This window comes from Lissotriton vulgaris, chromosome 11 (assembly GCF_964263255.1).
Source record: "Lissotriton vulgaris chromosome 11, aLisVul1.2, whole genome shotgun sequence".
NCBI lineage: Eukaryota > Metazoa > Chordata > Amphibia > Caudata > Salamandridae > Lissotriton > Lissotriton vulgaris.
In genome coordinates this window covers 382,093,457-382,670,172 of record NC_141699.1, presented here as the reverse complement: position 1 = coordinate 382,670,172, position 576,716 = coordinate 382,093,457, and the positions used below count along the sequence as shown (strand labels likewise).

General features: G+C 45.9%; 3 protein-coding genes across 5 annotated transcripts; 2 read left to right on the top strand and 1 right to left on the bottom strand.

Moving 5' to 3' along the window:
- Positions 1–217,983: 217,983 nt before the first annotated feature.
- On the top strand, positions 217,984–316,426 carry SFTPB (surfactant protein B). Its single transcript, XM_086942479.1, has 11 exons — positions 217,984–217,995; positions 218,445–218,648; positions 238,346–238,417; positions 239,421–239,546; positions 252,108–252,254; positions 272,344–272,433; positions 272,815–272,998; positions 312,554–312,714; positions 314,118–314,198; positions 315,702–315,809; positions 316,276–316,426. Exons 1-11 carry the CDS (start codon positions 217,984–217,986, stop codon positions 316,309–316,311), a joined length of 1,221 nt encoding a protein of 406 aa, XP_086798605.1. The 3' UTR covers positions 316,312–316,426.
- Positions 316,427–317,415: 989 nt separating this feature from the next.
- Positions 317,416–409,665, bottom strand: USP39 (ubiquitin specific peptidase 39). Of its 3 annotated transcripts, none has more exons than XM_086943381.1 (13): positions 409,535–409,665; positions 402,258–402,333; positions 396,289–396,383; positions 393,788–393,924; positions 370,893–371,045; positions 368,650–368,875; positions 366,998–367,072; positions 339,619–339,686; positions 334,907–335,095; positions 322,932–323,074; positions 319,970–320,105; positions 318,526–318,612; positions 317,416–318,347 (listed from the first exon to the last, which is right to left on the bottom strand). In XM_086943381.1, the coding sequence occupies exons 2-13, from the start codon at positions 402,305–402,307 to the stop codon at positions 318,300–318,302; spliced, it is 1,407 nt and encodes a 468-aa protein (XP_086799507.1). In that variant the 5' UTR covers positions 402,308–402,333; positions 409,535–409,665; the 3' UTR covers positions 317,416–318,299. The 3 variants fall into 3 exon arrangements, with proteins under 3 accessions (XP_086799507.1, XP_086799506.1, XP_086799505.1); XM_086943380.1 differs by lacking the exon at positions 409,535–409,665 and adding an exon at positions 408,870–409,011; XM_086943379.1 differs by lacking the exon at positions 409,535–409,665 and adding an exon at positions 402,572–402,762.
- Positions 409,616–483,444, top strand: C11H2orf68 (chromosome 11 C2orf68 homolog). The gene is made up of 4 exons (XM_086943382.1): positions 409,616–409,752; positions 430,617–430,732; positions 481,953–482,095; positions 482,761–483,444. The coding sequence occupies exons 1-4, from the start codon at positions 409,646–409,648 to the stop codon at positions 482,881–482,883; spliced, it is 489 nt and encodes a 162-aa protein (XP_086799508.1). The 5' UTR covers positions 409,616–409,645; the 3' UTR covers positions 482,884–483,444.
- Positions 483,445–576,716: the final 93,272 nt, after the last annotated feature.

The following is a 576,716-nucleotide window of genomic DNA, read 5'->3' as shown; positions in this document are numbered from 1 at the left end:
TCCCGCCCATGGACCTCAAACAAGCCACCCAATCACTGGTGTTATCTAGACTGGACTATGGGAACACAGTTCTCTCCGGTACAGCTCTCTCCCACTTAGCCCAATTCAAAACAACTCACAATGCTGCTGCCAGAATGGTCACTGGAGTCAAAGAATATGACCACCTAGCTCCCACACTCAGAGAACTAAAATGGCTCCCAGTGGAAATGTGTGCCAGATTTAGAACTGCCTGCCTTACACACAAAGCCTTGCACACAGGGAAACCGGAATACCTGGCCTCCGAGCTCAAGAAAGTCGGCCAGTCAAGAAACCTTAGGAGCTCCAACACCCTCTTACTAATCCCCTTGAAAACACGCAAGCAAAAAACTGCGGCACGTTCCTTCACAGAAAACGCACCCAAAATCTGGAACTCCATCCCGGTTGCTATCAGGACTTTTCCCTCCTTCATAAAATTCAAAAGACTCCTAAAAGACCTATACCTCAACCGTGCCTTCCAGAACTGAAATCCGAAACACACAAGCCAGCCCTCTGCAGTAACCAGGCAAATGCTCCAGCTCTCCCTACCTCATCCCTGTCCCCTAACCCCCTACTCTTCCCTCAACTCCCGGAGAACGATTTAGCCCAAAAACTTTGTCCACTCATCGAGACTACCTCGGAACCTCTCTACCTCAATGTGCTCCTCGGACGCACAGCACACTGGAACTTTTGAACACTTATGTTTACTTTTGTCTCTTTTATGTGTTTCTTTCCCCTATATGCTGTAAAACGCTCCGATACCTTCGGGTCTGGCTAGCGCTATATAAAACCTCTTAAAAAAATAAATGCTGTATTGTCATATCAGTGGACGAGGCAGAGGGTGAGTATTATTTGCCCAGAATCAAACAGTTTGATAAATTAGTAAACACAGGACTGCAGAACACTGCTAATGGTACAAAGGCTATATATTTACCACTGTACTGCATTTAGGTGACTAATATATATGACTAGGTACCTCTATTCTCTCAGGAAATATTCAGTGCATTTTAAAAATCTTGGTGACTTGCAGTTTTTAATTTGAAACAAAATACTCCCAATCTTGCCAAAGGGAGCAGCAGAGCAATAAGTAGGGCCTCTGAAATTATGTGGCAGAGGAGGGTCAAGTTATGAGTCAGGGATGAGTAAATCATGCACCAAGAAAAGGCATATTATGCAGTGTAATCCAGCACATTTTATGATCGGATTACTTCCTTATATTGTCATGTTTTCACTTGTTAACCTTGGCTGGTCATTGGTTGCACTTAACTAGTACCAGTTTAATATCCAAGCAACATAAAAGGTAACCAGTTTAGCGCTGCAAAAGATCTTCAGTTGCGACACGTGTCGTTGTGTTATTAGGAACTTTTGAACCACTTGAGCTAGAACCCAAACATTTTTTTGTTAAAACTTGCAGATTACGCAGCAGATGATGGATTATGTGGCAAATGCAGCAAATCTACAATTGTGCGAAAAATGCAGTGTTCACACAATCGCATAATTCCCGTGGCTTTGGAAATAAATTCAGCAAAGTATTTGCTCAAGAGCACACAATGTGGGCAAATGAGAGGCCAGGATAAAAAATACGCGTCTCCTGGTTCCATAGCTCCATCTAGTCCACTAAACCACAACTGGGGTGTCAGTGATTCTGAGGGACAAGGCAAATGGGCTGCCCAGCCCAGGAAATCACCACTCTGTTATCCGCACTGTTCAGCTCTAGAACATGGTGATTATTTCCATCATAAAACTGAGATTAGACGTCAAATATCCTAGTTCCATTGTTCAAACGTACCAGTTGAACCAGGTCCTGTGGTAGTGGGTACTTACAGGCGGGAATGCATGGTAGCTACCGATATTTATCACTGGTGTTTCAAAGCTTAAGACTATTTCATTCTGTTTGAATTACAGACTAAATTTTCTAAACTTGTGGTTTAAAGTTTGCACTTGCGAGCAGTCAAAGCTTACTCTAGGAGATAGAACAAGGATTAGAACTCAAATATACTATGAAGAGATCATGCTCTATAAACGTATTCTCCAGCTGAGTTATCTTTTAAGATTACCTGTTTTGGAGGCAGGGTTTAGAATGAAACCCCCAAAATCTGCTATGTGACTCTTAGTTCCCCTACGCCCCAATAAACATCTCCAGAAGTCTCTGCACACAAAATGTGTCTCCACATGTGCCATGTTTCTCCAAAGGCATGCATTGTCCTGTGAAGTGATGAGGTAAAATTGGCCACCCTTTTTGACTCTTTCACCAATGGCTGGGAACCATGGCTGTGAGTTCTAGGGGAGGGATTCTCCGTCCCTGGGTTTTGCAGCCACGGACCATGGATGTGAAGCACAGGGCAGTGGGGCCACATCCAATGAGCCTTACAGCACAGTATCAAAGCTATGAGGCCAGAGTATGGGACAACACTCCCATGGGCCTCAAAGCTGTGGATCATGGAGGGTGGTCCATGGAAAGGAACACCCTTCCCCTGGATTACAGTGCTATACTCTTGTTTTGATTGCAATGGTAGAGAGCTCCCCTAATTTGGGTCCCCTCTCCTGGGCCTTGCAGCATAGATCATGGTTGTGAGGCCTAGGGGAGTGGAGGCCTCTACCCTATGCCTCGTAGCCATGGTGTAGCATTGCCATGGGAAGGGCTCCCCCTCGCTGGGCCTTGCAGCCATGTAATGCGCTGGGAGATCCATGGGTTAGTGGGCTCCATCCCCTAGCCCTCTGTGGGTTGTGGGTTTCGCCGGACCGGAATAACAAGCGGGGAGGCCAGATATAGTGCGCTATGATGTAGCTGGTTTTATTCTTGCCAAGTATATACGGTGAGATACAGTCTCTGAGAGGGGCCACTTGTCTTCTTGGCGGTATCCGGAGGAAAATGGACGTCAGACCGGGATGTGCTGTGGGGTGATTCCCGCTGCTGGGCTGAGGTCGTCAGGGCGATGGGCCGTCTCGCTCTCCGCTGAGTCGTCTGGTCTTTCGACGTACACCGGTGGACCTCGGAGGTTTGGGGCGAGAGAAAAGTACAGGGCCGTTAGTCCTTGCTTCACGTGGAGCAACGCAAACAACCACCGACACCGGGGAGTGAGGGTACGTATGATGCGACGGTGAGGGTGGGGAGGACGGGGAGGTGGAAGAGACCGGATGATAGGGGGAAGAAGGGGTGAATAGGGTGCTCAAGGGGTGGAAAGGACCTATGTATAGATTTACAGTGCTACGGTGCTCGGGGTGGTGACTCTTTCTACAATATTTACAACTATCTACAACGTACACACGGAGAAGGATGACGATTACTCACGTGGCCCGCCGCAACTCCCTGGTGAGTTGCGGCCGCTCTCCAGCCACCTCCTGAGGGCTCCACCAGTCCTCAGACCACACGTCTCCGTCAGCGTCCTTCTCCTCTGCTACGACTCGGTCCTCCGACTGCTCTCTCCTCGCTCTCCGCTCCGGTTCCTTCCTTGCTGCCTCCTGCCACGAGTCCGCTGGTTGGAACCCCCTTCTTTGTGGATCGTCGGCTTTTGTATCTTCCGGCACGTAGCTGGGGGTGGGACTTCCGGGGTCATGGAGAACTGCTTCCGGTTTCCTGTCTTTCGCGTTCGGATCCTGGCGTACCTGCAGGGGATGAGAGAGAGAAGAACTCCTGGGGAAAGGGAACAAGGTGCAATCTGGGTTAGACGAGCCAGCCCCCGCGCGAGGAAGCTTCCCCGCTGAGGTAGGGACCGTGACCTTTCCACATCCCCTTTCCCTAGCTGTCTTTCTTGTAGGGGAGAGAGAACAAGGGAATCGGGAGAGGTAATCAGCATTACCCTGTTCGGCCCCTTTCCTATGCTCCGTTCTAAACCTATAGGGTTGAAGGGAAAGGAACCATCTAAGGACCCGATCATTGTGACCTCGATTGCGGGCCATCCATTCCAGGGGGGCATGGTCCGTATAAAGCACGAACTCCCGTCCCTCAAGGTAATAGCGAAGACTGTCTACTGCCCACTTTATCGCCAGGACTTCTTTCTCGACACAGGCATAGTTCATTTCCCTTGGATAGAGTTTCCGGCTTAGGTATAATATGGGTCTTTCGTTCCCATAGGGGTCTCTCTGGGATAAGACGGCCCCCAACCCTTGGTCGGATGCGTCCGTTTGTAGGATGAACGGTTGGCTATAGTCTGGGCTAACAAGGACGGGTTTGGTCACCAGGGCTTGTTTTAGGAGTTCAAAAGCCTGTATCAGAGGGACCGAGGGATGGCGTAGTTCCTCTTCTGTTTTGGTACTCTTCTTTAACAAATCAGTCAGGGGAACAGCGGTTTGTGAGAAGTTAGGAATGAACCGTCTGTAATAACCCAGAAGCCCCAGGAAGGCCCTGAGTTCCTTCTTGGTCTTTGGGAACGGGATAGACTGAATGGCTTCTATTTTGTTGTTTTGGGGTCGGATGAGGCCTTCGCCTAAGAGGTAGCCCAGGTATTTGACGCTTTGAGCGGCTAAGGTGGTTTTAGCTGGGTTTATGGTGAAGCCGCTGTTACCCAGAGAGGCCACCACCGCTCGGAGGTGTCCCTTGTGTTGTTCCCATGTTTCGCTGTGTATCACTATATCGTCCAAATATGCCCCCGCATAGTCGGAGTGGGGCTGCAGGACCTGATTCATGGCCCTCTGGAAGGTCGCTGGGGCTCCGTGTAACCCAAAAGGCATCACCCGGAATTGAAACAGGCCATCAGGTGTAGAGTAGGCTGTTTTTCTTTTATCGTCCTCCTTCAAGGGTATCTGCCAGTATCCCTTGCATAAATCGAGAGTGCTGATGTACTTTGCGGCTCCTATCCGTTCAATCATTTCGTCGACTCCCGGGAGGGGATAGGTATCAAACCTAGAGACTTTGTTTACTTCCCGAAAGTCAATACAGAAACGCACCGAGCCGTCGGGTTTGGGGACCAGGACTATCAGAGAGTTCCAACTGCTAACCGACGGCTCGATGATGCCCATCTGCAACATTTGTTCGGTCTCTTGTTTTATTACTTGTCGGCGGGCCTCCGGAACCCGATATGGCCGTTGTCTCACAGTCACTCTTGGCTCCGTCTTGATGGCATGTTCCACTAGATTTGTGTGTCCTGGAAGGGAGGAGAAGACACTCTGTACTGGGGACAACACACGCCTCAGTTCCTGTTGCAATACCGGAGGGAGGTCAGGGTCTAGGCAACCATCAAAGGGTAGAGTGGTAACCACCTGGTCACCAGATAGGACGGGACGGGGGGCCTCCCATTTCTTCAGGAGGTTGATGTGGTATATTTGGCGGACCCCTCGAGTAGGTTCGGTCTCTATCTCATACGTCACTGGAGTCACCTGTCTAATAATGGAGAACGGACCCTGCCACTGCCCTAAAAGCTTGTGGTCGGAGGATGGTAGGAGCAACAACACCAGATCCCCTATTGCAAAGGACCGCTTTATAGCTCCCTTATCGTATTGTTGTTTTTGGGTCGTCTGTGCGTTTTCCAGATTCTGTCGTACGATGTCCCGGATTTGGTTTAAATTGGTTTTTAGATTGTCAACATACTCAGGCAGGGGTCGGGTACGGTCAGGTTCTGCTTCCCAGGCCTCGCGAGCCATGTCCAACAATGTCCGGGGAGGCCTCCCATACAACAGTTCGTATGGCGAATAGCCAGTGCTGCTCTGGGTCTTGCACCTGATGGCGAATAGAGCCAGAGGCAGCATCTCTTCCCACCTCTTGCTTTCCAAACCCAACAGTTTCTTAAGGGTGGCTTTCAGGGTGGCATTGTAGCGTTCTACTAAACCGTCGGTTTGGGGGTGGTATGCCGAGGTTCTTATTTGCTTAATGCCTAACTGGGAGCATACCTGGCGCATTAAGGCGGATACAAAAGGGGTCCCTTGATCTGTTAAGATCTCCCGGGGAAAGCCAACCCGGGCAAAGATGGATACCAAGGCTTTAGCTATGTTTTGGGTGGTGGGTTGTTTTAGGGCGACGGCCTCCGGGAAGGGCGTAGCATAGTCCACCACCACTAAAGCGTATCTACAGCCGCTCCTGGAAGGCAACATTGAGCCTATAAGGTCCATCCCCACCCGACTAAAGGGGATATCTATGAGGGGAAGAGGAAGGAGGGGTGCCCTAGGGGGTCGGTAGCGGCTGTTCTTCTGGCAGATGGCACATTCTTTACAGTACTGTTTGACTTGGCTATATACTCCGGGCCAGTAGAACTTCTCAAGGATTGCCTGTCCTGTTTTTTCTTCACCGAAATGGCCCCCCAAAAGATGGCTATGGGCCAAGAACAACACTTTGTCTCGAAACGGACCAGGGATGATAAGTTGGGGTTTGTGTTGTGGTCCGGCCTTTCGGTATAGCAATCCATTAGAACGGAAGAAGTAGGGACCTACATGTGCCGGATCCTCGTTGTCTTTGGCCTGTTTCCAGGCATCCCGCAAAACTGGATCCTCCTGCTGTGCTGCTCGAAATTCGCGATCCGTTTCCCAAGGATGGGGAGCTTCTTGTACGGGATAGGCCCCCGCGCATCCTCTTCTCTCCTTTTTCTTTTGGCTTTTCGATTTGACCTGTTTAAGCGAGGGATGACTCAGGGTTGGGTTGTGTGCAAACGGGGCTTCTTTCCACCATTTTTCAAGGGAACATGTAGTGTCCCGTAGAAGGAGGGGGAGACCGCTGTAGTCACTTCCCAGTATTGCTTGTTCTGGTAGGCTAGGGATCAGTCCTACGTTCAGCGAACTTCCACGGTCTGTGTTGTTTTGTACGGATACTCGGGCGGTGGGGTAGCTTTTGGTGTCTCCATGCACACATTTGATGGCCACAGTCCCAGTGATAGGGCCAACGGGATTCGGCATGTCCTGTGGGCGAATCACACTGTGTCTACACCCGGTATCAACCAGTGCCATCAGAGGATGGTTGTTGATCTTTACTGGACATCGAAACGGTGGGGGTGATGTCCCTGACATGAGGCATACATAGTTCCGGGATAAGCCCACTTCCATGGGCTCCTCCTTTTGCAAACAATGGCGAGCAATATGTCCAAAACCCCCACAATGATAACATTGGGGTCCGGGTGTGGGCGGTCTAGGCATTACCGGATAAGGTACAAAGGGGATTGGGTCCGGCTTTCTGGGTGCTGGGGGTCTTTGGGGCCGGAGGTGGTTACCATGTTGCCCCCGAGGGAGATGTTCTTCTTTTACTCTCTGCACTTCCTGTTCTTTGCTGTAGGCGCTGGCTATCTCAACAGCTCGGTCCAGTGTCAGCTGAGCGTGCTGCCGCACCCACTTTTGTGTGGCCGGATGAAGGGAAGCGAGGAATTGTTCAAGATTGATTTTAGCTATTATCTCCTCTTTGGTGGAGGTAGCGGGTTTCAACCACCGGGTTGTCAAGTCTTGGATACGATAGGAGAGCGCCCGCGGAGTTTCTTGGGGTCCCTCACGGACTTGCCTCAGGCGCATCCGGTAGGAGTCCTCGTCTATCCCTAGACGCTCGAGGATGCAAGCCTTAATGTCAGCATACGGGGTCTGTCCTTGTAGGTTGGCCTGTTGGTAGGCTGACTGTAATTCACCGGTCAACAATGGTCCTAAATAATGCCCCCAGCGGTCGACAGGCCAGTTCGCCGCCTGTGCCAGTCGTTCAAAGTTCGTAAAAAAGAAGTCAGGGTCTTCTCCCGCTACATATTTCTGCAGGACCACAGAAGGTAGGGGAGCCACGGGCCTCTGTTGTCCCATGGCCTCCGTGAGTTTCCCAAGGGCCTGGTCTTGGGCCGTGCCTTGTCCCTTCAGTACATCATGAAGCTGACCGCGATCATCCTCTGCGGTTTTCATAAACCGGTACAACATCTGTCCGAGTTGTTCCTGGCTTTCCGCCAGTTTCTTGACGGCGGCCTCCATGCCTCCGGGAAATCCCACTTCTGACACCACCTGTGGGTTGTGGGTTTCGCCGGACCGGAATAACAAGCGGGGAGGCCAGATATAGTGCGCTATGATGTAGCTGGTTTTATTCTTGCCAAGTATATACGGTGAGATACAGTCTCTGAGAGGGGCCACTTGTCTTCTTGGCGGTATCCGGAGGAAAATGGACGTCAGACCGGGATGTGCTGTGGGGTGATTCCCGCTGCTGGGCTGAGGTCGTCAGGGCGATGGGCCGTCTCGCTCTCCGCTGAGTCGTCTGGTCTTTCGACGTACACCGGTGGACCTCAGCGGTTTGGGGCGAGAGAAAAGTACAGGGCCGTTAGTCCTTGCTGTAGGAGAGTAGGGTCTGCAATCCCATGATCACCCAGATTTTTCGCTTTTGTTTCACTGGTTTACGACTTTCTCTGGCTGTGGGCCTGCCAATCAGACCCACAGCCTGGCTGTTCTCTTTCTAAATTACGAGATGTACCCTAGGTGCATATACCAATTGGTACTGGGCCACCTTATCAGACCCTGTAACCCAGGGCGTAGGTGTATCCAGGGCCGCCAGGGGCTGCAGCATGTATTATGCCACCCCTGGCTGGCCTCCTAAATTTGACACAACTGGCTGCATGACAGCTGGGGCAAAGTCGTGTAATCACCCTTTGCTTTGGATATAGAAGCCCTATATCTAACCCTCCAATGGACACCCGAGTTCCTATCAGTCACTCCTATGGCAGGCCTTGACAATCCCGAAGGCAGAGTGCATGGGCTCGTGTGAACTAAGCTCTGGCCCGAGCCGAGCCCGGTTGCAGCTTGCGGAATCAAGACCCAATGGCTGTTCCATGATAACGCGTACCATATCGGTAACTTCGGTGCCGCGTTATCAAGACATGTCGAGTAAGGTGTCATACGAATCGGGATGCTGCCCTCTCACCAACTCTGGCGACGAGGTTAGCATTCCGCCCTTCTAGAGGGACACGACATGTACGTAACTGTGAACCCCGGTTAAAGTTAACGAAAGCCTCAGCTCCACAAAATGGATGCTGCCACCACAGACACGAGTCTGACCTCCTGCTGCTGGGAGTCCTTCCAGCGAGGAGCACTTGGACAAAGGGTTTCCTGTCAAGGGCGGTGTTTGCACCGTCCCAGACAGGGTTTGTGTATTCTGGGTAGGTAGGGCTTTTGCGAGAAGGTGACTGCGGAGTGGCACCCCGGTGCTCACTACGCATCTGCCGGTTAGAACCAGTTCCAGGGGCGACAGCCCTGGCCTGGGGAAAGTCCGGCAGGGGAGAGGGGTGTAGCTACCCCCCTTCCTGGTCCCACCCTTAGGGCAGGACCTAGTCATGTACCCACCCCTTTCTTTAGGATAAAGGCCGGAGCGGGGACCCTTCCAAATTAGATCATCTTTGAATCAAGAATACTTTCTACGAAAGGACTTCAAGACTCTTCTTAAGATTTCTCCCTTGTGACTAAGGAGTAGTCACCCTGCATCAGCGGGCACCATCTAAGAACTCTGCGGTTTGCTGTAAGTCCTTCCTCAAGGAATCCGACGGCCCAGCTCGACGAGAACCGGCTTCCCTGGCACCTCTGACCTCTACCCACGTCATCAGCTCAGCTGTGATCTGTGGGTGCGACGAGACCTCGAGGGACCGGCCATCATCAGAACCTGCACGCTCTTAAAAACCAGCACGACCATCGAGATAACTCTCTGGTGAGTGCTCTGGGGTCCGAGAAGCCCCGACCCTGAGCCGCTCTAGCACCGAAGTGCAGTCTCCCAGCATCTCCACGATCTGCGTGGGGCCCTTCTGCTCGCTGCTCAGCACGTTGTCTGGTCACTAGCCGCTGGCTTGTGCCCTTCTGTGACGACGACCAAGAATCAACACTGCCGGTCTGGTTGCTCCAGACTGGCCCTTGCTTCCATCTTTTGAGAAGCACCACGGACCCTCCTGGTCCACCCAAGACGCCGACAGCGACATCCGTCGTGGGACAGCTCGCACCTCCACCGTGGTCGCCGACAACGCCTCCTGGTCCGTGAGACTGCAGAGCCTAGCGTCGCCCACTCACCTGGTCGAGGTGACGGCCAACCGGTGCCTTCCTGGTACCCTCTAACTACTGGCTAGTAGTACGAACTTGGTCCCCTCTGCTTTCAGGTTTCATCAATCTCTACGAACTATTCAACACTGGTCGCCGGCCAGCAACTCCTTTTCTTCCGGCTCCTGGCTCGTCAGCGAAGACCCCGACGCCTGTAAGACTTGTGCAGCCGCAGCCCTCGTGGCTAGGTAACTCGGCATTTCGGTGCCTGCATAGCCTCCTTACTCTAGGGTCCCGAGTCCCTCGCTTCCGACTTGCCTTAATCTTTCCGTGTCCTCGGACACTTGTCTTTAAACTGTGCACTTGAAGTATTTGCTAAAGAGATTTGGTTTGTGCTTAGTACCCTGTCCTCATAAAGAGTACAGGGCTGTTGTGATTCTTAATAAATATACTGTTTATTTTCATAACACTTGTGTGGTGTCCTTTCACTGGGTGTTCAAGGGGTACATGTGTGGTAAACAGCTGGCTTAACGCGCCCTCTCGAGTCTTTAGCCTTAGACTGCTCGTATCCACGCTACTAGGATAGCTGGTCTATAGGTTGACTTACAACCAAACACCATAAGGGTCGTTGGGACGATACATAGCGGTCGCTAGAATAGCGAACGTTGCATATCGGGCCAACTTCTCACATTGGTGAGCAGCGGTTGGGATTTGAGCTTGCTGTTGTTTTACCACACGTATCCTAAGAATATCTTGTTGAAAGATCGCACAAGTACTGTTAGTACATATAACTAAAGCTTAGAATACTCTGAGTTCTACTGAACCAGCTGTTGTAGCTCCTCAAGGCTTAGCACACCTTGGCTACAGCTCTTAGCAAGGGAAAAGTAGGAAAACACATAGTGTAGGTAGGTGCATCACTTACACCACACTAGAAACAGTATGTCGGGCCAAGGAGGAAACCCCGAGTCTCCCCTTGTGTCAGTTGACCCTCCACAGGTCATCCCTTCAGGATATACTGTGCTGAGCTTCAAGGAGTTAAGACGATTGTGTCACTCCCGGAAGATTCAGCAGGGGTCTAACCCCACAACGTCCTTTCTGATTGGTCTCTTGGAGACTTATGATGCCAGGAGAGCTGAGAAACTTCGTAGCTCTTCTAATCCAGAAGGAGACATGCCTCCCCTCGAGGGAACCCGGGACGATCCTGACCTCATTCACCTCGCAACCGAGAACGAGGATGTGGAGGAGGATGAGGATGAGGATCTCTCTGGGGACGAGGCAGATAAGGGACAGGTAGAAGTCGGCAGACTAAGCAGGTCCAACTTAAGCAAACATGATAGCGGTACTGGGGGACCCCTGGGGCCACTATCAGGTCAGCTTAACATGGGGAATGGACGAGCCAGATCTCTATCAAGAGGCTCTGGCAGATCCCTTCATACCAACGGCTCTCACAACTCTTCTCAAAGAGGGATGACGTCCCCTCAGAGGAGAGTGTACGAAGCGAAAGAAAGGGCAGCTAATCTGCGGATCGAAAGGGAAGAACTTGCCCTGGCCAAGGAAAAGCTTGCTTTCGCTAGAGAGCAACAGTTAAGTGGGGCAGTCCCCACTGGTGGCAGCAATGTACCTAGTAATAGGGAAAAGAGTTTCGATACGAAACACCTTGGGAAGATAGTGCCCCCCTTTAAACAAGGGGACGACATCCACAAATGGATTACTGCTTTGGAGAGGGCCTGCACTGTGCAGGGCGTTCCCCAGAGTCAGTGGGCAGCTATCTTGTGGCTCTCCTTTGAAGGTAAAGGAAGAGACAAGCTCCTCACCACAAGGGTAGAGGACGCTAACAATTACCAAGTCTTGAAGAATACACTCGTTGAAGGGTTCGGCCTAACCACTGAGCAGTACAGGGTGCTGTTCAGGGATACCCAGAAAACGCAGTCTCAAGATTGGTCTGATTTTGTCGATTGTGCCACTAAGGCTTTTGAGGGCTGGTTGCTGGGCAGTAAGGTTACTGATTACAAGGGATTGTATAATTTGATGATGAGAGAACAAATTTTAAACAATTGTCAGAACCAGTTGTTGCATCAGCATCTTGTCGACTCGGATCTGACCTCTCCTCAAGAATTGGGGCAGAAGGCAGACAAATGGGTTCGTACGAGAGTTAAACAGAACCAGGGCCAGAATCAAGGTGGTCAGAAGAAAGCAGACCAGAAGGGTAAAGATTCTAAGGGGGAACAAAATGACCAGAAGTCTTCGACAGGTCCCCAACAACCCAAAGAGGGTGGGGGTCAGGCTCCCCAAAAGAAGAAAGAAGGCCAATCCAAACGATGGTGCCAGTACTGTAAAAGTAAGTCTCACTGGTTTAGTGAGTGCACCAAGAAAGGAGGAGGGCAGACTCCTGCCACTGCAGCCCCTAAGGCACCTGTGCCCCCTAGTACAGTCAGCAGTGGTAGTGCGCCTCCCAAGGGTTTAGTAGGGTTAACCCTGGGTTCTGAGGGGCGTGACAACTTAGTTGGCACACTCACTCAGGCTGTCCTTGTCAGTACAGGGGACGCGGACGTGTCCCCTGACGTAAGCCCCAATACGTTGGGCAAATACAGACAGACGCCTTTTATCAATGGAAAGATGGCTCAGGCCTATAGGGACACTTGTGCCAGCGTCACCATGGTGACGCCTAACTTCGTGGACCCTGGACAGATCATGCCAGGTACAGAATTCCTGGTGACCAATGCAAGCAATGTCACTACCAATCACAGTATGGCAATTGTAGCTTTCTCCTGGGGAGGGGTAACTGGCCAAAAGAAGGTTGTAGTTAGTCCAGACCTCCCAGTGGATTGTTTGTTGGGCAATGATTTGGAGTCGTCACAATGGTCAGAAGTGGAGCACCGGACTCACATGGAAATGTTAGGTTTGCCAGCACATGTGTTCGCTGTGACTAGGTCACAGGTCAGGAAATGCCCCACTGAACAGGTGCTGGATCCTGGAACAACGGACCAGACACCTCCCAAGAAAAAGAGCAGTAGGGTTAAGGCTGCGCCTTCCCCCTTGCCCCAGGTCGAGGATCAAGTCTCAGAGGAGGCTGACCTACAGGAATTGAGGGAAACTGAGCCGAGAGAGTTCGAACTTGATCAAGTTGAGTTCTTGGGCTCAGGGGGACCCTCAAGGGAAGATCTGGGGAAGGACCAGTTAGACTGCCCTTCTCTTGAACCCCTCAGACAGCAGGCTGCTGCTGAGGCTGCTGGGAACGCCACAGGTACCCACAAGGTATACTGGGAAGATGGACTCCTGTACACTGAGGCAAGAGACCCCAAGCCTGGCATGACCAGGAGGCTGGTCGTCCCCTTGTCTCAGCGTGGTTTCCTACTTACCTTGGCCCACGAGATTCCCTTAGCAGGTCACTTAGGCCAGACGAAAACGTGGGACAGGCTTGTCTCGCACTTTCACTGGCCTCACATGAACGAAGATACCAAGGAGTTTTGCCGCTCCTGTGTCACTTGCCAAGCCAGTGGTAAGTCAGGTGGCACGACAAAGGCCCCCCTTATACCAATGCCTGTGGTGGGGGTGCCCTTTGAACGGGTGGGGATCGACATCGTCGGTCCCATGGAACCACCGACAGCATCAGGGCACAAGTTTATACTGGTGGTAGTGGATCATGCCACCAGGTATCCTGAAGCTATTCCCCTTAGGACCACTACAGCACCTGTTGTGGCAAGAGCCCTAGTTGGAGTATTCTCCAGAGTGGGCTTCCCTAAGGAGGTCGTCTCCGACAGAGGTGCAAACTTTATGTCGAGCTACTTAACTGCTATGTGGAAGGAATGTGGTGTCAACTACAAGTTCACTACACCCTATCATCCACAATGCAATGGGCTTGTTGAGAGATTCAACAGGACCCTAAAAGGGATGATTCATGGACTACCGGAAAAGCTTCGGCGTAGATGGGACGTCCTGATCCCCTGCCTCTTGTTCGCCTACAGAGAAGTCCCACAGAAGGGGGTTGGCTACAGCCCTTTTGAACTTTTGTACGGGCATCTTGTAAGAGGACCCCTGTGTTTGGTGAAGGAAGGATGGGAGAGACCTCTCAAAAAGCCTGCAGCCAACATAGTGGACTATGTGCTCGGCCTCCGCTCGCGGATGGCTGAATACATGGAGAGGGCATCCGAAAACCTTAAGGCCAGCCAAGAACTCCAAAAAGCTTGGCATGACCAAAAGGCTGTCTTGACTGTTTACCAGCCCGGACAGAAGGTGTGGGTGTTGGAGCCAGTGGCCCCAGCAGCACTCAAGGACAAATGGTCCGGGCCCCACACCATCCTGGAGAAAAAGGGAGAGGTCACCTACCTGGTCGACCTGGGAACTCCCCGGAGCCCCCACAGGGTGCTTCATGTCAACAGGCTAAAAGCATATGTCGACAGGAAGGACATGAGTTTGCTCATGGCCATAGATGAGGGACAGGAGGAGGAGAGTGACCCTCTCCCCGACCTGCTCTCTCAGAATCCTGACGATGGCTCGGTAGATGGTGTTGTCTTTTGCGGCAGCCTCTCCGACCATCAGCAGAGCGACTGTAAACAGGTTCTTCAGTCGTTCCGACATCTGTTTTCTCTGACACCCAGTCAGACCGATTGGTGCACCCATGAAGTCGACACTGGTGACAGCTTGCCCGTAAAGAGTAAAATCTACCGGCAGCCTGATCACGTCAGAGACTGCATCAAAAGTGAAGTGCAGAAAATGTTGGAGCTGGGAGTCATTGAACCCTCGGATAGCCCTTGGGCTAGTCCCGTAGTTCTAGTGCCGAAACCTCACACCCAGGGTGGTAAGAGAGAGATGAGGTTTTGCGTAGACTACAGGGGTCTCAATGCAGTCACTAAGACTGACGCCCACCCAATACCAAGGGCAGACAAGCTTATTGATAGGCTGGCTTCGGCCAACTACTTAAGTACGTTTGACCTAACAGCTGGGTATTGGCAAATCAGGTTAGCTGAGGACGCCAAGCCTAAGACAGCATTTTCAACCCCTGGTGGGCATTATCAGTTCGTGGTGATGCCCTTTGGTCTGAAAAATGCACCTGCCACCTTCCAACGGTTGGTGAATCATGTCCTTACTGGGCTGGATGACTTCTGTGCGGCGTATCTTGACGATATTGCTGTCTTTAGCTCCACCTGGGAGGATCACCTGGTCCACCTGCGGAAGACGTTAGAGGCACTGCAAGCAGCAGGTCTCACTATCAAGGCCACCAAGTGCCAGATAGGGCAGACACAGGTTGTGTACCTGGGCCACCTTGTCGGTGGAGGTCAGGTTCAGCCACTGGAGAGCAAGATACAGTCAATCAGGGACTGGGCTCCTCCAACCACCCAGACTCAGGTTCGAGCTTTCTTGGGCCTGACTGGATACTACAGGAAGTTTGTCAGGAACTATGGTTCCATCGTGACACCATTAAATGAACTGACAAGTAAGAAAATGCCAAAAAAGGTTCAGTGGACAGCGAGCTGTCAAAAAGCATTCGATGACCTAAAGCAGGCCATGTGCACGGCGCCTATCCTCAAGAGTCCGGACTACTCCAAACCATTCATTGTCCAAACAGATGCTTCTGAGTTGGGTGTGGGAGCTGTTCTTTCTCAACTGAATTTTGATGGTCAAGACCAGCCCATTGCTTTTATAAGTAGACGGCTGACCCCTAGAGAGAAGAATTGGTCAGCTATTAAGAGGGAGGCCTTTGCTGTGGTTTGGGCCCTGAAGAAGCTGAGGCCATACTTGTTTGGCACTCACTTCAAGATTCAGACCGACCATAAGCCCCTCTTGTGGCTAAATCAGATGAAGGGTGAAAACCCCAAACTGCTTAGGTGGTCCATTTCCCTACAGGGGATGGACTTCACAGTGGAACATAGACCTGGTACTGATCATGGCAATGCCGATGGGCTCTCCAGATATTTCCACTTAGAACAAGAAGACTTACCTGGTCAAGGTTAGTTAGTTGTTCCGACGTTTGGGGGGGGGTCATGTAGGAGAGTAGGGTCTGCAATCCCATGATCACCCAGATTTTTCGCTTTTGTTTCACTGGTTTACGACTTTCTCTGGCTGTGGGCCTGCCAATCAGACCCACAGCCTGGCTGTTCTCTTTCTAAATTACGAGATGTACCCTAGGTGCATATACCAATTGGTACTGGGCCACCTTATCAGACCCTGTAACCCAGGGCGTAGGTGTATCCAGGGCCGCCAGGGGCTGCAGCATGTATTATGCCACCCCTGGCTGGCCTCCTAAATTTGACACAACTGGCTGCATGACAGCTGGGGCAAAGTCGTGTAATCACCCTTTGCTTTGGATATAGAAGCCCTATATCTAACCCTCCAATGGACACCCGAGTTCCTATCAGTCACTCCTATGGCAGGCCTTGACAATCCCGAAGGCAGAGTGCATTGGCTCGTGTGAACTAAGCTCTGGCCCGAGCCGAGCCCGGTTGCAGCTTGCGGAATCAAGACCCAATGGCTGTTCCATGATAACGCGTACCATATCGGTAACTTCGGTGCCGCGTTATCAAGACATGTCGAGTAAGGTGTCATACGAATCGGGATGCTGCCCTCTCACCAACTCTGGCGACGAGGTTAGCATTCCGCCCTTCTAGAGGGACACGACATGTACGTAACTGTGAACCCCGGTTAAAGTTAACGAAAGCCTCAGCTCCACAAAATGGATGCTGCCACCACAGACACGAGTCTGACCTCCTGCTGCTGGGAGTCCTTCCAGCGAGGAGCACTTGGACAAAGGGTTTCCTGTCAAGGGCGGTGTTCGCACCGTCCCAGACAGGGTTTGTGTATTCTGGGTAGGTAGGGCTTTTGCGAGAAGGTGACTGCGGAGTGGCACCCCGGTGCTCACTACGCATCTGCCGGTTAGAACCAGTTCCAGGGGCGACAGCCCTGGCCTGGGGAAAGTCCGGCAGGGGAGAGGGGTGTAGCTACCCCCCTTCCTGGTCCCACCCTTAGGGCAGGACCTAGTCATGTACCCACCCCTTTCTTTAGGATAAAGGCCGGAGCGGGGACCCTTCCAAATTAGATCATCTTTGAATCAAGAATACTTTCTACGAAAGGACTTCAAGACTCTTCTTAAGATTTCTCCCTTGTGACTAAGGAGTAGTCACCCTGCATCAGCGGGCACCATCTAAGAACTCTGCGGTTTGCTGTAAGTCCTTCCTCAAGGAATCCGACGGCCCAGCTCGACGAGAACCGGCTTCCCTGGCACCTCTGACCTCTACCCACGTCATCAGCTCAGCTGTGATCTGTGGGTGCGACGAGACCTCGAGGGACCGGCCATCATCAGAACCTGCACGCTCTTAAAAACCAGCACGACCATCGAGATAACTCTCTGGTGAGTGCTCTGGGGTCCGAGAAGCCCCGACCCTGAGCCGCTCTAGCACCGAAGTGCAGTCTCCCAGCATCTCCACGATCTGCGTGGGGCCCTTCTGCTTGCTGCTCAGCACGTTGTCTGGTCACTAGCCGCTGGCTTGTGCCCTTCTGTGACGACGACCAAGAATCAACACTGCCGGTCTGGTTGCTCCAGACTGGCCCTTGCTTCCATCTTTTGAGAAGCACCGCGGACCCTCCTGGTCCACCCAAGACGCCGACAGCGACATCCGTCGTGGGACAGCTCGCACCTCCACCGTGGTCGCCGACAACGCCTCCTGGTCCGTGAGACTGCAGAGCCTAGCGTCGCCCACTCACCTGGTCGAGGTGACGGCCAACCGGTGCCTTCCTGGTACCCTCTAACTACTGGCTAGTAGTACGAACTTGGTCCCCTCTGCTTTCAGGTTTCATCAATCTCTACGAACTATTCAACACTGGTCGCCGGCCAGCAACTCCTTTTCTTCCGGCTCCTGGCTCGTCAGCGAAGACCCCGACGCCTGTAAGACTTGTGCAGCCGCAGCCCTCGTGGCTAGGTAACTCGGCATTTCGGTGCCTGCATAGCCTCCTTACTCTAGGGTCCCGAGTCCCTCGCTTCCGACTTGCCTTAATCTTTCCGTGTCCTCGGACACTTGTCTTTAAACTGTGCACTTGAAGTATTTGCTAAAGAGATTTGGTTTGTGCTTAGTACCCTGTCCTCATAAAGAGTACAGGGCTGTTGTGATTCTTAATAAATATACTGTTTATTTTCATAACACTTGTGTGGTGTCCTTTCACTGGGTGTTCAAGGGGTACATGTGTGGTAAACAGCTGGCTTAACGCGCCCTCTCGAGTCTTTAGCCTTAGACTGCTCGTATCCACGCTACTAGGATAGCTGGTCTATAGGTTGACTTACAACCAAACACCATAAGGGTCGTTGGGACGATACATAGCGGTCGCTAGAATAGCGAACGTTGCATATCGGGCCAACTTCTCACACTTGCTTCACGTGGAGCAACGCAAACAACCACCGACACCGGGGAGTGAGGGTACGTATGATGCGACGGTGAGGGTGGGGAGGACGGGGAGGTGGAAGAGACCGGATGATAGGGGGAAGAAGGGGTGAATAGGGTGCTCAAGGAGTGGAAAGGACCTATGTATCGATTTACAGTGCTACGGTGCTCGGGGTGGTGACTCTTTCTACAATATTTACAACTATCTACAACGTACACACGGAGAAGGATGACGATTACTCACGTGGCCCGCCGCAACTCCCTGGTGAGTTGCGGCCGCTCTCCAGCCACCTCCTGAGGACTCCACCAGTCCTCAGACCACACGTCTCTGTCAGCGTCCTTCTCCTCTGCTACGACTCGGTCCTCCGACTCCTCTCTCCTCGCTCTCCGCTCCGGTTCCTTCCTTGCTGCCTCCTGCCACGAGTCCGCTGGTTGGAACCCCCTTCTTTGTGGATCGTCGGCTTTTGTATCTTCCGGCACGTAGCTGGGGGTGGGACTTCCGGGGTCATGGAGAACTGCTTCCGGTTTCCTGTCTTCCGCGTTCGGATCCTGGCGTACCTGCAGGGGATGAGAGAGAGAAGAACTCCTGGGGAAAGGGAACAAGGTGCAATCTGGGTTAGACGAGCCAGCCCCCGCGCGAGGATGCTTCCCCGCTGAGGTAGGGACCGTGACCTTTCCACACCCTCTCACTGCTAAACCATATCTGAGAAGCCGAGGAGGTTGGGGATGACGCCTCATGTGGGCCCCTCCCCTGGGCCCCAATGAAACTGTCTCAAAGCTCTGTACCACGGCTCAGTGCATAGGTCGATGTCAAGGTCCATGTCATGTGATGTAATTTCCTGTGATTTCACATTGCATGCAAATTAGAGGGGCGTAGCACCTTTCCTTTCTGACCGGGCATAGCCATCGGTCAGGGGCATAGCCATCAGTAGTTCAGCAAGTGACGTGGCTCTGGGTTCTGGGGTATTACGTGGCCAATGGTGACTGAGTTGGCCTTGGGCAGCACACAGTGTGCAAGCACAGAGAAAGAGCAGAAATGTTCCATTTCTTTGTAAACTTGAGTATTTCTGCTCTCTTCCTTTCATGCAATGCAGCTCAGAAAGTTCCCTTGCTATGCCGCCTTGCACAAACTAACAGTAGATATGCCCATTGATGTTCATCCATGATTGACTGTTAGCAAAATTCCTCCTGAAAGACAAAGGCCTGGCCTCTAATAGTAGGTAATGTATGAGCGGTGCTAATAGTAGCCATCTGTGAGGGAGAAAAAAAATGTTGACAACACAAATTACTGTGCTCACATCTCATTCTTTGAAGTGGAGATCCCAAATGGGGTGGTCAGGAACTCCACTTCTGTTTCTCAGAGCCACTCTAGGTTTTCTGTCTGTGTCCTCGGGGGAAGGGAAACTCAGTTATATCCCTGTCAGTGGGCACAACAGCTCATATTCATAGTGGAGAGGTTTGATGAAGGGTCTAGGCACTGACAGTTGAGAGAAGGTCATGGCAATTTAAGTGGAATGATTTTGGGTTGGCTTCCAGTAAAGGGAGAGAGGAACAGCTAAAGAGAAGATGGGAAGTCTGCCAGAAAGTAACCTGGACTGGGTGAAGGGTGTTTTCATCTTGCTGGCTAGTACAAAGGATAAGCCCTGCACCTCACCATCATTTCCTGAGAATATGGGCATTGAAAGAAAAATACTAATGAAAAGGATTACCTGGGTGCTGCAAGAGAGAAGATCCAGGGATCCCTGAATCCTGCAGTCATCCAGCCAGGGATTCAACTTGCTCACCAAGGACTAATTGGTTGGACTCTTTTTAGCTGCTGAAGGGACACTAAACACAGAAGAACTCCTGACTCCAGGATAGCTCAACTGTGAACTGAACCCTGCAGGAGTTAGCCGTGAATGAAGAGAGACCAGATGCCTGGAAACCTGCTCTGAGGTCTTGATGACTGCGTTTTGAAAACAGGAGTGCCTTTTCCTAGCACCATGAACTGCTTTGGACATTTTTCAAACTTCGGAGGATCAAGACAAGGTGCGGAGGACCCTTGAGCAGCAAGTAATCCTGGTTTGTTCCAGTCTGAGCTTTTGCTGCGAAGATTAATTACAAGGCATGTGGTGAAGGTATCTAGCCTTGTGGAAGCACAGGCCAGCTTTAGATTCCAAATATAGCTTCCAGCATTGCCCCACTCATGGACTTTGAGAACCAAACAAGTGTTTAAATCTGAATGCAAAACCATGGCCCAGGAAATCCATGGAAGCAACAAATATACAGCAGCTGCAGGTTGACCTCGTTAACTTTAACCCACTTTGAAAGATGTAAATTCTCTAAAACAAGTTGTCTATGTCTCATCATCTGTTTCAAGAATTCAGTTGCTACAGAAATAAAGGGACCCATGCAAGAACGATGGAAGAACACTAGGGTGAAGATTTACCAGCACTATGAGTTATGGCAATCTAAGAACTCCAAATATCTTGAGTTGTATTAATCACAGATGTTCCCCTAATCTCTGGTTAATTTATTTAGGTTCCAATTAGATTGGGGAGAATAATTGGATTATTCAGCTCCCAATGCCTTACACAAAACCTTCCAAAAAGTTAATAAATATTAAGTGCCTCTATCTGAGATAGTTGAGTAATGTGAATCATGAATGTTAAGTATATCAGTGACAAAGTATTGGGACATCTCTTTTCAGTTGTAGGCATCTTCTGCAATGAAGAAACATGGGCCATCTTTGAAATATGCCTGTAGGCTCCATTATTACTTGAAACCTTCAGAATGTATGATATCTTTAATGAAATCTGTTGAAATTGTATGCCAACGTTAGGAGACTCTGGTTAAGGCTGCAAATATCCAAATGGCATAAAATTCAAGGATTTATGTTAAGTGCAGATAGGAGAAGCAAGAGCATATTCATGGACATCAGAATGAACTACTGGACAATAAATAGATTATAAGAGCAAATCCAAAGTAGCCATAAATCACTTTTGGCCAGAGATAGTTGTCATGACATATTTTCACCACTTCCAAATACAATTCTAATGTGGAAATTAAAATAGCTTGTTGACTGAAGTATAGTGCGTTTGGTCAAACCAACAGGGTCTTTATGTGAAGATTATCCGGTTTCTTGATATCCACCTTCACTCTTTCCAGAAAGACTAAGCTATTCCAACAATACTTTGTAAATGATTTACAGATAGTTCATAAGTGAATGATGACTTTGCATACTGTCAAGAGATGGTATTTCTTGGACTAGGAGGGTAAATTAGGACAAAATTGTACGGTGCAAAGAAAAATGCCCATAATGATTGATGACTGTTCTATTATTGAAGATTCTTAACCTTCATGAATTTCATTGGTTAGTTTAAATTTTATATGGGTCTCTGCACAACAACAGAAAAAAGTCCCCATTCACTGTAGCCATCTTAATCATTAAGAGTCCACTGTCAAGCCCCCAAATAGTTACATTTAGACTCCAACAAAACATAGAATAAATAAAAGTCAGGAAATGACTTTCAATCATTTTCCTTTTTTCTGGTGTAGAACTGCTCCCACTGCTCAGTAATATCTGCAAAATGTTTAATTAATTGACAATAAACATCCATAAACCTAAGGAAATGTTTCTTTAACACTTGAAAGAGATCACCAATCCAAATTAGCAGATGTTTTTTGGGGATTCATAGAGAGACCAGTGGGACTTAATCTGAAACCAAGGTATTTGACTTCTTCCTTTTAAAACACTTCTCTAGTTTACAATACAAATTATATTGCTTGAGCATAGACTGTACCAAACCTGCATGTTCTTCATTTCCCACAAGGTTCTTTGAATATAACAAAATGTCATCCAAGTAAAGCAAGACAATTGGATTTTTAAGACTAGAAAAAGAATGAAGATTAAATCCATGAAACATGTAAAAATGGTAGGAGCATTACATAAACCAAATAGCATCATGTGCTATTTATAATGTCTAAAAGCGACAAATAACTTCCATTGCCATAACAATTCTCAAGACAGAACAATCTTGACAAAGATATAGTGCAAGTTGACCAACTGACATTAGGATTATGTCTTATCAGACAGGGAATTCGAATAATTAGAGCATAATTTGGAGAAACAATAGAGTCAAAAGATAACAGCTTGGTATGATAATAAAAACAAATAGCGGAGAAGAATTTCATGTTTAGCCCAAGAAGACAATGGTTAATAATCAACAGTTCTAATCACTTCTAGAGTCTTCTCAGAGGATTAGAGAAATTATTCCTTAGTACTCAATTCTGATAAATAAACATTCCACAGGCACCACAGTCCAGCAAGACAGAGGTATTAACAACCTTTCCTACTTCGGTACTTATTACATTAATAGCAACATATGATTCTCAGTCGTAGTCATAAAAGACGTAATATAAGATGGCAAAAGCACTGCCAACTTCTTTTCATAAGTGGATTGATGACCTCCAATCTTCTTTACAGGCTTTTTAGCAACAAAACAGTATCAAATGCCTCACATCTCAGCAACACAAGCATTACCCAGCCTTTGCCAGTGCTCCTTCTCGCTGTTAGACAAAGGACCATTGACAAATCTAACATCAAGAGACAACGGGTCAATTTCAAAACTTCATTCTTTCACCACTTCTTTCCTGCAATCAAGTGTTTAATCAAATTGTAAGGTGGCAGATGGCTGAGCGGTCATTGTAGTATGATAGGAGCACAGCTGTGGAACTAATGGAGTGTGCTGTATGAAATCTATAGTGGTGACTGGACTCCCCCTGAACATCTGTGGTGCTCCTGGCATTTTTCTGGACTTTTGTGGGACTATTAGTAACTTCCTTTGGACAGATTTACTGAACTCGCTGGCGGCCAGTGGTACTCTAGTCTACCAATTCCGTTCCCTCTGGAGGTTTGTGAATCCCTTCATGTAGGCACTCCTCAAATGGCATCTCCGGTCCAAGGGCGCACTTTGTCGGCAGCCGCTGTGTCCTGCAGAGCTTGAAAGGGTCCATCTTCTGGCAAGAAGAGTCCATACTTCCTTGGCCAACCCTTAGCTGGGATAGAGTCAGTGTTGACATGCTCCACACAATGCATAGCTTCTGTGAATCTTTTGATCCGAGCAGCCCCTCAGAATCAGACGCTGTTCTCCTTACAGAAGATCCGGAATGTCAGGATGAGGATTCTGCCAACTGTCGACAGGCTAGTACTGGAAGTATAAACAAACCTGGAGGGTATACAAGACCTTCTCAGTAGGATGTTAGGATTTGAGACTACTAATATAGTACAAAGGGCTGCTATTGTCACAGAACCATTATTGAGCCTCAGAAGCAAGGATATAGAGAATAATGCACTAATACCTGTTGCTTTACCTGAGGGGCTACAATGCAAGCATGCCCACTACAGAATGTTAATTTTCCTCTTGGTCTAGGCATACTCATGCTATGAATATCAGCACCCCTATCATTGTATCAACCAATGAAACCTGTCAATGCACTTGCCACTGGAAATGGGATGACTGTTGAAATAAGTACAGTTACAGTTACTGTCCTGAAGAGGGCAGTTAATTACGTAAATACCAAGACTATTCTTTCATTGCTAGATTATTCAGATGTGGACTCTGATAGTGGTGGCATTGCTAACTCAGACTCTGTTACAGGGTGTGGCGAAGAGGTGCAATGGGCAGAATTGATAAGAACACAAGTGAAGCTGGTTGACAGCCTGCCCAACAAAAGACGGTTAAGAAGAAGATCATGAGGACCGGATACAGCACCTCTCGATAAAAGTCAAGCCAAGGTAGATATGCTTCAAAAAGATCTGCACATCATCATGTCTCCTAGGTTGTTGTCCTTTCTTGAGCGTATATAAATATACTTTCACTTAATTTTGGGTGCTCCCTTGGTGCCAGATACTCATCCACCTTAAGTATCAAACTTCTGGACTTAACAGAGCAGTCCAGATATCACTTCAAAACAAAGACACCAGCGCACACCTATTGACTGTTACTTTTATCCCACATACATTAGGCACTGCCATCATAAATTCTCTAGTCAAGTTCCAAGATAATTCTCACAATAAAAGGCCATATTTCATGAATGTAGCCGCCGATATCCAAAAAACAATCTTTATTCCTTTAAATAAGCACAACAGCCAACGCGTGTTTCGCCCTCCTTGGCTTCCCCAAGGCTCGCTATTTGAAAGTAGTTGTCCTTACGACGTCAATAGGTCCATACGTTTCATAATATATATGTAAAAAAACCGATTTCCTATTTGTCTCTGCGAGTTAGAACGCCCTTTGACATCAATGTTTCTTAAGTTCAAAGTGTATAGTTCAGTACTATGAAACGTATGGACTTATTGACGTCATAAGGACAACTACTTTTAAATAGCGAGCCTTGAGGAAGCCCAGGAGGGCAAAACGCGCGTCGGATGCTGTGCTTATTTAAAGGAATAAAGATTGTTTTTTAGATATCTGTGGCTACGTTCACTTTTATTGAGATAATTATCTCGGAACTTGACCAGAGAATTTATGGTGGCAGTGCCTAATGTATGTGGGATAAAAGTAACATTCAACAGGTGTGCTCTGGTGTCTTTGTTTGGAACAGATACAGCACCTCTAATGGGATATCTCCACAAACAAACTAACCAAAACCACCATTCTTCAAAGTATACAGCCATTGTATGACTTGGCAGAGAGCAATGATCCAAGCACTCTACGACAACAGGACCATCACAATTTATCTTCTTTGCCTGCACAGGAAAGAATATAAAAAAGACCCCGCTGCACTTACAACACCCCGACTTAATACCCAGATAGCAATCTGTAAAATGTCCGAACAACTCTATACTATGGGATTTAGGATTCCAGAGTCTGAACATCTCAAATTTGGAGGACAAGGCACAGACAATAGATCAAAAAACCAAAGAGTATAAGAAACTTGCCAAGAACCTCACTTGGAAAGTTGAGAATTTAGAGAATCAAATATGCAGAAAAAATCTGTGAGTCATGGGCATTCAGAAAAGGCATGGAAGGGGATTACCCCCGCCAACTCATTGTCCATCAGATTCAATAGCATTTCAGAGCCTTGGGAAATGGGACATTGATTGTGAAGTCCAGAATGCCAATGCTTCTCTGTTGCTAAGCCCAAGAAAGTGGAAGGCAGTTCGCAACCTATTTTGGTTATACTTGCAACTCCGGGGTCCAAGCTTAAGCTCTATTAAACCAGTGGCCCAAGAGCACTCTATCTGACAATGGCTGAATTTGATGATCTATGCATCTCTAGCATGAATTTTGTGGGAAACATCCTTTACATCGCGGTGAGCACACCGCGATGCAGTTGCAACGCAGCCGTTGCAATGCAAGTTGTTACATCGACTTCAGATGTATGGCACTATAACCTAAGGAATAGTAAGATTTACTATTCCAACACCTTCCTGACTGTACGTAGACTGGTGTTTGAATAGTAAATCTTACTATTCCTAGGTATAGTGCCCTCCAGTGCAAGTCGTTGTAAAAACTGCGATGTAACATACCGCAATCATTTTGACTGCGTTGTTACATCACATGTTCGACTTTTGTCCTATGTATTTACTCTTTTGTGGGGGAAATGGGGTGGGTGTACAGATATGTGTGATTGTCATCAGTGATAGAGATCACTGTAAACCTAGTATGTGTAATGCTTCTATAACTAGGAACCTAATGGCAGCTGGGGAGCTCTCTCATAGAACTAGTAAGTTTTTTAGTATAGCTAAACACAGAATGGGCAGGTGAAAGGTAGGCCGGAGTGGGGATATCAGCCAAACAGACCTAACATGAGAAGAGTTAGGTCTGGGGAACTGAGGACACTGGAGTAGAGGAGGGAAAATAATTGGACAGGCCTGGGCTATAAAGGGAAAAAGTTGGAAAGAAGTGAGATAAAGTAGACAGAGAGGGCAAAAAATAAGCATTTCTCAATGTACTTACATTCCTGCGGCCTCTACCAAAGTTTATCTAGTAAGGATCGAGCAGCTGTATATGAGTATATGAGAAATACTGTGCCTGCAAGAAACCGGTCCAAGGATGCTTGTTTCCATTCCAGGGAGGACCTGGCATGGCAGTTCGGGCTGGACTGTTCCCATTGGGCACAGGGTCAAGACGGTTTGCATATGGCTGGGTTCAAACTGGAATGGCATGGCGAGCAATAAAACGATGGATTTAGGCCCATATTTCTATACTGGGTTGCAAGTATAACATTGTTCTGCATTCTGCACATCATTTGTTCTTTTAACTATCATTAGGTCTGCATTGCATTCAATTGAAAAAGGTTATGTGAGATCCAAGTTTGAGTGTGGAGGGGACAATCTGCTAAATTAGATTTGCTCCTACCTTGACCCCATTCCAGACTGAAGATGAGTTGTGTGTCATCTGCATAACAGACTGATGCATGATCCTTGGTTATTTCCATTAATGGCTGTATGTAATATCAGTATGAAGGACATGTTTGATACCTGCAGGAAATTACATACATTATCTTAAGTCTTGGGTCTGAAAGGAGGCATAAAAGAATGCAGAACATCCATGATCCTTCATATGTTCCATCAGTGGCTGTATGTAGCTATTCAAAAGACATGTTTGATCCCTGCAAGACATCACATACATTATCACAGGTCAAGGATCAGAAAGGTGGCATGAAGACAAGCTGCGAGCATTGGACAGAAATCGTGCCCTTTAGTCCACAGCCTTCAAGTTTTTTGATTGATGCTCAAAGGCTATGGACAGATCTAGGAGCAACACCGCCACTGAGTTGCCCATGCAGCATTGTTAAAGCTAGAACTGATTCCGTACTTCTCCAAGCTTCAAGGCCAAATTGCCATGGATAGAGCAGATTGTTGTTATCCTCCACATATTTGGTCAAATGACTTGCCACCACTGATGATGATGATACGCAACAGGTCTTTTCCCTCAATTCAAGTCAAGAATCCACCTGTTCATAATTTGGCCCCTGTTTAGAGAAAGTTGCCAAGTGAATGAACAGCTCCTATTTCAAATTAAACGGAGACAAAACAGAGCTTATGATCATAAGCAACAATCTTAACTTTGGACCTGGGCTGGCCAAGCTGTACGGGGAATTCTCATTCCCCAAAAACAGCCGTAAAGAGCCTCGGCTTATGGTTGGATAAATCATTCAGATTTGACTCCCAGGCTGCAAAGCTCTCAGCCACTTGTTACGGCATGTTGAGAATGCTTTGGAAAATTATCCCTTTTCTTCCTGCCACAGCAAAAAGACTGATAGTCTCGGCACTTATTCTTGCTCTCCTGGACTACAGAAATTCACTTCACCTGAGAGCCCCCAAAGTCACGAGAGGAAAACTACAGATAGTACAAAATTCCATTGCTCGAATACTGTACAACATCCCCAGACACCAATCAGCTAGACAAGTCTTGCGTTCTCATCACTGGCTCCCTGTGACCGAGAGGATAACTTTCAAATCACTTTGTATTGCCCATAGAGCACTTCTTGGTAAAGGCCCTCTGATCTCTCATCTACATAGTGGCCTGATTATGGAACAGCCTCCCCCCCACCCCTCCCCAAGACTGATCGAAAAGGAACTTGACTCTGGAAATCACTGAAAACCAAGGGGCACATTAGAAAGAAATAGCGATATTTATCGCTAAATGCGCTTAGCGCATTTTTTTTCCCGCTGCCTATCGCTGGCTATTTTAGCGGAGAAAACCTGCTATTAGCAAAGTTTTTCTCCATTGTGCTAAAATATCCAGCGATAGCGGCGAAATGCGGGAATATCGCAGGAAATCCAGCGATATTCACGCATTAACGCCAATGGTGACTTAACCTGAGAATCCACCTCCCATTGGATAAACAGGTAAGTCATGTATTTAGCAGGTGTTAGATTATATCGATAATCGCGCTTAGTGCGATTTTTTTTATCGCTATGCCTGCCTTGCTAATAGGCGATAGCTGTGTTAGCGACTGCTTTCAGTCGCTAACAGTTTGGGTACGCCTACTTTGCATGATATTACCGATAAATATTGCTGACATGCAAAGTGGGCCTGAAACCGGTCGCTATCGCCTAAAAGCTGTCGCTAACTCCTGTTAGCAACAGCTTGCTAATAAGGCGATAAAAATATCGCCGCTTTAGTGGCAAAAAGTGCAGCTAAAGCGGCAATATGGCCCTTACTAATATGCCCCCAAGTTTTTTATAACGAGTCCTTCTAAATCCTGTAAAGGTCTCTATGCCACCCTTCCAGCACTGGGATGCCCATTGGTAGCTATACGCTACACAAGTGTTGTATTATAATAATAACACTTTCTTTGTAAAAATGACAGTAACGTAATTAACAGGATCATTACCATAATGGTTTTTATTTTTAGAGAAGGCTTTATCACTCCTGTTTTCTATATTTGTGGAACTTTACCAGATTCCAAAGAATCAATAACATCAGTTCTGACCATAACCTTCTGTATTGTTCATTATTATCTCCTGCCAACATGTTCAAGAATCTCTCAGAGATTCTCTGGATTTGATAGTAATGAAAGCTGCCAAATTGTCTCAAAAAGTCAAATCCACTAATTAGGTAGCCACCAAATAATTAGGTGACTTTAAGGATTGCTGTGCCAGAGCTAGCTCCCCAGATTAATTTTAGGCTATGTGAATTTTATTTTTAATAATGTTATTTTGGTACATCTGATTTCCCGTTTGTATGTTTTCATAAGCTATTTCTAGCAGCTGCTGCGTTCTTCATCCTGCAAAAGGTGCTACTTTCTTTGTACTTTCCATAGAGAAGATTTCAACTTTTTCAAAGCAGGGGGTAATCCAGTAATTAGAAGGTTCATCTCTCTTAAAGTTTACTATTTTCACTGGGAAATATCAATCAAATAATATTATTAAAAAAATTATTTCAAAGCGCATCTTCTCTCTGTTCATTCAATTGATATGTCTGTCTCGAAAACAGTGTCTCGTGCCCTTAAAATAATTTCACAAACAGACTTGGTCTTGGTCTCAATCTTTGTCCAAAATTTAACAGGTCTTTTTGTCAGCATCTTTTCAAGGCTTTGACTTGACTGCAGCAAAACCCCATATTTAATTTAATTAGGCCATGCTCAGCCCAGGGCTTAAACCCACATTCTGGTACAGTGGTATGAGTGTCATCTATCCATGTATTGTCTAGAATGTGGCTTTGGTGTGAGTAGTTGTAATAATTGGATTTAGGCCAAAAGCTGAGAGACCGTCTCCCATAAGGAGAGCTAAGGGGTTCTGTTGACCTTCAATGTGTGCCATAAAATCACCAGTTTATTATACTTTAAGCAGAGCTCGCCGATCTTATCAATCAGTTGCTGAATTTCGTCCCTCTCTTGTTTAGGCATTAAATAGTAAAAAGTGCAAGGCACATTAATCTGTTAAATTTCAGTGTGTTACTAATACTTCACAATTCCAGATCAGGGGCATAGCTAGGTGGGGGGAGGAGGGGTGCAGGGGCTTCGTCACAGGCAGCACTTTTTGGGGGGCGAGGGTGAGGTGAGCAATTTTGGTGAGTGTAAGGTAAGTGTTTTTCTTTTTTAGGTCTCGCTGTACCAACGCGCATGCGTTGTTCTGCAAGAGTAAAGTAAGGGACTTTCAAAAATGCTCCCAGTCTGCAGGCGGATCGGGCACAGTGCATGTGCGCCGGGCACATGCACCATTTGTCAGCCTGCGTGATTACTTTTGCGGCCGCTTTGTTGTTCTCAGCGAGCCGCGTGGCCACTGAGAACATCAAAGCGGCCGCGAAAGTGCTCACCATTTGCCACCCCCTCCCACTTCCTGCTTGTTTTTGTTGCAGTGACTCCCATGTAAGTCCCACACTATTGTGCATAGTCCATTGTCCCCACGTTTCTATGCACATTTCAATACCGCTTTTCTGTGCCTCGAACATTTATTCATTTATATTTTGTTGCAGTTACTCCCATTTAATCCCCATTTTTCTGTACACTTTCATTGCCGCTATTCTGTGCCTCGTACGGACAGAGCCCACCTGCAGCCCCTTGGTGTCTGCTTATTTTTCTGTCATAGCAGATGCTGTGACCTGTGACCTCACATGCTCTCCACTCCTACCCCACTGCGACTGTCCCGGCAGGCACGGGCATTTAAAAATTCCATCTTTTCCTTCCATGTTTCTATAAGATGCGCTTTCACAGTCCGCACCTTCATTCAGTGGCACCTCTCCCAGCGCCAAGCCTTTGAGGACACAACGCTGCAGAGCGCACCACTCAGCCTTTCACCTCCTCCAAACACTCCCAATGTGGAAGAGCTCCTTTCCCGTGACCACTATCCCCACACTCCCCGGTACAACCCCAGCAGGAAGCTTATGCAGCACCGAGGCGCTCAGGTAGTGCAACCATCCTGCACAACCATAAGCACAGAAAAACATGTTCACTTGGGATCAGCGTTACTGACAAATGCTGCTTTCTTTATAATTCACCAGCAGTAAAGTAATCTTCAGGTCTCAACTTTAAAACACACAATACTAGCCATGGTAATGCAATCTAAGCCTATACTTGTACAACTGTAAGGGAATGAGGAGTTCTGATAAGTAATGAAAGCAGCATGGCATTTACCCCTTCCTCATCTGGCTTGTTATGTAGTATGCCCTCCCCCACCACATATCGCGGTCGCTCGCGCGCCTTCAGTCAATGCTTGTCTCAATTGTCACGGAGCAGTGTGCAATAAACATCAGCTGGTACCTTGGGATAGTGACGTGTGCTGTGAGCCTGCCCCCATCCTGGCCATTTGTTACCACACAGAAAGACTCCTCTGACCCCCCCCCCCCACCCCAGGGAATGATAAAATCGGAGCTCCTTCCGAGTTAAAACTGCACCTCCTGTAACTTAAGTGTGCTGAGGGAGGGACCCACTTAAACAATGGAAGCTTCCGATGATGCTAAAGAGCTCTTAAACTGCACGTGTGTTTAGGCGCTCACACTTATTCACTGACTTACACGAATCTACAACTTTCACTTTTTAGTGGTACATAGACATATGTGCAGAATACACTGTGGATAAAGGCACTGGTCTGTGACGTCCTCTGCAAACATTACCAAAGGCGCTGGAAGTTCTATCTTTCCCGACGGTACCTTGCTCTGGGCTGATATCTGGGTAACTGCTCTGGGTTCAAGGGCTTCAAAGCGAAGAATAAACCCATGTTTGTCTGACTCTTCTGTGCTGGGGCATGTTTATTTATATATATTTTTTCTATAGCACAGGCTCCTGCCGTCCGGCCTTCAGGGCGCTGTAGAAGAAATGAGGGGCGAGGCTAGGAGTAAAAGAAGTATGTTTAAGTCCCAGGGAACAGTCACTGCTTGCATGGGGCGTACATGTACACATACATGTACAGAGGGTCAGCAATTTAAAACAAGCATTGGCATAGCCAATAGGCTTTGTTGGTTTTACTCATGGTCCTATAATTATAATATGCTTTACAAGTTGGTCTGATTGTCAGACAATCAGAGCCATTCCCTAACCTAACCTTTGTGGATGAGTAAGCTCCCCTTTTTAGGTCGAGCCTACAGCAGTGCATGCGCTGCTTGCTCCACACCACACCCACACACACACACACCCACACACACACACACCCACACACAACCACACACACAACCACACATAACCACACACACACAACCACACACACAACCACACACACAACCACACACACAACCACACACAACCGAACACACACACACAAACACACAGAACCACTCACACACAGAACCGCACACACACAACAAACCACAACCACACACACAAACAACCACGCACACAACCACACAGACAACCACCCACACACACACAGAACCACACACACCCACAACCACACACACAAACACAACCACACACACAACCACACACACAACCACACACACACAACCACACACACAACCAAGCTCTCAGTGCACACTTTCACCAGGCGCAGACACCATCAGTTTTCAGTGCACGTTTCACCGGGCACAAACACCACCAGTCATCAGTGCACGCTTCCACCAGCACACACCACCAGACATCAGTGCACTCTTTCACCAGGCTCAAACACCACCAGCCGTCAGTGCACGCTTCCACCAGGCACACACCACCAGACGTCAGTGCACAGTTTCACCAGGCACACACACATCACCAGCCATCAGTGCATGCTTTCACCAGGCACACACTCACCACCAGCCATCAGTGCACGCTTTCACTAGGCACACACTCACCACCAGCCGTCAGTGCATGCTTCCACCAGGCACACACACCACAAGCCGTCAGTGCACGCTTCCACCAGGCACACACACCACCAGCCGGCAGTGCACTCTTTCACCAGGCACACACACCACCAGCCATCAGTGCACAGTTTCTACACTCATCTATACTATAGTACTGCAATCCACTTGTACTTGAGTAATCATACCCCTACCTATACCCAAGTAAATCTACCCTTGCCTATGCAAGGGTAGACGCCTTTTTGAGCCTCTTTAAGCCAGTTTGAGCCTGTTTGAGCCAGTTTAAGCCGGTGTGACCCAGTTTGAGACGGTTTGAGCCTGTTTAAGCCGGTTTGAGCCAGTTTGAGCCTGTTTAAGCCAGTTTCAGCCTGTTTAAGCCAGTTTCAGCCTGTTTGAGTCGGTTTGAGCCACTGAGCCTGTTTGAGCCGGTTTGAGCCTATTTGAGCTGGTTTGAGCCAGTTTGAGCTGGTTTGAGGCAGTTTGAGCCGGTTTGAGCCAGTTTAAGCCTGTTTGAGCCGGTTTGAGCCGGTTTGAGCCGGTTTGAGCCGGTTTGAGCCAGTCTGAGCCGGTTTGAGCCAGTTTGAGCCGGTTTGAGCCTTTTTAAGCCGGTTTGAGCCAGTGAGCCTGTTTCAGCCTGTTTGAGCCTGGTTTGAACCTGTTTTGAGCCTGTTTTGAGCCTGTTTAAGCCGGTTTGAGCCTGTTTGAGCCAGTTTGAAACTGTTTTGAGCCTGTTTTGGGCCTGTTTGAGCCACGTTATCCTCTCATTTAGTCACGCGTATTCTGTTATTAAGCCACTAGAGGACACTATTGCTCAAGTTTAGATAATTGGTAGGCCAGTCAATTTTTAAAAGACATGTGTAATTTCGGATTAGCTACTTTGCCCGCAAGCAAATTGTAATTGAATATCTGCCTGCCTTCCAAACAGGATATGAGCAAAGCAAGTTACGAAGGCGTTAGCACTACTGGTATCAAAACCTCACTGCTGTCAGTGTTCGCCTGAAGTGCCAGCATCCCTCGCACTGAAATGTCAGTTGAACCCGTCTGCAGGCATTGTTTCGGCGCTAGCCCCAGCCCTCCAATCAATAAAATCCTCTCATGCTTACTGCAGTTTTTGGTTGCAGTCTTATAAAGCGCGAACTCGGCCCGAAGGTACCAAAGCGCTTTACACGAGCACTAGTTGCATTACACAAGGGCACATTCATTCTTGGTAGCAGGGTCAAATTAGTAAGGTGGGCAAAGGGCGATGACTGGTATCCGTGAACCTATGTATTGGCCAACATGGTGGACTGTATGAGCTGTGTCTGTGCAGTTGAGATGCCGCCAGCGGCCCAGCCGTGGCCTGGGCGGCCTTTCCCTAGGCAGATGGGCCTCTATTTCCCCCCCTTTCACCAAACGGCGGAGGGAGGTGTCATTCCTAGTCTCTCACTGGGCCTTCCCATTATTGAATGCAGATTGAGCATGGGCAGGGTGCCTGGGCAGAAGTGGCCTCACTTGTATTCAGGTGTGGTTCACCATTGTGAACTAATCCGTAAACAAATAGACCTGGCAACATTTGAATTTTTTTTATCTTAGTGAAGTTTAGAAACCATGCCTCTTTTATAGAAACCCTCCTCCTTTTTATAACACTTAAAGCAATGAAGCAGTGGTTTGAAAAAAGACAATCGAGAAATGTGGCCCACTTTTTTTTAAGACACCCGGGCCAACTTTGTATCCCAATCCAACCCTGCTTGGTAGGCACAGCTCATTCTGTTGTGATAGCAGCAATAGTGGTAGCTAGACGACACTGTTGTTATGCCTTGTAATGGCAGGGGTACAACCAATTTATAAATACATTTCACCCTGTGAAGCGGGGGGGTTCGTGCCGAGAGCTACCTTCAAGGATACTCTGACATTTCAACTAACCTCAACACAGAAAACTGCACTACTGTTTAAGCCAGTTTGAGCCTGTTTGAGGCAGTTTAAGCCAGTTTGAGCCGGTTTGAGCCTGTTTGAGACTGTTTAAGCCGGTTTGAGCCAGTTTGAGCCAGTTTGAGCTTGTATGAGCCGGTTTGAGCCTGTTTAAGCCAGTTTGAGCCTGTTTAAGCCAGTTTGAACCTGTTTGAGCCTGTTTGAGCCGGATTGAGCCAGTGAGCCTGTTTGAGCCGGTTTGAGCAGGTTTGAGCCAATTTGAGCCTGTTTCAGACAGTTTGAGCCAGTTTGAGCTGGTTTGAGCTGGTTTGAGCCTGTTTGAGCCGGTTTGAGCCAGTTTGAGCTTTGAAGCAGTGGTTTGAAAAAAGACAGTCGACAAATGTGGGCCACTTTTTTTTAGGGCACCCGGGCCAATTTTGTATCCCAATCCAACCCTGCTTGGTAGGCACAGCTCGTTCCGTTGTGATTGCAGCAATAGTGGTAGCTAGACCACACTGTTGTTATGCCTTGTAATGGCGGGAGTACAACCAATTTATAAATACATTTCACCCTGTGAAGGGGGGTGGGGTTCGTGCCGAGAGCTACCTTCAAGGATACTCTGACATTTCAACTAACCTCGACACAGAAAACTGCACTACCATCATTTCACTGCTGTATATACCTCTTGTAAAAACATTTCTTGTGTTCAAACTTCTTATACATTTTCTTTTTTTGTAATGATCTACCATTTTGTAATTCTCGACCTCATGTAACTATTTTTAGTAATGTTTGGTAATTTCCAACCCTCAGGATTTTACATGTAAAGTCACATGTCTACTGTAAATCTCTCTAGCCTTTGGCTAATGTCAGCACTACATATATGCATGCATAAATATATGTGCAAGAATAATAAGAGGCACTCACACCTGCCCAGGCCCCTAAAGACCTTGATGGGTGCACCCCAAATCATTCTCCTCCATCTTGTGAGTTGCAGCCTACCTGTGCCCCAGATTGCAGTGCGCAGAGTCCAGGAAGTGGTAAGGAGACAGACTGGTGCTGTCTCTTCCCAAGACAAAAAGTTGTTTAAAAAACGATTTTCACTTTCTGTGTTTACTGTCTTTGCCTGTGGTTGTTACAGTTTAAAATTGTAGTTTAAGCCTGCCTACAAACGCATATTTTATCACCTGTGTTGTGTTTTAAACTTGTGGTTTTCCCTGCCCATGATTGCCTCCATTTAGCGTGTTGAGTTGTGGGATTTGAAGTCCAACCTCTGTAGTTTGTCCCTCTCATTCCTTGGTGACAATTGTATTTTGCCTCCAAATTTCTCCTTTGCTCTGTGCTAAGACCTGTATGTTAAAACAGTGCACTTCCAGCCACCATTTTGTGTTCACAAGTCAGTGAAACCAGCCCCCTGCCTTACCCCCAGCAACAGGGATTTTGTACATCAGAGGGTGCTTCTGTGAGCTGTTTAAACTGTGTTTACTAGTGCCTGTGCACTTCGTTTTTGGGCCAGCAGAGGGAGTAAAGTTTTATTCAAACAGTATTGGTAGATTTCAAGTTAGTGAGGCCCTTACATGCTGAAGTCCAAAGTGTGGATTGAGCCTGTCTGTCTCCTAGGAGATTCTGAACAGGAGAAGCAGCTTCCAACTCCCTGGCCAGCAAACCTTGTCTGAGGTCGCTGGGACCTTATATGGTCTGCTAGTGGTTGGTACATATCTACACTGATTGGTGGTTGTATCTGGTATTTCTATTGGATTAGGGTTAATGTCCTCATTGGTTGGGTATATGGAGGGTTCGGATTGGTTTCTGGCTCTGTGATTCAATCATTGAAGGGTTGAGACTAGGGCTAGGGTTAGGATTTCTATTGTAAGTAGGGACTAAGGCTTCCTATTTTATTTGTTGTTGGGAGTAGGGTGGGACTAGGGCTAGGGTTAGACCTTTAATTCGAAGTAGTGATTAGGGCTTCTGGTGTGATTGGTTGCTGGACTAAGTATGGGACTTAGAGTAGGGTTAGGCTTTCTATTGGAAGTAGGGACTAGGGCTACCTGTGCAATTGGTTGCATGGACTTGTTTTGGGACTACTGGTAGGGCTAAGGCCTTTATTGGATGTAGAGATCAGGGTTTTTCAACTGATTGGGTGATTGTCTGTAAGGTCCTGGTCTCCTATTGGTTCTAGATTTTGAAGCTAGTGTTGTGATTGGATACGGTTAGGGCTAGGGTTCCCTTTGGCTGAAGGGGTCTCCTGATTACTAGGGCTATAAAAGAGGCCAGGATTCGAGCGTCTCAGCCCGGGCGTCGAGGCTAGGGGCATCAAGGACAGGGGCAGTTCCTGTTTGAGCCTGTTTAAGCCGGTTTGAGCCTGTTTACGCCGGTTTTAGCCTGTTTGAGCCGGTTTAGGCCAGTTTGAGCCTGTTTCAGCCTGTTTGAGTTGGTTTAAGCCGGTTTGAGCCTGTTTGAGCCTGTTTAAGCCGGTTTGTGCCAGTGAGCCTGTTTGAGCCTGTTTACGCCGGTTTGAGCCTGTTTAAATCAGTTTGAGTCTGTTGGAGCCTTTTTGAGCCAGTTTGAGCCAGTTTGAGCAGGTTTGAGCCTGTTTAAGGCGGTTTGAGCCAGTGATTCTGTTTGAGCCTTTTTTAAGCCTGTTTTGAGCCTGTTTTAGGCCGATTTGAGCCTGTTTGAGCCAGTTTGAGCCTGTTTTGAGCCTGTTTGAGCCAGTTTGAGCCACGTTATCCTCTCATTTAGTCACACGTATTCTGTTATTAACCTACTAGAGGACACTATCACTCAAGTTTAGATAATTGGTAGGCCAGCCAATGTTTAAAAGACACGTGTAATTTTGGATTGGCTACTTTGCCCGCGAGCAAATTGTAATTGAATATCTGCCTGCCTTCCAAACAGGATAAGAGCAAAGCAAGTTACGAAGGCGTTAGCACTACTGGTATCAAAACCTCACTGCTGTCAGTGTTCGCCTGAGGTGCCAGCATCCCTCACACTGAAATGTCAGTTGAACCCGTCTGCAGGCATTGTTTCGGTTCTAGCCCCAGCCTTTCAATCAATAAAATGCCTCTCATGCTTACTGCAGTTTTTTGTTGCAGTTTTATAAAGCGCGAACTCGGCCCGAAGGTACCGAAGCGCTTTACACGAGCACTAGTTGCAATACACAAGGACACATTCATTCTTGGTAGCAGGGTCAAATTGGTAAGGTGGGCACAGGGCGATGAGTGCACCCCAAATCATTGTTCTTCATCTTGTGAGTTGCAGCCTACCTGTGCCCCAGATTGCAGTGAGCAGAGTGCAGGAAGTGGTAAGGAGACAGACTACTGCTGTCTCTTCCCAAGACAAAAAGTTGTTTAAAAAACGATTTTCACTTTTTGTGTTTACTGTCTTTGCCTGTGCTTGTTACAGTTTAAAATTGTAGTTTTAGCCTGCCTACAATCGCATATTTGATCACCTGTGCTGTGTTTTAAACTTGTGGATTTCCCTGCCCATGATTGCCTCCATTTAGCGTGTTGAATTGTGGGATTTGCAGTCCAACCTCTGTAGTTTGTCCCTCTCACTCCTTGGTGACAATTCTATTTTCCCGCCAAATTTCTCCTTTGCTCTGTGCTAAGACCTGTATGTTAAAACAGTGCACTCCCAGCCACCATTTTGTGTTCACAAGTCAGTGAAACCAGCCACCTGCCTTCCCCCCAGCAACAGGGATTTTGTACATCAGAGGGTGCTTATGTGAGCTGTTTAAACTGTGGTTACTAGTGCCTGTACACTTCGTTTTTTGGCCATCAGAGAAAGTAAAGTTTTATTCAAACAGTATTGTTAGATTTCAAGTTAGTGAGGCCCTTACATGCTGAAGTCCAAAGTGTGGATTGAGCCTGTCTGTCTCCTAGGAGATTCTGAACAGGAGAAGCAGCTTCCAACTCCCTGGCCAGCAAACCTTGTCTGAGGTCTCGGGGACCTTATATGGTCTGCTAGTGGTTGGTACATGTCTACACTGATTGGTGGTTGTATCTGGTGTTTCTATTGGATTAGGGTTAATGTCCTCATTGGTTGGGTATTTGAGGGTTCGATTGGTTTCTGGGTCTGTGATTCAATCATTGTAGGGTTGAGACTAGGGTTAGGGTTTGAGCCACGTTATCCTCTCATTTCGTCACGCGTATACTGTTATTAAGCGACTAGAGGACACTATCGCTCAAGTTTAGATTATTGGTAGGCCAGCCAATGTTTAAAAGACACGTGTAATTTCCGATTGGCTACTTTGCCCGCGAGCAAATTGTAATTGAATATCTGCCTGCCTTACAAACAGGATATGTACAAAGCAAGTTACGAAGGCATTAGCACTACTGGTATCAAAACCTCACTACTGTCAGTGTTTGCCTGAAGTGCCAACATCCCTTGCACTGAAATGTCAGTTGAACCCGTCTACAGGCATAGTTTCGGCGCTAGCCCCAGCCCTCCAATCCCTAAAATGACTCTCATGCTTACTGCAGTTTTTTGTTGCAGTTTTATATAGCGCGAACTCTGCCCGAAGGTACCGAAGCGCTTTACACGAGCACTAGTTGCATTACACAAGGGCTCGCTCCTTCTTGGTAGCAGGGTCAAATTGGTAAGGTGGGCAAAGGGTGAGGGCTGGTATCCGAGATCCGCTGTTTTGGCCAACATGGTGGACTGTACGAGCTGTGGCTGTTCAGTTGAGATGCCACCATTGGCCCAGCAGGGACTGGGCGGCCTTTCAGTAGGCAGATGAGCCTCTATTACCCCCCTTTCATCAAAGGGCGGAGGGAGGTGTCATTCCTAGTCTCTCGCTGGGCCTTCCCATTATTGAATGCAGATTGAGCATGGGCAGGGTGCCTGGGCAGAAGTGGCCTCACTTGTATTCAGGTGTGGTTTACCATTGTGAACTAATCCCTAAACAAATAGACCTGGCAACATTTGAATTTTTTTTATCTTAGTGAAGTTTAGAAACCATGCCTCTTTTATAGAAACCCTCCTCCTTTTTATAACACTTAAAGCAATGAAGCAGTGGTTTGAAAAAAGACAATCGAGAAATGTGGCCCACTTTTTTTTAAGACACCCGGGCCAACTTTGTATCCCAATCCAACCCTGCTTGGTAGGCACAGCTCATTCTGTTGTGATTGCAGCAATAGTGGTAGCTAGACGACACTGTTGTTATGCCTTGTAATGGCAGGGGTACAACCAATTTATAAATACATTTCACCCTGTGAAGCGGGGGGGTTCGTGCCGAGAGCTACCTTCAAGGATACTCTGACATTTCAACTAACCTCAACACAGAAAACTGCATTACTGTTTAAGCCAGTTTGAGCCTGTTTGAGGCCGTTTAGGCCAGTTTGAGCCGGTTTGAGCCTGTTTGAGACTGTTTAAGCCGGTTTGAGCCAGTTTGAACCAGTTTGAGCTTGTATGAGCCGGTTTGAGCCTGTTTAAGCCAGTTTGAGCCTGTTTAAGCCAGTTTGAACCTGTTTGAGCCTGTTTGAGCCGGATTGAGCCAGTGAGCCTGTTTGAGCCGGTTTGAGCAGGTTTGAGCCAATTTGAGCCTGTTTCAGACAGTTTGAGCCAGTTTGAGCTGGTTTGAGCTGGTTTGAGCCTGTTTGAGCCGGTTTGAGCCAGTTTGAGCTTTGAAGCAGTGGTTTGAAAAAAGACAGTCGACAAATGTGCGCCACTTTTTTTTTAGGGCACCCGGCCCAATTTTGTATCCCAATCCAACCCTGCTTGGTAGGCACAGCTCGTTCCGTTGTGATTGCAGCAATAGTGGTAGCTAGACCACACTGTTGTTATGCCTTGTAATGGCGGGAGTACAACCAATTTATAAATACATTTCACCCTGTGAAGGGGGGTGGGGTTCATGCCGAGAGCTACCTTCAAGGATACTCTGACATTTCAACTAACCTCGACACAGAAAACTGCACTACCATCATTTCACTGCTGTATATACCTCTTGTAAAAACATTTCTTGTGTTCAAACTTCTTATACATTTTCTTTTTTTGTAATGATCTACCATTTTGTAATTCTCGACCTCATGTAACTATTTTTAGTAATGTTTGGTAATTTCCAACCCTCAGGATTTTACATGTAAAGTCACATGTCTACTGTAAATCTCTCTAGCCTTTGGCTAATGTCAGCACTACATATATGCATGCATAAATATATGTGCAAGAATAATAAGAGGCACTCACACCTGCCCAGGCCCCTTAAGGCCTTGATGGGTGCACCCCAAATCATTCTCCTCCATTTTGTGAGTTGCAGCCTACCTGTGCCCCAGATTGCAGTGCGCAGAGTCCAGGAAGTGGTAAGGAGACAGACTAGTGCTGTCTCTTCCCAAGACAAAAAGTTGTTTAAAAAACGATTTTCACTTTCTGTGTTTACTGTCTTTGCCTGTGGTTGTTACAGTTTAAAATTGTAGTTTAAGCCTGCCTACAAACGCATATTTTATCACCTGTGTTGTGTTTTAAACTAGTGGTTTTCCCTGCCCATGATTGCCTCCATTTAGCGTGTTGAGTTGTGGGATTTGAAGTCCAACCTCTGTAGTTTGTCCCTCTCATTCCTTGGTGACAATTGTATTTTGCCTCCAAATTTCTCCTTTGCTCTGTGCTAAGACCTGTATGTTAAAACAGTGCACTTCCAGCCACCATTTTGTGTTCACAAGTCAGTGAAACCAGCCCCCTGCCTTACCCCCAGCAACAGGGATTTTGTACATCAGAGGGTGCTTCTGTGAGCTGTTTAAACTGTGTTTACTAGTGCCTGTGCACTTCGTTTTTGGGCCAGCAGAGGGAGTAAAGTTTTATTCAAACAGTATTGGTAGATTTCAAGTTAGTGAGGCCCTTACATGCTGAAGTCCAAAGTGTGGATTGAGCCTGTCTGTCTCCTAGGAGATTCTGAACAGGAGAAGCAGCTTCCAACTCCCTGGCCAGCAAACCTTGTCTGAGGTCGCTGGGACCTTATATGGTCTGCTAGTGGTTGGTACATATCTACACTGATTGGTGGTTGTATCTGGTGTTTCTATTGGATTAGGGTTAATGTCCTCATTGGTTGGGTATATGGAGGGTTCGGATTGGTTTCTGGGTCTGTGATTCAATCATTGAAGGGTTGAGACTAGGGCTAGGGTTAGGATTTCTATTGTAAGTAGGGACTTAGGCTTCCTATTTTATTTGTTGTTGGGAGTAGGGTGGGACTAGGGCTAGGGTTAGACCTTTAATTCGAAGTAGTGATTAGGGCTTCTGGTGTGATTGGTTGCTGGACTAAGTATGGGACTTAGAGTAGGGTTAGGCTTTCTATTGGAAGTAGGGACTAGGGCTACCTGTGCAATTGGTTGCATGGACTTGTTTTGGGACTACTGGTAGGGCTAAGGCCTTTATTGGATGTAGAGATCAGGGTTTTTCAACTGATTGGGTGATTGTCTGTAAGGTACTGGTCTCCTATTGGTTCTAGATTTTGAAGCTAGTGTTGTGATTGGATACGGTTAGGGCTAGGGTTCCCTTTGGCTGAAGGGGTCTCCTGATTACTAGGGCTATAAAAGAGGCCAGGATTCGAGCGTCTCAGCCCGGGCGTCGAGGCTAAGGGCATCAAGGACAGGGGCAGTTCCTGTTTGAGCCTGTTTAAGCCGGTTTGAGCCTGTTTACGCCGATTTTAGCCTGTTTGAGCCGGTTTAGGCCAGTTTGAGCCTGTTTCAGCCTGTTTGAGTTGGTTTAAGCCGGTTTGAGCCTGTTTGAGCCTGTTTAAGCCGGTTTGTGCCAGTGAGCCTGTTTGAGCCTGTTTACGCCGGTTTGAGCCTGTTTAAATCAGTTTGAGTCTGTTGGAGCCTTTTTGAGCCAGTTTGAGCCAGTTTGAGCAGGTTTGAGCCTGTTTAAGGCGGTTTGAGCCAGTGATTCTGTTTGAGCCTTTTTTAAGCCTGTTTTGAGCCTGTTTTAGGCCGATTTGAGCCTGTTTGAGCCAGTTTGAGCCTGTTTTGAGCCTGTTTGAGCCAGTTTGAGCCACGTTATCCTCTCATTTAGTCACACGTATTCTGTTATTAACCCACTAGAGGACACTATCACTCAAGTTTAGATAATTGGTAGGCCAGCCAATGTTTAAAAGACACGTGTAATTTTGGATTGGCTACTTTGCCCGCGAGCAAATTGTAATTGAATATCTGCCTGCCTTCCAAACAGGATATGAACAAAGCAAGTTACGAAGGCGTCAGCACTACTGGTATCAAAACCTCACTGCTGTCAGTGTTCGCCTGAGGTGCCAGTATCCCTCACACTGAAATGTCAGTTGAACCCGTCTGCAGGCATTGTTTCGGTTCTAGCCCCAGCCCTTCAATCAATAAAATGCCTCTCATGCTTACTGCAGTTTTTTGTTGCAGTTTTATAAAGCGCAAACTCGGCCCGAAGGTACCGAAGCGCTTTACACGAGCACTAGTTGCAATACACAAGGACACATTCATTCTTGGTAGCACGGTCAAATTGGTAAGGTGGGCACAGGGCGATGGGTGCACCCCAAATCATTGTTCTTCATCTTGTGAGTTGCAGCCTACCTGTGCCCCAGATTGCAGTGAGCAGAGTGCAGGAAGTGGTAAGGAGACAGACTACTGCTGTCTCTTCCCAAGACAAAAAGTTGTTTAAAAAACGATTTTCACTTTTTGTGTTTACTGTCTTTGCCTGTGCTTGTTACAGTTTAAAATTGTAGTTTTAGCCTGCCTACAATCGCATATTTTATCACCTCTGCTGTGTTTTAAACTTGTGGATTTCCCTGCCCATGATTGCCTCCATTTAGCGTGTTGAATTGTGGGATTTGCAGTCCAACCTCTGTAGTTTGTCCCTCTCACTCCTTGGTGACAATTCTATTTTCCCGCCAAATTTCTCCTTTGCTCTGTGCTAAGACCTGTATGTTAAAACAGTGCACTCCCAGCCACCATTTAGTGTTCACAAGTCAGTGAAAGCAGCCTCCCTGCCCCCCCCCCCCCAGCAACAGGGATTTTCTACATCAGAGGGTGTTTCTGTGAGCTGTTTAAACTGTGTTTACTGGTGCCTGTGCACTTTGTTTTTTGGCCAGCAGAGAGAGTAAAGATTTATTCAAACAGTATTGTTAGATTTCAAGTTTGTGAGGCCCTTACATGCTGAAGTCCAAAGTGTGGATTGAGCCTGTCTGTCTCCTAGGAGATTCTGAACAGGAGAAGCAGCGTCCAACTCCCTGGCCAGCAAACCTCGTCTGAGGTCGCTGGTACCTTATATGGTCTGCTAGTGGTTGGTACATGTCTACACTGATTGGTGGTTGTATCTGGTGTTTCTATTGGATGAAGGGGTCTCCTGATTACTAGGGCTATAAAAGAGGCCAGGGTTCGAGCGTCTCAGCATGGGCGTCAAGGCCAAGGGCAGTGCCTGTTTGAGCTTGTTTGAGCCTGTTTAATCCAGTTTGAGCCTGAGCCTGTTTAAGGCAGTTTGAGCCAGTTTGAGCCAGTTTGAGCCGGTTTTAAGCCGGTTTGAGCCTGTTTGAGCCTGTTTGAGCCAATTTGAGCCAGTTTAAGTCGGTTTGAGCCGGTTTGAGCCTGAGCCTGTTTAAGCCTGTTTGAGCCTGTTTGAGCCAGTTTGAGCCGGTTTGAGCCGGTTTGAGTCAGTTTGAACCAGATTGAGACCGTTTTTAGCTAGTTTAAGCTGGTTTGAGCCGGTTTGAGCCTGAGCCTGTTTAAGCCTGTTTGAGCCAGTTTGAGCCTGTTTGAGTCAGTTTGAGCCAGTTTGAGCTAGTTTGAGGCCGTTTGAGCCAGTTTGAGGAGGCTTGTGTCGGTTTGAGCTGTTTGAGCCTGTTCAAGCCGGTTTGAGCCGGTTTGGGCCTGTTTGAGCCAGTTTGAGCCGGTTTGAGCCTGTTTGAGCCAATTTTAGCCTGTTTTGAGCCTGTTTTAAGCCAGTTTGAGCCTGTTTTGAGCCTGTTGTAAGCCTGTTTGAGCCAATTAAGGCATTATGTGGGGCTGTTAGGGCAGAACTATGGTAGGTCGTATTGCAAGTTATTTCACCCTTCACCCCCTCTCAACCCATTGTAACCTCCTTCAGCGCTGTGCACCCCTTCACACACTCGCACATAGCTGAACATTGCTGCATGCTCTCTTCAGAGAGGCCAGGTATTGGATGGGCATACATCAGCTGTGTGAAGCGACTACAGGCCAGGTAATGTCCCCCAAGTGACTTGTGTTCCCACAATCTTTCCGCAGTTTTCGCCTGTTTAGTCCCCCCATGCACCCAAATGTTCTGCATTATACTGCATAATTTGGCCTCTTTTTTTAATTTTTTTATACCCAACCCTGCCACATACTAAAGCCCAAGCCATTGTTGCTGCCTATTTATGTTATGCAACTAACAACCATGACAAAGGTTGAGCCTGTTTGAGCCGGTTTGAGCCAATTAAGGCATTATGTGGGGCTGTTAGGTCAGAACTATGGTAGGTGGTATTGCAAGTTATTTCACCCTTCACCCCCTCTCAACCCATTGTAACCTCCTTCAGCGCTGTGCACCCCTTCACACACTCGCACATAGCTGAACATTGCTGCATGCTCTCTTCAGAGAGGCCAGGTATTGGATGGGCATACATCAGCTGTGTGATGTGACTACAGCCAGGTAATGTCCCCCAAGTGACTTGTGTTCCCACTATCTTTCCGTAGTTTTCGCCTGTTTAGTCCCCCCATGCACCCAAATGTTCTGCATTATACTGCATAATTTGGCCTCTTTTTTTAATTTTTTTATACCCAACCCTGCTGCATACTATAGCCCAAGCCATTGTTGCTGCTTATTTATGTTATGTAACTAACAACCATGACAAAGCCAATAGACCCGACTTATTGTCAGTGTGCTGCTACTCGTTGTATCATATATCTGGATGGAATGACAGAAACAGCCAAATACAAGTGGGACAGCACACTAAGCTAAGCACAAACTTTTTTTTTTGCACGTTATTTAAGCCACTCCCTTTATTACATTACCCACGCTGCTGGCGTTATCCTTTCAATCCACTTTTTGCTGCTGTACTGTCCCTCACATTTTAGCAAATTAAGGCATTATGTGGGGCTTTAGGGCAGGACGATGGTAGGTGGTATTGCAAGTTATTTCACCCTTCACCCCCTCTCAACCCATTGTAACCTCCTTCAGTGCTGTTCACCCCTTCACACACTCGCACATAGCTGACCATTTCTGCGTGCTTTCTTCAGAGAGGCCAGTTATTGGATGGGCGTACCTCAGCAGTGTGATGTGACTACAGGCCAGGTAATGTCCCCCAAGTGACTTGTGTTCCCACTATCTTTCCGCAGCTTGTGTCTGTTTAGACCTCCCATGCACCCAAATGTGCTGAATTATACTGCATAATTTGGCCTCTTTTAAAAAGAAAATGTATACCCAACCCTGCCGCATACTATAGCCCAAGCCATCGTTGCTGCTTATTTATCTTATGCAACTAACATCCAGTGATAAAGCCAATAGAACCGACTTATTGCTGCTACTCGTTGTATCATATATCTGGATGCAATGACAGAAACAGCCAAAATACATGTGGGACAGCACACTAAGATAAGCACAACTTTTTTTTGCACGTTATTTAAGCCACTCCCTTTATTACATTACCCACGCTGAAGGCGTTATCCTTTCAATTCACTTTTTGCTGCTGTAATGTCCCTCACATTTTAGCAAATTAAGGCGTTATGTGGGGCTGTTAGGGCATGACGATGGTAGGTGGTATTGCAAGTTATTTCACCCTTCACCCCCTCCCAACTCATTGTAACCTCCTTCAGCGCTGTGCACCCCTTCACACACTCACACACAGCTTATCATCGCTGTGTGCTCTCTTCAGAGAGGCCAGGTATTGGATGGACGTGTCTCCTGTTAAGTGGCGTCATTCATTCCAGTTACCTTACACAAGGTCACATTCATTTTTATTGTCCTGGGAATATTAGCTTATTTGTCCAGAACTATAGGATGTTGAGCGACTCCGTGACTCGAACCCGATTCCCAGTTCTAAAGTCAGCAGGTCTGGCCATTACACCGCATCCTGGGGTAAGGGGAGAGGAGCAGGCAATGCCACATGGAGGCTCAGCTTGTCATGGGCTCGAGGTGCCAACAGAACCTCGGGCTGAGCCACAGCCAGGCATCTCCCCCCTTCCAGTATTAAGGGAGCTGAACCGAGCCTGCCAGGACCTCTCTACAGGCCTCTGCTCTGCTGATGTTGACGGCATTAAACGAAGATTGTACTGTAAGGTGATGCCACGAGTCATCGCTTCCTTCCTGATGGCTCCTCGCACAAGGCGTCTCTTCTCCTTCTCTGTACATCAATCTACCGTAGCGCCTCACTCTGCACCCAGCTGCTTTCTCCTAGCACTGCATGCTTCTAGCTCACTAAAGCTTGAGGATGAGTTCAAGCGCAGTGGAAGACCTTTTACAATAGTTGACTAGTTATCTTTTATTTGTTTATTGGTGCATTTGGATATTAAACAGGTACTGCTAATAAGGTGAATTCTTTGCCCAGGTGGTGTTACCGTGAATAAAAAAGACAAAATAGTTAAGTAATATAACAAAATGTGTTGCATTATGTCGCATAATTTGCCTTTTCTTGCCATATAATTTAGCGGCATACTTTGGTCCATCACTGCCACATAATCCCAGTGGTCCTAGATATAATGCTCTAGTTAGACTACTATTTCTATATCAGGAGAGTTTAAAAGCTCAGAAATAGACATGTGCATACTTTTGTAATCGTCTACCGTAGGGGCGGCATGTCGGGGTCTCGCACATGACCTATTTTGCATCTATTTTCTCACATTTCAGTAGATTTTGTAAATACAGTTGGGTAATTTAGGTGGCCCCTGGACATGTCACAGGAGCTTCTTTTGGCGTCTCAGGTATAATCACCCTTGGATCTCAAGAGGCTAACTCTCGGGTCTCACCGGAGGGTCCCTTTATTATCTCACGTGAAGGTCATTTGAGGATATAATGTGAGGGTCACTTTAAGAGCTAACATGAGGGTTATTTTAATAAATGCTTTAGATTTCACAGGAAGGTCTCCATCAGCCAGCCAATTAATCAATGTACTGGTACTCTTCTTTTTCCCAGTGGCGATAGATGCAAAGCGGACGTGTGCCTGGGATTTATTGAGGCTTAACAGCACTGCAAGGTATAACTCAGACCAACCGACAAGGGGGAGCAGGGATTCTGGAAACACATGCTTCAGAATATGAGTATAAACTGTGTGCTCCTCCGACCTGACAACATTACACTTATCTGCCCCCTCATCCGACCCACACACACACAACCACACAAAAACAACCACACACACCACTACACGCACCACCACACACATAACCACAAACACAACACACACAAACACAACACACACAAACACAACACATACAACACACACACAACCACACACACAACCACAACCACACATATAACCACACACACAACCACACATACAACCACACATACAACCACACGCACACAACCACACACAGAACCAACCGTCAGTGCACACTTTCACCAAGCCCAGACACCATCAGTCATCAGTGCACGCTTTCACTGGGCGCGAACACCACCAGCCGTCAGTGCACGCTTTCATCGGACACAAACACCAACAGCCGTTAGTGCACGCTCGCACCAGGCACACACCACCAGACGTCAGTGCGCGTTTTCACCAGGCACACACACACCACCAGCCATCAGTGCACGCTTTCACCAGGCACACACACACCACCAGCCGCCAGTGCACGCTTTTACCAGGCACACACACACCACCAGCCGTCAGTGCATGCTTTCACCAGGCACACACACACCACCAGCCATCAGTGCACGCTTTCACCAGGCACACACACACACCACCAGCCGTCAGTGCACGCATTCATCAGACACACACCACCAGTCTTCAGTGCACTCTTCCACTTGGCACACACACCACCAGCCGGCAGTACACACTTCCACCAGGCACACACACTACTAGCCATCAGTAAACAATTTCTACAGACACACACACCACCAGCCATCACTGCACACATTAATTGTTAATGCATCCACAATTAACTATTGTAACAATAGCAGTATGGCGCACTTTACTTTTAAACATATTCATTTAAAGCACAGCATGCCACCATTGCTACAAAAATAAATACACATTTTTTTGGCCTACAATTTATAGACTTTTGTTGCAATTGGTGTTGTATTATTTAGCAATGCCAATAGCCCAAACTTAATTAACGCAAGACCTATTGCATTGCAAATGCTTGTTTCTTTTATTTTCCCTTGTCCCCCCGCCATTCTTACCTGCACCAGCCGTCACTGGGCGGCAAACTCAGGGACCGCCTCAGCTGGCAAAAGCTCTAGCTGCCTCTGTTCTAGACTAGATCCAATTATCAGACATTTGCTAGATTTTCTATACATAAATGCTACCCCCACCCCCTTAATCGTTTCTGGTTACACTAAGCATTTTTTAGCCTGCCACGATAACTGCTGCTAGTGCTGGATCTGAGTAGCCTTATAACTATGTTTCTGTAAGAAACAGGAAGTCCATTTTCTCCACTATTAAATCATGTATCTCGCCCAGGGAGCTTGCAGTGGGTAGAAATTAATTAGTGTAGCCCAGTAAGTCTTGGCTAATTCCGGAACCCTGTTGGTTGTCTCTCTAGACATATAGATATGGGAGCAGAGTTCTCTGGAGCATAGCGTCCGTATACCAGATGAACAATGTGATACTTATATGAAATATATAGGTATATCTAGTAATTTCATTATCCTGTCGGATTGGTTACATTCATTCAGAAGTCAGGCATGGCTCACATTTGACTGATACTATTTCAGACCAACAGGCTTTCTAGAGTCACCGAGTTTGTTTGAAATCGAGCAGGGTGGGTTAAAGCGCTTGCTGAATAATTATTCATTTAAGTTCCAATCTTGGTGAGATACTTTTGCAAGTAATTGTGCCTAGTGTATAAAACTCCACATTACCTGAATTTCAGTCGTTTATTCACAGCTGAAATCCCTTAGTCTTCTACTTATCATAAGATCTTCTATTATTTCATTGGGACAATAATTGGGCTTCTCAGCAAAGCCACCATTCATTCAATGGGAAATAACCAACATTTCTCTAAAAGGTTGCTATATTTTTAAAGACGAATTACTGGTGCCTTGTATCGGGCTGAATGTGTTACTAATTTAAAGGGACATTACTGGCACATCTGAGCAGGGTTGCTGCATTCTTATTTGATGGCTTTTTGTCCATTGTGTGCAGTAGTGGCTGCTCTCACGGCAGAGTAATGGGCGTGGGAGGGGCGTGAGGTGGGTGGGGAGCGGACAGATGACAAAAATAAAGGCAAACAAGCATTTGCAATGCAATAGGTCTCGCATTAGGAAAGTTTGAGCTATTGGTCTTGTAAATGACAATTCTTTTATTTATGTGTTGGTTTTGAAAATAGCTAAATTAATAGCTATGTTATTTACGATGCCAATAGTTATAACTTTCGCAAATGTGACACCTATAACCTGGGGTTGCGCTGAGTGATGCGGTGGTGGTGCTGAGTGGTGCTGTGGTGGTGCTGAGTGATGCTGTAGTGGTGCTGAGTGGTGCTGTACTGGTGCTGAGTGGTGCTGTGGTGGTGCTGAGTGGTTCTGTGGTGGTGCTGAGTGGTGCTGTTATGGTGCTGAGTGATGCTGTCGTGGTGCTGAGTGGTGCTGTGCTGGTGCTGAGTGGTGCTGTGGTGGTGCTGAGTGATAATGTGGTGGTGCTGAGTGATAATGTGGTGGTGCTGAGTGGTGCTGTGGTGGTGCTGAGTGGTGCTGTGGTGGTGCTGAGTGATAATGTGGTGGTGCTGAGTGATAATGTGGTGGTGCTGAGTGATGCTGGGGTAGCGCTGAGTGGTGCTGTGGTGGTGCTGTGTTATGCTGGGGTGGCGCTGAGTGATCCTGTGGTGGTGCTGAGTGGTGCTGTGGTGGTGCTGAGTGATGCTGTGGTGGTGCTGAGTGATTCTGGGGTGGCGCTGAGTGATGCTGTGTTGGTGCTGAGTGGTGCTGTGGTGGTGCTGAGTGATGCTGGGGTGGTGCTGAGTGATGCTGTGGTGGGGCTGAGTGTTGCTGGGGTAGCGCTGAGTGGTGCTGTGGTGGTGCTGAGTGGTGCTGTGGTGGCGCTGAGTGGTGCTGTGGTGGTGCTGAGTGGTGCTGTAGTGGTGCTGAGTGGTGGTGTGGTGGTGCTGAGTGATGCTGTGGTGGTGATGTGGTGGTGCTGAGTGATAATGTGGTGGTGCTGAGTGATAATGTGGTGGTGCTGAGTGATGCTGTGGTGGTGCTGAAAAAATTCGTCCAGCACCCGAGCTTAATGTCGTGTCTGCCGTCTTTAGTTATTTCAAAAATATTCGCTATTAAAATGGGATCATAGGAGTTGCAGTTCCGATATTTATAAACATAAAACAATATCCAGTGTTGGACAACTGTAGGGTTTGCAGCGTCGTGCCAGAGGACAGAAATAATTACCCATAGTCAAAGTATAACAGATGAACAGTTGGCAAAGGTCCATCACAGCTCACATAACTGTAGAATGACTCGAAGCTCCCAGGGCCGCCAAGGAATGAGTTGTTAGGACCAGCAAGTGAGAAAGGGTTTCGCAGGCTTTACTACACGGGGAGGCTACACCACACCAGCATGAAATGAACAGGGAAAACATTTTCCAGAACAGCAAAAAACAAGTGTTGGACACATTATTTTAGCTCGGTGGAAAAACTGAACTTACATATGATACTGTATGCAGTGGAAGATAATAGGAGCGAGTGTTTGTGCCACACAACATTTTAACTATATAGTCAAAAATAAGTCTAAAAGTGTATAACAATTCCAAATCGGAAACAACCTGGTCAAACTAGCTTTCTACATATGTACAGGTCGGTCCATATTTAGCTTACATGGAGTACAGCCAACAGACACCAACCACGTGTGGCAGTGAATGAAGGCGAGAATGTGGTAGCATAACATGCTCTTGACATTGCTGTGGGGAGGGGGAGGGGAAATGCGAGGCACGGTCTCCAAGACAGGATGTGGCATAACGGCTAGAGCGGTCGCTTTTGAACCTGGGGAACATAGTTTGAGTCTCGGCGGGAGGGTCAAGATCCTGTGAATCTGGGCAAATCACTTAGTCTCTCCATGCATAAAAATGAATCTGTCTGTGTGCACTGCAACTGGCTCATCATGTAAAGCGCTCCGATTCCATCAAGCCGAGTCTGCGTTATATTAAAGTGAAGAAAAAACACAGGAGACTGAGTTCAAACACATGCATTTGTATGGAGTGTGGGGGCAAAAGGACGGCCGTATGTGCTAGCATAAGATGCTCTTGGCATTGCTGTGGGGAGGGAGAGGGGAAATGAGAGACACGGCCGGCAAGACAGGATGTGGCATAACGGCTAGAGCCGTCGCTTTTGAAGCTGGGGAACAGAGTTTGAGTCTCGGCGGGAGGGTCAAGATCCTGTGAATCTGGGCAAATCACTTAATCTCTCCATGCATAAAAAAAATGAATCTGTCTGTGTGCACTGCAACTGGCTCATCATGTTAAGCGCTCCGATACCAACAAGCCGAGTTTGCGTTATATTAAAGTGAAGAGAAAACACAGGAGACTGAGTTCAAACACATGCACTTGTATGGAGTGTGGGGGCAAAAGGACGTCCGTATGTGCTAGCATAACATGCTCTTGGCATTGCTGTGGGGAGGGGAAATGCGAGACACGGCCTCCAAGACAGGATGTGGCATAACGGCTAGAGCGGTCGCTTTTGAACCTGGGGAACAGAGTTTGAGTCTCGGCGGGAGGGTCAAGATCCTGTGAATCTGGGCAAATCACTTAATCTCTCCATGCGTAAAAATGAATCTGTGTGTGTGCACTGCAACTGGCTCATCATGTAAAGCGCTCCGATTCCATCAAGCCGAGTTTGCGTTATATTAAAGTGAAGAAAAAACACAGGAGACTGAGTTCAAACACATGCACTTGTATGGAGTGTGGGGGCAAAAGGACGGCCGTATGTGCTAGTGTAGTGTAGTTCCTATATTCCCAATAGGCTCTGCGCATTGGAATGATATATTCAGCAGTGTAGACGTAGGACTGAGGTCAACTAGGTCTCTACTGACTATATTAGACTTAAGTTTCGCCAGCTAGCTCAGAGGTCACTAGAAACTTTCTCAAATAAACGAGGAGGAGTTTAACCTCCCTGGATAGACAAGAAGGGATTAGCTTCTGACAACCATATAACATGACAACTTTGCTCTCCCAGAATAAGAGTGTATCTCTAGAGTCGTGTGAAAACAATAGACAGCTATTTCACTCAGTCAATTGTGCGGACTTAGTTTCACCAGAGTGCAGAGAAAAGAGAGACAGGCGTTTTCAATAAAAAAGCATAATTTATTGAGCAGTCTTCCTTCTCATGCAAGAGAAATGAATTGCCACAATTGCAATACTTAATGTAAAGTAAAGTGTGTACAGTAAAATGAGTATTATGAAATAATACTGTAAAAGCATTGATATGGTTTCTTAGCCATAAGATACTTAAAATGGATAAAATCTATACATACATATATACATTGACTAACGTACTCAACTGGTGCTTCTAACTAAGCCTATCCCGGTGTACCTGACCTAAGCCTAATACGTGGGAAGGAGTAAGGAAGTAGCAGTTTAAGTTAAGTTTGTTTTGCCAAGGATCTGAATCAAGAATTCTCTTTAAGGGTTTAGTCAGCTCCGTACCTTGGTATTAGAAAGCAGGAGGTCTGGTATCTCTTTGTCAGGACTCGATATCCCAGCAACCCGCGAGGGTAGGCTGGGAACGTCGGAGCTGGATTTTCTCGGCTGGAGAAAAAGACAGCGTCTTTCTCAGCGCGTCAAAGAGGAGGGGCAGCGTCCGTGGGCTCTCGCATCAGCTGGGCTCTCGGGCAAGTTGATACTGCTCTTCTCCAAAACCACCACTGTGTGTTTGCTTAAGGCAACGTTGGTATATTTATACCTGAAAGGTGCCGGGTTTGACGTAAGGGTGGACATAAGACGTCAATAAAGATGTCACCAAGAACTGGCCGTTCTTAGAGTGCTCGCAGGAGTTCTATTACAAATCAAAACAAAAGCAAACGGGGATTTCCCAGGTTGCTGGAGGTTTGATGCGTTTAGAGAACTTGTTGTGCTTTCTAGGAGTCCGGGGAAGTAGCCTTGCTTAATATGACTGCACGGGCTACTGCTAGATATGGATATAATTCCTATGCCGTTATAGGGATATTATGGATTATACTCGGGTAAAGGCATAAAATAGGAATATCGATATAGGTTCCTAGATAAAAACACAATACCCACTCCACGATCTAATGTCCATCATTACTAAAACTAAGCAATAGTAAACATTTTAAAGGTGCATGTGTATTCCAACCCATCCCAAAATAAATTTTTGGCATTTAAAAGGGTGTATGCGAAATACATGAAAAGATTATAGGTACTGTACACTTATTAAGCAGGGTAATCATTCAGTAAAAAAATAAAAATTTTGCATAAATATTTGCTGAACGATCTGCGAAAATTACACATGAAATGGCTCTTTAATACAGAAAAAAGGCCGAGACCATTTCATCACATATAAATACAGTTGCTGTAAATGTGCTAGAGGCTGAGGTAATGTAATGTCTCTAGAGTCACTAAAAATAGAAGCTCTGTTCTTTAAGAATAGTTCTACTTTAAGCAGATTATATGTGCCAGAAAAAAGGTAAATATTTTGGAAGTTGAATGTTTTCAGGGGAAAAAATAGTTCCAAACGTGTTCAGTAGCTTTTGTTATCAAGGTTGAAGGCCAAATTCGGAGGTCAGAGGAACGCTGTGTGCTCGTCGTTCAAAAAGTTATTCTCTCTGTTCAGGGGAGAACATCATTTCAAACAGATTTGCAAAAAAGCAGTCTACAGCTTCAGGTGAATGTTCGACTAAGTTCGAAAATGCCGAAACAGTGCAGTTTTCTGCATGATTGCTATCATCGATGTTTGGATCAGCAATGCTCACAGAAGGTCGTACCTGGGTGATATTGCTCTCATCTCGTACTTCACTCCCACCTAATCGTAGTGGTGAAGTCTCAACGAATGCCGTCATCAGGATTGGTAACCGCTGGGGACAACACGATGCATGAGCCGTCACAGGACTTAGCAAAGTATCGATATCCATTGGTACTGCTGATTGTAGTGTAAGGCAGGTGTCCAACACGCATTCTTCTCCGCATAGCATACATCGAAGCACAGGTAAGATGCAATTTTGCCAGATTGGTCTGAATGAAAGAAACCAAGTCATATTCAGATCTCTTAGCCGGGCCCGATAGCGTATGACTAGGATCGTTTCTTCCATTGTTGCTGGAGTTTTGTCTGCAACTTGGCTTGCCATATCGGAGCAGAAAGATCAAAAATAAAATTCCTGCTACGAGTCCCAAAAGTAGAGGTAGACCGCCAAAGACAGAATGGACAAAATTGGGAAAGATACCCAGGACTGCTTCGAAGGGTGTCAACAGTCCCGAAAAAATTGTCTTAAATACATGTGCGATCCCACTGGTATCTGACATGTTTAGGATTTGGCTAAGCATTTCTACGAAATGCACAGGGCAATTTGTTGATAAGAGGGTATGTATCTCTGCTGTTGTCCTTGCAACTTGCAGATCATACGTTTCTTTTGATGACGTAAAAGGCACTGTTATCTGTAAGAGAACAGACTTCATTCTGCTTAAAGTATCAATTTGTATAGAAGAGATATTCAAAGAAGGCCAAATCGTTGTCTCTGTATCAGGAGAAGCGTTTGGATACAATACTTGCATACAGCAAGTGACCATGGAACTAAACTTATGAGATAGGCTTTCCCTGGCACCATGCCACAACAGCTGTGGTCCTCAATAAGAACGTAACTCCCGTTAGAAAGTTGTCTAAAGAATGGCTCTATTTGTGTTGCAGGTATGCCGTGCTGGTGGCATGAAAGGTTATTTGAAGTCCCCTCACAGGCCCCATGCAAGTTAATACCTTGGCACAGAAGTATACCGCTCAGTGATCGTTTACAATTGTTACCACTAAGAAATACATTCTGTTTTTGTTACTATAACATGTGTGTGTATAAGGTAATTTCCATGATGACTTAATGTACCCTTTACCCAACCTTTCATATTGGCCTGCTGGTATATACTTTTGACAATTTTTAAATTGGAAAGTCGTTATCGGAATTGTGATTATTCCGTGTATTATCCACTCAATGACAGGTCTTTCTGACATTGTCAATGTTAATCTCTCGAGTTTTTCAATGCTCAGAATCGTATAGTCTGCTCCTTTTTGTGCCAAACTGATTTGTTTATCAGTAAGGTTAAAGATAGAGAATAATGACGTTGTGTTGATTAAACGCCAAGGCACATAGCCCGAACGCAGATTTTGCAACGTCCAGCCAAGCTGAACAATAGAACGTAATTGGGACTGACCGTGTTGTAACATTAGTAAGTCCTGATCTATTATATCGATAGCAGATGATACAATACTGTCCAGTGAATATATTCTGGAGAACAGAGTCATTAACCCATTGTCCACCACAGAAAGTGATTTTTCCAAATTAATACAATTAATTTCTCGTATTTTTTCTGCCGTTTCAATTTGCATTACTTTCCAAGCTTCGTTGTATGCAGCGTATATACTGGCCGCTATGAAACGTTTTTGACGCTGTTTGCGTGGTCCCATTATGAAATCACGCAAGTCAGCACCGTCTTTAAGTAAAGTCAAGTGTTGCTTAATTTCAGCCAGTGTGGATTTCTCTAGCCATTCAAGGCATTGTTTCCCTACACTGTATGTTGTAACTATCCCTGGATGTTGTCTCTGGGAGTATCTAGGGTCTGGCCTGTTCATTTTGAATCCCTCTTTTTTGTTCAGGAATCTATTTTGACAGTTATTAGTATCTGTGGGCCAGATCAACCATTTCTTCCAATCAGGATGTGTTCAGTTTTGGTGTAAAATATGGGATACGTCTATCTCAATGTCTGTAGTGCTATTATAGTCAGATACTGGTTTAGGAATAGACGGTTTGTTTAAGTCTTTAATTTTGGCTAGGCCAAGACATGTTGTTTGTTGAATGGTATCATTCAGGAATATAATTTGTTCAGGGATCATGCAGGCTCTAAATAAAGCTTCTATACCTTGTACCTGCCAGTCTTTTGAACCCCAGATGGTTTTTGTTTCAATGTAGTTTTTCCAAAAATCAAAACCAAATGTCATAATTTTTTCATACAATATTTCTGAATATATCAATTTAGTATTTGTCAACATTGTTTTTGAACCTGTTTTTTCTGCCAGTTTAAAATAACACGTTTCTGCATCACTTGTGTTAAACCCTGAGAAGTATGGAAATTTCTCATTAAATGTCTTCGAACTGCTTTTTGGTGGAGTTGCACAATGTTCCCATTGATTAAAGTTAAAAAATTTCTAGGTTGTGCAGATTTATGCAAGTAGTGATGTGCGTAGTGATTGTAGCAATACATCTGTTCATAATTCGATGAACCTTGTAAGTAATCATGTTCTGTAAATTTTGCTGACATTACTAAATCAGACATCATATTATTTATACTTTCAAAGTCCCAATCATCAGAGAATGTACTTGGTTTTACAAAGTCACTTAATGAAACCTTGAATTGATGTGGATACTTCAAGAGTTCGACCGGGCCATAGATTTCGTAATCTGTTTTATCCCAAGCTACCCCGCCGGGTATTGGAATGGCTGTGACATTTACTGATGAAAGTTCATGTTTCTCGATGTGAGATGATTTCTGTGGTTTCAGGACCAAGTTGATGTTCTGGCTTGCTGTGTCCATTGTACTGTATTTTCCTTCAATGAATTTTCCCAGGCAAAGGACCATGATGAGCCAAAGCAGGAGGAAGAGTACACCTAACACAAACCACACTTCAATCCATGGAGAAATCAAATACGTTTCTTTAGGTTGATCAAAGAGTTCATTTACTTTGTCTTTAAAACTTTTTGATGCTGGAGTTTCTTCATGTTCGCTTGGATCTTCTGAAAAGTTATCAAAGTTGAAGTAGCCAGATGCAGTTCTGTCTATTGGTGGAATTGCTTCCGAATTTTCATTTGCTTTATCATCTCTTCTTTCATTAGCATAGTCTGAGGCTACATCGTTGTAGACAGGTGTTTCATGACGAACTGTTGTGATTTGGGTTTCAAGAGGCACAAGTTCCATTGCGTTATTGCATAGTCCTTTTTCTTTCACTGCAGGTTTATCAAATGTGATTAGTCTCTCAGTTTGAACCTCTTGGATTGTAGCAAATTTTGGTATTCTGCTACTTCTTGGGAGACCACTGGGCCTACTATTTATTATTGGCCACATGATTGTGGTTTTACCAGGTCGATGGATACAACTCGGTTCCCCTCTTTACCAGCAAGGGGCGGTAGTACGACAGATCTTGTTCCGTTGACAGCTAAGACAGGTACTTCTTTTCTGTAAGAAGGCCCAAATTCCTTCTTCACCGCAATTTTTTCTCTGACCAGATCCCCAATCTTTGGAATCCAGACAGGCCTTGCTGGGACAGGTGGTGTATCTTCAGTCGCTGTCGGCTGTTGTTTTAACTTTATGTTGCTCAGGGCTTTTCTTGTTTCATTTAAGTCCTGTAAAACAGCCAAACGATCTTTGATATCAAAGCATTTCTTTTCTACCACTGACATCTAAGTCCTGAATGTGCATTCTAACACCGAACAATAGTTCGTACGGACTGAAACCTTTTAGAGAATTTCTTGGCAGATTGTTAAGACTACGTTGGACACTTGTTAAATGCTTGACCCACCCATCACCCAACCTAATACCTTTGCCGTTATAGATTGCTTTATGTCTCGGTTTTTTCTTTCCACAATCCCATTTCCCTCAGGATGAAAGGGACAAGAGTATCGCAATGCGATGCCCATGCTGGTCATGGCCTCCTTATACGCTCCAGAGCTAAAAGCAGGACCTTGATCAGAATGTAGCATGCCAATTGCGTATATGCCGATAAAGACTCGCAAATCTTTTATAATAGTTCTGGCGTCAGCCGAGCGCTGGGGCCACATTTTTAAATGAATATTAGTCTTAAGAAGAAATTACTGGGATCCTGAATTTTACGTGTAGATAGACTTACGCTAACTACATCAAAGGGCATGGCAATACTCCGGTCGGTTCGCCACTGCGATCTCTGCTGCAGTCTTGGCAGTTCATTGCAAATTTATGATGCTGCACGCTCATCTCCGGCCACCAGTATTCTGATTGTAATTCTTTCAGAGATTCAATGATCCCTTGGTGTCGCGGACCCAATCCCATGTGTGCATCTGCTATTAGGAAGATTCTCCTGTTCGTGTTTGGAATTACCCTATCCCCCACTCAAGGGATTCGAGCAAAAGGAATTGACCTCGAATCAATGATGTATGTATAATTGAGTGGATAGTTCACGGGTAGTGCTGCACAGTTGCCTTTTGAAGATGTGTTTACTGCAAGCATCGTTTCCCCGTCTATGTATTTTTCTGAACGCGTTTTTGTGGCTATGGAAGCCGGTTAAGCTGCTTCCGCTGTGGCTGTTTTTTTTTTTTTTAATTCTTTTTTATTAATGAATCGCACATTAGACACAGCACTCCGAATCCCGGAGAGGCTGTAGCAAGTACATTATAGCAAAAATTAGCGATGCATAGTTAAGAAAAGAAACTCCCTTCCCACCCCCCTTCCCCCACTTCCCCCCTCCTCCCCCCCTGTGCACCACGTCTCGCCAAATCCGCATTGCTTAGTCATATACAAAACAGTGTATACATCGTGACCACCACATGTCCATCACAACTGCACCTCCACAGTCCCGGCAGGCGCTGGGGGCTCAAGCCACAGGCCCCTGTAGTCCGCCCACCTTTTCCATATTTTGTAGTGTTTCCAGGGGCAGCCTCTAGCTTCGAACACCGGCCGTTCCAGCCCCATGCAAAAGTCAAGACCCTTTTTCCATCCAACCACAGTAGGAGCCCTGGGGTCTTTCCAGGCCTGTGCCTTGTCTCTTTTCGCCACTGTGAGGCCCAGCAGGAGCAAGTGTCTCTTATGGATATTGCCTCCCACCCCTTCCAGGACGTGCAACAACCCCAGCTTCGGGGTGCGGGGAAGGTCCCACCCTAGTACTTCCGACAAACAGTTCCATATTCCCGCCCAAAACCTCCCCAGGCCACTACATCCCCATACTGTGTGCATTAGGTCACCCCTCTCACTACCACATCGCAAGCATACTGGGGACTCAATCAGGCCAGCCTTCCACAATCTCTCTCTGGTATAGTAGGCGCGGTGCAAGTACTTAAATTGTATCAGGCGCAAACGGACCGCAATGGCTGCCCTTCTGGGGGATTCAAGAGCTTCGTGCCAGTCTTCTTCCTCCAGTTCCCCCACATCCTGCACCCACCGATTCCGTAGGGACTGCAAATCAGAAGAGCAATGTGTAACTAGAGTCTGGTATACACGAGATATTTTCTTGTCCTCCAGATCTCCCATAAACACCTTTGCTTCTATTGGGCTGAATTCTGGCAGGGCATCGAGTCCTTCTAGTGTAGGCGTGAGGGCATGCCTAAACTGTAAATATCTAAAGAATTGTGTGCGGGGCATGCTAAATTCTTCACTGAGGTCCTGAAAAGATTTCAGTATTGTGCCTTTCATAACATGTCCCAGCGCGGAGATTCCTATTGAGTCCCATCCACCGAAGCCCTGCAGTGACGCTAGCGCCGGCAGCTGCCCATTATGCCAAAGCGGGGTCTCTCTTGTCAGTTTTCCCACCATCCCATGCGACGCAGTGCTTGTCTCCAGACTTGAAAAACCACCTGTGTGGCGCTTGGCAGCCCCTTCCTTAACCGTGCCGAGTACAAGATCATGTGAGTAGTGTTCGGGTCCATCTCTCTCTAGGGCATAGGCCGGGTCTCCCCTATCGCCATACCACCAATTATTTAAGACCACGAGGTGTGCCGCCTGGTAGTAGGACAATATGTCTGATGTCGCCAAGCCCCCACAATAGGTAGACAAGAAACATGTGCGCAGAGCCACTCTCGACGCCTCCCCGGCCCATAAAAATAGACTTAAGGCTGAGTTAACTTGTTTAAACCACAGAGACTAGATCGGGTATGGGTGGCTCTGCAGTTGGTACAGCAAGCGAGGGAGGGCAACCATCTTGAAGATAGCTGACCTGCCATAAATATTGAGGGGCATACGAGACCAGCATTTCATCTCCTGTTGGACTTTATTCCATACTGGAACGATATTACGTTCCCTTCCCAGGCAATAGTCGGTGAGACAGTCAAAAACATCCCTAGGTACTTGAGGCCCTCAGTCGCCATCTGCAGCACCGATGCCCACGCCCCAATCCCGGAGCGATCCCCCAGTGTCCAAAGCATGGACTTCCGCAAATTCAGATACAGCCCCGATATTTCTCCAAAGATTCTCATAATTTCGAGGACTCATGGTCCCGATCGGTTCACATTCGTGAGGAAGAATAGAACGTCATCCGCATATAATGCGATCCTATTCGATGGCCCCATGTCCCATTCAAAGCCCCACTACTGCGCGTCTATTCTGACCCATGCAGCTAATGGCTCCATCGCCAGGGCGAACAGGTACGGCGACAGAGGGCACCCCTGCCTGGTGCCCCTTCCTATTGGAAAGGTCTTTGACGTCTCCCCGGCCACTCTCACCGTGGCCGTTAGGTCTGTATATAGCAGCCGAATATACAACAGAAAGCGTGGCCCAAGATACAACCGTAGGAGAAGCGCGAATAGATAGGTCCAGCTCAGGGAGTCAAAGGCTTTATCAATATCTGCCAGAAGTAGCGCCGCCTGGGCTCCCGTTCTACCCATCACCTCTATCGCTACTTGCGCGCGCCTAATGTTGTGCCTCGTCGCCCTTTTGGGCATAAAGCCAGCCTGGTCAGGATGGACCATGTCTGTGATATATGGGAGCAGTCTGTTCGCAAGGGCCTTGGCCAAAATCTTGGCCTCAATATTTAGGAGAGAAATCGGACGATAGGATTCGTGACGCTCTGGGGGCCGTCCAGGTTTGCAGAACACCACAATCTCGGCATGTCTCCAGTCTGCCGGCAGGAGGCCATCCTCCCTCGCTGCTTCTAAAGCCGACCTGTAGTGGGGCCCCAGTTGGAGATGATACCGTTTGAAAAATTCACTCGGGAACCCATTCGGCCCGGGCGCCTTACCGTTGTTAAGCTCTCCTAAGGCTGCGCCCAGTTCCTCCGCCGATAAGGGAACCTCCAGCAGTTCCCGTATATCATCCGGGAGCGCACGGGGCGGAAGATCGGCCACAAATTTGTCTATATCTAGAGCCTGGAGGGAGTCCTGTGGAGCGTACTGGGCTGCAAGGTATTGGGCAAAGCTATCCGCTAACTCCTTCGGGTCCGAAATTGAGGCCCCTGCATCTTCTTTAAGGCCTAGCAATGTGCAAGTTTGAGGCGTGTTCTGACAGAGCCGGTGAAGCATTGTGCAGGATTTGTTGCCCCATTGATATATTCTACTTCTTGTAGCTAACCAGATTTTCCAAGCCTCATCCAATAGCAGGGATGCATATGATTGCTGTGCCAGAAGTAACTGCCCCACTTCCTCCCCCCGACATTCTACCCTGCACTGAGTCTCCAATTGTTCCACTGTTGCACCTGCCCTTACCAGCTCCTCCTTCCGCTTTCGGCGCGCTGCCGCACACCAGGCTATGTCGACGCCACGCAAGGTGGGTTTAAGGGCCTCCCAAACCGTTCTCGCATCTCGCACTGTGCCCACGTTCTCTTCCCAGTAGTGAGCGATAGCCGCTCCCATGTGTTGCTGATAGGCCTCGCGCTGCAGGTTCCAGGCCGAGAGGCGCCACCGAAATGGCTGCCTCTTCTTGTCTAATGTAATGTCTACCATGACCGGTGAATGGTCTGAGAGACCCCGTGGCAGGATGGACGCCGAGGCGACTCTCCACGCCGCAGCAGCAGAGACGAAGACGTAGTCTAGTCTCGAGAACGAGTGGTGGACCGCTGAAACATAGGAGTATTCTCGTTCATGTGTATGAAGATAACGCCATGTGTCTACCCAGCCCATGCCATGCACCATTCCACTCAGTTTGGTGGGGGTATCGACTATGGGGACGCCCCCGGGGCGGCACCTATCCATCGCGCTGCACATGACATCATTCCAGTCCCCTCCGAATACAGCCAGTCCCTCTGGAATTTCAGCCCACACAGCAAACAATTTCTCGATCAGCGCCCATTGGAGTGGGGGTGGGGCATAAACGCTTCCAATGATCAGTGCCTATCGTTCCTTGTACGAATACATATCTACCTTGTGGGTCAATCCATTGCTTTGTGTGTGTGATGGACAACCTACGGTGTATTAGGACCGCTACTCCCCGAGATCCCCTTACAAATCCCACATGATAGACCTGATCATAGCCGTATCGCTGTAGGCCCAGCGTTTTGTTACCCAGCAAGTGTGTTTCTTGAAGTAGAAGGACATCCACCCTTTCTCTCTTCCCTAGCCATAGTACCGCTCCCCTCTTGATCTTATCAAGCATACCCCTCACATTCCAACTCATCACTTTCATTGTGGCCCCGGTGGGCCTCTGCTCAAGGTTATTAACCGCCATCACGGTGTATGCGTAGGAATGCATGTAGCAATGGACAATCTGGGCCAGGACGCACCAATAGCATTAGTCGAGACAACCATGTGCACAACCACTCATCCCTCCCCCACCCTCCCGTCCCCGTTCCCCCTTTCTTCTCCCCTCCCCTGCCCCAAGCCCACCCCACTCAACAAACAGTTCCCAAACTGGTCTCCAGACCCCCGACCACCCCCAACCCCATACCTCATCAACATTGAAGTACCTGTCGCGGGACAGAGCGTCTCCAGCCCCCAACGGGAGACCCGAGAACGTCTATTCCAACGGAGCCCCATCAACAACCCCAAAACAACCCAAGTAATCTCCTAGGAGATCAAAAACACCTTTAACTTGAGGCACGTGTCCGCCTGTTAGTCCATCCCTCCCCACCCTTTTAGCATCCCAAGTCGATCAGTCTATAGTGTGTCATACCACAATGGTGCCCCTGAAGGGATACCTCGCCTCCAGCCGAGCCATCAATGTCAGTCAAGTGCCGAAGATCTGGTGTAGGACACATCACTGAGGGGCAATCCAGAGTCCCGCACTTGTCATGGATCTACCTTTGGAGCATCTGATGCTGCAGTGTCGCCTGTATTCCCCCCCTTGGCTGGGGAGCGTTTCGAGGAGCAAGCCCTCCAGTTGCTTCTGCTCCGCGAGCGTCTGGGAGTCCGCGGTGGCATCGTCGAGGATGATGAATCCGAGTCTCTGGCCGGCGGGTATGTGGTCTTATTCGCACTGTTTCATCAGTCCAGGCAAACACTTCCTCGGGAGAGTTAAAGAATTGAGTTCGTGATTGGAAGACCACTCGTAAGCGAGCCGGAGAAAGTAGAGCATATTGTATTTTGAGGTTTCTCAGGCGGGCTTTGGCTGCTGCGAAGGACTGCTGCTGCTGTTGTAACAGTTTTGTATAGTCCGGGAATATCATGATCCGCTGATTGTCGTACATAAGAGGTTCTTTCAGTCAGGCTTGTTTCAGTATCGTGTCGCGATCATGGTAATTAAGAAGTCTAGCTATCACCGGCCGTGAGCGTTTGCCAACTGGAGGTTTTTGGGTCAGCGCCCTGTGGGCCCGTTCGATGATAAAGCAGCGGGATAGGGACTCCGGCGGGAGCCAGTCCTCCAACCACTCTGTAAGGAATGCCTCCATGTTGCCCTTTTCGCAGTACTCCGGAAAGCCAACAAATCGTAGGTTATTGCGCCGAGCCCGTCCTTCGGCATCCTCGGCCCGGAGCGCCAGGTCCCTCTGAATGCCCTCCATGTTGGCCACTTTCTTTTTAAGGGTTACCATGTCTTCTTCCACTTCAGTGATTCGAGCCTCCGCGTCTGTGATATGAGCTACCGCGTTCCGTAGGTCCTGCCGCAGCAGAGTAACATCCGCCCCAACGGCCCCTATCTTGGCGTCCAGTGTGTCCCTGGATTGGGTGATCGCGGCCAAGAGAGCCGCGTTGTCCGGACCCTGGGCTTGTTGGCCCCCCACGGCCCCGGAAGTCCCACTCGGGCCAGGGAACTTGTCAATAGTTCCTTGTTTCGAGGCTCCACCACTGTTCCCGCCTCTGGTCATGTTCGGGTGTCGGCGGGAAGTGTCCTCTAACTTGTGTGGTCCCGGTCCTTCGCCGTTTGGGCCCTTCTCTCTTCCAGATATCGCCCTCTGGGGCCTGCCAGATGTACAGCGACTGACCACTGGGCGCCAAACCTCAATCCGCTGGTAATCTGGGCACAGATCGCAGCTCCAATTCCCAACGCAGCTCCCGGCCCCACTCAGTGGAATCACCAATGGTCTCCCGCCTGCGCCGTCCGCCCGGGGGCTTTAGCTCCTATATAGCCCGGTCCAACATTGAGTCCCAGCATTAATGGGCCGGTGTCATAGAGCCCGTAGCCAGAGCCCAGGAGGACGCTCCGAGCACGAAGCGCCGGCAGGACCCCTAGAGCACTCCAGTGTAAGCCAGTGATCAGTTCCAGAGGCCTGGCCCCGGGCGCCCCCCGCCGCGCCTCACTGCAGATATAAGCTCACCCTGCCCGTCTCCCGCTCCGGTCTCTGCTGCCAGTAGCCTCTGATGGTCGGGGGGAGTGGCCGCCGCGGCCGTGGCACCTCTGGACCCCTGCCGTCTCCCAGGGTCGCAATCACCGCCTCCAGCGATCCGTTGGGCAGGTCTCGGCACCACATACGCCCGGGTCCACCGCCGCGGTCCCCAGTCCCCCAGCGGCGCCGCCGGAGCCGAGCCAACAAGGCCGCCGCCGCCTACACTCTCTGCCGGGTGCCTCTAAACTCGAGGTCCCGGCGTCTCGTACCTCGGTAGGCCGCTATCTTCACTCGGCCGGTTAGAGACCCTCCGGGCCCGCAATTGGGCCGAGGTTCGCACTGAGGCTGGCAATTCCCCTCTGCTACACTTCGCAAGGTCTGGTTGCCGCCAGGTGAGGGGGAGGAAGGATATATAAACGGATAGCTGAAGCGGCGGGACGGAGCTCAGTTAAGCCGCGTCCGCCATGTTGGCTGCCTTAGCCACGCCCCCCGCTGTGGCTGTTTTAGCCAATGAATTCCCTGCAACGTGAACGCCACCACGTTGATGACTCAGTGCATGTATCACGTGAGTCTTTCGTAGTTCTTTCTGCAAAAGAACTACCTGTTCCCAAAGCGTTTTATGCTTGATTGTGGCACCTGTGTTATCTTTGTAATCGTTCTGAACCCAGTTCTGCAAGTCATTATTGTAAGATTTTACGCAGAAATGCGAATCGCACACTATTAGTGTCGGGAATTCACGATCGGCATTTTCAAGCGCCATCTTTAAAGATCTGATTTCAACCCGCTGAGCCGAACAGTTTCTTGTTGATTCAGTTTTTGTTATTTTTGGTCTGAATTTACCACAGAGCCAGCGACCTTTAATTATCGCGCAAGCTGCATTGTAGGATTTATTATCCACATCGTAATGTTGTACAAATCTGTCCATATAGATTATACAAAAGTACTGTTGGAGAGGCAGAATTTCGATTGGCAGAGGATATTCTTCTTCAAATTTCAAATTCTTCAGTTTTTTCATGTTCGGGTCAAAATAGTACTTTACGTCTTTTGCAGCAAGAGAATTTTCCCACTGTATCCATTTTGGATCTAGTGCCACAGTTTGTAGATTAACTGGGCTGAATAACGCCTCAAAGGCTGATTCTGCTGTATAAACAGTTATCCTTTTGCCTTGGGCTAGGGCTCTTTCTGTTGTTACAGCAGTCTGAACCGCTTTTACAGTATTTTCTGAAAGACTGAATGTTTTTTCAGCTTGTGTATACAAATGTGATTTGTAAGCTATTGGTACCGTTTCTCCCTCATTAGAGGTCAGGTACGTGAATCCGCATCTTCCTGGGATGACTCGGATTACAAGGTTGCGTGTGTTGTCGCGAGTTTCCAATTTTATTTTAGCTAGCTGCAAAGATCTCAAAATTTCTGTGTGTTTCTGAGTCCAATTGATTGGTTTAAAATCAGGTTTTATTAATTCATAGAGAGGTTTTACCCTCTCCGCATAATTTAGAATGTAAGTTCTTCCGAAATTCAGAAAACCTAGTATTGATTGTAAGTTCCTCAGCGTTTTTGGTGCTTGGAGTACAGCGCACTTCTCTAAGAAGTTGTCTGCTAGGCTTTTGCCTTCACTTGATAATTCATATCCTAAAAACAGGACAGTTAGATGGGCAATTTGTGACTTTATAAAGTTGAATTTGTAACCCTCAGCTGCGAACCCAAGTATTATGGTGTTCACTCGTTTCAAGTGAGTATCCAGGTCATCATCTGTGAGATAGATGCCATCGACATAAGATAATGCCTCATCATCATACATTTGTAGTAACTCTGTTACCCTTGCTGAGAATAATCCTGGGCTATTCTTGAATCCCTGTGGGAGACGACAGACATTTTTCTGTGACCCCATTATTGAGAAAGCGGTCAAATACCTGCTTTCAGGTGCAATATTTTGACAAAAGAATCCATTAGAAATATCTAACGTAGTTTTGTATTTTTTGCGCACAATGTTATTCATTAGTGCTGCACTGTGTGAGTTTTGTACTGCAAATGTTTTGCAACATGAGTTTAGATGTCTGTAGTCCAAGACTAGACGATATGAATCGTCTGGCTTGGAGACAGGAAACAAAGGATTGTTCACTTGAGAGGTGCATGTTTCAATCACCCCTTGGTATTCAAGTTGATCTAAGATCTCCCTGACTTGTTTTTAGCTTCTTGCTTAATTGGGTACTGTCTCTGTGCAGTCGGTTGACATTTTAACTGGATTTTGTGAGGAGGAGAGTCCTCATCCCATCCTACATGATTTTTATATAATGCAGGTGCTTGGGCCACTGCCCATTTTCTTGCATATATGTATTTTTTATGGATTGGGATATGATCAGAAAAGGCAGGCATAATCATTTGTTCTTCATGAGGGGACTCCCTGACAAACTCTGGTGGCCAGTCTTTCTCAGCTAACAGAATGTCATAGCCTTTCGAAAGTTTTTCCCAAAATAGACTTTTTATTTTCCTGGTTTTATCTCCCTCTATACGTAATGTTATTTCATATAGTTTGTGGGGCACACTAACTCTGCAGTTTCCACCTGAATGTATTCATTTGTGTCCACTGTCTCCAGAAGATTCATCAGGGTCTTGTGAGCTATGGTCACTTCTGCTCCGCTGTCTAGCATTGTCTGTGCCCACTCTCCGTTTTTCAGCTGTGTCCTCAGTATAATCAGCATGTTTGATTACTGGCTACCTTTTTTCTTGTCAATTGTAATTTTTTACTTTGAGCAGGTTCCTTGTCTTTGGACTTGACGTGCTCTTCCCTATGTTCTGACCGTCCTCTTCTTTCCGATTTCTGCGAGGAAGTCTGAAAAGATCGAGAAGGATGTGTATCAATATCTTGATATCTATCAGGTTTCTTCAAATTGTCCCTATTTCTAAGGTTGTATCTTTTTTCAGAGGGTTCCCTTTGGGGAGACTTGTCTTCTCTGCCTAGAGATCTCTCTCTGCGCTGAGGAGACCTTCCTCTGGACTGGAATTTTTTTCCTTTGGGAGTGGATTGTTTGTTTCCATCCCAGCTCTTTTTCGGAGTGTTTTGATTATTTTTGATAAATACCTTTTCAGGATTTTCAATTAGTTGGGGTTTCACTGGTTTTCCACCCAAACTATCTCTACCCAATTCTTCATAGCATTTTTCTATGATTCTGGCAAGTTCAATTGGTTGGTCTGTTATATCTGTTTCTTTCAATTTCTGGAGACTAGTTATATTCCTCGTTGCCAATTGAACTAACTCTCTATATGCCTTTGTTAATTTTTTCATTTCAACTAAGACTTCTTCCTTTGACATTTTATCAGTGTCCAGGTGTGGTGTGTAGCTGGCTAGAACCGGCCATGTTGCTCCTGGGATCCCTAGTGGACCAAGCCTGGTGATGTGATCATTATGTTTTAGGGCGCCTTTAAACCAGAGCAGGTGCTCTTGGTAATTTAATGGGATTTCACCATCCTCGTAAGGAGTGTATTCCTCCGGAGGTTCCTCTATTTTGTAATAGTGGAAGTCGTGTGTGTCAGCGTTTGCTGCTGGAAAGTTTATCCATGTGTAGAATACCTCTGTCTGCCGATATTCATGGGCCTCTACCACGAATATGACTGTACCACCTCGTGATGTCAGTCCATTTTTTATAAGTTTAAGAGTTATAGATCTTCTTACGTTGACCGGAATGATTATAACATTCGGGTCCGTCTGTAGGAGACTCGTGTCTTCCTCTAGGAGTCGAGCTGCTATTCTAGCTGTCTCCGCTTCATCTTCACCTTCCACCATTTTACTGACAGAAGGTTTTTTTTGTTGCAGATCAAGTTTCAAGGAAACAAAGATTAGGTGCACAATATTTTGGAACACTGTATCCTTCAACGTTGAATAAACCAAAAACTATACATAGGAATCTCTTCCTACTAAGTTCCGGCGGATTTTTAACCTTTCACCCACTCCAGACGTCTATTGGAGTATTTACGGGAAAAAAGGGTCTGTGTGAAAAAGCACGACTGAGTTACTCTAACGTCTTGCGTTAGTTTTATCGCCTTACCAAACATTGGGCGCCATGTAGTGTAGTTCCTATATTCCCAATAGGCTCTGCACATTGGAATAATATATTCAGCAGTGTAGACGTAGGACTGAGGTCAACTAGGTCTCTACTGACTATATTAGACTTAAGTTTCGCCAGCTAGCTCAGAGGTCACTAGAAACTTTCTCGAATAAACGTAGAGGAGTTTAACCTCCCTGGATAGACAAGAAGGGATTAGCTTCTGACAACCATATAACATGACAACTTTGCTCTCCCAGAATAAGAGTGTATCTCTAGAGTCGTGTGAAAACAATAGACAGCTATTTCACTCAGTCAATTATGCGTACTTAGTTTCACCAGAGTGCAGAGAAAAGAGAGACGGGTGTTTTCAAGAAAAAGGTATAATTTATTGAGCAGTCTTCCTTCTCATGCAAGAGAAATGAATTGCCACAATTGCAATACTTAATGTAAAGTAAAGTGTGTACAGTAAAATGAGTATTATGAAATAATACTGTAAAAGCATTGATATGGTTTCTTAGCCATAAGATACTTAAAATGGATAAAATCTATACATACATATATACATTGGCTAACGTACTCAACTGGTGCTTCTAACTAAGCCTACCCCGGTGTACCTGACCTAAGCCTAATACGTGGGAAGGAGTAAGAAAGTAGCAGTTTAAGTTAAGTTTGTTTTGCCAAGGATCTGAATCAAGAATTCTCTTTAAGGGTTTAGTCAGCTCCGTACCTTGGTATTAGAAAGCAGGAGGTCTGGTATATCTTTGTCAGGACTGAAGTGCATCCTGCTGAACACCCGCTCGGTCCACAGACATGCCACTGAACTTTGGGACCTACTCGACACGGCATCGCCGGACATCGCCTTCCTTACAGAAACCTGGATGAACACCCGACATCGCCATAGCCATCCCGGACGCTTACAAGATCATCCGAAAAGACCGCACCAACCAAACAGGAGGAGGCATCGTCATCGTCCATAAGAAACCATCCGAATCGCGACCAGCTCCGACGATAACCTCGCTACCGCCGAACACCTCCATTTCCAGATCCATACCGACCCCAGGACCACACTTAGAGGCACCCTCATCTATAGACCACCAGGAACCCGCACACAATTCAACGAAGACATCACTGACTTCATCAGCCCACATGCCCTCAACTCCGAGAACTACATCCTACTGGGAGACCTCAACTTCCACCTGGAAAAGAAAAACGACAGCAACACCACCACCCTTCTGGACAACATGGCCAATCTCGGACTCAAACAACTTGTTGACACCCCCACCCACCTTGCCGGACACAAGCTCGACCCCATCTTCACCTCCAGCAAGCATATCTCCTTCGACCACACCACAGCTCTCCATTGGACGGACCACAGCTGCGTTCACTTCAACTACAAAAAGACCTTGACCCACAACCCCCCACAACCTGCTCCTCGAAGAAACTGGAACAAAATCACAGCCGAACAACTCTTCACATCACTTAACCAAAACCCTCCTGCCATATCATCGGACCCAAACCAAGCTGCCACCAAACTCACACAATGGATAACCCACAGCGCTGACGAACTAGCACCCATGAAAAACCACCAAATCAAACTTGGTAGCAAAAAGGCCCCCTGGTTCAACGATGACCTTAAGAAATCCAAAAAATTATGTCGTACTCTCGAGAAATCCTGGAGAAAAAACCCAACCACTAACAACCTGACCACCTTCAAGGCCGCCACCCGCAAACACCACCTATTGATCCGATCCACCAAGAAATCAGCATTCAAGGACCGACTCGACAACAACGCCCACAACAGCAAAGAACTATTCAACATCGTCAAAGAATTTACCAACCCTACCGCCGGCACGAACGACATCACTCCCTCCCAAGACCTCTGCGACTCCTTATCCTCTTTCTTCCACAACAAAATCGCCGACATACATAACAGCTTTGAGAACCAGTCTGAAGAACAGCCCTCCCCACCCACCCCCGAACCAAAATAGAACTCTCACAACCTTCGCACCTGGAACCCAATCACTACTGAAGACACCATCTGCCTGATGAAGTCCATCCACTCAGGATCGCCAACCGACCCCTGTCCCCACTACATTTTTAACAAAGCAGACTCCATCATCGCACCCCATCTCCGCGATGTCATCAACTGCTCCTTCAACTCCGCTACCTTCCCAGAAAGCTGGAAACATGCCGAACTCAGTGCCCTCCTGAAGAAACCCACAGCAGACCCCTCTGAACTTAAGAACTACCGCCCCATCTCACTCCTCCCATTCCCTGCCAAAGTCATTGAGAAAGCTGTCAACAGTCAGCTCGCCGCCTTCCTTGAATCCAACAATTCCCTCGACTCCTCACAGTCCGGCTTCCGAGCCAAACACAGCACCGAAACCGCCCTCATCGCAGCCACGGATGACTTCCGAATGCTACTGGACAATGGATAAACAGTTGCCCTTATCCTACTAGACCTCTCCGCCGCATTCGACACAGTCTGTCACAGCACCCTCATACAACGCCTCAACAACGTCGGAATACATGGTAAAGCTTTGGACTGGATCATCTCGTTCCTCGCTGGGAGAACCCAGAGAGTCCGCCTCCCCCCATTCAAATCAGAGGCCACCGAAGTCATCTGCGGAGTACCACAAGGATCATCACTCAGCCCCACCCTCTTCAACGTTTACATGAGTCCCCTCGCACCCCATCGCGCGACAACACAACCTCAACATCATCTCCTACGCAGACGACACCCAGCTGATCCTCTCCCTCACCAATGACCCTAACACCGCCAAAACCAATCTACACGAAGGAATGAAAGAAGTAGCCGAATGGATGAAGAACAGCCGCCTAAAACTAAACTCGGACAAAACGGAAGTTCTCATCTTAGGTTCATCCCCCTCTGCTTGGGACGACTCATGGTGGCCACCGGCCCTGGGTACAGCACGTATACCTACAGACCACGCACGTAACCTGGGCTTCATCCTAGATTACTCCTTCTCGATGACCAAACAAGTCAACACTGTCTCATCCTCATGCTTCAACGTACTTCGCATGCTCAAAAAAATCTTCCGTTGGATCCCCACCGAAACAAGAAAGACTGTCACCCACGCACTGGTCACTAGCCGACTGGACTATGGAAACACCCTCTACGCCGGAACCACAGCCAAACTACAGAAAAAACTCCAACACATCCAAAACGCCTCAGCCAGACTCATATTGGACATCCCCCGTCAAGCTCACATTACCGATCACCTGAAAGACCTCCACTGGCTCCCCATCAACAGGAGAATTACGTTCCGTCTCCTCACCCACGCTCACAAGGCCCTCTACGACCTAGGACCTGAATGCCTCAACACACGTCTGTCCTTTTACACACCCACCCGCCAACTACGATCATCCAATCAAGCCCTCGCCGCAATTCCGCGCATCCACAGAGCCACCATGGGTGGAAGATCCTTCTCCCACTTAGCAGCCAAAACCTGGAATTCTCTCCCCACTCACCTCCGCCTTACACAGAACCACCTTTCCTTCAGAAAGCAACTTAAAACCTGGCTATTTGATAAGTAATACACAACCCTCCCCCAAGCGCCTTGAGACCCTCTCGGTGAGTAGTGCGCTATACAAATTTCTGAACTTGAACTTGAACTTGATATCCCAGCAACCCGCGAGGGTAGGCTGGGAACGCCGGAGCTGGATTTTCTCGGCTGGAGAAAAAGACAGCGTCTTTCTCAGCGCCTCAAAGAGGAGGGGCAGTGTCCGTGGGCTCTCGCATCAGCTGGGCTCTCGGGCAAGTTGATTCTGCTCTGCTCCAAAACCACCACTGTGTGTTTGCTTAAGGCAACGTTGGTATATTTATACCTGAAAGGTGCCGGGTTTGACGTAAGGGTGGACATAAGACGTCAATAAAGATGTCACCAAGAACTGGCCGTTCTTACAGTGCTCGCAGGACTTCTATTACAAATCAAAACAAAAGCAAACGGGATTTCCCAGGTTGCTGGAGGTTTGATGCGTTTAGAGAACTCGTTGTGCTTTCTAGGAGTCCGGGGAAGTAGCCTTGCTTAATATGACTGCAAGGGCTACTGCTAGATATGGATATAATTCTTATGCCGTTATAGGGATATTATGGATTATACCCGGGTAAAGGCATAAAATAGGAATATCGATATAGGTTCCTAGATAAAAACACAATACTAGCATAACATGCTCTTGGCATTGCTGTGGGGAGGGGGAGGGGAAATGAGAGACACGGCCGGCAAGACAGGATGTGGCATAACGGCTAGAGCTGTCGCTTTTGAAGCTGGGGAACAGAGTTTGAGTCTCGGCGGGAGGGTCAAGATCCTGTGAATCTGGGCAAATCACTTAATCTCTCCATGCATACAAATGAATCTGTCTGTGTGCACTGCAACTGGCTCATCATGTAAAGCGCTCCGATACCATCAAGCCGAGTTTGCGTTATATTAAAGTGAAGAAAAAACACAGGAGACTGAGTTCAAACACATGCACTTGTATGGAGTGTGGGGGCAAAAGGACGGCCGTATGTGCTAGCATAACACATGCTCTTGGCATTGCTGTGGGGAGGAGAGGGGAAATGCAAGACACGGCCGCCAAGACAGGATGTGGCATAACGGCTAGAGCGGTCGCTTTGAAGCTGGGGAACAGAGTTTGAGTCTCTGCGGGAGGGTCAAGATCCTGTGAATCTGGGCAAATCACTTAATCTCTCCATGCATAAAACAAAAAGAATCTGTGTGTGTGCACTGCAACTGGCTCATCATGTAAAGCGCTCCTATACCATCAAGCCGAGTTTGCGTTATATTAAAGTGAAGAATAAACACAGGAGACTGAGTTCAAACACATGCACTTGTATTGAGTGTGGGGGCAAAAGGACGGCCGTATGTGCTAGCATAACATGCTCTTGGCATTGCTGTGGGGAGGGGGAGGGGAAATGCGAGACACGGCCGCCAAGACAGGATGTGGCATAACGGCTAGAGCGGTCGCTTTTGATGCTGGGAACCAGAGTTTGAGTCTCGGCGGGAGGGTCAACATCCTGTGAATCTGGGCAAATCACTTAATCTCTCCATGCATAAAAATGAATCTGTCTGTGTGCACTGCAACTGGCTCATCATGTAAAGCGCTCCGATACCATTAAGCCGAGTTTGCGTTATATTAAAGTGAAGAAAAAACACAGGAGACTGAGTTCGAACACATGCACTTGTATGGAGTGTGGGGGCAAAAGGACGGCTGTATGTGCTAGTATAACATGCTCTTGGCATTGCTGTGGGGAGGGGGAGGGGAAATGAGAGACATGGCCGGCAAAATGGCTAGAGCGGTAGCTTTTGAAGCTGGGGAACAGAGTTTGAGTCTCGGCGGGAGGGTCAAGATCCTGTGAATCTGGGCAAATCACAGAAAGGGCGCCAATTAGGTGACCATGGAGGAGGGATAATAGGGTCGGATTGCAGGGTAAAGGAGGGATGAGAAGAGTTGGGGGAGGGGTCCGTCCAGGACAATGAATGCAGAGAAATACGCATATGGGTGTGGCCAATGGAGGGACTTTTTGTTACCATTCCGAGATTTGTTTATTTATGCGTTTTGATATAGTGTGGACTTTACCAGAAGGTGTCATGCCTCCAAAAGAAAGGGAACGGAAGTGAGATACAAAAGACTTGCCTGGGTGAGTAATCAGTGGCAGGATGAAGCCTCGAGCCTGCTTAGAGGAGAAAAACAGATGGCCTGAGAAGCGTCCGTGAAGCAGGGGTCGGGGAGCCGAACCCTTTGATGTAGCGCGGCCGTGAAAACAAGCAATTAGGGGGAGGAGAAGGGAAGCCAGCGCACGCTGGGGAAGCCTTTGGGAGGGAGGGAGGCTGATGGCTTTGAGGTGGGGAAATGCGTGTGCTTGTGGTCACGTGATTTCACGTGAACTCTTGAAAATCCGTACTCGATGAAACTTTCAGGTTTCACCGCAATAGGTCTCTCTACGAGACCTAAAAAGAACTTTCCTCCTCCTGGCCCTTCGCCGCTTTTCTCTTTTCTGCTGAGGCTCCCAGACTCCCCTGCACCAATCCCAGTGCTGAAGCAGTGGGATTGGCCTGAGCAGGCTTGTTTTCCCCTCCAAAGGGAACTGGGAGCCTACGCCTACTATCCACCTAGCAATGCAGCTTGGGTTGGGGAATGTCAGTCCCCATGACAGTTTGGTCGTCCTAAGACAGTCGGCCAAATCAACATGCACACTGAATGCAGTGCCACCACTCCTCTTGTGACTGCCCCCACGATGACCCCGCCACCAAGTGGCAGAAGGAAAGAAAACGATAATAAACCCGTTTGTGATCGTTTTATTTTTCAAATTTTGAGGCAGCTGGCAACGGGGGCGACGCCCCTCCATCATAACAGAGGAGCCTCCACTGATTTTGTGACTGTTCCTCCCTTGGAGCAAAGCCTCTCTACCATCTCTTTGAGTGGTTGGCTTCTATGCTGCCTCTTCTTGTTTTTAGTGAACTAGTTTTTAGGTCAAGTCTGATAGACATCGCATGAGTTGTCTGTTGCAAGACATATTGTGGGCTTACTAAGAATGTACAGGGGCTTGGATCTGGCCCATTGTTTACCACTAGTTGGCTTTCCACTCACTCTCATTTGCCTGCTTCGTATTCATGTTCCAGCTTGTAAATCTTGTGCTCCACGAAGCATACCCTCTTTACCATCTCTTTTGATTGGTTGGCACTTATGCTTCCACCGCTTGCTTTTCAAGCACTACTGTTTTCTTTTGGGATAGGCACTCCATGTGAGTGCATGCATTTTCCAGCTGTCTACCTCATGCATTTCTCTCCCACTGCAATCCAGGTTGCTCTCTATCACTCATGTGTTTCTCGCTCCCTATGTTGTGCTTGCCCTCATGCTCTTTCCCCTGTTGCTTTCTCACCCATATGCTTTTCCCCAGCCCGCTTCATGTTGTTCTCACTCCATTTGTGTTTTCTCCCCAACCTCACCCTCTGTTTTGCTTCTCCCACTCGCATCCTCCTTCTCTTTTGCCAGTTTCTTCTCCTCACCTCCCGACCCTCCTTGTTGATTCCACCCCATATTGATCCCCCCACCAGTGCCCTGTGTTGCTCCATCCCGACCCCCATGTTGTTCCCCCAGCAGCGCTTTCGTGCTACTTATTTTTTGTATTCCCCAGGTCACCATTTTGTTTCATCTATTTTAGAAACACATGGGGCCTCATTTTTTGAGGCTGTGCCTCACTTTTACGCCGCCGGTGCGTCTCTTTTTGTGACGCACCAGTGGTGTAAAAAATGCTCCTTGTTGAGCCATATTTACAAAGTGACCCATCTAGGTAGATGCGTCACTTTGTAAACCCCTGCGCCACATTATACCTGCGCCAGGTATAATGTATGCAAGGGAGGCGTATTGCCGCAGGGAAGGGTCGTAGAAGTGAGATTTCACTGCGTCACTTTTAGGACGCCGTTGCGTGAAAATCTTGCGCCTGCCTCACAGCAGGCGTAAGACTGACGCAGGCCCTTTCACATGGTGCTTGCCCCATGTGAAAGGACGCATTGCTGGAGTTGCGTCACTTTTGTGACACACTCCAGCAATGCGTCCCTTTTGCACCCACAGATACGTCAGAAATACTGCCGTATCTGTAACTCCTTGCGACATGATGCGTCATACATTAAATATGACGCAACAGGAATGTCGCAAGGAGTGCGCACTGAGAAGTGAGGCATCGCTGCTTTCACGCAGCGATGCATCATTTCTCATAAATGAGGCCCTTGATTTTGATGTAATATTCCTGACAGAAACTTGGATGCGCCCCGACTCAGATTTTGAACTAGGACTAGCTTGTCCGCCGAGATACAGGGCCTTTCATGAGCCAAGAAAGAGTGGCCGAGGGGGTGGGGTAAGGGTAATTTTTGATGAGGACTGGAACTTTGTCGCAATGGAAATTGATGATGCGGAGGGCATAGAACTTCTGGGTTTTTCATTGAAAGATCATGAAGGGCATTTATTGACTGTAATATGCTAAAGACCGCCAGGTTCTGCCAGCTTCCAGCAACAGGCACTCATTGACATCTTCAGTAATATTTAACAACAAGGGGTGGTGATGGACAGCGTTTCTGAATTAAGCAGAATACTCTCACCCAGTCAAGAGATCAGGGCTAGATCCAACACCGTTTTTTAGCTCACTGCACCATCCCAGTTCAGAACCTGGCTATATGCACATTAGTCTGTTCCTGTCCCAGTGCATGATGGGAACAGAGCAAACTAAACTACCAAGCCAATTCTTACACTGGGAAGGAAACAAGCTTCCGGGGACCGGTTTCTGGCATTTCAGCCGTCGTCGGCCCGGCTTGCTTGAATCCTGATGGTACAATGAGCAAGGGACTCACATCTGAGTATACCCTTCCACGCTTAGGGTGGACAAAATATTTAACAACAAGGGGTGGTGATGGACAGAGTTTCTGAATTAAGCAGAATACTCTCACCCAGTCAAGAGATCAGGGCTAGATCCAACACCGCTTTTTAGCTCACTGCACCATACCAGTTCAGAACCTGGCTATATGCAAATTAGTCTGTTCCTGTCCCAGTGCATAATGGGAACAGGGCAAACCAAACTACCAAGCCAATTCTTACACTGGGAAGGAAACAAGTTTCCAGGGACCGTTTTCTGGCAATTCAGCCGTCGTCGGCCCGGCTTGCTTGAATCCTGATGGTGCAATGAGCAAGGGACTCACATCTGAGTATACCCTTCCACGCTTAGGGTGGACAAAATATCTAACAACAAGGGGTGGTGAGGACAGAGTTTCTGAATTAAGCAGAATACTCTCACCCAGTCAAGAGATCAGGGCTAGATCCAACACCGTTTTTTAGCTCACTGCACCATCCCAGTTCAGAACCTGGCTATATGCAAATTAGTCTGTTCCTGTCCCAGTGCATGATGGGAACAGGGCAAACCAAACTACCAAGCCAATTCTTACACTGGGAAGGAAACAAGCTTCCGGGGACCGGTTTCTGGCATTTTAGCCGTCGTCGGCCCGGCTTGCTTGAATCCTGATGGTGCAATGAGCAAGGGACTCACATCTGAGTATACCCTTCCACGCTTAGGGTGGACAAAATATTTAACAACAAGGGTTGGTGATGGACAGAGTTTCTGAATTAAGCAGAATACTCTCACCCAGTCAAGAGATCAGGGCTAGATCCAACACCGTTTTTTAGCTCACTGCACCATCAGGATTCAAGCAAGCCGGGCCGACGACGGCTGAAATGCCAGAAACCAGTCCCCGGTAGCTTGTCTCCTTTCTGGTGAAGAATTGGCTTGGTAGTTTAGTCTGCCCTGTTCCCATGATTCACTGGGCCAGGGACAGACTGATTTGCATATAGCCAGGTTCTAAGCTGGGATGGTGCAGTGAGCTAAATAACGGTGATGGATCAAGCCCTGATCTTTGGACTGGGTAAGAGTGGTCTGCTTAATTCAGACACTCTGTTCATCACCACCCCGTTTTCTGAATCGTTTTTGGCCACTATAGGTGTGGCAGGGTATACTCAGACATGAGTCCCTTGCTCACTGCACCATCAGGATTCAAGCAAGCCGGGCCGACGACGGCTGAAATGCCAGAAACCGGTCCCCAGTAGCTTGTCTCCTTTGTGGTGAAGAATTGGCTTGGTAGTTTAGTCTGCCCTGTTCCCATGATGCACTGGGCCAGGGACAGACTGATTTGCATATAGCCAGGTTCTGAGCTGGGATGGTGCAGTGAGCTAAATAACGGTGATGGATCAAGCCTTGATCTTTGGACTGGGTAAGAGTGGTCTGCTTAATTCAGACACTCTGTTCATCACCACCCCCTTTTCTGAATCGTTTTTGGCCACTATAGGTGTGGCAGGGTATACTCAGACATGAGTCCCTTGCTCACTGCACCATCAGGATTCAATCAAGCCGGGCCGACGACGGCTGAAATGCCAGAAGCCGGTCCCCGGTAGCTTGTCTCCTTTCTGGTGAAGAATTGGCTTGGTAGTTTAGTCTGCCCTGTTCCCATGATGCACTGGGCCAGGGACAGACTGATTTGCATATAGCCAGGTTCTGAGCTGGGATGGTGCAGTGAGCTAAATAACGATGATGGATCAAGCCCTGATCTTTGGACTGGGTAAGAGTGGTCTGCTTAATTCAGACACTCTGTTCATCACCACCCCGTTTTCTGAATCGTTTTTGGCCACTATAGGTGTGGCAGGGTATACTCAGACATGAGTCCCTTGCTCACTGCACCATTAGGATTCAAGCAAGCCGGGCCGACGGCGGCTGAAATGCCAGAAACCGGTCCCCGGTAGCTTGTCTCCTTTCTGGTGAAGAATTGGCTTGGTAGTTTAGTCTGCCCTGTTCCCATGATGCACTGGGCCAGGGACAGACTGATTTGCATATAGCCAGGTTTTGAGCTGGGATGGTGCAGTGAGCTAAATAACGGTGATGGATCAAGCCCTGATCTTTGGACTGGGTAAGAGTGGTCTGCTTAATTCAGACACTCTGTTCATCACCACCCCCTTTTCTGAATCATCTTCAGTAATATAGCACTTATCCATACCAGATTACTTATACTAAGGGATTTTGACTTGTGGCGTAATGGGAATCAAAACTCAGCCTTTAAAAATATCCCCCAATCTTGTGAGATCCTGAATTTGCAACAGTGGGTAACAGGACCAACGCATTGGACAGGAATACACTGATCTAATCTTCACTAGGGGAAATTATATTGGAATGGAAGATATTCTACCCATAGACTGGTCTGATCATTATTTGATCAAGTTTATGATATTCAATGATACAAAGAATGACCCCGCCACCGATAAGGGCAGAGATTGGAAAGGACTTTTGAGAAAAGCTAAGACATTGCTGATATTTCCTGCGCAAAGTCCTTTTGATTTAAGTCCACCAGTGGACAAAAAAGTATATGTTACTTTGTGAACAAATATGTAACACGTTAGATCAGATCGTTCCTATGAAAAAAAAGAAAAAACCTTGCAGACGGGCTGCCCCATGGTTCAATGAAAAGTTAAAAAAAGTAAAAATGGGTTGCAAGCAGGCTGAGCGAAAGTGGAGAAAAAAATATGAAGATGAGGACAAAATTGCCTTGAAAATAGCCAGACCCAGAATATTTTGCAGACACTATCCTAAAAGCATCCATCAGTACCAAAAGTGTATTCAAAATATTGAAGGATCTCACCAACCCAGCTGCACAAAAAAATAGGATTGATGCCACAGAGGATCTCTGTGACAGTCTAACGACCGTCTTTGAGTAAAAGGGCAGTACATTTATAGAGGGCCTATAAGTGGCTGATTCAGACAAAGAGAAGGACGTTAGCAATGTGAACCAAAAGCCACTACCGCCAACACCTAAAGAGGAACGAGCTGGCAGGGGTAAATCGGTAACTCTTGACCACTTTGTGATACCTCCAGAGGAGGAGTTTAATAGATTAGCTCTAAGTGTTTCTTCAGGATCCTTTACCGCACAGGATCTGGAAAGAATTAGGTACAGAGCTCTTTCCACTACTCTGACAGATATGTGTACACTCACTGAGCGATGGGGCAGTATCAACCTGTTGGAAACAAGCGATAGTAACACCTCTTTTGAAAAAAGCTACTCTGGACACCCTGTGCCCACAAAATTATAGACCTATCTCCCTTTTACCGTACCCCATTAGGATCCTAGAATGATTGGTCAGCAAAAGATTATCCCTGTTCCTGGAAAATAATAACAAGTTAGAGGATGTACAATTCGGCTTCAGGCCAGGACATGGAACAGAGACCTCCCTGGTGTCTGTATTGGATGAACTTCGACTGCGAGTGGACAAGGGACAGTCAGTTATAGTGAGCCTTTTAGATCTGTTCACCGCATTCGATTTGGTGAACCATAAAATTCTTCTGGCAAGGCTTAACGAAGTCGGGGTATTGTAAATGGTTTTAAAATGGTTCCAATCGTATCTGTCAAATAGACAACAGGCAGTAGCACTGCTCCCTTTTCAATCAGAATTCAATAATATTCAGCATGCTGTACCTCAGGGATCGACAATTAGTTCAATACTATTCAATATTTACATGAGCCCCATGATCTCTGTCAGCCTGGTGAATTACACAGATGACACTCAGCTTAGCCTATCCTTTGAAGGGGATCATTCACTATCACTGGATAATTTTCTCGCATGCATGCAGGATGTTTCATGCTGGCTTAAAAATATCTCTCTTCAATTTAATAGTTATAAGACAGAGATCTTATGCTGAGATCTTACGATGAGAGGCTGAGTTTGGAGACTCATGTAAATAAGACAGTGGGGGCCAGTTTCTCCCTCATAAGAGTACTAAGGAAGATCTTCTCAATGTTGCCAATTCCAACTAGGACACAGATAGTAAGAAGCATTGTTCTGAACCAGCTGGATTACTGCAATGCCCTTCTTCTGGAGGCCCCTAAAAACCTGATTGAGAGAGTCCTGAGAAGTCAGACTATAGCGGACAAATTTGCACTTATGAAACCTCAACGATCATCAGCCTCCATGGCCCTTAAGGAACTCCATTGGCTCCCAGTATTACAGATGATTAATTTTAAATATCCCTGTATTGTTTTTAAAGCCTTACACGGTCTGGGGCCCAAATCACAGCAGAGTAAATTTCAATGGTATGCCCCCATCAGAAGCTTGCTATCGTCCTCAGCCAGACTTGTAAAGGTTTGAGAATAAAACTGGAAGGAAGAGCATTTAGCTCTGCAGCCGCCCGACTGTGGAATGCACTTCCTACCAGTCTCAGACAGGTGGAAGATCTACTGCAGTTAGAAAGAAATGAAAGACCTGGCTCTACCCTAATGATGCTGCCGAGACCCTCTTTGGGTAGGACCTCAACTGCAACATGGATGTATGGTTTGAGTAAATGTACACTAGAGCCAGGATGCCCGTGGGGTGATAGTGCGCTCTATAAGTATGCTTAACATTTAACATTTAACATTCACCCCCTCCTCTTCTCCTACCGACTCCTGCAACCTGCTCATCCATTATTTTGTTTTTTGCAAGTGCTTTTGCACTAAGGTTTAAAACAGCGCTTTCAGCATACTTTTTTTACATGCAGATCCATCTTGGATCGGTAAATAAAAAGTGCCTTTTATATCCGTGCACGTGTGTTGAATGCATGCGTGCGCCTACAAAATGAAGCAGTGCTGCATCATCCTGTATTTTTACTTGTTTAAAACTTATTTTTATCGTTAACATTAAGGTATTAGATCCTCCAGGGGCGGCTGTGCCTGTAACACAGGTGGCTCACATATGGTACCTCTATAGTCGTTCCACTTCCCGCATATTTGTATCAATTTTCTAGGGCATCCTCTTATGACATATACAGTTTTTTCTCGAAACATGGACCAGTCCATGTCCCCTTCCCATTCCCCCAGCGTCGGGGCTGTGTGGACTCCCCACTTCCTTGCAATCTTCCTTTTAGCGATCATTAATCCTAGCGTTACCCAGGTTTTTTCTTTACTGCTCAAGTCAGTCGGTTCCCATATATTTAGGAGACACCGCTTGGCCTCCATTGTTAATGTCTGCCCTGGAACTTCCCCATACATGAGGTGACCGCCCTCCAATAGCTCGCTATGTGAGGGCATTCCCGCAATACATGAAAAAAGGTGCTTTCCCGGCCACATCACCACCTGCAATTAGGTTAATTTCCATACCCCATCCTGACCGGAAGCGGCCCAGTAACATATATCATATGCAGTATTTTCAGCTGCACCAGTTTTAGTTTTGAGGATATCGCCCCCTCCCTCGGGATGCCAACGCTTCCATCCACTCCTCTTCATCAAGTTCTGTTAAGTCACTGTCCCACGTTGAGCGGAGCCACGGGAGGGGATCAGGTGAATGGTTTATAAGTTTTAGGCAAGTCAGGGAAATTGCCTTCTTGGGAATATAGCCGTCCAGAAGCCTATCCTCGAGAGGAGAGGCCTCAGCAGGGGTCTCCCCCTTCGGGATAACAGTCACACATGCAAGTATCTGAATCTCTCAGTATCTGTGAGCTCAAACTTCTGTTGGGAGATCCCTATCATATCCCATCTATCAAACCCCTTCGTCTTCCAGAGATCTCCCAATCGTTCAGAGTCCCATAGCGGGGTAAACCTTGTTATGGTTTTTGCCCATCCCATCTCTTTCTGGATCTGGTGCCAAACCTGTACAGAGTGTTTTGTAGGGCCCGTCATGGGAAATTTAGGCGGTTTAGAATATAATGTTTGTGTATAATCCCCCACGGGGAGGAGCCACCTATTCATAGCATAGCCAGGATCCAGAGGGGGGCGGTATATGCAGTGGTTGATAGCTGCTAGGTGTGCTGCCCAGTATTATTTTTTTAATATTTGGAAAACCGATCCCCCCCATCCTGTATTTTTTTTTGTCGTTTTATTTAGCCATACTGCACAGAAGCCTTAATGCTGTACAACATGGTTAAACCACATTGGCTAAGCTAATAGGCCTTATAGCTGAGACTTACTGGCATTGCCAGTGCTTGTTCTAGAGGTCTGCCAAGTCTTTCATGGAACTCTGTAGCACTTGACAGCAGGGCTTCTTTCCTTCTTATGGGCTGTACATGTATTTTTCAGCAGGTCACACACATCTCTGCTGCTGACTGGAACACTAGAAACACGTCTTATTAGAGATTACACACTTTAATGTAACAGTACTGGCAGTTCTATGCAGGACTGCCTCTTTGATTTGAACTGTCTTTACAACCCATCCAGTGCTGATAGATGCTTTTGATCAAACATTAATTGGTGAAGATCCTCTAACCCCTCTCCTTTCCCCGTAAAGTTGCATTTGCAAACTATTTTTTGCCAATCAAGCTGGGGGGAGACTTGGAATCTGGGGGTAAAAACACCAAATTTCCTGTAAACATGCATTTAGCAAATTAGCCACTACATTAAGTTGAACCTAAATGAATGCTTAAGTGTTCTTAAAATGTATCATTTGTCATGCGTTTCTCAACTATTCCCTGCACCAGAATGTTACCTGTAATAAAAAGACCCACATTTATTGTGTGCTCTACCATTTACAAAAAGAGTATCATGAGGCTACCCTTCGTGTTGCCCCTCTATGTTATCTTTTATGATTATATATTTAGAGCAACATGTTCCTCAAAACATATACTTTTATCATGGGCCTGACCCTAGTGTCTGATATTTTCTGTTCTTGGGAAACCGCACACTTCTTGTTATTTTACCTTCATCATCCTCTTCCCACATAGGCACTTTGTGATATCAGATAATCTGATCAACGCTATAATGATGTAAAAGCAGAAATGGTTTGCTATCTAGCCCCGAGTGTGCACACGCACGTGTCTGTGGCGTGTGCAGAGTAAGCGACCCTGGGCACCATGAAAGCCTCGGTGTTTGCATCACCCGAGGTACATTTTTCATGAAAAAAGATCACACACAAGAAGCCCAAATATATATTCTGTATTTATTTATCTCCCATATGCTGGGCAGGGGATGAAATGTAATCAGCCCCCAAAACGAAGAGCACTTTTGCACTGCCAGGACGTCACTTTTTTGACGTTCCGGTGGCGCAATGTGCACCAGCATATTTACAAGGCCATGAAAAGCCACTTAACGTGGCTGTTGATGGCCTCGTGTATATGTGCCCCTTTCACGCAGAACACTGAGTGAATGCGGCATTCCATGAGTGTTGCTGTGGGTGCTCCTACGCAAAAACCATGGAATCTGCAGCATTCTAGATTTTCGTGAAATTGTAAACCTGGGAATAGCTCAGAATCTAACGCCACCCCAGGGGTGGCGTTTGGGAGGCACAACAAGGAAAAATGTTATCCTCGTTTTTTCCTTTTTCTATGAGTGTTGCATTCTGCAGCGCACATAAAAAGAGGAACTCACCTGAATGTAATGATTTTGTGCAGGAAAGTGTGCCTTCCTGCACAAAATCAATCAGCCCTGCAATGAAGGCACCCTTGCACCATGGTGCAAGGATGCCTGTGTTGGGGCATGGCAGCCCATTGTGCACCAACACAGGGGAAAAGGACAGGAATGCACCTGATCTCATAGATACGACACATTCCTGCCCTTTTGTTTTGATGTAAGGCAGCACAGCAAGATTCCTTGCCCTACGTTAAAACCTCATAAATAAGGCCCTAATTATCTTGCTTAGTTACTTTGCTGAGTTAGGGTCATTTTTGGAGCCTGTTCACAAAGGTAAATTCGGCTGTGGATTCAAGTTCACAACAAAGTGTACCTTAGTTACTCCTGCCAGGGCCACCTTAGCAGCATTATAGGCCCCCGGGCAAAGCAGTGCACTAGACCCTGCCTACACAACCACTTACAGGAATAAAAATGTTTAACAAAAAATAAGTGTTAAATTCTGGTCTGCAAGGGGCCCCTATGCTCGTGGGGACCCCGGGCAACTGCCCAGCTTGCCCATGCACTGACTCCTGAGTTCTTGTGAAGGGCTGGCAAGACGCAGTGTATCGTGACTCTAGAGCTCTGACACTCCCTAAAGGGACCGATGATGGTTGAGCAGACCTTAGCACATCATATATGAATCTAGTGGACCTTACCACATGATGGTGCCATGTGATTAACCAATACCGTGAAAGTATGTTCTTTTTTGGTTACTTTAAATTACTTGAAATTGCAGAGTGACATACACCTTTGGTCCTGAGGAATGCCATGAACGCTTTAGTCGAATAGGGCAGAAACATGTAGACCATAGACTAGGGGAATATCCATATCCCTATCTCACTTAGCTTGTTTTTAACTCTATCCTTTGGGGGTACCAGAATTCAAGTTTTTACACCCACCGAGATACTTTTACTACCCTTTTTTGCACTCTGCTGCTCCCTCCCTACACAGGAAGTAGTACTTGCAGTGCTTGTGACAACCCCCGTTCCTCTCTTACGGGAGAGTTGTAGCCCACCCTGGGTACTTGCAGTCCCGGTGTGAAGGGGGGATCCAATGATGAAGCATGTCACCCTTGAGTGAGTGAGGGTTCTTGTCTTAACACAGTAGTGCTTTCCAGTCCATCTTTCTCTTTCTTTTCCATCTTTTCATACCATCCCCCGTACATTACTTAACCAGTTTAGAGCGTCGAACATTCAGGGCCCAGTGCTGAACGTTCGAATAACGGGTGGGGCCGCGTCGGACAATAGACATGCGCAGCACTACCAAGGTAGTGCACGCGATGACCGTTGGCCGACAGCAGCGCTTAAGGGGTTAATCATCTACACCAGCGCTTTTCATGAGCACTAGCTCAGTACACATTAACTTATGGTAGGCACGGGGAGATTAAGTGCTTTGCCCAGAATCACAGGATGTTGAGCCACTGCTGCCACTCAAGCTTGGTTCTCCACCGCCAAAGTCAACAGCTCTGGCCGTTATGCCACATCCTCTTCCCACTTTCGTGGTTCTGTTTTAGGCGGCACTAACAGGAGGAATGGGCTGGTGCAAGCTGCCTCCTGACGAGAGCCACAGCACATTTGCTTTTTTACAAATTAACCTCTCTGGAAAGGGAAATGATTCACCTCCAAATTTTGGACGGAGGAGAGGGGAAGGGGTGTCTCCATGGGGAAAAATATTTTCATACGGAGGAAAAAGGAATGTGTATTTGGATGGAAGAATCCATTCTGCCTGTGTGGCATTCTCTACCAGGGAGAACTTTGTAACAAGCATTGGCATAGCCAATAGGTCTCGCTTTTGGAACCTTTTAAGTATTTAGTTATGCAGCACAATATCCTTGGTGCAAGAACATCAACTGTTGCATGGCTAAACACTTGTAAGGTCCCAAAGGCGAGACCTATTGGCAATGCCAATGCTTGTTGATACAACTGCACAGTAAGACAGGGCGGCAGTAAGCAGGAGATGCATGATGAACAGAGATGGGGCGGGGTGGGCACGGTGCGAGAGCATAGATGGTGGCAGGTGGTGCTGTGGGGGAGGTAGAAGTAAAAGTAGAAGTAAATGAAGAGTGGACTTGGCCGAAGAGTGGAGGCTTACAGTGAGAAGACAGGAGAGAAGAGAAGAAGAATGGTGCAGTGGAGGAGAGGTAAGCACACAAAGGCAGAAGAGCAGTGAGCGTATAGGAAAAAGTGAGAGAGAGAAACCGAGATGGGGAGAGGAGCAGGGACACCCGAGGGGAGAGAGTAAAGTGGAGGAGCGGCAAAGGGGAAGAAGGAAACAGGGTAGAGGAGGGACAGGAGTGGGCAATATGGGTGGCAGAGGGAAGGGAGTAGAAATAAAGGATGAGATGGGGCCGAACAGCTAGTAACATTAACAAAACAAAAAAAAGAGCAGGGTCGGACTTAGGGCCAGATGTAGGTGGCCGTTTGAGGCCATTTACCGAGCGGTAACGGCCGATTTTGGCCGTTACCAATCGGTAAATGGGGGACAGGTATGTAGGGGGCATTATTTTACTGAATCGGTAAAATTACCGATTCGGTAATTTTACCGATTCGGTCAAATAAAAAATCGGTAATTTTACCGATTCTGAGGCACCCAGATGTAGGTGGGACTCTTCAGAGTCCCAGAGACCTTACCAAATCGGTATTTTACCATCAAATCCAATTTGATGGTAAAATACCGATTCCGGTGTGCATGCACACCTATGCCATGTGACAGGCAGACCTGCCCTTGGGGCATGTATGCCTGCCACATGGCACCCGAGCCTGTTTTGGGGTGCCAGAGGGTGTCAAAGTGACACCCCCTGCACCCTTGTGAAAATCGGTATTTACCGATTCGGTAAATACCGAATCGGTAATGCTTATTCATTCCTATGGGCTTCAAAGCCCATAGGAATGAATGGGCATTACCGATTCGGTATTTGCCGAATCGGTAAATACCGAATTCTTCCGAATCGGTATTCCAGCACATCTGGAATACCTACATATCCACCCCTTAGATTTACCGATTTTTAATTACCGAATCGGTAAAATTCGGGAATTAAAAAAAATCGGTAAATCTATTTTACCTACATCTGGCCCCTAGAGGCAAAGAGAGAAAGCAAAGCAGGTATGGGTAATTTCCTGGCCGAGCACCCCATTAGCCCCATCCACTCATCAAACGAGCCTGCACTCTCCAGGACAAGTGGACCAGTGTGCCCAAGTACCCTCCACCGAGCATGTGGGACAAACACCACTGATATTTATGAATCCAGTGTGGAGGATGAACCCTTGTGGGTTCCAGCAAAGGGGTGGGACAGATGCACACACACACTTACACAGTTTGCCTGACGATCCACCCACACCTGAATGTCACCAGCAGCAAGCTCTATGTGAACTGTACAAGGGTCTGCTTTAGAAGACGGACACTTTTATGTAGTTTTACATTGTCTACTCGCCACTTTCTAATTTCTAAGCAGTTTCTCCACTTTTCGGCCCCTTTGAAGAGCACAGTGGATCGGATGCTGAGTAGGAGGTGCTGTGAAAGAATAGCAATCAAACATATATGGCATATATGGAGTAGTTGTGGTGACTCCGATGCGATTGTCCTGTCTCCGTGGAAGTGGTCCACGTGTCTTCTTGCAGTTGACTAGTTTAAAGCCTTAATCAGGGGAGAGGAACAGTTCACCAATCTGCGCACACTTGGTGTAATTGAATGTGGCACCATCAGTACCTTTGTCAATGCAGTCAGTGTATTAAACTTTGAATTTGCCTTTCCAACATGCGTTTGCACAGCCCAACCTTTGATAAACAGCACAGCTTATATACACTGTCACGCAGCTCAAGTGCTGTACCTTTGATGAGTTGTTACAACAAAAGGCCCAAAAGATGCCTTCACAGTTGGACAAAAGTAAACCAATAGCACCCATCATAGTTCTGGTCTCTGAAACAATCTGGCCTCTACTGGAATTGCAGACTCGGGGCTGCTGAGTATGCCATAAAGCTAAAGAAACGATCTAGCAGAAAGGAAAAGGAAACAGAGCGGAGAGTCAGTCAGAAGAAGAGCGAAGGGCCACAGCCAGCGCTTCATGGAATAGCATTTTTTTATGTGATCTAGGAAGTCGGCTCCTCTAGTGATTCAGGCTCTTGGATGCGAAGAGCGGAAAAGATGGCGGTTGTTGTGACAGTGAGATCTCCGAAGTAAACATCTGAGACCAAACGGAAACGGTGCATGACGCAGACCCTATTAGAATCCCAAGGCAAGAAACATGAGCATGCGGAAGTGCAGAGGAGGAAGTTCCTCGGTGCTGAAGGGCGGGGCAAGCTCTCCAGGCAGAGATAGGGGAGGAGGCGGAATGGTGCTGACTTTCATCGCCAGCAAGCTCTGCCTTACGCTGCCTTAAATTGCTTCCTCTCGAACGGTAGTTGCACCCCTTTAGTTGTAGTATGCCTGGACTCGCCGCTGTGCTGATTAGGGGAGCTCGGTGCACCGCTGTTGCAGCCTCTCACCTCCTGTAAATAAGGGGAACCTCTCTCCGCACCGCAGGCAGCAGTGCACTCTGGCTACTGCCCTAAACTTCCCAAAAACTTTCCAGTATTGTTTTCTTCTTTAATGTGGTTATCGCTATTTTTTCATGCAAACACTTGATAAAATGCATTAATAAACAAGCATTGGCCGCGCGGCCGTAAAAGCAATGGCTGTGCCACCGTGAAAGCGAAAGTAAACACGATCAAAGCAAAAGTGATTGCGATAGCAAGGACGGGACGCGCTGTGCGGTAAGCACGCGAGTGGTGCGCGTGCAGCAGTGATTGGCGGCTGCACACGTGCACGCTCGCGTCAACTCAAGCGTTAGGTTAGCGAGGTCTGGTAGCACTTTGGAAACCCGTATACTAAATTTCTCTCCGTGTAGCGCATGCACTGGCTCAGGGGAGACCTAAAAAAGGAATGCATTCTTCACAAGGAAATCGCAAGATTTTCCAAGGAATATACCTGGAAACGGGCAGTAGATGCAGCTTCCCACATGGATTCCTTGAGGGGTATTTGAATTCCATTAAGTGGGAAATCTATATCTGGATTTAAATGCCCAAGTGTAGAATTCCTAATTTTTGTGACTAGAACCCTTTGTGTCACATTGTGCAGAGGTTGATATGTGGAGGAATTAGCAAGTACTGAGCGTCCAATTTATATTTCAGCGGACAACCTGTTGTTCCACAAGTGGCATGGAGTAGATTACTACATCCCGCTGCTGGAGGGGCCACCCGCCGAATTTATAAATGACAGCCCACATTGGCAGCAACCGCAGTCTTGGCGGCTCCTGTCAAATACTCTTTGCTGTTTGATGCAGGGCTCCGGCTACATGACGGAGCAGTGCACCAAACAGTTTTCATTTTTCTTTTCAAAATCCGAAACGAGATTTTCTTTTTCCAAAATAAAAAAGAAAATACCCCTCTCGCCATGAGAGTCATCTCTCACGGTGAGAAGGGCATTATTCTTTTTTTACTTTGCCTTACTGTCAGGGTTTGCCTGGTGGTGACAAACAGTAACAATGGCTATATGGCTTCCCCTACTAATTGGGTGGGCGGACATACAGCCATTTCTTCAACTGCCCTTACTCTGCCTGGCCATCGGAAAGGTTTGGATATAGCGGTGACAGAGTTATCACTGACGTAGCCTTTGTTCCTTCTAAGCCGGGTGCCTGCTCGCCCGTTCAGACAGTGCTTTCCTACTGCACAGGAGATTGTTAGGGGCGTTAATTACAAAGCTTTTTCCTGTGGCATAAAAAGTTTACCTGGAGAAGAGATATTTAACAGCTCATTGTGAAGCAGTGCAAAGCAACTGGAAACTGGGAAATTAGCAGCAACATCGTTCAGCACACAGGATATAAATCAAACGTTGTGTTTCTTTTGTCACTTTCCCCATTGTCAATGAAATACTGCCCTCCAGCATTTCAAGATGCAATTGTCCCTCTGTATATCACTCTGCAGATCTAAACACTTCCCTGTCTAGCCGACAAGCCATTCCCTTCCATTGTTCTCCTATGTTTATTTCAGCACCTGGAAAGAACTCTTGACATTCGGCTATGATGTGAAAAAAATGCTTCCCAAAACAAACACATTAGAGACTTCTTAATATGGACCTGCATTTTTAGCACAGACATGCAGCGTTCTGTGCTCTTGCAGTGCCTACTCACTTCTTCATGCACAGTGGTAATTTGTATGTCAGTTCAGGTGGTAAATAAAATATAAGAAATGGCTTATTGGGAAGCATGACCTTTTACTTTTGCAAAAGCATTGCTGCCAAGAAATGTATTTCTTCACATTCATTTTTCCACAACACTGTCTTTTGCCACGTTGAGCGTGAGAGGAAGAGCAAGAATGTGAGTGAAACAGCGAAAGGGTGACATGTGAGGGGCATATTTATCAAAACTTCACACCGTGCAGCAAGCCACCTTGCTGCGCTGCGTGGCGGGGAAACGGCAGGAATGTACCGTGTTTAACTTTATGCAGCGCATTCCTGTCTTTTCCCTTACATTAGTGCACCATGTGCTGCCTAGTGCCAATGTAGGCACCCTTGCACCATGGTGCAAGGCGGTCTGTGTTGTAAGCAGCATTGTTTTTGTGTATGAAGGGACACCTTCTCCCCCAAAAAACAATCCCCTGGGGCCTTTTCTATTTCTACATATGCTGCTGAATGCAGCACACATAGGAGGAGGAAGTAACAAGGAGAAATAAATATATTTCTCCTCCTCACACCTCACCTGCAGAGGCGTAGCATTTTGACACATTCCCAGGTCTACCAGTCACGGTAAATTGGGGAATACGCCAAAATCCATGGGTGGATGCGTGGGAACACCCATGCTCAACCCATGGAACAACTCCCTGGTGCAGAGTAACGCAATGCAGCGATTGTTGCGTTTCTCCAGATTTATTAAACCATTCAGGGCCATGCAAGGTGACCTTGTGTGTTTTGATAAATCTTACTTAGTAGTTGCATTGCCCTGACGCCTGGTTGCGTGGAGCAAGGGCGACGCAACTGCTTGATAAATAGGCCCCTCAGAGTGCAAGCAGGACTGGCATAGTGGGTGTGTCAGAAGTCAGTATAACAACAACATAAGTACAAAGCAGCAAAGAGAGAGATAGAGAGAGTTATTATGAGAAAGATTGAGAGTGTGAGACAGCTAGTGAGACTGTAATGAATAAAGTGGATTAAACAACGATGGGTACGCAGTTCCCTAATAAAGGAAAGAAGGTTAAAAGTGAGAAAAGGGGACAAACCAAGAAGTGGGTGAAGGCACAAATAAGGAGGAAGATGGGATCCTCCCTTTCGGAACTAAAACCCTCACACACCCAGCAAGCTAGGGGTCATGCTGTATCATATGAGTCTGCTCCTCGTCGGGTCGGCGTTGCAATACCGGACGGGCACCCATAGAGGGGCTCTTTACCTGAGATCTTTTGTTCCTGTCGTGGGTGTGAGGGCCCTAGGAAAAGGTGTAGATGTGGATGGGTGGGGGATTAAAAAAGATTAGATAGTCCACTGGGTGAGTTTAATAACGTGGTAATCTACCTTGTTAAAAAAGGTTGAAGAGAGGCTGCTCGCTGGTGCAATGATCCAGGAGAGCAATGCTCTACTCTGTGTTACTGGTCAACATGTTTCATGCTAAGTGTTCACAAGGATACAGTGCAATTCATCAGGACCTTAAAAGGTAGCTATCTACACGCTGTGGTGAGGGGAAGATATTCTACCTACCACAGGGTATTTGGAAGCGGACAATAAGTCCCGCCACTTCTAGTGATACCTGTACCGGGATGACAAAAAGGACAACAAGAAGGTCGCAGTGAGTAATGTCATCAACCCGGTCCAACTAATCATGGTTCATCTGGCTAGAGCAAGTTAGTGCTTGAATTAGATAAAACCTAGCCAAAGGTAAGGGAGGTAGGGGTAGGGGATGGTGTATTAAAACAACATAGACATTGACTGGTTCTGGTAATAACAAGATTAAAAGTTAAAAATAGTATGCTTGAGAAATAAGGTATAATAGACTCACCCTACTAATGTTAAGCGTTGGCTCTAACAGTCTTCTCTTGTGTAGAGCACCTAAAATGTAGGTACCCTATGTAGGGGAAGCAAAGTCAGGGTGGTGAATGGAACATAATGTAGAAGCCAACCGCTCTCAATCATGGCAAGACTTTTTTTATGAATAAAGCAGAAAGGAAGTATGATAGGGCGAATACTTAAGCTAGAGAGCAAGTGTGGGTAGGTATGTTAAGAAAGACAGAGAGAAAGGGAAAGAAAGCGTGCTGGGTGACATGGGGGTGTAGAAAGGTAGAATGAGAAAGATGACATGTGTCACAGTAAGTGCTAAAGAGGTAATCTTTTGGCGGCAACTTCTGGATCAGGAATATTTGAGTGATACCCATGATGCACAATACCTTACAGGTTTTCCATCTCTAGGCACAGTATATAAATGGTAGGTATTCTTTGGTACAATGTAAGGCAGACATTTTCTTATAAACTAATGAATGGGCCAGCAAAATAAATGGTGGCATACTCTGCATCCACATTACCGTGGGCAGAGGACACAATGAAATTCAGGTTAACAAAACCAATTGCATGCATTCAGATGAACATATCTGGCAAAATGAATATCCTAGCTATTTTATCTCTTGCTACAGAAAGGATTATGGGTGGTGTTTTTAATGGTACAGCACCTACCATGAACATCTGTGCTGTTTCTTAAGGTGATCCACAAATATGTTCTATGGTGCTTCTGACAAATATGTGACTCTTTGCAAGTGAAACGTTTTCTCACTCAGATGTGTGCGTTTTCTGAGCAAATCGTGAAGAATTTTGGATGAGTCCAGAGTCCCCATTTAGAGCAGTCATTAATATATAGGGTGATCACTTCCCTCCAGATCATTACGGACACTGTTTCCAATCCTCTACTTCTGTGTGATTAACTAATGTATTTGTGCTTTTATCATCTTGTTTTGCTTCCACCAAACTAATTAGACTATCACACGCGCAGTCAATGATTTCTAGGTGAAACGTTCAGGATTGGAGAGGATAATCACATTGACCTGGAGTGCTGGTGGCACACTACTAAAATGTGTGTTTTTAGCCGCTATAGTTGGAGAAATAAGCTTACATTTACAATTTAGGACCACTTTATAAAATAAAAGTTCTTAGACTGTTCCTCACATTATTCACTTGGAAATAATACCTCGCTCCCTCTGCTTACCTCAACATGCTGCTGTACACACAGAAATGAACGGGTGCACACAAACATTGAATTCCCCAATAGCGGTTCACGGAGGTAAGCGCAGTGGGGCTGTGGGTTGTGGGCGGGGCTGGGCGGGGGCGGGAGAGAGGCGAAGTCGACAGACGACGGAATAGGGAAAATTAAATACATAAATAAATCCTATTCCGTGTTCTGTCAACATCCATCCCACCACACTTACCTGGACGGACCGCTCCTGCCATTCCCATACACAGAAGAAAAATATTAGAGGGAACATTTTCGTTGTCTCCACTACTTTGCTAACTGGCTCCCTACTGAATGCACAGCCAACCATGCCTCACTCCCCACCACCTACTCTTCACTGATCACAGTCCTGCTACTTCAGCCAGCTGTAGGAACATTTAAGGATTTAGAGCCTGGGGTGCTCCTGGAAAACCTCTACAAACTTATCAACTGAGTCTTTTCACAGACAATTCTGTATACATAAGTATACATATTGCACAACTGTGCATGGTTTCCTTATATAGCTACCGAAGTCCCCAACACCACTCACCAGTTTGGGGGTGTTCCTTCAATTTCTGACCCTCAAATGGCTTTACTCCTAGCTTTGATGGGGTTATATACCAGACATTATAAGTTTCGCATTTGTAAATCAAGCTATTTGAGTTTTTAAGTCAAATGTACATATGCATGTGGCTTTCTGATGCGAGCCCTTACAATTTTATGAAATAGTAAATACAAACAGCTTAGCACAAAATGACAGGTACCCCAGCAAAATGTTGTCCTGAGCAACTCTGACATGTCACAAATGCGCAAGTACTTTAGGCTGAGGGATGTCGTGACTCGACAGATAAGATGACAGGACTGGAGGTTATTGGACACTAGGACCCTGTGGGTCATGAGGGAGGTGACCAGGTCACCGGACACCACATCCGGTCAGGGGACAGGAAGGATAGCAGATTGACCTGGACGAGCAACAGGACGGACGTACATGTAACCAGCTCACAGAATACCTAATAAACGAAGCATGATATAACTAACCTGTGTCCTGAATATACCGTGCTGCTTGGGGCCCACTGCAGAGAACACGACAACTGGCGACGAGGGCTAGAAACAAACCGACGCGTGGAAAGTCGCGTGTCCGGGCTGGACAGCATCGAAGAAAACCAGCTGCCCACCCTGGATGCGCTAGGACGACGAGGGACGAAGTCAGGAAGCGACGCAGGTGCCCACCCCGACAGACAAGACAGCGTGTAGCCGATCGCGGTAAGCGCGTGACCCTTGCAATTGAGGGGCGAGCTCTTTTGAATTTGACGCGTGAGGTCTCGCGAGAGCTCAGAAGTCTCGGCGGCCATCTTTAAACCAGGCGGCCAGACCAATCAAGGCGCAGCATCAGCAGGGAGGCCATTTCAGGGTCAGGAAAGGCGAGATTTTCGATCGCGAAGTATCGCAAGAGCGACGGCAGCCATTTTGAGTGGGACAACAAGGAAAAAGGGCACCAGAAATAACAGGGCGGCCATCACAAGACCAGGCGAGAAAGGAGAGGACAAAATTAACAGAGGAAAGAGACAACAAAAAGAAGAGAAAGAGCAACAATAACAAAAAAGAAGTGGAAAGACAGAAAGAGACAGTAAAAAAAATAAAGAAGGAAAAGACAAAGAAATACAAACAACAAGGAAAAGAAGCATAAAGATCTCACAAAGGCCAAAGTGAAAGAAAAGAAGAACATAAAAGGAAAGAAAACCAGAGGAAACATAGAACATTGAAAAAAGAAACGACAGAACAAAAAGAGAAAGAACACATAAAGGCAAGAAGGCAAGGATGGCAGACCCAAAGCCCAGTGCACAATACAGGAGGCCACTGCCGTTCAATTTATCGGAGCACCAAACAGGAATAAGGTGGGAGAAGTGGATCAGACTGTTTGAAAGATATATGGAGGCAACCGATGTAACAGAAGGAAAGAGATTAGGGTTACTGCTGACCTTAGCAGGGGATGACGTCGAAGAACTTCTGGTGACACTGCCAACTGAAGAAACAAAGTCATATGAGAAACTAAAGAAATGCCTAATGGCCAAATTTGACCCACAACGGAATATTGACTTCAAACGATATATATTTACAATTGCATGTCAACAAGTCGACGAAACGCTAGACGACTTTGCAACAAGGCTAAGAAAACTGGTGACACATTGTGAGTTCGACAAATTCGATAACGAGCAAGCAATAAGGCTACGGATCATAGAGGGCTGTCGTGACACAGGATTCAGGGCAAGAATACTAAAAGAACCGACCTCACTGGAGAACATCCTGTCACTAGCGAGAGCAGAAGCGAGGGCAACGGAACATGCCAAAGAAATGGAAAGAGGGAAAAACGTTGAAATAGAAAGAGCACACCTCATGACAAACAAATACCGCACAGGCCGGTGGAAGAATGACTGGAGGGAGCAAAAAGAGAGGAGACAACCTGAAGGAACATGCTACATGTGCGGAATGGAATTCCCACACAGAGGCCCGTGCCCAGCGTTTGGCCAGACGTGTAAAAGATGTAATGGAAGAAATCACTACACCAGTATGTGCCAAGGCGTACGATTCAGAGATGAAAGAGGAGCAACAGGCAGACAACAAGAGTCGACAACAAGGCACGTCAGGTATGTCAACAGAGAAAGGAGAAGCTCATCACGAGGGTCAGGCGAAGAAGAGAAAGAAGAAAAAGTGGAGAGACTATACCACATGTCGGAGGTTCACACAGAATTGAGTGGGGGGGACAAAAAAGGAGAAACAACACACCGTACAGGCAGAAGCACCCAGGAAAAAACGGACTTGGCAAAGATAAGAGTAGGAGCACATGAAGCGGAATTTGTACTGGACAGTGGTGCAACATGCAATGTCATGTGTGCATCACAGTACGAGAAGATGGAAGCCAAGCTGACACTGAGAGCGTCCAAAGTGAAAATCTACACCTGGGGGTCAAAGAAACAGGTAACAAACCTGGGAAAATTCACAGAGGAACTGAGGTACAAAGATCAAAAGAACAAAGAGGACATCCATGTGTTGAAAGGCAATGTCCCAGGACCTTGCCTGCTGAGCAACAGCACCGCCCAAGCAATGGGACTCATAACTATGACATATGACATGGAAAAAAGTAAAAGACACACTGAGAGCAATCAAAGAGAAGACGCAGGGACCAGAGAAAGAGGAAGAGAACGAAAAAGAATCACTGAGGGAACAAGCAAAACAAAGGGCGGACACAGAAAGAGAGGAGCCAACGGAGATAGTACCAGCTGGCCCACGACATTGGGCACACGGCAAGGAGCTAGAAACAGACGAAGAAAGGCTGGCAAGCGGAGAGCAAAAGGAAGACAACCAACAAACAGAAGCAAACGCAAACGCATATGGCAGAGAACGGCAACCAAAAGGAGAATGCAAGGGTACAAAGAGACTAAGTGATAAAACGTAGGAGTCAGAAACTGGAGAGACGGGTTGACCAGACACATGGGGTCTCTCTCTCTCTCTCTCTCTCTCTCTCTCTCTCTCTCTCTCTCTCTCTCTCTCTCTCTCTCTCTCTCTCTTTCTCTCTCTCTCGCTCTCTCTTTCTCACCATAACAGTCAGCAAATGCTGTCAAGGGCTGAGGGGTCGAAAATGATCAGAAGAACTGTACCATGAACAGTTGTTTGCAACAAAGGGGGAGATGTCGTGACCCGACAGATAAGATGACAGGACTGGAGACTAGAGGACACTAGGACCCTGTGGATCATGAGGGAGGTGACCAGGTCACTGGACACCACATCCGGTCAGGGGATAGGAAGGACAGCAGATTGACCTGGACGAGCAACAGGACGGACATAACCAGCTCACAGAATACCTAATAAACGAAGCATGATATAACTAACCTGTGTCCTGAATATACTGTTCTGCTTGGAACACGACAAGGGAAGTGGCTGGGGCTGAAAGGTGGAATCCACTCTTGCACCACTGGTTCTGCAGAGACCTACACAATGCGCCTAGTGGTCGTTACAGTAAATGCAGATATGCTCTCTTCATATTCAATCAGAGTGAGAAGTCGAAATAATTTTACACCAAGGTCAATGGCTATTGTAGCAGCCATTGTAGTAATCTATGTGTGTTTGTGCGACCGTGCATGTGTGCATTTCGGTGCATTTGGGTGTGTCTTTGTGTGCACATGTATGCGTGTGTGTTTTTAATCTTCAGTTAAAAATGTATGTCCATGTATTCGACATTCGGAGAGGGATAAATTACTTTGGAATTAGTCATCTATTTGACTGTGCATAAAATCAGGATGTATTCTATATGAGCCCCTCTGCATACCTATGTAGATGGTCTTAAGCACGTTATATGTCACTTTATTCAGTGCTTTAACTGGACCTGGTTCGGCAGGAGCTCAGTACTGACGAAGTCCAAAAAGTGCAGTGACAGGATCCTACTGGGCTCTCTCTTTATTTTCTTGCAAGTAGCTCAGCAAACATAATAAAGTACTTGGCTCATAACATGGAATAATTGGGAATAATATTGCCGCTGGATCCATACTAGCTGCCCAATAGCCATAAGCCTGCACCATAGAATGGCACAGGAAGGGGCGAGCATTCCTTGCTTTCTTTAGTCTCCAATAGTGTGCATCCACAGCTCCAACCATTTCACAGAAGCAAAGTCCAGACCCCTGCAGAGGAAAGGCCATCACAGGATGAATGATGGATGAATGTTGGAGGGTGGACAGCATTCTGACCAATATTGATGGTGTGAGGGGGAGGAGCCGCGCCAGCGACCAACGACCAAGATGGCCGCTTGAGCATCGGCTCCGCCGGCTGCCACATCCTGACTTGCCATCCGGCACATCATCCTGAGCCCCGTCCCCACCATTGAGTGGGGGACCGGTGATCCACTGGGCAAAATTTCGAATGATTTGTGCGCTCCGATGACTTACCGGCATCGTTTGGAACTTTTGGGGCCTTTGGGGCACGCCGCCGGGACCTCGCGTGTGGCACTGCCCGCTCTGGAGTTCAACAACAATGGAGAGTGGGACCGGAAGTGCGCGGTGGCACTCGTTCCACAGAAGTCGTGTTGCATTTGCTGGGCACCCGGGTTCCCATCTCAAACTATCTCGCAGTGCGACCCTGCCACTGCGGAGCAACCCGCAATATCTGGCATTGATGGACTTTGCGACATTCGGGCCTTGCTTGATTAGCGGAGTTGGGACGCGTACAGAAACCGATAATGGTGGCGAGGGGGGACCCTGACTGGCTACCTCCGAAAACATCGAGGACTACCAGACTGGTCCAGTCCAACAGACTGGAAAAGTATAGTTTCTCCAACGGTTCCCCGGTGGACGAGAGACGCGCCCAAGTGAGTGGTCAGGAGGGTGACCCCTCCAGGGCGGACCCGACACTGAAAGACTTGATGGCGGCGATTACCGGGATCCAGTTTTCCCTTGGTAAGATGGACTCCAAATTGGACACGGTAACTATCGAGGTGGGCTTAATCCGAGCTGACCTAACCAAAACTACGGAGAAGGTCAAGTCACTCAAGATCAAAACATCGAGTCTCACGGATGATGTGTCGGAACTCCAGCGGGAGGTGAGAGATCTGAAGATGTCTCGGACTCAGTTTGCCCACAAGCTGGATGAATATGAGGGATGAGCGAGGCGCAATAACGTTCGCATTCTTGGCGTACCAGAGAGATCGGAGGGACAGGCCCCGGATCTGTTCGTGGAGGATCTCATCCTGAAACATCTAAAACCCAAAGGCCTCAGTAACTTTTTTACCGTGGAAAGAGCCTACAGAGTCCCTGGTGGACACCCAAAGACGGGGGCGCCTCCTTGTCCTATGATTGTCCGAATTTTGAACTTTCGGGACCGAGCCACTATCCTGCAGGCAGCAAGATCCTCCGGACCTTTGGCATACGAGAACGCTTCTTTGCTTTTTTTCCCTGACTTTACCCAGGCAGTCCAGAAACAATGGCAGGGATTCATGGATATTAAAAGGCGGTTGCGAGCCTCGGAAATCAAGTACTCTATGCTGTTCCTGCCCGCCTCCGGATAGAGCGCGATGACAAAGCTTGGTTTTTTGATCATCCTGATGCTGCAGCGGACTGGCTGGATCGAGCGCAAGGGCCGAGCACGGAGGGGGACACCCCGATGGGCAACGAGGGACAATGAAATTTTTTCCTTTGAGTGCGTCAAGTTGACTATGGTGGTGGGGGCGCTGGTTTGATCGGGGCGATCTCTTTTTCCCCTTCGACATTGCTAACAATTTTTGTGGTTTCTACACTGTTGATGGGGTTTGTATGCGAGTTGGGACAGTGGAGGTTGGTGGCGTGTTGTAAGGTCTTCCTCCGTTTTCTACGTTTAGATTCCGTAGTTAGGTTTGGGGAGACAGGCACACTGCTAGTTGGGGATGTGCATAAGCTGCATGCAGGGGTGCAGGGTGGGGGGCTGGGGGTCACGTTGTGGTGTTTTTTGTTTGTTGATTTGTGTTTTGTTTATGACCAATGTATGCAATGGATGACACGTACTGCTTCAGAATTCTCCGGGGATGAGTATGGCTTCAGCTAGATTGGGCTTGGATGTGTCCGTTCTCAGTTGGAACGTGAATGGCTTGGGAGACAAGATTAAACGTGCCGCGGTGGGGCAGTTGATCAGACACCGGTCGCCTGATGTGGTCCTACTCCAGGAGACTCATCTTATGGGGAAGAGATGTATGGCGCTACATAGAGGAGGATATAAACTGGTGGCACATGCCGGTTTTACCTCGGGCTCCAGAGCGGTGGGTATCCTTGTCAAAAACTCCTTTCCGTTCACCATTCAAGCTACCTGGTCTGATAATCGAGGCCGCAATGTCGGCATCTCGGGACTCTGGGAGGGTAGGACCATCACGTTCCCTTCTGTATATGTTCCCCCCACACTGCAGACAGACACCTTTCGCAACCTGAGCAGAGTGTTTTTGTCGCTACCCATTGGTATCATGGTAATAGGGGGTGATTTTAATGCTGTTATGGATGGTGAGCTGGATAGGTACCCCTCCTGTGTGTTGCTGCCCTTTCGCAGATGGTTGTTGGATTTTGTCTCTGGAACGGGTATGGTTGATGGGTGGAGACTCCGGCACCCCGGTGACTTGGAGTACAAGCATGTGTCAGCAGCGCACCACTCTTTCTCTAGAATCGACCATGTGTTAGTGCCTGCATTGCAGGCATTGTTTGTTTGGAAAGTACGTCACCTGGCCAGAGGTGTATCTGATCACTCGCCGATTTGGCTGCAACTGGAAGTCGGGCCAAGTAATGTAGGTAGGGTTGCCCCAATAAGCGCCTGGCGATTGAGAGACCCCGCTACCCAAAGAGTGCTAGTGCGTACAACTGATAGCTACTTCCGCGAGAACGCAGGGACGGTTGACTCTAACTGCTCACTCTGGGTGGCCTGCAAAGGGGGAGGCTCTCTCCCTAATCTCTGGGCAGAAAAAGAAGAGTAGGGTGGAAATCGACAAGATTGAGGAGGAGCTATCGGCCTTGGAAAGGGAGGTCTCCAATACTGGGGATTCGGGGGATATACACCTCCTCGGTCTCCTTCGAGACGAGTATAAACTCCTGGCGATCGATGGGGCGAGAGAACAGCACGCTAAAACCCAAAGTAGAATTTATGAACACGGCGATAAGGCCGGGAAACTGATTGCATGGCTGGAGAAGGGTGACTGGGGATCGCGTCTGGTGCCGGAGCTGCAGATCGCGGGCTGGGGGGTCACGACGGTCTATACCTCGGCGGGGTGGTACATGGTGGAAGAGAATGCAGAAGTCATTCGAGACATTCCAATGCCCGTCTTGTCGGCCGAGAATAGGGAATTTCGGGATTCTGTCATAACTAATGACGAGGTCGCGATGGCGATCCGGGGGGTTCACTCCGGGAAAGCCTCGGGTCCAAATGGTATTCCTGTTGAACTTTATAAACTTCACGCTGACCGTCTGGCTCCGTTCCTGAAGGATATGTATCTTGAGAGTAGGGAAAACGGTGTACTCTCTTATGACCAACGCATCGCTAATATTATTGTGATCTATAAAGATGGCAAGCCTCGGTCGGATTGCAACTCTATCGTCCAATCTCTCTCTTAAACGCGGAGCCTAAGGTCCTGGCCAAGCTGCTTGCCAATAGGTTGGTGAAGGTCATCTTTGAGCTGGTGCATCCGGACCAGTCCGGCTTTATGCCACGCCGTAACACCGCTCTTAATCTTCGTAGACTCCATGGAGTGGTGGCTGGTGCCGATCGCATCCATGAGCCAGCTGTGCTTTTGTCGCTGGATGCCACAATGGCGTTCGACAGAGTGGAATGGTCTAATCTCTTTGCAGTGTTGGAGAAGCTCAGATTTGGGCCGGAGTTTATACGATGGATCCGTCTCCTGTACTCGGCTCCACTGGCCCGGGTTGTGGTGAACAACCACAAGTCTCGTGATTTTCAACTAGGGAGGGGCACCCGTCAGGGATGTCCCCTCTCGCCACTCTTATTTGCCCTGGCCTTGGAGACGCTTGCGGCTTGGGTTCGTTGGGACAGATCAATGAAAGGGTTGCATTGGACTCCGGAGTGGGAGGACAACATTTCGCTCTATGCTGAGGATGTCCTTATGTACTTGACCTCCCCCGGCAGTCCTTAATCGTTTTTTTGGATATCTTGGCGATCTATGGGAAATATTTGGGTTTTGCCATTAATTGGAAGAAGTCGGTCCTTTTTGTGTTGAGCGGTGACCCCCCTAGAGTGCCAGAGAACTGTCCAGTAAAAGTAGAAATGGTAGGTTTCCGCTACCTTGGAGTTCACATCTTTCGGGATCCTAAGGTACGCTTCGAGGCTAATTTGGCCCCCCCTTTGGTTAGACTCCACCGGGATATTCCAAAATGGAAAGAGCTGCCACTTTCCCTAGTAGGTCGGGCGGTTCTGTTTAACCCCTTCGCTGCGGATGACAAAGCCAGCTCGTCATGGGCGTTACCTGCGCTGCGCGGATGACGAGCTGGCTTTGTCACGAACCGCGCGATTTTCAAAAGTCAGCGCACAGCGGGAAAACCCGTAGCGCGCATGCGGTTAAAATGATGGCGCTGCCACGGTTTTTATACTCTGTGCAGAACTTTTTCGATCCCGTGCCCCCCTCTTATTTCAACGAGATAGAATCTTTGCAGCGACAGCTCCTCTGGGCTGGGAAGCCGCGGATCGCACTATCCAAACTGATGTTACCCTGGTATGACGGTGGGATCAGACTGCCCAACATTAGGAAATATTACTGGGCCTCTCAGTTGGCCCCTATCAATCATGCATCTATGGCTCCCCGGCTGACCCTGGGTTTGCCATGGATCGTGGCCAGCTGCCGGGGGGGGTGAGTACACCTGGATTTTGTATGCTCGGTGGGGCAGGTTTCCTCGGCTGGGTCTGACGTCGGCTTCGGCGCGGGTGTGGCATGAGGCCAACCGTGCTCTCAAGTGGGAGGGTGTGATAACAATGGCCAGGCCATTTTGGAACTCGGAAACTTTGGGCAGCCTATGGAAGTCGAAGGGTTTCGATCGCTGGGACCTGATTGGTATCTCGCAGGTCCGAGATATGTGGGGCAAGAACGGGATGTTGACTTTTGAGGAATTGCAGGCCAGACACCAACTGAATGAGAGCGAGTGATATTGCTATTTGCAAATTAAGCATGCACTGGCGGTGGCTATCCCTCGCAATGTGAAGCCGCCGGTGGCCTCTCCGCTGGAGGATCGAATCCTGGATGGGTTTCTTCCCACTAGGGCGATTTCTCTGGTTTATAAGAAATTGGTCAATCACACTGAAGATCCCCTGGTAAAAATCCGGGACCAATGGACTGCGGATGGTCTGGTTTTGGATGATGAGGACTGGGGGGAAGCTGTGTCATCCCCTCGGGAAGTGGCGATTTCCATGAAACTCCGGTTGGTGCAGCTTAGGATCCTTCACCGGTCCTACACCACGGGCCCAGGGTTGTGTCGCATGGGGCTCCCCTCGAATGCAGACTGTTGGAGGGGTTGTGGCGTGATTGGTACCTTTATGCATATTCTGTGGGAGTGCCCAGAGATTCATAATTATTGGACCATGATCCATGAGAAAATGAGTGAGGCGTGGGGAGTACAGATTGCACTTGAGGCAAGCCGTTGTCTACTTAATGTAAGGGAGCCTTCCGACCTCACGGTTCATGGTAAGCTCTGGGTCATCCTCGCCTGTATGATTGCTAAGCGGAATATTGCGCAACTATGGGGCGCTAGTCGACCTCCTCAGATCGGGAAGTGGATGGAAGTCCTTGATTGGTGTATGTTTCGGGAGAAAGCAGCATATGTGGCCAGGGGAAGGCCCCATAAATGGGGGAAGATATGGGAGGTTTGGAATGCTTACCGAGGGGATATCTGTACACCGCCAGAAATAGATCCAATTTGTGAGGACATTGAGACACCATGAGCCCATTTTCACACTCCTTCATGATTCTGTAACGCTGGAACTCACATTCGCCAGTACTGATTTGCGGACGTCCAAGGCATGATGGTCTTATTATTTGTATTTGTCAATATGTTTAATTACATTTTTATAAAAAAAAAATATTGATGGTGTGGGTCCTAAATCTCGATACTGATCCAGCGCTCTGATTGAAAAACTGTCTCACAAACGCTACCTATCACCTCAATACTCACCATTAATCATAAAACACATATACAGGCCCATAACACCAATGAGACAATTTTTGAGCAACTGAATAAGGTGGTCTGATTAATCAAAACTACTCTCATTATATTTACATTATTATATACAACTGCAGTTTATCTTTCTTTACCATGGAATTAAACATTTATTATTCATTAATCAAACCACTTAAGGCAATTGGATCAACTGATGGAAACTAGACCATGAATAAACAAGACCAGCTTGTCTTTTCAAATCTAATTTTATTAACTTTATTTTTCATAAAGAAAAATCATTTTCGTTTTAGAATCTTTATTTTATAAGCAAATAAGAAAGCAGCATTTTAATAAGGAAATTAATTTAAAACTGACCTTTTCAAAACATGCTCAGAAAACTGAAGTATAAGCAGAACAACAGTTTTCATTCCCTAAATCTATTTCTGTGTCTATTTCTCACTTCACCTAAAAAGGAAAAATCATTTAAAGTCTGCTGTCCTTACATGCGCCAAAGGTCCAACAGCATGTCACGTCATTCAGGAATCGGAAACTAAGAGTTTTTTCCTTGCTTATAGTGTCAGACTTTATACCTTTCTCTCTAGCTAAAATTTCTACATTTTACATTCTTTTTAGCAAATCCGAGATTTTCATTGGCTGTCCTGTGTCACTCCATGATAAAATTATTAGGTCATTTCCCACTCTTGACCAAGTCCAGGCTTCATATAAGCCCTATTGTCTTTCATTTCCACGTCTTTCAGCTTCCTCAAGAAAGTTACTTTTTCCTCGAGTTTCGAATGTTTACTTCCTAACCTTGGCAGACACATTAATTCCTGTCCTTGAGCTTTCTTTCCAAGAGCACATTCAACGCGACCAAAGAACAGTTTTTTTTAATTCACAATGACAACGCAGCAAAAAATCTTCACAGCTGCGCATGTGTAAAGAGTTCACTCTGGACAAGCCTTTGCGTCTGCAGCTCTGTCAGCCATATTTTCTGAACCATCTTTAGGCCTCACTTTGGAAACTATTATTAAACAAACAGAAGACATCAATTAATTAAAGAATTGATACCCATTCTGTTACCCTCCCCCTTTACTAATTAATCCTGTTAATTATGTTACCTAGCAAAAGCTCATACAAGCAGCATTATAATTACTTCTCCTTTTCGAACCGCACGAACTCCATGAGCTCTTCATCACAGAAAAGACATAACATAAGCACATAAAATAAGCACATGCCATTAACTTAACTGCCGCATTTAATACTGACAAAGACAATAGTCAAGGTTAGTTTATTATTTTGTTTGCGTTTGCAACATAAAGCACATTAGTTTATCCCACGTGTAATGATGAATGTATTCTTAAACTAAGTTGATTAATAATTTCACCACAAATTTATTAATCTGATTACTTGTTATGGGAGATTAACTTCACAAGTTTGAACAAAATCTTGTTCTTCACCTTGCTTCATCAATACCTTAATATCACAGCTAAAATATCAGGGATAAAAATATTGACTGGTAAGTATATATAGATTTTCTATGCCTAATTCCTCATATGTATGACTTGATAATTTGTATTGCCATGGTACATAGATGTGGAGTTAGGAATAGTAAATCCATTCCTTCCTATATGCACTTATCTTTTGATATTTGGGTCCTCGATACTTAGGCTGTGAAATTAAGGTATCATGATATCCCCTACTAAATATTCCATGCTGCAACCTTTATCTAGGATATGCTGAGAGTATACAACCCTGCGGCTGGACAGCACATGTATTGGAAAATGAAGTTTTTATTAAGGACAAATTAGAAAGAGGTTTAAAGAATAGTTTCTAATGTTTGGAAGAGTTTGTAGATGTTGAGTTGTTAGATAATCCGATACGGTTGGAGTTGACTTCTTTCAGCTTTCTGTGGGTGGGGGTGCGTGTGTGTGTGTGTGTATGAAGGGATTGCAGGGGGGCAAGGCCTAGTCCCCATTTGTGTTTGTTTGCAGAATAGTTATTAATGCTATGCTAAATTCTTGGTAAATTGGCAATACCTACCTCGAGTTGACTTTTGTAAAGTGAACAATGGTTTCTATGGTAGCACTAATTGGGCATGTGCAGGCTGGCGCTTTAGTAGGTCCGTGTTAATGTGTAAGTGAACAATACTATCTTTGTGGTGCTTTGGGAAAACTGACCTACGTTGCACTGTGGAAATGCCTCAATTTTGGTGGGCTCAATAGTTTATGTTTGTTGAGCAGGTGAGCAATGCCTTCTTCTATATGTTGTGTGCTTTCTGCACCTTAGATTTATCCGTATCTTGTCTGATTTGTTATTATCAATGCCCAAGGTTAAGGATAAGCCTGGGCAAACTTTTAAATATGCCAGGGTAATCGGAGTGATTTCAGTAATTATGCATTACTCTTGTGATGTGAAATTACCAAAATTACACCATTTTGAGTGAATAAGAGTAATCTCTCGCAAAAATACTCCTGCAGGAGCACAGGAACAACAAACTATGAGATAGCCAGCTACTGCTGGCTTCCGCTGTTCATGTCATGTAGCATTTAGTGCTATTTTCTTAACGCAAAAAGCATTCTCTGGCACGCTTCTCATGTAATCATGCAGAATTGCAAATAATTTTGTGGTAATTATGAGTAATTACGCTAGAGACAGTTTTACCAGTTATGCTTACCCCCAGTTAAGGGTGCCATATCATTGCATAACCAGCTTGATGATTCCAATTTTGTCTTTGAAAGAAGGAGTCTATGATGAATTTGTCAAACATGGGACTGTAGACCACATGAATTATGCTGCAACCTTTTTAACATGGGTCATGCATTTCACAAATTGTTCTCAGTAACTCATTATGAAACTCTGTCTATCTACGGCTGTAGTATAGCTGTAATGATGCAATGGGGATGAGTCAAGTCGATTAAAAGAAAGTATTGGCCCAAACATGGCCGAAGGGGCTAATTGACTATGTAAAGCTTAGAGGCACTGGTTAATTTGTCTTAGATGGGAGGGCAACACTGTTGATGTCTATTTCCATATACAAGCTATAGAATCATGGCTCTTCCTTCCACTCCCTACAGTTCCTGTCTCTTTATGAAACACAAATATATTCTGCTACTCATGTAAAGTACTCTAATGCCCCGGGACCAGACTTGTGGTATATTAAACTGTAAAGAAGATATATATATATATTTCACAACACTTCCACATCCACGATGGACGAACAGAGAACCACGTACCACTAGAAATGTTGGCACTTAATCTTTATTGCTCCTCAGAATGACGCTTTTCGGGCAACACTTGTCCTTGATCACATTACAGAGAAAGCAGTTCGCCATTTTATTTCATATATGCTGCGCATTCAAACCAAGTGGTATGTAAACATAGAAAACACTAGCACTTCATACTGCAAACTGGTCAGTCTGTTTGCTTTTTTCATCACAGGTTGGTACTTTCCAATTAAATATACTCAAATACTAATCATGTTGATGTATTCCTGAAGTGATTTTTGGCTGTATGCACTTTCATTTTTTTCATTCATACAATGAAATTAAAATCAAAGTATATGTAAAATACACTGTAAAATTCGTTGTGAATGAAATTTAAAATCATTCTCACTGCATAATGCTTGTTTGGCAAGTCATTAAAACAGGTTACTTTGAGAGATTAAAAAGACACATATGTACAACTAACAACTCGATATTGTGGCTCATTATTCAGCAATGAATTGTGCAACCTATCAACGGGTAACTCCCATATATCTATTATCGGGCCACTTCACTTATTGTAACCGAGATGTTGTTTATAGCTGTGCAAGCAATCACATGATGTAGTAAAAACATTCCGAAAGTGCAAGTTATATGCCAACAGGTAAACAATCATCAAAGTCAAAACATTACTGCTTGAATGGACCTTCCCCTCACATAAGTGCCTTCTCCTCATCTCCGTCACCACACCTCTGCATGGGGGCACGCCTGCCTCAACATACCAAAGAAATTGCAGTTCTACTGGTGTGCTACCAGATCGCTGGTGGTGTACACAAAGTAGCACTACTGCCAGCGCTAGTAATGTAGAAAAATATCTCCAAAACCTTCTATGGTAAAGGAGCCGGCCCTCTTCATCATGGGGTTTCTCCTGTTTATTAGGCCAGTCACATCAGACACAATAAACAAAACAGGCACTGGAGGGACGCGTTTCGGCAGTCACACTGCCTTTCTCGACCTAAAAAGCACCATATTGGTGCTCATTTTAAAGTTTCCATGACACTAAAAATAAAAGATGTTCCAATGCAGTGCAAAAGCACCAACCACATAAGAGTGCACTCACCAGGAAGTCAGCATTTGATAATTTTATTTCAGCACGAAATATGTGCTGAAATAAAATAAAGATTTTGCAGTATCACTCATTAGTAGTATACCTAGTATAATAATTTAACTTTTGTAGTGGCTTAGTGTATATGTATAACAATCATAAACTCTTTATAACTACTTACATTCACTGGAGGATGTCATCAGTGATGTCACTGACCATGTAATGAGTGACATAATATGTGAAATCATAAGCAGTGCATTGCAGGGGCGTACGTTATAGTTAGCTCAGGTAACTAAAACTGCTGAATTTCAATGATTTTGTACAAGTGAAATCTGAGCCTAACTATAATGTCCGTGTAACCTTTAGTTTTTTATGTGAATTAATAAGGTTTTTTTTTTTAAATTCAGTTTCCTAACTATAATGTCCCTGTAACCTTTGGTTTGTTCAATGAATTTCTAATGTTTGTTTAACATTATTTGCTAACTATAACATCCCTGTAATCTTTGTTTTTTAGTAAATTTTGACATTTTTTAAATGTTATTTCCTAACTATAATGCATGGCCCTGTAGCCTTTGGATTTTATGTGAATTTCTAGGGTTTTTAAAAAAAAATGATTACCTAACTGTAACCAGTAAACTTTGAGAATGACTGTGTGAGTGAGTGCAAATGTGTCTGAGTGGGTGTGTGAGTAGGTTTGTGAGTGTCTGAGTAGATGTCCGAGTGTCTGGGTGGGTTTGCGAGTGCCTCCATGACTGTGTGAGTTAGTCTGTAAGTTAGTGCATGAGTGTCTGAGTGGCTCTATGAGAGGGTGCATGATTCTCCGAGTGGGTCTGTGAGTGGGAGTCGGAGTATCTGAGTGGGTGCATGAGTGTCTGAGTGGGTCTATGAGCGGGTGTGTAAGTGTCTGAGTTGGTTTGTGAGTGCCTCCATAAATGTGTGAGTCAGTGTGTGAGAGTGCATTAGTCTATAAGTGGATCTGTGAGTGGGTGCATAAGTATCTGAGAGTGGGTGTGTGAGTGCACGCTGTTTTGATCTATTCTACTCTGTTTTGCCTTTCCTACTTGTTTTTCTGTCATTTGTTTTGCCTTTTCTGTTCATTTTTCTGCCCTCTGTTTTGCCCTCTTCTGCTCTGTTTTTTCTGCTGCTCGTTTTTCTGCCCTATGTTTTGCCTTACTGCTCGTTTTCTGCCCTCTGTTTTACCTCCTCTGCTTGGTTTCTGCCTTCTATTTTTCCTTTCTGCTCATTTTTCTGCCTTCTATTTTTCCTTTCTGCTCATTTTTCTGCCCTCTGTTTTGCCTTTTCTACTTGTTTTTCTGCCCTCTTTTTTGCCCTCGTCTGCTCTGTTTTGCCTTTTCTGCTCATGTTTCTGTCCTCTGTTTGCCTTTCCTGCTCATTTTTCTGTTCTCTATTTTGCCTTCTTCTGCTCTGTTTTGCCTTTCTGCTCATTTTTCTGCCCTCTATCTTGCACTCTTCTGTTCTGTTTTGCCTTTTCTGCTCATTTATTTGCCCTCTGCATTCCTTGTTGGGAAATTGGGAAAGGGGGCTCCATGTCTCCCCTCTCTGGGCCAATTTCAGCCCCGAGGACCCCCTCCCCCAGGATCCAGCCCAAATTGAATGATGCAGGGGGCTGCATGATCCCCTTTCCCAGTCTGATTTTGGCCTCGGGACCCCTTGCCCCAGGGCCTGGCCACGTCTACCCAGGTGCGCTGGCCCCACCCAGGACACCCAATGTGTACTGTTGGGGAACGCAGGGGAGTCTCAAGGCCCCCTCTGTCCCAACGAGCTCCACGCCTCTTGCGGGAGCTGGCATTTCTCCTGCACAGAGGCAGCTGTTAAATATGCAGTTCCCTGTGTGCAAGAGCAATCATTTCATCTGTTTCACTGCCCGCATGACAGTGGGCAAGGAAACAGATGAAACTCCACGCCCAGAAAGCAGGAGCAATTTTACAGCTCACGATTACTGGGAACTGAGTTAGTGTTTGCTCTTGCTTGATGGGAGCTGTCACAGCTCCTGCCAAGCGGTACAAAAGGGGATGGTGATGGACGGAGAATCTGAACCAATCAAACACTCACACCCAGTCAAAAGATCTGGGTTTAATCCATCACCGTTCTTTAGCCCACTCTGCCACCCCAGTTCAGACATGGTCATATGCAAACAGTCCAGCACAAACTGCCAAGCCATGCCTTCCCTGGACCGGAAACAAGCTTCCTAGGACCGGTTTCTGGCATTTCAGCCGTCTTCAGCCAGGCTTGCTTGAATCCAGTGGCAAAGTGAGCAAGGGACTCACGTCTGAGCATACCCTGCCAACTTATGGCAAACAAAGCGGTACAAAAGGGGGTGGTGATGGATGGAGCATCTGAACCAAATAAACACTCACACCCAGTCAACAGATCTGGGTTTAACTCATCACCGTTCTTTAGCGTGTAGGCACTTATTAACATACACTGCTCCAAGTTCCACCAGAAGCGCCGAACTCACAGCGGGTGCCACCATAATGGGAAGATGCAAATTACAGAATGCACTTTGCTCAAAGAAACCATGGAGCACTCATGGAGTGGATTGCTTCTTTAATATTAAACAAACGCGTTTCAGTGAAAATGCCTTTTTCAATGTTCCTCCATTAAATGCAGCCAGAACACCGATTTCTTGCCGTTTTAACCCCTTAGGCGCAGCCGCGATTCTGCGCCTGTGCGGCCGTTTTTAAAAGTGGGTGGGTTCATGACGGCCCCCAGCCGTCATCAGCACACGAGCACCGTGATGCATGACGGCTGGGGACCATCATCAGCATGGAAGGGGTTAGAAATACCCCAATCTTGTTCCAATTGGCTGCATAAACACTGTAAACAGTGACAAATGACTGCGAGTTCCTAATCAGAATGTCCATCAATGTTGTTGCCATGAGGGTACGATGTTCATTACGAATATTATAATTGACTATCTTGGTATTTGTCCTTGATTTAAAGTATATGTATATATATATATATATATATATATATATATATATATATATATATATATATACTAGCGGCCCGTCCCGACGTTGTCCGGGTTAAAAAAGGCTAGGCAGCAATTGTTTTAGTATCATTGTACATTCGTCCCACATGATAAGAGACACATTTTGAAGCAGTGTCCCCAAAGGTCCGTTTTTCCGAATAGAGCATATTGAATCCCTTTCAAGGGAAACTGTTAGAGGCAGTTCAAAGGTAGAATGCGCTGTTTTCCCAGTTGTTAGCAAAGTGGCAGCTATTCCAGATGAAGCAACAGCTAGAGCCAAATTCCCAGAAGATCGAACTTTGGCAAGTATGAGGTTGATTAGGTAAGTCTTTCCTGTGCCACCGGGGGCGTCTATGAACAATAGTTTGCCTTGCTTCTTTTCAACACTATCAACTATGGTGTCGTAGGCGAGTTGTTGATCAGGAACTAAGTTAGGCAAGTGTTGAGCAAGGTAGTTATTTAGCTCTGGAATATTGTGTGAGTTCGGACCGCTGGCGGCAGGCTGAAATCTTGTAAGGACTTCTCGCTTAATAGATACAGTGAGTCTTCAATTTCTATAAGTCCTTGGTTTATGATTTCATTGTTGATAGCAGCCCGTGCCGACGTTGTCCGGGTATGAATTGCTGCCGGCCAGTAGTATATTGTTTTGTAGGATTTCGTTTTGATAGCATTTCTTATCTGTGACAGGTCTGTGAAACGCTCCAATTCACAGTGCACTGCTGATGCACTTAAGAGTGCGCGTTCAGTAGTGTGTGAACTCGAGTTTCCCTACTTTATATTTCTTTGCAATATTATATAGCGCAAACTCGACAACATGGCATGAGCACAATTTACATTACAGAAGAACACATTCATTTGTGGTAGGCACGGGGAGACAAAGCGATTTGCCTGGAATCACAGAATGTTGAGCTGATGCCGAGATTCGAACGTAGCTCCCCAGCTCTAAAGTTCGCAACTCTAGAACTTGTGGCGGGAGGTGTGTCTAAAAGTGTATGTTGGTGCTGGCCATCAATGAGAGAGTCAAATTCTCAATTGGAGCTCAGAGGGAAAAAGGACAGGGTCGCCCTCCACTCAAACTTAGTCCTACAACAAAAGACCCAGTCCACGGACGTCAACACATATCAGTGACTAAATCAAGGACAGTCAATATGTACTGTTACCTATTCCTGTCCTCTACAATTTATGAGGGGACAAATGCACTGCACTCCGCCCAAATTAACAGTAAAAAGGGAGCCTATTCTCCTTGACAGAGACACAGAACAACAAATACTATGACCTATCTAGGTCAATGTCAAAGGTCCACCCCACCAGTGTAGGACTGAATTCTGCTTAGAAAAAATGTGTGAGAAACAAATGACACCTCACGGAAACACCACCAACGGGGTAACTGGTATGTAATTTCCAGACAAGCCCCTGTCTCATCATCGGTAGTCATTTGATTCTCAAAGAAAGTAGAAAGAAAGAAAGGAAGTGTCCAAAACAAACAACCAAAAATGTGTGACAAACAGTGGAAAGCAGAGGCATCTGCTAGTGACAAGCATATAACATAAACACGTGCATAAAACACAGCATAGAGTTCCCTTAACCAACTTTATTTATAGGGAAGTGATTATATGCTGCCATAATAAAAAGGCTGGTAGCTATTCATGCATACCATTACCTATTGCCAGTGCCGACATGTTTCACTGCCATATCAATTTAAGCAGTTTCATCAGGGTTGCACTTATATGCCGCCACTCCACTTTTGGACACTCGTTCTGTGTAAACCAGAGTCAGCCTAGTTGCTCATACCAGCCGCCCCGGGGTTGAGAAGGATGCAGGGGTACTCCAAATGTGAGTTCTCGCCTTCACTTAGCATTAAGCATTCGTGCTACCACCGTGTAGACACTTTGTCTCCTCCACCAATGAGAGAGGCCTGTGCATTTTTCAAATGGGTGGTGAAAAAATATGAGTATGTTGCTGGAGATGTGGGCTGCCGTGCCACCAATGTACTTACCGGGGGAGGGTAAACACCGATTATTCCGCCGCAACTTTCTTTCCACATACCATCACTCCGCATACTTTCATTACGAAAGTACCATGACTCCGCAATGCCATTATAACGCATGGCATTACATTTTATATGCTTTTACTACACATACATTTACAACAAAATTCGTTGTAAATGCATGAATGGTAAAAGCATGTTTTTTTTTAATGTTTGGATAAGGTAAGTATGGGTATAGGGGTATATGTTTTGGGGTACTGAGGTATATGTTTTGGGGTGTTTGGGTATTTTAAGGGTTCAGATATAGTTTTGGGTTATGGGGTACAGGGGTAGTTTTAGGGTTTAGGGATAGGTATGGGTTTTGGGGTACAGGGGTATTTTTAGGGTTCAGGGCTAGGTTTGGGTTTTGAAGTATAGGGGTATTTTTAGGGTTCAGGGGTAGGTTTGGGTTTTGGGGTACAGGGGTATTTTAAGGGTTTAGGGCTAGGTTTGGGTTTTGGGGTACAGGGGTATTTTTAGGGTTCAGGGCTAGGTTTGGGTTTTGGGGTATAGGGGTATTTTAAGGGTTCAGATATAGTTTTGGGGTATAGGGGTATTTTTAGGGTTCAGGGGTAGGTTTGGGTTTTGGGATACAGGGGTATTTTAAGGGTTCAGGGCTAGGTTTGGGTTTTGGGGTACAGGGGTATTTTTAGGGTTCAGGGCTAGGTTTTGGGTACAGAGGTATTTTAGGGTTCAGGGGTAGGTTTGGGTTTTGGGGTACAGGGGTATTTTTAGGGTTCAGGGCTAGATTGGGTTTTGGGGTACAGGGGTATTTTTAAGGTTCAGGAGTAGGTTTGGGTTTTGGGGTACAGGGGTATTTTAAGGGTTCAGGGCTAGGTTTGTGTTTTTGGGTACATGTGCATTTTAGGGTTCAGGGGTAGGTTTGCGTTTTGGGGTACAGGGGTATTTTTAGGGTTCAGGGGTGGGTTTGGGTTTTGGGGTACAGAGGTATTTTAAGGGTTCAGATATAGTTTTGGGTTTTGGGGTATAGGGGTATTTTTAGGGTTCAGGGGTAGGTTTGGGTTTTGGGGTACAGGGGTATTTTAAGGGTTCAGGGATTGGTTGGGGTTTTGGGGTACAGGGGTATTTTTAGGGTTCAGGGCTAGGTTTGGGTTTTGGGGTACAGAGGTATTTTAGGGGTCAGGGGTATGTTTGGGTTTTGGGGTACAGGGGTATTTTTAGGGTTCACGGCTATGTTTGGGTTTTGGGGTACAGGGGTATTTTAGGGTTCAAGGGTAGGTTTTGGTTTTGTGATACAGGGGTATTTTAAGGGTTCAGGGCTAGGTTTGGGTTTTGGGGTACAGGGGTATTTTTAGGGTTCAGGGCTAGGTTTGGGGTACAGAGGTATTCTAGTGTTCAGGGGTAGGTTTGGGTTTTGGGGTACATGGGTATTTTTAGAGTTCAGGGCAAGTTTTGGGTTTTGAGGTACAGGGGTATTTTTATGGTTCAGGGGTAGGTTTGGGTTTTGGGGTACAGGGGTATTTTAAGGGTTCAGGGCTAGGTTTGTGTTTTGGGGTACATGGGTATTTTAGGGTTCAGGTTTAGGTTTGGGTTTTAGGGTACAGTGGTATTTTTAGGGTTCAGGGCTAGGTTTGGGTTTTGGGGTACAGGAGTATTTTAGGGTTCAGGGGTAGGTTTGGGTTTTGGGGTACAGAGGTATTTTAAGGGTTCAGATATAGTTTTGGGTTTTGGGGTACAGTGGTATTTTTAGGGTTCAGGGCTAGGTTTGGGTTTTGGGGTACAGGAGTATTTTAGGGTTCAGGGGTAGGTTTGGGTTTTGGGGTACAGAGGTATTTTAGGGTTCAGGTGTAGGTTTGGGTTTTAGGGTACAGTGGTATTTTTAGGGTTCAGGGCTAGGTTTGGGTTTTGGGGTACAGGAGTATTTTAGGGTTCAGGGGTAGGTTTGGGTTTTGGGGTACAGGGGCATTTTAAGGGTTCAGGGCTAGGTTTGGGTTTTGGGGTACAGGGGTATTTTTAGGGTTCAGGGCTAGGTTTGGGTTTTGGGGTACAGAGGTATTTTAGGGTTCAGGGGTATGTTTGGGTTTTGGGGTACAGGGGTAATTTTAGGGTTCAGGGCTAGGTTTGGGTTTTATTATTATTATTATTATTATTGGGACATTTGTAAAGCGCTGCGCTTACGCTCACCGGCGTGTCCGCGCGCTGAAAGTGGAAGTAGGCAGATAACAATGAAAGCCAGGCTACAGGGCCAATTATTTACTATAGAGATAAGTTTTTAATTTCGCCCGGAATCTAGCCTCATCTGGTTCCAGGCGCAGGTTCGTAGGCAATTTGTTCCAGTTTGTTGCCGCCAGGTGTCTAAACGACCTGCCTCCCATGCGGGCTTTCTTAATTCTGGGAGTCCTCAGTAGGCCACCCCCTGTTGATCTGAGCGCGCGAGCTGGTATGTACGCTGTGATCAAATTCGTCAGAGGGGCAGGTGCTCTGCCATTCAAAATACGATGACAGGTGCAGAGGGCTTTGTATTCCACTCGTCTCCTCACCGGGAGCCAGTGGAGCTGCTGAAGGGCCGCCTTGGAAGGCGCCCTTTTAGGCAGTCTGAGAATCAGACGCGCTGCCGCATTCTGCAGCACTTGCAACCGGGCCATACTTTTTTCTGGGGCCCCCAGATACAGCAGGTTACCATAGTCCGCCCTCGCCGTGACCAGGGCATGAACCAGGGTTTGACGTGCTTCAAGCGGGAGTAAGTCCAGGACCTTTCTCAACTTCTTCAAAATCCCGAAGCAGACTCCCACCACCCGATTGATCTGGGGGCCGAATGTGAGCCCAGCGTCAAACCACACCCCCAAATTGCGCGCTTCTAGGCACGGAGTAGGGGAGGGTCCAAGGCAGGTGGGCCACCACGCCGGCGACCAGGCAGACTGGGCTCTCCCTACCACCAACACCTCTGTCTTGCTGCCGTTCAGCTTCAAACAGTTATTGGCCATCCATTCGGCAAGATCTTGCATGCACGAACGGAAGCCATCGGCAGCAAGACAGGGCGCCTGCGACAGGGAGATCACCAGCTGCGTGTCGTCGGCGTAGGACACCAGTTGGAGGCCATGGCTCTCCACGATCGATGCTACAGGCGCGACGTACAAATTAAAGAGGGTTGGGCTCAATGACGAGCCCTGCGGCACGCCTTGGCCCAGAGGCACCCCCCTTGAGTAGCAGTCTCCCTGCCTGACTTGAAAACTTCTCTCATTGAGGAAGTCTTGGATCCATCTCAGCGCGGTACCAGAGATGCCACCACTGTTCAGACACTGTAGCAAGATGTCATGTGCTACAGTGTCGAACGCCGCGCTGAGGTCAAGCAGGATCAACGCCATAGTTTGGCCTGCATCCACGCCCTCTCTCAGATGTTCCGCCGCCATGAGGAGGGCGGACTCGGTGGAGTGTCGTGGCCTGAAGCCAAACTGCGTCGCATGGAGCAGTCCCCTTTCCTCCACATGCTTCATAATTTGGGTATTAACCACCTTTTCCGCCACTTTTGACAGAAAAGGCAGGAGGGAGATGGGCCTCAGATTTTCTAATACCTCGAAGCCTAGGTGGGATTTCTTCCTGAGCGGGAGCACCACCGCCTGTTTCCATCCAACCGGCAGCTTCCCAGATCCAAAAGACACGTCAAGGACGTGCCTTATATAAGGCTCCAGGACTTCCAAACTGTCTGCCAGGCGTTTTGGCGACACCGGGTCCCACGGGGACCCTGATTTAACAGATCGGCACACCGCTAATAGTTCCTCCGGAGGAGGGGTGCAATAGTGTGATATATGCCCTGCCGTCTCTGTGTCCCCCACTGCTTCCTCTAGGTCCAGTCCCATGGGCCGAGTAGGGAAGGTCGAATAAATCTTCTCTACTTTGGTGGAGAAGTAATCTGCAATCCGGTCACAGGACTCCGTGGAGCAGCTCTCCGGCTCAGTAGGTGCATTTACCGACGTCAGGGATTTGTAAATGCCAAAAAGTTCCTTGGCGGAGTTCTCTGCCCCCTGAATTTGTTCAGCAAAGTAGGCTGCCTTAGACTTTTTTATCAGCCTATGGTGAATACGCCTTTTGTCCAGGAATGCTTCCCTGGCCTTGCTGTCGTAGGACACCCTCCAGACTTTTTCTGCCCGCCTACAGTCTGCCTTTGTCAGTCGCAGCTCAGCACTGAACCAAGGTGCTGAGCGCTCTTTCCGAGCACTTGTAGTCGAACGGCAGAGTGGGGCTGTCTGATCAAGCGCAGTCAGGATACGCTGATTAAGGTTACGGGTAGCGGATTCTATGTCCTCACCCCCCGGCAAACCATCCCTAGTTAGAGCTTGGTTAAAATCTTCCACCGAAAATTTAGCCCACTTCCTTCTAAGAAAGTTAGGGGGTACCTGGCTAGATTTCTGGGCATTTCTGCTCTGTATTGTGAATGTAACCAGGAAGTGGTCGGTCCAGGGAAAAGGTTCAACACCTGACACCTCCACACCTTCCCAATTGGCATAAACCGGGTCCAGGAGGTGACCCAGTTGATGCGTAGGGGCCTCAAGTTTCAGATCCAGTTGCAGGGCGAGCATGTCCCGACCAAAATCCTCAACTCCTGTGGCCTCCGGGCAGTTGAGGTGCAGGTTAAGATCACCTAATAGGAGAAATTTGTCCCTGCGCAGGGTCTCCTCCATGAGGTTTTCTAACAAACTCTCCCTAAACTTAGTACAGGCCCCTGGGGGTCGATATACCAAACATCCATTTAACGTCTTAGCTCCATTAATTTTAATCGAGAAGAGGCCCGCCTCACTCTCCGCGATCAGCGTGCGCTCCAAGCCGCAGGCCAAAATGTCCCTAAAAATGATCGCAATCCCCCCTCCCACCCCTTCTGGCCTATCCTGCCTAACCCAGGAATAATTCTCTGGTGTGGCTTCAATGATGTCGGAGTCAGAGAACTGATCAAGCCACGTTTCCGTTAAAAACAGTATGTCGAGTTTTTTGTCAGTAATCAGCTCGTGCACGTCAAGCCTATGTTTACGAAGCGACCTGACGTTCAGGAGACCGCAGGCCAATGCCTGTTCCATGGACTCCTGAAACCGCGTGGTCATACGAAATCCGCAGTGAAGACAAGTCCTGTCGCTACTCATCATACCGTGCATACATGAGGTAGCAATGCGGGGGCGAAAACTAAGGAGTTGTTCCCTAGTCCAGCAGATCTTTTGACCAGGGGTTGTCGCCCTAGCCCGCAGTCGGCCGCGGACGGGCGCAGACGGGCTCGACTTTGGCGACACTTCGGCGCGCCTTCGACGCGCCCGCTGCGCTCGTCCGCTGCGCTCCCTTATTAACATCCGCCTTTTATGCCCCAGCGCGAGTGCGTGAAGAAAACTAGACCGCTAACCGGTCTTCCCCGCAAACCGGAAGTGGCAGTCTCGACCTTCCACGCCCTCCGCGCAACGGTGCTAGTCACCGCGTCGGACCAGGGCGGGAAGGAGAGAAGAGAACAGCCCCGGCGTCCGCTCAGGCAGGTAAGCCTGTTTTAAGCAACAATACCAGTAAAAGTGTTGTTCACACACAATCCAGGATAAAAAGCGCGCTCACGCTATTAAAAACGCTCAGCGCCAAGCAAGCACAATGGAATGTGGACACTGCCACTGCCCACTTACCACCACGCGAGCCGGCTCCTCCGGTGCCGGCTCGCGTGGTTTTGGGGTACAGGGGTATTTTTAGGGTTCAGGGGTAGGTTTGGGTTTTGGGGTTCAGGGGTATTTTAAGGGTTCAGGGCTAGGTTTGTGTTTTGGGGTACAGTGGTATTTTAGGGTTCAAGGGTAGGTTTGGGTTTTGGGGTACAGTGGTATTTTTAGGGTTCAGGGCTAGGTTTGGTTTTTGGGGTACAGGGGTATTTGTAGGGTTCAGGGGTAAGTTTGGGTTTTGAGGTACAGGGGTATTTATAGGGTTCAGGGCTAGGTTTGGGTTTTGGGGTATAGGGGTATTTTTAGGGTTTAGGGATAGGTTTGGGTTTTGGGGTACAGGGTATATTTATAGGGTTAAGATGGGTTAGTGTTTAAGGGTGTTGGGGTATTTTAAGGAGTAAGGGTGGGTTATGATCATGGGGTGCAGTGGTATTTAAAGGGAGCAGGGTGGGATTAGCACACAATATGAGACATGGCATGAAGGGTGGAACGTTCCAGACGCCCCCAGTGTTTGTCACGCCCCCAGCACACGCCCACAGCACAACGCAGACACGCCCACTAGGGACTACTTTGCTGGCACGGTTCTTTTACCTTTTAAATGTATATGGTGGGCGTCTGTATAGCCTATGTCCTCATCACTGATCACATCACTCATGTGATAATACAATGAACCTCTTCAGACTCTAATATAACCTTACATACACTCAGTATAAACAGACACTCACAGACTGTCACTCATCCATGGAGTTACTCACACACCTAGTCAGTCATGCAAAGAATCAATCACACCTCCATTTCCTCAACTATACAGTTATACACATCTTACTTATTCAAACATATAATAACACATATTTACTCTCTTATATAATCCCTGATACAAGCTCACAGTGATCGATACAGCCACTCACACATTCACTGGCTCTTATGTTCAGTTATTTATATATCTCAACTCTCACATGTATTGTGTTTTACATACGTACTTACTTGCACATGTAGCAATTTAATCACTCTTTCATACAGTCAGTCATGCACCTACTAAATTCTTCATCCAGACACTTATACATCCACTCATTCTTCAATATGTAAAACATATTTAAACTTTACAGACACATACAATCACTGGATGTTGTGATCAGTGATGTCATCAGTGATGTCATTTGAGATGTCATCAGTGATGTCATCAGTGATGTCACTGACCATGTCATGAATGATGTAATATGTGACATCATCAGCAGTGGATTGCGGGTGCGCGATATATAGTTAGCGCTTCTAACTATATATGGAATTTCAATGGTTTTATGCGAGTAAAATAAGGTTTTGTAAATGCTAATTCCTAACTATATATGGCCTAAAACCAATGGTTTTTTCATTGAATTTTCAAGGTTTTGTAAATGCAAATTCCTAACTATATATCCACTTTAACCTATGTTTTTTTCTGTGAATTTCATTGGTTTTTTAATAGCAAATATGAAAAGCTTTAAAATGTCAAGTACGTGATAGATAAAAACATTTTCGTATTTATGCACGCTGATGTGCTTTGAACGCTGCACCCCCCCCCCCCTCCCCTCTTTTGTCTTAGTAGTACTCTCTCTTTGCAGATACTGAAGGGTAGTTAACGCAGGCCTTTACCCCCGTTGTAATCCGTCGTGCCTCCTTGTCTCTCCATTTGATTGATTGTTGTCCAAGCATTTACTGTTTTAGAATTGGTTCTCTTTGGATCATTCTCTATTTACAAACAAGCACAAAGTCGCAATACTCTGTTTAGTCTTTGCAGATAGTGAAAAATCGTGTAAAAAAATAAAAGTAATCGAGCAAAATCAGTAGGCCACTAATTGGATCTCTTTTTGACCTCGCTAAAATAGAAATATTAGGAACAACCCTTCATGAGAAATACGAAAATAGTGAGATGAACTGAGCTCCACACCATGAGGGCTGCAAGACAGCTCGGCTCCATCACCCATCCCGCACAAAATAACGACAAACCCTATGCCAATATTAAAAATATAGACAACACACCAGCAAAGAAACAGGGTAAAACATTTTATTAAAAAACTATTTACATAACGTTGGTTTATAAGATGATGTCAGTAGTGGACCGATGTGTGAATAGATCGAAAGCAGCACAAGGCTCCAAGATCCGGATGGCAAGCTCCTGGATGTTGGGTGCCATAGTTTAGAGTTCTGAATTTCAGCCTTTTTCAATGCCTGTGCTTTGTTGAATCAAAATGGCGGCTTGACACAAAGCTGACTCAAGCGTTGCTACTGATGCTATGCAGACCAAAACTGGTTTTCAGTTTGTACATTTTTCTAGATTTTTCAATCCAAGTTTGGTTGACTTTGTAGAACGATGGCTTCAGATTTTCAACATACGATGTGGTGGCGCTGACTGGGAGGGGGCGCTTCGCTCCTGCCCCCTCCCCAAGTAAGATTTTCATACGTGAAAGTACGTTAATGGTTTTGGTCCCTGAGATGCTTCGATGTCACTGCCATTCTCAAATAGCATAAGTTCTGGATGTTGGGTGCCATAGTTAAGAGTTCTGAGCAGTGCTTGTAACACTGTCTGAAGCTTATTTCCACCTACTGCAGCTTCACTATTCTCAAAGTAAGTGAGTGTCGTTTGTGGACCTGACTGCATTAGAAAACAATGTGATATGTTACCTTCCTAAACAGCTTGACGGAGGCCCCTGAGGGGCGGTGTGATGGCCATGGACTCGGAGAAGACACTTGGCTCCGACACCCTCCCCAAGTCTTATAGCACTGGTGTAGCCTGAGATCGCCCCCGACATAGGCGGCCGGCTCCCGGGGTCCGGCGGAACTTTTTGCCTTTTGATGACTCTTCAATTCTGGACCTTGTCCCACAATCCGTTTGACCTGAAGACAAGCTGTAGTGGGGCGCCCCTTTATCGTTTTAGTTGCCATTCCGCCCGCTTTTGCTACATTGTGCCTCTTCCGCCATAAAGCTGTTTACCGCCCGCTCTTGCGACTACAGCGTCTCGCTCACCATGTAGTTGAGTTGCGCCCGCTCTTGCGGTGCAGCGATAGGCGGCTGCCACAGGACTCTCAAAATGGCGGCCGGCTCTTCGGTTTTGGGCCTGGTCCACTAAAATGGCCCTGGGACACCTTGGAACTCGGACGCTTCCCTGATAGGGCTTGGGTCCCATTCTCGAAAAGTGCCCCCTCAGCCGTGAAGATTCTACAAAAGTCTTGGGGGCCTCCGACTCCCGCAGGCTTCTGGTGGGGAGCGGCTGCCATGATTGCTCGTGGAATGGCCACGACGGAGCTACGAGATGGTAGTGGTCTCATGCTGACGCCAGCTTTAGTCTGAAACATCCAGAAACACTATAGACTACCAATTCGATCAGTTCCGGTAGCGCCCCCAACATGACCCGGAAGAGAAGAACTTGCCCTCCCCTCTTTGACTGATGGTTCTTGTTGCCTGTCCCCTCTGTTGTCATTTAACAGAACTTTTTGGACTGCTGAAAGGGGTTGTGTTCTGAACGCTGGTTGGTGGAGACATTTAGACTATATTCTTGACCTACGTTGTCGCGTAATGCGTTTTATGACACGCCGCGTTAGCGCACCCGGAAGTGATCCGAGGCGCGGCGCGCGGCGCGTAACGTAAGCATAACAGGTCATGTGACTTGTTAATAAAACTTTTCATTGGTTCATTTTACTTTTGTTAATTTAATGATGAAAAGCTTGGTCATATGACCTAAAAATTACGCTTTTTATTATTTTCGAACAATATTTTTTTTTCAAACATATGTTATAATATTCCAGGCTAATGTACTTTCCCGGAAAATTTACAACTGTCTTGCAAGTAAAATATATTCCTTTTTCGAGAAAAAGGGCGTTTCTTCCTTCCATGACGGAGCCGTTGAGTAAAAGAGATTCGGCCTGCTGTCTTAGTCGCCGATACGCCTGATTATCAGATTCTTATCGATCACTTTATGTTGCAGAAATGAAAAACACAACTGCCCTTGACCATTTATCTTTACTGCGTTCCTACATATTATACCTTTTATCCGTCATGTAATTGGACTGCTTTATTTCACTTGCCTTTTACTGATTCGAAAACAGTGACTAAAAGTAAAAACTTTACCAATGTAAATACTACTACCGTGTTTTGTTTTAAAAACCTTTATTGTGAAAATGTCAGTATACAAATACGGGCCTATAACCACGTGGGCCGGCCACGGAGCAAACTGAAATCGTATATGATGAGGAGACATTTACACTGTAGAGGAACGTAACGAGCGGGCCATTAGGTTGCAAGAACTAAGGTGTCTAACAGTTGCGGAATCGGTGGACATACATTTTGTAATTAAAATAGAACAGGGCCACTTACAATAACATTTTCTAGATATACATTTGCGGGCAAGGAGTTACGAGTCCCATTTATACCGGCGCCATTTTGGGCGAGGCCGGGCAGGTCCAAGATATAGTCAAAATGTCTCCACCAACCATCGGCCAGACCAGAACCCCTTTCGGCCCTTTATGCTACAAGTTGGTGTCTTCCATTCAGAAAATATTGTTGGCAGCATTTTGAAAGGAAACAGAAACAGCCGTTCTCCTAGTGAGTTTCACATTGTTACATTTAGGAAGAATGTTGAAGAGTAGTATGTGGAAAATCTGAAGCCATTTTTCTACAAACTCTCAATCAGACTTGGATGGAAAAAAAAAACCTGAAGAATGTACAAACTGAGTATAGCAGGGAGGAAAGAGGCCTACTTTGGCGGACTTTATTAGGAGTCCACCTACCTACCCTGGCTTTCTGGACATGCTCGTAAGGCAGAACATGACAGTCCAAATGAGACATGCAACTGCATGATCCCGACAAACCGCTGTAGGCACACTATAGCCTAGTCTCTCACTGTAAATAATTTTCACTTTTTTCTAAAAACTTTAGTAAACAACATTTTTTTACTAATAAACACACGTGAGTAGGGTTGGGAAGTTGTGCACCCGTCCTGAAGAAGGAACACTGAGTTCCGAAACATGTTGACGCACACCAGAGGTAAAGTCCATAATCAAGACTACTAACCTCGCCTTGCACTTATTTTAATAGCACCAGCCAGAGTTTTCGAATAAATTTTTCCTACAACCTACTGGCCAGGTGTCTTTTTAATCCTCACCACACCCTTCACTCACATTTTCCCGTATACCCTGGCACAAGCACATAACACACACCACACATAGTCAACCACTCTAGTGCTCCCGCGCAGCCGCTGGTCGTAGCACGCCGCATCCCTCTAGCGGGGTGCGAAGACCCCGATGATGAAGCATGACACCAAGGGGCCTGTTGGTGTGTGAGGGGTATCAAACACAACACTGGGTGTCCCCCATTCCCTAAGGTGTACACCCTGAGTAGGATTCTTCTTGTTTAAATATCAGTGCCCGTGGAGTGAGAATCCTATCTCCATACTCTACCTCCCTCTGTTGATACTTGAGGTCCAAGATATAGTCAAAATGTCTCCACCAACCATCGGCCAGACCAGAACCCCTTTCGGCCCTTTATGCTACAAGATGGTGTCTTCCATTCAGAAAATATTGTTGGCAGCATTTTGAAAGGAAACAGAAACAGCCGTTCTCCTAGTGAGTTTCACATTGTTACATTTAGGAAGAATGTTGAAGAGTAGTATGTGGAAAATCTGAAGCCATTTTTCTACAAACTCTCAATCAGACTTGGATGGAAAAAAAAAACCTGAAGAATGTACAAACTGAAAACCAATTTTTGTCTGTATAGCACCAACAGTAACGCTTGAGTCAGCTTTGTGTCAAGCCGCCATTTTCATTCAATCAATAGCGTCCCCCTGCACACATTCAGGGACCTGATCGTGTCTTCAGATGAAACGGATTGTAGGAAAAGAAGCAGAAAGGAAAAGGAAAAAAGTTCCGCCGGACCTAGTGAAGCTGCAGCAGGTGCAAATAAGCTTCAGACAGTCTTACAAGCACTGCTCAGAACTCTCAACTGAGGCACTCAACATCCAGGACTTGCCATTCGGATCTTGGCGCCTTGTGCTGGTTCCGACCTATTCACACATCGGTCCACTACTGACATCACCTCATAAGCCAACGGGGCACCCCACGCCGACTTTCGGCGCAGCATTGTAGGATGGCCACACCAGTGCGGCAACTTGCTGGACACAACATCGGGGCCATCCAGATCTCGGCGCGTTCGACTCACTGTACCGCAACAGTGACCGCAACTCAGCTGGACACGCCGTCTTTCGGCGCAGCATTGTAGGATGGCCACACCACTGCGGCAATTTGCTGGACACCACCTCGGTGCCATCCGGATCTCGGCGCGTTCGAGTCACTGTACCGCAACAGTGACCGCAATTCAGCTGGACACGCCGTCTTTCGGCGCAGCATTGTAGGATGGCCACACCAGTGCGGCAATTTGCTGGACACCACCTCGGTGCCATCCGGATCTCGGCGCGTTCGAGTCACTGTACCGCAACAGTGACCGCAACTCAGCTGGACACGCCGTCTTTCCGCGCAGCATTGTAGGATGGCCACACCAGTGCGGCAATTTGCTGGACACCACCTCGGTGCCATCCGGATCTCGGCGCGTTCGAGTCACTGTACCGCAACAGTGACCGCAACTCAGCTGGACACGCCGTCTTTCGGCGCAGCATTGTAGGATGGCCACACCAGTGCGGCAATTTGCTGGACACCACCTCGGTACCATCCGGATCTCGGCCCGTTGTGCTGCCTTCGGCCTATTCGCACATCGGTCCGCTACTGACGCCGCCTCACGTGCCAACGGATTTTCTACGCTTTTTGTAGCCTTATGCCGCATAACAGGTCATGTGACTTGTTTATAAAACTTTTCATTGGTTCATTTTACTTTTGGTTTCCTAAAGATGGAAGGCTTGGTCATATGACCTAAAAATAACACTTTTCATTGGTTTAGAACATTTTTTTTTCCCAAACGATGAAAGCCCCACCTTGTTTCTGGATCATTCAGACTGAAGCTGGCGTCAGCATGAGAGCACCACCATCTCGTGGCTCCGTCGTGGTCATTCCGCGAGCAATCATGGCAGCCGCTCCCCACCGGAAGCCTGCGGGAGTCGGGGGCCCCCAAGACTTTTGTACAATCTTCACGGCTGAGGGGACGCTTTTCGAGAATGGAGCCCAAGCCCTAGCAGGCAAGCGTCCGAGTTCCAAAGTGTCCCAGGGCCATTTCAGTGGACCAGGCCCAAAACCGAGGAGCCGTCCGCCATTTTAAGAGCCATGTGGCAGCCGCCTATCGCTGCACTGCAAGAGTGGGAGCAACTCAACAACATGGTGAGCGAGACGCTGTAGCCGCAAGAGCGGGCGCAACTCAGCTAGATGGCCGCCACCTGGGGAGGCCCGTTCACGCCGCCTCCCCCACGCCCCCCCCCCCCCGGGCCGCCGCACGCCAATTTTCGGAGCAGCATTGTAGGATACCAAAACCAGTGCGGCAGTTTACTGGACATCACCTGGGTGCCTGTCGTACATGTTGTGTCAGCCATGTGACACTGGACACAGTCCCATCAACATCTCAACGCGTTCTGCTGCCTTGGGACTATTCGCACAACAGACCGCTACTGACGAGGCCTCCCCCCGCACCACCCGGGACGCCCCACGCTGTTTTTCTGTGCTGCATTGTAGGATCCCTAAACCAGTGCGGCACCCAGGCGACATCACCTGGGTGCCGTCCAGAACTCTGCACGTTGTGCTGCCTTGGGACTATTCGCACAAAAGACAGCTTCTAACCATTGTTGCTTTTTGTGTTGAGAAATGTTTAAATGTTTTTAGTTTTTGTTCCGTTCGTTAAAGTTAATAGTTAATAAAGTTTTATAACCTTACTTTGTTGGAGTGTTATCTATTTTTTTTAAAACGGGTGAATGGGGCCTTGAATCGGGTTATTGTCATGTGTGGGCTTTGGAAGTGTGCTGCTGCAGGATCGGACATTTCAAACTCAAATGCACGTTCTTTTTCTTACCTTTCCGAAGCATGGAGCGCAATAGCAAGCAGAGAAAGGGTGATGCACGTGTTGAACACTACCTGACCTGGCAAGTTGCTGGCAGTGCCCCCCCGCCCGCTCCTGAAAGAGGAAACACACACACCGCCGCTCCGAGTACTTCACAAATCTTTAAAAGACCATGCGCTTGTTCATGAGGCTTAAATGGTTTATCACCTCTTCTAGAACCCCTGCATCGACCCTCTGACGTTTCCTGGAAAAATTACCATGTAACACAATACCAAGCCCTGTCAGCTGAAACCCCCAAGGAATCGTGGGGCATATTATCAAGGGGGTTTATCTCCGCTTTTTTGGCTTTAAAAGCCTTGAAAGCGGAGATAAAATTATCTCCCTATTACCAAGCTGTCGCTAACACCAGTTAGTGACAGCTAAAAGGAGATAGCGACCATCTTGGGCCCCGCTTTGCATGTCAGTGATACTTATCACTAATGACATGCAAAGTGGCGTGCCAAGATGTTAGCGACTGGAAACAGTCCCTAACATCGCTACCTTCTATTACCAACTTTTGGAGATATTCGCGCTAAGCGCGAATATCTCCAAAATCTAACACCTGCCCTGAGCAGTTCTTAGCCATGTTATCCAATGGGAGGTGGATAACATGGCTAAGAGCATTTGCTCGATAATACATGAATATCGCTGACTTTTCTGCGATAATAGCAAGGTTTATCTGCGATAAAAATCGCCGATGTACGGCGATAATTTTTGTCTCTAAACAAGTTAGAGACAAAAATTATCGCTAGTTGTTCGTAATATGCCCCCGGGTTTTTGCTTGCAGAAATCGGGAGGCGGGAGACTAGCACTGAAATCAGTAGTCACACGCCTGAATCGGGAGGATTGGCATGTCTGAATTCTCTACAGCTGGGGCCATAAACTACATCCGCAGGGTTAGGTGATAGCCTGGGACCAGCCTGGCATCTAAAATGGCTGCCGTGCACGACAAAATTGTGGCATTGGAAAAAAGGCAAGATGGCGCAGCCGCTGGAAGAGATGTATCAACATATATCAGCCTCCTCAGCCACCCTCAGGAAACATAGGGGATTAGGATACGTCTCCCGCACCCCCTTATACCTAGTACTTAAATTAACGAAGCACAAAATGGCGAATTCCCGTTTCGCTACCAGTTTGCGGCCCAGTTCGCGGCCCGTGAAGCGCTTCTACCGTGAAAAATCATTTTTTTTTATTTTCCCCACGGGACCCTTTAATAACCCCAACAACATTCCTAGGGGGTCAAGAGGGGGATACCTTGCCCCCTTTCATTAAATTCCCCCTTAGTTTTTCACCTTTTCTTCTCTCTCGATCCTACCGAGAGACAAGATGGCGGCCGCTCCGGACTGTCACGCAGCAAAAAAAAAAAAAAGCTCATGCACAGCCGCTGGAAGAGATGTATCAACATATATCAGCCTCCTCAGCCACCCTCAGGAAACATAGGGGATTAGGATACGTCTCCCGCACCCCCTTATACCTAGTAATTTAATTAACGAAGCACAAAATGGCGAATTCCCGTTTCGCTACCAGTTTGCGACCCAGTTTGCGGCCCGTGAAGCGCTTCTACCGTGAAAAATCATTTTTTTTTTTATTTTCCCCACGGGACCCTTTAATAACCCCAACAACATTCCTAGGGGGTCAAGAGGGTGATACCTTGCCCCCTTTCATTAAATTCCCCCTTCGTTTTTCACCTCTTCTTCTCTCTCGATCCTACCGAGAGACAAGATGGCGGCCGCTCCGGACTGTTTAGAATGTTGACAGACACCGGAGAGCCAATCAGCTTTCTGCTCGCAAAGTTCCGAAACGCGAAAAGTAAGCGGACCGGATCGCTGCCTGGAGCGCTGTTACAGATATATATCTTGATTTAAACGTTAATTTCTCAAAATCCACTGAAGCACATATATTGAGACCTAGCAAAGGCACATCGGGCTAACAGTCCCTACAATTTTGCCAAGTTTCGTGCAAATCCATTCAGCCGTTCGAGCTAAAAGTGAGTCCAACCGCCCTATGGAAATTAACATGGGAAAAACGCGTTTTGGGACCCCCCTTTTTTCTCGGCCCCCCCTTGACGAAACCCCCCCAAATTTTCAGGGGCTGCTCAGAAACAAAATGTGCCATTTTCCTGAAAATTTCAGCCGATTCCGTCCACAAACGCCAAAGTTATTAGACATAGAATTTTCAGAAATGCCATAGGGAATTAATCCTAACTATATATACCTACTGGCGATAGCCAGTAGGTAATATATATATATATATATATATGAACTCCAAGTTGCTCCGTGAAAGAGGCCACTTGCTCTATCAGGGCGGCTTCAATGTAGCAGGCACGGAACTCCTGCCTTAAATCCAACCAAACCTTTCTCTGCACCAGAAAAAGACATTGATGCCGTGATTCTTAGTATTCAAAGCGCTTTATTTATGCATTATTCATGCTGCTTGCAGTTCTTGTCTGTCCCAACGCGTTTCAGCTCTAGTAACAAGCCTTGCTCACGGGAAGTTGCTTTTAGAAATGACTGTGTCTTATAAACAGTTCCTTAATGGCTTGATTCACAATGCCTGTGTCATTTCGTTTGTGTCTGCGCAGTGAATTAAAATCGGCACTTTGACTTTTTCTGCAGCTCTTTGCTTTCAGTTATTTCATTACATGCCGCTTCAGTGCGCAAAAAATAAATGTCATATTCACCAGATTGCAGGCAGTCTTTGTATCACTTTTAAACACAGCGTCTTGTATCCACCGGAATCCATGAACTGAAAGGGCATTCCCAGCTCACATCCCTTCCTCGCATTTCACTGGTGTTTGTTTGGGAAATCCCGTCTTTATCCAGGAAAAAACACGGGGGAGCAGGGCCTCTTAGTATTCATAAATGAACTCCAAGTTGCTCCGTGAAAGAGGCCACTTGCTCTATCAGGGCGGCTTCAATGTAGCAGGCACGGAACTCCTGCCTTTAATCCAACCCTGTACTAGAGCTGAAACGCGTTGGGACAGACAAGAACTGCAAGCAGCATGAATAATGCATAAATAAAGCGCTTTGAATACTAAGAATCACGGCATCAATGTCTTTTTCTGGTGCAGAGAAAGGTTTGGTTCATGAAGTGAATTCATGGACACCATATCAGCCCACTTGGGCTACACAGAACTATATTTTATGTTTGTTTCGTGATTATATTTGATTCATGGACAATAACAAAGTTAGCACGCCGATACCACTCTAAGATGGCGGCTAAAATGGGTCGGGGAGCACCAATGCATGGACTAGCTCACCAGTTTTGAATTCACTGACAAATTTAATTGTTCTCAGCCCACTGGGGCAAGATTTATTTTGAATAAGAATGCTTGAGAATTCAATTGTGATAAGGTATGTTTATTTAACCACACCACTCCAAAATGGCGGTTGTAACAGGTCGGGGTGGATCAATTGTAGTCCCTTTTCCATGTACCTTGTTTCACTATGTAAATAGCACTTTGCATTGATCACATTCACCGTGACCAAGCCTTAGTGGCGAAACGCGTCGGTAGGGAGCTGCTGATTTCGTGCCTCTAATAAAAACACTTTGAAGCATCCAGAAGTAGCCTGTGCCGTTCTTCGGATTAGGAGAAACTTTGTTCATAAAATTAAGGGTGTCCGGCACCCACACAGGCTCGCTGTGTTACGAGACGAGGAACAGCCGGGAAAGGTTGTTTGTTCATGTGGATACATGTTCCTCGTTTCCTGTAAACGGACTCCGCGGCAAGAACCTCAAAAGCGACAAAACAAACAAGAAATTTGCGTGAGGCGGCGGAGAGCAAGTTCATGAGTAAACTCTGAGACTGGGTTCGTTGATTTGCAAGCGTACCAGCGAAACAGCGAAAAAATCGTAGAAACAACCCTGTTCGGCAACTCCGCGGAAAGGAAGGCGGGTAGTGCTTTGAAAAGGGACTCCGATGCGCTGTGAACTTGCTCCGTTTACGGTAACGTAGTAGACTGCAAGCGAGATCCTAAACGCTTGTGTCTACCTCTGGATGCTATCCGCGCTGGGAGCAGCGCTATAATTGAGTACAGGCACGAAAGATGGCAGCTCGTTTTGAAGCAAAACGGAAAGAAATATCAGACCGGCTATTTTTCACTGACCCAATACCTGGAACTAACACTGAAGGGCAACAACAAGGGGGACATGCCTTATTAACCAACGAAGTTAAAACTCAACAACTGTTTGACAAACTTGATAAATTACATCGCAAGGAAGTAGCGAAATGGTGGGAAGCTGAGTCGCTCCAAAAATACTTAGACGTACAACGGGTACCGAGAGGGTTAAGGATATATACCAGTCCTACATTTGAAAACCTGGATCCGGAGATGCTGGAAGAATGGCCATGCAACTCTAAGGATTGCTCAGCAACAATGATGCGAATCCTGATAAAATATGCCATAAAGGACAGAGCTAAACTCTTGGAACAAATTGAGGAAATACTGTCCGAACTAGCCAAACTTACTACTCAAGAAAAAATCCAAGACTTTATGACCAAGCTGGAAGGGCGTCTCAAAAAACTTGAGGATGAAATAACGGCAAAAAAGCAACGTAAATTTATTAGGGACTTTAAAGATTACCAGACTGGGAGAACCCTAACATTCCACAAGAAGTACGACTATCTATTTCAAAAAGCCAATGCCGACCCAGCTGAAACCACTAAAGTCAACACCACAGTGGAAGGAGACAGCACTGTTCCTGAAGAAAGTGACGCTTCCGATGGTAACCCTTCGGATGCAACAGGGAGCACGTCAGGAACACCAATGCGAAGAATGGGCAGAGGCAGGATTAATTTTTTGACACAATTCCAAATGCTAAACAAAGCCAAACAGAATCAACAAGGAGGACAAGAAGGACAAGAAGATCAGGATTTTCACAGGGGCCGAGGACGAAACTTTCGAGGCAAAGCCGGAGGATTCAGAGGAACCAAAAAGCAAGGAGAAGAAAAAAAAGGAGATTCCAGCACACCCGCTCCCATGCAGACCAGGGCAAGAAAAGGGACAAGATGACTGTAGTCAACCTCTCCAAACGTGAGTTGAATACCTTTTAAATTGACTTATTGGCTTTGGGGTTGTCTTTCTGCCCTATGCGCAAAATAGACTACGTACAGACTCGCATTGACACTTTTTGTTTTATTCGTAAATTGAAACTAAAAAAATGGTTCAAATTCCACGCACCTAATTTATCAGGAGATGTTGAAATAGACCATGTAGCTAATTTGACTGTATCCACCTCGGAAAATGTACAGAGTTTGGCAGGACTAGACATAAGAGATGATCATGATACAGATGCTGATAGTGAAGAACAGACACTAGATGTACCTAGTAAAAGTGGTTTAAACCAAAATCAACATTTGTACCGGTGGTCCAAAGTGATACCATTGATGTTTTTGAACGCAGTGTGACCAGAGATTTAAAAAACATACGATATAACACTAAAGGACTAGCCAAACAAAACTTATCCAAAGAACAATGTGATGCACTCGACTCCCTCAGAAATGATGACTCTATTGTAATTTGTCAATCTGACAAGGGAGGGAATGTTGTGGTGTGGAGAAAAACTGAGTATTTAGCTGAAGGTCTTAAACAGCTAGGAGATACACAATGTTATTGTAAAGCTACTGTTGAGGAGCTAAAAACTTCACAAGCGACATACAATGAGATGCTTTTGAACTGGCATGAAAGTGGCACTTTGGAGAAGGGTGAATATCTGGGAATGAGGTGCAAATATCCAAAAACACCGGTCCTATACCTTTTACCAAAATTACATAAAGACCCACTAGTTCCACCAGGTAGACCCATTGTGTCCTCTATGGGATCACAGTTGGAAACAACATCAAAGTATATAGACTATTACCTGAGACCTTTTGTAATGTCCCTACCAGCTTACCTTAGAGACACAATGCATTTCTTGAACCTAATTCATGATCTAGCTTGGGAACCAGACTACCTTCTAATCACTATGGATGTTACGAGTTTATACACTTCCATTAAACATGAAACTGGGATTCTGGCAATGAGGCACTTCCTAGAGCAAGATCAATCAACACTTTGACACATACCGAGATGTTGGTTGACATGACACACTACTGCCTAACTAATAATTTTTTCTATTTTGACGACCAGCTGTACAGGCAGACACAAGGAACGGCGATGGGCACCTGCTTCGCCCCCAGCTACACACATTTTTTCATGGGCTGGTGGGAGGAGCAGGTGTCCAGTAGCCAAGGTGACCAGGGTGAAAGGGTGATACTATGGACTCGGTTCATAGACGACATTTTCTGCATTTGGCAGGGAGATGAAACGAGTGCTAGGAAATATATTGCTAACCTTAACAACAATGAAATGAACATCAAATTAACTTCACAGATTAGCAAAGAAAAGGTCATCTTTCTTGATACAGAAGTGGAGGTTAGAAACAATAAACTAGTCACTAGCCTCCACAGAAAAGAAACTGCTGGAAATAGCCTATTATTTGCCACTAGTGCTCATCCGTACAACCTTATTCAAAGCATCCCGTTTTGGGGAATTACTAAGAGCCAAAAGAAACAACAGCAGCAGCACTGACTTTGAAATGGAAAAACACTTAATGATAGACCGTTTCAAAGAAAGAGGATATTCAGAAAAAACTATCCGACAAGCTGTCGAAAGGGTAGATAAGGTAGCAAGAACTGACCTACTAGTCCCCAAACAAAAACCAACTAGTGAGGAGGAAGAAACAGTAAGGGTCATAACCACATATTCAGGCCAAGCATACAAAGTGAGAGAAATACTGACAAAAAACTGGCCAATCTTGACAACTGATACTTTTTTAAGTAAACATGTAAAAGAACACCCACAGATTACTTACCGTAAGGGGAGGTCCTTGAAGGATGAGTTAAGCAAGAATATGGTTACATCTAAAAAAACAGTACAACCGAGGAGTCTCACAGGTTTTGAATGCTGTATGAAATGCAAAGCATGCAAGGGAAGCTCTAACTGTAACAAAGTCAAAGTACCCAACAGTTCCAGATATTTTAACATCAAGGGTCCCTTTGACTGCAATACCGAGTATTGTGTTTACTGTCTTATTTGTCCCTGTGGGAAGCTCCACATTGGAAGCACCAAACACAGGGCTAAGATTAGAATACTAGAACACAAGCGAGCAATTCGTAACAACAACGAACAGTATCCGGTTGCTCGGCATTTCAAGATACACCACAATCAAAATGACAACCTATTGAAAAATGTGGTACTAGATGCAGTCAAGGAGAATGTGAGAGGGGGAGATAGACTGCACCAATTGAGAATCTTGGAATCTAGGTTCATTATAGATTTCGAGACACTACATCCTGTAGGGATGAATTGCAGTGAAGAACTGGCAGTCCACCTCTGACACACACAAATATAGTCGGTCTGATGTTACAATCCTTTGTTTTAACATGTAAATAATTTGTCATAATCGGTTTTTAAAATCACATTTTCTTTTTACATAGGACAACAAGACTACAAACAACAAGAGAAACCAAACAGACACAATGGTTCAATACTTTCGCAATTGTTCAGCCCACTGGGGCGATACTCAAATAATCATCACAAGTGAATTCATGGACACCATATCAGCCCACTTGGGCTAGACAGAACTATATTTTATGTTTGTTTCGTGATTATATTTGATTCATGGACAATAACAAAGTTAGCACGCCGATACCACTCTAAGATGGCGGCTAAAATGGGTCGGGGAGCACCAATGCATGGACTAGCTCACCAGTTTTGAATTCACTGACAAATTTAATTGTTCTCAGCCCACTGGGGCAAGATTTATTTTGAATAAGAATGCTTGAGAATTCAATTGTGATAAGGTATGTTTATTTAACCACACCACTCCAAAATGGCGGTTGTAACAGGTCGGGGTGGATCAATTGTAGTCCCTTTTCCATGTACCTTGTTTCACTATGTAAATAGCACTTTGCATTGATCACATTCACCGTGACCAAGCCTTAGTGGCGAAACGCGTCGGTAGGGAGCTGCTGATTTCGTGCCTCTAATAAAAACACTTTGAAGCATCCAGAAGTAGCCTGTGCCGTTCTTCGGATTAGGAGAAACTTTGTTCATAAAATTAAGGGTGTCCGGCACCCACACAGGCTCGCCGTGTTACGAGACGAGGAACAGCCGGGAAAGGTCATTTGTTCATATATATATATATATATATATATATATATATATATATATATATATATATATATATATATATATATATATATATATATATATATATATATATATATATATATATATATATATATATATATATATATATATACAGTCCAATCCTTAATCTCTTGGTTGAAATAAGGCGCTGGCACCGTGGGAATCAATTATCAAAGAAGAGTTGTTTTATTCCAAAACGCAGTGGCTTGACGCGTTTCGGCGGGGAACATCTTAATACTGGGTGCAGTGTGCAATATATACAAAGTTTTGGGAGCTTGTTCGTGACATGGGTTGGTTGCCATGGTGAATCTCCTCCCACTGACAGTCATGGAAAAGGTATGTTTTTCTTTCAGCGTGTAATCTACTGCATTACATATAGTCTTTCTTTCAATTTGGAGACAATGTTCATCAAAAATGTAAAACATAAGTATGCAGTTCATTTTACAATTATAGACATTTATGAGAAAGATCTTTGAATAATTACATTTGAAATAACGCTATTGTAATTATATTCATTGCAAGTCTGACTGTTCTCATTGGGGGAGGCGGGAATCAGTGAATTAGTGGTTTGTTTATATATATATATTAAGCATGGGCGTAAAATCCGTTCCGCTCGCGGAATTTGCGGATTTTCGGCAAATTCGCAATCCGCGAACTCTCGCGAATTTGCTGAAAATTCGCAAATTCGCACGCAGCAGATTTTTTTGCTTGGTGATACAATATTGCGGCGCGCGGCGTTCACTTACCGTCATTCAGCGTTTGCAGAGTTGTTTTTCTCCATATTTTGCGTGTGCTGCGCCATTTTGGATCTTGCTGCGGGATCCCGCGGGAGTATGGCGACCGCGATTACATCATCGCGGCTTGCCACCTTGCACAGCACGCATCACGAGAGTTCGCAATTGTGAACACGTAGATGCGGCGGGCAGCAACAATCTCGCACTCGCGAAATTGCAAAATTTGCAATTCTGCACAAGAAATCCACCAGCAAGCAGCATAAACCTTCTGCAAATGATGATTTTTATCAGAATAACTCCTAAGGTTGACATTTGCCTGCACTTTATTTTGCAAGGAGTCCATTTGGGGGGAGGAAGGAAGCGCCCCACAGTCTGTTTCTGTCCAGCAGGCTCCTCCCAGTGCTTTCTTCATGTGCTGGTCACTTTCATTTGGATCTTGACCTGGAAGGATTACTTTTTGTGGGTGCTGCTGGATATTTGGATTTGAGGCCTTTTTGACTTTCTTTGGATCACTTTTGGATTAGAAATTTCACAAGTAAGTTTGTTTGGGGCATTACAGTTGCTGCAACTACAATATTTGAATTTTCCAGTTTTGGGCTGTTGTTGGGGCCTTTTGCCCAGGGGTACTCAGTGGTGCATGGACTGAGTCTTTCTGTGGGGTCTCTTTAATGTAAACATCATGGAAGGCATGAATAGCATAGGATTGTGGTGATTTTTGTGTGTTTTTCGATTTTTGGGCTGTTGTTGGGGCCTTTTGCCCAGGGGTACTCAGTGGTGGATGGACTGAGTCTTTCTGTGGGGTCTCTTTAATGTAAACATCATGGAGGGCATGGATGGCATTGGATTGTGGTGATGTTTGTGTGTTTTTTTACTTTTCGGGGTGTGATGGGGCCTGTCCATGTGGGTGGGGGTCATTTTGAGGACTGGTACAGGCAGGGCCTGGCCATGTTGTGGGGGTCTAGGGGCCATTTTGAAGCCAAGCAGTGTGCTTTGTTGTGCCATAGGCCTGCACCCAGTCTGCCATGCTTTCATCCATTATGCCCAGGGGTACTCAGTGGTGCATGGGTCTAGTCTTTCTGTGGGGTGTCTTGAATTTGAACATGATTGAGGGCATTGATGGCATTGGATTGTGGTGATTTTTGGGTGTTTTTCGATTTTTGGGCTGTTGTTGGGGCCTTTTGCCCAGGGGTACTCAGTGGTGCATGGACTGAGTCTTTCTGTGGGGTCTCTTTAATTTAAACTTCATGGAGGGCATGGATGGCATTGGATTGTGGTGATTTTTGTGTGTTTTTCGACTTTTTGGGGTGGTGATGGGGCCTGTCCATGTGGGTGGGGGCCATTGAGGACTGGTACAGGCAGGGCCTGGCCATGTGGTGGGAGTCTAGGGGCCATTTTGAAGCCAGGCAGTGTGCTTTGTTGTGCCATAGGCCTGCACCCAGTCTGCCATGCTTTCATCCATTATGCCCAGAGGTACTCAGTGGTGCATGGGCCTAGTCTTTCTGTGGGGTGTCTTGAATTTGAACATGATTGAGGGCATGGATGGCATTGGATTGTGGTGATTTTTGTGTGTTTTCCGATTTTTGGGCTGTTGTTGGGGCCTTTTGCCCAGGGGTACTCAGTGGTGCACGGACTGAGTCTTTCTGTGGGGTCTCTTTAATGTAAACATCATGGAGGGCATGGATGGCATTGGATTGTGGTGATTTTTGTGTGTTTTTGACTTTTTGGGGTGGTGATGGGGCCTGTCCATGTGGGTGGGGGCCATTGAGGACTGGTACAGGCAGGGCCTGTCCATGTGGTGGGGGTCTAGGGGCCATTTTGAAGCCAGGCAGTGTGCTTTGTTGTGCTATAGGCCTGCACCCAGTCTGCCATGCTTTCATCCACTATGCCCAGGGGTACTCAGTTGTGCATGGACCTAGTCTTTCTGTGGGGTGTCTTGAATTTGAACATGATTGAGGGCATGGATGGCATTGGATTGTGGTGATTTTTGTGTGTTTTTCGATTTTTGGGCTGTTGTTGGGGCCTTTTGCCCAGGTGTACTCAGTGGTGCATGGACTGAGTCTTTCTGTGGGGTCTCTTTAATGTAAACATCATGGAGGGCATGGATGGCATTGGATTGTGGTGATTTTTGTGTGTTTTTCGACTTTTTGGGGTGGTGTTGGGGCCTTTTGCCCAGGGGTAGTGAGTGGTGCATGGACTGAGTCTTTCTGTGGGGTCTCTGTCTTTCATGTAAACATCATGGAGGGCATGGATGGCATGGGATTGTGCTGATGATTGTGTGTTTTTCGATTTTTTGGGGGTGTTGATGGGGACTGGCCATGTGGGTGGGGGCCATTTTGAGTGCTGGTACAGGCAGGCCCTGACCATGTGCTGGGGGGCAAGGGGCCATTTTGAAGGCAGGCAGTGTTCGCAGGCCTGCACCAATTTTGCCTAGCTTTCATCCTTTATGCCCAGGGGTAGTGAGTGGTGTATGGGCCTAGTCTTTCTGTGGGGTGTCTTGAATTTAAACATCATTGAGGGCATGGATGGCATGGGATTGTGCTGATTTTTGTGTGTTTTTCGACTTTTTGGGGTGTGTAACTGATGTTCCTCTGTCATCCATTGCTTTTAGGTGCACAAGAGAACCACCAGTGCCAGGAAGAAGTCCTGCAGCGGTGTGTGCAGCATAAAGTCACGCGACGTCACATGTGGTCACAGACAAGACAATTCTGCAACTCGTGCAACTGCGGCCTGTTGTTCTGACATCTGAAGAAGATGGCCCCAAAAAAAGTTCCCCGTAGCTCCTCTAGAAAGAAAGTTGCCAGTAAGGAGCAGAAGAAGCAAGTGGTGCCACTTACCAAGGAGACTGGTGTGCAGCCCGCCACATTTTTTGGGAATAAAAAAAAAAGTACGCCTGGAGCAGCAGTGGGATCTGCTGGGGACCAAGCTGGGAGCAGCACCCCCGCTCCATTGGGCTCAGTGCCACCACCACCACGCCAACTTAAGTCCAAGCCCTTGAGTGCTTTAGAGGCAGCCAGTCTAGTTGTTCAATCACCATTGACCAGTGATGTTGGCTCATCGCAAGAAAGTAGCAGCATCCCTCAATCAACACAGGTTGTTGTAACTCATCTGACGAGTGTTCAACAACCACAGCCGCAACAACAACCACATGTGCAAGTACCAGCCCAAGTACATGTGGAAGGAGAGGCAGCACAAGGAGATGCGCAAGCAGAGGTGCATGGAGCGGCACAAGTGCCCACAATAGTTGTTCTTCCCGAAGTAGGGGCACATCAGGAAATCGACATTCAAGCCGAGGTATCATTTGAGGAAGCCAATCCTCCTGATCATTCATTGTCTTCCAGATCCCTAGCAAGTAAAAGATCAAGGATGGTGTCTACATCTTCTTCAAGCCCCCTTCCTTCTGATGATATGGATCTAAATTGGGAACCACCACAGCCGTCTGAAAGTGAGGCACACCATGATCTGACAAAGGTAGCTAAGCGTACTTATGGAGTGTGATGATGCCGCTGAAGAAGAAGTGGCGTATACTACTCCTGCTGATGAAGACTCTCACGACGACGACACAGTCATCATAAACTTCACTCCAGGCTCAGCGGGCATGCAGCAAACAGACATTTTTCACCTAGCCCGAAAAGCTGCTGAGCGTGATGTTGTCGACAATGCAATGGGACCACCACCATTGCAGTTAACTAGTACACCACCACCTACCGCTTCCATATTTTCTCGCCAGAAGGGACCTCCATCCACCTCGACCTCCATTTCCTCAATTAGTAGTGCTGCAAGTGCACAACGTAGTAAAGTTCGGCAACACACATCCTCCACTTCATCTGGCATTAGCAGCATGACCAGTATCGCTTCCTCCCCCCTCCACAGACATTTGAAGTCCGCAGTTTGGTACTTCTTTAGTGTTTGCACAACAAGGGAAAACATAGCCATTTGTACCATTTGTAAGCTTGCAGTTAGTCGTGGTAAGCTTGGTACCAACTATGGTACCGAAGGCCAGAGAGGTCATCTTGAGAGACAGCACACTGTCAAATGGCATGCGCACCTAAAGGAGATCAAGGAAGCCCGAATTGCAAGTCAACAAACTGTATCCGTTGATGTTTCATCTGATGATGACTAGGAGGAAGAAGCGTCAAACACTTCACTTACACCCAGTACCCCTGTCAGCAGCACACCCCCTGTGAGTGAGACGCCAATGCGAAAAAGTTCATCATCACCGAGCATAACTGGGTCGAAGAAGTCATCATCATCATCATCCCGTAAAATCATGGTCCAGCCCACCATTAGAAGCATGTTGTTTTCAGATGCGCCATTTGAACACAACCACACAACGGCGCATCTGTATAACACTAAGCTGGCTAAAATGCTAGCGCTGGACCTTCTCCCTTTTTCTTTTGTGGAAGGGGTTGGTTTTCTTGAATTAGTGGCAATGCTCTGCCCTAAATGGAAGGTTCCTAGCCGGTTCTATTTTGCCAGAGATGCGGTTCCAGCACTACATGAAGATGTGCTGTAGGTGATTGGGGCAGCTTTGCAGAAGAGTGCTGTTCACACTATACATCTGACAACAGACATGTGGACCAGTTGCGCAGCCACTGATTACATGTGCATCACTCCACACTGGGTCTCTTTTTTCAGGAGTTACAGCAAAGCTAAGGGCAGGTGTTGACCCGGACAACGTTTTTAAAGCTGCTCGGAAACATGCAACACTAGCCATGTTTGGCATGGAGACAAGTCATACAGGAGAAAACATTTTTCAGGAGTTTAACACAAAGGTCTTTCAATGGCTGTCCCCAAGAAAACGCAAGATTGGTTATGTTTCCACGGATAATGGTGCCAATGTAGTTAAGGCCATGGATATGGGTAACTTTTTCAGAGTGCCGTGTTTGGCGCACTGTATAAACCTGGTTGTTAAAAAATTCTTGAGTGAAGAAAGTCCAGTGTGCGAGTTACTGACCACCTGCCGAAGAATGTGTACACATTTCAGCCATTCTTTTAAGGCCCGGAAGCATCTGAGGGGCCTGCTACATCAACGTAAACTGCCAGTGAAAGCACTCATCCAGGAGGTGGCAACACGTTGGAACTCAACCTTCTACATGCTTGAGCGTCAGTATGAGCAGTGTGCGGTAGTCGATCAGTATTTCTTTACACAGGGTGCAGCTATGAAGGACCTGAGGATACATGCGGAGCAATGGATGCTAGTTCAAAGCCTGACAGACATGCTTCGTCCTTTTGAGGTCTTCACGCGTGCAGTCAGCAGGGTCGGACTGTAATTTGGGAAAAGCTATCCCATTGTTGCGCATGCTAGAGCACCAACTGAAGGCAGTGTCTTCTACGTTTCAAAAAGATGAAGAAAAGTAAGAAGCTTTTGATTTGGCGGAGAAATTATTAGAGCGCCTACTTTGCAATGAACGTCTTCAAAAGATCCACACAGAACAGCATTACATTTGTGCTAGTATTCTGGATCCATGCTACAAAAAGGCACTGGCAGGCAGAGTATTCTTTCCTTTTGGTGGCGCAGAAGTTTCAAAGTACAAACGTTGGCTAGCTATGTCAGCCATGAGGTTTGAAAGAGAACGGCAGGGAATTGAAGGAAAAGGCAGTACATCAGCAGGCCATCCAGAGTCAAAAGAATCCACTTCTGCACCTGTGGCTGTGGCAGAAGTGAGTGATTTTCCCTCTCAGCCGTTAAAGACACCAGCAACCGGATCATCTGCACCAGACACAATAGTAAAGTTGTGTGAAGAAGAGGATTGGCTAACTCAGCTTGGGTTTGATTCTCAAAAGGTCCCAGCAAAAAGTAAGCAAAGTGGAGGAACCGCGGCGAACCTTGAGTCGATGGTGCAGGACTATCTGAATGACTCAACAGAGGTCTATGTTCATTATGATCCATTGGCGTATTGGCATGGGAAAAAAGAATTGTGGCCAGAGATCTCCAACCTGGCTATAAATTACTTGTCTTGCCCACTCACAAGCGTGTCTTCTGAACTTGTTTTCAGTGCTGCTGGTGGCATTGTAACTTGCAAAAGGACCTGCCTCTCGCCCAAAAATGTGGAGAGGTTAACAATGATCAAGATGAATCAGCACCTCATACCACCAGATTACAAAATACGAGAAGACACGCAGGAAGAAGACGAAGAGGACACCAACATAGATGAGGGAAGTTCTTCTCTGTTAGGTGACCTACTCCCGCCGGAATTCGCAGAGTATGAGGACGAACTCTTCTTCCCTGACACCGAGCCCTGAAAATGAGCCAATGAATCAATAACTTTCTTTCTCGTCCTTTTTCACTTTTATTCCTGTGTGTCTGTCTTTCTTTGTTTTGCAAAGTCTATATAAAAAAAATGTAATCACCTAATCACAAAAACAAGCCCATCAGCAGAACTGTCTTCACTTATTTGCTTATTGATTTCAAGGTGCCGCAGTCTGCATTCCTCAGATTCACAAGTTCACAAGAACATGCTCCTCTATCCTCCTCCTCCAGACTCCTATTTCCCTCAAAGCAGATAACTGGATCACGCCCAATGAAGAAAGACTTTGCACTTTTGGGGGTGTTCTACTTCTTTGTGGGTGAGTTGACGACTCTGGGGCCATTGCTGGGAAGGTCTAATACCGGATAAAAGTGGTTTGGAAAAAATCCATGAGGAAAAAGTCTTTGCCTTTTTGCTCACTATCGCGTTTTCGGGGGCCTGTTTGGGTGGGTTCCTGGTGTTTGGGGTGGGTTTTGGGGTCTGGGAGCACTGCTGGCACAGTCTAATGTTGACTGCATTTGTTTTCCAAGACATCCATGGTGGAAAAGTGGAGTTATGACCTAGCTGCACAGCGCGTTTGGACAGAAGGCCGAAAAATATTGTAAGTATGAGATTTTCCATTTTTGCTTTTTGCCTTTTTGGGGGTGTTGTGCTTTTTTGCGGGTGGGTTGGCAGGTCTTGGGGCATTGCTGGGAAGGTCTAATACCGGATAAAAGTGTTTTGGAGAAAATCAGAGTTGAAAAAGTTTTTGCCTTTTAGCTCACTACGCTGGGTATGGATACTTTTGATTGCAAGTGGTTTGAAGCAAATCCATGGTGGCAAAGGGGAGTTAGGGCCTAGTTGCAGAGCGCGCGTGGAGTGATTTTGGAAATTTGCGTGAAAATTTCTAAGTGCCCATTTTTTAAGTTTTGGTTTTTGGCTGTTTGGGGGTCTTCTACTTGTTTTCGACTGGGTTGACGGCTCTGGGGCCATTGCTGGGAAGGTCTAATACCGGATAAAAGTGGTTTGGAGAAAATCGGAGCAGAAAAAGATTTTGCACTTTTGATCACTTGCCTGTCTTTGGGGTGCTGTTTGGTGGGCTTTTAGGTTGTTGTGGGTGGGTTTTGGGGTCTGGGAGCACTGCTGGCACAGTCTAATGTGGATTGCATTTGTTTTTCAGGAAATCCATGGTGGAAAAGGGGAGTTAGGGCCTAGCTGCACAGAGCGTTTGGACAGAATTGAAAGAAGGCCGAAAATATTCTAAGTATGAGATTTTCCATGTTATCCTTTTTGCCTGTATGGTGGTGTTCTGCTTTTTTGTGGGTGGGTTGGCAGGTCTTGGGGCATTGCTGGGAAGGTCTAATACCGGATAAAAGTGGTTTGGAGAAAATCCATGTTGAAAAGCGTTTTTGCACTTTAACATAGGGCTCGTTAGGGTTAGCACTAGCAGCAGGATTGCATGTGTTTCGGGGTGTTCTAGATTTTTGCAACTGAGTTCTGGGGTCTTAGAGCACTCGTGGGAATGTGTAATTTTGGTTGCAAGTGGTTTGAAGAAAATCCATGGTGGGAAAGGGGGGATTTGGCCTAGTTAAAGAAAGCGTTTGCACTATTCTTAACTAAGAGCTCGTTAGGGTTAGCAGTATTGTATTGCATGTGTTTGGGCGGGGGGCTGTTTGTGGGGGGTTTGCGAGTCTTGGAGCGAGGCTGGGTATGGATACTTTTGCTTGCTTGCAAGTGGTTTGAATACAATCCACGGTGGGTAAGGGGGGATTTGGGCCTACTTTACGTTCAAAGTACGTTTTGTCGCCATTTTTCTACTAGGCCTCGTTTTTTGAGATCTGATTGGGGGCCTTCTACATTTTGGCGACTGGGTTTAGTAAGGGTCTGGGAGCACAGCTGGGAAGGTCTAATTTTGTTCTAAAACACAGTTTACAGTACACCTAGCTTGAGGGGAAAGATCTGCTAAATTAATTCGCCCGTACTTATTTATCCTTCAAAAGGAGACTCAGACAGAGTACGCACTTTCAAAAATATTGTACTGTCTATTAGGAAACTCAAAGTGTGACTTTTTGCACTACACAGCGTACATACCTTATATTTATTTGTCAGTGGTGTTCTAAAATCACTTCCTGTTTTTCCATCAATAATTACAGGCAGCTCCAGCAATCACGGCGGCGTACGAGGCAGTGAACGCCCATCACACTGCAAGCCCCCACCTGCGCTGCATCCATGGAGGCGAGCCGCCGCTGAGTTACACAAACTGAAACGCGCTCGAAGTCTCTACGGAATTGTACACACAAGCGGAGCTCCCCGTTTTTTTGGCATTGGATTTCTCGTTTTGCCAGCTGCTGAACCACAGGAAAACTTTGCTTTTCGATGCAAGGGCATTGCCTCAATAGATGGATCCTCCAAGTTAATCACAGTAAGTGGAGCTTGTATAAGTGTGAATGTACGATTTGAAAGCAGTGCTTGCTGCGCTTCTTTTTGCCAAACTCAGGCACACATGAGTGCTGCGGAGTCAGTTAGGAAACTAAGAGGGAAAGGAGCAACCAAGGTCTTAGTGGGGGCTGTACTATCTCGCAGGAAGAGAGGAAAGAGCGTACTTCAAGACATTGCAGAGGAAACTGATAAGAAGGTACCTGAGACAGTGAAAAGCCCGCAGTCAGATCAAGAGTCTTCCTCATATCTCTCAGTTGAGGTGAAAACAAAAAGGGGAAGAAAACGTACCAAGGTTAAACCCTCTGCAGCTCCTATTCCCAGAGTGACCCCCTCCTTGCGCTCATATTTCAAAGTGGTTCCTCAGATTTTGAACCTTGAGAGAGAGCAATTTCAGCCAAGCAGCAGCACTTCCAATTTTTGTTTCGAGACAATGGAAAATCTAGAGGCCGCGCAGCCACCCAAGACACCATCTATTCTAGTTGAAAACCATGCTACCAGCATCGGTCTGCCTCACGCTGCGCAAGCAGAGGAGACTTCATCGGCAGAGATTGACTTGGTAAGCTCAGAATTTAAAAATACTACGGGTCAAGCCACAATAGATGATGAAAATTTAGTAGCAGTGGCAGTGGCAGTGGACGAAGTGCTATTACCTAAGCATACAGTAGCTGATAGAGGCGATGCAGTCAGGAACCCTATCGACAATATCAATATCGAAGATAATTTCGAGGCTGAGATATTCTCTGAAACCTCCTCGGGCACGTCAAAAGAGTTAAGTGAAGAGGTGGGTTCAGGTGTAGAGACAGTGTCTGTTGCATCTATACACGCAATGTTTGCGGCGTTATCTGCAGAGATCAAACAAGGATTTGCAGAGTCAGCCTCTAATCAGAGGGAGATAAGAAGTTTTTGCGAGTCTCTCGATGAGAGATTAGGCAACCTGACGTTAAGAACTCAAGCTTTGGAGGAGACAGTGGGCCAAATATCAATGAGAGCAGAAGGCACTGTGGAGGATATTGTAAAGCTTAGGAAAGAAGACCAGGCACTCTCTGAAAGATTGGAGACTTTAGAAAACAATGCAAGAAGGTGTAATATACGCATTTTGAATATCCCGGAAGGAAGCGAAGGGGAGGATATTAAGACTTATATTATTACCTTATTAAAAGAAACTCTAAATCTTTCTCAAACTACTGAAGAGCTAGCAGCGGAAATTCAGCGCATACACCGAGATCCTTTCAGACGCAACCCTCAGAGGACCAAGCCTAGAAAGATTCTCGTTAATTTCCATACTTACTCCGTAAAAGAACATATTTTGAACCAGGCTCTTAAGCTTAAGTCACAGGCTTACAAAGGCTATAATTTTCAGATCCGCTCTGATCTGTCTCGCTTCACCCTGGACAAACAATGGGGGCTTGGACAAAGGATGGACGCTTTCCGCAAACTAGGCGCGACAGTACAGATGGGCTTCCCTGCATCCCTTAAAATCATGATCGATAACAAGATGCACAACATCAGATCAGTGCAAGCTGCTGATGACCTCTTACTGTCTCTCGGCAATAAGAAACAAAGAGAGTAATACCAAGTTCGGAGGAGATAACACTAATTAATATCTTCGTGAGTAACACCCCACAACTGTTGGGTAGCTGTCATGTGGTTTCATAATGTAAAGTCTAACAAAGCTCATAAAGCTTATCCCCAAAAAAATATATATATATATATAAAAACATTAAACGTACGGGGGAATAAAGCATTGACAAAAAAAAAACATATCAAAACATACAAAAAAAAAAATAATAATAAATAAATTAAAAAAAAAAAAAAAAAAAAAATTTGGGTGGGGTAAGAAAGTTAAAAAAAAAAAAAAATCACATAACTTCACTTACATTATTAGCAATTAAGTCAACTATGAAGTAAACGGTGAGCCACTTTGTAGAAACTAAAGGCACATAGCGACGAGATGGGGAAGAGCTAGGGGCACTTACTTCCGGAAGTTTTCCGGTTGGTGAGTACGGGGTTTTCCCAGGGTGGGTTTAGGGGGGTGAATGGGGAGGTAAAGGGACACAATTATATTTTTGGAAATAAGCTCCAATCGTTTTTTGTAAATATTTTCCTTAACATTATGGTTTTTTCTCATCCTAAGCTATATAGCAATAATTTTTCTGAATTTTCCAGCTTCTCTTTCTTACAGTCAGCCTTAATAAGTGACCTATGGCTAATCTAAAAATATTATCCTGGAATGTTAATGGTCTTCGCACCAGACCGCGGGCTAACAAAATTATGCAGTATCTCCGTGACTGTGATGCGGGGATCATTATCCTCCAGGAAACGCATCTAACCGAGACTGAAATGCTTGATCTGGTTCATAGAAATAGATGGATAGAATCAGCTATTTCAACAACACAAGGCTCCAACACAAGGGGGGTTTCGATTATATTCAAAAAATCAGTGGTATTTAAATTAAGACACCAAAAAGTAGACTCCGGAGGGAGATGGGCTATTGTAGCAGTAGAATTAGGTGACACCAAGCTAACTCTTGTAGGATATTACGGTCCCAACATAGACGACCCCTCAGTATTAGAAACCCTCTTTAGCCATCTGCTTAATTTTCCTGACCCTGTTATTATAGCAGGGGATTTCAACATAACTTTGAATCCACTTTTGGATAAATCACCTAATAGTAGGCAGAAAACCATCTCTAAATCTAGAAACTGTCTACTAGGTTTAATGAAACAATATGATTACATAGATATTTGGCGATTCAAAGAGGGTCCAAAGCAAGAATTTTCGTTTAGAAACTGGAAATACAGACATAGATCCAGAATTGATTTTATCCTTACAAGTAGAGCTTTAGCTGATAACGTCACCAGAATAAAGCACAATCCATTACATCTCTCTGACCATTCTGCATTAGTGTTAGATCTAAAACTGGCGATGACACCTCTTACTAGAATATGGTCTTTTGACAGATCTTTTCTCTCATCAACGGAAGATATTACATTCTTACTATCAGAGACAAGATACTTCTTTAGTGCTAATGAGGGAACAGCCCCCATAGGAATTATTTGGGACGCGTTCAAAAGTACTTTAAGAGGTCTTATTAAAAATAAAGTAGTTTATCGTGCTAGACAATATACAGACGAAGTAACCTCTATCGAAAGAAATATTTTGAATGTACAAAGGGAATTAGACAATACTACCCCTATGGATCATTCAGCCATTAATATCAAACAAGCGGAATTGAATGAGTTGAAGCTTTTACTGTCCACAGTTCTGGAGAAGAGGGTCATTCAGAGATGGGAGGCAAGCAAACTCTCACATTTCCAATATGGGGAGGGGGCAGGAAAATTACTCGCCTGGAAAACAAAATCTGACCGGGTCCGTAACAATATTTGTTCTATCACTACTCCTCAGGGCACTGTTTCCAGGGATGATGAAATTAGAGCAGTCTTTAGGGATTTTTTTGAGTCTATATACCAAGATGATCTTAAGCCCAAACAGAGTGACATAATTAATTGGCTTGAAGGTATATCTCTTCCGTCCCTAACTATTGAGCAGTCCCGCTCATTAGATAAAGAAATAACTATAATAGAGGTTGAGGAGGCCATTAAGAAATCCAAGAGCGGAAAGGCGGTAGGTACTGATGGTATGCCTTGCGAGATATATAAAAAACTTGTCTCGGAGGTCGCTCCAGTGCTGGCCACTTTGTTCAACCAAATTCTTAGAGAAGGCGAATTACCACCTGAATCATGGAATAATGCCTCTATTACTCTCATCCTGAAACCTGGCAAACCCGCTTCTGAATGTGGCTCATACAGACCCATCTCCATATTAAATGCCGATTACAAAATTTTTACTTCTATATTAGCAAATCGGCTAGGTCAGGTGACCCCAGATATTATAGATCCGACACAAAAGGGGTTTATTAAAGGGAGACAGCTTGGCGATCTTACGTATGAATTGATTGGTACAATAGACATTGCTATAAAGGAGCAGATTCCACTGGTTGTGCTTACCCTTGACGCCACCAAGGCCTTCGATAGAGTGAACTGGTTATACCTATCGGAGGCTTTGAAGAGGTTTAATGTTGGTGACAGATTTCGGAGGACCATAGAGCTCCTGTACCGTAACCCATCCGCCTCATTGTTAATTAATGGTGGTTTGACAGAACCCTTCAAGGTCATGAGAGGAACCAGACAGGGTTGCCCCCTGTCCCCTCTTCTCTTTGACGTTTACATAGAACCCTTTGCTCAAATGCTTAGGAATAACAGTCTAATTAACTCCTTTAGCTTTGGTGGTTGGGATAAGAAGGTGGCACTCTATGCTGACGACATCATGATTTTTTCTACAAGCTATGAAGAGGCATACCCTGAGGTAGTTGAACAGGCCCTTACATTTGGGAAAGTGTCCGGGTACGAAATTAATGCCCTCAAAACAGAATCAATGTCCTGGAATTGCAATAGAACGAATAATAATGGGACATCAAAAAGTCTAATTCGGTATCTGGGGGTAAATATAGTTAATGATATCAACGCTATTGCCTCTCTAAACTTTATTAAAGTAGCTGCAGAGTGCCGGAAACTTATGAGAGGCTGGTCTCATCTCCCACTTTCCATTTTGGGTAAACTTAATTTGGTGAAGATGAGTATTTTACCGAAAGTTTCTTTTTTATTTAACACTATACCACTTTATTTTGATCCTAAGTTAATTTTTAAACTGCAGAGCTCGATTACTAGTTTCATTTGGAATAATAAAAGTGCTAGAATCTCCTGGAAAAAAATTAGGCGTCGTAGGGAGAAAGGGGGCTTGGTTGGCCCTGACCTTCAAATATACGCATGGGCGTTCCAATTATCGCATATGCGTATGCTGTTTAAAATCCCCACATCTACAGGGAAGGGCCCGGTTTTTTCCACTTTATTGGATTGTGAAGGAGTTGATCATGCCAGTTTTTTGTTTAAGTTTGGTGATCCCAAATTCTTTAAAAAGATAAAACTGAAAGTTCTAAAAGGGTCCATATCCACGTGGTATAAAATTAGGCAAGCGATAAAGATTGGCTATTATTCTGCAAAGGCTCCAATATGGAACCTACCCAACCCACCCATATGGACAACAGATGCTCTTAACAAATCACTATTAGAAGCTGATATCCATTGCTGGGAAGACCTGTTTTTGGACGGGTCTATACTTCCATGGGATCATCTTAGCAACAAAGTTGGTCCAGGGTTGTCAAGATTTAAATATATTCAGATTTCCAGCTGGGCTCAGTCATATAAAGATCTGCCAGCAAGACGTAACAAGCAACATATAGGTGGCCTTAGCGACCTGATCAACTGTTTGGTAGAAAGTCCGGTGGCTAAAAAAGAAATCTCAAGCTGGTATAACAAAATAACAGATGAAATGGATGTCAGTTTCCAGTTACCAACCACGCTGTGGGCAGAATTAATGCCAGGATTTGATGTAGAAGAGCTCTGGACCGCTTCATGCTCATTGTTATGGAAGTTAGTTAAACCTTCGTGGCTTCGTAGAAACCACCTTTTTACCATACATAGGGCATATTATTCTCCATACAGGTTAACTAAATTTTCATTAACAGGCCCAGTTAAATGTCCGAGATGTGGGTTAATTGAAGCTACGGACACTCACATGTTTCTAGAATGCCCAGAGCTAACAGAATTTTGGGAAGCCGTCAAAAATAAGCTGTCAGAATCCTTGGGTGAACAGGTCAATATAGATTTGGTTCTTGTTATTTTTGGTGTGAGAAATAAAATCTGCAACTCAGCATCCAAATTGATATTTTACTCCATACTTGCTGCACGCAGGGAGATATGCAGGCATTGGAAAGACGCTCAACCCCCTACAGTGCATGAATGGCGAACATCACTATTTCAAATTTCCAAACTTGACCTAGCTAGGGCAGGGAGTCCAAATAGCAGAGCGTTTTGGGCAATGCTGGTTTAGTCGTGACTAATCCTGGGGTTTTTTTTTTCTTTTTTTTTGTTTTTTTTTTTCTTTTTTTTTCCCCCAGGTCCAATGATTAACGTGTGCACTGCCCATCCCGGTTAACAAGATTAACAATCTTGGCACCAATGGGGTCTCGATAATTCGGTCACTATCAACTGAGATACCATTCTAAGCTGGTTTAATGATTGGTCACTGTATATAGTGCTGAGTGGAATTGGCCTTACTTCGCTCTCCATAATTTCCCTTACCAGCTACAAGCTGAGTGGCACAATACACGACTGGTCGGCCTATTGCTCTGTGGTGGTTTTCTCTTTTGTTTTGGTAGATTGGAGCTATGCGCACAAATGAGGATAAAAATTAAAAAAAAAAAATAAAAAAAAAATAATAATTACAGGCCGGGTTTCAGTCTGTGCAATGGGAAAAAAAAGGATGAAGTCAGGATTCACATTAGCGAGCCGCAATTCAGCATCCGCCAGGCAGGCAGTGGACAGGGTGTCTTCTGGTCACCAACATTGATGGGCGGAGAGTCAGCTGGAATGGAGGAGTCCCGCTAATAAGAGGAATGGTTTGATGCATGCAACTTACCAAATTCAACAGGACAACTACAACAACATACAGATACAGTAGCCGTTCTTTTCTAATTATCTTTTAAGTAATGTTATTGCTGTGAACTTCTATGAGTGTGACTCTGCATTTCTTCGATCTCTGCTTCCAAATTCATCCCTACAGCCATTCTATAGGTTTTACTTCTGCTATTTTTTAAACCTAATTTAATGTAAGAAGTGTTTCTCTGAGTGCAGAGATAGGCAAGTGAAAACGCATAATTATTACTGCAGCCCTGTACTGTCGCATTCTTTCATTCACGGTTGTCGAAAGTACTACTTACTTTTCAGTAACCATGCATGCAGTAGTGCATGCACTTCCTTTATGTCACTTAAAAGATTTATGGTTAGCTTTGTACCCAAAGATTTCTTTATCTTCAATTATTGTTTGTCCATGCTATGCTTTTTTTTCTTCTCTCAACAAAACTGTCCCAAAATCCCCCATTCCCATCCATTTTCCAAACCCTAACCCTCTTCCCCCGGGCTGTGTGGTTTTGATTGATGTGTGACTAAATGACAGCAATAATTCCACACACTTGCTGGGGAGGATAAGGTCATAGCAACAGGCTGGTGAAGGAATCCGAGGATATATTCTATTCTTACTCAGCTTGACACTCAGTCACTATTGGCAAATGAAAGCAGATTTTCATTTGCGCCATCAACTTGATTGGTCATCAAGAACATCCTCCTCCTAGACGTGGCAAATTATTACGCTGCTGTGTCCTTCACCTTCGGTACTAAGTAAATGCTCAGACGTGAGTCCTGTGCTCTCCACACCACTGGAGTCAAGCTATCCTGGCTGAAGACGGCTGATAGCCAGAAACCGGTCCTAGGATGCTTGATTCCGGTCCAGGGAAGACATGGCTTGGCAGTTCAGGCTGGACTGTTCCCATGAGGCACAGGGTCAAGGCTGATTTGCATATGGCCATGTCTGAACTGGGGTGGTGTGGTGAGCAAAAAAACGATGGATTTAGGCCCAGATCTCTGTACTGGGGAGAATGTATGACATTGTTCAGCATTCTGTTTATCAACTGTTGTTCTTGCATTTGTCACCCCAAATGGGACGGGTATGCTCAGACGTGAGTCCCGTGCTCTCCATACCACAGGAGTCAAGCTATCCTGGCTGAAGATGGCTGATAGCCAGAAACCGGTCCTAGGATGCTTGATTCCGGTCCAGGGAAGACATGGCTTGGCAGTTCGGGCTGGACTGTTCCCATGAGGCACAGGGTCAAGGCTGATTTGCATATGGCCATGTCTGAACTGGGGTGGTGTGGTGAGCAAAAAAACGATGGATTTAGGCCCAGATCTCTGTACTGGGGTGAATGTATGACATTGTTCTGCATTCTGTCCATAAACTGTTGTTTTTGCATTTGTCACCCCAAGTGGGACGGGTATGCTCAGACGTGAGTCCCGTGCTCTCCACACCACTGGAGTCAAGCTATCCTGGCTGAAGAAGGCTGATAGCCCCTTGCAAGGGAAGACATGGCTTGGCAGTTCGGGCTGGACTGTTCCCATGAGGCACAGGGTCAAGGCTGATTTGCATATGGCCATGTCTGAACTGGGGTGGTGTGGTGAGCAAAAAAACGATGGACTTAGGCCCAGATCTCTGTACTGGGGTGAATGTATGACATTGTTCTGCATTCTGTCCATCAACTGTTGTTTTTGCATTTGTCACCCCAAGTGGGACGGGTATGCTCAGACGTGAGTCCTGTGCTCTCCACACCATTGGAGTCAAGCTATCCTGGCTGAAGACAGCTGATAGCCAGAAACCGGTCCGAGGATGCTTGATTCCGGTCCAGGGAAGACATGGCTTGGCTGTTCGGGTTTGGACTGTTCCCAAGAGGCACAGGGTCAAGGCTGATTTGCATATGGCCATGTCTGAACTGGGGTGGTGTGGTGAGCAAAAAAACGATGGTTTAGGCCCAGATCTCTGTACTGGGGTGAATGTATGACATTGTTCTGCATTCTGTCCATCAACTGTTGTTTTTGCATTTGTCATCCCAAGTGGGACGGGTATGCTCAGTCGTGAGTCCCGTGCTCTTCACACCACTGGAGTCAAGCTATTCTGGCTGAAGACGGCTGATAGCCAGAAACCGGTCCTAGGATGCTTGATTCCGGTCCAGGGAAGACATGGCTTGGCAGTTCGGGCTTGACTGTTCCCATGAGGCACAGGGTCAAGGCTGATTTGCATATGGCCATGTCTGAACTGGGGTGGTGTGGTGAGCAAAAAAACGATGGATTTAGGCTCAGATCTCTGTACTGCGGTGAATGTATGACATTGTTCTGCATTCTGTCCATCAACTGTTGTTTTTGCATTGTTCAGCAGCAGCAGCCTCCTCCAATGTCCTCTTGCCCCTGGGGGGAGCTGATGTACAACATGAAAGAAAGAAAGACCCGAAAACATGGATGATTGTTGTCAACCAAATCAAATATTATAAAAGAACAATAACAAAATATTTTGCCGAAATAGGAAATAGACAACTATTCCACGGGATATATTGACCTATCTCAGGTGGTCTACTACGATATTAGTATTGCTTGATTTGCGGACCGTCGACTTGGAAAGTTAAATAACTCACTAAACAAACTACTAAAAAGGTTCGCCTAGGACTGGCAGGCAGCAATCCGCAGCACGCAAAGTGACAGACAAACTCCATCATGATTGCAGATCAGCGACAACACTAAAAAGTTTCCTACTACATTAACCAGTCATTAAAATACTCAAACTATCAATCCACCACCACTATTTCTTCTTATTGCCAGGTGTACAAAAGAAGGACTGAACTTGAGTCTGTAAGGGCAGATTTACAAGACCCTTGCGGCTCTTTTGCTCCGTTGTTGCATGACTTTTGTGACGCAGCGGCAGAACAAAAGAGGCGCCATGGTGCGCCGTATAATAACAACGTGACGCATATGGGATATGCATCACGTTGTAAAGCCCTGCGCCATCAGGGGGCATTCCGGCGCAAGGGAGGGAGTTCCTGCGCAGGAACGCATCCTAAAAGTGGCTGAGGGAAATCTATAAGATTTCATTCAGTCACTTTTAGGACAATGATGCGTGACTCAAACCCTGCGCCTGCTTGAAGCAAACGTACGGCTTGACGCAGCATTAGGGAGATAGGGCACCCCAGACCAATTGCTGGAGCTGCGCCATCGTTGCGATGCAACTCCAGCAATGCGCCGCCTTTACGGCACAGATGCATAACGCTTCGGTGACGTTTTGGGCCTATGGTGCGCCGCATTGTAAATACGGCGCACCAGGGGTGGTGGTGGTGTGGCGCACAATTACTGGCGCATCCCTGCTACTTTGCAGGGATGCGTCGGTAATTAAAAATCTGACCCTTAGTGTCTAGCATTATGCAGTTCTTTAAACTACACTCATACATATTTTCTCAGGCCAATGAAATGAACACAAGATCGAAAACAAATAAGCATAGTAGCAACGCTACTGAGAAGGAGAACAGTGCACCTGAAATGCACAGAAGATTTTCAAATATAATTTACCTAAAATTTAATCAGCAGCAGTATTGCAGGAGAAAACAGAGTAGTGAAGAAATAGCCACTACTACTCACCAAGCCTGGGGATCTCGAGGCCGAGCAGGTCGATCAAGTCGCGTTCCCGGTCCAGGAGATCCATCCAACGATGGGTGGCCTGGTTGTAGGTGCGCCGGACCCGAGAGTGTTGGTACATGGCCAGGCACACCTTTTCCTATCGCTTCCGGCGCTCCTGGATCCCGTAGCTGCTAGAGATCTTGCCGCCTGCCATGATGGTCCTGGGGAGGCGGCGCTGGACATAAAAGACTAGTGCGACCACCTCCTCCGCGCTAAAGATCTCCCGGGCTGTGACTGTCTCCGCCCTCAAACGCCTGCACGGGAGCCGGGCACTGGGTGCGGGACCCTTCCCCTTCTCAGGCTGCTTCCCGGCTCCCTTTACCATGGTCTGGGCAGAAAGGAAGGTAAATAATAAAGAAGAAATAGAATAGGTAAGAAGAAAAGAAAAGAGTTTAAAAAAGTAGTTTAAAATTAACCAAAAGTAGCAGAAAACATAAAAATACAGGGCTAGAAAAATAGAGGGATAGATAATAAGTAAAATAGATCCCAAAAAAACTTCAAACAAGCAAAGGATGGCAGAGATTGACAGAGGATACAGAAAGCATGCCCAGAACCATAGCAATAGATGAAAAACAAGTTGGCCGCGCCCGTTCACGACCCCGTGGGTAAGTTTGCGCGAGATTTTCCTCGCGATCACACGCAAACTTGTACTAGCGAGCCGCACACTTTGCAAGATTAGACATAGCGCCCGGAAACCGAAATACGTCACGCAAACAAAATGGCCACGACCGTGAGGGTAACTTCGCGCCGTTGCGCTACAAGCGGCTCGCTAAAACGCACAAAACCTTGCGAACTAACACGCCGCAAAAAAAAAAACACATATCCGCACGAATTCGCGGCTTCCGAATTCGATCTCGCGCAAATTCGCGCCCCGCGAATCCCGCAAAATTGCAGAAGAACGATTTTTGCAAAACTGAAAGCACTCAGCAGGTGCAAAAGTTCAACCTCATCATTAGTAACCATTCCCTGTAGTGCTTCCTGAGGGCCCCCTCAAGAGTTCAGTTGCCTACTTGCAACTATTCTATGACCCTGCTCTGACCCTCACAGCAGGCTCAGAGAATAGCTACAAGGAGACCACAAAGGTCCTGTGAAAAAAAATTGCACTGCAACAGAAAGCAATTACAGATAAGGAAGCAGCTGCCAGTCTCAGTGACACATTAATCAACCCCAAATTAATTCATGTCAGTTCAAGCAGGGCAGGTGTGCTGCCTTTCCCCCCCATAATCTACAGTGATGAACCAGAGGGTGGCAGTGATGTACCAGAGGGTGTCAGTGATGTACCAGAGGGTGGCAGTGGTGAAACAGAGGGTGCTGTGATGAACCAGACGTAGAAACAACATAGTCGCGACTGTTGCGACCCGACAAGTAAGTTCGCATTTGTGAACTGGTACAAAACCCTTGCGAACTGGCAGAAACCCTTGCGTACACATAAAAAAGAAAAAATCTGCAAATTCGAAGAGAGTTTGCGGATTTTGCGGATTGCAAATTCGTGAATACGCAAATTCGCGAACCACGAATTCGCAAAATTCGCCCATGCTTAATATATATATATATATTTTCTTTTTTTTCTCACTGAAATAAACAAAAGTTACAGAGACGTCATAATTAGGCTCCGATTTTAAAAACAAAAAAAAATGGAAATTCATCAATTATAGTTATCTCAAGTGACTACAACTCATGCGCTAAGGTAACTTTTACTCGTGCCCCCGATGTGCACAGTTATCTTATCAATAATTTCACTGCAAATGTTGCAGTGATATTGACGGTGATGTCATGGAAGAGGTCATGAGTGATGCAATATGTGGGATAATTAGGAGTGCATGCCGAGTGTGTGGGATATAGTTACCTCAGTGCAACTATGACTGGTTGTTTTTATTTGTCAAGTTCTGATGCCACAAAAACATAACCCTGTTGCCTGAGATGTCTACAAAAAAGTCCCTTGACTCGTGTATACTGACAAGGTTTGATGGGGTCCTCCATTGCTGTGATTTAGTGAGAAGCTACCAGAATACTAAACACCATAAATGGAAACACACTCTCACCAAACACATGTATGATGGTTATTTTGACATTTAAGTCAGTTATAGGAACTATCTTTAGAGGATACTTTATCATTAGTCCTGCATAGCTTGATACAAATATGTATAGAGTACAGTTTCACCTTTGACTGTCTTGTTGCTTAAATAACAGATGTTTATGGTTTCCCAACTAAATGGAAACCATGGATGAAAGGCTGCATGCACCCACTGAGAAACGAACTGGTGACCATGAAATCAACCGCAGATACCTGGGATAGATGCATTAATCCACTTAGCCAAAAGACTTGATCTGGACGCTCATCTTAATTTTCTCAAGGGGCTATGGAATTTCTGGAGCAGCTGCTGTAGGTCCTTCTTTCGAGTGATAGGAGAAACGTCTAGGTAAAGATATGTGGTTTTAGGGTCAGTGTTAGGACAGAGAAATTCTAGTTAGCCACCTACAGTGTCCCCAGGAAGGTGGGCACTCAGTAGTCCACCCAGGTAGAATATGTGACCCCACCGCCATTGTAAGAGATGCAGCAACATGCCACTTTACCTAGAGTAACAGTCCTGGCTCAAGTCGTTTCTCGTAATCTACAAAAACCTTCACAGAAGCCCGGAATCGTTGGCATCCCTCACATCCCTCCTGCGAGGGCTGTAGTGTTTCTTTAAGGAGAGTCATCAATATGTACTATCACCATTGGAAAAAGTGTGTGGTTGGGAGTTAAAAGCTTTCTAGGCAACGTTAATCCAACTCTTGTGTTTCTCTTTGTGGATTCCAATGATGGAGGAAACTTGGAATTATTTGGAATTCCAATTACATGGAATTTCTGAAGAATAAGCACATGCTCACATTTGGAATGTAACTGAGGGTATGATCTTACTTATCTGTATTACACCCAGTTCCCTCTTGCTCATTTAATCAACTTTTGTTTTCTTTCTTAAGGCCTCTTGCTTTCCTTTCATGCATTCAGACTTGTGTTCCTAAAATCTGTTTAATTGGTAAGTGCAAAGCCTCTCACCAACCACTCACTCATCATTTTATTACACAGTTGAAGGGAGCTGTGTTGTTGCTGCAGCACCCCTTCCCACTTCTTTCCTGGTATTTGAGGCAACTTTGACTGAAGTGTACTGGGTTCCTGCTAATCACGTCCCCAGTCCCAGTGCTCTTTCCCAAAACTGTACAATTGTTTTCCCAATTGACAAAACTTTTAGGACCTTCCCTAAGACTTTAGTAAATGGTACCCCTGGCACCTAGGGCCTGAGCTACTAAAGAGGGTCCCTAATGGCAGCAGCAAAATGGTGCTACCCTAAGGGACCCCTCATCAAGCACATGCAAGGCTGACTTTGCAGTCTGTGTGTCTTGGTGAAGACAAAAGGGACGACACGTCACACATCCCTGAGTGAGGTATCCCCTAACACTGCGTATAATATTTGTAAATGACCCCTGCAGCAGCCCTGACAGTTCTAAGGCAGTGTGCTGAGTATTTCATGTGAGGGCATACCTGCCTGAGCAGATATGCCCCTGTGCAGGTCAGTCCTGTTACTGACAGTGCAAGTGGACAGGGAAGCCATTTTAAAACATGTGCTGGACACTGGTGAAAACGAGTTCCATAGCTACAGGATGGCTTCACTGAAAATAGGGATGTTTGGTATTAAACATATCATATTGATAAACCCACACTGATTCCAGTGTAGGATTTACCAATACATGTACCCAGAGGCCAACTTAAAGGTGCCCGCTGAAAACCTACCAACATCTGGTGTGCTCCCTGACCATTGACATTCTGTTGTGACTTTCGTGGGTGAGAGCCTCTGCTCTCAGGAGACCCATAACAAAAGCCTGTCTGGGAAGAGGGTGTAAACCCCACTCCCACAGGAAGACCTGCTGATTAGCCTTCCTAGGCTGGCAATCTACAAAGAGCTGCTGCTTTTAAATAAAAATTTGGCTCCCCGCTCACAGGAGAGGAAACCATCCCCCTTGGCCAGAGCCTCTTTGACACCTAGAGAAGTGGGAAAATTAGCTAGTCAGGAATGTGTGCCATCTCCAGGCTAGTACCACCCCTAAGGTGGGCTCCCCTTAGGTGGACAAGATTTTTCACAAGTGGCCATCTATTTGATGGCATACTTTCTGGGATACGGTTATGCCCACTTCCAACAGGAAGTGGTTATATAGGGGGTGTAGTGACCCCAAGGGTCAGTAGCCCATTGTCTACTACCTTACACTCCCCTAAATTGAGTATTTAGGGGAGACCCTGGCATCAGAAGAGCAGATCCGGATGACCTAAAGAAGGAAGATGGATGAGAAGAGTCGCACAGCAAGAACAGAAGACCCAGCAACTTACTTGGAGCCAAACCTTCCAGCCTGCCTTCTGACTTCGCCTGTTGCACCAAAAGTCAGTTTTTACTACAGCTGCTGAGTCCCCAAAGCCTGGGAGGCCTGCCAGCCTTTGCCCAGGAACCAATACCAACCAAGGGACAATAAACTGTCCCCTGCATCCTGCAGACAGCAAAAGGAGGACCAAGAGCACTTCAGGCCCACCACTACCTGACCCCTCCATGCACTACTACACCCGAGCCCTCCACCCCATATCGAAATGGGCCAAAGGGGTCAGCGCAGTCACCAAGCCCTCAAGGTACTGAGTCCACTGTGGAGTGACTTCTTGTGAACTTCCCGATGTCACCTGCAGCCTCTGTTGTCAGGCTCCCTCAACCATGAGTGTTACCGATGGAGAAACCGGACACCTCAAAGTCCCTCTGAACCCACTGGATGCCCTATCTCGAGGAGAAGAGGACCAAAGGTGTACCTACGTCCCGTAACATCCCAAGAACCAAAGCCACTCATTGGTTTCACCGGATTGGACCCACAGTTCCCTCCTGCAGCCTCTTTCTACCACAATAACATTGGGCATTCAACGCTGTTATGCACCTTTGCACCCCAGTAGCGGCTGGAATTATTCGCGGGTGTTTGGGGTTGCGCAGGGAGAGGGGGTTAATACATTTTAAAAACCTACCTTTCGCTGCGTCCTGCGTTTTTCTGCTCTCCTGACTCTGGCAGGAACAGGGAGCAGGTAGCCTCCCTCCCCTACCCTAAGCCAATCACAATGCTGCAACGGCAGCATTGTGATTGGTTAAGAAGCCGACCAGCCAGGCGCCTATGGGGAGGCCGTTTTCTTCATGTAGCTGCAGTCTCCATGGAGAAAAGGCAGAGTGCACAAGACTGGCGACCAAACCGTCAGCGCCCTCAGCAGTGGGCAACCCACTCCCCCTCTCCCCTGCCCTAGACCAGACCCGCCCCCAACCAAACCAGTCTGCTTTATTGCAGTGTAAGAAGCAGAAACATAAAATGGTAGTTTTACCATTTTATGTTTCTGCTTCTCGCACTGCGAGAAAGCAGTGTGGCAACGCTCTCCCACCCTAATGGAGAAGCCGCCCCTGCTGCAGCCAGCCACCTTAGTGCTGCTGGTAGTGTTCTGTTGGTGCCACCTTGAAGCTTGCTCCCCCCCCCATCTTAACTCCAGGAGAAGGGTCTCGTAAGTCGCTCACAAGAACTGATAAACCGCAAATGATTTTTCTCCCATAGGTTAACATTGCAGAACACAGGAATTTTCACTGTGTCGACGTTTTGAACCAAAAAATACTCCTGTTTAAAAACGTACTAACCTGAACGATTTTCTTCCGATGCCTAAACATATATAAAGTTACTTGCTATTTTTATAATTTGGTGTGGATCTCCTTTTTTGATTCATGTGTCTCATTTATTGACCATTGTATGTATTTTCAGATCTCTTGCACGCCTCTGTGTTAAGCTTAAGGCTGCTCGACCTCACTACCTACAAGAGCACGCTGGGATTTCCATAGCAAGCTCCCTGTCCACTCAGAAGGGAATCCCTGGACTCTTTACACAATATATCTCATTTTGATATATCATATAAAGAGCCAGCTTTGAGATTCTCACCCACCACACACTCACCATTTCATTCCACAGTCTTTCTTACTCTCTCTCACTTGCTCTTTCTAGCTCATTTTCTTTCCCTCTCACCTTCTCTCTCTTTCACTCTCATCTCTGTCTCTCTCTTCTCTCATCTCATCTCATTCTTCATCTCATTCTTTCTTTCTTTCTTTCTCTTGCTCGCTCGTCAATCTTTCTCATGTCTCTCTCATATCTTCTATTTCTTTTAGTCCCTTTCTTCTCTCTCGCTAGCTCTCTCCTCTAGTTTTATCTCTCATTCTTTCTTTTTCACTCACCCTTCTCTCTGTCTTTCAAAGCCATCTTAAGACTTTTGAGGCAGAGACATTCTTTAAAGGCCCTTTGCAACATTTAGATGCAAATAGTGTTACAAATAACATATCTCTATGATCTCAAGTCATATATACGTGGCCTTTACCATGTGCTCTCTAGGAACCCACTACCATTAACTCCATAGAACTGCTTACCACCCATGTCCCACTCTCAGTCTCTCAGAGCACAACCTTAAATGTGATCTACAGAGGTGATCCCACCAAAACTTTAATCCAAGAAATCACAGACCTTATTGGCACACATCATTCATCTTATTTCTTTTGGACTTATAACTTCCTGGCAAGTTCTCCAGAAAAACTTTGAAAGAAACACTATTCAACTTTCTCCTCAACGTGAAGATCAAACAACCAATTTTCCCAACATTGTCAGTCTGGCCTTCAGAATAATACAGTTTTACAACTTACACTGATTGCTCAGAACATACTGCCACATCGAACATCATCCCCCTGACACCACCCACCCACCATTGTCAAACAAAACCCACCAAGCCCCAGTACTTCTTCTTCATGGTCTTGCACTTGAAAACTCAAGCAAAACCTCCTCAAACTGGCAATCACAACTGACTCCAAAGCAGCAGTCAACACCCACCTCTACATAGTCACCCTCATCCCAAAAGCCAGAGTTAAAATCACACACCTTCCTGAAATTGTGCTCTGCAAAAGCAAGATCCTCCTCATCATGATGCACCTAAGAACTCACTGATGGCAAATGAAGAAGCATGAAAAAACAGCATATGTCACAAACTGAGACTAAAAACCCTTTGGCCCTAACAAATAAATCACTCCTGCCTTAATAATGCCACGTATAAGAAGTTATTTTATGCTTCATTTTCAAAGCCATCAAGGCCATCCATCATAAAAGCAATATGGCATGGCCTGAAATTTGATCCCACACACCCATGTTACTTCACTCAGCTGGCATCTGCAATATATTGAATCAAGTAAACAAACAAGACTAGTTTTATCACCACCTCAACAACACAAAACAAGCTACTTCTGCCTCGCACATCCCTGTGAAATAGATCTTCTTAAATCTGCCTCCACATGCAGACCTTGCAAATAACTCTACTACCCTCACATTCACGACACATAAGGACATTCTCCAGTCCACCATCATTAAACGTTTCTCAAGAGAAACTCTTTTATCCCTCCAATTAATTGATGCATCACTTGTATGTGACATTTTTCCTAAAGCAAATAAGTGGAAATTAATCCCCCGCTTCTCAAACAAGCACACCTCAATCCTAAAGACTCGGTCAGATACCAACTTATCACAAACTTACCATTCCTCCATAACATAAGTAAGCAGCTGCTATCCAAACAAAGGCCCATTGTTAACATCACTGCCATCCTAGAAGACCCCAACTTCTGGTTTCAGACCATTTTACAGCACCAAAGTAGCAAGAACCCAAATCATGGATGTCACTTGCCTCGTCATACAGCAGTACCTAATGATGTTTCCCCTGTTCTTGCTTGAGATCTTAGTCATCTTACATTCCTCTGCCCATCAAACCCACATAAAATCCTCTGATTGCCCATGTAATTGAAGGATGGGGTACTGCACTGTTTTCCTTCAATCTATACAACCAATATCAACTTACAAGAAAGGTACATCCAGCTTTCGCCAGCTATTACCCCAAAAAGAGCAGCAGTGCTAGCTTTGAGCACACACTGGATAGGCAGAGCAAAGGCAACAGCAGTGTAATCTTCCTTCAGAGAGATGCATAATTAAAAGGCCTTCAGGGAGCCCCCATTACAGAAGCTGCATTGGAGGTTAGCACCGACCATTTGGCCGGATATAGCAGTTTTGTGTCTAATTAAACCTTTGTTTGGAAATACAAGTTAGCAAACAGAAAAAATCATAAATAACACTGAAAGAGAATAGCAATAAATAGCTGAAGGGCGAGGCGACGGGACACCAAATGAGCCGAAAAATGACACAGAGAGAGAACTTAGATAAAAAATGAAAAAAAGAAAGAGTGATAAACGAACAGTGTGAGTGTCTGAGAGAAAGAAAGATATGAATAGGAGATTGAATAAAAGGGTAAAAAAAGCAAAGGATTATGAAAGGCTTACAGAACTAAGCAGAAAATATTATAGAAAATAAAATTAAGCCGATTAAAAAATAAAGAAAAAGATAAAAAGAAAGAAATAATAAAAGAGGAGACCTATGGTGTAAATGACATTGGTAACTGTGAATGAAATGATAAAAAGCAGAAAGGACGAACAGCGGAAAGAAATGAGGAACGAATGGTAAAGAAAGGGTGAACAGAAGAAAAAAGAATAACAAGCATTTGCAATGTAATAGGTCTCGCATTAGGAAAGTGTGAGCTATTGGTATTGTAAATTACAATTTTTTTTATATGTGTTGGCTTTGAAAATATATAAATGAATAGCATCGCTATTCACAAAGCCAATAGCTTACACTTTCCTAATGCGAGTCCTATTGGCTATGGCAATGCTTGTTGGTAGCAAGCAAGGACAGTGCTGTTGTGGTGGTGAGTGAAGATGTGGTTGGGCTGAGTGATGTGGTGGTGTATTAGAGTGATGTGGTGGTGTCCCCGAGTGATGTCGATGTGTCCCTGAGTAAATGTAAATGTGTAAATGTAAATGTACATGTATTTTTATAGCGCAAATCACTGACCCGGTATCTAAGCGCTTGCTTAGGGAACCCGTCCTGGTATTCCCCTGTGAGATAACCTCGGCAGGGTATCCACAAGGTGAAAGCCAGGCATCCCACCGCGAGGGGAAGTTGTGGAGATTAAGCAAGCTATTGCCTAGAGTTGCAGAGTGTGAACCCGTGAATCGAGTAGGCACCGGAGCGAGAATTGTCGAGTCCGTGGACATTTTAGGGCTCAAGACCCGCCGAGCCGCCGAGCCGGGAATTGAACCCTGGTCCCGGGCTGACCTCTGCTTCCAGGTCTGCCTCCTCTAACCAGTGAGCCACACTTCTCCGATGAGTGATGTGGTGGTGTTCCCGAGTGATATGGTGGTGTTCCAAAGTGATGTGGTGGTGTTCGTGATTGATGTGGTGGTGTCCCCGAGTGATGTGGTGGTGTCCCCGAGTGATGTGGTGGTGTCCCCTAGTGATGTGGTGGTGTCCCCGAGTGATGTGGTGGTGTCCCCGAGTGATGTGATGGTGCCCCTGAGTGGTGCCCCTGAGTGATGTGGTGGTGTCCCTGAGTGATGTGGTGGTGCCCCTGAGTGATGTGGTGGTGTCCCTGAGTGATGTGGTGTTGTCCCTGAGTGATGTGGTAGTGCCCCTGAGTGGTGCCCCTGAGTTATGTGGTGGTGCCCATGAGTGATGTGGTGGTGTCCCCGAGTGATGCGGTGGTGTCCCCGAGTGATGTGGTGGTGTCCCCGAGTGATGTGATGGGGTTCCCGAGTGATGTGGTGTTGTCCTCGAGTGATGTGGTGGTGTTCCCGAGTGATGTGGTGCTGTCCTCAAGTGATGTGGTGGTGTTCCCGAGTGATGTGGTGGTGTTCCCGAGTGATGTGGTGCTGTCCCCGAGTGATGTGGCTGTGTCCCCGAGTGACGTGGCTGTGTCCCCGAGTGACATGGCTGTGTCCCCGAGTGACGTGATGGTGTCCCCGAGTGACGTGGTGGTGTCCCTGAGTGATGTGGTGGTGCCCCTGAGTAATGTGGTGGTGCTCCTGAGTGGTGCCCCTGAGTGATGTGGTGGTGTCCCTGAGTGATGTGGTGGTGTCCCTGAGTGATGTGGTGGTCTTCCTGAGTGATGTAGGGTGGAGTTGGAGGGTGGAGTTGGAGGATGGAGGTGGAGTTGGAGGGTGGAGTTGGAGGGTGGCGGTGGAGTTGAACGGTGTAGTTGGAGGGTGTAGTTGGAGGGTGGAGTTGGAAGGTGGAGGTGGAGTTGGAGGGTGGATGGTGGAGTTGGAGGGTGGATGGTGGAGGGTGGAGTTGGAGGGTGGAGGTGGAGGGTGGAGTTGGAGGGTGGAGTTGGAGTTGGAGGGTGGAATGGAGGGTGGAGTTGGAGGGTGGAGTTGGAGTTGGAGGGTGGAGTTGGAGGGTGGAGGTGGAGGGTGGAGGTGGAGGGTGGACTTGGAGGGTGGACTTGGAGGATGGAGGTGGAGTTGGAGGGTGGAGTTGGAAGGTGGAGGTGGAGTTGGAGGGTGGATGGTGGAGTTGGAGGGTGGATTGTGGAGGGTGGAGTTGGAGGGTGGAGGGTGGAGGTGGAGGGTGGAGTTGGAGGGTGGAGTTGGAGTTGGAGGGTGGAATGGAGGGTAGAGTTGGAGGGTGGAGTTGGAGGGTGGAGTTGGAGGGTAGAGTTGGAGGGTGGAGTTGGAGGGTGGAGTTGGAATTGGAGGGTGGAGTTGGAGTTGGATGGTGGATTTGGAGGGTGGAATGGGAACATGGAGTTGGAGGGTGGAGTTGGAGTTGGAGGGTAGAGTTGGAGGGTGGAGTGGGGCTTGTGCAGTACAGCCCCGGTGTAACACTGAAGAGTGAAAGAAAAGAGTCAACAGTGAAATAAGGAAGTAATCCGTAGAGGGCAAGCTGCTTGCCTCAAAAAGTGAATGTGGATGTTTGCAGACCCACTGAATTTGCTTTACTTAACTTATTTTCATGAATGGTGATGGCTGCGTGTTTCCATCAAAATGCAACTACCAGGCAGTGCACCTTTATATTTGTCTGCTACTGTGGAGTACTTACTTGCAGCGGGGCAGTTTGCTTCTATTACATCAGACTTACTTAGCACCCCCCACACCCCCAGCGCCATTGTGAGAGAGGGGGCTGTGATTTGAGCTTGCATTTTTGTATGAAATGAATTGTACACTGACTTTCTGTACTTGCGTATCGGACCTGCTTAACACTGCCTTTTTAGAACTTTTACTTAACTAGCTTTGGTTCTGGGCATGGTAGGGCTCCCCCAACAAAAAACATCTGAGGGCTTGCAGAGAGGCAGCTCGGAACTAGTATGAAGACGGCATACTACAATTTTGGAGCTCGGAGGCAGTAAGCAGAAAAAACGGAGGAAAGGAAGTGGACAGAAACTGAGGCAAGGTTCACAGCAGGACTGTTGACAAACAGGCTCACTCAGTGTGTGCTGAGAGTTCAGAGCGTCACAACACAGCATTTGTGTCGGGGCCTATCTAATAAATAAAACGCTGTGTTTATGTAGGAGGGTGGTGTCCGGGTAGAAGTAGCGACGGTGGAAAGCAACCAGGAAAATGCTGCTATTGTGTGGGAGGGCAATATTAAACATGGAAGCGAGAGAGGAAACAGGGAGCTAGGAAGACATTTTAGGGTGGGAAGTGGGCAGGGTGGACAGAGGAGGTGGGTGGGTGGGGCAGGGCAGAGAAAGGGGTGAGGTGAAGCTCAGCTAAGGATGTGACAGAGTGTGAAGGAAAGGGATGTAGCGCGTAAGAACATCTGATGCGGGGGAGCGGCAGCCTTTGAAGTCTGATGCGAGGCACAGACAAATGCTGATGGGGGGAGCGGCAGCTTTGAAGTCTGATGCGAGGCACAGAAAAAAGTTTTTTTTTTTTTTGTCCTCATTCGCCTCTCCTCACCCCCTTTCTATCCCGGTTCCGCCCTAGGGCAATTTCATCTCATATGGTAGAAATAGTGCTAATTGAAGGAGGTGCGCCACCTACACCGTTCCTCCTTGAAGCAAGTTTCCGCCGAGATTTTGGAGAGACTTAATCATAGGACTTTCTTGCATCCTAACCTTAACCCCCCCCTTACCATCACCCATAACATTGTAAGAACGGAGTCCAGAATCTGCATCTCTTCTTGTGCCGACCAACCATATCTAGTTTCGCTATAGCTCTCATAGCTCTTAACCATTTCAAGTCTGACGGAGGGTCAGCATGTACCCATATCCTGAAAATTTCCCTTCGGGCCACCAATATAGCGTAAAACACCAGTTTTGCTTTGTCAACCAAGCCCTTACCTTGTAAATCAGTTCTTCCCGTCATAACAAGTGCAGGGCTTACCTCAACATGTTGGCCCAATGCGGTTGACAAGCATTTACTCACTGCGACCCAGAAGACCTCTATCCCCGGGCATGTGACAAACATGTGCAGGTGATCGTCATTTGGGCTGCTGCATTTGAAACACCTCACTATTCCGCCAGCTTTGAATTTCGCCAGATTTTTGGAGACCAATACGCCCTGTGGAGAGTGAACAAGTGGTTTCTCCTTAAATTCGCAGATTTTACCACCTTGTAAAGAATCAACATAGTTACTTGCCATTGGTCCTCTGTAGCAATCCTCGGCAAGCACTCTCCCCACAGAGTCTCCGGCAGTGTAAAAAGTCCGTCCTCCATTTCCACTATTGACCAGTACCACATCGCCACTTCTTTTTTAATCGAGGTCTCCAAAGCCAGCTTCTTTTCAAACACATTATATTGCCCGATTAAATTTTCTTTCCCGGCAGCCCAGCTTTGTATCTGGAGATATTTAAACTTGGAAAAATTGTATCCCCACTTTTGTTCAGAATATCGCCACGGTGCTAAGCTGCCTTCTATAAACAAATCCCCCCATCTCTGAGGACCCTCTAATTTTAGTGACCTTGCCAACGCATCCTCGGACCAGCTCGGAGCTCCTGGTGTATCCCAAATCGGTGCCATTGTACTAAAATATGGTATTCTTGTTGCCCTCATGGTTCTGTACCAAACCGTCGCTAAATCTTTCAACACCTTTAATCTGATTTTTTTAAAGAATTTCGGGTCGGCAAATTTGTACATAAATCCATTCTGCTTGATCTTCTCCATTCTTAGCAGTGCTGACAGTAGTTTACAATTGGCTGAACTCCCTGGAGTGCCCAAAAGCATTCTGCAGTTCTTGAGCAAAAAAGCCCAAGAATAAATCTGGAGGTCTGGGGCAGCCAGGCCTCCTTTCAAAAGTTTTCTCCTGATCTTTTTCCAAGACAGGCGCGATCCTTTAGATGCCCAGATAAATGACCCAATCTCGCTTTGCAACTTTATGAGCCCATCCTTCTCAAACAAAAGAGGCAAGGAGTCAAATAAAAAAGTTATCTTGGGTAGAACCATCATTAACTCGGCCATAAATTGTTAGCGGTAAGTGTGTCCAACCTCTCATAGCCAAAGAGATTTCCTTCCTGACTTTGGCAAAATTACCTTTAGTGAGTTCCTTTATATCTTGTGTTATTCGCACCCCTAAGTATCTTATCTCAGTTTTGCAAGCTATATCAGCTGTTTTTAAATTCCAAGACATGATCTCGGTTTTGTCAGCATTTATACGATATCCAGAGACCTCCCCGAATTTCTTCGTTATGATATCTATACAGCCCAGCGATTGATGGAGTTTAGGGGTTAAAATAACTATATCGTCTGCATATAGTCCGATCCTTCTGGCCCATCCCTGAAACTCAAAAGGAGGAATCAAGTCTGTCTCTCTAATTCTGCAAGCTAACGGTTCTATATAGAGATCGAACAAGAGAGGAGATAAGGGACATCCCTGCCTTGTACCCCTCATTACTTTTATTAGCAGGGTTAATGTCCCGTTTACTAATACCCTCGAGGTAGGTGCCTGATACAGCCGCGCCAGGACCGTGCCAAAATTTGCCCCTAACTGTAAGTGTAAGTGTGTTATTAAGGCCTTCAAATATACCCAATTGACACGATCATACGCCTTGGCGGCGTTCAAAGCGACTACCGCCAGGGGGAGATTATGCGTGACGGCCACATCTATGCTGCATATAAGGGAAAAAGTTAACTCCTTTAAGTACCTGCCTTTAATGAACCTCTTCTGATCTTCGTTCACTTTGAGGAAACATGGCGGCCAGCTAGGTAGTCGGTCGTGAGTGCCGGTGAGGGAGGTGAGGCGTTAGATGTGGCTTGACCTGCTACACGGCGGTGCTAACCCGTGAAAGATCGCGTAAAGACCCGTACCTGAACACATAGGTATTTTGGGCTTTAACCCGGTTCTGGTGTGTCCAAAGCAAGTCCCGGGAAACTGAAAGCGGCAGTCGTAGGCAGTGCATGGCGGCGCGGTACGCAGGGCGTACATTTGGACAGAGCGAGGTGGAGGAGGAGCCGCCTACAGGACCGCCAAAGGAGCTTTTGGTTGGAGGTGAACGCTGGAGCAGAGCGGCTGCCGAGTTAGGGAGAGGTAGGCGTGCAGCAGCCAGGCTGCAGTATAGCGCGGGAGGGGCCATTGGAAGAGGGAGCACGAAAGAAGAAAGGAGGATGGAGGCAGAGGAAGTCTGTATGCCGCAAGTGCAAATAGCCCCTAAGGTGTGTGCCTCAGTGGTGGGTTTGGATAAAAAAAGCGGGGGGCAAGGAGGAGGGGGCACAGCCAAAAACCTGCCGAAATATCATAACTGACAAGAAAAAAGGCTTGGATCAAGCTAAGAGGGAGGAGAAGAAGGTGGTCACTGGGTATGCTTTGAGGAGCACAGGAAGGGCTGCAGGCGAGGACAAATTGGGTAACTCACAAAAAGGCAGCAGAGGGGATTTAGGGTCAAATTTAAGGAGCATTATTAAAAAGCATACCAGACAAAGCAACAAGGCAGGAACACCAGCTAAAAAAAATAGCGATAAATCCTTCTTTGAACGCTTATTTTAAACCACTGCCCAAAACTTTAATACTTTCAAAGGGTTCTATCACAGATTGCGCCAGATTAAACCATTTTGAGAATTTGAAGAAAGAACAGACAAGTGGGGTCGTACCTGAGGCTCGAAGGGGTTTTAAGGCTGGGGTAGCGAACAGCTTGACAGAGTGGGCAGACCATCTAAGTCCTAATAGATATCAGGTGTTAGAGATGGAGGAAGTCAATCAAGACAACCAAGACCTAATATTTGCGGAGCAGGGTATAGGACAGGGTGTGAATGAGGAACTCACAAGTTTAGGAGAAAGTGATCCCCCCTTGTCAGAACCAGCGTGTTCCGGAGAGGCTTCAGGGGGTGACGGAGGAGGCAGCGAGAGCCTACTGGAGGTTGAGAATCTGGATAGCACGGTTATTGCCCTGTTAAGGAAGCTTGATTTGGATGTACATAAAGGTTTTGAGGAGTCCAAGGCGAATCAGGAAGGGATCAGGGAGGTATGTGGATTATTGGAAGCTAAGTTTGATGAGTTGAACATGCGCACGGAGGCACTCGATCTAGAGATCAAAGAGATCAGAGGCAAGGTAGAGGAAAACAGTAAAGAACTGAAGAAGCTAGTTTCAGGGAGCGGGCACATGAGGATCGGCTTGGGAGATTAGAAAACATGCAACAGAGAAACAATTTAAAAATTCTGAAACTGCCAGAGGGGAAAGAAGGGGATAATATAAAAGGTTATATTATTCACTTATTAAAAACAGAACTGCCGTTAGAGGAAACTGAGGAGGTGATCTCTCTGGACATTCAGAGGATACACTGCGACCCCTTCAGACTGAATCCAAATCGTTCAAAACCTAGAAGGATTTTGATCAACTTCTTAACATATAGCTTAAAGGAAAAGGTTCTGGCTGCTGCTCTGAAGAAGGGGACTTTGATGGTGGATAATGCTAGGGTGGAGGTCAGGTCGGATCTTTCGGTGGTAACGGCAAACAGGCAGTGGGAGCTAGGCAAGAGGATTGAGCCGTTAAGGAGCTTGGGAGCTACTGTGCAATTGAAATTTCCGGCTTTTTTAAAAGTCATGTGGAAAAACAAAATGCACAATTTCAGGTTTGTCAAAGATGTGGATGGTTTTCTGGAACAATGTCAGAGTGGAAGTGTGTAAAAGGTCAAAACAAAAAAAAAATGCTGTTGAGAAGTCGGTTTACAGCACTAGCCAGGTAGAGGTTCATCATAGCTAATAAGATTAAGTTTTGAGGAAAAACGCCACCACCACCCACTACGGGCACTCGAAGGGCCTTGGTAGGGCCTAGGGAAGCTGGTTGGGTTTTCCAGGGAGGGGGCGAGAAGGGAAGGGAGCTGAGGGAGTTAGGGGAGGTGGGGGATGAGGGGGGGGGCATGGGGGAAAAAAATGTTCTCAAGAGCTATTTTCTCACCAGGGTGTTAAAGAGGTTCGAATGGGCTTGGGGTGAAGGGGAGTAGTCCAGCAGAGTTGACTTTGATGTCATGGAATGTGAACGGTTTACGAGTGAAGCCTAGGAGGGATATGATTATGAAATATCTGAGAGATCTCCCAATACACATTATGATTTTACAGGAGACGCATTTGACAGGGGAAGAGAGTAAGAAATTTATTGGATCACAGCTCTGGCTGAAGCATGTTTTTTATACACCACAAGTGGCGGTAACTAAAGGTATTGCACTGTTGGTTAGGCAAGGGGTAGACTGTACCTTCGAGGGCGAGGTGGCGGATGCTAATAGCAGATGGTTGATTGTAAACCTTAAAATTAGTGGTCTCATTTATAATATTATAGGTTATTATGGTCCAAACCAGGATGATGTCGGGCCTTTGGATGAATTAGCTAAAGAGATGCTGGGCCTTTCAGGCATTATTATTCTTGCTGGTGGCTTTAACACTGTGTTGGATTACAAGTTAGATAGATCATTCAATAACAGGGCGCAGGCAAATAGTAAAATGTCAAATAGAGTAAAAGGACTGATAGACCAGTTTGGATTATGTGATGTCTGGAGACAGAGGTCGGTTCAAGCATTAGGCTGTACATATTATAATAAAAAATACCGTCATAGATCACGGATTGACTATATCTTAATAGATTTGAGACTGATGGATAGAGCGAAACAGACTTCACACGTTGGGGTGCATTTATCAGATCACTCAGCAGTTACCTTAGTGGTAAAGACAGAGGCCTGTGATTTGGGTTCAGTCTGGAGGTTGGACCGTACAGTGTTATATGACTCTGAGGCGATAGAGAGTCTAAGGCAGGAAGTGGACGGATTTGTGGAACAGAATGTGGGGTCAGCAAAAATCGATATTGTCTGGGAGACATGCAAAGCTTTTCTACGGGGGTAGGTTGGGAGCTCTGGGTGCAAGCAAAAGAAGAGTATACCATAATAGAGTAGAGTTTTTGGAAAAGGAAATCCGTCAAAAAGAAGCAGAGATAGTGAATTCAGGCAATAGTGAGGTTAAGGAGAAGATCGTTCAAGATTTGGATGATCTGAAAGGAGAAATGATTATGGTGGTTACTAATAGGGTTAAGGAAAAGTGTGAGGCCAGTCAATTGGCGCATTTTGAATACGGTGAAGGTACAAGTAAACTATTAGCATGGAAGGCAAGGAGAGACCGGATTTGAAATACGATTAAAGAAGTGAAAGATGGCGAGTCAGGGCGTTTTGCTACTGATACGAAAGACATTGCTGCTGCCTTTCACAGGTATTTTGAAGAGGTATATAGGGAGGGTCTTTTTCCAGATAAACAGGAAATATAGATAACTGGGTGAAGGTTCTGAATCCACTGTCACAAGAGCTTCAGGAGATATTAGACCAAGAGATAACGCAGGGAGAAGTTGAGAAGGTTATCAAGCTGGTTAAGAAAGGGAAAGCACCTGGCCCGGACGGGCTTCCTGTTGAGGTATACAAGGTTTTGGCTGTGAGTATGGCACCCTTATTAACGAAAGTTTTTAATGAAGTCTTTTTGGGGAACGCGGCCCTTCCTGCTTCGTGGAATGAGGCAAATATTATAGTTATTCCTAAACCTGGGAAATCTCCAAAATACATGGACTCGTATAGGCCGATCTCGCTTTTAAATTGCGACTACAAGCTTTTTGCGAAGATTATGGTGGATAGGCTGGGTAGAGTTGTCCCACATCTTATACACGAAGAAAAAAGGTGGTTTGTGATGTGGCTGGTTTGTGCACGCGCATAGATCACATGAACTGTGTCTGATCCGCCGTTTTGGCAGACTTTTCGGACCGCTTACTAGAAATATCGACAAACAAGCATTGCTAAAGCAATGCTTTAGGTCGAGGCCTAATAAGAACAGTAAAGATGGAAGAAGAAAACTACAAGTGAAGATCAAAGAAGTATAAGATGAAAAGAAATAGGAAAATGAGAAAAACAGCCAAATAGAAAAAAACGTAGACCTAAGTAAAGAAGGTATGTCCTGAGAGGGAAAAGCCTCATTTACAGTCTGAAGAGGGTAAGCTCTCCTGCACTCCATTTTACAAGTCATGGCCAGTGGCAGCATCTTTACAGTTTTTAGGGGAGACTAACTACACCTAGTGGAGCTGCCTACTTGCCAAAGAGAGCCTTCTTCGCATTTTTTTTTTATATTTGGGATATTCATGAAAATTATGGGCATAACGGGGCATAAGTATAGGAAAGTGGCAGAGCACGGATTAGCTTCAAATGTGCTAACGCCGTGCTCTGTCACATTAGAGATAGCAGGGATGTGCTGTATTTACAATATAATAGCGCCAACACAGGCATAGTGGAAGGGTGCTTGCGTTGAGGGAATGATTGTTTATGTGCAAGAAGGTGTCCCTTCCTGCACATAAACAACCCAGAGTGACGGTTTGTATCTTCTATGTGTGCTACTTTGTGCACCACACATAGAATTTGCAAATAGTCATTTTTATAAATGATTATTTATGCACAGGAAGGGACACCTTGCAGGGTGCACCACACATAGAAACTGAAAAAACTAGGAGAAATAAAGCATTTCTCCTCGTTTCAAAATGTTACGACAAGGTTTTCCCTGGTCTTAATTTTGGCGCTGCTTTCTATTTACACCACCCTTGTAAATAGGGAGCAGCGTCAAAATCAATGGTTGTTACGGTGGAACTCCCACCACAACACCCATTGCACGCCCCTGTCCCGCTAAGTGTAGTGTGATTTTGGGGCTTTATTTACGAGGTGGTGTTAAACCACATTAAGTGGCTTAACGCCTCCTAGTAAATGAGGCGAAGGGTTTATCTGTTGTGATAGGGGCTTGTGAATATGCCCCAACATTTCTTAAAGTCCCATGATCATCCATAGGGATACACACAGCAAATTCTTTACGACCTCCTCTATAGTTACCCATAGCTAATTGTAAACATTTAATATGATAAAAAATCGATTGAAAGGAGGATTAAGGCTGCCCAAAAAGTACAATATTAACCCTCCCAATCCAACTTACTTTTCTGCAGTTCTTTGTTTTCTCAGGTTTTGTATGAGAGCAGCCTCCTTGAAGGGGTACCTTGTGAGCAGTAGGAAGCTTTGGCCATTGCATTGCATTACAGGGAGGGGACCTTCCCATCCTCTGAAGATAGAAACTGTGACCCAGCCTGATTGACTTGAAGCGTTGAACTAGGAGGATGCACTGACTGTGATTGGTAGAACAAATTGCCAAAAGTTTAACACGTAAGCTCAGGTGTTCCTCCAGCTTGTTGATCACCTTTGTGACCTCGACCTGTGTAGGCCCTCCTACTGTTGGTGCTCAGTGCAATCCATTATCTCTTGGCTGGGAAGAAGCATAGGTCCAGCAGAATCTCTGCTGGCCTCCCTGATGCTGCTGAACTAGCCTTTTTGGTAGCTGTAGACACTCCTGGGAGTTCAGTGACATGAATCTAGAGCCCTGAAGACCTCTACACTACTCAAAAAAGACTAGATGCGGTCTGCGCCCAGACACCTTCAACTACAAGAGCATTTCAGCTGAAAGGTAACTCAGGCTGGTGGTCTGGCCAACCACACTGGTTGGCGGCCCACAAGTTGTTGCAGCCCCTGGAGGTTAGGTATGGTAATAAGATCTTGTTTTATAGGGGCGTGGTCTCAACGCCGACTGAGATGGCCGCCTGACCAGAGAGCTCCGCAACACAGGGAGTGCTTTCATTTTGTCGGTGCGTTCCCCGCACCGCTGGAATCATGGAGACTGTTTTCCCTGCAGTCGGAACGTCGCTGTAACAGGATGGACCGTTTTTCCTGAGGAAACGCGTTGCGCTTTCTTCATTGCGAACGCGTTCTCCTCAGAGGACCCGCCATTTTGTGACACGCATGGAACCTTTGTGCTCTGGACTGCGGATCCCTGGGATTTCTTCTAATGGCTCCGAATTCTGCTGACTCCTCATTTCTCTGGCAGTGTTTCTAAAAGAGTTTAAATTCCTGGCAGGTCTATTTTAAGTAAGGAAATATCGTTGGCAGTACTATCTTATAATATATAATATCTCTCTGTGCCTCTCTTCTTCATACGTTGTTGGACTGCAGTATAGAGCAAACTGTTCATGGCACATTTAAATAGACTATGAAATAAAGATTTAAAGCAGTTCAAAGCTGACAGAAGGTAATTTTCAGGTCCTGCAGCATCCTAGAGGTTAGTGATTCACTTTATAGAATAATGTTTACAAGCCGGTGACTGGCTTTTTCCATAAGGAGTTTTGGGTACTGCATGTTATGTAAAGGCACTAGAGCACATACTTACGGCACCAGGATACTGTTTTAAATAATCTGCATTGAGAAGTCATTAAAAGCCAAATATAAGGGCGCGAACACTTTTTTCACAGACTATCACAGATTATTCGCCATTTTGACTCGCCTACGTTTACTGCGTTGCCTGGCAGGCTGTGCTTCGTCCATGACGCATTTCATGGTGCTCCCTTGGAATCTTTTGGATTATATGGAACGTTTTACTTGTGATGGGAAGAGTGGTCCTGGAAGCAACGATTTGTTCTACAAGGAGTAACAGTTGATGATTGCATATAAACCAGTTGTGGAAATACTGTCCGCCTTAAACAGAGACCTTGCTGTGCAGCTGGTAGGAGAGACTTCACTCTTCAGTTATTGTAGTACTTCCTTCTATGTTATCCTCCGCTCCATTGTTTTAACGCTGAAGGTTGCCCAATACTGTCTTGTGATACATCATTCTTTCAAACTCCTTTTCCTTGCATTCGTTTAACCCATTATATGGGTAGAATACGGAAACCTACATTTATATTTGTTCAAAAAGGGCATAATTCTGCATCTACGCCTTCTTCAATTTTGCCTGAAGCAACCTCACCCTCCGTTACAGACATGGCTGAAACATCTCCAACTCGCGCTCCCTCTTTGCATTCTTCTTCTCATAAATCCTCTCCCCCTACTATGACCTCCAAGCATCTGAAGCAGGACCCTCCCTCTCCTGACAAGGCGCCCTCTCCCATCTCCATGGAACTTTTGCTGGAGGAAATACGCGCCTTACGTCCATTTGTGGAGGAGACAAATAGTAAGATGCAATTTTGGGAGGAAAAATGGAGGATAGAGTGTCTTCGATGGAACACCAGCTAACCTCCATCCAGGATGTTCCTCAAAAACTTTCTTCTCTAGATAAAGAGGTGCGCAGACTGCAAAAGCATACTGAAGGAATAACCTACAAATTTATGGTCTACCTGAAACTTTGGAAGGAGTTGATCCTGTCTCTTTTTTCTCAACTTTTATACCAAAACTATTGGATATGCCCCCATCTACAGTCCTTAATATCCAAAGAGCACATAGACTTGTTTCATCTTCTACAATTTCAGCCAGACCTAGAAGAGTAATCATCCTCTTTTTGAAGTTTACTGATTTACTTTCTGTTTTATCTGCAGCTAGAGCTAAACGTCAAGTTCTATGGCTTGGCCAAAAAGTCATCTTTTCTCAGGATGTTTCCAACACCACAGCTGCCATGCGGAAAGAATTTCTCAACCTTCACCCTTCACTTTGTTCTCTTGGTGCACGCTATGGCCTTTTTCACCCCTGCATCTTTAAGGTGACCTACCAGAATCGTACCTTGTCCGTTGAAGATCCTGAAGAACTCAAGAAATTCATCCACTCACACACCTCAAGTAGTATGGACACAGCCGGTCCTTCCATTGGTTGATATTGTTCTATCACTTTTGATACATTTATTATGATACTTTTCGAATTGTTGTTTTCTTCTTGTTATTGCGAGTTTTCATGTGTTTGACGTTCTTTGTTTTTTGCCTTCTCTGTTTTTCCTTCTATTACATTGTTCGTGATCTACTAGTATCTCTTTTCTAATTATCCTTTTCAAATACTTCTCTTTTCCAACTCTTTCCTTTTTTGGACCTGTCAGTTATAGTTAATTTTGTGTCTGTTTTTTCTCTTCTTCTCTTGCCATGTTCGTTTAATACATTCTCTTTATTTTTCACAGGTTTCGTATTTTGCTCTAAAATTCGTACAGTCCGTCCCCTTGTTCTTATTCTCATGGTGTTTCGTGAGTCTCCCGGGTTCAAGCGTTCTGTCTTTCCGATTGTCGTCATCCCCCCAGTGTATTCACGTCATTGTCCCCCTCAGGTATGTTTTTTCAGTCGTCCTCATTGGATATGTACTGTCTCTTTTTGCCTTTCATCTTTTTCTCTGACTCCCTTCTTTCTTCCTTTCCCCTTCATTACCCCTTTCTCCTCTTGTTATATCTTTTATCATTCTGTTACGCTATGTCTTGTTATTCATGGTGCTTTCATATTTTTGGCATTCAGTGTTACTGTTTGGATTATGACCTGCTTTGTTTGTTCTGTTAAAAGACAGGGTATTTTTTCTTTCCCTATAGCTTATCATCTTGTTTTGATTTTCTCAGACCCCATTCCTTTTTCATTTCTTATGTTTTTAAATTCAGAGTTATTTCGTGGAATGTAAAGGGTTTTATTAGACCCATTAAAAGACAGAGAGTCCTTTCCCACTTAGCCTCATATAATCCTGACATAGTTCTTCTACAGGAGACACATCTTACGGAAAGCGAATCTCTTAAGTTAAAAAGAGGCTAGGTGGGTACGGTCTTGTTCTCCCCTTCTTCTAATTATGGTGTTGTCATTCTATGTCATTAAAAACTGAAATGCAATGTTTTACTACAGGAACATGATATGAACGGTAGATGGATACTAGCCAAATTGTTAATTAACTCTATTCCTTTAACCCCTTAAGTGCTGCGCCCGACGGCACCACTACCTCGGGAGTGCTGCTGTCGGCCGCTGAACGTTCGAACTGCACCTGCGCAATGGAACGTCCAGCACTGGAGCTGGACGTTCCATAGTTGCTAAGGTGTTAACTGCTTTTAATGTTTACGGTCCTACACAGCCTGATTGTTCTTTTTGGCCTTTGATCACACAAAAATGTATGCAAGTTCAAGATGGTTTCTTTGTTTTAGGTGGCGATTGCAATCAAATTATTGATCCTTTTCTTGACGCAAATCTACAGTTCGCTTTATTCCACACAAGCCTCAAAAACAATTCCTTAACACTATTTCTCAAACACATCTAGTTGACTCCTGGAGGTTATCTCATCCTGACACTCTAGCCTACTCTTTCTTCTCACCTCCTCATGCTTCCTTCTCCCGTTTAGACTATATCTTTCTGTCTCAATCTTTGTCTCAAAATCTTCTGTCCTCTTGTATTGAACCCATAGTTATTTCTGATCATGCCCCTGTTGTTACAGATCTTGATTTACTTCCTCCACATCCAAAACTGTCTCAATGGCGTTTTAATAATTCCCTCCTTACTGACCCTTTTTTTCTTCCACTTTCGCTCTTTCGTTAATGAGTTTTTTTACCTCAATTGTGATTCCACCTCTTCCCCCCATATTCTTTGGGACTTCTTCAAAGCCACCGCTCTGGGCTACATTAAAAGCACTTTCTTCAGAAACGGAAAGACACCCTAGCACACATTAAGCTTTCGGAACATTAATTTTATACATCCTCGAATAATTCTATTTCCCCAGAGTTGATATGTGCTAAGCTAGAGTTTAACAAGGCTGCTACGGATAACGCGTCGTCCGTGCTTCTTCGTAGTAGTGCTCATTTCCATGGTGGCCGTAATAAAAGAGGGAAACTCTAAGCAAACTATCTAAAGACTTGCAGAGAACGCACTCTCATTGATTCCATTTATTCTTCCAATAATTCCCTTCTACATAAAGATCAAGATATTCTCAATGAATTCAAACTTTACTTTTTTATCAAAATTTCTACACACCAGAATCTCCTCCCTCCTCTGCTCTCATTCAAGCTTATTTTGATAATATTCCTTCTCCGTCTTCTTCCCATCTCAATTTCCTCAATCTTGAAAAGGATCTTTCTCTCAACGAACTTTCCAAAGCATTGCGCACCCTTACTAAAGGGAAAGCACCTGGTCCAGATGGGTTTTCTGTGGAATTTTATTTACATTTCTCTGATTTATTGCCCCCTTAACTTTTAAAGCTCTTTCAATCATTTTATTCAGCTGGCAAGACTGCAGGCACCTTCCAGGACGCCACTATCTGCCTTATTCCTAAAGAAGGTTGTGATCCTCCATTCTGTAAAAACTATAGGCTGATCTCTTTAGTCATTGATGACTACAAGTTATTTGCTAAGTTGCTTGCTTTACGTTTAGATCCCCTTATGCCCCATCTTATCGGAAAAGAGCAGTGTGGTTTTGTCAAAGGTAGGCTTAACTCCGATAATTCATGTCTTTATCTCAATGTCTTAAATAAAGTTCACTCCCTTTCTATTTCTCTGGCTGCTATATCTGTTGATGCAGAGAAAGCATTTGATAGAGTAGATTGGTCTTTCTTGTTTGCATCGCTACGTTGGCATGGTTTTGGTCCTAATTTCATATAGCTTGTTTCGCTATTATATTCCGCTCCTAAGGCTTCAGTGTTGGTCAATGGCCGGATCTCCTCTTCTTTTTCTCTTTACCGTGGTGTACGTCAAGGCTGTCCTCTATCCCCTCTTCTTTTCGTTCTTGCCCTTGAACCCTTTTTGACTTCCATTCGTAACAATACTTCCATTTCCATTTTTCCTTACGGTGATTATCACTTGAAACTCTCTGCATATGCAGACGATATTCTTTTTATTTGTTTCTCATCCTGAAACCTCTATTCCTCCTTTGCTACTTGAATTTGAATCCTTTTCAAGGGTCTCTGGGTATAAGATCAATTCTGGCAAGACGAAAATTCTTCCTCTCACAAAATTTTGTCTTCCCCATTCCTTCTCTACTACTGGTTTTACTTCGAATAGTTCGAAGATGAAATATCTAGGCACGTTGTTTTCCAATTCCATTGCCTCTTCAATTAAATTGAATATGTCTGCTGTTTTATCCCGGATTGACAAATTATTCTCTTCTTGGAATCCTCTTTTTCTCTTGTGGTGGGGTCGGTTAGATTCGATTAAAATGATGATCACCCAAATTTTTATTTATATACTCTCTATGCTTCCCGTCCATATTCCAGCTATCTATTTTAAAAGCATTGATTCCTTTCTTTCTAATTTTCTCTGGAAGGGTAAAATGTCTATAATTGCTTTAGCTTCTCTTCGAAAACTAAAATCTAATGGGGGAGTGAACTTCCTGGACTTTCGTTTATACCACAAGTCCTTCTCCCTCCGCCAAGCTTAAAAATGGCTCTTGTCTGATCCCTCCCCCTTTCCTCCCCTTTGGCTTTCCATAAAACAATCCTTATTACTTTCCTTTTCTCTTAAAGAAGTTATTGGATTTTCTGCCCAAACTTCCCACACTGCTTTTCCCTTATTTAAACACACATGTTCTCTCCTCAGGTCTTTAATTTATTCTAATCCTATTTCCAGTGAATCTTTTTTAGATTCCCCCATTTGGCATTACTCGCTTATTCTTCTCAATATTAGACCCATTTTTTAGACGGAATGGAGATTGAAGGGTATTATATGGGTTAAACAGCTTTTCAACGGGACTGCTCTGTGTACCTTTCCCTACTTTCAATCCATATTCCATTGCCCTCGCTCCTTCTTACAGAAATGTACTTCCCTTATGCCGATTATTCTTGATGTATACTTCTCTCTCCCTCCTTCGCTTTCATCCGTTGCCCCAAACCCTCTTCTCAAATTACTTCTTACTCTTCCCAAGGCTTCTCTTATATACAAATTCTTTGTATCTCCTAATCCAGATCGTACTAAATCCAAAATAGAACTTTCTTGGGAATTGGATCTGGGATGCGAATGGTCTATCACCTTTTAGGATAAAATCTGGTCCAGATCCTTAAAAATGTCTTGCTCTGCCTCTCTTACCCAATCTATGTTCCTCCTTTATCATAGGCTTTATCTTTTCCCTCTCTCTTTGTCAAAATGTTCTTCCTCTACTGCTGACTCTTCTTGTTGGACATGTGGCTCTTCTAATGCTGATCTAATTCATCTTCTCTTTCTCTGTCCTACTGTCTCTGACTTTTAGGAAAGGGTTTGGTCATACATTTCTCGTCTATTTTCCATTTCAATTCCTTATTCTATATCCCTTCTTTTTGTTGGTAGCCTTTCTGACTCTTTAGAGCGCCACAGCGCAACAGCACGCAAGCCTACCTGCTCGCCGGATCGCCCATCAGCCTGCCTGCCTGTCAGCGTCCAGGGACCCAGGTGCTTCTTCTGCCTCACGGAACGGGGACCCAGTGCCTCCTTCACCGCGCCTGCTGCCTGCTGTCTCCTCCCCCCGCAGCAGCCCTCCACCACCGGGCCTGCAGCTGAGCAGGGGCAGTAGAGACTTCAACTCCCAGCAGCCTCCGCGACACGAGCGGAAGTCGCGTAGAGGCTTGGCGCCCGGAGGCGCAGCTTAAGGGGCTGGCCTTGCTGGGGAGCGGGTGTCGGTTACAGCGCCACAGCGCAACAGCACGCGAGCCTACCTGCTCGCCGGATCGCCCATCAGCCTGCCTGCCTGTCAGCGTCCAGGGACCCAGGTGCTTCTTCTGCCTCACGGAACGGGGACCCAGTGCCTCCTTCACCGCACCTGCTGCCTGCTGTCTCCTCCCCCCGCTGCAGCCCTCCACCACCGGGCCTGCAGCTGAGCAGGGGGAGTAGAGACTTCAACTCCCAGCAGCCTCCGCGACACGAGCGGAAGTCGCGTAGAGGCTTGGCGCCCGGAGGCGCTGCTTAAGGGGCTGGCCTTCCCGCGTCGCGGGACCGCACGCGGGGCCGTGCCCGGGGCTAAGCCCGGGCAAAGGGCGGGCCCTCTGTGGCCCTCAGAGGCCTGAGGAGACTGGGCTGGGCACTACCCCCTGGCCAATTCTGCACTGTTCACCAAGATATTACATTATTGTGATTTAAAACATATTGCAAATGGCTCCTACCGTATCCAAATCCACCACTAAAAACATGGTCAAAAAAACGCCCATTAACACACGTTCTGTTGCAAGGATCACCGCCCAAACTAAAACACCGTTACCAACGCTAACTGCTATTGACCGTATGCTTCAACAGACAATCGTAGTGGTAGCAAATGCCATTGAAAACACCGAGAGACGATTGTCCCTACCACCCAGCGCTTGTCTAATTCACCGCACACCACAACCTGTTGACAGTACTGTACATAACATAAATATGACTGCATTATCAAATGATTCTATTTTAATGCAATCTTACGCAGGCCTTCCCGGGACTGTGCCACCTCCCGTAGAAGACCCCCCTACACTCCCAACAATATTCCAAGACAGGGACAGCCGCCTGTCCCTAACACCTAATTTGCAGATTAATGTAACACCATCTGAGGATCTGGGCCCGAGCAACGCGCCTAGCGCAATATTGATATCCTGCGACAATGAGGATACCACCCATACAATAGACCCACCTAACAATAGCGGCGTCAATAGTACGATCAACCTTGGCACTGCCCATCGTAGATCTAGACGCACCCACAATAGAAAATTACCAGCTCTTATTAGGGGTCGCATGAAACAAAGGGGTAGAAGAAAGAAGGCAACTTTACCATCACCTCCCATAGAACAAACTAACGGAAGTGAACCACCACTGCCAAACCCAGGACCCGCAGTTAATATGGAGTCCATAATGGTTCAAATCATGGACGCTATGAAGCTCCTCATTGCTCCCCTAAACGACAAACTTGAGCAAATAGGTAAAAAGGTGGAAAACCTGGAAAAATTGGGCTTAGCCAAATTAGACATTCTCGAACATCTAGGCCCACAAATCACCCAATCCATCTCAAATGTACCGACTGTGAATAAGGCCAACACGATTTCCCATACCACATCTAAACCACAGGTCCCACCAGCTAGAAATACGAACCCCACAGCAGCCACTGGTAAAACTGCAAATTCACATACCAACATACCAAGCAATGCCACTAATGGCCCTTCTACATCCTCTTCCCACACAGCAACGGGTGAGGTGCCCATGGACCACCCCTCAGTAAGCAGGAACCCACCAGCGCGTAGCTACAACAATAATATTATTCCCGCTGTGATCAATCTCCCACCAGAAAGCAGGCCATATGTAGCAATCCTTGCCAATGTACCAAAACTTAAACCCTCCCAATTTGAAAATAGTGAAACCCTTAAAAATAAAATATTATATTGGCTTGTCCATAACTGTGGATTCCCCCTAAGTGGGGCAGGCCAGATCATTTCAACCCAAAGGGTAGGATGGGTGGGCCCAAGCAAAAAGGAAATAAATGGGGACTGTGTAATCATAAACTACAAAACCACCGAATGGGCAAGAGATTCCATCCTGAACGCGCCCATTCCTTCAGACAATGATTACAATACAACCCTGTTCCCATTGGACTACTTTTACAGAAATCTGGTGGGATTCAAGATCCCGGTTCAAGATCCCGGTGCAGAATTTTAAACATCCCAGAGCAACTAATACACCTTACCCACCAGTACAGCAGGTACCAGTACAATCAGCTGGGTACCCCTCGCCCTTTTACGACTTTAGTAACCAGCATGTCCCACAACCTCCTATGAATTTGTACAGAATGCCTAACCCCAATTACCGTAATTACCGTAATTACCACAATACCACAATGCCATCGGGCCTGGTAACAACATCTATGGTCAATTCACAGTCCCAACATCAAATAGATTTCAGATATTTAATTCCCTAGACGAAAACGATTGACTCACGAATACTGTTCTCGATGAAAGTGAACCTCATACAGACATTTTTGCAATAAGCACAAACGATCCAACCATGATAGACAATACCACTGGTACTGTTGAAATCCCTCCTGCAAGTGATCCTCACATAGATATCCCTGTAACAAATTTAAACGATTTGACTATGACAGATAACATCACTTGTACTGTTGAAAATCATCTGTGTGACCAAATACTACCGCCAGCCACAACAGCTACTGTTCCACCACAAGTATTCAGGGAAGAGTCATTGAGGGTTATTACATGGAACATAGCCGGGCTAGCCTCTAAGGTAAACACACCCGCATGGGATGACTTTCTCAAACAGGGCTATGATATAATATGCCTACAAGAAACCTGGGATAGAGCCGAAGTACATGTCGAGGGATATACCTCTTTTAATGTGCTGGCTGTGGCTTCCCAGGCTGGTCGAGCCAAGGGGGGGCTAGTGACTTTGTTATCTACAACATTGACTGAGTTTTGGGTTAGTGACCAGGCAATCTTAGGAGAACATGCTTCTGTTTTGCGTTTGGCCCATAGTGGATACAGAGACTTGATAATAGTGAATTTTTACAACAACATTGCCGGGCACAAACAGGGGATGTTCATTTCTGATATCGAGCAGGCCATCGATGCAATGTTGCTAAGTACATCTAAACTAGCTGCAATTTTGTGGGCCGGAGATTTTAACATCAAAACATGCACTTATGCATTAAAGGGGGCGTGTGGCCATAGGGAGGAATACTCTGGAAGGGAAACAACATGCGTATATAACCATTTCCCTCACAACAACCTTGGCAGCGCTTTGAATAATTTATTGGCCAAATATGATCTGGAACTCCTCGAATGTAATATGAATGCAAACAATGCTAGATGTCCAACATTCCATGGAAGGAATAGCCAATCTTTTATTGACCATATCATCGTATCCTGCTCTATAACCTATATTAATGTCTGGGTAATTGAACAAACGGGCAGCAGTGACCACAATAGTGTATCTGTTGAATTACTGGGCTGGGGGTTAAAAAGGAACTCCTATGGTCAACCCATTCAGGACATCTCCGTAGTAAGACCGAACGGGACAAGGGTGAAGTGGACAAAAGCCGACCCCACTAAAATTATTACTAATGTAATCATAAAATGTCATGGAGAGGTGGAGTACTGTTTATCCCCAACACCATTCCCAGGAACTTTGCTATCCAAATTTTTAATCATTACGCAAGCTATCGAGAAATCACTGACACGCAAAACTCGGAATCCAAGAAAAGTTAAGACAGCGTGGTTTGATGACAATTGTGCCCAGTCACTAAAAAGGTTAAAAATCTCGCTTGACACCAAACCAAGAGACCTTTGTAAGATCAGGGAAGAACGTTACAACTACAAAGCTGCACTAGCCACTCGGAAGAAAGAATTACAGGACGAGGCATGGGCTAAATTAGATCAGGCTGCAGAAACAAAAGATCATAAACTTTTCTGGGACACTGTAAACAGCCCATACTTAAAGAACGACAATATCCCTGAACTAACGTCGCATGTCAGTTGCCAAGCCTGGATTGTACACTTTACTGGGATTTTTAACTCTGATTGTACTTTTGATTCTATTTCGGTTCCAAATCTTAATGTTTTAACTGTGATGCCAACCTGTTTTAAATGGGAGAAATTATTGTTTACAGTATCCTTAAATGAGGTACGGGATGCAATTTAGAAAAGCAAGGAGGGGAAAGCCCCGGGCCCAGATGGGGTCCCTGTGGACTTTTTTAAATCCGAGATTGATTTATGGGCCCCTATTTTAACACGCTACTTTAATGCTGCTATTGAGGACGAGTTACCTACCTCATGGGGTCAATCTATCTTGGTGCCACTTTTCAAAAAAGGTTCAAGGGCCGAAGCACGAAACTATTGCCCAATTTCCCTTTTGGACTCGTCACTAAAGATACTGAGTCGCGTGCTTCTGGTAAGATTGGAGTCCTGGGTTGAAGACAAAAATGTTCTGTCACCAATACAGTATGGGTTCCGAAGGGGCATAGGAACCATGGAGCAGTGTGTGAACCTTGAGCTTATTATCGGCAAGTACACAAAAGCCAAGGAAGGGAATTTGTTCATGTGCTTTGCCGATCTAAGCTCAGCGTTCGATCTAGTGGAACACACACTGCTCTGGCCAACATTACTTGCTATGGGCGCACCCCCAGAAATTATCCATTTATTGGCCAGAATGTATAGCAGCTTATCAAGTAAAGTCAGATTCGGACCGAATGGAGAATGCACCCCCTTTTTTAAAATTGGCAGAGGAATCAGACAAGGGTGTGTTCTTGCTCCCTTGTTGTTCTCCCTTTTTATAAATCAGGTCGACCGGTTCCTACAAGAATCTTTTGCTGATGCCCCCATGATTAATGGAAAACAAATACCCGTCCTTCTATATGCGGACGACGCGGTCCTGATCTCAAGGACCGCGAATGGGCTCCAAAAGCTAATTGATAAATTTAACATTTTTATTAAGGGCAGAATGCTTAAAATTAACAAGGGTAAGACTATGACCATGACCTGTGGAAAGAAATTAAAGAAAAGTAAGTCTTTTTTCCTTGATGGGGATAAACTTGAGTCTGTGCAACACTTCTGTTATCTGGGCATTACTTTCTCAGGAGATGGGAGATGGGTAAACAAGCAATCCTGTGTAGGCATGAAGATGACTAGAAATACAAATTGTATCTTCAGATTCGCTTCCAAACTGGGGGGAATAAGAGAGATGATCTCCATCTATAACTCAAGGTGCATGTCCTCTGCTCTATATGGAGCAGGGATATGGGGATATAACTCGCAGATTGCCCTATCCATTCAACAGGAGGAAAACAAGTACCTGAAGCGCTTATTATGTCTCCCTGCTTCAGCGTCAAACGAAATTACCCATAGGGAGCTGGGCTTACACCATGCCATAGATTTGATTGCACTACGCCCCCTTTCCCTTTGGCGATCCATTTGGGCTAAAGATGAAACCAAGTTTATCCAGGAAGTAATTTTAGACTGTATTAAATTGGATCAGCACTCAAAAATCCCCTGGCTAAAACATATTTCCCACTGGTATAAGACCCTTTTTGGTCAGGATATTTTCAAAGATATCCCAACAGAATCAGTTTTAACGAAGCGTGACCTCAAAACCATCTATATGGATCATGCAAAGGGGACCAGAATGAAGGGGTATGCTATACAAAGTACATTTAAATTGTACTTGGAGTATAATTTAAGCACAGGATTCCCATCATACCTTACATTTGTTAATATAAACTCCCACCGCTTTGTTCTAGCACGCCTGAGGCTGGGCATAGTTCACCATTTGGTGGCTTTCCCCACTGTAAAAAAGCCCGGGTCATGTCCGTGCCCATGCGATGGGAAATCTAAACAGAGTATCTGCCACTTTTTACTATTTTGTAATTTTTATACTGGTTTTAGAAAGTTTTATCTAAAGCAATTATTTTTAGAATACAGCACGTGTAATATAAGAGCCGCAATGCAATTGTTGTTTGACCTGTCCTCCCCGAATGTGTGTTATCGTGTAGCCATCTATGTTCTTAAATGCATCGGGCACAGGAAATCAATTATTATATGATTCCCGCTGTTTTTCCTGTTGGTAAATACACCCAATGACTAACTGTGAGCTACTGTTAAACCACATGCATTTCTCTTATATATGAATTTTGGATATTTTATACTTTTTACTTGTTGTGTACCCGGTAATGTTTGTCCTTCGGCTTTGTACCCTCTTTTCTGCACTAACGCTTTTTAAATTCTCCGTATACAAACTGCTGATAACATACGTAAGAGACTACAAAGACACTGCACTTTAGTTATATCTTTGCATATTTTGCACATACTACTGCACTTTATGCCCAGCATAGGCCTTCCTCTGATTTGCACTATTCCACTTGGCATGTTTTGCACTAAATTTCCAAATTGCTGCTAAATATAGTGTCCAATTTTGCATATTTTGCACATACTATTGCACTTTATGCCCAGCATAGGCCTTTTCTGATTAGTACTATCCCTCTCGGCATGTTTTGCACAAAACTTTTAAATTGCTGTTAAATATAGTGATTAACTTTTTTCTGTGTATAAATGCGATATATCTTGTAGGCCTTAATTAGATTGGCTTGGATACCGATGTAATTGTTTTTAGAAAAGTTTCTTTTTTCCTTTATAAATGTGATTTCAACTGCATTATGAATGTTGCTATATGGTTGTACTTGTACAAACCGAATAAAGCATTTTGAAACGACTCTTTAGATCTTCCCTCACATAGTCATGGTCTTTATGATCTTATGCTAGCTCTAGCTTTTCAACACATTTCTTCCAATTGGAAGACTCTCAGAAAACTTTCCATACAACATTGGTGGAATACCCTTTGTCATTTCCATAGACTTGACATTGCTTTCACCTCCTCATGTAAACCCCTTCTTAATAGAGATTTATTCTGGCTACCTCTTACCTCCTACTTAGACCGGATTGTTTTACAAAATATCTCACACACTACTTCTGATACATTTAAACCACCTTGAATGATATTATCTCTGTTTATTGTATTTTATTGCTCAGGTATCCCTGGTATTTATTCATCCAATAATTAATATTTATTTATTTATAATATGTAACCCAGAATACCTTTCTATATTTAGCTTATTATCTATTTTCTTCTTTCAGAATATTGATATTTTCTTCCCAACCCCTCTTCCCCCCCTTTCCCATTGTTTGAAAAACCCTAAAAAATTGTGTTTACTCTTTTCTTTCAATATCAGCTATGCACCTTGTTAAGTTTTTTGCATTTGTATTTCTCTGTCAATTTATTGCTGATATGTTATATTTTATTAAAGGTTAATAAAGCTTTTCAAACTGAAAATAAAAGATCTTATTTTATATTTTAAGAAAACATAGACATTTACTGGAAAATAAACTAGGGATTAAAGTAATGTTATGGTGTGGTAAGGTAATAATATCTAATTTAAAGTTTATAAAAAGCCTAGAAATTCACTGAAGAAAACAAAGGTTAATGTGATGTTATAGTAAGGTGAAAATGTCAGTCATAACATCACATTTTAATGCCAAAAAACACTGAAATTCACCACATGTAGTTTACTGAGCTAATTATCACTTGAGCAGAAGAGTGCACAGCTACTTTTAAAGCAACTATGTCTTCTGCTGGCCCATCTGAAAATAAAAAAATATAATATCACACTATGACAACCTACCAAACGTTTATAGTGGAAAAAGGGAGAACATGTTGCATTATGGCCAGTGTTGCTGACTTTGGAAGTGGAGAACCAGGTTCAAGTCTTGTTGTTCAGGGCAAATCATTTAATTTCACAATTCCTAAAAAACATGAATGTCACCTTGTGTAATGTAAATAGCTACATGTAAAGTGCTCCAATGCTGTTGGTTTGGGTTGTAGAGCAAATGCAAATTAGCCTCCCGGTACTTTATGCAGGGAAAAGGTAACACTCTAAAGTTACTTTCCCTTAATATTATTAACAAATCCAACTTCGCCATTGAATTGGATTTTTTTTTTTTTTAAATTTTTGGTAAACCTTTATTATACTCATAGCAATACAATCACGGGCAAGCAAAGCTCCAAGGTCAGAAACATATAGCATTACATCACCAAATTGCCCCATTGTAGCTCAGGATAATGTTCGTATTATCAAATACCAGGATGAATGAGGTTTCTTTTTTTCTTTTGAGATTCTAATGCACAGGATCGATAGCGAGCAATCTTGTCAAAGTCCACAGCGAATTGGCAAATCGTACAAAGGTGACCAATTGGACAGTTAAAGTAGGAGTAGGGGGCAAAAGAAGCAATACTGAGCAGCCATAAGCACAGTCTCTATACAGAACAAATCAGCGCCCCACCCCACAAGAACTGAATACGCCATGGAATTCCCGAAGGATAAGACAGAAAAAGCAAAGAAAAGGGCCGTAGAACCGAAGAGAAAACAAGTAGATACACAGTACCCATCCCCCAACCCCCCACCCCGCACCCCTGCAGAAGGCCATGGCCTATCCCCCCCAGCAGTGTGCCCGTCGCCCTAATAAGAAACCCGAAATACAGTTAGAGAAGAAATGAAAACAGAAGAAGAGATGGAGGAGGAAGACAATCAACATGTATAGGCTCAGCGGCTCACCCCCGACCCCAAACCGATGAAATACCAACGTTCTACTCAGTCAATGTCCCGCCCGTCCCTCATAGTCCCAGCAATGCGAGCAACAGCAAGCAAGAAAACATCCTCAACCTTGCCCCTTGCGATCAAGTGCGTCGACGGAGTCCAGTTGTCCAGCCGCCATCTTAGATATAATAGCCAAACGGGATGGCCACAACAGAATAGGGAGCTGTCCACAAAAGTCTGCCCAAACCAACGCTGTGTGTCCAATGACGATGCAAAAAGGGGCAACGCACAGCAGTAAACCCCCGAAGCCGGCGGGCCAGTACGGCAACATCAGCTCCAAGAAAGGATGGGGAGTCACGCCATCAGACCACAAAGAAGTTGCCGGACATGGCGTCTGGAGAGGATTCCCCAACCACTGTACGAGTCCACGAACTCCAGACCTCTTCCCGGTCATTGCAGTCAGCACCGCGGCGGAACCGAGATCTTGGTCCTTTAACGCCTCCGTATAAACCTGGGTAGGCAGTTCACCGCGGTCGGATGCAGGGCGCGGCGCAGTGCCCCGCACTTGAGGACAATCACGGCCAACCAGGGGCACATCAGGAGCAATAGTATCCAGCCGGCTCCCCAGATCCTGGGCACTAGCATGCAGGGCAGCTCGCAAAGCACCCAGAGCGCCCAGAATGGAGCCAATCCCCAGCGGTGCCCCAGGAAGAAAGGATGCAACATTTTTCCTCACCCGAGGCTCACGGGCGTGTAGTAGCTCCTGGGGCTGACCCCCGTCAGTCCATGCGACCAGCAGATCACCCCGCCGACACTCCGCAACGGACCATCGGGCTGGAGGCACAGGGGCAGCAGTCTCCATTCCGTCACCACACACAGCGCCGATGCAATGTCGGCAATCACCTGGACCCGCAGCCGCGGTCCAGGGTCTCCAGTTCCAAGCGCCGATTACGCGATACACAAGATGGCTCCCACCACAGCGCAGGGAGAAGATAAAAGAATTGTCCGGGCCGGCTACAAGCGGGGAAAAAGATACAATGTAATTCCCACAACTGCGGCACCTTCCAAGCGTGCAAACTCGCAGAGCAGATTAGATCGCTGCAGTGGGAAGCGGAGTGCAACAACCTCTCTCCGGCCGACCGACTCTTCCCCGTCTTCGATGGCCGCTGTTGTTGTGGCCGGGGCTGGCCGTCCCTCACACACAAAGACCCGGTCCCGCCGCCATTAGGGGCCGGGGAAAAGCGAGGACGCCTCACCACCTCTACCGCTGGAAACAAGCCGGGAAACACACCATTAGGATCGGAGTCGTATCCCCGTTCCGAAAATTCGACTCAAGTGCAGGATAGATTGCAGGATGATGAAGGAAAGCGGGAAGGTCGGCGGAGCCGAGAGTCTAGGCGGCCATCGTGGTTGCAGGCTAGGCTCCTCCCTCATTGAATTGGATTTTTAATAACTATTAAAAATAGTTGATTGTTTATATTTCTAGGCCAGTGATACTCAAAAGTACGTCCCGGACCGCGTGCGGCCTTCCAGATCTTTACATGGGGCTCCCTGGTTGACAGCAGCACTGGGCTACTGTTTACTTGACTCAGCACTGTGGTTAAAAAGATGTTAAATAAACTGACAAGTCTCTATTTAAACATTAATTGAAGTTAAAGAAAGGAAGTAATGAGGATGTCCTGCACTGCTTGACTTTAGGACCGCATTTATTTTCAGAGCCATCTTGCAGCAAAAGTGCAAAAATACGATCAGGTCTCTGCAAAAATCAAAAAGTCTATTTCATTAACTTGCTGAACTGTTTCACCTTAGTACATCATATTATATTAGTGCATTGAGAAGTATTTTCTTTTTAATATATAGTTTTCAAACATAAATGCAGAAACATTAATTCTCCCCCCCACCCTGAAAACGGTGCACAGACAAAATATCGACTCCAAAATATCGACTGGACATAATATCGAGTTTTAAATATAGACTGGACAAAATATCGACTGGACATAATATCGACTACAAAAATATCGTTTTTCAGGTAAGTGAAGTAATATCGACTGTATAAAATATAGATAGCAAAAATATCGAATTTTTAATAATATATAATACTTTATAGTGTATTTTTATGTAATAATATGTGTGAAAAGTGTGTATTAATGTTCTAAAATATTTTATTAAATGAATTTTGTTTTTTTAATAATTGCGTAATGTAATTCTGTAGCGGGTTGTGGGTTTATAGGGGAATAGGGTGGGAAGTAATTTAATAATAATTAATTAATTAATATATGTTTGTAAATATTTATAATTAATAATTAATTGATAATTAATTAATAATAATTAGTTAATTAATTAATATAATTTTGTACATATTTTGTATTAGTAATTAATTGGTAATTAATTAATTGTAATTAGTTAATTACATTAATTAGAGTACATTTTAATATATATAATTTTGTGTTATTGTTAAGTAATTAATTGGGAAAAATTATTATTAATTATTAAAATAATTACAGCTAATGTGCTAATATATTTACTTTATTGTTATTGTTAATTAATTATTATTTGGTAATTTAATAATATTGATACATTTTGGGTAAAGGAGTATTTTTAGGGTTCAGGGTCAGTTTTCAGTTTTTGGGTAAAGGGGCATTTTTAGGGTTCAGGGTCAGTTTTTAGTTTTTGGGTAAAGGGGCATTTTTAGGGTTCAGGGTCAGTTTTTAGTTTTTGGGTAAAGGGGCATTTTTAGGGTTCAGGGTCAGTTTTCAGTTTTTGGGTAAAGGGGCATTTTTAGGGTTCAGGGTCAGTTTTTAGTTTTTGGGTAAAGGGGCATTTTTAGGGTTCAGGGTCAGTTTTCAGTTTTTGGGTAAAGGGGCATTTTTGGGTTCAAGGTCAGTTTTCAGTTTTTGGGTAAAGGGGCATTTTTAGGGTTCAGGGTCAGTTTTCAGTTTTTGGGTAAAGGGGCATTTTTAGGGTTCAGGGTCAGTTTTAAGTTTTTGGGTACAGGGGTATTTTTAGGGTTCAGGGTCAGTTTTGGGTTTTTGGGTAAAGGGGTATATTTTAGCGTTCAGGGTCAACAAATAAGATTGTAAAAAATTATTTTTATTATTTTCATTTATTATTTAATTATTATAATTTAATTTAAGTATTTTTAAGTATATTTTAGTAATTAAAATTTAATATTAATTTAATTTAACACAGTTTTTAATAAAGTCGATATTTTTTACATCTATATTATTGTTAACGATATTTTGTACTCGATATTTTTGTACTTACCTGTTTGTAGATACAAACTCAATATTTTGACTGTCGATATTTTGTCCACGATATTTTGGCAAGTCGATATTTTGACCCTCGATATTATTTCAGTGATCCCCTGAAAACAATGCCAACAGTGAACTAAGTGGCAATTCATTTGTTATGTGCACTCTTTGGGTGGCCTTGGTGCCTATTATGCATGAACAACACTTTAGTTTATAGAAGCAAACATTGGAGAAGGTTTTGTACAGTGCAGATCTTGAAGTAATGATTTTGAGGTTCTCTTTTATGCGATAATAAGGAAAAAGGAAGGAAAGTGAAATAAAACAATTGGCTAGGATCATACAATTTGGTAAAGTGGGGAAGCCGGGATTAATCTCAGGCTTTATGGTTTCACATTGAGCAATTCAGCCACTAAACGTGTATGCTTCTCTTTCCCTACACCCACCATGCTGCCACAACACCTCCCAAAATGACCCCTTCATGAGTACCACCATGCAAGCATCAATGCGGCCCTCGGTCACATCACAAACCAAACTTTGCGGCCCATTTGAAAAGGTTTGCGAGTGCCCATGTTCTAGCCAGTTCCATACCCAAGATACAATATTAAGGTTTTAATCTGTACTCTGGTTTTCTACATAGGATACTAGGCCCACTACAATGAAAAATAGCTTTTGGATGCTAGTCACTGTAAGGATATGTTAATATTAATAGATATCTTGCTTTTAAATACCACACGCCTTGCCCTTTGGCCTACACAGGGGTGATTTGGTAACTTTTAAAAGGAAGGTTTTGCAGGACAAAAGGGTTTATTTTGACGGGTTGAATTGCAGTTTTTAAACTGTTATAGTCATATTACACTAGCAGGCCTGAAGTCATTTTTGCACTTCCACTGTAGTGGATGACACCATAGGTGCAGCAGTCCACTCGTGGCATTTAACTTCCAGGCCCTGAGTACAATTTGTACCATATACTATGTACTAATATGTAATTTAAATATACCAATTAGGAATATGCCAATTGAACCATGTTTAAAGGGGGTGCACGGACATTGTATTACTACTTAGCAGGGGGGACATGAAAAGCAAGCAAAAATATAGGGTCCAGCAAAAGGTAAATCAGGCGTGACTACGCAGAAAAAGCAGATTTCCTACACATGTTGATCCAAGCCAAGAGCGAGTGTTGGCTAATCAATCCCTTTATGGGCTTCCCTTCTGAGGTGATAACATGTCTACAATTCACTGCCAAGACAGGGGCACTTGTCTGTTCTATGCCCCTCTGAACCTACCTGTGCCCCTCTAGGAACATATTCCCTAGCCACTCACCCAGTCCATGGTGAACTCTTCTTATCACCTGCAGATCCCACCTGTGAGGCGACTAAACCTAGTTTGCTCACAGGTGCATCCCAGTATGCGGACAGTATCACCATGGCCAACAAGTTTCTGTGGCCCATTCTGCCTCCTATGTAGATCTGGGCGGAGTATGGAGAGTGGCACTCCGCAGAGTTCCACGCAGTTAATAAAGAAACCTCAGGGGAACCCTGAGCCGCTCCGCACCTGTCCCAGGGAATTGTTTTGTAAAAAAACACTTACTTACTCTCCGGTGTCTGCGGGCCACTCTCCTCTTTGCCGTGGTGTCTCCTCCTTGCCGCCGTCCTCCTCGTTGCCGGTCGCAACCCCCTACGTTTTACATCTTGCACGAACTGCATATGCGCAGTTCACACAGATGTAAAATGCTGGGGTTTGCTTTGCAGCAAGGACGGCGGCGAGGAGGAGACACACCACTGCGAGGAGGGGGATGGTGAGCTGACGCCAGAGAGCAGGTAAGTGGGTTTTCTGACCCTTTTGTTTGGGGCTGTGGTGCAGGGGCTGAGGGGCATACTCTGCTCCGCCATGGAGTAGGAGTTTTACCTCAACTTCGCATTCCCAGCGGAACACAGAGTTGGAAAAATTCCACAAACTCTGCTGATGGAGCGGAGTACACCGCCCGGGCTTACTCCCATGTCAGATGCCTGCCCCCAACGCAGGACAACCACTATCCAAAAGGCTACCACCCATCAGAGGTCACTGACCTCTGTCAGGGTCCAGAATTAATAGCCCAGGCCCTGGGCTATTAATGGCCAGGTGGAGGCACAAGCCTGGTACTTCAAGGGGGACACACAGTCCCTTTCAAGGCCGATACACTCTGGCTATGTAAGGTAGGGTTCTCCTTGAGCAGGCCTCCTGTCTCCTTTCTCTGTGACAGCACTGGCACTCTCTTGGTCAGTAGTGCCCTCTCAGGGATCAGTCATGGGGTTATCTCCACTCAGTGCAGGTAACTTCTTACTTACTGGCCCTCCCACAGAATGTCACTCACTTCCTACCTCTTACTCTTCATCTGGGACATGGTACAATCCCAACTGAAAATGGAAGGAAAACAGGATTGAGCCTTGAGGAAGCTCTCAGACATTGGCTTTCAGCATCCTTTGTCATGTTAAATATGTAAATTCACTGTGTATTACATTAACATCACTTGTACTGTGCAGCGTATTGTCTTGTATTTTCTCGATTTGATGTCCTTATACACAGGACCTCTAGAATTATGCAGTAGTGGAAGAACAAACTATGTGACAGGGTTTAATGTTATACAGCAAGAAAAAGCAGAACACAGCACATTTTGTGATAGTATTCATTATTTTGTCACTTTTACATGTTAACATGGTTTAAACAAAGGTTTCACCTTATTAAAATGCCAGTTTAAAACCCAAATACAGCAATAAGCAATGGAAATGTCATCAGTCAACCTTTACAAAGGGCCTTTCACTGTGCAACAGTGCATGCCGCCATCATTTTAGTAACTTTTAATCCATTTGAGCTCTTAACTTTTTTTGCTAAAATTTGCAAATTATGCAGCAGATGATAGATTATGTGTGCAAATGTGGAAAAAATCATAACTATGAAGAAAGCGGCAAGGCTGCAGAATCTATCTTGTAATTCTAGTGGTATTGCTATTTACATATTTTACAATTATGTCTGCTTTCAGGTCTAAACCTGAGCCCATACACTGTACTCTTCTATGTGCAGCACCTCGTGTTTGTGCTGCGCCCCTAAAATAAAGGTATGCCACATAAAACACTCAACTTTATCAAATAACTACTCAAAAAGTATGCTGTATTAAAATGTCAACCATTTTGAAATGGGATGTACAGGGTGTGTTTCTACGAGTTTCTCTTTGCCTTATGGAAAGAATAATGGCCTTGTATGCTGCGGGGAAACTTCATGGTGATGTGTGTTAACATTCTACTTGCTGTGGGGAAACTTCATGATGATGTGTGTTAACATTCTACATCATATTGAAAGGCAATATGTTTGGTGTATTCTGAAACACTTTTTTTCAACATCTTCAAACTGTAAACTGCTAGCTAGGTAAATTACATTATTCCATGGGAAGAAGAGGTAAGTTCATGTTGCTTTACATCACTCCTTCATCATGTGGTACGGATACAGAGTCATATTTAACATTTAACGAGCCAGTCATGCTGCAGGTCATCATGCAGGGCCACTGGAAATATGATTCAGAGTAGAGCCAAATTATGTGAAAGGTTTGAGTAAATTATGTGGCAAAAAGCCAAATTATGTGGTGTAATGCGGCACAAGCGCTATATAAATGCAAACCTTTTTTCCCCTCTTCTATCCCTCCGCTATCCTTCTCAATCCAAATCACTGACTAATATCCACCACTCAAACTACTTTCATATTTCACTGTACTAATTCACCACTAATCCTTTATGGGCACCCGAGTAGCGTACTACTCGCCAAAAAAGGGCTCTGACGCCTCGTCAGGGGTAGTAAGCGCTATAAAAATGCAATTACAATACAATACAATAGTATCACTTCATTATTTCATCAATTTTACACTTGTTAACACTGCCTGGGCATTGGTTGCACCTCATCAGTACCAGTTTAACCCACACACACATAGCAATAAGCAATAGAAATGTGACCAATAAAGCTTTACAAAGGGCCTTCTGCCGCATGGCAACATATGTCGCTGCGTTTTTAGTAACCTTTGAACCATTTGAGCTAGAAACAATTTTCTTTGCTAAAATCTGCAGATGATACAACAGAGAAGGGATTATGTGGCATGTGAGGCAAATCCATACGTATGCGAAACACACTGCACAATTGCATAGTCCCAGTGTGTGTTTGTGTGTGTGTGTGTTTTGTGCGTGTCTGAGTGGTGTGTGTCAGTGTGGTGCGTGTGTCTCTGTGTGGTGCGTGTGTGTCTCTGTGTGTTTTTTTCCAGAGCCACAGGACAGCGCCTCCATGTTATCCAATCATGTCTATGAACAATTCAAGAGACTTATAATAGTTTATTAGTTAATTAAAAGCATAAACATTTAAAAAGTGTGCATTTAGCATATTTACAAAATTTGAAAAGCGGTTTAAGAACAACATTGTATTTCCAGCTAAAAAATAATCCTAGGTAGAAAAGCCAACTACCCATTTCAAGATTTTAAAAAATTACAAATCACAGCCAGAGAACTTGCCCATGCAGATGTTTTCTGTTTGAAGAGAGCTTGGGGTGGGGGTACCCTTTGGTCTGGGTGCACAATCACATCATGAATTCTCAATGATCTTAATTAAGTCTGTGGACAAGTGGTGCAGTGGAGCAGAAACGGTGCTTCCGTCTCAGGATTTTTTTATGTGATCAGGTGCCTCCTCTCGGTGGAAGAATCTGTAAAATGGCACCCTTTCCTGCTAATCCTTTGAAAGTAGTACGCGTGTTAATTGCCCATGGTCATAAGTGTCACCTTCATCCAATCTTGGCTTTTTAGCCAAGGCCACTTTGCTTCTGTGGATCCCAGAACACCAGAAAGCAAAGTGCTGTTTGTCACAAAAGCAGGACTTGATGAAGGTGTCACTGATGTCAATGAGTCACTTGAAAATGGGAAGTACTGCGTCTCTCCTTTCCCATAATGCTTTGTTGCACTTAAACTGTACCACTAGCAACTATTATGATCCGTGACAAGTTTTGAAGCCTGCAGCTCTGCAGTGATTTCAAGAAGAACAATTCAAAGAAAAAAGGTCTAGGCTAGGTCTGGACATAGGGGCATTGGTCTCTACTCAGTTTTAACCAAATTGGGTCCCCACTCAGTATAACTGATAAACCCAGCCCCCATGAGAAGCCAAACCTCTACTCCTGCCATGGCTTCTTACCTTAGTTCAGCCTGCCTCAACCTCAGATACAATGTCGCACTACAGCACAGAAAACCATTGCCAACTGGGCACTGGGGAGGTCTGTGAGGTCCAGATTGTTCTGTGAATAATAATGGGGTTTACGTCATTTTCCCGTGTGTTTCTAACTGCTTCCCATGCACACATGAGTATTTTTGCTTGTATTTGCTGATATCCTTTCAATTGTTTCGGGCTCCTCTTGTGAACCCCTTGGCTTCTGTTTTCTTGCATAATCAGCATTTGCTCTCTGTGGTTTGGTCAAAGCTGCAACATATCTAAGAGGAGGCTGAGGTGCAGGACCTCATATATCTAACAACTTTAACCTAAAGTCTAGTTTAACCCAGAATGTGGGCCAGATGTGGTTGATTTCATGTAGCTTCAATATTGCCTTTGACACACCGATATGGACCTAAGTTCTTTGTGGAGGTCAGGAGTTTGGAGGAATGGGTTTAAATCTGGTTGCATGGTTTCCCCTTGTCTGGTTGCTTGAGGGCGTTGATGGCACTTTTGCAATAATTTTTTGTACTGTATTGTAATTGCATTTATATAGCACACACTACCCATAACGAGGCATCGAAGCACTTTTTCAGCGAGTGGCACGCTACTCCGGAACCCATAAATGATTAGTGGTGAATTAGTATAGTGAAAATTTGAAAGAAATTTGAGTGGTGTATATGTTAGTCAGTTATTTGGATTGAGAAGGATAGTGGAGGGATGGAAGAGGGAAAAAGGTTTGCATTTATATAGCGCTTGCTACCCTTGATGGGATGTTAATGCGCTGTTTTGGCGAGTGACACGTTACTTCGGAACCCAGAAAGGAATAGTGATGAATTAGTATAATGAAAATATGAAAGTAAGGTGAGTGCTGAATATGTTAGTCAGATTATGTGGATTGAGAATGATAGTGGAGGTATGGAGACTTAGGCACTTAGCACTGTGTCTTCTTTCTTTTTCTTACTTTATCATAATTTTTGTTATGGGTTGGCAGTCGCTGATGATGAGAACCTGAGGATGCAGGTGAGTACCAGTCTGCAGACTCCTATGGTGTTACTCCCGTGAGGCACTGCCAATCGTTTTTCACTTTTTTCCTTCCCTACTTATGTTTGGTCATTTCACACTGGAGGGTGGGATAGACCACGGAAGGCAGAGCTCACAGAAGCAATTAGTGTAATGAAATATTCAAGTCATTTTTAATAATTTGAGTGGTGGATATGTTAGTCAATTATTTGGATTAAAAAGGATACTGAAGGGGTAGAAGAGGTAAAAAGGTTTGAATCTATATAGCGCTTCCTACCCCTGTTGAGGTGTTAATGTGCTTTTTCGGTGAGGAGCATGCTACTCCGGTACCCATAAAGATTAGTGGTGAATTAGTATAGTGAAATAGGAAATTTATTTGAGTAGTTGAGTAGTGGACATGTTAGTCTGTTATTTAGATTGAAAAAAGATAGTGGAGGGAGAAGGGAAGAGTTTTGATTTATTTTTTGTTTTGTTGTTGCTATACCCTTCATTACGAGTGGTTATTTCCCAGTAATGAGGACCAACGTCCAGATCTTGCTGCTCACTGCACCTAAATGCCATCTTCCGGTTTTCCCCTGATAGATATCGGTAGGTTTGGCCTGAAAGCATTTATCAAGGGAACATGGTTTTTATTCCAAAACTCAAAAGTCCAATAAGTGTGGTTCCAGGAGCTACCGCACATAGCAGAATTTAATGCAAACTTGTAAGGAAGGCAAAGACAAACTTACCTTGGGACATTTTTCAGACAGCATAAAATTTAAATTTCTCAAAACTTTAGCAGCATAAAACAGGATTTAAAAAATTCTAACTTCATGTAGGGCTGATATGTGGTATGCACTACTTTCGTGTTGTAATTGTTCAAGCAGCTCTCTGATGGATGTGACAGGCAGTTTTTCTGAGTCCCCAGATAGATCATGTGTGTGTGTTCTCCTTTGTACTGCCGGTCAACGGTGTATTCAACTGTGTAGTCTTGGACTGTGTCATGTATGTGCATGTAACTTGCATGATCGGGGTAACTATTAGCAGCGATACTACGCGTCTCTCTGACCTTTTTCAAGTGCTTGCCGTTTTTTTTCCCCAGCAAGGGGGGCGGCAATCTGAGGGATAGTCCCGGGCGCCACAAGCTCCAGTTACGCCTCTGCTTGTCATGCTTAAGGTGCTTAGACGAAGCTGTGTGTGTTCCCACTGAAGGAATAGAAGGGATGCTGTGGGTCAGACGAGGAACACTGGCAGAGTTTTGTTTTTTTCTGTGATAGAACAGCGGGCTGTGTTGCTGGGCAGGCTAGAGGTGCATTGTCAGAGCTCTGCGTCAGTGCTTAATTTGAGCAGGTGGTTTCCAGTGCTCGGCACCGGCACTTAATTGTCAACACTGGGGCTTGTGACCGTCTGACACAAGGTGGTGCCGTCAGCCTAATTAATTTAGCGATGGGCACAACAACAGTTAATTATTGCCAAGTCCTTATTATAGCAATGGAGCTTAAAATAGTCAGAATGATCACAGTTTTAGGAGTGTGACTGACGATTAGTAGTTGTGTTGTTACTGTCATTGGCAGTTTACCAGGGGCAATGTGTGGTGCAAGCTGCAGCATCCTCCTGACAAGAGCCTTGGCACAATGACACTTATTTGTTTGCAAAGTAAGCACTGCTCTGCGTGGTTCTGCTCCTGGAAAAGCAGGGCTGCTGAGACCAGACTTGAGGTGCATGCGCCGAGCAGCACCTGCGGCGCGTGGCTTCTTGCTGCTTAGATTCATGTCGCAATCCCCAGTCTTCACGCCCACTCCGTACCTTGTGGTTTCTGCTGGCGGGTTGTAGGTGGGCTGATTAGGGCGTCACTTCACTTTCTAGTTCCTTGTTCCCCCCGCACCCCTCCTTACACACAATGTAAATATGGTACCGTGATGGGCAGTGGCACCCTCTCGTCTGAAGAGTCGGGCTGGGCACGATGGTAGCGTACAGGGGGCTGCTGCTGGCCCTGGGGTCCTTGGCTTCAGGTAAGGGCAGTGCTCACCTCTGAGCTACCCTTAGCCCACCCTCGACACCCCCAGCCCACGTCCCTGGAGGGACTGGTAGCACACACCATTGGAGTCTCCCTCTTCACACCTTTGGACTAGCCCGAGCCCCGCATTTCTACGCACCATAGCTCATTCTAGGGAGAGAGAGTCGCAGGCCTCTGCTCTCTGGGACCACTATACAACACCCTTGTGCTGTTTCCATCCCAATGACACCCTCGCTCACCTGACACCACTGGTGATTTATTTAAACAAGCTCTGCGTTACACTCAGTACAGCAAGGGGGCGGGATGAGCCACTTCCCATTATGCACAACTGTGTTCTAAACACAACTTTGCATCTAGACAAACTCTCTCAGAAGTACGGTGATTTGCAAGGGATGTGATATGGACCAGTGCAATGAGTGTTTGGAAATCCAGGCAAAAAAACGTTTTTGAGATTAGAGCGCCCCCTGCCCTAATAAACAGGCAAATTGACTGTTTGTTATTTGGCATCACCTATTTGTGGCATCTTTATCCTTCCTTATGGAAGTGGCACTGGCAGACATTTTACCATTTGGTTAAGCGCACCCCTTCAGAGTAGTGCCTCTCAACAGTGTATATGACCAGGGGCAACAGCAAGTCACGGACCACATGGCACATGTATGCATCGATAGGAGATCAGCAAGCAAGTGGGGATACAGTTGCATTGTTGTCAGGGCCGCTGAAATTATGCGGCAGTTGCATTTTCCACATAATTAAGGATTTTGTCGCATTTGCTATGCAGTCCTTCATTGTCTTCATAATCGGCAATATTCAACAAAAAATTGTTTCCATCTCAAACGGATCCAAAGTTCTAAAATCGCAGCGACGTGTTGCTGCGCAGTGTAAGGCCCTTCACAAAGGTTGACTGGTTATCTTTCTTTTGTTGTTTGCTGTATTTGGGTGTCAGGCAGCTGCTTATGAAGTAAAACCGTTGGCTAGGTATTGATAACGTGTACAATTTACAAAATAATTAGGCGATACGATCACAAAATGTGCCGTATTAGACTGAATAATGTGCCTTTTCTTGCCGCATAATTTAGAAAAGTCAAATTTGACCCTCATCTCCCACATAATTCCAGTGGCTCTGATTGTAGTATGATCGAAAGAGGTCTGTGCCCAACTGGGGACAGTTGTTTGGGAGCTGCCTTGGCTTCTTGTCTCTCATACTGTACATACATGTTACTGCATGTGTCTGTCAGTTACAGCACAAGGCAATCCTTCATGCACATATTGGTGTCAACGTCTTTGTGTGCACTCTTTAGCTGGTGATTTTCCAATTCACAAGCTTGCCTATCTCTGTCGATGGCCGTATGTGAATTGAAACGCGCACATGGCCAATAACATTGGTTCACACATTATAGGCTTTTCAATACCCCTTTAATAGGGTATGCACCTGTTACAACGCATTTTTTACTCCGCACTACCATTACAACGCGACTTTTACAACGCATACCATTACAACGCATTGCGCTGGGGGGCGCTCTAGGATAGGGAATAAGTATAATTTACTATCCAACACCTTCCCTAGGGTCCACGGGGACTGGAGTTAGAATAGTAAATTATACTTACCACTATCCAGCACCCCAAAGCGCTACGCGTTGTAATGGTATGCGTTGTAATGGTCGCGTTGTAATGGTAGGTAGTTGTAACGGTATGCGGAGTAACGTCATACATCCCTTTAATAGGGGTGTTGCAGTTTATTCCTAAACACCTACGTCGTAAATAATGTGTGCATTTCGTAGCATCTAGTCAGTAACAATGTGGCCAAGAATGTACGTGCTTTAAACATCCATCCCTTCAACACTCTCTCCCCTCACCCTCTGTGCCCCTTCCACCCTATTCAAATACTTTGTACACCACTGCCCTCCCTACCACTCTCCTTGTTTCGCACACACTTCCCGCTGCTTCTCCCCGCCGCTGTGAACCCCATTCCTCTCTGAATCTGTATCTCGTTTTCATTTCTCGGCGCTTTCTCCACTTCTTCAATGTTATATCTCTCTCTCGCCTTCTTCTGCCTTTTCTTCTTCTCCTCAAACACTACCTCCCACACTCTTTGATTCCAGAGCCCTCCATACCCCATTGTGTTTTGCACTCCCGTTCTACACCATGTTTTTCTTCATCTGTCTTCTTTGTCACTTTCCTCAAACTCGCACACATTCTATCACATTTTTCCTCTTTCTCCTTCTCTACCTGTCCTCTTCTTTTGTTTATTATCCCTTTCTTCTCGGCTACTCTTTATTTTACCTTTATTTTCTTTTTCCACTAACTATTTTTTCTCTCCCCATCTCTCAGTTCCTGTCTGTTCTCTCCCTCATCTTCATTTGCAATTTATTTTCTATTTCTAACCTCCCTAATATCCCTTCTCTGCTTCTCTTTTTCTCCACTACTCTCTACTTGTAACTCCACCGATCTTCTTTGTATCTCCAGCTAAAGCAGTCCACAATGAATGATCGGGGTCTGAAAGACAGTTAACATCCTCACTGATTCTGCTTCTTGGGCCCACCCACTGACTGCAACCCAAAGGTTTTTTTTTAGTTAAACCCGTGTTCTTCTCCTAAGGAGTCCTATCTGTGGTATGCTGAGTGCGTTTTTTACGCGCATAGTAGCCAGGAACCAGGCACCTAGTTCTATACAGTGGCTAATGAGTGGTCCAAGTTTTTCTGTTGGGTACAGAATTGTGACCTGTCTGTCTGGATATAGATATATGTAGATATAGACTGTAGAGATTATCCATTGCAGATGAGTGATAGGACATACCCAACCACGAAGCTCCCTTTTCTCCAGGGAAGCGCTCTGTGTAAGGAACACACGCAGTCCCCTTTTAGACAAGTGACGTGCTCAGTGCAGCAGCAATGGAGAGGGACACACCAAACCACGCCACACCCTTTTACATAAGTCAGCTGCTTAGTACAACCGCACCCAACCACTCAGGCCCTCTTATACAAGGCAGGTGCTTAGTGCAACCGCACCTGGGAGGGACACACCCAACCACTCAGACCCTTTTATACAAGGCAGGTGCTTAGTACAACCGCACCTGGGAGGGACACACCCAACCACGCAGGCCCTTTTATGCAAGGCGGGTGCTTGGTACAACCCACCAGGGAGGGAGACACCCATCCACGCAGGCCCTTTTATACAAAGCAGGTGCTTAGTACAACCGCACCTGGGAGGGACACACCCAGCCACTCAGACCCTTTTATACAAGGCAGGTGCTTAGTACAACCGCACCTGGGAGGGACACACCCAACCACTCAGGCCCTTTTATACAAGGCGGTGCTTAGTACAACCGCACCTGGGAGGGACACACCCAACCACTCAGGCCCTTTTATACAAGGCAGGTGCCTAGTACATCCGCACCTGGGAGGGACAGACCCAACCACTCAGGCCCTTTTATACAAGGCAGGTGCTTAGTACAATCGCACCTGGGAGGGACACACCCAACCACTCAGGCCCTTTTATACAAGGCAGGTGCCTAGTACAACTGCACCTGGGAGGGACACACCCAACAACTCAGGCCCTTTTATACAAGGCAGGTGCCTAGTACAACCGCACCTGGGAGGGACAGACCCAACCACTCAGGCCCTTTTATACAAGGCAGGTGCTTAGTACAATCGCACCTGGGAGGGAAACACCCAACCACTCAGGCCCTTTTATACAAGGCAGGTGCCTAGTACAACCGCACATGGGAGGGACACACCCAACCACTCAGGCCCTTTTATACAAGGCAGGTGCTTAGTACAACCGCACCTGGGAGGGACACACCCAACCACTCAGGCCCTTTTATACATGGCAGGTGCTTAGTACAACCGCACCTGGGAGGGACACACCCAACCACTCAGGCCCTTTTATACAAGGCAGGTGCCTAGTACAACCGCACCTGGGAGGGACAGACCCAAACACTCAGGCCCTTTTATACAAGGCAGGTGCTTAGTACAATCGCACCTGGGAGGGACACACCCAACCACTCAGGCCCTTTTATACAAGGCAGGTGCTTAGTACAACCGCACCTGGGAGGGACAGACCCAAACACTCAGGCCCTTTTATACAAGGCAGGTGCTTAGTACAATCGCACCTGGGAGGGACACACCCAACCACTCAGGCCCTTTTATACAAGGCAGGTGCTTAGTACAACCGCACCTGGGAGGGACACACCCAACCACTCAGGCCCTTTTATACAAGGCAGGTGCTTAGTACAACCGCACCTGGGAGGGACAGACCCAACCACTCAGGCCCTTTTATACAAGGCAGGTGCTTAGTACAACCGCACCTGGGAGGGACACACCCAACCACTCAGGCCCTTTTATACAAGGCAGGTGCTTAGTACAACCGCACCTGGGAGGGACAGACCCAACCACTCAGGCCCTTTTATACAAGGCAGGTGCTTAGTACAATCGCACCTGGGAGGGACACACCCAACCACTCAGGCCCTTTTATACAAAGCAGGTAATTAGTACAATCGCACCTGGGAGGGACACACCCAACGACTGAGGCCCTTTTATACAAGGCAGGTGCCTAGTACAACCGCCCCTGGGAGGGACACACCGAACCACTCAGGCCCTTTTATACAAGGCAGGTGCTTAGTACAACCGCACTTGGGAGGGACACATCCAACCACTCAGGCCCTTTTATACAAGGCAGGTGCTTAGTACAACCGCACCTGGGAGGGACACACCCAACCATGCAGGCCCTTCTATCCAAGGCAGGTGTTCGATGCAATAGTACCTTGGATGTAAACATTAACCATGCAACCCAACTTTATACAAGTCAAGTGCTCAGTGAAACAGCACCTGGGAGGGACACACTGACCATGCATCCCCCTTTTATATAAGTCACGTGCTCAGTGCAAGAGCACTAAACCTTAAGCCCCTTATATACAATGCAGGTGCTCCATGCAACAACACCTGGGAGAGACACAATCAGCCATGTAATCCCCTTTTATACAAATCAATAAGTCAATTGCTCAGTGCAGCAGCAGCTGGGAGGGACACAGCCAACTACACAGTCCCCTTTAATACAAAGGTAGGTCTCAGTGCAGCAACAGTGAAGAGGGACACACCCATCCACGCAACCCCTTTTACACAAGGAAATCTTAGTGCAGCACTGCAACAGTGGAGAGGGACACACCCAACCATGCAGCCCCTTTTTACCCAAGCCACGTGCTCAGTGCAGCAGAACCTGGGAGATACATGCAACCCACTTTTATACAAATCACATGCTCAGTGCAACAGCACCTGAGAGGGACGCACCCAGCCATGCAAACTCCTTTTACACAAGTCACGTGCTCAGTGAAGCAGCACCTGGGAGGGACGCGCCAACCATGCAAGCGTCTTTTATACAAGGTGGGGCTCAGTACGGCACACCTGGGAGGGACACACCAACCATGCAACCATCTTTAACACAAGGTGGGGCTCAGTACGGCAGCACCTGGGAGGGACACACCAACCATGCAACCCTCTTTTACACAAGGTGGGGCTCAGTACGGCAGCACCTGCGAGGGACACACCAACCATGCAACCATCTTTAACACAAGGTGGGGCTCAGTACGGCAGCACCTGGGAGGGACACACCAACCATGCAACCCTCTTTTACACACGTTGGGGCTCAGTACGGCAATGCCTGGGAGGGACACACCAACCATGCAACCATCTTTAACACAAGGTGAGGCTCAGTACGGCAGCACCTGGGAGGGACACACCAACCATGCAACCATCTTTAACACAAGGTGAGGCTCAGTATGGCAGCACCTGAGAGGGACGCACCCAGCCATGCAAACCCCTTTTACACAAGTCACGTGCTCAGTGAAGCAGCACCTGGAAGGGATGCGCCAACCATGCAAGCGTCTTTTATACAAGGTGGGGCTCAGTACGGCAGCACCTGGGAGGGACACACCAACCATGCAACCATCTTTAACACAAGGTGGGGCTCAGTACGGCAGAACCTGGGAGGGACACACCAACCATGCAACCCTCTTTTACACAAGATGGGGCTCAGTACGGCAGCACCTGGGAGGGACACACCAACCATGCAACCCTCTTTTACACAAGTTGGGACTCAGTACGGCAGGACCTGGAAGGGACACACCAACCATGCAACCATCTTTAACACAAGGTGGGGCTCAGAACGGCAGCACCTGGGAGGGACACACCAACCATGCAACCATCTTTAACACAAGGTGGGGCTCAGTACGGCAGCACCTGGGAGGGACACGCCAACCATGCAACCCTTTTTTACACAGGGTGGGGCTCAGTACGGCAGCACCTGGGAGGGACACACCAACCAGGCAACCCTCTTTTACACAAGATGGGGCTCAGTACAACAGCACAAGGGAGGGACACGCCAACCATGCAACCCTCTTTTACACAAGTTGGGGCTCAGTACGGCAGCACCTGGGAGGGACACACAAACCATGCAACCCTCTTTTACACAAGGTGGGGCTCAGTACAGCAGCACATGGGAGGGACACACAAACCATGCAACCCTCTTTTACACAAGGCGGGGCTCAGTGCAAAAGCACCTGGGAGGGACACACCAACCATGCAACCCTCTTTAACACAAGGTGGGGCTCAGTACGGCAACACCTGAGAGGGACACACCAACCATGCAACCATCTTTAACACAAGGAGGGGCTCAGTACGGCAACACCTGAGAGGGACACACCAACCATGCAACCATCTTTAACACAAGGTGGGGCTCAGTACGGCAACACCTGAGAGGAACACACCAACCATGCAACCATCTTTAACACAAGGTGGGGCTCAGTACAGCAGCACATGGGAGGGACACACTAACCATGCATCCCCCTTTTATATAAGTCACGTGCTCAGTGCAAGAGCACTAACCCTTAACCCCCTTATATACAATGCAGGTGCTCCATGTAACTACACCTGGGAGAGACACAATCAGCCATGTAATCCCCTTTTATACAAATCAATAAGTCAATTGCTCAGTGCAGCAGCAGCTGGGAGGGACACAGCCAACTACACAGTCCCCTTTAATACAAAGGTAGGTCTCAGTGCAGCAACAGTGAAGAGGGACACACCCATCCACGCAACTCCTTTTACACAAGGAAATCTTAGTGCAGCACTGCAACAGTGGAGAGGGACACACCCAACCATGCAGCCCCTTTTTACACAAGCCACGTGCTCAGTGCAGCAGAACCTGGGAGATACATGCAACCCACTTTTATACAAATCACATGCTCAGTGCAACAGCACCTGAGAAGGACGCACCCAGCCATGCAAACCCCTTTTACACAAGTCACGTGCTCAGTGAAGCAGCACCTGGGAGGTATGCGCCAACCATGCAAGCGTCTTTTATACAAGGTGGGGCTCAGTACGGCAGCACCTGGGAGGGACACACCAACCATGCAACCATCTTTAACACAAGGTGGGGCTCAGTACGGCAGAACCTGGGAGGGACACACCAACCATGCAACCCTCTTTTACACAAGGTGGGGCTCAGTACGGCAGCACCTGGGAGGGACACACCAACCATGCAACCCTCTTTTACACAAGTTGGGACTCAGTACGGCAGCACCTGGGAGTGACACACCAACCATGCAACCATCTTTAACACAAGGTGGGGCTCAGAACGGCAGCACCTGGGAGGGACACACCAACCATGCAACCATCTTTACCACAAGGGGGGGCTCAGTACGGCAGCACCTGGGAGGGACACACCAACCATGCAACCCTCTTTTACACAAGGTGGGGCTCAGTACGGCAGCACCTGGGAGGGACACACCAACCAGGCAACCCTCTTTTACACAAGGGGGCTCAGTACAACAGCACAAGGGAGGGACACACCAACCATGCAACCCTCTTTTACACAAGTTGGGGCTCATTACGGCAGCACCTGGGAGGGACACACAAACCATGCAACCCTCTTTTACACAAGGTGGGGCTCAGTACAGCAGCACATGGGAGGGACACACAAACCATGCAACCCTCTTTTACACAAGGCGGGGCTCAGTGCAAAAGCACCTGGGAGGGACACACCAACCATGCAACCCTCTTTAACACAAGGTGGGGCTCAGTACGGCAACACCTGAAAGGGACACACCAACCATGCAACCATCTTTAACACAAGGAGGGGCTCAGGACGGCAACACCTGAGAGGTACACACCAACCATGCAACCATCTTTAACACAAGGTGGGGCTCAGTACGGCAACACCTGAGAGGGACACACCAACCATGCAACCATCTTTAACACAAGGTGGGGCTCAGTACGGCAACACCTGAGAGGGACACACCAACCATGCAACCATCTTTAACACAAGGTGGGGCTCAGTACAGCAGCACATGGGAGGGACACACAAACCATGCAACCCTCTTTTACACAAGGTGGGGCTCAGTGCAAAAGCACCTGGGAGGGACACACCAACCATGCAACCCTCTTTAACAGAAGGTGGGGCTCAGTACGGCAACACCTGAGAGGGACACACCAACCACGCACCAGAGCTTTAAGTGGGATGAAAAACTGGGAGGTCTCTCTAAGGGGCGTGGCCAGTGTTATCAGGGGTGTGGCTTTAAAACACTTCCACTAAAAATCTGTGTTTAGCATAGTGTGAGGCAAGACTTGTATTTTGCTGTTTCTGTCATTACATTCAGATATGTGATACAACAAGTACTATCATACCTACAACAAGTAAGGACTATTGGCTTTGTCAAAGGTTATTAGTTGCATAAGATAAAAAAGCTGCAACTATGGCTTGTTACATATAATATTGAAAAAGCTTCCAATTAAAACCCTGGAGACCGTACCACAATGTTGCTGCTCCTGAGTTTCAGAAAGTAAAGGGAAATCCAGAAAGAAAATTTCTCTTTAAAGGGTTTCCCTTCCCCCACAATGCTCTCCTGGCATGAAGTCATGCCGTAACTTCTCTACCAGTGAGAAGTGACCAGTGTGGGCAGCGCACATCGATGTGCTTGCTGTTTCGAAACTGGTCCCTATCAGGCTGTTTTGCGCCCTGGCACTTTTATCTGGACTGCAGTGACAGCAAACTGTAGTCCGGGAAAAAATGAACCGCCTGTGCCAGGGCTCAAAACAGAGCCCGATAGAGACCCGTTTCGAGGCCCCCTTTAAAAAACTGCAGGTGCTCAGACCCCTTGAGACCCGGCTCACTGAAAGCCCTGCATGCAACCATCTTTAACACAAGGTGGGGCTCAGTACGGCAACACCTGGGAGGGACACACCAACCATGCAACCCTCTTTTACACAAGGTGGGGTTCAGTACGGCAGCACCTCTTTTACACAAGGTGGGGCTCAGTACAGCAGCACCTGGAAGGGACACACCAACCATGCAACCCTCTTTTACACAAGGTGGGGCTCAGTACAGCAGAACCTGGGAGGGACACACCAACCATGCAACCCTCTATTACATAAGATGGGGCTCAGTACGGCAACACCTGCGAGGGACACACCAACCATGCAACCCTCTTTTACACAAGATGGCGCTAGGTACGGCAGCACCTGGGAGGGATGCACCCAGCCATGCATGCCCATTTATACAAGCCACGTGCCTCGTGCAGGAGCCCCTGGAACTCAGGGACCCGCCCAACCATGCAACCCCCTTTCATACAACTCACATGGTAAGTGCAAGAGCTTCTCCATTGCATCTCCACATGAACCCAACATAAGATTCTTTCACGAGCTCCAGAGAACCCGCCTCTTCCTCCAAGTATTCCTTCCTGAACGTCACCCAGCCTTTCTGATGCCCCATCCTCTTTATACCTCTGATCCTGCGCAGCACCTCCTGCCGCATGAGTACATATAAAAGCAAGCAAATAAATACATATGTTCTAAGTAGAGTAGCCCTGCTGAAGAACTGGCAGTACTCTCACCGTTTAGAAGTGTGTGTTATGTACCTTGTGTATCTGCAATGCTGACACGCCCTGTACAGGTGCTTTCTGATTACATGTATAGCAGTTCTGCAGAGAATTGACAGCATGTCCTCTTAAATAGACAGAAGCCTTACAAAGAAGTGCTGTTCCGTTCTGTTGCTTTACATCAGCCCCACTCAGTGGTCGAAGTGGGGGGAACAAAGTAGGGGAACAAGGGGCGATGAATCAGAGGGCGGGAATAACCAGAAGATTGGATCAGTGAGCAGTCAGAAATGTGGCCAGAATGCGCAAAACATCCCAATTTTTTGTATTTGTTTGGCTTTTCACTGATCAGTTACAACTTATTTATGTTAACAGAAAAAAGACAAACAGCTAACCAAGGTTAAGCACAACAAATCCATATATATATTTAGAGATGGTGCAATCACTTCCAGCACCCGCCATCCAAGGATGCAAATAATGACAAAATGTTCATGGAGAAGGAAGGTACACACGTTGTGAAGTCAATAGATCAGACCAAATGTATCCAAAATATCTTCTTTTATTAGGTTAATCATAAAAACTAACACATCCAACACGTTTCGTTCCCGATTGTCAGAAGGAACTTCGTCAGGGCTCCAAACAAAGAAGCGCAAGGTTCGTAGTGTCATGTGTCTACATGAGTCCATAGACGGCTCCTTCTTCAAGAAGCATAAAGTAAATGTTTCATAATGTGAGGTCTATATGCAGCAAGGAGTACGAGTCATGGCATGATTACCGGCAGAGATGAAATGAAACGAAAACGAAGGCACCTTAGTTTTCAAAACATTTACTTTATGCTTCTTGAAGAAGGAGCCATCTATGAACTCATGTAGACATCTGATACTACGAACCTAACGCTTCCTTGATTGGAGCCCTGACGAAGTTCCGTCTGGCAATCTGTAACGAAACGCATTGGCTGTGTGCCAGTTTTTATGATTAACCTAATAAAAGAAGATATTTTGAAACCATTTGGTTTGATCTATTGACTTCACAACGAGTGCACCTTACTTGTCCATGAACTTATTTATGGTATTTAATTCAACCAATGAATACACATGATTAGTTAGGGTTTAATATGAGTAGGCGGGCATACGGAGAGGTGTATAGATGACGGGCCTTTTTCCTCCTGGATAACTAATATGTTTCTAAACTGGAGGCCACCCTCCCTCCATCCCGTGATGCCTTAAGACCCCCCGCGAGGAGTCTTTTTTTAATATTTTCTTCATACCCTATTTTAGGGTTTTGAAGCATCAGCCTACTACAGATTTTTGTAGATAAGGCTCAGGAATCTAGGGTTGGCAGGGTGTTAGTGTATTCTGACCCCCCATTTTCCTTTCGGTCCTGAAGAAAACCCGGCTAACTGCTATGTATGGGTTGAAACATGTAGACCTTGCACATACTGATACACACAGTCATAACTCACTGTAATTGTATCGCAACACGTTTTTATTTAATGTCCAGTAATCTCAAAATAAAATCCATTTGTCATAGATATACCAGGACATTTTTAAACATTTTTTCTGCACCACTCACAAGAACCCGCTCCACTGTATTCCAGGTGTTGCAGCACACCCTGTTGGCACTCGGCCTTCGGGGTGGCCCCGATGATGAAGCATGTCACCACTAGGTGGTGAGTGAGGGGTTTATTATAACCTAAGGAAGACTCCGGTCTCCCTTTGTCCAGCTTCATCATCTGTCCTCATTCAGATCACCTTTCGAGTAATCCCTTGAGGTGGTACTCCTCTCTTGTTTACTAATACCAGTCCAGGGGACCAGGAGTACTCTCCATTCACACCCTTGTGTGAATAAGCTTCCCTTACTCTCTTTTTGTTTAAGTAAATAAATAAAACAGACAACTGCCTCTTAAATTATGCATGCGCATGTGTGGTGACACTTATGTCTGTAGGTCATCACGCGGGGCCTCTATGGTTTCATGATGCACACACATTTTATTGTATTGTATTTTATTTGCCCCTGATGAGGCATCAAAGTGCTTTTTCGGCGAGTAGCATGCTACTCCGGAACCCATAAAGGATTAGTGTTGAATTAGTTATTGAAATATGACAGTAATTTGAGTGGTGGATAGGTTAGTCAGTTATTTAGATTCAGACGGAAAGTGGAGGGATAGAAGAGGGAAAAAGGTTTGCATGTATATAGCGCTTGTTACCCTTGATGGGGTGTTCAAGTGCTCTTTTTGGCAAGTAGCACGCTACTCCGAAACCCATAAAGGATAAGTGGCGAATTAGCATATTAAAATATGAAAGTAATTTGAGTGGTGGATATTAGTGAGTTATTTGGATTGAGAAGGATAGCGGAAAGATAGAGAAGAGAAAAAAAGGTTTGCATTTAAATACCGCTAGTTACCCCTAATGGGGTGTTGAAGCACTTTCTTGGTGAGTAGCATGCTACTCCGAAACCCATAAGGATTAGCACTGAATTATTATAGTGAAATATGAAAGTAATTTGAGTGGTGGATATTAGTCAGTTATGTGGATTGAGAAGGATAGCAGAGGGATAGAAGAGGGAAAAAAGGTTTGCATTTATTTAGTGCTTACTATCCCTAATGAGGTGTGGAACCCATAAAGGAATAGTGGTGAATTAGTATAGTGAAATACGAAATTTGAGAAGTGGACAGGTTAGTCTGGTATTTGTATTGAAAAGGTTATTGAAAGGATAAAAGAGGGAAGGATTTAGACTTTTTTTGGGAGGTTATTGCAGTAGTGGGAGGCTTGGCATGAGTAAAAAGGAATGTGTAGGGTAAGCATGCATACTTGATGACACATGCACACCACTGCACTATTTTTAGGTTGCGCCTAGGCAGCGCATTCGCTGCTCTGTGAGGCATGTGGTATTAGAGTAGGGACTTGAAGCCCCGTCCACTCTCTGTCCGTAGTTTCATTGCCTTGTGTCATTGTCCTTCGTAAACAATGTCTTCTGATTTGTTAATAGGCTGGTTAGTCCCGCCTTAGTACCGCCTGTCTTCATTTGTAACCTTCCATGAGGTCACCCCTTTAATTGCCCCATGCCGCACTTACACTTTAATGTCGGCCGCGCCCGTTTCCGTAGACGAGCCCTGTCTAAAGAAAGGAGCATGGCTGCCATTAAAGTGAAAGCGTAATATGGGGCACTTCTTAAAAAAATTGCATTTGTTTGTCAACTTGGCAAACAAATGCTTTTTTTTGTAAAAGTGCCCCATACATCGTTTTTACTTTCATGGCGGCCATGCTCCTTTCTTTAGACAAGGGGTATGGCCGGCATTAAAGTCGAAGTACCGAATGGGCGTTTTTACAAACTAGCATTGGTAATGCAATAGGTGTCGCATTGGCAAAACTCTCGTAAATGCAAGACCTATTGCATTGGAAATGCTTGTATATTTTGTAAGCAAGCTTTTTTTGTCCAATGCTCAACAGCAGCTGTAACACCTGCAAAGCCAATAGCTCTGCATTTCCAAAGCCAAAAGGTGAGACCGATTAGCTTTGTCAATCTTTCTTAATGATAGTGGCAACAAGAAAAGTAACTGAAATGCATAATTAGTTATGCAACTCTACTTTATGTGGCGCTGTTTATTAAGCAGTGCCCATGAGGATAACCTCATGCTACACTGTTAAAGGGTGTGTCACTCGCAATGGGATATGAACATCTGCATTTGAAAGAGCATTGCACATCCATCTTTCTGGGATTGCTTACAAAGAAACAACAATCAACTATCGTTAGATCACAGATAAGTGACCACCGCTGGCACTACACTTTGCACACCAGTGGAGGACAGGAACCTATACACATTGTCACAGAATGATAGGATCTGAGCACGGGGGAGGTTGGGGGAGGGGGGGTATAATGTTTTGTGTTTATGCTTTGATTTTCACTTTAGGGCACTACCGATTGTATGTGGGGCCAATTGTTTGATAACTAATGGCGGTAATGATGTTATGATCCGGAAATTGTTCTGGAAATACGCTGTCCTGTTATAAGTGCCTGGACTATACATATGGACTAACTGAGCATTAATACTTGCAAACATATTGTTTTTCTATTATACAGTCTGCATTTAGAGTGTTACGCATTGTAACCCCCTCCTGGATGTAATGATGATAACACTGTGTTTTACTACGACATATTGTCCTCTGTTTGAAATTTCAAATCAATAAAAACAAATGTAGAAAAAAAACAAAGAAACAACAATCACCTATAAAATCAAAAGCTGATGTTTTTGTTTTTAAATTGAACAAAGTTGTCTATTCTTTTGAATAGTAAGATTGCTGGTTTGTAATCCCTGTTCAGATGTTTTGTCGGGATCCACAATTCTATTTACAATTATTTTTATATTTCACACAGGATTCATGCCTGCATCTAACAATGACTAATTGCCGATAACATTACTAAAAATGAGTGCCTGAGGGTGAAAGGATAAAGTAATCAGGGTAATCTCATGTAATCTAATGGACTGTTAAGTAAAGGGAGCAATCACTAGTTATTTATTACACAGCAAAACAACTGAAGGAATTTCCTTCTGTGATCCAGCAAAAGACAAACCAATTGAAGTAATCTCCTTCACTAATTGAAGGTAGGATGAAGTAATCAGAACAATACGTTTCTCTACTCTTAAGTAGAGTAAACAAATCTACTTCTATGATCCACTGCAGAATGTAGTAATCAAATGATCCTGTTATCAAATGCAAGGAACACATTGAACTCGCTTACTGAACCCTGGTGGAGGAAATGCCATTTATTTATTTATTTTATTCATAAAGTTTTATACATAGCGCAAACAAGATCCCGAAGGATACCATGGTCTTCATTATAACAGAGGGTATTAATTTTTTGAGTGACGAAAGATCACAATCGGAGTAAAATAATCAGTAATAGCAGTAATATACCCTCGAATCCAATACATGCTACAGTGCCCTTTTTCGATCCATTCCAAAGTGAAAGCTCAGAATATTCTCCTGTAACCTAATCATGGTGGTTTGGAATTGTAATGTAGGGTGAAAAAATAAAAAGAATCTCCTGTGTGACTGAAGCTTGCACTGCTACTGTCTGTACTCTCTCTGTTCTGTCTCTGCATCTGGAAGGTTTGTACCGGTGTGTGTGTCATGGACAGGCACAGAGAGAGTGGGTAACTTGATGAGGTTCTGTTTGTGCTGTGTGAGGGGAGCTTTCTATGCTGCTGCCATGCTGTGCAAGGTCTGAGTGTGACTGAAGCTTGCACTGCTACTGTCTGCACTCTGTCTGTTCTGTCTGTGCATCTGTAAGGTTTGTACCCGTTAGTGTTTCATGGACAGGCACAGAGAGAGTGGGTAACTTGATGCTGTTCTGTTTGTGCTGTGTGTGAGGGGAGTTTTCCATGCTGCCGCCATGCTGTGCACAGTCTGTGTGTGACTGAAGCTTGCACTGCTACTGTCTGTACTCTCTCTGTTCTGTCTCTGCATCTGGAAGGTTTGTACCGGTTTGTGTGTCATGGACAGGCACAGAGAGAGTGGGTAACTTGATGATGTTCTGTTTGTGCTGTGTGAGGGGAGCTTTCTATGCTGCTGCCATGCTGTGCACGGTCTGCGTGTGACTGAAGCTTGCACTGCTACTGTTTGTACTCTCTCTGTTCTGTCTCTGCATCTGGAAGGTTTGTACCGGTTTGTGTGTCATGGACAGGCACAGAGAGAGTGGGTAACTTGATGATGTTCTGTTTGTGCTGTGTGAGGGGAGCTTTCTATGCTGCTGCCATGCTGTGCACGGTCTGCGTGTGACTGAAGCTTGCACTGCTACTGTTTGTACTCTCTCTGTTCTGTCTCTGCATCTGGAAGGTTTGTACCGGTTTGTGTGTCATGGACAGGCACAGAGAGAGTGGGTAACTTGATGATGTTCTGTTTGTGCTGTGTGAGGGGAGCTTTCTATGCTGCTGCCATGCTGTGCACGGTCTGTGTGTGACTGAAGCTTGCACTGCTACTGTCTGCACTCTGTATGTTCTGTCTGCCAAGGGAAGTTCACACTGAGACGGGCACTGCAGTACCTCTTCTGTACGTGTTTATGGAGCTCACGGAACCCTTCTCACTACAGAAAAGCCAGCATTGATGGATTTGCCATAGCTTGTTTTCAAACTTCTTTACTAAGCACACTTCAAAAAGCGTAGACCTGCACAGCTCCTTTTCACAGACATCTATATTAATAACGAGCTTAGAAGCACAGTAAGCGCTATATAAATGCAATTACAATTACATCACTTAACAACCACAGGTCTTGGCTTATAGACAATTATTTCCGTCCATACAGTGGAATGTAAGGATGCAGCCGCACTGATGGGGGGTATCGGAGTGCACCTGCCCAAACACACAAGCACCGCGAAGCGTATCACTCAGCAGAATTAGCAAAATACATTCATTCGTCTACTCATCCCTTCTATCACTAATCCATACCTCTGCCTCCTAGCTGTGACCGGAAATGTCCTTCTTCAGGAAGAGTGTGGCCAAGGAGCGGAGTACTGGTGCCAGAACCTGGTGACCGCCATGAGATGTGGCGCGGTGGAGCACTGCGTGCAGGCCGGGTGGAACCTGCAGCAGCTGCGAGAGGAGGTGAGTATCCACCAGGCACTACCTGCTCGCTGAGTGAAAAGGGGGAGGTGAGTACTTTCTGACGATAACTAGTAGCAAATGTGAGAGGTGAGTACTATCTGAGTGGAACCGATAGGAAATGGGGGAGATGAGTACTAGTGAGTACTATCTTAGTGGAATCAGTAGCAAATGGGGGAGTGTGAGTACTAGCTAAATGGAATCAGTTGCAAATGGGGGAGGAGAGTTCCCGTGAGTACTAGCTGAGTGGAAGCAATAGCCAATGTGGGTGGTGAGTACATGTGAGTACTATCTCAAAAAAGAAGGAGCATCTCGCCTCAAAATCCCACCATGCAAGAAAAAACCATGGGTGGCACATCCTTCTCTGTTCAAGCAGCCAAACTATGGAACTCTTTAACCCCCAACATAAGGTCCACCGACAACAACCTTATCTTCAGAAAACTACTCAAGATTTGGCTCTTCCCCACATAAGCACCATATGCAAACAGAAATTTACAGCATATTCCTCTGTATATAAGCATTTGTTTTCCCTATAGATATGTACCTATCTTTGTGTATTACTTTGTAGAAACATGTAAAATAATTATGCTGTGAAGAGAAAAAGATAATAATAATAATAATAATAATAATAATAATAATAATAATAATAATAACAATAACAATAATAATAATAATAATAATAATAATAATAATAATAATAATAATAATAATAATAATAAATAAAAAACATATTTGGTCTACAGGTACATGCTTCCATTGTGCATCTATGTACCTTCCATCTACTTGGATCTGTGTGTCTGTTACTTTTCTTCTGAAAAAGCATATCCAATGACCTACCCTATTTCTCATCCTGTGTCTCTATCAATATCTTTAATCTACATATACTTACCTCCTTTATGTATCTACTAGCGGCCCGTCCCGACATTGTCCGGGTAAAAAAAGGCTAGGCAGCAATGGTTTTAGTATCATTGTACATTTGTCCCACATGATAAGAGACAGATTTTGAAGCAGTGTCCCCAAAGGTCCGTATTTCCGAATAGAGCATATTGAATCCCTTTCAAGGGAAACTGTTAGAGGCAGTTCAAAGGTAGAATGTGCTGTTTTCCCAGGTGTTAGCAAAGTGGCAGCTATTCCAGATGAAGCAACAGCTAGAGCCAAATTCCCAGAAGATCGAACTTTGGCAAGTATGAGGTTGATTAGGTAAGTCTTTCCTGTGCCACCGGGGGCGTCTATGAACAATAGTTTGCCTTGCTTCTTTTCAACACTATCAACTATGGTGTTGTAGGCGAGTTGTTGATCGGGAACTAAGTTAGGCAAGTGTTGAGCAAGGTAGTTATTTAGCTCTGGAATATTGTGTGCGGTAGCGATCTTGTGGTATCCAGTTAGGTTAGTTCGGACCGCTGGCGGCAGGCTGAAATCTTGTAACGACTTCTCGCTTAATAGATACAGCGAGTCTTCAATTTCTATAAGTCCTTGGTTTATGATTTCATTGTTGATAGCAGCCCGTGCCGACATTGTCCGGGTATGAATTGCTGCCGGCCAGTAGTATATTGTTTTGTAGGATTTCGTTTTGATAGCATTTCTTATCTGTGACAGGCCTGTGAAAGGCTCCGATTCACAGTGCACTGCTGATGCACTTAAGAGTGCGCGTTCAGTAGTGTGTGAACTCGAATTTCCCTACTTTATATTTCTTTGCAATATTATATAGCGCAAACTCGACAACATGGCATGAGCACAATTTACATTACAGAAGAACACATTAATTTGTGGTAGGCACGGGGAGACAAAGCGATTTGCCTGGAATCACAGGATGTTGAGCTGATGCCGAGATTCGAACGTAGCTCCCCAGCTCTAAAGTTCGCAATTCTAGAACTTGTGGCAGGAGGTGTGTCTAAAAGTGTATGTTGGTGCTGGCCATCAATGAGAGAGACCTATGCATTTTTCAAATGGGTGGTGAAAAAATATGAGTATGTTGCTGGAGATGTGGGCCGCCGTGCCACCAATGTACTTACCGGGGGAGGGTAAACACCGATTATTCCGCAACTTTCTTTCCGCATACCATCACTCCGCATGCTTTCATTACGAAAGTACCATGACTCCGCAATGCCATTATAACGCATGGCATTAAATTTTATATGCTTTTACTACGCATACATTTACAACGAAATTCGTTGTAAATGCATGAATGGTAAAAGCATGTTTTTTTAATGTTTGGATAAGGTAAGTATGGGTATAGGGGTATATGTTTTGGGGTACTGAGGTATATGTTTTGGGGTGTTTGGGTATTTTAAGGGTTCAGATATAGTTTTGGGTTATGGGGTACAGGGGTAGTTTTAGGGTTTAGGAATAGGTATGGGTTTTGGGGTACAGGGGTATTTTTAGAGTTCAGGGCTAGGTTTGGGTTTTGGGGTATAGGGGTATTTTTAGGGTTCAGGGGTAGGTTTGGGTTTTGGGGTACAGGGGTATTTTAAGGGTTCAGGGCTAGGTTTGGGTTTTGGGGTACAGGGGTATTTTTAGGGTTCAGGGCTAGGTTTGGGTTTTGGGGTACAGGGGTATTTTAAGGGTTCAGATATAGTTTTGGGTTTGGGGGTATAGGGGTATTTTTGGGGTATAGGGGTATTTTTAGGGTTCAGGGGTAGGTTTGGGTTTTGGGGTACAGGGGTATTTTTAGGGTTCAGGGCTAGGTTTGGGTTTTGGGGTACAGATGAATTTTAGGGTTTAGGGGTAGGTTTGGGTTTTGGGGTACAGGGGTATTTTTAGGGTTCAGGGCTAGGTTTGGGTTTTGGGGTTCAGGGGTAGGTTTGGGTTTTGGGGTACAGGGGTATTTTAAGGGTTCAGGGCTAGGTTTGGGTTTTGGGGTACAGGGATATTTTAGGGTTCAGGGGTAGGTTTGGGTTTGGGGTACAGTTGTATTTTTAGGGTTCAGGGCTAGGTTTGGGTTTTGGGGTATAGGGGTATTTTTAGGGTTCAGGGGTAGGGTTGGGTTGTGAGGTACAGGGGTATTTATTGGGTTCAGGGCTAGGTTTGGGTTTTGGGGTATAGGGGTATTTTTTAGGGTTTAGGGATAGGTTTGGGTTTTGGGGTACAGGGTATATTTATAGGGTTAAGATCGGTTAGTGTTTAACGGTGTTGGGGTATTTTAAGGAGTAAGGGTGGGTTATGATCATGGGGTGCAGGGGTATTTAAAGGGAGCAGGGTGGGATTAGCACACAATATGAGACATGGCATGAAGGGTGGAATGTACCACACGCCCCCAGTGATTGTCACGCCCCCCAGCACACGCCCACAGCACAACGCAGACACGCCCACAAGGGACTACTTTGCTGGCACGGTTCTTTTACCTTTTAAATGTATATGGTGGGCGTCTGTATAGCCTATGTCCTTTTGCTCCAACTGCCCTTTCCAACGCTGTATTGGGTGTTGTGATTGGTGCTGTGGTTCCTGAGATTACCCGCCTCAAAGGTTTGGGCTCTCTCTTTATATTATTAGTATGGATATACTTTCAATGTACTTATGGATCTATATATTTATCACTTTCTTCTATTAGCATTTCCAATGCACTACCCTATTTCTCAGCCAATATTTCGCTCAATATATCTTCTAGCCCAACCTTCTGACTCATCTTAAACTTTTTTCTATTACACCTTCCAATGCACTACCCTATCTCTCATCCTATACATCTATCAATATATCCTCTACATCCACTCTTCTCATTTATCCCAAACCTCATAACACTACTATGATCGCCAAAATAACCCTTTCTAGACTCTCTCCTACTCTACCCCTCCATGCATCATCTGACACCTCTTTATACTATATCGATCCCCTAAAACAAACCTTTCTAAACTCTACCCTCTGACTCCTCCTCTCCAAAACTCCTTTTTACTCATCCAAAAGCGTCCTCCTACTGCTAACACCTAAAAAATGTTTTTAAATCCTGCACTCTTTTATCCCTCCGCTATCCTTTTCAATCAAAATTAACAGACTAACATGTTCACTTCTCAAATTCCATATTCAACTATAATAATTTACTACCCAAATAACTGAATAACATATCCACTACTCAAATTACTTCATATTTATACTATACTAATTTTCAACACTAATTCTGTATGGGTTGCGAAGTGGCATGCTACTGGCCAGAAAAGCGCTTCAACACCCATCAGAGGTAACAAGTGCTATATGGAGGCAAATCTTTCTTCCCCTTTTATCCCTCCGCTATCCTTCTCACTCCAAGTAACTGACTAATATCCACCACTGAAATTACTTCATATTTCACCATATTAATTCACCACTAATCCTTTATGGGCTTCCTGAATAGCGTTCGTCAACAAGCGCCATATAAATACAAACCTTTGTCCTCCTCTATCCTTCTGCTATCATTCCATATCCAAATAACTGACTAACCTATCCACCACTTAAAATGTACTTGCATGTTACAATATACTAATTTAACACTAATCCTCTATGGGTCCCGAGAAGCGTGCTACTCATCGAAAAAGTGCGTCGACGCCTCGTCTGGGGTAGTAAGCGTTATATAAATGCAATTACAATACAATACAAACTGAGCAGAACCAACAGCAAATATGGGAGGTGAGCACCTGTGAGTACTATCTGAGGGAAACCAACAGCACATTTGGGAGGTGAGGACCCATGAGTACTATCTGAGTGGAACCCATAGCAAGTTTGGGAGGTGAGTACCTGTGAGTACTATCTGAGTGGAACCAACAGCACATTTGGGAGGTAAGTACTATCTGAGTGGAGCCAGTAGCTAATGGCGAGGTGAGGACCTGAGAGCACTAGCTGAGTGGAACTAGTAGCAAATAGGGGAGGTGAGTACCTGTGAGTACTACCTCTGCACACTCTGTACGTAATTAGAGATCGAGTGAAAACTTGCTCCAAAGGTCTTTACCAGCATGTGAGGAAGAGTTGGGAGCAGCGATTACCTCCGCTATGGGTCTCTGCGCAGTGTGTATTTAATTAGATGATGGGGAGTGAGTACCTCCTCTAAGGCTCTCTGCGCAGTCTATTTATTCAGATGATGGGGAGTGAATACCTCCTCTATGGGTCCTTGTGCAGTCAGTATTTAATCAGATAATGGGGAGTGAGTATCTCCTCTAAGGGTCTCTGCACAGTCTGTTTTTTTTCAGATGTTGGGGAGTGAGTACCTCCTCTAATGGTCTCTGCGCAGTCTGTATTTAATCAAATGATGGGGAGTGAGTACCTCCTCTAAGGGTCTCAGAGCTGTCTGTATTTAATCAGATGATGGGGAGTGAGTACCTCCTCTAAGGGTCTCAGAGCTGTCTGTATTTAATCAGATGATGGGGAGTGAGTACCTCCTCTAATGGTCTCTGCGCAGTCTGTATTTAATCAAATGATGGGGAGTGAGTACCTCCTCTAAGGGTCTCAGAGCTGTCTGTATTTAATCAGATGATGGGGAGTGAGTACCTCCTCTAAGGGTCTCAGAGCTGTCTGTATTTAATCAGATGATGGGGAGTGAGTACCTCCTCTAATGGTCTCTGCGCAGTCTGTATTTAATCAGATGATGGGGAGTGAGTACCTCCTCTAGGGGTCTCAGAGCTGTCTGTATTTAATCAGATGATGGGGAGTGAGTACCTCCTCTAAGGGTCTCAGAGCTGTCTGTATTTAATCAGATGATGGGGAGTGAGTACCTCCTCTAGGAGTCTCAGAGCTGCCTGTATTTATCAGATCATGGGGAGTGAGTTCCTCCACTAGAGGACTTTGTGTGGCCTGTGTGGAAGAAGTGGGAGAGGCAAGTGCTAACCCTTCAGCCTACAGGCGGGAGCAGTGAGGGCCCCTTTTATACCTCTGATGACAATTAAGGATTATAATATGGCTATTGGGGCATGCAGGAATTCTACCTTTTCTGCTTGATCACCCTGGATTTACACCTTTTCCTGGATCCTCTATGTGTGCTGACTTTAGAACTCTGTGCATTTTAGCCCTGCTAAACATATGTAAGGTGCTATTGCTCCAGCTTTTACCATGGTCTAATTGGCATACTCCTAATTGGTATACTTAATTTGACACTATTATACAGTACAAAGAGTACACAGGTCCTGCCAGTCAAATACCACTAGTGGACTGCAGGACCTATTGTGCCTTACACTACAGTGGGAGTACAAACACGGCTTCAGGTCTACCATCGTAGTGTGACAGTAAAAAAATCTAGGGCCAAGCAATAGACTGGTCTGAATAGAAAGAGATGTCTCCTCTGATAATGCAAAGTGGGGGCTGCGGGCATTATTTTTGAAACTTCAGTGTCAAATCCTGCTTCAGTGTCAAAACCTGATTGACAGATCTGCTGTGTTCACATATAACATTTGGATCACACTTGGAATAGGGGATAACAGGATGCCAAGACAATTCTTGTCAATCCACTATCTGGTTGCTATGAAAGGCTCTGCTTTTGTCGTCCTACCAGATACCTTTCTCTGGGTTTATTGTGGGTACGGTGGCTGCCTCAAACTGGATTTTAGTGTTAGATGTCAGAAACACTAGGATTACCATAATACACTCACCCACCCCAGCCAACCGAGGCCGGGTTTAGTGTGGTCGAAGACTTTCGTCATCTTAGAAATACCCAGAGTGGGTCGGGTTGGCCCCAAGAACATTTATCAAATTAGTTAAGCCATGATCAGGAGTCATTCACACGGACTAGCTGGTACCAGGCATAAATGTGGCACCTGCAAGCACCCATTTCAGAACACTGCTAAACCTGAGGAAGAACAGAAAATGACTGCATCTGCTATCTGTGCCCGTAAGGACTGGACCTGCTCCCTCTTATACCCAAGACAAAGAAGTGGACTCCAACTGTCATTAGACTGACCTCCTGTTTCAGCTACAGGGATACAACAAGCTACAAGACGCCATTCTCTGGATGTACCCATCTGACCAGTGGCAACTGGGCCTGGGCTGGAGCCAGCTGTTTGCCTCCGCCTAACATCCTGTGAGTTTCCAAGTGCCTCCCCTGAGGGCTGTAGAAGAGTACTCCTGTGGTGGATTGGGACTTAAAGACTAAGGGCTCAATTTATACTTTGGCAGAGAGGGAACTCAGTCACAACTGTGATGGAGTGCTCTCCCTGCTAAACTGAAGGTCCGCCTGCCTCATATAGAGTCAGGCAAACCTTCAGTATGTCGATGCCGCTGACAGACTCCCCCGATAGCCGACAGAGTAAGAACCATCAGAGTGGGCGGACAGAAGGTCAAACCTCGATTTAGAGGAGGCAGGCAAATTACCAGTTTTTACTATCCATCATCGCCAGGTAAAACCTGGCAGTAAGGGACAGTGAAAACTGTAAAATGACACCCACGCAATGGGAGAAGACTAGTACGGCGAGAGGTTAATTGCTTTTTTATTTCCTCCCCAAAAAGAAAATCGCCCTTGGGATTTTGTCTTTGAAAAAAAAAAAATGAAAGATTGCTGCATGGCTTTATTGTGTTGACAGGGCCGTCCATCAAACTTTAAATACACCTACGTAAACCACATTTACAGGAAGCGCTGTGACGGTGGGTCCTGTAAATGCAAGAGATGGTCGCTATCAAAATTTGGCAGCCGGGAACTCTATCAGTACTTTACGCCATTGCCCTAATGGAGTAAATACCAGTGTACCAAACTCGAAGGAGATATGAACAGAATATAGAGTGGAATTATACCATCTTTAGGTATACGTCAGTCAAATACACACTGTTTTGAACTTTCCTGTGCATTTGTTGCAGGACAGTATTTTATTTTATAGAAAAGATGCATTGCTCAGGATATCATATAAACCAACAGACACACATAACTCTTGTTACAATGTCTTAATCGCTTAATATATACAATAAAGCTGTTATTTGCCATGAGTTAATAGAATACTTCTAATTTCACGTACAATTCTCTAGTTAAAAAAAATTGTAGTGATAAAGTCAACATGTATTTGGAACTTGTGTGTTAACAAATGTATATGTCTAAATTGAAGGCAGACTAGACAACAGAACTTCACTGTCACAAAAGCTTAAATTATGTTATTTATTGATCTTTTTAATTGGTGTTTTATAAAGTGTGTACAAGGTGCAAGAGCAACAAAGCTCTTTATTTAGAGACTGTGCAAACTAGAAATTCAATAACAATTACAGCAAAACACAGAACATTACATGGCAAACTATGCAACAATAGTCAGGCAGTACATAGATAAAAATATAAAACGTACACAAAGGAACAGCTGAAGTCTGTAATTAAAAGAAATAGGGCCTCAATTATTATTTTTTTGCCTTAGGACAACGCAGCGGGCCTAACTGCTGCGCTGCCCTATGGCAAAAGAAAAGGGCAAGAATGCACCATATCTATTAGATATGGGGCACTCCTGTCTTTTTCCCCTGCGCCAGCAAACAATGGGCTGCTGTGTGCCAACACAGGCACCTTTACCCCATGATGCAAGGATGCCCTCGTTGCGGGGATGTTTATGTTGTACAGGAAGGGAAACCATCTTGCACAAAAACAATCACAAGAGGCGTTTTCCCCTTTCTATGTGTGCTGCAAAAATGCAGCACACAACGGAAGGGGTGAAACAAGGAGAAATAAAGATATTTCTCCTTTTTGTGCCTCCCTTACGCCTCCCCAGGGGAGGCATACGTTTTTGGCTCTGCCTCAGACTTACGATTTCTTCTAAATCTGGGGCCGTGTAAAAAAGCCATGGATGTTGCCGGGAACGCCTCCAGCAACACCCTTGGAACCCCCCTTTCATTCAGTTTTCTGCTGAAAGGGCACATATTTATAAGGCCATGAAATGCCACGTAATGTGGCTTTACGTGGTCTTATAAATATGCCAGTGGCACACTGAGCCACTGGAACTTCAAAAAAGTGATTTTCAGGGCGTACAAAAGTAAGGTCCTCAGTACTCAGAACCGTGCTGAAAGTAGCACTAGCTCAAGGGAAGCTCCCAACTCAAGATTTAGGATCTTAAAATAAAGCACAAAACAGTATAACATGCTTAATCGTCTTTGATATTTGTTTTTAAAGTGAGGAAACAAGTCTTATATGGAATGTGGATTTTGCAGAACATGCATCCTTGTTGAAGGTACACTTAGGGATGCGTAAAAACATGCTCGCCTTGGAAGGCAAGAACTGACTGAGCCAGGCTATCCAGGGGTATCAACTGACACCTCTGGTAACTATCGTTGACATCTATGAACCGCAGTACCAAATACAGTATTCCAAGATATTCTCACCCATAGCAGTTACAGCAATGTGCAAACTTTCTGCCACATATAGCATAGGTGCAGCACTAGTAATGCACGCCCTCATCTAATGCCGTGCATGCACAGTACAGAAGTAGGTAAACCTTTCTTACCAGGCCCTTCAGAAAACAAGGGCTGAGAGGTCATTATGTCCCAGAGCCCACATTTTTTCAGGGCCCGCGCTCAATCTGCAACATTTTCTGTACAGATTTTATAGCAAGAATTGTCTATTTATTAATGACTTGGCACAAGATGGCATCCAATGCTGGACGGTTGCTGGCCGGGGCCCAATACCAACTTGTCATGGCATATGCAGAACATATGTTTAAAACCTTGGGACATACTTACAAAAAAAGTCAGAGCACCGACATTTTTAAAACGCAGGGATGTGCCATATTCATAAGAACTTCCCTGTGTTTCCCCTAGCTGGAGCAAAAAGAGCTGCCTAGCACCAGCACATGTTAAGTGGCTTAGCACGTTCTTGTAAATATGGGAAATGGCACAACGCCACCGGAACGTCAATAAAATTGATGCTGCAGTGGCGATAAGGGCTTACAAGTATGCCCCCTTGTTTTAAGGAGATGCCACTTGAGTTAAACAAAACTGTCACTGCACAGTTTGTGCAGAACAGATCCTTTTTTTTTTTTTAAATTTGTTTTTTATTGTTGCATCATAGTATATGGGTACAGTGTAAATCATCTGCTGACGTGGCGTCAACATTCAGCCACGATCAGCCAGGCGCGCAACGTTTTTTGTTTTTATATAACTGGTACAATTAGGTACTTCCTCCATTAAACAGTACAGATCGAGCAAATATGTCTTCAGGCTGGGATACAGTAAACGTATTCCGCAAGGGGGACGGAGAATAACAGTGGGCATGTGAGTTCCCGCCTCGAGGGCTTAGGATTGGGGTCTTTACAGTTTGCATAGTGGTGCTACCAGAGAACGGGGGGGACAAAACTGTGGGGGGGAAGCATATGGGCGCTAGCAGGGTCCAGGTAGGGGGATACTGGTGACGTGCGTCGGGGGGGGGGGCAAGGGGCTTTCCAGTTTGCACTCTCAGGGGGTGAGGGACGGACAGGGGGTGGATATATCCCGTGCATGTGAGTAATGGGACGGGTGATATGGTAGATGGGAATTAACCAGGATGCGTGGAGCACCGGGATTCGGCCCTGGGATGGTTGACACTAGGCAGAGACTACTGGCCCTCCCGGGCAGGGGGGGGGGTTGGGGGGGGGGGGGAGTTGTAGGCGGGTCTTCTGCATGCAAGGACTGCGGGAAGCTATGAAGGAGCATGGCCCATTCCATGGAAATGGGAATTTTACGCGCGCCCCTGGCTTCCTCTTCCCTAAGAGCATCCTCCTCCGCCGCCGCCGCCCATTTACAGACCGCCCCTGTCCATGCTGCTATAGGGGGGCCCTCCGGGGACCGCCAGTGCATGGCTATGCATCTGTTCGCCAACAGGAGCGCCAAGGACACGAAGCGTCTATGCACCGGTTCTTGCTTAGGGACATGAAAAATGCCTAGTGCGCTGGACTCCCAGGTGGCTAGTGTGGTAAGACCTGTGAGTTCCGACAGTGTTCCGTGCACCGCCCGCCATAAGGGGTGAAGGTTGGGACAACTCCAAAACATGTGACGAAAATCTGCATCAGGGGAGCAACATCTGGGGCATAGGAATGGTGTGGAGGGATAGAACTTCTGCAGGCGCGCTGGGGTGAGGTATGTCCTGTGCAATATATAGTATTGGATGTTTTTGAAGCGGGCATTCATAGAGACGCGTTTTGGAGCCTCGAGTGCTTTAGTCCACTCCGAGTCATGTAGTGTGCGACCTATGTCCTCCTCCCACGTAGCACGTAAGGTCGTCAGGGGAACGTGCGAGAGTTCCCGGATAGATTTATATAGCCAGGTGACCAAGTAGCGTCCAACTCCCATATGTAGGATAGTATGTATTACTGGATGCGTGTCTGGCTCGCCGGTCCGGAGATTGTAATGGGGGCGGTACCCATCGAGCAACTGTCGGTATCTAAGGAATTGACCTGGGGGGAGCCCGTATTCAGCGACCAGTCGGTCGAGTGATTTCAGCTGTCCTTCTTCAAAGAGCGACTCCATATCTGTGATGCCACAGTGCGACCATTCGGTCAACAGTGGAGCCGTGAAGTAGGAGTCCTGCCTGGGGCTGCCTATCAACGGTAGTAGCGGGGAGTATGGAGGTCTACTGGGGGACATCCTGTGGATCCGCATCATGCACCGGCGCGCTAACGCTACCTGGAGGGGGTATGTTCGCCGTGGCTTGGTGCCTGGGAGGAGAAGACGGGTGAGTTCCAGGGTTGTGACTCTGCCGGCCGGGGTAAAAGTCTCTTGGGGGTAACGGTCCGCCGTCCAGTATGACAGCCATTGGAGCTGCGCCGCAAGGAAATAAGACTCGAAGGACGGAGCTCCAAGCCCACCTTGCGTTGTGGGAAGTTGGGGGGTTTTCAGGGCAACCCTGTGTCGGCCCGCGCCCCAGATAAGGGTACCTAGGAGGGAGTCGATGTCTCGGAAAAAGGACCTGGGTGGCACTACCGGTAGATTTGTGAAGTGGTAGAGGAGTCGGGGAAGCATCACCATTTTAGCCAGGGCTATCCGTCCAATTGGGGCTAGCAGGAGTTTATTCCAGAAGGCAACAGTCGGGCGCAGGCCAGCGAGTGCTTTACGGTGGTTACCCTCAAAGATGTCTGCTGGAGAGTGGTACAGGCGGACACCGAGGTATCGGGGAGCTTCTGCGGACCATGAGAGTTTATGCGGTCCGAGCTCGACTTCCCGGGGGGGTAGACTCGGGTGAAAGGGGTAGACTGTGGACTTGTCCCAGTTCACCTGGAGTCCCGAGGCGGCCAGCGGCTCGACTGCTAGCACGAATAAGAGAGGCGACAGGGGGCACCCCTGTCTCGTGCCTCGCCGAACTCCAAACGCCGGTGATATGCGTTTCCCGATACGTACACGCGTGGTCAGATCGGTGTACAGAAGGCGTGTGTATGCCGTGAGCGTCGGGCCGATGTTGAGGCACCGCAGGACTGAGAATAGATAAGGCCAGGTGAGGGTGTCGAACGCCTTCACCAGGTCCATAATGAGGCAGGCGGCGCGGGGGAATCTGTCACGTACCTGATCCTGGACATGGAAGACTCGGCGGAGGTTCTGGGAGGTGTTCCTCCCCGGAATGAAGCCGCATTGGTCGGGGTGGATTAGTGGGCGTATGACCTGTGCATATCGGTCAGCTAGGATTTTCCCGAGGATCTTACAGTCAGCCGACAGGAGCGTGATGGGATGGTACGACCCCATGTGGAGTGGGTCCCTGTGGGGTTTGGGAAAGGTGACAATCACGGATTCTCGCAATGACTGGGGTAGCTTCCCTAGAAGAAGGGATGCCCCGAACATCCGAGATAGTCGGGGGACCACTAGGGGAGAGAAGGTCGAGTAGTATTCTAGTGGGAAGCCGTCCAGTCCCGGCGCTTTATTCCGAGACATGGCACGTATCGCTTGGGTGATGTCTGAGGGTGCTATCTTGGCGTTGAGTGTGCGCTTGTCATCATCCGATACCGCGGGTAACGTCAGCGGGTCTAAAAAACAATCCACAGAAGACGGGGAACACTGGGCCGGGGTCCCGTACACTTGTGCATAGTAGCGCTGGAACGCCAGAAGGATCTTGGCCTGTGAACGCACCAGCACGCCTTCCGGGTCGATAATATCCGTGATCGGCTTACTTTCGGTGTCCTGCCTCGCCATCCAGGCTAGTAGCGCCCCCGTTTTGTCTCTGTCTTTATGCACCCTAGAGGCGTAGGCCCTAAAATTGTATTTTCAGAGATCAGCGCAGGCAGTCTGATATATTGTCTTAGCCTCGGCCGTGAGCACGGCGTGTTCCTCCGAGTCGTCAGGCCGTTTAGTGAGTGCAGCTAAATTCTGCTCTGAGGATAGGAGTGTCCGTTCCAATGTGCGGCGAACACCTACTACCTGTTTGATGCATTCTCCCCTTGCCACTACTTTAAACGCGTCCCACTCCACCAGTGCCGACGATGCCGTGTTCGTGTTGTATGAGAAGTAATCTTGTATGCCAAGCCCTAAAAAGTTCCACTTGCCGAAGGACTAGGGAGTGTGTGGGGGCGGGGGGGGGGTGCGAGCGGTCTAGGGTGGGGTCTAGCGTTCAGTTATAGTCACCTCCCAACACCCATGGAACTGTGGTGAACTGGGCCAAAATTCCTGTGAGGTGGTCCCAGAATTTATCCTGCTCCGTATTAGGGGCGTAAATGCTGCCAAGGAGGATTCCCTGTCCGTCTAGTATTCCCTCCAGAAGTGCATATCTGGCCTCTTTATCCACTACCCGTCGGAGCACCCGGAAGGGAGTGCCCGGTCTGACCCAGATTAAGGCGCCGCGCGCAAATGCTGAGTATTGTGTGGCACAAAAGGTCCCTCGCCACTTGGCCTGCAAACGATTGAGTTCGGTAGCGTTAATGTGCGTCTCCTGCAGAAATGCGATACTAGCTGACATACGCTTAATGTAGGAGTAAACAGAGTAGCGTTTGCTGGGTGTGTGTAGGCCTCGTACGTTCAGTGTAAGGACATTAATGTCTGATTGTGGGACCGCCATCCTTAGGGTGTCGTGGTTGGGAGAGGGACCCTCCTGCAGTCCCCGAGGGCCACCAGTGCTTGTGTGTCGTGTGTGCTCCTGCGCGCCAAGCTTCCACAATCGTGGGGGAGGAACTGATGGGGTTAACAACAGGTAGAACCTTGGGTGGGTAACAGTCCCAATACTGAGGATATATCACCGGGGGTGGCATATCCAAACTAGTGTCCCACTAGGGGAGAAATACAACAGGAATCTGCGGGGGTGGCAGCGTGTGTCGCTGCTGGCCTGTGCGCGAGTCGGGCTTTTGCAGGAGAGATGTCTATCGCACGCTAGCGCGTACAGTTATCTGGTTAAGCAGTCTAGGCTCCTAGACGTCGCGCAATACAGTAGGCAACCATGAGAAGGATATAGCAGTTGACTGTCCATCTATCACGAAGAGGTGTTAGGTTGGCTGGCCAGGGTAGCGTCCAATGTGTGTGCCGCAATGAGGGGGGAAGAAATTGGGCCAAACCCCAACATTGTTCCATCACTGTCCAGGTCTTTCTCGGGGGTGAACAGGTGCGGTTGGCCTTCCAGATCCGATGCAGGGGGTGATGTGTGCAGTTCGGTCACCGCCCGTAGGGCGTCTCGTCGCTCCTGCATGATTTGCGTGAGGTCGGGTGAGCCCGTGGGGGAGGATGCCTGGCTTTTGGGGCGGCCTGAGTGGGCACGGCTCGCGCCCCGTCTTCTGGATCGTCTTGAGTCGTTGTTGCGCGTCCTCTGGGGTCCGGGTTTAGGAATTAGCGGGCAGTGAAACTCAGTCCAATCCTGTGCTTCCTCCGCTGTGTTGAAGAAGAGAGCTTTCCCTTTGTGGAGTACTTTAAGGCGGGCCGGGAACAGCAAGGAGTATTGAAGATCATTTGCGCGGAGGCGCCTTTTAACTTCCAGAAAGGTGGATCGCTGCTGCTGGACTTCTCGGGCATAGTCCGGGAACACCATGACTTGTTGGTCTTCCACCTGTAGGGCGCACGGAGCACCGCATCGCGGTCTCGGAAGTGCAGGAATTTAGCCAACATGGGCCGCGGAGGAAGGCCTGGCTTGGGTGCCCGGGCCGGGACCCTGTGGGCTCTTTCAATGGAGAAGTATGCCGACCGTTCCGCCTCCGGGGTGAATGATCTGGTCCATGACTCCATGTAGGTCAGAGGGTCCGAATTTTCGATTCACTCCGGTAGGCCCAGGACGCGGATGTTACACCGTCTAGAGCGTCCCTCCAAGTCCACCGTACGTTCCTCGAGGACCGCCACGCGAAGCAGGACCTCTTTCATGTCTGCCTCCTGCGTTTTCACCGTGGGCTGCAGCGCGGTCACGATCCGTTCCCCTTCCTTCACCCTGTCCGCCAGCTTGCGATGGTCGTCGCGAATCAGGCTGATGTCCGTCGTCAGGGCGCCCAATCTCTCCTCCATCGAGAGTCGGGACAGTTCAATTGCCACCAACACCTGATCCAATTTCGCCGATAGCGTGGGGTCGGTTTGCAGCGTGTTGGCTTGCGTCCACGTCCTCGTGTGTGGCATCTTCTCGATGGCCCTTTCAGGGACAGCCGTCACCTGCGAGGCCTTCAATTTCCCCATGAGTGCTGGCAAGAGGGCCCCGCACCCTTGTGGATTCCGAGATCGGCGGACCACCGTCTCTCAGTGCGCCCGGGTAGGCGGCAGCTTAGTGCAGGCTGGTCACCTAGTCTTTCTCACAGGCACTGGTTCACCCCGGGGAGCCCCCACTGGTTCGGGGTGTTAGTGGTGGCTCGCGGCTGCTGGTGATGGTAGCGGCGTGGTGGAGGGCCGCACTAGTGTCCACGGGTGTGAATTCAGCGGTGCAGCAGGAGGTCGCGCAGGTGCCCACGGACGCGTGCCATCAGGGGCCTCTTCCTTCACTGTCCAAGTTCCCCAGGAGACGGGGCTCCTCAAGTGCGGCCGGTTCTCGCCCTCTCCCCCTTCGGCGTGTGGTGCAGTTTCAATGCCGATCGTTGGGGTCGAGGGTCAGGTGGTAGGGACCTGGGGGGTCCGGGGAAGCGGACTTCTTCGATGTGGCGTGTCACCGCCTCAGGTTCGGGGGAGCACCCCTGCTCCCAGGATGGGGCTCGCGCTGGTCACGGTGTCCAGGTCTCTGTGGGCACCATTTTAAGGTCAGGCACTCGGGTCCGCCGAGCTGCTCGTGGTGGCAGGAGCGTTCCGGCCTCCCCGACCAAGGGACGATGCGACCTGTGTCCTCCTATGGGCCCCAGAGGAGGTAGGAGGCTGTTGGGGTGCTGGCGCTGGGATCCACGGGGGGGGAGGCGGGGGGGGGGAAAGATTGGCACTCACCGCCCCCAAGTGAAGGTCGCGGACGTCTGGAGTGCGCAGCGCCGCGCAGGCGGCGCGTCTACTGGTGTTCCGCAATCCACGGCGGCGGGCTGGCTGGTGCTGGAGTCAGGTCAGGCTCCCGGTCGAGCAGGAGCGCCGGTGTAGCGGAGCTCCGGTATAGCGGCTGCCATCTTGCGTGCCGAAGTGCTGTTGTGGGAGAAAGCTTGGTCCGGAGTACACCCCCGTGGACCGGTCTCACCGCTCTCCCGGGACCTCCGCAGCTGCCAGTTGGCCGCGTCTCCCAGGGCCGCCGCTCAAGGAACAGGCTCTCGACGGCGTATGCATCCGAGGGACGGAGCCGTGTCCGCCATTTTAGGACTCGGCGCTCGGCTCTGGCAAGAGATGTTTCGGTGTGTGCTGCTCGCCAGCAGCCTTCGCAGCTCACCCGGAAGATGCCCCAATGCGTGGGGGCATTATAGGTGCTTTTGCTGTAGGTTGAGGCTCCCGGCGATCTCAGGAACTGGGCAGGATGCTAGCCCGATCGCGGAGCCTCAGCAGGACACAGCCCCATCGTGGCTTGCTAAGCCACGCCCCTTGTGCAGAACAGATCCTTTATCGACATTTAAATGGTGGCTGGATGAGGGCGGAGGGTGTTCATTCTGCAATGTATTTTAATGGTAGCTGTGTGGGATAAGTGGAATAGGAGGTGAATCTTAGCCCAGGGAATCAATGGAATAAGTAGAAGTAACTGTGCAGCAACACAGGATTTAATATGTCACTTGGAATGTGCCTATTGTTGTTGTTGTGTATTATCAATAAACAGAGATTTACGGAAAAAAAGCTTGTCGATGTACAACTTGACGCGGTTATTCTGTACATTTCCAAGTGATGATACAAAGGAATGCAGGGCCAGGGTGGGGCTCCTGTAGCCACATTTTCAAATGCTGGCATTGAGGACAGGCAGGAGTAGACCCAAGGTACAGGCAGCTCTACTGCTTTTGTTTGTCGGTTTTCAAATTGTCCAATCACAGATGAGGCTTGCTTGTATTGGTTTTTATGTTTAATTTTAAAAAAGGGGGCATATACAGTTGGTCTTTTTCCTACAGAGATATTTATGCTACAAGAAAGGCAGCATAAAGCCTGTCATTCCTAGAAATAAAACAAAAGGTATGACCTTTGGGGGATAAAAGTCTATTAATTTGGGTCAACAATAATATCTTAATTATTATTTGACTTTATCCAATCTTTAAGAACACATATTCTGTTGTATCAATTATTTTAAATATTTCTGAAATGTAGTTGTAAGTAAAAAAAAAAAATGTTGTTCTTTTTTTGGGAGTAAACTCCATGAATATACAAACAACAATACAAAACACACTGTCCTCATATATAATTCTATTTACTGACGGCCCAAATTATTTTGTTTTGCGTTGGGTCCGTCTAAACTTAGTCCACTATTAAATTCAATAAGTCAATTGCCTAATATCCATATATTGCGTATATAATGTGATAAGGCTGGTAATCCTACTATCAAAATGTATTTTCCATTTGGTGTGGACTCCTCTATTGGAAGTAGTTGACACGCTTGGGTCAGGTAACTCCCGGCCTTCTCATGACTATTTAAGGAGTGTGAATCCTCTGACTTTAAGAATCTTCAAGGGAATTGAAGAAGAAATTGAGATCTGTCACATGGAGCTACCCTGGGGGTGACAGAGTCACTACTACCCAATGTTACAAGTGGCTTTATGGTTAAATTTTCTGTCCACGATGCTAGTTCAATTGGTTGCTGTCTCATCCAGACTCACGGTATCTCCATCAGTTCGTAAATGCCAAATAAGTTTGGATGAACTGTTGAAACTTCAGGCCTCATTTACAAACGCAAGAGGGGGAAGTAAGGCACTGGAATTCCCTTGAGGCTGGTGCTAAATAGCACAGCTACCCCTATCATTTGGAGGCTCATGGGTCCAAACCAGTAATTTGGCAGCAAGGTCTCAACGCAGTTACCTTTTAATATAGAAGTAGGCACACATTAACCTTTTCAGCTTAAATATCACTTTTCTGTAGTTGATTAGCAGATTTGTGAAAGACGTGAGTAAGGTGGAGATCTGTGCACCCCGTCCTGAAGAAGAAGCCTAGCTTCGAAACATGTCGACGACGCACACACGAGGTGTTGTACATTAAAATACAAAATACCTCACAATCACTCTTTTAACAGTACCAGCACGAAGGCTCATTAAAGTTTTTTGTTAACCTTAAATGCTAGGTACCTTTTTAACGTCACTTTATCACTTCTCGGAACCCACCACTCACTTTTACACACAATACCCAATATACACCACACATAGCCAATAAGTAAGTGCTCCCGCGTAGTCGCAGGTTCGCAGCACGCCGCATCCCGTAGAGGTGTGCGAAGACCCCAATGATGAGGCATGACACCAAAGGTCCTTTTGGTGTGTGAGGGGTATTAAAAGAATACTATGTGCTCCCCACCATTGTAGGGACCACCCCAATGAAATCCTGATTTGGATTCTTTATGTTTAACTTAAATCTGTAAAGAGAGAACAAATCCATTTCCTCTCCATCCCCTTTTGTTATATTTGTTGCTTCACTATGAATGACAGTAATCCACTCTTTTACCAGGAGTGCTTCCCCACACAGAGAAGCTCCCTTCAGTGTCAGGAACTACTTTAGCTATGCTTGTTCTCTGAGACCCAAAAATATTTTTCCTTCTAGCCAATGGTTTTTATGAGTGGCATTAGCCAAGGTCACTTGATGTTTGCTGAAATTAGATTATATACTTAATTATAAGGTCTTTCAACAAGCTCTCATCTATTGGTCTGTTTTTGTGTCATTCACATTTTTCCCCACTTCAGCCACTGGCTAATTTCACTTTGAGTGATGGCATTACATCCCTACACAAAGAAGTTCCCCTTAGTACTGGTCTATATTATGGAAACGTGAACTTTTTGAGACCAAAAAGGGTTTAGCTTATAAGCGCCTTTTTTATGTTGGCAAGCATCCTGCAGCTTCCCCCACAATAAAGTTTTACAAAAGCCATAGCAAAACAAATCAAGCACGTGAAAAGCCAAATGGACGGCAGATGTTTTGAGACCTATTGGATTTGCCAAGGATCGATAATACATTGGCGAGGGCATGGCAGCCTCCCCAGCAAGTTTAACCTCCTGCAGGTTTGAACATTGAAAATCATGTGAAATTAAAAAGTAATATTTGCAAATTTGCAAAGAAGCAGACTTTGCAACTTTCCACAACCATAGCAGACAACAGTATGCATTGTTGTCTAGTGCATTACAGAGAGAAGAAACAGGTATGTGTATGTAATAAATATGAAGCTTGTGTGCCCTTTCTTGTACTTCAAATACATTACTACACCAAAACAAAAAAGAATAATTGTTGCTTCACTAAAGTATTGTTTCCTTGAAATCTAGAATTTTTCATAATGTTTTTATTTGTATATAAAGGTCATAGAAGAAGGTTTGTTGTGAAGTGATGGGTTGTTGCTCTAACCATTCTGTCTCTCTTTATTCTAGGGTAACTTGTGCGATGAGTGCAAACTGATTGTGACCACTGCTGGTGCAATGGTGAAGGATCCAAGTCTGCAGGTAAGGCCTCTCCCGGAAGGAGCCTGGCTTGAGGAGGCTGTGCTACTCAGAGTTTGTATTTATGTATGCAGCTCCTGTAGGAGAGGCAGACAGGGTCGGACTGGCTTATAAGGTGATCTGATAGTCCCAGAAAGGCTGGTTTGAGAGGTAAATGTATAGGGTTGATTGTATGGCTGTTTGTGGGTCTGTTTATGGTCTGGTGGGGTGGTTTTATTGTTGGTCATTGCCAGCAGCATCCACACATGCATGCAGTCTCCTATAACTTGCAGAAAACCCATCCCGCGTCTCTACAAGTTTCTAACTGCCCTGATTTGCAAATGTGGGCCAATTTTTAGCTATCTGATTCACCTAATGGGGCCACTTTTAATCTGATGCCAGGTCTATTTCTGTCCAAGTCTGACCCTGGTGGCAAGTCCTGTGTCTGGGAGCCTACACCACAGAGCACTTACAGAAAATAAAAGTTTGTAAAAGAAGAATATATACCGTACAAGATTCTTATATGCCTTTGAGTGAGAGAAGGAAAACCTAACATTTTAAGTTGGTTCCTCAACAGAGAACCTAGAGGAGCATGAGGTTGAGGAGTCTGTCGGGAATCCCTGTGTCTACGAGAGAGGTCTGTGTCCTGTCCGCGTTTGTGTACCAGAGGGTGGCCGTGCATGGCGTGTTGCAGTAGAGAGTATGAGACCAGTGCATATTTTGCATATTGGATTTGCTGAAAGAGTGTTGCAGTCTGTCCATGCGCGTGGGAGTGGCAGAGGTCATGTTTGTATGGTAAAGACCCGCAATGTCTTTCTTTATTTGTCCCTCCCTAATCCGACTTTTCGCCTCCAAACTTCTATTTCCCACAGTCCTTCACTCTGTTGCCTCCCACCCCCCTTTGTTTCTCTTTTATCTGTCTATCCTCACATCCTTTGACCCCTGTCTTTGCATTGCTCTTTTCTTTCCCTCACCTAATCCTGGTATCCACTGCTCCCCGTCCCCAACCATTACCCTCACCCTTCAGGATTTTATCAAGAGATTTTTGCACCACGAGTGTACTCTGATCCCGGTGAAGAACCTGGTCCCCTCCTGCCATCTTCTGGTGGATAGCTATTTTGCCGGACTCATGAACCTGCTGGAATCCTACATTGTAAGTGTAAAACCACACAGAAACAATACTCACACATATACCAAGCACCCTTATACACACACACGGGCATATATATGTATTTTTATATATATATATATATATATATATATATATATATATATATATATATACACGCACACATACCCATATACACATACCTCTACCTACATAAATCCACATATGTACTATCTATCTTTAAACATATACCATACCACTAAACACATACATGTACATCTGTCTATCTCTCTCGCTCTTTACATATATAACACACGCACAACCATATGCTTCTCCTTCTACTCTTCGAAATACAAATACGTACCCATATACACATACCTCTACTTACATAAATTCACATATGCACCATTATAAATATAACATACCTCTAAACACGCACACACATATATATATATATATATTCACTGAAAAAACCATAGGTTATAGACCATATATAGTTAGGAATTCGCATTTACAAAACCTTATTTTACTCACACAAAACCATTGAAATTCCATATATAGTTAGTTGCACTAACTATATATCGCGCACCCGCAATCCACTGCTGATGATGTCACATATTACATCATTCATGACATGGTCAGTGACATCACTGATGACATCTCAAATGACATCACTGATGACATCTCAAATGACATCACTGATGACATCACTGATGACATCTCATTTGACATTACTGATCACATCACTGATGATATCATTCATGTGATAATACGATGAACCTCTTCAGACTCTAATATAACCTTAGATACAATCAGTGTAAACAGACACTACAGACTGTCACTCATCCATGGAGTTACTCACACACCTAGTCAGTCATGCAAAGAATCAATCACACCTCCATTTCCTCAACTATACAGTTATACAAACTTTACTTATTCAAACATATACTAACACATATTTACTCTCTTATACAATCCCTGATACAAGTTCACAATGATCCATACAGCCACTCACACATTCACTGGCTCTTATGCACAGTTATTTATATATGTCAACTCTCACATGTACTGTGTTTTACATATGTACTTACTTTGACATGTAGCACTGAGATATCCATTCACTCACCAATACACTCATGCACACAGTCAACCGCCCATACAGCTGTTTCCACATGCACTTTTGAAACCATACATCTAGTGAATCAACTGCTCACACATCTATGCACAGAGTCATACACCTCCCAGCCACCCACACACACACTCAGTCTCCCATACAAATACTTGGGCAACCAATCAATAACCCATATAGTTACTCATATAGCTACTTATCAACACATGCAACAGTTTACAGAACAACAGACATAATGATGCACAAATTAAGACAGTTTAGTCACTAACCCATGCACTCAGTGAGACACATTTAATCACTCACTCATACAGTCAGTCATGCACCTACTAAATCCTTCATCCAGACACTTATACATCCACTCATTCTTCAATATGTAAGACATATTTTAACTTTACAGAAACATACAGTCACTGGATGTTGTCATCAGTGATGTCATCAGTGATGTCATTTGAGATGTCATCAGTGATGTCATCAGTGATGTCACTGACCATGTCATGAATGATGTAATATGTGACATCATCAGCAGTGGATTGCGGGTCCGCGATATATAGTTAGTGCAACTAACTATATATGGAATTTCAATGGTTTTGTGTGAGTAAAATAAGGTTTTGTAAATGCGAATTCCTAACTATATATGGTCTATAACCTATGGTTTTTTCAGTGAATTTTCAAGGTTTTGTAAATGCTAATTCCGAACTATATATGGTCTATAACCTATGGTTTTTTCAGTGAATTTTCAAGGTTTTGTAAAGGCTAATTCCTAACTATATATGGTCTATAACCTATGGTTTTTTCAGTGAATATATATATATACATACATATATAAACATATATCATCTGTATATCTATATAAATACAAACATAAATGCATGCATACATATACTTATATGCATACAGATGCATGTTATTTACATGAAAGTTGAAAAAACACTAATAAAAGCAAAGCTAAAAAGCCACCTCATTACAAACAGAATGGCTTTAACTTAAACGAGGGCGAGATCTATTGCATTTTCAATGCTTGTTTACTTTGGTTGCATCAAGAAGGCATTCAGATGTGTCACACATTTGCCATAAATTCTGAATGTTAGCCCTCTAGTTGCACATTAGATCACTGTAGTAAAGCTACTGCTCACCAGGGACGTCTGCTGCTGGTATTCAAAGTGCATGTTTCAGTCTGCATGTCAGAATTTTTTTAATGAAATAGAAGAGGATTTGAGAAGTCACTCAAAATGATCCCTAATTTTTCTTTCTGAAGCACTAATCATACTTTCTATGGCAAAATTAACCCCCTCATGTTGTTCCTTTTTAAATTGAGTGTTTTCAGACTTACCACTTCATTCCAATCAAGATGGCTTCTGGTGTGCCATACTTTTGTCATAAGTAAGACTGTTAGCGCTCTAGTTGTTCTTTAGAACACTCTGGGACATTCTGTCATTGGGCTATACTTGGGGTACATCTGGGTGATATTTGGGCTACATTTAGGCTCTTTTGTCTCTGGTGGCCATCTTGGGAGACTGTATGTCAGAATTTTTTAATGAAATTGAAGAGGGTTTGAGAAGTCACTCAAAATGTGCCCTAATTTTTCTTTCTTCAGCACTAATCATAATTCATATGGCAAAATATACCCCCTCATTTTGTTCCTTTTTAAATTAAATGTTTTAAGAGTTACCACTTTATTCCAATCAAGATGGCTTCAGGTGTGCCATACCTTTGTAATAAGTAGGACTGTTAGCGCTCTAGTTGTTCTTTAGAACACTCTGGGACATTCTGTCATTGGGCTATACTTGGGCTACATCTGGGTGATATTTGGGCTACATTTGGGCTCTTTTGTCTCTGGTGGCCATTTTGGGAGACTGCATGTCAGAATTTTTTAATGAAATAGAAGAGGATTTGAAAAGTCACTCAAAATTTGCCCTAATTTTTCTTTCTGCAGCACTAATAATACCTTCTATTGCATAATATACCCCCTCATTTTGTTCCTCTTTAAATTAAATGTTTTAAGAGTTACCACTTTATTCCCATCACGATGGCTCCAGGTGTGCTATACCTTTGTAATGCGTAGGACTGTTAGCGCTCTAGTTCTTCTTTAGAACACTTTAGGAGGCTGCAGTAGAGCACAAAGGAATCAACTGACAGTCTCTGTCCTTGTTGGATGTACATGTTTTACTGAGAATGTCAGACTTCATTTTCACATGACTGAGAAAGATAATGTGAATTTACAGAAAATATGCTTTCAGTTTAGCTTATAGATCCCCTTCCAAACCACTGTGGGAAAATCATGAGTATTAGTTTTCTTTCAAACAATATTCATGATATCACAGCAGAAGGCTTTTTCACATGGTAAAATCACCTTAGAACCCACCACAATTCCTAAAACGAGTATGGTACCATCAACAAATGATTTATAATGTAACTAAAGTCCTAAAACCCTCTATTAACTACAATGCTTTTTAATGAGGTGCTATCATGTATATTGGTCCCAAGATGGCTGCCAACACTTTTTGGATGAAGTGCTGACAGCCAATCAGATCAGATGTGTGGTTAGGCTCCGCCCAGATATATATCTTTTTTTGAACCTAAATTACTCAAAATCCACTGGAGCACATATATTGAGACCTAGCAAAGGCACATCGGGCTAACAGTCCCTACAATTTTGCCAAGTTTCGTGCAAATCCATTCAGCCGTTCGAGCTAAAAGTGAGGCCAACCGCCCTATGGAAATTAACATGGGAAAAACGCATGTCTCTTTGGCCGGCCATCCTGTGACAGCCAGCCGGACATGCGTGTTTTAAAACTCTCTAACCCAGCTGTCTTAGACAGCTGGGTTAGAGAAAGCTCAGGCCTCCAATGCTTCTGGGAACACTTAGAGAACCCACTCTATGCTGGCATTGGTCTCATGCGTGTTGAGCAAAAGAACAGTGGATTAAACCCAGATCTTTGTGACTGGAGGTGAATGTTTGCATTGTTCAGCATTCAGTCCATCAGTTGTTCCTTTTGCTTTTGTCAAGTGGGAAGGGTATTCCCAGAGGAGGGTTCTGTGCTCAATGAGCCACTGGATTCAAGCTAGCCTGGCTGATGAGGGGTGATGCCCTGAAACCTGTCACAGGACACTTGTTTATGGTCCAGGGAGGACCTGGCTTGGCAATTCAGCCTGCACTGCTCCCATGAGGAACCGGCTAAACATTGATTTGCATATGGCTGGGTCCAAACAGTGGTGGTGTGGTGAGCAAAAGAAGGATAGATTAAACCCAGATCTGACTGGGGGTGAATGTTTGCATTGTTCAGCATTTCGTCCATCATTTGTTCCTATTGCTTATGCTGGTTGACAGCATGAGACCAGTGCCAGGATTGATTATGGGAGTTGACTGGAGCCTCAAGGAGAGAAGAGGACCAGAGCAGGAGGACGTGTCGTTGTGCAGGCTGCAGCAAGCAAGGTAAGTTATTTTTTATTTTATTTCCTATTCGCTTTGCATTTAGTGCTCGTGAATGCTTCCAACCCCCAACTATTTACCCACCTCACCTCTCTCATAGTTACCAGCTGCCACTGCATGATGCACCAGAAAAAAGACTAATGTTAATACACAAAATATATCACAGAATATTGGCCCTCATGTGGAAGAGGGCAGGTGGCGCAAAGGCACACAAGGTCATTGAGGGCTATGACCCCCAATCATCTTGCGGAGACCACTTGCCAGATTTAGAGATCCCCACCAGAGATTCCCAAGTTTTTAGGACAGCCACAGCTGGGACAGTTGCTCTGAATGCTGAAAAAATGGCCATATTTGTTATATCCAGACAGTAAACATTTTACATTTCTCAAGAGCACATTCCCAACGCAGGAGTTTGTTCTTGAAAAACAAAAAATCTACAGCCTTGAATTGCTGAGAAATCTCTCCCTGCTTATCGGGTCCTCTGAATAATTTCATTGTCTGGGACTGCCTGCCCTTGCACGATTGGCCATTCCGTCGGCTGAGTGAGCCGAGGCTTCGCCATCAGAAACCGTGTGGTTCTGCCAGCTGTAAATGGGTCAGGGAACTGTAAGTTTAGCGAGTGGCACATGCACCATTTTGTTGGCAGAGGCCATGCATAAACAATTCTGTAAATGAGGGATGTAGTGTCTACACTAGTTGTTTTTATTTTTTCTATTTTTAGATCTTCATTGCTTTTTAGAGACCATTAAAAAGTCCATTACTTTCCACCCATTCCATCTCTTCAGGCAGGAGCTCACAGCGATGACCTTTTGCATCATATGGGATTACAGAGATTTATTTGCAAGCCCCTTAAGCCGCTGGAACGTCACTTTTTCCCATATTAAAAGTAACCCACCAACGGCGCAAAGGCTTGTAAATTCTGCATTCTACAGCACACATAGAAAAAGGAGAGTGCCTGAATGGATTGATTTTGTGCAGGAAGGATCACTTGCTGCACAAAATCAATCATCCCTACAACGCAGGCACCCTTGCACCTTGGTGCAAAGGTGCCTGCGTTGGTGCACGGCAACCCATTGTGAGCGGGCAGAGGGGAACAGGACAGGAATGCGCCGTATCATATAGATACATCGCATTCCTGCCCTTCCCTTTTGCCGTAGGGCAGCGCAGCAGGGAGGCCTGTGGCACTGGTAAAAGCCCGTAAATAAGGCCCACAGTTTTTACACAGCAATGGCACAGATCTCTTCGAGCCTGTACAATTTGCATCAATATCCCCCTGCATCCTTCACATGGTCTACTCTCTGTTATTCTGTCTTCCTCTTGGTCTGTATCATCATCATCTCCACGTAGTAATTCTAGTTTTCCCCACGTCTGTTCCCGGAGGAGATTAACTTCTGCCTCACCCCACACTCTACCTGTCCCCATGGAGTAAACTTCTTAGTCCACCGTTCTTTGGTCGCCAGCCGATTGGTGATCAGGGCCGGACTGGGCATCCCGCGTTTCCGCAGGAGGCTGGTTTTGCAGCAGTGGGGGCCAATTTTGTTACTGGGGTTTAGTTTTACAGCAGTGCTGCAATATCGGTCCCCAGAAACAAAAGCAGCAAGCAAGCGCTTCCAGCCTCCCAGAGCCAGGCAGTGCTTCCAGGGGGAGGTCCGAGAAAATTGCCAGGGCTGCTTTGGGTTCCCAGTTCGGCCCTACTGGTGTTCCACTTCAGTGCAATACACTTTTTAGCTACTGCCAGATCTAGTTCTACAACTTTGATCCTTGTTTTTAGATCGGGGTACACGGCCTAGTAAACGTAATTGTATTGTCGGCTGCAGCAGATTCCTGGTTAGTATATTTAGCACTGTTTAACCCCTTCCCAAAAGTTGCAGGCCCACCACATGTGTATATATGTCCTGATTTTCAAAGTCCATGCTTTGTTATGCACCATGCAACAATTGGGACAGGCAATAACACGACTTCCCTTCCTCAATGTTGCTCCTAGCAGATCTCCTAAAACGAGAAACTGATTTTTTTTGTTCTCAGTTGTACTGGAAAATACTTCCTTATAGGAATTTTTTTTAAGAAATAAGTGTCCCAGTATCTCTCTACGTGGGAAATACAATAAATTAAATATCAATAAAACAGACTTACATTAAATGGGAGTTCAAATAGCATTGGATATAGTAAGTATTGAGCGTGATTTTAAAAGCAGATAAAGAGGAGATTGAGTGTAACTCAATGGAGAACTGGTTTAAATGTTGGGATCTAAGTAGATTAAATTAGCAGAACCATGAAGAGGAGCATGGGGACTTGGTTGGTAATAGTACATTTTAAGTTAGAGGACAAAGCTGAGTGATGGCGTGTAACTCTTATACAGTTTGGCGAGGTAGTTAAGGAAAGTCCATTTGAGGCTGTACAGACATGGATGAAGAGTTGGTATAATGGTCTGTTTCTTTAGTTGTACTACTAAATATCGAACCCCAGAAGATTGTGGTACACGAATATCGGGGACAGAATATCAACGGACAAAATATTGAAAGGTGGGTGCTTATAGGGGAGTATAGATTTACTACTCGTAACCAAACATATACTAGCCATATACCGCCAAGGTGCGTTCATGTGGAGTTAGGTATAGAAAATCTAGACTTACTTAGTTGTCAATATTTTACTTTCAATTTCATGTCAAATGATATTGCAGCCCATCAATATTCTGGTGTAGATACTCATGGTGAACACCTGTTGCTTTATGAACAGCATCCAATTTGAAGTCAGAATTGAGTGGTTGGCAAGTGTCTGGGGAGATTATGGAGTCCTTGTAGAAAAGTGTAATACCTTATCTAAAGGTAGAAATGACTGAGGGACCAACTAGTAGGCTCAATCAATCAATCAATGGCTTGTAAAGTGCGACTAGTCACCCATAACGGTCTCAAGGCACTGGGGGAAGGGGGTGCAGGTCCGTTGAGGCGCTGTGGTCCAGCCAAAGAGCCATGTCTTGAGGTCCTTCCTGATTTGAGGCAGTGTCTGTGATTGCCTGAGGTGGAGAGGCAGTGTGTTCCAGGTCTTTGCTGGGAGGTAGGAGATGGATCTTGCTGCATCTGTGGTCTTGCAGATAGGTGGGACGATAGTTAGGGCCAGCTGAGTGGAGTGGAGGTCTCTAGTGGGTACGTGGCATGCGAGGCAGTGGTTGAGGTACATAGGTCCTGCATCGTGTAGGGCTTTGTAGGCGTGTGTGAGGAGCTTGAAGGTGATTCTTTTGTTGACTGGGAGTGGAGGTCTCTTAGGTGGCTGATGATGTGGTTGCAGCACGAGATGTTGAGGATGAGTTTGGCGGTGGCGTTCTGGATGTTCTGCAGTTTCTTGAAGAGTTTCTGGGTGATGCCAGCATAGAGTGCATTGCCGTAGTCGATTCTGCTGTTTACAAGTGCGTGGGTGACCGTGTTTCTGGACTCAGTGGCAATCTATTGGAAGCTCTTTATGAGTAGGTGTAGCGTGTGGAAGCAGGATGATTAGACAGCATTGATCTTGCGGCTAATTTTGAGCAAGGAGTCCAGGATGAGACAGAAGTTCTGCACATGGTCTGCGGGTGTGGGTAGGTTTCAAATGCTGCAGGCCACCATGAGTCATCACAAGTGGAGGGGGTGGAGCCTATGATGTGGGCTTCAGTCTTCTCGGAGTAGAGCTTGAGGCAGCTGGTCTTCATCCAGGTGGCGACAACCTTCATCCCATCATGACAGTTGTTCTTGGCGACCGTGGGTTTGTTGGTGAGGGAGAGAATCAGCTGGGTGTCGTCAGTGTAGGAGACGATGAGGAGTCCTTTGTTCCCGATGAGGGCTGCGAGCGGGGCCATGTTGAAAAGGGTGGGGGTCAGGGAGGAGCCCTGAGGCACTCCGCAGCAGATCTTTGTGGGTTGCAAAAGGAACAGAGGTAGTCTGACTCTCTGCGTTTAGCCGGCGAGGAAGGAGCGGATCCATTCCAGGGCTTTGTCACAGATGCCGGCGTCATGGAGTCTTGTGGATAGGGTGCAGTGCGGTACGGTATTAAAGGAGGCCAAGAGGTCCAGGAGGATAAGGAATGCAGTTTCGCCTCGGTCCAGGAGGGTGCAGCTGTAAACTGTGGCAGTGAGGAGAGCAGTCTCGGTGCTGTGGTTGCTTTGGAAGCTGGATTGGGAGAGGTCCAGGATGTTGTTTGCTTTGATGAACTTAGAAAGTTGGGGAGTTGATGGCCTTCTCGATGACCATTGGCTGGGAAGGGAGAAGCGAGATGGGTCTGAAGTTCTTGAGATCTGTCGGGTCCAGAGTGTTTCTTCAGCAATGTGTTGATCTCTACTTGTTTCCTGTCTTCCGGAAAGGTGGCTGAATTGATCGAGCAGTTGATGGCGTGGCAGAAGTCAGTGGCAATAGTGACACCTGTCCTGTTGAAGACGTGGTGCAAGTGGGGGGTCAAAGTGTTGGCGCAGTCAGAGATCCAACGGCAGAGGTTGCGTGCTGCGCTGTTTGCATCTGTGGATGTCGGTGAGGGATTTCACTGAGGGCGGTGGTTAGCTGTTCTTCAGCTACCTTGTTCCAGCTTCTAAGAGGGTAGCGGTAGGCATGGTGGTGTATGGTGGGTTTGGTGATGGCAATGGGGACAAAGCAGTGGTTGGTCCCCAGCTCAGCTCAGTGCTGTGGCTGAAAGTGATATCGGTGAATATGGGGTTGAGCCTTTGTCCTGCTGAGTGGGTTTGGGAGGTGACCAGTTGTTTGAGTCCAACGGTGGTGAGGTTCTGCAGCAGGGATGAGGTGTTTTTGTGATTGGAGTTGTCCAGGTGAATGTTGAAGTCGCCAAAGAGGATGTAGTCTGTGGATGCGAGAGCTTTTGGTGCAATGAAGTCGATTGCAATATTCAGGTTTATTAAGAACAAGTGCAGACAGTATTTGTGCAGTTTTGGAGGGGGGTGTATTGATGGATATCACAGACATAAAGTACTTGGAATCTAATGGCCATGATTATAGTGGTTATAAAGGATTCCTGGTGGATGGTTGTCTATAAGTGTACTCTGAAATTAACAGCTGATAATAAAGTTACGGTGACGGGGAAACTATATGGGGGATTGATAGATGTGGAGTTTAAAGATTGGCAGAAAAGTAGATGATTTCGGTTCTTGATGAATTAAGCAAGGGAGAAGAAATAGCCATTAGATGATGAGTAGTTGCGAGGTAGTCTGAGAGACTAGACTAAAGGCTACAAATGAAGATGGGAAAGGAGAGAAGATTTAAGTATCATTGGAGTAGCGATGATAAGAAAAGTCAAAGGAATAGATAATATCTCCCGAGCATGTGGTATAGAAGGCTATAAGGTTAGGGCCCATGATCAATCCTTGGGCAAACCCAATGGATAAAGGATTTGGTGGGAAGAATAATGAGAAGCATGGTACTGAAAAAGACTCATCTGAGAGGTATGGCCAGTTGAGTGCTAGTTCTAAAATGCCCAAGGCTATGATTGTGGAAAACATGGTGGAGTGATCTACAGTGTTAAATGCTACTGAGAGGTTGGGGAACATTGGTATGTAATATAAATGGTTGTGATGGTTAGATATAATGAAGTTAGGACTAAAACTGCACCCAAATGATAAGACCCACACATAAAAAAAAGGCATGGGGTTGTTGCGTTCCTATTCAGAGGTGACTTGATTTGGTATATTCCGACCAAACTGATCTTACTGTAGCAAGACCAAGGCTGATTGGCATATGGCTGGTTCCTGTCTGAAGTGGCAATGTAGGTGGCCTGATTGATTACCAGTGACTGAGGACATTCCACCCTTCACGTTTTTGCTTTTCGCAGTAATGAAATTAGCAACATGACAGAGTGCAGTTTCTGTGAGGTGAAGTGCCTGGAAAGAGGATAATTAGGTTGATAATACTGAGAAAATTAGTGTGGTGATTGAAAACAAGTCATTGAAAGATTTTTGAGAATAATTTGTGAGATAGGAGAATAGTTAGCTTGGTTTCAGGGATCCATTTGTAAAGACAATACAGTTACGGATCTGACGTATTGAGTGTTAGCTCCAGAGCAGTGAGAGTCAACAAAAAGAGAAGCTACACAATAATAAAAACTCTTGATCAAAATAAAAGTTGTTTTATGGTTTTAGGGCTTAAAGAGCCAGATGATGTGTAGGACAAGTCTGCTTCTTTAACAGAGGGATTAGCTCAACTTTGGAATTGGGTGCCAGAGGGTCTACTTTGGTGTTGTCAGTATGGTGCAAAATATGAGAAGTCGAAGGATAGGTTTGGAGACAATAGGAGTGAATTCAATGTAAGTTTGATGTTTTAATCCTCAAAGAATAAAGTAGAGTTAAAGCTGACAGAGGTAAATGGGAGACTGGATTAGGAAAGGAAGATGTTAATTTTGCATGGAAGGTATTTTAAAGTGGGTACATAGGAGGTGGTCAGGTAGATGGATTTGGGTGCATCCAATGTAGTGATGAACTGATTTAGGGCAAGAACATGATCCTCTAGATGTTCAATGATTCTACATTCTTGTAGATTTTTGTAGGATTGCTTGTTTGTTAGTCTTAATTGTTTGAATCTGGGAGATATTCAAGGTCAAGAGAAAGGGGTAGTATAGGGTTGTTCTTGGGGGGCAAACTTTGGTGAATAAGTTAATCACCAACTGAATGATTATTCTGTCTTGTGTTAATTGGATTTTAACTGGTATAAATTCTTCTTGAAAAGGAGCTAGACAAGATAGGAGTCAAAAGACATTTTTCTCTTACGTATTATTTCTTTAGAAACATTTTCTAAATATTTACTTTCTCTAGGAAGGTTTGCTTTTTGACCTGTGCGATGTCATGCAGATTTGCAGAGAGCACTATCACACGGGAGGATATACTGGTGCTGAGCAGGTGTGGGTCTAGACCAACCTAGGGCATAGAGAGACCATTGCTCCTCAAAAAGCCAGGTTTTCAGCTCATTGTGGATTTTGAGGAGTGAGGACGAGGTTCTTTAGTGGCAGGTTGTGCCATGATGTAAAAGTGATGTAAGAGATGGCTCAACTGGTTTTCCCGATTTGTGGGATGTGTTCAAGTAAGAGTCCAGGCGAGCAGAGCTGTCTGGAAGGTTTGTGAAATTAAATGCGATTGTTGAGGTATGCTGGGCAAATTCTGATTAATTATCTGTATTTTTTTCTCAATAGGCTAATTTTATAAATTGTTATAAAAAATCACAATTTTTCGCTATATCTTTGTTTATATTCTTAATGCAGTTCGTAACATCTTTGGCTTTGGCATAGATCTTTTTGCAACGGTTTTAATTTATGGTGATTTTCACATGTTGAAGAGCCAGCAGCCATTATACTCAAAAGTATGAGTTTATACCGATCGAATTTGCCCAAACTTTGGCTTGAAATAAATTCCTTGGTTGATTATAAAATAGGCGTGACCTTATCTTTATGAATTTCTTAACAAATATAATATGGATAGTGGCTGAGTGCAAAACAGCTCCACCCACAAATACAGAGCTAGATACCTCTCCCTTTACACACACCTACATGCCTCTTTTTAGATAAAACCTCACATGTACAAACTCATATACTTCTATTTGCGCATATTCTTATGCACATCATACACCTATCTTTAGTCTACCGATACACATCTGTATTCTTTTCCTATATATACAGCAAGATGGATATATCTACACCCTTACACATATGTACATCGATATGCACACCTCTATGAACAACACACATCAAAATATGCATCAAGGTATGCATACAAGCCGCCTTTATATTCATGCTTATACACACGCACCTCTCCTTTTCTCAATTATAAATAAACCTACATGTCTCTCTCTACACACACCAACACACACACATCTACTCTTACTTGCATAAATAGACTTTTATTAATATATGTAAAAACACCATTAACACGAATTCAGGTGTGCATACAAATACGTGTCCACACACAGAGTCATTTAACATATATATACCTCTTTACGTACATAATTAAAATATATATCCCTAGACACCTGTTGGGAGGGGGTGCTATCATTTCTCACTCTGCTGATCCATCCTTATCTCTTTTCTAAAGAACCCAAATACTATCTGCAGCACTTTGGGACTATGCAAAGCCAACCAGTCAGGAGAGAAGCTGCTGATCAATCAAGTATGGGAGAAACTGTTCCCTCTTTGGAAGTGGGAAGATTTCAATCGGCCCAATGGAGAAACTGGAACTATGGTAAGAAACCTGTTGCGAGTCAGATCTGTGAACAGCAGTTTTTATATAATGGTAAAAGCCTCTTTAGATCAACCCCAGAACACACCGAGCCCAATTCACGTAGGGCATCTGCACTCGTGGTGGAGGCCCCACAGTCGAGGTGGAGGCTCTGCAGTTGTGTGGGACCTCCGTACTGCAGTTACCCATTGCAGCCCCCCCCCGCCACGAGTGTGCCCCCTTGTCTCGACTGCCCCCTCCCAGCCACAACTGCGAGTCTTCGCTATGAGTGCGGAGGCCCTTTGTGAACAGGGCAGCTCCTCCACTATGGTGGGGTAGCGTTGCCCCACTGCTTTTAAGCATTGCAAAGTAAAGGAAACACAAAATGATAATAACTTTGAGTTATTATCATTTTATGTTTCCGTGCTGCTTTGCTGGCGGGCGGGTGGGCGGGGCTGCTCTGCTCTCGGAGCAGGGCAGGGGAGGAGTGGTTTGCCCACTCTTAAGTGCACATGACTGGTTGACCGGCACTCTCGGGCCGCCCTAAACAGTAATGCAACCTTCCCCTTTTCTCCATGCCAGCTGCATTACAGCCTGCGCGGAGTACATGCCCCGGCCCCATTCCCTGGCTGAGTGTCGAATAATGATGCTTAGACCAATCGCAACGCTGCATTGCAGCATTGTGATTAGTCAGGGGAGCCTGGCTGTGCTTCCTGTTCCTCGAATCTGATGAGGAGCGCAGGAGCAGAGACATGGGACCTGGCGGCAAGGTATATTGATCAGTACATAAAATTAAATCAGCAGACACGTGTTTCGTCACACCAAGTCAGGATGTGACTCTTCCGGGCTGCTGCTCGGTAGCAGGGATCTGGAAAATTCGCAAGACCGGTGAAAATCCAACACGGTTGCGGTATGGTGCAGGGAAACTCTGGAATGGATAAAACCAATGGACAAGTGTGTCCAGGACTGGGTGAAACAGGAAGTTGAAGCACTGCGAGTGTCTGGCATCTCGTGTTCCGGGTAATGGACACCGATCAAGTTGAAATATATTACTTCCACATGAAACAATGGATGTCGACCTTCATCATTTCTAAATACGAAAAAAGATTAATACGTTTGTTTTACCAACACCGATATTACACTGTATACGTGTGCACAGGACTTTGAGTTTTACTATTTCTTTTGATGTCTTCGACATTCTATCTACCTCTTACATTAAGGACTTGATGGAGCTTGCAGACTTCAATCCACTCAAAGCTAAACTCCTGATGGAGACATGGGGATACAAAAAAATATTCTTACTTTGTCGCTCACTAGTGTTTCATACCCCTGACATGTTTGACAAACTTAAGCAGGCATGGGAAAGAGCTGTGGGGTCTTTCTCGAATGAGGAGGGCACGAGGTAAGATGATTTCAAAATTAGCGGCATTGCGATCCGATTCCAGGTGATCTAACTCAAATACCTACACCACACATATCTTACTAGACATAAACTATGGCAGTTTTGAGCAGATCAAATCCCCTAAGGGCCTACGATTTGCTGACCAACATGGAAACTTCCTCCATACTATATGGCTATGCCACAAGCTTAGGCCCTTTTGGAAAGGACCCTGTGGGAGGAATAGCAGTGGGAGACGGAAGACGACCCCAAGTTCAACCTATTGTACATATCATCTCACCTAGATACCAATGCATATACAATGTCCTTTCTTTGGATTGGTCTTGTAACATACAAAAGAGTAATAGACAGGGACTGATGGAACAATGAACCTCCAGAGATAGAGGTGTTGCAGCAAGGTTTGGAGCACTGTATTATCTTGGAGATCCCCATATACAAATCAAAAGGCTGCCCAGAAACACTCCAAAATATGTGAAGATTGAATGAGATAGGGGACACTTTGCAGCATAGCGGCCAAGGGTCATGTCGGTCGGCACGGGAGCAGCGGGAACCACATCCCCCAGCTGCCCCGGCCGACGCAGGACCAGTGACGCCACATCAGCGCCCAGAGGCGCTACAAAGTGAGAGGGGCGCCGAGCGTCCAGGCGGGACACTTTGCAGCATATCGCGCCGTGAGGGGAACGGCTCTGAGGCTTCACAGGGTCACCAGCGTCTCCCCTACCTTCCTGCGCCGTGAGGGCCAAGGGTCATGTCGGTCGGCACGGGAGCAGCGGGAACCACATCGCCCAGTTGCCCCGGCCGGCGCAGGACCAGTGACGCCACATCAGCGCCCGGAGGCGCTACAAAGTAAGAGGGGCGCCGAGCGTCCAGGTAGGACACTTTGAAGCATATCGCGCCGTGAGGGGAACGGCTCTGAGGCTTCACAGGGTCACCAGCGTCTCCCCTACCTTTCTGCGCCGTGAGGGCAACGGCTAGCGGCCAAGGGTCATCTCGGTCGGCACTGGAGCAGCGGGAACCACATCCCCCAGCTGCCCCGGCCGGCGCAGAACCAGTGACGCCACATCAGCGCCCGGAGGCGCTACAAAGTGAGAGGGGAGCCTCCCGCCCCGCGGGACACACGGGCGGCGCCGGGCTGAGCCCGGGCAGAGGGCGGGCCGTCTGTGGCTGTCAGGGGCCAGAAGAGGCCGGGCCGGGCCACCCCCCTTGGCTGGACAAATGGGTAAGCGAAAACACCTGGGCCCTGAGGGACAGGGGGCCAAAGATGCTAAAGTCCCCCGTAAGGCGGATACAATAATCTCATACCTCACATCAGCGGTTGGAGCTATTAATCAAAAAATCGCCAATGCTGAGAAAAAATTGGAACTGGGCAAAGCCCCAAGCCCCGCTGACACTGAACCCTTACTACCTCTACACCCCACAGTGGTGATTCCATCGGTTGAGGAGCTGCCGGCTAGTAACCCTGATGTTATTAACCTATTAGAGCAGCACACTGAGAGTGGGGAGTTGGGTCAGACTACATCGCCTAATAGCTCTAGAAAGAAAGCCAAGAAATCTGGTAAAAAAGGTACCCCCATTTCTAATCACCAGGATCTTGTCAAAGACATTTGTTTAATTATGGGGGATAAACTGGAAGACTTGGTTACTGCTCGTCTCGAGCCAATACTGGAAGAGATTGGTAAAGATATTGTGGACTGCCTGAATAGCTGCCTGGCAGGACTATTAAAGAGGTGTGAGAGAATTGATACATTTATAAATGACTTTTGAGCTAAAGGGCAACTACCAAAGGATATAATTAAATCCAATGTCACCCAGACTGTGGAGTCAATGGAATGTACCAAAGCTAAAACCATTCCACCTAATGTACAAACACACCAAATTCTGGTTCCACCAATTCAATTGTCAACCCCACCTTGTGTCCCCTACTGTGGCGCTACTACCCAATCCACCATACCTGGTAACGCTGTGGTAAGTTCGATCAGCTTGCCTAACCATAGTCTATCCAGCACTGCTAAACTACATTTACCTCCCCAAGCAGCTCCGTTTGTAGCAGTAATATGTGGTGTTCCACCTTTACCCCATAATGAGAGAGAGTCCACTAGAGATCTCTTAGACAAATCTATAGGGTGGTGTAAGCAATATTCGAGTAGTGAACTTGACATTTCCCCCTATATTATTATGGCCAGAAGGGTGGGATGGGTTGGACACGGAAACAAGAACATTATGGGAGATTGTATAGTTGTTAATTTCTCAGATAAAGGAGTGGCAGATAAATTATTCTGGGATGGATCACCGATAATTAATAATGAAATCAGACCACTCCCGTTGGGATACTTTTATCCACCAAGGCGGGGCCAAAAAGTTAATCTACTCACACAAAAGTTAGTTGGGAATAAAAATAGCCCAACCTTAGGACCATGTGATTTTGTAATGCAAGCTAAGGTTGGGCCCTCAGTACCCACCATTCAGTATGCCCCACGACTCACGACAATGACATCACGATTGAATAATAAACATACAGAAGGTATCCCTCTATCTAATCGGTACTCCCCACTTTTACCCACAAATAATCTGGTTTGACTAGAGAGGACAAACGTCACCAACCAGACCTCTTATGAGCTAAGTGGGAAGACCTGTAGGATCCTTAGTTGGAATATCGCAGGACTAAGATCTAAGGTTGAAGATGAGAATTGGTTGAGTTTTATCTCATCTTTTGACATTATCACACTACAGGAAACATGGGATACTGATAATAACTTTGAATTAGATGGATTTGTTCATTTTAACATTTTGGCTACACCAAGCGCATCAGGTAGAGCAAAAGGTGGCTTATCTACATTAATCTCACTCAATTTGAAAGGGAAAGCCAAATAGCTACAGACTTGCTCCCCACACTTCTTGGTTGTAGAATTGTCAATGTCAAACTTGATTACCATTTTGCTAATCAATTTTTACAACTCTCCTGAATTTGTTAGTAATAACCAAGTTTTGTTGTCACTTGATGAATTTTTGGAAAACTATAAATTAAGTAAATGTGATTTCGAGATTATCTTGCTGGGAGATTTTAATATTCACCCTTGTAGTAGAAACTGTATAGTTAATGATAAGGATGGCCCATCCCTCGCGCTTCCTACACACTTTGAACACACAAAAGGTGGGGAGGGTTTGGAGAATTTCTTGGCAACCCACAATCTATACGAATCTAGTTGTTGTCCGCTGGGACCAAGACAATCAACATACAAAGGGAAAGACACAGCAGGTTCGGTCATAAACTTTATTTTTATTTTTTCATTTATTTTGGCTTTTATTTTAAGCTATAGAGTTGTAGACTCTATTTTTAGCGACCACAAACCCGTGGTATTAGAGGCATCACAAGATGGATTGATTGATTTTAAAAATTCTAAAGAATCTGGAACACAAACAGTGATAAATTTAATACCTAAAGACAAGGGGAGAAGGCTAAAATGGTCTAATGTAACACCAATCAGTTTTCTACAAGAAGTTCTAAATAAAGTAGAAAGGGAAGTTGGCATTTGCCTGGACCCCCTGTCGTCCAATATTACCATTGTTCAGGCTTTTAATAGACTATGTCAACAAGTTAACAATGATTTAACCCTGAAAACAAAAACTGGGGGACAGAAAGTTATACGGTGGTTTGATTCTAATTGTTCAAGGGCTCATTCTGCTCTGTTAAAGGCACTAAAAGAGTCACCAAGAAATAAACCCGTTATAACACAACTAAGGAAGGAGTATAAACAGGCCGTCTTTACTAGGAAGAAGGACATTAAGGAACAGGCATGGCTGGATCTCCAATCTTTAGAGGTCCTCCGGGATAGCTCCAAATTTTGGGAAGTTATCAACCATTCATACTTCTCAGGAGCAGATAGTCATTCCATGGAGTGTGTCATACCTGACGACCTGTGGTTATCACACTTTGGTAATATTTATAGAAATATTCTAACTGACCAACCACAGGATAAGCTCACCCATCCAAATGTTGACTTAATTGAGGTCTTTCAACCAGAGGAAATTGAAAAAGCAATAAATGAGACATCTAAAAATAAGGCCCCAGGCCCTGACGGGGTCCCGGCGGATCTGTACAAGGTGGCACCTAAATTTTGGGCCAAGATCCTGACGAACGTGTTTAATGCCGCCAGGGCCGGTACGATCCCACAGTCCTGGGCCACATCTATTATCGTACCAATTTTTAAAAAAGGCCTAAAGAGTGACCCTGCCTGCTACAGACCTATCTCCCTAATTGACTCTGCGGTTAAAATCTTGGGCAGAGTCATTTTGGGGAGGTTAACATCTTGGCTGGAGGGCAGGGGAATTCTATCCAATTCCCAATATGGTTTCAGGGCCAAAAGAAGTACACTGGATCAATGCCTTAATTTACATTTGATCATTAGCAAATATACTGTAGTTAAAAAAGGGGCCTTATATATGGCATTCATGGATCTCTCCTCAGCCTTTGACCTGGTTAACAGGTCAAGGCTGTGGGGGGTCCTTTTGGAAATAGGCATAGAAAAATCATTAGTAGGCTTTCTGGCTGATTTACACCAAGGACTGAAGGCATCGGTCAGAGTTACTAGGGATGGCAGATGCACCAAACCTTTTAGCTTTGAGAGAGGAGTGAGGCAAGGATGTATCCTTGCCCCTCTCCTCTTTAAACTGTACATAAATACACTTGAGCCGGTGCTTTCTGCCCTGGGGGCCGACGTTCCGCGTGCAGGAGAGACTAATATTCCGGTCCTCCTGTACGCAGACGACGCGGTCCTTCTGGCGAGAACAGGTGTTGCCCTTAACAAATTACTGGCCTCCTTCGGGGACTTCATGACTTCCCTAGACTTAAAAATAAATACCCAAAAATCTCATGTCATGATCATGGGACTCAATGGTAGAAAGAGGAAACCCATAACCCTTGTTTGTACAGGGAAGGAGGTATGTAGGGTCCCTTCTTTCATCTATTTGGGCGTCCTATTCGATAACAGAGGCACCTGGGGTGACCAACACAAGGCCAAATCTAATGCAGTGAGCAGATCTGCTGGAGCCATCTTGAATTTCGCAAAGAAATGGAGATCAAGACCAATGAATGCAATTCTTAAAGTATATAACGCTAAGACTATGGCCATTGCCACATATGGGGCCTCGATCTGGGGATACACAAGCTCTGTCCTCATTCAAAGGGCAGAAAACAGGTTCCTTAGATCATTACTTACTGTTCCCCAGTCCACCCCCACTTTTACTATTCACTCAGAATTGGGGGTAGGGTATATCTCAGACGCTATAAAAGTTGCCCCTGTTATTTGATTACTGTTTCTAAAATTCCTATATCTTGTTCACCTCATCTATGAAAAAGGCGCAGTGATTACTAACTCACCTGATATGATGTTGTACTTTAGTTTTCAGTCTGATTTATTTATTTATTCGTTTATCCATTTATTTATTCATTTATCCACTTATTCATTATTCATCTATTTGCTTATTCATATTTTATTTTATATGTTCTATTACCCATGACTGATTTCGGCACTATTCCACTATGTCTGTATAATGATGATGCCTTATTGCTGATTTAATCTTTGTTTTTGCTTAATAAAAATGATTTGAACACAAAAAAAAAAAAAAAAAAACTTGGTTAAATGAAGAGATCTCACTTAATCATAAAATTCTTGAAGATTGCTTAAGTCTGGATGGAGTTTTAAAGATCCCTTGGATGATGTATGTAAAAACTATGTTAACCGAGGTGGGCCGTATTGATCTTTTTAATTCCCCCGAGGGCATCCGGATGGAGGATGTAAAAACAATTAAGGAATCACTGAAAAACTTTTTCATAGCAGAGCGAGAGGAAATCGAGTTAAAGAAAATGACAGTGAGAAGGAATTTTGCACTTAAAACTGTCCCAGGTCCAGAACCATATCTGGTATTCGTCAACAAACCTTTCCACCGCTTTCTTTTAATTAGATTTCGTTTGAATTTAATACATTTTCTGTTGGGCACATACTATAGATGGGATACTCCTGATAATAACAAACCCTGTGATTGTGATCATTTTTCACCTCAGGACACATTACACTTTATTATGTTTTGTGATCATTATGATAAAATCAGAAGAAAATATCTTGTTCCCATCCTTAGAGAGGCTCGCTTTTTACAAGTCAGGCCTGCGCTTTTATTTCTGCAACTTTTGCACAATGCACAAGTCACTTTCCATGTCGCTAACTTTTTAGTAGCAGGAGTACGTATTAATAAAAAGCGCAGCAAAGGCAAAAATGGATTAATTATAAACGAAATATCTTAAGTTTATCCATAATAGATAACAGATATATTGATGCTATAAAATGTTTTAATAGTCTTTTTAAACTTTCAGATTGTTTATATTGATTGTTCATGCATATGTTACTTTAGAAATAGTCTCTTTGATGATATGATATTATAACATGTTTTAATAGTCTTTTTAAACTTTCAGATTGTTTATATTGATTGCTCATGCATATGTCACTTTAAACATAGTCTCTTTGATGATATGATATATGATCTACCAAGTATATATATTATGTACATATTCTTTGTTATTGTTTTCTCTTTTTTATATCTTGTGTGTAATCCATGAATTGTATCCTGTGTCTTTTTATGATTTTCAAAAATCGAATAAAAGTGATTGACTGACTGACTGAATGAGATAGTTGGTAAATAAGGTAGAAATGGATAACGGTAGAATGTAAACAATATATGTAGAAAAGATTAGCAACAAAAAAATACTGGCACAAAAGTAGTTTTCTTGAAATTGGAGATAACAAATACTGTTGTATTGAATAGCTCCTTGTTTTAATAATATTGTACTCTAATGTAATTTAAATGGCATTCACACTTGAGAAAGGGTAGTAAAGTGTTCATAAGAAGGTCAAATTATGTGACAACGATTTTATAAAGGACATAGATTCTACAAAATGAAAATGTTTCTTATGAAAAATGCGTCTCCTTTTAACAAATCCTACAGAAAATATTACTCACCGACTAATAGTGATTTTTGTCGTACATGAAACCTCCTATATTTATGCTTTTCTTCTAACTCCTAGAGTAGAATCGTTTTTGTAAAAACATACGTTACAGTCAGCAGAAAACAAGCCTACTTGTGCACAATTCACCTAATAAAATGTTGCCTCTTTCATTTCGAATAACCCAGCTAAGTTTCAAACCCAGTCTTCAGTTTTATTTGTACTCGCTGTTCAGAGTATGATATTTAAAAGCTCGTTTTCAAGATACAGCTTTGCAGAATAGTATTTTACATTTCATCTGTATAACAAACGGCCCAGTGGTGTAACGAAACTTGAGGGGGCCCCCTTGCAAACTACATGGAGGGGGCACCCCTCCCATCCTCCGTGCCAGTCTAGATCTCTCAGGCCAGCGACCCGCCGTACTGCAGGAGATGCGGGGCGATTGTTACGCCACTGTCACCAATCAAGCCATTTTAAGTAACACTGGATGGTGGAGTTAAAGGTTGGGCTTAGTCTGCCAGCAGGCGATCATAGGTGGTGGTCTATTCATTACAGGGTCCCTTCCATCAGTACGCCAGGGAACTTTGCCCAATTTTAGGTGGGTTTCCTGATGCAGACTCTTGTCATGATATACAACATCGGGCCCACTCATCGTTCAGATTTGACAAAAGTGCATCCACTGCTCCTTCTCATTACCGTTTTAAAACATTAGACAATGCGACAATGCAGTACTACAAAGAGCACATTTTGATAATACATTTTTATTAGTAGACAATAGCAATCTTAAGAGGCATTGCATAGCTTCATACATCACTTTGACCCCAATTCCATCTCAGTCTCTCTCTCTCTCTCTCTCTCTCTCTCTCTCTTAGTCTCTCTCTCAGTCAGTCTTTCTCTCTCTGTTATTCAGTCTCTCTCATTCAGTCGGTCAGTCTGTGTCTCTCTCTCTCTCTGTGTCAGTCAGTCGGTCGGTCGGTCTCTCTCTCTCTGTCAGTCAGTCAGTCAGTCTCTCTCTCTCTCTCTGTGTCAGTCAGTCAGTCTCTCTCTCTGTTAGTCTCTCTCCCTGTCAGTCTCTCTCCCTGTCAGTCTCTCTCCCTGTCAGTCCCTCTGTCTGTCAGTCCCTCTGTCTGTCAGTCCCTCTGTCTGTCAGTCTCTCTATCAGTCTCTCTATCTCTCTCTTTCTGTCAGTCTCTCTCAGTCAATCAGTCTCTCTCTCAGTCAATCAGTCTCTTTCTCAATCAGTCTCTCTCTTTCTGTCAGTCAGTCTCTCCCTTTCTGTCAGTTTCTCACAGTTTCTCTCTGTCGGTTTCTCTCAGTCAGTCAGTCTCTCTCTTTTAGTCAGCCAGTCTCTCTCTCTCTCTCTCTCTCTCTCTCTCTCTCTCTCTCTCTCTCTCTCTCTCTCTCTCTCTGTCAGTCAGTCTCTCTCTGTCAGTCAGTCTCTCTCTCAGTCTCTCTCTCAGTCACTCTATCTCTCTTTTAGTTGGTCAGTCCCTCTCTCAGTCAGTCCCTCTCTCAGTCAGTCCCTCTCTCAGTCAGTCCCTCTCTCAGTCAGTCCCTCTCTCAGTCAGTCCCTCTCTCAGTCAGTCTCTCTCTCAGTCAGTCTCTCTCTCAGTCAGTCCCTCTCTCAGTCAGTCCCTCTCTCAGTCAGTCCCTCTCTCAGTCAGTGTCTCTCTCTCAGTCAGTGTCTCTCTCTCAGTCTCTCTCTCTCTCTGTCAGTCTCTCTCTCTCTCAGTCAGTCCCTCTCTGTCAGTCCCTCTCTCAGTCAGTCCCTCTCTCAGTCAGTCCCTCTCTCAGTCAGTCCCTCTCTCAGTCAGTCCCTCTCTCAGTCAGTCCCTCTCTCAGTCAGTCCCTCTCTCAGTCAGTCCCTCTCTCAGTCAGTGTCTCTCTCTCAGTCTCTCTCTCTCTCTGTCAGTCTCTCTCTCTCTGTCAGTCTCTCTCTCTCTGTCAGTCTCTCTCTCTGTCAGTCTCTCTCTCTGTCAGTCTCTGTCAGCCCCCCTCTCTGTCAGTCTCTCTCTCTCAGTCAGTCTCTCTCTCTCAGTCTCTCTCTCTCTCTGTCAGTCTCTCTCTCTCTCTCAGTCAGTCTATCTCTCTCTCAGTCAGTCCCTCTCTCAGTCAGTCCCTCTCTCAGTCACTCCCTCAGTCTGTCTCTCTCTCAGTCAGTCTCTCTCAGTCAGTCTCTCTCAGTCAGTCTCTCTCAGTCAGTCTCTCTCAGTCAGTCTCTCTCAGTCAGTCCCTCTCAGTCAGTCTCTCTCAGTCAGTCCCTCTCTCAGTCAGTCCCTCTCTCAGTCAGTCCCTCTCTCAGTCAGTCCCTCTCTCAGTCAGTCCCTCTCTCAGTCAGTCCCTCTCTATGTCAGTCTCTCTCTCTCTGTCAGTCTCTCTCTCTCTCTCTCTCTCTCTCTCTGTGTGTGTGTCAGTCTCTCTCTCTCTCTCTCAGTCAGTCTCTCTCTCAGTCAGTCCCTCTCTCAGTCAGTCCCTCTCTCAGTCAGTCCCTCTCTCAGTCAGTCCCTCTCTCAGTCAGTCCCTCTCTCAGTCAGTCCCTCTCTCAGTCAGTCCCTCTCGCAGTCAGTCTTTCTCGCAGGCAGTCTTTCTCGCAGGCAGTCTTTCTCGCAGGCAGTCTTTCTCGCAGGCAGTCTTTCTCGCAGGCAGTCTTTCTCGCAGGCAGTCTTTCTCGCAGGCAGTCTTTCTCGCAGGCAGTCTTTCTTGCAGGCAGTCTTTCTCGCAGGCAGTCTTTCTCGCAGTCAGTCTTTCTCGCAGTCAGTCTTTCTCGCAGTCAGTCTTTCTCGCAGGCAGTCTTTCTCGCAGTCAGTCTTTCTCGCAGTCAGTCTTTCTCGCAGTCAGTCTTTCTCTCAGTCAGTCTTTCTCTCAGTCAGTCTCTCTCGGTCAGTTCCTCTCTGTCAGTTCCTCTCTCAGTCAGTCCCTCTCTCAGTCAGTCCCTCTCTCAGTCAGTCCCTCTCTCAGTCAGTCCCTCTCTCAGTCAGTCCCTCTCTCAGTCAGTCCCTCTCTCAGTCAGTCCCTCTCTCAGTCAGTCCATCTCTCAGCCAGTCCCTTTCTCAGCCAGTCCCTCTCTCAGTCAGTCAGTCTCTCTCTAAGTCTTTCAGTCTCTCTCTCAGTCTGTCAGTCTCTCTCTCAGTCTGTCAGTCCCTCTCTCAGTCAGTCCCTCTCTCAGTCAGTCCCTCTCTCAGTCAGTCCCTCTCTCAGTCAGTCCCTCTCTCAGTCAGTCCCTCTCTCAGTCAGTCCCTCTCTCAGTCAGTCTTTCTCTCAGTCAGTCTCTCTCTCAGTCAGTCCCTCTCTCAGTGTGTCTCTCTCTCAGTCAGTGTCTCTCTCTCAGTCAGTGTCTCTCTCTCAGTCTCTCTCTCTCTCTGTCAGTCTCTCTCTCTCTCTCAGTCAGTCCCTCTCTCAGTCAGTCCCTCTCTCAGTCAGTCCCTCTCTCAGTCAGTCCCTCTCTCAGTCAGTCCCTCTCTCAGTCAGTCCCTCTCTGTCAGTCCCTCTCTCTCTCTCTGTCAGTCTCTCTCTCAGTCAGTCTCTCTCTCAGTCAGTCCCTCTCTCAGTCAGTCCCTCTCTCAGTCAGTCCCTCTCTCAGTCAGTCCCTCTCTCAGTCAGTCCCTCTCTCAGTCAGTCCCTCTCTCAGTCAGTCCCTCTCTGTCAGTCCCTCTCTCTGTCAGTCTCTCTCTCTCTCTGTCAGTCTCTCTCTCTCTCTCAGTCCCTCTCTCAGTCAGTCCCTCTCTCAGTCAGTCCCTCTCTCAGTCAGTCCCTCTCTCAGTCGGTCCCTCTCTCAGTCGGTCCCTCTCTCAGTCAGTCCCTCTCTCAGTCAGTCCCTCTCTCAGTCAGTCCCTCTCTCAGTCAGTCCCTCTCTCAGTCAGTCCCTCTCTCAGTCAGTCCCTCTCTCAGTCAGTCCCTCTCTCAGTCAGTGTCTCTCTCAGTCAGTGTCTCTCTCTCAGTCTCTCTCTCTCTGTCAGTCTCTCTCTCTCTATCTGTCAGTCCCCCTCTCTGTCAGTCTCTCTCTCAGCCAGTCTCTCTCTGCCAGTCCCCCTCTCTCTCTGTCTCTCTCTCAGTCTCTCTGTCTGTCTCTCTCAGTCTCTCTCTCTCTCTGTCAGTCTCTCTCTCTCTCTCAGTCCCTCTCTCAGTCAGTCCCTCTCTCAGTCAGTCCCTCTCTCAGTCAGTCCCTCTCTCAGTCAGTCCCTCTCTCAGTCGGTCCCTCTCTCAGTGAGTCCCTCTCTCAGTCAGTCCCTCTCTCTGCCAGTCCCTCTCTCTGCCAGTCCCTCTCTCAGTCAGTCCCTCTCTCAGTCGGTCCCTCTCTCAGTCGGTCCCTCTCTCAGTCAGTCCCTCTCTCAGTCAGTCAGCCTCTGTCAGTCAGCCTCTGTCAGTCAGTCTCTCTCAGTCAGTCAATCAGTCTCTCTCTCTCACACAGTCAGTCTCTCGGTCAGTCATTCTCTCTCTACCTCTTCAGTCAGTCAGTCTCTCTCTCTGTCAGTCAGTCTCTCTCTCTGTCAGTCAGTCAGTCTCTCTCTCTGTCAGTCAGTCAGTCTCTCTCTCTGTCAGTCAGTCTGTCTCTGTCAGTCAGTCTGTCTCTGTCAGTCAGTCTCGCTCAGTAGGTCAGTCTCGCTCAGTAGGTCAGTCTCGCTCAGTAGGTCAGTCTCGCTCAGTAGGTCAGTCTCGCTCAGTAGGTCAGTCTCGGTCAGTAGGTCAGTCTCGGTCAGTCTCGCTCAGTCAGTCTCCCTCTCAGTCAGTCTCTCTCTGTCAGTCAGTCTCTCTCTCAGTCTCTCTCTCAGTCAGTCTCTCTCTCAGTCAGCCTCTCTCAGTCAGCCTCTCTCAGTCAGCCTCTCTCAGTCAGCCTCTCTCAGTCAGTCAGTCTCTCAGTCAGTCAGTCTCTCTCGCAGTCAATCAATCTCTCTCTCTGTCAGTCAGTATCTCTCTACCTCAGTCAGTCAGTATCTCTCTACCTCAGTCAGTCAGTCTCGGTCAGTCAGTCAGTCTCTCTCTCTTTCTCTCTGTCAGTCAGTCTATCTCTCTCTCTCTGTCAGTCAGTCTCACTCTCAATCAGTCTCTCTCTCTCTCTCGGTCAGTCTCTCTCTCTCTCTCGGTCAGTCACTCTCTGTCAGCCAGTCGCTCTCTCTCTGTCAATGTCTCAGTCAGTCAGTCTCTCGGTCAGTCAGTATTCAGTTTCTGAGTCAGTCAGTCTCTACTCTCTCCATTCTCTTTCCATTCTCTCTCTCCATTCTCTTTCTCAACTCTGTCCACGCTATCTCTACTGTCTCTTTCCACTCGCTCTCCACTGTCTCTCCACTGTCACTCTCTCCACTTTCTCACTATCTCTCTCTCTCCACTGTCTCCCTCCACTGTCTCGCTACTCTCTCTCCACCCTCTCTCCCTTCTCTCTCTCTTCACTCTCTCTCCACTGTCTCTCTCCACTGTCTCCCTCCACTGTCTCCCTCCACTGTCTCCCTCCCTCCACTCTCTCTCTACTCTCCACTCTCTCTCTCACCTTTCTCCCTCCACTCTCTCTCCACTCTGTCTCCTGTCTCTCCACTGTCTCTCCACTGTATTTCCACTCTCTCTCCACTCTCTCATGATCACTCTCTCCACTGTCTCTCCACTCTCTCCACCCTCTCCACTCTCTCCATCTCCACTCTCTCTCTCCACTGTCTCCCTCCACTCTCTCTCCACTCTCTCTCCAATCTCTCCACTCTCCCTCTCCGCTGTCTCTCCACGCTCTCTCCACTCTCTCTCTCTCTCCACTGTCTATCTCCACTCTCACTCCACTCTCTCGCTACTCTCTCTCCACTGTCTCTCTCCACTATCTCTCTCTCTCCACTCTCTCTCTCTCCACTCTCTCTCTCTCCCCTCTCTCTCTCTCCACTCTCTCTCTCCACTCTCCCTCACAAAGTAGTGTGCGTTCTATGGGCGTCCACAGAAATGTTCCGGGGGGGCAAATTATTAACTTCATCACCATCCCCCTTGCACCCTTCTCCCCTCTGCCTTACACCCTTCTTGCCCTCCCTCTTGCAACCATTCTCCCCCTCCCTCTTGCACCCTTCTCCCCCTTGCACCCTCCTCCCCCTTCTCTCTCTCTATTCTCTCTCTCAACTCTGTCCACGCTATCTCTACTGTCTCTCTCCACTGTCTCTCCACTGTCTCTCTCTCCAATCTATCTCTCTCTACTCGCTCTCCACTGTCTGCCTCCACTGTCTCGCTACTCTCTCTCGCTGGTCTCACTCCACCCTCTCTCCCTTCTCTCTCTCTCTCTCCACTCTGTCTCTCTCCACTGTCTCTCTTCACTCTGTCTATACTCTCTCTCCACTGTCTCCCTCCACTGTCTCCCTCCACTGTCTCCCTCCACTGTCTCTCCACTCTCTCTCCACTCTTTCTCCACTGTCTCCCTCCACTCTCTCTCTACTCTCTCTCCACTGTCTCCCTCCACTCTCTCTCTACTCTCTCTCCACTCTCTCTCTCACCTGTCTCCCTCCACTCTCTCTCCACTGTCTCTCCACTGTCTCTCCACTGTCTCTCCACTGTCTCTCCACTGTCTCTCCGCTCTCTCTTCACTGACTCTCCGCTCTCTCTCCACTCTCCCTCGCTCACTCTCTCCACTGTCTCTCCACTCTGTCTCTACTTTCTCTCCACTCGCTCTCCACTGTCTCCCTCCACTCTCTCCACGCTCTCCACTCTCTCTATCTCCACTCTCTCTCTCCACTGTCTCCCTCCACACTCTCTCCACTCTCTCTCCAATCTCTCTCCAATCTCTCCACTCTCTCTCTCCGCTGTCTCTCCACGCTCTCTCCCTCTCTCTCTCCACTGTCTATCTCCATTCTCACTACTCTCTCTCCACTGTCTCTCTCCACTGTCTCACTCTCTCTCTCCACTCTCTCCACGCTCTCCACTCGCTCTATCTCCACTCTCTCTCCACTCTCTCTCTCCACTCTCTCTCCAATCTCTCTCTCCACTCTCTCTCTCTCCACTCTCTCTCTCCACTCTCTCTCTCTCCACTCTCTCTCAGCTCTCCCTCACAAAGTAGTGTGCGTTCCATGGGCGCCCACAGAAATGTTTCCGGGGGGCATATTTTTAACTTCATCACCATCCCCCTTGCACCCTTCTCCCCTCTGCCTTACACCCTTCTCGCCCTCCCTCTTGAAACCCTTCTCCCCTCCCTCTTGCACCCTTCTCCCTCTTCCCCTTTTACACTACTCCCCCTCTGCCTTGCACCCTTTTCTATCTTGCACAATTCTCCCCTCTGCCTTGCACCATTCTCCCCTCTGCCTTGCAACATTCTCCCATCTGCCTTGCACCCTTCTCCCATCTGCCTTGCACCCTTCTCCCTTTTGCCTTGCACCCTTCTCCTCTCTGCCTTGCACCCTACTCCACCTTGCACCCATTTCTACCTTCCACCATTCTCCCCTCTGCCTTGCACCATTCTCCCCTCCCCCTTGCACCCTTCTCCCCCTCCCCCTTGTACCCAACTCCACCTCTGACTTGCACCCTTCTCCCCTTTGCCTTGCACCCTTCTCCCCTCTGCCTTGCACCCTTCTCCCCTCTGCCTTACGCCCTTCTCCCCTCTGCCTTACGCCCTTCTCCTCTCTGCCTTGCACCCTACTCCACCTCCACCTTGCACCCTTTTCTACCTTGTACCATTCTTCCCTACCCCTTGAACCCATCTCCCCCTCCCCCCGTGTACCCTACTCCACCTCCGCCTTGCACCCTTTTCTACTTTGCACCATTCTCCCCTCTGCCTTGCACCCTACTCCACCTTGCACCCATTTCTACCTTCCACCATTCTCCCCTCTGCCTTGCATCATTCTCCCCTCCCCCTTGCACCCTTCTCCCCCTCCCCCTTGTACCCAACTCCACCTCTGACTTGCACCCTTCTCCCCTTTGCCTTGCACCCTTCTCCCCTCTGCCTTGCACCCTTCTCCCCTCTGCCTTACGCCCTTCTCCCCTCTGCCTTACGCCCTTCTCCTCTCTGCCTTGCACCCTACTCCACCTCCACCTTGCACCCTTTTCTACCTTGTACCATTCTTCCCTACCCCTTGAACCCATCTCCCCCTCCCCCGTGTACCCTACTCCACCTCCGCCTTGCACCCTTTTCTACTTTGCACCATTCTCCCCTCTGCCTTGCACCCTTCTCCCCTCTGCCTTGCACCCTTCTCCCCTCTGCCTTGCACCCTTCTCCCCTCTGCCTTGCACCCTTCTCCTCTTGCCTTGCACCCTTCTCCCCATTCGCCTTGCACCCTTCTCTACCTTGCACCCTTCTCCCCTCTACCTTGCACCCTTCTCCCCTCTGCCTTGCACCCTCCTCTGCCTTGCACCCTTCTCCCCTCTACCTTGCACCCTTCTCCCCTCCACCTTGCATCCTTCTCTACCTAGCATCCTTCTCCCCTCTGCCTTGCACCCTTCTCCCCCTCCACCTTGCACCCTTCTCTACTTTGCACCCTTCTCCCCTCCACCTTGCACCCTTCTCTACCTTGCACCCTTCTCCACTCTGCCTTGCACCCTTCTCTACCTTGCACCCTTCTCCCCTCCGCCTTGCACCCTTCTCTACCTTGCACCCTTCTCTCGGCTTTGCACCCTTCTCCTCTCTGCCTTGCACCCGTCTCGTTTTTTATGTAAAGTAACGATCCCAGGCAAAATGTAGGAAAAGGCAATGTGGGCAAAATAAAACAAACTGTGCACTTAAGATAGCAAGAATATACAATTTAATAAATTCGATAAAAAATGATAAAAATACTTTGTCATGTATTAATTTAGAAAAACATAGAATTAAAAGATTCTTTAAGTCGATGATCAAATACAACAATCAACAATATTGATGGTGACCCAATTAATGTGGTGAGACAAGACCCAGGATTCTGATCCATAATCAGGGGGTCCTTGTTATTTTCAAGTGTTTGCACCCTTCTCGGCCACCCCCTTGCACCCTTCCCACTTAATGGAGGGGGCTGCCACCTGGAACAATTGCACAATTTCAAAAGCATGATGGTCTAGGGCCAGCCCTGACTGGGCCCACACCAGACGCACTGCCGATCCAGAGGGGAGAAAGGGGGGGGGCAAGAGGGGGGGGGGAGTGCCCCTCCCCCTTGCCCCACTCCCTGCAGACGCCCATGGTGGTGTGTTCTAACAAGAGTGCTTACCTGAGGGCACCATTTTGCTGCCTCATCTCTTCTCATATGAGCATTGCCCTGGAGAATGCAGGCTCTGGGGCCCCCAACCCATCCTTGTCCCTGTCCCTTCTCTTGTGGGGTGGGCTTTGCTTATGGAGAGGAGAGAGTAGGGGCCGGGCTCTAAGCTGCCTCAGAGGAGCAGTGGAGACTGCTGTCTCTGGGGCCCCCACCCTTGTCCCGGGCCTGGCTGAGGGGCCCGGGGCCCCTTTCATTAACTGAAGAGTGTGGGGTCCTCCGCACCGCGGGGGCTGCGGGGGTGTTTGTTCACCCCTGCCGCTAAGAGAAGAGCAAATGTGTGTGCTTTTTCTGCACTGTGAGTGCCATCTTTAAATAACTACATATTTGAGAACAATTCCTGTGGTGTAACATGAATCTGCATGTATAAAGAAGCCGAGTATTCTCATGACTTCAAAGGAATTGTTCTTTACACCATGTTTGAATTCTATTGAAATATGTCAGTAATTATCTGATGGGGCAGACAATATCTATTGGTCAGTCCATCAGTTGGAGCTATTGATACTGTCTGGTCAAAATTTACCTCATTAATACAAATTTAAAACTTAAATATAGCAACCAAAATATAAAAGGTGCCCAGTTTAAGCTTTGAAAAGTGTCTGCCAAACCAAATCTGGAATATTTTTGTTAGTGTTGTTTCACCAATTTGCACTAGAAACAAAAACATTTTTTGTTTAAATCAGAAAATTATGCAGGAGAAGGTGGGATATATCTCGTAGGGTTTTATAATCATACACATAAGAGCATTAACATGATAAAAAAAATAACTTGTAGTTGAAAAGAAGATCTTCTGTTTAGGGAAATGTGCTTATCTGGAAATTTGTCAATGTAGGCCTCAAATTCAAAATGCTTGCATCTATCTTTCATCACACGATCATCTTTTCATTTCTGTCTCACTGCACACAGACAATTCGTGCACCAGTAATCTTGTAAACAATTTCTCGGGATTAATGTCGCTTTCCCAGGTACAGACTGATGTTTCTATAGAATGGGGGTTGGGAGCACACTGACTCACATACCAGAACAGTTCGCCCCTTTGCATCCTGGTAAATGCAGTACACAGTCCATGCTTACTTTAAAATTAGCTGGAGTTTTTCACCAAAGTTGGTGCAGACATTGCTGTATATCTCTAGACACGTGTTTCTGTGTTTAAACATTTATCAGAAAAGAGCAGCAGTATTAGAGAGCAAAGAAAAAATCTTCTAGGGTTGCTAGAAATGCTGCCAAGTTCTTCTCAGGTCACAGTACCATGTTTGCAATATAAAAGAAGCCCAATTCTATGGGTGCAAGGCTTACTCTTCCTGTACTTTTAGAAGAGTCTCTATGTCGGTTTGATGTCTGATTTATGAATCTCTTTTAATTTGTTAGAGCTGAACTATATTTGGATCTGCTATTCTATTATTTGCATTTGATTCTGAGCATCATGCTATAGTTTAACAGATAGACTCCTAACCAGATAATTTTGCTTTCCATAATGTGTTGAATACTTTAATAAACCTTCATGGTTTTATTTTAAATTAGTGTCTCGTTTTCATTGTAAAGCGTAATGTACTTTACAGTTTGCTTTGAAATTTTAGTCAACCAGGTCCAGTCGAGAAGCTGCAAAATCCTTGGTGTATTAACATCGCTCTAGTGGCCCGGTTTATAATCCTCTTCATAATTCCAGCACACCAGTTAAATGGGCATCAAGCACAATTCAGCAGCTTCCCCTGGACACAGAAAATCCCCCTAGGCTATAGCTAAGGCAAACTGCTTTCAATTCAGACCTAATCTCAATGCATCTAGAGAGCGATAAATCAGATTTGCAATCCAGCTCTGGAGCACAACTTCTGCAGACATTAATTCAAGTCAAAGTCTGAGCAGACTTGTGTACGGTAAGATGCTTTCTAAATTGAGAAGAAAAAAAATCCCCTATCTAAACGTTCTCGGTTGGAACTGGTCTCTGTAGCACAAAGGTACAATTAGTCCTCCTGCAATCCCCGTGTGACGGCCCTACCCCTGACCCCTTACTCTCTTCATCCCAGTGATTGCTTAGTACCTTTCTTCAGTATTCAGAGGGTAAAAGAAGAAACATAAAACAGATGGCTGCTGTTGTGGTGCTAAGGTACTCGGAGGTTATCCCTTTCCCATAATACAGTGTGCTTTCCCCAACACGGGATTTAAAATGGTCCCTGACCATAAGCATTTAGAAACACTAGAGTAAAATAGAAGCCCTTTTTTTTCGCGGTATCCTTTCTATGTACCTTAAATGTCAGGGAAACTTCAACCCATTAGAAGGCTGGTGAAGAAGCAAAGCGATGAAATAATTTTTTTAAGTACCATAAATTGTTGATCTTTTTTTTCCAAGTACCAGAAGTGGAATGTTCGAGGGCCCTCAAGGAACTCGCCATAAGTCAAGAGTGCCCTTTATTCAGGCTCTGAAAAAATCTTGCTTGCCAGGGCTCAAAAGGTTTGCATAAAGAAGGATGACTCAGGTAGACCAGTAGGACTAGGGAAGACAAGGCTGGGGGAAAGAGAGGTGGTTTGTAAAACATTTTTTGTCTTTCCATTAGGAAGGACCAGAGGCGGAATTTTCTATCCCAATGCCCCTTTGCTGGATATGCCGCTCTTTCATTGGACGCCTGGAGTCTGCTATTCCCAAGGTGATGTGATACTACACAGTCACTGCAGATCATGTGCCTGATGCAGTCACAAAAAGAATATTGCTCCACTTTTGTTTTTCTTACCCATTGAGTATCTTGCTTTGGAATAAATCTTCATGTGAGAACACTAACTGGAAAAACGAATATTAAGTTTCCCTGATGAAAACAACTCTCCATAGTGCTAGCATGTCCCTTCCTAGCTACATAAATCCTACTTTAAGAATATTTGCAATACCAAGATTTGGGCATAGTATGTCCATCCCCTCAAACAAAATTTCAATTAGAACACTGTTATTGATGCAAACACCTCTCATTGAAAACCTCTGTCTGTCCTGTGCATCTGAAGTGCTCCCTCTTTGATGTGATCTTCTAATCCCACAGGCTGCTATTGCCAAGTCAGCCTCACAGCTCTGCCTACTGCTGCCAGCAAAAGTTGCCGGAGTGTGCCAATGCACGGTTGAGAAATACACCATTATAATTATCGACTTGATTCTGGGGAAACTGGGACCTCGGCTCATCTGTGGACTTGTGGACATGTGTGCTATGGAAGAGAACAGCAGCCCAGGTAAGACTGCGTCATTTTAAAATATCGAATAGCCCTGCAATCTAATGACCCTCATATGTCTACACAGGTGTTTCGCTGTTAGTATATATACAAAAGAATGGCTCCATGCTAGATTTCCAATGTCTTTTCTTGCAGTGAAGAGGTCCCATGATTGGCTTCCACTGGCATTCCCTGCAGTGGAGTGGGCCCAGTGTGCTAGTACACTGATTTCTCTCAGAGATGAAGGTCCACTCGCTTGGTGGACACTCGTTTCTCTTCTTTTTTATGTAGGGTTTCTGGTTGTCAGTTAAAACTGATAAAACACCTCCAAAGGGAATATTTCCTTGTTATGCTTGGATTCTCTAATACTATTGAGGTCATGTGCTTGGATTGAACAGTATAAAAGTTGCATCATAAATTGCCTCATTCCATTCCATCATTATTTGCCTCATATCTTCTGGTACAGAGAAGCTCCAATCTTAAACAAATCAATCTGTGAAATAAGGACGTGAGTTGTATGCCAACAATTAAGCACAGTACTGACATATATCTGGTGTTTCTGATTTTTCCATTCAGAGGGAAAGTCGCCCAGGAAGGACTGCCCTTTTACAGCAAGAACAAGACTGGTTTGCTTGTGAATGGTCATAATCTCTAATGGTAGCGATAAGCTACACAAAATTGAAAGAAGGGAAACCAGCGCAATAGCCAGTGGTCCAGACTGAGTCAAGCATTGCCATCCAGTCATTCATGCTGCCTAAACACTAATATACAAGTCAATATTTACCATCAGAATTTGGAGTCAGTGGGTTAAGTTAAGAGCTTGCTCTTTTATTTCAACTAAAAGGAGATAGCCTTTCTTGATTTTATTTTTCAATGTCAGTGTCCTAGCTCTAATACTCTATTATTTAAGTTTAACTGCAGCAGACCACATCCGATACAGGTTTGTGCTAATATTCAAATTAATACATTTAGTTCTGGCATTCACATAAAAACCCTCCAATATTTGAAGTTAAATGATTTACTGTGATTTCTATCCATTAATTTCTGCTACTCCGATGCGCCTATGAGCTTGATTCATTGTTTAGGTCTAGCCCAATTTCCATTTCAATTCAGCTCTGAGGGGCTAGCTTATAACATTTTCACTGAGTCAGTGTTTTATTTGAACTGGATCCAGTTAACTTAAATAATTTCCAATCACTTAATTGCTATTGTAGATCAATAGCAAGCTTTTACCTAAAATACTGGAACTAATCCATATTGTTTTTGATTGCATCTGCTAGCACAAATAAAGTAGTTAACATGGCAAGCTTTATTTTAATTACATTAAGTCAGCCTCTGTATCATTAATCTAAAAGAACATAGTGACCACTGAGGTTTTCCAATGAGCAACACCAAGTCGGCTACAGGAGATTGTCTGCAGCTAACCTATATGCTACCTGTTGTACAGGCCAGCCAAAATAGTATAGTATACACTTATTTGCATCAATTAGTCAGAAATAAACTAGTTTATTATGATCTGAGGATACCTTTTGATTTTATAGCTCAGACACAGCTAGTTCAAAATCACTGCAGAACTAATCTTTGATTATTTGAGTGTCAACAGCGTAACTGTAATATTGTACTTAACTTGTGTGATATTTTACTTCAGTAGCAAAGGGATAGCTTGTATATTGCTGTTAAGATTTGCATTATTCAACTACAAAGTTCCAGGTCATATGCTGGACATTAAGCAGTGAGTTTGTGAAGCCCTTTTCAAAACAGATGAATAAAGAATCCACAAGAGATGTTTTGTAAGAAACATTGACTTTCTGTCGAACATGCAAACCCATTACAGAAGTTACTACTTGTGTAACGATATATCTGTAAGAGACATTAGTTAGTGATAGATTCCTTACCTTAGAATATCCCCAGGCATCAGACTGGATCCGGAAATTTTTACGTAGCAATACCCCTGCGCGTCGGTAAGCGTCGTCTGCGGCTTCGCGTCCGTCATCGGCATCGTTAGCGCCGGAATGACGTCGTCGGAGTACTTAGACGCCGCCCATGCGCGCTGACGTCAGTTCTGATACACAGCTTTTCCGCGCCAGATACGCAGAGCCATGATAGCACCAACACTGGTGCCATGACACTAGGGCCCTGAAAGGGGATGACCTAAACCCTAGATATCGGTTCGCAGAACGGGGAGGATGGGTGGGTCGGTAAGGAATCTATCACTAACTAATGTCTCTTTCAGATATATCGTTACATAAGAAGTAACTTGTGCATCTGAAAGAGACACGTTAGTGATCGATTCCTTACCTTAGAATAGATACCCCGGCAAAACCAACCCCGGTGGTGGGTCTGCGAACCAATAATCACACCAAAAAGTCCTGGAGGACGGAACGGCCAAAGAAGCCATCCCTCTGGCAAAACCAACCCCGGTGGTGGGTCTGCAAACCAATAATCACACCAGAAAGTCCTGGAGGACGGAACGGCCAAAGAAGCCATCCCTCTGGACTTGACTGTCCAGGCAGTTGTCTTGCGAACGTGTGCAGCGAGGCCCACGTAGCTGCCTGGCAAATGTCCTGTAAGGGTACTCCTCGGCCCAAGGCAGTTGTTGTTGCCATGGCCCGAGTGGAATGAGCCCGCAATCCAGCAGGGGGCTCCTTTTTGGCCATGGAGTAACATGCCTGAATACACAAGATGATCCATCGCGAAATGGCCCTCTTGTGTACCGCCTTTCCCTTCTTCGCGCCCACGTAACCAACAAAGAGTTGGTCATCCACCCGGAACTGGCGTGTGCGATCTAGGTAATAAGAGAGCGCACATTTTGGGTCCAGACGGTGGAGCCTCTCTTCCTCTTTCGAGGGATGCGGAGGCGGAAAGAAGGTGGGCAAGGTAATGGACTGCCCGATGTGGAAGGCCGTGACAACCTTGGGCGGAAAGGAAGGTCTTGTCCGCAACACAACCTTGTCCGGATGAACAGGGAGGAAAGGTGGAGTAGAAGAAAGAGCCTGGAGCTTTATCACTCTCCTGGCAGAGGTGATGGCACCCAGGAAAGCAATCTTCAGGGTAGGAAGACGGAGAGGACAGTTATGGAGCGGCTCAAAGGGAGCACACATTAGATAAGTGAGTACAAGATTCAAGTCCCACTGGGGCATCACGAAGGGAACAGGAAGGAACATGTGTGTGATGCCAGGGAACAAGTGTGTGATGCCCTTCAGAAATCTATTTACAATGGGGGACTTGAATAAGGAAGGCTGATCAGGTAGCCGTAAGAAGGCGGAAAGAGCAGAAAGGTACCCCTTAACAGTGCCCAGAGCAGAGCCCTGCTGGGCAAGGGAAAGAAGGAAGAGTAGAACTTCAGAAAGGGGTGCAGAGAGAGGGTCCACAGCCTTTGCTGTGCACCATGCCACAAATCTGTTCCAACTGCAGGCGTATACCGACTTTGTGGTGGGACGCCTGGCTGCCAGAATGATATCACAGACTTCGGGAGGCAAGTCAAATGGCCTCAACTGCCGCCGCTCAATCTCCAAGCTTGTAGGTGGAGACTGGACAGGTTCGGGTGCAGGACGGTCCCCTGCTGCTGCGACAGAAGGTCCTCCCGAAGAGGCAGACGAATCGGGGGATCGACTGACATGTTGAGTAGCTCGGGATACCAGTATCTTCGTGCCCAATCCGGAGCCACCAGGATAACCTGGGCCCGGTCGCGCCTGATCTTCTTCAGCACTCTGGGCAGAAGTGGTATAGGCAGAAAGGCGTACAATAGACCGCAACTCCACTCGCGACGAAAAGCGCCGCCGAGCGAGTGCCGCCTTGGAAATTCCAACGCGCAGAACTGATGACATTGCGCGTTCTCTTCTGTGGCGAATAGATCTAACCAAGGATCTCCCCATTGCTGAAAGAGGCCTTGCGCCACGTCCGAGTTCAGACGCCATTCGTGATCCATCATGCACCGACGGCTGAGTTCGTCCGCCCTGGCATTCAGAGAGCCTGCCAGGTGTTGAACCACCAGGATCACGCCCTGATGTTCCAGCCACTGCCAGAGGCGCAGAGCCTCCCCCCGCCTTGTTTGTTGCAGTACCACATGGCGGTGGTGTTGTCCGTGAACACCTGCACTACACTCCCCCGGACAGAGGGGAGGAATGACTTCAGTGCTAGACTAATCGCCCGCAGCTCTAAAAGGTTGATATGGAGCCGGGACTCCGCCGGAGACCAGAGGCCTCTGATCTCCGCCTCTCCCATGTGGCCTCCCCAGCCCTGGAGGGACGCGTCCGTCACAACCACGTGCTCCGGGTGGGGTAGGGAGAGGGATCTGCCACTGATCCAGTCACGGTCCATGAGCCACCACTGCAGTTGCCTCGCAGTGCCCTCCAAGATCAAGACATGATCGGACAGGTTGCCCTGATGCTGGGCCCACTGAAACTTCAGGTCCCACTGCAGAGCCCGCATCCGCCACCTGGCGTGATGCACCAGAAGGATGCAGGAGGTCATCAGCCCCAGAAGCCGCAGGGTAAACCTGACCGAGACTCGGGATAACGGCTGAAAGATGGGAATCAGAGCCTGTATATCCCGAACCCGCTATTCGGGAGGGTAAACCCGAAACTGCGCCGAGTCGAGAACCGCTCCGATGAAGAGGAGCTTCTGAGAGGGACACAGGTGCGACTTCGGCACATTGATGGAGAACCCCAGCAAATGCAGGAGGTCGGCCGTAGTCTGGAGGTGGCTGACAACTGTCTGGGGCGAGCCAGCCTTCAACAACCAGTCGTCTAGGAAGGGAAGACTGACACCCCTAACTTGCGCAGATGAGCTGCGACCACCTTCGTGAACATCCGTGGGGCGCTGCTAAGGCCGAAGGGGAGCACGGTAAACTGAAAGTGCTCTTGGCCTACCGTGAACCGCCGGTGGGCTGGCAGGACGGGGATGTGGAAATAAGCGTCCTGCAAGTCCAACGCTACCAGCCAGTCTTCCGGGTCCAGGGCAGCTAGGTCTTGAGCCAAAGTCAGCATCTTGAACTTCTCCTTCCGGAGGAAGACGTTGACGTTCCGCAGGTCCAAGATAGGGCGTAGGCCCCCTTTGCCCTTCTTGGGTACCAGAAAGTAGTGGGAGTAACATCCACACCCTACTTCTGGCCCAGGAACGCGCTCGATGGCCCCCTTGGCCAAGAGGGCCGTGACTTCCTCTTGCAGAAGTTGCAAGTGATCCCACGACACGCGGTGGAACTGCGGTGGCTTGGATGGAGGGGTCGCCTCGAAGGGGAGGGAGTAGCCCCTTCGGACGATCTGCAGCACCCACCTGTCCGACGTGATAGTGCGCCAGTGGGAGAGGTGATGGCGAACCCTGCCTCCCACAGCCGTCACATGGGCCTGAAAACTCGGAAGGTTTTAAGGCGGGTGCTGTGGAGGGAGGTGTGGACTGGCCTCGCCGTTGTCCCGACCGCCGCTACAGCAGTTTCCACGGCCGCCACCACGCTGTTGAACATTTTGCGGCGTGTGGCTGGCAACACGTGTGGGGGCGCCCCTTCCGTGGACACGAAAGGAGCGAAAGGCACCCATTTGCTGGCGTGGGGCCGAGAGGCCCAAGGACTTGGCCGTAGCCCTGGAGTCCTTAAAACGTTCCAGCGCATGGTCTGCCTTGTCGCCGAAGAGGCGGCGGCCATCGAACGGCATGTCCAGAAGTGTGGCCTGGACATCGGCCGAGAAGTTGGCGGACCTCAACCAGGCGTGGCGTTGAACCGCCACCGTCGTTGCCATTGCCCTGCCCAGTGAGTCCATTGTATCCAGCCCACGCCGGACGCCGGATGCCGCTGCATCTCGGCCCTCCGCAAGGGTTTGGGCGAGTTTAGCCCGGACCTCCTTCGGACATTGTGGCAGCACGTCCGCAACCGCGTCCCACAGAGTGTGGGTGTAGCGGCCCAAGAGACAGACTAAGTTTACAGACGAGAACACCTTCTTCCCAAACTGTTCGTATCTCTTGGATTCCCGGTCGGGCGGGGCCGACGGGAATGCGGTCTGGGAATTGGAGGCCTGGATGACCAGGCTCTCGGGGGTGGGATGGGTGGACAAAAAGCATGGGTCGCCCGGGGCCGGGCGGTAGCGTCTGGCCACGTTCCTATCCACAGGCGGGCCTGTGGCGGGCTTGGACCAAGTGCCCACAAGAACGTCACATCAGGCCTCATTGAACGGCAGCAGGGACTCGCTGGAGCTTGACTGCGGTTTGAGGACCTCAGTGAGGAGGTTAATCCTCACGGCCGCGACGGGGAGCTCAAGGTGTAAGGCCTTGGCTGCCTTCGTCAACACTACACTATATGTAGACCCCTCCTCCGAAGCCACAGTCGGAGGGGAGGCAAATCCAGTGTCTGGCGATGTGTCAAGACCACTGGCCTCCCCAAGCTCATATGCCCAGTCCTGTTGAGACAGGCACTCCAGTGTCAGAGGGTCCTCAGACCCCTCCCAATCCTCCTAGTCAACCGTTACCTGTAAAACAGGATTAGTAGATGGGGTCTCCTCATGGAAATAAAAATCTCCAAAGGCCGTCGGAAGCGGCGCCAGAGTTGGACCGTAGGGAACATTGGGGATGGCGTTAACAGCGGGCGCCGGGGGCGACACCCGTGGGGCCGGCACCGGTGAGGTCGTGAGGTCGACCGCCGACGACCCGGATCCGGAAGCGGATCCAATGAGGTCCTGCAGCGCCGGGACCGAAGTCGCCGGCGGCGCCAGGGCCAAAGCACCCGACGGCGTCGGGGCCGAAGCACCCGACCCGCTAGGGCCTCCAGTCGGGACCGTTGGGCCCAAAGGCGCCACGGAACCCGACTGAGGAGGGAGGGACCTCATGGCCATGAGGTACCACTCTATCTCATCCGGCGTCGCGCCGTGCCCAGGGACCCAAGGGTGTGGGGCAGGCGGCAACGCTTGCGACTCCCGCAGAGCCGCGTGGGCGGTGTCGCCCGAGCCCCCGGCCGCATCGTGCGAGCGTCTGGGTGGGACGGAGGAACGATGACGTCTCTACGACCTCTCATGCCTCTTACTTGAGGACTTGGAGCCTGACGACCGGTGTCCACTCCCGGAGCTGCGATGACTCCGACCTCGCGACCTGTCCCTTGACCTCCCGTGGGACCTGGACCGGGACCTGGAGTGGCGCGGGGTAGACTGCCGGAGCTCGAGCCACTTGTGGGACCGCTCCCGCCTAGCCTTCGACGTCAGGGCCCGGCAGTCGGAGCAGGTGCGGTCGTCATGATCGAGGCCTAAGCACTTCAGGCACCGCCGATGGGGGTCCGTGACCGACATCAGTCAGTCGCACTTCGAGCAGGGTTTGAACCCGGGCATCCCTACCGGCACCGATAGAGTCGAAGACTCGAAGAAAAAGAATAATCAAAAAGATCAAAAGTTCAGTCAAAAAATGACTAGGGGTAGAGCTTCTCCGGATCTGCGCTAGCTGGCCCGGAAAAAAGAAGAACTGACGTCAGCGTGCATGGGCGGCGTCTAAGTACTCCGACGACATCATTCCGGCGCTAACGACGCCGACGACTGACGCGGAGCCGCAGATGACGCCTACCGACGCGCAGGGGTATTGCTACGCAAAAAATTCCGGATCCAGTCTGACGCCTGGGGATATTCTAAGGTAAGGAATCTATCACTAACGTGTCTCTTTCAGATGAAAATGTCAGAGAGAGAAGTGGAGACAAAAACATACACTTACAAGAAATAGTTTTTGATGTACTAGTTTGGCTGATAAAAAAAGTATGGCAAAAAACGAGCTATTATTAAGAATCATGGGTTTTAAATAAAATGTGATTAAAAAGGTCATTCAAGGGAAGGCAACCAAGATGGCAGTCAAACTAGTCATTACTAGGTGGCCCTCACGAGTCAAATGCAAAAGCATTGAAATGATTACATCAAGCTGCAGTTCCACGAGTCGTTACTAGGTGTCCCTCACGAGTCAAATGCAAACGCATTAAAACCCTTTCATGAAGCTGCAGTTCCACTAGTCGTTACTAGGTGTCCCTCATGAGTCAAATGCAAAAGCATTTGACTTGAGGGACACCTAGGAACGACTATTGAACTGCAGCTTGGTTTAATATTTTCAATGCTTTTGCATTTGACTTTTGAGGGACACCTAGTAACGACTTGTTGAACTGCAGCTCTTTATAGAATTATTTTGATATTGGATACTATAATATTAACTGCCCACTGCTAATCTCATCCCATAATGCTTTGCAGGACCTTTGGTTGGGATTGTATTTTTGCCCATAACTGCGCTTGGGGTGGTCCTAAGAGGATGGGAATACCACTGAATCGTTCAGCATGATATGCTCTTTGTGTTCAAGGCATCTGCTTGGTCCTCTGCTAGGTTAGAGGGGACCCCAAAATCATCACCTCTTGCCTGATATTTTTCATTTTCAAAGTTCACTTATGTGAATTGGTTATATGCTTTTTAGCATGTAAAGTTGGTTTAGCTAAGCATTTGTGGGTGCAGTTTACTAGCAGACTCCGCTATGTGGAAGAACAACGTTTTTGCCTGAATTCCATCTTTTAAATGCAATGCATAGTTAACAAATCTCTGCAAACTCAGCTAGCGGAGCGGAGTTCATTGCCCAGTCCTAGTGAGGAGACCTTGGACCGCGCAGAGCCACGTCTGTCAAAATGGCAGCCTGCTAATCACTGCGTCTGCTGTGGTGGTGCTAGAGGCTATGGAAAGCTGCTGGGAGGCACCTAAGCCACCAGGAGGGGCGCGTTGTGACGGCGTGGGGCAACAAACACAGTCTTGTGCTTGTCAAGGCTGTGGTGGGTGGGCTAATACATACATGCCTCCCACACCACCAAGCCATCGTCCTAGCCCACCCACAAGTCAGCCATGGGCCTTGGCTATGCAGCTTCTGCCCCACAGACACCACCCTCCACCGGCCCCCCTCCACACTCATGGAATGTAAACTGTGAAGCCCCTTAAGAGAGAGGATCCCAGGCCTGACAAGCCAAAGACCTAGCCCTGGCGACAATTGACAAATCATTTCCCAAGGGTAATAGTGCTAGCCTAAATACATTAGGAAATCTGTTTAAGTGCTTGGTATCATATCCTGCTATGGAGGAGGTCCCCATCTTATGCTTTAGTTTTAGTGCTTTGCTTGTGGTTTGTTATAATTAGTTTTTGGCTGACAGATGCTTCAAGGGTAGAAGTACGGGGCGGGGGAAAATTGGGTTTGTTGGGGGTAATGTTAGTTAACATTTGTACAGTTTCACCTTCCACAGGTTACAGAAACCACAACCGTACGCACTGCTTCATCAATCACAGTCCCACACAGACCAAACCACCGCTATAACACCAGAACCTCAACACATGTCCCCTGCCCTAGTTTCATACTGTCAGATTCACAGCACCCCATGAGAGACTTTAAGAATATGTCCTGGAATGTGAACGACACGCTGGACTGCATTAAACGATCTGTCATACTTCGCTATGCTAACAATTGCAGCCTGCTGTTCTCCTGCTGCAAGAAACCCACCTGGTGGGTGAGCAATGCCCTTTCCTTCAACGATACGAGTATGGCAGAGTTTATCACTCTGGGTTTTCTCAAGGATCCCGCGGTGTAGCTAATCTACTCCGTAGAGCCATTCCCCTTGCAGTGACAAATACATACACAGACTCCTATTGCAGATGGATTGTGGGTAAAGAGTCAGCTTGAAGTTAAGCAAAACATATTTTGTATCAATTTATGTACCAAAGCAGATTCTCTCTCGTACGTTGACATATGGGACATCTATCCTACTGAAAATCCCAGTGGATACTCCCGTCAAGCTTTAAAAAAAGACATCAGTTGATCTTGCCCACTGACTAGTGGTAGTGAGAGCCTCAGAGAGACAAATCTCACTGGAGGAGGCTCGGAAATATTGGAGGGAATCAGGAAATCAGGAAAGCTCCTCTATCAGCTGGTCACCAGAGAGGTTGCTTTCAGAGTTTTCCCCTGGCCTATGGATGCCAAAGGTTGGATCAAGGTTCGCACTTCCAACATAGTGCAAAGTATTTGCTGACCACTATAGGGACTGATATGAACCCAGACAAAGGCCCCCACGAGAAGTGGCACACCCATTGCTGGCCGAGATCCTGCTGCCCTCGATCCCCCAGTATATTGCTCGAGACCTTGACTAGCCAATCACAGTCAACAAAATAGAAGTAGTGCTATTAGATATGCCCCCAAGCAAATCACTGGGCCTGGATGGGTTCCCCGTCAAGTAATATCAGAAATTCTGCAATACGTCCCCCCACCTGCTTGCCCTGTAATATAACTTCTGGCTATGATAGTCACGCGTTTCGAACTCTTTGTTGATGATAGAGTTTTCATCAGGACCAGAATCTGTGGAGAAAGGAAGAATAACCTTTCTTTAGACTCAGTGTAATCTAATGTCTCTCTCTTGTTACTTGTGACTATCATAGCCAGAAGTTATATTAAATTATTGTGTATAAATTGGAAAATGTATATATGGCTCTGTGAATATTGTTATTCCAGTGTAAATATGTATGTGTGTCTGTGGTTGCTTTAGATATAAGGGTGACTGTGTTTTGAATGAATGTTGAATATAATAATTTTCTGTGGTTTGTTTATGTATATGTATTGTATATAAGGTCCTAGAATTGGTAACATTGGTGAAATCATTAACCAAAGCTGAAAAAAGAATTTGTTTAAAAAAATAAAAGATTGATTCTGTTCATATATGTGAGATGGTGACATCTTATTTGGTTCGGACGTTTTGGAACATTTTATGAAATTATTCACAGTATTGGCACTTCTTTTGTTATTTACTGTAAACTGAAGCAGCAGCAAGGGTGCCTCCGCCATCAGCTAGACAGAACCACAATTGTGGTTATCCAGATAACTGCTCAACCATTGGACAGATGCCTCTCACATAAACCCATTTCCCTTAACAATTCTGAGATGAAGGTGTTTTGCCATGGTCATGGCCACCTGGGCTGCGATAGACTTTGTCCCTTTTTATCCACCCCAAACAATGTGGCTTCATGCCGTCTCGCAACACCCACCACTGCATTAAGGAAGTACAAGTGGCCCTCTCCTAAGCGTATTGCATTCCGCATCCCTCTGTCCTGCCTAATAGACTATGAGAAGGCCTTTGACATGATTGATTGGTCTTACCTGAGCAGTGTCCTAGAATGAGCCAGGCTAGGGGCTTACTCTTGCAAGCACTCCAAGCTTTTATACTCACAACCATCTCCACAAGTCCAATAAATGGTTCACTCTCCTTCCCATTCCCTATGCGCAGAGGCACCCGGCAAGGCTGCCCTCTCTCCTTTCTCCTTTTCACCCTAGCAATTGAAGCCAAGGCACGGCTCATATGCGGAGACGCCCAAATGCAGGGGTGATCGTGAGATGATGGCCCGAGGATAGACTTGTGCAATACACAGACAATGTTCTGCTCTTTCTAACTAATCTACAGACTTCAGGCCCTCATTGCTCGGAACTACTTGACATATACGAGGATGCCACGGTATCACAGTGAATAAAACAAAATTCTGCTGGTCCCGATCAGAGATGACTCGAGTGTCTGCTCCTAGCATTCCACAATCCAAATACATCGCTTAACCTTCCAATATTTTTCTTTGCTACCAGAGCTCAAAATGAGCTTCAATTTGACACCTCACCTAAATGAAAAAATCTTCAGAAACAGGCGCGCTTCCTACTCCAGGGCCTGGATCAGGTGGCCTCTTCAAAATGATGATACAACCTTGCTTCCTCTACATATTACATGTCCCTCTCCCAATATCTAGCCAGCGGTTTAAAAACCATATTTCCACCATCTGTGGGTGGCTGGCCCCAGATTGCTTTTCTTTTCTGTTGGCAGTCCCCACATGACGGAGGACTGGGAAAGGGGTACACGCAATTTTACTTTATGGCCTCACAGGTGATCGTCATTATGGACTGGCTTAATCAGGAATGGGACCACCCAGCCTACCGCGCAGAGCTGGCCTTGCTGGGACTAGATAAAATAATGGGAATTGATGTGAAGTCACAATTCCTCAGTCCTTCCCAGAGATCCACTCAGGTGATCTTCCTGAACTGGAATGCGGCACTCGACGTCATGGGTTGGGATCGCAGGCTGCCGTAGCTACACCACACTGCGAGATTGGAGGAGTTCACAAAATGTGACAAGAAAGGAATCACCCAGTTTGGAGTCATCCGGTCGAGCAACCACATACAGCAGTTCAAGGAGACTCAAAAGCAGTATCAACTTCCCCATAACCAGTTCCATAAATACCTACATGTTTAACATGCACTTACAGCTAACATCCACCCGCAATACAGACATTGCTTACTTTAACCCTCTGAAGGCCAAGCTACTGCCCGGTCAGCTCACCAAGGGCACCATTTCACAAGTTTACCAATCCCTGATCATCAACACCTCGGACCAGTTCTCCAGATTAAAGCAGAGGTGGGCTGCGTGGGTCGGCGACCTGGAATACATAGGAAGGAGGGAGGCTAGGATGGCCCCCCAGGAACTTGCTATCTCTATGCACTTCAGGGTGATCCAGTGTAATTATCCTCACCTAATATATTTGGACTCCCTGTCCCGCCCCCTCCAGCTTCAATGAGCTGGTAAGATTCTCTGAGCTAACTGTTCCATTGTTCCTCTCTGGAGGCATGTGGTCTGGTCCTGTCCTGTGATTGTCCGGTACTACCAAGGAAAAACTTATCACAACTCCTCTTGTTATCGCTTACAAACAAGAAATACCCACATGCCACACACAAACAGCATCCAGGCAGGCAATACAATGTCAATCCTGCAAATTAATACCAAGTTGTGCATGCGGGATCGGAAACTTTTTCAGTAATTGTAATTAACTCATGGAAAACACTTAGCAAATTTGACTAACTTTTTCAGTGGAAAGTAACACAATGCCATTTTTTAGGTCAAACTTGATATTGAAAGAAACTGGACTGGGGATATATATCATCGTTCATAAAGTCATTGAGCATTTATTTAGTTATTTAGTAGTCGATGTATTTTGACAGAAAAATGCTGTAATTGGTAAAAGTTGCAGGGAACATAGAGCCCCAAACACTGGAACAACCATCTGGCCACTTCATGTCAGGACGGTCAAATGTTTCTGACTTTCATAACCTCCTGTACAAATGTCATCTGAAAATGAGAACCGTGCAACCCCATCTTGACCATCCTTAAAACCAGCTAAGAGAGCCCCAAGCCACGATAATTGTGAATTAAAATAAAATCCGGAAGTCCCTTATTGTAGCTTTAGAAATCACATTTTCTGAAGTAATACAATTAATAACTGATTTCCCACCAGCTGTAAGGCTCACTGCTACAGCATGAACCATAACCACCTGCTATCAGGCCAGCACCTGGCGCTCCACATGAATAACATGGAGGCAAGGGTGATCTTTCTGGATAGAAGGTATTTCTTTCACAATTGTAGCAAATGTTGCCTTAGCCCTCCCAGATAAGACAGCAGTCGTGTTATATTTGCACTCCCCGTCTGTGCTAACTGCTTGTTCAGCCCATCGAATAGGGGATTTTGAACAGCATCTTTCCAGCAGCGCTTCAGCAGGAAAGAAACAGTCTTATCAAAGCAGCCATCCTGAGTAAGATCAGTCAATTCTGTGGTCAATCTTCAGCTGCTAGGGATTTCTCTGATCGATCCATTTGCAACAATGGATAACAACCAATGCCCTCAGTTTGTGAAATGACGAGAATTCCCTAGGGATGCTGTTCACATGGACTGGTCCATATTCACAAAACTCTTCAAATAGGCAAGATCCCCAACAACTTGCAGAAGTTAGAAATGGCCCAATTCTGTCCAAGACGTTTGTTTTCTGGACACTTATTGAAACTCCAGCCACAGATTTCTGGACCTTCCTCATCTTCTGAAAATAGGAGAATGATTCTGTAATCTCCATTAGCTCAACACGGGATTCTAAGTCCTGAAAAACAGTACGTACTTCTCTGGGCTTGTCAAAGATGAATACTTGTGTTAGTGTGCACAAGGTGAGGCTCTTAAGCATAAACTTGAATTGCCTCCTTAATATTCACGACTAATTGGAAGGACTCAGATATGTCATGGAATCCTGTAAGCACTGTTGACTGGCCTGGAGGCAGTTTCCCCTTGAAAAAATAGGCAGATTAGACACTCCTACTGGCTTTTTCATTTATACCCCATGGGATCTTGTTCGATTGACCTTTAACTGGGAAATGTTTCTTTTTCAGTGGGTAGCAGATTGTGCATAATGCCAGATGCTTCTCTAGCGATATTGCATGAATGGCCCCAAATTCCTTTAAAATCCTGGACTTCAGCTCGCATAAGCACTGCACGCAGGGGCGGCTGGTGACATTTTAAAGTGGTGAGGCGCAAACTGATTTGCGAGTGCGGGCCCAAGGCCACTCAGTTCGGCGGCGACCCCCCCCCCCGACCCACATACACAACACTCAAAGAAATGTATTCACACATGCATACACACAAACACATCCATTCGCAACACTCTCCACCAAACATTCATGCATACACGCACGCACCAAACACTTTAAAATAAAAGAAAAACACACACTCTTACCTTGCTGCCGGTCCCGGTCCCGCCACCTTTGGGCTCTGTTCCCTACATGTCACAGGCTCATAGCGCCCCTGGCCAATCCTGGCTCCAGGGGCACAGGTACCTTCTCGCCCGCAGCATGCCCATTAGGGCTCCTAATGGGCATGCGCAACGCCGCAAAAACACAAGTGCGCATGCGTGGGCACGGGAAAAAATTCACCCTCCAGCCCCATTCATGCGCACTTGTGTTGCCGCCTGTACAATCATGTCAATCAATCAACAGGACGCCAGACCGCCCACCCCTTCAGACTCTGAAGGGGCAGGGCGGTCTGACGTCATGTTGATTCATTGACATGATTGTCACAGTCTTAACTTAAAAACGCAGAGGGAGCTGCGGGCGGCTTCGGGCAGGGGGGCTACGCCCTCACGCCCAAATGGACAAACCGCGCCTGACTGCACGGGTACAGAAAGCTGCTCCTTTTGTGTCAACTCCCATCCTGCCTGATTTGTTTCTGTAGCAGCTGGAATCCCGGAGCCCAAAAGGGGCATTGCTTCATCCTCTGCCGAAAGACCTCTGTGGTAGCATGCCTGGATCCAGGTTGGTCCCAGGAGATGGCAGAACCAGTCCTATGCTTCAGCTCCGGGTTATTCTGTGTGTTGCCGTGGGGTCAGGCCGGCGAAGGAGGCTGGGCTTCTCTGCACTATGTGCAGTGGCTGGCTGGTGTGTGCCCTCTGATTGAGGCAGAGGACCTCGGGTGTTGGCTCACTGGGATCGCCTTGGCTGCACGGGGGCCCTTGGTAGGAGACTTGCCTGTCCTGCATTGGTGGAAGGGGAGATGGATCCTGCTGGGCACATTCAGAACTGCGTTTTCTTGTGGATCTTCTGAGTTGGCTTCAAAGGTTTGACTTTTCATATAAGAGCGACAACTTCTCAAATGTCCACCTGTCCAGGCTGCTTGTGCCACCGGGATAGGCTGGCCTGGCAAGCCATTTTGAGACTTAGACCTTGTGAGCTGTGGGGGACTTGCAGATTCTATTGGGGCATCCTGTTCCCTGCTCCTTTGGCTGGAGGATGGCTGCGATTGCAACCTGTGCTACGGTATGCCTGCTTGTGGCCGTGACCACCTTACCATCATGACCAGGTCACAGAGACCCCATGATAACTAAATGTGAACATTTTCCCAAACTTCTTCCACTTAATTCTAGACCCACAGCATTACCTTCAGCACCGGATATCAGTCTTAATGGAGTATCCCACGGAAGGTATCCTTTCAGGCAAAAGGCACCACCAGACAGGTCCATGAAACACAAATAGGTGAGGTTGGAAGTGACATTGCCCTTCTCCAAAATGCATAAGGAATATTGTTGATCATGTATCAGAGGCAGAAGGGTGAATATCAGCTTAAGAAGATGAGGCACAGGACCTCTGCTTCACCATATAAAAACAGAAAACTACGAGCTCGAAGCTTTATGCGAGTGGGGGGGCATGAAGGAGAGATCTCAGCGCAATGATCTTAGGATTGTCCGTTTTCTGGAGGAAGCGAAGGAGGAACAACTGGTCTAGTTCCTTGAGCACAAGCTGAACGCCAAACTCCCAGAGGTCCAGTTTTCTCACTGCTTTCACATTAAGAGGCTCATAGAGCCTTGGCCACGAGTCCACCACCTGGGGCAAAAGCAAAAGCTACTTACCTTCGATAACGATATATCTGTAAGAAACAATAGATAGTATTAGATTCCTTACCTTAGAATATCCCCAGGCGTCAGACTAGATCCGGAAACTTTAGCGTAGCAGTACCCCTGCACGTCGGTATGCGTTGTCTGCAGCTCCGCGTTCGTCGTCGGTGCCGGAATACTTAGCCGCTGCCCTCGCGCACGGACGTTAGTTCTTATACATAGCTTTTCCGCGCCAGAAAAGCAGAGCCATGATAAAAACCAACACTGGTGCCATGAAACTAGGGCCCTGAAAGGGATGACCTTAACCTTAGATGAACAAGTTACTTACCTTCGGTAACGATATATCTGTAAGAAACAGTAGTTAGTATTAGATTCCTTACCTTAGAATATCCCCAGGCGTCAGACTGGATCCGGAAATTTTTGCGTGGCAGTACCCTTGCACGTCGGTAGGCGTCGTCTGCGGCTCCGCGTCCGTCGTCGGCGTCGTGGGCGCCGTGATGACATCGGAGTACTTAGACGCCGCCTCTGCGTGCTGACGTCAGTTCTTAGACACAGCTTTTCCGCGCCAAAAACGCAGAGCCCTGTCAAAAACCAACACTGGTGCCATTGAAACTAGGGCCCTGAAAGGGGATGACCTTAACCCTAGATATCGGTTCTCAGAACGGGGAGGATGGGTGGGGCGGTAAGGAATCTAAAACTAACGACTGTTTCTTACAGATATATCGTTACCGAAGGTAAGTAACTTGTTCATCTGAAAGAAACAAGTTAGTATTAGATTCCTTACAACGGGGGTGATGCACCAGGAGGATGTAGGAGGCCAACAGCAGCAGAAGCCGCAGCGTCAACCTGACCGAGACTCGGGACAAAGGCTGAAAGATCGGAATCAGAGCCTGTATATCCCAAACCCGCTGTTCAGGGGGGTAAACCCGAAACTGCGCCGAGTCGAGAACCGCTCCGATGAAGAGGAGCTTCTGAGAGGGGCACAGGTGTGACTTCGGCACATTGATGGAGAACCCCAGGTGGTGCAGGAGGTCTCCCGTCGTCTGGAGGTGGATGACGACTGTCTGGGGCGAGCCCGCCTTCAACAACCAGTCGTCGAGGTAGGGGAAGACTGAAACCGCTAACCTGCGCAAATGAGCTGCGACCACCGCCATCACTTTTGTGAACACCAGTGGGGCGCTGGCAAGGCCGAAGGGGAGCACGGTTAACTGAAAGTGCTCATGGCCTACCGGGAACCGCAGGTAGCGCCAGTGGGCCGGTAGGATAGGGATGTGGAAATAAGCGTCCTGCAAGTCCAACGCTACAATCCAGCCTCCTGGGTCCAGGGCAGCTAAGACATGAGCCAGTGTCAGCATCTTGAACTTCTCATTCCGGAGGAAGCCGTTGACGTTCCGTAGGATCAAGATAGGGCGTAGGCCCCCTTTGCCCTTCTTGGGTACCAGAAAGTAGTGGGAGTAACAACCACACCCTACTTCTGGCCCAGGAACGCACTCGATGGCCCCCTTGGCCAAGAGGGCCGTAACTTCCTCCTGCAGAAGCCGCAGATGATCCCCCGATACGCGGTGGTATTGCGGTGGCATGGCTTGATGGGTCGTCTCGAAGGGGAGGGAGTAGCGCCTTTGGACGATTTGCAGCACCCACCTGTCCGATGTGACAGTCCGCCAGTGGGAGTGGTGATGGCGAACCCTGCCCCCCACTGGCATTGCATGGGCCTGAAAACACGGACTAGGAGGGTTTTGAGGCGGATGTTGCGGGGAAAGGTGTGGACTGGCCTCGCCGTTGTCCCCGACCTCCTCCACGGCAATTTCCACGGCCGCCACCGCGTTGGATGTTAGCCTGCGGTGCGTGGCTGGCAGTACGTGTGGGGGCGCCCCTTCCTTGGACACGAAAGAAGCGAAAGGCAACCGTTTGCGGCCCAAGGACTTGGCCGTAGCCCTGGAGTCCTTAAAGCACTCAAGCGCATGGTCTGCCTTGCCGCCAAACAGGCGACGGCCATCAAATGGCATGTCCATGAGAGTATTCTGGACATCCGTTGAAAAGTTGGCGGACCTCAACCAGGCGTGGCGACGAATCGCCACCGTCGTTGTCATCGCCCTGTCCAGTGAGTAAGTGGTATCCAGCCCACACCGGATGGAGAAACGTGCCGCATCTCGACCCTCCGCAAGGGCTTGGGCGAGTTTAGCCTTGACCTCCGCCGGGCATTGTGGCAGCACGACTGTGACGGTGTCCCACAGGGAATGGGTGTAACGCCCCAAGAGGCATGCGGTGTGGAAGACCGCAGTCCCAAACTAAGGGAGGAGAATATTTTCTTTCGAGAATTCTCATACCCCTTGGATTCCCGATCAGGCGGAACTGACGGGAATGCGGTCTGGGAATTAGAGGCCTGGATGACCAGGCTCTCGGGGGTGGGGTGGATGGACAGGAAACAAGGGTCGCCCGGGGCCGGGCGGTGGTGTCTGGCCACGTTCCTATCTACAGGCTGGCCTGTAGAGGGCCTGGACCAAGTGCCCAAAAGAACGTCTGTCAAGGCCTCATTAAACGGCAGCAGAGGCTCGGTTGACCTTGACTGCGGTTTAAGGACCTCAGTGAGGAGGTTAATCCTCACGGTCGCGACGGGGAGCTCAAGGCCCAAGACCTGGGCTGCCCGCGTCAACACCACACTGAAGGTTGCCCCCTCCTCCGTAGCCACGGTAGGGGTGTGTGGGGGGGGGGGGTAAAGACAAAACCAGTGTCCGGTGAAGTCTCCAGACCACTGGCATCTCCAAGTCCACCTGTCCAGTCCTCCTGGGACTGACACTCGCGTGTCTGATGGTCCTCAGACCCCTCCCAATACACCTCTTCACCCATCTCCTGATAATCAGGGTTGTCAAAGGACGGGGCCGGTTCATTGAAGTAAAACTCCCCAAGCGGCGTCAAGAGCGGCGCCCGACGGCGCCGCTCTGACGCCGGAACCGGGTCGAGGGAGGTATTGGGGATGGCGTCACCTGAGGACGGCGCCGGAGGTGACACCTGTGGAACCGGCGCCGGTGAGGTCGTCAGGTCGACCGGCGACGATCCGGATCCAGAAGCGGATCCAGTGGGGCCCTGCAGCGCCGGGCCGAAGCACCTGGCGGCGTCGGGCCGAAGCCCCCGACCCGCTAGGGCCCCCAGATGGGTCTGCTGGGCCCAAAGGTGCCGCGGAGCCCATCGGAGGAGAGAGGGACCTCATTGTGAGAAGTTGGCCTGATATACAATGTTCACTATTCTAGTGAGCACTTTGTATCAGTCCAAACAACCCTTATTGATGATTGGTTGTAAGTCAACCTTATAGACCAGCTATCCTAGTAGCATGGATACGAGCAGTCTTCGGGCTAAACTCTAGAGGGCGTGTTAAGCCAGCTGTTATACCATCACATATACCCCTTGAACACCAAGTGAAAGGACACCACACAAGTGTTATGAAAATAAACAGTGTATTTATTTAGATCACAACAGCCCTGTACTCTTTATGAGGACAGGGTACTAAGCACACAACAAAACTCTTACGAAAATACTTTAAGTTGCACAATTTGCACAAATGCCCGAGGGGCACGAAAAACCATATACTACAAAGTGGAATGCGAAATTGCTAGTAGGGAAGTACTGGACTAATAGGCTTTGGAATCGCTAGGACTTGACTACTGAACCTTCAGATTACTAGCAGGAGGCCTAGGGGACTCGGGTGCAGAGTGTGCACTCTCACGCGGGATGCGGGACAAAGTCTATGGAGGCTAGTAAAAGCAAAAGTTTGTGTTCTCGGGCGAACCCGACTAGTTAGGCTGAAAACGAAAAAGGATCTGGACCCTTGGATAGTGAGGCTATGCTGGGGCACCAAAATGCCGAAGTTACCTAGCCCAGGGCCTGCGGATGCATAGGTCTGTAAAGACGTCGGGAATCCTCGTTGCAGTCTATGGAGCCTGAAGAAAGAAGTTGCTGGCAGGCGACCAGTGTTGAAGTTCGAAGTGATCCAAGCCTGGATCGAAGATGGATGACACCTGAAAGCAGAGGGGACCAAGTTCTTAATCACTAGCCAGTGATTGTGTGGGCACCAGGATGGCACCGGGCAAAGTCACCTCGACCAGGTGAGTGGGCGACGCTGGGCTCTGCAGTCTCACGGACCAGGAGGCGTTGTCGGTGACCAGGATGGAGGTGCGAGCTGTCCCACGATGGTTGATGCGGTCGACGTCGCTGGACCCAGGATTGGGGCAACAAGTCTTGGCAAATTCAAGCCCACGCGGTGGACCTAAAATGGCGTCTGGAGTGGACCAGGAGGGTCCGGGGTGTTCCTCTTTTGGAAGGGAGCAAGAGCCAGTCTGGAGCAACCAGACTAGCAGTGGTGATGTCGTCGGTCGTCGTCGGGAAGGCCTCCAGCCAGCGGGCTAGTAGTCAGACAACGCGGTGAGCAGCAAAAAGCAGAAGGGCCCCACGCAGATCTCGTGGATGCTGGGGGGCTGGACTTCGGTGCTGGAGCTGCTCAGGGTCGGGGCTTCTCGGACCCCAAAGCACTCACCAGAGGATCCCTCGGCGGTCGTGCTGGATAGAAGTCGTGCAGTTCTGATGATGGCCGGTCCCTCGAGGTCTCGTCGCACCTACGGTTCTCAGCTTAGCTGTAGAGGTCAGAGGTGCCAGGGAAGCCGGGTCTCGTCGTGCTGGTCAGTCGGATTCCGGAGGAAGGACGTGCAGCAAACCGCAGTGTTCTTAGGTGGTGCCTGCGGATGCAGGGTGACTACTCCTTAGCCACAAGGGAGAAATCTTGAGAAGAAGTCGAGAGTTCCTTTCGTAGAAAATAGTTTCAGGATTCAAAGATGATCTAATTTAGAAGGGTCCCCGCTCCTGCCTTTATCCTAAAGAAAGGGGTGGGTACGCGACAAGTTCCTGCCGTAGGGGTGGGACCAGGAAGGGGGGTGGGTACACCCCTCTCCCATGCCGGACTTTCCCCAGGCCAGGGGCTGGTGTGCCCCTGGAACCGGTTCTAGCCGGCCTATGCATAGTGAGCACCGGGGTGCCACTTGCAGTCACCTTCCTCTAAAGCCCTGCCTACCCAGGATACACAAAACCCTGTCTGGGATGGTGCTAGCACCACCCCTGACAGGAAACCCTTTGTCCAAGCTCGCCTCGCTGGGAGGACTCCCAGCTGCAGGGGGTCAGACTTGTGTCTGTGGTGGCAGCATCCATTTTGTGATGCTGAGGCTCGAGTTAACTTTAACTGGGGTTCACAGTTACACACATGTCGTGTCCCTCTAGAAGGGTGGAATGCTAACCCCGTCACCAGAATTGGCGAGGGGTTAGTATTCCAATTCGTATGACACCTTACTCAACATGTTTTGATAAAGCAATACCAGAGTTAGCATATAACCGCGAGGATTATAATGCACTTAAGAGTATATGGTATGCGTTATCATGGAACAGCTATTAGGACTTGGTTCCGCAAGCTGCAAACGGGCTCAGCTCATGCCAGAGCACCATCTCACACGATTCCAAGCACTCTGCCTTCAGGATTGTCAAGGCCTGCCATAGGAGTGATTGATAGGAATCTGTGTGTCCATTTTAGGGTTAGATATAGGTATACTACATCTAAAGCAAAGGGTGATTACACCACCTTGCCCCAGCTGTCGTGCAGCCAGTTGTGTTAGATTTAGATGGCCAGCCAGGGGTGGCATAATACATGCTGCAGCCCCTGGAAGGCCCTGGGTACACCTATGCCCTGAGTTACAGGGTCTGATAAGGTGGCCCAGTACCAATTGGTAAATACACCTAAGGTACACGTGTCAATTTATTGAGAGAACAGCAAGGCTGTGGGTCTGATTAGCAGGCCCACAGCCAGAGAAGTCGTAAACCAGTGAAGCAAAAAGCAAAAATCTGGGGTGATCATAGGATTGCAGACCCTACTCTCCTACACTCATGGCCATGAGGAAACGCTCGATCTCCTCCGGTGTCGCTTGCTGCCCAGGGACCGGAGGGTATGGGGCAGGTCGCGACGCCCGCGACTTCGATGGAGCCGCGAGGGCAGTGTCACCCGAACCCCCCGCCGCATCACGCGAGCATCAGGGGGAGTCGAAAGAGCGATGATGTCTCTTCGACTTTTTGTGCTCACCCGACGACGACTTCGACCCAGAGGAGGGATGTCGACTCCCGGAGCTATGATGGCTCCGCCCCCGCGACCGCTCCCTCTACCTCCGTCTGGACCGGGACCTCTCACGGCGCGGAGCAGACTGCCGGTGCTCGAGCTGCTTGCGGGACCGTTCCCAGCTAGCCTTCGAGGTTAAGGCACGAAAGTCGGAGCAGGTCTTGTCGTCATGATCGATGCCGAGACAGTGGAGGCACCAACGGTGAGAGTCGGTGACGACACCAGTCGGTTGCAGTCCCCACAAGGCTTGAAACCTGGCATCCCTATCGGCACCGATCGGAGTCGAAGACTCGAGAAATGATCAAAAAGATCTCAAAAAGTGACCAAGGTACCACTTTTTCCGGATCTGCGCTGCTGGCGCGGAAAAAAGAAGAACTGACGTCAGCACGCGGAGGCGGCGTCTAAGTACTCCGACGACGTCATCACGGCGCCCACGACGGACGTGGAGCCGCAGACAACGCCTACCGACGCGCAAGGGTACTGCTACGCAAAAATTTCCGGATCCAGTCTGACGCCTGGGGATATTCTACGGTAAGGAATCTAATACTAACCTATTTCTTTCAGATATCGGTTCGCAGAACGGGGAGGATGGGTGGGGCGGTAAGGAATCTAATACTAACTACTGTTTCTTACAGATATATCGTTACCGAAGGTAAGTAACTTGTGCATCTGAAAGAACAGGTTAGTATTAGATTCCTTACCTTAGAATAGATACCCCAGCAATACCAACCCCGGTGGTGGGTCTGCAAACCAATAATCACACCAGAAAGTCCTGGAGGACGGAACGGCCAAAGAAGCCATCCCTCCCCTCCGGACTTGGCTGTCCAGGCAGTAGTGTCTTGCAAACGTGTGCAGCGAGGCCCACGTAGCTGCCTGACAGATGTCCTGCAAGGGGACTCCCCGGCCCAGGGCAGTTGTAGCCGCCGTGGCCCGAGTGGAATGGGTCCTCAAGCCAAACAGGAGGCTACTTCTTAGCCAAGGAGTAGCACGCCTTGATACACAAGACGACTCCCCAAGAGATGGTCCGTTTGTGCACCGCCCGCCCCTTCTTAGCGCCCACGTAACCAACAAAGAGTTGGCGTGTGCGATCCAAATAGAAAGAAAGCGCACGTTTTGGGTCCAGACGGTGGAGCCGCTCTTCCTCTTTAGAGGGAGGCGGAGGCGGAAAGAAGGTGGACAAGGTGAAGGACTGCACGATGTGGAAGGCCATGAGTAACTTGGGCAGGAAAGAGGTCTTGTCCGCAACACAACCTTGTCCGGATGGACAGAAAGGAATAATGGAGGCTTGGATGAAAGAGCCTGGAGCTCACTCACTCTCCTGGCAGAGGTGATGGCAACCAGGAAAGCAGTCTTAAGGGTAAGAAGACGGAGAGGACAGTTATGAAGTGGCTCTAAGGGAGCGCACATCGGAAAAGTAAGTGCAAGGTTCAAGTCCCACTGAGGCATCACGAAAGGAACAGGGGGAAACATGAGTGATGCCCTTCAAGGGGGCGTGGCTTGGCACGCAATGGCGACGGACGCAGCAGGGTAGAGCTCCGATCCAAGCTCTCCTTTCCTAGGCCGATTCTCCGTCCAAATTATCCTGATTTCGCTGCAACTGCAGGCGGAGCGAGAGACAACCCTCCTTCACCCCTCAGCCGATTTTGACGCCGATCGCTGACTTGGGACCGATCCGGCGCCGCCTAGCAGACTCCTGCCACGCTGGGCGCCACTGGCCCGGCGAGAGCGATCACGCAAGGGCGCGGTCTCCACCTGGACGCTAGGCCCAAAAGACGCGGCCTAAGCGGTAACCTGTTGAGACGCCCAGCGACCGGCGATGGGACCCGGACGGCTATGTCTGCACCTCCAGTGCCCTGAGCCGAAACGGACCCACAACACACAGAGACCAGCTGCACCAACTCCCTGCATGGAACCCATGTGGTGACGAAGGGCAGGCATGACACGACACACCTGAAGGAGCGGCGCCATCCAGCCGGCCACGTTGGGACCTGGCGACGGTGGGCAGACAAGAGAACGCTCAAGAACCCTGAGGCGAGGCACACCCTGCACTGCGCCATCTACGGGAGCCCACAGCAAAAGGAGCGTGCACGATCACCCCCGCACCACAGCTGAGACTTAGCAGCCCTGATGGGAAGGCGACGCCACGAATAGCTGGAGGTCCTACTGGGAGACTGGGCCTAGCGGCAGGCCCTCGCAATGCGTGGAACCGAAATCCCCGAGGGCCAAGCACTAGGAAAGGGCGCGCACATTCGTCTTGCTGAGGCCTGGCCACAAGCGGGGGGCACTGCTGCCCTGGCACATCGGAACTCCACCACTGGCTACCTGTGGGCCCCCCCCCGGATTGTCGATCTCGCGGACCCCATTGCTGCAGACAACAACTGGATGGTGCGGGAGGAAGCAGGGGAGGGCGAGCACCTCCCAGCATAACGGAGACTGCATACCCCACTCTAGGTGCATGCTCCGATGCGATAACGAGGACGAGGGGAACCTAATGCAACACACCATACTCCGGACTGCCGCGTAGAGACATTGCACCTCCAGCTACATACCCTTATGAATTGACATGCTTAGTAGCCCTTAATCGATCGGCTGCCCTCGCTGGTCACTGTACTCACAGAGTATTGATAGGGGGAAAGCAGACGGCGCCCACACCGGAAACACTGCGCATCCTGGTTGCCTCTCAGAGTGGTCAAGCCCTGATACCCCAACTGCCTGAACAACGCAACGGAGTGCTCCCCGCCGGGGCAGACCCCCTCGGACGCAGCAGACGCTGTTGCCCACCCCCTTGCTCATGTCTGGGGGTGTGAAGACACGCACTGGCACGGGAGGTGCATCAACGAAGGGGAAGCTGGGCAAGTCGCCGCCACAAATGAATACCGACCACGTAACGACGAAACTGGACAATGTGCTAGCCTGGAAGAGTCACTCCAACAGACTCGTACCTCACTGGAGACTAAAATTGACAGTGTGGCGATTGATCTCAATCACCTCAGGGACGATCACAAAAAACTGGCGCCAAATCGCTGGAGGGTACGGTGACAGATCTAGAACCCCGGGTGAACCAGGGGGATAAGCACATACAGGACCTCCTGAACAGAGTTGAGTTTCTGGAAGACCGTGCTGAAGACGCAGAAGGGCGGGCACGAAGAAATAACATCAGACTTGTGAGTGTGCCGGAAAAGTGGGAAGGGACAGACCCCACACAACGTGTGGAAGACTGGCTGAGAGCCATCCTGCCAGAAGGCACGCTGTCGCCGTATTTTGTGGTGGAGCGCGCACATCGTGTACCCACAAGGCCACTTCCCTCGGGCTCCAACCCTAGACCGCTGCTCCTTCGTGTCCTTAACTATAGAGACCGTGATACAATTCTACGTGAAACCAGGAAACTCGGAGAGATCCAGATCGATAACGCCAAAATAATGTTTTTCCCCCCGACTATACAGTTCAAGTGACACGTCAGAGACACTCCTGCCTTGCTGTAAAAAGGAGGCTGCGACAGGCGAGTCTCAAGTACTCGCTCCTCTTCCCTGCCAAGTTGAGAGTGATGGCACAGGACAAGACACACTTTTTTACTAGCCCCGAGGAGGTTGAAGCTTGGCTGGACGGCGGAGTGAGCGAGGCGCCTCGGCGGGCACAGGGAACCGCTACAATGTTGCGCTCACGTGGATTGCGGCGACGCCGTAGGCGAAAATTGCCCATGCCCCACCAAACACAGGAGGAGACGACCCGCTCCCCACCCACAGACCAGGTTCTACTGGAACAGCAGGATGCACTCCGCAAGGCCACGGAAATCAGCGGCTCTCCGACTTCGTCCTCTGCCCTGAACGCCAGCCCGCGGCGGTTCCCAAGTGATGATGAAGCCATCTACGGAGTACCAGACTCCCAGCTATCTACAGACCCACCCAATGTTACGCCACAGACAGCAGATCTACTCAGCTGAAAAGAGTAACAGGATCCTCCTGCATGGCACATGGTTGACACTGCCTTGCCTGCGTCTCCCACACTCGCCTCGGTGCGAGTGGAGCCCGGCAGTGACGAGAGCGGGACTCCCTTGCCCCGGGGGGTTGGCAGCGATGAGACACAGACATTGAACACTGTTGATGTATCACACTAATGCCAAACTCCCCCTATCCACGACAGCTGAAATCAGGCTACTAAAGGCCCGGATCTACCAGAGACATGTGCTCCCACACGGTCTTCCACTTGGAGACTTGCATTGGGCAGACGCATCCCTACAGAACTAAGCTGTGATTCTCTCAGTGACACCTGCTGGCTGCGGCCTTTTCTCTGTGGCCCGGGGTTGGAAAACACTCCTTGTGTGAATAACACTACTGACTCGCAATCTTGTGCTAACGCTTAACAGCCCCTAGAATTGTAAGGTTTATTATCTCTTTTTGAGAGTTTGAACGGCAGGATGTTAAGCAACCGACCTTTTGGTATTTTTTATTGTTATGGCCTATCCTGGTCTGTTGTGTTTTTATATCCCCACCCCTTTTGCATCTATGAGGACTACCTGCTAATGCAACTACACCTATGTTCAGACGTGAGGCGAGAGGAGATGCGGGAGGCCCGGGGAGGCTACATGGAGCAGGTGGGGGCGGATGGAGGGAATAGGAATCACCTAGACGGCAGACATGGCTGAGATAAAAATGTGTACCTGGAACGTCAGGGGCATAAACACCCTCGCGCAGATATCAGATATATTCCTATCTAAAACGCCACTGGATACATATTGCACTCTTACAAGAGACACATCTGAACAAAACAGAAGCACGTACATTACACCGCAGGTGGCGTGGGCAGTTATACGCCAGACTACTCCTCATACGCTCGAGGGGCGCTACTGTGGGTTAGACCTGGGACCCCTATGACAGTGTCACACACACATGTCAACCCTGATGGTAGATTTGTGGTAGTCCGGGTCAGGCTAGATGGACAACCGGTGGTTCTGGGCTCCTTGTACTTTCCGAACACTGACCAGGGAGATTTCCTTGCACGACTCTTGATGACACTGGCGCCATGGCATGGCGTCTCATGGATTCTGGGAGGAGATTATAATTGTATCTTAGACGCAATACTAGACCGTTCCTCCCCACCTCAACCCGGCACTCCTGCGCATGGGACAATGAGGGCGTTGGCCAGCTGGGCCACACAATGGGACCTACAAGATGCATGTCGCGCACACAATCCCACTACTACGGTATACTCATACTACTCGGGAGCACATGATCTACACGTTCGACTGGATAGATACATGATATCTGCTGAACTACTACCCCTTGTCATTGACACACGATACATGGGCCGCACCCACTCTGACCACAACCCGCACATACTTGACATAGCATGGGAACTACCGCATCCACCCGTCCCCACCTGGAGACTGCAGCCAGTTCTATTGCAAGATGCAGCATTCCTAGATTCCCTCCTCACACAAACAGCGGAATACTTTGAGGACAACGCAGACACGGCATCCTCCCCCCTGGTCGAATGGGACACTTTTAAAGGTGTGATTAGGGGACACTGCTTAGGCACACAGGGACGCATGCAGAAACAACTAGAGGGTGACTTGACACAGGTGGAGACTGATCTACTACAACGGGAACAGGATGAAATAAAGGGCGCTGACGGCCCCCTACTGACGGCGCGCATGGAACACGCGTAACTGTTGGAACAACTTTGTAACCTTAATTACGCAGCTCATTCAGCACGCACACACCACCTTAGCGTCAAACCAGGCAAGCTACTAGCTTGGCTAATTAAACAAGAGGATCGTGCGACGCCGGTGTCAGCGATAAGCACTAATGAGGGTGAGGTGGTCTACACGCAGTATAAAATACACAAAGCTTTCACAGGACACTACAAATCACTATATAACTCCCAACTACGAGTCCCCCAAACTGATATCGTGGAATACCTCTCGGTTTTGCAAATGCCAAAACTGACTGCTGCGCAACAGGAAGATCTCGGGGCACCGCTCACATCTGAGGAGCTTCGCACAGCCATTTTTAACTTGTCCAATGGAAAATCCCCCGGCCCGGACGGCCTACCCGCCGAATTTTACAAGGCCTGCTCGGACATCCTCATTCCTGAGTTGCTGAAAATATATGCAGCGGCCGCGGAAGATTCCTCCCTCCCTCCCACGCTGAATGAGGCCAACCTTATCTCCATCCTCAAACCGGGCAGAGATGGTACACGCATGGGCTCCTATCGCCTGTTGGCCCTCTTAAATACGGACTACAAAATACTCGCCTCTACCCTAGACCAACGACTGGCCCCTTTGGTTCCAACGCTGGTGCACCAAGACCAGAATGGCTTTGTTCCCACACGCAACACCTCATACAATATACGCAGGCTGTTTTGTGTACAAGAATAGGCTACCCGCCAATGGCCGCGATCGGGGTGCCTAGTATTAGACCTCGAAAAGGCATTTGACTCAGTGGAGTGGCCATACCTGGCAGCAGCGATGGAAAAGTACGACCTGGGGGATGGATATACAGACATGGTTAACCTGCTGTATCAAAGACCCACCGTCCGTGTGCGCACGTGCAGACTCCTCTCGGATGCCACCCGAGTGCGAAGGGGCACCAGACAGGGTTGCCCCCTGTCCCCACTACTGTTTTCCATGGCTATAGAGCCTTTGGCCACGATACTACGGACACGGGGGAGAGATGGAGAATTCCGATGGCGGATGGTATGCACGCAGTCTCGCTCTATGCGGATGACCTGCTTCTATACGTCAGGGATTTGACCAACACCCGAGATCTCTAGCTGGCATATTTCAGACCTTTGAGGACATGTCAAGCTTAAGAGTCAACTGGACCACATCGGGCGCCTATCCATTTAGCCCGGAGACGCCTGAATGTGATGTCCGAATTGGTGGCGAAAGAATCAAATGGTATCCCACCACATTCCGGTATTTGGGAATACACATATACAGGAACCCATCAGACATACTGGACGGGAACCTGATGTGAGCGATCTCCTCATTACGCGCGCAGATGGCCTTCTGGAAAACCCTGCCCCTGAATGTGCCAAGCCGAGTGGCGCTGACGAAAATGATAGTCCTACCACAACTATTGTATTATTACGCCAATATCCCGAACTACGTCCCTACCAGAGTGTTTCGTGAATTGGAAGCCTTACTCCGCGGCCTAATCTGGAAAACAGGTAGACCCCGTGTAGCGCTGGCAAAGCTGTATATGACCACTGAAGCTGGGGGCCTGGCGGTCCCTAACCTGGAATTGTACTATTTGGCAGCACAGCTGCAATGGGTATTGGGATGGCTGAGTGGCAGAAATTTGGGAGACACTGCCACAGACACCACTCACTGGACCCACACACAAATTTGCATGTTGTTCCATCCCTGGCTAAGACCCCCCGCCCTTCCCAACTACACCTAGCGGTGGCGCGCAAGTGCTTCATACGCTGCCTAAAACTGACCCGAATGGTGAGGCCGTACGCCCCGGTGCTCCCCTTGCTGGGCACTCCCAGAGAGGATGGAGTGGTAACGGAAGCCATGCTGGAGAGATGGGCACAGGTGGGAGTGGAGACACTAGGAGACCTCTACGCGGACGGAGCCTTGCTCACTTTTGCTGAACTCACTGCAGACACTGACCTGCCAGCCGGACAGTTTTCGTTGCATGCGTCCCTGGTGCGAACGCTAGCGGATACCTGGGGTGACATGTCTGAGGTGCCGCCAATGCACCAATTCATGCAATATCTACATGTCAGGGGCAATGGCACCCACGTGGTGCACTGGTTAGCGCAAGCTCTCTTGACACATACGCAGCACTCCACCCTACAGCTAAGACAAATGGGCGGTAGATAGAGGAAGGGCCTGGATGGACAAAGAATGGGCAATGGTGTTGAATAGCCCAGTCCATGTTCCACGTAACTCCCGCTTCAAGATAATACAATTTTACATCTTACACCGCGCTTATCTATCGCCTGATAAAATTAACAGATACTTCTCGGTCACCGACACTGCATGTCAGAGATGCTCCCTGATTGGAGCAGACCTCTTACACATGCTCTTGTTGTGCCCCAGCATCCAGTCATACTGGGACACGATCACAACACTGCTGACAACGCACTGAAGAGGACATACCGCACACATGGGAAGCCGGCATCCTGGGGCTCTATAAAAGGACTAAACTGAACAAAGTACTGGCTAGGTTTTGGGACCTAGGACTTGTTATGGCCAAGCGGCTGTTCCCCAAACGCTGGAAAAACAGCGAACCCCCACATATTCGACACTGGCATGCCTCCTTTACCAATTGGGCGAGGGCGGAAGGCACAATATTGCGCCGAGAGGAGACAGCGGGAATGAGAAAATACCCCATTGCACAGCTATGGGATGATACACTGCAGTCCTTCCAGCAGGCAAGCATAGAACAAGGAATCACTTGAGATATGGCCCTCTTTCGAAACAGACCACAGACATGGGGCACAGTAGTGACCCCACGCGCTCGCCACCTCTCTCCCCGCCTGTAACTGGACGCATGGCACGACATGCAAACCTACCACGCAACAATGACACGAGGACATACTGCAAAAAGTACCAAACACCCCTACGCCCCCGGTGCTACCGCTTCCCTAAATACTAGACAGGACTGCACTAACTCTCCCCTCTCCTCCCCCTCCCCCTAGACGGGGACCCAAGCCCCACACGATGGACATGGCCAACATCTTTGCCGTGACCTAATGGAACTCCCCCTGCGATAACACATCGGCATTCCTCACACCTCATTAGCATTGGCACTCCCACCTCAATCTAATTATTTCGGACCCTCTTTCTTTTTCGCAGTTCCCCCCCTCCAACTTGCACACCTGAAGAAGTCTTTCTTCGTTCTTCTCCTTCTTTTCTCCCCTGAATTATCCCACCTCCCTGTTTATACAATGGTTACGTTACAAAAACCAGGGTACTTTCACCACTGGTAAGATTCTTCTAAGTTTGCATGTGTGAAATTGGCAGTTGCACTTCATCTGGCACTCAGCATTTCCCCTTAAGCTAATATGATGCACGATACGCCGCGCACTGACTGCAGGATATGGTCAGGGAACACATTGTCTTGGGGAGAACATGCAGCCCCACACCACAACTCATCAACACATCCTCTCCAGAATTATCGCCAGTACCGGACGACACCACATATACAGAGACAGACGACACACCACATGCAGCCTCAACAGCCTATTTGCAAAACCACCACTGCACAAGAACAGTTTCTCATTTACTGTGCACATCACTGTTGAGCAAAAACGGCCGTCGCTATAATGGTGTAAAAAAAGATTACAAATGCTGTATAATAATTTTTTCTACTCTTCAACAGTTTATTATCGTCATATGTACTGAACATTATTGCCAATGATTAAGAAATGCTAATAAAATATATTCAAACAAAAAAAATGAGTGATGCCCTTCAAGAACCTATTAACAACCGGGGACTTGAACAAGGAAGGCTGATCAGGTAGCCTTAAGAAGGCGGAAAGGGCAGAAAGGTAGTGAACCTCAGAAAGAGGGGCAGAAAGGGGATCCACAGCCTTTGCTGTGCACCATGCCACAACCTTGTTCCACCTGCAGGCGTATACCGACTTTGTGGAGGAACGCCTGGCTGCCAGAATCACATCACAAACTTCAGGAGGCAAGTCAAATGGCCTCAACTGTCGCCGCTCAATCTCCAAGCATGGAGGTGGAGACTGGACAGGTTCGGGTGGAGGACCGTCCCCTGCTGCTGCGACAGGTCCTCCTGAAGAGGCAGACGAATCGGGGGGATCGACAGACATGCTGAGTAGCTCGGGATACCAAAATCTTCGTGCCCAGTCCGCAGCCACAAGGATAACTGGGGCCCGGTCGCGTCTGATCTTCAGCACTCTGGGCAGAAGTGGTATATGCGGAAAGGCGTACAACAGACCGCAGCCCCACTCGCGACGAACAGCGTCTCTGAGTGAATGCCGCCTTGGAAATTCCAACGCGCAGAACTGATGACATTGCGCGTTTTCTTCTGTGGTGAATAGATCTAACCAAGGCTCTCCCCACTGCTGAAAGAGGCCTTGCGCCACGTCCGAGTTCAGACACCATTCGTGATCCATCATGCACCGACGGCCGAGTCCGTCCGCCCTGGCGTTCAGGGAACCTGCCAGGTGTTGAACCACCAGGGTCACGCCCTGATGTTCCAGCCACTGCCAGAGGCGCAGAGCCTCCTGGCATAGGGTCCACGACCCCACCCCGCCCTGTTTGTTGCAGTACCACATGGAGGTGGTGTTGTCCGTGAACACCTGCACTACACTCCCCCGGACAGAGGGGAGGAATGCCGTCAGTGCAAGCCGGATCGCCCGCAGCTCCAGAAGGTTGATGTGGAGCCGGGACTCCGCCGGAGACCAGAGGCCTCTGATCTCCGCCTCTCCCATGTAGCCTCCCCAGCCCTGGAGGGGCGCATCCCTCACAACTACGTGCTCCGGTTGGGGTAGGGAGAGGGATCTGCTGCTGACCCAATCGCGGTCCGTGAGCCACCGCTGCAACTGTCTTGCAGTGCCCTCCGAGATCAAGACATGGTCGGGCAAGTTGCCCTGATGCTGGGCCCACTGAAACTTCAGGTCCACTGCAGAGCCCGCATCCGCCACCTGGCGTGATGCACCAGAAGGATGCAGGAGGCCAACAGCCCCAGAAGCCGCAGCGTCAACCTGACCGAGACTCAGGATAACGGCTGAAAGATCGGAATCAGAGCCTGAGTATCCCGAACCCGCTGCTCGGGAGGAAAAACCCGAAACTGCGCCGAGTCCAGAACCACTCCGATGAAGAGGAGCTTCTGAGAGGGACATAGGTGTGACTTCGGCACATTGATGGAGAACCCCAGCAGGTGCAGGAGGTCGGCCGTAGTCTGGAGGTGGCTGACGACTGTCTGGGGGGAGCCCGCCTTCAGCAACTAGTCGTCGAGGTAGGGGAAGACAAACCCCTAACCTGCACAGATGAGCTGCGACCAACGCCATCACTTTCGTGAACACCCGTGGGGCGCTGGTAAGGCCGAAGGGGAGCATGGTAAATTGAAAGTGCTCGTGGCTTACCGTGAACCGCAGGTAACGCCGGTGTGCAGGCAGGACGGGGATATGAAAATAAGTGTCCTGCAAGTTCAACGCTACCATCCAGTCTCCTGGGTCCAGGGCAGCTAGGACCTGAGCCAGTGTCAGCATCTTGAACTTCTCCTGCCGGAGGAAGCCGTTGACGTTCCGCAGGTCCAAGATAGGGCGTAGGCCCCCTTTGCCCTTCTTGGGTACCAGAAAGTAGTGGGAGTAACAACCACACACTACTTCTGGCCCAGGAACGCGCTCCATGGCCCCCTTGGCCAAGAGGGCCGTAACTTCCTCTCGTAGAAGTGTCAAGTGATCCCCCCACACGCTGTGGTACTGTGGTGGCATGGCTGGAGGGGTCGCCTCGAAGGGGAGGGAGTAGCCCCTTCGGACGATTTGCAGCACCCACCTGTGCGATGTGACAGTGCGTCAGTGGAGGTGGTGATGGCGAACCCTGCCCCCCACTGGCGTCACATGGGCCTGAAAGCTCGGACTAGGAGGGTTTTGAGGTGGATGCTGCAGGGGCAGGTGTGGACTGGCCTCGCCGTTGTCCCCGACCGCCGCCATGGCGGTTTCCACGTCCGCCACCGCGCTGGACGGTAGTCTGCGGTCCGTGGCTGGCAGGACGTGTGGGGGTGCCTCTTCCTTGGCAACGAAAGGAGCGAAATACGGCCGTTTGCTGGCGCGGGCCGAGAGGCCCAAGGACTTGGCCGTAGCCCTGGAGTCCTTAAAGCGCTCAAGCGCATGGTCTGCTTTGTGGCCAAGGAGGCGATGGCCATTAAACGGCATGTCCATAAGGGTGTTTTGGAAATCAGCTGTAAAGTTGGCGGACCTCAACCAGGCGTGGCGACGAATCGCCACCGTCGTTGCCATCGCTCTGCCTAGTGAGTCCGTGGTACCCAGCCCACACCTGATGGAGTACCGTGCTGCATCTCGACCCTCCGCAAGGGCTTGGGTGAGTTTAGTCTAGACGTCCACTGGACATTGTGGGAGCACGTCCACGACCGTGTCCCACAGAGAGTGGGTGTAACGGCCCAAGAGGCACGAAGTGTTGACTGACCGCAGCCCTAAACTCAGGGATGAGAATACCTTTTTCCTGTATTGCTCGTACCGCTTGGATTCCCGATCGGGGGGAGCCGTCGGGAATGCGGTCTGGGAGTTAGAGGCCTGGATGACCAGGCTCTCGGGGGTGAGGTGGGTGGGCAAGGGTAACCCGGAGCCGGGCGGTGGCGTCTGGCCATGTTCCTATCTACAGCCTGACCTGCAGCGGGCTTGGACCAAGTGCCCAGAAGAACGTCAGACAAGGCCTCATTAAACGGCAGCAGAGGTTCGGCCGAGCTTGCCTGCGATTTAAGGACCTAAGTGAGGAGGTTAGTCCTCACAGCCGCGACACGGAGCTCCAGGCCCAAGGCCTTGGCTGCCCGCGTCAGCACCACACTGAAAGCAGCCCCTCCTCCGTAGCCACGCTAGGAGGGGAGACAAAGCCAGTGTCCGGCGAGGTGTCCAGACCACTGGCGTCCCCTAGCCCACCTGCCCAGTCCTGATAAGACTGGCACTCCTGTGCCAGAGAGTCCTCAGACCCCTCCCAATCCGCCTCGCCACTCATCACCTGAGACTCAGGATCAAAGGATGGGGTGGGTCATAGAAGTAGATATCTCCCATTAGCGTCGAGAACGGCGCTGGACCCGAATCGAGGGAGGCAGCGCCGGGGGCGACACCCTGGGGGCAGGCGCCGGCGAGGTCGTAAGGTCGACCGGCGACGACACAGACCCGGATCCTGTGGGGGCCTGCGGTGCCGCGACCAAAGTCATCGGCGGCGTCGGGACCGAAGCACCCGGTGGAGTCGGGCCGAAGCGCCCGACCCGCTGGGGCCCCCAGTCTGAGTCGCTGGGCCCGAAGGCACCGCGGAGCCCGATGGAGGAGTGAGCGACCTCATGGCCGTGAGGGAGGCCTCAATCTCCTCCGGCGTCGCGTTCTGCCCAGGGACCGATGGGTATGAAGCAGGCCACGACGCCCGCAGCTCCGACGGAGCATCACGTGAGCGTCGGGGGGAGTCGGAAGAGCGATCAAGTCTCTTCGACTTCTTGTGCTTACCTGAGGACTTCGAGCCCGAAGACAGAAGACGACTCCCGGAGCTATGGTGGCTCCGACCCCGAGAATGGTCCCGCGACCTCCTCACGGACCGGGACCTCAAACGGCACGGAGCCGACTGCCGGAGCTCGAGTCACTTGTGGGACCGCTCCCGCCTAGCTTTAGACGTCAAGACCCGGCAGTCGGAGCAGGCCTTGTCGTCGTGGTCGAGGCACAGGTAATGAAGACACCGGCGATGGGGATCCGTAACAGACATCAGTCGGTCGCAGTCGGCGCAGGGCTTAAACCCGGGCACCCCTACCGGCACTGTCGGAGTCGTTAGACTTCGAAAAGGATCAAAAATGATCGAAAAAGTTTAGTCAAAAATTGACTAAGGGGTACCACTTTTTCCGGATCTGCGCTTGCTGGCGCGGAAAAAAGAACTGACGTCAGCGCGCGAGGGCGGCGTCTAAGTACTCTGGCGACGTCATCCCGGCTCCAACGACGCCGACGACGGACGCAGAGCCGCAGACGACGCGCAGGGGTACTGCTACGCAAAAGTTTCCGGATCCAGTCTGACGCCTGGGGATATTCTAAGGTAAGGAATCTAAACCTAACCGGTTTCTTTCAGATATGCACATCTTAATCGCCCACTTCCTCCATCAGAGACCACAACCTGGTCCTCCAGACAGAAACTACCCGAACATACTCCCAGTTTCTTCAAAGAGCTGCAATCCATGATCTCAAATTTTTTTTAGAGGGTCCGATTCAAAGAGTTTCATTCGCAAAGTATCACAGAGTTACAGTCCCAGAATCACATCAGGTTGCATGAAACCCTCATGGGGCAATTAGCGTTGCATAAGATTCAGTAGTTCAACTTCCTTCAATTCTGACACTCCCTTTCATATCACCCACTTGAAGCAAATCTGGTCACAGACAGATTGAGTGAGGACGATGACTGGCCCGGACAAAAATGGTACAGTGGAAACAGGCTATATTATCTGACTTGCGTTTGATACAATTCAAATACCATCACAGGTATTATTATCCACCAGCAAGGCTATGGCCTATGGGTAGAGCACGCAAATCCAACTGCAGTAGCGGAAAGGAGATTTTCTTTACATGATATGGACCTGCCTTGTTGTGGCATTTACTGGCACAAATATGTTCAGTCCTAGAGAACATTACTGGATGTGACATAGACCTGGATTCCACTATGGGTATTGGGCAGTTGGGGTGGCCTGCGCGCTATACGCGTTCCTTTGTTGCTAATGGATTACTTAACACTAATAGAGAAGTGGTGCTCTATTGGCGAAGTGCAGAGCGACCCTTACCCGCCAGTTAAGCAAATGGACCAGGGGGCATGGAAATCAGGCAGAAACTCGGAAATTGGTCTACAAAGCCTGTGGCACCTTGTGAAAACATACAAAAATATAGGGCAGTATGTTATTCTCCATGTACGATGCTACCACTATTATGGTCAACCCGAGTCTATTCTCACATGTAACAATGTATGCAATCTGCTGATTGAGGTGTAGTCTGCTTTTAATGAGGTTCAATTTTTTTGGTTCCTCGGTCTTCATCAATAAACCAATCTTCTAGTCTTTTAACTGGGATCTCATGTTTCCAGGGCTTCACAACCTAAATGTCTCAATGGCCCTCTGATTCTATTGGGATCAAATAGCTACCTTTAGGAAGTTTGATCATGTTTTCATTATATCTGTCCTCACCCAGGCTACAAGGTGGTGGACGCTACTAATGGCTGGTGTGTTTTCTAGTGCATATTAGCAGTTTACACTAGGACAGGGATTCATCGTCAAAGATTTCACAGTCTTCCAAGCAGAGCCAAGGTAGAATTGATGCGTCTTCAGAGGAATGCACCCACTACCTACATATGCCGAGAATTTACTAGGTCTACCTTGCCTGCATTATAAGAGCATTACACATTCAGAGCTTCTTATTTCAGAAAGTTCCTAATGCCAAACGGTAGGTTGTGTTATCATGATGGTAGTATGAAAGTGCAACTTCAGGGGGAAACACTTTTCAAGTATGCACTCGGGACGTGGCACACAAAAGCCTACATCATCAGCTAGGAAGTAGGGACCTACCACTGCTTTAATTGCAATAGCAGTTTGGTTTTTCGCAATTTGGAGTCATTACAACAAATTGAAAACAGAGCTCGATCCAGTAATGTAGCCAAATCCGAGAAAACAGGTGTTGCAACAGTGCCCTGGTCTCCAATGCAAGGAAAATAGAAGCCCCGTTCCCTTGTCGGGTACATGTTAAGGGGTGTTTTGTGCTCTGCATCCACTGATCCATTTCCCCTACAATGTGAGTGTGAAGACACTAATCATCTAACATCTTTTCACTCACAAACCACCCTCTTGACTCTACCTGCTTAAGGGATCATTCAAATAGTAAGAAGAGGAGCAAAGGAGTCTGATATAACGGGCCCTAATTCTGCAAGCTTTACCTCCAATGGAAAAGCGTAATCTACTGATGAAAATTCACGAATAGGTCAAGAGCATATCCTCCTCCTCATAGAATATGTCAAAACTCAACTAGGTCTGTGTGCACATCTAATAAGGAGAAAGCAATTGGTGCCAATGTTCTATATGAAAATGCAACCCATTCATTGCATTCTTCAATATAACATCCGCACATCCAGAAAATACTAGACTAATTTGTATAAACCGGTGGAATGATATTTCCTAATCCTAGGGTAGAAGCTAGAATAGCAATCTTCCCAGACACAGAATGTATTCAGACATTTGTGCTAGTTCCCACACATTTTTAAGCTCTTATAATTGCCTTTACACCATTTTCATCACTAGTAGTTGGCGTGGAAATAAGGTGGGAAGGCAAACTTCTGAAGTAGCCTTGTGTGTACTGAAACTCGTGTTTTTTTTAGGACTCCCTACCAGACAGTGCAAGCTGCCTTGATGAGAAAAACCTAATGCGAGCTTGCAGTGGGGCACACTGCCCACCCACTGCTTACCATCAGTTTGCTTTGTCACTTTGATTTGCTTGCTTCTTATTCATTGGCTTGCCTTTCTCTTCATGTGTTTCTCCCTCAATTGTAGAACAGCCACCTTACGAACCCTTTGATTGGCTGACTTATATCCTTCCACTGCTCATAGTTGGGTAACTACCTTTTTTTACTCAGCACTCCAAGCAAGTGCATGTTTTCTAGCTTTCCCTCGTGTGATGCTTCCTCCCTCAAATACCCACCCCCTCCCTGTATTTCTCCCAATCCCGTTCAGCTTCTCTGTAAAAGCAACACAATATGAATCTTTTTGCTAGTGTACGGCAGGAGAGCAGACTTTAAGGGTTTCTTTTTGTTTTATTTTCTGCATTCTACATAATGCTTGAAAGCAATATCTTTTGGGCAAAAAGGCTCTTGTGAACTCTTAGGATTTTCTATTGGAGGCCAATTAATCTGCTCCCTTAGCTACTACAGGAGGATCAAATGACAGAATACTGTGGATAGTAAAAATAGGCCTTTGAGAGCATATCCCTTTACATTCTCACACTTCCTTATTCTTTTAAAAATTATGTTGAGAGTTTCCGGAGCGAAAAGTCCTTGAAAAATAAACCATGCCCTTTACAAAGAATGAGAATATTGAATTCAATGTACAGTTTTGAGATACCATCAAATAGGCGTTTGCTTTTTCTCCAGTATTTTGAAACTTTTTTCTGTAACTTTTTTTTAACACTTTAAATAGAATATTGACAAACATAAAAGTTTGGCACTTGCATTATAGAGGCAAGACCTTTCGGATTTGAAGAGCTTGTTTAAGATTCAATGCTTCCTGAGAGGCATAATGCTTGAATTAACCTGCTCTGGGTTTGGTCAAATATTGTGCAATCTGGATTTGTATTCAACAGTGAAGAGTGAACTGTGATAAGAATGCCTGTAAAACATTGCGATTTTACTCCCATTGCAAGAATAAATACGCTACAAAATTGAGCACATATGTAAATAATTCTTCCTGGCAGATAGGCCGCCGGAGGAACATGTTTGTTTCCAGGTACTCTTTGTGTGCAGGGCGTGTCCTAGGTTCACACTGGTGTATTTTGTCTTTCCCAGACGTTCATTTGATTCCAGTGCATGGAAGGGATCTCAAATGTGATACCTGCCTAGCTGTCACTGATCTTCTGAAATCGTCATTCCAACAAAATATCACAGGGCTGCAAATGGAACTAGCCCTCACCAAAGCCTGCAGCAGCCACATTTTGGACTGGCACGAGGTGCGTGTCCACCCTTACACCATGAACTCATTGTGTGCACTTGTCATCTGCTCCGAAGCCTGTCCAGCAGGTGTCACTGTAAGCATAATGGTCTCCCCTGCCAGAAACCCCAGAAGCAGCCTTGGTCAGGAGGTGCCTCAGATGTTCTTGCACACTCCCCTTCATAACATTGCATGTATTTATAAAACGCCAAGTTCACACATTGTGCCATCTTGCCATTAATTGTAGATTAGTGCTACTTCAGCAGCACTACCAGTTATGACCGGCAGTAAGTGGCTCTGATCAGCCGAGTTGAGTGACGGAACAGCACATACGATGACCACGCATGCAGGTTGCACGCAGTCTTCACCACCCAAGTCTTAACCACGCACATGCCTTTACAAGGAAATATGGGTTGTAAAGGTATATATGGCAAGACATACCAGTGGTTGTAAGTGTTACCCCTTGTCCTGAGACCTAAAACTATCCCCTCCCTCCTGAAAACCAACCACCCGAGCCCTAAAAACTTCCCTTTCCCCCAAGCCCTAAAAACGATACCGCCCTCCCCATAAGCCCAACAAACCACCCACACCCCAAGCCCTAAAAACTACCCACACCCCCCTTAAGCCCTAAAAGCTTCCCTGACCCCCAAGCCCTAAAAACTACCCCGACCCCCCCCAAGCCCTAAACACTACCCCAACCCTAAAATCTACTCTGACCCGTAAAAACTAACTGACCCTCCCAAGCCCTAAAACCTACCCCACACTCCTCCTAAGCCCTAAAAGCTACTCCGACCCCCGCCCTAAAAGCTTCCCCAAGCCCTAAACACTACCCGACCACCCTACCGCCCCCATGAACCATTAAACCTACCCCGGCCCCACCTGAGCCCCAAAAACTACCTCCACCCCCATCCCTGAAAACTACCCGCCCCCAAACCCCGCCCCAGTCCCATTTACCTCACCGCATCCTCTCCTGATCCTTCCTGCTTCGCCCTTTCTAGCAGCTAGACCTGGACCGCACAATGCCTTAACCTCACATATCATGGTTCAGGCATATGCACGGTTAAGGCAAGCGTGGTAGTGCTTATGGTGTTGGGACACGCGTGGCTCTGCTCGCATTGTTCCGACTGTTTCCCCTGAGCCGTGCTGTTAGTCAACCTGTAGTATTAGTCCTAGCTAACAGGCCTCACTGTATGAGGAAAACTGAGTCAATCCCAGACGTGGGTAGCAGGTGTCACTGCTAAAGTAGTGCTTCATTAGCCTTCCACGGGTGCAGTGTTTTATTTAGCTGTGATTCCAGCCCTGGGCAGCAGGTGTCAGTTAAAAAATAGCAACTGTCTGTTTTAGTTCCCTCCCAGCAGGTGTTATGCATGTATCACCTTTGAAGTAAGTCATGTCTTTCTACCATCTTTTATTTATTTTCAGTGTCAGCAGTTCATAAAGCACCACCAACAGGAACTCTTTGCTGTTCTTAGTAAACAGTGGGACAACAAGACCCCCTGCCAGGTACGACAGTCTTTCTTTTCCACCACTAAATTTGGAAACACTGGAGCAACTTACAGACATAAACCTAGGGCTGCCACCAATGCAGGAATACAATAAATCACTGACACACAAAAATAATGGCTATTTTACCTAGTTTTGTTACTTCTGGGATCATAGCTAGTCCCATGCTTTTAAACAGGCGCACATGCTATGCATTTATGATAGGGATATGTCCACAATAATAGGATATGTGTCAAAGACTGGCACAGTTTAAATTCATCCTCATTCCTACGCTCAACCCGAGGCCGAGTTACCTACTAGGTTTGACCATAAGTGGGTCGACATTTTGGGAGCTTTCTAAGGTTTCTGAGTAGTAGGTGTGGTCACATGACATCCGGGGCCCTAAATGGTGCAGAAGAGAATTTATTCTGAATCATGCTGCCTAGATTGCTAGGATGATTTTACCAGGCGCCCCTCTCTGTGAATAAACATTTCCTTTACAACGAAAGGATCTTTATTGGGTTGCCATTTTTGCAGAATTTGGAGAACCATGGTAGGTCTGTGTAGTCACACAACCCTAGTCGTCTACCTACTTCGGGCCTCTTCACGGACGCTAGTGGATATTGCTTCTCCCCACTGGGTCTGCTGCCATGGTGGCTGCTGTGGTCTACCAACTTTAGTGCTCTTCACGGGCCTGCGAGGGAACGGGTTTGTTGATTTGGACTGTGTTGCATTGGCAGGGGTTACTTTAGCCCATATAACCCAACAACACCTGGGCATCATTCTGCATACCATTTCTGTTATGGCTTCTGATGATTGTATCTGGGTATCACATGTCAATTGCCCCACTTAGCACGTACGTCCATCTTGTATGCAATTACTGATATGCTCATTGCATGAGTCCACTTTTGAATTATCCCTCCACCATAATGGGTACCACCTTTATGCTATTTGTGGTCAGCTTGCCTTGGTGTTTGTCCAGCTAACTGTCGAACCCACGCCTGGACCCCTCATGCATACCATATGGATTCGGTCTGTGTGACTTGCATATATCTGGGCCTCCTCCATCCCCCATAAACCGCTCCAATCTTCACCAGGGTACTATGTGTTTGTCACTACCTAATGGTCTATTCTATGCATTTGGGTTCCCTGTGGACTACTGCATATGTGTCTTAGCTAGCTTACCAGCTATAGCTCCTTAGTATTTGTACTTCAACTTCTACTCTTCACTAAGTAGTGATTATGATCCGTCTTGGGTAGAGCCACCTCTAGGTTCACGGCCAGCCCTTTCCATTTATGTATCCGATGCAGACTGGCCTACAAAGACATCATGAGATTTAGAGAGGACAGTCGGGCACGTCAGGCTGATGCCTTTGAAAGCCAGGCTGAGCAGTCTGATGTGACTGATGGAGGCGACCCCACCAGATATTAACTAGTCATCACACCTCTAAGGGCAAACCCTAGTGAATAGTCTGTTTGTGAAAGGGGCAAATTTGCTGATCTTTTCTGGGTTTCACCCTTCAGGAGATCGGAGTCTGTGCAACAGCGGAACAAGACCAGTCAAGACTGCAAGGCTGTGACCTTGGACCAGCATTCTGGTGCCTGAGCAAGGCCAACGCCATCGAGTGCAAGGTAAGAAGTGGCATGGCGAAAAAATGAAGCTTCTAACCCAGAAATCTTCTGGAAGCCGTTCTTCTTGGGGAAGTCCTACCGTACAAGTTCAGAGAATCTGTAGGGGAACAAGAGTGGCTGAAGATTCTGCAGACTTGGAGGAGCCTGTGGGCCTGGAAAACCTGCGAGCCAGGCGGAGGCTGCCAGTGAGAATATGCTCTTGGAACATACTGTATGAATACAGGAGTACGAGTCACACATGAAAAGAACGCACCTGAGTAGGTCTGTGGGCTGCTGAGCCGGTCCTCCATGGAGGCAGAGAGCATCGGGAGGCTTGGTCTGGGGGCCTAGTAGGGATGATCAGTGTGTCTTTGTACTTGGTTAAAAAAACGCTAGGATTTCTTAACTCTTCCTGATCCCTCTACTTGCCCGATCAATCTCTTCGACCAGTATAAATCCCTAAACCATCATTTTTGTCACATTCCAGGCTGTGGACCACTGCAAGCTTCATGTGTGGGGGTAACAGCGCTTACTTCCTTGGAGGATGAAGAAGTGGTCGAGATTCACCCTTTGAGCGCCTGAATCAGAAAAGTGAAAATCGACATTGCTGAAATTATCTCCTTCCAAATATCTGCTTCAAAATTTTATTTGCAATAGAAGTGCTTGTAATGACATTTTAAGTGTTTTTTTGCCTGGTGCAGGAGTTGAGGCACTGTTTAAAAATAAACGCAGGCCTGCAGACCTGTAGCAGGTAGTCAGTGAACAAACAAAACATAATAATGAATAGTTACTAAATGTTTTTAACATTAACATTATTAAAAAAAAAGCATAATCCTGGCAAATTAAGCAAGTGGGAAATTCTGCGTTAAAATTATAAAAACTATATTGTGAACTATAGACTCTGTGTTCTTTATGGTGCAATGTACCAACTAGATTGGACGACTGTGTTGGCCACCACTGGTTCTCTAAGCTCTTAATAAAAAGATTTTTAAAAACCCAAAAAATAAAAAATTGGAAAAACTGAGTGAGCTGACAATATGATTTTTTTTGCATTGAACCATACTCACCAACACTCTTCTCTGCCTTCAAATGATTCTGTTATTTTCATATAGGTTCTTCTGCCATAAGCGAACCACTTTGCATTATGTGATAAAGCTGTTTGGAAATGTTCTTTTCTTCAACCACACCCAGGAAGCAAAAGGATAGTAAGCATATCGGACAATTTCTTGTCATTAACCCTTTTAAAATTACCAAAATAAAAATGCATCTGCTTATAATCAGCACTCTTCTGTGCCCTCACTTGGATTTTATAGGTTGGCAACAGTTTAACACAAACCATATACGCCACTCACACACACACACAGCCCCACACACACACACACACACACACACACACACACACACAGACACACAGACACACAGACACACACACACGCACACAGACACACAGACACACACGCACACACACACGCACACACACACACAAGTATTGGACACCAATCACGAAATCACCCACTCAAAGATCAATTCAACTCACAAACACACAACACCCTGTCGTATTCAAAAGGAATCGTTCTAATTTTACAAAAAGTTACAAAACAAAAAGTAAACACACTTTAAAAAGGCATTAACTGTAAAAAAAATATTTACTATCTTCACAACAAGCATCTCCTGTTCATATTCAAATTCAGCTGTTAATTGTGAATCTCACATTGCGGTTGGTGCCAGAGAAAAGTGGAAAACTCACAGGCACAAATGATAAACCGTAAAAAGAAAGTGGAGACTTCCTCATAGTCTCCCTGCCTGTGCAGCAGAGAATGCTTCTTTCAGGCTTTCTTTGAAGCACGACAAATGCAAGGCCTGACAGAAAGGCAACTAAGTGACTAGCGACAGCTCAAGTTGGTGGGATGTCAAACACAACATGACAAGAAGACTGTGCGAGGCGCAAAGAATAGTCTGGTGGCAGAAATGTCAGCTCGCACTTGCTGGAGAAGAACTGTAAATGATGAAAAGCTCAACTTGGTGGTAGAGTGAGGCTAAACTGTTTGTACACAGAATTCTCAGATTGGTGCCAGATGTGTTATTTCCAAGTGGGGTAGATGGTACATTTCCAAAACATTTAAGCTGTTGGGGCTGTGGAATCTCAACGGCATAGAACGGGCTGGGATTTTATATAGGTCGATGTCCCCGGTATGCCAGATTGCAATTTCGTGATGAGGAAACATCTCAGCCTGGGTTTAAACAGAATCTTGAAAACGTTGTTAGGAACAAGGATGTCACAGTAGAGAGAGAAAGCTCAGTTCCAGAACTTCAGAGAGGAGGAACAGGTAATTTGTGGCATGTCCTGTGTAGCGTCATTCTCAGTCAAACATATTTCACACTGTTGACCAAGGAAGGCTTTTAGGTGGGTGAAGAATACGCCGTTAGGGTTGTAGCCAAAGTTACCCATATAAAACTCAGACCCAGTAGAGGGCCTTTGAGAGGATTGTCTCATCAACTCAATGGTTGTGCTCATGCCCCTTGCTGGTTAGTTTCATTATCTTCTCGTCTCTTCCAAATCTGGAAAGTAAAAATAAAATAAATAATTATACCCGGAATCATTTGTGAAGTTTGAAATGAGCTCCAAGAGCGCCTAAAATTTTACTGAAAAACAGCACAAGTATTTGGGAGACTGACAGGGGGTAGAAACAAGAATATAAAAAGCAGTACAACATCCAGATCTGTTTCTGGGACTCACCTGTATGTATGCTTCTGACAGTGTGATCATCTGCGGCAGGATGTCAGTCACTTGCAGGTCCTGAAGTTCATACCACTTGCCTGTCCCCTATAAAACATTTTTTTTTAAAGGAGAACAGAGGAGAGGCTGTCATCATTTGTGGTACCACTGACAAAGCTGCAAAGGAGTGGGGTCGTGATAGGAGTTATCAGTGAGAAAAATTCAAAGCAAGTGTTTTCCATTTGGATTACAGGGCAATGAGTAGCACTGAAAACCGAGGCATAGTTGTTACAGAAATAAATTAAAATGTACAGGAAGAGGCAAAGGGACCTTCTTATAGCAATGCACGCATTTAGCATCACTGGGCACCTACACTGATCTGCAGAGATTACAACAATTGATGAGAGGAGGTTATTTGGCATTCCATACCAATAAATGGCGCCTTTCCGAGAAACTCACCTTTAGTGCTGGGTAGCTCTACCTGCTTGATAACTCAACCATTGAACTGGAGTAAACATTTTGGGTGTGGTTGTTCGGTTTGCATAACTACTCAACAATGGCTTCTCAAAGCAGGTCTGATAGAAGGAAGACCAGGTTACATACAGATCTAAAGCAAGGTAGGATTAGTGTTCATACTTCTTCATGCTTGCTAGCTTTAGAAGGTATGGTATAGTCAAGTATCCAGGGTCAACAGCATTACCATTAAGAGATCAGGCAATAAGAGAGGTACAAAGAAAGTCCACATTCTACTTGTAGAATATAAGTATCTTTCCTAGACCAGTTATATAGTGTGTTTATCGAAAACTTCGTTTTCCTAAAGATGTATAGGAAAACACAATGTTTTGTTAAAATAACCCTCACCCAACAAAAGGTGGGTGAGGGTTCCGCCCCGTCCCGCAGCAGGGCGGGACGAACCTGATGATGAAGCATGCCACCAAGGGACCTTTTGGTGGGTGAGGGTTATTTTAATAAAACATTGTGTTTTCCTATACATCTTTAGGAAAACAAACAGTTTTCTATAAACACACTATAGAACTGGTCTAGGAAGGATACTATTATTCTACAAGTAGCGTGTGGACTTTCTTAGTTTTTTCATGATTTACAGAGGAGGGTGAGTCCACAACTTACTGAACCTCTTCACTCCCTCTCTTGTTTTTGTTTACTAATACGAAAGGTACATGCATCATGGGCATGAAATCATCTGGGCTGCAAATTCTGCCGTCTTCTGCTGCAGCAGTGTTCCCTTTTGACCCAATAATCTATCCCTCAACTTCCATGGTTCTACACAAGTAGTCACCTCTCGCAGCCAATGCCCAATGCACCAGGTGCAGGTCTTGCAAGAGAGGACTTATCTTGCATGTGGTACAACGCAAAGACGATATATTGAAATGCACCATTCTGACTCTCTGGAGACTTAACTAAGACATGACCTGGGAGCTTCCTCATGCTCAAGACAAGTACATACGTGATGCAGCACATGTATGCGGTAGGCTCCTTCATTGGGTTTCCCATCGTGCACTATGTTGGCAATCAGATCGTACGTGGTGTGTTTGTGCACAGCTTGTGCCTCGTCTGACAGGTATTCTCGTAGATCCACATTCCTACAGCAGAAATAAGTGATAAGGAAGACATTAGAAGACAACCAGACTGGTGGATGCAGCAGACCAATTGAACCTAGTCCTTTACATTTCCTCTAGTAGTATACACAGCTTGCTTCAGGACACATTCGAGTGAGTTCAGCCGCAGACACATATTCCTTGGCCACGCCCCGCACTAAGGATATACAGAGACACATGTGAGAACTAATGACACTTTTTGGCTGAAGGCCACACAAGGAAGATTTGTTAATGGCAAATAGCTCTCTAGCAGTAAAATGAAGGAAGATGTGAGAGGTACTAATTTTAGAGCAAAAGCACACAAGTTTGAAAATGAAGCTCACAGGTAAATAGAGGACTGTGGGCTGATCTTGCGGATGGAGAAGTTGCAGCAAGTGATACAATATGGTGAGAGTGAAGACCTATACGAGTGGCACTTGGGAATGACACTGCTACTATTTGCAATTTCTACTACAGTTTTTAAACTATTAATCTAGTTGTTGATCAAAAACTTCTTTTTTAGTCGGCACTGATTGACCAATAGCTATTATTTCACCAGGAGCTCCTACCACTAGTCTGAAGACATCATCCATTTCTGTGTGGAATGTTACTGGGCAAGGAAGGAAATTGCAAAAAACACAAATGATGGACAGAATGCAGAACAATGTCTTACATTCACCCCAGTACAAAGATCTGAATGGAATGGCATGGTGAGCAAAAAAACGATGGATTTAGGCCCAGATCTCTGTACTGGGGTGAATGTATGACATTGTTCTGCATTCTGTCCATCACCTGTTGTTTTTGCATTTGTTTGGGCAAGGAAGTAAAGTAGGAAATTAAGAATGTTAAATCGATACTGGAACTTTTGTTTGCTTTGAAGAAACCATGGCTATGGAAGGACTTCACAAACAAGATTAGCATGAAACCTTTTTTGTTGTAGCTCAGCCGTGCAGATGGAGGAAAGCTCTGGTGACTTTTCAACACAGTTTTCAACAAACATAAATCTGACTAGTACAAATGAGAAGACAGACCAAGTACACATGAGAAATATAATAAGGTTTGAAACTGGTTTGATAAATCATATTTATAATAGTCAGATTGAAAATTCAGGCTCCCAATTATTTATTGCGGAGCGCAAGTGAACTGCTTAACCCCCTCTACAAACATTAATAAGCACACTCGCTACTTCCCAGGTACGTCATTTCCTTTCAATCTGTGTGTAAGAATTCTTGAAAAACTCCAGAATTTCACAGTTTGATGAATCTTAAAGTACGCAGATCCTCCTGAAAGTAGAGTGGGCATTTTCTATTCTCAACATTTACAAACAGGGCATTCTGTGGCACCCCTCACACATGAAAGCTTGATTTCCCATTTGTGACAGGCTCCCCTGTCAAAGTTGAGAGGGAATGTCAAGGAACCAGTTAATCTCAGAAGGTGATAGTCAAAGATTGTCCATGTCCGTGTTGCAGCCCACAATTGTTTGCTTTTTCAGAATGTTTCTGTGTGGGAGCAAGGAGGGGTGAGGGTTCTCGTTCTTCTGCTAACAGAAGTAAAACAAGGAAGTTGTGCTCTCATCGGTAAACCCTTATGCGAGTGCAGAAAGAAGACCGCTCGAAGCTCTTAAGAAAACTGGCATGGAGACTTTTCATATTCCAACAGGAAACTTATTCAAAGATGTTCGCAGCACCAGTGTCATGTGGGCCACCAGACAGAGTTGAAAGGCTAATACCTCCGCTTATTCGACAGTCGATGAAGACTTGAGTATGTGTTTACATGAAACATCCATGGCTTACATATAGGATTGAGGAGCTATGCAGCTCATGTCCCATATCCACCATGTGATGGGCCCGACAGAAGTGCACAGGTAGGGGAGACTGTCGCAACCCAGGGGAAGCAACTAAACGAATCAGTCACTTTAAATTCACTTCATACTCTGAAGTGTACCGTATGAACAAAACAAGCCCTGTCCCGATATTGATCAAGTAGAAACAAGAGGTTAGAGAGGCTACAACCAACCAGTACCCTAATATAAATGGTGGCAGAAAGTAGAAATCAGTCTCATTACGAAAAACCTTTTTTTTTTTAATTGGAATCTCATTCCATATTATAAGATACAGTGTTGGGGGCATGTGACTACCTCGCTAGGAGAATAAGGCACTAAATAAATAATGAAATTTGATTTGTAGAGCGCATGGCTGCCCGAAAGCGTTCCAGCGCTTGCTTAGGGAACCCGTCCTGGTATTCCCCTGCGAGATAACCCATTACTGGGCATCCCCAAGGTGAAAGCCAGGCATCCCGCTGCGAGGGGCCGTTGTGGAGATTAAGCAAGCTATTGCCCAGAGTTACAGAGTGGGACTCCATGATTGGAATAGGCACCGAGGCGAGAATTGTCAGGTCCGGGGAAATTTGAGCCCAAGACCCGCCGAGGTGGGGAATTGAACCCTGGTCCGGGCCAGACCTCTGCATCAGGGTCTGCCGCTCCAACCACTTGAGCCACACTTCTCAATACAACTGTCCCACTTGAAAATCACTTCGGGACTTACAAGGGGGCCAAGAATACTCCCAAAAAATATTAGAAATAATAATAGAATAAAATGATACTACTATTTTTTATATATTTTTCTTTAAAGGCCTCAGAGTCATCCAAGATCGGTTGGTTGAAGAGTGTTAAATAAATGGACTATAAAAAAGTGCTGACCTCTTGCTAACTCATTACAATAACATCTGAGAATGGCAGGTGTAATAAATTAATAAAAGATCTCAGGACGGAGATGAAAAATCATGGAAGAGATACTGCATGCTATAAACTGGATAATGGTATGAGGTACTCACGTGATTGGGAAGTTGACAATCGTTGGGTTCTTTTCCACGAAGAAGTTATTTTTGGTGAAACGTTTAATGCAGAAAATGAGGTAAGGAGGTAACTTGGTGAGCTGAAAGCGCTTCAGAAAATTCTCCTTATAAGTCTTATACTCCTGGATATAAAAGTCACAGGTTACACGATGAACCACTAATAAAAACTAAAACTTGAGACATGTTCAACCATTAATAAAAGCAAAAAAAAGGCCCTCAACAACTATTAATAAACAAAAATCAGTCATTTATAAAATGACACAAGAGACAGCAATGATCAACAAGAATTTGCAATGCAATAGGTCCCGCATTTACTAGAGTTTAGGCTATTGGCATGGCAAATGACAATGCATTTTATTTATCTGTTTTGATAATTAACACATAAATAAAAGACATTGTCATTTACAATGCTATAGCTCAAACTCTGGTAAATACAGATGTTTATTGTACTTAATTTCTTCTTTATAGCGCCTCAAACGCTTCTGGTCACTTTGATGCTAGTGACAGGCATTCACACCAACATTTGTGTTTATGGTTTTATTACGGTGCACATACCTTTGGAGGAACTGGTGGCCGAAGAGGCCAAGGCGCAGGAAACGTAAGCTGAGCCCCGGACACTTTAAACGCATAATAAACTCGTCCCTACTGAAATACGCCTGGCCCTATGCGAATAACTACATGTTTTGTTTACAATGTGTACTGGAGTTCAATTAACATATCACAAACATAAGGAACACGTTATATATTCAAGGGGTGACTGAGGCCAGAGCTGCCGACATTGGAGCTGGGAACTAGGTTCAAGTCTCGGCGTTGGCTCACCATCTTGTGATTCTGGTCAAATCACTGCATATCCCTGTGTCTACCAAGAATTAATGTGTCCTCGTATAACGTAACCGGTGCTCATGTAAGGCGCTCTAATACCTTCCGATTGAGTTTGCGCTATATAAAACTGTAAAAAGAAGAAACAATAAGCATCACATGATGCGGAACAAGGCTAGCGTATGTGCAGTGTAACTCACTACATGTCCTCCGCTCCAACCCCGCCCATCCAGATACCCGCGCCACAACTAAGAGAATTAAAACAAGAATTTCCCCAATAAAACATCGACATTAATATAAATATTAAAAAGTAAGCGTGTTGTTTTCCCTCTGCTCTACATTGTGTTGATTAGTACTGCTACTTTAATTGGATTTATATAGTGTTTACGACCCATGGCGAGGCATTGTAGCGCTTCACATGTTGATCCCTTGTACCTGCAGGGCACCTTATGATGACACTGCGCCCCCTGTTCATCAATTTTAGCAAAACATAAAATTCTAAATGACCATTTTTTTGATAGCCCTATGCATTTCGGGACATGCGTCCCTTCTACAGGGGTTTTCTGTGGAAACAAGAAACATAAGGAAACAATTTCATTTGTAGCACGTGGAAGGTACATACACAGTGTTAGTAAAGGCAAAACAGGTCTATCAACATGACTCCATTTGGTGGTGCTACCTTCACCAAGGTGAAACACGGCGAGTGCGAACACATGATTCCCCAAACTTACTTAATGGTTTCCAGGTTGTTACTGCCGCCGGCTGTTTAAACACAAAGAGATGCAAAAAATGACTACAAGACTCCATAATCCATAGGAGCTCCATTTTGAAGAGGACTGGACCAAAACAGATATGTTCTCACATACCTTACTGAAAGATCTCTGTGGTGCCAAAGTGGAATTCTGCGTGTTCTAATAATGTTAGCATAAATCTAAGAGTGAAAAGAACAATGTCAAAGCCAAGACCGATTTGATGGCCACCATCTAAAATGAAATAATAACCCACTTCTCACCATAAGGTAGCAGTAGCAAACAAAGCGGTCGCTCTTGAGAGGTAATGACGGATCAATGAATCCCTGCATATAAATGACAATGCTTAAGTCAGGGACAAATTTATGATACGAGGTAAGAACAGAACCGGCGGAAATCGCTGTGACTCACCTCAACGCGAGTAACCTGCAGCCGAAAGGTAGTCTGGTTCTCTGGTAATTGCGCGATAGTATGTCTCTGTGAAATACATTAGTGAAGCAAAGGTGAATGCTCAGGTGATAATAGCCCCAAAGACAAGATTACCAAGATCAAAAGAATGATTCTTACCTAAGTGTCTCTTCCCAATTTCAAACAACGTTCCACCGGACTAACCACGATCGCCATATACACACCGTCTTCGGGGCGAGTACAAATGCTACTTATTTTAGTCTGTCGTTTCTGTTGTCCCTTGGTCGCACTACGTCACCACGTAACGGCTAACGCATTTGTACTTGCCCGGAAGAAGGTGTGTATATGGCGATCGTGGTTAGTCCGGTGGAAAGTTGTTTGAAATTGTGAGGAGACACTTAGGTAAGAATCATTCTTTTGATCTTGGTAATCTGGTCTTTGGAGCTATTATCACGTGAGCATTCACTTTTGCTTCACTAATGTATTTCACAGAGACATACTATCGTGCAATTACCAGAGAACCAGACTACCTTTCGGCTGCAGGTTACTCGCGTTGAGGTGAGTCACAGCGATTTCCGCCGGTTCTGTTCTTACCTCGTATCATAAATTTGTCCCTGACTTAAGCATTGTCATTTATATGCAGGGATTCATTGATCCGTCATTACCTCTCAAGAGCGACCACTTTGTTTGCTACTGCTACCTTACAGTGATAAGTGGGTTATCATTTCATTTTAGATGGTGGCCATCAAATCGGTCTTGGCTTTGACATTGTACTTTTCACTCTTAGATTTATGCTAACATTATTAGAACACGCAGAATTCCACTTTGGCACCACAGAGATCTTTCAGTAAGGTATGTGAGAACATATCTGTTTTGGTCCAGTCCACTTCAAAATGGAGCTCCTATGGATTATGGAGTCTTGTAGTCATTTTTTGCATCTCTTTGTCTTTAACAGCCAGCAGCAGTAACAACCTAGAAACCATTAAGTAAGTTTGGGGAATCATGTGTTCGCACTCGCCGTGTTTCACCTTGGTGAAGGTAGTACCACCAAATGGAGTCATGTTGATAGACCTGTTTTGTCTTTACTAAGACTGTTTATGTACCATCCACGTGCTACAAATGAAATTGTTTCCTTATGTTTCTTGTTTCCACAGAAAACTCCTGAAGAAGGGACGCATGTCCCGAAATGCATAGGGTTATCAATAAAATGGTCATTTAGATTTGATGTTTTGCTAAAATGTATGTATTGTTGTGAGTTTCCTTCGAATTAATCAGATGTATCCTTAGAAACCTGTTTATAGACTGTGATTCGGTATGATTTGTATAACTGCTTTATTAAAATTGAATTTACTTTACTAAATTGCTATTGTTGATGCGTGTTAGAGCCCTAGTTGCCCATTTGGAGCTAGGCCACTCATTAGACATCAATAACACAGCACTGGACATTCATTAAATGATAAAACAATCACAATGAATACAACATTAAAAGAACGCCACCACATCTCACTGACTTAGGTAGAAGAATAGCTGACGGAAGCTGTGGAGCACAACTCAGATTGTAGTGGCATACACCAATCCATTTGTTAACCATTTAATGTGTCTTTTTCCCCATATATTGTACCACCCTTGTTCTTCTTCCCTGTTCGTATAGCTTCTGTGTCTGTGGAAGTGGTATCAGGGCGATGCCAAGGGATACGAAAAACAATATACTTTCGACAGCTGGGCATCAACAAACTGTACAATACACCTTCCACATACATTCCTTGGTGTAAACATCACACGTTACTTAAACCATGCTTCGTCCTTACTCTCACACAACGCAAACACTCACTCGTCCAGGCATTGAAAACACATTCTGAAAAGCATCCAATAACAGCCCTTATCAACAAGCATCATACCTGTTTGTAAAAGTGCTTACTTAGAACTGCTGCTAATTAGTCCTGCTTTGGAACACCGAAAAAAGTGGCTTTCACTGTTTTCTGTTGAACCCTCTCTAAAAACCGAGACATGAGCCAATTATGCCGAAATTTGCCGGGATAGCTGTTGAAAACTGGGATTGCCCCAGGAAATCCGGGAGGCCTGGTCACCCTATGATATTACAATGCGGATCAGGAGAGTGCCGGGGCAGCAGTTCTGCCACTCTCCTGCACCGTGCCCCTGTTCATGACTCCTGTTAATGGTGTCTGTTCGCAGGATGTGAACACCCCGTGTTTCTACTGGGGATGGGGCTGTTATTATAATGCGGGTGAGAATATTGCTGAGTCAGCAGTCCTGCCCCTCTCCTGCACACTGCCCCCGCACAGGACTACTGTTGCAGGAGATGAACACCCCTGGTTTATACTGAGGTTGGAGCGGTTATAATGCAGGTGAGAATAGTGCAGGCTCAGCAGTTCTGCCAGCCTCCTTACACTGGTTGCCCCCACACAGGACACATACCGGCACTCAGGTAAGTAAAGTGCCACGTCCGACTTTTCCCAGTGCATAGCTAGAGTCTAGCATATAGAAGCCTGGACACTCCTTTGAAACACACACAGTGATTAAAATAATGATCTCCCAGGCAGGTATGCCAGTGGAGGCAACCATGTGACTAAAATAGGTGAAATCCACCCCCTGCATACATCTGTCCGGGGCAAGCGCTAACTGTCCTGGTGGCATAAAGGCTGTCCAATAAACAGTACTGGATCATTTCAAATCATTAATGACCGCATACATTTGGGGTATTTGGGGGATGGCTCATCCGGGCATCATCATCTGGTCCGGGCCATTATATTCCGGGGCATTATTGGCTGGGCCTCAGTTGAAATGACAGAAAATCTCTCTCAATGTAACCCGTCCTGCGGTGGGGCAATGATCCTCACACCCGCCCGCATGTACATCACACATTACGTCATTCCCACTCACATCTCCCAGCAGGGCTGCTGCTTGTCAACCCGGCCTGCCTCCTTTTACACAATTGTCGATCCTACGCAACCGGCATTTACAAAAATTCAGACAGTTAACGGCCACTCTCAAACGGCATCCAATTCAGTAATGCAAATTCAATAGGTGAAGCAACACCTTACGGCAATGTCAGCGCTGTAATAAATGAAACACGCGAAAAAGTTGGAAGTCTTAAGTAGTCGGGACATACGTGGAAATAACACAAACCAGTGGTGCGCGCGCACCACAGAGGAGCGGGCGGAACACGAAACCAGTGGTGCACGCGCACCACAGAGGAGCAGGTGCTAGGGAGAGCGGCAGCAAGGCGAACGCGCGCTGCTGTGCGTGCTAATCACGCACAGCATAGCTTGCGGAGCATGTTAGTAGACTAGTGGTTCTGCCCTGTTCACCTTAAAACACCAATGCCTTTCCAAACGCGCAGCGGGGCGCCGACAGTGCGCCGAAGGAGCGCCAAAGGTAAGCCCGTCTGCACCTGTCCGCGCCAGACCGGGCCAAGGGCCAGGAATCCCTGCACCCCCCCACCCCTCCGAGCTCCTGCTTGTTACACTCGCGAGACACTCCTCCAACTGAGACAGGCCTCCCACACATCATGCCTCCACTCGCTCTCCATGGAAGAGCGGCAAAGCAATTGCACTCATTGCTCCTACTCGCTAAAACCACCAAGTACATCTCCACCGCCCACTGAGCGGACGATCAAAATGGCAATACTTAACTGTAGGTCCCTTCCTAAACACTGTCTGGAAATAAATATGCTCCTCCAAGATAGAGAACTAGAGGTTCTGTTCCCGACAGAAACCTGGCTATGCCCAACCTCAGAGCCCGACATTGTCCAAGCCCTCCCGCCAGGCTACTCAATCCAGCACCACGATAGGCTATCCGGAATAGGCAGGGGAATCGCACTTATTTTCAAAAACAACCTCTCCTGTCGTCTTTTAGACAGCCCTATCCTGGACTGTGAAAACGCCCACTTTGCCATCCAAATCTCCCTGTCAAAATCACTCTCAGGCTTCCTCATATACCGCCCCCCAGGAACACAAGGACAGTTCTGTAGCTCCCTGATGGAAGCCACCATCTCCCTGGCCTGTTCATCTCCCAACTTCACTGTACTGGGAGACTTAAACCTCCACTTCGATGACCCAGCAGACAAAGTGGCAGGAGATTTAACGCTGGACTTAGCTTCTTACCACCTCCACCTGAAAAGCCATCTGCCCACTCATGCTAAAGGCCATCTCCTCGATGCTATCTTTTCAAACATCTCCGAGCTATGCACAGACGAACCCCTCCCCATCCCCTGGTCAGATCACTGCCTAATCCCATTCAACTGGCAAATCCGCACTGAACCCCCTTGCAGACCACCTCCTCACCCCCCATCCCGCCCTTGGTCAAAACTAGTAGTTGAAGACTGGAAACTCCAACTCGAGGCCTCAACACCAATACTTGAACCAAATCCAGCCTTAGCCGACGAGCAATTCTCCACCTGGATCGAGAAGTCACTAGATCTAGCCCTGCCAAGAAAAACTCTCCCCATCAAAAAGGGAACCTTTAAATCCCCCTGGTTTACCCCTGAACTACGCGACCTAAAAAAACAATGTAAAAAACTTGAACGCCTATGGAGGAAGGACTGGTCCAACAAGAAAAAAGTTGATTATAAGTCTGCTATGAGATCCTACAAAACCAGCTTAAAAAGCACCCAAGCGGCCTCATTTGAGGACAAAATCCAGGCTTCCGCCAACTCATCTAGGGAAACATTTTGCATCATCAGGACACTGATGAAAGTCCCTGACCCACAACCTGCCAACGACCCCCTCAGGCCAAATATGCAACAAACTGGCTGAATTTTTTTCTACCAAAATCCTAAACATCCTAAATACTCTCCCCACTCCCAACCCCCTCCCTGATCTCCCCCCCCCCCCCCAATACCCTCATTCACTACCCCCCGCCTGGACTCCTTCTCTCCCCTAACACAGGAGACACTCCCCACTATCTTAAATTCCATCAAGAGTGGCTCCGTTACCGACCCTGCACCCCTCAACAAACTAAAACTAGTGACACCCACCGTGTCCCCCCCTCATTATCAACCTAATAAAATCTTCCCTAGAAAAAGGCATCGTCCCCCCTAACTGGAAACGGGCCACAGTTAGAGCACTGCTAAAAAAATCTCACCCTCAAAGTGACCCCCTAGAGCTGGGTAACTACCGACCCATTTCCCTTTTACCTGCAATCAGCAAGGTGGCGTAGAAATTCGTCAACCAACAGCTCAACTCCTTCCTTGAATCCAACGGGCTACTACACCCCGCTCAGACAAGATTCCAGACAGGTCAGGGCACTGACACCGCCCTGTTAGCAGTGGTTGAAGAAGCAAGAACGATCTTGGACGCAGGGGGAACAGCGGCAGTGATCCCCCTGGACCTCAGTGCTGCCTTCGACACGGTGGACCATGCCATCCTCGCCCATCGTCTTAGCAGAACTGGAGTCACCGGTCTCGCCCTGTCCTGGCTCAAATCTTCTTAAAACTCAGAACCTTTGAGGTCGCCGAAGGAAACATACGATCCAGAGCTGTTCCTCTTCAATGTGGGGTCCCCCAGGGCTCGTCCCTGAGGCCCACACTTTTTAACATATACATGTCCCCTCTAGAGGAAATTGTAGCCCTCTGTGGCATAAACGTAATTATATATGCCTACGACACCAAACTCGTGGCCTCCCTAAACCAGACGGCCCATTGCCAGGAAAACTTATCCTCGTGCCTCAAAAAACATCTCTAAGTGGATGGGCGAATCTCTCTTTAACCCCTTCGCTGCTGATGACGAGCTCAGCTCCTCATCAGCCACGGGTGGCGTGTGCTGATGACAAGCTGAGCTCGTCATGTAATGCGGTATTTTTAAAAATGCCGCACAGCGCAAAAATCACCGCAGACTTAACGGGGAAAAGTCAGAGATCCTATTGCTAGGCAATCAATCCAAAATCCCTGCCAACCTCCTGTGGCCACCCTGCATGGGACCAACCCCCACCCCAAAAAAAGAAATAAAGAGCCTAGGTGTCTGGCTCGACCAAGACCTTAACTTCCAAACACAAGCAAGGAAAACGGCTGGAACCTGCTTTGGCATTTTACGCACAGCACGCAAAATCATTCCCCTCCTACCCATTCACTCCAGGAAACTCCTCATCCAGGGTCTTATCATGTCCAGACTGGACTACGGAAACACCCTATACCTAGGCGCTCCGAAATCGGTCATCAACAAACTCCAACACGTCCAGAACGCAGCAGCCAGGCTGCTAACAGGCACAAAACACCGATGCTCTGCAAAGCCCGCCCTAACCTCCCTACATTGGCTCCCAATCCCCAAAAGAATCACTTTCAAAACCCTCTGCATCACACACAAAATCCTTCAAGACAAGGGACCCCCAATCCTGAGATCCCTTGTCAAACCACACAAAGCTAACAGGAAGCTAAGATCCAACTTCCTCTCCCTGGCAAGCATTCCCAGAATCAAGAGAGCACGATCAGGAAGGAGCCTATTCTCATACAACGCCTCCAAGCTTTGGAACTCCCTACCCCTCAACATCCTGGAGGAGCCCAATCTACTAAAATTCCGCAGGCTTCTGAAAACCCGGCTGTTCCCCTAGGTCACTCTGATCCCTATACAATCTTACGAGTCCAGCGCTGAGACGCCCACGGGTAGCTACGCGCTTTACACATCCACTTTCACTTCAATTCAATTTCAATTCACTAGTGGGAATGGGCAGAGCAAAGGCGGGACATGCGCCCGTCTTTGCCCAATTGCAAGCCGTATTTTGGTATAAAAAAACGTAAAGGCAAGGGCAGGCAGCGAAAGTCTGCATGAGCGTGTGAGCAGCTTTCAGAACCCCCTACAAGAGGTCTCGCGCTGCACAATGCAACGCTAGGCGCAAGACCTAAAAAGGGGAAACAGATGCACGAAATACAATGGTATTCAATTAATAGGGCCATTTTCGCCAATAAGATATATCTATTTTTAACTTAACATTGGTTACTTGAAACAACTAATTTTTATGAGCCAATTTGGTGTCATTTATTAATTTCAAAACGCCCTTCAAGAAGGCCAAAACCATGCTTTTATTAGGGCCATTTTCTTTCAATAGAGATTTATCGTATTTTTAACACAGTCTGATTGCTTTAAACAATTTGTCTGAGCCACTATGGTTTCACATATTAATTTTTCTATCAAAACGCACTGCAAGATGGCCGCTAAAACCATGCTTCCTGGTCATTCATGCCCCAGCGACCTTCCCAAAGAGCCGGGCACGCCCCCACATGACCACAGGCACGCCCAAACGTGATGACGCGCATGCAGTATCCGGAAGCGCTGGCGTCTTCATGCTCCCATATATACAGCCCCTAAGACCGCTGTCCGGCGCCATACTTTGCCCAGGGGACACGCGTATTAGGTGATACGGGGTAAACTACAAATTTACCAAGTAAGAATTAACCAAGTGGTCTTTTACCGCCACGCTCATTTCATTAACCGGTTTACTTTATTGAGAATGCCGCCACTTCGGCAACTTGAATAGACCATTCCCGCATTTTCTGTATACTTTCAGATATTTATCTGGAGAGGCAACACAAAGTACCCCCCGCAACCTGGGACAAAGATTAGAAACCCTAATTCACGATAAAAGTAAATATCTTGGTTGTTTGAAATAATGCATGCCTTATGAATGTCTGTAAAGATGCTTCATGTCAACGTGTGCACGACTATTTCCTACATAATGAATTGATTTATTATTTCATAGTAATCACATGTGTTGTCTTTTACAACAATAGGCACACATTGCTATCCACGCCACAAGGTATTCATTAATCATACAGGCACCAATTATAATGTTGCATTTTGAATGTATTTGTCGTTTGACCTTGTGCATGGTAAAGCAAGCTTTATTTGTCCATCTGACCACCCGACAAGTACTTAGCACCACTTATTATTCACCAGTACTGTCGATATCCACAGCATGACTGAAAATGCACACTGGATATCAGTAGCCAGCACTGGCGAAATATAGGCACAAGTACAGCCTACACTGGAGACATATCTAATGCCAGTATTCTACACTGTATTTTCCTTTACAGGTAACTTACAATTTCTAAGAGGACAACAAAACGGGCGGTCCTCTCTGCATGATACACATTCCTTAGCGTAAATGTAAATATGCAATACACTTGGTAATTTATCACTCACTGTATTTTCACTTTATCACACGCATTTTGAGAGGTCCTGAAGAAAGCCCGAGATTTTTTCCAAGGGCTGAAACATGTCGACCACCTGATGATACATACAGCTACACATAGTGACTGCAAGAACTCATCTACTCTCCGTTAATTTTAATCATACCCCAGAACTCCAATAATAAATCAACTGGCAGTATTCTGGAGGTATTTTTAACGATAAATTCACACACTTAGTCACACATCACCTCAAAAAAACCTGCTCCACTGTAATTCAGGTGTTGAAGCACAGCCAGGTGGCATTCGGCCGCCTGGCTGGAACCTGATGATGAAGCAGGACACCAACCAGGTTGGTGTGTGAGGGTTTTATTAACAAACCTTAGAGGTGCTATTACTTCACATTTGTGTCAGACAATAATTTGTCCCTGGCCGTCTTCTTTTGTTTTTCAATTCAATGAAAATAGTCAGCCATTAAACACTATCAGTTTGTGGGGCGACAGAACAGAAGCTCCTCATTAAAGTGAATAAAAAATAAAAAACAAGCCACCAACAACCATCCATGAACAAATACACAAAACTAATGAATCCACAAACAATGATAAGGATTGCACAAAATTAGAGAAAAAAACTAAAGAGATACAAGAAAACTATAGCCACAAGACGACTCCTGTGAAAACACAGTACCAAAGAACAACCACTGATTTATAGTTGATCAATAGAAAACCCAAGCAGCCATAAATAGACAAAATAGGAATTAAAAACCATAGTTGAACAACACTACGAATCAACAACGATTTGCAAATGTAATTGCACAAGAAATTCATGGTGGAAGGCAAAATTCATAATGAAATAGTAATTAAGAGACAAACATCAAAATGGCTAGAAGCATCTTTAAAAAAAGCTGGCAGAAATTAAGTGAGAAAGTGTCCAGTCGATGATTGCTGAAACCAAAGTGCAAGCAGTGACCTGCCAGATCCTCCTGGATCAATATTTTTATAAATGGATTATGTTAAGTGAATACATCCGAAAAGGATACTTTCCCAGTAACGGTTTCTTAAATTCAAGGTCTGATGCATGTTGGACATCTCTAAATTAAACCTTTGCTTACTTCTCTTTGATGGGCAAAGGACTCTTTCTAAATATTTCTGCCATCTCACTTGATAAACATCTTATACATGTTATCAGCAAGCTCTGAAAAGAAGATGCAAGTTTTACCACTTCCTCTAAACACTACTATATATACACAGTTATCAATATAACTATTTCAAAGCAGTAAAACTTGCCACCTGCAACTGACGTAGTTTCCAACTCGAGACAGGCCTTTCCAGACAGCTATTCCACTACAAACTCACTTTATCAGTTCATACAGAAATGCCCTGTCAGCCTCAGGAGTCTGGTTACCTTCCCACAAATAACTTCAGAAAGAGAATGGACCATAAGAAACCCAGTATCACCACCCTTGCATCCTCTCTAACAAACAGAAAGTCCCCTTCTTAAAGATCCACCCAGTAGTTTCAACTCTGGATGGATATGCAGTAATTCAATAAATTGGCCGACAGCTCACATTTATGTAAATTTTGCAAGTAAATACTTTAGAGTTCTGATCACAGAATTGAGCATAGGATTAAACAATTAGTGAGTAATTAAGAAATGGAGGCTCTAAATCAGTCCTGTGGTTTTTACGAGAGTCCGGCTTTCTGAAGTACATTCCGCCCAATTCTGCAGCTATTTCATAGCCCTCCTGCTCCCTCTGGCATATTTGTGTGGTATGTTTGCAAATAGCTCCAATATGTAGAATGATCATAATGGAAACAAGTATTGCAGGGTCCCTAGCGTACCTTTTCGATGATCCCGTTGAACTTGCCTAGGATGCTGAAGAGTGGCACCTGGGGGATAATGAGCTGCTCCTTCTCGTCCTTGTAGAGCGGCGCTGTTGGCAGGTCAAGCATCAGGTACATGAAAGTGGACTCCAGAGTCTTTTCCTGGTATTCTGCATTCAGGAGCAGCTGCTCCTTCTCTTCTGCGGGCTGAGAGTGCAAAGAGGCATGAAACAGAGCGAAAGGTAGTAACAGCAAACAGGGCATGTCTTCCTTCGACCCAGCCAGGCACAGGGTCCTGTGAGGATGCACAGAAGTAAACAGCTCCGACAGTCCTAGATGCTAGGCTACTGAACACCACAACACTGCATCTAATACTTTTTTTCTCTCAAAAAAATGTATTGAGCAAAGAGAACGCTGCTCCAACACTTACATGCTTTGACCTGCTCTCAGGACACCCCCGCGCCGCACGGCCACCAGCTGTTGTGTGTGCTCCCGCCTCGCTGCTGCCCGCAGCCTCGTAGAGCCTGCCTCTCCGATCCCGCCCCTCCGCCGTATTTGCGTGTAGTGTTATAACCTTTTTGTTTCCTTTCAGTTTCTCTTGCATTCTGCTAATCTTTTTGGTTCCCTTTTGTATTTATTGCATTTTGTTATTCTCAGGGCTGTGTTGTATTGTTTCTGCCCCCCTGTGCCTGCCCGCCCTGCTCCCCGCCGCCGTGCTAGCGGCCACGCCCCCTTTTCATTCTGTGGCCTCCCCGCTCCCGCCTCCCAGCTGTTCCACCCTCCCGCCCACTTGGCCATAAATGGCGACCGCGCAGACGCGCAGCGGGTGCGCCGATTGTCTGCCGAAGGCGTGCCAAAGGTAAGCCCGTCTGCGCCTGGACCTCGCCCGGACCGCGCCCAGCGCCAGGACCCCTGGCCCCCACCGATGCAAGTCGACCCGACAAACCTACGACGCCGCGGCCCTCAACGCACTCAATACCGGCCGAAAACCCACCTGCTGCCGGGCCGCCCCGAAACGCTTCCACGGACCCTTCACCTGCACAACCTGCAAGTTCACCTGCCTCCGAACATGCACCGCGCACGCCAAGCCAAACTCCAGCAACGACCTCAAGTGCATCCTGCTCAACACCCGCTCCGTCCACAGACACGCAGTGGAACTCTGGAAACTCCTTGTCACTACCTCACCAGACATCGCCTTCCTCACTGAAACATGGATGAACGCCTCCTCAGCCCCCGACATCGCCATCGCCGTCCCGGATGGATACAAGATCAACCAGACCGGAGGAGGCATCGTCATCGTCCACAAGAACACCATCCGCATCACGACCGACGCCGACGACACCTTTGCCGCCGCCGAACACCTCCACTTCCAGATTCATACCGATCCAAAGACGACCCTCAGAGGCACCCTCACCTACAGACCCCCGGGACCACGCGCACAATTCAGCGAAGACATCACGGACTTCATCAGCCCACACGCCCTCCGCTCCGCCGACTACATCCTCCTAGGGGGCCTCAACTTCCACCTGGAGAACACCAAGGACCGCAACACCGTCACCCTGCTGGACAACCTCGCCAACCTCAGACTCCAGCAACTGGTCAACACCCCCACTCAGTACGCCGGCCACACACTTGATCCAGTCTTCTCATCCAGCAAGCACATAGCCTTCAGCCACTCCACCGGACTTCACTGGACCGACCAAAGCTGCGTCCACTTCAGCTTCAGAAAAACCACCATCCACCACCACCCGCAACAGATCCCTCACAGAAGCTGGAGCAAGATCACCGCCGACCAGCTCACCACCTCCCTAAGCCAAAACCCGCCGGCTAGCACACCGGACCCCAACGAAGCAGCCCGCAACTTCACGCAGTGGCTGACCGCCTGCGCCGACGACCTTGCACCACTGAAGAACCCTCCCAGCAAACCCAGAAGCAAGAAGGCCCCCTGGTTCACCGACGAACTCAAGGACTCCAAGAAGACCTGCCGCACCCTCGAGAAAGCCTGGCTCCACGACCGGACCACTGAAAACATGACCGCCCTCAAACACACGACCCGCAAGCACCACCAGCTCATCCGCACCACCAAGAAGAAATCATTAAAGGATCGACTGGACAACAACGCCCACGACAGCAAGGAACTCTTCTGCATCGTCAAGGAGTTCTCCAACCCCAGCACCGGCAACCTCGACATCACCCCTTCACAAGACCTCTGCGACACCCTCGCCTCATTCTTCCACCGCAAGATTGCAGACATCCACAACAGCTTCGGCGCACCATCCACGCACCCAACCGTCGAACCAACGCACCCCACCGCCACCCTCCGCACCTGGACCACGATGACCACCGAAGACACAGCCCGCAGATGAACACCATCCATTCCGGATCACCGACGGACCCCTGCCCGCACCACATCTTCAACAAGGCAGACTCCACCATCGCACCCCAACTCCGAGACGTCATCAACACCTCCTTCGACACCGCCACCTTCCCGGAGAGCTGGAAGCACGCCGAGCTCAGCGCCCTACTGAAGAAACCAACAGCGGACCCCACCGACCTCAAAAACTTCCGCCCCATCTCGCTCCTCCCTTTTCCTGCCAAAGTCATAGAGAAGATCGCCAACAGACAACTTGCCGCCTTCCTCGAGACGAATGGATCGCTCGACCTCTCGCAGTCCGGTTTCAGAGCCAACCACAGCACCGAGACCGCCCTCATCGCAGCCACCGACGACATCCGAGCCCTGCTCGACAACGGGGAAACAGCGACACTCATCCTCCTGGACCTTTCCGCTGCGTTCAACACTGTCTGCCACCGCACCCTAGTCCAACGCCTCAGCAAACCGGCATCCAAGAGAAGGCACTGAAGTGGATCATCTCATTCCTCGCCGGAAGAACACAGAGAGTCCGCCTACCCCCGTTTCGATCCGAGGCCACTGAAGTCATCTGCGGCGTCCCGCAAGGATCTTCACTCAGCCCCACCCTCTTCAACGTCTACATGAGACCACTCGCCACCATCGCACGCCAACACAACCTCAATATCATCTCATATGCCGACGACACCCAGCTGATCCTCTCCTTCACCAGAGACCCCGACACCGCCAGAACCAGCCTCCACAAAGGGATGAAAGAGGTCGTCGAGTGGATGAAGAACAGCCGCCTGAAACTGAACTCAGACAAGACGGAAGTCCTCATCCTGGGACCATCACCCTCCGCCTGGGACGACTCCTGGTGGCCCCCTGCCCTGGGCACCGCCCCCAAGCCCACAGACCACGCACGCAACCTGGGATTCATCCTGGACTCCTCCCTTTCGATGACCAGACAAGTCATCGCCGTCTCCTCTTCATGCTTTCACACCCTCCGCATGCTCCGCAAGATCTTCCGATGGATCCCGACAGAAACCAGGAAGACGGTCACCCAGGCCCTAGTCACCAGCCGACTGGACTACGGAAACACCCTCTACGCCGGAACCACAGCCAAGCTACAGAAAAGACTCCAACGCATCCAGAACGCCTCCGCCCGACTCATCCTGGACATCCCCCGACGCAACCACATCTACGGCCACCTGAGAGACCTGCACTGGCTCCCCGTCAACAAGAGGATCACGCTCAGGCTCCTCACCCACGCACACAAGGCTCTCCACGACCTGGGTCCCAAGTACCTCAACGACCGCCTGACCTTCCACACACCCACCCGCCAGCTACGGTCTGCCAGCCTCGCCCTCGCCGCTGTACCACGCATCTGAAGAGCCACCGCCGGAGGCAGATCCTTCTCCTACCTGGCGGCCAAGACATGGAACTCCCTCCCCATCCACCTCCGGCTGACCCAGGACCACCTCTCCTTCAGGAAGCAACTAAAGGCCTGGCTGTTCGAGCAGTAGCGAACCCCTACCCCAAGCGCCTTGAGACCCTCCCGGGTGAGTAGCGCGCTATACAAGTGTCATGATTGATTGATTGATTGACATATCATAACATCCATATAGTTCACCGGTTACTCCCGCTCATTTTTAGCATACCTCCATCTCCTCAAGGCTCTCCCCCACCCTCCTTCATACACATGGGCACTCAGTGGCTGCATGTGACGGAGCCCTACTTGTCCCAGCCCTACTGTATATATCGGTGCCTTCTGTACATTAACATTTAGTCATTATCAATAGTTCCAAGTCACACGTTTTCAGTGCATGCAGTCTGGTCGAGCAGATTTCAATGCCAAGCAACTGGTCAATCTGCGGCTGCCAAATCTGGTTAAAGCATTTTGCTGATCATTCAAATCATAAATTTTTTTTTTCATGGCTATTGTAACCCAATGCTTGGCATATCGTCTATTTAGCATTGGAGAATCCGGTTTCTTCTAAAATGATGCAATTGACTGCTTGGCAGCTGTTAATGGAATGATTCACCAGTCACATTCATCCTTTTATTTGTGCTTTTCGCTCATCTCCCCGCGCCCCAGTAACACCACATCAGGAGTGTCTTGTAAAGAGTACTCAATTTGAATAAACCTACTTAGAATCTCCTTCCAGAAGTATCTCAGGACCACCAAATGTGTAGACTGGAGCAGCCGCTAAATATTTCTAAAGGGAGTGGGTAGGTGGTAAACAGTGCGAGGGGTTCTGGAGACCTTCGGCCCTCCAGACTTCACAGCCCTAGAAGCTAGAAATATTTCTAGTGAAAAAGGTATATGCCTGAGCAAGAGCGGAAAGCTTCACAGGAGACAAGACTGTTTGGGTTAACTCACCAAATCAGGATGTGGCAGCTTTTTAGTAAATATACGCATAGATCCCTGGAACACGTCTGTCACAATTGCTGCAAAACATAAAAATTCAACTTTGTTACTTTACAAACACTGGTTAACAATGGAAATTCTTGTTCTCTTTTTAGGTCGAAGGCATATCATCTCTCCTGAAAGCATTTGGGTAGAACAACTGAACACAATGTTGAAACCAACATTGGTCATACTATACAATTCAATAAAACCTAGCATTGACAAAGCAAGTCATTTTGGCTATTGCCTTGTGAAAAAAATGGTTTTCTTATGTATTTCGTTAACCAAAAAAGGTGTACACCCTTCACTCATGCACAATTGTTACAGGAAGAGTAATAGTGATGCACCGTTCCTTAGCCCTAACCGCACACACAGGGTTATAAAGGCTGACCAGCACAAGCTTTCTTGCAGAGATAGTGACCTTATGCACACAAAATAGGTACAATACGACAACACCAGTACAAACATACTGGAGAGGCTGGCTAAGGCTGTAGCAGTAACTGGTACACACCGACACATACCTTTAAATTCAGCTGAGGTGCAGCAAGTTAAGTACAGAAGAGATAGTAGAAATGCCTCCTGCAAATCCACACGTACACATCGAACCAGCACAGGTAACCCCGCCACAAGCTTCACTCACATTGCATCAGTTCAGGAAACGTTAGGGCCTCACTAGAAGCTGAACTGCTGTAAGGAGTTGCAATCATGCCTGGGGCAGGGGCTGGGCTGCGGTAGGGAAAGGATGCCACAGGCCAAGATCCTGAATCTGCTGCTGATTTGTGCAGTCTCCTGACTTTGCCAGCTACTGCAGTAAGTGCTACTAGATCATCCCAGCAGCAGGTCTGGGTCACACGGTGACCACTGAGCAGGGAGCAGACCCTGTCGAGATACGACAGGACCCACAGTGGTGCGACCTGTAATGTGCTAAAAGGACTGGGTGAGGAACGGACCACAGATGCAGACAGTGTGGTTCTGAACACATAACTATGATAAAGTGCATCAACCTGGAGTTTCGTCAGTCCATGGACTGGAATCTGCTTATAGCCTCTCAAGAAATATCACAGACACAATGTGTTCTAAATCTAATTTATAATGAGGATACAACATATTTAAAGTATGGGTTAAGTCTGCAAGCCCCACCCCCCCAAGGGGGTGTAAAAATGCCAGACCTATGAGAATACATAAACCTTAAAACTTGAAATCATTTGGGAAGACACATAGTCCCTCACCTCCCCGTAAGCGCTCTCCCACACAGGAATATTCCAGCCGGTCCAGTCTAGGGTAGACCTAGCTTGGCAGTTCGGGCTGGACTGTTCCCATGAGGTGCAGGTCAAGACTGATTTGCAAATGGCTGGGTCTGAACTGGGGTGGCAAAGTGCATGAAAGAACAATGATGGATGCAACCTAGATCTGAGACTGGGGGTGAGCATCTGAAAAGTTTCAGCGCTCGGTCCATCATCTCCTTGTGTTTGCTTTAGTCGCCTTAAGTTAGCAGGGTATGCCCTGGCATGTGCCCCTTCCTCAGTTTGTCACTAGATTCAAGCTAGCCGGGCTGATGAGGGATGTTACCCCGAAACTGGTCCAAGGATGCTCAGTTCCAGTCCAGGGAAGATCTGGCTTGGCAGTTCAGGCTGGACTATTCCCACGAGACATGGGGTCAAAACTGATTTGCATAAAGCGAAGTCTGAACTGTGGTGGCAAAGTGAGCAAAAGAAGGATGATGGATTCAACCCAGATCTGTGACTGGAGGAGAGTGTCTGAAAAGTTTCAGTGCTCCGTCCATCATCTCCTTGTGTTTGCAGATCAGGAACATGTACATGCCGCTCACAGGACGTCCAGGCTACACGTAAAGGGAAAAAAGCAAATAAGTGAAAACCTTTGAATAGGTTTAATTTACTGTAGGTATTTATTTCTTGAAAATGCACTGGAGGCGGTTACCACAAGAGATATAGATCAAGTGGCTTTAGCAGGTGCATTAGGTGGATGCCTCTCTCGCCAACCTGGGGGCCTTCTTGTGGAATGTACATGGCTTGGAAAATTTAGTCAGAACAACTGATCTTACTAAGACATGGGAGGAGAATATGATTATAGGTTTCTAGGAGACTTGGCTGGCTGGAGAGCAATTACGTCTGAGTGGTTTTAGGCAGTTTGTGAAACATGAAACAAAAGGGGGAAGTGCACTCACAAAGAGAGTTGATGACGCTGATCTCAACAAAATTAATCAAAGGTGCAAGTATGATATAGACAAGCAGCGACTGGCTATTGGTCTGCCGTCTTGACCTGTGCGTTGGTTGCCAATGTGTCAACAGTTTGATTATAGCTAATGTTTATATAAATCACGGGGAGGGTCGGCAGGAGTTTTGACAAGTGTTTATTACAGACATGGTATCCCCGACAGGAATCCCAGGGGCTTCTCCCATCCTTTTAATGGGGGGCTTTAATCACCGATTGGCACCAGCCCTGGAAGAAGTCAGTTAGAGTGATATGTTGGAAAGTTATGGAATACCGATTGCAATCTTCCCCAAAGGCACCCAATCAAAGAATGATCTAAAATTAAACAAGTTCATGTCCGAGTTAGGATTTGTGTGCCTAAATGGCCAGTTCAGGCAGGTTATGCCGGCAGCCGAAAAGTTTGCGCATGGCAATCAGAGCTGCCTAATTGATTATATTTTTATACAGGACTGAACTTTGTGACATGTCAAAGTTCTGAGGGAGTTAGAATCATGGGCAGCGACCAACCATTGGGGCTTAAAAACAACTCTTTCTCTACCACAGTACAGGGATTTGGGTCTTCCCTAAATGTCCGACTACCAGAATAGACGACAGATATAGTGAGCAATAAATGCAGTATCGGGTGTCAAAGAAACTAGGGCTTGGTGGGGAGCCGAGCACCAATGTTGTGAACTGGTACTATGAGACTATTACAGATGTTGTCAAATGTTTGACACCAATAATTAGAAAGTGTAACTTAGAGGCTAAGGAAGTTCAAACTTGTTGGTCATCTACATAGCCCTGGTTTGATAAAGAATGTTTATAGTTAAGAAAGAGGCTGTGAAGAGCTAGACCGAAGAGGTGTCTCCTGGAGGCCTCAAAGGAAAGTGAAAGGTACAATCTTATAAAGGAGTATGCCGCTCTGATTAGAATAAAGAAATAGGATTTTAACCATGCAAATTGGGATCTCATGATCTGTACCTCCAAGGCTAAAGATATGAATACGTTTTGGAAGCTAGTCCGAAGTGGATGCAACAAGTCAGATGAACCCTTAAGGTGCATGGTCCCGCTTGAAACCGTGTAACTGGCGCCTGGTTGCAGTGGCGACATTATTGGCCAAGCGAGCCGTGGCACAGTGCTAGGGTGCCAAGACACTTCCTACAGTCCGTAGGTGGGTCTGAGACCCGACCTACTGCAGGGAACAGTTAGAGATCCATGCAGAGGAACTGCCGGAGTCATCCCGACCCAAAGACTTCTGGGCCCGCTTACCATGTATCTACTGAGTCACCCTGATTTGTGATGTGCTTTATCCTTTTTTCTTTTCTTTACCCGATTCCTCACTTGTTTTCCATATAAAGTTGTATTGACTTGGGGTCCATTGCATGTATACCCTTCTGTTTGGACTGCCAAATGTGTACCTATATATTGTTTTACATTTTATTGACCGTGAATTGCCACATCCTCGTAAGTGCAGAGAAGAGGGGTGAAGGGGGGGTGCTGGGGGGAGGGGGGGGGGGGGGGGGGGGGGGGGGAGGTGGATGGGGTGGGTCGTTGGCTCTTTGAGCTGTATGTTATGCTGATTCCTCATATCACAGATGTGTTTCTCGCTTTCAAAAATTGCTTGTGTTGTTAAACGCTTTGTTGATATTGATGGCTCCCTGAGGGAAGTAACTATTGTACTTGCAAGCTCTTAATAAACAGAATTCTTTTTTTAAAAGGTGCATGGTCCCCGGAAAACGCTGGGGCGGCACATCTAAGTAATATACATAAGGTCAGAAAGAGAGGAAGGTGGCCTAATCAGGAGGAGGAGCTGGTGAAATTGGATGGGCGGAGCAGGTCAGGAAACCGTTGCAGTACTGAAGGTGGGGAAATTCAATGTCATGGGAGGTTCACACTTGTCAAAGGGGGAGTTGAAAGCAGCTGGCAGGAAAGAATCTAGGGTGGCCGATTTAGGTTATGTTGCAAGGAAAACTTCAGCTACCTATATGCTGGAGTCTTGGCATAGCCACCGGATGAACTCCTATTAATCAGTATTCCTCAACCTCCAACTGCAAATGCAGGTATTACATTTCGGGTAGACTTGAACCGTAGATTTTTAATGTATGAGGAGTTTAATGGACTTTACGACCTGGATAAAATTGTTCTTGTGATTTGCAAGCATCAAATGTTAATGTTCCCCCAGAGACCCAGCCTTTAGCTACACTTAACCATTTCCCTCTCCTAGACCCCTCTAGACTCGATTCCATTATGCATCAGGTAAAATCCGGCTCCCCCAATGACCCTGCACCACCTCGCACCTTACTACCAGTCATTAGCCATATTCTACCTACCATCCTGGAACTACTTATCGCCTCGCTATTCACCTGCATCGTTCCACCCCTATGGAAACGAGCCATGGTCAAAGCTCTCCTCAAAAAACCTAATCTTGAACCAAACAACCCCCCCAACTATCGACCCATCTCTCTGCTGCCCTGGCTTAGTAAAATCCTGGAGAAACATGCCAACACAGTGTTGACAGTTTCTGGAAGCCAACAAACTCTTAGACCTCACTCAGACATGTTTCCGCCCCCTACATGGGACTGAAAACCGCCTTGATCGCAGTGACGGAGGAGGCAAGGAGAATTTTAGACCAGGGAGGCTCTGCAGCCATCATTCTCCTCGACCTTAGTGTCGCCTTCGACACTGTGAGCCACGACATCCTACTGCACCGACTTAGCAGTAAGGGAATATCAGGGACTGCAATCACCTGGCTTAGATCTTTCCTATCCAATCGCTCCTTCCAGGTTTTTGAGAGTGACATCTCCCCTAGCAAGCCCCTTGACTGCGGGGTGCCGCAGGGCTCTTCCCTGAGCCCTACATTATTTAATCTATATATGAGCCCCCTAGCTGAGATCGTCCGTCCTTTTGGAGTGAAAATTGTCACTTACGCTGATGATACGCAGCTAGTGGAGGCTCTCAACCCCCTGCAAGCCACATCCAACAGTCTGAAAGACTGCCTGGAAGCAGTCGCTGAGTGGATGATATCTTCCTGTCTCAAAATGAATGGGGACAAGACGGAGCTTATGCTCCTTGGTAGTCCCATTTATAACACCATCGACCCATTCTGGGCCCCCTGCCTCGGACCTGCCCCTGTGCATAAAGACACGATCAAAAGCCTAGGCATCTGGCTTGACAAATCCCTCAATTTCAACTTCCACGCAGCCAAACTCTCAGCCATCTGCTTTGGGCTGCTAAGGCTTCTGCAAAAAATTCTCCCTCTGCTGCCTTTTGATGCTAGACAGATAATGGTCCAGGGCCTGATCTTATCCCGTCTGGACTTCGGGAACGCCCTCTACCTAGGCGCACCACAGACAACCTTAAACAAGCTGCAGATCATCCAAAACTGTGCAGCCAGAACTCTTCTCCAGGTCCCCCGCCGACTCCCAGTCAAACCCAGACTGAAGGACCTCCACTGGCTTTCAGTGAGGAAAAGGGTTGAATTTAAAGCTATGTGCATTGCCCACCGAGCCTTCTGGAGGAAAGGCACCACCATTAACCACTCTGATAACAGCCTACCATCCAAATAGACAGCTCAGATCAAAATCCGCTTTTCTGGCCGTAACACCGAGGTTTAAGAGCAAGATGTGGAGGCCGCTCGTTCTCCCTCAACTTGGCCAGACTCTGGAACTCCCTCCCCATCCAACTCAGATCAGAACCTAAACTGCTCACCTTCCGTAAACTCCTAAAAACCCTGCTTTTTAACAAACCAGAATAGCTTGAATTGTTGTGCACTAGGCTTGTTGTCCGCAGCGATAGGACGCCCGAGGGTAGCTATCGCGCTCTATAAATGCTCTTTTCATTTCATTTCATTCATTTTCTACGAGACTGTTTAAATCTCACAAGCTCTATAAAAATGCAGTTTTCTTAAAATATAATATTGGTCATTGTAATGAGGCACTTGCATTGCTGACTGTACACAAGTGCAACTTTTTGACATGGTCATCGCCACCTTTTGCCTCGTATTTGATGTGATTTCCAATGGAGGTGCACTGGCAACCTGCTAACCAGGTCCCCAGTGCCAGATCTCTTTCCCAAAACTGAGCAATTGTACCCCTAATTGGCAATACCCTTAGCCCCCTGCAAGTCCCTAGTAGATGGTACCCCTGGTACCTAGGGCAAGGAGGTTTAAGAGAGTCCTTAAGGCCTGCACCACAAATTGTGCCACCCTAAAGGACCCCTCACCAAGCACATACAGACTGCCACTGAAGGCTGTGTGTCTTGGTGCAGACAAAAGTGAAAACACAACATGGCACACACCTGTGTGCCATGCCCACTGACACTGCATGCAGTATAGGTAAGTCACCTCCTACAGCAGGCCTTACAGCCTTAAGGCAGGGTGCACTATACTAGATGTGAGGAAATGTGCATGTTTAGATATGCCCCTGTGCTGGTCAGTCCGATAGCTGTCAGTGCAAGTGAATAGGGAAGCCATTTAAAGTACATGTGCTGGATACTGGTGAAAACGAGCTTCCCCAGCTAAATGATGGCTTCACTGAAAATAGGGATGTTTGGTCTCAAACATCTTGTATTAATAAACCCACATAGTGTTGGATTTATTAACACATGGACACAGAGGGCACCTTAGAGGTGCCCCCTGAAACTCTAAGAGCTACTGGTGTCCTGGCTGACTGGTTATCGCGAGCCGGCCACCAGAGACTAGTTTCTGACCCCAAGGGTGAGACCACAGGAAGTGGTCATATAAAAGCTTTATAGGGAGGTGCAGTGACCTCAAGGGTAAGTAGCCCATTGGCTACTATCCTACACTCTCCTAAATTCAGTATTTAGGGGAGAACCTGGCACCAGGAAACCAGATACTGCAGACCTGACAGCAGAAGACGCATGTGAAGAGTCACAAAGGGCATGAACAGAAGACCCAGCAACTGACTTGGTGCCAATCCTGCCGGTGTGTCTGCTGACTTCGACAATTGCACCAAAAGACAACTTGTCCTGCAGCTGCTGTGTCTCCAAAGCCTGGGAGACCTGCCAGCACTTCACCGAGGAATTAAGTGCTCCCATGGAGCAATGGAGATGCTTTCCTCCACATTGCAGGTGCCAAAAGACTGAGCTATGAGGCTCCAAGACCGTAAGAACCCGACACCAGAAAGCACCACTGCGCCACAGCCACCTATCCTGAGCTGCAGTGGGCCAACTGAGTCAATGAGGTCCCCAGACCCTAAGTCCACCTTGGGTTTCCCCACTGTGGACTTAGACACCGCCTGCAGCCTCTGTTTGCAGGCCTCCTATACTGAGACTGCTCCTGGTGACAAAGACCCGATGCCCTAAAGACACCTCTGCACCCGTCGCCCCTGGCCCATGGAGAAGAGGACAAAAGGTGTCCCCGAGCATCGTGAGGCCCGAGACCCCCTGTTGGTTCAGCCAGACTGGCCTCCCAGTCAAAACCTGTAGCCTCTTTTCTCAAAGACTGTTTCCATAGTCTTCCATTGGGCCTCCGATGCTGTTTTGCACCATTGCACCTGGCCGCCCTAGTGCCGCTGGAGGTAACCTGCTAGTGCTGCCTTGGACCTTGCCCCATACTCATATTAAGTCCCAGAGACTGGACTCGTAAGTCGCTGTATTGTACCATGAAGGCCATACTTGTTTTTCCTCCCATAGGATAACACTGCAGCTTCTGAAAAATGCAGTGTCGACTTTTTAAACGTAAAAAGTGTTTCTCTTGAAAAACTTACATACTTGATCATTTTGAATGTGGTGACTAAACATACATAAAGATATGTGTTCTTTTTATAAATTTGTGTGGATCTCACTACTGAGTTGTGTGCATTAATTATTGACTATTGCGTGTATTTGAAGATATCTAACACTCTTCTCTGATAAGCCAAAGGCTGCTCGTCCACAATACCCCCTAGAAGAGCGCCTTGGGATTTCTAGAGTAAGCCCCTGTCCACTCATAAGGGAGCCCCTGGACTCTTTGCACAATAGATCTCATTTTGAATATATCATATAAAGAGCCAGCTTCCTACACTAACAAACATGGAGTTTTTAGATGTTGTTTGTGCACTAGCAACATTTTTTAGTATCGGATTGGGTTAGAAATGTTTTAGAACCTTTTATTGTATAAACTGCCATGATGGACCTTGCTGTGGGCCCCTATGATGTAATCATTATGATCAGCTGCGTGTACCCTGATATCTCTTTTGGGTGTATAGCTGTTCAAGAGGGTAGAATATGCTAAAAATTGTGCCAAGATTGGGGGTGGGGGAATGGGTTATTTTTTACTATTGTTATTTTTACTCTGTGATTGTTTGTATTTATTGTTTTTTCAGACATCTGTCCTAACAATCATAATAAAGAACTTCAACTTGTATTAAAAAAAAAAAAAAAGGATTTGTTGAATCTCACTAAATCTGCTCTTAAATAGAGGCTTCATTAAGACCCTATTCAGTTCCCATGCTGGGGCTAACCTTACATTGGGAGTAACAGATCTGAATGCACTTCTCATTAATTCCTTAATTATTCTTGATGGGAAGAGTGAAAGACAATCCTTACTACGTGGTAACCAGTCACACACCATCGCGCTCAACAGTATCGGGGAAAGTATATTTTGAAAATCTCCAGTGGTGCTCCAAAGGGAAAGGAGTTGGTTACCAATCAACTCTACCTAAATCTACAAAAGTAGATAGCACACTTTCAAAAGGTTTACCCTGAGCACACTAATATCAGTTATTTATATACATATAGCCTTTATCCGACAAAGTATTCCTCAGTTGGTACAGTCAATCACGTTACTTCTTATTTTGTGTCCATATGAATTCAGCTCACAAAATCCATGTATTCCAAATTATATTTATTGTTCCAAGTTCATATCCAAAGAAAAAACAGCCAACACGTGTTTCGTCGTGCTGTTATTCTGCACCAAGACTTCTTCAGGGATGCAACCCAAAATAACAATATGTAAACACACAAATATATCAAATTCCTCTTAGTATCATTACCAAAAGATTCAAGTTCAGGTACACTGAAAATAGTACCAACGCAACCACCACCAGTGCTCTCAATGTAGAAAAAAAGAAAAAAGAATCAAATTACAATAAGGTTTCTCCCACAGTAAGTGCCAAATATTAGTAGTTCATATCCCTACACATGACTAAAATTGAAAACAAACTCAATTTTATATAATCACCTGACATGTAATTATGTTCCACCTTCAGCTGGTTGATTATCCACAACGTTCCTCAAGAACCTAAAATCATATGTCAAATCTTTAAATTTATGGTATATCCAATACCCCATCAACAGTTCAGTCGAACATCATTAATCCTATCAAAGTATATATCAATATATCCCCAATCTCACAAGTGAAACTCACTATCAAAGTACCCTTTGAAGTGGGGTAGGTCCTGGGGCTTACTGAACCGCCTTTGTGGACTAGAAGTTTTCCAAGGTTGTATGTGAGAGGTGTATCACAGTGAGTGTGCAGGTCTTGTTGTTCTTTGTCTAACCTATGTCAACTGTGCAGTTTAATTCCTCAATTCAGGGTCTACGAGTGAATACTAGCGGATCATCAACCTTCAAACACGCATGTAACCGAGCCCCCCTTGCTCCCCACCCTAAGAGGTCAAGTGGCCCAAGGGCATACTTTTCTAGTGATGATGGCTAATCAGACAGTGTGTCATGAGAACATGCTCTGCAAGTCCTAACAGGGAACAGATCAAACTAAAGGTGTCGCCTAACCGATCGTTGGAGGAAGCGGGGGGTTCATCGACTCCGGCGACGGAACCGACTTTCCAGAATGTGATGGCTGCCATCGATGGCATCAAGTCTTCCCTCGGAAAGCAAATGGAGACCCTTGCTCATAAGCTGGATACAGTGGCGATCGACGTTAATTTGATCCGTACGGACCTTACAAAAACCAACGGAAAGGTCTAATCTTTGGACATAAAAATGACGAGCTTAACCACTGATGTTGTCGACCTGCAGACCGAAGTCCGTAACCTGAAATCCTCCAATGACTTTGCTATCAGTCGTCTGTGTGATTTTGAAGGGAGGGCTCGGCGGAACAATGTCCGCATAGTTGGTATTCCGGAACAGGCGGAGGAACAAGCGGCTGACCTTTTTGTTGAGGACCTTATTATCAAACATCTAGCCCCCAAGGGACTGAGCAAGTTTTTTGCTGTGGAACGAGCTCATAGGATCCCGGGTGGAAGACCGAAGGTGGGAGCCACGCCGAGGCCTATGATAGCACGGATCTTCAATTTTCGGGACAGAGATGCTATCCTACAGGCCTCGAGGGCGGGTGGACCCCTGAAGTTTGAGAACTCTTCTATCTGCTTCTACCCGGACTTCACGCAGGCGGTCCAGAAACAGAGGCTCAGTTTTCTGGGAGTAAAAAGAAGACTTCGAGATATGGGACTCAAATACGCCATGCTTTTCCCGGCCAAGCTGAGGATCGAATACAACGAACGGGTTCACTTTTTTGATAAGCCCGAGGTGGTAGCCGACTGGTTGGACACTCTGCCAGCCCGACAGGAACCAGAGTCAGCCTGGTGGAGCAGAGGGAAGACTTGGGATGCAGGAATGAGTGCCGTTCTCCTCAGCTTTACTTCTCGTAGTTTAGGTTAGATGTGGGGGCGACAGGCACACTGCGAGTTGGGGTGGCTCTTTAGTTGTATGCAGGGGTGCAGGGTGGGGGGTGTTGTAATGGGTTGTGTTAGTTGGGGTGGGGGGGGTGTTTGATTTTTGGTTACTGTCTTTGCAAGGCGCTCTATTGCTGGACTTTCTTATCGATGTGCTGGACTCTGCTTGGGGCTGGATTCTCTTTCTCCTTCATGATGGGGGGTAGGGGGTGGAGGTTGATGAGTTGGAATGTTAATGGGCTGGGGGACAAGATTAAGCGTGGGGTGTTACTGCAGCTCCTGAAACGTCACTCCCCTGATATTGTTCTATTGCAGAAGACCCACTTGATAGGGAACACATGTCATGCCATGAACAGGAAGGGGCATCGTCTAGTTGCCCATGCCGGGTTCTCCTCTGGATCTAGGGGTGTTGGAATTCTTGTTAAGAACGCTTTCCCACTTGAAATAGACTCCACGGTCCTTGATGATAGGGGACGCTATGCTGCTGTTACGGGACGGTGGGAGGGCCGCACGCTTTCCCTGGTCTCTGTATATGTCCCTCCTGGCCTACAGTCCAATACCTTTGCTGATTTGGGATGGGTTCTGCTAGATCTCCCCGGGGGGTCTCTGATAATTTGTGGGGATTTCAACGATGTGGTTTCCGGTTTGCTCGATAGACACCCCCCTAGAGATCTACCGAGAGCGCTTGGATGGCTGCCTGACTTCATGGACACTCTGGGCCAGGTTGACAGTTGGAGATTGCTTCACTCTGATCAGCGGCAGTATACGTTTCACTCGGGCGCTCATGGTAGCCTCTCTAGGATTGATTATGGGTTGGTGCCGGCTGCACAGGCGTTTTGTATTAAAGAGATCAGGCATATGGCCCGGGGTATTTCGATCACTCCACGCTGTGGCTTCGGTTGGAATTAACATTGGGTGCTGAGGGACGGGTTGCCCCGATCAACCCTTGGTATCTTCGCAATCCCAAGACCCGCATAGAACTTGTAAAGTCTTTGGATCACTATTTTCGGGAGAATGAAGGTTCGGTTTTCTCCGCGGTCTCCTTGTGGGAGGCGTTTAAGGCTGTTATCAGGGGTCAAGCTCTATCATTGATTGCTGGAGTCAAGAAGCAGAAAGAGGAAGAAGTGGTAAAGATAGAGACTGAGATCGCTAACTTGGAACTAGCGCTAGAGCGGGAGGTGACCCGTTCGGGATTGCATGTTCTGCAATTGAAGCAACTGGAATATAAGATGTTGGTGACGGAGGCTGCGAAGGCTCTAGTCGGGAACAACAGGGGCGTCTTTATGATGTTGGAGACAAGGCAGGCAAGTTGATAGCATGGTTAGATAGAAAGGATAGAGCGAGTCGGGTGGTACCGGAGATTGTGACAGTGAGTGGAGCTGTTGTGACAGACCCACAAGAGATAGTGGCGTGTTTTGCGGATCATTTTCATACTGTGTACTCTTCCGTGTCTGATAGGCCGGAGGAGGACTCGTGCTTATTATTACGAGATATTGCCCTGCCGTGTCTCTCTGTGGAAGACAGGGAACTTATGGATGGTACAATTACTGCCGATGAGGTGGCGTTAGCTATGTGTTCCCTACGTTCCGGTAAAGCGATGGGTCCCAATGGTCTGCCGATAGAATTGTACAAGCTCCGGCCTGACAAGATTGCTCCATATTTAAGGGACATGTTCCTAGAGTCCCGGGACCGTGGTTTTCTCCCCCGCGACCAAAGATTGGCGACGATAGTTGTAATACACAAGGAAGGAAAACCGAGGAATAGGTGTGCCTCATACAGACCGATCTCTCTGTTAAATGCAGAGTCTAAAATTCTTGCCAAGCTACTGGCTAATAGACTGATCAAAATCATTAGTGCTCTAATCCATCCGGATCAGTCTGGTTTTATCCCGCATAGAAACACAGCTTTGAACCTTCGGCTTCTGCACAGAGTCCTCGCGAGGGCCGCAACGCTGCGTGAGCCGGCCATGTTGGCATCTTTGGACGCCACTATGGCGTTCGATACTGTGGAATGGCCGTATTTGTGGGCGGTGCTGGCTAAATTCGGGTTTGGACCAGATTTCATTGGTTGGGTTCGGCTCATTTATGCGGACCCACTCGCACAGATTGTGGTTAATGGTCGTGTTTCGGCTCCGTTTTGTCTCGGTTGGGGTACCAGTCAGGGTTGGCCACTCTCCCCCCCTTTTGTTCGCTCTGGCCTTGGAGCCGCTCGCTGCCTGGATCCGTTGGGAGCCCTCCATGAGTGGTATTTACTGGTGTCCGGAATACGAAGATCGCATCTCCCTATATGCAGATGACATCCTGCTTTACTTAACTTCCCCTAGGAAATCTTTGATAGTTTTGTGTGACGTTTTGACTTCCTTCGGTAATAACTCGGGCCTGATTATCAACTGGGCTAAATCCTATCTTTACGTCCTCCGTGTTGATACTCCAGTTTTGCCGCGTAACTGTCCCATTCAGATAGCGCAGGAGGGGTTTAAATATCTTGGTATTTATATTTCGTTGGACCCTCGGGTCCGATATGAGCAAAACCTTCTCCCTCCCTTGAATCGGTTTAAGCGAGATGTTGCGAGCTGGCGGAAGCTTCCGCTTTCCCTGCTTGGGCGAGCGGCCCTTTTTAAGATGTCTTGTAGTGTAGTTCCTAGTTTCCCACTAGGCCCTGCGCATTGGAATAACATAAACAGTAGTATCGACGTGGAACTGCAGATATTCCAGGCCTCCACTGACTATGCTAAACTTAATTGGGTTGTGTTACCAACTAGCTCAGAGGTCACTGGAAACTTTCTTCTCTGCATAGGAAGTGATCAGCTTCCTTGGCACAGACAAGAAGGGATTCAGTTTTCCAACAACCGTGCAACATGACAACTTTGCTCCTCAGATCAAGAGTCAATCTCTAGGGTCGTGTGAAACAATAGACATAGATTTCACTCAGTCAGTCTAGTGCAGTTTACTTTCACAGTATGTAGAGAATAGAGAGACGGGCGTTTATCAATAAAGGGTTAACATTTATTGAACAGTCTTTCTTCTCGTACAAGAGAAATGTATTGCCACAATTGCAATAACTGTTATTATAAAAAGTACGTACAGTAAGATAAGTATTGCGAAATAGAACTGTAAAAGCATTGATATGGTTTCTTAGCCATACAATGGTTTAAAAGTAATAAAACATATATACAGTCATATATACATTAGGCTAACATACTCAACTGGTGCTTCTAACTAAGCCTACCCCAGTGTGCCTGACCTAAGCCTAACACGTGAAAAGGGGAGTAAGTAAGTAGCTTAAGTTAAGTTGGTTTTGCCAAGGTTTGTTTCAAGAATTCTCGTCTAAGGGTTTAGTCAACACCATACCTCTGAATAGAATGATGGAGGATTGGTATCTCCTTCAGGGGTCTCTCTCTATATCCCAGTCACCCGCGAGGGTAAACCGGAAACGCCGGGACTGGATTTCTCTGCACGAGAAATGCAGCGGCTTCTCTCAGCGCGTCGAGGAAGGAGGGGGGACAGCGTCCGCGGGCAGCTGGATCGGCTGGATGTCTTCGCAGAGGACGGCTGCTCGGCTCCTCAAGCGTACTGCACCATAGTTCGCGCTGTAGCGGCGATAATGGTAATCAGCAGCTTCACCACCACAGGATAGCAGGCTGCAGCGACAGAGTGCTAGTTTTTACCAACACAGGGTCATGCAGGCAGCTGGCATCAGCAACAGGCAACGAACTCACAGCTCGTATCTCACATTGCTTAAGGCAACGTTGGTAATATTTATACCTGACAGGTGCCGGGTTTGACGCAAGTTTGCTGGACATAAGACGTCAATTAAAGATGTCACTAGGAAGTGACAGTTATCAGTTGCTCATTAGAGTTCCATTACTAATCAAAACATAGCAAGCGGGGATTTCCAGGTTTGCTAAGTTTTTATCTTGTTGAAGAACTCGGAGTGTTATCTAGGAATATCAGATAGTGACTGCTGCACTGTCATTGCACTAATTGGTCGCAAAGGAAGTAGCAGAGAGTCATGCTGGAATGTGGCTCTGTTCGTGTGAGGCCAGAGATGACTTTTCAGAAAATCGCACTTGAACGGTTATGCCAATATAGGGAATAAATGGTTTTATAGCCGAATAGGGGCATAAGGTCACAGTATCGATCAGGAACCTAGATAAGCACGCAACACCCACTCCACGTTTTCATGTCCATCAAAATTACTAAAACTAAGCAATAAGATGCATGTGTAACATTGCCCACCCCAAAATACATAAATGCATTCGAAATAGGCGTACTTGTAATACATGGAATTTAGGTACTGTACGTTTTTTTTAAAGCATAGTAATCATTCAAAAAATTATTGCATATGAAATCAATGAACGATTATGCAAAAGGAATTACACATGAAGTATCTCTGACAGAAGAAAAGCGAGATAAATCATCACATAAAAATGCATTGTAATAACATGTGTGCTAGAGGCTGGTGTTATGTTGTTATGTCTCTAGATGTGTTTAGAAATAGAAGTGTGAAGCTTCTGTTCTCTAAGAATAGTTTCTACGTTAAGCAAAGAATTGTTCGTGCCAAAAAAGGTCAATATTAGAAAAAATTGTCCAATTCAAAGAAAATAGATTTCCAAAGCTCCTGGCAGTTTTTGTTGATCAAAACTGAAGGCCGAATTCAGAGTTCATGGGAACGCTGTGTGTCGGAAAGCTTCTCAAAAGTTATTGTTTCTCTATGGGTGAGAACATCGTATCAGACAGGCTCGCAAAGAATTGGTCTACAAAATCAGGTGATAGTTCAACCAAATTAGATAGCGCTGTAACTTGGCAGGTGTGAGAATGATTGCTGTCATCGAAGGCAGGACCAGCAATGCTCACAGAACGTTGTACCTGGATGATGTTGCTTTTGTCACTCGCTCCACTGTTACCACTTGGCTGTAGTACAGGAGTCTCCACGAATGCCGTCATCAGGATTGGTAACCGCTGGGGACAACACAATGCGTGAGCCGTTATTGGACTGAGCAAAGTATCGACGTCCATTGGTACTGCTGATGGAAGTGAAAGACAGATGTCCAACACGCATTCATCGCCGCAAAGCATACACCGTAGCACAGGTAAAATGCAATCTTGCCATATCGGTCTGAATGAAAGGAACCAGGTCATGTTTAGATCTCTCAGCCTGGCCAATCCGAGGACGTTAGTTATCCTGTCCCTGTAGCGCATTGCTAGGATTGTCTCTTCCATTCCCATGGGAGCTATGTCTGAGCCGAGGCTTGCCATAACGAAGCAGGAGGATCAAAAATAGAATCCCTGCAACGAGTCCCAAAAATAGTGGTATGCTGCCAAAAATGGAGTGTACAAAATTAGGAAAGATTCCCAAAATTGCCTGGAAGGGTGTTAGCAGTCCCGTAAAGACTGTCTTAAATATGCCTGGAATGCTTGTTGCACTAGACATGTTAAGGAGTTGGCTGAACATTTCTACGAAATGCACGGGGCAATTTGTTGATAAAAGGTCATGGACTTCAGTAGCCGTCCTTGCGACTAGAAGATCATACGTCTCCTTAGATGACGTTATAGGCACTGTTGTCTGTAAAAGCACAGATTTCATTTTGCTTAATGTATCAATTCGTATAGAATAGAGATTCAGACGAGGCCAGAGGGGAGTCACTATGTCTGGAGGCCCGCTCGGAAACAATGCTTGCATACAACATTTGACCATGGACGTTACTTGTACTAGATAACTTTTCCCTGGCGCGAGGCCACAACACCTGTGATCCGTTCTAAGAATGTAACTCCCGTTTGCGAGTTGCATAAAGAAGGGTTCTATCTGAGTTGCAGGTGTGACTAGCTGGTGGCATGAAAGGTTGTTTGAATTTCCATCACATGCTCCGTGTAAATTAATACCCTGACACAAAAGTATACCGCTTAGTGAGTGTTTACAGTTGTCACCACTAAGAAATACATTTTTGTCGCTGTCACTATAGCAAGAATGAGTGTATGGTAATTTCCATTCGGATTTTACATATCCCTTACCCAATTGTTCATATTGGCCAGCAGGTATGTACTCAAGGCATTTATGAAATCGGAAAGTTGTTATCAGAATTGTGATAATTCCGTGTATTATCCATTCAATGACAGGACTCTCTGACATTGTCAATGATAATCTCTCGAGTTTTTCGATGCTCAGGATTGTATAGTCTGCTCCTTTCTGTGCCAAACTGATCTGTTTATCAGTAAGGTTAAAACTGGAAAATAATGACGTTGTGTTGATTAAACGCCAAGGCACATAGCCTGAACGAAGATTTTGCAGCGTCCAGCCTAATTCTATAATAGAGCGTAATTGAGATTGGCCATGTTTTAACATTAGCAAATCTCTGTCTATCACATCAAAGGCAGAGGATACAATATTGTCCAAAGAATATATTCTGGAAGACAGAGTCATTAACCCATTGTCTACCACAGAAAGTGATTTCTCCAAATTAATACGATCGATTTCTCGTATTTTTTCAGCAGTTTCAATTTGCTTTACTTTCCAAGCCTCGTTGTAAGCAGCATAGATACTGGTCGCTATGAAACGCTTTTGACGCTGTTTGCGTGGTCCAAGAATGAAATCGCGCAAATCAGCACCATCTTTTAATAAAGACAAGTGTTGCTTAATTTCAGCCAGTGTGGATGTAGTTAGCCATTCTAGGCAGAGTTTCCCTACACTGTATGTTGTTATAATCCCTGGATGTTGTCTCTGGGAATATCTTGAGTCTAATCTGGTCATTTTTAAACCCTGTGTTTTATTCAGGAATCTATCTTGACAGCTATTTGTGTCTGTAGGCCAGATTAACCACTTTTTCCAATCAGGATGTGTTCTGTTGAAATGTAAAATTTGTGACACGTCTAACTCAATATCTGCGGTTGCATTTTCAGGTATTGGCTTTGGTATAGACGGTGTTTTAAGGTCTTTGATCTTAGCTAGGCCAAGACAAGATGTTTGGTGTATTGTGTCATTTAAAAACAACATTTGTTCAGGTATCATGCAGGTTCTAAATAGTGCTTCTATGCCTTGCACCTGCCAATCTTTTGTACCCCAAATTGTTTTCGTTTCAATATTATTTTTCCAATAATCAAAACCAAATGTCATCATTTTGTCATAAAATGCTTCTGAATATATCAATTTAGAATTTGTCAGCATTGTTTTCATGCCTGTTTTATCTAACAGTTTGTAATAAAACGTTTCTGCATCACTGGTGTTAAACCCTGAAAAATATTTGAATTTCTCAAAAAATGCTTTAGAACTGCTTTTAGGTGGTGTAGCACAATGTTCCCATTGATTATACATAAAAACATTTCTAGGCTGTGCAGATTTATGCAAGTAGTGATCCCCATAGTGGGTATAACAGAATAACTGCTCATAACTAGATGAACCTTGTAAATAATCATGATCTGTGAATCTAGCTGACATTACTAAATCAGACATCATGTCATTAATACTGTTAAAGTCCCAATCATCAGAGAATGTACTTGGTGTCACAAAGTCACTTAAGGAAACCTTTAGTTGATGAGGATACTTCAGGATTTCGACCGGACCATAGATCTCATAGTCTGTTTTCTCCCATACTACCCCACCAGGTATTGGAATTGCTGTGACATTTACTGTTGACAGTTCTCTTTTCTTCACGTGGGATGATCTGTGTGGTTTCAGGACTAGGTTGATGTTCTGACTTGCTGTGTCCATTGCCAACGACCTTTAATGATCGCACACGCTGCATTGTAGGATTTGCTCTCTACGTTGAAATGCTGTACAAAGCTATCTGTATAGATTATACAGGCGTATTGTGGGAGAGGCAGGATTTCGATTGGCAGAGGATATTCTTCTTCATATTCTAAATCATTCAGTTCTTCAAATTGCGGGGCGAAATAGTATTTCACATCTTCCGCTCCTAGAGAATCTATGCACTGTATCCATTTCGGATCCAGTGACACTGTAGGCAAGTTTACTGGGCTGAATAGCGCCTCGAAGGCGGATTCCGCTGTAAGGATATTAATCCGTTTGCCGTGTGCTAGTTCTCGTTCATTAGCTAATGCAATTTGCACTGCTTTCACAGTTCTTTCTGTGTGACTGAATGTTTTTTCTGCTTGTGTGTACAAGTGAGATTTAATTGAAATTGGTACCTTTTCTCCCTCATTAGAGGTTAGGTACGTGAATCCGCATCTTCCTGGGATGACTCAGATTACAAGATCGATCGTGTTGTCACGTGTATCTAATTTTGTTTTTGCTAACATGTCTGTTTGCAGTGATCTCAAAATTTCTGTGTGTTTTTGAGTCCAATTGATTTGTTTAAAATCAGGTTTTATTAGTTCGTAGAGAGGTTTAACCCTCTCTGCGTAATTTAGTATGTAAGTTCTTCCGAAATTCAGAAAACCTAGTATTGATTGTAAATTCTTCAGCGTTTTTGGAGCTTGGAGTACAGCGCACTTCTCTAAGAAGTTGTCCGCTAGGCTTTTCCCTTCACTTGATAATTCGTACCCTAAAAATAGTACTGTCAGATGGGCAATTCGGGACTTTTTAAAGTTGAATTTGTAACCCTCTGCTGCGAACCCAAGTATAATGGTGTTTACTCTTTTCAAGTGAGTATCCAAGTCGTCGTCTGTGAGATAAATATCATCTACGTAAGATAATGCTTCATCATCATAGATTTGTAGTAACTCTGTTACCCTAGCTGAGAATAGTCCTGGGCTGTTCTTGAACCCCTGTGGGAGTCGACAGAATTTTTTCTGCGACCCAAATGCGGAGAAAGCGGTCAAGTATCTGCTTTCTGGTGCAATGTTTTGACAAAAGAAACCATTAGAAATGTCTAATGTCGTTTTATATTTTTTCCTAACTATGTTATTCATTAGGGCTGCACTATGCGAGTTTTGTACTGCAAAGGTTTTGCAACATGTATTAAGGTGTCTGTAGTCCAAAACTAGACGATATGAATTGTCTGGCTTGGAGACAGGAAACAAAGGATTGTTCATTTGAGAGGTGCATGTTTCAATCACCCCCTGGTACTCAAGTTGATCTAAGATCTTCCTGACTTGTTTTTTAGCTTCTTGCTTTATGGGATACTGCCGTAGGGCAGTTGGTTCACTTTTCAGCTGGATTTTGTGAGGCGGTGAATCCTCATCCCATCCTACATGATTTTTATACAATGCAGGTGCCTGGGCTACTGCCCATTTCCTTGCATATGTGTATTTTTTGTGAATCGGAATGTGATTCGAGAAGGCAGGCATAATCACTTCTTCGCCACGAGGGCACTCCCTGACAAACTCCGGGGGCCAATCTTTTTCAGCTAACAGAATATCATAGCCTTTTGAGAGCTTATCCCAAAATAGACCCTTAATTTTCCTAGTCTTATCACCCTCTATACGCAATGTTATTTCGTATATTTTATGGGGCTCGCTAAGTCTGGCGTCGGCAGTTTCAACCTGAATGTATTCATTCGTGTCCACTGTCTCCAGAGGACTCATCAAGATCTTGCGCGCTATACTGATTTCTGCTGCACTGTCCAACATTGTCAATGCCCACTCCCCGTTTTTCAACTGTGTCCTCAGTATTCTCGGCATGGTTGATTACTCTAATACTGGCTACCTTCTTTTTCTGAAATTGAGATTTCTTATTTTGAGCAGGTTCCTTGTCTTTGGACTTGGTGTGCTCTCCTGGGTCTGACCGTCCTCTTCTTTCCGAATTCTGTGGAAAAGATCGAGAGGGACGTGTATCAATACTTTGATATCTATCAGGTTTTTTCAGATTATCCCTATTTCTAAGGTTATATCTTTTCTCAGAGGGCTCCCGCTGGGGAGACTGGCGTTCTCGAGTCGGAGTTCTTTCCCTCCGTCGAGGACACCTTCCTCTGGACTGGAAAACTTTTTCCTTGGGAGTGGATTGTTTATTTCCATCCCAGCTCTTTTTAGGAGTGTTTGAATTATTTTTAATAAATAATTTTTCAGGATTTTCGAGCAGTTGGGGCTTAACTGGTTTCCCACCCAAGCTGTCTCTACCTAATTCTTCATAGCACTTTTCTATGATTTTTGCAAGCTCAACAGGATCTTTTATATCTGTTTCCCTCAACTTCTGGCGAATCGCCACAGATGCTGCTTCTCCCTTTATGTTGGCTAATAATATAGCCGTGACCTGCTTGAAGTCTTTCAGTAATTTCATACCTAGATTTAAAGCGGGCTCTGGACCGAATTCATTTTGAATCTGTTTTAGCACTTCTGGTACTACCGCCATGGACGGAACACCGTGTGTTTTTGTGTAAATGGAAGCAAAGACTGTACCCCAAGTGTCGCAGTCCTCCACGTGTGGTGCGATTCCCATAGGAAGGCAGATGGTCAAGATTCTGTGTTTCTCAATAGGGGTAGTATCAGGAAATACTGCCTCTATTTGAGTGATTTTCTGGGCTAACCAGAAAGGAATTTGTTCCCGTTTTACGGGTGTTTTACCAAGACATGACTGTATGTTCTGTGGTGTAATTTTATTTGTGTTCCCCTGATGAGGGGTCAGCTGTGATGTATTAACAGCTGGCTGGACTGTTGCAGTCCGCATTACATATTGGACTAATTGCCTATGTATTTTTATTAATGTGTTTAGCTGTGCTAACAGCTCTTCTCTAGACATTCTTGCAATGTCAGGATGTGGTGTGTAGCTGGCTAGAACCGGCCAAGTGGCTCCTGGTCTACCTAGTGGACCGAGCCTGGTTATGTGATCATTGTGTTTTAGGGCGCCATTAAACCAGAGCAGGTGCTCTTGAAATTTAAGTGGAATTTCAATCTCCTCGAAAGGAGCGTACTCTTCCGGAGGTTTCTCTATTTTGTAATAGTGAAACTCTTGTGTTATAGCGTTTACCGCTGGAAAGTTTATCCATGAATAGAATACCTCTGTCTGCCGATACTCGTGAGCCTCTATCACGAAAATTACTGTACCACCTTGAGGTGTCAGTCCGTGTTCTATAAGTTTTAAAGTTATAGATCTTCTTAACTGGACCGGGATGATAATAGCATCCGGGTCTGCCTGTAGGAGACTCGAGTCCTCCTCTATTAGTATGGAAGCCAGCCTAGCTGCTTCCCTTTCTTCTTCATTGTCTGACATTTAAAAAATGCAGGCTTTGCAGAGTAGGTCTCCAAGGAGACAAAGATTAGATGCACAATATTTTGGAACACTGTATCCTTCAACGTTGAATAAACCAGAGCTTTACATAGGAATCTCTTCCTACTAAGGTCGGGCGGATTTTAACCTTTCACCCACTCCAGACGTCTATTGGAGTATTTACGGGAGAAAGGGGTGTGAAATATGCACGACTGAGTTACTCTATAAGTCTTGCGTTAGTTTATCGCCTTACCAAACGTTAGGGCGCCATGTAGTGTAGTTCCTAGTTTCCCACTAGGCCCTGCGCATTGGAATAACATAAACAGTAGTATCGACGTGGAACTGCAGATATTCCAGGCCTCCACTGACTATGCTAAACTTAATTGGGTTGTGTTACCAACTAGCTCAGAGGTCACTGGAAACTTTCTTCTCTGCATAGGAAGTGATCAGCTTCCTTGGCACAGACAAGAAGGGATTCAGTTTTCCAACAACCGTGCAACATGACAACTTTGCTCCTCAGATCAAGAGTCAATCTCTAGGGTCGTGTGAAACAATAGACATGGATTTCACTCAGTCAGTCTAGTGCAGTTTACTTTCACAGTATGTAGAGAATAGAGAGACGGGCGTTTATCAATAAAGGGTTAACATTTATTGAACAGTCTTTCTTCTCGTACAAGAGAAATGTATTGCCACAATTGCAATAACTGTTATTATAAAAAGTACGTACAGTAAGATAAGTATTGCGAAATAGAACTGTAAAAGCATTGATATGGTTTCTTAGCCATACAATGGTTTAAAAGTAATAAAACATATATACAGTCATATATACATTAGGCTAACATACTCAACTGGTGCTTCTAACTAAGCCTACCCCAGTGTGCCTGACCTAAGCCTAACACGTGAAAAGGGGAGTAAGTAAGTAGCTTAAGTTAAGTTGGTTTTGCCAAGGTTTGTTTCAAGAATTCTCGTCTAAGGGTTTAGTCAACACCATACCTCTGAATAGAATGATGGAGGATTGGTATCTCCTTCAGGGGTCTCTCTCGATATCCCAGTCACCCGCGAGGGTAAACCGGAAACGCCGGGACTGGATTTCTCTGCACGAGAAATGCAGCGGCTTCTCTCAGCGCGTCGAGGAAGGAGGGGGGACAGCGTCCGCGGGCAGCTGGATCGGCTGGATGTCTTCGCAGAGGACGGCTGCTCGGCTCCTCAAGCGTACTGCACCATAGTTCGCGCTGTAGCGACGATAATGGTAATCAGCAGCTTCACCACCACAGGATAGCAGGCTGCAGCGACAGAGTGCTAGTTTTTACCAACACAGGGTCATGCAGGCAGCTGGCATCAGCAACAGGCAACGAACTCACAGCTCGTATCTCACATTGCTTAAGGCAACGTTGGTAATATTTATACCTGACAGGTGCCGGGTTTGACGCAAGTTTGCTGGACATAAGACGTCAATTAAAGATGTCACTAGGAAGTGACAGTTATCAGTTGCTCATTAGAGTTCCATTACTAATCAAAACATAGCAAGCGGGGATTTCCAGGTTTGCTAAGTTTTTATCTTGTTGAAGAACTCGGAGTGTTATCTAGGAATATCAGATAGTGACTGCTGCACTGTCATTGCACTAATTGGTCGCAAAGGAAGTAGCAGAGAGTCATGCTGGAATGTGGCTCTGTTCGTGTGAGGCCAGAGATGACTTTTCAGAAAATCGCACTTGAACGGTTATGCCAATATAGGGAATAAATGGGTTTATAGCCGAATAGGGGCATAAGGTCACAGTATCGATCAGGAACCTAGATAAGCACGCAACAGTCTCTTCCTCATTTTTTGTATGCCCTTCAGAATACAATTGACATAGTTCCTGCTAGTTACTTTCGGATAGTTGAGGGTCTACAGAGGGAACTGCTGTGGGACGGCAGGCCCCGTATCGCGATTGCCAAATTGACACTCCCGTGGTACGACGGGGGTATTGCTCTTCCCGACATCAAAAGGTACTATTGGGCATCGCAGTTAGGGGCCATCAACCATGGTATGTATGGCCCAGAGTTAAACCCTGGTTTCGCCATGGATCGGTGGTTACTTCCCGGGGGCAACTATTACAGGGCGCTATATTCTAAGTCGGTGGTAAGGTCTTTGTCGGGTCCGACGAGGGCAGCCGTTCGGGTCTGGCAGGATGCCACTAGTGCGTTAGGTTGGAAAGATCGCTTGACCTTGGCTACCCCGCTTTTCGGGTCTGATAGGTTCGGCAAATTGTGGAACACCAAGGGGTTCGACAAGTGGGATCTTATAGGAATTAACAAGGTGGGAGACCTCTGGGTCAAGGGACAGGTAAAGTCGTTTGCGGCCCTGCAGGTTGAGTTTGAATTGGGTGGGTCTGAATATTTCCGTTATGCTCAGGTTCGTCAGGCATTAACTTCAGAGTGTTGGATGGTCATTTCCGGATAGTACCATCTCCCTGGTGTATAAAAAATTGATTAATCACAGGGTGGACCTACTGTTGAAACTGCGAGATCAATGGACCCGTGATGGCCTTGAGCTGGATGATGAGGACTGGCAGTCTGCGATCACCTCCCCCAAGGAGGTCGCGATTCCGGCACGGCTCAGATTAGTTCAACTAAAAATATTACATAGAGTATGTGTCACGGGTCCCCGTCTGGTTCGCATGGGCTTTTCTGAAGAAGGTCTTTGCCAACGGGGTTGCAGGCAGCTGGGTACGTTTCTCCACTTTATCTGGGAATGCAGGGAAGTCGCTGTTTATTGGAGGAGGGTTCACAAGGTTATTCAGGAAGTCACGGGGTGGCTCTCTTGCCAGAAGCCAGGCGCTGCTTGCTAAATGTCTGGGAGCACACTGACCATAACGTTGCTCAAACTCAATGGGTGACCCTAGGGGCTATGATCGCCAAACGTAATATCGCACAATTATGGGGATCCCAGAGGCCCCCTACCCTTGAGGTGTGGATGGAAAACATGGATTGGTGCATGTTTTGGGAAAAAACTGTGTACCTGGCTCGGGGTCGTCCCCGGAAGTGGCACAAAATATGAGGTCCTTGGAACCGATATAGAGGTGACATGTGTACCACGAACGACAACTGCCCTTGATGTCCCGCTTTCCCCCTGACCCTGCATTTCTTCTTTATTGCTTTAAGGTTTCTGATGCTCCCTCCTCTCCTTACCCCCATCACTGTATTGATTATTTCATTGTTGATCTAATGATGTACCACCTTTGCACAGTCTATGCACTTCATGTAATTTGTTGCTGCCTTGCTTGTTCTTTCAAATAAAAAGAAATATAAAAAAAAAAGTGACAGATGGAATGCTTGAATCAATCTCAGCCACTGGTAATTACTCAGGCCGCATCCCAGTCCATTGATATTTTGCACAGTGCCAACACAGTTTGGACCCAGCCATTTGCAAATCAGTCTTGACCCAGCTTCAATGCGAACATTCCAGCATGAACTGCCAAGCCAGGTCCTCCTTTAACCGGAACACAAGCAACCCAGGACTGGTTTTGCCGTTGATTTGGCTGATCAGTTGTGTATAGCTTGGTTCCCAAGGCAGAATGTGCACGAGATCCACTTCTGGGCATATTCGTCCCACTTAGAGCGCATTTCCTTTTCTGCTAGCCGTATCTCTTCCTTGTGGGACTCTTCAACTTGCTGACTCCCTCCCTTTGTCCTCCCGGACTCTTGCCTTTCGTGGTTCCTGTCTTTTTTTGGATCACTAATTTACCCTGGTATTGAATATGTTCTCTTTCTGTAATTAATGCGATTTTCTTTTGCCGTATGTTCCCCCCCTGTTGACCTGCCAGTTCCGACCCGCCTTCTGGCCCCCTGTCCCTTGTTGCCCTTTGACTAAGCACTCCTTCTCCCCTTGTTGGGGAAAGATCCAATATTCTAACTCTGGAGTCTCAGTGACCCCTCTGAGAGAGTTCACTGCGTCAAGGGAACCATGCACAGCTGAGGCATGGTATGCACCCCATACCAAAGCACTCCCTCTCCCCTTGTTGGGGAAGGATGCAGTAGGTAGGCCTCAGAGTCTCAGAGACCCTTCTGAGAGAGTCAACTGCGTAAATGGAGCCTCACGCAGCGGAGATGTGGGAATACCACTACTTTCCCTGGGATCACAGCTTACCGGATCTTGGACGAGGTTTTTACCCATTTGCCAGTTTGTGCCCCCTTCACCCCCCCCCCTTTTATGCTCTCTCTCACCCTCCCCTACCGCTTTTCCTCTTTCATTCTTTGTCTACTTCCTCTGCCCCATCTCCCCTCCCCTTAATCTCTCCCCTTGCCTGCTACGCCGCATAGCCCCCTGTCCCTTGTGCCTTTAACTAAGCACTCCTTCTCCCATTGTTGGGGAAAGATCCAATTACTTATACTCTGGAGTCTCAGTGATCCCTCTGAGAGAGTCCACAGTGCCAAGGGAGCCACTCACAGTTGAGGTATGGTATGGCACCCCTTGCTAAAACACTCCCCCCTCCCCTTTTAGGGGAAGGATTCAGTATGTAGGCCTTGGAGTCTCAAAGACCCCTCTGGGAGAGTCCATTGTGTAAAGGGAGCCTCTCGCAATGGAGTTCGGGGAATGATGCCACTTCCCCTGGGATCACAGCTTACTGGACTTTGGACGCAGCTATTACTCGTCTACAGGTTTGCGCCCCCGTCAACCTACCCCTCTTCGTTCATGGTGTGTCTCTCACCCTCCCCCTCCTCTTTCCCTCCTTCATTCGCTGTACTTCCCATGCTCCTACCCCTCTCCAATTAATCTCTCCCCTTGCCTGCTTTTTCCCTTACGCATATTTTCCTTATTGCTTGTCTTGACCTAACCTGTAACTATGGTCTGATACTCATGTAAAGCGCTCTGATACCTCCGGGTCTAGCCAGCGCTATATAAAACCTTTCAAATAAAATAAATATACAAAAAAAGTGATGCATAGTATGCTTGAATTACTCTCTGCCACTAGCAATTAATTGGGCCGCATCCCAGTACATCATTATTTTGCCCATCATGCCACCTCAGTTTGGACCCAGCCATATGAAAATCAGTCTTGAACTACAGTAGCTTGGATTAATTCAAGCATTCCATCAGACACTTATTTTGTATACTTCAGGGAACAGATCAAAACAAGGGTGGCTTGAGATATTCAGGGGCATGCACTCTATCAAAATATGGGTTAGCCCACAAAGCGCTAGTTAAAAGGTCCAACAGAATCTTGGCATGCAAGAGAAGACTGTGTACTCTGGAAACAGCCAATGGCTGGCAGAGAGACCTCACTCAATGATAAATCAACAGAAAACAAACAGCCCAAAGTAAATGGATCACATAGTTGTACCTTCTATATCCTGTTCATTACAAAGGACACCAAACAAATCAAGAAACACACATTCAGGCCATGTATGTAGGAAGGCACACAACTTACTTTTCTTTTTCTTAGTTCCGCCCAATGCTGAATGAAGAGCATTAAGAAACCAGGATAGGAAGTCCACACCATCGCCTGGAGACAAAGAAGGAGAAAGGTGTAAAGCAGAATTGGGGGGGGGGGGGGGGGGGGGGGGGGCGGGGGGCGGGGGGAAGAGTTCAAGACAGGAGAAGAAAGAGATAAAGAACGAAAAATAGAGGAAGAGGAAATTTGGAAAATGGATGAAAGCAGTGGCCAGTGAGGAAGGAGAGGAAAAGATTTTAAAAACTAAATTATTATGAGCATAGCTAATGGACAAGGCAGAAATTAAAACTGCAAAGGCAAGGAAGATGAGACAATGACTGCATTAAAAGAGATGTCGCCTAGGTATGTGTCACCAATTAGGGCGCTTCCCAAATGGCCTAACGCCAATGGAGTTATGGCTTCGAAGAGATCGAGCATCAGCAAGGGAGAGTAAATCCAGGAAAGTTCTACACTGGGAGGGCAGTGTGTGTATAAGGACTGATCAGACGAGGACACTAATGATGAAGAAATATTGATAAGATAGGGACCCTAAGATAGTGTATTGTAAAAAAGCATTTGTATAATCTTAATATTCCATGTAGGGCGCTGATGCCTTATCCATACAGATAGCAAGCTACCCTGTGTAGGGGGTAGTTTGTGTTTTGAGACTGTATAGAAAGTGTTTTTGTTCCTCATGATTACCATGAGGTGTGGTTATCGTGTTATGGGACGTTGCGCCCGACGCTGTGATGGGTGAGGGTGTGTGAGAAATGGATGCACAAATCATAATTCTAATAACGTCTAATAAGGTTAGTCACAGGGCTGAGGGATGAGGGATGCTGTGTGCATGTATATGCAACATGCACCAGCCAGGGATGCTGTTGAATGAGTTAAAGGATACCAAAAGAGCAAGAATGGGAGTTTGTGAAAGAAGCAGTTGACATGCATCATTTTATATTATTACTTTTTTTAAAGGCAGGGATACTGCCTACTGCTGAATATATACATTCCATGAAGAAGAAAGGAAGTGGAAAAGCAATCATGGGTGGCAACCTGTGAAGAAACTGCACACACTTCAAAAGGGCCAGATTTGATTCAACCTACTCCTGCTAGGATGAAAGAAACATAAGTTTTGAGCAAGGGTTCACACCCCAACCCCCTCTCAAACTCTCGAAGGGTATCAAAAGGCAGCTAAGCCAAAGTTGTGTCATTGGTTAATTTGAGGGTGAAACAAAAAGAAACAGCACTGGTGGCAAGGACAATAAAGTTATGATGCACCAAGGGGAACTAATGCAAAGGGCAAACAATATTGTGTTGTACCATTGAACAAAAAACTGATGGGAGAGAATACAAATTGTCACAGCGTTTTTTTAAATGTATTTAAGAGGCCACCAATGTGGGTGGGGCACTAATGGGGGTGATGCACCCAGCCATAGTGCATGTCCAAGCCCACCAGGTGAAAGGCACCTCCAATTATCCCCTCATAGTCCTTAATTCTGTGGCAACCGAACATCAGCAGAGCATCCAGTGACTTACACATTCAGAAGGAGGAAATCCCACCCTGCGAACGTGGCCACCAAGTGGTATAGCCCAAACCTTCCTCAAAACAGGACATTAAGGTTTGCACAAATCTATAAAAAAATATATACCTTGCTTAGTGATCTGGAAGGTCTTCTTACTGCACAGTACCACGGCCTGCAGCATTTCGTGGGGTGAGACATGAGCCTTGAAGTTGCGGGGGTTCCAAAGTTTGCGCATTAGCTCGCCAAATCGCTGCACCAACAAGAACATTATGTCACCAGGTGGTCGCTTGATGGTTCTGTAGTTCTCCTCCTCCAGAAAGTAATTCCGCAGGGGAGGCACATTTGAAAGTGCCTGTCAAGGAAGGAGGGAGACAGTGAGTGGTATAGCAACATTATCCACAATCCGACAGGTAGAGAGCCACTCACTCTCCTTAAACGCTCCTTAAAACTACAATGCAGATAGAGATCATTCCTACTGAAATAACCTTCAGTTAGAAACACCCCAAGAATCAAATTATAAGGCAGTGATTTTAAAACAATGTTCTTGAAATCAAGGCACTAAAAATAATCAGCGTCAAAGACCAACAGGATAGTGATCCTTTCGGACACACATAACTAAGAAAAAGAACTATATAAAACTTTATAAATAAAAAAATCACCACCAATAGACCCTTACTAAACAGGAGCACATTTTTAGAGAGAACAGGAATATTTTAGCCAGAAGTTATAAAGGGAATACTACTTTAAACCTATGGGAGAACATACTACTGACTTCATCAATGCTCATTTCCACTTGGTTGGCAATTCTTCAATTACAAGACCTAATGATAATATAGAGGTTACTGCTACCAAGAACAAAGATTTGCAGATTCTTATCCTCATTCAGTTCCCTCAAATAGCTCAAGGAGTAGATTCTCGGTGAGCAAACTCAGAGACATTAACACCCGTTCCGCAAGAACTTGACTGCAATTGGATATACTCCAAGAACAAAGAGCCAAGCCACACACTGTGACGACCCTCTGCTGTCACCTAACATCAAAGGAACTTCCACCTGCGGGCTGTTTACTTCATAAACACAAGACACAAGTCAAGATGGTATGCAGAAATTGGTGGACCAATAATTTAACACACCAAGAGCAGAGTCAGAAGAGTGAAGAATCTGGCTTGTTTTCAAAAGTCATGCACAGGCCGAGCTTGAAATTGTTTGTCATGTAAATCGTGCAACAACATGTTATAAAACTATGATAAAGTCTCTTCAAAATGGAAAAAAAATGTGTATTTGTTGAACATGTGAGCACGTTTTACCTTAATACATCAGATAATATCACTGCATTGTGAAGCATTTATTACAAGTGATGGCTTTTAAGCATGAATTTAGAAACATTCATTCGCTCCTGCCCCCACGACAATGTCATTAGTGAATTAAAAGGCATGCGTGTTGTCAAGTGCACCCTATGTAGCCTAGATTATATATGGAGCAACATTTGAAGGTGCTCTCATACAAATAATGAAGAGAAGGGAGACTGTGAGATAAAATATTCAACTAGAATCACACAGGTTGGCCAAACAGGGAAATCGAGATCGATTCAAGTTTTTCTAGTTTCAAATTGTGCAATTCAGGCACTTGATGTTCATCCTGTTCTCCGGTCTTACATCAATGGTTAATGCTTTTTCTTTAATTTTTGGCGCATGTTGTTACAGAGTGGTTAAAAGAAAGCTCAGCTTGAATTGGGCTCAAGGTTACATGAGGACCTTGAAATAACCCAAAGTAAGGCATCAGTCCCGAGCCATAAGTGGCTTGCCCACCTCTTTCAGTATGTACTTTATTATTGAATTAGATGCAGAGATAGGCAGAGGGGGTGGGGGGGGGAGAGAGAAAAAAGACATTAAGGTAGATAGCCAGGCAGCAAAACAGAACAGCAAAGAGACAAAGAGACTTACAGCTACGTAGCCACAGTTGAGCAATGTGGTATCATTGATTCTCTGCGCATTACTGTCAATGAGTATTACTATGTTGTGGGTCTGCTGGTGACCATTCAACATTGCTCAAGGATTAGTACCTAAAACTTTTTAATGCTTGAGTGTCACAGCTGCCTATCACATAACCCAAGGAGGCAGCTCAAGGAGCATCTGAGCCAGACTCAACTGAATGTGCTTTCATTCATATAACATGAACAGAACATGACGCAGAGTTCTACATTTCTCCCAAATGGTGTAATTTCAAGTTAATCGCCAGCTTCATAACCAACATAAAACAACAGCCTACAACATGTGCTATCTTTCACCAAATCAGCTTTTAGTATTCCACCAATCAAGACCTTAAACTAGCCAGACCCTTCAACCTGGTTAGAAAATGTAGCAGGCCTTACCTGGAGTACGGCGTTTGCATAGTCGTTGGCCTTGATATTATTTAGCCCCACGATTCCTGGAAGGTAGGTAGTGCCATCATATGCTCGGGAAAGCTTTGCTTGTTTGTCTAGGTTTGCTATCAGCTGGCGGGTGAAGGTGGGTTTCAGAACATACTGCGAAGAGGCAAACAAGATTCTCATATAAACAAAGCACATAAAGTGGGTACACAAATATGGTTTAGCTATGGCCTCTTGTAACTAAATGAAGCATTCACTGCTCCGGTGGGCTTTGTCTGCGCAATAAAAATTACAAATAAATAACTAAGGGCTAGATGTAGGTAATTGTAATTTACCGAATCGAAAATACTGAATTTTACCAATTCGGTATTTTCGAATCGGTGAATGCAATGTAGATAAAAAGTGTGGAAAAAATACTGAATCGTTAAGATTCGGTATTTACCGATTCGGTAATTGCCATTCATTCCTATGGGCCTGGAGGCCCATAGGAATGAATGGCAATTACCGAATCGGTAAATACCGATTCGGTAAAATTGGGAAAGAGTCAAGGGTGGCAGGGTGTCACTTTGAGACCCTGTTGCACCCCCGAATAGTGCTGGTGTGCACATGTGGCACACATACATGCCCTAAGGGCATGTATGTCTGTCACATGGCACAGGTGTAAATGCACATATTTGCATTTACACAGGTATTCGTTATTTACCACCAACTAATAGGTGGTGGTAAATAACGAATCGTTAAAGCACAAAAGCACTCTTAAAGTGCTTCGTACATCTCATTTACCGATTCGGTAAATACCGAATCGGTAAATGATGATTCGGTAAATACCGAGTCGGTAAATACCGAATCAGCAAATATATACCACCTACATCAGAAAAGGCTATTACCGGTCGGTAACGTCCGATTTCGGCCGTTACCGACCGGTAATGGCCTTCCTACATCTGGCCCAAAGTACAGAGACAGAAAAAGAAGAAACACTAAGCTCAGTGAATGAAAGTAACATTGAAGGATTGTGGCAAGATTGAGTGGAAAACAGGATAAGCTATTGAAAAGGATTATACACACCAGGCGGAAAAAAGCAAAAGGTTGGTGATTTAGTGATGGGCAGTAAAAAGAAGTGCACTGAGAAAGGACACATCAATGCACCAAATAAAAAGGCAAAAAGCAAAAGAGAAATATTTCAAAAGCAATGTTGCATGCTAAAGAGAAATTGACATAGATCAGATATAAGCAGTGCCCAAGATGTAGAGCAGGGAGACACACAGTTATCTAGGAGATAAATAGCATAGATATGGGCACAGCATGAGGCATTCTAAAGTGAAACACACACGGCTCCGTTGTGGACTCTGCGCAGAAAAAATGGTAAGAAAGATGCAGTCAGTGTTCAAGTATCCTTAGTGACAGGCACAAACCTGGCTCATCAGTGAATAGTGCCGGTGACTTACTGACGGGAGATGGGCATGGTTTATTTACAGGCATTTTTAAGAGGCATACTGAAGATATTTACATAGGATTCTGTAATGGCATAATGCATGTGACATACCGAGTGGAAATATGCAGGCCTCAGCGATGCACAGTGCCCGAAGTATACAGAAGAGAACCCTAAAGACCTCACCCAAATGACATTTGTAAGGAGGCGGCACATGCAGATCAACTACGGACACTACCCAAAAAGTACATATTTTTCACTCAAGCAGTCAGATCTAGTAAATAAGGTTGCACCACTGAGACCAAGGTGGTTTACATTTCAATCACGCAGTTCCTTTGATTAATTGGCTGGGGCATAACAAGGCCACCTCTGTGTTATTAATTCATGTAGCTCTGCATTATTAAAACACCAACAAAGACTGTAATAGATTCTGTTCAATCTGTGCTGAAAAGCCCAACATTGAGCCACGGTTTCCCAGAGGCAATTTTGATAAGAGACTTCAATCTTAACTAGGTGGTCTCCACTTCTGTAAAAGGTCATGGTGCCCGTCTGGATATTCTTTGGGGTGGTAAACTTTTCCATCCACTCAACAAGAGGATCTTGAAAGCTCCACCCATTTATACATCCTTTTGTCACTTGAATGGGAGCACTGTATTCGGTACCCAAGAAATTGTCCTACGGTAGAATGGGCATGCGACCAGGTTGTGTTTTAGCCCCACTCCTATTTGTATGATATATTAATAACCTCCACCCCTTCTTACTACCACTACCGATGTCCCCAAGATCCAAGGTTCTTTTCTACCAGCTTTATTATATGCTGATGATGCCATGTTGATGGCCCACACCCCAAAGGCGCTATTTTTTTTTAGGGCGCAGCTTTGTTAAGTTTATGGCATCTTTAGATTTGCAAACACATTTTAACAAATCTTCTATTATGCTGTGTGGCCCAAAGAAATATAACATGTCATCTCTAAAAGTAGGTGACTCTAGTTTACACTTTACAAGCAGGCTCCGATCTCTGTACTGGGGAGAGTACATGACATTGTTCTGTATTCTGTCCATCAATTGTTCTTTTTGCATTTGTCACCCCGAGTGTGACGGGTATGCCCAGACTTGGGTCCGGTGCTCTCCATGCCACTGGAGTCAAGCTATCCTGGCTGATGAGGGGTGAAACCCAGAAACCAGTCGTAGGATGGTTGTTTCCAGTCCAGGGAGGACCTGGCCTGGCAGTTCAGGCTAGTCTGTTCCCAATGGGCACAGGGCCAAGACCGATTTGCATATGGCTGGGTCCAAACTGTAATGGCATGGGGAGCAGAAAACGATGGATTTAGGCCCAGATCTCTGTACTGGGGTGAATGTATGACATTGTTCTGCATTATGTCCATCAATTGTTCTTTTTGCATTTGTTGCCCAAAGAAATATAACAAGTCATCTCTAAAAGTAGGTGACTCCAGTTTACACTGTACAAGCACAGTTTCATATCTTGGCTTAAACTTTAGCGATAATGCTTCCTGGAAAGCACATGGCACACTGCAGGAGCAAACTCTCTAGGCCATAGTCTCACTACTTAGCCTACCTCGCCCTAGACATGGGAGAGCTCTAATCCCTCTACTACATATCTACAGGTCTCAATACCTATCCATTGTCACCTATGGGGCCAAAGTTTGGGGAATCGAGAACAGTCACCAAATCCAGCTTGAGGAGCACATATTTTGCAGAAAGATTTTGGGGGCACCGATTTTCAGTTCCAACTTTGTGTTGTCACAGTGAGTTGGGAATCCTTTATGTTGAGGATTACTTTGGTGAACGCCCATTGCTGCTTTGGCTGACAGTCTGGAACAATACAGAGGGAGCCCTCATGAAAGATTTTATAAAAGATTGCCTCTACCGTGACAAAGGTAGAAAAATACTGTGGCTGAAGTACATTGAATCTCATATGCACAAGATAGGCTGTAAATAATTGTTTGAGAATCCTGGGGGCCCTCACACTATTAATAAAAAAAAACGCAGCGTGCCAGTCGCCCTCCCTTCCCTGTTTCGGGGGAGACGTAGGCCCTTGGCTTTGCCCTCCCAACCCCTTTATCAATAATTAATCGTGTAGCCCGGAGTCTATAAGTGTGAAGTCAACATGCAAATTTTGCTGCAGGGCCTCCTGCCCCGTTGCTCATTTTCCAACGTACAATCTCGCCAGCCAAGTTAGGGCGTGTCTCTGTTTTGTAGGCCTGTCGATTAGTCTATATGTCCTTAGGAAGTGTGGGCATGTGCTCCGTTGCGTCTTTGTGGAAGCTGCCTGATTGATACCTATCGTGGTAGGGCAGACTATCTACCCAATGATGGGTCCTTGTCTAGGAGATCTCTCGCTTCTTGGCCAGATGCAGTCTGTTTTTGGTCTCTTCCTGTTTGCCTTTTGCACCTTTCGGATTGTTCTGTCCTCCAATAGGCCGCCATCCATCCAACCACTCCCAGGCCGCCTCTGGCTTAGTGAAGAAACACATTTTGCCCTCGGCCTCAACCCCGAGTTTAGCAGGAAACAGCATAGCGTAAGTCAGCGCTTTGTCTTGAAGGGCTTTTTTGACTTAGAGAAAACTTCTTTGCTGTCTCTGCACTTTCATAGTGAAGTCTGGGAAGAATGTCATAATATTATTTTTGCGTTTAAGAGGAGGGGCACAACGTGCGGATTCAGGATCACATCCCTGTTTAGAAAGTTAACGACACGTGTCAGTATTGGCCTGGGAGGGTGTCAAGGTTTAGGTTTTCCACCAGGTACTCTGTGTGCCCTTTCAATGGAGAGTTATTTAGAGAGGTTTGGGGGTTGCAAACACCAAGTGATTTAGTTTTCTACAAATAAATCTATGGCGTGACCTTCGGCTCTCTCAGGGACCCAAAGAATCCTGACATTGTCCTTCTGGCCCTTCCTTCATAGTCATCTAGTTGGTCCGCAAGAACCTTGCTGGTGGTTTGTAGTTCACATACTTGTTTTTCCAGTGCCTTAGTGCTAGGGGCGAGACCCTGGGTCACTCCATCCACCTCTTTCACTCAATCGTCCATTTTCCCAAGGTCAGCATGGATCAGGGAGATTTCGGTGGAGATTGTGTCTATACGGGATTTGGGAGGCATACGCACAGTTGTGGCCGCTTCCAATATGTCCTCTAGGGTGGGGGTCCTTTGTTCCGCCGGTGCGTGCTGCGATTCCAGCACAGTGTCAGGCTGAGCACTTGCATTCTCCTGGGGCTTCTGCCAGGAGAACTTATCCAATTCAGGTTGGAGCAAGCCATGCCCTCCTTAGCTCCCAGACATGGCACTGCTTGTAATGAATGATGTTGGGCAGTGCGATTATACGAGGGGAAGGGCCCGAGGGTATCACCACCGCCGGGACAGGAAATCGTTCCCACTGGCCTGTCAGCTTACGCCCTCTTGACTCACTTCGACGTTGATATGGTCATCAGCCTGTTGGCCATCTTTGCAGCAACGTTTTATGAGGGGGCTCAGCACAGTCACTATGAGCCGGTGATGGTGAGATGTCTCGATGGCTAGTGACAAAGCACGCCGACCGCCACCCACCGTTGGGTACAGGGGGCTCTTTGGCGGCACCCCTTGCCAATATGCAGTATAGCCGTATGCGCGCCTCACCCCACGCGGCCAAAACAGAGCTGTTTCGCTAGTCAGAGTAACCACCACTAGCACCCCACTATCGTCTCCCTGTGGCAACCAAGCATCTCCCAACAGACTGTAGCGTGCTTTACCTTCAGTCAAGGCGGGCGGCCCATTCAACTGCTGCCCTGCAGGGCTGTTCTCCACCAAGGGACAGGTCCCAGCCGCAAGATCCAAGCAGCAGCCACGGGCCTGTGGCGAACTGCAAACAAGCCCCGCTAATCGCCAGCCCAGTCTCCATTCTCATTGAGCCGCTCTTTATGTCTGTCCGATCACCCATGTCCGGGGCCTGCCACCATGCCCAGGTCGCGAGCCTCAGTGGGGGACGGTCCAATACTCTGCTCGTTCATCCAGGGTGCTCCTGCCAGCGTGAGCTATGGCCCCAGTCTGGGTCATATAATGGCCTCCTGGTACGTCGGTGGAGACCACTGTCAGGCAGCGCTGTCTTCCTACACAGGGTGTGTCCCGGCTGTGATGGGTCAGTAGCGGCCGCAGGCCTACAATATATAGCTGACACTCCCTGGGAATCTATAGCCACTGTTCTTCCAGTTCCGCTTTCTCACTAGGCCGCTCCCTTCAGCCACGCAATTGCTTTAGCTCGCGGCCCCTCACCGGACCAAGGCTGCGAGGTCCCCTGTGACCTGGACAGGCACTCAGTTCGTCTAAACTGGATGATCCCAGCCAGCAGTGTCCACAGCACCGGTTCGGGTAAGCTGGTGACTCCAAGGCACAGACTGATGAATGGATTTTCAGGGTCTTTTGGGATTTGGAGCTGCGTTAGTGTGTGGTCATCTTTCCCCGGAAGTGGGCCACGCCCCCCTATAAAAGGCATTGCTGTTTTTAATGCCAAGAGCTTAAAACTCTCGCAAATGTGAGACCACTATAATGGTGGCCACGCCCCTCTTTTCAGACACTTCTCGGATATTCAGGTTACCGTGAGCAGCGTCCAAACAAAAGGGCGTGGCCCTCATTAAAGTGAGAGCGCGTACAGCACTTTTACCCAAAGTAACAAAAAAAAAAGTAATTTCAAAAGGTTCTGTAGCGCAGCCGCTAAAGTGAAAGCGGCCTGAGCTGGTAATGAAAAAATAAATACACGGCCACTAAAGAGAAAGCGACTGGTGATGAAATAATTAAATAGGTGCAGCTGGTACAGTGAAAGCGGACCGTGCTGTATATTAAATAATTAAATGAGCGCTGCCGCTATAAAGCAGACTGCGCTGTAATTTGAATAAAAATACATTACTATTAAAATAAAAGCGGGCGGGTGTTGCGATGTCGTGGGGGGAATAGCATTAAAGAAAATAGTGCTCACCAACTTATAAAGTAGACCATGTAACAACCAAAGTAAAAGGGCCAGTCTTCATGCAAGGTTACAAATGACGACAAGGCGGTACTAAGGAGGGACTAACAGGCCTATGTACGAATCAGAAGCCAGCATTTACGATGGGCAATGACATAGGGCAATGACATAAGCCAATGACAAATATGGGTAGAAAGTGAGAGGGGCTTCAAGTGCATACTCCAATACAGCAAGTCGCAGCGCATGCGGATACGCATGCGCTGCACAGGCTCGACCTAAAAATTGTGTCACTGAGTGCATAAGAGCCACTGTCTGAAGTGGGCTGGCCAACTGCTCAAGCATACAGTTATGAGAAGCAAAATTTAAAATAAACAAATTACAATCCTATAGAAAGAGGGCTGATCCAAGACTAACATCCTTTTGTCAATGCTCTGGATAATATTTACACACTGGTACTGACAAATAATGTTGACTGGCTAGATTAAGCATATTAAGTCCCTTTTACACTAAGACAGCAACGTAAACAGGAGCAGACCACACGTCTAATTATGTATCAACAGAGACAGTGGTCCCTGGACAAGAAACAATAAATCCAAATAAATATAGACTAAATAGTTCTATATCATATGTCCAGCCGGACAGTTTAATTTCCAATGAATAGAATATATATAAGAATCAGTGTGATACAAGTGGGACACCAGCCGGTGCCCAACTAACATACTCACGGGAAAACGAACAGGGGCATTTATAGGCAAATTATAGGGGTCTGAATATCATAAATCATACAGACAATACATATTATACACATATGCAATTAGTAAATCACAAAATAGTTATGCATTTAGTGTATTCAGGTCAACGACGTTTCAAACCCAATTAAAATACAAGGTTCATCCTCAGGACAACAATAAATTGCCTAATGAACACAGGTATAGACAGTGCCCACACTGTGGGATTATTTTGCCAATATAAACATTTAAGGGAAAAAAATGAAAAAAGGGGAAACAGGGAACGAGTTAAAACCATATATATGCATGTCAACCATTTAATGCATAAAAACATATTAAGACTACATTCCGGCTAGTCCTACGAAATTGTGCACGTGACATCAAAAGTGTTGGCAGCATGCGCGGCCTATTAGAAAAGTGACTGTACATGCAATAATTTTAAAAGGTGAATGAGACGGCGAAGGGAATTAGAAAGTGATTGTGCAGGTGAGGAAAACAGAACAATCACCCGCTGCCCAGATGAACGCTCAACCATCAGGCTACATCAAGTGACAAGAGAATATCAATAACACGGAAAGGTTAATTTATTAAAACCGCAATGATTCTAAATTGTGATCGGAGCGGCCGAAGGTCAGGAAGGTGCTAAAGTGACACGTCGGATGGAATGGGGAGAGTGAACCTCAGACATGCAATTGCTCGCTATGAGCAAAGCTTACCCGGGGAAGCCAAAGTTGGCTCAGTGGTTACAATAATGGAATGTGGCAATATAGCATTCCTATGGGGAAGGAAACAACAAATTTAGGAGTGGAGCGAGGGGTATGATAATACTAACAAGTTTGCTACGAATGAGCGTTGCATACCCGGGAGCCGCTATGACAGTATCACAATATCGTGTAATTTCTATGAAAGAAATAAATAATGATACGCTCGGCAAAGGAGAAGTATAACGATATGGCTGCTAAACACGGGCAGATTCCGCTTACCGTATCTATTAGGGGCACAGGTCCTCAATGGGGGTCCTTGTGAGTCGTGGGAAAACCTCACGATCAGGAGAGAGCCGTGGTGATGCCGGAAATGGGGCCATTTTAAGTCACATGGTGTCAGTTTGGCCAATGGAATTACGAAGTGAAAGTGGCGGCCATATTAGCACGGTTAGTAAAGTGAAAGGATCGGCCATTACTAAGTGGTGCAAGTGAAGAGTGGGGATGTGAAAAAAAGGACATAGAAGTGACATGTAGCAAATGGCAGTGTGACTTATAGACATTATTGCAAAGCTGGCCCTAGAACAAGAGGACAAACCATTATTGCAAAACAGAATAGCAACGCAAATTCTAGTCCATATTCTGGCATTCAGATTAGTGAAGTCCAGTCCTCCATCCTGTTAAGGCTACTGTGAAGGCTTTTAGTCTTCAAAATCCAATGAAGTTCTTCCTTATTTAGGAGACGTTGTAGATCTGCACCACGAGGCGGCAACCTGATCAAAGAGATGATTGTCCACTTGAAGTCCAATTCAGTATGTGAAAATTCAGTAAAATGGTCCACCAAAGGAGCATTTGGAGTCTTGCAGCGTATTCTGCTCCTATGTTGACACATTCTCAATCTCACTTTCTGGGTTGTCTGCCCTATATAGATCTTTGAACAGGGACAAATTATAGCATATATGGCATTTACACTATTGCAATTGGAGAATCAATCCGTACAAGCTTAACATCATTGAAAACAAAATCTTTGCCCTCAATAGTAGTGTCACACATTGAGCAATTACCACACTTCACATGCCCAGTCAGGTGGGGGAGTCCCCATAGGTTTTCCAGTGTACCATTTTGGTCTGGGATAGGCAATGCTGCACGTACAAGATGATCCTTAATATTTTTGGACTTCCTAAAGGCAAAAAGGGGGTTTTCAAGTTGGAGACGCCCTGCGTTAACCACAGGCCAATGTTTCCTGATACTTTTGGTGACAGAATTGGATGCTGGTGAAAAGGTGGTGACACAAACCAGCCGGTTCTGTGTCGTCTTGGTTTTTGGTTCAAGTAACACATCCCTGGGACAGTACCAAGCACGCTTAAGGGAGGAATGGATTAGTTTCCGTGGGTAACCTCTCGCCCTTAACTTGGCACTCAGTGCTTTTGCCTCCTTAAAGTAATCCTCCTTCAGATAACAATTTCTACGTAGTCTGAGAAATTGGGAGTATGGTAATGAGTCTCGAAGGGCACGTGGATGGTGGCTGTGGTAACTCAAAAGAGTGTTCCGTTCGGTGGATTTCCTATATAAACTCGTAATATGAATTCCGTCTTTCTCCTGTATATTGAGATCTAAAAATGGAGTACTAGAGTGACTAGTGGATATCTTATAAGTTAAACCACTGCAATTACTATTGAGCCAATGTAGGAATGAAGGGAGTAACTCTTCCGAGTTGGTCCAAATCATAAAAATGTCGTCGATGTATCGCTTCCATAGTGTGATACCACTATGGAAGGGATTAGTAGACGTCCGAATGCGTCCGCATTCCAGACTGTCCATGTACAGAATGGCCAAATTGGGGGCAAAAATTGCCCCCATGGAAGTACCTTTGATCTGGCCAAAATATTGGCCGAACAGGAAGTAATTTTTGGTCAAGCATATCTCAAGTAATTGTAAGATAAACAAAGTTGGCATTCGATGTGGCCTAGGGCGTTTGTTGAGAACGTCTTGAATGACAAGGATGGAGTCATTTTGGGGGATATTGGTATACAATGACTCCACATCCAGAGTACACAGTACACTGGACGTGGGGTCAAAGGGATACTCCTCTATTATATTAATCATGTGCATAGTGTCACGTATGTAACATTTAGTGGTTAGTACACAGTCTTTGATGAAATGATTAACAAATAAGCCTAAGGGTTACAACACCGAACCACAACCGGACACTATGGGCCGTCCCGGTGGGTGTTCAGCGTTTTTGTGAACCTTCGGGAGTGTGCACATCACTGGTATCCTTGGTGATTTAGCGTTGAGGAACAATAACTCCTTATTACTTAGAAAACCACACTCCAAACCTTCAGTAGTGACCTCAGATATTAGTTTCTGTATGTCTTTAGTTGGATTTTTAGAAAGTTTAACATATGTTCTGGGTTGTCAAGTTGTCGCTGAATTTCAATCTTATAAGTATCCAAGTCCTGCATAACAATACCTCCGCCCTTATCGGCAGGTTTGATAATAAGATTAGAGTTGGATTTCAAGCTTGTGATCGCCTTCTTTTCCTCCAGTGAGATGTTGTACGGAATAAAAGAATGGCGTTTTTCAAGGTTGGTTATGTCATTCAGGACAAGTTTTTCAAATGTGAGGAGATCAGCAGGGACCATATTGCCCGACGGTGAAAAGGTCGAAGGTGGTCTGAAAGGAGTACTTGAGATTGACAAAGGTTGGGGGTTTAACAGAAAGAAGGCATGCAATCTCAATTTGCGGAAAAACCTAAGAAGTTCGGTTTGTACTTCCAGGTAGTTCGGGCGGATGCTAGGGACAAATGATAGTCCTTTACTTAACAGAGATAACTCACTGTTGGAGAGTAGATGTTGTGTAAGGTTGAAAATTGGGAGCGTATTATTGTAGGGTACAGTCTATATCTGTGTTCATTAGGCAATTTATTGTTGTCCTGAGGATGAACCTTGTATTTTAATTGGGTTCGAAGCGTCGTCGACCTGAATACACTAAATGCACAACTATTTTGTGATTTACCAATTGCATATGTGTATAATATGCATTGTCTGTGTATGATTTATGATATTCAGACCCCTACAATTTGCCTATAAATCCCCCTGTTCGTTTTCCCTTGAGTGTGTTAGTTGGGCACCGGCTGGTGTCCCACTTGTATCACACTGATTCTTATATCTATTCTATTCATTGGAAATTAAACTGTCCGGCTGGACATATGATATAGAACTATTTAGTCTATATTTATTTGGATTCATTGTTTCTTGTTTAGGGACCACTGTCTCTGTTGATAAGTAAATACCCAAGGTCCCTAGCTTATTGCTCCTTTGGGTTCCCTGGTGTTATATAAATCACACGTAATTATGTCGCAGCCCATTGTTTTAGTCCACATAGTGAGCTCCAGTTCACAAATTTATCTGTGAAGCAATTACACAAGGGGGTACAGTTTTGCAAGAAAAAGGGTAGCAAAAGTTCATAAAGGAAGTAGAAGAAACAGGGCATTTGGCCTCCACAGGCTCCCAACTCTGCTGTACAAGTCAGATGTCACCAATTGATCCGGCTGTATAAATTGGGTCTCACAATGTGGGCTAAAACATATTGGACTGTACCTCAACATACATGGAGCTTGCAGAGTAGCAAATCGACTTAGGTTGTCCATGCTACCAGCTGTCAAGGTTAACAAGGTAATCGTCAATAGTTTGCCCTGAATGGGCTATGCCAAGATTTCATAGCCCAAACACTATTCCATTCCTTAAGGTGAGTGAAGCAAAATTAATTCCTCCACTCATACAGAAGTGCAAGGCATTTCAGGGAGTCTTGCCTAAATGGCTACACAAAGCCTATTGCAACATCTTTTGGAACATTTGTAGTCTTCCTCAATCAACATGCCAAGCTGAATTAAGGCTTGGTTTGGTAGGATGCAGTGGTTAGGTCATCAGCCTTAAAAGTCTGCCATCATACTAAAGCGGCCTGTTTCTAGCACTTTCAAAGCCATCAAAACATGGACGCAAGACCGAATCCAGTGACTACACTACTGAACCAAGCTTTTGGAAGTAAGTGCATACTGCTTTGGTGGTTCCTCTTTTGCAGCCTTTAAGGCAGTAATCGTCAACCAACTGATTAATAAATCGTGTGTACTAGATTATGAAAATACTATGAATAAACAATTTGTATCTTATTATAACCTCATTTGAATCAATGATGTCACAAGTGTATTAAAGAAACCACCATCTCTGCATTGGCTTCCAATCTATCGTAGGATCATGTTCAAAACCTTCTGCCTCACTCATAATGCTTACCATGGCCTGGGTCCTGACGGCATTAAAACATTATTTCATCATTATGTCCCTACAAGGAACCTCAGGTCAGCAAGTAAGCATCTTCTTACAGTGCCCAGGTTTAAACGGATGAGATGGGGGGGGGAGATCCTTCTAAACGGCTGCTGCTAAATTGTGGAACTCCCTTTCTTTTCTAACGAAATTGCTGGTCAAAGTTCACACACTTTTTTTCGAAAAGGTGCTAAAAACCTGGCTGTTCCCTCAGATGCTGGTCTAGGTGTGCCTCTTTTGCCTGCATGTGGCTTATGCTGTTAGCGCCTTGACGCCCTTGGGCAAAGTTAGCGCTTTATAAATTTTATATTCATTCATTCATTCATAAAAGCAGAATATCAGACAAAAGATAATTAGCCTTTATTTATTCACTCCATCTTCCTTCTTTCGAGTTCAGGTGTGAATTGATATCTAGTCAAAATAAGTTCATCTGTTGCTCAATATATGCATCTGAAAGACTATATTAGCTACAGAATAGTTTAATGAAAATGGTATAAGGACTTGGAGGGAAGCATCGAATTTGAATGTCGATAACCTTTATTTTGTCTAGTACTTTCAAATTTATCGATACTGCTTTTAAAAAAAGTAGAGAGAGAAACGATCTAGGGATTGCTGTATTTTCATGGTCATTTGCCAATTTTTTTTTATTTCTATCTGACTGTATGTAAATTACTATTGCATTTGAAAATGGAAGGTTGATGTACTGCCTTTGCAAGATTTTTAATAATCATCTAATAAAGAATTTTACTCGTTTACACAGGCAGATGGGGCTCGCGTTGGAATTGCCGGACACATAATGATGGGACATTGCAGATATGACACTGCATTAAACAAACTGAGGGGACAAAGAGAGCTTAATGAAAGACAGTGGTAGACTTAAACTTAGATTTAAGTGCTCATATTTCACAGTGCGTTGACATGCCAGTGAGATAAAGGTACGATTAGCCATGCAACGTGCATGCGGAATACTGAGAGCAGACAAACATGATTGAAATGTATACAGTGCAAAGACATACTATAAGGAGACACATCAGGCTCAGATGTGGGCAGTGCAAGAGATACTACAGGGAAGACACAAACAGGGTTCATGTATACGAACATGCTATCTGGAAACAGATAAACAAGGCTCTGCTGTATGTTAAAGGTCAAACTTTGTAAGGAAGGACAGGGAGCTCATGTAGTCATGGTTGCTCTGGCAGGAGCAAGGCAGATTCGTAACATCAAAAAGTGATACCAACTTTGTATGAATATTATTGTAGAAAACAGGCTCAAACTTGTTGGGATTGTGGAGGAAGGGAATAAGTTATGTAGCCTCACGATAGTAAGTGCCGAGGCATGGGCTTCAACCAGGAATCACTTAAAGGCACACATAATGGCGCCAAGTTAGTTATGAATACTGCGCACCGGCTTTCAAGATTTCTAGCCAACCTACGGGTCACAGGTCTACACACCAACCCGACTTTTCTTCTTCAGTGAGATAAAACAATTAATATTAAATTGGGTGCGAAGAGACTAATTACATTTAATTTGTGGTGTGTGATATTTAGAATGGCTTACATGAATGTAATAACTAGCACTACCATGAAATACAACTGGAAATGTAATTAATCGACCTGTTAGTTGACCATAGAACATACACTGATGCTCTAAACATATGCAAGTAAAAATGAGTTTGCCAATATCAAGCAATGTGATTTCATTATCATGGAGCTAAAGGGAGTTTGGAATTCTTGTGCAAAAAGATGATATAGCTGTGTTTTTTTGTATTTCTTTGTTCGTAAAATCTCTCCAACAACCATATGTCCTCCTGCAATGCAAGTAAATATTATTGATATATTTTGAGCAGGAATGGGATTGTGTATTCTTCAACCATTCCAGGAAGCCCAGTGCTTTGTTGAAAAATTCAATAGGGAAAATGCTACTTACTAGTATGCATCTGTTCTTGGCATGTAGAGCTGCAATCTCACACTGAGCATTAGATCGCCACCTGGTGTTGGGCTCGGATAATTGCATGTTGTTGTCGTCTTGGAAGAAGGCTTTGTAGTCACGAGATAGGTGACTCCTCCTTTGGACGACAGTGCGCATGGGCATCGGCTCTATCCTTAGATTGTTTTTCGCCATGATGGAACTGATGGAGTTAGTAGAAAGAGAAAAGAGATGTCCATGTGTGTATATCTAATTAAGATGGGGCTGGAGCGGATACAGGTCCCGGGGAGGCGGCAGGGATGTGAGACTCTGCAGCTCTACATGCCAAGAACAGATGCATACTGGTAAGTAGCATTTTCCGTTTGAGGCATATGAGCTGCAGATCTCACACTGAGCATAGATTATATAGCAGTATCTCCCCTAGAGGTGGTCGCCTGTATCTGTTGCAGTAGTTTGAAATAGAGTTTTGAGGATAGCTTGGCCTACTTCAGCTTGCTGCTTGGCTTGCACATCAACACAGTAGTGTTTAGTGAAAGTATGTGTTGTAGACCATGTTGCTGCCTTGCATATGTCTTCTAGAGGAATGTTTCCTAACAAAGCCATAGAGGCTCCAAGTTTGCGTGTGGAGTGCGCCCTAGAAGGAATGGTTAGTGTTCGCTTTGCTTTTTGATAGCATATTTGAATGCATTTGACAATCCACCATGGAACTCCTGCTTTAGAGATGGGGTTGCCTTTATGTGGTGGAGAGAAAGCTACAAACAATTGCTTTGTTTTGCGAAAAACTTTTGTTCTATCAATGTAATAGAGAAGAGCTCTTTTAACATCTAGGGTGTGTAGAACTCTTTCTGCTACAGAGTCTGGGTTTTGGAAAAACACGGGTAACTCCACAGATCGGTTTAAATGAAACGGAGTAATGACTTTTTGAAGGAATTTGGGATTTGCTCTTAGAACCACTTTATTACGGTGTAATTGTAGAAATGGTTCTTGTATAGTGAAAGCTTGAATCTCACTAACTCTCCTAAGAGAGGTAATAGCCACCAGAAAAGCTGTTTTCCATGTGAGGAAATGCAGTTCACATTTGTGTAGAGGTTCAAAAGGTGGTCCCATGAGCCTGGTAAGAACAATATTTAGGTTGCACTTCAACAATGTTCAACTATTCCTAGCCATGTTCTTTTGAGCAACATCATATACCCTTATACATATATCACTGTTTGTATCTCTTGAATTCATTTATGAAATGTATATCTTTATATAAAAATGTATTGTGATGTATGATAAATGTACAGTGCTTATTATGAGAATCTCAATTGGATAAACAATGAATGTTAAAAAATCAGATCTTTAATAAAAACATTATTTAATAAAGTACCCCCTTTTTTACAATATGTTCTAATGTGTATTGTGAATCCATAGTTATAATAATTTTTTGTTGTCAGTGCAATGTCCATTTAAAACCTATGTTCCTAAATATTCGTTTTTTCAAACAAGAACAATATTTAGGTTCCACACTGGAGAGGGTGGTAACCTGGGAGGAATGATTCTTTTTAATCCTTCCAGAAATGCTTTAATAGCAGGCACTCTAAATAAAGACAGATGTTGTCTATTTTGTAAGTATGCTGCAAGATGTAGGCGTATAGATGTATATGCCAAGTTACATCTTTGTAAATGTAGAAAGTAGCAAATGATATTTTGGATGGAAGCATCTAGGGGATCAATTTGGTTATTGTTGCAGTAAATGGCAAATCTTTTTCATTTAGCAGCATAGCAATCTCTAGTAGTAGGTCTCCTGGCTTCTTTAATGATATTCATACCGTCTGGTCGTAGGTTAAGGTAACCAAACTCTAAGACTTCAGGAGCCATATCGCCAGATTCAATTGGCTTAGATCTGGGTGTCTGATGTCTCCATGTTTCTGCGTTAGCATGGATGGTGTCAGACGTAGCTTTTGGTGTGGAACTAGAGATAGTTCTAGCAGTGTTGTACACCACGGTTGGCGTGCCCATGTGGGAGCTACTAAAATCAGTTTGAGCGACTGTTGTCGTAGCTTACGCACTATCAGGGGTATTAATGGTAGTGGCGGAAAAGCGTACGCAAATCTGCTTGACCAGTTCATCCATATCGCATTGCCCTTGGACAGTGGGTGTGGAAACCTTGCAGCGAAGGTTGGGCATTTTGCATTTTCGTGTGTGGCGAACAGATCTATGTCTGGATGACCCCACTTGTGAAAAAATGGTAGAAGAACTTGCGGATGTAGTTCTGTCGACTTAACAGATCTGCTATCTGATTGTGAACTCCTGGAAGGTGTTCTGCTAATAGATATATGTTTTGAGGAATGGCCCATCTCCAGATGTTCTGTGCAAGCTGGGACAATTGTAGAGAGTGTGTCCCCCCCCCTGTTTTTGTAGTAGTGCATGGCCGTCAAGTTGTCCATCCGGATTAAGACAGCTTTGTTTTGTACTTGTACTTGGAAAGTTTTGAGCGTTAAGAAAATTGCTAGTAGCTTTAGGTGGTTGATATGGAGCGCTTTTTGTTGAGTGGTCCATTGCCCTTGAGTTGTATGATGTAGGAGATGGGATCCACATCCTGTGAGAGATGCGTCTGCTGTAAATATTACTTGTGGAACAGGTTCGAGGAACGGTCGCCCTTTTGCTAAGTTTTTGGTGTTCCACCACTGCAGAGAGCGATGTGTGCGGCTGTCCACCACGCTGATGGCGTTTTTTGAGCAAGAGAGGTGCGGATACGCTCGACTTAACACGATAACGATGGCCGCATGGTAAAAATGCCGTAATCCATTTCAGACAGTGTGACATACCCCACGATATATCTGTTGAGGGCGCGATAAGAAAACAACGCTAGGTGTCCTTGTGCTAAATGCGAAGAGTTATCCTTTCACTGAAAAAACCTTGTTAAATCTTCTGATAATAAGATACTTCCGGATTCAAAATCGAATGTACATAGATGAAAACCGACCCAACATCTCAGACCTTACAAGTTTACCCGTATGAATTAAACTGACGCCAACCAATGAACACGGGACTGTTGACAAATCAGTCTACTACTTATGATCTATATCACTGAATTTCCTGGAGTACTAGTATTCAATATCTGCGCCATTTTACCCGTGTCTGCTATAGGAAACATAACATCTTGCCAATTGAATATAAATGATGCTAAAAGACGGTGTCCTGATGAAGGTAGCAGTGCCGAAACGCGCGTAGTCCCTATTCTGCCGCTAGCCATCATCATATAGATCCGCAGTCCAAATTCTGATTGATAAATATGACTTACAGATGTAAATAATATGTCAAAATGTATCAGATATCTTGAAATATTTGTAAATCCCTATATCTAAAAAATAATAATGAATTTAACAAGCATTTGCAATGCAATAGGTCTCGCATTAGGAAAGTTTGAGCTATTGGTATTGTAAATGGCAAAGTAAATGGCAAAGTTTTTATTTATGTGTTGTTTTTGAAAATAGCGAAATTAATAGCTTTGTCATTTACAATGCCAATAGTTATAGCTTTCGCAAATGTGATACCTATAGCATTTGTAATGCAATATGTACTCCTCTGTAAATCTATTATCTTATTTATCATAAAATGCAACTGGTTTCCCTTCTTTAGACCTCTGCCTAACAAATATATCATATGGGGAAATGCAGAGCTAACCAGAACTGCCGGCGTACATACCACACATCTACAGGTGTGCTTTTAACTCTCACATTCCATTCCATCACAATGTTAAGCACACGATCCTTAATAACTCGATAACTGCACTTTGGTACTCATCCTGCACAACCTACAACTACTTCCCACAAACGCTCAAAACAAGGAACGCACCCTCCCAGCCACATTCCCACATGGTGTAGCTTACCATCCGTGCCAGTAAGGGCTTTAGCACTCCACGGAAGGCTAGTAAGTGATACACAAATGTTACAGTACAATAGCACTTTCTAATGTAAGCTGCACAAAAACACGACTTGGACGACTAAGGCATGTTGGCCAATTTTTGAGTTTTTACACCTTCATGAGGGATGAATGCTCTAGATACACATCAGTCGAAGTATAGGGACAATGTGGCTCCATAGGTCACAATGAAAACCCTCACAGCTTATAAGGCGTGACACTTCGTTTAGCAGGCCTTAAAAAGAAAGGCCGAGCACTCGGATTGCAGTTTTCTCTTACCTTACAACAACTGCGAGGGCAGGGAAATCTTCGCGTGAGCGCGTGCTGCAGTCCGTCCAGAGCTCGTGCCGCCGGCCTGCGACCAGGAAGTCAGGCAGGCCGGGCGGGACAACCGGAAACAGGAAGTAGGAGGACGGGAGCCTACTCCGCCTCCCACGGAAGAGCCGCAGCTGTTTGGAGCACCGGAGCAGGCAGGAGCCTACCCTGCGCCCCGGTGCCAAAGGAGGAAGGAAGAGTCCTGCTGCCGGGCCCTGCAGCTGCCGATGAGAGGAGCCGCCGCCGCACCAAGGAAGCCGGTGAGTGTGGCTTCGCCTTGTTGATGATCTGCGAGGGCGGGGGGGGGGGGCGTGTGTGTGCGCGTGCGGCGGTGGGGGGCTGTGTATGTGTGTGAGCGTGCGTGCGTGTGTGTATGTGTCTTGGAGTCAGTGTGTGTGACTGTGGGGGGGAGAGGGGGTGTGTGTGAGCGAGTGTCTGTCTGCTGTTTGTGTATATGCGCGCGCATGTGCACGGCGCGGGACGGAACGTGCGCGTTCGCGCACCCAAATCTGCCTTCAAAAGCTCGTAACACTTTCTTGTCCTCATTCCCCCCGAGTCAGATAACTATAAGTCTCCAACCTGGACGCATCCTTCGGATGCGAATTTCAGGGTGAGACCTAAAAACTATCAAAAGAACAGAATAAAAAGAAAATGTTTTCTAAAATATTGTTTTGTGGACTTCCAATTCTTGCACCCTGTTTAGTTGTTTAATGTATGTTTGCTATTGTTCACTTTCCTAAAACTCGGCTCTCCACCAATACCAGGTCTGTTAGTTGTCCTTGAGCCTGGTTCCACTGTTGTGCTAGACATTCTTGTAACGGACACATTTGCAGTCTTGCATATGGTACAATAAAGATGCAAGATGCCATCATGCCTATTAGTCTCATGGACACTCTGGCTGGGAGAGAGTGTTGATGTTGAAATTTTGCAACTAAAGCTTGAATGCTCTGTATCCTTGGTGGACTGGGATACGCTACAGCTGTAGACGTGTTTATTGTAGCCCCTAAATATTGATGTACATGAGAGGGCTGAAGGTGCGACTTGGTGTAGTTGATTATGAACCCTAAGTCGTGTAATGTTTGAATTGTCTGAGATGTGTGTTGGACACACTGATTGAATGACTTGGCTTTTATGAGCCAATCATCTAGATATGGGAAGACATGTATATATTGTCTTCTGAGATGTGCTGCTACTACTGCTAGGCACTTTGTGAACACTCTTGGTGCTGTTGTGAACCCGAATGGAAGGACTTTGAACTGATAATGCTGTCCTTCCAGTACAAACCTTAGATACTTCCTGTGAGAAGGATGTATAGGAATGTGGAAGTAGGTGTCCTTTAAATCTAGTGTTGTAAGGAAGTCGCCTTGTTGCAGCAATGGGAGCACTTGTAAAGTGATCATATGAAAATGATGAGTGTGTATATTGATTGAGGGGCCTGAGGTCGAGAATCGGTCTTAGTGTCCCGTCCTTTTTGGGTATTAGGAAATACAGCGAGTAAACCCCTGTTCCTTGATGTTGTAAAGGAACCATTTCTATTGCGTCTTTTTGAAGAAGTGATAGGACTTCTTGTTTGAGCAGCGTAAGATGTTCTGCAGACATTGGACGCTGCCTGGGTGGTATGTGTGGAGGGGTAGATGTAAGTTCGAGGCAGTAGCCATACCGGATAATTTGTCTTACCCACTGGTCTGTTGTGATGGAATTCCAGACAGGTGGGAACTGTGTTAGTCTGCCCACCACAGGAGTGGAATGCTGTTGGGGGAGCAGAGGCAAGTCACTGTTTTGTGGTGGAAGAGGTTTGATTATCGTTATTACCTCGACCTCTTCCTTTATTGTTGTTGCGTCTATAGCCTCCTCAAAAATATCCTTTACTGGAGGATGTCTGTGTATTGGATTTGGAGGATGTCTGTGTATTGGATTTGAAGGAAGCTGAATTGTCTGCTCCAGTCTGTTTGGAGCCTCCTCTATAGAAGGAGCGACGAAAAGAGCCTCCAGCTTGGGTGGATTGCAAAGCTCCCATAGATTTGGCTGTATCAGTGTCCTTTTTCATTTTTTCAAGTGCTGTGTCTACCTCTGGTCCAAACAATTGATGTTGGTTGAATGGCTGATTTAAGATGGTAGTTTGCACTTCCTGCTTAAATCCTGAAATGTATAGCCACGCATGACGTCCAAGTAGGACACTAGTGTTTATAGCTCTAGATGCAGTGTCTGCTACATAAAGTGCGCACTTGATTGAGGCATTTGAAATGAACTTGCATTCTTGTATAAGGTCGTTTGCCTGCGCTTTACATCGATGAGGTAAATGTTGTAATAGTGTCTTTATCATATCTTGCAAGGAGGGCTTGTGTGTTAGCTATACCCCATGTATTGCTAGCCTGGGCCGCTATCTTTTTGCCTGAAGCATCTATTACTTTAGATTCTTTATCAGGGGTAGAGCTTCACCTGATGTTTGTGAGTTTGCTTTTTTCCTGACATTTGACACGACTAGGGAATCTAAAGGCAGCTGTCCTTTAATGTAGGCAGGATCCCCAGAAGCTCTAGGGTTTAGAATCCTAGCACGTACAGGGTCTTTAAATACTTCAGGAGCATGTTTGATGAAGCCCTTTAATCATAGGCAGAATTTGAACAGACTTTTGTGATTCCTCAAAAGTATCCAAAAAAAGTCTTCCTCTGCCTCATCTGAATGCATGGTGACCCCATGATAGATAGCAGCCCTATTCAGTAAATGCCCCAAACCAATATTGTCTTCTGGGGGTTAAGGTTTTGATGGAGATGTATGTGGGTCAGGAATATCTGGCACATCCTGTGGGTTTGGGTACTCCCAGTCTGGATCACCAGTAGGGTAGGGAAAAGGCTCATCTGGGTCTACCCCTCCCCCCATGCTATACTCATCATCATTTTGAGGTGTATGTGGTGAGGAATGAGGAGGAGAGTTCTCAGGAGAATTTTGAGGTGAAATGTTAAGAGGAATAGGAGATGAAGGAGAAGGATGTATAGGAGAAGAAGGTTGCATAGGAGATGTGGCAGAGTCCTTCTTCTTGACGTGCACTGCAGGTGTAGGTGATGTGTCTGACTTCCTATTCCTGTGTGGTGTAGTGGATACATGACCTGTCTTTGGATCAATGTAGATCTTCTTTTGGAGAGGATCAGGTTGGAAAAGGTCTTCTCCTTGCGGAACCGTTGCCGGCGCCGATTTTTTCTGTTCCGGGCGTGGTTGCTGCATATCTTTAGCCTTAGGGGCTGTGACTGTATCCTTTGGCGTAGATTTTTGCACCAAAGGTATTGTTTTTGGAGTCGAAGGCTGTTTCGAGGGCTTGAGCGCATCGGAATCAGGCCTTGTAGGTTTCGGTACCGAAGATATTGGCTTTGGAGTGGAAGCTGGCTTCGTCAGCTACGAGGCGTCAGAAGCAGGCTTCATAGTTTTGTCCTCAGAAGTCGACGGTTTCGGAACGGGGCTTCTTTCGGTTAAGGTGACGAGGGAGCTGGTGGGATCGGCACGTGCGGTTTGCTTCGTACGGAGCTACCGGAAGGCTTGAATATTTTCTTCGGAGCCGGGCTCAATGGCGGGGCTTTCGAAGTGTTTTTCGGTCAAGACTGGGCCCCGGAGGCGCAGTGTTGACCTTTACACCTGCGATTTAGGTGCTGGGTATGGGGCAGGGGCAGTAGTACTCATGCGCTGACCCGATGGTATGAAGTTATCGTAGTCGTCTGCCCCGGATACGATTTGGAGATCGTCTGAATCTTTTTCTGGGACGAGCGGAACTTCTTTGTCAAAGATCTCCACTGGTTCCGGAGCTGATCTCTGCATGTCATGTCGACGGGCACTACGATCTCGGATCGTCTTTTTTGATAGAAAGGATGCATAGGCTGTACAGCTTGACGCGTTGTGTTCTGGCGATAAGCACAGGTTACAGACCTTGTGATGGTCACTGTGTGGAAACTTTGCTCCACACTCTAGCATCTTTTAAATGGTGTCCTTTCCATGAGTTGTAGGCCTCACAGCGTGGATAGGCCCAACGGCCCGCGTCGATGACCGGAATCGAACGGATGAAGTCGAGTCGATGTTTGTTGATACCGGAAGTTGTTTGTAAAGTTTTTTCGCATCGAACTACCGTTAAAGGTAGATTTTGAACTGGAGCGGAAAAGTTACATCCAAACCCAGTGGCGGATTAAAACAATCTAAGGATGGAGCCAATGCCCATGCGCACTGTAGTCCAAAGGAGGAGTTACCTATCTCGTGACTACAAAGACTTCCTCCAAAACGACAACAACATGCAATCATCCGAGCCCAACACCAGGTGGCGATCTCAGTGTGAGATCTGCAGCTCATATGCCTTGAACACTATCCTCCCCAACCAGTGTCAATGGGTTGAACAACCACCTACAGTATAACTGGAGAAGGACAGAATAAGACAGATAGATTACACTTTAAGGAGTCATTTACCAATTAGCATGTGCCAAGCAAGCAATGAAATACATACATTTTTGTCTTGATTTCACAGAAACCAGTATTTTCCATTGACGGTCACTCTACAAGCAGTCCAACAGACAATACCAGTCTGCCCATTGTAACCTCTTTTATGCATATAGAAAGGCTTCAGAACTCTTGTGCAAACCACATACCGTTATGTCCTCAAGTGAGGAGTCGATGATCTCGTAGTTGTCTGGCAAGCAGTAGAACTTCAGGGTGTGCAGGTTGAGGAATACATGGTGGCTGAACTGGACGCTGTGGATATAGGCATGAGATTTCAACCCACGGCCTGAAATGGACAACATCTATTTTTCAGTCAAGTCATAGTAAAAAAAACTTGCTCTGGTTAGCTAAATATTTAATTCAAGAGCACCTGCCTCATCACTAAGCAAGCAGGTTCACAACGAGCATTGTGAATTCGGAGTTGTTTTATCAGTGTTGAGCTCCCAGTGTCATAGCAAGGATAGTGAACTAGGAGCTCATTCTAAAATAATTTTTTCCCCAAAAAGACAAGCACTTTCTAGAATGATAGCAAGCTATGGCACAGCACATACAAAGAAAGTCTTACACTTCAACTCATTGATTGGCAGTTACATTCTGCAGGATGTTAGACTAGTTTCTGGATAATTAGAAGGACACTGAAAATCCATGCAGCACATCATAAAAGAATGCTGGTGACATCACAGTGTGCTAGCTTCCAGTGAGCATTGAAGAGAAAACGGCTAACCATGCAGATGTGCCTACTGCTTGTGAGTATGCATTTAACTTATGAACCTGGTTTACAATAAGCACCATTTTCAGGTCCAGCTTACCAGACAGTGCAAGCTGTCTAGTGGATAAAAGACCTATTGTCGGCTTAACAAGAACGTCCATATGTTTAAAGCCTGCCCATTGCTTACCATTGGTTGGCTTAAGTGTCACACTGATTTGCTTTCTTCTTATTCGATGTATTTCCTTGTTACAGCTTGCCTATCTTGGGTTTGTCTCTTTTCTGGAGCACAGCCTTTTAACGACCTCTCTGAAAGCTGGCTTCCATCCTTCCCCAGTTCACTGTAAGGGTACTACCTAATTTCTTCTTCTTGCTAAAACAACCCATGACCGTGCATGCGTTTTAAAATTCTCTCCCTCATGTGCTTCTCCCCTACCCCACTAAATGCCCAGCCACCACTCTCCGTGGTGCTGTCTTCCTCGTGGCAAAACTTTTTATGTGCTTTGCTCACAGTCAAACTTCCTGCATCCATTGTGCTCTGTGTTTCTTTCTCAATTGTGCGCTGCTCCCCATGTTGCGTTCCCTCATGTGCTGCCATTACTTTCCCCCTCCTACTCCTCTTTGCTTACCCCACCCCACGTCTTTATTTTTTTACACATTTTATTTTTTGGAGCATGGTTATTTGTGAGGAAGTGGGGAAGGGGAGGACCAGGCTGCCTTAAAAATGCTGTTAAGCTTATTCTTTATATTTTTTTCTATTTATCGATCCACCTCAGATTGGTAGACAAAATACATCATTTTGTAGGCGTGCATGCATAATGATACATGCCTATGCTTGCGTCATTGAACCTTTTTTGGTACATGCTCAAATTGGCAAAGCCAATAAGTCCAAAAAGAGATCTATTAACTTTGCCAATGCCTGTTTTCAATATCATGCATGGTTCCTTCACACAGGGAACTCGTTTTGGTGCCACTAAATGTCAGGGAGGGAACAAAGAGCAAAAGTGCATGAAACTAGTAAAGCAAATTGATAAGGAATTACCTTTAGGTGTCTGAAGACAGAAAGCAGAGTCTCAAAAACAGGTGTAACAAAGAGTCAAGATTCAGGAGAGAATTAGCGTAGCACCAAGGGAATTGGAGAACAAAGCCTTGAATGTCAGAATCAAGCTGTTTTACATATATGAACAGGGCCTTCAACTGATGTTGCTCATTCATAAGAACATTAATTCTGTCCCCTTAATGGATAACGGTGCTTCTTACCTGAAAACAACCCATGAAATAAGGGCAGGTGCAATTAGGACAATCTCAAAGAACGATTCACAAAGGTGTATGATGAAAGACTACGATATTAAAACCCGTCAATTGAATCAAACATTTATTACATGTACAAGCAATTCCTCTTTTGATTTAAGGTACAGCAGTGAATTATGTGTATTGGCAATCCTTCCTACAGAAATTACAAACTTTGCAGTCCAAGAAATAACCTGGAGAGATCTCAGTGGATGGGAAGTGTGTCTAGCAAACATCCTACAAACATTTCAAAGGAGCAAGAGCGCAAACCAAAAGCATTTATTACATATGAAGTCAGGGGTGAAATCAGCCAAAATAAAGAGTCTCCCCTTGTCTGTCTAAAGTTCTTAGTCATTCAAGAGAGAAATTGAGTCTATTAAATCATAGTCCTCTAGCTCATTTCTCACCCAATCTGTTATAAAATAGAGAAATCTGATCAATAACAAGGTTCAGAAGTGAAATCTCCCCATTTATTCAAATTTTCCAATCCATGTAATTCAAAACGTCATATTCAAATTGCAACAATGCGTTGGAGTTCATAGAAAAAAAGGCCATAAAGACAGGCAAGGCAGCCGTGGGGTGGTGTCATCACTGTGAGTCCTCAGTGACCCATGCCCTTAATCATGTTCGCGCGTGCTTTCAAACTGCACTCACCTTGGAAGTACTTGCCGCACACCAGGCAGGCATAGGCATTGATGTGCGAGAGGGAAATGGAACACAGCTTCTCAAAGTCAAAATCCAACACACTTCTGAAAAATGAAAGGAAAAATGGTGGTTACTGGTTGACCCTTAGCTACACCTCAGAAGACTTTCTGCCGACAAACTTTCTAAATCATGTTAGTTTTCTGTGGTTAAAGTGTTTTAATTCAGAAGCGCTAAAAAATGCACACTTCCCCAATGGGCCAACTTCCACAGAGGCAGAACTTAATAAAAGTAAATTACAGGTTAAGATGATGTCCATTTATGACTTCCAGCAAAAGATAAAATGTTTCACTGAAGGCTTTCTTGTGGCTTTGTTTTAAGTCACCAACCTTAAAACATGCTTCTTTCAAGTGAAAGTTGCTTGCTACAGGCCTTCTTGTTTTTGGACGCACTCCATGCAAGTCCTCTCTTAGGGCACACATTGTTTAGTTTTCAAATGTAATCATCTCATAACTATACTTTTCAACAATGGAGAAATGCATTTCACAGTTCATGATAAAAGACATGAAAAAGCAGAAGAAAACAAAAAACAATTCTTCCTGTGAAAATGTAGCTTCCTCCCCAGTAAAATAGCTTTTTAAGGGACAAGTCTACTTAACGCATCAAAATGTTTTTGATACAGAAATGTCCAACCGCCAACCTTGCAAAATGATAAATTGAAAATATGTCTCATTTACAAACATATTACTTCGAGCCATTCTTTTCATGCCAGTGCTAAAACAAACAAGGTGAATCAATCTCCAGAGACAGTCGACCGGTTATCTTACTTCCTTCCCGATAATTTTAATTAATTAAGTACCCAATCGTCAACCAGAAACACCAACTCAGTGAATAGATGGCCGATTTAAATATCCAATGTGTGAAAGAGTTCTTCTGGTAAGGATGGATCTAAACCAAGAAATATGCTCCAAGAACGATCTCCTGATTTATGTTAAAGGTAGAAGCTACCTATCAGATGAATCTGGGCTAGACCGAATAAGCAGTCAATTTTGCAGCATCTATAGTTGGGGAAATTGGTTTCCTTGGGGACTAAGCACAGAACAGAGACCAGAAATACATTATTAAATGACAGTACCTACACAGAAATACTCGATGGAGGTTACTACAAACCATATAACTTTGGCTTGGCGGCAAAGATAATTGGGACGTTGAGGAGGGTAAATGCCTGAAATCCCTACTATCGCTTCCCAGGTCAGCAATGGTCCAGGCAATAAGATTAGAGCTAGGTACGACTTCATGGAGTGTACAGGCCCAAATAAATTTATTAAGGTTGTGGAGTCGATAGGACCCGTGTTTGGGGGGTGCAGAAGGACTCCCTCTGGTGTAGGAAGGAGATCGAATCAAGTGATTTAAATTGGGCCAAGGAGATAAGAAGGAAATTGATTAAGGTTGCAGAGAACATAAATGTGAGATTCTGCCAACAGTCACTTCAGGCTGAATTTTCCAAGAAGGAGCTCAGGACTCAAGGCCTTGAGCTGTCCAGAACAATTGACCAAGGCTATTTGAGCGGGAAATCACCTGTTCAATTTATGATGACAGCCTGGCAAAATGATCTTGCTACCCTTATTTGGATACCCTCCCGAATAAGTGGCTTCGATCTGAAGTTTTAAGAGTTAGGATAGGTATAAATCCTTAGCTGTCAAATCAGAGGGAGAAGGTCATTAGGCTCCACCCGGGTGGGAATCGTAAATGTTTGCTAGGCAATAAGGGTGATATGCTGCATATTTTGGTAGATTGTATGGCACTTATATCTCAGCGTAAATTGCACTTGAGGCCTCTTTTTGTAAAATATGAAATTAGGTCTCATGCGCAGGCGATTGCCTTACTCACAAAAATGCCTAATCTAGAGATTGCTAGTTGCTATTGGCATATATATTAAGTCTGTAAAAAGCTCTTAGCAAAATACTGTAATAGTTTTAGATTTATTTTGGATTTTAGTGATTTTATGATGATTATTTATAAATTTTAAATTAATATGAATTAAATCTTCCTTTGGTGCCATACGGGTAGAATTTTTAATGAGGAAGTACGTTTTTGTAACTACTTTGTGAACCTTAGATTGAATTGGACATCAAAAAGCATATCCTGGAACAAGAATGTTTTAATGAATATGTTGTTTCTTATTGTGTGTTACTGATTGTGTATTTATTTCTGTTTTAATATTTTTATTGTGGGTATTGCTGTTTAAAGACTAAGGTCTAAATAAACAATGCTTTTTGACTTGACTTGACAAACCAGAGAACACAAAAGCAGGTTTCAAACTGGAAACAATGACTTTACTCTGGGCCACTGCCAAACAGTAGTCTTATGGGCATATAAAAACTTTCCAACTCTTTTAGTCCACGCCAATGGTCTTTAAATGCTCTGAAGACCAACCACTTAACTGTTGATGTAACATCCAGTTTTAAACCTTATTTGAAGTGAAGCATCTAACTGGGATCATAATTTCGAGGATGCAGTACAGCCCCCAACATCAAAGGTGGGTCAGTACCACTTGTATTCTTTCAGCACGTTTAAATTCCTACACTTCTACAACCCCCCTGAGAGTCCCCTTCTCCCAACCATTTCGAATTCCAGACGTCATATGAAGGGTTTGGAACATTGCTGGAAGTAGTACATGGCGCCTGCGGACATATGGGGAATTAGGGAATGGCTCTTTCTGAACAAACTCTATAAGAAGCCACCCAGTCTGCCTCCAGGTTATCAGTATATGGGAAAATCAAGAGGAAAGGGAGAAAGAAAACATGATAGACATTGTCAGGAAGAAAGGAGAGCTTTACTCACGCTGCCCCTGCACTCTGAAACCTGAAGCTGAATGACCCAAATTTTTTTTACCTTCCCTGCAAATAAGTAACGTATGCATTCAGACATACCCATCTAAAGTGGGATAAGTCTCCCAGGAAAAACAGCAGCATTGTTGGTGCAGAAAAGCTTTACTTAGCTGCTTAATCGCAAAACTGTCTACCCTCGATATGAATAGCCTTCACAGAAAGCAAGTTTACATCTGCCCAGGGGCAGAACTGAATAGTCACAATAGTCAGGGGCCTAAACAAGCCCCTTCTCTTGCTTTACATACCCTTTTATTACAATGTTGTCAGTGAGTAAAACTAACTGATCTTCAGCAAATTTCTTGACTGCAAAAACTATTACAGACAATTGTTTTCAGTTAAATGACTTGGAGACCCCCTGTGATAGCTGATAGGAGGAAAGGGAACACAGAGTGCCTGCCTAACCTCACAGCGCCAGAATCAATGGAAAAGGATTAAGATGGGGCTTCCCTTATGCCTAATTTGCAATACCGACCACTAGTGAAGGTAAGAGGGTGCAGCCTACAATATCTTAGCATGTGCTGTGCCACGTATAGCATGTTCCAATAGCCTTTATCCAACGATGGCGCATTGAGTTGCTCCAAGTTCCTTGAAAAATGTAAACCTTCCATGAACACCTATCTCCACCTAGGCACCAAATTAAGAAAGTCTTTGCGGTTTGTAAGAGGAGTACAAGTTGGATTTTTCTGTTCCCTTCTAACATGATGTGCTCTTAAAACGTTTCTCAAGCATACCATAATGACAGCTTTAGTTCGAGGAGCACTAATGTCAATAAGAGGCAGAAAACCTTGAGAAAAAAGATGTAGCCAAAGTGTTTTTCTTTGTTAAAGCATCAGTTCAAAACCTGGAAGTCTGAATCTTCAGTTATTAGAGTGAATGACCAAAATAGAATGCCCCTCTCAAAAGAGATCTTACTTACACTGACCTTCTGAAAGACCTCCACCATCCAGTCTGTGGCCAGTAACTAGAGTAGGGTGCTGACAGGCAGTTGTGTGGCAAGGATACCATGGATCCAGGTGAAAGCAAGGAAAATGGTCCTTTAACCCTAATAATTACTGTATTGTCCTACCACGACAGCATCAATAACTCTGGAGGACTCTGGTCCCAATGCCACTGCACCTGTAGTAGCTATACACCCCTGCTGACGGGTTACTAAAAGGAGAGTGCCTCAGTTTTAGGCGGTTCTTTCTCTGGCAGCACCATGGAAATCAGGTGTTCTTTAGAATGGAGCTGTGATGTACAAGTGGAGTAAGTGCCTTCCCTTGAGGGAAGGTTCAAAGCAGTACTTTTTAGGCAGGGTGTGATCAACCTTCTTTCCATCTATAGGAGTTGCAAAGAATACATCTCATGGTTTCATGGCATATCCAATCAGCAGATATGTATGTCAGCATGGGATCTACCTTTACTGTCTGTGGAAAGTGTCTTTCAGTTCTCTCAAGGGGCTTCAATCTGGTCATAAATTTAAGGATGACCATCTGGTTCAGGTGCCTCACTCATGCAGGATGAGACTCAACTTTGGGGGTACAGGGCCGGTAGAACTGTTGGAACACGGCATGCTTTCGTTTATCTATATCAGATGTGTTCTACCCAGAAATTCAAATAACACTTCCTTCATCAGGTAACTTACATTTTCTTTTTTTTTAAAAGCACTCTGCACAAAAGCCCTGTAATTTACTTTTCTTTAAAAACAGACTATTCTCAGTTTTTACTTCCAAGTACGTGATTCAAGAGAAAATGCTTTAGTGGTATGTTCTCCTAGGTCTAGATATGCTGACTGAAGAAAGAAATCACTAATCTATAGAGATCCTTTTCTTTGCTCCCCAAAAGGATGACTATTTGGCCAAAATCAATAGTGCCTTGTAGCTAGACAAGAGTCTAATTCGAAGTTGGGTAAATCTCCTGTTTAATGTTTAAGGACTGACAAACGAAACACCAATGTTTCAGATTCTCACAAATTCAAATAGTTTTGCTAAACACGTACATCATGCAACAGATTGAATGACTTACCTGTCTCACTCCATTCTCTGGCCATCTGCATTCCCTGCATCAAATTGATGGACTCTCCTTTCCTGCTCCATCCAATAGCTACCCCACCACCCATCTCATTCCATAACCCCACCCCTCCCCCAATGAAGATATTGGCTGCTACCTTCCTTTACCATCCAATTCTTGTTTTGACTATCCCACTCTTGCTTGAGTCTTTCAATTTCTCTGAAATGAAGGACAAGCGTCTTCACCTCACAACCTATGTAACAGATTGTATTATCTTTAGGTTGGCTACTATGCAAATGTATTGACTGCATATATTGTCAAAAGCTTAGCTATGGGTAGGGACATAGCTACAGTCGACTAGGATACCATAATTCAGAGTGTCAGTGCCTGGCACCTCATGAAGCTATGAATAGAAGTCAGTTAGAATGCATCATCACTTTCCTCTCCCGCAGTCAAACTCCCTCATGAACACTGGAATATGTCAGAACATGTAACCATGAGAGAGACCGGGAAAGAAAGTAATGTCAGCAGACACTTTCTTGGAAGACCACCAGCAACTGTATTCCTAGGATCACTCGTTCAGGTCCAATATCTATTTTGCTCCTTATTTACCTTTCCACCTACTCCATTCTGTCAGGATCTCCTCCCAAAGCACTTACCGACTAAGAAACGATTCAATGGTGTATTTCCACCAACACCAGCACAATATAACAATTCTGCCTCTTCTCTAATCTTCTCAAACTTCCTAGCCCACTTCTTTTGCTTCCCAAACAGTACTACTTCTCCATTGACTGTTCTTAATTACTCTTCTCCAAGTCTCCATATGTTTACTTTATACCACCTCTATCTATTCCCTCTTGTTACATCTCACCTTCTTTCTCCCAGACACACTAGGATCCTCTAACAAAGCTACTCCTATCCCTACAAATGCATCTATCTTCGATGACAAGTGCTTGAAGGCACATCAATCCCCAAAAATGCAATCCTAACTAAATAGTGTCTACTTCCAACAAAAGGCCTCCCTAGACTGCTTACTCTACTAATCAGGTTCTACTCCGTGACACTGATAGCACCTACCCAAGCCTGGTTTCTCATACTAACCTGTTGATGGTGTCTAGGTAGGGGCAGTGACGGCTGCGCCGATCCTCCATGTCGTACCGGCCATACTTCCCTGAAACTGAGTAATAACAAAATCAGTATAGTATCTGAGAACACATCGAAAAACGGTATTTATTTTGGGTAGGAGATGAGCTGATATGGTCACTGCCTCTGAAAGCTGAAGAGGCAAAGAATTAGCAGCTTTAATGTTAAACACATGTAAATTGAATGCATTTAAAAGTGCACAATACTGCATACTTATGCTGCAGGTTATAAAGAACTCTCCACAAGGAGCACAAAAGGATTATGTTACTTACTCAGTAAACATCTGCTCTTGGCATGTAGAGCTGTAGATTCATTTGCATTGCATACTCCTGCCATCTAGTGTTGGATTTGGAAGTTTGCAAGTTGTTTTTCTTTGTAGAAGTCTTTCGACTCGCGAGGTAAGGTGACTCCTCCTCTTGGTAATAGGGTGCATGGGCATCAACTCCATTGTTAGATTGTTTTCCTGCAAAAGGGGGAGGATGAAGTATAAGTACGTGTACGTAAAGAAATGTCCGTGCTTTTAAAATATAGATTAGAATGGCAACAGCCGCATAGGAACCCGGGGAGGAGGGTGTTAAGCATGTGAATCTATAGTACTTCATGCCAAGAATAGATGCTTACAGGATAAGTAACATAATCCGTTCAAGGCACATGTGGCTGTAGATACGCACGCTTTGCATAGAGACTGTATAGCAGTACCCTCCAAAAAGCGGTGGCTAACCAGTGGACGTTGCTGGAAAAAGTGTACATAGCACCGCCTGTCCTACATTAACTTGTTGGCGTGCTAAAACATCCACACAGTAGTGCTTGCTAAATGTGTGTGGTGTAGACCATGTAGCTACTTTACAAATGTCAGCTATGGGAATGTTGCCCAAGAAAGCCATAGATGCCCCTAATTTACGTGTAGCTCGTGCTCTAGGGGGTATAGACAAAGTCCTTTTGGGCTTGACATAGCACGTCTGGATACATTTAAACCATCCATCTAGACATCACAAATTTTAAGATGGGTTTCTCTTTCTGGGGGGAGGACAGCAAACGCAACAGAAAGTTGTTTCGCGAAAATCTTTTAGTCCTGTCAATATAATACAATAATGATCTTTTAACATCTAGTGTATGAAGAGCTCTTTCTGCTGCAGAATCGGGATGAGAAATGAAAACTGGTAACTCAATAGATTGGTTAATGTGGAAAGGGGATATTACTTTCTGACGGAACCACCCTATCCCTATGAAGCTGGAAGAAATTATCTTCTAAAGTTAGTGGCAAAAGTGCACCAACACACCTTAGTGAGGTGACAGCAATGAAGAAAGCAACATTACAAGAAAGATATTGTGTTGCATGGTTCAAAAGTTGGACAAATAAAGTTGTGTTAGAACAATATTGAGATTCCACACAGATGCAGGTGGGACTCTTGGTGGTATCACTCTTTAAGGCCTTCCATAAAAGCCTTAATAACTGACACTCTGATCAAAGATAAGTGTTGCCTATTTTGACGATAGGCACCCACTGCAGCAAGATGTATAGAAGTGTAAGCAAGGCCTGAGCGTTGATAATGCAAGAGGTAACAAATAGCATATAGATGCATATAGATGCATTAAGTGGATCGATCTTTTGGTTATCACACAATAAATAACATCTTTTCCATTTAGGTGCCTAGCAAGCTCTAGTGGAATGTTTGCGTGCCTACTTAAGAATGGTCATGTATTCTGCAGGTAGGTTTAAATATCCAAACTCTAGGACTTCAGCAGGTGAAGCTTCTCATGTGAAACTACTCAAAGTGTGAGTAGTGTGAGAGATATCTTCTTGAGCTTTCGAACCAGAAATGGAAGTGGGAGAGGCGGAAAGGCGTAGGCAAGTAATCCTGACTGGATCATCCATAGGGCATTGCCTTTGGATAAAGGGTGTGGGAACATGGAGAAAATGTTCAGGCATATCACATTCTCTGCTTTCGTAAAGAGGTCTATTTGTGGAGACCCCCACTTGTGGAAGTATGGGAGGAGGACTAGGGGGTGGAGTTCCCACTTGTGGACTTGTTGCTGCATCCTGCTTAGGAGGTCGGCAAAGTCATCCGTTCCTGGGAAGTGTTCTGCTTACAGATGAATTTTGTGATGTATTGCCATACGGTCCGAGAGAGACATGAAAGCTGTAGAGAGTGTGTGTCTCCCCCGTTTTAGTACAGAGTACATGGATGTAATATTGCTCATCCCGACTAGGACAACCTTGCCTATTAGGTGTGGTAGAAACGCTTGCTGAACAGCGTGAAGCTCTAGGTAGTTGATGAGGAAATTTTGGTGTCTGGTGTCCCAAAGACCCTGAACTGTTAGATCTTGTAGGTGAGCACCCCACCCTGTGAGGAAGGCATTTGCAGTTAGCAGGGCCTGTGGAACAGGGTCGAACCTGGCCGTCCTTTTAACAGGTTTTGTGAGTTTCATCCATGCCGAGACCAATGAGTGCAGCTGTCTACCAACACTAGATCATGTAGTTTACCCCGTGATTGAGTCCACTGTTGTGCTAAACATTCTTGTAGAGGGCGCATGCGTAGCCTTGTATGAGGCACTATAGCAATGCATGATGCTATCATCCCTAGAAGACGCATTAAAGTTCTGACTGTTAAGTACTGATTGGGTTGAAATTGTGTTAGCTGTCTGAAATTGTAAATTATGGCTGCATTTGGATAGGCTAGGCCTGTTTGAGAGTTGAGCATAGCTCCTAGATATGGTTGCAGTTGCGAGGGTTGAAGATGGGGTTTTAGAGCATGGACTGTGAATCCCAACTGATGTAGAAGATTAATGGCCCTATAGTTGCCCCTGTAAAAATCCTCTGGATAGAAAGAATTGAGCTTGTGTCCTGTATGAGGATGAGGAGGTTTCTGTTGAAGCGGTCTTTGAACTTTGTCTCAAGTGCTTCCATGGATTTCATTTTCTCTAAGGCTTCATCCACTTGTGGGCCACAGAGATGCTGCTTTTTGAAAGGGGCATTTAATAATGTCTGCTAAACTTCAGGTTAGAAGCCAGATATACGTTAACCATGCGTACCTTCGTAGGAGGACAATGGTATTAATCCCTATGGCATCGGTGTCAGCAGCATCTAGTGCACACCTGATGGAGATGGAAATACATTTTCCCTCCTGAACTGAGTCCTGACCCTTTTTTCATGCTCCTCTGGGAGATATTGGAGTAATTCCACCATCTCACTGCAGTGAGCTCTGTTGTATGTGGCAAGTAAAACCTGTGTATTGGCTATCTGCTAATGATTGGACGATTGTGCAGCAACTCTTTTGCCTGAGGCATCTATGTGTTTTGACTTTGTCAGGTCGTGCTGCCTCACCTGTGGTTTGCGAGTTTGCTCTTTTACGAGCATTGGATACAACTAATGATTCTGGTGGAAGTTGACCTCTAATAAAAATTGGGTCAGATGGTGGTGATTTATACTTTTTGCCCACCCCAGATGTAATAATGTGTGCACGTGTCAGGTCTTTCTTGCATTGTTTGTAAAATGGCTCCAGAAGGGTTGCAGGAGCAAAGTTTTGTTTCAATGCTGAAGTTTTCGGAACCAAAGTGGTCTTCTCTTTAGATGCGGATGGTTTGGGAGCTGAAGAGCATTTGTCTCGGCTCAGAGTGGAGCTGGAAGGCTTTGTCTATGCATTCGGTGCAGAGGGCGGGGTGTACTAAGCTGACTCTCAGTGCTTACCAAAGCCGGATGGCAGTGGTTACGCAGAAGCAATTTGTTGTACAGGAATGGACTTTTTTTGTGTGGGCAGGGGAGGGTACTTACTGCACCTTGACCAGGCGAAAGATCATGGGACTCTAAATCGATCTCTAGTTCAAAGTCGGAATCTTGAACAGAAAAGGCCCCTTCTTCTGCCACTGAGACTTCCATGTCTTCCTCTTCCTGTTCGATATCATCTTGATCGAAGATAGTGGGAGTATGTTCTATACTCTGCCTCTGCATCTCTGTGCATCAAGCCAGATGCTCCCCAAAGGTCTTCTTAGATCGAAACGACCAACAGGCCTCACAGTCTTCTTTGTGCTCTGGCGACAAGCACAGATTGCACACTTTGTGATGGTAGGTGCATGGGTACTTGGGAGTGGCCCCGAGTTCATAACTGAAATGGAGTCTGTTCCATCAGCAAAGTTGGTATCAACTGGTGAAAGTCTTCAGAATTTCGATACGAGAGAGATGGGACACACATTCAAACCCATACCGATGAGGGTATAGTGGATTGCGTACCGAAAGGATCCTGAAAACGGTCTCAAACCGGAGCGCCACAATACATGTCCGTACCCGGTAACGGAAAGAAAATAATCCAACAATGGAGTCAATGCTCATGTGCACTATTGCCATGAAGAGGAGTAACCTTACCTCATGTTTCGAAAGGCTTCTTCGAAGAATAACATCTTACAAACATCCAGATCCAACACTAGATGGCAGGAATATGCAAAGGATGAGTATCCTCAGCCATACATGCCTCGAACGTATAAATGCCAAAACAGTGTTGTTCGATCCACAGTCCATCAGTCAAATCACACGCTGAACAAAGCCAAATAACCTAGTCAGCACAGACACAACAGTCCAGCAGAGAATGTGCAATTGAATTTTCTGTCCCGAAAGGAAAGATTAACAAAGGCAGAGCTTAGCGACATCTCAACATGGTCTGGTATGTGCACATAACTTGTGTGTTTATGAGGATGTGCTGCACGTTGGCCATGGTGTTAGAACATCACATCTTCACAATTCAACAGGGACCATAGTGCAAGAGCAGGTTAACCCAGTATACCATACTTTTCTTTTCCCCTTAAAGCAACCTTTTAGTACAACGTTTTGCTGAGTTTTTATAGGAGTCTGTTTTGAGTCTGTCTGGGATTAATAAGAAACCAGCTGCAGAACATAAATCGTTGTAACATACATAACTGGTCTGTGAGCCACGACTACCGTTGGAATGAAGTAGCTGTGCAATATGAATTTAAAAATCTTAGTACGACTGACTCTCCCACACATTAATCCTTTGGGAATCTTGCAGACAAATGAGGTATACCTGGCCATTATTTACCTAAAATTATATAGTTAGCATTTGGTGAAGAGATAGGTGGGCTTAGATTTTCCACAGTTAAAAGAAAAGTAATACCATTTTAGTGGCAACACTTACACTGGACTGTTAAGAGAAAATGATTGTTTATTAGTAAATGCTAGTAGGCAACAAACTAACAGAAGGATGCTCTTGACAGCATTTAAAGTAGTCGCTAGTAAATCCATCAGGACCTGCAGATTTCCCAAAAAAGTCTTAAAATGAATTCCACATATTTTAATATCTTGAATAAAATAGGTTGTATACTCTTCCGATAAAGAGGCTTCAACATATCTGTGAGAAAATAGTCTTAATTTATTTCTGAAGTTGTGATGTCATGAACAATATTAAATAAACTAACAACTTGATTTCCTGAGCGACTGATAGCACTATTTTGAGCTCTCGGATCCTAAAGTACTTTTCACTTGGTCATCTATTTTACTTGTGCATCAGAATGTTATCACCTATCGTTCCTCCTCTCAGCATGGTCACTTAACAGAAAGATGGTCAATTCTGCTTTTCCACAACAGATGGTATTTTAGAATACATTCAACTTTCCCTTCTATCCACGATAGACATATCAGATGTTGAAAACTCTAGTTCCACCTCTCGTTCACTCCGTTAGTAGGCTGCATAAGATAGGATGAAAAATCACAGACATCTTAAGAATTAACTACACTACGTTGATATAGCGCATGCTTTTAGAATTCATAGAAAGGCAAAAGATAAAATTCAGTTTGAAATGTCTTCTTCTAAAGACTGTCTTTTGGCACAAGGTGGCCAAGTAACTAGTGCAAACATTTATGTATAGTCAGGGATGGGTTTAGGTGAACAATTGCATGGTCTGTCGACTGGTATGCTACTGTATAATACGGTAAAACTGAATGAAATATTCAACGTAAACAACAAAAGGGGGAATATAGAGAATGCAATACTTCTTTAGCAATAATACTCTGTGGAGTAAACTAAAAAAACGTAGATTTTATGAAGTTATCGGCATCCATGCAGTGGATTAGGCGACGTCACTATACAGCATATTCTGTAGTTTCCTTGGTCAGAGAAACAGTATATTTTGTGGTAACCTCAAAACAGGTTTGGTGATACCATCGGCTGTTAGCGAGTTAGTAATGGAGTATTCCACGAAACAGCAAGTTTACAGTATACTTTCTAAGTATTATCATCATCCACCATACTTAGCATCAAGTTACAAACTGCAGCTTGTGGCTGCCAAGTACCAACACTGCTATCCAGTCATGGCTCTTAAATCAAGAGCATCTCTCAAGCATAGATTTTTAAGCCCACAAGTTTCCGGTCAACTAAGAGCGCTCGTGTCGAATATGCATTGAATAAGTTAATTGTGTTGCTCGTGACATGCTGTATATGTCACTGGTTGAGGCCATCAGCCCAAATAGGGATAACCCGGCGACACAGCTCGGTTTCTACTACCCTGCGGATTCTTGTGCGTTTAACGTGTTATTGCCATTTTGACCTGCCGTGGAACACTCACCTTCCTCATCATCATCATCCTCCAAGTCCCGTTCCCGTTTTACTCGTACCCTGGTCGCCATATCCCAGTCGGTGGCTCTGTATGTCCAGGTTACGAACACCGCGCGTCTGCGTTACAAGCCTCGCTCCGTAGGCACAATGATTGCTTGAATCTGATTGGTGGATAGGATGCAAGAACGAGGCTTGACACACATAAATTTACAAAGCTCAGAAACCTTGGAAGACACAGTGATCAGCCATATCGATGTCAGATAGAAGCTGCTACGGTGGGTTTCTTCTAAAGGTGCTGATTATATAGAGAACAGGTCTACCTCGATGATTTGAATTATTAAAACTCCGCGAAAAGGCTCTGGGCCTTTTTCGCTACAGTGAAGGAGTTTGTTAAAAAACATGATATTGAAAATTATTTTTTGAAACATTATTTGTATCCGCTTTAGTAGTTTTAACATTGTCCACAGTCAAATGTTATTAATAATTTTCGATTCTTGCGTGTCACTGTGACCCAGCTGGTAAAGCTGCCGTATCACAAAATGGCCGTCTGCAGCAGAAGTCTTATCTTTATGTTTATGACGCTCGCTCTTCAGTTAAGGCTCTCTAAAGGAGGGGTGGCCAGCGCCATCTGCTGATTGGTAGCGGTACAGTTTGAGCTGCCAGCCTGCCACTCACCATGCAGACGTTCCGCCCCCGCACAGCCCTGCTTCTTCAGAGAAACTGCACGCGGGGTTGGGGACCGTTGGGCTGCGCGTGAACTTCTGCCACGGTTGACAAGGGCGGATCATGGAAGAGGGGGAGGAGCCTGGCGGATTGGGAAAGACTGGCCCCGGGGGCAGGCTGGACATGAGCCACGGCTTCGTGAGGCACATCCAACGAAACCAGCTAGCCAGGTGCGTTGCGAGACAGGGGTGATTGGTTGGATGTTAAACAAGCCCATTTGTGTGACGTCACAATAGATGGTACTCCTTGGGCAAAGGGGCGGGAAATAAATGATATTTTGATGTCACAAGGAATTTATTTTTAAGGCTTAAAAGCATGATAACAAAAAGTGGAACTTGGTTATAGGCGCAAATGTCACACCCGGTTGTTTCATCAGTCTCTATAGTAATATTAGGCTTCAGTTTATGTTACGCTGAGAATCGTTCCTAAAATACATGGAACATACATGTCTGGTGTTGCCGGTTATTATTGATAATCTTCATTTCCCTTTGTCCATTTGGTCCTCGTCACAATCAGTACTAATAAGGTTATTGATTCACCTGATGACAGGGAAAAAAAAGCACGAGGATCCTAAAATCCGTCCTTACCCATACATCCTGTGTGCATGTAGTGTGATGTAAAGTTATAGTGTGACGTAATATGTTATGTTTTAAACAATGACTGGCGCGTGTATGCAACGATGGGTGAAGATTCCAACGGCAGCTGTCAGTTGCTGTCAGGATCTGAGCTGACAGGACATGTTACGTCGTGTTTGAGGAGCACAGCCCCTTTCATGCTTACCGGATGTTGTGAGGCTCCACCTACAAAAGTGACATAAAGGGGTCTGGCACTCCGGCCTCTGGCTATGACGATGACAAGATAGACTAAGAGTAATGAAGATTAAAGGTAAGTAACCGGGGAGTCAACCTTTCAACCCTCGTCCTAGTCATTACTAATGAGATATACTAAAGGTGATTTCCTTTGACTAACAAAACAAAGTATATTCCAGAATCTTAAATATGCAACAAGTCTAATGCATATAAAGAAACGAAATAAATTGTACAAATTTCACCAATCAAAATGCAGAATTCAGACAACCTGTCACCAGATTTAACTTAAAGGCTGAGACCATATTTAGGTGATGGTGTCTAGCATAGGTATGTACCGACGACTGAGTTGCCACCCTATGAGTCTCCTGAATTGATACTGCATGCAATTTCACCCAGGAAGTAGTTTATCTTGTGGCTCTTCCTGAACTGTCCTGTACAGTCAGCTAGGTGATCGATTTAATCCAACTGCTCAGGGTCATTGTTGTCATCTTCTTACCCTTCCATATTGAGCAAATGTCACAAATAAGTGAAATTCTCCCTCTAAAAGCATATTCTGCCAGATGGATCTCCCCCGAAAACGCTCCAGGTAAATGTGACTTGTGCAATGGCGATCACACGATCTCTCTCACGTATTACTAATTTGTCCTAACCTGATTTTGATAGAGGCTCGGTGATGATTCATTAAGCCAATCCGCTTAAGACACAATGCTATTTTAGCTCAACATTTAATTACGGTGTGTAAGTCTCCCCCTAATGAATTTGTTTGCTGAAATTTGTTTAAGTTTTTAAAAAACTATAAAAAAAAAATGCACAAATCGAACAGTTTTAACTAATGTATGTTCTTGTGGACCACAAGCTGTTTTAACCCTGATGGCTTTGATTCCCTTCGGTAGAGGTGAGTGGGCGAGCTTGATAACCGTGATTGGAGAGAGGCATGCCTGGCCCCTAGGGAATTGGTAATATCCTCATGCACACATATGGTCCAGGTGAAATACCTGCAAGTGACCTACCTATCCCCTAAACCCCCCTTGATTCAGCTGTGGCAAGAAGGAGTTGATTGGTGCTCACAGCAAGAAAAGACAATCTATGAGGCACGTGGATGTCCTTCTAAGTGTGGGGGAAATGGTGGTCATCATGAAGGGACAGTCCTCCGCCGAGATCGTATCATGTATTGTAACTCTGTATGCTCAGCTCTTTCAAATTTAAGGGGTGGGGGGGGTTCCGGAAAAAAGATGATGTGTGGATCTTGTAGGGGGAGATAGCGCCATACCTGGCGTCTCTTGTTAGGAGTGATCAATCCCCGGGCGTTGAGAGACCGGACTTTAATGTGTGAGATATCAGCCATTGGCGAGGTCTGGGAGCGCATCCAATGAGGGGCATTGCAGAAGGGGGGGGACATCCCCCGGGTGTACAGGGATGGCCTTCGTGGATCCCTGCAGAGGAATGAGACAGGCAGCGAGGTTATTGGGGAACAGGGAGTGCCAGCTCAATGAGTGAAATGGGAATGAGAATAACCATCAAAAGGTGCATAGTAGCATCCGTGACCATTCAGAAAGAAAAAGAACAGTAAAAACAATAACAGGCAGGAAGGAAGTAGGAAGTGGTAGGGGGTGCTGTTGAGACGCAGTCGAGACGACCCAGATTCGAAGCGAGGTGCGTGCTGAGGAGTGGAGAGAGCAGCGTAAACCGACACCAAGGCACACCGCAGCACGGGGGCCCCGGCGGACACAGCTGGCAATTATTCCGCCCCTCCTCCCTCCCCCGTGGGACATAGCCTGGTAACGGCAAACGGCAGGTGGTGGTGGCAGCAGCTGCAGCAGAACGAGCCGCGATCAGCGAGAGTCAGAGGCGTGGCGAGGCGTGAGCAAGCTACTACCTGCGAGGAGCCGCAAGGAGGGAGCAGCTACGCCGCGAGAGTGGAGAGATGTGAGGCGGGGGTCTCGGGGGGGCAGTCTGAGCCGCAAGTGGCATCAACGGCACCAGCGGCTTGAACACACACCTCTACCCCCACTGAATCCACCCCTACCGGCCCTCCGACTAACCTGAACGCCAGAAGTCAGCGGCGCCGCAGCTGGCGGTGGAGCGCTCCCCTGTGAGCTCCGCCACGGCCGGGCCTTACAATCCCCTCAAGGAGCCGCAAACTCCTTTAACGTGCAAAACCCCCAGGCACGACTGAGTGCGGCGGAGAGCCGCAGAGAGCCCCGAGTCACCTCACAGCGTGGTGGAGAGCTGCAACTTGTCCCACAGAGTGGCGGAGACCCGCCCCACAGCACACCTGACACGCCTGAGCACGGTAGCGCACGGCGGAGATCTGGGTGCCGACCCACAGCGCAGCGGGAGCTACAAACTGTCTTTCAGTGCGGCAGGAGCCGCGAGTTCGCTTCCAGCGCGGTGGGAGGAGTAAGCTGAGGAGCAACAGGAGCATGAGAGCAAGCAGCAGCAGCAGCAGGAGCACTGGGGCACAACAAGTGAACCCGAACTGGACCCCTACTCCTGTGAGCCCACGACTCAAGGCCACCTAAAGCCTCCCCCACCACCGCAGGCTCAACCAACCACCAATGAAGCTCCATCCACAATAAGATGTCAACACTGATCCCAGTTACAAGATCAAAATCAGCCGCAAAGGCCCACAGCGGCGAAGCTTTAGTAGGACCTACAATGAACAGTCCAAGTATACATCGTACAAATGTCCCAAACCCAGGCTCTCTTCCTGGGGCCTCTAAGGTATTGAACAACCAAAAATCCACCAACTCAGGCCTCATAACGAACTACCTGCTTCAGAGGTCTCTAAACAACCTATCAGAAAATGACAGGAGAACCACTTAGGAAACAGCCCAAGTGTCTGGGACGATTCTTCTCCTCCACCAATAACTACTCAGGGCCTCTGCCAAATGGAGACTAACAGCCAATCATTCTTTCACCATAACACAGCTATTACCAACAGTCCCAGCACACTGCGGTCGGGCCCCGACTTGGCTTTTCACACCACCACAGGATCTGCCCCAGGAGTCCCGCATCAACTACTTGACACTGACTTCTCCAAATCAGCTTCGGCACAAACAGAGGGGCAGAGGCTTACCTCGTCCTGCTAGACGCTGCTTGAGCAGCAAAATGGGGGGCGCAAGGGACCGAAATTTTCGGATTCGGGGGCGTGTTTGGCCGTCCCCAAAAGGGGCGGGGCTACAAAGTGGAAAGAAAAGAGCCAACACGCCCCCGAATCCGAAAGAGACTGGGCTTCTTTGGAGTGACGCCTCTCTCCAATGGCTGGCCTCCGTTTAGGAATTCCAACAAAAAATCCGCAGCTGATCCCGTTTGCCGTTCCTAGCCCAACACTCTCAACGCAGACTACACCCACTGCATCACATCCATCGAATAGCTGTCAAACAATAGAAGAACTTGAAGTAGCCTTAGTACTCAACCAAAAGGCAGCCCCACTTTCTAGGAAAGCAAAGAAAAAGCTAAAGAAAGCACAAAAGAGGGAAAAATCTAAAAACAGAGTAGCATCTTTTGCCACCCGCTCACATACAACTAACCCAATCACCAGCTCAGCTAAACTGTTCCCAATCTTCATGAAAAAAACATTAAGTAGGAAAGACGAAGAAGTGGCACCAATTAACTTACAACTAAAATCAATAAAGATCAAGAGTCCTGCTGAAGATCCAACCAGGGAGGCGCCTCCTCTCACCGCCTCCCTGATTCGCTCCCGCAATAAACCAAAAGGCGAGGTCTGTTCTACGCCTATAGGTCCTGAACCCGTAGTAGTTATAGGCGCAGGGAAAAGCCCTGCTCCCGGACCACCAACATCAACTACTCTCCTAAGGCCTCATCCGGAGGTCATTGAGCAACCATCCTCAATTATTACACATAATACAAATATGGAGAACCAACAGACGGCAACATCCCCTCTCGGACCCACGGCTATCAGTACTCTCTTAATACACAGACCAACACCTGCGCCTGACAACCAAGCTACATCGGGCATTCCAAGGATCAGCAGACGCCTAAAACCAGAAGAGGTGTCTGCCGTACTCACTCCAAGATACCACGATAAAGGCAACTACGACGTCTTGATCAGAGGAAATATTTTGCATCTGCTTAACCACATCCCATCTCTGAACCATATACGATCTGCTGACATCGCCTGGGTGAAATTTTTAAGTCTGCCAGGCGATTCCCACGAAGAGTCAACAGTGGTGGGGCTAAATCAACAGATACACCTGACAGCAATGCTACGTGATGCAAATCAATTTGCAGACTGGGGCATAGAGATCAGGCCCCAACCTCAAGATAGATACCCTCATGTCCTAGCTGAAAATTCCAAAAACACTTATTCCATCCTAAAGTGCGGAGAAGACCCGGGCCCCGGACACTATCTGGCCAATATTCCTCATCAGCAAGAACATCTGAGGATCACTTGCTCAAGTAACCAGAGAAGGGTCCTTTCCAGCTCCCAGGCCGTCAACTACCAACTAGGACACCAGGCTGAAAACGGTTGACAGTCAGCTCAGCGGTATCTTTGACTCCTTCAAAGACAAAACAGATTACACTTGGAACAATCAAACTAATGGCCTTACAATCATATCCTGGAATGTGGCCGGGCTCCAGAAAATGATTAAGAACATCCCGGCTGTAGAGTACCTTCAAAGTGGCGACCTAATCTGCCTTCAGGAAACATGGGCAACCACCACCACCGCCTTTCCCGGATACTACGAATTCCATGTCCCAGCCACGAGACGGAACATCTTTGGGCGGCCAATGGGCGGACTCTCGGTTTACATCAAACACTCTTGCAGACTGGAAGCAACTATGATAGGATCTGATTCATCTGGAACACAAGTAGTTTGCATTAACGGACTAAAAAACTATAACAATTCGCTCCATTTGCTTCTCTTCAACTGCTATGTCAATCCTGCCCTACACCCGAGAAACCAAGCTCTGGACGCCCTGGCCGCCACAATCGTAGATTTTCTCATTAAAAACCCCAACCACAACCCTCTCATAGCCGGGGACTTCAACAACAGATTGCTTAATAAATTTGCAAATGAAAACAATCCCGCCAAAGAGGTTGCGCACCTACAAGCTCTATATAAAGCCAGCGCTATATCATCTGCTTCCAACCTAAGAAAAGCAAATGACAACACATGGGCACCCCCTCCAACTTATAGAAACATCTCCACTATTGACTATCTGTTCATCGGAAACACGCTTGCCCACCACCTAACTGATTTTAACATCGATCATCGAACCGATAGCGACCATAGGCCTTTAAGAGCTTCCTTCAGTCTTTCCCTCACCGCATCCTGCACATTCACGCCAATAGGTGAACCCACAGGCGGGGAAAATGCAATTTTTACGCAGGATTAAATGGTCCATCAACTTAGACTCAAAACTGGCCGATTGGGTAATGAAAACGCTCAACTAAAAAGCGCTATCGGCCCAGAAGCCATTCTAAATCACCGGCCCACTCTTCTTAGCGACTTGCATCAGGCTCTGGGGGGCTCATCCGCCGTTAAAAAAAAAAAACGGATGACAAAGGCTCTCAACCAACCCTCCAATGAGGAAACATCTGAAAACAAACGTAAGTGGCAAAACGGCCTAAATAGTAGGAAAAAAGCAGTAAGAGCTGCCCAGCAAACCACAAAAGGGCTACACAGAGCAGCCCGCAAGAAACGCGCATGGGCCCAACGGAACAAACGTATAGAGGAAGCCTGGCTAAAAATGTTCTTCCTCTTAAAGGAAAGAAATCCGGCCCAATTCTGGAGGTATATCAACCAGCTCAATAACAACGGCCACACCGGAGAAAACGGAGTTCCTGAAAACATATGGGTGGAGCACATTAATCAACTTTATAATGGCGGGGCACGGGAGAGCTCATCCACCCCTACGCCTCTAGCCCCACTCAACGGAAATACCACTGGTCTGGCCCTACCTGAAAACGTAGTAAGTAAGATCATCAGCCGCATGGAGCACCAGGGCCAAACGGAATACCTGCAGCAGTCTTCAAAAAATTCCGGCAGTTTTGGGTAGAACTTCTTTCACCCCTTTTTGCACATGCTTTTCTCACAGCCAAAATTCCACCTTCCTGGCAGGGCTCAATTCTACATCCAATCCACAAAAAGGGCAACTTCTCAAATCCGGCCAATCACAGACTAATAGCCTTGCTGGACATTGAAGCCAAAGCATACGCCCAAGTTTTTTCTGGCGGAACTGGAAAACTGGGCCTGCAAAAATAACATCCTGCCTCACTCCCAGTCAGGCTTTAGAGCAGGCTGCTCCACGATGGACAACATAATAGCACTGTCCTACTTGTCGCGGAAAGCTACCCTGGCTGACATGCTACCTTTATTCTGCTGCTTCGTGGACTACAGCGCAGCCTTCGACAGAGTCAACCGAGGGACGCTGTGGAACAAACTAAATTCCTGGGGAATACCACCTCCTCTTCTCTCAGCCTTGATAACCTTGCACCACAATACCTGGGTCAGGATTAACACTAGCGCACAAACATTATCCAAAAAAATTGCAACCGAAAACGGCCTAAAACAAGGCTGTGTACTTGCCCCGCTACTATTCAACCTTTACACCGCTGATCTACCAAAGGAACTGGCAGACGCAGCCCTGGCTGCCCCAAAACTGAGCGGGCTGCGCCTACAGACAATGCAATATGCCGACGACATCATCATCATGGACCAAACGAAAATAGGATTGCAAAGATCGCTCACTGCTCTTGTGATAAACAAATTCAAAACCAAAATTTTGATTTTTGGGAGCTACAAAAAGAAAAATCTTACCTGGAGAGCAGGGGGCTCACAAATGGCGACCTGTACCAGCTACAACTACTTAGGAGTTTGGTTCAATGCTAGGGCAAACCAAGCAGCACACCTTAGATACTTAAGGCCTAAGGGTATGGGGATTATTCACAGCCTGAGGCGTTTGAATCGTCATTTGCACAGCCCTTCAGCCGAACCAATCCTAAGGGTGCTACGGGCCAAACTACTACCTGCAGTGACCTACGGCCACTTGGCCTTTCCCGGGAAAATGGACGTATTTCTGGAAAACCTACAAATCAAAGCTTATAAGAAACTCTTCTCCGTTCCGCAGCACGCGAGGAGGAGACTCGAGCTGGGCCTGACACGAGCAAACCTCTACTGCCTGGGAGACCTAATCAAATACTACCTACACACCTTACGAGCACCAGGAAAGTCTATGAAAGAGCAACTACAAGCTGCGTTTAAGGACGAACACTCCCTTTGGCATAAACAGTTGCACCTCGCTATCTCCACATTAAAGATCGAACCAACCTCTCTCACTAACCCAACTATCCCTCAGTCAACGTGGAAAAAAACAATAACAAAACAAACCATTTTAGTTTCATTTCAGACTGACGTTGCCGGGCTATCTAAAAACGAACTTTTTACCGCCTTGAAAGAATCATATATCAAGGGGAAACCTCAACTATACTTTAACTACTCCCTCAACCCCCAGACTCGCAACAAAATATTACACATGAGGCTGCTAGCCCTACCAATCTTTGACTTTAACCCACATTGGGCTTGGTGGAATGAGCAGCCCATTTGCAGGTTTTGCAATTAAATACATGAGCCCTGGCTCCACCTGATTTGCTGCTGCCCATTCTTTGCTACCGATCGACGCCGCTTACTGATCCCTGTCTTTCGGGTACAATCACTGAGACAATGTAGGGAAGCATCGACTTTGTGTTTTAGCAACAATTCAGCCCAGGTCCTAGCAAGAGCTTGGAAGTTCGTTAATATTATTTTAACCGCACTGCATAAACATTTAGCATTAGGAATTTGATCATGATTTTATACATTTGAAAATTTTATTCTAACATGCATTGCTATGTTTGTAAATTACGGTTTTTATTAACTGTATAATAATAAAGAAAGAAAGACAATAACAGGCCACCCGGCCAGGTAACTCCATTCATTTACTGGAATGACCTACGTGACAGTGCACGGGCCATTCTGGAAAAGTCGCTCTCCAAAGAGACGAATCAAGTAGTGCGTCAAGGAGACAGCAGGCCAATCTGTGGAGTCCCCACTTCTGCAGCAAACAAAGGGCAGGAGTCAACCCCACCACAGGCCCAGGAGCACCCGGAGGGTGGGCCACAGGCCAGGCCCAACATGGTGCCTCTATTATCCGTTTTAGCAGTAGTCAGTGTTCCGAGGGGTAGAGGCAGTAGTTCCTGTGGGGGACGTCCCTCTGTTACAGCATTGTAACATAGGGTAGGGTCAAGGGGCACCTGCACTATCACCCCATAGGATAGAATTTTAAAGAAGTTGGGTTGAGGCCCATTTAAATGCATCAAGTCTTATGTGTAAGTTTTATATGTTAGTCAGAGGATGAGGTGGAATGGACGCGTGAGGATGCGCCATCCTAGAAGCGGAGATGTTGGATAATATCTTGCATGTTTTTGAAGGAAATCTGCTCCTTTTGCGTAGTGTAAGCCAAGACATTTTCACTATGGACTATTCCGGGCGCAGGGTCTTGCAATTTGATGTTTGTGGTGAAGACTGGTTGGTCTCATCAGTGTAAAATTGTATGTTCACAATATTCTTAGCCTCCCATAGTTGAGCGAACCATGTGGCGTCTGCCCTCCCATTGGAAGATAAGCGCGAAAGGTGGCCCTATTGGTACTTGGCAATAAGTTTGCGTAACGTTTCCGTGACCGGTTTAAGGTCTCTGCGCCGTTGTACAGTTGCAGGAGTGAGATCTTGGAATATCTGAATGGAGTGGCCCCTACAGACCAGGTCTACTTTACGCCGCAAGGCTTGCAGGATCGCTTCTTTTTCAGTGAAAAAGTGTACTTGTGTGAAAATGTCCGGTATAAAGTCTGGGCGTCCTGGGGCCGAAGTCATACGGTGTGCTGTGTCCAGGGCTGAGGTGGGAGGCATTATCGTCCCCTCGGATCATCCATGAACGTCATAATGTTCGATCCTTGCGTCCCTCTGGGGATTCCACTCATACGAAGGTTGTTCCTTCTTCAATTTTCCTAATCTTCTTGCTTCAGTTGACGTCAATTTGTTGCTCCTCCTAAAGTAGCCAATCTCCATCATAGGTTTTCCTGGCCTTCTGAGCAAGTATCTACCGTACACTCAAAGTCGTCAACGCGCCTGCCTATCTCTGTGACATCGCATTTAAGTTCATGGAGGCTGGTTTTGAACTATGACTTGAAGGAACCAATTTCAGATCTAATTTCTTGCTAGAAGTTATTCGTGTAGGCCTGGGTGAGTGGGCCAGTGGAAGGATTTCTGAGTGCAACCGCTGGGGAAGGATCTGTGGAGCCTGTGGTCAAAGAGGGTGCTTTTTGCCTCAAGGAGGTGACATGATTGTCTTTAGAAAGGTTGGCAGAGGTCTCCTTGATAGGCTTGCCTAGCGGCATGGCAAGAGGGTATCACCGTGCTCAATAAATGGTGGGTGAGGAAGTAAGTGGTGATCCGTTTGTGGAAAACGCCACCAATGGTATAGGTCCCAAAGTGAACTTGTTTCAGCCAGGCGCCGAGAGAGCCAGGATGATGTGGTATGGAGGCAAAGAGTAAAGCCTCTGAGCTCATCAGGCAGTCCAGAGGGACTCCAAGTGTATGCTGATGGATAGTTAGAGACCAGTCACTGTGGCAAGGGCAGCCCGTCCCTGCCTAGCAGCCCGGCTGTGAGGCCCACAATGCAGGAGATAGCAAAGAGGAGGAGGAGGAGATCAGACGTCCCTATTGCTGGAGAGTTTGAACGGAGGAAGATCCAGGGGACATATGTGATGGTTGATAGAGCCAGAGAATGGCTATTGAAAGAGTTTTCAGGCCAGGTGTGCCTCAACATAAAAACGTATGGGATGGGGCAGTGTAAGATCAAGGGTCCCTGAGTGTCTCCGAGTGTGTCCCTGAGGAGGTAGAGGGCGATGCCTGGGATGAGAGAAGCTAAGCTGTGCGATGTCACACTGGAATTCAGCCCGCCAGGCTTACCAGGGGTGAGGGAGGTTGCCACCAATCCCGAGTGGGCTCCCCCAGCTGCCCCCAGGGCCAATCGCCAGTAGGGGAGGGTAATGCCTGGTGTAGGATAGTGGTGCCCAGCAGGGTCGGAATCCGGGCTCAGAGTAAGGTAGGCAGTGGACACAGGAGAATCAGGATAGGAGGTCTCAAACTGGTGATGCGGCGAGGCACTGAGTGAATGGGCAGGACCCTTTCTAGGCCCGCTGTGCGATTCCAGAGCTGGCACCCACCCCTGCAGTGAGGCGCTGAGCTCCAGCAGCAGGGGAGGGAGTCAGAAGTCCCGTGGTGTTCAGACGTGGCATCCTCAGTAGGCCCCCGTTTGCTGCATCTCAGCTGAAGCCAGTGCTAGGCCCCAGCCGTACACTTCCACACCAGGTAGGATGCAAGATAATGAGGTCGACAAAAGTGGGCCGCCCGTCTGAATCAAGGGGCAGCCTGCGGTGCAGTCCCCACCAGACCAACCCGGGCGCAGCGAGCGACGTCTCAGCAGGCTGAAAGAAGGTCAGAGCAGGCCAGGGAGACCTTGGTCGAAGGCAGCAGGGGAAGTGCCATCAGGCAACGAGAGGCAGCGGGGGGGTTGAGACTCCAGTAGGATAGCGGATTCTGGCCACGATGCTAAGGAAAATGGCTTGAAACGCTGTCAAGGGAGCGGAGACAGAGTCTCTTCTCACTCCTTCGCCGGCCATTACCTACAGATTTGGTATATTTATGTGATTGTTTCGGCCAAATTAGAATTCGAGGGATCCAGATGACTGGCGTGGTCAGCAGTCCTAGTTTTTTTTGCTACATTAATGCGATTACACAAGGCCAGATGAGGATTAGATGCTGGAGTTACAATATGGCTGTGAAGGTCGTCAGTCTAGTCTTTTTGATATATTTAAGCAGGTTGAGTAAAACCGCTGCGTCCAATTTAGATTCTTCATATGAGCAGACGCAGGACTGTCCTTATTTTTACACATTAGCACAGGTGCACCACATAACAAATTGGACAAAGAATTATATAGAATACATGTCCACAAAATATTCTTCCAAATGTCTTTGTTTATTCAATGAAGTCTTTAAAACATAGTCAAGGTGATTGAGACACAGCTGACGCGCTTCGTCCTTATCAGAAGGACTTCTTCAGGGCTGTAGATTCAACAAACATAAATACACTCATAAAGATATATACACGGACATCAGACGACAACAATTAACAAAACACAGGCTATTTACAATAATTCTCTGAACATAAAAAACAAGCATGGTTTATTGTTTACCTTTCTGATGTTTGACGAAGTTTAACATCTTCATATTCAAGTATTATTGACTAATCTGTACATGCGGAAACCGAAAGGGTAGCAAGCTACATGGTGAAAGCTGAAGAGCAGAGAAATTATTTATAGTAAGATAGAAAGGGTAAATCATGCCATCCAAGAAGGATAGAAAGGACCCAGAATTGTGAAATATCATAGACTACAACAATGACAAAACCAAACAGTGGGGGGAGCCAAAATCCCAGTTCTTTAGCAAATCAAACCTACAGTAATACCTACCAAACGGATCTTTACTCTAATGTCTATGTAGATAGATAAGTCATCAATTAAAGATATAAAGGATGCTTCCGTCCTCCAAGATTTATAAATTGAATAAAATAAAAGGGTTAAAGATCCCTGAATTCCAAGGGGCAACTATATTGATGGGTGTCATTATAGAGACCGATACTTACCATATTAAAAATTATGATTAGCGCCTTAGAATAAAAATATTGGACGAGCGGGAATGTGATAATTCCTAGTCTGATTAATCCTAATCCCAGGTTAGGGAAATAAAGGGTGTGCAAAGATAATTGCACTGTACTGTAAACGACCTAGGTCAAAAGAGACAAATAGAAAAATATTCACAATTTAATAAGTTTCGATGTGCATTGTAAATGTCAATTCGGTGATCTGGATATTTCAAGAGGTGAGTGGTTACTAGATCGATTCAAATAACATTAATTTTATATAACGAAATAATGAATTGGACTGTCCTTATATTGGTGTAGTGCACACGGCAAGGCACAGTAGTGGCATGGGCTTGTAATGGTAACTTTTTGGTACAAAACTAATAATGTATTGTATGGATATCTGGATACACTTTAGTGCAGTTACCTGATATACCTTCGGAGACCTTGATGAAGTTATCAAATTGATTCAAAAGATGATGTGACTAGCACATGACATAAGTAATTTTTGGGAATCTAAATGCATTGATCTATATGAATATACATTTACCTATATTGATACAGCTGTAGTTACTTATTACAGCAGAGTGCATTGCAGAACTGGGCCGAGACCTCTACAGGTACAGATAAATACATTTTGGAGATACGTACACTTTGACGTAGGTACACACTTTAAATAAGTTAAATACCAATGAGGTTAATATATGTTCCTTCAATTCATTTTCCTAGGTGCTTTGTCAGATGGAATGTTGTCCTGAGGAGGCCAACTTTAATTAGCTTTTGGGTCTAAACGTTGACACTGAGGTGGGGATTGTCTAAGATTAAATTTGTTTTGATTTGTCTATCAATTTTTATACTGGATTGAATACTTGATTATAGGGACATGTTATTTCACTAATGAACCTCTGAGCACTGCACCGTCTGAACTTACTGATTTGTGCTCATGCACCTCGTTGGAGAACAATACATTTGATTTATGATTAAGTTTCACATGTACTTCAACCTCATCGGTTACCTTAATTGAGACCCACGGAACTATATGTTCTATCTTTGCAGTATACCCAGGTTCCGTTGTTTGGGCAGATTGGCTTTGGTCCTGTGTATTTTTCTATTCCTGAGTAGTACAGCACTTCATGTTTAAAGATCTCAAATAGGGAAGCAGAGAACCCCATGCAAATCTTCCTTGCACATGTGGGGTTGTCTCCCAGCTTGTCTGGGTCATTTCTTTGTCATTTATACTTCAGGACTGCCTGTCTTTCCCTTGAAGTTGCAACAAAGAAAAGTAGATTGGGCCATCCACTTTAAATAGGGTGAACTGTCTGAGATACTTAGACCGATGCATCAATATCTGAGTGCCGTTGGTAAAAGGTTTCCACCAAGCAAAAGAAAGCCTTGCAGTGAGCCAGCCTTCCGGTTTCAATCAGTCACCAGCACTGGCGTTCCTTTGCTTGAATCACAGATATAGATTACAGGGACATCTTAAAAATGTTGGGGGACCTGGGCCAGACATGGCTTGGGGGGCCCCTGTATGGAACCGCTTTGAATTTATGATGCAATTTCAGCTTTTTCGTGCCCTCTTTGGCCAGGTCACTGACCGTGCATAGGCTCACTCGTCCAATTTCTAAATGTGTTTCTATTTAAGTTTTAGGGATAGTGATGTGTGTTTTCAATTTTGTAATATAGCAGCAGACTCGCTGCCATTTCTCATATGGGAGGTCATGTTTTGATATATAAGGAACTCTTTTTATGGATGTTGTATGGTATCCATAAACACAACATTTCTCTGCAAAATGCCTGTAAATAAAATAATCTGTTTCGAAAATCGTTCATGGTCATCAGGGCAGAACTGTGTGGAGATTAGAGCCAGAACTATCAGAGCCCCCTGAAAGGATGGGGCCGTGGGCCAGGGCCCACTTTGGCCAGGTCTTAAAACGTCTCTTGATAGATTAATACAAAGAGGAAACTCGAAGCATTTTAGGAGTTACAAGTGGATGAACATTAGATCTAGATTAATGCAAAGAAACTCAAAGCTTTCTAAGAGTTACAAGTAGATAATAAGAACCTGAGTGGATTTCACTAATAAAATATAGTTATTGGCAGAAATAAGGCTGTGTACTGCCGATTTAAGCTGATCAGGTGCCTGGAAAAAGCAGCGCGAAACACTTGTCAGATGGCTGTGAAGATGATTTGATGGAAATTTGAGAAGACTAAACATTGTGAACATCCATTGATCACATTCTTTTGCTTTGTGTTCCATAAGAAATATATGGACTAAGACCGTGAAACTGAAATTATGGCCGGGGGGTGGAGGGCGGCCCTCCTGACCTTCAGATGCTGCCCCCCGGGTTAAAAGCATCACCAAGATGCTGTTTACTTCAGAGAGCACTATCGTGCAGAAAGATGTTAAATAGGAAAGCCAACTGAAGTAAAGGAAAATTATTTAATACAGCATCCTGCAACATTTAACTACCCCCAGGGCCCCACTACTCCCATCCTGCTAGCATCAATGCGGCCCTCCGGCCCACCACAGACCATACTTTGTTACTTTGTGGCTCCTTGGAAAATGTTTGAGTATCCATGAACTATGATATAAAAAATATTGGATGTTTATGAAAAATATTTTTGTTGGTATCCTATCACTTCCTAATTGCATCTAACTTTATTGATCGATTACTCCAATCTTCCTTGTAGGGAACTAACGATATGGGAGATCAAGTGTACCAGACTTTTTCTTGGTTGGCCCCATTATGTTTAGCAATATGTGTTGTATTTGTGGGAGGGTGGTGTTCACGTGTGTGTGCGCATGTGCGTGCATCGGTCTATACCATTTGAAGTACATGGCATTTGGAAGTATTAGTATGTGTATTGCCCACCTTGAAATATATTACCAAGGTAATTAAGGGTATGCTGCCCAGTATTTACACACTGGTTTTGGCCTCAAAGTGCTTGCTGCCCATTGCCATTGAAATTTGTGTCAAACCAGCACTTGTGTGCCTGGTTGGTTAAGTGTAAGTTTATAATGTGACCTGTGTGGTGATGTGTTGCATGAGAGCTAAGTAAGTAAGTAATATTTTTTATTTGTATATGATTAATTAAAATCTTTACAAAAATATAAAACGCCATATGACAGTACAAATGATTTAAAATACAGCAGTTACTATTGTCAATTCAAGGTTGTTATTAAGTCCCGATGAGTCTTTCAAGTGTGCTTGAATCTTTCCTTCATTAAATCAAAGAACTTCACAACCTGACAATTCAGTTTAATATCGCTGGAGGAAAAGCACAGTTTAACTGCCTACCTACAGGTCCGAACGGCATGTGATCTAAAAAAAGGTAGCAACCGCTTATGCCTCAGGTCCATTAGTCTCGGGCAAATGCATATCACATGGATGATGTCCTCCTTGCCAGATTTACACAGGCGACATAGGGCCGAGGCGTGAGTTCTCTCCCATGGCGGCAGGTGCGGTAATATTGGGATAGCTCCAAGGCGCAATTTCAGGAACTTTTCTTTGATTTTTATTTTCATCCCGATATTAAGATATGCTTGTGGCCGTATTTTGCCGTGATCTCCCACCGTTATCCATCCATGCGCCCTGTTGGCTAGGTCTTTCTTATCTTCTATTGCCGAAATTATTCGGGCAGATTTTTTTGCCAACTTTTTGAAGGACTGGTGGTCTATGGCGGTTTTCCAAATATCGGATAAGCCTAGCACATCAAGAGATCCGAATAGGTAGTCCCTAGGCAGTGAAGTGTGACATCTAAGTAGCTCTTCCCAGACGCTGGCATTTAAGGAGTCAGGGTCTGCATCGCAAATCTTGCTCCAGTTAGTTACATATGCACTCCGTCTTTCTAGTGTTTGTTTGACCACCCCAAATTCTAAACGAATTTGGGCCGGAGACGCATATTTGGAAAGATTGAAGATGGCCCTGTAACAATTGGCTATGACTGTGTCTAACAATGCAGCGTCCTTCCCATGCAGCGATTCACTCCCATAGGTGAGCGTTGGTTGAAGTTTCGCTCTGAGGATTTCAAGGAACGGTTTATGGGTGAGGTCAGGGAGTTTAGTCTTTAGTGATTTCAGCGCGAGGTGGGTCATTATTGCCTTCCCTCGGATGGACTGGAGCTGAGGCCTAGACGTGTTCTTAGAATCCAGCACGACGCCAAAGTATTTGTATGTGGCTACCCGTTCGAGCTTTACTCCGTTCAGGTACCAACAAGGGATCCTTTTCTTCCTGTAGTTCACCGTCATAACCTTAGATTGTTTCACTCTAGCACACAATCCTCGCATTTGGATTACATGGTCATGTCCTTAGACATGTTCAGCTGGATAACTTCATTCAGAAATAGACGTGAATGATTTCAGCGACCACCTGCCCTTGGTGGCTGAGATAAAACCCAATTCGGCAGAGGAAAAAGAACGCTACATTGGCCCAGAAACAGAAGTCCGTGCAAACTTAAAACGGATACGGTGCAATCTTGACAACATCGACCTTATTGATTCAATCGCGAAAACCCTCTTCCACCAAATTCATTGCTCATCTAAGTTGGCGAACGTCTGGCATGACTTCATCATCTTAAGTTGACCAAAGTGTTACAGTACTCAAATTAGTTCTGTCACGGGCACCTTGTTGGTGTATTCATGAAGCCCTCACCCACCAACCTAGTTGGTGGCATGCTTCATCATCGGGCCCACCCAGTGACACCTAGTATGTCCCTGGTGTGCTATGACGCCTGATTACAGCGGAGCTGGTATATTGCTGAGAGTGCAGTGAGGTTGGGTGAGTTGTGATTTAAAACTGCTTGGTGGTGGTCCCAGTACCCGAGGGTAAATTATATTTTAATAACTGGGCCGTCACCAGCGGTTAAAAGTAAGGCTACAGGACGCGTGAGGGTGGCGAGTTACTGCCCCCTGCGTCCTTCAGATGGTCGACATGTTTCAGCCAGTGCCTTAGAGTATTCTGGCTTTCCTCAGGACCGTTTTTTAAAAAGGTGTGGTGTGATAAAACAGACTTAGTGTTGTGGTACAGACTATGTGATACACTCACTAAGGCGTTTTTCTATATGTGAGAGGGGGATTCCCTTCTCATGCATACGCTTTGGGTTATTAGCCAAGGCTTCCTGGAGGGAAGCGGTAAGGGGATGACCAGTCTTTCTGGTCAGTGCCTGCCTTGTACCTGGTGTCCCGCCGTCGTCCTCCGTTAGGAAGCCTTGGCTAATAACCCAAAGCGTATGCATGAGAAGGGAATCCCCCTCTCACATATAGAAAAACGCCTTAGTGAGTGTATCACATAGTCTGTACCACAACACTAAGTCTGTTTTATCACACCACGCCTTTTTAGAAAACGGTCCTGAGGAAAGCCAGAATACTCTAAGGCACTGGCTGAAACATGTCGACCATCTGAAGGACGCAGGGGGCAGTAACTCGCCACCCTCACGCGTCCTGTAGCCCTACTTTTAACCGCTGGTGACGGCCCAGTTATTAAAATTTAATTTACCCTCGGGTACCGGGACCACCACCAAGCCGTTTTAAATCACAACTCACCCAACCTAACTGCACTCTCAGCAATATACCAGCTCTGCTGTAATCAGGCGTCGTAGCACACCCGGGACATACTAGGTGTCACTGGGTGGGCCCGATGATGAAGCATACCACCAACTAGGTTGGTGGGTGAGGGCTTCATGAATACACCAACAAGGTGCCCATGACAGAACTGATTTGAGTACTGTAACACTTTGGTCAACTTAAGCTAGTCCTCTTTGTTTAATCACATATAAACCCTCGGGGACTCGGACTAGCTAACTAGTCCTCTCTCTCCCTCTTGTTACACGCATGACTTCATCATCACCATCGGGGAACAACTGGGTAGTACCAGGCCTACCAATTCTTGCCTTGTGATGGGACCCTCAAGCACGAGACAGATGCGGTTGGATATGAAAACACAAAAACGCTTGATTAACCAAACTCTGAGGCGGGTACGAAAGGATCAGGGAAACCCTAGTTTGCAAGTAGTGCTGAGGGAAGCAAAAAAGCAACTCAAACGGCTGAAATGGGCAAGTCAAAAACAAAGGAATGAAGAACTTTGGGGGAAACTGGTCCACGAAGGAAAGCAAAAAAACAGTTCTAGGTTCTGGCAAATGGTGAAAAGAATCCAGAACCCTGACCATCTGGGGCAAAATTCGCACATAGCAGAGGAAGTATGGACCAAATACTTATTGTCACACTTTAATAATGACAATATAGGAGATACGACAACAAAGTCTCCCTGCATGGAAATCACAAAGCTTGGTCGTGATGGTAACCCCAGCAATCAAAGCGGGACAATCATGTGTGGATTGGGGGAGTTTAAGGGTATGACCTTACCACAACCAGAACATTTAGAAGGGGAAGGAAGACCTATAAAGGACATGGAGACAGGGCTCACAGGATAGACCCCAACAGACATCGGGCGGCGAATCACCAAGGGAAGACCGAATGGGGCCCCGGGACCGAATGGAATCCCCTCCATGTTGTACAAATCTGACTTTGTCTTTTGGAGTGCATCCTTGGGTCAGGTCTTTAACGATGCCAGACTTACTTTATCCCTTCCGGACTCCTGGCATGGGTCCGTCATTAGTCCGATATATAAACATGGGAGCAAGAGTAATCCGAATAGCTACCGTCTCATTGCTTTGCTTGACATAGAAGCAAAATATTTCGGCGGTCTCATTCTGGAAGAACTATCGGAGTGGGCGTCCGAAAAAGCCATTATCCCTCCCAAGAAAACAGGCTTCCGTAAAGGCCAAGGGACAACAACCAACATCATGGCCATGTCAATACTGATGGGCGAAGCAAAAACCACCAAGCAACCGCTATTCCTCTCATTTATTGATAACACGGCGGCCTTCGACCATGTGGACCGAAACAAACTTTGGGGAAAACTATTCAATTGGGGCATTCCGAAACATCTCCTAGATGTCCTAATACTGCTTCACTCTAACACCTGGGTTAAAATTAAACTTGGAACTGGCCAGCACCTCTCGAAGCAGATTAGGACAACTAAAGGACTAAAGCAGGGGTGCTTATTAGCGCCAGTTCTATTCAATCTGTTTATTTCGGACTTACCGGAAGAACTTGACAAATGCCGCAATCACGTGCCCAAGCTAGGAAAAGTCACCCTCCCTAGTCTGTTATATGCGGACGATTTAGTGCTGATAAGCCGGTCGCCAATAGGCCTTCAGCATCTTTGGAATTGTACCCATGCCTTCTCGGTAAAGAATGCCCTAGAAATAAACCGCATGAGAGCTGATTAGATGCTTCGTAAGTGGTGATGGTTATGTCATATTATGCAATGTTATGTTCTGTTATGTTACGACTATTTATTGTGCGCACAGATACTCCAGCCAAGGAGCGTCCTGGCGCAGACATGTCAGTGATGCAGAAGAGTGCACTGTTGACTGGATTGTGATTACTGTTGCCTGGTTAATAGAGTGCATGCTTCTAATGTGACCTTTCTGGGAAGTTTTGTTGTGTAATGCGTGAGGGCTGTAGGATTGCTTCACTCTCCGTACGCCTGCTGATGGTGCAGAAGACCGTGTGGTAGATAGGCAATATATTTGACTGTTTTCCGTGTCTTAACAGAGCTTATAGGTTGCTACATAGGAAGTTGGTGGCGCTTATGTTGCAAGGCAATTTAAAAAGGGAAACCGGGTTGATGTAATTGGGAAAGTGTCATGAGTGGAAAAGGGGTTTAATGTCATGCATGCAAAATTGGTATAATATCTTAAAGCAAGCAAGCATTGGACAAAGCAATAGATATGGCGTTATTTATTTTTAACGTGATCGGTTAGGGGACTGTCGATCTCTTGGTCAGTATAAGGGGAAAAAAAGAAAACTAGCTACAAACAAATGTTTTGATTTTTCTTTTGGTGCCTGAAAGCACGCATTGCTTTACTAGTTAGTCCCTAGCAATGAATGGAACTACTGTGCTCTTGTGAAAGGTCAGAATGTCGTCACTTACAATGAAGGTAACCAGTGGCGGAAGTGGGCTTAATTTCCCTGCCCTCTGGGCTATACAAGGTAGAATAAAAATGTGAATGAGAGAAAAGGAGACCAATTGATAAAGAGGGCTGGTTGAAAGCTCCTATCGAGATATATATATATATATATATATATATATATATATATCTCCCCGGATGTCTTCAAATGCTTTTGTATTATGGGCAATGCTGTATGTTTTACATTTACTGCATCCTTTAAAACCTGAAATTCCACATGTAAGTCAGTTGTTTTTAGTCTTGGATCTATGTACTAACGTTCTTTGACTCCATTAACTGCTGGGCCACGGTACACATATATGTAATTTTAGTTAAATCTAAATGTTTGGCTACCTCAAGAGCTAGAAAGGGTTTTATTTAATAAGATCATAATTTTTAATGAAAGTTGATCTGTTGTTTAAGGTGTGAGTTGAACTGATCCATGTCAGGTTGGAGATATGGAATAGCAGCACTCTGTTTTCACACTACTGTTTTACCTCTCACAGGGATGACTATGACAAGGAAGTGAAAGAGGCAAAGGAAAAGCAGAAGCCCAGGCATACTCCAGGGCCGTCTCGACCCAAGAAACCGGACCAGCCTGTCTACAATCCACGCCAGGGAGGTGAGGTTGCTGAGGGCTTCTTTATACTGCAAGAACCAAACCAGGTGCAGAGACTGGCCTCCCAACCTATCCTGCCAGGCACCGTGCTACTCTGGCTTCCTTCCCTTGCACTTAACTAGGTACAGCAGTTTCTCTGCTGCTCAACAATTGATCCTGGGACACTAGGTACCACGTATGAAAGATAGAAATTTCCTGGATTCAACTGAATGGAACCATCTATATTAAAAGGATGTAACCTGTGCTAGATTTAAATTTAGTTCTCCTGGCTCCTGACCTGTCATATCGTTATAGTTTACAATGTTTGATCTCGAGCCTTCTCATGAATTTGCCTTCCTTTCCTATCTCAGTTGTCTATGGAGCTCTCCCATCCCAGTCACTTTGTGGATTCACTGTTTCTCTGCCCCAGACCTTTGGTAGAGTCTCTGGCTGAGGTACCCCATCTAAGTCTACTACCTTCATTTACAATTGAGCATATTTTTAATCCCAAGTCTGATAGCCTAATTTAAGTATATTGGTATTTATTAACTACAGCCTTTCCCCACCTCAGCCCAACAGGGTGTAAGGCAGATAAAGCCTATCCTCCGTTCGTACTCCCCACGTGTCTGTGGCTCTGTATCACTCAAGGATTTTTTAAACAGACAACACTGCCTCCACTATTCCCTTGTTTATTACAGTTTTATACACAGTTAAAAAAATTGTTACTATCACAGTGTTTGATGATTGGCACAAATGCAACACATCACTAACCCTAGGGGACCTACTGTTTTTAATGATGTGAGGTAATGTGACCTGAGTTTGTGTCAGTGAGTGAGATAATTTAAATATGAAAACCCTCCATTCTTACTCCTAATTGTGTGACTACAGTTTTACCTCTGGGTTAGACAAAGACAACCTTCCATTAAACATTTTACTGGAAAGCACTGCTATGAACAGATAATCACCCCTTTTTTTGGGTGTTCAATATTCTATTCTTTTTTTATTTCTTTAAAATAGATAATACATTGTCAGTTTCACAATGTGGAATCGGGTCACCTTTTCCATTTACAAGATCGGGGTCAAGACTGATCTGCACATGTCTGGTTTGAAATTGAGGTGGCGTGATTGGCAAAATAACGATGGTTTGGAGTGCTACACAAGCTAATTATCGCAAGCATTCTTCCCATCACCTTTTGTGGGTTTGATTCACATTTTTCATTTACCAAAGGAAGACTGTAGTGACCAGCAAACTGACATCTTTCCATTTGAGCCCCTCTGGCTTTTATATCCGTCCATTACCAGTCACTTTTTAGGTCGAGCGCAGCGCGCATGCGCTGGTTTAGGAGAGGGCTTCTTGGAATCGCTACAGCTTTACTTGCAGCTCATGCGTGTGGTGCTCACACGCTAATGGGCTTTGCGTGCGTCTTTCTAAAAAGACAGCACGCAATTGGGCAAAGGCAGGTGCATGTCCCACCTTTGTATCCGCCCACGGCTTGAGCGAGCAGCAGCGCCATCTGTTTCCAATTATCACAACCGCGTCTCTTGGTCGTGTCAATTGTAAACAGATGGCGGTCGGCTGGCCCTGGCTTTTTTCCCCTTTGTCAATTGTTGCTTTTCCTCTGCAGAAACCCGTCGCTCACCCTCTCTCTGCCCCCAGTCTCTCTTCCTCCCTTTGGATCACTGTTATCTCAAGCTTTACGCTTCTCGCCCTACCCCTTATCGCCATACTTTGTCCTGCCAGCTCCCTTGGGGGGTTCCTCCCCTCTTCTCTATTCTATTGTACCTTCATTCCTAATTCTTATCCGTTCTCTAAGTCGTTCTCCGTGTCTCGCACCCCATCTCGCCCCCCCACTCCTTTCTGAACGATTCTCTATTTTTCTTTCCCCCTTTCTTGCTCCCACTTGCTCCTCCAACCCCCCCCACCCGCGCCAAATTTATGTTCGGGCAGTCTCTAGCTCTGTCATCTCTTCATCATCCTCTCTTTATGCTGTTTCTAGCTTAGTCTCAGCGTTACGATCTGATGGGTATGCTATCAGATGTTTGTGTAGCGCCCATTCCACCTACAGGCTGTCAAGGCGCTGGGGCTCGCTTTTAGCACTTGTGTATGGGAGTGACATAACAAGGTTTTTTTAATGTATGTTCGGCTGGGATTACAATCTGTAAGTAAAACATCGATGTCCATGGAGACCCCTTCACTATTTTATTTTATTTCTCCTCCAACCCCCTCTCCCCTCCCCGATTCCTTCTATGTTTTCCTTTTCTCTCTGCCATTATTTCCATCACATGCTCCAAGCTCTCTCCCTCTCCTCATTTTCAGCATTCCTTAGTCTGCCTCCTTCCCCTGTCTTCGTCTCCCGTTTATTACCCTCTTCCTCTCAATCTCTTTTTCTTTCTCTTCTTCACTGTCGGTGTTGGCCTCTCCATCCTGTCTACTTTTAATTCAATCGTACATCTTTACCGCTCTCGGGCTGTCTCAACCTTGCTTCTTTGTCCCGCCACATCTCTCCTCACTCACCATGTTTTCCATCTCGCCTGCTGCTTTCAAGCATCTCCAAAATTCTCCAACACTTCTCGTCTTTTCTTTTTTCACCCGCCCCTTCTCGCCTGCCCTCCGCATCATCTATCTTTTTACCTGCCTTTTCCCTGTCCATTCCCGTCTTTCCTACCCCGTCAGCACCCTCTCTCCGAATCCCAAGCCTCTGTCCCGCCTGTTTCCATTCGACCCTCTTATTGCTTCAGCTCGGAAGCGCTGTACAAATGTTTGCACTTTTCCATTCCACACAGACCTGCTTGCAGCCTCCTCCCCCTGCTACCCGGGCTCGTGCCCAGTTATTCGCCTCGTACAACTTCCTGGGTGCTTGTAACTGGCTTCCAGCCCCAGCCGTACAGGCCTTCTTATAACCATGTCACTTCAACGTTGTATTAAGTTAGCATTTTTTTTTTTTCAGCAGCGTAAACTGACCCAGTCATAATAACTTATTTCCGCATAGCGCTTCACAATGAATCTTTCAGTTTTTAAACACTGTAGTTCACCCAGTAAGGAACCAGACCCCCTGTCGTTGGGTGTTGCATGGGCTGAACAATTTAGAAAACCATGTGTTCCACTTTCTGTGACACACAAAAAATCCGTACTAGCCAGGTGGTGGTAAGAATCATGAACACACACTTTCTTCCTTTGATTTTCTCTGCACCCGTCTCCCAGTGGCAAAACGTGCAGGTCTCGCCTGTGACGCTGTTTGGCATATTAAAGTATATTACATGTTTTGGGGCTTGTATTTCCCAAAGTCGAGGGTAAAGTGCTGCATGGGCTAAACACTTATAAGTTCCTAAAGGCGAGACCTATTGGCTATGCTATCTTTTGAAACCTGAAATTCTACAGGTAAGTCAGTTTGTGTTTGGTCTTGGATCTATGTACTGTCGTGTTTTGACCCCTTAACTGTTGGGTCAAGGTACACAGAGCCAACAATTGGGCTGCACCATACACAGTTTTTTCTCTGCATACCAAGTATAGCCAATTTATATGGTGAAATATGTAAAGTAAAAAAACGGTATCAAGGAAACCTATGTGTTTCTGAGATGGGCACATGATACGGAGTTTAGGAGCAGTGGTTATTTGTAGGCCTCAGATTTTGTGGGTTCCATGTTCTAGCATATGATGTAGAGTGTATTTTTCCAAATATCATCTTTCCTATACACTGGCTTACATTTGGAAGGCACAAATGCAGTGAAATCCAATTGGTAATAATAAACGTTCTACTATTCTATGCTCCCACGTCTTCTGATGAAAATGGTACCTCACTGGAGTGGATAGGCCTAGTGGCTGCATAAGGAAATGGTCAAAAACTTAATAACATGGACACAGCACATTTTTCCACTGAAAAGGGACCCTTTTTTACCGACTGCGGGTATCTGTGGATTTTGGGCCCTACCTCAGCCAGACCCTAGGGAAACCTAGCAAACCTGAACATGTTTGAAAACTAGACACCTAGGGAAATCCCTGTTTGGTTGACTTGCGTGGTTCACTGTGTTTTGTTTACCCAGAATCCCTTGCAAACCTCAAACTTTGACGAATGGAAAGTTCTGTAATTTGCGGGTCAATCAGAACATTCAGAGACCCGACCGTCCAGACCTATAAATACTCTTGGCCCTTAATTAAAAAAAAAAACTATTGAACGGACCAAGATCCAGCTTCTTGTCAAATTTGTTTTAATTCCGTACAGCAGTTTTTGCAGTAGCTCTTCTCAAGTCTGTGGAAAATGCACGAGGATTTAGCACTTGGGACCCGCTTTTTTCTTAGAATCAGGTTGATGGATCACTCCATGCACAAACTAGTCAAAAAGTAGCCCCTTTTTGGAATGTTTTGTGGAGATTCGTCAAACCGGGCCAAAGTTATTAGCAACACAAAAACGCTTTACGTATGGAACAGCTGACAGAAGTAGAACTACCCAGTACTGACTGCTATTGGGTAAATATAAATATATATATTACCTACTGGCGGTCGCCAGTAGGTAGTTATAGTTAACACCGAGTTACCATAGGAAAATGTCAATATTCTATTCTCAATAACTTTTGACACCAATTGACAAATCTTTTCAAAATTTTCTAAACAAATTCTTTGTTGAGATCAACTCCTATGTTGAAAGTTTGGGGGTGATTCGTCAAGGTGGGTCCGAGAAAAAAGGGGGGTCCCAAAACGTGTTTTCTCCATGTTAATTTCCATAGGAAACTTCAGACAGGGTGAAGGGGTGAACGGAATTACCCCAAATTTGGCAGGGAGAATGTTCTTGATCTAGATAGCACACTTTTGTTTATTTGATGTAAATTCGTTCAGTAGTTTTTGAGAAATATCTAAATTTACAGATATCGATATTTGGGAATTCTGCCATCTGATTGGCTGAGGCGTTACAAGCACGAGATTGCTGCTGATTGGCTGCGAGCGGTTGCAACTAGGAAGTGTTGGCCGCCATTTTGTGATTCCGTTGAAGCGAGTAAGGGGAAAAAGTGAAAAAACTGGGAAAGAGAAGGGTAGGAGCACTGTAACCTCTGTGGGGTGTTTAGGGTGTGCTATAGAAGGAGTGTGAAGCTAAGTATTCACCGCTACCATTGTGAAAGTGCTGGGCTACGGAAATTAATTGAGGTATTGCCTAGAGTCTGATGCTGGTAAGGTGAGCTGGTGCCGACTCTGGGATTAAAGCGCGAGTCCAAAGTGTGTGTCTTATGCTGTGAAGTCATGTGCCCTGGCCGCTGCAGTATAGTTGTGGAAGTAGTGTCAGCATGTGTTTATACCTACTAGGACAAACTACTGACCCGTACTGGTCTGAAAGTCCTGGGGTACGGAAAATATGTGAGGTATTGTCTAGAGTCTGATGCTGTTAATCTGAGCTTCTGCCGGACTCGGATTAAAGTGTGAGCCCAAACTGTGTGTCATATGCTGTGAAGTCATGGGCTCAGGCCGCTGTGCCACATTTGTGCAAGTAGTGTCAGCATGTAGTTATAGCTACTTGGATGAACTTTTGTTTTGAACATTGTAGCTTGTGTATGGTGCTTAGGGGACGTTATAGAGGGAGTGCGAAGGTAAATTTGCACGTATCAAATCAATTCGGTATTTGTGAAGTGCTAACTACTCACTCCTACAGGTGTGATGGCGCTGGGGACGCAAGCTGAGATGCTGATGCACTCGGGATAAAGTCGCTGAACTACTGACCCCTACCGGTCTGAAAGTGCGGGGTACAGAAATTAAGTGAGGTATTGCCTAGAGTGTCATGCTGTTAAATTGAGCTGCTGCTGGAGTCGGGGATGAAACCGTGAACCTAAACTGTGTGGTATGTTGTGAAGTCATGTGCTCTGGGCACTGTGCCACACATGTTCAACTTGTATATGGTGCTTAGGTGGTGTTTTATAGGGAGTGCGAGGGTAAATGAATACAGTATTTGTAAAGTGCCAACTACTCCCCTTTATGGGTGAGTAGAGCCAGGGATCAAAGCGAGAGGTCTGTTCTGCAAAGTGAGATGGTCTGGCCGCTGCGCCACAGCTGTGTGGAGAATACATTTTGGCAAGGGTCCGAGGGTTGCCGTTATCTGACCCTAAAATAGCGGACCTAGGTTGTAAGTTATAGGGTGGCTCTAAAAAGAGCCCTTGTGTTCATTAGGTGGAGCTACATATAAGTGCGGATGCACAGCTTCATGTTATTCAGGAAAACTCAGTTTCACTGATCTGTGAAGGGTACTCCATCACTTCTGTATAAAACCGCCATATCAAAACATATATTGTTGTTCTATATGGACCCAATTTTGTGGACTCTGAGGTATGCAGAGACAGCTTTGTTGACTTTTTTCCCCGCGATTTTTCAATCTGAGGACAAATAATTTGGACCATTTCCACTTCTGCGGAAGGGCACAGACGTTTTGCAGCCTAGGGGACCCCCACCTTCCCGGGTATTGTTTACTAATTGTTCGGGGGGTACGAGGCCAACTGTAGTCAGGGGATTGCCACACTCCGGGGCTTTATTCAAATATGCAGGGTGGGCCTCTTCAATCCCTGAAACCTCGATGGTCCTAGGTGTTGCCTTATTTGTTCTGTATTCACACGGGGGTACTCTTGGTGTTATAAAGTAATACACTCAGAACTCTTGCAGCTGTACAATTACCCAGGCTTCATTTGTCTAATAGTCGGTTAGATTATGGGTGGTAGGTGCACTCTAATATTTAGATATGTTTGTCCTTAAAATCTCCTATAAACTGATGATTTTCACAATAAATATTAGACATGTGTCAGAAAAAGAAGACCTATACACTCAGTTATTTATTTGAAAAAAAGTAACCTTTATTAAAACAGAAATGTAACTTTAGTAGAAGAAACAGTATAATAAAACAAGCATTTGCAATGCAATAGGTGTGAGAAGTTATCCTGGTATATGATGTCCACTATTCTAGTGGGCACCTTGCACCAGTCTAAACGACCCTTATGATGGTGGTTGTAAAGTCAACCTTATAGATCAGCTATCCTAGTGGTAGCATGGACCAGCAGTCTTAGGCTAAAACTTCAGAGAGCATGTAAAGCAAGCTGTTTTACCAATTATAATCCCTTGAATACCAAATGAAAGGACACCACACAAGGTATATACAAAATATATATATGTATTTATTACTAACACACCCCTCTGAACTCTTTGAGGTCAGAGATCGATATACATTACAAGTTACTCATTCAGCATACTTTAAGTTGCACAAATACAATTCTGCCATAGGGGCCTCACGAACCATATACTAAGTTCATGGTATAAGACCCACTTCAGGAATAGTGAATAGGCCTAGAGCCTAGGGAATCACTGGGGCTACCCTGAACAACCAAGGGATTGGAAGCAGGAGGCCCACGGGAGACGCGTGCAGTGTCTAAACACAGTCGCAAGTTACCATAGAGTTATAATGGGAACATAAAAGTTACAAAGTAGTAGATTAAGGACACTTCCGGATGGACTACGGTAAAACCCTTTTAAACTAGGACACTTCGAGTCAACACCCAAGGGAGCACCGGAGCACTTGAGTTACCTCACCCAGGGAAGCCGGGTGCATAGGTGTTCTTTCGTTTTGGGTTTTGTCGCTGTTTCCTATGGAGAGCTGCAAGAAAGTGCTGCAGGCGACCAGGAAAAAAAGTGTCCGGGTGGATCCAAGGGTGGATCGAAGATATGAAGACCCTGAAAGCAGAGGGGACAGAGTCTGGGTCACTAGCCAGTGACCAGGAAGGAACCAGGCGATGTCGAGCTGATTCAGGTGAGGAAGGTGAAGCTTGTCTCTGCAGCCACGAGGACCAGGTAGCGTCGATGACGACCAGGAGCTGGATTCAAGCTGTCCAACGAAGGATCTTGTCTCCGGTGTCTGTATTCGGATTGGACCCAAAAAGCCTTGGCAAACGCAATCCACGCAGGGTGGGAAGATTGGCTTCAGTTCAGACCAGCAAGGTCTGGGGAGCGTCTCCTTTGCAGGGAAGCTGGAGCAAGCCCGGAGCAACCAGGCAAGTGGTGTATTTTCAAAAGGAAGTCTTTGGAGGGCTCACTAGCCAACGGGCCAGCAACCAGGAAGACGCGTCGAGCTGATATGCAGGAGCAGGCCCCACACGGCACTAGTGGAGTGTGGAAGGCTGACCTCGGTGCAAATGCTGCTCAGGTCTGGGGCTTCTCAATCCCCAATGCACAACTTCGAGGATACCTCAGAAGCTGCACGGTTAGCAAAGAGCAGGTAGTCCAGGGTGTCCGGTCCCATGTCTCTCGTGTCCGTCACGGGTCTCAGCTTTGCTGTGGATGTGGATCGGAGTCAGCGAAGTCTGGAAGTCCAGTTCCTGAGTCACTGAGTCTTCGGGTTCCGGCGGGAGCGTCGACAAAGCAAACCGGCAAGTTACTGGTGGTGCCTGTTTGCACAGGGTGGTCACTCCTTGACCACAAGGGAGATGTCTTCAGTCTTCTAGTCGGAATAGAACGTCGAAGGTCCAAGAGTTTTGTTTCAGAGTTTCAGTCCAGGATAATCTAATGTCTCTAGACACAGCTCCTATCGTTATACTAATCTAAGGGGCTGGATTATCTGCTAGGTCCCTCCTATGGGTGGACCCCGAGACAGGTGGTGGTTACGCCCCTTTCCCTTTGTCCAGTTTTGCGCCAGAGCTGGGGCTGTAGTACCCCAGCAACTAGTTTGAACCGGGCTATGCATGGAGCACCTTGTGTGCCCCAGGCAGTGCCTGGAAAAGCATCTTTCTATTGAACCCACCCTGCCCCAATACACTACACGCTGTCTGGGGAGGTGCTAGCACCTCCCTCGACTGGAAACCTACTGTCCAGGCCTCCCTTGCCGGAGTTTCGTCCAGCTGCAGGAGGTCAGACTTGTGTCTGTGGCGGCAGCATCCATTTTGTGATGTTGAGGCTCTGTTTAACTTTAACCGGGTAAAGCAGTAATTACATGTCTTCTCCTTCTAGAAGGGTGGAATGCTACCCCCGCCACTAGAACCGGCGGGGGGTAGTATTCCAAAGTGTTTAACACCTTACACGACATGTTTTGATAAAGCCAAACCAAAGTTATCATTACCTGCGAGGATTATAATGCACTTAAGAGTATATGGTATGGCTATATCATAGAACAGCTATAAGGACCTGGTTCCGAAAGCTTCAGAAGGGCTCAGCTCATGCTAGAGCACCCTCTCACATAAAACCAAACACTCTGCCTTCAGGATTGTCAAGGCCTGCCATAGGAGTGACTTATAGGTATATATGTGTCTATATATAAGGGTAGATATAGGTATACTATATCGAAGCAAGGGGTGATTACACCACCTTGCCCAATCTGAGTGATCAGCCTGTGGTGTCAGTTTGGATGGCCAGCCAGGGGTCGCATAATACAAGCTGCAGCCCCTGGTAGGCCTTGGATGCACCTATGGTACACTATACAGGGGCTCCCAAAGGTGTCCCAATTCCCAATTCCCAATTAGGTATGTACCTAAAGTACATGGAGTCCATTTTACTGAGAGAGCAGATAGCCTGGGGCCCTGAATAGCAGGATCCCATGCCAACTAAGTCAAAAACCAGCTAAATACTAGGCAAAAAGTTGGGGTAACCATATAGTCAGATATCCACCTTCCTACAATAGGTCTCGCATTAGGAAAGTTTGAGCTGTTGGTATTGTAAATTACAATTTTTTTATTATCTATGTTTTGTTTTTGAAAGTAGCAAAATTAATAGCGTTGTCATATACAATGCCAATAGTTATAACTTTCACAAATGGACACCTATAGCATTTGTAATGCAATATGTGTTGTATTCACGTGACTTACATGTATTGCTATTACAAATAACAATGGCTTTTAATTTTTTTAAAATAATTAATACTTAAATAAAAGTTATTGTAATTTATAATGGCAATAGCTTAAAGTTTTGTAAATAACGTTTGTGAAGATTATGGTCAGTTTATTTTATTGTGACAAATCCAAGAACAGAAGTGAAATATTAACCTCTTTTTGTTACATTTGTAATAAAGCTTGAAACATTGAAATAACATATTTGAACCAGGTGTTGTTGAATGGTTGCACAGATTGATGCTGTGGTGGCGCTGAGTGATGTTGTGATGGCTAACGAGTGATGCTGTGGCGTTCAGTGATGCTGTGGTAGCGCATAGTGATGCTGTGGTGGTGCTGAGCGATGCTGTATGCTATGTTTTGTTTTGCTAGCCTATGTTTTATTTGGTTATGCTATGCTATGTTTTGCTATCCTATGCTTTGATTTGTTATGCTATGCTGTGTTTTGTTATACTATGCTTTGATTTGCTATGCTATGTTTTGTTATGCTATGCTATGTTTTGTTGTGTTTGGCTATGTTTTGCTATGCTGTGTTGTGCTACGCAATGTTTTGCTATGGTATGTTTTGCTATGGTATGTTTTGCTATGGTATGTTTTGCTATGCTATGTTTTGCTATGCTATGTTTTGCTATGCTATGTTTTGCTATGCTATTTTTTGCTATGCTATTTTTTGCTATGCTATGTTTTGTTATGCTATGTTTTGTTATGCTATGCTTTGTTTTGCTATCCTATGCTTTGTTTTGTTATGCTTTGTATTGTTATGTTTTGTTATGCTATGCTATTTTGTTTTTTGTTATGCTATGCTTTGTTATGCTATGCTTTGTTATGCTATGCTTTGTTATGCTATGCTTTGTTATGCTATGCTTTGTTATGCTATGCTTTGTTATGCTATGCTTTGTTATGCTATGCTTTGTTATGCTGTGCTAAGCTTTGTTTTGCTATGCTGTGTTGTTTTGTTATGCTATGCTTTGTTTTGTTGTTCTATGCTTTCTTTTGTTATGCTATGCTTTGTTTTGTTGTTCTATGCTTTCTTTTGTTATGCTATGCTTTGTTTTGTTATGCTATGCTTTGTTTTGTTATGCTTTATTTTGTTGTGCTATGTTTTGTTATACTATGCTATGCTATACTATGCTATGCTTTGTTATACTATGCTATGCTTTGTTATACTATGCTATGCTTTGTTATACTATGCTATGCTTTGTTATACTATGCTATGCTTTGTTATACTATGCTATGCTTTGTTATACTATGCTATGCTTTGTTATACTATGCTATGCTTTGTTATGCTATGCTTTGTTATGCTATGCTTTATGTTATGCTATGCTTTGTTATGCTATGCTTTGTTATGCTATGATATGCTTTGTTATGTTATGTTTTGTTGTGTTTTGTTATGCTATGCTTTGTTGTGTTTTGTTATGCTATGTTTTGTTATGCTATGCTGGTGAGGGTGAGTGTGTGTGAGGGGTTGTGAGGGAGTGTGGGGGTGAGGGTGAGGGGGCGTGAAGGTGAGGGGGTTGAAGGTGAGGGTGAGAGGTTGTGAGGAAGTGTGAGGGGGTTTGGTCATGACAGTAGCAGGAGCCAGGATAACAGTTGAAGATTAGCATAAACAAAATGAATCAACGCTACATACATGTTTGTGTGTGCCCTCATAGATGTTCATGAGTGCATGGGAGTGGGTATGTCAGTTTGCCCACTCGTATCAAATGCTTTCCCTTGGATAGTAATTCTTAGCAAACTTGTGGCCATCCATGGCATGATGTCCTCTACCTACTCCCACTGTAATAATGGCCCTGGCACAAAGATGGCAATTCTTTGCAACCTGTGGGCATCCATGACATGATGCCTACCCCTGGTACAATGTTGTCTGTAGCAGAATAGTGGCATGTCTTTTCAACTTGAGCTAGAATGGTGGTAATTCTTGATGTACTGTGGGCAATAGGTGGTAATCCATGGCCCATTCTGAAATAATCATTTCCTCTGCTTCAAGGTGGTAACACCGAGCATAATGTTGCAGTCAATAGGTTTGAGGTAGCGTGGCACTAGTGTAAATAATTTTGAATACACTTAATAGTAAGCATACCCTGAGAAGCCAGAAACATGTGAATGAACACAGGTAACATGCACACAATTGTAAATGCTCAGCCAACTCTCTTTCAAAATGCCAGGACAGATATTGCTTTGTTAATGCGTGTTATGGAGAGAGGGACAGGTAAAACTAAACCTAATGTGCGTGCAAGTGCTTGTTGCCGAGAGTTGTGTTGGCATGAGTTATGATAGAGTCAAACTGCTAGAAATATATCTATATTAAGTAAACCACCAACTAATTAGCCTTACAATGAAGTGCAGACTTTACAAACAAGCATTTGCCGCGTGGCAAAGGAATAATTAAAACAAGGTGGCCACGGTCAGCAGAAGAACCAGAAATGGGAAGAATAGTGAAAACAGTTCCAGGGACCGCAGGGGAGGTGCTGAGTGACAAGTGAAATAGAATCAGTGGAGGAGAGGGGAACACAGGATTTGATCAAATACATGAAAAGAATCAAATGACGAAGCGACACCAGGAGAATCTGACTAAGAAAATAAGACACATGGAAAGACATTGGGTGACTAGAGGAGGAACCTGGAGACGGAGGGGATCACTGGGAGGGAGGAGGGGGACTGGGAGGAGGGTAGAGAGGCTGAGGGCGAGATGCGTGAATGAGTAATGAGAGAAGACTGGGAAATAAGAAGCAGTTTTCAGAGAATGAGGTTTGAGCGAAACTGGGAGGCGTAGGGTGAGCGGGACCAGAACGCCGTGCAAATTTGGCACGTGCAAAGATGAGGCTGTGCTATATAATATGTAACTGCGGGCACTAGAGGGTTACTGTGTAGAAAGGTTACTTAATAGAAATTAGGAAAGAGACTGGAACGAAAAAGGCAAAGAAGGACAGCATTGAAAAGTGAACCTGTAGAAGCAATGAAATTAGAAATAAAGAGGCAATGAAAGAAACGAAGGTGAGAGAGAACGACAAAGATAATAAAGAGGAAACCCATCACAAAAAGAAAAGCAACTGAATTACAGGCTGAATGAAAAACGTTAACCAAGAAAAAGAAAGAAGGAAATACATGTTTAAATAAGGAAGGGTTAAACGATCAAGGAATAACGAAATGGTGAAATAAGACATGTAAGAAATATAAAATGTAAGGCAAGGAGGAAGGGAGCAAGGCAGGGGAAAGGAAGTAAATGCAAGATATGGAAGAAAGGTAAATCTCGGCATTGCTGTGGCGGTGGAGCGGGAGACAATCCTTTGAAGTCTGATGCCGAGGCTCAGACAAATGGTGGTGTGCGAGTGGCTTCCTTTCAACTCTGAGGGGGGAGGGGGGGGGAGCAAATGGCAAGCGTGCGCCCTGCGCACATGCAAAAGCTCTCTTGGTAAGCTTTCTTGGAGCACCTCTATATCTCTCTCATAGTGATTGCTTACGCAATAGCTAGGCGAGACCTAAAAAACAAGCATGGGATGAATAAAACCGCAGTAGTGAGGATTGGAGGTGAGTGTGACAAAACTCTGCAACTTGTTCCGCCTCGGTGAGGTATATGGGCACTGAAACTGCAACTGGCTCAGCCCTACTGGGGAATTGGTGTTGGGCGGCGGTATCACTCTGGAGAGACTGCGTGGTGACTGCGTTGGTCAGTTTCAAAATCAGGAGGGGCGGAGTCAGCACAGTCTGCAAGGGATCAACGTGTCTAGAGGTAAAACATAGCGTATGTAGCATTGCAGCTAGCAAGTTGAGTGTTTTCAAGCTGTGTCCCTAGAGAGATGGCAACACAGCAACGGCATTTGAGGAGCAAGGCTACTGTAAACAACCACGGTAGGCTTTCACTTTTGTCCAGAAAAAAAACTAGAAAGGTGCAGAGAACGCCGAACAAAATACTGCTTTCCCGCGAAATGGATGCAAAAAAAAAACAAGCTCTCGGCATTGCTGGGGGAGCGGGAGCGCAACACTTTGAAGTCTGATGGGGGGGGGGGGAGCGGCTTCCTTTGAAGTCTGATGCCGAGGCCGATGGTGTTTGATGTGCACGCGCCTGCCTCACACGCCTGCCTCACATGAACTGTACGCAATCTGGAGCTAGGTAGACTTTTCAGACTGCTTACTATAATCTCGCCTATTCAATCCCTAACGGGTTAGAATAGGCGAGACCTAAAACGTGGGTTAGACTCCAGTGGAAGCAGCGTAGGAAACCTGCAAGACAAAAATGAAACTGAAGTATGTGTGCTGTGTGGAAGAGGTAAAGAAAGGTAGTCCGAATGAAAGGACGATAGTGAGAAAGGAAGGGAGTGGGTGGAAGGGAGAAGGGGAGGGAGAGTCAAAAGAAGAGGGAGGAGGAGACAGAGCGTCAGCCTACTGTACCCAGCCCTTATTGTTTACCCTCCTGGCACCCGTTTGTCTAGGACGCTGGGGGGAGAGTGTGGTTCAGCAAGTCCTTAAAATGAAACACATGAGGCCAGAGATTATAGGCCACGTTATCAAGCAACGGCGATAACATTATCGCCACTTTAACGGCAGGAAACTGCCGCTAAAGCGACGATAACGGGTTGATAATAGTCCCTTGTGAATTCCCATAGAAGCCCAGGTTCTGGTTGTGAACCTAGGGTTCTATGGGAATTCAGAAGGGCATAATATGAAGCCCATTATAGCCACTTTAGCTGCAGTTTCCTGCCGCTAAAGTGGTGATAATGTTATCGCCGTTCTTTGATAATATATTCGTACATTATTAGCTACGGAAAAATCGCTTGCATGCACCTGTGCACCCAGGGTGCTGAACCCAGGGTGCTGCACCCCAGCCTGTTCCCCCGCACAATGCTCAGTTGTAGGTCTTGCACACCGAGGCATCACTGCTCACCTGCCACCACTGGTGTGTCCCACGACGTGTTGGTGTGAGCTCCGAGTCCGGGGTACATTTGTACGGTAGACCAGGTCTCCGGTTGGGGACGGTGTCTTGATACCACTATGGAAGGTGTCAGAATGCCCAGGGCATCATTGCGGGGTCAGCTCCTGCTCCTCCCTTCTTGAGACAATCAATGGAATGTCTGGAAAGGGAGAAATAATTTAATGGTGGAAACGTCTGGAGGTAAATGAAGGTTTATTTCAAGCTTAATAGAAAATAGGAGATGAGTGCATCCTTCCTTTTTGAAGTATGATATACCAACTGTTAGTGGTAATTGTGGTTTAAAGAGTAGTTGGTGTGCACGAGAATACACAAGGTTAAATAAGAATGTTATACCAAGGTTCACATATAAAGGAACAGAGCGCATTCTAGAAGCATAATGTGCGCATGTAATGCAGTGGCGGAAGCCTGTGTGCATGTATACTTAGTAACGAGCTCACTACAGTGTCCTAAAAGCCAACGCCTACAGTACGGTCCAGCAGGTCCTTAAAATGAGAGAGTTGTGACTGAATGAGGTCAGAGATCACATCATTACGCACGGCAGCATCGCTTTTTCGCACGTGCATACTCCGGGTGATGCACTCCACCCCTCCTGCAGCATCGTGCTCAACAGGTGTCTGTATGGCAGCGCTGCCCGTAGGCTCGGGCCTACAGTATGGTACAGCAGGTCTTTAAAGTGAGACAGATGTGAATGAATGAGGTCAAAGATCACATCATTACGCACGGCAACATCGCTTGTTCGCACCTGCGCAGCCAGGGTGATGCACCCCACCCGCAGCACCGCCCTCAAGAGGTGTCTGTAGGGTAGGGCAGCGCTGCCCGCTGGCTCAGACTACAGTACAGTCCAGGAGGTTTATAAAATGAGACTGAGATGAGACTGAATGAGGTCAGAGATCACATCATTGCGCACTGCAACATCACTTGTTCGCACCTGCGCAGCCAAGGTGATGCACCCCATCCCTCCCGTCGCACCGCGCTCAATTGGAGGCCCTGTGCACCGAGGCCGCTCCGCTTACCTGCTGTCATTCTTGTGTGAGCAAACACTACGGGCAGCAGTGCTCACAATTCAGGTGGAGCGATGATTTCAGGATCGTGTACGCCTCATGTATCCCTTTCGTAGACGACTGGCAGTAGGGCTCACAATTTAGAGCCCATGTAGATTGCCAGGATGGTGTACACATCATGGATCCATTTCTTTTTTTTTTATTTCACATTGTGCTATGCGAGGTGGATGTGGCATATCATCTGAGGCAGTGTGGAAGAAAAGGGACATGTTGCGTCATGGTTATCCTATTTATACGTACACACCTGAGGCAGTGTGGAAGAAGAGGGACACGTGGCGTTGTGGTTATCCTATTTACACATAAGCAAAGTGGGCTGGGCTTACGTACGTGTGTGAATAATTATTTTGTGGAACTGGGCGTTGTACAGTTCCTGTCTGGCCAGGAAGTGTTCTTATGTGTGTTTCTTTTGTAGTTTTGACCTCGCAGAGTTTGCAATTTAGATTAGTGTAGCATGTGTCGGGAGGGCAGAAACTATTGTTAATAAGATGGTGTTTGAAAAAATTGAATGGTGAACATTACATGTCGTTGTCATGGTTGTGGATATGTGCAGACATGCATGTTAATCGTGTGCGGTATTATTGAAAGTGTTGCTATCGCGAAGCTTACACATGTGAATGTGCTCGTATGGACGGAGGATCAGCAGTGAGGCTACATCATACACAGTGATAACCTTCATTACAGTGAAGCAATGCATGTCAAATGTGAATCTGAAAGTCTTACATATAACACACTACTATATTGGGAAAACCTGACAACAGGGAGTAGAGCAAAAGAAATCTACACATTGATGTTTACTGTTTGTCACGTGATCTAGGATGTGCACGCTACCCGTGGCTCCTGATACTTCTTAGAGCCACGAATAACGAGGCCAGAAGGGAGCACAATAATGTGCACACACAGACACCAGGGGTATCGTGTAACACGTTTGTTTTTTAATGGAACGCTTAAGATTCATGGCAATCACACGTGGAAGGCTAATGTACAGAGCATGAGTATTGACCAAGATGATCGTTGCATGTTGTGTGTAGTATAAGATGTGTATACAGGAAAACACTTTTCAAAAAAGCTTTCTAAAGCAGAAGAGGTGTCTTATCAAACTCAGTAGAGAGAGAGTAAAATGGGTGGGGTTGCCCAACTGTTACAATGGGAAATGTTAAGAACCAATCGAATGCTTTTTTTCAAGGTCTCATGACAATCGCGCAAGGAGGCCGCATTTGACTCGATTTTGACAAAATATATTTATCATTCTATAAGTGTATTACAGTTAGAAATATATAAATGTTTAAAATATTTTAAATTATCGCTTGCTCTTCTATACTGTTTAAAGTTATTTGGATGTTCTTTTGAGACAAAAAAAAGGGAATGGTGTACCCGGCGCGATACTATAACTCTCTGACGTAACATAGGGCCTGTCAGCGTGTATTCGTCTCATACGCAAAGCGCAGCGGGCGCGACCTCATATGTACATGACGTAACACGTGGCTTGGTACTGCGTACCCGTTGGATACCAAAGTAGCACCTGGGGTAACTTCATGCGTATATGATGTTAAGGGGATGCAGTGACACGAAGTCATCGGATATGAAATGCGCATCATTTACGAGTTTAGCAATATGGTGGATAAGATTCGTGTGGTGATGGAGCTTGGAGTGCATTTTTTTCCTCCCCACCACCCCCCCCACCCCATCCCAAAAATATTTTTGGGGAAAGCTATAAAACATTAAATAATTTTTAAAGTTAAAAAACAGAAGTATAATCGAGTTCAAAATATATGAAAAAATATAGGTTTTAGAAACATTAATTTCATATTTTAATATTTAAAAAACCTTTGAAATTCACTGAAAAGAACCATAGGTTTAACAGATGTTATAGTTAGGAATGAGCATTTTAAAAAAAAACATAGGTTTCAGGGACGTTATAGTTAGTTGGACATTTGACTATAAAACCAGAGAAATTCGCCCGTTCTAGTTAGTTGAGTTAACTAATTTGCGAGCCCGCAATGCACTGGTGATTATGTCGCATATTACATCACTCATGACATGGTCAGTGACATTACTGATGACTTAAAAAGCTCTACGGAATGGGTGCCTCTGTCGGCTCCGCTCTTCCCTCCCTTCCCGGGGCCGGGAGCGACCCCCGCCTAAATTAAAGTTATTTGATGCCTTCGGGCCCGCAGGTTCGAATGATGGAGTTCTAGTGGGTTCCACACCTTTGGCTCGAGCCCTGGTACCACAGCCTCCTACTGGATCCGGATGAGACCGGTCAAACCTCCACAGCAACCTTCCCCGGCGCCGCGTCCGCAGCCGAGGTCCTAGGCGTGTCTGGCGTCACCTCCCCAATCCCCATTCCCGATGATACGGAGCAGGTCAGGCGGCAACCGACGCCCAGACCGGCTCCATGCTGTTTAACCTGCCCTATTCTGAAGGGTTAGGGCTAGAGGAGGAGGATCCGGAGGGGTAGCAGGACCCCCTCAGAAATCCGCGAACCCAGGACATGGACTACTATGAGGGACTGGGTGAATGTGTAATGTAAATGTAAATGTATTGGCATTTATATAGCGCACTACTTACCCGTAGGGTCCCAAGGCGCTTCGACCGCTGCGAAACCCTTCCTGGCTTCCCTGAGAGATGGTCCCTTAATGGGTATCTCCAGGGTGAGACCAGGCATCCTTGGCGGTCTGGTGGGGCCGTTAGTGAAGCTGAGGCAAGCTAATGCCCAGAGTTGCCGAGTGTGATCGCTGATCAGAGTGGGCACCGAGGCGAGAGAATTATCGAGTCCGCTAACCCTGGTCCAGAAACCTGCCGCGCCGGGAATCGAACCCTGGACCCTGGCATGCTAGCTCCCGCTAACCTGGCTATGGATGAGGGGCTATCATTTGCTACGGTCGTGCGTAGGGCTGTGGAGGTCCTGGACCTGCAGCTCTCTATGGTGGCAGTCAAGCCTAACGTCTTGACAGAGGTCCTGCAGCCTGGTGTCCCAGCGCAGAACCCTTGCTGCCTTTCAATGAAGCCTTGAAGTATGTTCTTCTGGGCACCCAGCGCAGGGGCTCCTGTGAATAGAACGATTATCCACTGCCAGCACCTGGCGACCCAGCTTTCCTCACCGCTCACCTGACGCCGCAAAGGTTGGTGGTTCAAGCTTCCACTTCCCATATGGAACGTTCTTTCCGCATCCCCTGATAGGCAATCCAAGAGACTTGAAAGCTTTGGGAAGAATATTTTCTCTTCTGCCAGTCTATGATTGTGGTCGGTGAACACTACATGCCTTTTAGGTCATTATTCCCATTTGATATGGGAATAGGGGTATGGGTAAGTGAGTGATTTGATATGGGACATGGGAATAGGGGTATGGGTAAGTGAGTGGCTGTGTGTGGGTGATTGTCTGTGTCAGCGGCTTTGAATTAGTCAATGGGTGTGTGAGTGGTTGTATGGGTAGGTCAGTGGGTGTATGAGAGGTTGTCTGGGTGTGAGTAGGTGCGTGGGTGATTCTATACATGTTGTCAGTGATGTAATTTGAATCTCACTGGTTTTGTATGAGTGAAATCTGAGCCTAACTGTCTTTCTAACCTTTTTCTTTTTTTCAGTGAATTTCTACGTTTTTTAAAATTCTATTTACTAGCTATAATATCCCTGTAAACTTTGATATTTTATTTTAATTTCTACGGTTTTATCATTTTATTTTCTAAATGTAACCTGTAATCTTTGAGAGTGAGTCCATGCATGTCTCAATGGGTGTGTCAGTGAGCCTGGGAGTGGCTGCATAAATCTCTCACTGGGTGTGTGAGTGGGTAAGTGTGGGTCTGTGAGTGAGTGGGTGTGTCTCTCCTTGGGTTTTTGAGTGGTTGTATGAGTGTCTCATGCTCTAAGTTTTGCCCTCTTCTGCTCAGCGTTGCCTTTCCTGCTCATTTTCCTGCCCTCTTTTCCCACTTAGAAACCCTGGGAACCACCACCTACCCAGGACTTTACTGATATTAAGGAGGGGGGCCACGGGACCCCCCCCCCCCCCTCCATTTAGCTCCAAGAGCCCGCAGACAGTCACCTCGTTGCGGCTTTATTTTTGCTAAAGAAGGGTGGACGCACCTCCTGGGCTTTTAAGGAGCCCAGGGACCATTACATCCCCGGGCCCAAAAACTTTCATTAAAGTGGAAGGGGGCATTGTGGTCCCCCTCCCCGTGCCAATTTCAGCCCTGGGGCCTCCATCCCCTGGGGCCCGGCCCTAAAGATATATATTTTTTATTAGGGGAGGGGGCCACATTGCTCCCCTCACCAGTAGCTTTTTTGGTCCCAGGGACCCGGCATCTTGATTGTGGGTGCCCTGGAGCCCACCCAAGGCATTGAGTCACCACCGTTGGGGACCACTGGGGGAGCCTCAAGGCGCCCGGTGCTCCAAGCTGGCTCCCTGCCTCCGGCGGGAGTCGACATTGCTCTCAGAGAGGAGCTGATTAACTTGCAGCTCATGGTCTGTGAGAGCAATCCTTTTGTCTGTTTCATTGGGCAGGGAAGCAGACGAAAACTCTGCTCTCAGCAAGTAGGAGTGGTGTCAGAGCTCTCGCTTGCTGAGAGTGGAGTTCATGTTTTCTCGGACTTAACGGGAGCTGACCAAGCTCCCGCCAATTCAGAGCAAATACCTATGTCCCAGGGGCGGGCAGCATAGGACATAGTAGGATCCGGCCCAGGGGGGTGGCGATCCCCAAGGACATGTAGGACTCGATGAGGAGGGCAGCGTGGGCCCCCTCCTTTCTTGTTCACAGGCCGCCCTGGGGCGGTGGTGTTCCCTGGGGCCCTATGTGGCCTGGGAGGGGGCTGCACTCCAATTCTTAAAAAAGAAATTGGCCCCAGGGAGGTGGTGGTCCCATGTGCTTTTAATGCCTCGGCAGGGGGACCCTGTGCCCCCCCCCCCCCCAACCCATTCATTATTTAAAGTAAAGCCCCAAGGAAGTGGTGGTTTCCATGCCTCAATGAGCAGTAGGATGGGGCCCGTGCACCCCCCTCTTTTAAAAAGGGAAAAAAATGCTTGGGACCTGGCTCACCGGGGGCTCTATTCAAAACAAGCATGGGAGCTTACGCTTTTATTTTTTGCAGCGGATTTGCAACTCCATCTTGATTCTATGGCAAACCATTTTTAAAATGCTTTTATGCCCTGGTGGGGTCCCTCTGTGTATTCCTACCCTGCCCCTTTTCTTTTTTAGGTAGAGCCTGGGCAACGAATGCGCTGCTCTGCGAGGCATGCTGTATTCAGGTATGGATGGGAAGCTCCGCCTACTCTCCGCCCATCTTTTCAATTGGCTCCTGTTACTGTCCTCTCTAAATGGTTGCTTCTGATTCGTTGATAGGCTTCTTAGTCCTTCCTTAGTAACGCCGTGTCTGCTGTGTGCTCTTCATCAAAAATGCTCACTGCGCTGCACCTGCACGCGCTATGCTGCTTATCAAATGCTTTTTATTTTTAAAAGTGCCCCCATAACGCGCTTTTACTTTAATGGCACGCACCTTTCTTTACGCAACCCGCTTCTTAAAGAAAGGGAAGTGGCCACCATCAAAGTGGAGGCACGACATGGGGTACTTTTTTTTTACATTTGGAATGCAATCTGTCTCGCATTTGCATGAGTTTAACCTATTGCCATTGAAAATGACAGTGCCTTTAATTTATGTTTTAAAAACCAAAACATAAATAAAAGGTATTATCATTTACAATGCCAGTAGCTCAGACTCTCGTAAATGTGAGACCTATTGCATTGCAAATGCTTGTTTAAACTTTTTTTGCGGGACTCGCTGAAGCGGAGTCCCAAGATGGCTGCCAGCACTTCCTGGTTAAAGTTTTGGGAGCAAAAGAAAAAGTTTTCCCTTTGGTTTCAATCTATATAAAGGCCAATAGCACCTTAAAATTACATTCACATCCAACTCACCTCTCGAACCATTCCGGGTATATTAAAGCACTTGCAAAGAAAAAACACTGTTTTTTTTATACAAAACACTGTATTTATTAATTAGAAACAAATATCATAGCACAATATTTCTTTGTGATTTCTAAAACCATTACATAAAAACACATACCGTACAGAAAAAAAATCATATCTGGCAACAACAGTCCCCCAGTAGACAAGGCATAGACAATAAACTTTGTCTTGTGGATGTTAATTCGGATTTTCTTTGAACCTCAGAGGGCATAAATCTTAATTCCCTGTCACCAGAACACTGCTGAACCTTAAAAATTTAACACAAAGTGAAGCGTCAACGCGTTTCAGTGGTGTCTTTTCAATAAAACCACCTTCGTCAGGACAAAAGAAATTTGTTTCTCCTTAAAAACGGTTTTAGTCTCACCCGTACAAACGCACATCTGTGAGAATTCTCCCAATATGTTAAGGGGTGTGTAATCCCAAGTTTGGAATCTATTCAGGCCGTCTTGGATTGCCCTTCACTGGTCTCCTCTTAATGCCAAAAATGAGCAATATTTAAAATCCACTCTTAAGGTTATCTGCGGTAATCACGGATTCCCCATATATTTGGTGTGAGACTTCTTATCAAGTTTCTTCTGATTAAAACCACTGTGTTAATATCACCATGCGCTTATCTGTTTCTTTTTCTTTCTCTTTGCTTTGATCACGGGGTATCGTTCTGTCGTGGCTTTTGAATCCGGCGACCGGCTTCCCCCGCTCTTGTCTCACTCCCGTCTTGTAGTCACGGTGCAAGCAATTGATTGTTGGGAGCCAGTCCGATTTGAGCATGGGGACTGTTGGATTCATGTCCCTACATATCTAAATTTAGATTTCTTTTAATATCTCTAAAACTACTGAATGGATTTACACCAATTCACAAAAAGGTCACTTTCTGAACCAACAGCTGCCACCTTTCTGCCAAATTTGATTTAATTATGTTCAGCAGTTCGGACTTTAGCCATGTCTAACAGCCCTATGGGAATTTGCTTGGGGAAAACGTGTTTCGGGACCCCCCTTTTTCTCTGCCCCCGCTTGACAGATCACCATGAAACTTTCAAGACAGAAGTGAGCGTTGTTCTAATTTTGAAAATTTCGCGAGGATTTGTCAAATGTTGCCAAAGTTATTAGCAAAACAATAAGCGATCTTCTATGGAACGAAGGTCCCAACAATAACTACCTACTAGAGATATATATTCCAACCACGACCTGTCCATAGGTAAAAACAGGCTCTAACACAGCACAGGATCCCAGTTTCTTAAACCACTGAGTTTATTCCAAAACTTTAGCCAACATGACGCTTTTCGGCCGAGGCACCAGCCGTTTTCATATAAACTGGGCGCCATACTGAGCTCACTTTCTGTAGTGTGAACTAATCATGTGATGCATGGACATAAAAGAAAACTGCAAATGCAGCTATCTTTAAAATTGTCAGTGTCAAATTTTTAACATTGTCCATGCTGACCCTGTTAAAAGTAAAATACCATAACTACTGCATCTTAATACATGCAATATTAATAGTGACTGTACATTTCGATGTTTAAACTCAGAAGACCTGCCCGTTAAATACTAACGACCTGTGTCGGGTCTTCATAGTAAACCCCCAATTAATGAAAAACACCATGCAGTACACATACATGATGCAGAAATGTCAAATCCTGTGTCATGTTCCTTGCCTATTGTGCTCAATATTGTAAATACAATGTGCCCAAATCAAAAATGTAATCACTCAAATAACTGAGAGAAACAGACATTCAAAATTCCTCTGTGTTCATTAACAAGCACTGTCCCTTTATAAATGGAAGTAGATGAGGCTTCTTTCTCCCTTCCAGGTGCTGCCCAAGTTCAAAACTAACACATATATTTCAATCATTATCCTTGCTTTTGCCTTAGGAAAGTCACAAGTTCCTTATGGCAGTGCGAGAGTATATCTATCTCTCTATGTCTCTATCTCTCTATATCTATATATTTCTATAATTTATATATCACAAGAAAACACCAGCCAGGACAAAAACCTGGATCCCCAGGATACAATGAGTCACAAAGAAATAAAATATCCAAGAAAGAAGTGACTCAAACAGATGGATTCACCAAAACATCAAAAATATATTTCCACTACAGCGTTTCAGCTTCCGTCTTCCTCGGGTAGTACAAGATGGTTCGCTCCGTGGCTGCACAGATGACGCAGCTGAATTTTCAAAAAGCATCATGAGTGAAAATTCCATTTGGAATGTGGAATCCATGCAGTCGTGAGAGCTCTTGAGATATGCATTAATCGGGTTGTGTTGTCAGTAATGTTCAGTACATCCTGATGCAGTGATTTTAAACGGTACATCCAGAAGTTTTCTCTGGAGTCCACTATTTTCCTTAAAGACATGTTCCACACGGTAAAACACCTTCACTCCGCAAATTTCACTCCGCATACCTTCACTCCGCATACCATTACAACGCAAGTACCTTTACTCCGCAAAATATTACAACGCATGCCATTACATTTTATATGCTTTTACCACGCATGCTTTTACAACGAAATTCGTTGTAAAAGCATGAATGGTAAACGCCTATGTTTTTAATATTTAAGTGTAAGGTAAGTATTTGGTTTTAGTTTGAGGGTGTTGGGGTATATGTTTTAGGGGTTTAGGGGTATTTTAAGGGTGGATTAGGGTTATGGGGTACAGGGGTATTTAAGGGTTAAGGGATAGGTTTGGGTATTGGGGTACAGGGGTATTTTTAGGCTTCCGGGCTAGGTTTGGGTTTTGGGGTATTTTAGGGTTCAGGGCTAGGTTTGGGTTCTGGGATACAGGGGTATTTTTAGGGTTCAGGGCTAGGTTTGGGTTTTGGGGCTCAGGGGTATTTTTAGGGTTCAGGGTTCAGGGCTAAGTTTGGGTTTGGGGTACAGGGGTATTTTTATGGTTCAAGGGTATGTTTGGGGGTACAGGGGTAATTTTAGGGTTCAGGGGTAGGTTTGGGTTTTGGGGTACAGGGGTATTTTTAGGGTGTAGAGCTAGGTTTGGGTTTTGGGGTACAGGGTATTTTTAGGGTTCCGGGCTAGGTTTGGCTTTTGGAGTACAGGGGTATTTTTAGGGTTCAGGGCTAGGTTTGGGTTTTGGAGTACAGGGGTATTTTTAGGGTTGAGGGGTAAGTTTGGGTTTTGGGGTACAGGGGTAATTTTTAGGGTTCAGGGCTAGGTTTGGGTTTTGGGGTACAGGGTTATTTTTAGGGTTCAGGGGTAAGTTTGGGTTTTGGGGTACAGGGGTATTTTTAGGGTTCAGGGCTAGGTTTGAGTTTTGGGGTACAGGGGTAATTTTAGGGTTCAGGGCTAGGTTTAGGGGCACAGGGGTATTTCTAGGGTCAGGATGGGTTAGTGTTTAAGGGTGCTGGGGTATTTTAAGGAGCAAAGGTGGGTTAGGATTTTGGGGTGCTGGGGTATTAGAAGGGAGCTGGGTGGAATTAGTTTTTAGTGTGACAAGAGTAATTTAAAAAAATGTATATATGTATGTAAAAAAAAAAAAAATATATATATATATATATATATATATATATATATATATATTTACTAAGTTTGAATCTGAAATAACACCCTTTCAGTATGGCGGCTATATGGAGCGTTTATTTGCAAGTCCAGCCTCACTTGCCTCAACGTGAGAGCGCCAATCAGGAGATACATTTCCTTTCAAAAACGAAGCGCTGTACAACATACATTCACACCTGAAACCACTGAGGAAAGCTTACTGCTGAAACGCGTCTGCTAATAAAGGTGTTTTGAAACTATCCCCCGAGTGCCTTCGTGTGCCATACTTTGCATGCGCTGGAGCCTGCATGTGTATATATATATATGTGTATATAGATATATATAGATATATATGTACCAACCAATTGGCGAAAATAAGCCCGCGCCTCTTTAGGATGGCGGGCCTCAACAGGGTTTCCCCTTACCCCAGTTAATCCAACAGTAGCGTTGTCACATTATCTTCAAAGGACAACAAGTTGAGGCCCAAACTGCATTCAAGGTGAAGTTTTATTAGCGATCACACCCAATGCGTTTCGCAGCCGCAGCCGCTAGTTCACGAGTGAAATTCAGTGTTTAAACAATAAAGTTATATACAAAAAGGAAAACATTTGTCATGTGACCAAAAGTGAAACCAGACTCTCACCAATTTCCTCATTTTCACAATTTTAGATACAATTCATTTTCTGTACCAAATTTCGTATTCATTAATCAGCCGGTCAGCATTCCGAAATTAACAGTATATTGAGCATTTTCTATCACAATTCACTCCGTGATAGATATTTCACTAGGAACTACTAGTCCCACAATTCGTTGCTGGTTACGAGTCATTGCCATTTTCAAAGCATAAATCAATTCTTGTTTGTGATTTAAATTATGAAGATGGCCACAATGAAATGAATTGTATGTATCGGGCAATCGGCTATTCAGCTATGGAATGATGAAAGAATTCCTTTGTAAAGATGTAACGCACAAGAGACTGAACGTTAGCCCACTGGGGCATAATTATGAATAACTTATGAATTACCCGACTGTTGGCCATGAACAATATATTATGAATTGTGCCCACGGTTTTGGCATGTCAATAATTGATTTATGCTTTGATTGTGACAACGTTACTGTTGGATGTATATATATATATGTATGTATATATATATATATATATGCAGCAGAGACAGGAGGCCCAATACTGTTCAGGATCGTTCTTTTATTCAAAGCCTTGCAACCTCGTACATCGCAGTTTAAACCTTCCAAATCCTAACGTTTCAGCCCCTGTCGGCCTTGCTCACAGGTGGAAGGAATGAATTAAAATGCAAAGTGCTTGTCTGCGTGCCTTTAAGAGTTCTTTTAGTCACGTGGCTACAGATGACAAAAAATACAATTCCCATGCTGCACCGTTTTTTACCAAATGTAATAAAGCAGTCCTCGAGTTAATGGCAAAGTGCATTATGCATGTTCTTATTTCGGTGCAACACTAATAGTGGAAAAAATGTGTATCAGGTAGCCAGGTGAATATTTTCCAGGTTGCAGCATTTTTCCACATTGCTAGAAAAAGACATATCCTGCCAGCACGATCGTCAGTAATAGTCCATTGCAGCGAATCCTTTCCAACACACGCACCATATTCACCCCATTATTATATATCTATAGATATATATAATGTATATAGATATATGTGGTAAGTACATTTACTAAGTTTACCCCGCATATAACTTCACCACACATGCCTTTGCGTTGTAAAGGCATGCGTGGTGAAGTTATATGCGGGGTAAAAGATTGAGGAGTGATAGTACTGCGGAGTAATGGCTCATGCGTTGTAATAAATGCACAGTCATGGTATGCCGGATTTTAGAAAGCGGAATAACGTCATATATTCGTTCCACACGGAAAATCTTCAAATATTCATATATATTCATTCCACAGTGGCATTGTTACTGTGCAGTTCTAGTTAGGACCGGGTTTCCACAGGAAATAGATTTTTGGTTTGCTAATAACTTTCGCACAGTTTGATAAATCTTTGTAAATCTTTCTCAAAAAAAGGTTCATTCACCTCCACTCCTTCTTGGAAAGTTTCGGAGTGATCTGTCCAGTGGGTGGCTGAAAAAAGGGTGGTGTCCAAAAATAAGTTTTTCCCATGCAGTTTCTCATAGGAATTTCAGACATAGCTACAGTCAAAACAACTGACCAGAATGTCACCAAATTTGTCAGAAATCTAGATCTTGATCCAAAAAGTGTGATTTTTAGGTCTCGCCCTCGAGACCTATTGTCGTCGAGATGCCTCTCAAGAGAGACAGACCGGGGCACGCACAGCGATTCGGGTCTGTGGACTCGCACGTCCAGCCCGGCGCCGTGCACATCTCCTGTCCCATCTGTTGATACGTGGAGCCGACTATCCGATAGCTTCCACCTTCCCTACAAGAATTCCCCTGTTTACACACACTGGTGCTGGGGGCGCTTACTTGAGCATGGCCTCTTCTTTCTCCTCCTCCTGCTTCTGCCGGTCCATGCTGATGCTGCGCTCCTCCTCGGTCAGGTGGCTCTGGTCAGGGATCTCTGGGGCCGGGTGCGGGCCCTGCACCAGGGGGGCCCCTAGGGACGAAGACCTACTGAGCGCGGCCGCCTCCGCCCTCCCCCGGTGGGAGCTCTGCTCAGGACACTGGGCTCCCGCTATGTGGCGTCTCTGCCGGGCTGCCTGTCGCCCCTACGCTCATACTGGCCCGCCGAGCACAGCCTCTCAATGGGATCCACCAGCAGCAGCATTCCATCCGCCCGCCCCGCCAGCTCTGACTCAAGCCGGAGCACGCGCCTTCACCGCGGTGGCAGTTGACAGAGAGCGCGCGCCGTGTAAGGCAGCCACGGAACGCTAGTTTCTGATAGATACATCTGCCAGTGGATTCCTCACATTGTGAATATCCCCTTGCGTCAGCAACATTCGGAAATTCTTTTGTAGCTTCGTGCCGACGTGGGCGACGTCATAGAGACACAGCATCGCTCGCGACTCCGCTGACGTCACCGACACCATATTAGGCCCACGCCGGCGTGATGACATCGGTTCCCTTTTTTCCGCGTCGTCGACGCTAACGGTTTTCTAGGGATCGTCCGTAGAAATTGCTATAACTTTTTACTTTGTGATAATTGTGCTTCATTGTCTTCTCTCTCGACATGTCTTCGAAGAAGAGTGGGTTTAAAGCTTGTAGGGAATGTGGAAAAACCATGTCCATTACGGAACCACATGAATGCTGCGTATGGTGTCTAAGCTCCGACCATGATGTCGAAGACTGCCAGTCTTGTAAGAAGATGACACCGAAGGCCCTCCGGGAGAAAGAAACCAAGCTTCTCGTGGCGAAACTTAAAGGCAGAAAAGAGAAGAAAAGTTTGAGGTCGCAAACTCGGCGTTCGAGGTCAAGGTCTCGTTCGAGGTCGCGCTCGGACTCGTCCTCGGCCCATGCTTCGAGATCTTCTAAGAAGAAACATAAGAAGAGAACCCATGGTTCCCGACATCACTCGAGGAATGACTCTGGTTCAAAGCCGAAGTCACAGGTGAAGCTGGTTGAGAAGGTCGTGGTGTCTTCGGCTTCGGAGGAGCAGGACGCCGAGGGTGAAGTGATGCATGCGAATTCACCAGGTTCATCAAGGCAGATAGCGAATCCATCTCCGGTTCCGTCCCATCCTTCAGGTTGGGAGGATGAAGGTGAGGAGGAGGTGTTTGGTGAGGGAGAGGCTCCATTACCCGAGTGTCCGCCGGCTCTGACTCGAGCCCGAGCACGCGCCTTCACCGCGCGTGCCAGTTGACAGAGAGCGCGCGCCGTGTGTAAGGCAGCCACGGAACGCTAGTTATTCGTGCCATCTCTTCATTTGCCCTCTCCTCTTTCCCAGAACCCAAGGCCATTTTCTACTAAAATGCCAGTAAGTGGCAATGTAGCTCCATTTATGTTTTTGAATGTCAGTCCTAGCAGCTTGTTAAGCATTTTCCCTGAAGCTCCAATAGCTCAGTGAGTTAAACTCTCACTTTTGTGGTCCACTCACCAATACATTATGACAAAGCTAGCATTTCCCCGTTTGTGGTTAGTATACAGAGTGTCATCAAATTGAATAATAGTACAACCCATTGGTTATAGTGCTTAGAAACTGAAATATTAGATATGTAGAGCTGCATAAAAGCAAATTATCATACAGAAACAAATGAATGCTACATCTTGTCTCAGTGCCGTGCCGCGTCAGCTGACAGACCGACAAAAAGTGAACTGTCGGGAAAGCTCATTATGCAAATAGCGCGATATCTCTGTCAGCAGACGAGACTCCCTTTTGTGGGCACACGGAGGGAGCTGCTCCGAGGATGCCATATAATGCCCGCCAACGATACAGCCAGATATTGATCAGCGAGGTGATAAGCGAGGATGAGAAAGGCAGAGACGGCATTATTATCCGTGACCCGGTTTAACGGATTATCTCTGCGCACACAGAGCTCTTCCCCGGCGGACACACACGGCGCATTAATGATGTCTCTGTGTTGTCATGATTGCCTTTCCTGTTCAGGGCCAAATGCCATTTTCGAGATCCCGGTGTATCTTGGCAACTGCTGGGATCAGCGACAATATACAGATGCTAATGCCTCCGCCATCACGAGAAGTCCCGGCCGGAAATACAGATGCTAATGCCTCCGCCATCACGAGAAGTCCCAGACGGAAATGATGTCTGCGTGTCAATCAGAATATCCGCGCGGCCACTCACGCCCCGGCTAGTCCCTTGAGAGGTAGTGGGGCACATGGGTGAGCAGCTGGTTGGCCACCATTCATCAGTGAGGCTTTACGTAGCGCGCAAAACCGCTGCCACCTCTGAGGACATCAATACTCATTACGGAGGAATGGGGTCTGCCCTTTGGGGCCCCCACATGGCAGCAGTCGGACTGCGGGTAGGGCTTATGTTGGCCTGGGACTCCCAATGCCTGTGGGAGGGGGGGGAAAGCCGGTAGCACCGTGGCACACCCACCCTCTCTCCCTAGGGTTTCATGGAGCTCGCGGGGGTTTCACTGTTTGGGGCGAACGCTTAGGGGGCATGATCGTTTCACTGCCCGGTTAGCGCGAGGGAGCAATTGGCTCCCTAGGGGAACAGGCCATAGGGGGCGTTGCAGGGGTCTGTTCGGGAGGGCACTAGAACCGCTGGGGCGTAGGTGTTACTTATGCTACCCATGACTGGCGACTCGGACAGTTGGCAGATCCGGCTCAACGGAGTAGAGGGTGCACTTGCTGTCCTGATTACACCTTCCCGGGCGACTGGGTTCACATGCTTGCACCATGTAGGCGCTGCTTGCAAACCAGTCTGACGTGCGGCGTTCTGGCCGGGCCGCACGATTTGGCTAGTCTAGAACTTTGCAATTGAAGCCGTCCTGCAGCCGTATGGTCTATGGCTCATGTGTCTTCCTCTAAGTTGTGTGCTGCCAACTGGGAGCGGTATGCCAGTTTCGAGTGTGGCCACCGTTTATGACCTTAGTTTCAGGTCTATCTTTCATCTCCCTGGCTGGCCCGGGGTTTCAGAGCGCGGGGGGCGCGTTGCGGTGTGCTAGTTTATTGTTAAATGTGGCGCAGTGAGAGGCGCAGATTAGAGCCCCACGTTTTGAGGCGTGAGTCAGGCACCTGGCCATGTGCCCTGGGTGCGGGTGGGCTGTGTTTTACAAGGCCACCTAGGCCGGGTAACTTACGCACTGAATACGGCCACCCGAGTGGTTGTGCTTGTAGGGGGTAAAGAAGGAGTTGGGTGGCACAGAGGTATGGCTTGCCTGCCCCCCGTCCACGCCTACACGCGCCCTTACCAGCTGAATTTCCACTGCGCTGCTGCCGGTCATGGGGGTACGGAGCTGAAGGGGTCTGGATAACCATCAATTGATGGGACCTTAGGGCACCGGGACCGGCTCTAGCCACCCACCCGAGGGGCCTGCTCCAGCCCGCAGCCTTCCCGACAAGAAGCCGAGCACAGAACAAGAACCGGTTACTGCACAGCGGTGCCCCCGGCCGGCCTCCCGCAGCCACAGGTGGCTGTGATCCGGGCCGAGATGCGGGTGCTGCTCAATGAGACTTCGGACAGCGGTCCCATCAAGGTGAGTTTTGTTGTTGTTGTTGTTGTCGACTTTGTTTCCTTTTGTTAACCCCTTAAGTGCTGCTGACGGCCAATGGTCGTCAGCAGCGCTACCTCCCCAGTGCTGCGCACGACCATTGAACGTCCATTCAGCACTAGTTCTAATGGACAGCGCAGCACTGGGGAGAAATGTTTACACGCAGCTAAGGTGTTAAGTTAATTTTTTTTCTTTAATGTGGTCTTATTTTTAACAGGTTATCCTAAACTAGTTTTATGTGCAATGATGCTTTGATCATTTTCTTGTAGTGAATTACTTAAACAACATGTAACCAACGGGGTGATTAGCATAACACGGGATCTAAACAGCTACAAACACACTGACCCGATTTACTGCATTCCGCACTAACGAGTAGACACGCTGCACCCAGGTTGAATCCGCAGTAATGGGTATTTTAGAGTTTTGCATGCCAGTCAATAAGTAATGTGCGGGTAACGTTATTCGTAAGTGTTTGAATCGTCAGTGTAGTTCTCAGGGGCCAACGTATGTTTTTCTTTGAGGTACCCCCAGTCACTGCCACACCGCCGTTACTTTGACGGACGCGTTAAACTGGCATCCAATTATTTACAAATTAGGCACGGATGTCTGTGTGGCTCTGTGTGTGTGGCTCTGTGTGTGTGGCTCTGTGTGTGTGGCTCTGTGTGTGTGGCTCTGTGTGTGTGTGTGTGTGTGTGTGTGGCTCTCTGTGTGTGTGGCTCTGTGTGTGTGTGGCTCTGTGTGTGTGTGGCTCTGTGTGTGTGGCTCTGTGTGTGTGGCTCTGTGTGTGTGGCTCTGTGTGTGTGTGTGTGTGGCTCTGTGTGTGTGTGTGTGTGTGGCTCTGTGTGTGTGTGTGTGTGTGGCTCTGTGTGTGTGTGTGTGGCTCTGTGTGTGGCTCTGTGTGTGTGGCTCTGTGTGTGTGTGTGTGTGGCTCTGTGTGTGTGTGGCTCTGTGTGTGTGTGGCTCTGTGTGTGTGTGTGGCTCTGTGTGTGTGTGGCTCTGTGTGTGTGTGTGGCTCTGTGTGTGTATGTGGCTCTGTGTGTGTGTGTGGCTCTGTGTGTGTATGTGGCTCTGTGTGTGTGTGTGTGTGTGTGTGGCTCTGTGTGTGTGTGTGGCTCTGTGTGTGTGTGGCTCTGTGTGTGTGTGTGTGTGTGTGGCTCTGTGTGTGTGGCTCTCTGGGAGTGGGTGCAAATGCAATAGGTCTCGTATTTGCGAGAGATTAAGCTATTGGGATTGTAAATGACAATGCCATTTATTTATCTGTTTTCAAAACCAACACATAAATAAAAAAGCTTGTCATTTACAATGCCAATAGCTCTAACTTTTCCGAAGGCGAGACCGTTGCATTGTAAATGCTTGTTGTGATCTGGTGCCACAGGGGCACACTCCGGGGTGAACGTTTTTGCAGTAGTACTGCATTACTATGGTGGTGCAAAGCAAAAAGGCAGAGCCTTGGGGCACTGCAAGGCCATGTAGGTTGACCAGCAACGGGGTCTTGCCTGTCAGTGGAGGGTTAGGCGCAAGGACTGGCCACAAGTTAGACCCTTCAATCAACCCCACACTATACACAGCCTTTGGCCGGGCATGTTGGGGGCTGGATAACTGCAGGGTTTTGGGCGCAGGGTCTGGCCACATGCCAAGCCGACGGCCAAACCCTTAATGCAGAAGGCCTTCTGCCTTGAGGGGGATTAGGTGGTCGCGGTGGTTGGGTGAAGGACCTGGCCACAGGCCAGACCTTGCAGCGAGCACTATGTGTGTGCAGCACAGGGTAGGTCTACATAGGAATGGTCATGAAATATTACTTTACCTTAACAAAAACTAGAATTCACTGAAAAAAGCAAGGTGGAAGTAATGTTATTCTTAGTTATGGTCGTAATATTTTACTTTACAATAAAAAGAAACTCGAAAAATTCACTGAACAAAAAACTAAGATTAAAGTGAGGTGACGTTAAAGTTAGGTGAAGATGTCTGGTAAATTACATTTTAAACTAGAAGAAAAACACTGAACTTTAACAGCTTTAGTTAACTGAAGTAACTATAACTTGCATCCTCAACAAGCACTGCTTATTACCTCACATATTACATCACTCATGACATGTTCTATGACCTCATTGATAGCATCAGTGCAATATCTGAAATTACATTAAATAGAAACAGGACAACCTACTAGTCCCCAAGGAACTGGGTAACTTAAATTAAATAGAAGAAGGCTCCTTGAGGAATTATTGTCAATATCTCAATAATTTTCTATTAAGTCTTATATAAGTACTTTACTTAAGAAGAAAACATAAGAAGCATGGTATCTTTCAAAATTTTTATACTGTTTAGAAAATGATCCCTTTATTTTTTACACAAGATTCTAGAAGTACAAGTAATAGGCAACATAAACAACACTACAATTTCCTATATATTTCCTGTAGTGTGGTACACCGTTGGTACAGTATGTAATATACAAATATATACATAGAGTGCTCCTGTACATGCAGTCAGCTAATCCATCAATAAACTATATACAAATCCTTGTTTGGACAGGTATGAACCAAACGGTGTATATGACGCATATACACCGTTTGGTTCATACCTGTCCAAACAAGGATTTGTATATAGTTTATTGATGGATTAGCTGACTGCATGTACAGGAGCACTCTATGTATATATTTGTATATTACATACTGTACCAACGGTGTACCACACTACAGGAAATATATAGGAAATTGTAGTGTTGTTTATGTTGCCTATTACTTGTACTTCTAGAATCTTGTGTAAAAAATAAAGGGATCATTTTCTAAACAGTATAAAAATTTTGAAAGATACCATGCTTCTTATGTTTTCTTCTTAAGTAAAGTACTTATATAAGACTTAATAGAAAATTATTGAGATATTGACAATAATTCCTCAAGGAGCCTTCTTCTATTTAATATCTGAAATTACATCATTGAGGACTACACTGCACATGGCGGTGTGCAAGTTATAGTTTCTTCAGTTAACTATAACTGGTGAATGTTAGGGCCTTTTTTGAGTTTAAAATGTAATATTTTAACTGGCATTTCCCCTAACTAGAACACCACTATAACCTTTGTTTTTCAGTGAATATATAGTCAGAAATGTCCAGTAGGATTCATGTTTACACTGCTCATTCATCACTTCATTAACTATTCAAAAATTCACACTTGACTGTATCAGTCCATAGTTTGAATACTATACTGATGAATTTGAACACCCCACTGCACTTCGGACCAGCTTTGATCTTTTCTCCAGGGCAGTCATTTTAAACAGTATTCAGTAAACAGTCTTCATGTGTTTAACAAGAATAATGGCTAGATTTTTGTCTGCGTCACTTACACCAGTGCCAGCACACACAGAATCCAAAGCCTTGCACTCTCAATCAATAATTTAGTTACTTGCCAACAGCTTTGACATTTCCAGTTAATGTATCATCCTTAATGGATCTGTCTTTGAACTCGAAGAAACTGAAAGTAATTGTTCCACAGCCCCACAACTATTTTCTGTGCCAAGCCACCCCTGGTTACACCAGAATAAAAGACCAGGTCATAATTGTAAAAGATAAACTGTCCCCCATGCTCTCCTCCTTTCAATATCTATTTGAGATTAAAAGTATCCTTTTAAATCTACTTTAGTGCCAATCTCCTACCTAAATTGAAGGTCAACATTCTGGAACGTTGGGGGTCTCTTGAGAGGTTTCAGTGTAAGGTTATCAAGTCTAAATGCTGTGCTGGGTCCATCTTAATAATATGCTAAACTCCCACAAACAGCTTTCAGTCAGCTCTAGCTTTAGTTATCTGTGCTGGCTTCAGACACTCCAGAGGTTATGAATGGCACTGGGATGTGTCTGAGAGTACAATCGCACATCATTCACATAGGCACACAGCAATTTATTTATTTAATAAGCGCGGCAATCATCCCAATGGGATATCACAGCGCTAATGTAGCGGGTGGTCAGTTGTGTTGGTCTACTTGAGGTCAGTGTCTGCTGTTCTAAGGAAATAGGTAGGTTTTAAGTTTCTTCCTAAATGTCACATAGTCTTCAGTTAGCCGTAGTTCCAGCAGAATGTCGTTCCAATGTAACGCTGCAAGGTGAGAAAAGGAGCGTCCACCTGCCCTGCTCCTATTGATTCTTTTAGTCTCCGCTAACGCTAGGGACCGTGACCTTACGCACCTGGGCGGTACGTAGAATTTGATTCTATTTTGAAGAATCTTGGGGCCAGTACGATGGAGTGCCCTGTGCGCATGTCTTAAGAGTTTAAATATTGCTCTTTGGCGCATGGGCAGAAGTTGCCTCCGGCATTCCGTTGCGGAACTGTATCTATCCTGGTTGCACACTTGTTTGGCCGCTGCATTTTGTATCACTTGCAGACGTTTGAAAAGGTATTTTGGCATGCCAACAAAGAGTACATTTCCACAGTCCAGCCTACTGACAACCAGGGCTTGTGTAGCCATCCTCCTGCTTTCCATTGGAATCCAGGGGACAAGCCTTTTTAATAGCTTAAGTTTGGTGAAACTCCTGTCACACAGGATCCGCACGTGGCCCCGCATTGATAGGGTGTTTTCAATGGTGATGCCCACATTTTTTACACACTGATTTGGTGCTGGGGCAATTCCCAGAGAGTGGGGCCACCATGACTCATCCCAGATGTGGTTGCGTCCGCCGAGAAGCAGGATTTCAGATTTCTTGACATTGAGCTTTAGGAAGTGCATTGACATCCAAGTTGCCATTTCAGTGAGACAGTTGTTAAGGTTGGCTCTGGTGTCATCTGCCTGTTTCCGATGGTTATTGTCAGTTGCTTATCATCGGCATAGGAGCAAATCCCAAAGCCCCATTTTGTACCAATTTTTGCCAAAGATGATACATAGGCATTAAATAGAGTGGGGCTCAGGGATGCTTTCTGCGGGACGCTGGGTAGATGAGATGGCACCTAGTTGCCCAGTTTGAGTTCTGTTACACAGAAATGAACTTGGCCATTGAAGGGCTTTTGCATGTATCCCTTTTTCGTGCACATTTTCCAAAAATATTTGGCTTTCGACCGTGTCGAAAGCCGCCAACAGGTCTAGCAGGATCAGGGCTACTGCCTTTCCCTGGTCCAACAATGATCTTATATTATCTAGGACAGCCAAGAGAGTTGCCTCTGTGCTATTTGTAGGCCTGAAACCGGTTTGTGAGGGGTCCAGCAACTCGTTAGATTCTAAATCGTTAGATAGTTGTCTATTGACTAATTTTTTCAGTACCTTGGAGAGATAGGGGAGCTGTGAGATTGGCCTATAGTTGGCTGGGTTCTTTGTATCTGAACCTATCTTTTTCAAAAAGGGTGTCACTATGGCTTGTTTCCAAATCTCTGAGAAAACTGCTGTCTCCAGAGATTGGTTAAACAGCTGTGTGATATGGGGCACAGGGTAGGTATGATTTGTGAAAAAATTAAATGTGGGCAGGGGTCGGGAATGGACCCCGATTTGACTCCTCTCCCCCCCCCCCCCCCCCCCCCCCCCCCCATTGCCTTAGCCAGCTCTTTTTCTGTGAAAGGGACAAAGCTGCCTAGCCGTGCCGTGGGGTCGGGTGAGGGTTCCTGCTTTCCCAGTTGATGAAGTTCACTGGGGTGATGGTGTTAAATTACGAGTAGATTGTGCCTATTTTGTCCATAAAAAATTCGCAGATTTTCTTTTTCCCACAACTTTCTGCTGAAGGATGGAAAGTTTGGAACATACTTTGCTGAGTTTGCGTTCTTGTTTATCCCTTGTGCAAAGTATGCCCTTTCTGCCTTCTTAATCGCATGGGTGTAGCTCCTAAGTTCTGTTCTATTGACAGATTCCTTTATGTCCTTCAAGGCCACTTATAACTTCGAACCAACTCTAGACAAAGTCCACCCTTCCCTGCTCAGGAAATTATACTTGCAGTGGAGAGATGGGTCCCTCCCTATCCGATCACTCACAAGCAAATGGAGCAAGGATGCAACTAGTATTTGCCCAGCATGTAGATCCTCCGATGAATCTGATCTCCACATTCTCTTTTTTTGTCCTGTTTATCGAGAGATTCGCAAACAATGGATAGTCCCTCTATGCAGAAACCTGGGATTTGTGAAGTGTTTGGCTGCTTTTAGAGTCTTGAAAACCAATCTGACTGATTACATTGTGTTTGCGGTGGCCAAATACTTGGGTGCTATCTGGAGTATCAGAAGGAAATGCCTTAGGGCTGGCAACTGATCCTACTGTATCTAAGACACGGCAGTGTAACATGGGACTGTGCTATTGCCTGATTTTATATTTTATACTGTACAACCTTTTCAAAATAACAGTTTTAAAATGTATGTTTTTAAACGTCTTTTATGGTAAAAAATGTTACCGAAATAAAGATTCTTTGAAATTGAAAATTGATTTGCACTTTTTTTTCCCCCAGTGCTTTAAGTTCTACAGTATACCACTTTTCGTATACCGTGTTTTTAGATTTAGATTGAGTTTTGGTGCGCATTGGTCAAGCGCCTTAGTGATCTGTTTCAATGTTTACTGCACCTTTATTAGTGGGTAGTGTTCCCAGTGTTGATAGATCATTAGAAGCGAAGTAGAAATGAAATGAGCCAGGCATGACTAATTTTGAAGCTCTATAGGTTCCAAGTGTGGGTTTGGTGACGCTTGCTGATATCGTGGATGGGGAGAATGAGAAGCTAATTAATGAATGGTCAGTCCATGTGACATGGTTTGATCTCCTTAACTAAGGTGGATTCTATGTTGGAAAACAATAGATCCAATGTGGGCGCTGCATTATGTGTGAGATCCTTATTCCATTGTTTTTGTTGAAGGATAAGCATGTCATTCTTTAAATGAGTTGTCGCTGTGTTGGTTTTTTCAAAATGCACGTTGAAGTCTCCGATGACCAAGTAATTTTTGTAATTTATGCAGGCTGGAAGTAGCTACATGAGCAGTTTGGCGCTGAATTCTGCCTGATATCTAGGGTGGTTATAAATCACAGCCCCTCCAAGTAAAGTAGGATTCCCTTTAGATATTTCAGATGCCAGTAGTTCATGCTTCCCCAGTTGAGCTACTGTGATGGGGAGGCAATTAAAGCTATCTTTAAACAGGATAGCTAGTCCCCCACCCTTCCGCCCTTGCCTGTCGTGCCTTAGTATTTTGTACACGAGGAGGGGTGGGGTAGGCGGGGGGGGGTATTGTGTTTGCAATGTCTGGGGAGTTGTTATCAATTTCAAAGTGCTTTATTTCGAGTATTACTCATAAAAGCAGACAAACATACATATAATAAAAAACAATTACATTTACGACGTCATATTAGACTTAAGCACACAATTAATATTTAGAAAAACACAATACATGAAAGAATTATCATAAGCAGGATAAATATGAAAAAGTGCCAAAATAGTGATCATAAATAAACAATTTTTAAAAAAGACAATATATCATAAAATTTCTAACCGATGATACATTAAAATTGAATATGTTATAAAAGGTGAAAGATGAATACAAGTCTAGCAGTCTCTGACCAAATAATCATTTTTTCCAGAGAATAGACTAAAGCCTAGCAGTCTCTGAGTATATCATAACTTGTTACAGAGAATAGACGTGTACTAACAATCCTGTAAACAACAGATTGAGTTATTGCCCTCTAATCGTTCTCTGTCTTAAAACCCAAGCCCACCCCAGGTACTTTGCAATGGCAATAATAATCCAATTAGCAGATGTAGTTCTTAAAATCCGCAGTGCTACCATGCTATTTTTTGTTCCTAGGTTCCTACACATTGGGGCCAACCAAACTCTCCTAGGAATAGAGTACCTTGAACATGAGAACAGAAAGTGACCAAGGGTCTCATTGCCTACCCCACAGGCAGGACAGGTTGTCCCGCCCCCTGCTTTCCATTTAGATGTTAAGTTGGATAAAGGCAAGGAACCAACCCTCAGTTGAAAAAGCAGTTTCCTGTCCATGGGCTTTAATATGTAATCCCAATACATTTCATAATTTGGGTACAGCTTGGTCTCTAAGTAGCTAGTGGTCATGGACCCACTGTTTAAACTAAGCATACTTTTATTATCAACATGTTCCCAGTAGATACTTTTTATAGTAGACTTAGAAGGGAATAGGGCCCCGGCTGGGTCAACCCAAAGAGCATTAAGTCCTATATCGAACAAGGCAATCTTCAATGATTTAAACCATTTAATTTTGTTGTAGCAATCTCTAGTGACAACATCTTTAAACCCATTCGCATAGTGAGAGAGCTCTGGCGTGGTCCAAAGCCTACGCCAATATAAAATCGGGCGTAGTTTGGCCTTGTCAGAAATTGCTTTCCTGCCTAATTCATATCTTAGAGGCAATTGCGGGCTGCTCTGGGGGACGCCTATCAGATTCCTGTAAAATTTATTTTCTGAGGTTTGGAGCTCCTGAAGGTTTTCATACCCCCATAGTTCCGCACCATACAGGGCAGACCCTATTGCTTTTGCCTCGTAGATTATCAGGGGTGGTTTGATGGGCTTAGTAAACGATTTCCTTTGCTCTTTAATGATTGTGCCAGCTATTTGCTTGTGCCTTAATATAGAAATATTAAGGTGAGACTGCCACCTGTTATCGTTGGAAATATGTATCCCTAGGTAGGTGAAGGATTTAACAACCTCCAGGGTACGACCACTCAACGAAATATTAGATTTAAAATTTCTGTGAGGGTTGAAGGCCATGAGTTTTGTCTTGGACCCATTTACCTCCAGTCCATGAGCTACACAGAAATCATCAAATATTGCCAGTGCTTTTTGCAACCTTGCTGGTGTTTTTGATAAAATTAAAGTATCATCGGCGAACATTAAAATTGGAACTTTTTCACCTGCAAGGGAAGGAGCATCAACTGCCTGGGACTGCATGGAAGAAACCACACCGTTAATAAAAAGAGTGAACAGGGTAGGCGCCATTGAACAACCCTGCCTAACCCCACACTCAACTGGGAATTCGACGGTGTCATTACCATACCCACCCCAGCGAATTTTGGCATAATTGCCCTCATGCAGCCGCATGATTAGGGACAACAATTCCCCGGGGACCCCAAGTGTCACAAGAACTTCCCACAGTTTTGACCTTGGTACCAGGTCGAAGGCAGCCCGCAGATCAACAAATGCTGCGTACAGGCTGCCTCCGCCTAGCACCACGGTCCTCCACTGAATCAGCTGGAGGCGGAAGACTTGGTCGACAGTGCTGGTTGCCCTGCGAAAGCCAGCCTGGAAGGGGGATAAGATGTTATTATCCTCAGCCCAATCAAGCAGCCTATTTACAATTACTCGACAGACTATCTTTTGGACAGTATCGATCAGACTGATCGGACGGTAATTACTAGGCAGAGCACGATCCCCTTTCTTGTATATCGGGATGATGACGGCACCCCTCCATGTCACAGGGATATCTGCACCTCTGGCGATGTGGTTGATTAGCAGATGGATGTATTTAGACCACCTTGCAGTATCGTTTAAAAAAACGTCTGCAGGTACACCGTCGATGCCGGGAGCACGACCTTGATGGACAGATTTAAGTACCATCATTATTTCATGCTGCGTAAAGGTGTCAGCTTCCATCGTTTCATGGGGTACACAAACGCTATCCGTAGCCAGGTTGCTCGATGCGTATTGTTCACTAAAAAATTTAACCCAAGCATCCTGGGGGACGTTATTTGTAGAGGCATCTTCAATCCTGTCATGGCCCCATTTAACTATATGCCAAAATAACCTAGAGTTATTTTGGTCGCTGGCACTCTGTAACATATTCCAATGAGCTTCGTCCCAAACTTTTTTAGCCTTAATTATTGAAGATTTATATTGTACCCTAGCCATCCTAATGGCCTCCTTGTTTTTATCTTTAATCGCGGCCCATAAACGGGCCCTGGCCCCCTTACAGTCTTGGTTATACCATTTGGCTGGCCTAAGTTTCCCTGGCTTTTTGTTATTAGTCGATTTTAAAAAATGGCGTTGTATTTCTTTGAAAAGGTCATTGTGGACCTGAGTAACTATGTTCTGGGTAGATGGTAACCCGACCACACCCTCGAGGGCCACAATGGCCCTATCAGTTGCCATATTTATTTTTCCCAAAGCCAGCAGGTCAGATTTAACACTGGTCCACCTCTGCCTGCGCATATCATTAGTGGGTATAATCAAAGGCGGGAGGGGTTCAGCACAGGTATTTAAAACGGCATCGGACTTCCACCAGTTATGAAGGACACATAAAGGGTCGTGATCGCTCTCTAACCTTTCCAACACAGCCATATCTATGACCTTTGGCCATAGGGACATACTACATATTACGTAGTCAATACGGCTCTTGTTTCTTCCATTGTTAAAGGTCATGGCTGGTATTCTGTCAGACTTTGTTCGGCCATTCAAGGCCCTTAACCCATGTTCAAAACACATAGCGTTTAGGCCAAGAATGTCCTCAGTCCAACGAGTTATTGGGACTGCATTGAGAGCGGGGATATCCCATAGGGTGTCTTCTTCCATACCCAATTGTACATCGCCAGTGTCTAAAGGCTCAAAAGTGCGATTTAGGTCGCCGGCTATTAATATGTTATTCCCTGATGAATGAGTTTCTAATAGATTGTACAAAGACAAAAGGACCTCAGATTTTCTTGCATTTCCCCCCCTGGCATATACATTGTAGATGTCCATGGAAGTAGATGAGCTACCCTTTAATCGAATGAGCTGAATGTCTTTTAGATGAAGCTCAATGTTTCTCACATCAACTATGAGAGCCTGGCGCACCCATATCGTAAGTCCCCCCATCGGTCGCCCTTTAGGACCCTTCGTGGCTGGGATGTAGAAATTCAGATAACCAAGTGCAAATACAGGATCTACAGCCCAAGTTTCTTGGAAAATGCAGACATCATATTGGCTGACAAAACCAGACCATACACCACAATCCATTTTAGAACATAGGCCCGCAATATTCCAAGACAATAAATTCCCAGTTGTGTTTGCTGTTATAGAACAAGTGCAATAATCCAACCCTGATGACAACAGATCAACATTGCCAGTTTCATTAGGATTTGCAATAACTACACCAGCTCTAGATACAGTCGTGTCTATCACATCCTGTACAGATTGAGGACAACTCGAAACCACTGTATAGTTAGCAGCCATAGGAACTTGCAGCACGGTGGTAGGGGTGCATGATAGTCAATCACAAGCGTCTAGGTTGGAGAGTGCAGCGAATCTATTTTCCACTCCTAGACCCCACTCAGCAAGATCAGAGTTCTTGCTGCCCCTCTTAGTTACAACGTTCCATTTTGTTCTAAGAGTGCTGCAATTAGGACCTCTGCCTTTTCTAGGATAAAAGAAATCTAAAGTCAGAGGAACAATAGGGGTAAATCTTTTCTGGGGCGGGTGGAGGTTTGGTAAAATATTAGGCAGGACCTCGGGGTCAGTAAAGTTAAGTACAACGCAATCCCCCTTGAATTTTTTTGCCCTGTTCCCAATCCACTCGACCCTTCGTGCATTCACCAGTTCTTCCGCAAGTTGCTCCTTGCCCCAGGGTGTTATGGCCATGTTATTAGTTAGCCATGACAATGATTTATTGAGTAATGACGCAGTCGACTCAACGTCACCGGGGGCTAATTTGGGTACATTAGCAAGAACGAGAACTAATGGTGAGGCTTCAACGACGAGCTCTGATGCTCCATTCGTGGTATTTGATTCCCCATAAGGTAAAGCAGATGAAACATCTCCGGGAGGCCTGTCAGATAAGTTTGCCAGTAAGGGCAACGGAGGATTTTGTGTAACAACAGAAGTCGGACCATCAGAGTGGGTAGATTTAATTTCTGACAACAGAGGCTGGACACATGTTGAAATGGCTTCTGGTAGTTTTCTCACCTCCCCCAAGGTTTTTCCCAATAGACCTTCCAGTTTGCTTACCTCAGCAGTTAATTTGTCGATTTTACTGATTAGGGGTTTTACCATCCCTTTAATTTTTGTATCCATCAGACAACAAAGTTTTTGCAATAAATCGTCGGAAAGAGTCACATAAGTTTCCCCAGTCAAGTCCTCCTCCTCATCATCGGTAGATTTCCTTGGTGGCGACGCAACTTTGTTTTTAGATGACCTTAAGCCTCCTCTCTTTTGTATGGCTTTCCTTTTACCCCCTGAAACCCTAGGTGCGGGGATGGGGGGAGCGGTAGAAATAGCAGACTCGCTATTTACGGAAAGCACAGTTGGTGCATCTATGTCACTATTTTCTTCTCTATTAGCAACAATGCCGCTAGGCTGAATACAATTTGAATCCTGGAGGGAGGCATGTGCCCCACCGAGGAGGCTATTGTTTGACAAGGCGAATGAGTCCTCGTTCTCTATATCTACTAATGGTGATTTTAGTGGTGAATCCAGACCCAGTGAGGCCCTTCTATCAGTGTTGATTTTTGTCACAACCTGTACGAGATAGTTCTCCATTGTGTTAGAAGGTGTGGGTTGCTTTTTTGCAGGCATTTGGCAACAGAAATCCACTTGGGACTAAAACAAGTACTACAAATAGTAAGGTTACTAATTACCTGGAGCTTAGTGAGCCTGGACTGCCTTGTACGCTATGGATGGAGTAATTAGAGCAAAGTCCCTGGCCCAACCCAACCGTGGCCAACCTCGGACGGCCTCAGACGGCCCGCCCTTTGTCCGGGCTTCGTCCGGGCGTCCCGCTCGCGTCCCGCGAGGCGGGTATCAGCGCCGCTTTTGTGCGCCTCCTGGCGCCCTCGCGTCGCTGTGAAGCGCGCCGCCGTGTAGGCTGCCGGGAATTGAAGTCCCGGAGCGGCGACGCGTGCAGTCTGTGCAAAAGATGACTCTCGGCGGTGGCGGCTTGTCTCCAGTGCCCCTGCAGCCAGGAAAGAAAGGTCCGGTCTGTGGCAGCGTCAGCAGGTTAGTGTAAGGCTCCCCCAGCTCCGCCGCTTTTGTGCGCCTCCTGGCGCCCTCGCGTCACTGTGAAGCGCGCCGCCGCGTAGGCTGCCGGGAATTGAAGTCCCGGAGCGGCGACGCGTGCAGTCTGTGCAAAAGATGACTCTCGGCGGTGGCGGCTCGTCTCCAGTGCCCCTGCAGCCAGGAAAGAAAGGTCCGGTCTGTGGCAGCGTCAGCAGGTTAGTGTAAGGCTCCCCCAGCTCCGCCGGTGTCAGCGCCGCTTTTGTGCGCCTCCTGGCGCCCTCGCGTCACTGTGAAGCGCGCCGCCGCGTAGGCTGCCGGGAATTGAAGTCCCGGAGCGGCGACGCGTGCAGTCTGTGCAAAAGATGACTCTCGGCGGTGGCGGCTTGTCTCCAGTGCCCCTGCAGCCAGGAAAGAAAGGTCCGGTCTGTGGCAGCGTCAGCAGGTTAGTGTAAGGCTCCCCCAGCTCCGCCGGTGTCAGCGCCGCTTTTGTGCGCCTCCTGGCACCCTCGCGTCACTGTGAAGCGCGCCGCCGCGTAGGCTGCCGGGAATTGAAGTCCCGGAGCGGCGACGCGTGCAGTCTGTGCAAAAGATGACTCTCGGCGGTGGCGGCTTGTCTCCAGTGCCCCTGCAGCCAGGAAAGAAAGGTCCGGTCTGTGGCAGCGTCAGCAGGTTAGTGTAAGGCTCCCCCAGCTCCGCCGGTGTCAGCGCCGCGAGTTGTTATCATCCAGCCAGGTTTCGGTAATAAAAACCAGGTCTGGATCTGCCTCCTTGATGGTGTCCCAGATCTCAGGAGAGTGTTTGGGCACTGATCTAGCGTTAAAGTAGATACATTTGAGTCTCGTTTGATCATCCGCTTCGATCTGTGACTGATCGGGCCGTGCTAGGCTGCACCATTTGCACAGCATACAGGAGAAAGGCCCTTCTGTATGCCCTGGGGATGCTTCCACGCATGATGTTTGTTTACATGAAGCATGGGTGGCTAGCTCTATAAGTGACTCTCTTGAGTAGCACAGGGGGCTACTTGGGTGTTAGAGGGAGCAGGGGTCCTGGCCCCAGGTCCCGGTCGGCGAGGACGGGCACAGACGGGCTTGCCTTAGGCGCGCCAGCGGCGCTCGCTGGCACATTGAGATAAGTAGGAGGGCAACCGGAAGTTCAGCTCCGCCCCTCTTCGGCTGAAAGTACCTTACAGTGGACCTGGGTGCTGTCAGCCCCCCTCCACTCAATCAGCACACAACTGTGGTGGACCGGGGCTGAAGACAGACAACAGTGCAAGTACGCAAATGTGCAATATTCAATTCAGTGCACTTAAAACAGTGTAAAACGAGCAACTGGTTTATTTTAAAATTAGGCTAAAACATAAGTAAAAGTGTTTCCCCAGCTGCCGTAGCTACCAAGCAGCTCGTGATGAGATCAAGCAGCTAACAGACTCCCCACGCTAAACACACAAATCTGGAACCTGGTCTGAATTCTTCCCCAACATAAAGCAACATTAGCACACTGTCCAGTTGTAGCTGAATTCCACTTTTGCCAAGCAGCTCCAAAACCTAGATAATTTAATATTCAAGTCTGACACATGACAGAGACTACATGCAAAGCTGCAGACATAGCAAAACACCTTATTATATACACACAACTCTTATCAACCAACGTAAACTTGAAGCAGTACAGATAGCAAGTTGCTGACCTACCAAAACGTTAATGACGCAAACTGAGTGCTCCATTACCTAGAGATGACACATAGTGAATGCTACATTACCTACAAGACCGCATCAAACCCTTTCAGAAAAAGCACAAGGATTCCAGCTAAACGAGGCAAGATGGCGGCCACAAGTCAGCCGATGAGTTGAGCACTCCCCCATCCCTGCTCCCCCCTAAGCAAATGTCCTAAATCTGCAGACCGAATCTCCCGCGGAACAAATATAGGATTTACCGGATGTTTTCGAGGCTATGCCCCTTCTGACTGTGGTCTCCTGGATCAGAGCATGGCATTCTGTGGGCTTCTGCCGGCAGCTCTCTGCTGAGGCTTACGGTGCGAGGAGGCGGCGGCGAGGGCGGAATGAGCAAGTCCAGGGAACTCAGAGGCTCAGACAAAATGCCCCCGAAGGCGGCTCAAGGTAGAGCACGCACCCCCATAGCAACATCATCTACGGGGAAAGTCAGCCAGCCACAGGGTAGCACAAGGAGTGGCAGTACAAGGATGGCCGAAAATGGACGAGAAAAGGTGGACAATGTAGATGGCGGTAAGCACAGTATACCTGCTCTATTCTTACTAAGCAAAGGCAGAAAACAGATGAATTCTGATATCGAGGGGTCAACAGGGGAAGCATGTAAGGAGATGAGTGCTGTGCCAAACGCTTTGCTAGAGAAGGATGGTGGTGATGCCCCTAGCGTACAACAATGTGAAGTCTTACTGACTAAACTACAAATAGCCGCTCCATGCATTCCAGATATTATATCCAGTGAGGCCCAGCTGGGTCACCTGCTATTGATATTCCCTTACTGTGTGCAAAAGGAATGGGTTCACTAAATACAGGGAAAGGGAATGTGGCTGACAGAGATGGCAAATTAACTACGGATGGAGTAAATGAAGAACTGGATGGGGGAGACGGTGATTACATCCTGCAAGCCCTAGTTAAAGAAGTTGATTCTGGTGACTTTTTCTCCCTCTCCGACCTTTCGGATTAGTCAGGAAATGAGGACGAGCTGGAGCTCAAGATGGGGTCTATGAGGGCATCAACTCGCTGCGAGTCAAGTAATGTCAGAACTACCCCTCGGACAGTCCGAAAAAACTTAGGCCATATAGATAATACCAACCTGGATGAAGGAGATGGAGGGGAGGACGCTTTGGTATGGGATTATTCCTTCTACACGGGGGCAGGAGGAAGCGGAGCTGCCACAGTTCAGGAACAGACTGGGGTAGAGACCAGGAAACCAGATTGATGTCACTCAATCTGATCTACGAGACTATCCTGGCCCATAGGGAAGAAACTCGAAAGGAGAGTAAAAGTACTCAAGGGGCATGTCGTGAACTTCAGAACTCAATAAGGCGGATTGCAAAAGTTTGCTCTGAGTTTGCTGAAAGAGTCACGGAAGCGGAAACTAGGATCTCAAAAATTGAGGACGAATTAGCAGCTCAGAAAACTATGATGGAATCGGCACAGGCATCAAAGGATGATTCATTATGGAAAATCATGGACCGTGAAAATCGCCTGCGGTGTAACAATTTAAGAATCTTGGATGCTGTAGAAGGGGTGGAAGGCCAAGATATAAGAAAATTCGTTTTAGGCATGTTTTCAGAAGCCTTCGCAGAACTATCACAGTGGGATTTGAACCAAGAAATACAAAGAGCCCATAGATTCCCATTCACTCGGCGAGCAAGACCGGGGCAAGATACGATTAGACCTAGAGCGATTTTGATATTGGTCAATAATTTCGTAGCCCGGCAAGCTGTGTATGAGCCAGCGCGGCTCGATCGAAAGAGAAAGGGGAAAGGATCGGAATTTTTCGTAAGACCAGATTTCTGCCACCAGACGGTAGTGAAACGCTGGAAACTAAGGCTGCTTATCAATCCGTTTTAGAGGAAAGGCGCACAAGCATTTTTATTGAACCCAGCGGCACTGAAAGTTACCTACAAAGAACAGACACGGTTTTTCACGTCGGAAGTAAAAGCCAAGGAACACTTGCAATCTATTGTCTAGGTTCATAAGGGGCAGGAATAGGGGGTACGTAAAACGGTTCTCTGGATGTGACACACTGTGATTGACTCGCAGCCAATTTTATGCGTTGACCCTTCCATTATTGGGGCGAGATATCGCGTACTTCCTAAAGTTTCATCAGGGTTACATGATCCAGGCGCAGCTCACCTTTGTCCAGATTACGCAACTCCTGCGAGGAGTAGGTACGCCGTTGGCCAGAGGGCCCGGGCCCGTCCGTGCGCAGACGGGCTGGACTCTGGCGTGACTCCGGCGCTGCTCTGGCGAGCCCGCTGCGCGTCCGCATGACTGGCTTAAGTACCGGTCTAGCGTCCTTGTGACGACTAGACCGCTCCAATCATTAGCCCTCACTCAAGATGTCCGCCGTTCTGACGGTGTGGTGCAATTTCAATGGGGAAAGGGACCCGCTCCAAACGCGGTGTTTTCACAAAATTATGTGCAGGTATGCAGCAGGTGAATAATGATTTAAAAGCAAGGTATAATGTAAAATATCAATTACGAACTAAAAGATAAAACAGGAGTTTTGCACCCTTCGGAGTTACGTTGCACGCCCAGATACCACATGCAAATACAATGAGGGTGTGGGGTCGACATCGTAGTCCACAGGACCCAAAAACATCCAGACGAGGGCACACTGTCGTAGAAAAATGTCGAGATAGGCCAAAAATGGCCTGAGGTATCGATCTCCAGATCCATGTGGAAGCATGGAAAGGAAGAAACTGGCGTTAGCATGTCAGGGTAGGGCTTATGTGGACTCTGTCGACGTCTCTACGGAGTCGCTCCCCCTCTACCAACGTGCAGAGGTACTGTTGTAGAAAGGTTTTCCAGATCCAGCCTGGCACCTGGGGATAATTCAAAGGTAAGGAATCTGTGGCTAGATGCCTCCATCAGATACACATAACAAATTCAAAAACCACAAGAACAAACTTGTACATGAATGCTCACTTTCAGACATCCCCACACTTCGCCTCCTTGCAACCAAGGAAGTGTGTACACCGCTTTATTTGTCAAAAGCACTAAATATGAACAAAAAACAAGTTTCAGCTATGCCTCCAACATCAGGCAAACATTACAAAGGCAAAGCATGAAATAATAATACTCGTTCTTTGCAAAGTAGGAGCATGTAATGACAATATTAACTATCTAAAATTATTAGATTCACAACTGGGGTTTAAATAAATGTAAAATACAATTCAAGTACAGCATAATACTAGTAGGTAATACATTAATTAAAAATAATGTTAATAGTTGCACTTAACATACAAATAGTGACTACTTTAAAACGCAAATAGATTTTTATGGTAAAAATGAAACTGTGAACTTATGTATGTGGTGTTAACCTTGCCCGCTGACAGTGCAACCATGAAAGACGACTGTGTCCTTGAGCAGAGAATAAGATATGGAGATAAAAATCCCCATGCAGAGAAAGAACACAGCAATCTTTCACTGCTAACAACAATAAGGACTTGGAGCATAAACTAAAAACTCAGCAGTGCTCAGAAAGGAGGCTTATGCTTCTACGGCGGTGTTCAAAACAACCTTAACCCCTTAAGTGCTGCCTCTGTGCATTGGCCGACGGCAGCACTACCTCCCCAGTGCTGCGCACGACCATTGGACGTCCATTCAGCACTAGTTCCAATGGACAGCGCAGCACTGGGGAGGAATGTTTAATAGCATCTATGAGGTTAATACTACAGTCACAATAGAGGAAAGTATAGGAAGTAAATATCAAAGGCAAATCAAGAAAAGAGGAAGAAAGTGCCTGTGTCTTTCGACCTAGTGTACCCTTGTGCTGCAGTTGACCAAGCACCCATAACGAAACACTTTGTATATTAAGGAGTTGACTCAAGATCAATGGGATTCGATTGTGGCTAAAGTCCAGGAAATAAATAGCGCATTCAAGTTCTTGCTTAGCTTCAGGCCGAATGGGAGCTGGTTTGGTCAGGCAATAGAACATCCTCCAAAGATACAGAACAAGGCTAGATGGGTGGTGTACCCAAAGCAAACTGCCTTATCATATGGTGTGGTGGGAGTTATCACCCAGCTTCCTTGGGGTTATCAAAAAATCTAAGAAGGAAATGAACACCAAAGAAAATCTTTCTGCGCAGAGAAATGCTGAGCTGAGGGAAAAAATCAACAAAGTTTTACAGTGCATATAAGAAATAAAATATGATGTATTGGGACCATCTTAAACCTACCTTTAGATGAAATCTGTGTATTTTCAAGCCATTCCTTGACTGTTTGGTATTCAAGTGCAATTGCAGATTTGTATAGAACACCCAATCTTCCCCAAGTCTTTTTCCATTTAATGTTGTCTCCTCACAAGCAGAAAGCAACTACACCTACCACAGTTTTCCTACTGGAAGATTTTGAAGCACTTTTTAGTCTTTTAAGTGTCTATGAGATCACTAGACTTTTTTGGGTGACACAAAGAATGGGCACAGTTGTTAACAAATGCTGTGGATATATAAACTCTTCCAAATACATTTTTGACAGCCTTCCCCCTTCCTGTCATTTGTTTGTGCCCTATATACCTCATGGTGTGCACTTTCTCTAAACTACAAAATGTTTCCCTAATGTTTGTGTATGATTTTTTATATTTTTATTCTTCTCCTAGAAAGTCTTCTTAATTAAAGGCAGAATTAAAAAACAGAAGCGGAATTAAAGACCTTGAAATGGGGAAGAGATGAGAGAATTAGAGAAAGCAAAGTTCCGGAGTAGACTGAAGTGGAAGGCAGGAGAAGAACTGGCAGTGATAAAGGGAGAGTGACGAGGCCTGTGGTAGAAGAACCTTATTCTAGCAATGATTTTGGGTTTTAAAGGGAGCTTAGAAATCCAAAAGTGTGAGCAGGTCAATGCCTTGTGTTTAGTATGGGTGAAGATTGAGAGTAGAAGTGATAATCTGCGATCATAAGTTCTCCCTTGCAAAGATGACTAGATTAGTAAAAAGCTAAAAGAATAGGGGAGAGATGAAGACACTGTGAAATCAGAGCATAAAGAACAGGGCTCAAGTCAGGCAATAGTGGTTTAAAGAAAGGGAAACAAGGAAATAAAATGAGGGTGGTGGAACAAGAGCAGATCATGGCTAAAGATAAACCATATTTATATCAGCTCTAGTGTCCTACTGAAAATGGCAAAACATGGTACGTTTCACTGAAACCCTGATTAGGAGTTAAGCCCAAACCGCCATGCCTGATGTTTGAAGAACAGAAAGTGCCCTCTTATAGTCTGTCATCACCTAAGCTCACTGCACCCGTACTGTAAGCTTTCGGTTTCTGCCCCTCAGGTCTCAAACGAGCCACTTCCAAACGGGAAAAGGAAGAATCTGGGAGCAGTTCCAGTAATGAGCCAGACCCTTGTGGATCAGAACTCTTCTGCTTGGAATACGTGGCTGATGGAGGAGAAATTACTGCTGTGACTGTGTGCAAGGTGTGTCAATAACTGTTCACTCGGTGCAGGAATGTACAGTATCGGAGCAGCAACTTGTATATCAACTTAACATCTAGAAACCTCTTTAAATAAGGAAGGGACTGTAGCAATGACTTGGGAAAGAAGTTCTCACTCCCTTATATTCTGTACCTCATGGGAATGCAGGAGATTCAATCAGAACGCCCCAAAGCCATAACTAAAAACACATGACGGCCTCATCTGAACACTAAGTTTTGGACACACAAGATGAAGCCAATTGAAATGACTGACCTGCATTTCATTTGTTCTGACTAGTGTGTGTAGCTGTCCTGAAGTAGTAGCTTGTGGCCTAAGTCATTTTTCCCTTTCTTGACACACAAATGTTATTCTCTACCCCATTTCTTGACTTTGAAGGTTGCGATCTTAATGTGGCTCCATCGCTTGAACAACCTCTGCGGAGATATTTGTATATTCTACGTGCCACTCGTTTGGTTCCCAGCCATTCCATCCTAATGGCACCAAAAATGTAAATGTTGTAGACTTGTTTAAAGTTAACGAAATAGTCAATACTATTAAAGAGCCTGGAGAAAAGCTACATGGGATGCTGCAGGCACCTGCCACTCACTGTCCTGTGTATATTCTCAAACACCCATGTTTAATCTTTGCTTTGTATTTTGGCTTCTCAGGAAGATGACCCAGAACTGGTGACTGCCAAAATTTGTTCCAGGAACAAGCTAGACCCTCTAATGCGCCAAGCACTGAAGCAGCGAATCCGGGAGGAGATGGCAAAGAGGAAGGTGCAACGCTGAACATGTGCTTGGATGGCACAGGGATGATGTTACCCTACCCACAGTTTCTCCTGATTGCATTAGAGCAGCTCTTCTGCAGCTCCGAAGATAAGCAGCTCGAGGGGAAGAAGTCTTCCTAACCTAAGGAATAAGGAATGGTGGTCCTGAGCGAAAAGTGAATGCTGAAAGTTTAAAGGGAGAGGCGTCCTAGATGTTGCGCAAGTGGGATGTTGTTGTGTAAAGACATTAAATGAGGAATGCAGAGCAGAGACCGTGCCCATGCAAATTGAATGTAAAGCAGAGGTGGTCTCTTTGACCCACTACGTTTGTAACCTAATGTGAATTTCATGGATTTCCATGCTTGAACATTCTTGGTCATCAGGATAGAAATCCTATTTTCTTTACACATATGGTTATAATCTACATGCTTACCTTCCTTGGTTGGGCAGTTGTTTCCTCCAGCCAATAAGCAAATGGGCATTAATTTAAGTTTTTAAGGCTAGTTTGTTTGCAATGTCTGCAACTTGAACCCTTTTTAATACTAAAATAAAAGGTGAGCACTGAAAGGTGTGATTCATCATAGCCCATTTCGTCTGGAGGGAGTTATTTCCTAAGGCTGCAGTTCTATTATACATGCTCTGGTATGCTAACAAAAAAGCATAGTCTAGTATTCATTTTATTTATAGGTAATTTCTGTAGGCGCTAAATATCTGTCCCATTGAAATAAACAAAAAAGTGATGGGGAGAATTGCTTGAATTAATCTCAGCCACTGCTAATTACTTGGGACTGCATCTCAGTCCATTGTTTTTTGCCCGCAATGCTATCTCAGTTTAGACACAGCCATATGCAAATCAGTCTTGAATGCTTCAATAGGAGCAGTCCATTCTCCAGTCCCACAGACACAGCCACCCACTCCTCGTGCACCTCCTGCTTTGCCATCACTTTCAAAGTTAGAATAACCAGCCCAAAAATCTTTTGTCAAAACCTGTATTACCTACAGTGAGAGGTGACACCTACTTGGATGAAGAACATGAGGAAGAAGTACAGAAAGGTCAAGACGTTTGTTTTGAGAGGTATGAATATTTAGCACCTGTTTCCATACCCTCTATTTCGCAAATAGCAGATTCACCACTGGATGACAACGACTATCTTAAATATTTGATTTGCCAATCTCAATCAGATTGTTTGCTATATGAATTCAAAGAACCCCTCTCGTAAATCAGTTAAATCCATTCCGGTTGTAGATTTTATTTGGAATGAAGGCCTGTAGGCAAAGAAGAATCCAATAACAGTATTTGCAGTTGTCCCTCATCTAGACAAAATGTACGAGGCACTAGGTGGCTCACCTGAATATCAAACAGGCTGACTCTGCAGCAATGCGTCTATGTAAAGAAAATCACAGAATCCTACTATTTCCTGTTCTACACCATCGGACTGGAAAGGAAGGCGATAGGACAAAATATGGAAGAGATTCTCTGGTATAGCAGCAACTACGGTAAGGATGGGCAACTCCTAGCTGATCCATGGTCGTTAGGACAGGCAGAGGTCAGACCTCAGCACATATCTCAACCTTCTACCGGAAGACAAGAGAGCAGAGGCAAAAATACATCCTGCCTGAAGGAGAAAGAGTTTAATCTGAAATAATAGAATGTATGATGAATGTAGCATTTTTCTGGTTCAGACAGCTTGCAAGTACTGCGGTTCTCCAAAGGCATGAATGCCTGAAGTCAGCATTCAGGTCAGAGGTCCAGATTAAGATCTTGGACATACCTTGAGGGAGAAGCACTTGCTAGTAAGCGTGTGGACTATGCTGTAGAATCACTTGAGATGTACACCGCAAGATCACTTGGTGTCTTCCAACAAAGACTGAACAAAACTTGAGCCAGAGTTCAAGGAAAAAAAACAGCATTGGCATAACCAATAGGTCTGGCCTTTGGGACCGTATAAGTGTTTAGCCATGCAACAGTTGATGTTGCACCAAGGATATTGTGCTGGATAACTAAGCACTTATAATGCCCCAAAGGTGAGACCTATTGGCTATGCCAATGCTTGTTCATCTTGGTGCCATACTAAAATTTCTAGCACAGCCTGTTATGGAAATTCTCTTGTTCCGGTATCCATTTTTGGTGACTTACCATAGCAGTCTGGCTTGTAAATTACATGTGCTATATAGGCCCTTGTTACTATTGCTCTGTTAATGAGTAATTTTGTAAGTATGTGAGTTGAATGAGAGGCGTGTAATATGTACTCTTTATCATCTCAACAATTAGAAAGCTCCACTTGTCAGGCTTTGGGGTGCTGTGTAAGACATAGTTACGTTTTATAAGTTTTAGGATCAAAGCAAGGAAGTTTTCCCTTACGAAATGGCCAAGTGCTCGATCAAGGAACATCATTTCTAATGTATCTGTCCCAATAAATTGCCAATAATATGTTTTCAGGAAACTTTGCTTTAAGTGGCAACCATGGGAGACAAATCATGAGATTATTAACCACAATGGAAAGAAGGGTAGGCTGGCGAGGAAGACATCACCACACTGTTTCCTCTCTTGAAGTTGGTCAGGGCAAACAAAGGCGGTCACTAGGATGACCCAGGTACATAAATTGCAGTCAGGGCATCAAAGGTGACGTTTGTGGTTCGGAAAGCTGTAGCAGATGCACAATGAAGAACAAATCAGCGATGGCTGGCGTCACATCAGAGGCTTTCCTTCGCGTGCACTTTGCCACAGCAGCTGGTGGCACTGCTATGTGGTTATTTAATGAAGGCCATATGCAGAAGGAGCCACGGGTGAGTCATCCGCCTGGAATGTGACTTTCTGAGCAGGCAGCGCACGCTGAGGGTTACATTCATGTGGAGTGAAAGGAACTGCAAGGGCCTGCGCTTCTTCGCAGACTTGCGCTCGAGGCCACCTCTCCTGTCCCTACTATTAAACGGTAGGGTGTTGGAATATCGATTACAAAAATATAGTTGGCATAAATATAGTTGTAAAAATATCGTTTACAAAAATATCGTCACCCTATACCTAAACAGGTAAGTACATAAATATCTACTCAAAAATATCAGTGTAATAAATATAGATGTAAAAAATATCGTCTTTTTAAATAAATTAAAATTACATTAAATAATAAATAAATATAAGTACTATTACCAAAATACATTACATTACTTTTATTTTTTAACTATTTAAAACAAATTAACTACACTTTTTCATTATAAACTTAATAAATGTGTACATATACATATATTTAACACATTACTTTATATAACAACAATAATACATACATATAATTAAAATATACAATATATTATTAGTTAAAACATTTGATAGCGTAGGTGTAAACATTACTATTCCCACTCCAGAGGGTGCAACAGTAGGGAAAGCATTGGATAGCGTAGGGGTAAAAATTACTATTCCCACTCCAGAGGGTACAACAGTAGGGAAAGCGTTGGATAGCGTAGGGGTAAAAATTACTATTCCCACTCCAGAGGGTGCAACAGTAGGGAAAGCGTTGGATAGCGTAGGGGTAAAAATTACTATTCCCACTCCAGAGGGCGAACAGTAGGGAAAGCGTTGGATAGCGTAGGGGTAAAAATTACTATTCCCACTCCAGAGGGTGCAACAGTAGGGAAAGCGTTGGATAGCTTAGGGGTAAAAATTACTATTCCCACTCCAGAAGGTGCAACAGTAGGGAAAGCGTTGGATAGCGTAGGGGTAAAAATTACTATTCCCACTCCAGAGGGTGCAACAGTAGGGAAAGCGTTGGATAGCGTAGGGGTAAAAATTACTATTCCCACTCCAGAGGGTGCAACAGTAGGGAAAGCGTTGGATAGTGTAGGTGTAAAAATTACTAAATGTATTTACTCATTTAAAAATTAACAAATCTTTATTTTTATTTAATTAATCATTAATTAAATAATTATTCAATTAAAATGTAATTAATTCACTACATTTTCACTAAAAAATTCCAGTACACACACCTAAAATTAATTAAACAATTAACATAATTAATTTACCTAATTATTAATCAATTAACTAATTGAAATTAATTAACTATTATTTATTACACTATTTATATTCATTTAAAACATTAATTAATCTATTATTTTATTGTATTTAAATTACTTCCCACCCTTCTCCTCTATAAACCCACAACCCGCTACAGAACTATTAACACTAAATGCAACATAAAATACATTATTAACTAATAAAATACTACAAAAAATACTACTTTGACAACCAATACTCATTAAAAACACTACATTACTTATAATTATTTAAAAAACGATATTTTTGTAAACTATGTTTTTGTAAACGATATTTATTACAACTATATTAATGTTATCGATATTACTTACCTGTCTGTCGATATTCTGGTCAAACTAAATTTTCGTCATCGATATTTCTTCCTGTAGATATTTCTGCGGCGATATTTAGGTTAGTCGATATTTTTACGACGATATTCCCGCTCTGTACCCTATTAAACGTCCAGAATCGCACACTGTTTCAGTTCTACTAATGAAAGTATTAATTCAAACATACCTCCTGGAAACCCTATCGGGGGATTAGCCGTGCTTTATTGATCTATTGATTGTGTGACTGGAAAGTTTCCCTAGATATCTATTTAATCTTGAGCCTGTCTTCTATCACATTTCGAACTGCATGCTGCCAAAACATTTTGTTTCAATTAGCATGTTTAATGATTCGGGTCTGGTGGCTTAGTGGACTCATTCGTTCACTGTAGGGGCATCTGTTTGACCCCAGTGTCACCGGTTCAAATCCTGCTTGGTCCATTCAGCTTTACAAACACAGGTTATGTTATGACATTATTTTGCATTTTGGCTTTCTTTCCAAATGAGTTCATTTCATTCACAACAAGTCATAATATAGAATTTGCCAGTTTTTTTCTTACATCTGGCCACATAAAAATACGGGTGGCTTAGCGTAAAAAGCTGGTTTGTTTTTCATAACTCCTCTTATATATCCATGCAGTGACCATATCTATGCAGTGAATGAAGGCATTGTTTCTTTAATCATCATGAAGTTTCAAAACATCCATGACACTGATAGCGGTTCTGCTTTTAATTTCAAAACCAGGAGTAAAGTAACCCTTCCAAATGCTGAAATAAACCGGAAGGACATTGCGCTGAGCCGGCCTTTTTACAATTCCAACTCGTGGCCTCCAATGACATAAAAAAGGCAGCGAGTGGTGCACGCGCACTGTAAAGAATTTAAGGAATGCAGCAGGCGGGACATGCATGCACCCGCCTTTGGACAATTGCGTGCTGTCTTTCTTAAAAAGACGCACGCAAAGGCCAATAGCGTGAAAAAGCACATGCACGAGCGTGTGGTCCCAATTTGAAGTCCTCACTAGAAGCATCGCAGAGCAGCGCATGCCCACTGGCTTAGGTGAGACCTATCAAGGAGCTCAAAATGGGGTATCTGTAAGAAGACAGTGATGTAACCGAGGTGTCGCCCACAATAGTTTTCCCACAAACACTGTTTGAGGACAAATCGCTATTCTCCAAATAAGTCCTTTAAAAGACTGGATAAAAAGACCTGGTACACCAAGGAATTAAGAAGATTAAGAAAATAACTTATCAAAACTTAATGGGAGAGTTAAAAAATGCCATCAAGAAGAAGACAGACTAGCTATTAAAACCCTCAGACAAAGTTGCCAAAGGAATTGTTGATAAACTAAGTCTGCATTCGAAAGTAGGTGGCGATATAATATCAGCAAATGGATCCAGACAAGAGATACCAGGCCATTTTAGAAGCTCATTCACAATTTTAACAGCCAGAAATTAAAATAAATAGCGTTGAGGCAAATGTTGGGGAAGTATTTATGGCAACTTTAGTCTGATGAATCATGAGTGAATGAGCAAGAGGGAGGTGCCAACAGTAACTTCTTACCAATCAAACTAAGTGACGAATCCCTCAGTATAAACCCAGTTAACTAATAACAATGCATTTTTGTTTCTAGCAAAATCCGAGTGTCAAATGAAGAAGCCCTTAGTATGACCACAAGTAGCCCAGGCAGACTGAAGACGGACTAGCTAATCATCAGTAGTGTATCTTTGATGCTACCAAAATTTGGAGACAGTAAAAACGATACCTCTAATAAAAAAGTGTGGGGGGTCACGGGCCATGTTTGCGCTCTATAACACACAAAAATAATAATAATAGTTGTTACTAGAGTTCAAAATCCTTTAAATAACAGAAGACAAGAGGCGTTTGGCAAAACAGGAACAGTTTGTTTAAACATTACGGCCGGGAAAACAGTTACAGGCACAAGATCTGAGGGCTGTCTCAATTTACAATCAGTATGTGTCGTTCTTTCATACAGAACATGGTAGGTTATTAACCCCTTAATTGCTGCCAACGGCCGTGCTCGAAAACGCCCGCAGCCCGGCGGATTTCACCCTGCGCTAAACGGGTTAAAGTGTCCGACATACCATATATGGTGAGGAATGTTGGTTGCTGCCTTTGGAGTCGTAAATTAATTGTCTAATGGTTACCACAGGTGGGTCTCAATTTCGCATGAGCACAATGTGGCCAGTGGATGACGTGTCCAGATGTCCGGCCTGTGGAGCCCATGGTCACTGTGTGTACTAGGTCTTGATTGGCTATGTGTTCCTAACTCATGTGGCATCTGACTTTTTGTGCAGTTATAGGAGACTGCATACACCCTCTGGCCATGTGTGCTTTATTGGGGCAATCTCTGTTGACCCTTGTAATGTTGCTGTGCCTTTCTGTGGGATTGATAAAAAGTTTCCTGCCTGAGCGTTTGCCTGCCAGCTACGCACCACCCCACCTGTCACCTATCAATCAGCAAATCCACTAGACAACATATTTGTGAGTCGAGGTTGATGTGGAGCTCACAACAGACGACTCATTACTAAGGACTATATTTCATTTTCATCAATGAATGCATCGATTTCTGTATTAACTGAGTTCGGATGGCAGTCTTTAAGCATGATATTGACACATGGAGTGTGCCACTATTAACCAGGTGTTCCGGAATCTCTGCCTCTGAAACTATACCAGATAACTTGAAGGGATCAATACTGCACTGCATTCATAAGATGTTATGTTAGCGGGTTTTACGTCGCGCACAGCTACTCAAGCGTGTCCTGGCACGAGCCCAGAGTAAAACAGGGAAGGAAACAGGAAACAAAAAGGGGGGAACAGTAACAATCCTCAAAATTACAGAACAGTTGCCCTTCTTGATACAGAAGCAATGGTATTCGCTACACTATTGCTTGTCGAACTGGAAGCTTTAGGTAAGGCTGTGAAACACTGGATAACATCACAATAATCCATTTAGTAGCAAAAAAAGCAATTAATCAAAAATCCTCCCTGTATGTGTGCTTGTTAGATTATAGTGTAGTCTTTGATAAAGTAAATCCGGGCTAACTGGCAAAAATTGAAGGCATGGAACATCCCTGACCAATTCTTCATCACCATCAGATTGTTGCACACCAATACCTGGATTAGGGTAAAATTAAATAATGGCTCCGCCATCTCCAAAAGGATCTCAACCAGTCGGGGACTGAAACAGGGATGCCCCTTTTCACTTATATCCTGCGGATTTGTTGCCAGCACTGGCAAAAGCCTACCCCTCAATTCTGGGGGTGTAGTGTTTGCCACTGTTGAAGCATGCAGACGATACAGCATTATTAGATCAGACTTCAATTGGCCTTCAAAAGTTCCTAAATGGTCTCCAGCAATATAATGAACAGAAGCTAAACTTGGCAAGAACAAAAATAATGAAGCTCAAAGCATCGAAGTCCAAATACCCTTGGAGGATAAGTGATCAAAATTTGTCCACTAAGGAGTGTTATTTATATCTCGGAGTATGGTTAGACTCTAAACTAACGTGTAAAAGTTAGCTAAAAACCATGCGTGTCCATACCTTCTATTTGCAAAACCAACTGAGGAAGATTAATTGCAGCTTAATATGGCCTATTGGGACGAATGTTTTAGAACTAATCAAGGCAAAATTTTCACCAGCACGGTTACTCAGATCCCCAACGTGGGTGTCTTAAGCTGCATGGAAAATTGCTTAAAATCCATTCGAGTGCCATCAGGGCACTATTTGGACCACCCAAAAGATCCTCGGTCTGCCTACGTAGGTTTGAATTTGATATGGTTAACCTATTTTCTTTAGCAGATACACAATTGATAAAATATTGCTTTCGATTGAAAAGCACACTGCAAAAAGACCTGAAAATTTTAATTTGGAAAATGATGCAAAATTATCAATAATCCATAAGGGCAATGGCAGTCAAAACCTGAACAACATCCTGAAAGAACTAGAGTTAATGGAATTTTACGTGAAAAGCACTATATACAACAATTTAAAAAGTACAAGTCATGCTAGTGGCAAAGATGTACTCGTTTAAGAAAAGGTATTTAGTGAATTGTCTAGAGCAGTGTTTCCCAAACTGGGTCGCCTGCTGATTTTTGATGGGTCGCTAAACTCCAAGCTATAAATAAAGATGCCTTTAAATTATGAAATTATCTTGTCACATTTCCTGCTTTTTAAAGACAGAGGTCAAATGTCAGGCTCTTCTTCTTATGTGGCTGGTGTTTACAAACTCTTCTCACTTTGCAGTCAGAGAAAGAAAAGATAATGAATTATGTGACAATCTTGCTGGAGAATATGAAGTGTGAATGGAAAGGCTGTAGGTTTTTCATAGCACACAACATAATATAAAAACCTGCAAATGAACTGCGCACATATATCCGTTAGGAATGCAAAAATGGAGCACGGTTTTTTGTAATTCTGAAGTGTGATGGAACAAAGATTTGAATAGGATCAGAACAAATCAAGACACTTGGTGATGCACAAATAATATTCACGAAACCTGATTTACACACATTTTCCTTTTATGAAATATAGTTATGTATATACAACTGTGTGCAATTTTATTGGCAATTTCAATTGAAAATGTGTTGTCTGTAAATGGCAATACACTATTGTCAAAAGGAAAAGAGGGAGGGACTGGGAGCAAATAAAGGTCCAGTACCCCTGCTGCAAAACTTTAATCAAATCAAATGGGGGTTAACTGTTTCTAAAAGTTAGAGGTAAGGGAGTACTACCTAGTTTCCCGACAATACATTAAGAGCAGTCACCAGGATTGTCTCTTGTTGCCCTCACACACCCCTAGGGATCTCATTCTTCATCATTGGGCAGGTGCTCCTCGTCAGTCCGGCGCTGCAATGCCCTACTGGTCCCCCGAAGGGTCACGTTAGTGGAGATCTTTTCGTTTTTCCGCCAATTGATGAGTGGGAGGGTGTTCATCGAGTAACCTCATGCTATATGGGGAGAGTGCAGATACTTCTTTACTGTAGGTGACCCTGTTGTCCACCCCACAAATGCGAAACCACAGCCCATGGTTTCTTATGAGACGTCTAGAGAATGGTGACAGTCTTCCACAGTGGCGGGAGCAAGCTGCAAGATTTTGTTGGTCATATAAGGCTTGATATAAGGTTCCAGATGGGCAGGGGTCCTAGGCCGTCTAGGTGCAGGCGGGATTGCCTTAGACACGACAGCAGCGTGTCCACGTATCAGCCATGAATAAGTAGCCTTCCATCAATGGGGCGTTGTTGTCCTGTGGTAGACGCTGGGGGAGGGGGCAGGGGGGGCGCCTTGCAGCTCTGCTCGTGGTTGGAAAGCTTCCCTTCCAGATGCGAATACTGGCAAATGAATCCAAATTAAAATAATGAATTCAAAAGTAACCGTGAGCAAAGTAAATACATAAACTAATTAAAAACAGATGGAGGCCAACCTCGAAAGGAGCAGGGGAACTCTAGCGCTTACAAGGAAAACAAATTAAGGTAAGTGCAAAGTAGTTCCAGCACTGCCTAGTCCGCTCTGAAAGGTGGTAGCGTGTAGCACTCCTTACCAGAGTAAAAGTTGGGATAACGTGTACTAATCTTAGTATATCTAAACGGTTCTTTGGGTCATTTTGGTATTCTACAGTTAACAATAAATGTATGTTGCCCAACGAAGCATATGATTTAATTGCTTTCTATGGTTTTAAGATATGCTACATGATTTGTATCAGGTAAGTAACTTATTTTTCCCCTTTCCACTCTCCTAATAGATCGACCACTTTTGTACAATTTTCCTGAAGTACTGCATAAGCACCCAATATATCATACCACATGTCATCCGTGACTGAATGTCTGGTGGTCTGTGGACATGGGTGCATGTGTGTCTGGTCTTTGTGTGTTAGTAGGCATTTTGTTTTTTGTTAGATGTCTTCAATATTGTAGGTATGCACCCATTTTGCAATTTCAAATTCAACGTTTTGTTAATATCTGGTATTACTATTACCCAGTTTATCCATACTCAAGTTATCATCCTCAGAAGGATGAAAGACTGAGTTGGCTTTGTCAGTGAAAAAATGAATGACCTATATGACGCAGCATTCTCAAGGGGTCTCAAAAAGTACTTGTTTGCAGAAAGGAGAATAAAGGCATGAGACTTGCTGCAATAGGTGAATGTTCTGCTACCAAGCATTGTGAATGATTAAAAGGTCCCGGTACAGACAGTCTGCTATTACGTATGTCCTCACTGATGACGGTGAATCTGTACTGTAGAACAAAGATGAACCCTGAGAATACACTCCTATACTTGCTTCAAGGAAATTCTGATACTGAGGCTGAATATTTCGAGTCATAGTACCCATTCATGTTCAAGCTTTTTTTTTAACACAAACTTTATTGAGTTTTTTCCAAGCATACATTCACATATGTGTAGACATTGCCAATATATAATTTTTCAAGTGTGGTCCATAGTGTAGACATTACGGATTGTGCCGTGACACTCTTAGTCAGTCAGTCAAATTCACTTTATTCGGTTAATTAAAACCATGAAAGCATACTAAAAATATATAAGAACACAATAAGTATTTCCTTGATATTACAGTGTCAAATACATCACAGAATAGTGAAGACAGAATCTAATTCATCAAATTGCACATGATGAGAAAATAAAAATAACAATTTCATGCAATATCCCACTGTGATACTAATTCTCCTTTCCTCCTTAGTCTAACAACTGCGGTTAAAAAACTAGCTACATTAAAAGTTTCCCAGACATTCTTAAGCATTTGTAAATGCACAAAAGCCAGTCTGGCCTGAATAAAACCCTTGTCTTTTAAAATAGGTAATATAAACCGTTTTCTGATATGCAAAAAGTAATCACTTCCTTCATAATAGTGTTCACATTTTTATATCCTAAGTCTTCCATGTAACGTTTGCACTCTACCTACATGTTATCAGAGTCTGCCAGTTTGAATGAGCAACTTTTATATCCATTAAACATTGCAACCCCCCTACATCGCTCCCCCCTCGCAATCAACTAACTGGGAACACAGTCAGAATATGCTCAAGCATGCCTACTAGTACACTTTCATAGCCTTAGTGCTCGACAGCAGAGCAGGTTGCACAGGACTCAATTCTACAGTATATTTTAAGTAAACACATGCATAATGATCTCTTCTCTACCCCCGCTTACTGTTCTTCTTCTGGGGTTTACCCCTATGGTGCACCACCATCACGTTGGTGACTAGATGACATATCTATGCTATTACATTTGCACTCTCCTCCGACACTAGAGTGGGCCCAGCCCACACCTTGAATGCCTCACATATCTCATCCCAGGCCATTGCTATGGGTATTTTCCTCTGTACTCGCTTGTCCTCTTCGTATTGCAGCACTTTCGGCTAGGCTCCATTTCACATCTTCCTCTTTCCATGTCTCTATTTTTGGCGGCCTTGCTACCTTCCATCTTCGAGTAATGAGCCTCTTTGCTAGGATTAGCGCAAGGTTTGCAAATCGTGCCTGCACTTTGTACCCCTTCGGCTTTGGATACACCCCTAATATTTATCTCTGTACAGTATTCCAGGTCTGCGCACCAACCACATCCGTTAGCACCTGCGCTATCTGTGTCCAGTAGTGTGTGAGTGCTGGGCATTCCGATAGCATATGTACAAACCCTGCATCTTCTATACATCTCGGGCAGTTTGATGTAGCTTTGGGGAACGTTTTGTGGATTCTGTGTGGAGCTAGATATGCCCTTTGCATGATTAAGTATTGGATACATTTGAATCATTAATTATGCGACACTGCTTTCAGGTAAGCTAGCAATGTCGTCCATTCTCTATCCGTTAGTGCTATGTCCATATCTGCCTCCCACTTATCACGTAAGGTCTCTAATGGAGAACCCTGTGTCTCTCTAATGCCCATGTACAGCCATCTCATCAAGTGCCTGCCGTTCCCCATTAAATGCAGCATGTAGACCAGTCTATTTGTTGGAGGTTCTTGCCCGTCAGGGGCCCATTCCCTTCGCACATAGTGTGATAACCCTGCGTGCAGTAGGAATAGAGTGTCCGGCAACACATTAGCACTGACAAGATCTGTGTGTTTCATCAGTGTACCCTCCTGGAACAACCAACAACTGTTGTTAATCCTCTCTCCTTTCAACCAGTCAGTTGTCTCCACGTAACAGTTCCCGTTGGTATAGGCAGTCCCAAAAAAGGCGTATGTTGAATGTGGTTTCGTATGTGATTTCAACCAGATTTTTGCGGAACCCCCTTTGTTCGCTTTTACTAGAGCACGCAACTTAGGTGAACTACTACAATACAAACCGACAACCACAACCATATTCACAGGTACCAAAGCATGCCTAAACTGTGGAAATTGCAATAACATCATTAAGGGCAACAAAATTAACCATCCTATGAAAGGACATGAGATCAGACTTAGAGTCAATGCCACGTGCGACTCCAGTAACGTCATATACGCTCTCAAATGCCCATGCGGCAAACTATATATTGGAAAAACCGAGCGCAAAATCAAAGTCAGACTCACTGAACATAAATCAAATATCCGTTTGAGAAACATGAAATCCGCAGTGGCAATCCATTTCATTGAAGAAAAACATAATATTTTCCAAATGAAGTTCATCATTCTGGAAACCATCTCCAAAGTTGAAGGCAGAGACAATACTAAATTTCTACTCCAGAGAGAAAATGTCTGGATACAAAAACTCTCTACACACAAGCCATTTGGTTTAAATGATAGAATAGAACTATCTTGTTATCTATGAAATTGCTCCAAGGTCGATCTTGTAAATTCCTGTGACTTTTCACGTTCATAAGTTATGTTTGAAAACTCTCTCTACATGTATGTGTCCCTAGAACTTTGTGATTCACCACGATATCCCCACCACAATCCCGTTTCAACACCCTATCCAATTCATTAGCTAACATCACTAAGACTCCGGCGAATAATGCGGACCATGACGGGTTCGATCCCCACCACACGACTCCTTTTACCCGGCTAATCGCGTACCATTCTTTTATTATTTTTTCACCCGTATTTAACTATACACACGTTGGGTATTACCCAACATACCCCACCATGATATTTACTATCTGATATGTCATAGGTATCCGACGAACTGGCACCTAAGCTTAAGTCTTTCTTTCGTGCTAACTTGTCACGTGATCGGAACGATTTACGTTTACGAAACGCGGTCAATGGCGGATACGTCCGACCGGCGTCTACGAGAGGAGAAAGATCGCGCCAACAGTACTGCGACCCTTTCAGGTTAGTCATCCAACCCGAACTCGGTAACTACGGGCATTGTTTCCGTACCCAACATATGTTCGAGTATATCATGTGTCCTTTTGATCCACAGAACTAACCACGGTTATCCAGCCACTAAGTGACATGTAAGAGATCCCACATCTATTTCTTTGTTTCTACACACTTGGGAACCGAGGTTTTTCAAGGTGATACCCTAACCAGGCACTCAACATTTATCACGATCCCTTCATAGGACACCACATACCCCATTTACCATATATTGCATAGGAGACATACTGAGAGTCTGTTCATTTATGTTTCATTTTTACAGTGTCTTTTCCCTGATGACGGGCTCAACTACTAGCCCGAAATGCATTGGAATCATTTGAAAGACTTTGTCATATGTTGAAAAATATGAAAAAAAATGAATATCTAATGTTTACTTTTGGAACACTTTTGCAAATTATTCTTTGGAATTAAAATCAACTAAACATCTTGAACTAACGAATCCTCTGTTCTTGGGAGGAATGATTGTGTGCACATAAGGATGGAATTAGTGACCCACTGATGATTCATAGTGTTAAGACGCCGTAGGACACTCGACGTCACTCATGGAGCACCTATAAAATTGAGAAAACCGAATAGATAGTCAAAACGAGCTGTGCATCTGCCCTACCAATACCACTGTTACATTTCTTGTGTCCACAAGTGGATAGATAGCACGCAAACCAACAAACCATGAGGATATCTCTAAAAGCACGGAGGCTAGAGCCAGCACCTTTGCATATAAACCTGATGAAGCGGATCGCATTTATGCACTAATCAGGGAAGAAAATGCACAGGAAACTACCACTCGCACCAAGGAGCAACACATAAGACAACTACTATATCTCACCAAGAGACGAATTAACCAACAACTTCACGTGAGCACACTCGTAAAATACCATCGTAATCAACGCATACCGCGAGGCCTAAGAATTGCCTTAAAACCATCACTCTAAAAATTCAAAAAAATTCCGGGAAAGGTGGTATGAAATTCTCAATAAATGTTCTCTCGACTTGATCCTTCTAATCATTGAAGAACTATCTACAATACTCGAAGAATTAACCATTGAGATTTCTGAAGTATCTACGGAACTATCCAAAATTATGTCTGAGGAGGAACTTAAAAAGATATTGGATGACATACAAATACAGATGGATAAACACACCAGTGATATCAACAAACGGAAAATCCGCAAATACAAGAGGGATACCCTAGACTCGGAGAAGTCTATACGTGGGCTGAAGTTTACGCCCAAAAAAGACGGAACAAACCATATACTTCCCAAACGGAGACTTCTTCATCAGATAGTGATACTGCTCAAAGACCGCGGAGAACCCAAATAACAACCAAAACCACGGATATTGCACAAGCACAACAACCAACCACCAGCTTGCAAACTGAACCAAATCCTTTTTTAGAACAGGGACAAGCGCAAAAAGGAGACCCCGGAGAGGACAAAACAAAAGAGAAAGAACCACCGTCCACGAGAAGCACAACGGGGACCATCAAAGACAAGAAATGGAAAACGGTCTGAATGCAGAACAATTGGTCGTCAATATCAGTGACTATCATCTTACCCCTCATGAAATTCAACTTCTACAAAAAGGCACATCATTTGTACATATCACAACTACAGACAATCTAGAACTGGAAGTGAGCTTTTTCAAACTCATGCGCAAGCTTCGACTTCGCCACTTTTTTGACAATGTGCTACCACAACAAAACAAAGACGAACCAGATCAACTACTAGGTTTAAGGCCGCCGAGCACCTTCCAATCACCGGTTAGCCATAAAACCCTCGATTTATTTGAAAACATGGTGAAACAAGACCCACTTAGTATCAAACACGTCAACAAGAGGGGCAAAAATATCACACAGAAAGACCTGGATACCCTCAAAAAAAATCCACCAACAACGAAATTGTCTGTACCAAGGCCGACAAAGGGGGAGCCCTTGTCATTATGAATAGAACTATGTATGAAGCAAAAGTAATGGAACACATCTCCGACACTACAACCCTTCATGAAATTGGACAACAATCCCACAAGAGAATTTATGAAAAACTTACAAAACATCCTAGAGAAGACATTTGAAGCCGGTATAATCAACGATCGAACTAAGAAGTTTCTCACAATACCAAATCCAAAAAGTCCAACGTTAAGAATGGTACCAAAAATACATAAGAACATCATGGACCCCCCGCTGAGACCCACAGTCTCAACCTGCAGCAGTCTACATCAACCAATTGGTGAACTCTTGGATAAATATCTCCAACCGACGGTTCAAACAATGAGAACATACATAAAAGATACCACTCATTTCATATCCATACTACAAAACGTAACTTTCAATACAGAAGAATCCCTAATACTTTGCACCGCTGACGTGCGCTCACTGTATACCACCATACCCCGTTCTTTGGGGATAGAAGCAATTGAACAGGTCTTACTGAATACCAATCTGGATATACCCTTTCAAACATTCCTGATGGAGCTCATGCTTTTCACACTTTACCAAAGTTATTTTACATACCAAGATACATGGTACCAACAACTTGTAGGAATGGCAATGGGCAATTCGGCGGCGCCGGTATACGCCAATATTTTTATGCAGAACTACGAGGAGACTCACATTTTTGGTAACAAGAAATGGACAGACAACCTGAAACTCCTTATATGTTACATTGATGACATATTCATCATTTGGAAGAACACTAAGGAAGAACTACAAATGGCTCTTAATGAATTCCATAAAATCGACGAACGGATCCAGCTGACCTGGGAAATATCAGATAAATCAATCAACTTCCTTGATGTTACAGTTTCCATCAGCCAACAAGGTTTTGAAACAGACCTGTTTACAAAACCCACGGACAGAAATAACATGCTTCACTTCTCAAGCTTTCATGAACCAAACCTAAAAAAAACTTCCTTTCTCACAGATGGCACACGTTAAGAGAATAACGTCGGACCCCCATAAAGTTGAACAAAGAATTGAGGAAATAGCAACCAAATTTCACAAAAGAGGGTACCCCAAAGACATTATTGAGGAATCCAAGCAAAAGATTTCGAATATCGACAGAAACAAACTGTTACAACCAACCCAAAAGAAACAGCAAAACCACATAGTGGTAGTCTCAAAATATTCCACATCCAGTGCCAAATTTAAGAAGATCATACTCCAACACTGGTCATTGCTAAACCTTGAACCTGATTTCAACCAGATTTTTGTGGAACCCCCTGTGTTCCCTTTTACTAGAGCACGCAACTTAGGTGAACTACTACAATACAAACCGACAACCACAACCATATTCACAGGTACCAAAGCATGCTTAAACTGTGGAAATTGCAATAACATCATTAAGGGCAACAAAATTAACTATCCTATGAAAGGACATGAGATAAGACTTAGAGTCAATGCCACGTGCGACTCCAGTAACGTCATATACGCTCTCAAATGCCCATGCGGCAAACTATATATTGGAAAAACCGAGCGCAAAATCAAAGTCAGACTCACTGAACATAAATCAAATATCCGTTTGAGAAACATGAAATCCGCAGTGGCAATCCATTTCATTGAATAAAAACATAATATTTCCCAAATGAAGTTCATCATTCTGGAAACCATCTCCAAAGTTGAAGGCAGAGACAATACTAAATTTCTACTCCAGAGAGAAAATGTCTGGATACAAAAACTCTACACACAAGCCATTTGGTTTAAATGATAGAATAGAACTATCTTGTTATCTATGAAATTGCTCCATGGTCGATCTTGTAAATTCCTGTGACTTTTCACGTTCATAAGTTATGTTTGAAAACTCTCTACATGTATGTGTCCCTAGAACTTTGTGATTCACCATGATATCCCCACCACAATCCCGTTTCAACACCCTATCCAATTCATTAGCTAACATCACTAAGACTCCGGTGAATAATGCGGACCCTGACGGGTTCGATACCCACCACACGACTCCTTTTACCCGGCTAATCGCGTACCATTCTTTTTTCACCCGTATTTAACTATACACACGTTGGGTATCACCCAACATACCCCACCATGATATTTACTATCTGATATGTCATAGGTATCCGACGAACTGTCACCTAAGCTTAAGTCTTTCTTTCGTGCTCACTTGTCACGTGATCGGAACGATTTACGTTTACGAAACGCGGTCAATGGCGGATATGTCCGACCGGCATCTACGAGAGGGGAAAGATCGCACCAACATTACTGCGACCCTTTCAGGTTAGTCATCCAACCCGAACTCGGTAACTACGGGCATTGTTTCCGTACCCAACATATGTTCGAGTATATCATGTGTCCTTTTGATTTTTGATCCACAGAACTAACCACGGTTATCCAGCCACTAAGTGACATGTAAGAGATCCCACATCTATTTCTTTGTTTCTACACACTTGGGAACCGAGGTTTTTCAAGGTGATACCCTAACCAGGCACTCAACATTTATCACGATCCCTTCATAGGACACCACATACCCCATTTACCATATACTGCATAGGAGACATACTGAGAGTCTGTTCATTTATGTTTCATTTTTACAGTGTCTTTTCCCTGATGAAGGGCTCAACTACTAGCCCGAAATGCATTGGAATCATTTGAAAGACTTTGTCATATGTTGAAAAATATGAAAAAAATGAATATCTAATGTTTACTTTTGGAACACTTTTGCAAATTTATTCTTTGGAATTAAAATCAACTAAACATCTTGAACTAACGAATCTTCTGTTCTTGGGAGGAATGATTGTGTGCACATAAGGATGGAATTTTTGACCCACTTGTTCCACTGATGATTCATATTGTTAAGACGCCATAGGACACTCGACGTCACTCATGGAGCACCTATAAAATTGAGAAAACCGAATAGATAGTCAAAACGAGCTGTCCATCTGCCCTACCAATACCATTCATATATTTTACAGCATATCCCAGTATTTCAATGCTAGCTGCAATAGTGGGGAGTCTGTGGTGTTAATTGGATGTGAGTTCTACAATTTGGCATGTAATTTGCCCTGCGCTAGCATTTTAGGTGTGTATTCTATTTCTTGCAGATTTCAGCCTACTAGCCAGTATGAGAGCCATTACAACTGGCTCGCCATACAGTAGCCCTTAAAATCTGAAGCTCCCATTCTACCCTCTATTGTTGACAGTTTCAACTTCTTGAGCACCACCCTACGCCTTCCTGTACCCCACAGCAGCTCTATCCGCAATGAGTCTAGTACCTTAAACACTTTCATGGGGATTAGTATCGGGATCGTTGTAAAATAAAACCGTACCCTTGACAGCATGACCATCTTCGAAATAGCCAAGAGGCCTGTGGCAGATAGCTGTAGCGTTATCCAGAACTCTGTTTGCGATCTTTAATGAGGCTATTGACCGTTGTACATTACCATCTAGTGTTATATGTAAACAATGAGGACAGTGGACCACTTACACACCCTAAAAGCACCAATCCAATTGTCACCAATAATTAAACAAAGTTATATTTCAAAATTTGGTGCAATTTTCAAATACCCCCTGTCCAAGGAGTATATCCCAAAAGCTCTGGGAAAAGTCAATTATAAATCAGATTTTGAAATGCACCGCTCAGACAAATGAATCTCCACCATGTGTGGGTGATAGTATTTGTAATCGGAAATTGTTCCAGATGAAAAACGCTGAGTCCGTAATTGCCAAAAAGTTCAGAATTCTTTTAATATTCTCAAAGAAAAACCAGCCAACGCGTTTCGTTCCGTCTCGCGGAACTTCTTCAGGGCTGTGAAACATAAAGTGAAACATACAAAAACCCGTGTAAGTTGCTACTAACCAAATTTTGTGCAGTGCAAAAGACTATATACAAGAACAAATGACATTATATACATTTAAGACAAACATTGTTAAAAACATCCTTCATTTTAAAAATGCAGCATTCAAAAACACAACAATCCATATATTAACGATTTCTCTGAATTCATATACTGCATAGTCAATCTAAAAGCAGAGCTCATTACAGACCCTCAAAAGTTTTCAAAAATTCAGATAATTTTATCAAGAAGGGGTTGCCTATACCTTTTTTAGTTAATGACATGTTTCAATTTGTGTTTCTCTCTGCACGGGTCCTGCCTGAAGCAATATTATCAAACTAGCAATTAGCAAAAGCAGCGTTGTTCTCATTGTATATCTTGTTTGGGCATCAGACCGCAAGAATGAATCCGCATCTAACATTTTGCTCAACCAGACAACTCCTGTCATCGTCCAAGGTCAGAAACATTTGTGTCAGATAATTAGAATTATCAACATTGTTACCAAGAGAGGATAGCATCGAAAGGGGAGAAGGAAATAGTTATGAAAACCCAGTGAGTGTCACGTAGTATGTAACTTAGAACTAAAAGTAATGTGTTGGTCCCAGTCTCCAAACATCCGTGTCTGGAAAGGGCACCCATCAAAAGAACCACTAGTCGAGTCCATCAACTTATATTGTTTTGAAATACTGGGATTAGTACTAAACCCCCATCAATCATAAGGTCGGCTCAGACCACACGAAGAAACGGCAGCAGAAAACTCTCCACATTATTTTCTATATTTATGATAGGAACCATGTCATTCATTCGAAAAAATGTAAATAAATAAAATAGTTTCCTACCGCAATTATCAACAAGTGGCCGTAAATATATTTCAAATCACTGAATCCAATTCAGATAGGAGTCAAATACGCACTATGTAGGTTCACGGTGAGCGAAAATACAAATGGAGTCCCAGCAGTATTCAAAGATCCGGTCCTCACCTTCAAAGACATGTTACAAATATAAATGTAATGTAAAATACATTTAATAGCAACACCGAGATGTATACCTATTCTCCGAGTGGCCATAAATGTTATAGAACCCTATGTTACATCAACAAATGTAATTGTAATTGATATATACCTCACAAGTTCAAGAGGTTTGGTTCTCAATGGGGAGGGCGCTCACATCTCTTCATCCAGAATACTGGTATGTAGCACAATTCACTGTTTGGTATTACCCTATAACGACATAAATGATTTGTAACTGATTCGCTCACAGGAGTATGTGGGGTCTACATTCATGACATATTGTGTCTAAGCGGATTGAATCTCGCACCCGATCCACGATATACTAACAGCCTACCTTTGTAAATGTGACGTGCACGTTTTGCACCATCACCCGGATATTTGCAACAGTCTTTGGTTGACTCCAATTCCTTATTCTCCTTAAGGTAGTTACCTGTAGGTCGATATAAATATACACATTCAGGTGGTGGATACTGATGTGAATCATAGAACACACTTAACCGTTCTAGCCTAAAGCGTTTAACCCTACCTAAATGCTGTGTCAGCTCCCCGAGTTGTCAATCATTTTGGTATCTAAGTAAGCCAATGTATGCTCCGAAACATTGTTGTACCATATTTATTAAAACACGGATCCCGGTATTGTCTTATCGGGTTCAAAAATGTAGTAGCTCATCCTATTCACAAGTTACCAAAAACAGTAGATATCGGCGTTGTGCAAATTAACTGCACTACGCGTATGTCCGGATGTATGGTCAAACATTGACGCTCATATTGCAAATATATGTGATATTTTACACTTATCGGCCTGAAAGATTGGGCCAGGCGGTGGTCGAAGGGAGGGTAACGAGTATATAAAATGTGTAAAGAATCTCTCATAACATTCTTACCTGTCAGGGTGTTTTCGTTGCCCCCAAATGGCGTTTCCACGATCCGCACGCCAATTCTTTACCGGCCAGTATCGGGCGGTAGCCTCCTCGGAGTTTGTTTAAATGCAGCAACACCTTCCCCACGTGTGGAAGAGCAGGTCGGGGTGGCCTAAACCACTACTTGTCCGTCTAAAACGGCCGCCATTTTAAGCTAGTGAATGGTGGTTCGTAATGGACCTGATTTTTGTCTAAATCGATGCCCGCAACAAAACTGACCGTATCAGTAAAACAGTCAGACCGTCAGGATGGTGAAGTGTAATATGGGAGCAACTTATTGACATGAAGTTGCACATATCATATGGGTTGGGCATAGGTATAAGTGCGTAGGTATATTTTCAGAAATGTGTGTATAACGCAAATTAATGAATTGTAACGGATTAATTTAGTCCAACGATACAAGAAAGTAACATACTAATAATGTAGAGAGATCATCGCCGCCGCACCCAGCATGGCCCCGACCGGCATCACAATAACAGAAAACGTCTAGCCCCAATAGGGGCGTGTAATGTGACCCGTATTTCAATTCATGTGGAAAAAAGTAATATGTGTAGACGGAATTTATAACCCATGATAAGAGATGACAGAAAGTGAGTACGATCAAGAAACCAAGAATAGAACACAGCGTGAGTGAACTTTCGGAATCAGAAATAATGTAAAGAGACAGACATTATATACTGAAGGTATTCTGGATCCATGATAAAAAATGGCAGAAAGTAAATGCAATCCGGACAGTAATGATGCAATGTGACAAAGGGGAGAAACAATGTTGCAATATGACAAAGTGGAGAAACAATGTTACAGAGATTGCAAAACCAGAGAGGGCACATCAGGAATGATGCAATGTGACAAAGGGGGGAAACAATGTTACAGAGATTGCAAAACCAGAGAGAACACAACACTTAGTAAGCGTAATGTCAACTGTCTGCAATCCCTTCTAATGTGATCCCAAGTTGAAATATATTTTAACTTATGCTACCACTATTGACCTAACTCAGAAAATAATGCATCTCGTCCTCTGTGTTGTGTCCCTTTGCCACACATCTTAAGCGACATATCCAAGCTGCTTCTCTCTTCCTCAGAGTAAGTTCGCGATTTCCCCCTCTGGGGTGCAATGGTATATGGTCAATACCATGAAACCATATTGTCCCACCATCTTTGTGATGTTCTTGCATGTGAAAAGTCATGGGGTACTTTAAATCATAGTTTCTCATGGCTCGGGTATGCTCTTGGATCCTGAATTTTAAGGGCCGAACAGTGCTTCCAATGTATATTTTATTGCATCCGCAGCCAATCACATAAACTACATAGCTAGTATTGCAATTTATGTAGTGGCTTATTTCGTATTCTCTGTCTGTGTTGTATCTGAATCTTTTGGTTTTGTTCTTACCTAGAGGACAGATATTACATCCTCCACATGTGTAGAAGCCTTTTGGTTTTGTCTGCAACCATGTTCCTTTCTTTTTCTTGATAGGGTAACTAGGGCACAGAATATTGCGTAGAGTTTTACCTCTCCTGAAAGTGACGCTAGGTGTTTCACTAATTTCTTCTTTAAGGTTGGGAACTTCATACAGTAATTTCCAGTGTTTTCTCAAAACTTTAAAAACTTCTGTACTGTTTTGTGTGTACTGTGTAATGAAAGCCATCTTGTTTTTCTTCCTGTTATTCTTGGCTTTCTTAATAAGAGTATTGCTACGTGTGACAGTTAGAATTCTCTTTTCCGCCTTGTCCAGGGTATTGCTGTCATAACCTCTATTGGTAAATCTAGCCTTGCTATCCTGTATGGCATCCCTGAAATTCTCTTCTTTGCTGCAGTTGCGTCTAATGCGCACCATCTCGCCATATGGAATATTGCGGATGGTTGAGCTAGGGTGCGCACTAGACGCATGCAGCACACTGTTACAAGAAGTGTCTTTACGATACAGATTGCTTTGTATTTTATTGTTCTCCACAAAAAAGAGTATATCCAAAAACTCTATTTGTTTATGGTTGGATTTCACAGTCAATCTTATATTGTATGGGTTGTCATTCAAATAATTGAAATATTCAAGCAGTTGTACTTCACTCCCTTTCCATAGCATGATGATATCGTCGATATACCTCCCCCAAAAGATGATCATGTCCATCCAGGGGGAGGCATATTTACCCCAGGCATGTTCGCGTTCCCACCACCCCATGAAGAGCCCCGCGTACGAAGGAGCAAATTTGCTCCCCATCGCGGTGCCCCTTATTTGATGGTACCAATTGTCCTTGTGTAAGAAGAAATTTCTTGATAATATTAGTTCTGTCATCTCAATGAGCATTTCGTTGTGGTCGATGTAATCTGCTGTCCTCAATGATAAAAATGACGAGAGAGCTCTAATACCAAAATGTTGCGGTATGCAAGTATATAATCCCGTCACATCAAGTGTGACAAACATTAGGTCAGCCGACCATTCTAGACCATCCAGTTTTTTCAGAATGTCCCCCAAGTCCTGTATATAGGACGGTAAGTTGACCACTAGGGGTTGTAGAAACCCATCCACATATTGTGAGAGGCGTTCTGTGGGGGAATTGATCCCCGATATAATGGGGCGACCTGGTGGAAAGTTGCCTCCCTTGTGTATCTTGGGTAATACATAGATACATGGTGCAGTTGGATGTGTTACCTTAAGATATCGACATTCTTCCTCAGACAAGAGACCAACTTCACCCCAATCTTGTATTCGGTTGTTAATGTGGGTGACAAGGGAGGGAATGGGATCGTCATTTAGTGCCTTATAACAAGTAGTGTCACTTAGTTGACGGGTGATCTCCCCGTCATAATCCACAGTGTTCATGACGACCACATTGCCCCCCTTGTCTGCTTCCTTGATCGTGATATTGTTGTCTCTGGCCAAGCCATCAAGTGCCAGTCTTTCCGCCTTTGTTAGGTTATTTTGTCTCTGTATGGATTTATTAGGTGAATCGATCATTTTGCAAAATTCTTGTGAGACTCTTTCATTGAACAAGTCAATATTTTTATGTGTATTCGTGGGGATGTATTTGGAACGAACCTTCAAACCACTATTTATAGTTATATCCTCTTCAATGTGTAAGTCCGAGCGTATTTCCTGCAATGATGGATTGTCCCCAGTCTCTATTGACAACAGAAGTTGTGCGTTCTGAAGGTCAGAGATGGTGGTAGTGCAAACAGATTTGTTGTTTAAATCACAAGCAGGAACTCTAGGATTGTTTTGAAAATGGTCTTTTAATTTCAGAAGTCTTATGTACTTAAACAGATCCACCATCAATGAGGTTGGGTCCCCAACCTGAGAAGGACAAAAACTTAAACCCCTCCTCAAGATGTTAGTCTCCACATCTGTGAGTTCGCGGTCTGATAAGTTTACAATGGACAGGGCGTTGTCACTGGGATTTGTAGGGTCTTTGTTCGGGCCAGTATCAACAGTGGGGGTCAGCATTTCTAAGTTCTCTTGGATCTGGTGTCCATCGGGTGTGCAGTTGCCCCCCCTTGGTTGTTTTGCTTTTCCACCTTTTTCCTCCCCTCCTGGTTTTGGGTCTGGGTTGGTATTGGGCGTTTTTTTGCCTAAGCGGATACGTTCCATCTCCCATAAAAAAATACGTCTTGGGGAGACTGCCTGGCATGCCCCACCATCTTTGGAGGATGAGCTTCCCATTGAGGAAATTGAGCTGCTACTAGCGCTCATTGATTCTTCTCTAGGGCGTTTGCCGTCACCTCCCTGTTTTAAATTGTCAAATTTGTGGGCAAATGTATAGATACGCCCTGTCCTGTAATCGTTATCGTCGCGCTTAATTTTGCCTCATTTTTTGTCACGTAGGTACTATCGGCTTATAACATCATCAAAGATTTCATAGTTCTTTTTTATGCTATCTTTCAAGCTAGATGTGTCTATTTCTCGTTCCAAGTCCAAGATTTCCTGTTTTAAAGCTGCAACTTTTTTCTCAGAGTGGCGGATAAGTATTTTCATCACGGTATGCGATGCCTGTTTCAAATTATCCTCCCAATCCTTGAGGGCCTCATCATCCAAGTCCTCAAAAGTTGGGAAGATCAGAATCCGCAGGCGCCTGGGAATTTTTTGGTTATCCAAATACTTTTGTAGCGTAATTCCGTCCCACCATCTGGACATCTCTAGCTTTTTAAGTCTTTACAATTTGAGGAATTTTGCTCGAAGGCCTTCTGCACTGGGTTCCTTAGCTGTGGTGGCACTTGCAGTCTGGCTATTGCCAAACAAACTCGATGCCATCTCCTCTCTAGTATCTTTAAATTTGGACATGATACTAACACGTTACTTTCTGGTTGTACTTTAAAAGATGCGGATACAATATATTACAGTCTGATGGTTCAATTTGCAAAAAAGAAGAACATATCGATAATACAATCTATTTGGTTTGGAATGTGCAACTAATGGGTCCAAGAATGGGTTATATGTAAACAATGAGGACAGTGGACCACTTACACACCCTAAAAGCACCAATCCAATTGTCACCAATAATTAAACAAAGTTATATTTCAAATTGCGTGCAATTTTCAAATACCCCCTGTCCAAGGAGTATATCCCAAAAGCTCTGGGAAAAGTCAATTATAAATCAGAATTTGAAATGCACCGCTCAGACAAATGAATCTCCACCATGTGTGGGTGATAGTATTTGTAATCGGAAATTGTTCCAGATGAAAAACGCTGAGTCCGTAATTGCCAAAAAGTTCAGAATTCTTTTAATATTCTCAAAGAAAAACCAGCCAACGCGTTTCGTTCCGTCTCGCTGAACTTCTTCAGGGCTGTGAAACATAAAGTGAAACATGCAAAAACCCGTGTAAGTTGCTACTAACCAAATTTTGTGCAGTGTAAAAGACTATATACAAGAACAAATGACATTATATACATTTAAGACAAACATTGTTAAAAACATCCTTCATTTTAAAAATGCAGCATTCAAAAACACAACAATCCATATATTAACCATTTCTCTGAATTCATATACTGCATAGTCAATCTAAAAGCAGAGCTCATTACAGACCCTCAAAAGTTTTCAAAAATTCAGATAATTTTATCAAGTAGGGGTTGCCTATACCTTTTTTAGTTAATGACATGTTTCAATTTGTGTTTCTCTCTGCACGGGTCCTGCCTGAAGCAATATTATCAAACTAGCAATTAGCAAAAGCAGCGTTGTTCTCATTGTATATCTTGTTTGGGCATCAGACCGCAAGAATGAATCCGCATCTAACATTTTGCTCAACCAGACAACTCCTGTCATCGTCCAAGGTCAGAAACATTTGTGTCAGATAATTAGAATTATCAACATTGTTACCAAGAGAGGATAGCATCGAAAGGGGAGAAGGAAATAGTTATGAAAACCCAGTGAGTGTCACGTAGTATGTAACTTAGAACTAAAAGTAATGTGTTGGTCCCAGTCTCCAAACATCCGTGTCTGGAAAGGGCACCCATCAAAAGAACCACTAGTCGAGTCCATCAACTTATATTGTTTTGAAATACTGGGATTAGTACTAAACCCCCATCAATCATAAGGTCGGCTCAGACCACACGAAGAAACGGCAGCAGAAAACTCTCCACATTATTTTCTATATTTATGATAGGAACCATGTCATTCATTCGAAAAAATGTAAATAAATAAAATAGTTTCCTACCGCAATTATCAACAAGTGGCCGTAAATATATTTCAAATCACGGAATCCAATTCAGATAGGAGTCAAATACGCACTATGTAGGTTCACGGTGAGCGAAAATACAAATGGAGTCCCAGCAGTACTCAAAGATCCGGTCCTCACCTTCAAAGACATGTTACAAATATAAATGTAATGTAAAATACATTTAATAGCAACACCCAGATGTATACCTATTCTCTGAGTGGCCATAAATGTTATAGAACCCTATGTTACATCAACAAATGTAATTGTAATTGATATATACCTCACAAGTTCAAGAGGTTTGGTTCTCAATGGGGAGGGCGCTCACATCTCTTCATCCAGAATACTGGTATGTAGCACAATTCACTGTTTGGTATTACCCTATAACGACATAAATGATTTGTAACTGATTCGCTCACAGGAGTATGTGGGGTCTACATTCATCAATCAACAAAAGAAGAGTGTCTGGGAGGGATAGGAACCAAATTTGGAGCACAACAACAACCCCACTAGGGTGTTTAGGAAGGCCCTCACTCACCACCTAGTGATGACATGCTTCATCATCGGGCCCCACCAAAGAGACCGAATGTCTCTTTGGTGTGCTGCAACGCCAGGATTACTGCGGAGCTGGTTGGTGAGTTTCAGGGCGTGTTGGGTGAGAATGAACAAATAGTGAGTGATGAGGGTATTTAAAATTGTCAGTAGTGTATCTGAAGTATTTTTATTAAGTGATCACTAAAGACAAAAGGTATAAAATATGTGAGGATCCAGTCCACTGTTAATTGAGTGATGGGATCCTAGAGAGTTGTCAACATGTTTCTTGCCATCGAAACGGTGTTAATTTACCTGGCAATTCTTCAGGACTGGGTGTGATAAACCCTGGCGGTATGGGCACTCTAAGGCCCACCCTTACCTAGGGACGTGAAATGTGAAAATTATAAAAATAGATGGTGAAAAAAGTGCAAAAAAATTAGGAATATTAGAGTAATTCCTAATTACTCCTGGTTTAGGAGGCTTCTACTGACCGTTTCTGCACCTGTAAAATAAGGGACAGAGACACATAAAAGGTACAAGACAAACATTTAGAATTTTCCTCTGTTGTCATCAGTTTTGTGGTAAAATAGTGCTCCAAACGTGAAAGGCACTCTAGCTGTGGACAAAATAGCGTTATGTTTAACACCACCTGGTAGCCCTGGGTTCGTAAGAGCTAGGAGAGGTGTGGTGTAATATTTGTGGTACAGGCTAGTAGTGACTAGGGAAAAAAACAGGTGAAGATCTTCAAAAAGACCATCAGTTTAGCGATCAAGTTAAAATATATACAAATAGTAATAAAATTAAAATTGTCTCACTTTTGAGGTGTTGGGAATAAACACCATGGGTCTCAGGAGGGGGGTGGGAGCGTATTTGGCACACCCTAAATCATGGCATAACACAAGGAAAACAAAAACCAGCATCAGAATCATTCTTACCCCATATGGCAGGCGGGGCGCGATCGATACTTAGCTTGTTGTAGACAAAATGCTCCTACTTACGCCCTCGACGCTCGGCACCCGTAGTGTACCTACGTCGCCCTCGAACCGGACCCCGAAGATGAGTGAGCGGGTTCGGTTCGGTGTTTTAAATGCAAGGTAGCGAGGCGGCAAATGCTTCCGGGTGGGCGTGGCCAAAATGACGTTGTGGAACGACATGGAGGCGTTGCTCAACGTGCACGTTCTATTGGTGTTGTAGGAAAATGGTCCGCCTCGTAGGAGTGGACGCGATGTTAGATTGCCTAGGTAACCGGGGAGCGTTCGCGTTAGCTGCGATGAGGCTGCTTCCCGGTGGGCGTTGTCAGTTGGCGTCTCGCACGTCATAATAGCGTAGCTGCGCCAGGTTAGATTACCTTGGTAACCGGGAGGCATTCGCGTCTGTTACGAAGGGGCTGCTTCCCGGTGGGCGTTGTCAGTTGGCGTCACGCACGTCATAGGGGCGTGGCTACGCCGGGGCGTGCTTGAGGCTACGGATGGCCGAATTTAACAGAGGGAAGGCGTTTTTAGTTGCCTTGGTAATCAGAAGGCTTAAGGATATATCGGTTTGCCTTGATGGATTGTCAAGGAAGTAAATTCAAGCGTGATCAAGGGGTTTACATTATTATGTTTTTCTGGCATCTGAAAATAGAAAGACCTGATATCATAAGACTCCGACCTATTTGATTACTGTACTCCAGGGAATATCGTCATTCAAGCCTGTAAGATGGGTACCCAATCTATACACCCACCTTTGTTCTTTTTCAAACAGGAGGTTTGTAGTGTTTCTCATACCACTTACATGCTCAATAACAGTCCAACGCATGTCGTTGGGAGTGTGGTTATGTTCCAGGAAGTGGCGACTCAGTTTTGTGGTGAGTTTTTTGCACCTGATATTGGAGCGGTGTTCACATATTCTTTGTTTTACTTTGCGTGTCGTCATTCCTACGTAACGCAGGTCGCAAGAGCAGGTGATAAGGTAGATAACGTTATCCGTATTGCAGTTTGTGTGACATTTTTGTGTCCATGTTTTCCCGGGTTCAAGTTCAAGGGTTTTGGTGTGTGTAGTAAGGTGACACACACAGCAGTTGGCACAAGGAAAGTGTCCAGTAATTTGGGGGAGACCCCAAATTTCTGTGATTGATCTTTCCCCGGTAGGGTTCTCGGTTCTGGGTCGCGTGTGTACGAGGGTGTCCCTCAGGCTGCGCCCTTTTCTAAAGGAGAACAGTGGTCTTTCCCAAACAGTTTTTACGCTTGATATAATGCGCCAATTCCTGTTGATTGATTTCTTCATGTAGTTTGACATGGCATTATATGTGGTTACACAGGTCAGTGGGATGGTTTGATTGTTGGTAACCTTGTCTTCCAGGAGGGACTCCCGTGGTTGATTGCGGGCCCTTTTATAACCTTTGTTTAGTATTTGTGTGGGGTAGCCACGAGACTTCAGTTTAACTGTTAATTCTGCAGACTGGGTTTTGAAGTCTTGGAGTTCTGAACAATTGCGTCTGATTCGCAAGTATTGTCCATATGGGAGGTTTTCTTTTAGGGGTCTTGGGTGAAAACTCGTAAATTCAAGTAAATTGTTGCGTGCAGTGGGTTTCTGATAGGTTTTTGTTGACAGTTTGCAACCGCAGATCTGGATCCTGACGTCCAGAAAGGTAATCTCTGTTTTGGCTACCCCACACAAATACTAAACAAAGGTTATAAAAGGGCCCGCAATCAACCACGGGAGTCCCTCCTGGAAGACAAGGTTACCAACAATCAAACCATCCCACTGACCTGTGTAACCACATATAATGCCATGTCAAACTACATGAAGAAATCAATCAACAGGAATTGGCGCATTATATCAAGCGTAAAAACTGTTTGGGAAAGACCACTGTTCTCCTTTAGAAAAGGGCGCAGCCTGAGGGACACCCTCGTACACACGCGACCCAGAACCCTACCGGGGAAAGATCAATCACAGAAATTTGGGGTCTCCCCCAAATTACTGGACACTTTCCTTGTGCCAACTGCTGTGTGTGTCACCTTACTACACACACCAAAACCCTTGAACTTGAACCCGGGAAAACATGGACACAAAAATGTCACACAAACTGCAATACGGATAACGTTATCTACCTTATCACCTGCTCTTGCGACCTGCGTTACGTAGGAATGACGACACGCAAAGTAAAACAAAGAATATGTGAAAAACTCACCACAAAACTGAGTCGCCACTTCCTGGAACATAACCACACTCCCAACGACATGCGTTGGACTGTTATTGAGCATGTAAGTGGTATGAGAAACACTACAAACCTCCTGTTTGAAAAAGAACAAAGGTGGGTGTATAGATTGGGTACCCATCTTACAGGCTTGAATGACGATATTCCCTGGAGTACAGTAATCAAATAGGTCGGAGTCTTATGATATCAGGTCTTTCTATTTTCAGATGCCAGAAAAACATAATAATGTAAACCCCTTGATCACGCTTGAATTTACTTCCTTGACAATCCATCAAGGCAAACCGATATATCCTTAAGCCTTCTGATTACCAAGGCAACTAAAAACGCCTTCCCTCTGTTAAATTCGGCCATCCGTAGCCTCAAGCACGCCCCGGCGTAGCCACGCCCCTATGACGTGCGTGACGCCAACTGACAACGCCCACCGGGAAGCAGCCCCTTCGTAACAGACGCGAATGCCTCCCGGTTACCAAGGTAATCTAACCTGGCGCAGCTACGCTATTATGACGTGCGAGACGCCAACTGACAACGCCCACCGGGAAGCAGCCTCATCGCAGCTAACGCGAACGCTCCCCGGTTACCTAGGTAATCTAACATCGCGTCCACTCCTACGAGGCGGACCATTTTCCTACAACACCAATAGAACGTGCACGTTGAGCAACGCCTCCATGTCGTTCCACAACGTCATTTTGGCCACGCCCACCCGGAAGCATTTGCCGCCTCGCTACCTTGCATTTAAAACACCGAACCGAACCCGCTCACTCATCTTCGGGGTCCGGTTCGAGGGCGACGTAGGTACACTACGGGTGCCGAGCGTCGAGGGCGTAAGTAGGAGCATTTTGTCTACAACAAGCTAAGTATCGATCGCGCCCCGCCTGCCATATGGGGTAAGAATGATTCTGATGCTGGTTTTTGTTTTCCTTGTGTTATGCCATGATTTAGGGTGTGCCAAATACGCTCCCACCCCCCTCCTGAGACCCATGGTGTTTATTCCCAACACCTCAAAAGTGAGACAATTTTAATTTTATTACTATTTGTATATATTTTAACTTGATCGCTAAACTGATGGTCTTTTTGAAGATCTTCACCTGTTTTTTTCCCTAGTCACTACTAGCCTGTACCACAAATATTACACCACACCTCTCCTAGCTCTTACGAACCCAGGGCTACCAGGTGGTGTTAAACATAACGCTATTTTGTCCACAGCTAGAGTGCCTTTCACGTTTGGAGCACTATTTTACCACAAAACTGATGACAACAGAGGAAAATTCTAAATGTTTGTCTTGTACCTTTTATGTGTCTCTGTCCCTTATTTTACAGGTGCAGAAACGGTCAGTAGAAGCCTCCTAAACCAGGAGTAATTAGGAATTACTCTAATATTCCTAATTTTTTTGCACTTTTTTCACCATCTATTTTTATAATTTTCACATTTCACGTCCCTAGGTAAGGGTGGGCCTTAGAGTGCCCATACCGCCAGGGTTTATCACACCCAGTCCTGAAGAATTGCCAGGTAAATTAACACCGTTTCGATGGCAAGAAACATGTTGACAACTCTCTAGGATCCCATCACTCAATTAACAGTGGACTGGATCCTCACATATTTTATACCTTTTGTCTTTAGTGATCACTTAATAAAAATACTTCAGATACACTACTGACAATTTTAAATACCCTCATCACTCACTATTTGTTCATTCTCACCCAACACGCCCTGAAACTCACCAACCAGCTCCGCAGTAATCCTGGCGTTGCAGCACACCAAAGAGACATTCGGTCTCTTTGGTGGGGCCCGATGATGAAGCATGTCATCACTAGGTGGTGAGTGAGGGCCTTCCTAAGCACCCTAGTGGGGTTGTTGTTGTGCTCCAAATTTGGTTCCTATCCCTCCCAGACACTCTTCTTTTGTTGATTGATACTTGACCGGGGAACAAGAGTGTCAGATACTCTCCCTGCCTCTCTTCTTGGTACTTCAGGGTCTACATTCATGACATATTGTGTCTAAGCGGATTGAATCTCGCACCCGATCCACGATATACTAACAGCCTACCTTTGTAAATGTGACGTGCACGTTTTGCACCATCACCCGGTACACACAAAACAGTACAGAAGTTTTTAAAGTTTTGAGAAAACACTGGAAATTACTGTATGAAGTTCCCAACCTTAAAGAAGAAATTAGTGAAACACCTAGCGTCACTTTCAGGAGAGGTAAAACTCTACGCAATATTCTGTGCCCTAGTTACCCTATCAAGAAAAAGAAAGGAACATGGTTGCAGACAAAACCAAAAGGCTTCTACACATGTGGAGGATGTAATATCTGTCCTCTAGGTAAGAACAAAACCAAAAGATTCAGATACAACACAGACAGAGAATACGAAATAAGCCACTACATAAATTGCAATACTAGCTATGTAGTTTATGTGATTGGCTGCGGATGCAATAAAATATACATTGGAAGCACTGTTCGGCCCTTAAAATTCAGGATCCAAGAGCATACCCGAGCCATGAGAAACTATGATTTAAAGTACCCCATGACTTTTCACATGCAAGAACATCACAAAGATGGTGGGACAATATGGTTTCATGGTATTGACCATATACCATTGCACCCCAGAGGGGGAAATCGCGAACTTACTCTGAGGAAGAGAGAAGCAGCTTGGATATGTCGCTTAAGATGTGTGGCAAAGGGACACAACACAGAGGACGAGATGCATTATTTTCTGAGTTAGGTCAATAGTGGTAGCATAAGTTAAAATATATTTCAACTTGGGATCACATTAGAAGGGATTGCAGACAGTTGACATTACGCTTACTAAGTGTTGTGTTCTCTCTGGTTTTGCAATCTCTGTAACATTGTTTCCCCCCTTTGTCACATTGCATCATTCCTGATGTGCCCTCTCTGGTTTTGCAATCTCTGTAACATTGTTTCTCCACTTTGTCATATTGCAACATTGTTTCTCCCCTTTGTCACATTGCATCATTACTGTCCGGATTGCATTTACTTTCTGCCATTTTTTATCATGGATCCAGAATACCTTCAGTATATAATGTCTGTCTCTTTACATTATTTCTGATTCCGAAAGTTCACTCACGCTGTGTTCTATTCTTGGTTTCTTGATCGTACTCACTTTCTGTCATCTCTTATCATGGGTTATAAATTCCGTCTACACATATTACTTTTTTCCACATGAATTGAAATACGGGTCACATTACACGCCCCTATTGGGGCTAGACGTTTTCTGTTATTGTGATGCCGGTCGGGGCCATGCTGGGTGCGGCGGCGATGATCTCTCTACATTATTAGTATGTTACTTTCTTGTATCGTTGGACTAAATTAATCCGTTACAATTCATTAATTTGCGTTATACACACATTTCTGAAAATATACCTACGCACTTATACCTATGCCCAACCCATATGATATGTGCAACTTCATGTCAATAAGTTGCTCCCATATTACACTTCACCATCCTGACGGTCTGACTGTTTTACTGATACGGTCAGTTTTGTTGCGGGCATCGATTTAGACAAAAATCAGGTCCATTACGAACCACCATTCACTAGCTTAAAATGGCGGCCGTTTTAGACGGACAAGTAGTGGTTTAGGCCACCCCGACCTTCTCTTCCACACGTGGGGAAGGTGTTGCTGCATTTAAACAAACTCCGAGGAGGCTACCACCCGATACTGGCCGGTAAAGAATTGGCGTGCGGATCGTGGAAACTCCATTTGGGGCCAACGAAAACACCCTGACAGGTAAGAATGTTATGAGAGATTCTTTACACATTTTATATACTCGTTACCCTCCCTTCGACCACCGCCTGGCCCAATCTTTCAGGCCGATAAGTGTAAAATATCACATATATTTGCAATATGAGCGTCAATGTTTGACCATACATCCGGACATACGCGTAGTGCAGTTAATTTGCACAACGCCGATATCTACTGTTTTTGGTAACTTGTGAATAGGATGAGCTACTACATTTTTGAACCCGATAAGACAATACCGGGATCCGTGTTTTAATAAATATGGTACAACAATGTTTCGGAGCATACATTGGCTTACTTAGATACCAAAATGATTGACAACTCGGGGAGCTGACACAGCATTTAGGTAGGGTTAAACGCTTTAGGCTAGAACGTCTAAGTGTGTTCTATGATTCACATCAGTATCCACCACCTGAATGTGTATATTTATATCGACCTACAGGTAACTACCATAAGGAGAATAAGGAATTGGAGTCAACCAAAGACTGTTGCAAATATCCGGGTGATGGTGCAAAACGTGCACGTCACATTTACAAAGGTAGGCTGTTAGTATATCGTGGATCGGGTGCGAGATTCAATCCGCTTAGACACAATATGTCATGAATGTAGACCCCACATACTCCTGTGAGCGAATCAGTTACAAATCATTTATGTCGTTATAGGGTAATACCAAACCGTGAATTATGCTACATACCAGTATTCTGGATGAAGAGATGTGAGCGCCCTCCCCATTGAGAACCAAACCTCTTGAACTTGTGAGGTATATATCAATTACAATTACATTTGTTGATGTAACATAGGGTTCTATAACATTTATGGCCACTCAGAGAATAGGTATACATCTGGGTGTTGCTATTAAATGTATTTTACATTACATTTATATTTGTAACATGTCTTTGAAGGTGAGGACCGGATCTTTGAATACTGCTGGGACTCCATTTGTATTTTCGCTCACCGTGAACCTACATAGTGCGTATTTGACTCCTATCTGAATTGGATTCCGTGATTTGAAATATATTTACGGCCACTTGTTGATAATTGCGGTAGGAAACTATTTTATTTATTTACATTTTTTCGAATGAATGACATGGTTCCTATCATAAATATAGAAAATAATGTGGAGAGTTTTCTGCTGCCGTTTCTTCGTGTGGTCTGAGCCGACCTTATGATTGATGGGGGTTTAGTACTAATCCCAGTATTTCAAAACAATATTAGTTGATGGACTCGACTAGTGGTTCTTTTGATGGGTGCCCTTTCCAGACACGGATGTTTGGAGACTGGGACCAACACATTACTTTTAGTTCTAAGTTACATACTACGTGACACTCACTGGGTTTTCATAACTATTTCCTTCTCCCCTTTCGATGCTATCCTCTCTTGGTAACAATGTTGATAATTCTAATTATCTGACACAAATGTTTCTGACCTTGGACGATGACAGGAGTTGTCTGGTTGAGCAAAATGTTAGATGCGGATTCATTCTTGCGGTCTGATGCCCAAACAAGATATACAATGAGAACAACGCTGCTTTTGCTAATTGCTAGTTTGATAATATTGCTTCAGGCAGGACCCGTGCAGAGAGAAACACAAATTGAAACATGTCATTAACTAAAAAAGGTATAGGCAACCCCTACTTGATAAAATTATCTGAATTTTTGAAAACTTTTGAGGGTCTGTAATGAGCTCTGCTTTTAGATTGACTATGCAGTATATGAATTCAGAGAAATGGTTAATATATGGATTGTTGTGTTTTTGAATGCTGCATTTTTAAAATGAAGGATGTTTTTAACAATGTTTGTCTTAAATGTATATAATGTCATATGTTCTTGTATATAGTCTTTTACACTGCACAAAATTTGGTTAGTAGCAACTTACACGGGTTTTTGTATGTTTCACTTTATGTTTCACAGCCCTGAAGAAGTTTCGCGAGACGGAACGAAACGCGTTGGCTGGTTTTTCTTTGAGAATATTAAAAGAATTCTGAACTTTTTGGCAATTACGGACTCAGCGTTTTTCATCTGGAACAATTTCCGATTACAAATACTATCACCCACACATGGTGGAGATTCATTTGTCTGAGCGGTGCATTTCAAAATCTGATTTATAATTACCATCTAGTGTATTTTGCTGCGTCCGATATATGTGCACTCCCAGGTACTTAAATGTGTACTGAGCCGTTTGTATGTCTCCAATGCGCGGTGCATTGGGTTGCTGGAAGAAAAACTCTGATTTATCAAAATTTAAATGTAGACCTGCCACTTTACCGAACCCTGCGAAAAGGGTGCAGCCTCAGATCCCGCTGTGTAAATCTAGTATACAATATTATGTCATTGGCATATAATGATGCAGCGTGCATTAATGTCCAACAGGTAGTCCCCAATCCTGAGCCGATCCGCGCAATTTGTGCGCTAATGGTTCCAACGCTAGTATAAAAAGCATAGGGGATAGTGGGCATCCCTGTCGTGTGCCTCTGTACATCTTGTACTCACTAGAAATATGCTTGCCCGATCACACCCGGGCCATTGGCGCAGAATACAATAGTCTGATCCAGTCCAGAAATTCAACTAGCATACCATTCCATCCTAGTGCCACTAGCATATACTCCCAACTCAGCGTGTCAAATGCCTGTCTCATGTCCAGGAACAGACATCCCGCTGCCGGGTGTTGGTCCAGGGGGGCCCACATTACTTGATAGAACCTCCTCACGTTGTGAGCAGTGCTTCTTCGTGGCACAAATCCACACTGATCTACATGTATTAATCCATTGAGCAATGGCATTAAAAGTGCTGCTAAAATCTTGCTTAACACCTTCTATGCTCATGATGAGCTCAGCTCGTCATGAGCCACGGTGCTCATGACCGTTAGAACGCTCGCACGCTGGTCAAATTCCCCTGCTGTGCGAGTGTTCTAAAGAAACGGGTGTGGTCATGACGAGCTCAGCTCATCATGAGCACACCACCACCGTGGCTCATGACGAGCTCAGCTGGGGGCTGTGCGTGCCCCTCCCCCCTCCTGCACAGCGAGGGAATATGCCCCGCAGGGAAGGGGCTAATATTTTGTATTCGGTATTTAAAAGTGACAAGGGGCAGTATACTGTAATATTGGTTTCATCCTGTCCTGGCTTTAGTAATGATACTACCAGTGCCTGTTTTGTAGTCTGGGGGAGTGATCCTTCCTCCAGTGCCATTACAAATAGCCTACTTAACTGAGGTCCTAACTCTGTGGCATATGTTGCATAAAACTCTGTAGGTAAACCATCTAATCCAGGGGTCTTATTCAGTGGAAGATCACAAATAGCTGCTCAAATTTCTTCAGTGGTGATCAGTGACTCTAAGTCGTCTTTGTCTGCTTCATCCAGCTGCAGTAGTTTTACACCATGCAGGAATTCCTCAATTTCCTGGCTACTGAAGGGCGCAGCCGCACTATACAGGTGTCAATAATATTTTTGAAATGCCGCATTTATCGATAGTTGGGCATCTGCCACATCTCCAAGGCGGAGTGAATCTTAGTTATAGGAGTAGCTTGGGGCTGGTTACATATGATACAAGCTAACAGGGTGCCGGACTTATCTGTCTCTACATGCGTTCTCTGTACATACGCCCTTTAGTCGACCACTCTCATCGTCTCCAGTAGATCAGCGTACTGTAGCCTCGCCGCTTGCAGTTTGTCTGCCTTAGCTGGGTTCTCGGGCGCTGCTTTTACTAACTGCCCTTCCACATCAGACTGGCTGCACACTATTTCTTGTCTCGCTCCCACTGTAGTTCCAATAGCAGTACCTCTCAGCAACACCTTGAACGCTTCCCATTCAATTAACGGGGATGACGCGGTACCAGCCTTCCTGGAAAGATAGTCAATAATAGTGTTGAACTATTGCATTTTTAAAGCCCCATCCTCTAGTATTGAGGATTCATTTTCCATGTCGGCACAGGGGTGGGGACATATTCCCAGTCCGTGGAAGGGTAGGAGATGCCTCCAAGGGAATTTGTTCAATATATTGATGAATTACTTAAAAACACTTTTATAGGACAAATCAATGGTCCTAAGATCCAATGACTCAATGCTCATATAGTCTACTGAATAATACACATCAATGTTCAACAAAAACGTGCATCACATAAAAACAAAGAAAACAAAGAACAGATGTATATGAAAATCTTGATTTTATCAAAAAAATTAAGGGGCACATGAAGTTGTAGTACAAATATATATGAACAGGCCTACAGGAAGAACAATGATGTGAACAGTCTTATACTCTGTAGGTCCTGTTAACACCTTTCCTGTTTCATAAATTTATCAATTGGATAAGGAAAAAAGCGAAGGTCAACGTTTCGGTCTCCTATGTACGTATCTGTGAGACCATCTTCAGGACTGATGAAATATTATCTGTAATACCCTCTATTGTAGCGAGATTCGAATTAAACAATTCACTGGTGAGGAAGTGTAGATTTAAAAATTCAGCGATAGACAGAGCTGCCAGTCCGTTATAAGTCACCCAGAATTAGAGCTTGGTATTGGTTCGAAATTGAAAAGATGTTCCCAGTCCAGCACCATCTCCATTGGACTGTGATCCGAAAGCATTTTACCTAAATATGCTGTGTCTAATACCTGCAGGAGTATGCTGTGGGAAAAGAGAATATGGTCTATTCTAGTGTGCACTACGTGAACCAGAGAGTGGAAAGAGTATTCACGTATTGTCACGTTCTTACTCCACCATACCTCCAGGAGTTCCCACCCTTCTACCCACTACCCTAGTGTCTTAGCTTGCCTTATTGCCAATCATCCGTGAAGAGGCGGATGCAACCTGTCTAGTTGCGTGTCTAAAATGTGTCCATGACAATACAGTCACCAACTATCGCCGGTACCCACAGCACTTCTTCCTCCACTGTCAGTCCATAGTGTGTATGGTCTTCAAATGAGTGGGCACTCCAACCTTTTCACCTGTTTCGGCTGCTATTCCCCATGTCTATCCTGCTAATGTGATCAGTCTTCCATGCCCCTGGCAGTCTGCGGTGTCAAAGAGGGGAGCAGCGGTTAATTGTTTCCGAGTCCATTGCTGGTGCACTCTCTGATGACGATTCCCGTCTACTGGCTTCGCCAGTTGTTCTCCATGCTGCTGCCGCTCTCAGCACCACCCTCTTACTTTCGATCTTCTGTTCAAGAGTAGGTGCCCTCTCGACGCGCGTCTTCTGCTGTCCTGTATTCCTTGGACCTATGCGGCTGCGCCGTTGACTCAGCCTCCGAGGCTGCCGATGTTCATCTAAAATTGCCAGATTTGGAAAGTTGACCTCAATCCAGTGCCACGCTGCCTCTGCATCTTCAAACAAGCATTGGCATAGCCTATAGGTCTCGCTTTTGAGACATTATAAGTAGTTATGCAGCACAATATCCTTGGTGCAACAACATTAACTGTTGCATGGCTTAACACCTACAAGGTCACAAAAGCGAGACCTATTAGGTATGACAATGATTGTTATTCATTTAGCCTCTTCATAGAGTGCTGCAACACCAAGCACTGGCTTGCAGACCACTTTACAGAAAGTAGCATAGAAATAACCGAGCAAGCCAAAAGAAAAAAAGGCCCAAGAACAATAGTTTGGGCCAAGAAAGATATTGCTATCTTAGCAGTGGAGGATTTTGCATTAACATGCTAATGCAGCGCGTGTGAGGTGTTTACATGTTCCGCCCGCTCCGGCACACAGCTCGGCTCGCTGAACGAAGGCACGCAGCTGGCTTACAACAGTGGCATCATCTGCTCGGCTCAGAAGCGGTGGCTCCATGAGTGGAGGGCAGGTGGGCAGTGCTAGGCGGTCAGGCTCATGCTAGACTGCAGGCCTGGGTAGAATGAGGCAGAGGTGGGCAGTGCTAGGAGGCCAAGATGCTAGACTGCATCTCTCTATAGAATGAGGCAGAGGTGGGCAATGCCAGGCAGTCAGGCTGATGCTAGACTGTAGACCTTGTAGAATGAGGCAGCGGTGGGTAGTGCCAGGCGGCCAGGATGCTCGACTGCGGACCTGGTAGAATGAGGCAAAGGTGGGCAGTGCCAGGCAGCCACTCCTATGCTAGACTGCAGGCCTGGGTAGAGCAATGGGACAGAGCTGGGCAGGCAAGCAGTGCCAGGCAATAAGGCTGATGCTATACTGCACCCCTGGTAGAATGAGGCAGATCTGGGCAGTGGAAGGCAATAAGGCTCACACCAGACTGCATCTTGGGGCAGAATTGGGCAATCAGAAGAGTGGGGCAGAGTTGGGCAGGTGTGCAGTGGCCGGCACTATATACCTCCATACAAAAGTTACACAAGACAGAATATTAATGCTTCTGCTTTATCTTCTACCAGAGTGATGTTCTCACTTGTCTTATCAGGTGCTCCTCAGCCAGCTCACTAGTGAAAGCACTAGTGCACACAGCTCAATAATACATTCCAGTCCTTCATTATTTAGAAACCGCTTTCCTGTTTGAAGTCTACCTTCCGCCACAAACTAGCGACAGCAACATGCACACATGGACTACTGGTACGAACCACCCTAAGTCAGAGCGCGAAAACGCAGTCATGCTTCCACCACTGACCCGCGGTGTGATCGTGGGCAACTGGTGCCTGCACACTTATTGTAGCTAGGATTAAGGGCGGGGATCCCAACGAAACAGTAATTAGCTTTGCTACTGCCCCACACCTAACACCGATAACGTTGTATAGAGCATGCGGCCAGGTGCATAAAAGACCCCTGCAGCCTCTAGCTGCAAGGCTCCGGGGGGGCCCTCATCCATTCACGAGGGACTCCACTCAGCCTAAGGTTAATGAATAACCGATATGGGAGACTTGGGGGATGTGGGGGGGAGGAGGGGAGGGAGTTGGACTCACTACAGTCTGCTGAAGTAGCTCCATAATTTTTGTGTCCCACCACTGCAGGAGGAATACGCCTTTGCATTGTAAACTTTCCAAGGGGTCTCCAAAAGTTGGCATCATCGTCTATCCCCCCTCCAAAAAAAAAATCCCTCAAAAAAGTAAACATTGCCACAACTCCCCCTGGTGAAATTTGACAGTTTCCCACGTGCCTTGGGTTCATCCATGACAATGCAAACATATGCCCTTTCTAGCGCCTAACTATCCCCTCCCCCACCTCTTGTGCACTGAAAAGGGAACACCCCGAGGTCAAAGTAACATCACAAAAGACACACCACCCCCCACAACTGCTTACCCACCACGCTGCTGTTCGTGCTGCAAGGTACGTACAACGTTGAATGAGGCGTGTACCTTAAAAACAACGATTTATCACCTTTGTGCCCGGCCAAGCAGAGATATAGCTGTCCCGGTCCAGGACATACTGGATCAATAATCAGAGGATACACAGTATGAAAGCAGCATGTAAATCCTCTGAGCGATGACAGAGGGATGCAAGAGCACGAAGGGGGGGGCGTGTGTACCGTGAGCGCGGCTCCCAAGGAGGGACCTCACGCCCAGGGCTGAGGAGACGAGCAGCAGGCCTGCGATTTCTCACGCTTTTGATTGCTCTTGCCACAGCTACAGTGTACATTGATTCCGAGCTGCTGTAGCGATGGAAAACCCAGAAGTCATTATTTCATGAACACCAGGTACTGCGGTGTGAAGAAAAACAAACGCGTGCGTCCCTCGTGCTGGCAGCATGGGGGAGGGAGTGAGAGAGGAGGGGCCAGCGCGATTCCCTTACGGGAGTGAGCCAGGGGCACCATGTGTTTGTAAGTTAATTACAAACATATGGGGTCAAGCTCGCTCCCGCAAGGGAATTGCCAAACGTGCACGCATTGCCATTGAATGCAATGGAACGCGTGCACGTTTTAGCCTGAAAAAGGCAATCAATGGCTACAGGTCTCTTTCCTAGGCAGCGCATGCGTGATGCGTAGGCGAGACCTAAAAAATGACTTGCATTGTCATGCATTATTTTCAGTTTTGCAGGAAAGATCAGTATGTATCACAGGTTGAGCTGTTGCAGGTGCTGCTTAACACTGAAGAAAGCTTCCCGTTGTCTTTGCACCTGCATTGTGAAGTCTTGGAAGAGGGAGACCCCAGAATTTTCGTAATGGAGCAGTGCTTTTTCGCGTGCTTGGCGGAGTAGTGTGTCTCTATCCATGTAATTCAGGATCTTTGCTACTATCAGCTGTGGTGGTTCGCTGGGTCTCTTGCCCCTGTTGGTACTCTGTGTGCCCTCTCCACACTAAACATTCCTGTTTGTCCTTCAGGCGCCACTTCTGTGCGCAACGAGTTTTCAATGAAACGTGTGGGGTCCCGGCCTTCGCTATTTTCAGGCATTCCATCTATTCGGATGTTGCTTCTGCATGCCTGCCCTTCTGCATCATCCACTTTGTCTTGAAGCTCCTTTATCTGCCTCTGCAGCTGTGTCACCGTTCCGACTTCACCAGGGAGTGATATCCGATAGAGTTGTTGCGTCCGTCTGTACCTTTTATGCCAGCTTTTTGTGGTCTGCACGAAGTAGGCTCACATCTGTTGTAAGGGTGCCCAATTTTTTCTCTAACACTGTTCTTGATTTGCGTTTTTCCTGCAGTATAATGTCTAATTTGTCAGCTGGCTGCTCTGCCTGCAACAGGGTGTCTGGGATTACCTCCTGCATATTTGGAGAGTCACGCAGTGGGTTGGAGCTCATTTCTCCCGCAGGGCCCTGGTCCTCCTGCCTTCCTTTTGTCCCACCCATGCCGGCTCCTACACCATGCGCCAAGTCTCTGCTGTGTATTATCTCTGCTGGTAGGGTCCCCAGCATGTTCTGTGCTCTGCTTTGCTTAGAGAGCCTACCCCACCTGTCTTTGCTGGCAGTCCCTCCTTGAACGACCCTTTGTCCGACACCTGTTCACTTCAGCTACGGATTGCCACATCCACTTGTAGTTTTCTGCCCCGTATACAGTATGTTTATACTGATCCACTACCCGGGACTTTCTGGCCAGTCTACTTGATTCTTCACAGCCCCTACATTTGAGCCCACACTTGCTTATCAGTTCCTATTGCTTGACTCTTTGTTTAGTCGACTTCACTCCAGCTCTTGTGCCATAACAGTCCAATTTAGGGCCTGGTTATTTCGGGGGCCAGCGCCCCGTCTGGCCTATTACTACACCCGGCGAGCTACAAGAGAACGGAACACCCGTCCTTCACCAACTACGCTGGCTCACCTCCTCTAGAGGGGGGTGGGGGGTACAGTCCACAACACCACATTTATGCCCCCAATCTATTGTTGGATTGGTACCTTCTGCCTCTGTTGATCACAGCCCGAGGCGCCACACTCTCATTTCTGCTAGCGGCAGCCGGACCTTCCATTGCACAGCACTAAGATTTGTGTGTAGCGTCTGGAGGAAGGAGGCTCTCTGCTGCCCACACCACAGTCCGGTGGTGCCTGGCGTATTTTTACGGGCGGATCAGTTCGCTTCACTTCTGCTCCGTCGAGCGTGACTTGCCGGTTTGGTGGACGCGCTGTATCTTCACCTGCATGTGTAGGCCCCAAGACGCGGCCTCGCGTAAATTCCTTTCCGGCCATTTCCCCCGCTCCCGCCAATCTTCACCTCTGGTGCATACTTCTGTGCACCCGCATTTACTATGCACTCCTCGGAGTCTCAGCTGTGTATCCGCTTCCACTGTGATATGGATGCTCAGGTCCTGCAGCAGTTTTACTGGGTTTCGCTTTCTTGAGCCCTGGAGCTCCCGATTCAGGCGTCCGCCATCTTCCGCGGGTGGCCACGCCCCCCCATTCATGTTCAAGCATTCGCGCCGCACCCACCCACTGCCTCTCATGTAGCTGAGACGCTACATCCATGGCTCAACCTTCAAGATGAGCAATACTTAGTGGAGGCCTGGAAGAACATCGGTCAATAAAAGTCTTGATTTAATTATTAGAAAGGACTGAAAAAAGACCATGACTGAATGCATTAACTGAATCGCTGAAGGCACATAGAAATTACATGCACATCAAATTAAGAGAATTCAGCTAGGTCCAGATGACATTTCTGAAAAGCTGCTGAATATTAATGTGTGCTTGAAAATATAGAGCTTCCAAAACTCTAAGAATATGTCGGAAGTAATGAATTTGCTCAATCTATGAGCAATGTACAGGATAGAGTGCAATCATGTAACTAGAGTTCTCTTTTTATTCTTTATTTAATAATGATGCACTCATTCTAAAAAAAAATGTTTTACTTGACAATGCTGTACATCAATACATTTTGTATTTTTGTTATGTATATCATAGCTTTGTTTGGCCTGCACACATTTACAAAGGCTGTCTTGGAGACCTAATACACATACCTTCCAACATGGTCCAACTAGTTATAACAAAGCAAAACACATCTAATCCTTTGACATAACAAATGGCCAAGGAGACGGAGAAAGACAGGGACAGATTTGTTGAGTAAGAGGAGAAGAACATGGACAAAAACGAGAAGAAAGAGAAGGATAGAAAGTAAAAAGTCAAATACAGGAGAAATGAGAAAATGGGGAGACGTAGAGAGAGAAAAAACAATTATATAAAGACCGGGAGAGACAGAAAGATGAAGTAGAGAAAGAAAGTGGGAGAGAGAAAGCATGGAAAGGGAGAAAGAAGATGAGGTGGAGAGATACTCCAGGAGAGAGACATGGTACAGCAGAAAGAAAAAAAATAAACAGAAGGACAAAGTGAGAGAAAGACAGGGAGCGAATGAAAGGGAGGGGCAGAGAAAGACAAATAGAGATGAGAATCAAGAGAGACGGGGAAAGAGCAAGATGGGGGGGGGCAGGTGGGAGAAAGAAATACTGGAGACCTCAAGATCAGACAGAGGGGGACATAGAGAGAGAGGAAGAAAAGTTTAGACAGAGCAGACAAAAGACAAGAAGAGGTAGTCCAAGAAAGACATGTAGAGACAGAAGAAAGAGGCACAGAGACACAGAATGTGAGAGAGGCAGAACAATATACACAAAGAAAGTCAAGGAGAGCTAACATCCGGGAGGGACAGAGGAAGAAATAGGAAACATGGTAAATCTATATTTATGTGATAAGCACTGCAGCCACAGACTCGCAAATATCCATTCCCCACTGTATTATTAGCACTTTATTCATGAACTCTAAACCTAAAATTCTTAATTCCAGGCAGTGCCCAGTGTTAAATGCACATTGAATCAAACGGATTTTTGAAACTAACTACCGAAATAAACATGTAATACAAAACAGTATATAAGGGGTTACATGTGTAATATGGTTCTATATTGCCATTTCAAGGTTCTGGTGATATTTACAAGCCATTCGGTCTTCAGTCTTGTGGTTTATGGCGTCACCAAAGCCCAGCAATACCAATATTGGACCATATTATACATTTACCCCAATATTACCAGGTCTATGCATTAATAACTGCTCCAGTCTAGGCTTTCTTTTTGCCGTCTGGTACTTCTACACTTCATTACCTGATTATAAACAAGGACTACAAGTCACAAAATGGAAAGAATACAACTGATGTGGAACATCCAGTCACCTATGGACCTGGTAAACCTTTCAGCTATGCTACAAGCAGAGCTGCTCTCTTTTGTTACCATTGCTGCAAGAGAAGGGGTAAAAGATGAACATGGCAAACATTTGTGTCTTTGCCTTCCTTAAGTAATCCCAATGCAGCAATGTCTGTTTCATGCTATCCTTATCTAGTATGAGATTGCTGGTGAAAATAGCTAAATGTGGGCACACAGCTCAGATATTATACTGTTCTATGCTCAACAGATCCCCATACCCAGGTTTATTTACAACACAACAAATCTATGCTGAAATGAGAAATTTTAAAGCGGAGGCCAACTTTTTCATTTCATTTTTACTATTTGATTACCACAAAAACAGTAGCAATAGCAATGTCTCTGAAGCTTCTGTCTTTTGTTCTTTATTCGGTTATTTCCATAACCATAACAGAGTACATCAAACATACACTTATAATACGTTTAAAAAACATAACATATCACTGTATACAATTAAAACAAGAGAAAGGTCAGTGAGCAAAGTTCACATGTGCTAAAATGCATAAATATCAAGTTGGTAAAAACTTGATAAAATCCATATTGGGTGAGCAGCTTACAACATATATCAATCCCATTAAACATCAAAAATCACCATAAATCAATAAACATCATTTAAGCTCATTACCACACAATAAAAGTCTTAAATAGAAAAATGTGTTATACATAAAATGTCATTCATTGTCAGAACAAAGCAGTGTATTCATAATATTCCCACTAAATTATGCAAGTGTACCGCAGAAGAAATAAAATTCTGGATCATCTGATATATTTATTCTGTTTTCATGAGCTGTAAATAATACAGAGCCGGTCTACATTTCCTTATGTTCAGAGTCTTTAAAATTGGGATAATTAAATTTCTCCATGGCCTGGAATACAGCTGACAAAAAAAATAAGAAATCCACCATCTTTTGTTTAGATCCTGAATCACAAGGACAAGGTTGAAGCTCAGCGCCAAAGTATGCCTTGCGAGGATAGGATACCAGGAAATTACCTTTACTGAACCTGAATCTGACCAAATAAAATCTTGCCGAGTGGTTTAGGGTGAAACAGTAAGTAAATAAGGTTCTATATTCTCAGTGCAAACCAGCGGCAAGTACTCTTGGAATTTCTTCTTGCCCAGTTCTATATGCTCATTTTCTAATTTTGACATAGATAACAAGTCCTTTTTCAGCTGTATTTTGAAATATTTGCCATTTTTATCGGAGTACTAAAACATTCCAGTCTTCCGTCTTGATCTAACAGTTTCTTAATTTGGCAAAGCCAAGGAATCTCCTGCATATGTTCAAGTCTGTGACAATCTGATATTATTGCGCGGATAAGTGCGGGCCCTTCGTTTACCCACTCCAAGTGCCACAACATTATCAGGGCAATTTGTACATGCTGTATTAGCTGAATTAAACGTAACTCTGTGTGGCATAAAATACTTGGCAGGTTGCTAGGTGCCGCTAGGAGACATCTAAGAAATTGATTTTCTGCCATCTGTAGGGACATTGAATTGCAAAAGCCCCATAGTCCCGCCCCATACAGGATAACAGCACAGCAGCGGGCCTTATAGATGGTAATTAAGGAGTCTATCTGTTTTTGGCCCATCTTCCTTGCAAATCTGAATATGGCCTCCACATTGCGATCAAAGGAGCTCTTCCTGATGTTCGCACGAGGATGTATCAACAACAAGAGAGTGAGGATAAACAAGAGGTCACTCCTATATCCCCAATAATAAATGCAAAAAACAACTAAAGAGTGACTGGTCTGTGCTGTGGTCAGGGAAAAAAAGCCAAAGACACCAAGAAAACAACCTTACACCAATAGTGACGAGGAAATATCGGAACTGGAGATAGAGAAAAGAGTGAAACACATACAAAGGAGCAAAAACAATAACTTATATTTGGTTAAGAAGAACCCTCACTCACCCTAGTGGTGACATGCTTCATCATGGGGTTCCCACTGGAGGAACCGAATGTCCCTCCAGTGTGCTTCAACGCCTGATTTGCAGCGGAGCAGGTTATTGTGAAAAAAGTTTTTTCTGTTTGTAGGTATGTGTTATGTGCAAGTGATAGTGAGGTTTAAAAAATATCAGTTGTATCAAAAACAACTTTATTTGGTGGTCAGCTAATATTATTAAAAACAGTGTGTTGGATATTAGTAGTGGTAATATTTTTGACCACTTATATCCCTTAAGAGTTAGGTCGGCATGTTTCAGCTGTCTGGGATTATTAATGCAGCTTTCTTCAGGACCAAAAAAGTGAATATCCCTGGTGGTCCGCGCTCGCTAAGGCGTGTCCAACCAGTGGATATATACAGCCACATGCATCAAACGTTTGCGAAATCGCTAAAATTGCGAATCGCAAAAATAAGGCCATTGTGATCGCAATTGGAAGAGTAGAAATGCATGATCCTTAATTTTGCGAAAATCGCTAAATTTTCGCTAAATTAAGGAATCGCAAATAAATTCTGCGAAAACCATTGCGATTCCCCATTTGCGATTCGCAATGAAAGAATCGCAAATAAGGAATCGCAATCCAAATGCATGAAAAATCGCAAATAGCGATTTTGATGAAAATCGCAATTTTGCTATCGCAATTTAAGAAGGGACACAACCAGGTGGTAAAAATGAGTGCAAATCAGAAACAGCTGAACACCAACTGAAACATATATAAACACACCCACAATGAGGCCCCAGTTTCCAAAATGGCTGCCCTGTACCTGATGGCGAGGAGGATGAGGCTGCAAGCGGCTCAACAGAGAGGGAGGCAAATCAATTCTTCAGAATACGCGTCACTCTGCTTGGTCAAGAGGATGATGAAATATATGACAAGTATAGGCTGAATGGGCAAATGATACATGATCTGATCCATGAACTGGACCCTATCCTGCAACGACAGACCCATAGGACCAATGCAATCCCAACGCATGTGCAGGTATTATGTTGCCTACATCTACTGGCGTCAGGCACTTTTCAGGGAGTCGTAGCAGGAGGTGTGTCTCAAAGTGCAATGTCACAAATATTGGCTGATTTTCTTGATGCTATGATGGTACGGATACACAACCACATAACTTTTCCTACCACAGCCCATGAAATAGCTAGGACCAAGCAGGAGTTTTATCAAATTGCTGGATTCCCCCAAGTACTGGGTTGTATTGATTGCACCCATGTGGCGATATGTCCCCCAGCAGCTCAAGAATATATGTATCGCAATAGGAAAAGTTACCATTCCCTGAATATTCAGGTGGTGTGCAATGCAAAGAACATTATAATGGACATCGTGTCACAATTCCCTGGCAGTGCACATGATTCATATATCTTCAGGCAAAGTGGCATTCAGACCCGTCTAGAAAGGGGAGAGTTCGGAGAGGGACATTTGCTAGGTAACTATGTGCAACACATCTTTCCATACCTTGTACAAATGTAAAACTCAAACAACCACTGACAGCCTTTCTACCCTCTCATGTAGGTGACAGCGCATACGCCTTGCGAAACTACTTGCTGACACCATACCTAAATCCAGCCACAGCCACACAAAGGAGATACAATGCAGCACATATATCTACCAGGAACGTGATTGAGCGCACTTTTGGCCTACTCAAGAGCCGATTCAGACGCCTCCATAAGACCGAAGGTGCAATGAAATACAGTCCCGTCAAATGCTGCAAGATAGTGGCAGCATGTGCCATGCTGCACAACATTGCAACAAAGGGAGGTTTGGAAGTGGAGCTGTCTGACAGTGACTCGGAGGACGGAAACCAACAAGTGCCACGCCACCCTGCCCAACAGGGCACAGGCGCAGCAGAAGGCCGCAGGCGCAGATTGGAGATTACACAGAATTACTTCTGAGGTCAGTAATGAAGACACAAACACAATCATTGAAATGCAAAGTATACTTTATGTAAATGTATTGTGACCGGTGAACATTGGCAAACAGCCATAAGTGACTTATGTCACTATACTCATTTGAATACGAAAAGCAAGAGATATTTTAAATCAAATGTACTTGAAAGTCAGTGATATGGTCACATCGTGTCAATGGTTACCTCACCATTTCACTCAAAATGTCAGGATGGGAGACTAGCGTTTTTTACCCCGAACACCCAGACGTCTGTCTTGCGCTGCATCTTCTTGCCTTTCGTTGGCAGTGGATGGGGTAGCGATGCGAGTAGTGCGTCTCACAGCAATTGCAACAGGCACTGTGGTACTGTTCATGCTTGAGGCACACTCACTGCTGTCATCCTGTGCAGTCATGTGCACTTGCCTACCAGATGCATTCATCAGGTCTACTGCATTGGTCACTTGATGCAGTGCTTGGGCAACATCTCCACTACAGTGACACATTTCCCTCTGCAAAGTCACTGATCTACGCGCCAGCAGTGGGGTGGCTGTGGCCAGACTATTGCTGGTCCTCCCTTGCTGTTTGAGTTGCTGCATCAGTTGGCGGTGCTGTCTGTTGCGCGCTGCATCCCCCTCCTGCATGACCTTTGTGAGTTCCTGGACACTACTGGCCAGTAGAGCAATGTTACCTGACATCTGTGCAATTTCCTCCTTGACTAACCGAGTGTTCTTGCTCTGCAGGCGATGTGAGCGGAGCATCTGTCCCTCCAAGCCACCCCAGACAGGATTTCTCGCCTCCACCTGCTGTGGTCTGCGTGCCCTGCGTCTTCTCCTTTGCGATCTACACGAGCCTCTCCGGATCTGTGTTGGTGTGGGTGTTGCGATGTCTGTTTGCAGTACACGGACTGCAGGTGCAGCATTGCCCTCATCATCGGAAGCCATGGGACGAAGTGATGGAACAGGTGCCCTACGGGAATGAGGCACACATGAATGCGTAGTTGGCAGTGCTGGTGTGTCCTCATGTTCTGATGCGCTGCTGTGTTGCATTTCCTGACCATCAATGTCCTGGCCCTCATTGAGTTCTGCATCTGTGAGGTAAAACAGTGCAAAACGGCATCAATGTATGCTTGTGAGGTCATGTCACAGTTCTAATTTAATGAAATTGTACATATTCTGAACATCTGCTACAGCTTTTCTTGAACTTTTGGGCATTTCTGTGTGTGTGTCATTGTCAGTACTTAGCCAGACTACAACTCCCATGATGCACTTCCCTCAGTAATCTAATAGCAAACAGGCTTTACAGCGTGTGCTCATGCTGTGCTCTGCACACATCCTGACTTATGTACTTGGGGCTATTGACACATGCATTTCTCTTACCTGCTAAGGTGTGTGCAGCTCCGGAGGTGTCCAGCCGCGTGACTCCAACAACTGCTTCAGGCTGGATGGTAGACTCCACCAAATCCTCCATGGGAGTGTTTCCTGTGTGTGGCGGTGTGCCCCCTCCTGTCTTCTCTGCCGCCTTCATACGATCTGCAATGCTCGCCTTGGCACGACTGCGTAAGTCGTACCATCTCTTTTTAAGTTCTTCTGTTGAACGGTGAGTGACCCCAATGGCATTGACTTGGTTCTGAATCCGGATCCATATTTTGCGTTTTTCCTGCTCCGGAACCTTCAGTGAGGGTTTCCCAAACAGCTTGTCATTGCTGTCCACTACTCCCTCTATTAAAGTCTCCAGTTCTTTTTCAGAGAATTTAATTTTTCTCATCCTTGTACTTTGGCTGTCCTGTGCTTCTTTGTCAGCTTCCACAGTCTTTCTCACTCTCACTCTCAATCTCCTCTGCTCCCTCCTCCTCCCTGTGCCTCAGCAGTGAAAATGAGGCTTGGACAGCACATTTCCTGGTTGTGATGTCATCAACATGCATCAATGCGCGACCTCGCAATTTGCGATATCGCAAATTGCGATATCGCAATTTGTGATATCGCAAATTGCAATATCGCTATTTTTTCTCAGATTATTACCGATTCCTTAAAAAATTGCAAATTTTTTAATGCATTCCGTTTGCTCATTTGCGATTCCTTAAAAATCGCTAATAAGGAATCGCAATTTCATTCAATGATGCATGTACCTGATAGTGTGTGAAAAAATATTTTTTTCAAAGATACCGGAATTTTTCGGTTTCTGCAACCCTAGTATTTCCAGGGGCCAAAAATCTGTAATTACAAAGCACAAAATTAATTAAACCTGTTCTTGCGTTTCAAAGTCTTTCTGTCAATCATGTAGAATACATCTTCTCATGCATATATCCCATTCAGTTCCAGCATTTATAGTCACTCCTTAGTGAACTAATACTTGAGAACCCAAATTTGGGGTAAGTAAAAGGAGGAACTCCAGATTATTACTTCCCAGTTTTCACATATGCTGTTTTTTTGTGTAGAAAAACCGCATTCACAATATTTGGATTAGGTCTCATCAACATAAATAGCCATAAGTGACATATTCTCAATACACCTGGCTATGACGAGTTTCCACAAACAGTCTGTTGAAAATACCTTAGTGCAAAAGTGACCCGACTCACTGGAAAACATTGAGAATGAGTCCTTGTTCTCCTCATGCTAAAAACGTGAGCAAAGAATTCAAACGGGACTCATTAAAGATATAAATAAATATATCGGAAAACTCTGGTTTGTTCTACTTACAGCACGATTCTATGGTGCTGTCGTCATAGGCTTAGCGGGGGAGGCTTTCTTCACGCTACGGCCACTGTGTAAAAAATAATAATTAATTAATAGCGTCAAACTGAGTTTGTAGATCGACATCCCCAAATTTCGTGAATCTAGGTCTCGAAAGGTTATCGATTAATCGCGCAGCACTTACTTCGCTCGTAACGGCTCGCCGCCATGAACCTGCTCGATCCACTGCCGCCGCCCGAAAAGTGAAACTCCCAGTGCGGCGCGTCAGTAAAAAGAGAGGTCAGGGGTGAGTCACGTGTTCAGCGTGAGCTATGCGCGTCCTAAGCCTTAAAGGTGTACCGTCAGGAGATTGTAGTTTGCTAAGACGCTAAAGGTCTTGACGTTAAGAAAGCGACTTACAAAACCCTGACATTGTCATTCATGCGGTTCATAGAGGCCCTGAAGAAACCTATTAAAGCATATTAAGGGCATATCGTGGCCATTCTTAAATCCCTGTACAAGCCTTTTTTCTTGCAGGAGAAAAACTTTATTGACAATACCACTCTATCATGCTATGAGCCCGTTTTTCGTAAAAATTATCTGTAAGGGTAATTAATTGCCAAACATACTGTTAGGTTCGGATTAGTCAAATCATAGTGTCTAAACCCTTGATCATGCCATATTCGCAGTTTTGTGACGGTAATTATAACTAGTGTCCTTAAGGTAAAGTTGATATCCTTGGAATACCCTTGGTATGAAACAAAAGTAATACCATAGGAAAAAGGCATAAATGCCTTTGTTGTTTTAATCTTAAGGCAACACTGACGGTTGACATCTATATCACAGAAAGCCACTGGGGACAAGGTTATCATGCATTTGGTGTCATATGTCATTTGCTAGGTCATTGTTAACAGTAAGAAGCCTCTTTAGTTTTAAGGAACCCTAAGTAGGGTCCAAAGAAGTCGCTAAAATAAGGCGGTAACAAGATCTAGAAGGACCTGAACTGGGGAATTCGGCAGGGGATAATGTTACAAATTTATGGAAATACTTTCATCTCTTCATTACTGTCCCCCAGGGAATGTCATCGTTAAGGCCCGTTTGGTGGCACGAAAGGCGGTATATCCACATCTGTTCTTTTTCAAATAAACTGGCCTCAGAGCCCTGGGCCAGTTGTTCGATAACAGTCCATCTAAGTTCATCCGGTGTATGATTCTGCTATAAGTAATGAGATGTTAATTTCGTGTTGCTTTTACAACACCGGATATTACTCTGGTGTTCACCAATCCGTAATTTCACTTGTCTTGTTGTCATTCCGATGTCTTTTAACCCGCAGGGGCAGGTGATTAGATAAATGACGTTGCACGAGTTACAATTAGTGTGATTTCTTTGTTGCCACACTTTTCCCTCTTCTAGATTCAGAATTTTTGTGGCACTTGTCAGAGGGCACACAGTACATCCGCCACACGGGTAATGTCCAGTTATCGGAGGCAAACCCCATGCAATTAGAACCCCATCAGTGTTGGTGACTTCTTGCTTTCAGGGGCGGGTGTGGACAAGAGCATCCTTAAGGCTTCTCGCTTGTTTGAACGAACAAAGGGGCTTCTCCCAGTCATGATTAGTACTCGCCAATGTTTGTTTATACACCGAGTGACTGCATTGGATAAGGGGTTGAATGTAGTCACGCATGTGAGAGGGACTTCAGAAGGAGCTTCCTTAGGATGGTTCTCCAATAGGGCATCTCTATGTTGGTTACAGGCCCGTTTACAACTTTTCTCCAAGAGACGATTCGGATAACCCCGGCGTTGTAATTTGCTTGTCAGGTCCCGGGCTTGCTGTTTGAAATCGCTCAGGTCACTACAATTGCGTCGTATTCGCAAATACTGCCCAAAAGGAAGGTTTTCCCTCAGTGTTTGTGGATGGAAACTAGAATAGTGCAGTAGGTTATTCTTTGACGTTGGTTTGTAGTAAGTTGTAGTTATCCAGTATTTGGGTGTCTTTCATAGATTCACATGCCTGAATCATTCCCCGTCGCCGAGACGGGAGCCTCCGGTACATAAAAAAGTAATGTCCTAAGGACATACATAGAGAATATAGGCCGAAGGGCCTCCCCTTTTGGGGCCTTTCCACGTCCTTATGTAAAAGGACCGAACTCTCATCGTTAGCCAATCAGCTCCGACCTCCCTCTAGAACCTTCCCGGGAGGAGCCTCAGTCCCTCAGATTTTTCTACCGCACGTTGTGCTAGGGAGTCTCCAACCTGAGCTCTTCAGGTTTTCCAAATTTCGAAGTCTCAAACTTCGCCGAAGTTCACTTTGTACGGAAGGGATTTTTATCCTATCATCGACTACATGTCGGAATCTAATAAGAAAGCTTCGTCCATGGCGGACTCACAGAAGAAAGCCCTTCTAAGGGCCTGTTCCTCCTGCGGCAAGCAGCGGATTCAAGCGGAGGACAAGCACGACCTGTGCTTATATTGCCTGTACCCTGACCACGTCACTGACAAGTGTAGGGTGTGTAGAGCCTTCCCAAAGAAGACGGTTAAGGAAAGGGAAACTCGCCTTCGCGAATGGCTCGACAGGCTTAAGGTCCGAGACACTCTGGAATCTTCCGAGGGTAGTGTCTCCGCGACCTCCAAAGTCTCCAAGAAGAGACCCAGGGTGCAGTCCCCTGGAGAGACAGACACTCCTCCTAAGAAGGCGCACAGGAAGCCTTCGGAGGCACGCTCCACCACCTCCTCCGTGTCTGTTAAGGATGGCCAGAGGTTCAAGATGCCCGCTCCATCTACTAAGCGGACCACCTCAGTCACGACCACGGTGTCGACCACTACGGCCTCATCGCCCTCCGCGACGGCCACGACGACCACCACTGCGTCCTCAGGCGCACCGGTCTCCTCGACCATTCCTCTGAAACCTTCATCCAGTACGAAGGCGGCCTCTTCGTCACCTAAGAGGTCTAAATCTACAGGTACGCCTTCGCCGAAAACACCTCATACCGAAGGCTCGTCACCTAAAACGTCGAAGTCAAGTTCGTCTCCTAAAACGTCAAAGTCAAGTTCAAAAAGCACACCTTCGACAAAGATATCTCAAGCCCAAGGCCCTGCCATCAGTAAGGCGGCGAAACCCTTATCCCCGCAAAATCTGATGCCATTGACCCTGACGGAGGTGCCCAAATCACCAACACACACGGCGGGGGCGCCATCTTCACGCACGTCGTCGGAAGAGACCCCGGCGCCATCTTGGAAAGAATCGAGATTGGTCGAAGTCTCTATTCACTCGATTCCAACGCCCTCGGTTCGCCCAACGGTGGAGTTGGCACCCGAGCAAGAACAGGAAACACTCCAGAGTGAGGAGTCAGACGAAGAACAGGAGGTTCACGAAGAACACCAGGACGTCCACGAGATCCGGGACGAAGTTATGTATCAAGGCAGCTCCCTGAACGTCGACACGGTGAACACCCCGATGATCTGTTTGCCACTGTCTCTGGTCAACGATTTGAAATCCCTGGTGCAGGACTATAAACAACGGTTCCCGGACGCCGACAGCGGTACCCAGGTACCGGTCACCCAAGCGCAACTATCGGCCTCGCACCCTTCCGCTCCCCGGGCCCGTCCTCGGAGCCAACTCCGACCGCTAACCCAGGCGGAGGACTCATCGGAAAGCGAGGAGGATGAGACGGACTTAGAGGAAGGCGAGGTGCAAGACGTCGCCTCGGACCACAGAGACGACGATGCCGATGCTGCGTCATCACACCATTCGTCTGCCCCGGCATCCCCGCGACCGCGCCACTCTGAAGCGGCGGACGTGGGAGGTTTCCACAAACTGGTGGACAGAGCTGCAAAGAGGTTTCACATGGCAGTGGAATCCGCGGAAACAGAATGCTTCCTCCATGATTTCAAGGAACACAGCCAGAAATTGGCCAAGTCTATTCCACTTATAGACTTTCTGTGGGAACAGGGCAAGAAGCTGATGCTCACGCCTGCTTCGGTGCCTGCGGTGGTTCCGCGCCTAGACAAAAAATATAAGGCCCCGAACTCCGCACCTGCCTGCCTGACCGGCCACCCCAAACCGGACTCGGTTGTCACTCAGGCGGCCCAAAAACAATCCCGCAACCCCTCATCGCCGCTGTCCGCGCCCCCGGACAAGGAAGGAAGGAAGCTGGACACCATAGGCAAGAGGTTCTCTACCACATCCGCCATGTCCATCAAGGTGGCAAATTCCATCGCCCTCCTTGGCCGCTACAACCGCCAGCTATGGGAAGACATAGCTCCCTATCTGCAAAGCCTGCCAGCCGCGGTCCAGGACGAGGTGAAAGCTCTTCTAGCGGAAGGACAAAACTCCGCGGCAGAAATTATCGACTGCGCCATCGACGCAGCCATGACGGGATTCCGCCAGTTGGCCGGGGCTGCCGTGCTCCGCCGCCAAGGCTGGCTCAAAGCGACGTCTTTTCGGCAGGAGGTCCAATCTAAGGTGCTGGATATGCCGTTCGATGGTCAATTCCTCTTTGGGGAGAAGATAGACGAGGCACTCCAGGCCATCAAAAAAGACACCGACACGGCGAGGGCTCTGGGCTCCCTCCAGTCCCGGAACCAATCCTTTCGGGGGGGCCGCTCCAGAGGTCAGTACTCCTACAGAGGTTCCTACCAAAATCGGTCGTCCTATTCCTACGGCAACAGGAACCAGCCCCAGCAAAAACAACAGTCCCGACAGTCATCCTATGGGAGATCGTCCTTCAGAGGCAAATCCGCCAAGAAGGGCACTGGCGGCCGCCAGTGACCATTTACTCCAACCAGTCCCACCACCGTCTCAATCCTTTCGAATTGGGGGAAAACTGACCCACTTCCTCCACAATTGGCAAAAAATCACTACGGATCGGTGGGTACTACAAATAATTCAATTTGGACATTCCCTCGAACTGGTCAACACCCCTCCCAACACCCCTCCGCTGAAGCGTGCTCACATACACCTGCACCTCCTTCTCCAGGAAGTCTCCGCCATGTTGGTCAAAGGAGCCATCGAAAGAGTCCCGAAGTCCCAGAAGGGGAAGGGTTTTTATTCCCACTTCTTCCTGGTCCAACAGAAAGGGGACAAGTGGAGGCCGATCTTAGACCTCCGGGCGCTCAACGCCTTCCTGCGGAGTCAATCCTTCCGGATGGTCACAATCCAGGAGATCCTAGGAGCACTGGAAAGAGGAGACTCGATGGTCTCCCTGGACTTACAGGACGCCTACTACCATATCCCCATCCTCGTCAGGCACAGGAAGTACCTACGGTTCGAAATAGCGGGCAGACATTACCAGTTCAAGGTCTTGCCGTTTGGCCTCAAGTCTGCCCCACGTATCTTCACGAAGTGCTTGGCGCCAGTGGCAGCCTTCCTGCGACAAAGGGGTCACCAGGTGTTCCCCTACCTGGACGACTGGCTGGTGAAGGCTCCTTCCCCGGAGGACGCGCTGGCTTCCTTCAACGCCTGCAGCGCTCTTTTCCAACAGCTGGGTCTGACGATCAACCTCAAAAAATCATGCACTACTCCGTCAACGAGGATCACCTTCCTAGGGGCGACCCTGGACACGAGGCGCGCGAAGGCTTTCCCCTCAGAGGACAGGATCAGCAAAATACTGTCTCTGGCCGCGGCGGTGGCCGAGAAGCCTCGCATCAAGGTCCGGACGTTCACCTCCTTGCTAGGGATGATGTCTTCATGCATTCTCCTCGTACCGCACTGCAGGCTCCGCATGCGCCCCCTGCAGGAGGCGTTGGCGAGACAATGGAAACAGAGTTCCGGCTCATTCGACGACATTATCACAATCACACCGGCCATCATAAAGGCCCTTCTGTGGTGGAGAAACCGGACACACCTGACGGCCGGCTTGCAGTTCCTCCTGCCGCCGGCACCACTGGTCATCACGACCGATGCCTCACTGGAAGGCTGGGGCGCAGTACTGTTGGACCTTCGAGTCAGCGGCAAATGGGACGCCCAGGAGAAACAACTACACATCAACCTCCTGGAACTGAGAGCAGTGTATCTGGCTCTACAGGCCTTCCTGCCACGTATCGGCACTTCCCCTGTGCTCGTCAAAACAGACAACACCACGACGATGCACTACCTGAACAAACAAGGGGGCACGCGATCTCTCTCTCTCTCACGAGAATCGCAAAAAATCTGGAACTGGTTGGTGGCGCACGGCCTCTCCCTCAAAGCGGAGTACGTTCCAGGGAAGGACAACACTATCGCAGACGCCCTCAGCAGGCAGACCTCTCTCTCCCACGAATGGGAGCTCAACGGCGACACGGTGGCCCACGTCTTCTCACAATGGGGCACCCCGAGGATCGATCTCTTCGCGACGGCAGGGAACGCCAAATGCCGAAGCTACGCAAGCTGGCATCCCCAACGGGGGTCGCTAGGAAATGCTTTTTCCATCGGCTGGTCCAGCGTGTTTGCGTACGCTTTTCCTCCGTTCCCGATGATACCGAGGCTCCTCCGGAAGATGAGGACGGAACCGTGCACGCTGATACTGATTGCTCCGTACTGGCCGAGACAACATTGGTTCTCGGATCTACTTCGCCTGTCCATCAGGCCCCCGATTCACCTGCGACAACACCCGAACCTCTTGACAATGTCCGGAGGCCAAGTACACCACCCGAACCTCCGTTCGCTCAACTTATCGGCCTGGCTCCTGAGCACCGAGAGTTCGGAGACCTAGATATACCGCAGGACTGCAGGGAAGTACTGGCCAAAGCGAGGGCGGGCAGCACGACCAAGACCTACTCGCTGAAGTGGAAGAGGTTCTGCTTGTGGTGTTCGGAACAAGACTTACACCCTCTCCGGGTCACCCCGGTACAGCTGCTACCGTACCTCCTACACCTGGCTCAATCGGGGCTGGCTCACGCCTCCATTAAGGTTCATCTGGCTGCGATTTCTAGGTTCACCAGGACCCCATCGGGACCCTCCCTCTGGTCCAGTCGACTGGTAAAGCAATTTCTGAAGGGGCTTTACAGATCCTTTCCGAGGCCTCGGAAAGTCCCTCCAACCTGGCAGTTGAACTTGGTGCTCAACCAACTCATGAAACACCCATTCGAGCCCATACACCGGGCCTCGCTCAAGCATCTTTCCTGGAAAACGGCTCTCCTGCTAGCCCTGACGTCAGCCAGACGGGTCAGCGAACTTCAGGCGCTGTCCATTCAGGAACCGTATCTCCAATTCAGGCATGACCGAGTGGTACTCAGGCCCAACCCTAAATTCATTCCTAAAGTGCCGTCAGACTTTCATCTGAACGAACCAATTGTCCTCAAGTCATTCTTTGCGGACCCTTCCACAGCAGCAGAAAGGGCGCTGCATTCCTTGGACCTTAAAAGGTGTCTCAAATTCTACTTGGACAGGACCAAAGACGTCAGGAAGTCTTCTCAACTCTTTGTAGCCTACAGCAACCCGCGCATGGGGTTGCCCTTGACAAAACAGAGCATCTCACGCTGGATTTCTTCAGCAATTGCTTTCTGCCATGATCAGGCCGGACGGCCTTTGACAGACCGAGTGGCTGCCCACTCGACCAGAGCGATGTCAACGTCAGCGGCGCTCTTCGCTGGAGTGACGATCCTGGACATCTGCCGAGCGGCGACATGGAAGTCCCCGCATACCTTTTCCAAGCACTACTGCCTGGACATCGAACTGCAGAAGGACGCTGCAGTGGGACAAGCGGTGCTGCGCCATCTCTTCCAATAAGGTGAGCCTTACCTCGTCCCGCCATCCAGGTATGCACATTCTTCATGGTTTTTTCTGCTATATGCATGACTGTATATTACCATGTTTCTCTCATGTTGTCTGTAATTTATGCAGGCCTGCTGGATGTGAGAATGTGCTTTACCACTATGCATGTATAACTGCTGGCTACTCTGATTCAGGCATGTGAATCTATGAAAGACACCCAAATACTGGATAAGAAATGCGTTACTTACCTGTAACAGCAGTTATCCAGTATTGGTGTCTTTCATAGATTCACATGCAACCCTCCCGCCTCCCCGGTAAGGACTCACATACCTCTATGTCGACATTGCGACACCCTAGCTGGGTGCGTACGAAAATCTGAGGGACTGAGGCTCCTCCCGGGAAGGTTCTAGAGGGAGGTCGGAGCTGATTGGCTAACGATGAGAGTTCGGTCCTTTTACATAAGGACGTGGAAAGGCCCCAAAAGGGGAGGCCCTTCGGCCTATATTCTCTATGTATGTCCTTAGGACATTACTTTTTTATGTACCGGAGGCTCCCGTCTCGGCGACGGGGAATGATTCAGGCATGTGAATCTATGAAAGACACCAATACTGGATAACTGCTGTTACAGGTAAGTAACGCATTTCTTCGTAATTCATTGCCTGTGCCAGCATAGTCGTGGGTGAACTTAAGATGACAATTCAGACCGTTAAACCAATCAAAAAACGATGTTAAGGAGGTACTATCACCTTTCCAGATCAACAAAATGTCATCTATGTACCGTTGCCATAGTAACATATTTGACGAAAAAGGGTTAGGTTGGTCCAGTATGTGCTCACACTCAAAGTGGTACACATATAACCCTGGCACGTTGGGCTTAAACGTGCTTCCCATTGAAGTCCCCGTTGCTTGTAAAAACAACTTCCCATTGTATTCAAAGAAGTTGCGTTTCAGGGCTAAAGTCGCACATTCCACAACAAACGATCTTGTGGAGTTATATTCCCAAGTTGTCTGTTGTAGCATCTCTGCCAATACCTCAATTGTCGCATCCTGTGGTATACAGGTATATAAACTCTCGATATCGAGAGTTACAAGAAAACAAGGGTCGTCTGGTAACCTGATTGTTTGTAGCATAGCCAGAAGGCTCTTCGTGTCCTTGATATAGGTGCTTGTGGCTTCAATAATTGGTCTCAAAAAGAAATCACAGTATTTTGAGAGGGGTTCGAGTATGAAACCCAAACCCTACACAATTGGAAGACCAGGTGGTGGTAGGACGCCTTTGTGAGTTTTTGGGAGGGTGTAAAAATATGGAATTTTGCCCTCAGTAGTGGTGAGGAAATCCGCCTCATGCTTACTGATATTGCCATCATGTTCCGCCGTAGTCACTAGTTCCAAGATTTCTATTTTTAAACTCTCAGAGGGATCTTCCTGTAAGGGGATGTAATTGGTCTGGTTATTCGGAAGACGGCGACATTCTGTGTCGTAATCTGTCCAATCCTGTATCACAATCCCACCCCCCTTATCTGCACTCTTAATTACGATTTTGTTGTTATTCTGTAGAGACTGAATTGCTTGGAATTCGGCTCCTGTCAAGTTCTTAAAGGGAGTTGGCTCCGTGAGTGTCTCTACCTCAGTGATAACCACTTTCTCGAATGTCAATATTTCTGGTGGTACCAGATTCGGAGGAGGGGTGAAATTAGATTTTAATCTGAACATCGTGTCATTCAGGGAGTCTTGAGAAGAGCCTTCTGATTGTTTTTGTTCAAAGACGCTTTTTAATCTGATTTTCCTGAAAAACTCTGTCAATTCGCAATGTAGTTTGAAACGGTCTAATCTCGGAGTTGGCACGAAACCGAGACCTTTCTCCAAAGTGTTCATCTCAGTGGGAGTCAACGTTATTGAAGACAGATTGGTGACTAGAGTCTCTGGTTGCTTGTGCCCGCTCTCTGGTCTTGTGTTTTGCTGCGGGTATTGTCGCCCACAGTCTCCGTCTGGTCCCAGTGAACCTGGTTGGCGCCTTTTCGTTTGCCCCCTCTGCCCCGGCCTCTCCCTAAAAAACGTTGTTGGGGAAATGCATTTGTGTAGTAGTGTGGGTGCGGGGGTGGGCCATACGGTGAATTCCAACCCATCATAGGCGGAAACTGTTGTGGTTGGTGAAACATATTGGGGTGAAAATTTGGCCCTTGTGGATAAGGCTGCCATATTGGAGGTTAAAAACCACGGCCTCGCCCCCTGCCTCGTCCTCCCCTTTTATTCCCGGTACTCCCTTCAGAAGACCCACTAGTGTTGGACTCCCCTGATGTATCAGAGTTATTGTCAGTCATGTTTGGGGGTGTATAATCAGGACTGGAATAGGGATAGACTTTAACATAGGACCACCGTTTCAGATCTTTTTTAAATTTCTGGGCTTTTGATTGAGATAAATTCTCCTTATACTCATTGACTTCTTTATTTAGGTCATCAAGACGTTTTTTGTAACCAGTCAAGGTAGCTTTAAAATGACTTTCTGGGGGGGCGTGGCCAAGATGGCGGCCTGAGGAGACGTGTTTGCCGGAGGCTCCTCGTCCGATCCCCCTCACAGCACCGGTTTCGCGGGCTACCCTGCCTCCCGCTAGCCAAATCGGTGGTGCAGCCAGTGGGGAGCCGAGTGGAGACACCTAGAGAGCCACGAGACGCCAGATTGGGCGTGTCCGGGACTGAGCAAGGGGCGCGAGCCGGCGCCGCGGCGGAGACCCGGGGGGCCTAGAGGCCGGAGGCCGAGCGCGGGTTTGCCAGCAGCGGAAGCGCAGACGCCGGCAGGACCGACAGCCAGGACACGAGTAAGGCGGCTTGAAACGGCGCAGACCCCCACGCGTCCAGCAGCGGTGTGGCCCTGCGGTGAGGGGAGACGCTGGGCCACAGGGGGCGCACCGGGGGGCCCAGTCGGCGGAGCGAGTCGGCCCGCGGGGGGCCCAGAGAACTGGGCTCGGCAGAGACCCCGCAGCGACTTGGAACGAGGTGAGGAGGAAGGCGGCGGAGCGCGAGGCCGGGGGTGTGCCGCCGGGCCCGGGCAGGGGAGCCCTCCGGCAGAGGGCTAAATCGAGGCCCCGGCTTCGGCCTACACAGCAGCGCGCAGCCCCTGCGCGACGGCCCGAGCCTCAGGTGGCGGCAAGGGCCGGGCGGCAGTAGCGCTGGTAAAGCGGTGTCCGCAGCAAGGGAGACCGGCCTCAGGAGCTCGGGGGCGGTGACTCGGGCCCCCAGTAGACGCGATGGTCACGGAGCGGAGCATACGGCCTGAGATTGGTCCGAGGCCGGGAGCGGCAGGCCCACAGCAGCGACACCACCGGCACTGAGAGGGCAAACCGCGGCTTTCGGGGGGCAGGACCGGGCCCCCGGCGGAGGACTGCGAGGGCCAGGCCGGGAGAGGGGTAAGGACCGGGCCTAAATACTACAAGAGGCCCTGTGCGCGACCTTCCACTTCTCCCTCCCATGAAGGGAGATCCACACAGAGGGGGGCGATAAGCCGGACTGAAAAGAGGGGTCGCCATTTAGCGAACAGACACGGTGCGACGACGCGGATGGCAGTAGAGAGGCCTGGGATCGGGGAGGCCCCCGCGAGCACACTGGACAGAGCTGCGGGGGGACCACGCCGAGAGCGGACCCAACGGTCGCTACACGGAGGTGCCGAGGGGAGAGCCGGCAACGACAGGTCGCATACGGAGCACGAGGTAGTGAAGCGCATGGCGCGCGGTGGCAGGTGACGATGTCCTCAGGTGCTCGCAGAGGGACACACACCATCCACGACATGCTGTCCAAAGGCTCGTCGAAAGGGGATAAGAGCCCGGAAAAACCGACAACTTCCAGGCCACCCAAGGAGAAAGACCGCAAAGGGGGGGACGCCCCTGCTACGAAATCCTTTATGGAGTCTCTCTTTACCTCCCTGAAGGAGGACATCCAAACCCTCAGACAGGACATGGCGGGAAACTACAAGGAGCTGCGAAGGATGTTGACGAGCTCGGAGAACGAGTGGAAGCAGTGGAGACCTCCGGCCACACTAGAGATGAGGAGGTGGACATTTTGAGACAGGAAATCCTCAGACTGCATGATCAGCAGACAGACCTGCAGTCTCACACCGAAGACCTTGAGAACCGCTCGAGGCGCAATAACATTAGGGTTCGAAATGTGCCATCTAGGGCGGAGGGGGCGGACATCACGCTATACCTACAAGAGCTGTTTAGGGAAATTCTGCAGGAGGAAGAGGACTTTGTGATTCGCATCGACAGGGCTCATAGGGTGGGCCTCCCTCGCAGGGCACCTGCTCCCCCTCCGGACATATTAGCGTTTTTGCTGGACTACTCTCTCAAAGAACGCATCTTACTAGCGCCAAGGAAGGCACAACCTATCAACTTCAAGGGTCACACAGTGGAGCTCTTCCAAGATCTCTCCGCAATCACCATACAAAAACGACGAGCATTCAGAGTGGCCACTACCTTCCTGCGTGACAAAGGGGTCCCCTACTCCTGGGGTCACCCATTCAGACTTATATTCAAATGGAACGGCTCCCTCCATCAGTTGTGGTCACTGAAGGACACTTGCTCTCTGCTGGGTATCCAACCGGAGGGCGATGAGTCAGACGATGACAAGGAACCAAGATCCACGCTATCCACGTTGTCGCTAAAGTCCAGGGATGATTGGCAGACAGTGAGGCGACGCCGCCCGGCCAAGAAAGGATTCAAACCAGACCCAGAAACGGTGGCGCAGGGCCACGAGACAGCAATTCAGGAAGTCGCTAAGGACACAGGAGCCGCATAGAGGGACCAGGACTTTGCCCGTGAGCTTTCACAGCACTACATTGGGGGGGCGGGACTGGGGGCCTCGAGGCCGCCACTGCCACACATTCCCTTCCATTGACACTTTACCATAGGCCTGAACTGTTGCTGTATAGGCCTGGGACAATGTTCACCAGGTGGGGATTGGGAGTTGGGATCGGGGAAGAGGAGGAGGGAGGGGGTGTTTGGGGCGGGGGGGGGGGGTTCTCGAGGGGAGGGGCCTGTTGGGGTTTGGGGGGTTCTGCAGTGGGGGGGGGGAGCCCCGGGGTGTTCGCTCCAGAGAGGCGGGACAAGCAGGGATCCGAGGGGGCTACGTACAGAGGTTTGTGGCGATGGACACAGGAGCTCGAGGGCGCATCTGGCACAGGCAAGGTGGTAGCGGGGCAGGGCCTAATCACCTGAATGGCGTCTGACACTTTGCAGGTCCTAACTCTCAACGTTAAGGGCCTCAATAACCCAATTAAGTGGCGGGCGGTGCTCTCATACTTAGAAAACTCCGGCGCTGCAATTTGCCTCCTACAGGAGACACATTTACTGGCAAAGGACTGGCATCGTATGCGATCCAGGGCCTTTCCGACGCATCTCTATTCCTCCACTATGGAGAAAAAAGTGGGGGTGGCCATTTTGTTCGCTAAGCACTTCAAGGGCCAGGTAAGGGACAAGGTGGCAGAAATAAAGGGCAGACTGCTAGCGCACACTGTTAGCATTGGTAATGTGGAGTTGACAGTGGGATCCATTTACGCACCCAACACTAAGCAAGAATCGTTTCTCACGGGGACGTTGTCGGAGGTTCTGGGGACAGCGGCAAAGTATACACTGGTGGGAGGGGACCTAAATCTGGTGATGGATAATGTGTTAGACAGGTCAGGACTCAGATTTGGTGACTCCGGTGCTCTCTCTACGGAAGGGAAGCGCTGGCTCGCCAGCAGGGGCTTCCGGGATGTATGGAGGGAGGGACATCATACAGCTCCGGGGTACACCTTTTACTCACACGTACATCGGACAAAAGCCAGGATAGATCACTTCCTTGATTCGGCAGATATGGCCCCTATGGTGAAGGACGTGGAGGTCACCCCAGCGGCCCTTTCCGATCACGACGCAATCCTACTACACCTGCAAGTCCCCTGCATCCACTCTAGCAATGGTAGGTGGCGGCTCAGGGAGTCCCTGCTTACGCGTAAAGGGGTCGCGCAGCAACTCTCCCAGAATATATCAGATTACCTTAGCAGGAATGACACATGTGAGGTAGCCATGCCCGCGGTATGGGGGCACTAAAGACAGTGGTGAGAGGGGAACTGATGGCTATTTCGGCCGCAGATAACAAGCTACGGAAAGAAAGCCGCCAGGTATTAACCGCACAGGTACTAGAACTCGAGCGTGTGCATTGTAGGACGGGGGCCCCCAGGATATGGCGCCAACTGAAGGCTGCTAGAGCGCAACTTGCAAGTCTGGACTTGGATAGGGTAGAATATGCGGCACTACGCCTCAAGCACACTTATTATGTGGGGGGAGACAGGACTGGCCGCCTGCTGGCCAGCAAACTCAAAGCGCAAACAGTCAAGGCCAGGGTGCAAGTCATACGCGAGGATGACGGAGGTGAGCACTGCAATGACAAGCACATAGCCGAGGCTTTCAGGGCATTTTACGCCAAGCTATACGAGGCCGAACCGGCCCCGGAGGAAGAGGTCGGGACAGAGTATTTGAATGCAGCCAACGTGACCGCACTGAATGGTGCAAATTCCGAGGCGCTAGACGCTCCCATCCGCCTGGAGGAGGTGGTTTCTGCTATCGCGCGCCTTAAACCACTCAAGGCGCCAGGCCCGGATGGGTTCTCCGCGGGCTTTTACAAAACCTTTTGCCAACTTCTGGCCCCAGTGTTGACAAAACTCTTTAACTCGTTTCGAGGCCCGGGCTCGATCCCGCAAGAGATGCTCGAGGCAGACATAATCGTCCTGCCAAAACCCGGAAAAGACACCTCTAAATGCGCGGCTTACCGGCCAATATCGCTTCTGAATGTAGATCTGAAGCTTTTTACCGGAATCTTAGCTGCCAGGCTGGGGCCATGTCTCCCAGGCATAATTGAACCAGACCAGGCGGGTTTTATACCCTCACGTCAATGCCCAGACAACACCAAGCGCCTGTTGCACGTAATCGATAAAGCCCACTACATTGATTTGGATGCTGCCCTACTGTCAGTCGACGCTGAAAACGCGTTTGACAGAGTGGACTGGACTCACCTCGATAGGACACTGTCGAAATTCGGGCTTGGGGAGAGATTCAGAGCCTGGGTGGCAAGCTGTTACGCGACCCCCCGTGCAACTATTAGGGTGAACGGGACGGGCTCCAAGCCACTGGACATCCGACGAAGCACGAGGCAAGGCTGCCCTCTATCGCCGATGTTGTTCGCCCTGTACATGGAACCGTTTGCCCAACGAGTGCGAGATAACCGGAACATCAAGGGCGTCACCTTCGGAGGCGAGGAGCAGACCATCAGCTTGTACGCAGACGACATTCTGGTCGCTGTTGAGAACCCGGGGGTCTCGATCCCAGCATTTCTGCAAGAAATGGAGCATATTGGGAAGGTCTCGGGCTTTAAGATGAATATCCAGAAATCCGTGATCCTACCACTGGGGTCCAATGCGCGACAGCCTCACAGAGGATCGCTCCGGATCGGAGGACTACAAGAACGTCAGGAACTACCATACTTAGGAATAGACTTGTCTCCCTCGACAGCCCAAACGGTGGAAAATAACTATACCAAGCTCTTTCACCGTATTCAAGGAGATCTCCGATGGCAACACCAACCGTTGTCGTGGCTAGGCCGGGTGGCCGCCGTCAAGATGTCTGTGCTGCCGAGGGTGCTATACCTGTTTCAGACCATCCCGGTCACTCCCCCACTGGGCATGATTAAAAAGCTGCAAGACGCCATACAGCACTATGTCTGGGCCGGGAAACGCCCTAGAATGCGGCGCAATCTCATCTCATGGTCGCAAGCCGAAGGGGGGCTAGGGGTCCCTGACCTGCATCGGTACTTCCAAGCTACCCAACTGCGCTACCTTCTGGAGTGGTCCAGACCGACCTCAGAGAAAAGGTGGCTCTTTCAAGATAGGGCGATGGCGGGTATGCCACTCTGGCCAGTCCCATTCCTGGCAAGACGCAACAGACCGGCATATATCAAGAAATCCCTATCACCAGGACACTATTACAAGTGTGGGACGCTGTAGCAATTACTAGAGACCTCACCTCCTTTCCGTCGCCGATGACACCCCTTTTTGATAACCCGGCGTTCGCCTCAGTGGCGATCTACAGAATGTAGCTCGGCAGGACACCTGTTTGACCGGCAAGGCTTTATGACATTGGAGGCTCTCAAGGAGAGCTACGGGATAGAACGCCCACACCACTTCCAATATTTTCAAATACGACACTGGCTCACTCACAAAGAAGTCGCCCCGCAGGTGGGCCGCTTCCTCACACCCTTTGAGAAGTGGCTTCTGGCCAAATCGGACGATAAAAGGGCGATCACGGAACTCTACAAATTACTGTCCCCACCAGAGCCGACAGCTAAGTCAGCGGGGCAGAAAAGGTGGGAGAAAGAGCTAGGGCGGGCACTCTCGGACAGGGAATGGCACAATATATTTTTCAGGGCCCATCACACGGCTAAGAACATGGCGAGTAGTGAGGCCGCGGTCAAAGTGGCTTGTTACTGGCACCTGACTCCGGAACGCCTCCACCAGAGCAACCCTAGGCGAGACCCTAAGTGCTGGAGGGGATGCGGACAGACTGGGGCCATGATCCATCTGCTGTGGGAATGATCAGAGGTACAAGACTACTGGGAGGAGGTACTGAGGGATATAGATTTACACTTTGAAACAGAGATCCCACGCTTCCCGGCATACACAATTTTAGGCCTACCTAACAAATTGACTTTTCCACTCAAATCAATCCGGGGGAAGCAAATGGGGCTAGCAATGGGCGCAGCGACACAACACATCCTCTCACTGTGGGGCAGCTCGCGCAAACCCTCTCACACGGGATGGCTCCACAAAATTAGGTTTATAATGGGTATGGAGCGCATACAGGCCTCTCTCACGCAAACCACGGACTCGTTCCGAGAGATATGGTCGCCCTTGATTGCACTACACACCACTGAATTTCACGAGCTGACATACCCCAAATACCTCCGAGTTCTCAGACTAGTTGATGAGTTTCACAAACTTAACGAAGCTCAAGGACAGACGAAAAAACGTCGAAAGCCCAGGTGATTCCCCAATAAGATCTCAGCAGAACACACCAGGGTGGGAGGGTTGGGAGAGGGGGGGGGCGGGACGGGGACTACGGTTGTTGAGATAAAAGGGGTTACGGGCGGGGGGTTGGGGAGGGGGGTTTGTTGGGGTATCTTGTTACTTGAAAATGGCTTCCACTGTATACATGGACACATGGCCCGAGGCCCTACGATTTTGGAGCCCCATTCCGGGAGCCCTGAGTGGAGCACACAAGAGTTGGTAGATTGCATTTGTCCTATCACTGTACTGTACTATGTTGTTGCCAATAAAAACAAATTTGATCAAAAAAAAATGACTTTCTGTCTGCTGTATCTCGACCATCAATGCTTCTGACAAACGCGTTGGGTCACTTTTGCACTAAGGTATTATCAACAGACTGTTTGTGGAAACTCGTCATAGCCAGGTGTATTGAGAATGTGTTACTTATGGCTATTTATGTTGATGAGACCTAATCCAAATATTGTGAATGTGGTTTTTCTAAACAAAAAAACAGCATATGTGAAAACTGGGAAGTAATAATCTTGAGTTCCTCCTTTTACTTACCCCAAATTTGGGTTCTCAAGTATTAGTTCACTAAGGAGTGACTATAAATGCTGGAACTGAATGGTATATATGCATGAGAAGATATATTCTACATGATTGACAGAAAGACTTTGAAACGCAAGAATATGTTTAATTAATGTTGAGCTTTGTAATTACAGATTTTTTGGCCCCTGGAAATACTAGGGTTGCAGAAACCGAAAAATTCCAGTATCTTTTAACAAAATATTTTTTCACACACTATATATCCACTGATTGGACACGCCTTAGCGAGCGCGGACCACCAGGGATATTCACTGTTGTAGTCCTGAAGAAAGCTGCATTAATAATCCCAGACAGCTGAAACATGTCGACCTAACTCTTAAGGGATATAAGTGGTCAAAAATATTACCACTACTAATATCCAACACACAGTTTTTAATAATATTAGCTGACCACCAAATAAAGTTGTTTTTGGTACAACTGATATTTTTTAAACCTCGCTATCACTTGCACATAACACATACCTACAAACACAAAAAACCTTTTTCACAATAACCTGCTCCGCTGCAAATCAGGCGTTGAAGCACACTGGAGGGATATTCGGTTACTCCAATGGGAACCCCGTGATGAAGCATGTCACCACTAGGGTGAGTGAGGGTTCTTCTTAACCTAATATGAGTTATTGTTTTTGCTCCTTTGTATGTGTTTCACTCTATTCTCTATCTCCAGTTCCGATATTGCTTCGTCACTATTGGTGTGAGGTTGTTTTCTTGGTGTCTTTGGCTTTTTTTCCCTGACCACAGCACCGACAAGTCACTCTTTAGTTGTTTTTTGCGTTCGCACGAGGATACCATGTTCCTCTCTGATCGAAAGGTATGCCTAGATATGAAAAAGTTGACACATAAAGTAATTTATTGCTGTTGATGAAACAGGTTTTTAATGGGCGTTAGTCTTCAGACCGAGATCACACATACAATTGTAAAAACTGCTTAAAAGTAATTGCAGACCTACCCCAGTCCTGGACATTCAAGCACAATCATCAGCATAAAGTAATGCTGGCAGATTTCTTGAGCCCACCCTCGTATCATCAGCCTGCCCTCAAGCAAGGTGAATCACTAGATCATTAATATATAGACAGAATAAAAATGGGGCTAACACTCACCCTTGTCGTACTCCTCAATATATTTTTATGGGAGGGGAAAGTTTCCCATCTACTTCATATCTAACCCTGCCAGTTATGCATTGGTGCATTTGCGCTTACAATGAACCAGTGGTGGGTCTAAATCCATAGCTAGCATTTTTGACCACAGTTTCGCTTTGTCTACCCAGTCAAAAGCAGATATCAAGTACATGAATCCCAAGTAGAGCAATCCATTCTTAGCTAGCATGTATTTACTTATGAGCAAATGTAGTTAAGAGACACTGCTCAACTGCTCCCAGTCCTCTTCCAAATCCATATTGGATAACGGATAGCTTCCCTCTCTGTTACCCAGGTTTCTATTCGATTCAGTACAACCCTACCCATTATCTTACAAGTACAATCAAATCAGCAAGATTGGTCGATAGCATTTGGGAATCTCCTTTCTTGAATATGGGTACGATTGTCACAGTGGCCCAAGATTTAGGCGAGCCTGTATGAGCTATACAGCTCATGATATTGGTTAAAACTGGAGACCAGAGACCGGGGTTAGCCAGGAAGAGATCAGCTGGTACTCTGTCTGGTCCATCTGCTTTATTAGCAACAGTTTGATTTAGGGCTTTTCTAACTTCCTCAAAAGTTCGTGGTGCCAAACTCTCCACAGTTACACCTGGTCAGAAGCCCACAGTCATCGGCATCCGATAGACACCCCCTCACTTCTATATACTGTGGAGAAATGCTTAACCTATTTCTCTGGGGAGATAACATAAATACGGCTATTATGACTCTCCTAAAAGAAGGGAGCATTTACAATCTTCCAGAAAAGTTTTGAATCCTTCTTAACACTGGCTTCATGGAGGGACTACAAGGCCTCCTGTCTAATGGTCTGTTTGCGATTAGCACATGCTTGTTTATATAAAAGTTGACACCTTCACACTAACGTATTGTCCCTTGGTTTTTGTTTCAGTGCCATAATAAGATAAGATTAGAATGTGTCTGCCTGCAATTACTGTCAAACCATTAGGAGACTATGTTGTGATGAACCCCCCCCTCCACTACGGTGCATTAGTTGACCCAATTATGTCAGCAAACGCCAGAAGCATACGATTTGGATTGATAGTGGTACTCAGGCACTCCTCTATTTGAACCCTAATATTAGACATCTGTTCCAGCTGGCATCTGGATTTGTAGAAGAACATTTGCGTAATTTTCCCTTATTATGATGTGATATAGGATGTGATTTTGATGTCTCAGAAGCTATAATGGAAAGTGGTCACTTAAGCATTCTTCTAAAATAGAAAAACTGACTAACTGTAGTTTGAAATAGTCAGAAATAGTGATAAAATCAATAAGACTACTTTGGCCTCGACTTGTATATATAATTTGGTTTGCCTCTGGAGCTATGTGATACTATAGTGCCATGATAGTGATTTGTATTTCCCCTGGTGTTCCTGATTTGATGCAGGCTGGGTACCGCGACGTAGGAGTTCAGATGGGTGGTACAGGGACTCTGATTTCCTCTATGACCATATTAGTGACCGGCGGCATGCTTGGGTGGGTGGCTGGGGAGGGGGAACATGTTGGGATGTTTAGAGAATCGGGGGTGGGTGGGTTTGGTGTGTTCTTTATATTGCAGCACAGGGCTGGCCTGGACCAGCACTTGGACTTTACGTGGGAGACTGAAAAAGAGTTTGTATTGCACCTTTGTGATATTTGATAGAGCACTTATGTGAACAGTCTCGCATGGTAGGTCGCTAGAGCTTTTAGTGTGAAAAATTGTACTACATCCTGGCTGTTTCGTCACTTTTTCATGGCGCCCACAGGGCTGTATGATTATTTGTTGAAAAACAATAACATTCTTTTTTTTTTTTTTTTAAATGATAGTGATTTCTATTCCTATGCTAACACTTACTGACTCACCTGGCTTTCAGGTTTGAAAATGTGGCCACCCTACAATTAGCTGAATATAATGTGGTCTCAGTCCCACTGAGAGAGTCTAAAACAAGATTACAATAGGCAAACTCCCCATGCGTGTGCAACTCCTCCTTCACCCAGTTGACAGGCATGATCCATCCAGTGCTTAATTTGAAACAGTGGTTGCAGGTGGAGCCCTCCGCCACCCATTTCTGGGGAGTATCACTTATTTTTCCTCAACAGAATTTGATCCAGGGCAAGAGAGAAAGAAAACAAAAGGGGGAAGTAGGACGAAGAGAAAGTTGAAAAACAGCCAAAAAAGAGAAAGCAGTGATGAAAAGATCCTTTAAAAGTCCAATAAAGAGACAGGGAATGTCTAGTGTGGATAAAAGCAACATTAGGCAGAATCAAGACTATGCAGCCTTGGTATTTGGCACCTCGACGCTTTGATAGTGCCTCCGTAGCCTGTGAGCAAACCTTCATGTACACTTAGCCTTTCTGCACCTAGCTGTGTTGTACAGTTGGGTGGAGAAACCAACACAAGCTCCCAGTCTATGTCTGAGCGCTGAACCGAAGCGCTCAGGCCAATTCCAGCGCTGCTCACATGCTAGGAAAAGCATTCCTAGCATGTGAGCAGCACTAGGATTGGGAGTGGGAGCCTGCGCTTTGTGCACCAGGTTTCTGACAAGGAAGCGAGGATCAGGAGGAAGGTGGCGGCTGTCGGAGCAGGTAAGTGCAATTTTTTTTAATTGTCTTTTTTTGGTCTCGCGTCTGCGTTGCAGTGCGCAGCAGTGCGCAGCAGTGCTCGCAAAGCGCTCGCGCAGCGAGAGACCTCTCGAGGGGTGTTAGAAAATGGACCTAGGAATCGCACACCCCTGTGCGTGTACTTTCCCTTTTGGCCCACACTATTGGCCTTTGCGTGCGTCTTTTTTTATGAAAGACGGCACGCAATTGGCCAAAGGCGGGCGCATTGCTCTGCCCATGGCCTTTTGGTGTCTGTTACGAGCACCATCCGTCAAGTGGTTTCAGTTATCATGCCCAGACACTCCCGGGATTGTTCTTTTTTGGATCTATTTCACAGCAAAGCAACTAAATGAAAGAACCGCTGACGTCTTGTGTGCTTCTGTTTTTTTAAAAAGGTTACAGCAGTCGCTGCTTCTGCCCTTTATTGGGTACGCCACTGGAGAGGCTGAACTGCTGCTTGCCCAAGGAGCCGTGAAGTCACTGCTCTGCGATCAACAAAGCCGGCAGGAACAAGAAAGTGTACCCAGCAGCGAAGATGCATCTCAGACAGTGTGCCTTGCGGATAACTTATTAACACAGTCCATCTAGTTGGTAATATGTATGGTTCAGGCGACTCGCTCTCCTACGGGCATGTGTGTGTACGTGCATATTTGGCTCAAGGGCTTTAAGTGGGATGAAGAAACTGGGGAGCCTCTCAAAGGGGCGTGGCCAGTGTAATTAGGGGCATGGCTTTAAAACACTTACACTAAAAATCTGCGTTTAGAATAGTGTGCCGCCCCACTTGTATTTTGCTGTTTCTGTCATTCTGTCCTTGCATATCATATGTGATACAACAAGTGGCATCATACCTACAACAAGTAAGGACTATTGGCTTTGTCAATGGTTATTAGTTGTATAAGATAAATAAGCTGCAACTCTGGCTTGTTACATTTATTATTGAAAAAACTTCCATTTAAAGCCCTGGTGAAACTATCACATTGTTGCTGCTCTTGCGTTTCAGAATGAGAGGGAAATCCAGTAAGAAAAGGACTCTTAAGTATTTCCCTTCCCCCACAACGCTCACCCGGCATGACGTCATCCTGTAACTTCTCCACAAGTTAGAAGTGAGCAGTGTGGGCAGCGCACATCGATGTTCCTGCTGTCTCGAAACGGGTCTCTATCGGGCTGTTTTGCACCCTGGCACTTTTTTCTGGACTGCAGTGACAGCAAACTGCTGACACTACAGTCCGGAAAAAAATGGACCACCTGTGTTAGGATTCAAACCAGGGCCCGATAGAGACCCGTTTCGAGGCCCCCTTTAAAACACTGCCGATGCTCAGAGCCCTTGAGACCAGGCCCACTTAAAGCCCTGTTTGGCGCCTCCTTTCATTTGCTTCGGGGTTGGATTAATGCAGACAGTTCATTTTTAAATTCGGAGCACCCACTGATTGTGATTCAAAATAGACATACCTCTCCGAGTGAAGTGTGAGCTGCATAAAGTATAAATACTGTTACAAACGTCACCGCTCCAGTGGAACGGCGTGGCCAGTATAGATCTGACAGGTGTTTGTGTGGTGTGCTTCAGGTGGGTAAGCAACTATCCGCTCCTTTTACTTGTTGACTGAACCATAACTTCTTGTTTTTTGTAAGCAGTGCTGTGCATATGGGGGTGTATGTTGCAGTCGTACACTGCTTTATGGTTAAATCTCCACAGGGGTCAAAGTTCAGTCTTGCAGATGGTAAGATTACTTTGAGTGGGTTTGGATTCAAGCATAAGCTTCAGAACACTGCATGTAGCACCAGGGTCAGAATTCAGGTGGCAGACACTGCTTTTTTCTTCTCGCCTTCTAGACTGCGCATGTGCTGTCTGTTGCTAGATACCATCTCCGTTTACAGTTAACTTGGAGCAATTCATTGTTTACCATTGGTTGGTTTCAATACCACTCATTTACTTGGTTGCTTGTTATTTGTTAGCTTGTGTGGATTTTACCTCCTCTAGTTACTTGTGTCCTTCAACTTCTCACTTTTTAGCCGCCTTTTTTATTTTTAATTAAGCCCTTCATGAGAGCGTATGCGATTTTCCTCCTTCTCCTTGGACGGCATCTCTTTTGTGCTCCGTTCACGTCCCATGACGTGAACGGAGCATGACGTGACGAGCTTACCTTACTAAGAAAGGAGCTAAAAAAAACGGAACGTAGATGGAGAAGAGACTATGATCCTGCTCTCAAGACCCTGTATGTCCAGTCACAAAAAAACTATCACCGTAACATCTGTAGGACACGAGCAGCTTACTACGCCACAGAGATCAACAATAGCCATAATGCTTCCAGAACTATTTTCAGAATACTGAAAGAGCTCAGCGTCAAAAAAATAGTAGGCAACCCCAACACCTCATCCGCACTGTGCGATAACTTGGCTACTTTCTTCATGGACAAAATCCAGAAAATCTATAACGCCTTTCCGGCCAGTCCACAACTCACCCCCATAGCTGACTTAAATAGGCCCAAACTCTACACCATCCCGGCACTTAGCTAAGAAAACTTACGACACTCTGTAATAAAATTAAGTCAGGTTCACCAGCAGACCCCCTTAAACCCGAACAATTCAGAGAAGTAGATGAGACAGTACTTGGCCCCCTCAGAGACATTATTAACCTGTCCCTTCACACGGCCAACATTCCCGCCACCTGGAAGCAAGCATGGGTCTCCCCCATTATAAAGAAACCCATGCTAGACCCTAACCTACCCGAAAACTTCAGGCCCATATCTCTGCTCCCCTGGCCAGCCAAAGTGGCGGAAGCCCATGTTAACTCCACCTTGACCAATTTTCTGGTGTCTAACTCCATTCTAGACAGGTCCCAACATGGCTTCCGTGCCGGGCACAGCACCGAAACAGCCCTCCTGAGTGTGATAGAACGTCTTCGAACTATACTAGACTCAGGAGGAACGGCAGCACTGATCCTTTTGGACCTCAGTGCTGCCTTCGACACGGTCTCCCATGAGGTGCTGATGTTCAGGCTGGAGGAAGCAGGGGTATCTGGCCAGGCTCTTAATTGGTTCAAGTCTTTCCTGTCAGGCAGATCCTTCAGGGTCTCCACCCCGCCGTTTCTCTCTAAAGAATGCCCCATTGAACAAGGAGTGCCCCAGGGGTGTGCTCTCAGCCCCACCTTGTTCAATGTTTATGTTCAACCATTGGCAGAGGTAGCCAGGAAACATGGGCTGTCATTAGTGTCCTACGCTGATGACACCCAGCTAGTGGTGGCACTGAAAGACGAGAGCGGTCTGGGTTCGCAGAACTTTAAACAGACTCTAGCCGACATCACTAGCTGAATGACATTAAACTACCTCCAGCTTAACGCCGGCAAGACGGAGGTCTTGTTGGTAGGCAAAGATACAACTGCCTGGGGGAACAACTGGCACTGAGGCACTGGGACAACCATTCTGCCTTGAATTTCACCCATCACACGAAAAAAGTGGCGGCCAACTGCTTCGGGATATTACGAAACCTAAGGCCTATCCTAAAATACTTTGACCACCAAACTTGCCAACTGGTGGTACAGTCAGCTATTCTCTCACGGCTGGACTACGCCAGCTCCCTGTTGCTAGGGACGAATGTTGCAGAGAAAGCTAGACTGCAACGAGTCCAAAATGCCGCCGCGAGAGCACTGACTGGCCTTCCCGGCCACAAGTCAGTTACCAACACCCTCATGAAACTTCACTGGCTTCCGGTGGAGGAGAGGATTTATTTCAAAACCTTGTGCCTCGCTTTTAAAATCCTGAAATCTGCCTCCCCCCTATGCTGTGCCCACTCCTTTCATTCTACACTCCCCGAAGCACTCTACGGTCGGAAGGATAGAACCTGGCCACTGTCCCCGCATTAAACTAGCCCAGATGGGCGGTCGCTCATTCAGATACCTAGCAGCAAGGCTCTGGAATAAACTTCCAGCCCAGATACACGGACTCAATGACCGGCTGTCAGAAAGGCCATAAAAACCCACCTCTTCTGTTAGTCATGTTATGTCTTCTGCAAACCTCCATCAGCAGCAGTCCCTTCTCAGGTACGAACAGCTTGCGCCGGGTCGCCCCTTGGCTGGGGCAGCCATGCGCCATATAAGTACATATAACTTAACATAACATAACATAACATGACGGCCCGCAAAAGGCAATCGTGTGTTTATTTTTGTATCGCGCTTTCACTAAGTGAAAGTGCGATGCAATTATAAACAAGCGTCTGCCTTTGAGCAATGCCGAGAGCTTGTTTCACTCTGTTTTCAAAAGAAGCCTTTGATTTCTTTCCCTTTTCACATCGCCTTGAAAACCTATGTCTTTATAATTGTATTTAACTGGTGAAACATCAGTGACGGCTGGCGGACTTTAGAAAATACACATTTCAAAATGACCAATGTAAGTCATTTATATAATTTAGCTTAGATAATTAACTCAATCAACATTGGATACCTAGAAAACTAAGTAGTTGGGGTGGTTTACGTAAGCTGTCAATAGTATAACGCTTTGCATTTTGTCTGATCATGTTACAAACATTTATTGAGAGTTTAAATTGTTCAATTTTCCCACCTTGCACCAGCGGCGCACAGATGGAGATGTGTTGTGCATCTTGCGCACTATAGCAGCATCAATTAACAATAACAATAATAATCGCCAATCACAGCAAGGTTTAGGGAGAGTAGCCCACTCGTTGGCTGATCAGAGGGTCCTAGACAAATAGTGAAGTAGGTCTTCCATTCCGACCGCAGCCATCACTAGTGTGGACAGGATGACCGAGGCACCCCGACAGGCTATGAACCAACCAGCTGATCTCAGAGCTGCTGTCTTGCATCATATGCACATAACATATTATATGCTGAGCTAGGAGTTTGTCATAGTGAGTTGGAGACACTTCTTGCTGATGGTATTTAAATGGTGTCAGAGGACTTTTTTCATCTATACTGATGAACATTATTAACTCTACTGCTGGTGTAACTTTCTGATATTGTGCTGCTATTGTTTCTTGAGACTTATATTGCGTGGAATTGAACATTAGTGTAGCATGTCACCCGCCCTCTATAACTTGAATTGTCGTGTTGGTCCGTAACTGGGCAGATCTATCTAACCTGATAATAGTTCCGCTGTGCACTGGCATATTATTACTTCAGGGTCTAGTTTTTAGCTATCACACCTGTCCTTTCCAAATATATATGTTAAGACAAATTAAGGGACTTATTGGAAGGGGCACTATAAAGAAACAAATGGAGGCAAGAACATATGGTATTTATATCTTGAAATCAGACAGATCATATCCTGAATTCCTGAATGAATACATTTTATTTGGTTAATAAATGGTGTCACAAAATAATAAAGTATCACATTTTAAAGTAACGAATTTTGACTCAGTTGCAGAAGCTTGGTTGCAGAAACTAAAACGATTTTGTGACTTAATATGTCTTAGAATCAAACGACAATTCATTGCGTTGTGAACCGGAAAAAAACAAATCCTTTAAATCAAACTTTTGAAAAGAAGCACAAAAAAACGATCGTTTTAGACTAAGACTAGGATAGTCGAATTTAAAACTGGAGCTACTGAGACTATAACTACAATTTAAACCTGTTAATAAACCCTTTCAGCCCTGCTCAGTGCCATGCAACAAAGTTTAATCTAACGCATCTCAGTGCTTTTTCCCACATGAAGCAGTCAGCATACAAATTACAAACGAGGTGATCTGTCATTCAGTGCCCCCTAGTAGCAAGTACACAGAGGCTCTTAAAATACCCAGGGTTGAGGAGGTGTGAGAGAGTGCTGTGTGCGTTCACTCACACCTCTAGGGCCAGCTTGTTTTCATTTAGGTCAAGTTGCTGTGAAAGCAATGCATCCAATGCCTAATTTGCAAAAAACATGAGTGCCAGGGCCTTCGTCAGGAGGCCACTGCCATTTGCACCGCCCATTGCCCCTGCGCTGCTGCTGCCAAGTACACCACAAACAAAACTACTAACAGTCCCGCTCCTACAAGTGACAAATTCAAGCTATTCAAGGCCCCCAAAGCTATAAGAATGGTTTGGATGCCAGATATTAGTCATTTTTAATGCATTTTCAATACTACACAACTAATGTTTTGCTCATCTCTAAATAAACAAGCATTGGCATAGCCAATAGGTCTCGCCTTTGGGACCGTATAAGTGTTTAGCCATGCAACAGTTGATGTTGTTGCACCAAGGATATTGTGATGCATAACTAAATACTTATAAGGTCCCAAAGGCAAGGCCTATTCGCTATGCCAATGCTTGTTTTTTTAGCCATGCTGCTCGCACCAGGATGCTGTATAGTCTGGCTTAAACAATTTGCAAGCTCAATAGGCTTCAAAGGCGAGGTCTATTGGCTGTGCCAATGCTGGTTTTAAATCTTATGCGCATACTTCAGTGCCAGAAAACTCCAAATACCAACGCGATAACATTGGCGTCTTGAATGGATAACACACATGCGCAAGGGACCAGCGTTTACACAGGGTTTGAATTGGTTGGAATAAGAGCCCTAATCCTCGCCGCGGTTCTTCCAGGACACTCCGCTCTTTCCTTTTAAAGCAGATGCACATGTTTCTTCCCCTGCAGATGCACATCAAAGCAGTGAAGATTAAGCAACAGTGAGTTCCACGATGTGCAGTCTTTCACAGTAACTGAGAAACAACTTCACACACTCATGCATCAAGCGGGCAGAGCCACGCGGACCACAGCTAATAAAGTCCCTCAAGAACTCCGACACACTATCAAGTTCAGTTTGAAAATATATACTGTGTATTTCAAGCACAGTGGGCAACTGGCGAGAATGTCTTTGGAAACTATTCCCTAAACACCGGTCAAGCTGTAATCTCCATTCTGGCATAGTAGTGACTGCTGTGAAATGGAAGTTAACAAGAATTGGGGCTGGATTGGAAGGCTAGCGTTAAGCTTTGCCAGTCCTTGGAAGAATTTGCCTTCTGGATTTCACTTTGAAATGGATGCTTCAGACTTCCTTATGCAGCACACGTTAAGACTGGCATGCCATCACACTTAGCTCAGCATATACTCCCCCAAACTATTTCACAATGCGGTAACTAGCATAATATATTGCTTTGCGAATTTAGCGTCTTTTAAACTTTTCTTGTTGTAATGCACTTTATGACTGCAGTTAGTAATAGTAGTCGTAGTAATCTTAGTAACTGTATTAATGTAACATCAATCAATCAGGGATTTATAGATCGCACTACTCACCCATAAGGGTCTCAAGGCGCTGAGGGAGAGGGGGTTCAGGCATCTCCGAGTTCATCTGAAGAGCCAGGTCTTGAGGTTTTTTCTGCCAGTTTACAGTGTAGGGCATCGGCTGATGCTGAGGGGGAGTTCGTTCCAGGCCTTGGACGCGATGTAGGCGAAGGATCCCGCATCCCCCCCTCTCTGGATTTGTGTATATGGTAAAATAGTTGTGAAAGTAGAAATCACAAATATAAGGCAGCTCAGACCTAATGTGATTTTCAGTTTCACCAATCACACTTTAATAGCTGCATATGATACAATAAAAATGATTTAGGGCAGATATCCCAAAGTTGCTGCACTTCGTGGTGTCAGAAGATCAGAGAAAAATAGCATTGTATCTACTAAGATATGCAGCTGTTTTTCTCTCCTTCAACCCGGGTGCAGTTTAGACTGCCATGCACCAATGCGCACACCCTGTATGGTGCAAGGGTGTGTGCACTCTTTCAACCATATGTTTGACTGGTATGGGATACTTCCAGAATAAACAAGCATTTGCAATGTAATAGGTCCCACATTACTAGTAGTTTGAGCTATTGGCATTACATTATTATTTGCAATGCCAATACGTTAAACTTTCTGTAACGCGAGACCTATTGCATTGCAAATGCTTGTTTGTTTTCCTCCCTCCCCCGGCCCCACCACTTCACAGTATGAGCGGCCGCTCCTGAGCATAATTCCTTCTGAGTACTTTGAAGATGGCACCAGTTTGACAGCAGACTCAGGCATAGTAGGACTGGAATTGGTTAACCAACTTTGGGCCAAATGTAGGTAAATTCAATTTAGCGAGTCCTTAATAGCGATTTTTACTGAATCGATATTAAGGACTCGCTAAATTGAATGTAGGTAGGAATCGCTAAAATATTAGCGATTCCTTAATATTCCTTAATAACGAATCGTTAATTGAGATTCGTTAATAAGGAATACCTAGTCATTCATTCCTATGGGCTAGGTGTACACAAGGTTTCTAGAAGCAGAGGAAATTGAGGTCCCCTCTCAAACATCAGTTTGGAATCAAACATTACTTGCCCATGGTAAAGAAGAATTTTTTGAACCATCACTTAAACTACTTTATAAATATATAAAGCCGGCCAGTCTAAAGAAGAAGAATTATTTTGTTATTAACAGGCTTTATTATTCTCTGGCAAAGATCGCCCCGGTCCCGGCGCCAAGCTGTACGAGATGCAAACTTGCTAATGCTGATGATATTCATATTTTTTTTTAATGTCCGAAGCTAAGCTCTTTTAAGGAAAATGTGGGAGATTCTTTAACATCTATTTTTGAAACTAATATAGAGATAGAGCTCCATTTGGTGATTTTTGGCAAAAACAATTCTACCAGCGGGTGCTTTCACAGATCCAAATGGGCTTGCTGTTATATCTTGTGCTTTTGGCGAGGAGGGAAATCTGCATATGGTGGCAAGCTACAATTTCTCCGGTTAGAGAAGGCTGGCTCAAAGCTGCCTTTAAAATGGCACGTTTAGAACAAGACGGCAGAGAGAAAAATCTACGAAATAACTGCCTCCCATTGTTAAGTTGGGGACGGCGCTTGCGTTTGATAAATGGCTAAATGTAGGACCTTCCACCGAGTCCTATGATTAAACCAGATCTCAAACCCGTGCGGAAGGCCTGGCAGGCCTAGATAGACGCAGTTAGCCGAAGGGTGCCCAGTAATAAACAAAAAGTTGGCTTATTAAATCTGCCAATGTCTTTGGTGAGATGAGAAAAAAAAAAAAAGAAAAAGGAGGCCCATAGGAATGAATGGGAAGATATTCACTATTTGCGATTCAGTATTAAAGAATCGCAAATAGCTGGAGCTATTTCAAGGGTGCCAGGGTGTCCTAAGGACACCCTGTTGCACCCCTGAAATGTGCATGTGTGCATATGTGGCGCATGGATTTGTGCCACATGGCACTTTTAAAAAAGCAAAAAAGTGTTTTTTTAAAGGAAATCACTACTTACCACCAACTTGAAGTTGGTGGTAATTAGCGATTCCTTAAGGCTGAAATGCACTTTTTTTAGTGCTACTTACATTGCATTTAAGAAATCGCTATTTCCAATTCCTTAAATGCAAAAGCAAAATAAGGAATCGAAATTTTGCGATTCCTTATTTTGCAAGTAGGTTTCAACTCACCTACATTGCTCTCAATTCTGCGAATTTCTGCGTTAACGCTCGGTATTTGGGCACCTACATCTGGCCCTTAGTGACACTACCTGTCGCTGCTGGATAAAGTGGCGAGAAAGTAGATGTGGATGAGCCACTGAAAGTTCAAGTCAGATGCCTACTGTAGCTCAGCTTTTGTGCCTTTTGGACCCTTGAACCTTAAGAAAAGGCGTCCCTTAATGTGGCTTCTGCCTGCCACCCATGATCTCAGTCCATATGCCAAAAAGTAAAGTCAAAGTATTAATCTTTGATGTAAACAGCAGATATAAAGAAATTCCTACATAGTGACTAAATTGCGCAATGTGAAACTACAAACAAAATATGGGATCAATCCTGGCTCCCTCGCATGATAAAATTGTGTGGTTCTAGAGAAAGATTTTGTTTCACCATGCCACCTTTTTCTTAATTATCGCATATGAGAACACCTTCAAGTAAGTGAGCTCAAGATGTGTGCTTTACATCACTCTATTGAGTTTGATTCGATTATCTATAATATTGCTCCACATACAATATAAATATAGGGTACACATGACAAGTTACTTGCATCTTAGTGCTCACTAATAGCATTGTCGCCTGGGCATGAGGAAGGAATGTTTTTAAGCTGAAGTTTTAATAAATACTTCTCAATAAAGAGCCATAATCTGATACTTTTAAGGGGGAGACTCTACCGCTTTCCATAATCAAGAATGAAAGTCAAAGCATTAACGATTGACTTAAAACAAACATATGGAAGAAAGAGGTTCCCATCTAGTGACTAAATTGCCCAGTGCGAAACTACGAAACATGAGATCAATCCTGGCTTCCCGAAACAAATTGAGTGATCCTAAGCACATTTTTAACTCCCCTGCACCACCTTTTTCTTCATTATCTCATACCAAAACACATTCAAATATGTGAGTTTGAACTGTGCACAGTACAACACATCTGGTGTTTGATTAAATAGGCTATGCTGTTGCTTCACCTATATTATGAATCTAATGCACCTATGGGGCACACATAACATCTTACGCCTCTTGGTGCTCACTAATAGCATTGTCAAATGGGTGTGGGGCAGAAATGTTTTTAAGCTAAAGATTAAAAACTATCAGTTTTAATTAATGCTTCTCAAAGCAGTGGCATAATCTGATATTTTAAGGGGAAACTCTTCGGCTTTCCAGAATTACGAATTAGTCAAAGCATTAAACATGGACTAAAAACAGACATTGGGGAGAAAGAGATTCCCAGTTAGTGGCTAAACTGCAGAATGTGAAACTACTAAACATGGGATCAATCCGTGCTTGACAAAATGACATCATGTTAAGCATACGTTTTATTTCCCTCTGCTGCTTTTTAGGTCGAGCCTAGAGCAGCGCATGCGCTGCTTGCTCGAATTTTAGTAAGGGGTTTTCAAAGTGCTACCCCACGCTTTGGCTGGCCTAGCGCTTGAGTTCACGCGAGCGTGCACATGCGCAACCGCCAGCTTTCAGCGTTCGATCACGCGCCATCTGTCTTTCCTCTCGGAACGCTCCACCGCCCCTCCCCGCTGCGTCTCGCGTTAATTCGCGCTGCTTTCACTTTCGCTGCACACCAAACAGAGCCTTGATGACTGCAGTGATTCGCTCAGGCTTTCGACCGGCTTCCACTTTTCAGGTAGTTTCTTTCTCAGCATATACTTGTTTATTTCCCACCCGCGCCCCCCCATCCCTCCTGCCAGCATGCCGGCCGCCGCTGCCAGCCAAGCCTTCTGCTATTAACTTCTATGTCTTGGGAACGCTTCCACGTGACTTCCTTCTGTAAACATGAGCTAAAAAGATGGATCACTTTTGAAAGATATTTAACGCTGACCTCTTTGGACGTTTAAATGCAGCTTTTTACGTGAAAGTGCGTGCGGCTGCATTGCAAGTAGCACTTCTCTTTTGCTGCTGGACATTAAGACATTTGTACTTTCCTGACCAAACAGAAACATTGCTGTTGTTTTGTGTTGTCCTCTGGGTGCCTCTGTGCTTTACAATGGATGTACCCTCTGACTTGGATCCCCTGACTGGATGGAAAGTTTTATGGTAGGAGTCCACTGTCATATTCTTGTTTCTGTTTACGTGCAACACTCTTACAAACAGCTTTTAAGTTCCTGCTCGGTCGTGGAACTGCTGTCTGTGTGTGTTTGGTGCCTCAACAAACAGCTCGCCAAACACATCACCGATGGGAGGAATGCGGGGTTATTTACGTCTTCCATGACAGCCCATGGGCTGCAGGCAGGGCTCAGAGCATGATGTCACTCCTGTTGCCCCTTTGAAAACATGTTTACAACAAAGAGCAACTTTCCAACAACCTTCAGAACAGAGGAAGTGCTAATGCGGAGCAGTCCCGCTGTTTTTGTTACAAGGTAGAAAGTTATAGTTTGTCTCTGGAGAAGCGGTGACCTTGTGCGTCCGTAAATGCCGCTCTGTTGGTAGTGTGAGGACCGTATCATGGCAGGTGTGAGTAGTTTACCAGTTCTGCCTATTTCCTGGCTTTCTTATAGTTGTAGTTATGTCCTAAATGTAAAAAGGGGACTACAACTCCCTTAATACAAATAAAGCATCCCAAAATGACCAAGCAACTCACGTATGTCATCTGAAAACATGGGATCTCTCTGTGTAATAATTTACAGTTTGTGGTATCAAGCTTTGCTTGGGACAATTAAGCTGTGCACATTGCTTTCTGTTGATGGTTCAAAGGCTGCCATCCCACAAACGTGCACATGGGAAGTGTGTCGGTTGAGTGTAAGTCATAGAACCCATGTGTGAGAAGCCAACCAAGCCACGTGTTTCCATTGCATGCTGGGACTTGTAGGACAAAACGGCGGGCAGCTTTTTGGAAATATTGATGTTTTTTAGCAGGAGTTTATAATATTCAAGAGGTATCGCTGAGTCTACCCAGAGATCGCTAAGTCCCCCATGTTTTATGTCTTGGCATTTTTGTTTAAAATTAGCAGATGACTCCATGTCGTCAAGGGCACATTTAAGTCCTGGTCTCTGGACTTTCTTGTACAAAACACTATTTTCAATTGTGTTAGTCCGGTTTGTTCATTTGAAATAAACCAAGACTTCAGTGCTCACAATACATTGGGCCGTTAAAGGAAAGCCCAGAACTAGGAAAGGATTCCCCTTATGACATGGATTACCAGTGGATTGGATTATTTTAAGCATTTTACACATTTTCTTTTCTTTTGTTCTTTTCTCATTGAGGTGCCCACTTGTGACAGGTATGCCCAAACGTAGCTCCTGTAGTGCTTATTGTGTCATGGGTCTCAAGCTGCACCCGCTGATAAGGGTCAAACAGGGCTACAGCTGGTGTAGGGTTGCATGTGTTCCCAATAAGAGCGGGTATGTCAATATACTTCAGTGGGGACAGTTTTTTTTGCAGGGCCAAGTCTAATTTATTTAGGGTTAATCTCTGTCTTTGGTTGCTCAACAAGTGAACAACGATGGACTGCAATGTGGCTCAGAGTACTTATCAGTATTTGGGTTTAAACAATTTACCCAGCTCTTTTTCTTGTTTTTTGAGTCATCTGGTACACTTTTTCTAGACTGCCTTTTGCTTTTATCGGTGCAGTACTTGTCCATAATCATGAGACCTTTTGGCCTTAAGAAAACCTTGATGTTTTATGGGGATAGTATTTTGTTAAGGTGCTACGGATGTTACTTACAAACTTTTTGTAAGGGCAGCTTCTTGGTGCAACGAGACACTAGTCTGTTTCTTTACCATTAGGAAGGGCTGCTTGTGCAGTTCAAAACGCAAAGCGCTATGTAAGTGCACAATTGTGCGGCACAAGGACATGCAAAACTTGCAGCTCCATGCAAGCACCACTCAACCCTTACTAAATTTAGCGTTATATTTCCTAAGAATTCATCTTTAGGATAGCCATTCCCTATTCTGAGATTTGGAACTGGTCTTAGTTTATGACATTTTACTTTTTTTCATTCCTGCAAACCCAAGTGTTCTCAGGTTTTCCCAGGCTGTCCTTTTCCATTCTGGTACAAAAGTTATGCTTTGCCCTTTATAAATGCAGTGTGGATACCACAATATAAAACAAGTATAACAAGCATTGGCAAAATTAGTATATGTGATACCAAAGGGGATGATGGACATAGTGTTGGATCAAATCAAACACTCACCCCCAGTCAACGGATCTGGGTTTAATCCATCACCATTCTTTAGCTCACTCCCCCACCCCAGTTCACACATGGCCATATGCAAATCAGTCTGACCCTGTGCCTCATGGGAACAGTCCAGCCCGAACTGCCAAGCCATGTCTTCCCTGGACCCGAAACAAGCATCCTGGGACCGGTTTTGGGTTCATAACCCTCATCAGCCAGGATATCTTGAATCCAGTGGCACAGTGAAGATGGGACCCACGTCTGGGCATACCCTGCCAACTTAGGGCGAACAAAGCGATACCAAAGGGGATGATGGATGGAGCATTGGAGCAAATCAAACACTCACCCCCAGTCAACTGATCTGGGTTTAATCCATCATCGTTCTTTAGCTCACTCCACCACCCCAGTTCAGACAAGGCCAAATGCAAATCAGTCTGACCCTGTGCCTCATGGGAACAGCCCAGCCCGAACTGCCAAGCCATGTCTTCCCTGGACCGGAAACAAGCATCCTGGAACCGGTTTCTGGCTAATCAGCCGTCATCAGCCAGGCTAGCTTGAATCCAGTGGCAAAATGAGCAAAGGACCCACGTCTGGGCATATCCTGCCAACTTAGGGCAAACAAAGCGATTCCAAAGGGGATGATGGATGGAGGGATGCAGCAAATCAAACACTCACCCCCAGTCAACTGATCTGGGTTTAATCCATCATCATTCTTTCGCTCACTCCACCACCCCAGTTCAGACATGGCCATATGCAAATCAGTCTGACCCTGTGCCTCATGGGAACAGTCCAGCCCGAACTGCCAAGCCATGTCCTCCCTGGACCGGAAACAAGCATCCTGGGACCGGTTTCTGGCTAATCAGCCGTCATCAGCCAGGCTACCTTGAACCCAGTGGCAAAGTGAGCAAGAGACCCACGTCTGGACATACCCTGCCAACTTAGCGCGAACAAAGCAATGTCAAATGGGATGATGGACGGAGCGTTGGAGCAAATCAAGCACTCACCCCCAGTCATCTGATCTGGGTTTAATCCATCATCATTCTTTAGCTCACTCCACCACCCCAGTTCAGACATGGCCCTATGCAAATCAGTCTGACCTTGTGCCTCATGGGAACAGTCCAGCCCGAACAGCCAAGCCATGTCTTCCCTGGACCGGAAACAAGCATCCTGGGATTGGTTTCTGGTCCAACGTAGGGCAAACAAAGAGATACCAAAGGGGATGATGAATGGAGCGTTGGAGCAAATCAAACACTCACCCCCAGGAAACTGATCTGGGTTTAATCCATCATCATTCTTTAGCTCACTCCGCCGCACCAGTTCAGACATGGCCATATGCAAATCAGTCTGACCCTGTGCCTCACGGACCAGGGTAGACATGGCGTGGCAGTTCGGGCTGGACTGTTCCCATGAGGCACAGGGTCAGACTGATTTGCATATGGCCATGTCTGAACTGGGGTGGCGGAGTGAGCTAAAGAATGGTGATGGATTAAACCCAGATCAGTTGACTGGGGGTGAATGCTTGCAATGTTCAACACTCCGTCCATCATTCCCTTTGGTTTTGCTAAGTTCACCCTAAGTTGGCAGGCTATGCCCGGACGTGGGTCCCTTGCTCACTTTGCCACTGGATTCAAGAATGCTGGCTGATGAGGGTTATGAACTCGAAACCAGACCCAGGATGATTGTTTCTGGTCCAGGAAAGACCTGGCTTGTCAGTTCGGGCTGGACTGTTCCCATGAGGTACAGGGTCAGACTGATTTGCATATGGCCAAGACTGAACTGGGGTGGTGGAGTGAGCTAAAGAATGGTGATGGATTAAACCCAGATCAGTTGACTGGGGGTGAGTGCTTGCAATGTTCATCACTACTTCCATCATCCCCTTTGGTTTTGCTAAGGTCGCCCTAAGTTGGCAGGGTATGCCCAGACGTGGCTCCCTTGCTCCCTTTGCCACTGGATTCAAGATAGCCTGGCTGATGAGGGTTATGAACCCGAAACTGGTCCCAGGATGCTTGTTTCTGGTCCAGGAAAGACATGGCTTAGCAGTGCGGGCTGGACTGTTCCCTTGAGGCACAGGGTCAGACGGATTTCCATAGGGCCATGTCTGAACTGGGGTGGTGGAGTGAGCTAAAGAATGGTGATGGATTAAACCCAGATCAGTTGACTGGGGGTGAGTGCTTGCAATGTTCAACACTCCGCCCATCATCCCATTTGGTTTTGCTAAGCTTGCCCTAAGTTGGCAGGGTATGCCCAGACGTCGGTCCCTTGCTCACTTTGCCACTGGATTCAAGATAGCCTGGTTGATGACGGTTATGAACCCGAAACCAGTCCTAAGATGCTTCTTTCCGGTCCAGGGAAGAAGTGGCTTGGCAGTTCTGGATGAACTGTTCCCATGAGGCACAGGGTCAGACTGATTTGCATATGGCCATGTCTGAACTGGGGTGGCAGAGTGAGCTAAAGAATGGTGATGGATTAAAGCCAGATCAGTTGACTGGGGGTAGGTGCTTGCAATGTTCAACACTCCGTCCATCATCCCCTTTGGTTTTGTAAAGTTAGTATATGTGTCTGTGGAAGATGGTGCAATGGTTGCATATCTTTGTATTTTTTACCACAAAAAAAGGACAAAACAAAATATACCACTGCCTAAATGTCACTGCTGTATGCTTGTGATAAAACATTTATAAAAAATAAATTGAGCCACTGCATGTAATTTGAATGAAACAGTATGGGTGTTTCCTAGCAGGCAGGTGTACTTAAAACAGGTGTGGGTATCCTTCTCACTTTTAATGTGCATCAAAGGAAAATGTGAGTCTTAGATGTGCAAAGAAAACAAGCTTTGGCTCGCCTTTGGGACCTTATAAGTGTTTAGCCATGCAACACTTGATGTTGTTGCACCAAGGATATTGTGCTGCATAACTAAATACTTATAAGGTCCCAAAAGCGAGACCAATTGGCTATGCCATTGCTTGTTTCATCTTTATCGCATATGTGAACATCTTCAAATATGTGCATTTAGGATGTGAATATGACTTTCTTTTTTTTTTTTTTTTTAAAGACCTTTATTGTACCTTAAAACTTGTACACTACTTCTGGCTTACAACCCCTGGGGCCGGCGGCTACTTTTTCTCATATATGCACTACTTTCTGGAGTACACAGCCCAAGTGCCGACATCCCAGGGGTACGGCGGCGTTTTATGTCAATGTGTGCATACAGGTCTCATTCCACATACGGATTCAGATAGGTCTGGTTTTATATTTTATAACTGAAACAGTTCAAACAAGAAGTTACCACAATCAGTCATAAGTCATACAAGTGCCAGGTGTGTTTCCCTTGTTACAACGTTGCGTTGTTCGAGCGTCTGATGTGAGAGAGTAGTTCCGCGACCACTTAAGCTGTCATTCCCATAGTCCTTCCCAATTATGCAAGTTAGTTTAGCAATCAGAAGGTATAAGCTACTCCAACCGCCCTCCCCTCCCCTTCCCATTCCTGCCTCTAGTCAATCCCTAGATCCTTCCACTTCCCCTCACTATCCAGTTCTTTAGTCTTCCTCCCCCTCCTCATCTGACGACAGACCGTCGTCTTCCTCCAGGGGTTCACATATTTCCCCCCTGTATACGTTCCACGGGGTCCATAACTTGTTCCATTTGCGCGGGCACGCTCTGGTAGTGTAGACTGTCCTCTCTATTATCATGACCCTGTCCATGTTTGTGCACCACTGTGTCAGTGTGGGGGTTTCTACCGCTCCCCATTTTTATGCTATGTCGCGCTTTGCTACTATTATACCTATCGTGGACCATTGATGCCCGTACTTGTAAAGGTCGTTGGGTTCCCATATGTTTAGCAAGCATTTCCTTGGTTCAGATACTAGGGATACCCCCAATGTTTGTGACATGGTTCGCATTATTTGCCTCCAAAATTCCTGAATGCGAGGACACTCCCAGATAGTGTGAAACAGTGTTCCCTCCTCTCCGCATCCACGAAGGCAGTATGGATGCTGCGCCCTCTGTATTGTGTGTAGCATCTTCCTTGTAAAGTACACCCTGTGTACAATTTTAAGCTGTACTAGCCTAAATTTGGACGATATGCCCACCTCCTTAGGTGACCCTAATGCTTCATTCCATTCGGACTCATCCACATCTCCTATGTCTTCCACCCACTTGTCTCTTAGTTTTTCAAATTTACGATAAGTGAGTGACGTTGCCCTGTCCTGCAAGTAATCTGTGAGAAGACGATCGTCCAGGGGCGATGGCTCTGGGATCGGTGTGTCGCGCGGGACAGCTGATAGTAAAGCGTGCCTCACTTGTACATATCTGAACAATTCCGTCGGCCTCAACTCGTACCGCTGTCTTAGTTGTTCGAAGGGGATTACTGTGCCCTTTTCCCATAAATCTCCTACTGTGGATAATCCAATATTGTCCCAGAGCGTGAACCCCTTACTGCGTCTCAGATTGCCCAGCGCCCGCGTGTCCCATAATGGGGTGAATTTAGTGAGTCTCCCATTCCATCCCAGTTTTGTCTGTGCTGTGTGCCACAATGACACGGTAAGTTTTGTGGGTCCCGTGAGTGTGTGCACCCTACGCCGATCATAGAGAGGCGCCAGTAAGCTGTTTGTACCCAGTTGCGCCCTGTCTGCCCTATATGCCGGGTCTTCCTGAGGTGTATGAAGCCATTGATTAATGGGTTTTAGTTGGGCGGCCCAGTAGTACAGTTGCAGGTTTGGCAACGCAATTCCTCCATCGTACCACCCCCTGTGTAATTTTGCTTGCACAATGCGTGCCGGGCGATTGTTCCACATGAGACCGGCCATCAACCCAGACACCCGCCTAAAGTATCCCGGCGGTACAGGATATGGCCTGTTTTCTAGGATATACAAAAATCAGGGCAGGGACATCATCTTATAAAGAGCTGCTCTGCCTAGCAACGTCAGTGGCAGCGCTGCCCAGAATTTAACATCTTGCTTCAGTCGCTCCAGCGGCGGCGCCAGGTACTTCTGAAAGAATTCATTTGGGTCTTTAGTGACATGAACACCCAGGTAGCGAAAAGAGGACCCCGCCATCTTCAGGGGGCAGTCCTCGCGTAGTGTGGGGGCCGGGCCTTGCAGGACATATATCTCCGACTTTGCCCAGTTGAGAGTGTAGCCTGATACTCTTCCCTGTTCGTCGCACAGCGCCAATAGCACCGGTATACTGCACTCCGGTTCCTTCAGGTACACCAGCATATCATCTGCATACAGTGATATGCGGTCCTCCCACCCCTCTGCCCAGGTGATCCCTTTCAGTAATGGGGTAGAGCGTATCCTAGTCGCCAATGGTTCCAATGCAATCGCAAAGAGCAGCGGCGACAGCGGACAACCCTGACGGGTCCCTCGCTCTAGGAGGAATGTTCGGGAAATATGGCCGTTCGCCACCACCTGTGTAACAGGCTTGGTGTAAAGTAACCGGACCCAGGCAACGAACTTGGGGCCAAAACCCATGTGCGTCAGTACCTCGAATAGATATTGGCACTCCACCATGTCTAACTCCATCTTCGCGTCAAGGGCCATTACAACCGCCGGGTCTGATAATGAGGCCACCCTGGCCAGCACTCCGTGTGCCCTGCGCAGGTTAAGAGCGGTGTTCCTGTGCGGCATGAAACCTGATTGGTCGGGGTGTATGAGTTGTGGGAGGTGTGCCATCAACCGGGTGGCAAGGAGCTTAGCCAAGATTTTAACCTTGGCGTTGAGAAGGGAGATTGGGCGATATGATGTGCATTCCCCGGGCGGTTTTCCGGGCTTGGGGATCGCAACAATGGTTGCCGTCCGCTGATCCAACGGAAGTTCAGCCTTTTCCAGACTATCTGTGTACATGGCCAGCAAGGGCCCACTGAGTCCCTCCGACGCGGCCTGGTACCATTCTACCGGAATACCATTTGGTCCTGAGGCCTTACCCGTCTTCACTGCGTGGATCGCCCTTTGTATTTCTTCCACCGTGATTTCTGCCTCTAGTTCCGCGGCAGCTTCCGGCATTAGTGTCTGGATGGGGATGCGACCCAGCGCTGCCCGAGCCATCTCCACAGTTACTTCATTAGCCGGAGTGTACACTCCCTTGTGCGCTCTAGCCCATGTCTATTGCTAATCCGCTGTATACCCCTGGCACTACCTCCCCTCTTATCTAACCAAGCCAACATTTTCCCTGCCTTGTCCCCTATGTCGTAGATTCTATGTGTCGTCTCTGTTATCTGAGTGACTGACTGCTGCTTTAGGTGCTCCCTATATTTTTGTTGCCTCCGAATCAGGTCATGGGACGTGGCAGGTGGTGGATTCGTCTCGTGTGCCACCGTTGCATCGTGCAGAGCCAGCTCCAGCCCCGCCAGTTCACTCTGCCGCTCTCTTTTGTGCCCCGTAATGGACATTATCGCCTGTCCCCTCAACACAGTCTTATATGCCTCCCACAGGATCGCGGAGGACTGTACTGACTCTGAGTTCTCAGCAAAGTAATGGGATGTCGCCAGTTTGAGTGCTTTTCGCACCTTGGGGATCTTGAGGTATGTGGCATGGATTCTCCTGCGTGGACATTGTGAGTGTGACCGGGGAATGATCTGATATTCCCCTGGGGTGTATGTCAACAGTATCTACATGTCGTAACCCGCCACTCAGCGCAAGGAAGTAGTCAATCCGCGACAAGCTACTGTGAACCGTTGAATGATACGTGTATTGCCTCGCGGACGGGTGTGTATGTCG

Excerpts from the sequence above, each read along its gene's own strand:
- SFTPB (XM_086942479.1), top strand. Across the intron at positions 252,255-272,343 it reads ATGGAGAAACTGGAACTATG|GAAGGACCAGAGGCGGAATT; the intron begins GTAAGAAACCTG and ends TCTTTCCATTAG. Across the intron at positions 272,999-312,553 it reads GGAAGAGAACAGCAGCCCAG|ACGTTCATTTGATTCCAGTG; the intron begins GTAAGACTGCGT and ends TGTCTTTCCCAG.
- USP39 (XM_086943379.1), bottom strand. The coding sequence starts at position 402,635 with ATGGCAGGAGTATGCAATGCAAATGAATCTACAGCTCTACATGCCAAG. Across the intron at positions 368,876-370,892 it reads ATGCAAACGCCGTACTCCAG|GCACTTTCAAATGTGCCTCC; the intron begins GTAAGGCCTGCT and ends CTTCCTTGACAG. Across the intron at positions 318,613-319,969 it reads GCATACATGTGCTGCATCAC|GGGACAGGCAAGTGGTATGA; the intron begins GTATGTACTTGT and ends AATGTTTTATAG.
- C11H2orf68 (XM_086943382.1), top strand. The coding sequence starts at position 409,646 with ATGGAAGAGGGGGAGGAGCCTGGCGGATTGGGAAAGACTGGCCCCGGG. Across the intron at positions 409,753-430,616 it reads CAACGAAACCAGCTAGCCAG|GGATGACTATGACAAGGAAG; the intron begins GTGCGTTGCGAG and ends TACCTCTCACAG. Across the intron at positions 482,096-482,760 it reads CTGCTGTGACTGTGTGCAAG|GAAGATGACCCAGAACTGGT; the intron begins GTGTGTCAATAA and ends TTGGCTTCTCAG.